This window comes from Leuresthes tenuis, unplaced genomic scaffold (assembly GCF_036924035.1).
Source record: "Leuresthes tenuis unplaced genomic scaffold, fLeuTen1.0.hap1 SCAF_3, whole genome shotgun sequence".
NCBI lineage: Eukaryota > Metazoa > Chordata > Actinopteri > Atheriniformes > Atherinopsidae > Leuresthes > Leuresthes tenuis.
In genome coordinates, this window is record NW_027325357.1 from 29,220,158 (window position 1) to 29,796,873 (window position 576,716).

A 576,716-nucleotide genomic window follows, 5' to 3' on the forward strand; every position below is an offset into this window, starting at 1 on the left:
ACAGTTTATTGCTATTTTTCAACTAAACTGTGCAGAGGTAATTTTCTATTATAAAGGTAATCTTCTATTATTTCCTAACGTTAATCATGTCTTTGGGATTGCACCACAAAAAGGTTTTCATTGATCTTAAGAAAGTTCTACATTTTAACCCAAAAGTTTATTAAACATAAACATAACCAAAATACCCTTGTACTTATGCAGAAATCCTAATGATAACACTTTCACATTAGCATGATTATTTTAGAATATATAAACATGTATTCAAAATGCTTCAACTGGACACTTCAGAGAATCCAAATTACAACCCTAATTTGACTAAAGTTAGGACATGACATAGAATGTAAAAAACAAAACAGCCCTGTTTTATTTACCTTGAATATCATTGTTCCATTCTGATGTAAGTACTGTCGCTGGTGTTTTTATCCCTTTTTTTAAAACTTTTCTTTTGTTTCACGTTTTTATTAAAATTGTTTTGCTTCATTAAATTAGGTTAGGTAATGAAATACCTGTTTTGCATTTTGATGAAAAATATCTAACTAGAATTTTGGAAAAAAACACTTTGCTTGGCATTACATACCAGCCATGCATGTATGTTTAGTATATTTAAGTATGGAAGGGTCCAAAATGTACATGCTGCAAACTGGTAGTTTCTAGAAACATAAAATGGCAGAGACCAGAGACTAGAGACTGGGCTGATTTAACTGAAGTTTGTTCAGCAAATGTTCATAAGCAAATGTTTTTGGTGGTAAGGCTTGGCAAAGTTTGTGTACCAATACAGTGAAAATTAAGAACATGAGTTTATCATAAACACGGAGGAAGTATTTATTGTCAAGGTCAGTTTGTGATCATCCATTTTCTATACCTGCTAAATCCAATTTAGGGTCACAAGGGGGACTGGAACCTATCCCAGCTGTCATTGGGGAAGTTGCAGGCTACATCCTGGACTGGTCGTCAGTCCATAGAGACAAACAATTATTCACACTCACTCCTAGGGACAATTTAGAGTTACCAATGACCCTAACATGCATGTTTTTGGGTGGTTGGAGGAGGCAGAGAGCACCCATGCATACACAGGGAGAACATGCAACACAAAGAAAGCTGGGAATTGAAACTGGAGCCCTCTTGCTGTGAGGCGACGATGCTAACCTCCACACCTCTGTGTAGCCCTGTTTGTCATCAAGTAGAACAAAAAACTTTTGTAGCAAAACAACATGAAATACTTGTGTCTTGTGTCTTAAATAGTTTCAATGACCAATATGTTCACTCTCCCTTGCATTACTTATCAGCTTGCTCAATTAGTGCTACATGATGTCTACAAAGGTGAGGGGAGAAGTGGATGAGGAGAGAACAAGCAGGCATGAGGCAGCAGGGCGCCTAGATGAGATGGGAAAGTGCATTTGAAAGATGGCTCACATGGACTGACATCTGTCGAGCAGAACCCCAACGCATTACGTAGCTAATCCAAGCAGTAGATGACACCTTACTGAGCCCTTCAAACCTCCAGCTGAGGGGCAAGTCTGACTCACCATCCAGTCAACTCTGCTCTAAAAGAGGGACACTTGAACGCATCCTCAGGAGTTTTCCACTTGGACATGGCACTAGGGGATGGTCGCTACCGCTGGCAGCAGGACCAGGTGCTGAAGGTCATTGTTGAGTCTTTTCAGCCATAACAGCTAGCAAACCTCACGGCCCCCAAGGAAGCAAATAACTTTCATCAAGGCAGGGGAGGAGTCAGAACAACAACCGCTGCAGGCCTGCTCTCCACTGCATAAGATTGGCAAGAAACTCAAATTTCCAGCACACAGCAACAACTTTTCGACCAGACATTGTTATCCTATCAGAGACCTTAAAAACTGCTTGTCATGATAAAACAGACAGTTTCCTTGGAAGAGAGGAGAGGAGGCATTCAAAAGGAAGCTGGCTAAGTAACAGGGTTTTCTGGATGAGTACCGGAGACAGGGTTGGCGACTACCCTGTAGAAATAGGCTGCAGAGGCTTTACTGGCCAATCTCTCTATTTTCCATTGGGAAAATGGCTGTGGATTAAGAGAGGTGAACTGTGGCCTAAGTATGCTGGGAAGCAAGTAGGGGCTTGACAAAACCAGACTGGATTGCTGAGGTGAGGATGTGATGTTGTGAGACCTGAAATGGTAAATGGAGTGTACTTGTATAGCGCTTCTAGTTGACCACTCAAAACGCTTTAACACTACATGCCACAATCACCCATTCACTCACACAGTACATCTTAGTCAGTGCTTTATTCTATGCATTCATACACATTCATTCACCAATGGATGCATAATGTGTCCCAGCGCATCCATATGTATGCATGATGTATCTTTCATCTATCCGAAGGGCTTCTTACTCTGTAACTTCAGGACTTCTCCAAAGTGATAAACAATGTTATCCATATAGTTCAATCATCATATCATATGCCAGGCTATATGTTTGAAGGTCCACCCATAATTATAAAGGTAAGAACTTTTATGTATTAGGCATTAGCGTATTATCTCATGTTAGCACAATGAGAACATGGTTTGTCTTCGCATCAATTGTGATTGACCATGTCAGTTTCACACAAGGATTTAGTGACTGGAAACATGAGAATTAGGCCTTACTGCCACAGATTAATGAAAATGAGACAAAATAATATTGTAAGTGTGAAAGGTAAAGTTATTCTGTGGGTTTGGTGCGGGTTAGTTAATGTAACATGTTCCTATTCAACAGTTTGAGTTGCTGTGAATCATAATGATACAATAAATCGTGTCAAGCTCAAGGCTTCTGAAAATATTTAGAGAAATGATCAAAATGATAATAGTGTGCCCAAAACCAAGCTACAGTAATGTGACAATGATGATTGCAACTGACAATTTTCACTTGGCTTTTGCTTCTGAGTGAAATGTATGAAAACTTTAGTGTACTTTTTGAAGGCTTGACACAAATGAACACAGCAGTGTTTTGCCATAGCGCTCTTGGTTTGTTAAAATTGAGGCTTGTTTTTCCTGAGATGTGCAAATTTGTCAAACACAACCACAACCGCTGTAAAGCAGAAGTGACTTAGCTGGCTAAGTTTACATTTTACTGGAAGCTTATTCTGTATATTATTTTAATCTTATTGCTTAAGTGCTCTGCAGGTGAAGTAAAAAAACAGAGAAAAGAACTGGTGTAAAGTAAGTTGAAAACAAAGGTGAAACGTGACTTTAAAAAATAAAACAAAAACACAGGAAACAACGAAACAACGAAACAAAGGATGAATATGTAATGATAAATGTTACTGGTTGAAGTAACAGCTCTCAGTGTCATTCTATGGTTTGTTAGTTTGAAGCTGAAATTAATTTAGCAGAAATGAATTCACTTGCCTTGAATGAACTCGATTATGCTGAGGTGAAATGAACAGAGCTGAAGTGATCAAAGAATCAAAGCGGGAGCAGCGACAGAGTCAGCGACTGTGCTCTGAGCAGCTCTGCCACTACTGCGCTATATTTAGCCAACACACACCAATGAGCCCCACAACAGTAAGCACACAGTGACCCCACCATCTGCTCGCTATCTCGCATGTTCATACACAAACATACTTTCACGTATACAGACACACACCTTAAGGTTTTAATGCCAACTTCTGTCCACAGACCCCCCTGGTAAACCCAGGTGGCCTTGTTAAGATCCTTGTCACCAGGGGGTCTCACACACAAATTTGAGGAGACTCCCACTTTGTTGCTGCTGTAATAGAATTGTTGGCGGATGCATATACCGTATACAGCAAAAAGGCTTACTGTGAGAGCAGAGAGCTATGGGGAGCCATTTTAATGAGCTTTTGCTATCTGTGTACGTGCTTGTGGAGGTTCAGTGAGTGTATGTAATAACACATCTATCAAGCATTTTTCTTCCTCATCTCGCTTCAATTGTAATAAAAGGACTAAGTGACCCCACAGTATTACCACTTCTCCTCTTTGTACTCACATTTATATTCATATTCTGAGGCAAATTGTTACTCGTGTAATACATATGCTTAGGGGTATTATTATTTACATATTCTTAGTCATTTTGAGCTGGAAATTTTCTACCGACTCCTGTAGCCTATGGATCCATGGTGACACCTGGAATGCGAAGAAATGAGAAGATTTTACAGTGCTATTTAAACTGAGATATCCTGCTGATATGTTTGCATATAGAGAATCAGTTGCCAAAGGTTCAAAAAGGTGACTGAGACGGCAGCTTTCCAGGGATACCCATTAATTTTCTGGTTCAGTGTAATAGGGGTGGGGACTCAGTCTCAGAACAAGCATGGTAAGTTGCTCCAGGCGATACATCCAAACCAAAAAAAATAAATCACACCCGCACTTCTGGTTGTTTTAAAATATTCTTTCTTCTCAAACTCTTTTGCTTCATTTTCTAGTCACAAAGCATCTTTTTCTTCTACAAATCCCTTTAGTCATGACACTCTGACAGAAATCCGTGATTTGTTGTGGTGCTTTTTTTGGCATGCTGATGCCGTTTAAAGGTTCAGAGAGCATCCTCTCCTCTGTTCCTGGAAGACCAAAGCACCAGGGCGAAGATGACAGAGTTGTTGTCCTCGCAGGCATGCAGCCTATTAGACAAACAGACTGACAGTGCAGCCTAGTGGTAAAAAAACAGAGCCTCGCACATCAGCACACACTGTAGATAAGAGAAAAAACAGCAACAGAGCATAACCATGTCTGACTGGGTATTACGCGTATCCCTCTGCTTTTGTGTGTTTTTCCTTGCTTGCCCCAGCCTTCAACATTGCACGTAGGCACAAGGCTCCCCTATACATGCTGTAGAGGAACCATTATAACCTCACACAGAAACCCCTGTGTCTCCAGGCCTGAGGGGGGTGGAAGAGGGAGTTTGGCAGGCACTGTGCCGCCTCAGTTTGGCCTTGACATTCATCTTAACAAACCTCCATCTCCTTTGCGTTGTAGTCCAGCTGCGTGAGTGTTCACCCTCAATATTCATGGACATTCCTTACTTAAATATTTTGTAGGATGAGTAGTAGTTGTCTTCTTTTTGCCAGAGTGTGCGAGGCAACTCAAGCATTCCTGACAGCAATGTTCCAGAAGCAGCAGCAGCACAAGCAGCCTTGTATCAATGACAGCTGAACTGACAGTGTTTTACTGCCGTGTCCTGGGGCTCATAGGGAGTACGGCTCAGTTTGGAAACCCAGAACGGCAGCACAACGGGCAGACCCTGAGCACGGTTTGGTGACACACTCATACTGTACATTTTAGACAACAGTCACAGCTTAAGAGAGCACCTGACCCTGATACGCAGTATTCTGGTGAGAAATGCAGCATCTGTAAAGCTGCAGACAAAGACCAGACCAGTAATGACTTAATTTTAACCATTTTATTGATTTAACAATGAAAACAGCGCCGTGAAGAACAAAACACGACAGCAGAAGGTTTTATAGGTGAAACATAACAAATGTATAGAACCAGAAAAAAATGGGTGTGTCAAGAGAAAAAGTGTTTCAGTTACATGATTTTATCTTAATCTGGTATAAATATGTTAAGAAAAAGTACAGTATCACAAATTTTAATTCTATGATTACAAGTTGTGAGAACAGCAGATGCATTTGAAATATCAGTAATTTTTTTTCTATATAGTGCTTATTTAATCAGTAGTTGTTAATTCATTAGCAATCTATACCTAATAATTATTTATGATGATAAAGTTGATAGTTGTATAGTAATGGTAGTGAAAACAAATGTGTTTTGATAATTATTAGTTGTTATTGTTGTTGGAGCGGTAGTACAAACTTACAAGTACAAATGTCACTTTTAAGATAATTAAGCGGTATCAGTAGTAATTATAGTGATAGCTGTAGTGACTGGGGTGACGATTGTAATTTTGGCAGTAGTGTCAGTGGTGGTTATTGCGTTTGATGATAATAATGGTCATAAATTAAATAAAAGGGTTCAACGCAGAGTGTTAAGTCAAAAACATTAAATGTTCACTGTTGACCTCAGGAAATAAAACTGTATTCTTTCCTCAACGTCCATTGTTTAGCTGGTATTTAGCTTTCAATCCCTTAACATGATCTTCACCAACAGAGCAGACTCATTAGTTTTAGATCCGTTAACATTCATTATATCTCATAAATAAAATTGTGAGCAGGGTTTTGGTTAAGCAACATAAAAATATACTTTTGCTTCAATCCATTGAAACACAGTATGTATGTACTTGTGTGTGTCTGTATACATCACTACAGCAGTGTTTGAAGTAGTGTGTTTGTGTGTGTGCAATGTGACAAGAGAAAAAATCAACTGATGAGGAATCTGGCACATTTTCAGTTGGAGTCAATAGATGAATAGATCAGTAGATGATGGTTGTCCTTTAACACCACACACACACTCACATGTATAAAAGAATGTAGTGTCATACTCTGTTGCACATGGACAGGGGTAGATTATATCTTTATGAATGCAATATGGAAGATCGATAACTGATCATTGTCCTTGGGACTTGCAGATATGACGCTGTTTTTACTTCATCTCATCAGTCAGATATTTGCCACTGGGTAGGTGAGAGTGTGTGTGTGTGTGTGAGAGAGAGAACTGAGCCACTGACAAATGAGGGTAAATAGCACAGACAGGGGTGTGGGGTGTGTAAGGGGTGCATTGTGCCAGCTCGTGACCCAGAGAGATAATCACAAAGTGAGAGTTGGCCGGACAGGTAGGACAGGAGGGTGTGGCGACCAAGAGAACGTTTAAACGTGCAGCACCACCCCACTCCCACGCTCTAATTGGCTGCTGTGACTTTGACAGGCACGCTCGTCCCTCCCCCCCTCCAGCAGCCTTCCCAAAGTCTCCATATGTATGTGTGTGTGCATGTGAGGGAGCCGGCAGACTAAAGCGAGCCACAGAGGCAGGCTCTAACTCCAACCCAATGAGCTCACAGCGCTCACACTCACACACACACTCTCCACTCCGTGCTCTGTCTTCAACCCTGGGACACAAGAAGAAGAAGAGGGAGCGGAGGAGAGAGAGAGGCAGAGTGAGGGACTCAGAGAGGAGAGAGGGGGAGAGAGGCAGAGGGAGACTGGCGGGGTGTGAGGGAGAACACCATGGCTTCAGATCCGGGGCTGGCTGCGATGCTGCTGTGGACTATATCACTCCAGGCTGTGGGCACCGCGGGAACTAACAGCAACGAAGGTAAGACTGAGTGTTTTTGCACTCATCTGAACAGACAGAGTTAAAAAAAAATTCTCATTCGCTGACAGGAGGGGGTGTGGGGGTTAACTTCATACATGTGGATCTCCAGTGTGGGAAAACCGGTGCCAGTGTCTAACACACACATGAACAAATGTCAACACACACTTTAGAGAGGGTGAGTTTGTGTGTCTGGAGCTGGACATCAAAGTTTTCCCTGAGCAACTCAGGTTGCTGTCTGTGTGTGTTTGTGTGTGTGTGAACTCGTCTTGACATTGCTCACATTTGCCCGGGTTGCGTGCCAGCGGCAGACACAGCGCATGTGTCTGCTTTGAGGTTTCGGCAGTGACGTGAGAGTGCGCGTATGTCTGCGTCTCTGCTGCTTTCCTATAAGTTATCTGAGACAGAACATTTTCTTAAATGGCGTGTGTGTGTATGTTTCCAGAAGCATGTACGTTCCTGTCACACACACTCCCTGAAGCCCTGACTGGGTTTGTTTACTTCCATCTTCCTGTCCTTCATCTTTCCACCAAGAGACGGAAAACTGTTGTTGTCACTTGTTCAACTAATGCCACACATACACGCCAAAAAGTCCCCTGCCACATTTTCTTTTTGTTTCCGTGTATGTGTGTGTGTGTGCACGTGTGTGACAGGGTCACACACATGGGTCTAGTCTGACATGAGTCTAGTCTCAAAAGGCTGAGTGACAGCAGAAAGTCGGCCGCCTCTGCTTCACCCGATGGCAACATTCAGTTTTCACTGCTGCGGGGAGAAAAAAAGCAGCAGCAGCAGAAGAAGACGTTAAAGAAATAATGTGTGTGTGGGGGGAAAGGGGCTAAGATAGAACATTTTTTTGGTTCAGAGATCTCCTCAGTTGTGGAGAGGTGAGGGCAGCCACTTGTCCTGTATTAAGTTGCATAAAGTCGGGGTGAGTCTGGGCTGCCTCAGGTCAAACAGATCATGAAGGTTACAGGTGATTTCTCCAGTCAATCTGCTTTAAAATCTGATTTGATTTGCAGGTTAAATTTTATTTTCTTCCCTTTCTTTTGCTGCTTCGTTGTGGACCAGGATCTCTGTCTATTGACTTCCATTTTTCTCTGCGTTGTGTCTTTAACCTTTCCTGCGATGGACTGCTGTTCTTAGGCCATTTTAAATGAGCGACTTTGCGTGTTTAGTCTACTTCACACACAGCTTGTGAATTTAGCTTTGTGTACAAACCCGATGATGTGATCTTTTGATCAATGACTAATGCGGGAGTCTATAATTTTTCTTTTGGTTGAAGCGAAATATAACTGCAGGAGCAGTTCCTTGTAATTAATTAGGTACCACAAACTGCTACTAAAAATAAATCACACAAAAAAAGCATAGTTCTTTGGGTGAAATTTCTACCTTTTTTGTAAATTAGAAATTCTAAAGATGGACAGACAATGTGTGGAATAAAGAGGGATAAGACCATAAATAGAGATTACGATCAAACTGGTGTGAACTCCTTAATTGTTAATCTAACAGAAGGTTCCTTTGTTTGTGTTTTTTTTTTTTTGCTTGATATCGTTTCCCTAAAAATAATGTCAGAAATCCACCTACATGGTATTACCATTAAAGAAAAAGTGCGGATCCAATTAAGATGGTCTTGGAAGCTTGAAATACATGGAACCATATATGTTGTGGGGCACAATAAACAGGATTGGTTTATGCTAATCAAATCAATATACATGTACGTCCGTTTTTATTCAATTAACATTTAATTAAAAATAAAAATAAATAAACCGGGTAAAGAGATACTGTTGTTTTTATCCTGTTCCAGATGTGATTAGGAGTGGAACTGTAACCAAGCACAAAAGCTGATATAAGAGAAAAATATTTTTTGTTATTCTTTTCATTGTCTTGTGGGTCAAGAATTTCTCTTCTTTGCTTTGGGTTAGCTGTGGTACAACTTAAGGGTAAGTGGTAATTACATACAAATATTACATGTAAATGGGAAGAATGGAGGGTTGGAATTATATTGTTGCAAGAACAGGTAATGAACTGCTCAGCCATCCAAGCACAGCTCCATTTGGTTGCATGAAGTGATCGAGAGCTCTCACACATTGCCGACTACTTATGCGTACATAGCATGTACGAACGGGAGCCAACAGCCATTTTGTTTGTGCTCATTGGTCATGTTTGCAGTGTTCCCCAAGTGTAGATGAACATACACAAACAACCAGAAGTGTTTCCATAAGGCTGTCTGTGCTCCTCACTCCTCACTGACACACACGGAGGCTGAAGAATACACATTTGTTCTTGTTCACTCATAACGCAAGTGTCCTTCAAACTCAGTCATTTATTCACTTGCAGGAGCATTCTGAACGTGTGCACAAGGGTGTATCTGTGCACATGTATAAACATAGTATATATTTGTGTGTGCACACGGTGAGGAGGAGTTAGAGCTTCAGGAACAAGAAGACAAAGGAAAACAATATTTTGACGTCTCATAATGCGTCATCCTGCGTCATGTGTAATTTTTCGGTATAAGATGTGAAATATCTAATCTTGAACTAAATACGCTGCCTCCCAGAGAGACCTAGTAATTACTGCAGAATCACATTGTTGCTTTTTTTATCCAGCAAAAAAAAATAAAGAGAGGAGAGGGTGGAATCGGTAAAAGACCAGCGGGGGTATCGAGGAGGACGCTAGAGCCTCCTCAGCAGAGCTTATTTGCTCTGGAGGGATGGAGTTCATCAGTTTGTTGCTTTGGGTAAAGCTTTGCTTTCTTCAAGTTGAGAACATGTTTTTTTTTCTTCAGGGTTTCTTGTTTTGGTGCACAATGTAAAAATAATTTTGTCCTATAGTTGTTATAAAGTGTCATTCAAATTTCAATCTTCTGGTTTGGTGACGTCTGTGTGCTTTCGTGGATTCAGCCGACTTCAAAATTATGTGCTGCAAAATTATTTGCTTGTTACCAAATGAAACAGTTATCTTTTCAGAGTATCTGCAAAACTTTTAACTCATCCATTACATTTTAAAGCCATACAAACCGTTCTTCTGTAGCTTATACAACAGAATGACAATAATCTCAGTAAACAGAGGAATGATTTATTCAGTATATATAAAAAAAGAGATGACCACATTCATAGAGTTTATGTGTTTTATTTCGTGAAAACAGGTGACCACTTATCCATGTTCCTTATTGTGTCTATTTTGTTTTTTAGGGGTAAAGTAAAATTTATAACATATCACAAAAAGCTTAAATTCTTGCCAAAATGAATAAATTATTATTGGAGTAATACAGTCATGACTTTTGAAAAGGTAAATGCAAGTTGTGTCAGTTCTGGCTCATATTAGACTTATGTATCCAGCATTGGGTAAAAGTTAGTAACAGATATAGAGATCTATAATTGTTCAAACTGTCATTAATTGAATAACAATCAAACTGAAGTAATGATTATAGATAGAAATAGAAATGATTGTAAAACATTCCAATAAGTTGTTAGAACCTGGCTCGGCTCATGATGAAATGACCTGAAATATTATCTCCATCCTCACGCATGTTATTATCCAATTTTTAGTGTCTTGTTTTTGGGTCAAAGTGGCTGTTTTTTAAAGAAAGGACCTTTTCCTCCCACTTCATCATGCCACTTATCACTGCAGACTCTTTGTCAGTCAAGACAAACCAGTCAAAGCCAACTAAGTGTGCTGCTATTCAGACAGAAGCAACAAACAACAGAAAATTAAGTTCTAAAATTGAATTGTTATTGGAATAATTACTAATTAATATATTCATACTTGTTTATTACTTTCTATATTAATTATCTTGGAACGCTTTTGTCTCTGGACATCGCTGCATTATCACATCAAACTAAGTTAGTTGCTTTTTCACAGCGACTATATAGAACCATCTTTCTCTGAGGAGATAAACTAAACATCACCTCCAGCAGTAAACACACTTCAACCAGGAACTGTTTGCTGCAAACGTGATGTTTTCAAGGAATTCTGAGAGAAAACAACCTGCTTTTTTTGAGGGTTGAATATGGACACATGAAAGAGGCACAAAACAAATGTCAGTGATGTTTGAATCTGTTTTCCTTCAAGAAAGCCAAACATTCTTCTGCAGAAGGAGCCGCAAACACACAGACCGGTCAGACCAATGCTCAGTGCACACTGAATCATCTGCCTGCACGGAGGCAGTGGTTTCCCTGAGCAGCTCCTCCTGTCAGCGAGCGCCGTCCCTGATTCAACTCCTGCACACCATTTCTCAACCGTCGCATTCCCAGAGAGGATAGAGAGCATTCCTTCAGGTTGTTGTCAGGACTGAGGAACATGAAAAGACCCATGCAGTGAGCTGAACATGCTGCTAATGAGCAAACTGTAGGTGGATGATTATTACCACATACCTCTGCTGTAGGACGACTAACTGGGGAAAGAGAGACCCAGAGGCAGGAACAATGTGCGGCAGCAAATACTTTTGCATTATTTTAAAACTTGAACGTGTAATTAAGAAGCAACAAAAGCAGAGAGGGAGAGGTTGAAAGCAGCAACGTTCAGTGATGATTGTTTTCTCCTTGTGAAATTAAAGGTAAAGACACCATTTATGCCTGAGGAAAAAAGAATGTTTTTGAAATAGACCACTGCTAGATTTGTTTAAATTGATCTCTCTTCACTCAGTAAAAAACCTGCAGCATGTTTAGAAATGTCTCATGTTGAAAAAAATACTCAAGGACTAGTCACAATTAATAGCTTGAGGAGGAAACCTCTCTGCAGCACACTTCAGAGGGAGAATGAAAGCACAAGCTATTTTACTAAGTGGTGAAGGTGCTTAAGAGGTGTTGCTCGAGGACACTTCAGCAGGCTCTCTGACTAGCAAAGATGTTTTTCCCTGCCTGTATCTCATATTTCAGCTCTTAACACCTTTTACCAACCTTTTTTGTCCAAGTTCTCACCACGCCTAACTATATCTCGACATGTAACACATCAAAAAACAAATCTCTACCCTCAATCAATCAGGCTTTCACTAAAAGTTGATGTTTTGTTACTTTGAACTGTCAGTTCTTGCTCAGTGATAATTCTGGAAGTATTAGGTACTGTAAGATGTGGGGCACTAGAGCACTGTGGGAAAGTCTTGAGCCCCTCATTCACTTGCCAGGAAAGCAGGAAATAAGAGCAAGAATTTATTGAAACGGGCAAACGTAGATGGAAATACAGTATAAAAGGTCAGAATTGTCAGAATTTATACAATTCCAGTAAGATTGTAAATCCATATTTTTATGTTTTTAGTGTATTTTTCCTTCTTTGCACCAAAAATCAGGAGGGTAGAAAATTTTACAAAAAAATGTAGTCATTAACATTTTCATTTCATTTGCTGAGATCATGTCACAATATTAACATATGGGTATTAGCAGCACAGTATTGCTATTTTGTTTAGTTTATTTTGTAATATCAAGGTGGTCATCAGTAATGGTGTGTTTCAACATCCTTAATTAAAACATATGTAAACATAAATCGAAATACTGCATGTAAGCCAAAAACTGAGTTTGTGCTGTGTTAAAGAGCTTGAAGGTCAATATTTGGTATGAGCATATATTTGATATGAGCTTAGACAAGTTTCTTTAAGTAGTCTTGAGGAATAGTTCTCCAGGCTTCTTGAAGGACATTCCAAAGCTCTTCTTTGGATGTTGGCTGCCTTTTCTTTTATTCTCTGTCAAGATGATCCCTCACTGCTTCAATAATATTGAGATCCGAGTTCTTTGTCGGATTTATACCTCCAGTAGATCAACTAAAAGTGCACCATATGGTTCTTGGCCAATTATCATCTTGGGAATCGCCTTGTTGATACAAAAAATACGATTTTATGTTTGTTTTTTTAACATAGATCCAATTAAATCAACGAAAGCTAAATATGTGTCTTTGGAACAGACTGCTAGTAACAAAGTGCCTAAACATCCAATTTAAAGCTGGCTTTTAGATAAGCACTCTGTTACGTGTAACACAACTCTAGTTCATCTCTCGAGTTCAGTACCTTTTTATGCTTGAATGATTCATAGGTCAGTGTTAAGTTGCTAAAAAACAAAATAAAACATAGGTTCCTCTGAAAATTATCTTGTACAAGGGCTGGCCTGAAAATGGGTGAAAAAGCAGCTCATGTCTGAAGAAAAACTTTGAGGGACCTTCAGAAAGCCTGGAGAACTATTTCTCAAAACATTTTTTAAAGGTTACCAAAATGTCTGGCTGCTTGGAATCAAAATATAGATATAAGGGGCTCATTTCTTTATTTAAATGGTTGTTTTCCTGGGCTAAGAGAAATGAGTTTAGTCAGTCATGCTTTCACCTTGAAACAATAACTTAATCTTTTAAACCAGTTTTAATGATTAAACTTTTATTATTGAATGGAGTGTCCTTTGATGATCACATTGGAAGCTATGGTTAACAGTGCCTAATGTTATAAAATTGGTATTCCGCCATGGCTTTAATCCCTCATCCTGAGCTCAGTAAAATGAGTGTCTCAGGAGGGAGAGTCTTCATTGCAGCAATATTGGTGTAAATTAGAAAAAGAAAGGAAAAAAACAGAAGGCATGAACTTTTTCCTTTCTTTGTCTGCCGGTTTGTATTAACACATGTCCTTGCTGCACCCCCTCCCACACTTTTGCTCCCCCCAGGCACCAGTCTTTATTAAGACATCAGCCTTGTTAGCTGGCTGTCGACAGAAATGTCGGAGCCACTAGATCAATATGCCCTCCTTAGTTGTAAAAGGCCCAGTCTCACAGAGCAGGAACCTCTCTTGAGCCTTTTCCACCCTTTATCAGAAGCGGATTCTGGGCTGGCCAGAGATCAGGAGCCCTGAGCCGGCTCTGCTGCACTTTGTGATTTCAGTCGTGTCGTTGGGTAATTCATGTTTCTCCGCTCTGCTAGCATGTGGGCTAGAGGATCCCTCAGTGGAAACGCTGAGGATAAAGTAAAAGAATGAGAGACGATTGTAGGCGATGCTTGACAGCTCTGTAATGGGCTGGTGTTGTGGTTGTGTTAGCAAATCCCTCCCGGAGAGAGATCTTTATGATGTTTCCTTCATGGGGACTGATGAATGACGGAGATGTGGCTCTGCAGCAACAGCCTCTCCTCAGTTATAGACTGACAGAGGAACACAGGATGTGCTAGACACAAAAGAGAGGAGTATGATAGAGGGATAGAAAGTGAGAATGATGGAGGGAGAGAAACAACAGTTTGCAGACAGTTACGGGGAGAGCAAAGTGAGATCAGGAGATGAAAAGAAGAGGAGACTGCTTCATGTAATACGTCTCTTCTTGGTCTATCGGCTGGCGTCTTTATCAGCACTTGCTGAGAGCGTCTCGCTGATAATTTGGTGGTCTCAATTCCTTTCAATCTATTAAAGGATTTAAATGTTCATTAGGTTTAATAGAAGCCCAGTGAAGGTCTAATATGCTCTGATAAATGCTGGCAAACCTGCCAACCTGCTCCAATTGCTGCGGTAACAAAGAGCCATCCAGCTAACAAGGTCAAATTCCAAGTTTGTGCGGTGCTCGCTTTGTGGAGTGCGTTTCTTCTGAGTCGCAGAGGCACAAAGAGCAACACGCTGAGAGCATAGGGTGAGAATTGTAGTCCTTGAAATATGGAAAAATGGATTGCTATCATGTTTCCACATTTTCAGAACTGATTTCTCTCTTAGAAGTCAGTGATAAATGATGTGTACTTCACGTCATCTATCACTGACTTCCGACTCCTCCAAGGTTCATCAAAATGAGCTCTGACAGAAACTCATTTGTGGTGGAGCTTATCTGCTTATCTGTACATATATAGATAATACACATTTTATCTATCTATCTATCTATCTATCTATCTATCTATCTATCTATCTATCTATCTATCTATCTATCTATCTATCTATCTATCTATCTATCTATCTATCTATCTATCTATCTATCTATCTATCTATCTATCATATACATATATATTAAAATTTGCCATGGCACACAGTTGCATATTTAGACAAAAATGTAGAAAATCAATGATTGTTAAAACATATTTCAAAAGCACTGTAGCTAAAATATTTAGATTTGGTGTAAATATCTGTTTACAAATACCTTCAAGTATTTATTTTTTTGTTTTTTGAAAATTAAGAGAGTAAAAACTTTATTTTATTATATTCAAAATTGAATGCTATAGTTTTGCTTTGACAAACCGATCACTCTCACATGGCGGAGAAGCGGTAGATGATGGATGGATGGACTCTCACATGGGTAGTCCAGTGAAATGACTGTAACCGTAGCTCAACTTAACTGCATAGGAATGTTCTGTGTGGTATCTGAAATAGGTTTACACCATTCTTAGGCTGAGTTTGTGCCTTCATTTGGAATGAGCTCATGCCATTCAAAATTCAAAGACTTTTTTTTGTGCCGTAGCTGTATTCAGGACGGAGAGCCGTGACTTTTTGCCTTACAAACTGAAAATCTAAATCAAGGTATAACAAAAAAACCTGCATGTAATTCAAAACATTCTACAGAGTTTTCTGCCACAGACTTGAATGGCATGGAGCATTTTTTCACTGCCTGACCTCCTATGGGAATACAGTTTGCTCTGCCAATGCTACTGCGTCAGAGACACCTCTTCAGTTGACCCACCAACAAGAATTTCTTTGGACAAATGTCAGATGAAGCCCTTGTCTGGTAAAACCAACCTTGACTCATCGAAGTCCTTGAGGAAAGTTGTATTCTTGAATTATATCTGTGTGCAGGAGGGCAGATTCCCTCTGTGACTCTGGCAGGTGAGCTAAATGCTCAAGCATGATGTAGTGAGCCCCAAACCTACCGTGATGCAGGCTGATGGATGTCTCCCGGGGCCTGTTTCCATAAGGAAATAATGCATTTTACACCCAGTAATCTGCCCATATATCACAACCATGATGCAATTAATATCTGATTACGGAGGGGTAGGGGTGGGGTTGAATAAGTCGTCCCTCACCTTATGAAAATCAAGACTCGCTTGCACGCAAATGCACAAATGCATATTTGTGAGTGTGTTCACATGCACATTCCTAGACCTAAATGAGTTACCTGTTGAGACGTTGATGATATTTAGTATGTAAAAGCTTTAAGGAACTTTCACAAAGATGAGAAGGAAGAGAATAACGACAAAATCAAATGAAGGGTATTTTAACAAAAGGTTTGTAAAAGTCTCTTTCAATGTCTTGCATCAGCCCCATGGCCTGAGAATTACCTCCTTAAGTATTCAATGTAAGAAAAAAATGAATATAAATAAATAAAAAAGGAATGCCTGGAACACCGTCTTCTTGTTTGGAAGACAGGACTGTTGAATATGAAGCCCTAAAGAACCTTTGCCCAGCCTGACTTCTACATTGCACTATCACTATTTAACAGCAAATTCATCAGTACTCTCAGACACTAAAATCAGCTTTTTTATTCTCGCTCAGTTACATCATATTTTGTGTTTTATCACTCTGTGAATCACTACTTAGGCCAATAAAAAAAAATATAGACAGTCAAGCCTAACAGGAGGAAGATGACTAAAATCTTACAGATTTAATGGAATGATTCAGATGAGTTTAGAAAATGATCGAAATACTATTTCAGTGAGTTTTCTGATTTCCAACTGCAATGGTCTAGTGTCCATCCATGACTATCAGCAAACTACTGTAGTTAATAAAAAGCCACGTCCTTTGTGAAGTGATGTAAGAGAAAAGGCATCTAACAGACTTTTCTTCCTTAAAAATGAGCTTTGCTTGTAGTTCTTCTGTTCTTGTTACACTGCTGTATGTTAGCATGAAGCTTTAGTGTAGTTTTAGTTTATTTACCCATTTTCCTTGAAAAAAAGTGACAGCATACAGTGTAAAAATTAAGTTTGAGTGCAAAGAGTAATACAATATGAAATTGAAAAAACAGGTTATGGCAAGTCTGTGAGTGTTGGATTTAGTTTTCAATATGTGGGGTGAGTATTGCTGTTTGAAGTGTTTGTTTGTACACAGGCGCACAATGAAATATAGAAGAAAGTTCATAATTATGAAGACAAACACTGATATTTGTAGTTTTAGTATTAGATAACAATTATTATATAAACAAAACCAAAAAGATTCACATCAATAATGCTAAAAGCTATAATTATAATGATAATCATGTCTTTATTACTAATACATGAATAAATGTTTCTTCTCATGTGTCCTTGCCATCCTTACCCCATGTAGCGGGGAACCTAGCCCAGCTACCACTGGTTAAGGCAGGGTATACACTGGACATGTTGCCAATCCATCATAGGGCAGAGGAATCGCTTATTTTTTTGGAAACTATATATATGGTTATAGAGTAATATTGGAGATCCATCCATTCAGTTTTTACACCAACTTAATTCAATTTAGGGTTGCAGGAGGACCGGAGCCTGTCCCAGGTGCCATCAGGCGAAACGTGGGGTGCACCCAGGACTTACCAATCCATCACAGAGCTACACAGAGACAAGCGACACAAACAAATACAAATGCTTACACTCACACTCACTCCTAGGGTCAATTTAGTATCAGAGATTAACCTAACATGCTTTTTTGGATGGTGGGAGGAAGCCCACCCAGATAGAACCCACACATGAACAGGGAGAACATGCAAACTCCACACAGAAATAAATCAGTTTTAACAGGAACAAAGCGTTGAGTAGGCAACTGAGATTTTGGATATACTACACCAATTACAGACAATCGAAAGGGCCCAACAGAGAAGGATCATGGGAAACCAAGGCACGTATTGTCCAGGTAGTCAAAAATGATCCACAGTATATTAAAGTCCATCACTGTTTCATTTACTTTTTTGTTGTTGTGGTCTGGCAGCAGATTATCTTTGTTGATACATACAGCACCCGTGCAGCCTGGAAGCCTGGAAGCACGGCTCTCTGTGTTTGGAGGTTTTACAAGAACTGAAGTCATGGCAACATCTGACTCAAATATGAACCGCATGCAAATTTATGCTCGACTTTTTCATTGTTATCAAGCTATGGATATCACAGTCTCTTTTCTCTCATTAAGCATGCACACTCCAGAGCAGAAATAGTGACGTGATGATGGCACGGTAGACACACTGACTGACAGTAATTATCGCCATTCATCATTAAGCATAAGCCAGGGATGATAAGAGCTCTTTTCTGTAAAATGTCAGCTCACTGAAATGATGAAAATGATTAAAGGGCATCGGTGTGAAATGGAGACATGCATGCAGCATGAGGGCTGAAAGCAGCTGACAGTGTGGGGGCCCGCGGTTGGAGCAGGCAGGGAGGCAGAAAATAAATAAAGAATAAAAGTAATTTTATTTATTAAAGCGGAGGGCGAGAGTTGGGCTGGTATAGAAACATCTGAGAGTTCTCTGAGTTGGGCTGAAAGTCTGTATTGATAAGATTTCACTGTCAGCTTGACTCAACTATTCTATCTGCTCTGTCTCTCTTCCTTTCAGTTAAACCCAGCTAACCTCAGGGTGAACTTTCTCCACCATAAATCAATAAGCTGAGGCATACTTTGTTAGATTTTGCAGCAGTAGGGCAAACTACAAGTCGTGAGTTCTCTTCTGTTCAGCAGGTGTTGCTGACAGCTTCAACCCAGATCTCTGTGGAAGCTATCTTGCGCAGATATCACGTTGTCATCTGCTCTCAGACTTTTCGCCGCTTGTTTTCAATTCTCATCCTCCTTTTCCATACCCCACCCCCACCCCCCACCTCTCCTCTTTACCTACACTATAAATAGCTCCACCTGCCTCTCTTCTGCGTCTATACCCCTCTGGTTGTTTTCCCCGGGGAAGCCAGGCAGGCCTGGGCAGCCGTACAGTCTGCTGTTCGCTCCTGTCTCCCTCGGGAACGGGTGAGCCTCGCTGGCCCTGAGCATCCTCCACCCTTCATCATGCTTGCTGCATGATGCCTTGCAGGCATATACAAAGCAGGGTCCCATGCTCCAACCTGGGAGCACCTGCTAAAATAAGATATGAGGGACTGTGCTGGGCTGCACTGGCCAGTGGGAACCGAATCATCTAGTCACTCTCCAAATGAGGAGCAAACTCTCCTTCCTGCTCTTTCTAACCTAATCGTGTGGTTTTGGAGAAGGATAAACGCGGGAGTGTTTACAGTATATTCTGCTGTTTCTTTGTTGAAAAAGCGCTGTCTTCAGGGAATTTTGTGCTGATATTATCGAAAAAGTTGTGCAGTCCACACCTTAGTGCTTAATTTCCATAACAATTCTTGATGCGCTAGCAATGATGATGATGAGAAGAGCTCCTGTGTCTCCAGTGTAAAAATACTTGTAGGTTACAGAAAAAACATATCCATGAATGCATGTTGTAATACAAGTTCCATTTGCAGGATTTCTGTGTATTTGACTCCACTTGGGTGATGCCTGTGTGGGGGATTTGAAACTCTGCTTTCTAACTGATGAAAAAAGAGGCCCAGCAAAAAATCGTGCACAGTAAAACCAGCGATAAATGTGTGCATTTCACATCTTCTGATTGGACTCATTTGTTTTTTTCTCCATGAAATATCAGAATTAGAATATTAGAATTCTCTGCTGTGCTTGTTGTCCCCTGTCCCATTGATCTGACAAAATCAGCAAATCAAAGATGCTTGAGCCAGGTAACGATTTAATCGTAAAAAGCATCAAGCATCTGGCAGTCATATTACTCTGAAGATTATAGTACACCTACAAATCAAGTCCTTGTTCCCTGTTCTCTGTCTGCTGGATACCCGAGGGTCTGTTTGCTTATATTTTCATGGATATTTGATGATAAAGACTTGTCCAACAGCAGCTTGACACTGTAGCAGGCGTCACTTTTTGATAAAATATGTCAACCTTATTTATGAGTTTTAGGCTGGCCATACACTGTAGATTTTCCAATATATATATATATAAAAGTGTTTTATATCTAACTGTGTATACAGACGTGTTGTCATAATGCTCAAATATGTGATGGAACATCTAAGTGGATCATGATACTGCCCAGTTGCCATGAGAATGAATTTCCATCCTACATTTTCAGGAAACCCACATTTAGTAGCTGCAATAGCAACATTCCTCTTGTCGGTATCTTACTCCTGTTTTATTTAAATATCTATTTATCTATTCATTTAGAGACATGCTAGATCAACTTTTTCTATCAAGTGTCACCGTCACCTTTATAAAGTAACAAGGGCCTTATGGGTAGGGGAGGGGGTGGGCAATCTAAAACATTCATTGTTCCCCTGAGAGACTCAACTTGTACTCTGTTTTTAGATTTGATTACTGTCCTATTTTCCATAGTTTGTCATGTCATTGATTAATTGATATTATAAAGCAATTACAAAGGTGGAATCTTCTTCCCAAACAGTCACTATGACACATGGCAGCATAGATAGGCTCCTTTTGCTGAGGAATGTACATGAGATTCACAGTTGTTCAAAGAAACAAAACATTACTGCATGATTCTTGAGAGGCTAGGCCGCATTTTCAGTACTAATTCAAACATGTCAAGCATATGAAATGGTTGTATTCTAAGTAAAAGCCCTCCATTTAAAGTCACTGTGTATACATGTTGATAGTTTAGTCTAGCACAACTTACTGTAAGTCAAAGCCAAAAGTTTAATCTACTGGGACATGAGATCATGAACCCTTTCCACAGAGAGTGCTCCTTCCACTCTGACCGGGCTGGTCATTATGAAAAAGTTTTTCCAAGTGTGTCATAGTCACTCAAAAATAGAGCTATGCTATATTAAAACAATATTAAAATAGATATATACTATCTGGAAAAATGACAGTTGTTTATTTGGATCAGGTTAAACACCATCAGGGTCTACTGAATCATTGCTGTGGTGCTGTTATTCACCAACCCATAATACAACACTTTCACAGAGAGAAGGGATGCTCAGTAAGTTGTGGAGCTGCTTTGTGGCTTTTTCACCAATTTTCAGCCAAGTTCTTGTACGTGATCATTTTCAGATGAATTTCAGAGGTTTTTCTTATTTGTTTGTTAGACCAGCCACTCATCAATCATCTTCACAAGCTCTAAAACTCAAAATCACTTTGTCTGTAGTACTGACGTGTTTTCAAAAAGTTCCAAAAAGCCTAAAAGTCCTCCTGATTGAAATGAACCTTATACATAACAAACACAAATGAGAACAGCATCAACCGTTTAACTGTTCATCAGACATTCAAGTTTATTTTCTAAAATGCTGACCACATCTTTAATGTAGCTTTATGCTCTAGAGTAAGCCTTTCTTATTTGCATCTGCATTGGAGTATAATAGAAAACAGAGAAGCGTCAGATAGAAAGACATTTTAAAAAGTATATGAAAAATATGGCAGTGAAGGTTTTCATTTTCTGTATAATTCGTGAAACACGTTGGTGTTGCCCCAAGATTATCTACATCTGCAATAAGTCTGGGATGTTAAAACAACAAATGGAAAATGGTCTGAAGTAAAAGCTGGGTGGCCTTGCTTCAGTTATGTTAAAATGTGTTTGGGCTTCAGCTGTGTTCCTTTCATTTGCTGTCATTGCCTTTGTTTACCACTTTAAACCTTTAAAATCTCATTCCTAGCACTCCCCATACAAACAGGGGGAGAGTTCAGAGGAAGAAGATGAAAAGTTCGACACAAAGTCTTTTCTGAAGGGAACGTCTGCATCAGAGTGTCATAATAAGTCAGCAGCCTTCTTCCTCCCACCGACTGGAGGAAGCTGGACCAAGGACAAAATGCTTACACTACCATGGAGATGTGCAGAAGAAAGATGGGTCTCTGGGGAGAAAAACTTCAGGGAGACTATGAGGAAAGATGAGATGGAGAGGAGGAGGAGGGGAGAAGGTTAGTGTAGGTGTAGAGGTAAGGAGATGAAGCTTTAATGATCCCTGTGGGGAAAATGGGCCACTGCTGCAACAAACGAATTTAAGTATACATAAAAGACTGTATGAGTGCATAAAAGGAAACTCAATAATGATTATTAATTCAGGTAAAACATGAAGATTTATAGAGAAGCAACAAGGACGGCAGAAATTTATCAAATATTTAGTTTCTTTTGCAGAAAAGAGAATGATTCCTTGAAGCAATCCTTCTGTTTCCGTTGCTTTGGTCGTCCATGCTGACTGCCACACTATTTTGCACTGATTTCTAGTGCCAGTGTGAGCAGTTCAGTAGAGTTGGATACTCATGCAACCCAACAATGTGTTTCTGGGCTTATAGATTCTGTAATCTATTCTTACATTCTGCAGATTAAAGAAGAATGTGCTAAATGTTTAGTTACGATTACGACATACACCTTACAGCATGAGATTGTTTACCAAAGATACATTCTCATAGCTGGAAATGCTGTGACAGGGATGCAGGGGAGGATCTGTTTAGATCACACAGAAGGCAGGGCCTAATGGTGTGTTTTTTTACAGCACGTTTAAAATGGGGATTGAGGGTCTTTGATTAATTTCAGTGTTGATTTAAATACCATGTGTGTACTGACAATGTCAACGGGTGAGTGGATAGCAACATACAGGCCATCAAAAGTGAATATGAAGCAGCAAGCCAGTATACACACTTGCAGTAAATGCTCTGAAAGATGAATTGTTACACTCACATGCTGATCTTCTGGACACTTCTTTGGGGCTGGCTGGAAAATCTCTGCAATATCTCCAGAGACAATGATGCACACATCTTGCGTTTTCTCAAGCTGCCCCTTTCGAACATCTCTGGAAAATTTCAGTCTGGAGGTCATGTGTGAAGACAGCTTTATACACCCACCAAGCAAATCATAAACTGCACCGGTGCGCTTGCTTATTCATGCAGTTATTCATTGAACTGACCAAACATAAAGTCTTGTTTTAAACAAGTCCTTCAATAAGTCCACCAGTCTAAATGATCCTATAGGTTGTTTGTCCATGCCTCAAAATATGAAACAACAGTGATGAGTAATGAGTAAAAAGGTGCCTGAAAGGCTGTCACTGTGTTGAACCTGTGGCACCACAATAAGTCTGGGGATCACTTCAGTTTGACACAGGCCCCAGAACACTTGTTCTCAACCTTCACTTTCATTCCCTCTTTGGTTAGTTTTAGGTACTAAAAGTATAAAAGTACTTTTCTAGGTTAAGGAATCTTAACAACTTACTTAGGAGAAGATCATTATCATAATGAATTATTTCAATACAGTTACTCCTAGGTGTCCACAGGAGATCTCACATGCACTTTTACATTTTCGATATATAACTGTAGGTCTTAACTGTTTAAAGGCTACTTTAAAAAAATAAGCCATGGTGCTTTTTTTCTTTTCTTTTTTTCAGTAGAACAGTCGCAATCCTGCAGATGCAGATCAGTTTTTCATTTTTGTAAAAAAATATAACCAGTTTAATTTACATTAAAGCTACACTAACACCTCACAAGTGGACAGTTAGAAACGCAAACTACTACATGTCTGATCTCAAGATCAAGAGCCCCCAAGAAAACTTTTATGTTTACTATCTAAGATGCCTTTTGGGGATTCCTTAATCATTTATCCTTCCTGCTTCTTGATGTGTGAATGATTTTTCCTCTACCTGTCATAAATTGTAAACACTGAGTATTATAGTTACCGACGCCATCATAATGATGGCAGTATGAGGAAGTGAGAAACAGAGTCAGCCAGTCACAGAGCACAGCAATAAATCAGAGAAAGTATTTTACTAATTCTTTCACATTAGGGATGTTGTAAAGCATAAATTAACGCCTCTAACCCTGTGGGAAGGGGCTTCATTAGCACTGATTTTATGTCAAATTCCAAATTCTAAAACCTCACCCCACCTACATGACATTAACACAAGCAGGCAAAAGAGCAAGTGCAAGCCATCCATGCTTTTTACATAGCTTTTTTATTTTGCGATGGCGACACTAAACTGTTTCATACATCGAAAGATGTGCACTAGGGGCTTCACTCTCAAAGAACAGTGCATAGTTGTGGTAGACTTATGGTACACTAGCTTTAGCTGGCAGAGGTTGCACTGGGTCTAATTTTGGTATGTATTTTTGAAGGATTTCCATCCAGAACTTTTTCATGGCTCTGATCTTTGGCTTATGCACATTTCTGTTATTTGTACACAATTAGCTTCTAAGATCAAAGCCCCACACATTTTACCGAAGTCTGGCAACAGTAAAACGTTATTATTGTTATTATCTATTATTGTTTTGTTGCTACTGGCAAAAAGCTCAGTACATTGCTGCCCCCCTGGAATGACAGTAGGAAATTACTACAAGGTGCCAATTAAAACAAGATATTCCCATATCAAGATAAGAGCAGCATAAACTACTTGATTTCTTTAAAATTGAAAGATTATTTGAAAATTCAGAAAAAAAGTCTATCTCGAGGACCCAGCCACAAAACATCTGTCACGGTTTATTTTCCGTTTCATGTCTTGTCTCGTCATTTCCTGTTTTATTTTGAAAAAGCATTAATCTTGTCCTCTCGTTTCAGGTGACTTGCCCTTCCTCCCGTGTCAAGAGTCTGATTGTCTTCCCTGATTCCCAAGTGTTTCCACCTGTTCCCCTTGGTCCCTCGTGTGCTCAAATAGTCTGCGTTTCCTTTGTCTTGTGCCAGTATGTTGTCTCTGATCGAGCGTCATTACCAGCCACCTTGTCTTGTCGCCACAGATTCCACGGGCCTGCAGCGAGCGACTCTCCTGCAGTGCAATCTTGTTTTGTAAGTTATTCCACAGCCATAGTCTTAGATATTTATTATAACGGTAAGTTTCATAGCCTTGTTTTTCCTCCATTTTCACGGAGTGATTTTTGTTGTTTCTTGTCATAGTCGCCTCCGTTAAAGGAGAGCCTTTAAGTTAAAGTTAAAGTTTTATAGAGCCTCTGTTTTGAAAGAGTGCGCCATTGTTTTATTCCGCCTCACTTTGAGAGCGTGACTTTGCTTAAGTTTTCATAGCTTTTGGTTTTCCTCCCGTTGTGGAGAGATTTTAAGTTTAACTTTCATAGCCGCGCTCCTCCTCCCTCGTAGATACGGAGGAGAGCGCTTAGGCGTTTTATAGCCCCTTCGTTTGCGCTGCGGGAGATCGCCCTGCAGTGCTGTCATCTGTTGTCCTGTTTGTTAATAAAAAAAACCATCTTGAACCCCAAGACCCTGCATCTGCGTCCTGAATCCCTCTCCGGTACTTGACAAGATCCTGATCACAGCAAAAAGACTAAATAAGAAAAAAAATCAGCAGTAGGCTGTTTCTACTGGGAATGACTGGAATTACTTTGTTATCACATGAAATGCAAGTTTCATTTGTTTATCTCATTATCGCGTTTTCTTCTGTGAGTCTTCAAATTTCACATCATTAATGATGAGCCCTCAGTCTGGTGCCCCCAGTCAGATCTATTCCTTATGTGTCACTTCTAGCTCAAAGTTGAGAGGGAAGACGGGAACAACACAAATGGTTTGTGGGGAAATTGTGTGTAAGATAAATAGAAAAACAAGTGTCCCATTTCCACACTCTCATGTGTAGCAAGCTGCATACATAAGATGTTCAAAACTCTGTAATGTCTTAGAGTGGAGCACATCTCACTCCTGAGGTCAGCATTACTGTCTTTGCCTTTTTGTTAAATCAGTTAACACAACCTGCATCTCTGCTCTTATCCACTCTGTGTATGATGGACAAAACAATTTCATATGAAAGATAGATCTTGGTGTTTTGTCACACCGAGCTGATTGAGTAGATGTGGGTTGTTCATGAATAATTTCTCACACATACACTCTCGGTTGTGAAACAGCTGATCACTGATTTTTACAGCTGTGAATGCAACTGTGAATTTGACCTCACACACATAAATAATGTCATGGTGTCAGGAAAAACCCCAACATGGTTGAAGTTAAAAATATAACCATAATAAGCTCTGAGGTTTGCTTGTTAGAGAATGTAAAAAAATCTCGATGTAAAAGACCTAAATACAAATAAATACATACACACATACCTACAAAGTAGAGTAGGTGCTTTATGCACACATGAAGGTTACTTTACTAAACAAAAGGCACAAAAGAGGATGGCAGAGTACAATGTAAAATGATAAAATTTAATCTACGCTAGAATGAATATTTGAAAGCAGAGCAGAATGCCTGAAAGCATTATTGTATTACTTCTATAGTCACTGTAGATATAGATTTAGATATATAAGTCCCAAATTGAGCATAATATATGGTGTTGGATATGTGATGACTTTACCAGAGACAGAGGTCACTCTTAGCGCAGTGATCCATGTTGTTCTGTTCTTTTTTGTGGCTGACATTCTGGCTGTACGTTACTGCATGCAAGTTCCTGCTGTGTGGTCCAGAGCAGACAGATTTTCAGACTGTCCTCCACCATTAGCCAAGGTCTTTGTATGAAAGACTTCTGAGTCCACATCTCTCAGATTTTACTAAGAGAGATGTATAAAAGCATCTTAAAGGCTTCTAAGTGAATTTTAATGTTCTTGGAGGTTAAGGTTGCTACCCTATAAGGTGTTTAAATTTATAAAAAGTGAATATGGTGCTGATCATTGCTAAACATGGAGAAATTGTATCCTTAATTATACAAAGCTCAATAAAAAGATAATAAAAGACGAGAGGAAAAAAAGAGTGACATATGCTGTGGGTGAGCAGTTGCAGCAACACAAACATGTTTTGTATTGGTTGGGATCCCAGCCTGGAGTGCTGTTTCATACATACAAACACCTGACGATTGTTAATTATTAAGAAAGGAGTAGGGGTAGGATTAAATAAGCATGTGCTTCTTCCTACTCCCTTTCGGACATGTTATGTTAACATTTATTTATTCATTTTTTGTCGTTTTGACTATTTTGATTAGTTGTTTTTGTTTTTTGGTTATTTTTCTCATGTTCAAAATAAAGCCAGTTATTTATTTATTTATTTATTTATTCATTCATTCATTCATTCATGCTTTTAAAGCCAATTTATTATACAGAAAGCCTTGCCATTTTATTTCTCTTTCTATAAAATGAGATTTCTGTCAGTTTACACTACAAAACTCACTTTACAGATGTTTTTTCTTTTGTTTTTGTTGGCATGTTTCATCACCTCTTCTATTCTGGAACCATGAGACCAACTGTGTAGTTCTGAAAGTAAAATGTTTTCCCATTCTCGATTGCAATAGAAACACAACAGCTCAAGAAGGTGCAATCTTTTGTCTCACATGGCCTCTTTGACTATGTTGAGATTTTGGTTTCCAGACATCCTGAGGCTGGCTGGTTTTTGTGGTAATGACGGAAATTGTTTCTAAAATACGATCGTGAAAAGAATTTTGAAAAATAAATCTTTTGTGTTGGTATAGCAGTCTGATCAAGTCTTTTTACCACACAGGCATGCTCCTAGAATATGTGGTTTGCCATTGTCTTTCTGAAATAACCAAAGCCTTTCCTTGTAAAGATTCTCCTGAGCTTGGGCACAGAGAAAGCAGTGCTTTTTAAAAATCTTGTTGATATGCTTTTTTTTTTCTTTTCATGGTAGAGTTTGAATTGGCCTCTGTGGATGTGTTCAATGACTATGGTTTTCAGAAGTGTGCTTGAGCTCAGACAATGATTTCCACAACAGAACCGATCTGTTTTTAATGTAACATCTCCCAAAGGCCCAGTGATCACAGCTTCTCTGGATGTTCTGAAACTGTATCTTACTTAATCATATAAACGTTCCCTAAGTTTTTCACAAAGTGGTGAATTCCCTCCTTTGATATTTCAAGGCTCAAGTTATCTGACAGATCTCTAAATCTACAACTTTACCAGCCCTCATCAGCATTACTGTTGAAAAAAGTGCAACAACAAAGAGGAGTGGAGCATTATTGGTGAAAACAATAATTTCAAGTCATACTGGTTTGTTTCTTCCTCGAATGAACAAAGACTGAGAAGTTTTTTTCTTTCAGTGGATGATATTTATGCAGACTTGCTCTAACAATTGTAAAGAAGGTAATTGGTGTTCACATTGTGGAGAAAAATGCAAAAACAAAACTTGGCATGTTACAAGATGGCCGTCTCTTTTTGTCAGCAAATGAGAAAAAGGGAGGGTTTGGTGTTTTGGAGCTCTTCTCATCTCTTTGACAGCTTTTATCGCCTCCTCTAGTCATGGCGCCGAAGAAGTTTGTTAGAGCATGGAGGTGTTGATGAGATAATTACACAGCTGTCATAGTGCCTGTCTGGCTCAAGAGCTGTGCCATCAGTGTGTGTATGTGTGTGTTCATATCACAGATGAGCCACAACATTAAAACCACCTGCCTCGTTGTAAAGTCCCCCCTCGTAGCATTAAAACAGCTATGACACACTGAAGCACAGGCTGTGTTTGAATTGTCCACTTGTTCACTATAAAGGATAATTGTGATGATTATCTTGCGATTTTATGATTTATTAGCTCATTCTAATTTCACTGTTAATCTTATGTAAACTTTCTATGATTTTTTGCATTTGCCAGTTGTCTGTATCTGTAATAACAGGCACTATTAAGACCCCTTCTTGGCTCTTGGCCTGGCTTGTAAAGATATAAAAATCAAATAAACTTACCAAAACTTGTCAAAGTATTAGTGTCTCATTGACACAATAAGTCAGGTGTAGCTTTCCTAGCTGTTTGATTTAAAGTTCTGCACACACTATCTCTGGCTGACGGGTCTTCCAGGTATGGGCTGGCTGACCTTTCCTCACAGCATTCAGTTTTTTGAGAAGTCTTTATTGAAAAAGGCTTTGCCAGTAAATTTGCAATAAAATCCACTCATTCTCCATTTTTGTCAGTGAAATGTGCTTGTTACTTTGCTTAGCTGGCTGGCTGCCCTGTCACACATTGCCTGAAAAATCAGCAAAGCATAGAAAGAATAGAAGTAAAGGGTAGATTTCTTTATATTTCTTTAGCCCGAGCTGTAGTGAAAGTCTCATCGAAAGAGGTTTCCTGGTTCAGATCCCGGCTTGGGGCTTTTCTGTAAGCCTCTGTGGAGTTTGAATGTTCTCCCTGTGTATGTGTGGGTTCTCTACAGATGCTATGGGTTCCTCTCACCCTCCAAAAACAATTTTCAGTGACTTAACTGTTCCTTGTATTAGGGTACTCTTTTGATAGGTTCTAACTAACCCACACCCCCCCCAAAAAAATCCCTTCTTAAGTTACCAAGCCGTTAATACTTGGCCCATGTCAAAGTATTGCAGATACTTAAGCTACCATATTTTCTTACTGTGTCATCTAATATAAAGGGTGTACTTTGTTGAATGCATCTGTCACTGTGTCATTCTTTTCCATAAACTAGCTAAACTTGTCCTCTGTCTGTGTGTATGCATCGAAATAAGCTATGCTGTATGTGTGTTAGAGTGTGTGTTTAGACACTTGGTGTAGAATAATAGCTTCACTTTACCCTTTGAAATATATGACCGTGTCTTTTGAGGTGGAAATGAGGTTTTGAGCATCTGCTGCTCTATTCTGACACTTCCTCTGTCTATACTTCTCCTTCCTCTGTGTGTGTGAATGGGTGTGTTTTATTATTTTTAAAGGCAATATGATTGTTGTTGGCTGTATGAAGTCACCACAAATGCTTCAGGCAACTCCACTTCCTCTAAGACAGCCCATAACTCTTCAATGTTGAGTTCAGACACAAACATTTGGTGTGTGTTTTTGTTTGTGTGTGTGTTTGTCACTGCTTCTCAAAAGCATTGGTGAGCCTGGCTGATTTGATACATGTCTACAACGCGAATGCCAGGCCGCAGGCATCCAGACACCAGCCGCCTGCTAACCAACTGGCCAGAGTGAGTTTCAAGGGTGAAGGGAAGAAAAAGTAATGGTGGAGGAAAGTTGACCACCGCCCTGGGAAATATGTGGCTTGTCTCTTTGCCAGCAGGAACAAGCTCTCAGGTTGGCGGACAGCTTTTTCATTTAGCGCTGCCCGACATGTGGAGGAGTTCAGGGTAGAGCGAGCGAGAGAGAAATCGGTGGAGGTGTGGGGAGGGATGGTATGGGTGGTTTGTATTTCTGTTATGAACAAAGAGCTGTGAAACGGGAACAAACTCAATTTCAAGCCTGGGGTCCTCAAGGAGATGTACTCTGTCCCTCCACTCGCCTCCAGCACCATCAGAGGCTTTAACCTCTTCTCAGCTGCAGAGTTTTCGGTTCAGAGTTTTGCTACCTGAACTTCATGATGGTGGAATGAAGGTCACTAAGAAGCCTTAAGAAGCACCTCTGTTCATGCTGACTGAAAATTAGCTTGATAAAGCAAAAGCGAAATCAAAATCATTGATGTATAATGCAGAGAGAGATGAGAAAAAATATTGAGTGTCACTTTGTTTTTCTGAATGAATAATGAAGACGTGTTGGGGGAGGGGAAACAAAGTGCAAATTGTTGCCCTCTGTGTGTTGGTTAACATATAGTTGAGCTATGACTTAGGTCAGAACACCAACGTCAAATAATGCTTGTTGGAGCAGCCTCCCCTATCTTTTTTCAATAATAACCCCGTACACCAGCGGCTGTGTCACTTTAATTAAAAAACGCACATTTTTTAATTAGAACTGCTCCATACTGGCTCCCATGGCAGCTTTACTTCTTTGTTATATTCGCAGTTCTTTATTGTTTTTCCCTCCCTGATTTTTCAGCAGTAATATCTCATATGAAACTTATTTGTAAAATGGATGAGGAGAGATCAAAGAAAAAGACAAAGAAACATTTTGCTCTTCAGATTAGAGATCAAGTTTAGGCAGTGAGTATCCACATAGCGATTTAAAGTAATGTTTAAATGTTTCTAAAAATATTCATATTGTAAACATTTTATTGTATAATATAACGAATCTTAGAAATGTGAACGTAATCATGTGTTTTACAGTTGAAATTCAGGTTAAAGCCCATGAAATGGTACCACTTTGCCACCTGCTGACGTAATTTGGTACCTCCATGGTCATTTTGTTGATAGGCAAAACAATAAAATGTACCAACGGGCTAGCCAACTGAGTAGATTGTTCTGCTGCTTTTAGGACATAACATCTGAAAATCCAGGTTGTCAATAAAATCAGACATTTGATTGTTGCAAGGTGTCAGTGCTAAAACCACCATGCAACAATCTATAACTTCATGAAAATATTACCCTATCTATTTGCCTATTGACAATTATTTGCTCTTAGTTGTCAGTGATGATTTTGCACATTTAAAATAAAACAAAGGTCTACAGTTTTTACCTGATTGCTATTTTTGTGTATTGAAATTAAATGCTCTCTTTGTCTGAAGAACAAATTAAAGACATCACTCCCACCATCTTTAAAGACAGGGATTTTCCATTTAACAGGAAATTACATCAAGACCTCTGAGAATTGCTCGTGATTCCTCATACATACTTCTGTTGCTCACATGTTTTCAAATTTAGTGAGTGGAAATAATTTGCCTTTTTTGTGAAATTCCTCCGGCACATTGGGAAATCATTAAATCCCCTGAGCCAATGCGTTGCTTTCATTATGTCACTTTGGTGGACCAGCGAAGAGCACTCAGAGTCTAATAGGCTGCATTCATTTATAACCTTGGGTAGAGGGCAGGGGGCTACCGCATCATCAATACGAGACGATGGGGGTGTTGGCGCCTTGGGGAGAGAGAGGCAGAGAAAAGGCTGGTTGATGGGGGAGGAATGAATGGAGGGTTGAGAGGATGGTGGCACTGCCATCTGTCTATGTGTTCTGACCCACTGCCCTCCTCAGCGGCCTGATGCCCAAATTAGTAGGAGTGACACAGCAGCTAATTGCAAGACATGAGGGATGCACAGAGAAATTAGAAGATTTTGAGGCTCCATTTGGCAAGAATTTTATGGAAAGATTCTCTTGTATTATTAGTGTAAATCATTAAGAGGAGCTGCAGCAGAAAAGAGTGTTCCATGCCCATTATGAAAAATTACACTCATTCTGTCTGCCTTGATGAATTCTAGGTATTCTTGACCCATTCTAACCATAAACTGACACTTGAGAGCAATTCCAAAGTCCCACTCCAAAGCAGGAGCAAACTGGCACTGCCTAACTCAGATTAGATCTTTGATGTGCTGCTGTACAGATCCAAAATCGCCATACTCACAGCACTGTTGTCTTTATTGAAGAGGTCTTAAGGTTTACTAGTTGATTCCTTCTGTTTGAGGAACCACAGATTCAGCTGCTTTGTAATTAGTATAACTGAATGAAGTTAGCTCAAAATCTGTGACTTTTTTTGGACTTGTCAGTTGTTGTCCATGATTCTGGCTAATTTGATTACGCTTGCATTTTCTCCCATGAAAATATGTCAAACGCTTCCATAATAATATATAGTCATACACAAACAAAGACATTAGGGGGCAACATGGGGTTCAGTGTCTTGCCCAAGGACACTTCAACACATGGACACACTGGGGATCAAACCTCTGACCTTCCAGTTGGAAGGTGACCAATCTATCAGCTCAGCCATATGTTCCAGGATGGAAAAGCAGCTAAATGGATTACCAGTAGATTTGTGAACATTCACGTTTCTCGATGGATGAATTTTACAGAATGCAAAGTTGACATCATCCATCAATTTGGATTCCATAAAAATGATCTCTTGCTCTGAGCATGTCTTTTGTAGGTGTAGACCCTGAATTCTAACTTCACAATAGCATTTCTAAAATCACATCAGTCCATTTCTAATCCACATGACCAAATGTATCTGTCACTGCAAGCAAACAAGCACATTTTTATGCAGTCACTCAAAGAATCTACAACACATGACTGCATAAATTGATCACGTCACTAAATGTCTTCGTTAGTATTTTGATTTGCTTATTTAAAAAAATAAGCTGAAAAACACTGGCCAAATTTAGTAAGGGATCAGATTTCTGCACAATACCAGTTTGTTAATTTGCAGATTTTCTATTAATCTGCACGATTCAGTCACTCTCAACTTCAGTTACTGGAAGGTCTATCTCCCTTCTACATTTTTTCTTCAACATCTCTTCTCCACGAGATTGAACAGTTTTTGCCAAACATGGAAACATTTTCTACATGGAAATCAGTCGACGAAACACACTTGCTTTAGGAAAATATAGCCACACAAAGCAACTGAAATTACTCAAGATATGTTTTCCCCTCTTTTGTGACTATTTGTTTTGACTCCTGTTCTAGTTTTATGGCATGTGAATCTTTTTTTTCCAAAAGAAAATGTTTTGGTGAATAACCTCAGACAACTTCACTGAGCACCTAAAAGCAGAAAACTGCAAACAGACAAAGCAAATAGCTAGCCTAAACAAAAGCAAAAAAAAAAACTGACCTAATGTTGCTGTGTAATGTCCATAGGAAGTGAGAACTTACTTATTAGTTACTTGATAATTGTTAGCTATTTTACATTCATCCAGCAGATGCTTTTATCCATAGTGACTTACATTAGGAGCAACAGAGTTCAGTGTATTGCCTAAGGACATGTGAGCTGTGGAATATGGGGATTAAACCAGCAACCCTCTGATTACCAGAAAGCCTATCAACTGGCCCAACAATTTTCTTGGACAAGTTTTCAGTGCAGCTAGGTGCAGCATACCTACATCATTCCCTTTCAATAATCATAGTTATTGCATCAATAATGTTATAGCTCTTTTGCTGGACTAGTGACCAGCCCCCTGCGACCCATTATTGTACAATGACAATAAAGCTTCTTATCTTAAATGCTATATGTAGTTGCTACAAAATCTCTCACAGTTTTTAAAAGATTTAAAGGTGATGAGTTCCTTTAGATTCAGGGTGTTCAGCAGTGAGTTCCAGGCAGCAGGTGCGGAATACTTAAAACAATGCTTCCCAAATTCAGAGTGAACCTTTGGCACATTTAATAAGTAAAAATCATTGGAGCAGTAATTACTGTGAGTTTAAGACATAAAATCATAGAGATAGTGGGGGAGTAGACCTAGGATTGCTTTATAAATAAAAGTGTACCACTTTGCCAAAGAGGGCCACTCAACTCGAGCATATAAAGTGCAGTGGTGAGTTAGGGTTCCACAACCCGTGACAAACCTCAAGGCACCGTGATACACAGAATCCAGACTTTGCAGACAATTCGTAGGAGCATTCATATTTGAAAAGTTGCTTTAGTCAAGCAAAGGGAGAAAGGTGGCAGCAACCAATTTTTTCCTGGCAGCAAAAAAAAAGAAAGCAAGACCTGTGACGAAAAATAGAATCCCAGTTTCAACCTGGTAATATTTTTAAAAGAAAGCAGACCATCAATTAAAGTGCCAAGATACTTGTAACAGGTCACAAGTTCAATTTCACACCCTTGTAAAGTTAAAATGCTGGGAAGGGGCTTAAGTACTTTCCTGCCATTGGAGAAAATTATCAATTTAGATTTGACAGCATTTAAAACAAGTTTTAGCTCAATGAGCAGATGTTCCACAAGTTTAAAAGTGAACTGTAACTTGCCAAGGGCCTCAGCAAAGGTGGAGCTGCAGCAGTTTATGACTGTATCACCAGCATAAAAAGAAAATTTGACATTAGGGACATTTTTGCTCAATGCATCTACATAGAGTCCTAAGGCACGCCGGTAGAAATATGTAGCAGTGTGGATGAGTTTCCTTCAAAATAAATGCATTGCTTTCTGTCAGACAGATAATTATCAAACCAGCCAACGGCCTGCTCAGACAAACCTATGTCAAGCAGTCGTTGCTTCAAAACGTAGTGGTCCACTGTGTCAAAGGCCTTAAAAAGGTCAACGAAGAGGGCTGTACAAACTTTTTCATGATCCAGCGAGTGTATTATGTCATTAGTGAATTTGAGGGAAGTTTTGATAGTGTTGTGTCGTTTCCTAAAGCTGGACTGAAATGGGGAAATTATATTGTTAGTGTGGAGAAAATCCTTCAACTGATCATTAACTAGACCTTCAAGGACCTTTGACAAAATGGACAACTCGGATATGGGTTGATAATTAGTCAAGCAGGTAGCCCCCCCCCCCCCCCTTTTTAAAAGAACATAAGCAACCTTCCAAGTTTCAGGAATACTATTTTAAGCGCAAACTATATCTCACCTTTACTATTATATATAGTAATGGTGAGATTAAAGACACATTGGAAGGGTTTAGCAATAAAACCAGTAGCTAACTTTTAAAAAAATAAGATTCTAAACGATCTGGGCCTGCAGATTTAGTTATGTTCAATGAGAGGAGAGCTCTATGGACACCTTCCACTGAGAACAACCTAATACTAAAGGAAGGTTGATCAGCAGACATATGACCATCATCTGGAGCAGGGAGTTCAGGATGAAGGGCAGGTATGGCAATAGGGGGAAAAGACCTGGAGAATAGGGAGCCAGAGGCAATAAAATGCTTATTAAAACAATCAAGCATGGAAGCCCTATCAGTTACAGTAGTGGTATCATTAACAGTACAGGGTGGGAGTTCATTATGATTATCTGTGGCTGAAATAGATTTGATCACTTTCCAATTTTTTTTAGGGTCATTTAAAACTTTGGTAATAGCAGAGAGATAAAAATCAGACTTGTTTTTTTTTATAATAAAAAAAAGAGCTCAGCAGAAGAGGTGCAATAAAGCTAAACAGAAAACCTTTTTTTCTTTTTGCTAGAAATATGCTAATTATTATATATCCATCCATCCATTTTTCTATACCCGCTGCTTAATCTGTCAGTTGGGTCGCAGGGGGGCTGGAGACAATCTCAGCGGTCATCGGGCGAGAGGCGGGGTACACCCTGGACAGGTCACCAGTCCATGTCAGGGCCACACAGAGACAAACGAGACAAACAACCACACACACGCTCACACTCACTTCTAAGGACAATTTTAGAGACACCATTTAACCTAACATGCATGTTTTTGGACTGTGGAAGGAAGCCGGAGTACCCGGATAGAACCTAATTATTATATAGTTAAGTGAAAATTCAAAACATCATATGAAAAAAAAAAAACATTGCAGCATTTCCCAAGTAACAATAGAGCAGTGCTCAATCAGCTCTGAGTGATTAACTGAAAACTTATCAGTTTGTACAAAATGTGCAGACATAGACTTGGCCAGCTGAGTAGGAGGAGGCAAGGCCCTATAGTTTACTTCATGCTTCAAGGCATAATGATTGCATATTGTTGCTTCAATATGCAGTGGAGACAGGAAGAGAGCAAGTGTCAGGCAGAGAGATGAATGATGAGAGATGGAAAGCTAAGAAGTGTGAAGTGTTTTGTTAAACTCATTCTAATGTGGGCAACATCACTTGGCTGTTTGACAAGCAGCTCCAGGCCAGAGATCATATTAGCTGGAAGAGCCAAAGGCGTGAAACTCACACACACCCACACACACCTGCTAGGGCGGTTGATATGGACTCTGCCAGTAGGTAGAATTTATGGTTCATCCAGTTCTTCATCCATTTCTCTTTTCATATCCTATCATCCAGATGTTAAGATTTGTTAGGACAGATTTGTTGGGCACAGTGTTAACATCATTAATTATTACATTTTGTACTTACTTATGAAATAACTCGTGTTTTTTGATAAGATGCTAATATTTAGCCAATAAAAATAAGAAAGTTGTAGTATTTGTCGCAAACTGTTACTTTGGTAAAAACATGTAAACAAAACATGTTATGATGACACTGTCATTTCCTGGTTAGCTTTGGGCTATAACATCACTTGGTTAGGGATAGAAATGGATCATGGTGAGGGCTAAAATACAGTTCAACATGACATGGAAGTATTGAAGGTTTTTTTTACCCTTCACACACAGTCGTTCTCACATCCATTAGAGATCGCATACTGATGTTTTTAATGCTACATGGGCTCGTTTTAGGGAGAAGGACTGCCTCGTTATGCATATTGTATCATTTTCCTTTGCACTGACAACATTGTTTAGCTGCAGTTTAAAAAAGGGATGTGTCTGAATCACAGGTTGGTTTTACTTATTCATAATCGAAGTATCCTGGATAGTTTACAACACATGACAACCGGGTTTGGAGATAAATTTGGTTGCTGTGTCAAATCTAAAAAATACGGTATGGTATGATTTACAAATAATTTAATGCCTACTTCAACCTGAGATAGCATAAAGACAACCAATTTAAATGCTCAAACAGCAAATCTTTATTGTTGATGAAAAAATCTTTTTTAAATCAGCAATACCTTCACTGATAGTGATAACATCTGCAATTCAGGTCATGTTGCTCAAAAACCATTATGTTTTCTTCAGCAATAATGGGTTTTTTTTTCATTTTTATGCATGGCAGTGTAACTTATCTATACCACCTACACAACTGCAATCTCATACAGTTCTGTGCAAAAGTCTTAAGCTGTCTCTGAGTTCTGTATACATTGCAGAAAGCAAGAAGAAAATACTGCAGGAGCAATATTAGATTGTCACTACACGATTATTGTAGCGGGCTGCGCAGTACTATGGTGACTGGCCAGTTTGGATCCTGGCTGGGGCCTTTTGTGCATGTGTGGATTCTCTTTGGATAGTCCAGCACGCCCTAAGCATGTATGATTGTTTGTCTCTGTGTGGCCCTGTAATGGACTGGTGACCTGTCCTGGGTGTACCCTGCCTCTTACACAACGATAGCTGAGATAGGCTCCGGCCCCCCAACGACCTTGAGTTGGATCAAGCAAGTATAGAAAATGAATGGATGGATGGATGGATTATGGTAGCCGAAACCATTTACTATAACAATATGGTATAAAATTCTAAAATTCAATTTTAAAGAAATGATATATTGCTGTCAGACTAATTAATTATTATTTGTCCCTAAGATAGGAAGTCAGGTGTGCAAACATGTGTACTATCAGTAGCTTTGTGATTGTTTTCAGCTGGGATTATCATCACAATATTCATATTTTATATTGTTCTGTGATACCACGCTGCTTCAATAATGTTGTGGTCTGGGCTCTGGGAAGGATTCAGCACTCCATAAGACCTTCTTGTGTCATTTGGCATGCCTCAGCCTTTTCTCTGTTTCTGTTCTTTGAGAATGGCTTCTGACAGCCACCCTTCCATGAAAACCATTTCTGATGAGGCTTCAGTGAACAGTAGATGGATAAACTGGAGGTCCAAATGCATCTCTCAAGTCCTGTGTCAGGTCTTTGCTTTCAGATACTATTAATCTGCTGTAGATAGTTTTTTAGGCTTGCCACCTCTTATTTGATCAGTTCCTCCATTTTTTAAGACCACACTGAACACTATGCTGAGATATGCCAGATTTTCAGCTAACAGCTCACTAGTTGGTACAAAACTGTATGAAATGCATTATCTTTGGTAGTCACTGTAGATTACACTAAAGAAATGGAAACAAATGTCTTTTTGACAAGCTGCTAGTAACAAAATGCTTACATTTACGTTTAAAATCAGTTCTCTAATAAGTTGTCTGTTACCTCTAGACACAACACTGGTTCATCTCTTTAGTTTAATGCCTTTGTAATATTTGAATGATACATACGTCAGTGTTAAGTGTCTTCCTCTAAATTTGGTGGTGTGCAGGACTGGTTTGAAAATGAGAAAAACTGAGTGACCTTCAGAAAGCCTTGAGAACTATTGCCCAAGACCACGTTATAAGATTACAAGAAAGTCTGGCTGCTTGGAAGCAGAAATATAAAAGAAATGAGGAGTGGATCAAAACTTTTTCACTGTACTTTGTCATCACAGATACTATCTTTTGAATTATGTGCTAATAACAGTCCCTTTAGTCACAAGAATGCAATATCATGATTTCAAATTCGATTCTGCAGGACACAGAACAATTTCTAATTCACTTGAGTCCGACTTAATTTAGAAGGTGGCAGCATTCATTATAGTGGCTGCAGTGATGAAGTCAGCTGAAAATATATTTTCCAGAAAGAAAAAGATTCCTCAGTTTGAACATTTCGCACAGTGTTTGCCTAATTTTTCAATTAAACGTGATGTTTATATAATTTGTAGGTAATTTCCTTGTATACTTTTTAAATTATTTACGTGTTACAGTGCAACTTCATTATTAGAAACAGGTTAATATTTCTCAGTGCGCAGTAACAGTAAGCATTTTGTGCCCTGCTCTGTTCTGAGTTTGATACACAGCGTCTCCAGGCTCTCAGGGCTCTGACGGTGAACCAGGTCAAGGTGACATCACACACTGCTCAGAGTTGCTGTGACGATCGTCCCGGCTCATCAGTCACACCTGTCAGACAGGGGTCCGTGTGTATATGCGTGACTCCGTCAGGTGCCGGTACACTCAGAGGATGGTGATGAAGGACAGGATGGATGGAGCAGGATGTGAAAAGCAATCATTTAAGGTTCATCACTTACTTCCCTTGTTGTTGTGTTTTTCTTTGCAGTGAATCTTCTCGACACGACGACGATCACAGGAGACTGGGGCTGGCTGACATATCCATCACATGGGGTAAGGACAAAAAGAAGGGGAAAAAAAACACCTGATGTCCAAATGGCAAGGATAACTGATGAAAAATCTATCTCAGATCAATGTAATCTCTGCCATAATATGTCAAGTTAGTCATTTTTCCGTAACTCTATGGAATGCAAATTCCCACCACTAACTGACAGCTGTTGTAAAGGTACTTCTGTTTTGACCACAGGCTAATTAGACAACCACACGCAACACTCACCTAGATCCAACATCAACTCCAACATCACTTGCAGACCCTTCCACATGTCAGCACTTGGGGGTGGTGGGACGGGTGAGACTCATCTGCCAACAGAAGGTGGTAGAGAAAGATGAAAGAATGTGAGAGAGGTGACAGCGAGGGCACGGCGTCGCTGCATTAGCATATTGTAATGCCACATGATGATGCCTGGGGTGATGAGTTAGGACTCCAGCCGGGATCTTTTGAGCAGCGAGATGGCACCGTGTCCCAGACTCCCAAGGCTGTCAGTGAAGTGGTAGAAACATTTACCTCACCTCCGGCCCACACAACAGAAGGCGGTGTGATTGAACGGTGGCCAGGAGGAACAGATGGATTGTCTTTCAAGTCCTGAGAGAAGAACTGGAAGAATTGGATTAGAGTTTTGAGAGAAATGACTCCTTCTGTGTGAAATCAGTATGAGAGGTGAATCTCTTCCAACCTGAAAGGGAGCGTGTTATAACATCAAGATTACATAAACTCAGAATGTAGAGTTTCATTTAATTGGTTTAATATACCAGAAATATTCACCCCTAATCTGACGAGAGACTTTTTCTCTTTTTTTCTTCAGCTTCTGCATGTGAAATGCTCGACTGAATAGATTAAGCTGAGCTTTGTGGCATTACCGTTTGGTTACATAAGGTGTGTGTTTTGTGTTGAATGACAAGGATCTAAGGAAGGTGAAACAAGCTTTATGATGTTTAATACCAGGGCCAGAGTAAATTTATAGAGAAGAAAATAACTGGACTGTATAAAGGGATTTTTTTTTCTTTTCTAGCTTTTTTAAAAGGGCTCGTGTCTTACCTGCAGCAGTCAGCGGTCAAAACATTCTCAGTTTAAAGAGCCAAGTTCACAGCTGCTCAGAAAAGGAAGCACAGAAGAACAAATTCCTCCACCTAAAACAACTCAAACTTTTCACACCACGTCACTTATGCATCAGAAATTTAGATACTTTATCAGCACATTTCTTTCAGCTGAAGAACGTCCGTGCTGCTACACCTGCAACACTGCGTTTACACCACCCAACACTGCTGAAGTGAATCCACAACATAGTGTTTGCTCAGTTTGCTGTGATTTTTGGTTTGACCTGTAAGTAGCACTCTAAGAGGCTGTTAATTTGGTCAGTGTCAAAAAAAGAAAATCAACTAAATGTGAATTAACTTAAAGATAAAGAAAAAGAAAGAGAAATGATGAAAGATGCTGAGGTGAATGATCTGATGGGATTCTTATTAACTTCATGATTGTAATGGGAATATTAACTTGATTAAGACATTTATCTGAATTAAACACTGCTATATAAACAGCACTTTCTGACCACTTTAACTCAAATTATGTCATACTCTGCGTAAGCACAGATATAATAAAGCATTATGCCATTCTTACTCATGTTATATAGTCATACGCCTTTATGACTATTTTACACACAACCAGAGTTTCCACAGCATCTGGTGACACGCAGTGCTGAGTTTGCGTTTGGCTGCGGAGTTGCCAGGATTTCTTACTATAACTACTTTAGGTTTCTTTTTTAAGAAATCAGTTTTTGACTCTCTGGACTTGTTTTGGTTTTCATAGATTGGGTTGCTTGTTTCTGTCACATGACTGAACTGGAAGCACCAGCTCCAGCAGCAGAGTTGTGTGTGTGTTGAAATATTTGGATATGATGAAGGCTTTGGATTTTAGCAAACATCACAGTGGTGTAGATGGATGTAATGTTCACATGACGCATTAATCGGCCTACACTCTGTAACAAGTAAACAAGATCATGAATGGAATATCTTATAAGCAACTTTTGGAAGTACAAAAGGTAAAAGCCTTAGGGTTCAAGTGATTATTCTTGCAGTTGACCCAAAGTCACTGATATGCATTAATTTACTTTTTTCAGTGGCTCTTTCAGAGGACTTTTCTTTAATTTCAACTCTGCCATAGATCGTGAGCAGCCAAACCCAACAAAAATAATTTAACACAGGGACACTCACGGAACAGTAATAGTTCAAATGGGAATTGACCATAGTTTTCTCAGTCCAGCCAACTCTGTCCCTACATGGATATTGTGGCTCTGACTATAGCCAGGTTTTCACAGCTGTTTTGGTATGCTTGTAGAAAATGTGAATCAGAAAAGGTGAATAGAAATAGTAAAATGGGGGTCATTTATTATCCTGATCATTAGGGGTCAAGTAAGGCTGAAACTTTGTGTTTGTTACCATTCTTATTATTGATTACCTTATAAAACAGCTTAGGCTGGAGTAGAAATTATTTCATGAATGCTGTCATTGAATTAATCTACATCTTTCATCCATTGGTCATGAACTTTGAGCTTAATATTACGTTATTTCCACTGTCAGTAAGACTGAATGAATGGTTACTGTATCTTGTAAATTCCAACAGTTTTTCTTAAAGTCACCTTGAAACAAGGTCAAGGGGACACAGTTTAGAAAGTAGTCAGAAAAAAAACTTCTTGCAGCGCCAACATAAAAATGACATCTCATTATTCATATTAGGCGTCCCCTCCACAGCACACTATCATGTGCTAACTTTTAAAGGAAATTAACTCATAAGTTATGTTGAATTATTAAATTATAGCATTGAAAGTCAAAGAGGTTTTTGCAAAGTTTCACAATATAGTTTGCGCTTCATTTTTTGAAAGTGAGAGAAACACTTTTTTTTATGGCAAACAATTTATGAAGGAAAGAAACACAGTCACAGTCATTGTTTGAGCTCAGCTGCGTTTTCTGCCTTCTGTTTCAGTTTTTCAGAACACAGATTACTGTAAGGCTCAAACAACAACATGTTGCTGCTCATTCACAGAAACTGTTTACATTGTCAGCTCTGAGCGCCACAGACTGTATTTTGGCAGTTATTTGTCTATCAGTGTTTGTATAAAGAGCAAAGCTTGTTACACAAGAGTGAGGGGCAGCTGTCCCTTATGTTGGAAGTTTGATTCACTCGGTGCGTCAAGTGCTACTGTAGAGTTTGTATGTTTTAAGCTCCATAATGATGCATTCAGAATGATTTCTCAGCAAGGCTATTGGAGCTGCTGCAGAATTTCATATATGCTGGTGTATTTTGGTTTGACTGCAAAGCATAAGAGGAACAAATATGCACTTCTAAAGACAACAGTTTGACTGTTCCATCTGCTTTGCCACAATTACTGATAGAACCTGATTTCTCAGAAACAAATGATCTCAGATCTCAAATGATCCAAACAACAAGACTAACCTGAAAGATTTTTCCATTGGTTCAAGTTCAGTCTTTCAGTACTGAATTGGGAATAAGCACATGAACCTTCAGCCAAACACAATTCAGTGCTATGTACTTGTCAACAAGTATATTGAGATGGACCCAAATGCAGGCACGAGGCAGGAGGATGAGGAATTGATAAACCTTTAGGAAACTAATTTAAAAGTGGGGCTGGTATGGTGGTTCGCACCGTCACCTCATAGCAGAGAGGGTTCCAGGTTCAAACCCCAGCTGGGGCCTTTCTGTGTTTAGTTTGCATGTTCTCCCCATGTATGTGTGGATTCTCTCCAGGTATTCCAGCTTCTTCCCACCATCCAAAAACATGCATGTTAGGTTAATTGGTGCCTCTAAAATTGTCCTTAGGAGTGTGTGTGGCCCTGTGATGGACTGGCAACCTGTCCAGGGTGTATCCGGCCTCTCGCCCATTGACCGCTGTGATAGGCTCCAGCCCCCCCACAACTCAACTGATGGATTAAGCGGGTATAGACACTGGATGGCTGGATGAATTTAAAAGTAAAGGTGCCGCAAAGAAGATGAAACAAAAATCAGAACACAGCATGGCAGAACTGAATGAAACTGAGAGAGGTGATCACAAAAAACAATGGTAATTTAATGGCACTCATAAGTGATCAAAGGAGTGTACTACAAAGCAACATTAATGGCTTTGTCTCCTAAGTTGAGCCTAAAGTCAAAGATTTAACTAACTTAACCTGCCTGGATCCCCACGGGAACATAACCAGCACCAGACCAGATCATGTTTAGAATTTAGGCTGATCCAAAGTAGCAAAATCAGGATGACTCTTTTAAAAATTGTCATGCAAATGCACTGAATCTTTGCTGAGGTCTGACATTATAAATTACTGACAGAAAATCAACAATAATCATCATCTTAAAAGCCAGGCAGAAAAAAATAGACATTGATCAGATACTAGCATTTTGCCCACCACACTTGACCATAATATTGCGTCATCTTTTCAGCATTAATTCACACTTCTAGGTTAATCTAAATGCAAAGGTAGGTTCTGTTAAGGCAGCTCACTGACAGAAAGCTTGGATGTGTTGTACTAGCTTCACAGAATATCCCTCTGGTGTAAAACTGGAAAGGAAAATCATCCCCCAAGGATGGAATGGTTTTAAAATAAAGCAGGGAATAAACATGAAAAACATGGAAATACAGAGATCAGAAACTAGAACGAAGGTTACGATATTGTAACCCTAGTTATATTAGCACAGGCTGAGCCCTCTACTGGACTCTATGGGTATAACCCTCCTCCAATCGCGTACACGCGATGGCCCACTGAAAATTAACATGTATGTAGCCGGCCATTTGGGCGTGCCTACCTTGAGCGGGTTATATAAGCAGGTGCATCGCCATCTGCCCTCATTCCACCAAACTTCAGCGTAAGGCGAAAGAGCGGCAGGGCCCCTTTGTAGAGGGCTCAGCCTGTGCTAATATAACTAGGGTTACAATATCGTAACCTTTGTTATATCTCATACAGGCTTCGCCCTCTACTGGACTCTATGGGAACAGTAGGCGAAGCCCGATTTATGTACTCCCTGCCGCGGGAAAGGCTCCGCCCACTGACCAAGCCAGCTACTGGTTAGATACCACGACCCAGTCACCACTTTATTGATCTTAGCTGCCCTGCAGAGTGATAACGGATCCAATCCCATCCCAGTTAGCCACATCTGGCTAGACTGGGTGAGATTGTGGTCTAACCTCACGGGGTCTCTATCATTAGACCTCCTGCGCACCTCATTGACCGAGTCTTAGCAGAGCACGGCCCAATGCAAGTGCATGACGCCCCATGGGGGTCAAGTGTAAACACCTGACACAACCCTCCTCTCACAGGTCCTGTGTCCCCATGGTGAGCACAGTCCTTGAGAAGGAACCCGACATATCCAAGAGATAGAACCTTATGAACGGGCAGGGTGTAGACCACGATGCCGCCGTACATATGTCCTCAACACACGCACCACTGATCAGGGCCGTAGACGCCGCCACCCCTCGTGTGGAGTGCGCTCGGACCACAGCGGGGGGCTCTCGGCCCGCTTGACTGTAGGCTGAGAAGATACACTCACACAGCCACCTCGCCAATCGCTTCTTGGACATGGCTCTGCCAGCCATCCCGTCACCATAACACACCAACAACTGGCTGGTGGTCCTGACGGTGGCCGTGCGGTCAACATAGTATGTCAACGCACGCACAGGGCATAGGAGATGCAGTTTCGCCTCCCTCGGATCCCTATGAGGGGGGGGGGGGGGGGGGGGGATGAAAAGCCTCCAATTGGATAACCCTAGACCGAAATTAACTCTGTATGTTCTTAGGAAAAAAGGAGGGGTTCGGTTTAAGGATGGCACCACTGTGGTCCCCGCGAATAAGTAAACAACTTGGGTGGACTGTGAGGGCGCACAATTCGCTCACTCTCTTGGCTGACGTCACAGCAAGCAGCATTGCTGTCTTGAATGACAATGCTTTTAAAGAGGAGCATTCCAAAGGCTCATAGGGGTCCCTTGTGAGGGCCTCGAGCACCAACGGTAATTCCCACTGTGGCACAGAAGTGCGAGTCACTGGCCGCTGTCTTCTGACACCCTGCAGGAACCGTTTTGCCGGAGGGTGGGCGAAAACTGGACTTCCGCCCAACCCTTCATGGCATGATGAGATAGCTGCAGCGTAAACCTTAATGGTTGCGTGGGACAGCCCTCTATCAACCAAAAGTTGCAAAAAGGAAAGAGTGTCCTCCACTGGACATGTCAGTGGGTCCATTCCCCTCTCCTCACACCAATGCTGGAAACCCAACCATTTGGCCCTGTAAGAGACAATGGTGGATCCAGCCCTAGCTGCCTGGATGGTTTGCACCACCTGCTCAGATAGCCCGGCCCACATCAGCCTGTCCCTTTCAGGAGCTAGGCCACAAGCGGCTGGCCCAGGATAGGCGGCGCCTGTATTGCGCCTGATTCCTGTGACAGCGCCCCCTGGAATTGGGGAATGGGCCATGGTGGAGCCACCACCATTTGTGCCAACTCTGCGTACCATGCAGCCGACCATTGGTCGGGAGCCACCAGGATGACCCTCAACCGCTCCATTCTCACTCTCTCCAGTAACTGGGGGATGAGGCGGAGGGGGGAAAGGCGTAAAGCAGCCCTCTTGGCCATGGCGCGTGTGCAAACGCGTCCACCCCCAAGGGTGGATGGTCCAGCGGCTTCAGGGAGAACCAGCACGGGCAGTGGGTGTTTGACCTGCTGGCAAACAGATCCACCGTTGCTTTCCCGAAATGACTCCAGATCTGCTGCACTACTTCTGGTTGCAGCCTCCACTCGTCCTCCAGGGGGCCGCCCCTTGACATGAGGTCGGCTCCCCTGTTCTCGAGTCCCGGAATGTGGAGGGCTCTCAGAGATTGTAGGTGCTCTGAAGCCCATAGCAACAGGTTCTCCGCCATCATCAGCAGGGCCGCGGAATGTACACTGCCCTGTCTGTTGATGTAAGCGACCGTAGTGCGGTTGTCGGTCCTCACCAAAACATGTCTGCCCTTTAGCAGGTGACAGAAATTTTGGAGAACTAGAAACACTGCCTGTAATTCGAGGAGGTTGATGTGACAGTCCTCCCCCTGAGGCCACACACCACCTACTGCTCTCCCCAGGCAGGTGCCTCCCCACACCATTAGGGAGGCATCCGTGAACACCAACGTGTAAGAGGTTACTCGTCCCAGTGGTGTTCCAGTCAACAAATTTTGTGGGGACTCCCAGTAATGCAGGTTGCCCAGCACCCTTGGGGGGACAGTCAACAGCCGAAACTTCTGCCTCCTGAGGTCTAAGCGTAGGCTGCTGAACCATCTCTGCAGGCGACGCATGTGCAGCAGTCCCAGTGGAACCACCGGGTGAGCCGCTGCCATGTGCCCCAGTGCCTGCATAACTGTCAAGGTTGTGACACGTTGACCCCGTTGCAGCTTGAGAATCTCTTGCTGTAGGGCCATCCGTCTGGACTCCGACAGAACGGCCCTCAGGCTGATAGAGTTGAGCACAATCCCCAAGTACTCGGCCTGCTGGCTCGGTTGGGTGTTGCTCTTCTTCCAGTTGATGGCAAATCCCAACTTGATCAGGTGAATTATCAACTGAGCTGTATGAAAAATGGCCCATTGTTTGGACCTGGCCATCACAATGAGGTCGTCCAAATAAAAGAAGACCCTCATCCCGTTGCTGCGCAGTGGTTGAAGTGCTGCGTCCACACACTTGCTGAACGTACGGGGGGCCAGGGAATAGCCTGGAAGGCGAAACGCAGGAACTTCCTGTGTTTCGGGGCCACCTCGACATGAAAATAAGCATCCTTCAGGTCGATGGTTGTAAACCAGTCGCCCGGTCGGAAAAGTTCCAGCAGCCTCCGAACTGTTAGCATGCGGAACGTTTTGCGACCAATAAGCGTGTTCAGGGCACGGAGGTCCAGGATGGGTCGGTAGTCGGTAAGGGGAGTAGAACCCTTGTTCCCTGATGTTTGGGGGGGGGGGGGGGGGGGGGGGGGGGGGCGATCGACACAGCCTGTTTCGACAGAAGGTCCTGAATTTCTCTCCTGAGAAAATCCACCTCCTGTTGGGAGGCTACACTCCTCTCCTGTATGCCTCTGAACGCTGGGGGGAGCCTGCAGAACTGGAGTGAGTATCCCAGTCTGAGGGTCCTGTCCAACCAGTCTGTCAGTGCACAGCTGCTCTGCCATGCTCTGTAAACCAACGTGAGAGGTTGGGCAGGCAACTGTGGAGCGGCTTCCAGACAACTGTGGTACGCTATTTCGGCCCTCTCCGCCGCCAAACCCGCCATAAAAGGTAGCCCGCCGTCCGAGCTTCCGGGGTCGTCCAGGAACGCCTCTCTGTTGTCCGAGCCGGCGTGATGTTACCTGAACGCACCGCCGTCTGCCGACATTTCACAGCTTCTGAAACAACTGAGTTCCCCTGCCATTGTTTCCACGAACGAAGTTAATAGCAGGGGAACAAGTGGGATTATTCCAGCCAGCATAATGGTACTCGTCAGAAGGAGTGACGCTTTCCCTTTGACACTGAGAAGCGTCATGGATAATTAAGGCAGCGTGATCCGCTCGGCGTTTGCGAGGGGCTGCTGGTACCGCTGGCGAACAGCCAGTTGTCCTCTCCTGGGTAGTGGAGCAGCTAAAAACCTTGACTGCACCGGTGTTTTTGCTGCTTAACTGCCCGTGAGCACGCTGGGCCGGCCCGACTGCGGGAGCACGTTGTCGGCCAGCAGCGCGTGAGGCTAACTGTGTGGTCGCTACAACCTGCGGGGAGCGATGATTTCTCATGCATTGCCGTCGGTTGTAACGCTCATGTGAGGGGACAACGGCAGACTTTTGTCGTTTGGAAGAGACAACAGTGCTCCGCTCTGCCAAGTCTCTCACAACGAGTGAGGCAGAGGGTGTGTTGTAAGAGTGTGCTTGTGCAACCGTGGGGCCCGCTGCGGGGGTGTGACAGTGGAGCACAGTTCACCGGCAGCCCAGCGGCTGCTGTAGCCCTGGCTACGCTAACCGGGGGCATGGAGGAGGCTGTAGGATAAAGCTCTTTTTGAGGAGTAACATGTTTTAATAAAAACATTTTTAACCTCCACAGAACAATAATCCTCAGTAACACAAGCAGAACATTTACACACAACACCATATGAACAATGATGGAGGGTGACGTTGCAGCTTGTCTGCGTCGACCCTCCTGTCAGTCATCTGGTCGGTGGTTTAGCGCCCCAGGAGCCGGACAGCCTCTGCCTGGGCGCCTGTCTGCTGGTGCTGGGTACGCCCGGCGGGGCCTGTTGCGGTTCTGCCGAGGAGGTCGCCGTGGGGAAGCTTTTCCGCTGGCGGCGCTCTCTCCTCCTCCTGGTTGCATTACGGTGGGGCAGTTTAGCCTCTGCCCTCTGCTTAGCAGCAAGCGGCAAATGACGGCTCAGCTGCGCTTTTTCCTCCTCCAGCCTCTTTAGTCACTGCGTCACCGTAGCGAGGGAGCCAAAGAGGCCATCTGTTGAGACTGGTGCAGCCAGAAGATCCTCTCGTTCCCTTCTGGGGAGGGCGGTGAGGCCCAGCGAGACATGGCGTGAGCCAACGGTGGATAAGGACATCACGCGCCCAGCGGTGGTGGCGACCCCCTGAATAAGGTTGTTAAACTCTGCTGGAGTGAAGTTGCAGCCGCAACACCCAGCACACCCAAATTGTTTGCTGCTGCAGCTAGCTGCGAACCCAGTCGGAATATTTTGTCAAAATATTCCAAGGTGTCTTTATCCTGTGACAGCGGTGGTAGTGGTTTTCTATTCCCTGACCAACCAGCAGAATGTGGAATAATGAGCGCAGCAAGAGCCTCTTCGAGCGGGGGCACACCAGAGAACACGGTCTCCGTTTCGCCCTGCACGCGCAAGAAGGAAGCCAGACCGACGACTGCCGCCTTGGTTTTATGCGGCTCCTGCCATGATGCCTTGACACATTGCCAGATGTCAGGAAGCGCAGGAGAGAAAAACACGGGCCGGGGTGGTTGAGCCGGCCCGTAGAGGCCTTGTCTGAGGAGGCTCACTGGCTTCGGGGGCAAAGTGAGCCCGACACACTTCGCTGCTCTCATCATGACTTTTGGGAAGTCCAGCTTGATTGAGGCGGCGCCGAACACAGTGGAAGTGTCGGACACGGACAAGTCCTCATCCTCGTCCCTGTCTTCTCGGGCCGGCAACAAAGGCTGAAGCGGGCCCGGCCGGCGACACTTCAGTCGGCATCGGTGCAATCTGTTGGTTTCCTTAGCTAGGATATTAATTTTTTGAATTGGCTCTATATGAATTAATTAGATTATGATTACAATTAATTGAATTCCAATTGGCTTGATTTGGACTATATTACTTAAGTGCCTTGAGATGACAATTGTTGTAATCTGGCGCTATATAAATAAAATTGAATTTAATTGAATTGAATGGTGGTGGTGTGCGTCGGAACGTTGTCCTCCTCCTCCATGGCATCACCCTCATACTCCTGCTTCTCTTCGTCACTAGCGTCAGAGGACAGAGTGAAGCGGGACTGGCCGGAGAAGAAGTCAGCTCGCTGTTGACGACGGACATGTGGGGTGTCTCTGCAGCCCGGCGATGGCGTGCTCCTTCCCGAGACACTCGAAGCAGAGTAGGTGCAGGTCTGTCGGAGCGATGATACCGCTGGGACAGGCCGGGCAGATGCGTTATTCTTGAAGCGGCGACTCCACCCTAGGAGATGTTGTGACAGTGGGCACTCGCCGACGCTGAAAGTAGAAGGAATTAGGGCAGATGGCGATGCACCTGTTTATATAACCCGCTCAAGCGCGGGAAAGGTAGGCACGCCCAAATGGCCGGCTACGTACATGTTAAGTTTCAGTGGGCCATCGCGTGTACGCGATTGGAGGAGGGTTATACCCATAGAGTCCAGTAGAGGGCTCAGCCTGTGTGAGAAATAACAAAGAGACAAAAAATGACACAAAACTCCTACAGTGGATCATTTAGCTCACATACACAGCCGAAGACTTTTGGGAATATCAACTGACTTTGTTTTGTGGAAAAAGTGCATTTCAGAGTTCAACTCAATGTAAAGTAAGATCCAGCGGTCTGAGCTAAACATTTGATTGGAAACTGTCATTTACGAGGCTTGTTCCTGCTTTGTATTTTGGTGTCTGGAGGTACTCGTGGTGGTCACATGCAGGTCTGATGTGACTACACAACAAAAGCAACAAACTTCCGTTTTACTTTAAGGAAAACATATTCGGAAACATTGGGTGCGCCGGCGAGAAATCCTCTGGCTGCTCAGACCTCATGGGTTCTTTGATAAATGGATGTTTTGACAGTCTCTAACTCTCTCTTTTCCACACTTTCACACACACATTCACACACACTTACAACACATAAGGTCATTTTCTGCCGTCCTGACAGTTTACGGTGTTCTGTTCTGCAGTGTTGGCAGCAGCAGGGTTTTCAGCTGCCCTCTGCTCTGAGCAGCAGCGGCTCTGTGAAAGAAAAATAAAACTGCAGAGGAAGGAAAAGATTTTGGTTGTCTGACAGCCGTTATACTTAGAGTGGCTCGTATCTGTATGGTCACACAGTGTTTTTGTGGATTAGAAATAGATTCTGGAATATTGTGTGACGGTGGCATAACACTTACACCAAGCTTGGTTGAACTGTTTCATTAATGTCATTTATAGATTGAATTATTGTTCAGCAGGTGACACGTTACTCTGAGAGCATGACTGAAGCAAAGGTGAGAAGGAGAAATAGAGTGGGGGCCCACAGGGAGTACGAGAGAAATGAGTGTCAACAGTATGTGAGAGAAAGATGGATTAAGATGGTAAGTGTGTACTAAAGTCACTTTCAGACAAAGAGATGGGGATTGGGGACAGATATCCCCCATGCTTGTCCAACAAATGTTTATTTTTACTATTTCATTTCAGCTTTGATTAGTTCTCTTTGCATTTGGACCTGGGGTGCTTTTGACAGTGCAGACATCAGGAATATTCTGCTCTGCTTCAATTGCTTTGTAATTCCAAAAGGTGGCACTTTTGAAGTAGTAGTTTGGTGTTTGGCAAATCTTTGCATCTTCAAAAGGTTGTGGAGTGAGTTTACCCATCAAGGAACTGTGGGGGGAATGATGGAGGGATAGAGAAAGTGGGAAGCAGAAAGAGGCACAACATTGAAGTGTGTTACAGCTGAATCAGAGCGTTTCATGGAAAAATTTAGAGGATTGTCAGCTTGCACTTACCATTTAGTTGATGTGTGCAAGCGTGGGGGAAGGTTAGGTCTTTATTAGCACCCTGACCTCCCCCTCTGTGTGACTTTCGGTTAGATGACATCATGACAGATCACGTCTTCAACTCAAGGAGCCTCTTTCCATCCAATTTATTCAGGCAATAGTTAGGATGCCGTGCATTGTCCCAGGAGCACCTTTCTCTGTTTTTCTCCTTTTTTTTCTCTCTCACATTCTGTCTCACACACACACACTTGCACACCTCCACTAACACACGTTCTAGGAACTTGTCAAATAGGGCAGGAAGACTTCATTATCCTCCCGTCCGATCTATGTTGGCCATGACAGGTTCATCCACCGGACACCCAAGAATCGATACAGCTGACAGTACAGTGAGTGTGAGTGTGTGTGTGTGTGTGTGTGTGTGTGTGCGTGTGTTTGTGATTAATGTGGGCTGGAAAACCATGATGTGGATGAGCAAATGATGAGCTGAAGTGTCAGAAGCCCACAGTCTGTTACCATAACTATGTCTCCAACTCCTTGTTATTTTACCTTCCTCTCTCACACACACAAAAACGGATACACACAGAAGTGTATATTGTTTTCAGCACTGCTTCTGCGATGTAAATGTGGCTGAACAGGCCAATCAAATACTTGAAGGCATCAGTAGGTGAGTACATTTCTAAAAACAACAAAAAAAGTTTTATTATCTGAAATCAAAGTTGCAGGTTTTTGTCTGAAATTATTCTATTGTCAGTTTCCAAGATGAGTAAATGGACTGGATCACTGGATATGGATGTGGCTGGATAATGGCTATTTATTCCTCAATTACGACCCTGCATACGTCAGTACCAAAATTGTCACAAAAACTAGTATGCCGACCACTGTGTCTTGTTTCAGCCAGTGTCCCACCTCCTGATTTTTGAAAATGTTACATGATGTGCAAGTGGGGTATTTGAAAAACGGGAAGAGCTGCACAAAAGCAGCAGTTGGTACAATACCTCCAACTCCACCCACATCTGTAACCCTGTCAAAACCCATGACCACCTGTTCTCACTCTGGATGCATCACATAGGTTCAACAAGAGCACATGTGCTATTCCTGCAGTGTAGAAGTGTTATTTCCTCAGTAGCGACACCTACTGTTCAGTACAAAAGTTGATGATTCAGTATGCTTGAGCATGACCAATGTGCCTCAATGCTGCTCAACTGTGCAATGATATAAATAAGTTCACTGTTAACTGCACGTCTTGTTTAGATTTTATTAAAACTTGTGGAAACAATACAAAAGTTGTATTATACTGTATTTGCAACCAAGTGCTCATGTTAACTCAACTGAAGACTTTTGGATCGCACCAGATATTTTATGTGGGAAAAGGACCCAGATGCAGAACATTTAAATAGGTAACAGATCAAAAATACAAAGGTTAATTCCAGATAAGGGTCAAATATGAGTCAGCAAAGAGAACCAAAAGGGAAAGGGTCAGAAAGCAAGACAAATCCAGAAAATGAAAGGGAAAATAAATGGAAAACATGGAATACTAAGAAAAAAAACTAATAACAAAAAACTTTACCTGGAAATTAGAAAGACTGGAAACTGGAAGATATTAAATCAAATATCTGTAAAGATGAGTAAAGAGCTGATTCAACATATTTAGCAGTAAAAAGGTGGATTTAAATTTGACTGGTGCAGAAGAACAAAATGTCTCATTGAATAAATAGGAAAGAAACTAAATCCAAACACCGGAAACTTTATTGCTGTAAAATAATACCAGCTCCTATTGGGAAATCTTAAAAAAGCATCAATCTTTAGTCACTGTCCACAATGCATGACGCAGGGGATTTTACTGCCTGTCCCTGTGAAAACCCACAGGTACCATGAGTAAACTGGTGATAGAGCGTCTCTTGCATACAGGTTGTCCATGAGGCCCAACAGAGCCCTTACGGACTGAATGCAGAATGTTTCTGAGGCCAATTAAGTGGTTAAAGTTATTTTTAGAGGCTATTCTAGGACCCAGTCTGGCATTTACTTTTTGCTCATTGCAGCAGATTTGCTCTTATCATAATCAGTCCAGCTGTTTAAACAAGATATCAATGCTAAAAACAAGTAAAAATCACCAAAAGATTTTTTATCCTGTTGAACTATTTTTAATGTTTCAACGTGTTATGCAAGTAAGTAACAAACTATGCTGCTTAATCTAATTTAATTTTGAATTAGATCACACATAACAGTGGATTTCATAACACAAAAAGTATGAAATGAAAATATTTTGCCTTTATCTTAGAAAATTAGACATTTGTTCTAAAGGGAAAGCTTTACATCAGAATATATGATTTTCACCAATGCTGGACCCCTTTAAGCAGCCAGTTATTATTCGATCAAACCAGAACTTGGTCATGCTAACTGTCTGCTTTCAGGTCATAAATCAGGAATACCCAGAAGCCAGGAGGCCAAAGTTTTCCTCTGTTCTGTTTTGGCAGCTCATTCAATTCTGTAAAGCAGAATGATTCAGTTCGGGATGAGAATCATGTCAGTCGAGACCACAAAAAAGCACTGACTCATAATGTGTTATAGAATAGCACAAACGCCCCAGAAAAAAATTTAAATAAAATCACAGAACATTACCAGCCTACAAAAACACACATATTCTATGTGTGTTTACTCTGCATTGTACAGTATTCGCTGCGTTAAATTTCCTATAGGTCAGCCGCCCTCTTATGTGTCCTGGCATAAAATACAGGATAACCACTCTAGGAGGATATTAAGCTGCTTTACTTTGTAGGTAAAAAATTTAAAGATTTGCACTATGATAAAAAATGTATTAATTTAACAGCTCAACATTCTGGCTTTACAAAATATACCTAAAAAACAAATTAAATAGAAATATAATAGAATTTTTGTAGTTGATGTTTTGCTATTTACTTACATTTTCAGATCAAAAATTTACGAGGAAAAATATGGAATCATATTGTAATTTGTACTTCTAAAACAAATATCTGCAAGTCCAAAACCGTAAATAAATCTGCAGTTATATTAGTTCTTGCAGATTTAATTAACTGTTGCATGTGACTGATTGGCAGTAAACATGGCCACAGCAAGAAAGTCTGGTTTAAAAGTGGAAAGGCCTTCAAAATTTGTTCAAGTGGGAGATTCAACACGATGTGTGGCAAATGACGTTGGATGTTCTCAGTCAGCTGTGTCTAAAATTTAGAACAAGTACAAATAAAATGTGAAGACTGTAAAAGGGAAACATACAGGTCAACCAAGGAGGAACAGAAAACGCAAAACAATATGTCTGAAAATAGAAGATGCACAACGAAATGAATGAGAAACAGGAGTTAATATTTCTGACCAAACTTTGTGTGAAATCAGCTAAAGGATTTACATTCAAATAAGCCAAATCTAAAACACCTTGACAGAAGAAAATAAGGCTACAGTGGGCTAAAGAGAAGCTGTCAGGAACTGTGGATGATTGGATGAAAGCGATATTCAGTGATGAATCACCAATCTGCATTGGACAAGGAGATGATGCTGGAACTTAAGCATCATGTTTGGTGCAGATTCAATGAAACAAATAAAGGTGGCTGCCTGAATAAAAAAAGCTAATTTCCACAATCACTAACGATATGGGGCTGATATCAGGTGAAGGACCGAGGAGAGATGGCAGTCATTACCTCTACAGTAAATGCACACGTGGACACTGAAATTTTGGAAACTTTTTCCATCAATTGAAAGGTTTGATGATGCTGAGCTCATTTTTCAGGATGATGATGCATGTTGTCACAGCAAGGAGAGCAAACTTTTCTTCAGAAAATACATATCAACATAAGGTAATGGGCAGAAAAGCAGATCTCATTCTGACTTACAATTAATGCTGCTTTTTTTTTTGTTCACGCAATTTTTTCCCCCTTTACTTGATCTGGAGAGAAAACATAATTGTTTGCAAGAATTCAACTGAAATAGCTCAATGAACTCCCTCCAAGAGTTGGAACTTTTGGAGTTTTTTATCCTCTGTTTATCAAAAATGTATTTACTTATTTGTTCTCTCAGAGTTTGAGAATTATTTCAACATTATCCAACATTATTGAAAAGAACACTGACCATCAACAATGATTGTTCTATCTTAAAAGCTTAAAGGGGAGGAAAATTGATCTATTTAACCTGTACATTTTTTTATGATAATACAGTAGTAATATAGCTGTTGTCAATTCTTGAACTTTACTGTTCTTAATACGTACCCTTTAAATGTTTTATTGAGATGTTAACAATAATTCTACTTAAAGAGGTATTTCAGTAGAATGTGCTCCGACTTAACTGACACAATGCTGAACTTTCTTAGTTGCTGTTCTGAATAAGAAAGCTTGCTTTTTTTTTTACTCCAGCATTCTGGGAACCTTTCTGCTGCTATCAGCAGCACTGTCCTCCAGATCTGATTACACACTTCCTCAATACGCCTTCAGCAAGTCTTTGAACTGTCTCTGTTGGCCTCATGTTGTCTGTCCACTGCGGTGTAATTGGCTGTACAAGCTCCCATAAGACGACGGCGTGGCAGAACACAGTACAGAGGCTGCTCTCTGATGGTGGTGCAAACACACCTCTGCAGCTGCTCTTTGGAAATATGTATCTCAATAAGCACACCAGGTGAAGGCAAAGATGCGTTGCATGAGCTGGATCATTGGCTGGTCTCAGGATCTTGATGTCTGAGAGAGCTGCAGGGGACTGTGTGCGAGAGTGGATACAAACTGTTTGGTAGAAGGTACCTGAAAGAGCGCCTCAGCCTCAGTGAGATTTTACAGACATTTTCTTTTTGCTCTTTGGAATGAAATGATCTGGCCTTTGTGTCTTGTACCTCCTATAGCTTGTGTATGCAGAGAGCTTTGCATTAGGGGTTATTTGTAGCCCTAATTTTTTAAGAAATAATACGTGTTTTCAAGTACTTGCAGTGTGTCTTTTACAGTCAGTCAACCGTATTTAGCCCAGTTCTCAAGGCTCACGTTGCCTATTTTGACACAGAAGAAATAAGTGAACAATTTCTGAAAACTTCTTGTTCGTGTCCCCACATATTTGCTGCAGAAATAAACCAGGGAGAATATTCGTGTCACATTTTTCACACATTGTGAGCTCAACAAAGCGGTCTGGAAAATGGTAACTGAGAAAATTGAGCCTGTGGCAAGCTTGACAATATGCTGCTTTTACATACTGTATTACTGTGTGGCATGTGCCACTTGTGCAGAAGAAAATACTTAAATAATTAGAACATATTGACCTTGGATTGAAGGTCTTTCAGGAGAAGAGGACAAATGTGAAACTGTGTCATAGACAAAAAAAATAAAAATTATGTGAGAAGAGGGCGGTGTTGACTTCTAGTTAGTCGGCTAAAACGGTCTAAATTTTTTCCCTAAAAAATGTGGTTGTATCATTCCACATGTGATCTTGGATGCTATATCTGAAAATGAGATTTTACTTTAACCACACTTATTCATGATACATGACTATCCATATCATACTCGTTGAAATTAAAAGAACATGATAATGCATGTGAGAATGCTCAGAAGTATTACATTTCACCCATTTAATAATGGTATGTATTACTGAGTTTTCAACTCATAGATCACAGTACCTGTTATGGCCTACACAAAACACCAAACTATTGATGTATTGCTATCACACAATTTCTTACCATGGATTGTAACACTACACGTTAGAGAACTGGACAAATATATCTATTGTTCCTGGTTGGGTGAAAGGAGACCATGAACAGACACTGACATGGATCTCTCCTGTAAACTATGGTATTTTCCAGTAAATTCTCAGTGAGTTCACTTTACATAAAAACAATTTTCTAAAACACATTTTGAAAGGTAAAGAAAATTATTTACTCTTCTTTATTGCACTGTTTTGATCATCTTTTTGGACACATTAATACACACAGTGCCATCTCTGAATGGATAGCAATTACATCATCTCTTCCACTGATCCCAGACCATTGCAATTAACAATCCTATTCCAGAAAGGTTATCCCTGTCAAAGAGCCCACAGACAGGCACGCATATGCACACACACCAACATGCACAGGGGCAAAGTTATTAAGTCCATTCTGGATGTGTTAGCTGATAGTATGAGAGCCAGAAAGGTGTTGGGCAGGGCCTGATATTTCAACTGAGTTAATATGCATACCTCTTACTTCACATAGAGCCTTGTATTAAGCCTGGAAATGCCACCTGCGAACTCTCTCTCTTTCTGTCGTCATACCCATCCCCCCCCCCCCCCCCCCCCCCCCCACACACACACACACACACCACCGTCTCACCCCACCAATTCTTTCTTACTCTCTCCTCATCATCCTCTTTGTATCCCTCCCTGTTCTCTCTCTGTCTGTAAGCTCTAAAGAACCCTCCATCACATAAACTAATCTGAAATTAGATCTTCTAAAGAAGACTCCATTCATCAGCTTTGTCTTTCCTTTGATCCCTTTCTTCCTAAAACTTGAGTCTGCAGCTTCTGAATGATTTAAAGCAACAGAAGAAAACTTTGGTGCCTGTGTGCAGAAGTCTGCCAGGTGGTGCATTAATTGTGAGACTGATAAGTTACTGGATGACACAAGACAATAAAATCTTGAACAACTTTCAACTTTAGTTCCACTTATCAGGATTTACTGGAGCTTTTAACTGTATGAATCGGTCTTTATTTAGAAACTGCTCAGTGGTCAAGTTGATGGATCTTTTTGACAAGCTAAATTACAGTTCTTCATCCATGACATGAATCATACAATTATGGCAAAATGAAAGTACCCTCTCTTTCAATTTTAAGATTTTATGTATCAGGACATTGGAAAAAAAGATCTGGTCTTGATAATTAGAATTAACTGATTGACTAATCGATGAGAAATGACGAACATCTGGACTGGTCTGGAGTTTGACTGGACCACCACAACACCTAGATTTGCTGCTGTGTTTGGGATCATTGTCCTGTTGGTGACCCTTCAGCCAAGCTTTATCTGTCAGACAGATGGCCTCACATCTGACTCCAGAAGACTTTGGTATATAGAAGAGTTCATGGTGGACTCAATGATTGCAAGGTGTCCAGATCCTGTAGCTGCAGAACAAGCCCAAAACATTAGCCCTCCACCACATGCTTGACAGTTGGTATGAGGTGTTTGTGCTGATATGCTGCGATTGTTTTGTTTTTTGCAAACATGGTACTGTGCATTACGACCAAACATCTCCACTTTGGTCTCGTCTGTCCAAAGGACATTATTCCAGAAGTATGCAGTTTGTTTAGTTGTAACTTTAAATCCTAAGCTGTGCGGCCATGTTCTCTTTAGAGAGAAGAGACTTTCAACAGCAACCCTTCCAAAACCATACTAGTTCAGTCTTTTTCTAACTGTGCTGTCATGAACTTAACATTTAACATGCTAACTGAGGCCTGTAAAGTCTGAGATATAACTCTTGGGGTTTTTTGCATTTTTCTGAGCATTTCACATTCTGACCTTGGAGTGAGCTTGCTGGGTTGTCTTCACTGGCATGATTGACCACCTTTTTGATTGTTTTCCACTTGTGAATAACCTTGGAATGATGGACAGATAGTTTGGAAAAGGCCTTATAACCCTTCCCAGAATGATGGACAGCAACAACTGCTTCTTTTAGCTCAGTGCTGATGTCTTTCCTCCTTGGCATTGTGTTAACACACAGCTGAATGCTCCAGACCAGCAAACTCTGCTTTTATAGAGGTGCTCACACTTACTGATGATCAGTTAATCAAGTGTATTTAATCAGCAGCACCTGACTGTTACTTAACCTCTTAATTTCTAATGAAGCAGTAAGGCTGGACGTCGCTTTTCCCACAATGCTTCTACTTTTTGTCTTAGTGTTATTAATAGTTAATAGAATAATGACACTATTCTATGTCATGTGTTGTTGTTCATTTAAGGTTGTATTTACCTCATTTTAAGACCTGGTAAGGATCAGATAACTTTTTATGTCCTAATACGAAAATAATTAATAAAAAAATAAATTTTCTTTTTCAAAACTGCACTGCTATAAAGTTCTAAGTCTACTTTTGTTATTTCTCAAACAAGTTTTTTTTTAATTTCTGAACCTACATGGCAGAATAAAGTTTATGAAAAGTTTTTCTTAAGCTAGCACAATATTGGTATTTCACAAATATAATTGCAGTACAATTAAAAAATTGCAAAGTTACTCCACCCAGGCCTCTATATTGAAAATTCACTCTAACAAGAAGATTTTCTGAACATAACTAATCTAATTTATCATAAAACCTTCACGCTTGCCCTACCAATCATAGCAGATGTTCGTCTACTCTTTTAATTTCAAACTGATGCAGCCAAACGAGAAATCAAGCAGGAGAAATTTGAAAGGCAATCTGTTAATCAGCTAGATGTGGCTTTTGTTTGACATACCCAAGAATAAAGATATGTACAGTTCATCATTAACAGTGACGGAAAATCATTTATTCAAAAAGTTTCCAGTTTGTTTATGTGGTCTTTAAGCCTCAGAGGAGGTTTGTTTGAAACTGTAAGTTATGTAAGACATAAAAACTGAGAATGAGATATTTTCCATCAGATCACCAGACTCCAAGTAAGAATGAGTGTGTTTATGCTGCAGTTGCAGCTCCATCCAGCTTCATCTGAAACAGCAATGATGAATAGAGCATAAAAGACATCGACTCCCCTCCTGTGGTTCCTCTCTACATATTTTGAATAAATATTTTTGTCTATTTTATCAATCTTTTTTATAACATGATACAGATTTCATACAACATGATGTCAGATGTATATCAGAGTTTAGCTGGCGCGCTGTAGCTGCCAGCTATCAAGTGACTCCTTCTTTTATTCTGCTCAACAGTTTTTCCAATTATCAGACTGCTCAGATTTGAAAACTTCTTTTTTTTTAGTGACAGCAGTAAATGGACTGAAGACAACAAAAGAGTTTGTGTTTAAAGTGAGAAAGGAGGCGAGGAGAATCAGAGAAACGTAGGTCAGACGAGTATTAAGTGCAACTAAGAGTCGGTAGAGGCTAAAGCAGTTGAGGACTGCATGAACTCACAAGGTTCAGATTGAAAATACAAGAAGTAATAAGTGTGAAAAGACCAGCTTTTTTTCAAAAACATTTTTGTCCTGGTTTGTGTTTTATGTAATAAGATTTTTCTTATATCAGTTATAGTACTTTTCAGGGCATTTTGGAGTATGAGCTTTAGAGTCTGAATATGAACAGTGAGCTATTTATCTCTATTCATCTCTCTCTTACTTTCTCTTTACTCTCTTTACTGACATTTAAATGACACACTAAGCCTGGGATCACAATGGAAAACTACAGGCGTACATAGCCCAGTCTTCACTCAGTCTCCCTGCCTTTTCTCTTTGTTTATGTCATTCATCTGCAATACTGTGAATTTCTTCTCTGAAGAAGAACATTTTCCAAAGGGGCAATGTGTAAAGATCTGAAAATGCAGAGATTGCATTATCGTGTGTACAGATGACACAGTGCTCTGTGGAAATACTGTCTAATGGGTGGCAAAATGGAATATGGCATAGGGCTTCTTTATATATGTTTTCTGAGCTAAAGGAGGAAGTTAAAGGACGACAACAATGTATTTCCCTGTTTTCATTCTCTTGAAGCTCTTAAAAGCTGTCATATCGTAGATGTATTCTAAATTAAGAAGTCCGTCAGACTGACTGTACACTCACAGATTATTATATGCTCATTTATGTCTTGGTTTTAAGTTGTGTCCTGGTTTTCTTCATTTTGAAATTATTTTACATGGACAGTGAAAATCTCTTATCGCTACAGAACTTTAACAGTACTCAGGTTTCTAATCATCTGCATAATGCTGTGTTTTGGATTGTCATTATCTTAACTACAGTCAGTTTTACACCCAGGATCAGGTGTTTACAGACCACAGTCTGCTGCAGTAATTCATGTGTCTTATATGTTCATTTTGAAAATAAGCCCAGGAGGCATGTTTTTGGGTTAAAACCAACATAGATACACAGATACTGTGCAAAGTCCACTCAGAAGGGCCCCAGCAAAGATTCCAACCTGGAACTTCCTTGTCGTGCATCGATTACTGCACAGCCGTACAGCTCGTTTGACAGATCATCTGACTTATTTCAAAACTGTTCATAAAGAAAATTGGAACAACCTGAGATTAACCCTGAAGTTTTGGAGTTTTGCCTTTTTACTGCAGAGGTGATGAATATTCAACAGTTGTACAGTATATGTGTTTGTACTAACAGTGTGTTGTTATGTTCATGTGTGGAGGAAATGGTTTTGCTCTTCTGCCGCATTTGATTTCTCCTGATGAGAGATCCGATGACTTGACAGGCAGGAAATAAACACAATTTACAGACAATTAATATTGCACCCGAGCATATCTTTCTCTCTCTCTCTCTCTCTCTGCTGAACTTCACTCTAATTTTCACTCTCTTTGACGCACACCACATCTGAGCACACACACTCTGCATTTTAAGTCAGCCAGTCTACACTGCATTTCTGCTTTCATGATAGAGAACTGCCTTATTGTGTTCTCAGAAGATAAACATCCTCTTCTTTTTTATTTTTGTTTGCAGAGGAAGAGTAGGATAGACTTCCACAAAGCTTACAGCTTATAAACAACTAGTCTGGTTCACACTCATTCAATCAATGCTTGCTGTACAGCGTTCTCCAGTCTGCCTTTGGCTGTTGTGGATTTTCATTTTCCCAAGAAAACTGTAAGGAGCTAAAGAATATTAAAAAAAAATGAGGGGAGAGGTTGAGAGCACATTTATGGCAAGACAGAATAATGAGGGAGAAAGGGAGGTTATAAACCCCACTAATTAGCCAGGGTCTTCACAAGTTCAAGGGCAGTTTCAATTCAGCCGATAAAGATGAGAGGATTGGAGGGATTCAGATGGGTAAGGCTTCCTACATCTTAATTATCCCAGTGGTTTTTGGCTGGTCATGTTTGGGGGGATGGTGTGAGTACCTCTAGGGGGGGCTCGGGGTGAGTCAGGGCTGAGGAGAGAAAGTTGTAGGAAACCCCAAATGTATTATCCAGGGCAAGTTCAGCAGAGATCATCCCGAAGCTTCCAGGGGTCGACACTTTCCCTTTCAATTACTCTGCTACCCGCACAAGGTTCGTCAGCTCAGCAGGATCATGGGTAACACTGGGGTTAAAGACTTTTCATAAGTCATACATGCATGTGAATTGGGTGTGACCAGGCGTGTAATACTTACAAAATGATCAGTGCTCGATTACATTTATTCTGCCCATGACTCAGCGGAGTGTCGGTTTTGGTCTGATGAGTAATAGTTTTCCCACTTAAACCTGTAATCCTTGCTGTGGTTCGTCTGAGAAAGGGATATGGAGAGGGACATGGGTACCTTGGTGCTGTTGCTTGGGCACATTTGCCTGGATCCAGACAGCTGAATCCATCCTTTCCATTGTGTGGATATGCGTACATCTCATCCAGGTCTCTCAAACATGACAACCACATTGCTAACAGGCTCTGTTCTAATCACTGACAAGTAAATCTGATCCTTCTCACAAAGCTATATATAATGATAAAAATTACAGCTCAATCTAAGCTGCTGTCTAAGAATGTTAGTTAAGAAGAGAAAAGCAGATTGATCAGGGGCAGACAGTCAGGATTGATTCAAATTTAGATTACTTTATCATTGAAATGCTTAAATTAATTCAATCTGTTGTTCAAGTCAACACTAAAGACCCAGATGAAAATATCTACATCTTTTAAAATAATTCTCTAAGTCTCTAAGTCTTGCTTTACTGAGTGAAAATTTCTTTCACTACATGATCAAATCCCTCTCAAAACTTTATCTGCCTCAAATTCACTCCAGCTGCAGTCTACAGAAAATTTTTCCAACATGATCTCAAATTAGTAGACATTTTTAAATCCTTATTTTTCCATATTCCTTATTTCTTTATTGACATCCAACTTGGGTACGACACACATCCATATGTAATGGTGCTGACACTTGCTACATCACGATGTCGACACTGTGTTGACCAAAAATATGAAAAAATTATGAGAAATAAGGAGGGGCTGGCAAAAGACATTAATCCATAAATAGCTAGTTTGAGACTTCCTGCAGACTCTTTTCCACAGTCATTTTTTTCCCCACTGATTTTCCACCTGATTTTTCAATCTTGTTTACATTCGCCAGGGGTTCGGAGTTAAAGGTGCATAGTTAGGATTGAAATTAACGTACAGTAAGGTGCAAAAGTTTTGAACCACCTCTTGTGTATATATATTCTTCCTCAGTGTAACGAGACTTTCTTGTAATTTTTTCTTTCTTTTGTTTATCAAGTCACCGTACCCAACCCCAGGTATAAACCCCTGGTGTGTTTACACACGCATCTAAGAAAAGAACTCCATTTCCCAAGCACTGGTTTGTAACCCCTTTCACAGGTTGACTTTATTCTGAAGAAAGAGACTTGACCAAGTAACCTAATCAAACTGAGTCCAAATTCTACCCAGTTGCACTGGATCATTTAGGATCATGTCATATTACTGGGCAGTATGTCAGTGTGTTCTGTATTAATGGGAACTGAAACGAGGGACTTGATAATACTGGAAACCAAAAACGAACAAAAGAAGATATAAATGCACCCAAACATCAGCAATATAATCATTTATAAAATAGTTTAGATTACTGGAGCAGAAAATATGATTTCTTAATATGACAATATAACAACAACCAAGACTCTTTTTTTAATCAAAGGATTAATGTTGTTGATATATTTATGAAGTCAGTGTATGTACTTTGGTGAAATGATGTTAAAAAAATGGACTTATGATGACTTCTTACTCCAGCCTCATCCCATCAGAAAACATGTCATTGCTAAATCAATTTATATCTCCAAAACAATAGCGATGTCACAATCCAGGCTTTGAAATTGTGATATTTCCTTTGCTTCTTGTTTAGTGTTCATACCATACTAATCAAACTAACCATGAATTTTGAAAATTCTAACCCTAACCATATATAATTTGATTTCTAAGCCTAACAATGTATGTTTAATGCCTATCTCGAACCATTCATGAATGACGGAGAAGTAGTGAAACGTGTAGTAGGACTGTAGGTCGTCAGGGTCTTGAACTCATTTTCCTTCGTTTCCTCCCTACTTAAGCATTTTTGCCAACAAAGTGAGGAACGTTCAGGTTCATGTCACAAAATGTACACAGGCCTGAACTTTTTAGGCAGCAAATAGTTGTCATTCTATACATTTTGAGCATTTATTGCGAAAGTGCTATCTTTCTGACTATGGACCAATTTCTCTATCCCTTGTTTGCCGTTAGATTGCATTGCTAATCTATATGGGGAGACCAACTAAACTGATATAAGCAATATAATAAAAAAAATTACAAACTGACTATCAACCCACAACTAGTGAAAGAGGCTGTTAAAATAATTGAAGGTCTGAAATAAAACTACTTTCTAACACTGTATATGTTTGAGTGCACCACTAAATGAGATGTAAATATATGCACCCAGTATGCAAATACCTTGTTAATGTAACTTGCATTTGAGACTATTGGCGGAAAAAATAGACAGCAGTATTTTGAGAGGCTGAGGTCTGTTCATGGCAAGATGATTATTTTTATTCATCTTTCATACAATGCAACAGTGTGCCTGTGTACCTACCCACTGATGCATTAAAATAAATCCCAAAATTTGAACTTTATCTCCCTGCATGTCATAGTACAAGACATCTGGGCATTTCCTGGGCATCTGTAGATAGGACTTTGGGAGAGCAGCTTATACAGTAACTCTCAACCCAACACAAAGAAAGAGCCCAACAGACTATTCCATGTGGTTCGCTGTGCTCCTGGTGTTGAATATAGTAATTCCAGAGTGGCTTAACATACATGAACACATTTAGATGTCAGTCAGTGTTCCTCTGTGTAATGATATTATACCCCGCAGGTGGGATTCAGTAAACAACGTAAATTTAATCACATACATGCGGGGAATCTCATTTGTGGAAAATGTGTCCCGCTGGAATAACTTTAAGGGAATTCCAGCATTGCTGAAATGCGGAACACATGATTGCACATGTTAAGTGTTGTGTGCCACGGTTTAGAAGCTTGATTTTAGCATCAACCTTTTAGACAGGAAATATGTGTGTGTGGGTGGAAGGGGGGGGGGGGGGGGGGGGGGGGGGGGGGGGGGGTATGTCACTTCACCACAGGCACATAGATAATTTGTTTGAAAAAATTCGCTTGAAATTACCACAAATCATCTGGAAAGCTAAACCATACTTTTCACCCTCTCAAAGATTCAAATTTAGCATGTGATACATTTACTACTTTACCATGACTGCCGCCTGTGTGTCAGGAATCATTACATGTTTAATGTGAGGCCAGAGCTAATAATCATCCTTTGATGTGGATGGGAAGTCACAAAGGAACGCACAATCATGGAGGATATACAAACTGCTGATGTATGATTTGCTGCATGTGTATCTGAGAACTTAGTGAACATGTGAATAACCAGGAAATATATTCCTCTCTCTCTCTCTCTCTCTCTCTCTCTGTGCAGTGGGATGCCATTAATGAGATGGACGAGTACTTCAGTCCAATCCACACATACCAGGTGTGTAATGTGCCCAGTGTGTTCTGCAGTTGAATATGGCATTAGGATTATTTCATATAGAAACTTCTGTGGAACAGAAGTTTTCAGCCTACATTAAAATCTTAATCAAGCCAATTCAGAGATTTGTGTGGAAACAAGTTATATGTGTTTGATAATAGGTGCTTCAAACGTATTAAAATTATCATTGTTGTGGAGCTGGACTATTAAAGAGCTCGTTGTAGATTTTCTCATTGGGATTTTTAGTGCCAGTCTAAATTACGCTTTCATGATGCAATGGGAATGAGTATTCAAGGTGAGCAAATGCCTTCCCCACTCCTTCCATTGGAACATTAAATAGACCTACTAAAATGCATTAGCCCTCTAAAAGCAACTATCTTGCTTTCAACATGGATTGGTGTCTTACATGGATGCCTCTCAACTTGGGCAATCTACTTAAATTGCAGAAGAATAACGAGAGCAAGTAAACTGGGACTAATTTTGGGAAGAGTGAAACTGAAATCTGCTGGTCTGGCCACAGAACGTAGGAGCAGAGCCAGCAGCACCCTGCGGAGGTTTGAAGACTACACACCTACTCAGAGAATCTAAGTTTCAGGAGTAACGAAGTCAGTGGACACTCAGAGGATGCATTTTCTCCAGAGGGAATTTGATAGTGTTGATGACTACCAGCAACATCCAGCTCTTTTTTTTTTTAAACTTTTTTTTATGATTTTAGCTGAGACAGCTTAATCAGAGCATGTTAAGACCAGTACTTTGCTACACCAATATGCTGTATCTCAAGTGGTTGAATCCTCCATAAAATGGAAGCTCCACCATTTAACTATTATAAAAACTTATTCCACAGCTGGAAGGTGATAGAAATAATTAATATGTATTGTATTTTTGTGATTTCACATCAAAACTCTGTTCGACCTATCAATGTGATTCATATGAGCTGATCTAAAATCTGTCAAACATGCCACCATTGTCTTAGGGGAGAGTTCACTCCTTATTTTCTTACCATTGTGAGATCTGTTTTTGTTTACTTCGTGATTCTTTTAATTATTCATGTTTGGGTGAGTGGTTAATAACACAGTTTAATGTGACAGACTGAGAATGTAAATTTCTCTCTGCTTAACTCAGACTGTAAAGCATGAATTAATCATGAATCACTTAATATCTATAATATCTATAAACCACATTTTTAGAAATGTTTATGAGTTTCTAAAATTCAGTGAAAACTTTTTGAAATTACTTTTTTTTTTTTTTTTTTTTTTTTAAAGCAGCCAATGGCAAAAGAAAAACTTTAAAAGAAAGCTTGAATGCTCAAACCTGATACACGTCTGACTGTGTTGATGTCACAAGGTGTGGAGTTGAGAGAAGAAAGATCCAAAATGCAGACTCGCAGGCAGGAGGTTGAGGAGAAACTAAACCTATTTATTAAAACTGTAACAAAAGGCGGGGCTGAGCCAGAAATCCAAACAACAAAAATCTGATGAAACAGAACCTAAGGATGAACAGGAGTACCAGACTTAAGACATGGATGAGAACGGGAAGAGGAACACGAATGACTGAGAAATTCATGAAGTGATACAGCGTGGATCTGGCAAGGACTGAAGGAAACCAAGGGGAATATATACTGTGGAGAGAGTGATTAAAGAATGAGTGTAGCTGAGAACATTGTACAAGGTGTGGCATAGGTGTGACTGAGAGGAAAAGTGGAGCAAGAAACAGAACTGAGGCTAGACAAACTGAAAAAACAGATGACTAAATAACAGATGAAAACTAGATAAAGACAAAACATGGAAAAACCAGAAGCCTGAAAAACCAAAGCCAAAGTCCACAAAAACCACCAAAGAATTCTCATGATACTCCAGAGTAGAGCCCTGCGCGGGACTGTTTTCTTCATCCCGCTCCCGCTGAATTTCTGACCATTCCCGTCCGCACCGCAACGTGTGTGTTACACTCCCGCAAAACTTTGAGAATTTATGCCCGCACAATAATAGAAATGCATTTATTTAGTGTCTTCTCCCGCCCCGCAGGAGGAAACACGTCATTTTATAGGCTGTTAATGAAGAGATTCATGGGCAAATGAGAAACTTCTCCAAATGTCAGACTTGCCTTGCTTTGTCTTTGTGCTGTAAAGACCTTTGAGCTTCCTTTCCACATAATATATTGACATCCTATCGCTAGGATACATCCCGATAGTGTTGCCAGGTGGGAAATGTAGTATTATTGTACCAGAGACACAAAATTATTGTATTTTGAGGGAAATGATCGTACACCCATCATAACCAAAATAACAAGTCTATTGATGCGCTATAGTCACTCTAGTGTTAAATAGCGTCTAACAGACACTCACGGCTTTGCATCAGCAGTTGCATTAGGCTAAATGTCCCCGTAAACAATGACGAGTGGGAACTAATGAGCCAAATAATGAGGCCTGGAGGTCTACTGTTAGGAAGTTCTGAGGCAAACGCATGCACGTCACTCGTAGCTCACATAGAAAAGCACGATTGGCTTGAAACTTGTCACATGGAAATGGAAATGCCTTCAGGGTTCACAAAAAATCCCGACAGTTGTAATAGGCTGATTACTATGGAAGCGAATTTTGACCAAGATGCTGGCTCACCCCTCACATTAATACGGGCACGAGACAATCAAAAACAGAATTCCTTGTTGCCGGGTGAGGTCGAGTTATTTTAATAATCATGGCTCACTATACTGTATCCCTTATGACATCACAGTTAGTTGTTTATAGTGATCTACGTCAGGGATCCGTGAGGTCTGACATAGCAGTGGAAATAAACCCCCTGTTCCATGAATGAACAGCGGATGTAACCGCCCGCCCGGTTTCTTAATGTCTTGAGTCAATTCGGCTGGGACATAGAAGGGAGTGCCGCTGATCTACGTTATGTGACCAAGTGATATTAACTGCCCAGACCCAGAATAAACTGGAACCAGAGATTGCTATACAAAAAATATAAATTTTATTAACAATATATTTTTTGATTAAATACTAACCTCTAGAGTGAGTAAATTATAAAAGACAAACCACACAATAAAGCACACATGCAAATGGCCGCACTGCTACGCAGTCTCCCACCTTAAAGATCGCAGAAAACTCCGCAAAAAATAACCTGCCCAAATGATAAATTAAAAACAAACTCAAATAAACCTGGGAAAAACAGTGGTTGGCTTTTTTAGACACATCTCCATTGAAAACCTCACACTGGAACATAATCCTTCATTCCAGTTGGGCATGCAGGTGACTGGGGGCAACATTTAGAGATAATCATGTTAGTTTTGTTGTAGAAAGAATAAAATCTATTTTAAAATATCTCAGCACTGCTTAAGCGTACCTCCTTCTTGGCTGATGTCTTTAAACAACCATTCAATAGATCAGTCCCCTCCCAACACAGAATGCCTACAAACAATTCATACCACAAATAAACAGCCAAATGGTAATTCTCTAGTGATCAAGTAATATTAAAATCATGCTTTCAAACATCTAAAATGTAGAGCCTACCAACTCAGCTTCAAACAAAGGCCTCAGCACAGCTGCTCCCAGGTGTGTCAGTGCAGGAAGAAAGGCCCAAATGAGCCTTCCAGCCCCTTTTATTAACTCCACCCCATTTGCCTGCTCTAAGTTCTGGACTTCCTGTTCCTCCCTTCCACATCCACCAACACTTTGAAAGGTCACCGTCCCGGTGACAAAAATAAATACTTCACGTATGCGACCTGTACATTGTATAAGTTGATTGGCTGAATGCTTGTGGAACGCCATCTTCAGTCTGTCTGCGAAGAGACTGGCAGATTAAACGGGTTAGTGTGGCGGCCTGCTGTTGCCCTATTGGAACGTCTTAAAGGGACGGGGGAGGGAACAGACTTCTGTAATTGATCTGCCAGGCAGTTTTGCTGGGTCTCCACCTGTGCTGTGGCCTCAGGTAGCAAATTGGGAGGTATGGCTGGCGGTTGAGGATGGTGAAAGTTTTGGGGCTGTATGTTTACCATTATTAAACTGCCCATTTCACTTCCATCTCCAAACATCTCAATGTCATTGTCATTTTCCTGGGGAAAACTATGCACTTCAGGTAAGGGGGAGTCAGGAGTGCCGACAGCAGCAGTCAAAGGGAGAACTTTAAGCTCCACCCTATTGATATTTTTCTCGGGCCCTGCGCCATTTCTTGGCCTGATCTTATAAACCCTTCCTTTGTCATCCAGACAGTGCACAATCTCATAAATAACATGGTCCCAGGCATCCTGGATTTTATTACGGCCAAGTGGATGATTCTTTCGGAAGACAAGGGTTCCTGGTGCCAGTATCTCTGTTACATTTGGGGTCAGTAGCCTATTCCTGCGTTCAGCTGCTAATGTTAGCTGATCTTTGGTATGACCAAATGCAGTCTTCAGCCTTTTCTGATGCTCGATTACCCACTCATGGGTGGGGCCCGGGGAAAGGTCATTGTCAGTGGAGCCCAACAAGAAATCAACAGGTAGCTTAGCTTTTTGGCCAAACATTAGCTCAAATGGGGAGTAACTTGTGGAAGCATGCTCTGTTGTATTATAGGCAAAAAGGACCTGGGGCAGGTACTGTGGCCATTTCCTTTTCTTTTCAGGTGGGAGGCTACGAAGTAGGTCATGCAATGTCCGATTGAATCTCACACACTGTCCGTTGCCCTCTGGGTGATATGGTGTGGTGCGGCTCTTCTCAATGCCTTCAAAATTCCTTCCCTGGTCACTGTGAATACGTCTGGGCACTCCATACATGTAAAACCATTTTTCAGTTAGAACTCGAGCTGTGGAGCTGGCTTTCTGGTCCAAAGTCAGATAGGCTTGAGTAAATTTAGAAAAAACGTCTGTGATGATAAGGACATTTTCTCGCCCATCACCAGCTTTCTCCAAGACAGTGAAGTCAATGGCAAGGATCTCCAGAGGCTGTGAGGCCACTATGTTACCAGGAAAGGTTCTGACTTTAAGTTGGTTGGCTTTAGCCACAAGGCAGCGATTACAATTGTGGCAATATTTTTCAATATCTTGCCAAAAACATCTCTCTCTCACCAGGTGTATGGTCCGTTCAACCCCTTGGTGACCATGATCATCATGCAGATGTTTGAGCACTTCACTCTTTAGACATTCAGGGAGGAGAAGTTGAAACATTTCTACACCCGTTTTTGGTAGTCTAATATGGCGATATAAAACACCACCATCCATGCAAATCCTGTCCCATTGTTGGACAAGTTTGCGAATATCTTTGGGCCCTTCTGTCAACTCCTGCTTTGATGGACGTCTTGCATGCTGCCAATAAGACTTAAATGCACCAATCACTTGATCAGCTTCTTGTAGGGCCTGCAGATCTGCTTTTTCCCGCACTGGGAGAGCCTGAATTGCCAGAGTAGTGACAAAATCCTGATGGGGGATCTGTGGCCCATGCATTTTTTCCCGAATCATATTTGGTACTTGGGTGCCAGGGGTTACAGAACAAATCGAGTCATGCATAGGCTGTCGAGACAGTACATCTGCATTTCTATTTGCAGTGCTAGGACGATATTTGATCTCGAAGTCAAATGCAGCTAGCTCTGAGGCCTAGCGCTGTTCCACAGCCCCAAGTTTGGCTGTTTTCAAGTAGCTCAGGGGATTATTATCAGTATAGACAGTGCACTTATTGCCCAGCAAGTACTCCCTGAATTTCTCAGTCACTGCCCATTTCAGGGCCAACAGTTCTAGCTTTCTTGAGCTGTAGTTGGACATGTTGCGTTCTGAGCGTCTAAGGCCTCTGCTGGCAAAGGCAATAGGTCTCCGGTGGCCTTCGTGGTCTTGTGACAATACTGCACCCAGTCCTACATGACTTGCATCAATTTCAAGCACAAAGGGGTTAGCAAAATTAGCATAGGCAAGGACTGGGGCGCTAACTAGTCGTTCCTTCAAGGACTGAAACCCCTGCTCGCACTCTTCATCCCAGTTCTCCCCAATGGAGCGTTTGCTGTGGCCCTTGGACTTACGTTTGCTTCCAATTACATCTGCCACAAGGCGATGTAGTGGTGCTGCAAGCCTTGAAAACCCCTCCACAAAGCGACGGTAATACGATGCAAAACCAAGGAAGGACTGGAGCTCGGTTACAGTGGTGGGTCTTTTCCACTCTGACACCACGCTGATCTTGTCTGGGTCAGTGGCCACCCCAGCAGCTGACACTATGTGCCCCAGGTACTTGACCTCATGTTGAAAAAACTGACATTTTTTTAATTTCAACTTCAGGTGGTGCTCTTGCAAGCGAACCAGGACCAATTCCAAGCGCTGTAGGTGATCTTCAAAGGTGGATGAAAAGACAACAATATCGTCAAGATATAACAGAAGTGACTGAAACGACTGATCACCAAAAATGCGCTCCATTAGTCGCTGGAAAGTACCCGGTGCGTTGCACAACCTGAAAGGCATCCGATTGAACTCAAAGAGTCCAAATGGGGTGCAAAATGCTGTCTTGGCTTTATCTTTTTCAGCAATGGGCACCTGGTTATATCCACTGGCCAAGTCAAGTGTGGAAAACCACTTTGCCCCACCCAGGGCATCCAGGGACTCCTCTATCCGTGGCAGTGGATATGCGTCTTTTCTTGTCTTAGCGTTAAGGAGCCTATAATCCACACACAACCTTATACTCCCATCTTTTTTTTGGACGATGACTATGGGGGAGGCATAAGGACTGCAGCTTGGTCGAATGATGCCACTAGATAAAAGCTCCTGAATGTGAGCCTTCACTTGCTCATACTGAGAGGGTGGCAGCCGTCTATAGCGCTGACGAAGAGGGATGTCATCCATCAAAGGAACTTCATGTTCTACTAGTGTCGTACAGCCCAGATCTCCTTCTCCTTGACTGAACACTCTTGAATATTTCTCTAATAGTGTCTTCCCTTGCTGCTCCTGCTCAGACAATAGGTTAGGCCATGAGACAGAGAGATCAAGAGGTGCGCTATTATCAGCAGTGACTGATTGAACCATAGCCACATGACTTCAATCCTCATCTTCCAACGTAACTGAACACAGAGGAGACTGTGTGAACCACATGCAATACACCCAGTGGGGTGTTAGATCTGAGCCATGCATCCTGTAAACCAACATTGACAACAGGTATTTCCACTATACCCCGATTAATAGTCAACAGGGCCTTAGAGATCCGTACACCTGGAGGCAGACAGTTTCCATCTTCAAGAGGTTCCAGTAAGACTGAGGGAAGAGTGATAGCAGCAGGACTTAGTAATTAATAGACAATAGGAATTAATTTCAAAGAGCCTGCTGGAATGCGTACAGATCGACCTTGGACTGTAGCCTTTCCTAAGTGCCCTTGTTCCTGCAGCAACTCAATGGAATGGCACTCTGACAAAGCCTCTTTCCAGCCAGAACCAGCAGCTTTTAAAAGGGGGAAACTTAAAAAGATCAGGACCAAGCTGAACAAACAACTCATGATAGCAACGTCGAACGATGTTCATACCAAGCAACCTGGGCACAGACAGTTTATGTTTTCTCATACGAGGATCTTGTGGGCTCTTTATGACCAACACCCCCATCCGGGGGAGGGTTTTACTCAGGACATCAATATCAAGCTCCAAGTAGCCTATGTAAGGGATTCCCAATCCATTTGCAGCCTTCAACTGCAGCCAGTTGCACTGTCTCAACTTATCTTCACCCTGTGCCTGAAAGTGCTCGATGAAGAAGTCTTCTGTAATAGTAGAGACGATGGACCCGGTGTCCAGTAAGCAAGGAACTAAGATGCCCCCCATGCTCACTTTCACTACTGGACATTCTCCGACCAATTCAGGTGAATCCCCATTACTTGAGCCTGAAAGTCCCCCTCCTGGTGTCTGGCTCCCCACACCAGAGGGTGCTAGTTTTCCTGTGGCCAAACTGAGGTGGCTAAAGCATCGTTTGCTTGTATTGTTGCTTGACATCCTGAGCTTTTAGTGGGACCTACAGCAGACTGTATCTGAACCCTACAGAAACGTGCTATGTGTCCTGGTTTATTACACCGCAGACAAATTGGTCTACCATCAGCTTGAAAACAATAAGGTTTTGTGTCTCTACCCTCTTTTTGTGAAATCTGCACATGTTTGATTGGATTTAAGATGCCTATATGTTTCATAATAGCATCTAACTGTACCTGCTGTTTCTTAAGACATTCTTTAAGCTCAGCCAAGTCGCTCTGAGATGGCGCAGTGATAGCATTAGTCTCGGCTACATCCCTGTCCTCTAAAGTGGTGTAGGTATTGCAAGAAAACGCACGAGCCCTTTGTCTACTCCCGTTTCTGCCCTCTTCTGCCCACCTGATGGCAATACCACGGAGCGTAGTAAAGGACATCGTAAGGTTTTGACTAACGCTCTGTTTCAGCTCCCTCCGCAGCGTGTCATCATGTACATGTTCTATAAACTGATCACGCAAATTTTGATCAGAGTTAGGGATGCCACCTGGTGTTTTGCGAATAACTACATCCATAAGTGACTTTAAAACATGGGAATAGTCTCTAAGAGATTCCCCTTCCCTCTGACTGCGCTGGAAAAAATTAAGCGTTGCAGCAACATATGACTGGGAACAACTAAAATTTTCAGTCAGTATTGAAAATATCTTATCGGCATTGTCTCGATTTGCCAAATCATGGAATTCAAGCTCTGCTTTTGCACCTCCATCTAACTGGTCATACAGAAAAAGAACCTGTTCAGCTTGAGACATTTGTCGAACTGCCAGGCACCTGCGAGCCTCTTCAATCCATTTTTCAACAGTTATCAAATCAACAGACAATTTACCGGAGAATCTGGAGCACTTTCGCTCTCTTGGAACATACACAAACTAGGTTTGTACTGGGGGAGCAGTAGGGATAAGTCCGCTGACACTTGCTGAAGTGGAGGCATAGTCATTAGATGGCCCTGCTTGAGGTGAAACAGTACTTTGGTTTGCCATCTGTGACTTTAATTGTTCATTTTCAGCCTGAAGCTGCCGTACCTGATCCATGATAGCTTGAATATCCTCCATATCACAGAACAAGATTTACTGTAGCGATGTTGGGATCCTGAAGTGGATGTCCTGAAGACGTTGAGCTGACTTGGACTTGCTGCCACCACGGTTTTTCCCACTACACTTATTTTTATACTATACAAACTAAGGACAAAAACAAAACTGCAAAAGAAAAAAAACTACGCAATCTCTATAAAGGTCTTGGCAACAACGCCAAATGTGACCAAGCGACATTAACTGCAAAGAGCCAGAATAAACTGGAACCAGAGACTGCTATATAAAAAATATAAATTTTACTAACAATATATTTTTTGATAAAATACTAACCTCTAGAGTGAGTAAATTATAAAAGACAAAAAAATACAATCAAACCAAACATGAGATAGTTAAAAGGAAAACAACCCTGGGACTAGACTGCACGGGAGGCTTCTGAAGTTATGCACAGCAAGATAAAACATCACAAACACATGACAATTTATGACTGAAATACCACTACACACACAATTTACCTATACACTGCAATCTTAAAGTGACAAACCATACAATAAAGCACACAAATGGCCGCACTACTACGCAGTCTCCCTCAATAAACCTGGGAAAAACAGTGGTTGGCGTTTTTAGACACATCTCCATTGAAAACCTCACACTGGAACATAATCCTTCATTCCAGTTGGGCATGCAGGTGACTGGGGGCAACATTTAGAGATAAATGGTAAATGGACTTGTACTTGTATAGCGCTTTTCTAGTCTAGCTGACCACTCAAAGCGCTTCACTACATGCCGCATTCACCCCACTCACACAGCACGTCTTAAGATTCATAACTACGTGCTTTTCTAATCATTCATACACACATTCATACCAATGATACACTGGGGGGGCAGTTCAGTGTCTTGCCCAAGGACGCTTTGACATGTATTCTGGGGAAGCCAGAGTCGAACCACCGACCTTCCGATTGGTGGGTGACTGCTCTTCCTCCTGAGCTACAGCCACCTAGATAATCATGTTAGTTTTGTTGTAGAAAGAATAAAATCTATTTTCAAATATCTCAGCACTGCTTAAGCGTACCTCCTTCTTGGCTGATGTCTTTAAACAACCATTCAATAGATCAGTCCCCTCCCAACACAGAATGCCTACAAACAATTCATACCACAAATAAACAGCCAAATGGTAATTCTCTAGTGATCAAGTAATATTAAAATCATGCTTTCAAACATCTAAAAAGTAGAGCCTACCAACTCAGCTTCAAACAAAGGCCTCAGCACAGCTGCTCCCAGGTGTGTCAGTGCAGGAAGAAAGGCCCAAATGAGCCTTCCAGCCCCTTTTATTAACTCCACCCCATTTGCCTGCTCTAAGTTCTGGACTTCCTGTTCCTCCCTTCCACAGTTATAAAAGTTATTTTTAGTGACAGTCACATCAACAATGATCAGGTTATAACTTTGGCACAAAGCATCAAATGGCAACAATTAAGTTTATTTGTGGACACGGTGCCTTTACAAATAAGAGCAATAAGGAGTCTGCTACATCAATCCTTTGCTTTGCATCCTCCGACGGATTGTCTGGTGGCCTACACCGAACAGCTCCGTTATTTCCTTTATTTTTAAACCATTCAATAAATAATTTTCAATGGACTCGAATGGGATGTTGATGGTTTGTCGTCCTCATCCCATTTGAGGCTTCACAGCATCCAGCCGTTCCAGGACTGAACAGAGGTTTACTATGGCAACGTCATTAATGTGTAAATCTGTGACGGCAGAATATGCAGCCAAGCTCACTGACTTGTTCTACTCAACGACAGGCATCAGACTCAGATATATTATTAGATTCTACCTGCTCAGTTAATTCTAACCGTGTTTGCACAATTTGAGGGAGCACCATGATCTGTGATGGGTCCTCTAAAGACCCGGCAATTCAGTCAATTTCCCGGCACGTTTGGAATGTAATGCAATGCAGATGTGCACACCGCCCCCTACCAAACAAGATGGGTAGCTCGGTCAGCAGGGAGCTGAAGAAGAGCTGACGTCACTCTGCTGCGCCGCTCAGAATGCTTTTTCGTTTTCGAATCATGGGCAGTACTTTGCGGGCAGACCATGAAAACGAAAAAGCAATAATGTGCAGTCTTGAAGAAGAAAATGCAAATGCAAATGGAAGGATTGATTACTAATTTAATTTATGAGTCCAATAATGTAGCCACATTCTTAAAATGAAAAAGCATTTCTGCAAATGCATTTTAATTTTCAAATTTGACATTTCAAATTGAATTTTGGTATCTATTTGTTGTGGCATATTTTGAAAATTAAATCTCAAATGTCTATTTCTTTTTCATTTTAATTAAGTGAAAGATTGAGCACTCTTGACGAAGCAGTTCTGCAAAACCATTTTAATTTGAATTATGGTCAAGATTCACTTCCACAGATTACAACCGATTACAATCACACATTCACAGAATGGTCAAATTATCATATATGTGGCCTTTTTTGGGAGAGGCCTGTCGCAACTGTACTGCATACATCATGCACAGGGCAAAATTATCATACAAATACGATAATTATGGTAGAAGTGACCTGGCAACACTGCATCCCGATCCCGCAGTGTTTGAGTCAAGATTTGCAGCCCTCTACTCCAGAGATCATGTGATATTGATCCCAGATCCATGATGGTTTCTGGTTTTGTGTGTACCTGAATGTTGTGCTGTTCACAACAAATAGAACCAAACTTGGGATGTGAATCTTAGAAAGGATCGAGATTTCCAAAAAATAACAATGTGGCACATGGCACCCTGTTTTTTTTTATGACTATCTTCCTGCTGATGCTGATTATACAGTAACATTTACTCTGAATCAGGTCTGTAACGTGATGAGCCCCAGCCAGAACAACTGGCTGAGGACGGGCTGGATACCTCGAGAGGGAGCCAGGAGGATCTACATTGAGGTCAAGTTCACCCTGAGAGACTGCAACAGCATGCCTGGAGTACTGGGCACCTGCAAGGTAACACACAGACTCTCAGAACAAGAAGAGAGGGCGGACAGAGGGGAATGAGCTTTACAGTTAGGGATTAAATTATATCAGTTTTCATGTAATAAACCTAAATAAACTTTATCAGCTCAAACTCAGCTATGATATGAAATATTCTCTTCCTTGTTGACGGCTTTGATATTTTAACATTTCAGCATGTGCAAGCTCACACTTCAACACTTTTCATTCAGCACTAATTATCACCATCTAATAACTCAGAAAAAGAACCTGCTGCAGATCCAGGCGCAGGGTGTGAGTTAATTTTAACAGGACAAATATAGACTTGACAGAGCTGACCAAAACGTAGGTCTGCAGTAGAGTTTTGTTCTACAAAGCCTTTCACAAACAGTCTTGTTTGTGAAAGGCTGACAAGTTTGGGCAACTGGTGCCTCTTGTGACAGTTTTGGGAACAAGTTAAAAGGAAACAAATTTTTTGTTGTTCCTTCAGGAATTGAATAAAATCTAAGAGATTTATATAAGTCAATGTTAATCAAAGCCATTAAATGCCATTTTGAGATAATTGGCATAAAATGATTTACATCATAATTAAATTCATAATCCACATCATCATGGCTTCTGGAGGTGCTGGAGCTCAATCCATCAACCGTCTGATTAGTGAATGACTTTCTTTAACATTCTAAGAACTTTTAGTGAAATCTGCTTGTTTACCATTCTAAACAAAGGTGCTTGCTCAGACTTTATTATTGTCATCAGCTGACTGTTGATATCTCAACATGAGAAATAACCGGATTAATAATAATTGGAACACCTTATTTCTTCTTCTGAAATATTAAAGCATCTATCAGACATGCACTGCTTTCCATTATTCTGGTGGCAACTGAACATGGTGATGTCATGTCTGAATGAGCTCCCTGGAACTTTCATATGACATTTTTGCTGCTGTAAAGGTCAGACCCTGGTAAATTTTACATATCACTTTCAACACAGTGCAAGCTTGAACTGCAGCAGTCACATAAATGGGTACACATTCAGTAGCAGTGGCTTAATGTAGCTTGTGATCAACTAAGGAATCTGAAAGATCATGTTAATAATGCTGTCCAAATTTACCTCATCCATGGTTTTAGCTGTGATAATCAGGATAAAATGCAGCCTATAGGCCAAATAAACAGAGAAAACTGTTTTAAAACGTTTGAGCTGCAATCTCTGCTTTCTTTCTGAGTACGTTGAAATGTTTTATGCAACTTAGACATCCGCCTTTTTTGTTAAACACAATTCGAGGCTATTTCCAAACAACATGTCTATTTGTATACAGTGAGAAAGATTATTCACTTATGGAAAACCGTCAAGACAGTTGCCAGTCTTCCCAAGAATATATGTCCCAGTAAGTTGACCCCAAAGTCAGACCGTGCAATTATCAGAGAAAATGCAGTCATGGAAGCAGAAATTGTAGTCTTTTTCCAACTGTTTCTCAGTTGGATTCAGACCGACAGTGTCTCAACCCCTTTCTGTTTGTCTTTATTTCTTGTATTTACACTTGAAATCTGAGCTTGTATCTAGAGAAAATTAATTGTATATTCATTACTCAGTTTATAATACTGACATGAACACAAACAGAATGCTTACTGCCCTTTTTTGCTCATGTGCAGGAAACCTTCAACCTATACTACTACGAGTCAGACCGAGCGGTGGGCTCAGCCATACGGGAGAACCAGTTCATTAAGATTGACACCATTGCTGCTGATGAGAGCTTCACAGGGGTGGACCTGGGAGTCCGCAGACTTAAGCTCAACACTGAGGTATGAGAAACAACCTTAAATAACATTGACTGGTACCACAGAGAAATGTTATCCCAGGATCTTTAAAGCAACATCTGACTTTGGGTTGCAAGTTTTTTTCAATTCTTAGCAAATTGGGAGAATCTACAGTCCTGTGCAGCCTCTTCTCTCATCATTGAAGTTGTTTTGTGTTATATGAGTAAATAAATGTCAGGGTTTGTTGTGGTTTCTTGGGAAATACTTTGATATCGATAACCATTTTAAATTTGATACTGGACTGTAGAAATACACAGCAATTGATAACTTACATTGTTATAGAAATGTAAGCTATAAGAGACACTATATGATTTATTGTTCTCTGTCCTTAGAGCCAACCTTGAATTAGGTTGCAGTTGAATTGCTACAATGATCTGCCTTAATATTACACAGATCTTTTTCACTTTTGTTCCTATTGTGTTGCCAAAATATGAAAAATTTGAAAATGCTAAAGAAAGTTGTGGAATTGACTGAGTTATTAGTTCATCCCAACCCGAGTTTTAACATGAAATCTTGACTTAAATCAATGTGCAAAAGTCTTGAGCCACCCCTCTTTTCTTTATATTTTACTTCCAAGGAGACATACCTTCCTCTAATCTTTTAAAGTGGTCTTGATTAATAGTTGCCCAGACTTTCTGAAAAAAAAGGTGGAATAAAATGGAATTAAATACTGCATAATGATGAGCCAGTGTTGTGTCTCCACACACAACTTATCAAAGAATGAATCAAAATGGTATGTTTAGGCCCATTTCGACTAACAGTCTGTCCAAAACATTAACTGTTTCCATTTCTTTAATGGCATCTATAAAAGAATACTAAAAACAATACAGTTTGACATAAAATAGTATATTTTAGCAATGAGGAGGTTTTCAAACAGCGAGTAAACTTGACATATCTCAGCATGGAGTGCAGTGTAACAGGAGAGTATCCAGCACTGACCTGATTCAGGACCTCAGAGATGCATCTGGACCTTCAGTTGATCCATCTACTCTTCACTGAAGCCTCATCAGAAATTATCTCCATGGAAGGGTGGCTGTCAAAAGGCCTTTCTGAATCGGAGAGAAAAGGCTGAGATATGCTAAATGACACAAGAAGTGGACTGAAAATCAGTGGAAACAGGTCTTATAAAGTGATGAAACCTTCCCAGAGCTCAGACCTCAACATTACTGAAGCAGTTTAGGATCATCTTAACAGAGAACGGAACAAAAGGCAGCCAACATCCAAAGAAGAGCTTTGGGATGTCCTTCAAGAAGCCTGGAGAACTATTCCTGAAGACTACTTAAAGAAATGACAGAGAGCTTGTCTAAAAGAGTTCAAGCTGTGTTAGCTCAGGAGCTCAGACCAAATATTGACTTTCAAGCTTTTTAGAATTGTACAAACTCAGATTTAGCCTTATACACAGTGTTTCCATTTATGTTTGAGAATGTTTTGATAAATTGCTACACCTTTATCCTTAGTTTTTCTGGAAATTTAACAAGAAATGAGGAGTGTCTCAAGACGTCTGTAGAGTACTGTAGCTCAACTAAATAACATTTAATTTGAGTGTGACACAGTTGTGTTTTACTTACAGATTTATTGCAATTTGGCAGAACTATTCTATTTTCTACCATAGCAGTAAATTAAGGGAGACAAAGCACACCACAAATACAGGTACAAGCTGAATGGTATAACTGTAGCATTATATATTTATATCGTTCCTGCTTCTTATATTAAAATAAGAATCTTGGCATCTACAAATCCCATAAAGACACCAAAGACAAAACTAAATTGATCCTACTAGGATCTACTGAAAGCTTCATATATTGTGCTGTATTCCTCTGTGCCTTAGAGCTCTGATATTTGGGCATAAGCTAATAAAAACATATCATTCAGACATAGTGTTGCAATTGGTGATTTATTCCTTCATCCCCCAGAGATACAGTGCATGTAGTTTATTTTTATTAAATCCCACATACACAGTTCTGCTGCCAGAATTACTCACTGAAGCATCAGTGGGGATTGATTTGCTTCCAAAAATAGATCCCAGCATATATATATATAAAATTTGTACCTGCTAAAGTCAGATTTTTAAGGTATAGTTTGTTTCAGACTAACTCGTCTTTGGCAGAGTTCTTCCCGTTTGATTTGTTATCAGTAATATCACCAACGTCATCCTATAAAGCTGAATTTTTGCACACGTAGACGTGGGCCAAGTAAATCAGTTTGGAGTGTGTTGTTATGTTGAATTGATTTAGCTGTACATAATGTAAAGATAGACCCACTTCTAAAATGCTGTCATGCATTTAAAGGATCAAAGTGTACACCCACATTGCCAGCAGATACATAAATTGACTTTTTATTTGCTTAGCGGAACCTGAGAAGAGTTTTGCTGCAGCTTCTATTCAGGAGCATTTTCTGTGGCTCAAACATACTAAACTAAAAGAGTGTACTCAAACGTAGTTGAAATTCATTACAAATCACATGTATTCTGAGGTTTTAGGGACATTATTTTTCAATGTTACTTTGTATTTTATTTGATGTCAAATTTAAGGCTGATATCAGCCTTATTGTCATATTTCCTCATTCTTTTTATTCTGCTTGCTTCAAACACTGCAGCTAAAACTGTCCACAGTTCAAACATGACAATTGTTGCTTAATTCTGGACATTTAATGAAGAATCTGCATATTTAATGAATGAAAATGTAAAAGGTAATTTTCTTTCATCATTATGTTTAACCACAGATGAATTGGTAATGCTATGATATGCATGGTAATGCAATGAAAAACAAATTATACAGCATATCTTCCCTTTTCTCCAAACAAACAGACACTGCTTAACATTGTGATAACTGGATAATGGAAGTACATAATAAAGGGAAATTAATATTCCTGGGGCAGCTTAAATGACAACTTCATACCCCCTAATTCTTACATGACATAGCAACAAAAACATCCCAATAATAACCTGACCTACAAACTTATTCTATTTTTCTAATCCACACATGGTGCTGATGCATTGGGAGCTTTGCGAGTCAGTTTGATGGTGAAATATCTTTTCACCTCATCAAATCAGTGTGTAAACAAAGCTACTAACTGAACACTAATGACATGTCAGAGCCATGACACTTATGACATAAAATATCCATGCTTTGTGTTCATCAAAGCACTTGACTCAGAGAAAATATGAGAATGAAATATGAACTGCGGCTGCTGAGTCTCTTTTGACAGAACTAAACGGTGGGTCTTATTGAGAGTACTGAGTCACGGCACCATTTCACATTTGATTCTGGTGGGGTCACTGCAGTGAAAAGAAAAGTGTATCCTAACAGGGCCAGATAATTCAAAATAACACTTTCTGTTGTAGTTTGCAGCAGAGAAACTCAAGTTTCTACTAACTCTACTAACAAGTCTACTAACTTTTTGGTTCAGCTCAGAGGGCAAATGGTTCCTATATACTTATTGTAAATCTTAAAGCAATTTAAATTAGACATTATTTTTTTAAACATGTTGTTGCCAGAAATGGTAAAAGGTTGCAGTATACAAGTCGAGTAAGGACAAAATCCTTTATGAATCGAATAACCTTAAAACACATCACAATATCGATTAATCAACCTATGAAACCTGATTTGACAGAGTTAAATCTGACAGTGTTCAATCTGACTTTTACTCACAGCATTATTTTTAAAGTCTATTAACCTTTTAAAACAATGTCGTGAGTACTGAGCAGTAAAGATAAAAGGATGACTTCACTGAAAAACTGTTTTTGGACATGCATGGTATTATAAGGTGGTAAGCTGCAGGATGGGATGCCATGGCAATATGGAAAACATTGATCAAGCTTTCCAATAAAGCGTATCTTATTAGGTACTCTGAAACTTAACCATGATGTTTTCCAAACCCAAACCGAGTGCTTTCATGTCCAAACTGAAATTAAGTAAATGTTTTAATGTGTAACAAAGGCAAAGCAAGGGTAGTTTATTTGTATAGCACAATTCAACAACTGTCATGTTTCGAGGTGCGAGAGGGAGGACCCAGATGCGGAACTTCAAAAAACAAGGTTTATTCCAACAAAAAAGCACAAGGCAAGAACAAAAGACGCGGCTGAGCCGAATATCAAAATAATTAATGGTGAGTTAACAAAACAAGACTATGAATAAATAACAAGACTTAACTATGAATTAAACAAACAAGACAAGACTATGGATGAACATGGGGCAAAACCTGACCTGACAAATGAAGCGTGAACATGGAAGTTAAAGTGAGGATTTTGCAATGAGTGAGGGAAACCTGGAAACAAAATACTGTGGGGAGGTGATTAATGATGAGGTGCAGTTGTTGAACAGAAACAGGTGACTTGAGTGAAACTAAGTGACAAGGGAAAAGACATGACAAGAAATTAACCTGTAAACATGACAAAAAAAAACTTAAAACGTGACAACAACAAGGTGATTCAAAGTGCTTTACAGAGACATTAAAGCAGTAGAAATAAAAAGGATTATTACATAACAAAAAAGAAAGAAATACGAACAATAGATAAAATCAGAACAATAAATATAAGATTGAATAAAAATGTAATAAATTATATATATGAAATATAAGATAAAATAAACTATAATAAAATGATAAAAATGTAAATGATGATAAAATCAGTAGTTAAAATATGGTTGCGTTTTGAAACTCAAGCTTATTTGGAGCTTTATTCAAATGTAGCTGAGAATAGATGTGTCAGCAACCTGGACTTAAATACTTAAGTTTATTTTGTTGTTTTTTATTATCTTTATTATCTTATTATTATGTTAAACAGAAGAGGTCCCAGGATGGAACCTTGGGAAACTCCACATGTGATTCTTGTCTGCTCAGATGAGTTACCCAAAGTTACCCAAAGTTAAACACTTAGGTCAGAGCAGTCTCAGTGCTGTGGTGCTGTCTAAAACTGGAAGGTATCATAGCAGTTATTTTGTGGTAAAAAAAAAAAAATTAAGCTGTTGAAGAACAGCTTTTTCAAGGATCTTACTTAAAAATGGGATATTTGAGAGGAAGGCAAAGCAGAGGAAGGCAAACTAATGACAGACTGAATCAAAAGAAGAGAGTAAAAAAAACAGCCGTAGGTTGGTCTCGAGGTGACCAACGTTCAGCCTCCCCTTCGACTTCTTCATGCATTTCACGGTACTTGTTGATAATGGAGCACTAATAATTTTTCCCGTGGGTATTTACTGTTATCACAGTCAGTACACAGGAGCATCTGGCAATAAGCAGCTGTAGAGTATCTCCCTATGCTCCAAAAGCTGATAGTAAAGGGCTAGAACATTCTTTGAAAATGGACACAAAGAGCTCTTTACTATGCATCTTAAGTATGCAACCAGTTGGAAATGTAAACATGTCAGAGGGAGATACTGCTAAGCAGCAGCTGATTAGATTACTCAGAGCTGCATGCATGGGTATAAATTACAAAAGCAATATTGTAAATTTGTAACTATGTTTCAGTTTAACTTTGCTGAGAAAGTCAGTCTACCTGAAGCAGAACATCTAATCACTGCTATAGCCCTACACTCAACACCAGTCCAGACACTCACACTGTTACACTTGTTAAGAAATCACAGGATCAACTTCTGTTTGAGCTGAAAAAAAGGTTCCAACATGTGTGTGTATCCTGTGTATAGCTATAAAAATAGGTTAGTTAACTGAGGTGTTAATGCTGACAGGTTGTAGAAATGCTGTTTCAGAATTCACAGGTGGGTCAAAGTTGTCCTTTCTAATCACAGGTGCGAGGTGTGGGCCCTCTGACCCGACGAGGCTTCTACCTGGCCTTCCAGGACATCGGCGCCTGCATCGCCCTCACCTCTGTGCGGGTGTACTACAAACGCTGCGTGGGTGTGAGCCGCAACCTGGCTGTTTTCACTGACGTGGTGACGGGGGCTGACTCGTCCTCCTTGGTGGAGTTCAGGGGGCAGTGTGTGGATCATGCCGAGGAGAGGGACACGCCTAAGATGTACTGCAGCGCAGAGGGCGAGTGGCTGGTGCCCATCGGGAGGTGCGTGTGCTCAGCCGGGTTTGAGGAGCACAGAGACTCCTGCGTAGGTAAGCTGATTGATGCAGTTTTTAAACGGAACCTTTGTGGTCTATTTTTTTAAGGTCTGTGTGAGAGCTGTTAATTGGGCGTTTGTGCAAAATAAACCACCGTAATATGGAGCTCCCTTTAGCATTATTCAATCATATTTTGATGGATTCTGTTTGTGGTGTAGAATGAACTGAGGACCAGTTGCAGGATTCTGTGGTGGCAGGTCTCTGATGTTAGCTTTATTTCCAAAGCTGCTATAAATTACAGGTACCGTAAAAGGCAGGAGCTTTAAAGATAGGTCACATGCTTTTCTGTCAGTGATGTGTGACTCATGACTGCTTGGGGAACAGAGCAGATGGTAAGTCGAATGCTGACTGATCCCATGCTGGAACATTTCCAAAGGCATTTGACCTCTTACTTGACTCTGATTGGCTGATTGTGGGTAATGTATGAGAAATCATTTCTGAAGTGAACCTATATGATTGTGTAAGAATCTACAATGGCCAATCAGTAAGGGAAGTGTTTTGTTTTTTTACTTTCTCTTTGATGATTTTCATTGAACTGTAACTGAATTGCGGTGACTCGTTAGGGCTGTCAGTTAATACCCTGTTGCAACTGTAGTGCTCCTTTACAAAAGTGACATTCATTAAATAGCTTGATGTGCTAAGGTATGCAGTACACAAGGAGAGACGCAAAGGAAAACGCTCATTAGGATAAGAGGGTGGATGGAGGAGAGCGACCCAAACTGTAAACTCTACAGACTTAATCAGAGTGATATATGAAATTAGTTATTGAACATTCCACTTTGACATTTTCTCACCATTTTCATCTTACTTGTACTTTTGTTTTTATTTTTCCAACTTGCATATGTGGTGTGAAATAGGTTAAAAGAATGGCAACAACAATGATCATTGCTCTGAAAAACTGAGCGAGTCTTAGAGAAAAATGACAAGTACAGTCCAGAAATCAAGACTTAGCTTCACCAGGAAATGCAACATGCAGTCATGGTTATGTAAAACATTGTGGCGGTGGATGAAAGCAGCTAAAAATATCACATGTTTAAGCTTGTGGAACTATCAGTGTTATACTGTGAGGGTTTAATTGTGCTACAGTAACAGTATATCAACTCAACATGCCATTTCCACCATCACGGCTGTTTATCTGATGAGAAGCCAGCACACACATTTCTGTATGTATGTATGCTTTGCCATGAATATTTACTTGAGAGCAGTTGAAAATGCTAGAAAAACATCAAAAGCAGAACCTTCCGCTGCAGCTCAAACAGTTTTCAAAGTTTTTGTTAACTGATTTGACTTAGAAGAATTAAAAAATTGACTCTGTTTAGCAGCTAATTATTGCACATAAAACCATGGAAGAGGAACGCTTGGATAGCGCTGTTATGTATGATTCAATAATGCGTTTTGTTGGATTTTTGTGAACCACTGATCATATGTTAAATTAACCCATCACTGTTCTGCTCTGACTCTGTTCTGTTAGAATGACTGTAGCAGCTTACATTTGGACCATGTAGAAAGTGAAACAGGTGTTCGTTACACATGATACTCACACCCCTGGTTGGCACCAGAAAAGGGGTTTTGGCCCATCTTCATGTGAAATGTGACACAGCAACATCTTTTATCAAGATGTGTTTCAACGAATGATAATTTGTGTGAGTGTGGGTGGTTGTTTACAAGATTAACTCAAATTGATTTGACAAAAACTATTTTGTAGGCATTACTGCTTTTAACACACACAATGTTATTTTCCACAGTTCCATTGTTAGATGAAAGTAATTTATCTCAACTGTAAGTATTATACTTTAACTGCTGTGCATTAACTATAATGATGTAGTTTGCCCTTGCTGAAATAGCTTCTCAAGTGGTGGCAGACTGTCATCAGCAGCAGATGTGCTGTTGTGCTGGGCTGTCTGTCCTCAGTGTTAGTCTGAGAACCCCACCGTTCAGTGTGCAGTGCTTCACCTGTTTGCACAACTGGGACCACTGAACAAAGCCACACAGTGAGGCAACGCCCATTTCAAGGTCAGAAAAGCAGTACAGTCTCTCAGCTTTGTTTAGGCTGCGCCTCGCAATGCTAGAAAAACTAGTTTGGACCAGTTGAACAAAACTCACAGTTTTTTATCATATCACCCATCCTGTTTTCTGAGAGGAAAAATATGCATGCAAGCTTCAGTTACCCATTAATTTGTTCGATGCAGCAGTTTCTTCAGAATCTGAAGGAATTATAAAAGCCTTTGAAGCAACACATGAATTTGTAAAGGTTACAACCTTTAGAATGAATAAAAAAGTCTGTTTGAAACTCTCTAAATCCCGTGGAAAAAAATTACAACTGACATGAAGAGGTTCAAGGTTTGGTTAAAAGGTTTTCTGAGGTTTACTAGAACATTTAACTCAAGTAGAAAAATGCAGAGGGCAGCTTTGTGTTTATTGCATCCATTCAGCTGCTGTTAATATATAAAAAGTGAGACGTTTGAGATGGAAAATCTTGATTTATTTTCTTTTTAAAAAAGCGTTCTGTTTATTTTTGTCCTTTTTGATTTTTTTGCCGGCTGGCCCCGTTCAAAGACCTGAACGTATTTCATGTTGCCATGGGTAACAGTAATTAAAACCTATTAATCTCAGACCGAGGGATAATTAAACGCTAAAAGCAGTTTGTCAGCTAAACGAGGCGAACGAGACACGCAACACAGCTTCGCCTGCACCCCCCTCAGCCTCTTCCACTGCTTTCTCCCATCACCGATGCACACCCATAAATCTCTGTTGTGTCTCACCAATCAGAGCCTCTCGCTTCAGTTAGGGTCCCTCATCAAAGTGTTTTTAAGGGCGTAGGAAGTGGTGTGTTTATATGGGTAAGTGTCCAGTTCAGAGGGCCACACACAGACTTTCTATAATTAGTTGCAGGTAATTAGCATCACCATAGAAATTTAAAGCAGAACCCAAGCAAGAAAGCAGAGGAAGAGGGAGGAGGGAAAAGCCACCTCACATCACGTTCTGTTCATGGAACAGATCTGATTCACGTTTGAAGGCTGCTTTATATGTGACACTTTACATATCCAAGGGTACGGTCAGGATTTTGATAGCATATTTTTTAAAGGAGATAGAGAGGAAGAGCAACAATGTAAAAAACATTTAAAGAGGAAATATCTAAAAATGCTTTTCATTTACTTTCTAATAATCCTTCTTAGTGGTGATGTTTTCACCTCATATTTTATTTACCTTTATGTCACCTCAGCTTGAGCAGAGAGTGGATTTACAGTGGAAAGGGAAAAAAAGTGTAGCTTCTCATACATCCTCCACTGACGTCTTGTCTCTTCTATATAAAACTGGGTCGCTGTGCTAATTCACCCTCGCCAAAGCCAACCACAGTCACGCACACACAAGACCAGACAAGACCCAGAGAGGAGGGGAGGGCACGAGATGATGAGAGGAAGTCGACCTAGTAGTGAAGGCATGCAAGTGGGTGTGTGTGTGCAGAGGGGGAAAGTATCAGACATGGATTGCGTGGACATACAGTATGTGTGTATATGAGCGTGCCTAAATGGTTCTCCCCTGACAAAGGTGCATGACTGTGGCTGAGAGAATGACATGATGTGTGTGTGTGTGTGTATGTGTGTGCATGTGTGTGCCAACACAGGATTGCGTGACATGCACAAAAGTGTCACAAGGAAAGAAGCGATGAAAGACTATGGGAAAAAGAGGAGATGGCAGTGGAGTGGTTGACTGAACCACTGGTCCACTTGAGTTTACATCAAAACACTGAATCTGTGTGAGTGCAGCTGTGCATGTATGTGTGCGGGGAGGTGCTGTACGCTTGTGTGCGGGGGTGTGTATGTGTGTGTGTGTGTGTAAGTGTGCTTTTGAGTGCCAGTGTAGAATGGACTTAAGTGCCCCATACAGTGAGAGCAATTGAGGACACACTGATATGAGGCACACACACTTACTCTGGTCACATTTACTCAGCTCAGCCGACCCATTCCACCCTGAGACGCTCACAACAGACACACATGTGCACACAGAAAATGGAAGAGAGACGGGGGAGGACAGAATTTGTATTCCCACATGTGGGTGAGCCGTGTGCAGTCAGTGGACCACAGCCCTTTGGCACTGAACTGCTCTGTTTCTCTGATAGTTTTGTTTGATTTATTGGTGAATTAGAGGAAATTCCAGTTGAGAGAGCTTGTAGTTACATTAATACAGATTAAAACAACTACATTAACTTCTTGCCACTACATTGAAATAATCTGAAAATGGCTGAACTTTTAGCTTGAAACGTAATTTTTGGATTCAGTTTTGGATTCATTGCAGAGTCACACATTACAACCTATATTGTAAAGGTTAGGAACCTATCTTGGACTGTGTTAAAACAGACACAATAGTAATAATATGTTGCATCAACATGTCTTTTTCCTGTATTAGAAGCTAAACAGTTCAACCCCTCGGATAAAGGCACAAATCATTTTCTCCAATTGTGATGCTGTGAATTATGAACAAACATCGAACAACATTATTCCAGAAATTTTATTGTTTCTTCAGTTTTAACTTACCATGTTCTTTTTAGAGAGAAGAGAGAAGCTTTCTCTTGCAATCCTTCCAAACAAGCCATACTTGTTCAGTCTTTTTCTAATTGTACTTTCATGAACTTAACATCTGACTGAGGCCTGTAGAGTCTGAGATGTAGCTTTTGGGTGTTTTGCAGTTTCTCTGAACATTGCACAGTCTGGCCTTGGGCTGAATTTGAAATTGAGATCTCTCTTGAATACTTTCTACTCGTAAATAATCTTTCTCTCTGTATAATGATGGACTCCATATAGTTTGGAAAATTATCATATCACCCTTCACAGATTGATGGGCAGCAGTAATTGCTTCTCTAAGATCATTGCTGATGTCTTTCCTACTTGGCATTGTGTTAACACACCACTGAATGATCAAGACCAGCAAACTGACAAAACGTCTACTGTTACAGAGGTGCTCACACTTGTTGATGATCAGTTGATCAAGTGCATTCAATCAGCAGCACCTGACTGCTATTTACCCTCTTAATTCCTATCAAACCTATAAGAGTGGACATTATTTCTGCCTTTTGGCTTAGTTTGTTTGTCAGAGATGTTTATGTCATCTTTCATGTGTGTTAATCATTTGAAGTACATAGAACCTTAGAACTGAAAAAGAAAGAAATTGAGCTTTCTTTTTTCAATTCAATTAAATTCACTTTTTATTTATGTAGTGCCAAATCACAGCGAATATAATCTTAATGCACCTCAAAGACACAGCTAAATTCAAGCCAATTACAATCTAATTTATTGTAATGCAATCATAAACCAACCAGTTCTAATTCATTCAATTCCAAATGAGTCCAATTCATACAGAACCAATTAAAAAAAAAAGTTGCCAAGCTAGGAAACCAACAGGTTGCATCGAAAGCTCTGTTTGATCTAATTCCCCATCCTGAGCGTGTATGAGACAACAGTGGAAAGAAAAATCTCCCTTTTAACAAGAAAAAACCTCTGGCAGAACCAGACTCAGAAAGGGTGGTCGTCTGTCTTGATTGGCTGGAGGTTGAGAGGACAGGAAAGAGGGGACAATGACCACCACAAGACCAGACCAGAGATACCTGCAGAGAAAGAGAAACACAAGTTAATGACAAAGTATGGGAAATTATCGTACTGTGAGATCTTTGAGAGCCCCCACTGGGGGATGAATAAAATATGTTTCTATTTCTATTTTTCTATTTTCTATATAATGGAGTTTTATCATTAAGAACTGTAAATGTGAGAAGAAGTATTCTAGATTATATTCTGAATTTAACAGGGAGCCAATGAAGAGAAGGTAAAACTGGAAAAAAATATTATCTATCCTGCTTGTTCTTGTCAGAACTCTGGCTGCAGCTTTTTGGATCAGTTGGAGGCTTGTCGAGAATTTTTGGGACTGCCCAATAATAAAGAATTAAAAACGTCCAATCTTAAGGTAACAAATGCGTGGACCTGCCTCACTCTGAGACAGGATGTTCCTGGTTTTGGAAATATTACAAAGGAGGCAGTCCTAGAAACCTGTGTTATATGTGAGTCAAAGGACAGATCCTGGTCAAATTTCACCATTCTGCTTTGGTTGTATTTACATGGTAATAAGATCAGCCGAGTAATGTTTACAGGAAGTATCTGTCACCAGTGAATGAAAAAAATCCCTTTTAATCTGAAAACAAACAAACAAAAAAACTCTACTTAGATTTCTAGCTGCTGGAAAAATGTGAAATGATTTCTGCACTGTTTTAAAAACATCAATCTGAAGACCTGATGTGACACATTTTGTTTCACAGGTTAAGCTTGAAATGTAATCTATTCATCAACTTTGTAAAATGTGGTTATTGAATACATTTAGTGTGAAAGCAATAAAAAAAGATTGTCTCATCTCTTATTCACTGACTGTGGGAGGAGTTTTGAACTTCTTTTAAATGAAAACACGTGCAATCAAGAAAAAAAAAGTAACATTTCAGGCAGAAATTATACATTTGTGAATTCGGCGATGATAATCGTGTGAATATGCTGACTGACTCTAAGAAAGGAAGAGTGGTCCTGACTCTGTTCTTCTGGTTTAGTCCTCAAATGATTTGTGTGTGTGATCATACTGTGAGAATGTGTGCCTGTGTGTGTGTTTGAAAGTGTGCCTTCCTGGCAGCTCTTGTAATTCTTCACCTTTCCCTCCTAGGCAGACAACAATTATTGGCTTCTCCACACACTGAGGGATTGAGGGATTTCTCAGAGCCTTTTTGAGTCTCGTGTCAGCAAACTCTCCTCTGTGTCAGTGGGTGAGAGGAAGGAGAGAAAGAAAAGCAGTATGAATAAAAGGAGAGGTGAGCAGAAAAAAGGGAGTGAAATTAAAGAATCTAAATAAAAAGGCATTATTAGGATTGCAGAGATATGAAACAAAGTTGAATAAAATGGCGTGAGGCATCAAAGCAGAGAAGGTGTGACAGTCGGCCTTACAATGTGATCATTATCTGTTTCTGCAGCAGCACAGAAATATCGGATAAAGGCAGCAGCAGACAAGAAGGAGCATTTAATATTCCGCTGTTACATTTCAGTTTTAACAGACTCACAGAGAGGAGTGCAGACTTTGTCCTTGCTCTGGCCTTTGAGCACCTGCCTATTGCCCTTCAAACATACTGTTCAATGCACATATGCAGAGGTGACAGAAACACACACACACACACGCACACTTGGATCACTGAAACCCCACAGACTGACCTATGCATGAGGGTTTCTGACAGGGTGAAGCACCCTCACTGGTCTGAGTTCCCTAAGGTCTTTTAGGCTGTCACTCAACATATGATTAATGATTCTAAGATTAGTGTTGTTATTCACAGTGAAGGGAGTGAATATACTGTTTAAAACACTGAGCTTTTTCACAGAAAACAGAGAAGAAAGTAAAACACAGCCATTATCCCATGTTCTAATTGTGAAAAGGGACAATGTCTAACTGCAAAAATGTCTTGTTCACAAAAAATCTGTTTCAATAGCTATGTTTACACAGACCGATTTTAATTAATCTTCCAATCAAAGTAAAAATTCATGTAAACCCATCTATCACATCAGACTAATCCAATCTGATCTAGTCAGATTACATTTTTAACCAGATTAAGCAAAGTTGTGTAAACATTTTGAGAGTTTATTCAACAGGTAACACGTTACCATGGATACACTTAAGTCTCTCTCTGATTGAAATAGTTTTTTTTCTTTTTGCACATTCTCAAACCATGTGGGAGTGGGGAGTGGCGATGAATTTCACAAGGTGAAGAAGTTGTCTAAAGCTGTCTAAAAATAGACCAAAACTAAACTGGTTTGTGAGAATTCTTTATTGGGATCTTAGAAGAGGTAAAGTTGACAATTTTCCACGGTCCGATTAAGATGGTGGTAGGTTAGTTTAGCACAGTGGGCCTTCTTTCACCCCTGCCGAAACAGCTCTCCTAAGACCTCCTGTTTGTAGGAGCAGAGAGAGAGAAACTGCTCCCCCAGCCCTCCCCTCCCTCCCTCCCCTTCCTGGGGTTGTTGTTGGGAAAGTACACAGCTTCGCTTTACCATCACAACAGACTGAGTCTTGGGAGAAGAAGAACATTTTCTGACAGAAAAAATGTCTCTGACAGAACCGAGCAACTATATCAGTTTCAGACCCTAAACAAGAAGAGGCTCCCAGAGAGGTTCAACCATCAAGGCTTGAACAGGACGTCAAAGAAGGGTTAGTTCATGTGTGTTTGTATTTACTAAGGACACGCTGTCATGCTGGCTGTTGCTGCCACCAGTTTATATCATATTGTGTCTTTTTATGAACGTTGCCTGTTATCAAAACCTGGGCAACCAGTACGTAATTTAGTACAGTAAACACGAAAATAATTAAGGTATAACTCAAATCATACCAAAAACATTCTAATTAATAAATTAATTTACTAATTAACTAAGCAGCTTCATAACAATAACGTTAATATTTCAAACAATAACACCAATAACTCCTTATAAGTTAGTGTATGTCATCTTCATTAGTTAAGACATTATATGAACTACTGCTAAACGGAAATATAAATCAATAAAAAAACAGACTAATTATTTCACTGACAGCTGGAGCTAATCCCACTTTGTGGCTCAGTTTCTCCATCCAGCATTGAACTAGATCCAGTTGTTAAAACAGTCTGATGAAAAGTGGTTGTTACACATACACAGTCCAGGGTTTTTCCTGGATTAAAATGAGGTGGTGGTGGTACCGATCGTGGGCTCAGAGGTGCACATGTACCGTGCCTACTGGCTCAATTCAATATTTTAGGAGTTTTAATTACATGAATTTTAAAAAAAACGACAAGAATTATTTTAAAGCATATTCATGTATTTTTTATGTACCTTGGTGAACATTTTAGTTAAGTTACATGGCAGCTTAACCACCATTTACTTGCACAAGGAAAAGCCAGTGGCAGAACATTTGGGCCTCCTTGGTTTCATCCTGTAGAACCTCCTGATGCAATCTTTCTACTCAAAGACCTCCTGGTTTGGCCACCTTACAGCATACATCCAGGTGCCTCTCCATACGTCTGTTGCGCAGGGGTGTTTTTATCTTAAAAAAAAGTTCATGTATTATAAACTTTGCATTATTCTGGTGTAAACATGAATTGTGATAGTGTTCTCAATCACATCTTACAACTTTGAGTACTGAAAATTTACCACATCTTTTAGCTGTGTTTTAGTGTTTTAGCTGCCTGTCTTCAGTGTCTACACTCCTTCACCTGTCCTGTCTCTCCTCTTCTCGTTTTGTAAAAAAATCGCTGATGTTGTGTTTCGCCATACCTGCTAAACTGATATCGTTAACAAATACTGGTAATATGAATTTATGTAGCATGTAACCAGTGGCGGATGTTTATAGAGTATATACTCTATAGCTCTGGTCAGAGCGCCCCAGCAGTGAAGCCAAACAGCCAATCGTGTACTGTTGCCAGCGCAAATTAATAAATATTTGGCCAATCAGTGTCGCAAAATTTTATGGTCTTGGGGTGCTGAAAAAATCGCCCCAGCAGCAGATTTCAGGTTACAAAATAAGTCTTGTGCCTTATTGTATTGTGTATCTTTTGGGTGCAAAAGAAACAATACTAACCCTTTTTTTTGTCGATCTGTTTTCATCATCCGTGTTTGTTGCAGTGAAAACTTCCTCTTCTTCGTCTCTCTGGACGTGGTGTTAAAAGATGCTTTGTTTGGCATGTCGGCTGGTATGAATTTCGACACAGCGCCACCGCCACTACTGGTGCTTACGTGCAACTGCAGTTACATATGAATGAAATGACACATCCCTACAGGGAAACGCTTGGTGAAATTACTGATTGAAAACCAGCCGTGAGCTGGTGGTTGTAAGGAATTTGGTGGTGGCGGCCGCCACAAAATTTCAGACACTCAAATATATACTCTCAAACACAGAAAAAAAGTTATATTATCAAAATATGTCCCCTTTTATAGATTGTGGAAGATCTTGATGAAATATTTATACGGTTCATCGTTCCACACCAGTCAATGCTGGTCTGCTCCTGGAGAGGTCCGCTCTCAGTCTCTTTGTGTAGGTCTTTGTGCTGTCCAGATCATTTTAAAATTAGACATTTTTATTCCTTTTTTATATATGTTCTGCAGATTACCTGACAGATCCACTTTTTGTATGTGGAGTTATATAGAGTTGGATTCTTACTAAATGCTTTGCAGCATGTAAATGCACAACTTATCTGATCTCTTTATTTTGTTTCCATGTAAACACTTCTGTTTGAATCTCTAATCAGACTGCAGAAATATATGTGCATGTAAATGTAGCTAATGATTATATCAATAAAAATTAAACTTGCATTTGCTGCTTTTATTTGTGTCAAATAAATCTGAAAATATGTCTGTAAGTAGGTGAAATGAAGCACTTTGTAGTCATTAGATAGACAGCTGTAAAGTTGATGTCTGCTAAACAAAAACACCTGCAGTTTCAGCTAATTAGTTCAAGGTGAAATTAAGCAATCAATCCAGTTGTTTGTCAGTGCTGCTGAGCTGCTGCGTCTTTCCGTTGAATCCCACTATGGTTTCCTCCAGGCTGCAAAGTTCCTAATGAAGATGCAGTTAGATGATTTGGGGAACAGATGATTCGGTGAGAACTTCATTATTCCCTGACTCATGACCACTTGAGTAGAACACGATATTCATAATTGCTGTCAGAATCAACTCGTAGCAGCTTGCTATGGCGAACGTATAAGGAGCTCAAATTGAAACGGTCTCCAGAGTGGCAGAGACGGGGGAATACGGAGTGATCAAATTAGTTCCATCCTCCTGGCAGTTTGTAAACAACTGCTGATCAACAACAATGTTACTGTTTGGAGGCAGATGACACCGAGGCTCCAGAAGCACACCCACTCTCCCAGCCTCAGGGCGGGAAAGCTGCCTAGTGTGAAAACACACACACAGACACACATGCACACAAGACCATTATGAGTGACACCGGCCTCTAATACCATTCCACCAGGGATTTGTATCAACTTCAGCTCAACTTTGAGGTTGAAAACATTTTTCCGAACTGAAGGAAAATGACTTTTTATTGCAGTGTGGATGTGTCAGCTGCGGTTTATTCCTGTCTTTACAGTTCAGAATTACACAGTAATAATCACAACTCTTAAAGAAAAATGTCATATGAGTAATGAACACAAACACATGATTAAACACATTCTAAACTAAATTGCCTTCATTTAGAAGGGAGACAATTAATTCTCCAAACAGTACATTTTAGGATTTAATCTCTAAAGAGAATTGGTTAGATTAGTAATTTCCAGAGACAATGCTACATTTCTTATTTGTTAAATTATTCAGGTAGGTTTGCTGCAAGGCCAATGTGTGATTTAAAGGAAATAAGCAAAACGACCCATCTTAATTTGCAATGAATATTCTCCACACCATCATACATATTCATTTAAAATGACCCTTTAACTAACATGGGAAATTCTTTTATCAAATTCAGAAGAAGGAGAAGAACTGGAGAAGCTGTTCCTGATGTCCTGATGTTGCTTGCTGTTCTCAGTTCAGATGAAGCACTCAGGTCACTTCTTTGTTAAAAATGTCTCCCCTTATCAGGTCTGGTCTGATGACTATCATGATAACAGTTTTGGATAGTGTAGCGAACTCAAGTGTGGAATTTAATACAAACTTAAGATTTTAAATGACTGCAACATTCTTTTGTGGGGATGGTCAATGTGGAAATACCAGATGGGGGATTTCTGCATCAAAGAAGAGAAATTTACAACAACCTTTGCCCACAAAAGCATTTTGGGGGAGTTTTCTCAGCCCCTCTTTCCACAGACCTGTGCCATAAATTTAGATAAATGCATTAATAGCTTAGTGCTAACGAAGCTGAACAAACAACGGACCCTCTCAGGAGAGTATTGGGGAAAACCAGAACAGGACCCCTCCGACCCTATAGGGTTCAAAGTAAACAATGGTGACAGTTTGCCCTGACTCTGATTCAAGCCAGAGACAGACGCAGCATGGACCTTTCAAAAGGATCTCACCCATAATCAATTTTTAGCTGAATCTTGAAACTGTATTAAATGTGCTTTGTATCTTTGTACAAGTTATTTCATGTTCTGTGATATCACAAGCTGCATTTTAATACCTTTTTCATGATCGTACGTGGAACGATACGGAAGATATTATTATTTTGGAAAATTACTAATCAGCTTATGGAGCCACATTGCCCCCGAGTGGTCCGTAGTTCTGAATAGTTAAACCCAAAACTAAGTCAACAACTTGCATATGACATGTGACATTTATATGAAATAATGCAACTATTAACCAATGCTTCAGCTGTTTCTTATTGTATTCTGTGTTTAACACAGATAACAACAACTATAACACAAATAACATTGGTTGGTTCGTTATTCATACTTCATAACTTTACAGATATCCATCTGAATTTTGAGACTCATAACCATCATGTTATGTTTTGTTATGTTATGTTGTTTTTATGTCTTTATATCCTAAGTTTATGCTATATCTTTCCCTTTATATCTTAACAAGTTATGGTGTTTTAGAATCCTCTGAACAAATGTTTATGAGACGGAGGAATGCAGGAGTCGAATTCTCCTTGCAGGTCGCCTTACAAAACACGCCCAGGCAGGCGTCACAACAGGTTTAGGCATACCATTGGCTGAAAGTGTAGCGTAGGCCTACGTCATGCCCCGCCTCCGCGAATCAAACTCCGGAACCCGCGAGGAAAAGTCAGAGTTATTGCCCAGTTCGCATAAGTTCTTAAATAGAACATGGACGGAATATTGAAAGAGAATATTGAAGGTCCAGATCAATAGAGAAGATGAAGAGCAGAGAGCTCTAACTAATGGAATGAGAGTCTGGCGTAGAGTCTTTGAAAATGGCAGGAGAGGAAGATGAGATGGAAGAAGAAGGTCCGAACAAAGACAGAAAGAGAAGAATGTAGTAGAAAGATACATTTTTGCGTTTTTGTTTGTCCGTCATCCTGTCTCCTCTCTATAGCACGTTTTAAACTCTGCTGCTGCAGCCTCCTCACCTATTTTTGATCAGAAAAAGGAGCCAGCGTTCAGCTTGTCAGCCTTTTTGTCAATCTTTGGTGAATTTAAGTTCACCTCATCAGAGTTGGGCAGCAACCAAAACCAACTCCACCCTTGGACAGTTTTATCATTATTTGCGGTGAATTCAGACACACTAACCCGCTCGTCTTCAAGCCACCAGAAGGAAGGCTTATTCTCCGGCGCAGGAAAGCGACCGGTCCAGTCCCTGAAAGTCAACCACAACGAAGGCCGCGAGACGCGGAACCGAGAGAGACCCAGTGGGACCAGGCTATCACCTGTGGTTCGGAGCTGACCTGACCGTAAGATCTGCCCTGTTCTTACATTTCAGACGGTATGCGGTGGGTGTCGAGAGAATTCGCTGTTAAAATAATAAACTAACCCAAGTCGATAGCCTTTAAATTCAAATAGTAACAAAGCTCGACTATTTGAATGATTCCAGTATCCATCCATCCCCTCCCCTTAGTTCTTTTCAATTCACTAAATGTTTCTTATATAATCATCCATATTCAAAGCATTTCTCCTGTTGTCTTAAGGTTCATGTCTTTGGTCATATCATTGTAATAAATGGTTCATATATATTTACATATATAAAATCAACCGGCTTTTGTGTATGTGTTCTTTACGTATGTGTGAGTCCAACAAAACAAGAATTCACGAGTAGCGACAATATGAGACTGGAATTTATTAGTTATTAATTAATCATTGATTATTAATTCAACATACCAGAATCGTAAGATTCTGTCTTTTTCCTTCGATTGAAGGTGGTGCCCTAAAACGAGGTTAAATAAGGTTTATTCAGATAGTGAGAACTTTCGGATAAATCCTTATATCTTATCACATCACGCTACGTGTGTCCGCTATAAATATATATTGTTGGTGCCTCGTGTGCCGGCGATATATAATTTTGCTACAATAGACAATAACAAGCAGAGCTGGACTGATGATCTTAATTCAGCCTATGATCAGTTTTTCAGAGATCACTCCTTTAATGCAGAATAAGTATTTTTCCACAGTGTCTGAGCCAGATAAATTGTATGACGTTAAACAAATTAAACTTGTTCTCTATTGTAATTTGGTCTTTATTTGTGATCATGTTGCATCCTCTCCATCTGTCTGACACACACAACAGCCAGCAAGGAGGCAGCAGAGGAGAAAGTAAACCCAGGTGACATTAACGATAATGTGTTTCTTGAGCTACTACGCCTGCTGATGATAAGCATCGATGGATATGAAGCAGCTTATTGTCTAGTTTTGTCATTTTTAAAAACTGATGCACCAAGCTAACTATTCTTTGCAACGACTGTTGCAGCTTCAGTGTCTACTGAAAATAAAGTCACCAGCATGAATTAAAACAAAACTTTCCCCCAAACAGAAATTATCCTGAGAAAGTCAGGTGAAGAGAAAAGTCAACTCAGACTTTTTGTTAAGCCAAAGATGAGTTAGTAATACAAGGTCATATATGAACCTCCACACCCAACTGTAGTGATGTTATCATTCTCCACAGGAATTATTTTGTTAAATATAATGCTAATATCACCAATAAAAGTTATGCCAATAACCATGAAAGTAGTCGTATTCAACTTTTTTTTAAATAATCATAAATCCTTTGCTGTAATCAGCAGAACTTGATGAGCTGCTTATTGAAACGTCTCTGTCAGCCGAATTAGGATATTCAACTGCACAATAGCAATGAAAGATTTTCTTACAAGCTAAATACACATTGTGTTCACACAAAATGCATGACACGATACTGCCAGAGAGCAGCATCAACTACACTGATGTGACGAAACCCAAAGCACTTCACAAACGCACATAACAACAGCTATCACAGCTGCAGCAGCTGCACTGGGAAACAAGGCACAGCAGCGTGTGTTCATGCACAAATGTGTGTGGGTTCCAACAGCGTGGGTCTCATTAAACGTTTGAGGAGCATACATCTGTTTATTAGTGTGTGAGCGTCAGTGGTGAGGGATTTGTTGTGTCAGCGCCAGAACTAATTAGTGTTTTTGTGTGTGGCTGGTTGGTTCTCTTGGTGGATGTGGAGGGATCCTGATTGGTCAGTGTGGAGAGGTGAGAGGGGAGTGAAGGAAAGCAAAAAGAAAAAAGGAAGGATGGAAGGAGGAGGCAAGAGTGGGAGAGATGTAGGGAAATGAGAGAGGAGAGGGGAGAATGAAAGAAGACAGTATAGGAAAGACAGGAGAGTAGAGAGATGGGAATGAGGAAATTTAAGAGGTGAGAACAGACAATGAATAATGAAACTGACACAAGGGGTTAAAACGAAGAGGCGGAAAGGATGAGAAAGTTGAGATGAGAAGCAAAAATGAAGAGAAAAAGAAAGGAGGAAAAAAGAGGAGTCAAATGATGAAGGATGAAAATACAAAAGGAGAAGAGGTAATGGCGAAAAAGAAGTGAGCAGTCAAAAGAGGAAAAGTAAAAGGAGAGAGGAGGGGGTGGAATGTATGAAAGAGGAGGGAGGAAAACATGAAAACAAGAGGTAGAAAAAGACAAAGGACAGGAAGAACATTTAAATGGAATTAGATTATCTGAGGAAAGAGAAGAAAACATAAGAGAAAACCGTGTGAAGAGAGAAGACAGGAGATAAGGGGATAAGAGGTTAAAAAAGAGTAGGAAGTAAAGAAATGAGAGATGAAAAGTAGAGGGAGAAGAAGGACAATGGTATGGAATGGAGATAAAAGAAGATGAGAAAGAAACAGGATGAATAGAGAAAGTAAGGGAAGACGAAAGATGAGAGAGAGTAAAAGGATGAGAATAAAGATAAGAAGAGAAAAAGAAAAGAATATCGTGGAGACAAGGCAAGTGAGAAGAAAAAGGATGAAAGGACAAAGAAGAAAAGGGGGGAAAGGAATAAAACAGTGGAAGGGTGGCATTATTAAACTTTTTAATTCTGTTAAGCCATCGTGAGTGTCTGTGTGTGTGTGTGTGGGGGGGGGGGGGGGGGGGGGGGGTGCTAGCGATAACAGGATGAATCATATCTCTTCCAGACACAGCACTGTTGTGTCACTCAAACTTCCCTCCAATCTTTGTTGTGATTGGCCGAAGCCCTATCTCCACGGCAGGTGCACAGGGCCACACATCAGTACACAAAGAAACTTTGCTGACGCACCCTCACGCTCACGCACACGCCTGAATACCCAGGCTACCAGCTACACAGAGACACTCTCACAAACAAATCCTCTTATGTGCCGTCCATATGAATGCTTAATTCAGAAATGAAAACACACACACACACAGAAAAGACAAGAACTGCTGGGTAAATTATTGATTGAGTGTGTGCCACCCTTGGCCTGCAGTTGCCACCCTTGTCCCCATCCACTGTCTAAGAGCTATTAGTGCTGACAGTAAAGAGACAGGCAACATGATAGCAGATCACTGAGAAGCTGGCAGCCTCTGTCTGAGGGGACTGCGGGACTTCTTCAAATGATTTTCTGCCCTGACTTCTTGTTGAGTTAAACTGATGGGCACATGGGGCGCTGTCACTTACTTTTCCCTCTTTCAGGCCTCCGCTGAAGGGCGAGAAGTTTGTGCGGGTGTGGACGCTTAAATATAACAGAGTGTGCCAGGAATTGTAATTATGTTGGCAGTTCACATAAAGGGACCATCGGCGACATAATTCCACCCATCCAGCCATGTCATTTAACTTCTTGGATAAATTCAACTGAGATAGAAGTAAAACAGTAGAAATACTGAACATTTGTGTTTATACTTTTATAGTCATTCCTCTCCGCCAGATTCTGTTCTACTGCTGTCACTTGAACACATAGGTCAAACTCTCATTACATGTTTTTATTTCTTCTTTTAATTTTGGAGACTAAAAACAGTTTTTGTTAGTATTCCAAACTAACAACGAGGGATGTTTATCAGCTTCTGAACTATTTTTCCACTTCCCTTGAACTTTTTGTACTTTTTTTTCCTCAAAAAGCTCTAATATTTGTTAATGACAATGAACATTCAAATTCTCTTACAATTGTTTTATTTACAAGCAAATTTGATCAAAATTATAGGTAAAGTTTCCAGTTTAGTAACAGGATTAAATGTTATTTGTAAAATGCAGAGTTACCAAAGTTTGCAAGAGAGTATTGCTGAATTTGTTAGAGCTTCCATCCAGAAGCCAAGTCCTCACTAGCAGACTGGGAGTGAGATATAGAGCTGAGCCGTTGCATTAGTTATCTTTTTCTACTGTTCTCAGCACATTCTGTTTGAGGTTTGATGTTGCATAATTTTGACTACGAAGAACAACAGATTATTTTCATTATTCAAATCTTCCTACACATTTAAATCTTCCTACACAGTTTGTAACACTTAAATTCCACTCCCTCTGAAGATGACAACTTTACAAACAGATCACAGCTAGATGGCTAATTAAAATAAAACTAGCATAAACACTTCATTAAATTTGTTTGTGAATCAAACGCATACGATTATCACCTGCTGCCATCCTTTCCTACCTCATACACATTTGAGATCAGGTTTACGCTTGCAAGATGTGGAAAGTGTAAGTAATTACGTTGGAACAGGACTGCAGACATGGGATGTTGCCATGCTGACAAAATTCAACCTAAGCTGTATATATGTAGGGAACAAAGTCATGAAAGTTTATTGATTGTCCAATTTTTCAGCCTTTATGGTTAAACTGCAACATTTTCATCAGATTGGTTTGATCCCAGAGGAGGAACACTGTCTGCATGATAGAACTGGAAATGTTTCGCTACAGAACAATGGTCAATACTCTGAAAACGTTCTAATAATTTGCAGTCACCGTTCCCTCCGAGGGCACAGTAGCGTGCACAAGCAGCTGTAAGACAGCTAGACTTTAAGTGTATTGCTTATTTTTCACATGAGATGTAAGCCTTATCAAGGAAGTGGTTCGTAGTGAAAATACACAGCTCAATTATTCATCATCATATTAAGGTCATATGAGCAGGAATACACCCTTCACTGTAGTTTCAGCACACCTCACCTATCAAGCATGAACTAAGGCTATAGTTCAGTGAGAACAGCACAAATCACATGGAATCCAATTTTTTCAATTCCAATTTAGGCCACTTTAATATGTGGTCATAAATTGAATACAGATCTGATTTTTTACAATGTGACATCAGTCTGTACGGTCTAATCAAACTCCATGCGACTTCTATGGAATTCATAAAAAAAGAATTCATAAAAAGAGTAATGTAAACAGACCAACAAAAAATCTGATCTGAGCAGTAAATCGGAATAGAGTATTAAGGCCTGCAGTCTGAACGTAGTCTAAGAACATCTGATGACATTCTGGAGTATCTGGACACTAGCTCCTTTGGATCTTTGGAAATCTACATAAAACGCACAAGACATGCAATGCAGCTGCCTTAAAGCCGCTGTAAGTTGAAAGCGTGAACCAAAACCATGACAGCAACATGTCCCATGGCACCAGAAGTGAGCCACCAGATCCTCTCACTGTAGAGGTCAAGAGGTGATTTAATTTCTTTATTTTGTTCCTGAGCTATATTTCTGCTTGTTAGATCAGCTCCTTAATTTCCTTAAAAAAGGGAGCCTTTTTTTACTAGTTTTAGCAGAAACAAACAGGAGAAAGTAAAATATATATTTGAGACTAATTTCAGCTGTAGATTATGCTAGAGTTCTATCTTTTACTGAACTAAATGTGTGAGCTCACATTAAGTTATATTTACCAAAGACTTAATGACAGGAATTCCTTTTTCCCCTGTGAGGATTTTATTTTTTGACTCCACCCCTCCTCAGACACACACACGCCTACATCTTTGTATTTTTTCTGTCCTTTTTGTGATGGATATGTTTTGACTGGAGCTGCCTGGTAGACTGGCTGTGACCACATTAGCGCAGTGTGACTCCTGCCTTTGTTCAGCTCTCCTCCCGTACACTTTGTCCTTTTCAAATATATAAATAATCAAGAACAGTTGATTAATTCCCCTTTGATGCATCGCAGCAATAGCTAATGTCAGGAAAAGTGGAAAGTTTAGCTTCCCTCCCCTCGTCTCCCCTGCTGCCTCTCCCCATGCCTGTCCCCTTTCTTGTGCATTTCCGACACACACGCTTCACATCCTCTGATCTTCTCAATCTGCTTCTAATGCGCCTTTCAGAATGCCGTCTATTTTGAAGCTTTTTTTTGGTGCCACCCTTCCCCTTGACCCCTCCTTCCTCTCCTCCTCCCACTCCCTCCATCAGACACAGTTTAATGGTGACAGCCATTCAATCGGATAATTAACATCCGTTTAACGCTCATTAACTGGGATGTATTTGTCTCGTTTGATTTGTAATTACCAGGCATTTTCCACAGGAAAAACACTGTGGTAATGTTCCCTTTGTGACGGCTTCATTGATGGAATTGATTTGAACCCAGCAGGGGGGGCAACAGGGAGGTGAGGAGAGGCAGGAATGTGAAAGGACTGAAAATATTAACGCCTATAGTTGGTATTTATCTTACTTTCTCTCATAACTGTTTTGTTCAGACTGACAGAAGTGTTGTCAGTTTGAGAGGAACCAGTTATGTCAAGTAAATGTTCAGTAAGTATACCACAAATGTTAGTGTCTTTGATAGCCTATAGACTTAACCCCCTGGGAGGGACCTACATGATGTAACTTGTTCTGCAAGCATGTCATCAGGCTCAGCAGACTGAGAATAGACACATTGCTACAGCCGACGGATACGGATGTAATGGCCTTGTTTTAGCTGCTGTATCTGGGTTTAAAAAAATCTTAATCTACACATTTATCTTGCTGGTAAGAGTGCATGTCAAATGAATACTGCTGAGAATAGAAATGTCTACAATTGCTTCTTCTCTATTATCATAGGCACCTGGAACTTGAAGCTTGTGACACATTCAACCTCCGTCCCGTCGATAAGGATGGGGGTGGGTGTGCCCCTCTTCTTCCTGAAGTCCATAATGAGCTCTTTGGTCTTCTTGGTATTGAGAGCCAGGTTGTTGGCAGCGCACCACTCTGCCAGATGCTGAACCTCTTCTCTGTATGTCTTATCGTTGTTGCTGATGAGGCCAAACTGTCCATGTGTGTGAGTTTGTACATTTCCGTTGAAAGTCACAGTAACTAGACCATTCTTCTTTTGAGATCAGGTTACTTTCATTCCACCATTTATTCTTAACATATTCTGCGGAGTGAGCCCTTTTGATCATAAAGCGCTTGTATAGTCTAGATATAACGCCTTTGTTTAATGAGGCGTTGGTTCCCACTAGAACCGCTTTGAACACTGGGTCTTCATTTTCTATATGGTTTTTGATGGCTTGGTCAAAATAGTGACGTAACTCCAGATAGCTATAGAAATCCTTCTTTTCTAGGTCAGGTTTTTCTTGGAAGTTTGGAAATATTTTAAATCCCCCTTACCTGTTATAGAGTAGAAAGTTGTAATACCTTTAGCTACCAAAGCTTTAAATCTACCATCCAGTTAAATTGGTTTACAATTTGAGTCATAGGCAAAGGCATATCTTGTAGATTATATTCCTCCCTCACAGAATTCCATATTTAATAGGAATTTTGTCCATGTGTTTTGGATTCTATTCATGAATTTTCTCAGGTCTGTATTACATAGTACTGTCTATATAGGAGGATTTCTAATCGATGTTAGTTTGATGTCTTTCCATATGGCATAGAAGTTTTGATTAAGCAGCGTTTTGAATTGATCTGAATAAAAATAATCTCTCAGGTGTGGTTCAGCCATACCTTCTTGACATACCTTCTTCCTTAGACAACTGTAAGTTTTTTTATCTTCACTTTGTACCTCACCAAATTAATCTAGGAATGATTTTTTCCCACTCTGACAATTATTTATTAGAGATTTCTACGGGAAGAGCATGGGACAGAAACAGCAATCTTAGGAGGATGTTAATTTTCACAGATGAATAAGACTAAGGGATGGATTAGTATTCCATCTCTGTATATCTATTTTTATTCTGGACAAGAGGGGGTCATATTTGATATTTGCTAGTGATGGGATTTCTTTAGGTATCAGCACCCCTAAATATTTTAATGTGGTCTGGTCCCATCTTAGAAGGAATTTCTCTCTGATGTGTCTAGGTAGGGTATAGTTCAGTGTAAGAATCTGTGTTTTATGGATATTATGTTAATATCCAGTATATTTTTCAAAGGTGTCAAGAAGCTTGAATGGATCAGGAAGTGAGTTGGCTGGTTCCCCTAGATATAATAACACATCATCCACATATAGTGCATTATTGTGTTGGTCTCGATTTATAGATATGCCTCTAATGCTATCACTCTGTCTTATCCATTCAGCAAGGGGTTCTATATAAAGCGTGAAAAGAAGTGGGGATTATCCACAACCTTGCCTTGTACCCCGTTTTGAATTAATATGATCTGTTAGGTAGCCATTTATTTTAACCTGTGCTCATGGATTCCTATATAGATTGCTGATTAACAAAGTTTTTATGTAATCCAAATCTCAAATTATACACTATTTTGCCAATAGTATTGGCTCATCTGCCTTTACACGGACATGAATTTAAGTGACATCCCATTCTTAATCCATAGGGTTTAATATGACACTGGTGCATCCTTTGCAACTACAATAGCTTCAACTCTTCTGGGAAAGCTTTTCACGAGGTTTAGGAGCAACCCAAACTCAGACACGTCCATCAGTTTGCCAGATGGAGAAGCGTGATTCGGCACTCCAGAGAACGTGTCTTTACTCCTATAGAGTCCAGCGGTGGTGTGCTTTACATCCCTGCATCCGACCCTTTGCATTGCACTTGGTGATGTATGGCTTGGATGCAGCTGCTCGGCCATGGAAACCCATTCCATGAAGCTCTCTACGCACTGTTCTTAAGCTAACCTGAAGGCCACATGAAGTTTGGAGGTCTGTAGAGATTGACTCTGCAGAAAGTTGGCAACCTCTGTGCACTATGCACCTCAACATCTGCTGACCCTGTGGCCTACCACTTTGTGGCTGAGTTGCTGTCGTTCCCCATCGCTTTCACTTTGGCAGTTGACTGTGGAATATTTAGTAGCGAGGAAATTTCACAACTGGACTTGTTGCACAGGTAGCATCTTATCTCGGTGGCATCCTGAGAACAACCCATCCTTTCACAAATGTTTGTAGAAGCAGTCTGCATGCCTAGGTGCTTGCATTTATACATATGTGGCCATGGAGTTGATTGGAACATCTGAATTTAATTATTTGGATGGCTGAGTGAATACTTTGGCAACATAGTGTATAGGTACTTCCAGCTCACTGAGTCAAAGGCTTTCTCGGTATCCAGGCTTGCCAATAAAGCTTTTATCTTATTTTCTCGGCTTTAGTACATCTAGTGAGCATCTAATATTGTTGTGTGTCTGTTTAAATCCTGGTTAATCAGTGTGTGTGCTATGTGGAAGAATTGCTTCAATTCTCTTTTTGAGAATTTATGTAAATAGTTTATAATCTGTGTTAAGCACTGAAATTGGTCTGAATGAACCACATTCCAATGTATCTTTTCCTCCTTTGGGGATAACTGAGATAGTGGCCTCCCTCCAGTATGGTGTGATTCTTTCCTCTTTTCAAGCTACATTAAATGTTTGAAAAAGGCTTTTTGTCAGCTCGGGCTGGAAAACCTTGTACCATTCAGAGGGAAATTCGTCTGGACCAGATGATTTGTTTGTTTTTAATCTGGAAATTGCATTACTCAACTTCTCTTCGTTTTATTTCAGCTATTACATTATCGTTTAGATTTTCTGACAACAAGGTAGGCAACTTAAAGGGGAACTCCGGTATTTTTCAACCTGGACCTTATTTCTGACATGAAATACGGGTATCTACTCACCGAGAACAGTTTGGCGAAAGTCGGCGTCCTTGGCATTATCTGTCTTTATTTCACCAATACTTTAAGACGAATGAATGAACGAAGACTTACTATTCTGTTAGCTCATAGGTGTTGTTATGTGGTTACTTGTGGCTATAGGAGAGCTAACGGAGGGATTTCTACACAGGCACTCTACTGGGACCACTTCATCCATACGCCCCCCTGGAGCACAGTTTATCTACTCCTTTCTCTGTGAGAGTTGGCTAACCTCACACGGAGTTTTCCACTGCAAGTGTTTTGCAACATGGCAGGACATATATCAAATTTTGACATGTGAACGACGACTTTGAGTAAGATGGACGTTCTTACCAGAGTGAATGAGCTGTGCTGCAGCCATGCGTGTCGATGAAGTCGTCCTAGTAGAGGTGTGTGTAGAATTCCTTCTGTTAGCTCTCCTATAGCTGCAAGTCGCCACATAACAGTAGTTATGTGCTAACAGAGCTATAGTACGCGTTCGTTCATTTATTCGTCTTAAAGTATTGGTGAAATAAAGACAGATAATGCTTTATTTAGAGGCTGCATCGTTCCTGCCCTGTTCACTCTGTTATACGGATATATGCCGATCGTGAGTTTAGGTCCCAAAGGACGCTGACTTTTGCCAAACTGTTCTCGGTGAGTAAATAAACGTATTTCATGCCAGAAACAAAGTCTAGGTTTAAAAATACGGAGTTCCCCTTTAAGAGATTCTAGAGATCCTGTTTACTTTTCGTCTTCTAAATGTGTTTATATAATTATCTAAAATATTTTTGAAAAGCAATTTGGATCTAATTTCATTTATATAACACAGCTTTTGAGTTTGGGTCTCTAATTTTGCACATTATATTATCGGCCTGTTGCTTTTGTAATTTCCTTGCTAAAAGTTTTGCAAACTTTCATAATACTGTATTTTTGTTTCATATAGACCATATTTTTTTGTATTTCCTATGTACCATGCATCTATTTCTTTTCTAACTCCCTTTAGCGTTAGAGTAAGGTTTGTATTTGGGTCCCTTTTATGCTGAGCCTCCAGTTCTTTTAGCTCAATGTTTAATTATTTCTTTCTTTTTATGTGCAAAGTGAAATAATTTCCCTTCTAATAAAGTTTTCATTGTGTCCCATAAAACATTTGGGCCTACCTCTCCATTGTCATTTTCCAACACGGTTCCCTCAATTTCTCGTTTCACATTTGTGGTAAACTGTTTGTTATTTAGGATACCTGTATTTAACCTCCATAATGTATTAACCCTAGACAGGTTGCCAGTCCATCACAGGGCCACACAGAGACAAAGGAGACACACAACCATGCACGCTTACACTTACTCCTAGGGACAACTTAGAGTCACATGTTTTTGGACAGTAGTCAGTGTCTTACCTGCAATAAACAACTGTCAGCTTGATCAATTATATGAATCAAGTTCTAAATTAATAAAAAAGAGTAGTTTATGTGCCTCTTTTTTTCGAAAATAAGTCCATGTGTTTTAAAACTTAAGGATTTGTTAAATAAACATACAGATATTATGTTCATATAAATACATGACATTAATACATGCTGAAGCCCACCAATCGGAAGGTCGGTGGTCCGACTCTGGCTTCCCCGGGCTACATGTCGAAGTGTCCTTGGGCAAGACACTGAACCCCACGTTGCCCCCCCAGTGTATCATTGGGGGTATGAATGTGTGTATGAATGATTAGAAAGCACGTAGTTATGAATCTTAAGACGTGCTGTGTGAGTGGGGTGAATGCGGCATGTAGTGAAGTGCTTTGAGTGGTCAGTTAGACTAGAAAAGTGCTATACAAGTCCATTTACCATTTACATCCTTTTGTGTCAGTACAAAACATTAACTAGATTAATGTTACTACTATCAGAGCACAGAATTAAATAGAAAATATATAAATAGCATGGTTATTAATTTTTTGGTGAAAAAAATGACAAAACAGACCTGTTAATTAGAAAATTGCATTAATTTTCTGTAGACTACAAACTATCTTGTGCAGGATGTAGACAAAACACAATCTTTATGCACATTCCTTGGTTAAAATAAAACTTAAACACTTACTTAAACAGTTTATTCAGATCATACAGTATATGCACTTCTACTGAAAGTGTGACATGATCACAGGGGAGAAAAAAACACAACAGGATGAATGTGTTTTGATTGAATATCTCTTATCCTTCTATGATCATATTCATTTTGAACGCCTAACGGCTTTTACCTCTTGATTTTGATGCTAATGATGTTATCTAAGAGGTTGAGTTCTGCTTTAGAACCTGTCTTAATAGATTTGCCTTGTGACAACGGCATCCCCCAGCAGATGTCCACCTCAGCCACAGCCTACATACATTGTCTTTCAGACTGCTTAAAAATATTTTCATGTTTTTATTTAGATTTTTTGTGCTGTCATTGACTCAAACACAAATAAGTTGAACAAATCCATTTATCCTCCTTAAAGGAGTCTTAAGCAGCTCCATCCATTTCGTTCCCAAGGTCATTCATCCCCTTGTACCTGAGACAGAGTAATTCCAGCTTAGCTTAAATTGGAAGGTGATGCTTCTTTTGAAGTGTACAGTGCAGAGAAGCTATCCAGCTGTTAGTATTTGGGCTATCAATGGAACAGGAACGACAGTGAGTATGGTGAGTGTCCCATTTCCATAGCTGATCCTACAGACATGTTCATCCATCACGCAGACAGCCTCAGCAGCTTGTTTGTGGCATCATGTGCTCCCTGGGGAGCCACTTAAGGAGCCTTTTCCTAACTTTGTCACTAGATTTTGTTGCACACTTGCTTCCTTTACAAGGATAATGCTGCATTCGGTTGAGGACATCAGCACTGGATATTTTCTTGAAGAACATTTAAATCCAGTCTTGTTGATGGTTTGAGCTCAAAGTTGAAAGTAAAAGTTGCTCTTACTCACTCTAATACTGACTGATGTCCCACTTTCAGAATTTTAAAACAGTTGTATTTTTTAACTATTTCTTGATGGTTTCAATCACAAAGGGAATTTAATTGAATACAACTTGATTTGATAGAAATATCTACAAAATTGAAAGATCACATCTCATTATTGTGCCTCTCACAAAGATTCAGGCCTTTAGTGTTGCTATGAGTTTCGAGAGATATTCATCCCAAAGGTCTCTGCTCTTCTGCTTTGAGTTTTGACTTGGATCTGTCTCGTGTTGTTGTCTTCATTTCCTGCCAAGTTGTGTTCCCTCGGTGCTCATAGCAGGATGGAGAGGCGGCTTCACTGCTAATTCAATGCAAAAATTCTCTCCAATACTATAATTTATGTCATGTGTTCATGGGATATCTGTCCCTATACTGCAGCTCTGTTCCTGGTGATTTATGATTCGGTACCAATGGAGTGTCTCATGTGACTAAAGTGTGTACAATATTTTGTCAAACTGTGTGCAGGTTTTTTTTATAGCTCACTTTTATAATTAATAACACTTTTATTAATTAATAACCAAAGGATTTTTTACAAATATCTATTGGGAAAAAATATTTAGTGACCAGTTAAATTGCTGTTTAATAACTGCTGTGACTCTTCCAGTCATGGAGTGAGTTGGTTGATGTGATCACAATTAACTTTTGCTAAAGCAGTAACCTCAGTCTATGAAATGCTGTTCAAGGAGGTGTACTGTCTTAACATATTGCAAATCTCACATTTGAGAGGAGCCCATAAAATCTCCTGAGGAGTAAATTCAGATGAGGTAGATGGCATGTCATTGTTTCATCATCTGTGAGGCCTTTGCTGTGTCCCCATGCAATGGAGTGTGTTGATGCAAGTGAAAAACACATTGTCTCATCAAATATCAAGCTCTTTTTTAATTCTTTTAACTTTTTCCCCATTGCTTCAAGAAAGTATCTTCTAGAAACTGGCAGGAGGTTTGGGAATTGATTTTCAATTAATCTCCAACCTGAAAAGGTCCCCTGAATTTCCATCGGATGTGTCAGCGTTGCGTTTTGGCTACAGTGCCATCGTAGCAGTTGTTGGTGTCCAGTTTAGATGATATTATGATAGTGATTGCATATGTTTTGCATGGCTCAACAGCATCCCCAAAGATATTAAGATATAGACCTGGTGTATTTCTGATAGAATATGCACTGAACAGATGAGCCAAGGGGGTAGTCAGGCACAGTATAAAGCACCTTTACAGACTTCTGACTGTATGTATAAGTTATAGAAACTAGGATCATTGACAAGGAGCCTATGCCAGCCACGACCCTGGACAGGTTGCCAGTCAATTGCAATGCCAGCAAAGAGACAACCATGCACACTTATCACTCACTGTTATCACTGTTTTCAATTTGTTGGTTTAATTTTGGCACTAGTGATGGTTATGCATCTCTTTATATTAGATTATATTCACTTGAATTAAAAAGGCTTTTTGCACGTTTTCTGTTTAAGCAGATACAACCACAATATTGGAATGTAGATTTTCTTTTTTTTTTATATAAATAAACATAGTATAGTTTATTCATATTTTTAATTTCAAAGGAAAATGGGAACTGTTAGATTTGTTTTCCTGATATACCACTTATAAAGGATCCCTGAAGCAGAGAAGGCAGTAGCGGGCAACTGTACACTGACTGTGAGCTTTCAGACACTTACCCATGTTGCATTAAAGACACCCGCTCACCTCAAACTTGTCCCTCAGTCTCCTCACGCGTTGGACGGGATGATGGGCTTTCTCAGGCTCCCCCTTTATTCCAATGTATTTATTTACCTACTTATACGGAGAATAAATCAAGGTCAGCACACAATGCTGCACACAGCTATTAAGATTCATTGTAATGCAAATTCTCTTGTAGCTAGTGCGCCACACTGACAGGTACTGACACATCAGGCAACACACAAACCGCCACACTTGAGCACATTCACACACGTGCTTGGACACACACTCTTACCAAAGTACATACTCTAAACAGTTTTCCTAAAGAATTGGAACCCAATAGAGAAATGTTTTTTTAAAACCAAATCTCCCTCCTTCCTCTGTCTTCAGCACTTTTCCAAGGCATAATCCAGATTTCATTCATTCATCTTGAAATGAAAGGTAGATTGGATCAGCAGAAGGTATGTGGCTTGGGATAGAGTTGGGTGGCTCTAACAGTAGATCCAAAAGCACCAACAATATTCATAAGTCGCTTTGGATAAAAGCGTTGGCTAAATGCATAAACATATTCAACAATACTATTTATATTATCCCATAGTATTTCTCATCCTGTAAAATGCTATGAATAATACAGCCTTGCTATACAGCTTGGTGATATATTTACGAACATTTTGAATAGCTTATAACTTGAAAATTGTTGAGACATTTACTATTTAAGTCAGGCATTTACAAAAAAAAAAATCTGAATACACTGTATACACATTTTCAGATCACAAGTAATAAGACCGTCTTGTAGGGTCTCATCCCTGTTCAAAACAAAGACAATAATCACCTTATCCTGAATATAAATAAGATAAAGTAAGTCAGTAAAGTCTGTGGTGGCTCTGTGCTTGGGACTAAATGTACAAAAAAGATTGTTGCACAGGTTGCTGAACATTATGTAACAATACTATACCAATCTTCTACATAACACAGTGATCAAACAACAAAGTTGTCACGACTTGTGCTCAAGCCGTCAAAAATATGAACTCAAATGCAGACCGTAAAGGATTCAAAGGTAAAAAGGTTTATTATTAGTGTGATGCTTTGTCCAAGATGAACCCAGACACTGGAGGATTCTGTAGAAGGAGGGAGACGTTTCCTCAGTCCTCCGTGATGCAAGGCGAGTAATCCAAAAGGGAGTAAATAGTCCTTACTTATGTGAGAGATGAAGTCCGTAATGGAGGGGAGAGCACTGGCTGTGTCGGTTTAGGATCCGAGTCGGAGGTGAGGCGAGCAGGCAGGTGTGGATAATGGCCGGCTGGGATATCCAGGATACGGTGAGGTGGGTACTGGCAGGCAGGAAAACCTGCTCAGCCCACTTAAGACTCAGACCCAAAACACAGCAACAGCCAAGCATGATTGTGACAAAAGTGTGTTCAGTCAGAGGTTTCTTCTGCCCCAGCAAAGTTTACAGCAAGACACTCCTGCCCACAGCAATTACTCTATGCAATGGTTTTTTTACAGTGACCAATGACCGTTTTGATTCTTTATGGTGCAAATTATCTCCCATTTTGCGATTAATAAAGTATTATTCAATTCAATTCAATTAAATTCAATTCCTAAAAGTGTTTACTTCCTGTTGAAATTATGTTTCTTTGTAACTGACCTTGCCATGATTGGGAAAAGGGTTTAGGGACGCTTATTCCGAACATCCATAAACAGGCACATTTGGTTAATTGGTGATTCTAAATTGATTCAGTATTGTGAGTGTTTTTGGTTATTTGTCTCGTTTGTCTCTGAGTTGAGCCTGCAATGGACTGGCGACCTATTCGGGTTTACCCCGCCACACAATGGCAGTCGGGACAGATTCCAGCCCCCCTATGACCCTGAATTGGATTAAGTGGGTTTAGAATATGAATGAATTAGTCTTAATTCCTTCCCTATCCAGAGTACCAAATGTATAACACATGGTAAGAGAAGTGAAAAGTTAACACAGCTTGTCTGGTTAACCTTCTCTCTGCCATAGTGTATTTACCTTTTAGCGTTTATGTTGCAAGTTACCATGGCAGCATCAAGCATCACCACCCTGTGTACTATTGCATTTTACATTGACATAACTTTTGCATGTATGATTGCGTACAGATCTCCTGATGAATGTGTCAGACACTTGCTTGACACAAAGTGCTTGCTGCCTCTTTCGTTGATGAATGAGCTGTTCTGATGTTTATCGTGACCTGCTTTTCAATTCAGGGGCTCCACAAAGTTATCATAGGATGAAGGGATTAACAAGGAATGAGGGAGATACAACAATCTGGGATGAATACTGCTAAAAGAAGAAGTTTCTGGCTCTTGTTGGCACTGTCACCTCATTTTGTCTATAGTGATACATGTTGTAACTGAAAGATCTTATTCTGGGTGTACAGTATGTATTTACCCAGAATCCAAAAATGGGAAAATTTTATAAAGCTTCAAAGAATAAAAGCTGTCATTTAACTAAACTCACTTAATTAATTTAAGCCTTTAACAGACTTCAGTGAGAATAAGAAACATTGGATTTAGAAAATATAAACAAATGCCAGCAACACACTCAAAAAACATCATATTCGCATGATACATTTACATAAGATTTTTCAATAAGAAACCATCCGATGATTATTTGTTTTGCTAGAGTATATCTTCCATACTTTTTGCCAAGAGTTCTATATTTACTTTTTAAAATTGTGACATCTCAATTGAATTCTGTGAGTTGTACATTGACATAAACATTGTAAATGTATGTGTTTATATCTTTCCCACACAAACAGGGGTATTTCTATGCGTTTGCACCTATTGTCTCCATAAAACTTTTTTTAAATGCCTTCACTGACTTGACTGCAGTTCTTGTACTTCAATAGTAATGTTTTCATCAAAGAGTGATTCGAATCAAAGGGGAAATGCGCATTAAAAAAAAATCGAATCATGTGTGTTTCCATCAAAAGTACGGACTTTGGTGAAAACTATTGAAAACAGGTTGGCAAGACAACCAGCCTGTAAACGTTTTACCGGCTTCCCGACCCGGAGTGTACCACCATGGAGAGAGGACTTGAGCCTTTATTAAGAATCGGACAAGTGGTATGGCATAGCGGTTATTTGTTTCTTCTTAATTAAAGTTAAAAACGCCACAACTTCTTCCTCTGTCCACAGAAACCTTCCGTTGTCCGCCATAGCAGTTGGGGCGAAAGTGCGTTACGTCACACTTGATGCGAACACAGCTGTTTCCATCCCTTTAGAATCAACCAAAACCCTTTCATATTTTCATTTGTGCGAATCAGGGGATTTTAATTCGAATTATGGCGTTTCCATCATAATTTCCCGATGTTATACTTCTCGATGCGCATCTAAACAGGCTGATGGAAACGCACCTATTGTGAAGCTAAATTTAAAATGCGCATTCCGTATCTGTGTGATCTAGACTGGAATTCATAAGAAACCTGACAATACACAACGACCTCACTAGCTTATGTTGGTTTAGTGTAGGTATGTTACAGGAGGTATGTTTGTGTGTGGTGGTGTGAGGGGAAAGGTTAATGCTCGTTTTGTTAATTAAGAATGTTTGCTTTATGATTTTATCCTTTGTTATAACACCATCGGATTTCCAAAGTTAGCAACCCAATCAGCTGTGTGTACAGTTACAAACGTTAACGCTAATGCAAACTGTCATTCAGAGCTTAGAGAAAGTGATCCAATGAGACAGATTATCAGTATTCTTGTTAACGCTTCTGTAAGTATGATGAAAATGACACTGCATAATTTGAAGTGTTGCTCACAGTGACACTCTCACATGGAAATATCAGTAGCCTCTGCATTTCCTCACAGCTCTACAGCGTGTTTGACATGACCTGAAAACTGCCAACAACTTTTTGCATATTTATGAGTAATAATGAGACCTGTTCACATTATTATGAGATCTGCTTCTTGTATGAGACTGTTTTAGAAACCTAATCTTAAAACGATAAATGAATCAGAATTATGGGAGATAAGGGGCTTTATTTATAGTTGTTGCTTACAAAGTGTGTGCCACTTCTAACACAAACGCTGATATTAGTAATGTAAAGTTTTTTGTTCAGATATGAAACCTATTCGTTAAAAGTGCCCAGTAAAGCAAACCAACAGATTGCATAGAATTTTCTCTTCTATTCAATCCCCTGTCCTGAGCATGACTGTGGAGAGGATAAACTCCCTTTTAACAGGAAGAAACCTCCAGCAGAATCAGACTCAGGAGGGGCTGCCATCTGCCATCAACCAGCTTGGGCCGAGAGGACAGGGCAGAGCTACAAATACAACAACACCAGGCCAGGAATGCTCGCTATGGGACAGAAAAAGAGAAGCACAAAGTTAATTAAATAATAACAGCATCACATGGAGAGTAATTAGTTGAGAGATCCCTCTGGGTCACTTGAGCCAACCTCAACTATAAACTTTATCAAAAAGTCAAAAAAGTTTTTTTTTTACTCTTGAGGTGGACTCAAGAGTCAGACACCATAAGTAAGCCTGCAGTGTGAGAGTGAAGTGCTATGCTGGAAAAATTTGAGAGCTTTATATGTAAGGAGAAGAAATTGGAATTTCATTCTAATTTTCGCAGGTCAGCTCAGGGGAGAGAAGCTCAAACTGGAGAAATATTATCTCCCGTACTAATTCTCATCACAACTCTCGTTGCAGCATTTTGGAAGCAAAATGTTTACTGTTTTATCAAGTCTGGTTTAAATAATATATTTATAATATGTTTTGTTGTTTCGATATATTTTGTGGTCTGCCAGGGCATTGTATAGAAATTAAAAGTCAATGATTACTGCTATTTTTCAGGCCTGGACCTCCCAGAAGTCTCTGTCCAGCTTCCTCCTTTTAGTGAAATTATTCAGTGATTGCAAAGCATAATAATGTTTTGACTTCCTCTTCTTCTTCTCTCTCTGGTCTCTCAGAATAGAGCTGGATCTCATTCAGAATTCTTTTCAGGCCATTTTTTTCTTGGATCAGTATTTTCTTTTGATTTTACTAGCTGATCCTGCACTGATCAGACACAGCAGTCTTGAGGTGCTATGCATTGTCTTTGAAATGTGGATGTATATGAGGCTGATCCATGAGCGCACTTTCTAGTAATCTTTACATGTTTAATCATACACTTGTAGCACACACTCATTCATTCACAATCAGTAGTATCAATTAAAACTGTGTTTATAAATGTTTCAAATAATTATGTGCAACACGTTCCCAATTAAAACTGTATCAGGTGATATTGTGCCAGTAATGTATCACTTGTTCTGCTGCCACCATGTTTCCAAAGATGAACAAATGCTGCTTTAAAGACTTTTACACAAACTCTTTCTCACTGAGGAAATCCCAGAATAGATAGTTAGCTCTGTCAGGCTTCAGAATAAACTTTGTGGCAGAATCTTTGGACTTCTGAGTGAAATCCCTCAAAGTGTTTTGGCTGAGATGTGCTCTGCAAACACTGCAGTTCCCTATAGGTTTTGTAGGCATGCCAACCCAATGTCTGTAAATAAGACCCAGGTATTTTTTTTTATGTCAGCAGAAGATTCCTCAGTAAACAGTGAGACAAAGCTGAGCTGGTAAATCCTTTTCTGCAAACCATAAGTTGCTGTCACCTCCTCCACACCTTTCTCATACTGAATCTGCCTGCCTGAGCTCCCAGCTCTGTTATGTGTTCCCAAAAAGTTTCAGCACACTGAAAAAGTCTGTTTTCTCTGCATTCAAGCTGGATATTTAAGGTTTTTTTTTACAGTTTCTGCAAAAAAAAGAAAAGCAAATGGTAAAAAAAAAGAAGAGGAAATGCTTTACCTAAGAAACTAAACAAAAACAAGTACGGAGGATTTTGATGATGATTCCCTTTATCTCTTCTGCAGTGACTCATTTAATTTATTATTTTAATAAAACTATTTTAAAAAGGTTGATTGACATAGTTTTTATGAAGAATTAAACAGGGAAATACCTGTGATGGACTGGCGACCTGTCCAGGGTGTGCCCCGCCTTCGCCCAATGACTGCTGGGATAGGCTCCAGCCCACCCGCTACCCGATTAACGGATTGACGGTATAGAAAATGGAAGGATAAACAGGGAAATACTAAATTAGTTGATACTGTTTTTGTTGCTTTTTTTTTTTTTTTTACTAATTCTCACTTGAAAGAGTCGAGGGAAAAAGGACATTTCTGTTCCCTTTTTTATCTCAGTTTTTAAATCAATTTAAGGTTTTAACTGTTGTGGGCTTCTCACAGTAATCTTTGGTTATTCTTTTGTGACAGTCATCGTGTATGTCCACTTATAACTAAAACATACAACGAGGGGTAGAGCTGCTCTTTGTCTCCTCTTCTCTCTCCACCTCTAAACATTTTTATGTCACTCCTAGTGGAAGCTCATATCTCCAGCTGAAAGGACAGGCACAAAAGAACCTGTTATGGCACACTGAATGGTGAATTTCAGATAGTGGAGATTTAATTATATACAAGGCTAACTAGCAAAAAATCTTTCATGCACTATTTTGTGGAAATCTTACTTATGATCCCAGGTGAAAAGTAAGACTTTACCATCTTTTATAGCTTTATTTGCAACCAATGCAGTTTTAGATTAGATCAACTTTATTGATCCCAAAGCAGGGAAATTCAGTTGTTGGGGCAGCTCAAAGGAAAGAACATATAAAGTGCAAAGACAGTAGTTGAAATAAGAAAAAAGAGATATAAATAACATTTGGAGAAATGACCACGATGCTATTAAACTGTTGTTTTTTTATGTAATTAACTTTTTATTGATTCCATTCAGCATTGTCCCATTAGCATTTAACATATCACACATATGTTTTCCATGTATACAGATCATGCAAATAGTAAATTCCAGACTATATAGTGCATCTGAAAATAAGCTGCATCTTCTAATTTTAAAAAGAAAGTCCATTTTGTACTTGTATAGGCTGCACCGGATTATAAACTGCGGGTGTCCACATTGTAATATGAGATATTTACACAGAAAGATGTTACACATGAGGATTTTTAAACTTTTAATTAAATGTGTATGATAATATAAACAGATGCATACTGCAAATGCTTTTTTGTCAGTGCTTGTAGTACAGCTGGTAAAAAAAAATAAAAGACAGTAGCCTACCAAGAAAAGTCATTGATCGCCTTCTTCATCTTCGTCTTGCGCACTAAAACCATCAAAGTCATCTTCTTCAGCGTCTGAATTGAACAACCTCAGAACTTCGTCACTCACTTCAGTCTCTTCGTTGTCGCTCTCACAATCTCATCTCAGATTGATCGCCTTTGATTTAAAAGCTGCATCATATGCATTTCTTCATTTGTTTTCCATGTTGAAGGTGAGTACAAATGACAGATTTACAATAATTTATTAGTGTAAGTGTGTTTGATTTATTGTACAATTTCATCGAACCACTGTGAACTATTTGTTAATTTTATTGGTCTAATGTTACCAGGCAAAATTAAACATATATTAGCCGCACCGTATTATAAGCCACGGTGCTCAAAGCCTGAGGAAAAAGTAGCGGTTTATAGTCTGGAATTTACGGTAATGTAATACCAAAATTTGCAATCTGGCACCCTCTCACTACAAAGTAAAGCCTTACAAATGACATGAAAGTTGAATCGATACTTCTCTACAAGAGTTAAAACCATTGTATTCAACTGCTTCAGTTTTATCTACTCATAGAGACACAACAAACACTGACCGTTCTCCAGAGAATCAAAAGATGATGGCTGTTAAATCTGTGTGCTTGCAGGACCTTGTTTGTCCTCACAGTGTAGATGCTCTACTTTGCCAAACATGTTTTTGCTTGCAAATACTGTTTTGTCTGCTTATGGGGCAGAAATGTTCCCTCATACAGATACTTTTCCACTTAAGGATACTTTTTTGTGGGAAACAAAGAAATGGTTTGCAAAGCTTATAGGCTCATCTGAGAAGGCTTCATTACAATAAGTACTTTCAACAAGTACTTAGGTAAGAAGAGATCAGTCGAAAGGATGGAACAGAATTTCCTGATGTACAAAAAATAATTATAAAAAAAATGTCTTTGCTGAAATGACTGATGATCATCTTAGTGGAGCAATGACATGAATAAGGGATGAGTACAGAATAAAAACCCCTGGAGTCCAGAGCCTGGTAATAGATGAGCAGAGTTAGGAGGAGGCAGACTTCTGATGAGACTCCTCAGATTTAAAAAACAGGCGGAGAATGGGAGGAGGCCAGTTGTTTGAGAACCAACCTGAAGGGCAAATAACAGACAAAGGTTTTAAAGAATGGGGATCAGAGTGATTGGCTCATTATGTTACTGGCAAAATGACCATTGGACCAGAGTAGTAAAGACAGAACTGAGTCTGAGGAGAGCATGCCAGCATGGGAAAACGTGATGAAGCGTAGCAGGTGGAAAGCCCAAACAGCAGGCAGTGAGTGCAGATGAGAGGGAACATCCCACCTGTCACTGAACAAGAGGGTGTGGATATTTCTTGTAGCCTATATAAATGGTAAATTCCAGAATTTTTAACTTGCTTTGCCACTTGGTGCAGTATGTGCAGAGTGATTAGAGAAAATCTGTGAGGAATATAGAACGTGAATAACTTATATTGTATATTGATGCCCACCTTTGTGGGCGATTGAATATGGAATCTAATTTGCCTTTAAGAAGTGCTTTGCTAAAGAATAATGTACTGCTACTGTAGTTTACTTTTTTTAAATTTTGCATTAGCTACTTTGTTTAATAGATAATTAGGGACAGTCGTTAGAAATATTAAAGTGAGAGTGACATACAGATTCTGGGTTTGAAACTGGTTGACTGGATTTTGATTTGTTTTCTCTGTGCATGATTTTGCATGTTTGCTCTGTGCAGGCTTGCTGCACAATGATTCTAAATCATAGGTGTGAATGAACATGCAGGACAAGCAGTCATTCAAGAATAAAACCTGTCGTGTCACTTGGAGATTTTCCTCCTCCTGAAAACAACCCCAAGGGTCATTGGTTCATGCAGGCAATAATCACTCGTGATTTTGTTTGAATAATATGTGGTCTCTAGGATTTTTAAGAGTAACTGCATGGGAAATGTTAAAATGGCATCCGTTAAGGTGACAGTGGTGGAGTTCAAAGCATGTATTTTAGTCCTATCCATGATGTTTTTGAGCCTAAACACAACCTGGAAGTAACAATAGTGTCACTGTATCATGTTGTACTGATGTGACACCAAAGCAACCAGCAAAAAGCATCCAAAATGATGGGCTTTATGTAAAAAGAATGCATTTTGCAACGAGTCCTGGTCAAATGAGCATATAGGTTGTTTGCTCATACTGCTCAATGCGGCTCATTACGATATAAACTGAAGTGCTGTCCTGTACAAAATTATCCTTACAAGCTTCAGAAGCGAAGTATGAGTCATGAGTGAATGATTTACAAAGTCTCCATAAGGGGGAAGAGGAGGGGTGGTTGGAGAAGTTAAGCTTTGCTCTTTCAAGGTGGACCTTTGTGTGAGATCTGATCAAGACAATATATCTTCTGTCATGACATCACTTTACCAAAACACTTTCACTTGTCACTTTCTGGTTGGTTTTAGAAAATAACATCACTTGGTTAGGATGAGAAATCTAAATTACTTGGATTAGAAAACAATCATACTTAGGGCTAAAAACATTCTTTTACCATGTGTTTTTGCAACTGCACTACGTTTGTGCTTTATATGCAGATGCTTTTGTTACCATGAGAGGTTGCATATTGTTTAAATATACTGTATATATCATCTACGTGCATGAACAAACTCCACATGGGCACGTTTTGGGGAGAAGGACTCTTTTTGTTTTTTTTTGTTTTTTTATCCCTAACCATGATCATTCTCTAACCCATATCAAGCAATTTTGATTGCTAATGCTAATGTTTCTGCTTAAACCCAACCAGGGAGTGACAAAAGAGTTTTTGTAAAGTGTTGTGATGTTGTGTTATTGACCGAACATAACCCAGAAGTGAAAAAACACTTTCTGGATATTGAACTCATAGCCCACTGTTCTTAATGCAGAGTATAATCATACCACCCATCCCCCTCGTCCTCCTTTAGAGGACTTTGTAGATTGTTAAAGGAAATGCTTGAGAAAGGCGTCTGCCCTGATACAGAAATAAGTTTGAATTACTCTCCTGCTGAATGAGGTCATTTAGAGGATGCAACTAAGGGTTGTTTTTCAGAATATAAACAATAGATTTATTTGGTCATTTTAATAAAAGCTCTTGTTGGTCGGGTTGGAGGTGAAAAAGTGGGAAAAGCTTGACCAGTGGTAATTTGAACTGTAATGCAGGTGTTATGGAATCACTTTAAAAGATAAAATGAAAGTACAATGTTTGATTTTGTTGTCTTATGTTTTTGGTTTTCGTTTGCTTGTTAGTTGTTTTTTTAGATTATTTTGGGACCAGCCTAATTATTTACTATATTTTACCATAACCTTATCGAAAAGCAAACTTAAACTTGCTATTAATGATTCTACCAAATCACATTTAACAGGTTGCTTGGGCTGATTTTGTCAATTGATTATTTAGTTTGGTTTATGGGACAATATTGATGTGAACTTGTTAACCTATTGTACTGTACTGTGGACACAATACAGCACAGACTCCTGACCACTAATAGCAGGCCAGCTAATTATTCGGTGTGGATTATGAAGTAGTTCCACTTAGAAATGTCTTTGTATAATCAATCGATAAGTGTGCACTGTCAGTGCTGGATAAATGTACATGTTATAGTGTGTGGTGCTGGATGGGGTAAACTTTGTTCTATGTATTCTAATACTTGAGGCAGACTCAATCAACATTGTTTGTTTTTCATATCAACACTCACTTCAGTTTAATTTTTAAATGCCAGTCAAAGCTTCCACAAAATGTTGGCTGATTCTTGTTGCCACGGACACTGGGGTCTGCCTGCTGGCAGAGCTACCTCTGGACATGCTTAGAGAAATGTGAAAATGTTTGTGGGTTGGGAAGCCTCACAACCCTTTACACAGTTTAATGAGTAAATGATACACAATGAAGGCGATATGTATCTCTAAATATAATCAAATATTTGAATTTCACATCCATCCTATATGAATCTGAATGAGTTTCTGTGGCATTGTGAACTTTTGCATTGTGTTCTTTACAGGTACAAGTGCAGAAAGTTTTAATTTCTTTTAAAATACATCTTTAAATGGCTCAATCTGTAATCCAGAGTAGATTTTAGCTATTTGCTTTTTATATATTTTACTCATGTTATTATCAGTTTCATGGTTCTTTTTGTACATTTTAGGTCTTAACAACAAAAATGGTTCTCAGTAAACTTGACAAGGTAACAAGGAAAGGTTAAGCAAGCATTTCATCTGTAAGCTAAAACACAGGCAAGCATAAATCAGGCTCCGAGGAAGCATCCGCACATGTTGTCTGCTGCTGCTTTGCTGTGTGTATTCGAGGTTTACCGCCTGCCCCATTTACCAAAACTGAAGCCTATTAACCGCCAGGAAAGAGAATATATTTATCAGAGCCCCCTCCATTATTAATCAGTGCAGAGTTAAAAGTGAATATATATCAGAAAAGCTGAAGAAGGTTGAAACAGGGTCTGGAATCTGATGGTCTCACTGGGAGTATCAACAGTGCAGTGCATGTTCAGCCCAAATCTGAGCAGAAACAAGTATAACTTTCATCTTCTCTGCTTTGCAGTTTCTGTGGTTACAAGGCTTGTAATTATACATAGATTTAGTGGCGGGGGGCTGTGTCCTAAAATTACAGTTTTGGAGTAGATGACACAGTTTTGAAAAAGAAGATGTGCGTTTATATACACAACTTGCTATAAAAATATAATTCTTGCCTTTTTGACTGCACTCTCTGAATTTTATCATGGTTTTAATGATTATAGGAGTGCAGCTTTCCTACAAGCTCTCTATTTACTCTATTCATTCTCCCTTTCCCTGCAGCCTGTGAGGTGGGTTTCTATAAGCCGGTGGCGGGCGATGGTCTGTGTGGTAAATGTCCCCAGCACAGCCACTCAGAGACCAGAGCCGCTCTCTCCTGCCCCTGCGACTCCAACTACTATCGGGCTGCAAATGACCCGCCGGCAGCCTCATGCTCCCGTAAGCACAAATACACTGTACACCAGAACACACATTTCCACTGACAAAAACACCTTAGAGTAGTGCAAGGACATGCAAACAAATACACTTGCACCTCACATGCTGATTATGAAATGTACCAAACTTATTTTTGCAGTAAAAATCCAATTTACTTTTCCAGATATGTTCAAACCTCTGAATGAACTTGAATCTCCATCTTTCTTTCTCCAGGCCCTCCATCTGCTCCTGTGAATGTCATCTCCTCAGTCAACGGGACCTCTGTGAATTTAGAGTGGGATCGCCCTCTGGATACCGGCGGGCGCAGCGATTTGCAGTACAGCGTGCTGTGTCAGAAATGCTCAGGGGAAGGGCCCTGTGAGGACTGTGCGGCCTCCCCAGGAGGTGGCAGTGGAGGGAAGACAGGTGGAGGGGGGAGCATTGGGGTTGGAGGGATCGTGGAGCGCTCAGGCACTGCAGTGATTCGGTTTGTTCCTAGCCAGACTGGCTTGACGGAGCCTTGGGTAACAGTGCTAAACCTTGTGGCTCACACCAACTACTCCTTCCGAATCCTGGCCACAAACGCGGTGACTCACCTAAGCAATGAGCCATCGCCATATGCCTTGGTCAATATTACAACAAACCAGGCAGGTAGGGTTCACACCAGTGATGTTTAGTTACTCATTATAAATGTTTTGTGAGGAGTCACATCATGCACCCTTTTTTCACCAAAGTATTTCATTGCTGGTTTTGAGCCAGTCCCTAAATTGTCACCAGTTCTTCCTGTTTCACTGGCTGCCAGCCAGGACAAATGGTGCTATGATAGCACCATGCTGGTCCAGATGTTGGATAAAAAAATCCCAGTCAGGGCCAGAAAATGAGTCTGGACTCCTACACCAAGATTTTTTTTTTATCAAAGATCCCCTTTAAAGAAATGTTTGCAATCAAAAAGGCACAATTTCCTCAAAGTATTTGCTGGCAACAGCAAAAGCAGCTAAAAAACACTGAAGACGATCAGGGTTCCAATTCAGCAGTTTATTTCACATGGGTAAGAAACTTGAGTTCTCTCTGCAGTTAGACTAAGAGGGGTCAGTTTCTTTTCAAAGGACACTCTTATTCTCTCTGGAAATAATGGTATCACAGGTTAGTTATTTTGTCATATAGGGCCCATATTCTGGCCTACCTTTAGCCCCTGATTGACTAATTCAACTGATGTACTTACTACAATTAAGTCAATTCTTAACTACACCAGTACTTGGTTCTAGTTGGTTAAAAATTGGTAATATACACCCATCAACCATAACATTATGACCACCCTCATTATAATGAGAAGGTCCTCCTTATGCTGCAAAAAAAGAGCTCTGACCAGTCAAGCTATGGACAAAGAATTTCTGAGAATGTTCTGTAGTTTCTGATAATCTGGCATTAGCAATGGATCATTTATATATATATATATATATATGTGATAAATAAATGTTTATATTCACGGTAATTACATTTTGATTTTGAATAAAGTCACTTTTGAGCTCTATTGTAGAGGGCTGCATTGGGATTGGATCCCGCTGGGTCCCGCGGGACCCAACTCAAATCTTCCTAACAGTAGACCTCCAGGCCTCATTATTTGGCTCATTAGTTCCCACTCGTCATTGTTTACGGGGACATTTAGCCTAACGCAACTGCTGATGCAAAGCCGTGAGTGCCTGTTAGACGCTATTCAACACTAGAGTGACTATAGCGCATCAATAGACTTGTTATTTTGGTTATGATGGGTGTACGATAATTTCCCTCAAAATACGATAATTTTATTTTTGTCTCTGGTACAATAATACTACATTTCCCACCTGGCAACACTGTCGGGATGTATCCTAGCGACAGGATGTCAATAAATGATGTGGAAAGGAAGCTCAATAAAGGTCTTTACAGCACAAAGACAAAGCAAGGCAAGTCAGTCATTTGGAGAAGTTTCTCATTTCAATTCAATTTCAATTCAATTTTATTTATATAGCGCCAGATTACAACAATTGTCATCTCAAGGCACTTAAGTAATATAGTCCAATTCAAGCCAATTGGAATTCAATTCATTGTAATCATAATCCAATTAATTCATATAGAGCTAATTCAAAAAATGTATATCCTAGCTAAGGATGAATCTCTGCCCATGAATCTCTTTATACTTTTTAACAGCCTATAAAATGACGTGTTTCCTCCTGCGGGACGGGAGAAGACACAAAATCAATGCATTTCTATTATTGCGCGGGCATAAATTCTCAAAGTTTTGCGGGAGTGTAACACACACGTTGCGGGTGCGGGCGGGGATGGTCAGAAATTTAGCGGGAGCGGGATGAAGAAAACAGTCCCGCGCAGGGCTCTACTCTATTGCATTACTTTTTGCTGTTCTAAAACTGCTAAGGAGTGACATCTACACAATGCACTGTCAAATTTGAAGTGATATATAACAAATATGTGAAATACACAGAGGAATCTAGCACTTAGGTTATGATATTTGAAGCCACAAGTCATCAGTGACTTCAGTTTTTCAAGCTCATTTGTGTAATTTTGATGTCATTGATCCAAATCTGACCTTAAGAGACTGGCTGTAACATCCATATATTGACTTTATTAAAAACAAAAAAAGAGCAACAGATATTTGCTTTAAAATAAAGGACATACTTTGCTTTTTGGCTTTTGGTGCCTCCTTTGAGATCAAACCCACATTGTTTTGAGTTTGGGTTCAGCTTTGGCTGTTCATCAAGCATCTGTCTCCTCACTCTTTGCTGTTTGCTCTTTTCTCAAATGTGCAGAGATGCAAAAAAAGCCCCAAAAAAACAACAATCTTTGAAAAAAATTTGCTTTCTCAATGACATTTTGTCCTTATAAAGAAAAACGTGCTGTGGTGAGAAGCTTTTGTTTCCAGAGGGACTAGTTGAGATGCCTGCCACAATCAGAAAGCAGGTCTCGTGTCTAACTCTGGCTTTTTTATGTCCAGACTCACTTTAAAAAAAAAGAATAAATAACAATTATGATTTAGTTAATGAGTTGTATTTGCCGCATCGTTGAATGGATGACACTAATTGGTAGCTGGAGTAGCAGCAGATATAGTAAAGGTTTCAGAGTTCAAATACACTATTAAAACCCAAAATTTTTAAAAAGTGGATAATTTGCCAACCTCAAAGACCAATATTTCAATCTTAACGCAATATAGAAAAATATCAACTGCTGAAAGTGAACGTTTGTTAAAAGTTCAAGAAGAGTTCATCTTGAATGTGGTGTTCAAGTTGTTGCAATGTTTGCTTGGTTTCTTGCACAGCATGTCCTGAATATACTTATCTATACAGTGCAGTGACCTTGTCACCTTTTTGTGAACTAACAAAGCGGTCTCTCTGATATCTTGCACAGCACCCTCTGAAGTGTTAGCAATCCGCCAGGAGAACACGAGTCAGAACAGTGTGACCCTGCTGTGGCATGAACCTGACCAGCCCAACGGAGTAATCTTGGAGTACGACATCAAATACTATGAGAAGGTACCCTTACATCTGTACCACATCTGCACCACATCTATACCTCATCTGTACCTTGTAAGAGCTCACCACACAGAGCCACAAAAACAGTGCTGCAGTTGTAGTTGTTTATTTTTTTCTCCTTATAATTAACATATAACTCTCCAGACAGCTTATAAGGGAGGAAAGTGAGAAGAGACTCTGTTATACCTGTGAGGCCATTACTTTCAGAAAGCTGCGACTGAACTGAGCCAAGATAATGTGAATGCAAAGTGGTGGCTCTTGGATAGACTGTGGATAACTTAATCCGAGAAAAAATCCTTGTGGCAGCTCTGCTAATTGAGAGGAAATGGGGGTCGAGAAGGAAAGGAAGATGGAGGATGAGACGGTGGAGATCCCAACTTACTGAAAGTGACAGTGACAGCAAGCGGCTGGCGGACGCATAAGCCACACGATAAACTAATTGCCGCTACCGTGTATGTGTGACTCTCTTTAGGAGAGTAGACGTGTGTGTGTGGTGATAGAAATCATCTAATTGCAGAGGGAACGATCTGGGAGCCAGCAGTCTCATAGCCAAACAAGCAGGATGGTGTGGGGAGTGCTGAAGGATTAGCTCGTCTCTTACACTGGTATCTTAATCTCGCCTCACTCAGGGGGCCAGACGCCTGTGGGGGATTTCAAGTGGACAAGTCAGCAATGTGCTTTCTCAAGGTTTCTATAGTACTAAACAAGAATAAGTCACACGAAGGGTGGCAAGCTGCTGCAGCACCTCACTCACTGGGGACAACAAAGACAAAATCCTTCCTGAAGACACATGAATGGCTTACTGCTTCTTGATATTGTTGAACAATCTCTCCCTTGGAACACTTACACAGAATCTCTGAATAAAGTTTGCAAAGACACTGCAGCAGGAAAATGAAAACAATGAGAGAACAGCTGCGATGATAATGATGAACTTGATTGTTAATCAAGACCTTAAATAAGTCATTGCCCTAAACGATGTGCCTTTTTAATGAACACATAAATTACATGAAGGTATAATAAGCTTGACATTTTCTTGACATTTTTCATCATAAATTAAGACGTTAAACAAAACAAAACAAACAAGAAAATGAGATCAAATACTTTAAATATCTTTTTTCTGTCTGACAGAAGTAGGTAAAGAGATTTCTGAGATGTGCCTGTACTACGAACTAAACATCTAAACTAGGACACAAGATAATACAAATTCTTGTGTTTTTCCAACCAAAAGTTGACTTTTAAATAGTGTGTAAACATATTAGTCTGACCAAAATTGTGCAAAATCAAATCTCAAAACCAGGCTAACACATCCAGATAATAGTGTTGGGGACCGAATCACTGTATACGCTTCGCTAGACACAAATGGGCCTAGCCACTCTGCACTTGCTCCAAAGTTCCAGCTTTAAGCATCTTTTTGTAAAACAGTAACATGTAAGTGTATATTAATACGGTCAAATTCCCAAAAATATCAACTTCCAGTCACTTATAGCATTTCCTGATTCTTATTCTGCTCCAAGAAAATCTTTGTTTTATAACCGCTGCATCATCTTACAAAATCACCATTCAAGTAACTTAAAGATGGGCCTCATACAAGAACCACTCGTACGAACAGATTTTTTTCTTAAGTTGTGCGTATGAGTGATTTAACAGAACTTGCGCATTCACCAATTTTTTGGTATTTTGAGTTTTCTTTCAGGTAGGAACCGAGTTTACGAGTGACCCAGACCTGTCATAAGAGTCACATAGAATAGTCTGCTGTTAAATCAAGTTTGCTTGACTAATGGATTGTATATGTAATTACTTTTAAGATATCATAAATAAATATATACATTATAACTCATAATTATGCTGACATTATTCTGTTTAACTTAAATTATGCACTAATTGAAGATTAATTTTACTCTGTATATAACAGGTTCAATGGGAAGTGTGACCAGCTGCGTGATGACTTACTACTTTTGGATGCCTTAGTGCATCAGGTTCTTGGAAGAGAGCATGTGTTCCGAGACCGTGTAGATATGCTTGCGGAGACAGACGAATGACTGACATTGCGATTTAGATTGCCAAGGACTGTTCTGCTTCAAATATGCAGCTTGCTAGAGCCACAACTCCAAAGAGAAACATGCTGATCAAACGTAATTCCACCACATGTCCAGGTCCTCACCACCCTTGGATTTTTGGCCAAATTGGAGACAGATCAGGTGTGTCCCAGTCCTCTGGGAGTCATGCGCTCCCCTTGGTCATCAAAACTCTCATCAGTTTATCACCCACGGTACATCAAATTCCCATACGCCGCTGTCGAACATGTGCAGATTAATTTAATTCAATTCAATTCAATTCAATTCAATTCAATTCAATTTTATTTATATTAAGCCAAATTACAACAAATGTCATCTCAAGGCACTTGAATAATATAGTCCAATTCAAGCCAATTGGAGTTCAAATCATTGTAATCATAATCCAATGAAATCCAATGAATTCATATAAAGCCAATTCAAAAACAAAATCCTAGCTAAGGAAACCAACAGATTGCACTGAAACTTCTCGTCTGTCCAATCTCACATCCTGAGCGTGCCTGAGGCGACTGTGGAAAGGAACAACTCCCTTTTAACAGGAAGAAATCTCTGGGAGAACCAGACTCAGGAAGGGTGGCCATCCGCCTCGAACAGCTGGGGTTTGAGAAGACAGAAAAGAGGGGGGAAAAAAACACCATAACACCATTCAAAGAATACCTGTTGGAACAGGGAAACACAAGTTAATAACCACAATAATGTCACATGTACATAATATCATTTGAGAAATTAAACAGGGGGAAAAAGAGAGCAAAGTGAGGAAAGATGTGACAGATGAGGTCCCCCAGCAGTCTAAGCCTATAGCAGCTTAACTACGGGATGTTTCAGGATCACCTGAGCCATCCCTAACTATAAGCTTTATCAAAAAGGAAAGTTTTAAGCCTAATCTTAAAAGTGGAAAGGGTGTCTGCTTCCTGGACATTTACTGGCAGCTTATTCCACAAGAGAGGGGGCTGATAACTGAAGGCTCTACCTCCCATTCTACTTTTAGAAACTCTGGAAACCAAAAGTAAACCTGCAGTTTGGGAGCAAAGTGCTCTGTTAGGAAAATATCTTACAATGAGATCTTTAAGATGTTGGAGCTCAGTCATTAAGAGCTTTATATGTGAGGAGAAGAATCTTAAATTCTATTCTGAAATTAACAGGGAGCCAATGAAGAGAAGCTAAAACTGGAGAAATGTGATCTCTCCTGTTAGTTCTCATCAGAACTCTGGCTGCAGCATTTTGGATCAGCTGGAGGCTTTTCAGAGAAGATGTGGGACAGCCCAATAATAAAGAATTACAGTAGTCCAATCTTGAAGTAACAAATACATGGACTAGTTTTTCTGCATCACCCTGAGACGGGATGTTCCCGATTTTGGCAATATTACGAAGGTGAAAGAAGGCAGTCCCAGAAACCAGTTTTATATGTGCGTCAAATTAGGAATTCTGGTCAAAAATAACTCCAAGGTTCCTCGCTGTAGAACTAGAAGCCAAGGAAATGTCGTCAAGAGTAACTATATAACTAGAAAATTTCTCTGTGGAACGCTCAGGTTGAAAGACAACCACTTCAGTTTTGTCTGAATTTAGAAGCAGACAGTTCTGAGTTATCCAGGTCTTTATGTCTTTAAGACAGGCTTGTAGTCTGACCAACCTATTGATTTCATCTGGTTTCATGGATAAGTACAGCTGAGTATCATCAGCATATCAATGGATATTTATGCCATGCTGTCTAATAATGTTACCTAATGGAAGCATGTATAAAGTAAAAAGAACCGGTTCAAGCACAGAACCCTGTGGAACTCCATGACTTACATGAGGAAGATTCTTCATTTACAAGAACAAACTGAAATATTTCAGATAAATATGACTTAAACCAGCCTAGTGATGTTCCTTTAATCCCAATAACATGTTCATGTTTCTGTAATACAATACTGTGATCGACTGTATCAAATGCATCACTGAGATCCAACAGGACAAGCACAGAAACAAGTCCGCTATCAGAGGCTAAGAGGAGATCATTGGTAACTTTCACCAGTGCTGTTTCTGTGCTATGATGATCTCTGAATCCTGGCTGAATCTCTTCGAACAGATTCTTTCTGTGCAATTGATCACAAAGTTTAGTTGAAACTATTTTTTCAAGAACTTTAGACAAAAAAAGGGAGATTGGATATAGGTTGATAATTAGCCACACTACTGAATCAAGAGTAGAGAGTTTTTTAACTAAAGGTTTAATTACAGCAATATACTGTCAACAAAGACAGATTGATCAAATCCAATATGGAAGTGTCAATTAAGGAGGAAACCTTGAACATTCTAATTGGGATTGGGTCTAAGATACAAGTTGATGGTTTAGAAGAGACTATTGCTGTTGTTTGCTCAGAGAGATCAACTGGTAAGAAGCCGTCAAAATACAAATCAGGTTCTAAAGATACTTCTAAAGCTGCTGTACTTACAGCTTTCTTGCAGTCTGCTTTAAAGCAGCTGTGAATTATATCAAGGAGCCAACCTCTTCTGACTGATTACCTTCCTTTTCAGAGGGGCAACATTGTCCAGTGTTGTACGCATTGAAGCTATAGTGCTGTCAACAAGAGAGTCAAGTTCTTTTGGAGTAAAATTTAGGTAGCCGTCCTCTGTCATATCTGCACATGGCAGTGAAGAAAAGGATGATGAAATCAACTCTTTTTAACTGGTTACAGCATTCTCTGATAGACACCTTCTAGATGTAAAATTCTTCTCAGAAGCTGTATAGTCAAGTAATGTAAATTCAAAAGTTATCAAAAAACAGTCAGACAAGACAGGGTTATGAGGGAACACTGTTAACTGTTCACTCTCAATGCCATAAGTCAGCACAAGGTCAAGGGTATGATTAAGGCAGTGAATAGGTCTGTGAAAACACTTAGAAAATCCATTAGAGTCTAATATAGAATTAAAGTTAATATTTAGGCTGTCATTTTCAACATCTACATGAATATTAAAGTCACCCACTACAATGACTTTATCTGTACTCAGCACTAACTGGGATAAAAACTCTGAGAATTCAGACAGAAACTCAGAATAAGGGCCAGGTGGACGATACACAACAACAAACACAAGAGGTTTTTGTGATTTCCACTTTGGGTGGGAAAAACTGAGAATCAGAGATTCAAAAGAGCTAAAACTAATCTTGGGTCTAGGACTGATTAGTAACCCTGATCTGAAGATAGCTGCCACTCCTCCTCCTCTGCCTGTGGTTCGAGGAACGTGAACATTTAAATAGTCAGAGGGAGTTGATTCATTAATGCTAACATGATTCTCCTGCTGCAGCCAGGTTTCTGTAAGACAAAATATATCAATATGATGATCACAGATCAAATCATTCACTAACAGAGACTTCGAAAGGAGAGATCTAATATTCAGCAAACCACATTTAATAGTTTGATATTTTTGTTCAGTTAAAGTTTTTGTTTTAATTTTTTTTGCACAAGAGGATTTGTTCCTTTTGTGTTTATTGATTGGGAGGGTTGTCATGTTTTTGGATGACTAATAAATTCGTCCATATTTGTAGAAATGAGAGTCGCTCCTTCCAAAGTGGGATGGATGCCAACTGGACACCAAACTAAGAGGGAGCAATAGACTGCACACATATATACTGCACACAAAGCACCCGTGCCATCGTGGAGCACGCTAGTGTGCTGAAGGCCAGGTGGATGTGTCTCGATACAGCGAGGGGCAAACTGCTTTAAATCCTACAGAAGGCATGTCAATGTCACATTATTCTATCATGCTGTGTTTTGCACAATATTGCCATGAATGAGGGTCTCACACTACCTGAACCAGTCCAGGCAGACAACATGCCGGAAGACCCCCCTCATGGACCGCCCCATCTAAGTGCCATCATGATGAGGCACTGTGGCATGCACGGGTGAGGTGGGGGGGTGGTTAGGGTGCAGGTCTCTACAGTGGTGAAGACACGCCAAAAGTTGCTTTTTTTTCTCTTTCCGCACCTGCCCTTCAAAACGTTTGCATGCCACTGATGAAGCAAAAACTGATTGCACAGCTTTAGTTGGAGTCATCAAACGCCTGGCCATGGCGAGACATTTTTTAAAAGACATTTTCATATTCTTCTTCTTTATTTCGGTGACATTACGAACCACAGGTGACACGGAATTAACAGCGCTTTACAGTAGCAACTTCTTCCCATTTCTTCACTGCTAAAAATGATTATATGGTATTATTTTGGGCATGGAGTCTGCAAATTTACTATCCTCGTGCACGTGCACTTAAATATGCACGGGTGGCATTCATCATGTTTACGCAGGTTGTTTACACACTTTTTCCAAAGTTAAGAGCATTTGTTGAATCTGACGTGGCGTGTTCATACGAGACTGTCATTAGAAAAAAGAGAGAAAGTTAGAATAAGAATACAAAAATGTTCTTGAATGAGGCCAAATGTCTTGATTTCGCTTCCATGCATGTGTGGGACAAAGATGGTGGACAAATGAACTGGCTAACTTGAGCTGTAATTGTAAATCGACTCAACTGTGCATGTAAGACTGGTTATCACCTCTGTAAATCAACCCTGGTTTTTCTTCTTTCTTCTTTTTTTTTGTTTTGGGGTAATCCAGGAAATCAAAAATTTGTGGATCCTCGCACTCCTTTGTGTTTTTGTAAAAGTCATGTAGTAATTGAACATAAATGCTCCACTCATCAACCCATAGATGATGCTGTAACTGTACATATATATGTATACCTTGTTATGTGTCCATGTTTTAATAGATCATCACAGTAAGTTCACAAGCTGAGAAGCATGCCACTAATCTCATATTCTAATGTGTTTGTTTCTCTAACAGGATAATGAAGAACATAGTTACTCCACTCTGAAGTCCAGAGATACCAGCGCCCGGGTGTCAGGGCTGAAGCCTGGCACCAAGTACATCTTCCAGATCCGAGCCAGAACATCGGCAGGGTGTGGACGCTTCAGCCAGAATGTAGAGATTCAGACTGGAAAAGCAGGTGTGCGTGTGTGTGTGTGTGTGTGTGTGTGTGTGTGTGTGTGTGTGTGTGTGTGTGTGTGTGTGTGTGTGTGTGTGTGTGTGTGTGTGTGAGTGTGAGTGTACTCTATATGATATATTGAACACCAAAAAGGGAGGATAGTGTATCACTGAATTGTGGTAAAGCCTCCTGCTGGACATGAGCCATGGGAGACTTTCAGCTGTGGTATGATGTTTGATGTGGTGGAAAAAGTCCAGTAACAACATTTTGTTCTGTTAAAAGATTTGGCACACGAGGCTTCTCAAAGCCAGGCCAGACAGCTCAGCGTGATTCAAGGCTAAAGAGGTTTGGGTGTCAGTTAGGCCGACAAACACCGCAGTACATCCCTCTGTCCAATTGATCTGTGCTTTATTGTTTGTCACCCCAGTCAGCAAAACCACTGCCTCTCCCAGCTTCTAACAGCTGCATACAGTGAGGGGGTTGAGGTAGGAGACTTTATGAGTCAGTCTACCTGAGGCAAGAATACAGAATGTTACTAAAAAAAAACTTTTATTAGAATATTCATCATCCTTAATATGGGATTTGGAAGATAAGGTGCAGAGCAGGCTGTAGGTTTGCAAATCACCTCCTGCATGGTTGTAGTCCCAGTGCTGTTTCACTGACAAATACTCTCCGTTCTTTCAGCTGATCACCGGACCCCGACTCTCCTCCTACAGATACTGACCCATTTTAAACTGCAAAAACAAGAAGACTTCACATATCCCATGAACCAACATGCAGAGCAATCAATAAGTCTTAGAGTTTATGAATAAACAGACTGAGGGGCTTTTATCCAGCTCAGAGTCATGTCTCAGCCACCTACTTACTATGGATATTCCAACTGTTAACTCTAACTTGCTGTAGGTGTAATCTGATAACATGACTGCTGACCATACAGTCCACCACTTTGATTCAGACTGAAAAATCTCAACTACTGTCTGGATTGTGATGAAATTTTGCACAAATCCATGGCTCCCAGAAAATGAAACCCACTCATTTTAGAGATCTCAGAGAACACCAACCTGGATTTAAACAGGAAAATTATTTAATTCGCAGTCTGAACATCTAGGATTTTTTTCATTTTCATTATTTAAGTGCCTTGATATGACAATTGTTGTAATTTGGCACTATATGCATAAAATTGAATTGAATTGAATTGAATTGCTTTTAAAGTGTCATAACAAATATTATATGGAACTACACAGTCTGTGAGCTGACAAAAATATCCCAGCCTACACTGTGAAGATTGGCAGTGGGGAAAAATAAATGTTAAAAGCTGTAATGATTTGGCATATTTTTGGAATAACAACTTCAACTGTTCCACTGATAAACCATCTACTTGTAAAAAGACTTTATATATACTTTATATAGCTCCAGGTCAACACTCATCATTGCTGTGTAGCCCAATGAGTTGTGAGAAGCTCTAATGAGCTAATGATCCCAAGTTTGAGTCCTGCAAATGAAGAACATATCAATATTGCTGTGTGAAAGCTCAGCTAAATTTGAAAATTGAATCAACGTCTTTGGCTTAGATTAGACACTTTCATTTCTAGACCAAATTTAACTCAAATTTAGACTAGTTGTCTATGGACCATTTAGATGTCTTTTCCACATCTTTTCAACCAAAATAACTTAATGCTAATTAGGTGGAATGCAAGCAATTTATACATCATATCTGACCTGGCAAAGATTACAAAGTCTCACGAGCTGTCCCTGGTCTGAGCCTGCAAACAGTAAACTCACATGATTGGCCGGCATTTTCACAGAATTGTAGAATATCCCAGATATATGTCCTGCGATTGAAATCATTTCTGAAGATGAGCTGGCTCTATTTTCTTCTTGTAAATGTCTAACACAATTGTTCATTTATTTTACTCCTCCAGGTTTGTTTCAAAAGATTGCTTTTGATTTACCTCACTAATGAATGGAAACCTGGCTATTAAGATGGGTTGCCATGAAATCCAACCCACAATATTGCATGCCAGCCATCACAAAACTTACATCCATCCATTTTCCATACCCAATTTATCCAATTCAGGGTGGTGAGCATGGACCAGACCAAGGTCGAAACCAATCATTAAAAACAACAATATGCCAACCTCCAGTATTTTATTTTAATCCTCCAGTTACGTGATTATGTTAAGTGCTGTAACCTTTGTATGGTATCTTTACTGTAGGCTGGCTCGTACCTAATAATTTCAAAATGACGAGTAATGTAACTTTATTTACACCTCTGAGACTGAGACTGAACGACGTGTACAACACTTTATCACTGATTATGAGTCACATAATCAGCTCCATTGGCACACATTTCTTAGCTGCAGCCAGGCTGTGGTTCTGTGTTCCTCTTCCCACAACCTCACAAATAGGTTACCCACAAGGTCACCTTAAGGGAGACAGTTTGCTTGCTAATAATCTATGAACTTAAAATATTCAATACATATTAATTAGTTGTTGATCAAAGGTTTTGCTTTACAGGCCAACAGATTGGTGACAATTTGTTTAAAATAAGCTTAGAATATGTGATAAGAGTTGAAAACCCAGAAAGCATCAGGCTAATCAACTGTCAGTGTCAGCTGTCACTTAGTAGCGCACAGCAAACATCAAAGCTCTGCATGAAATGTCAGTTCCTTCAAAGAAAGCGGTCCAAAATGGCCACCGTGACACTTATTAGAGGATCCAAATTTAAACTCATTATACTTAAGATAATAATGGCTGAATGAAAAAAATGATTGACTTAGCACCCTTGGAGAGAAGTTGACATTTTTTGAAGGGGAGAGCCCATCTGATCGCACTTTTCATTGCCTACAGCCTCGTCATGATTGTTCTCTCTTATCAAATATCCTCTAAAATAAAGACTTTCTCATCAAACTTATCGAAGTACAGTCTAACAAACCCACTGTTGTAGCTAATAGTGTTAATTCACTAATCAGTCAAGTTCATATTTGCCATTTTGTGGTGGAAAGGGAGGGGATTTGCATCACGGAATCAGTAGAGACTGATATATCTAAGCTATTATCATGTCACTATCTCAGCAAGTGCATGATTAAAAAACTGCAGAGTGCATTTTATATACAATCCCATTTCCAAAAAAAAGTTAGGATGCTGTGAAGAATTTAGATTTAAAACAGAATGAAATGATATGCAACTCTTCTGTACAAAATCTTTATAGAAAGCAGAAAACATATCAAGTGTCAAAAGTGGGACATTTTATTATTTTATTAAGAAAATGTTTTTTCATCATGAATTTAATGGCAGAAACGCACTGGAACAGGGTCAACAAAAGACTAGAAAAAAAAAACTAACCAACAAACAAAAAAAACCCAGAAAACTATGAAAAATCATTTGAAAAATTATAATTATTATAATTTAAAACATTTGACTGCTCATCAAATGCAAATCATGACAAAGAAGAATGCTATATCAGACAAGAATGGGACAGCATTCCTCTCTCAAAGATCCAGTGTCTGGTCTCTTCAGTGCCCAAACATTTATAGACTATTGATTAAAAAAGAGGGGATGCTAGTGCTATGCTATGCACAGTGGTAAACATGGCCTTGTCCCAACTTTTCTCAGATTTGTTGCTGCGATCAAATTCAAGATGAGCTGATATATCTTTTATGAAATAGTAAAATATCTCACTTTTACGTTTTCTATGTTGTATTATGAAGAAAATATTGATTTAGAAAATTTGCAAATAATTGCATTCCGTTTTTTCAAACAATAAATATCCATCTAATCCCCACTTTCAGATAGATGTACTGCGGTAATTAAACACAGGTGTGCGAGCAAAATCTCTGCCAAGTCGAACAGTGGGAACAAAAGAAAAGAAAAGAAAGGAAAAATGGTACCTTAAAACAAAAAAAGGGAAAAATGGTTGAGGATCAAATGTATTTTGTTTTTGTTGACGTTGTACATCGCGTCCCGACTTTTTTGGAATTGGGGTTATAATGTCCATTTGTAAGTTCAGGAAAGACGGTTCTTCAAGAGTTTTTATCTGTGTAAGTTGGACCGAACAGCTGCATCTTTTATTCTCATGTGCTGCCATTCTTGTTTGCATTCGTTTAAGACTTTGGCACAGGAAGATAGCATCCAAATTCTTATTCTTGGCAAGCACAAAGCTCGAGTACAATTCCTGCAGCCACCAGTGACCGCAAAACACAGACTTGTATGCATCACAGGAAAAAGATGAAGGCAATAATTCAGCTGCACTCTTTTTTTTTCAGTTTTGCTATAATTCAATAGCATTGAGGTTTTGACAAAAACATGTTTGTCTGCCTGCTGTGTTGATAGAAATAACATTTAATAGCTTATTTTTTGTTATTGTCTCATTTGATTAAGAGAAATGAAAACAGATCGGTAAACAGCTGCGCACACCAGTTCAGCTTGAGGTCAGGAGCGTTAATCTGTGAAACTGTTTTCTGTCACAAGGATCCTCCCACTGCAGATATTTGCATTCGACTGGTTGTTGACAGTTTAAAGGATGGAGTTGGAATGGAATTCTAACCTTACCTGCCATGAAAAATTATTTTCAGCCACCACATTTATTTGGTCAGTCAACACACTCCCATTCCCATATTAATGCTCGGTCAAGAACCCTTTGCACCAATTTTTAATACAAAACGGAGCTGCTATACACCTGCATGTGGCCACCTCCCTCTCTCTGTTTCACTGGCTGCATCAAATGGAAAATGCTGTCAGGAAATGTCTTTCTGCAGTGCTCAGTAAACATCAAATAACGGAGACCATCAAGGAGGTTGGAGGGGAGGGAGACATGCATCCAACTCCAAAGCATGGTACCAACATTGGGATGACCGTTTTTCATCTTCTTTCTTTATCAATTAGTTTTTTTTTTTTTTACTTCCTATACTTTTTTTATGCATCAAATGCATTTTTTACATTGTCATGGAAAACAGTTGTACGACTGTTACATTACCTGACTGGCCAACCCTATACATACAGAAATTGGGTACCCTGTGGTTTATGAACTGATACAGCAGGCATTTTATATTTTTGATTTTCCTTTAGAAGATGTGAAAAGGAAAAGGTAACCATTTACCTTTTCCTTTGTTTCAACAAAGACTACGTGTACATAAAAGGGAATGGAAACAACTTAACAAATCACATCTGACCTAAAAAAAAGATTGACGCAGCCAGCAAGCCAGCAGCACGCAAGCCCCAGTTCTTACTAGAAATGTTATTATTGAATTATTTCCTGAAGAAGATCTCTCTCTATCTTCTCCTTGTCGATGTCTACCACAGTTGTTTTCTTTCCTCCTCAATGTTTCCATTTAGGATAGATACTTCTTCTATTGAATTACAACGGACAACAATGTAACCAGTGCTGCCCCCTTCTGACACACTGCACAGCCTAGTTTAGTCACTTGCCACCAGTTCATGGAAATATGTTATACATTTCTTTTTTTTTTGTGGATTTTAAAATAATCAGAACAGATTTGTGTCGCTTCTGAATAGAAACCCAAGAAGTATGACAAACAGGGAATGAGGTTTGGGTAACTAAGAAATTTACTGGCATTTTGTGTCACAGTAGGTTATAAAGTGAGATTTTTATTGACTATAAGGGAAGCAGAGACCTAATTAACTGAGACAACAGTCAATCTTTTCAGACTAGATTACAACATTAGCTGAATGTCTTATAACCATAATACTACAGACAAGCTAGGAAAATACAAACAGAAGATAATCAGAAAGTACAGAGGAGCCCTTTAATGAAGCTCCAGTTGCCTGTTTACCTTGTGTTTGCCAGAGTGTGTGTCATTGTGTCGTGTTGTTGACTGTGGATGGCAACTTCCTCTCTGCTCACACTTTATGTTTGTGTGTCTCTGCAGCTCCTTTGCGTTATAACACAATGACCATCATCTGGATCTGCTTGGCCCTGGTGTCAGGCCTGGTCACCTTTCTGGCCATCATCATCTGCAGGAAACGGCAAGGCTACACTTTACCACACTACCCATCGCTGCTGTGTGTGGAACACTTTCTTACGCTACTATACCGTGCCTCTCTTTGTGTAATGTTGTTTGTGATTAAATCTCTTCTGTATTTCTCCTCTGTATTTGCCACACGTATTGATAGTAAAATGAGAGCTACGTTATAATCTCAGTAAAGAAATACTGAAAATGTGATCCAGAAACTAAGAAGGATCTCATTTAAGCCTGTGTTTGACAATCAAAAATACCTGTAGATCTCCTTTCATAATGAAATGTTATGATAGGTGCACAAATTATCTGCACGATGTTATGTCAGTATTACGGATGTGTATAGAGGTGTTTTGAAAGCTAATGCAACCAAACATTCCCTGTCTTCTCACTCTCTTATTTAGCTAATTTCCCAACTCGTAATTTCCACCTCATGGTGGAATTAATTATGTTGATTCATGTCCAGTAGCTTGCAAGCCAAATGTTCCCACTTATCCCATCAGCCCACCCCCACCTTCCCCTTCCCTTTTGATGTCTTTTACTTACAGCTCTATAGTACTGCAGCAATAATGAATTTCATTGCCTTTAATTAATTCATACTTCAGTGCATATTAAGCTTTTCATATCTACAGTATTCTGTTTTAGGAGAGAAAAAAATTTGTTATAAAGGCGAGATGGTGATGTCATGAGTGCAACTTCAATAGATCCAGCAAATGCTCCTAAGATAGAGATCAAGGAAAAATGTTTTCACATGCTGGAGATTAGGTAAAGGAGCTACTGGCCTAGTTACTGATCATTATATTGAAAAATGCTGTCTGACTGAAACCACCAGGGACAATTCTACTGTTTGACCAGTAAAAAAAAAAAAACACACACACAATGCAGAGGAATGAACAGGTGAACACATCAAACAGTTTTCCTGTTCTGCTTGTAGCATTTTTTACTCTTTAGTCATATTCATAGAGACCCCCTGAATCAGATGTGTCCTTGCCTTCAACATATAACACTATGTCATAATTTATTTCATAAAAAACTGAGTCAAAATGCAGGAGCAGTGTGTGAAAAAGTCCACCCTCATAGCTATCATAGGAATTGAGAGGGTGAGTAGCAGTCAGGTGCAGCTAATTAAATGCGCTTCCTTAACTGATCTGTGAGCACCTCTAATAAAGCAAAAGTTTTGTTAGTTTGCTGGTCTAGAGCATTCAGATATGTGTTAACACCATGCCATGGAGGAAAGACATCAGCAATGATCTTAGAGAAGCAGTTGTTGCTGCCTATCAATCTGGGAAGGGTTATAAGGCCAATTCCAAACTATTTAGATTCCATCATTCTATATTTGGAAAAAAATATTCATAAGTAAAAAACGTTCAAGACAATTACCAAATCTTTCCAGGAGTGGACAGAATCAGAGAAACTGCAACAAAATGTTAAAGTTCATGACAGCACAATTAGAAAGAGACTGTACAAGCTGGCTTGTTTGGAATGGTTGCAAGTGAAAGCTTCTTTTCACTAAAAAAACATGGTAGCACCTCTTAGGTTTGCAAACTTACATCAGAATGAAGCACAAGACCTCTGGAACAATGTCCTTTGGACAGACAAGCCCAAAGTGGGAGATCTTTGGTCGTAATGCACAGCAGCACGTTTGATGAAAACCAAACACAGCATATCAGCACAAATACCTCATACCAACTGTCAAGCACGGTGGTGGAGGGCTGATGATCTGGGCTTGTTCTGCAGCCACAGGACCTGAACACCTTGCAATCATTGAGTCGCCCATGAACTTCTCAGTATTCCAGAATACTTTATTATTGAATGTCCATCTGTCTGACAAGTAAAGACTGACTGAAACTGGGTCATACAGCAGGACAATGATCCCAAACACAGCAGCAAATCTACAGCAGAAGAAAAGAAACAGAGAGTTGTCTATTCAAAGTACAGACCTCAACCTGTTTTAAATGCTGCGGTGGGACTTTAAGAGAGCTGTGCATAAACAAATGCAACAAACCACAATGAACCTAAGAAACAATGTACAGTAGACTGGACCAAGCTTCCCTCACAGGAGAGACTGATAATGTCCTACATGAAAAAAATACTTCAGGTTATTGCTGCTAAAGAAGGTTCAACAAGCTGTTGAATCATGGGGTGGACTTGCCCACAGTTGTTCTGCACATTTACCTAGTATGTCTTTCTTAATTAAATCACACGGTGTAATATGCCACGTGTTGCTGTTAATCTGTTTTACCTCATTTAATTTTTTATCTGGTAGGTACCAGATTTTTTAAATGTCCTAATATGTAGAACTTTAGAATTCAAAAGCCCTAATTTATTTTTTACATGACTGTGCTTCCAAAGAGAAGTGTCTTGTACGTCACCAGCTACATTTTTAAAACAGCTTCTTCAGCACAGCCCCTGTTGAATGACAGCAGTCCACAGATCAATTCGAGTGCATGCAGGACTTCAGTACCACCCAGTTACACTGGCTTGTCAGTCACTTTTATATCAAATGCTTTTTAATATACTAGGGAATGGGGATCGTTTCTCCATGTAAGCAAAAAAACAGCAAGAAATGAGGTTCCTTGTAATGCATCAGTATAGAGGCAATGCCAACTGCAGACAGGCTAAATGAGCAAATAAACCTTTTTTTCTCGTTCTCCCCTAAATGTCTCAATATGAGAATATCCATAGAAAGAGTTTTTCTTTTACAAAAGAAAAACCTCATAAGAACAGACCATATAAAATATGGACTCACCCATGTTGACCTGTCCCACTGGTTTGTGTACTACCCTTTTCAGCTGCTGGTATTTTGTCTTTTTTGGAGTAAGAAAAGACCATATTTGGAAAGGGAAGTAGTGCTAAATGATCTAATTGCTATCCTACTCTGCTCAATGTTTGGGATACATTGTACATACTCCACAATGCTAAAACAACAAACTTTTACCTTCCAAACAATTCTAGAACTCATAATCTCTGAAAACTGTTTTAGTCCAGTTAAGCAGAAAACAAGCAATAAACAGTGAAATGGCAAAGGAGCTAACAAGCTAAAAAACTAGTAAAAACAGAAAATCTAAGTTTATAAAAACAGCCATGAATCAAAACGATGTGTATGTGACTTGAGTTCACTGTCAAATGAGCATTGTGTCCCTAAGAGTGTTACAACATCACTTCAGTTCATAGAAATTTGCAGATATTCATTATGCACAGCTGTCTTAAGGTCCAATCACAGCATTTAAGGGACTTCTGTTCAGACTTTATTTTTCAGATCCAGTGGATGTGTTGAGCTTCTACGAATAGTCTATACTCATGTTCAAATTAGTTTGTGAAATAATTTGTCCAAAACATTAATTCACCCAGAGTATTTTTTTAAATCACACAAAGCCACACAATAGGGCCAAGATTTACCAAACTGGGAAAATTAGCATGTGATTGCAAATCATATATACTGTAGCACCAATGGGAGTGTCCAGGTCTACTAGTGAATTCCTAAAACTGTGCAGATTCACAAGAAGAAGTACAAAGTAGAGTTCAGTAAACAAGCAGAGTTGTTGATAATTAGGAGCCTGTACTTGACCAGTGACGCAGCTCACAGGCCCATAGTTAATTTCTTATAGAAACACAGGCCATATAAGCATAAACCTGATTAATTATCCAAATAAAATATTTAGGACCACTCTTTGTCTCAGAAAAAGGTTGAAACTTAAACATGTGTTGACATGCAACAGATACGGGCCTCAAGTAATATTTTAGCTTTTTGAAAAAAAAATCCCTAGTCTCCAAGCTGTTTAAGCTCCTGGGTCTTGTTAGTCGAAACGCAAATTTTGAGATTTCAGGTAATGTTTTACATTTCCTCCAGTCAGTGTCAGTTAAGAATAGTTTGCGGTCGTTCTGAGATTTTTTGTCTTTTTGATATGTTCCTCTGACATTCTTAATAAATTTCCATGTGTAGTGGCTCTCTTCCCTCACACTCTGTCCTCTAGCGACACCCATTCATGCAATTCTGGGGTTTGACGAAGAGTGGTGCTTCTTGAAGAAAAACACAATAGTTTCTTGCAAATATCAGTAGCAAATTTGACAGAATAAGAATATTTAATTGTGGCAACATCTGTGCATCCTTGCCACAGTAACGTGGTCACGTCAAGTGCAACTGTTTAAAACATACTATACAGTCTCTCTTCATTACTCTCTTCTCAAACTTGTATGCACTGAAGGAGAACTTTCTATAAACGTGTGTGACAGAGCCAGGAGGAAAAATCATGGTGTCCATGCCTTTAGTCACTATCTGCGCCTCGATAGTTAATACAAGCAGTCATATTTTAACATCAAAACAGAGTTTGCATAAACTGCAAAGAAATAGTAAATCTGGGCCTAGACCACTTACTTTTACTATGTGAGCAAGGGTCTAAATTCTAAATGAGAGTCAAAAAAATAGAAAGAAATATGAACCTCTGTTTTTAGCTTTGGAGCAGAAATCTCAGATGGCTTTCTGGACTGATGGGCATACTGAAATCAATTTAATTTGCATGCTAGCTATCACTAGGAGTAAATGAGAACATGTCTATTTGCTGTTTACTTGGGCTAACCCGTTAAATTGATCTTTGTTTCGATCTTCACTGTTGCCAGTGGAAACCCCAATTAAGAAGGAGAGCAAGTTAGGTGGTTGCTCCCCATAATGAACTTGTCCTAAGTGATGAATGGCTATGTTGAAGTTAATAATTCATTATTAGTGATTATTGATATGTTAATTATGAGCTGTGATCAAAGTTTGATACTACAAATGTTCCACTGTTGTCCTGTATTCATCCGTCTGTATGTTCATGTGCGCCTGTGTGTGTGTGTCTGTGGGTGTGTGTTTGCATGTATAGACACTGTGGCTACAGCAAAGCCTTCCAGGACTCAGATGAGGAGAAGATGCATTATCAGAATGGTCACGGTATGTTTGGCCCATTCCTCAATTATTACCAATAATAGATTAGAGCATATTGCTTGGAGGGATTGCTTTTTCATCCTTGTGTAATAAAGTTCATCCTCGGAGCAAACAATTTTCATCAGCTTCTGATTACAGGAGGATGCACTCCTTCTTCCGTATGTGCTGTTTATTCTCTCTCTCTGACTGTCTGCTCCTCTCTCTGAGTTCTTTCCTCCCTTTTCATCAGGCTTTCCCTGCACACACCAGTGACAGGGGCTCAGATGTGATGTTGCTCTCATTCTCCGATATGTGACCAAATGCTAATGTTGTTTATCTTAGTGTCATTCCCCGATGCGAGGTTCTATATCGACCCACACACGTATGAGGACCCCTGCCAGGCGGTCCATGAGTTTGCCAGAGAAATTGAAGCTTCCAGAATCAAAATAGAGAAAATCATTGGCTCAGGTAAAACCATGAACTTGTGTGCACTCACACACACCGACAGAAAAAGCGACAGAGACACACACATACACACCCAGAGCAAGAATCATTGGCTAAGCTAACTTAAAATCATTGGCCAGTGTAAAGGCTGTGGTGTGCAGCAGAGAGGAGGATAGCTGAGCGGAATCAGAGCATTGCGTGGGACTGTCAATCAAAGCTCCTCAGTCATGCAGGGAATACTAACACTGTGTCAGCTACACAATACACAGTGTTACATATGACTGCTGCAGCCACACAGAGAAACATAATATATAGAACACAAACTGCAATCACATTTCGAGTTCTTCTGAGCTGAAGATAAGAACAAAGGGATAATTAGCTACTGTATGTACTTAGTGGACAGTCTGTAAGTTGATTTCATTCTCTTATCTAACCAAGCAAATTAACTGACACATTCTCATTTACACAAAAGGCTTAAGAGGGGGTGAGGGTGCAGCTGAGTGTAGTGGATACTCATTATTCTGGAATATACAGTATTTAAAGGTTGGAGGTGATTAAAGTGCTACATTAGAATGACCTCTGCCCTGTGTTCAGGAGAGTTTGGGGAGGTGTGCTATGGACGAATGAGGCTCCCAGGGAAACGAGACATCCCGGTGGCGCTAAAGACCCTGAAGGCAGGATACACAGAGAAGCAGAAGAGGGACTTCTTGGCCGAGGCTTCCATAATGGCCCAGTTTGACCATCCGAATGTCATCCGCCTGGAGGGAGTGGTAACTCACAGTACGCTGACACAAAAAACATACATCAGTTTGAAGAATTGGTCATATTCAGGATTGTTCATTATAAGATGTTGGTCTAACAGTAGCTGCATTCATCCTGAACTGCTGGATATGAGATGCATAGCTCAGTAATGGACTTCTGCTCAGTGTGCCAACCAGTTACTCTTAGAGTAGTCTATTTATGTCTTTATACTTGCACTTTTCACATAAAAAATTCTCCAGAATGAAGGCTAATGTTTCTGTTGATGGTATCAGCTGAGCTCTGTCTGGCTCACAGTGCATTTCATTATCTGCTTTGTCAGGACCCCATGGTATCAGACTGTAACGCACAAGAAACCCACAATTGTAATTTTTTTTAAAATGTAAAAATACAATGTGGTTACCATTGTAAAAGATTTTAAGGTAGACATTAATTTTGTTCAAACCCTAATCAAAAGCTCTGGTGCCTAAACCAAACAGCAAGGGAGAGTGAAAGAGAAAAATCTATCATCAGATTGGACTGAAAGCAGATGTGAACCAAGGTGAAACAAAGTGGAAAAGTATGTTGAAGCACCACTCCTGCTTCCTGCCAAAGACTGTTGCTTGTGTTAAGGCTGCATTTGCGTGTTAACACCAAAGTATGCCATATCTTTGAAACACTAACAGCTTTAATGAAACAGCTATATTTGACACTTTGGGTATGAATACAGGTTGATCAGATAAAGCATGCTAGGATAAGACTATAAAGCTTTGCAGATACTGTGGGATTTTGATTGATCTTTACAATGTGTTAACTCTGACTACGCATTTTGATTGGCCTTTCTCAATGGCAAAAACCTGAGTCTTCTGCTCACAGTGAGCTCCATGAAGTTATTTTTCAAACCTGAACCTGATGATAAACTGCAAATCTAGCAACACTCCCAGTAATACTTGTTTCAGCTGAAGATCTTCTGTTTGGATTAAAACACCTCTGAACACAGAAACAATGTTGAGTTTTTCATGTCATTTTTCAGTGCTTTGAGATTAATTACCAAACACTCTGGCACTACAAGATGCCAGAGAGTACTGCTTGTATTAATTCTAGCTCATAAATAATTTTTTCTTACAGTTTGTATAGAAATACAACATTACTTAATGTTATAATTCCGTAATTCTGAGTCTTGTTTGAAATGTTGCAGTTTTACAATAAAGTTTTAAAAACAGGCTCAATTCTATACATAGATACAGCTCAGGTTTCAATTCAGTGCCCTACCTCGCTATACTATATATCCCATGAAACGATGTCTATTTTCCACATGTCTCTAGTATTTGTTTGGCCACAAATTCTCAGAACATAATAAAGGTAAGGAAAGAAGGGGATGGTTGGAGGTGCAAAACCACAAGCCTTTGTACAATTGAATACTTCTGGGCAAGAGATCACTGGTGTGGAAATAGTCCTGCACAATATTATATTATAATACTATTATATATATTTTACTTTTCTACTTCCCTCTGACTTACGATTCCTTCCATTTGTAGTACACTCACCACTGCAAATGATTGAGGTTTTACTCTAAAATACCATAGTTAGGGTTAAGATTAATGTACCAGGTTAGAGGTATATGTTACAAAATACATGGTTAGACAGTTAGAAAAAAACTGACATGGTTATGGCTTACAGACTTTGATATTTATGCATTGTTTCATGTCATGTAAACATTACCTGAGAGATATGTTACCATTCGAATTTACAACCATGAATTGTGAAACAAATTGTCTTGGCTGTGGGTAAAGTATTCCTTTAAGTCAATGTTGAAAATGTAATCAAATGAAACAGTCGAGTCAAGGAACTGTGTTTGCCATACTCCACACATGCAACACACACAGCATCAGTGTTTGCATGTAAAAAAGTTGTTTACATCCTGCATGCTTCTGTTTTTTTTTTCAGGTAAGCCAGTGATGATCATCACAGAGTACATGGAGAACGGCTCTCTTGACTCCTTTCTCAGGGTTAGTATTTATGCTCTTGGGTATTTAATAACTACAGGAATATGTGCTGCTCCTGTTTTGCTGCACATCTTAGTGTGGGTTACTGTTTGTTTAATGTCTTTGTACCTTCCGCTGTTTCCTAATCAGTTGATGAAGCACCCTTCCTTTCTCAATGAGGATTGTTCATACAGTTCCAGTCATTTTTATTTGCTGTTCCCAGCATGTCCATCCAGTTCCCATCTGGTTCCAAGTCAGTTTCCAGCCAACAGGAGTCTCCCTCCCTCTCCTGGGGCAGGCTTACTTTTCACCTTTATCCCGCCTATGCACGTCTGGGGTTTGACCAAGAGATGGTGGTTCTTTAAGGAAAACTCAATTGTCTTGTGCAAATATCAGTAGCAAATTAGAATAAAAATAGTTAATTGCGGTAATTAAACAGTGTTTCTTACAGTTATCTAAGAAAAAAGTTTAAAAACTCATCTTAGCCTAAATTAGTCCAATCTAGAAAGCTGTTACATCACAATGTGATTCGGATAATATAATCTGGTAAACCACTGACTGAGTATATCACTGACTGTTCAATAAGCTTTAACATGAAGAAAAAATATAGGTTATTTTCAGTTGTTTCCATGCACTGGTGCTATGTTTTCCACAACTGTTGCACACTTAGTGTCACGGTTTATGTTCTGTTCCATGTCGTGTCTCGTCATTTCCTGTTTTATTTTGAAAAAGCACTCACCTTCTCCTCTCGTTTCAGGTAACTTTCCCTTCCTCCCGTGTCAGACGTCTAATTGTCTTCCCTGATTCCCAAGTGTATCCACCTGTTCCCCTTGGTCCGTCATGTGTTCAAATAGTCTGCGTTTCCCTTGTCTTGTGCCAGTATGTTGTCTCCGTTTGAGCATCATTTCCAGCCCTCGTCTTGTTCCATAGAAACCACCAGCCTGCAGCGAGCGTTTCTCCTGCAGTGCTGTCTTGTTTGTAGTTTGTTCATAGCCATAGTTTATTTATTGTAAGGTAAGTTTCATAGTCTTGTTTGTTCCTCCGTTGTGAAGGAGAGATTTTTGTTCATAGCCACCTCCGATTAGCGGAGCGTTCATAGTTGCCACCGTTAAAGGTGAGTTTTTTAAGTTTATCGTTAAAGTTCATAGTGCCTCTGTTTTTGTAAAGAGTGCGTCTTTTGTTTTACTCTGCCTCATTACGAGAGTGTCTTTGTTTTGTTAGCGTTCATAGCTTTCCTGTTTTTCTCCCAGTTTGGAGAGTTTTATGTTTTGTAAATTTCATAGCTGCGGCGAAGAGTGTTTAGGATTTTTACAGCCTTATCTTTTGCGCTGCTGGGAGATCGCCCTGCATTGCTCTGTGTGTTTATTATAATAAAGTGCCTACGGTTCCTGACACTTAGCACACAAATGTGAACTATAATATGTAATGTGACATGTGTTATGCCCCATCTAGGGGTAACCACGACACAACATAATTGTGACCCATTTTCCTCACCCTTCAAGCAGCCACGGAGACATTATTTAGAATTTAACATGACAATTTATATATAATTCATATAAGAAATCTAATATCCCCTTAGATATGTACTAATAGGCTTCAGGACGGGCCATGGCCAAAACAACAAACAAACAAACAAAACTATTTTCAAGAGGGAAGCTGACCTAAACAAAGCAAGTTCAGAACAAAAGACAATAATTTACCTCCCTCAAGAAAATGATTTGGCAGCCCACCCCTACAAACTCCAAAATACAATTTTTTTTTTTAAATTTATTTTTATTTTTTTACAAGTGTGGTAATGGTGTGGCTGGTTGGGAGGAGAGGGAGATAAGTCGGAAGTCCACCTGCTGTCATAATCCCATCTCTTTATAAAGAAGTCCACTCCGCGGTATCCAATCCTCTACGGGCTCTTGAAGTCTTAGCCAATTGGAGCTTGGAACCTGCACACTGTAATTTGCATAAAATTAACAAAAAAGACACAAGTCGTAACAACAAGTAAATGTGAGAAAAATGCGGGCTTTTATACTATATGCAACCTTACTTAACATACTGCTCAGACTTGAACGGATAACAAATACTGCATGTGCAACTTTGTTCTTTCTGTCACTTTCACAGACATGTCTGAATGAAGCGTAAGAAACAATGGAAAAATTATCAGTGTATGAATCAGATGAAGCTATTAATGTTATGCATATCATGAGTGAAAAGGTCTTTACTTACTCACAGGCACTCTTGTAAGAGGAAAAAAACATACTGAAAAATGTAGAATGAATTACAAACAGAAGGTGGGAAAAGGCAAAACCATTTCAGAGGGACACCACAGTAAATCACACACCCTTTTGCCTGTTGCTTAAGAGAGCTGGAGGCAGAAAATGTGTTGGTATAATATGGAAATGACAGTATAATGGATCTGTGCATATTTAACACTGTCCCACCTACTGGTCTGAAAAACGCTGGCTTGTTGTGCAGCACACTTAATGCACTAAGCTGCTCTGCCTTGTCCATAGGTGCACTGCCAGTCTCTTAATTTTGCACTACAGTGTCATCAGTTACTAATTTCTTTTTAACTGTATTAACTGTCTGAGAAACCAATGTGGCGTGAGAGTAGAATTGAAAACAATTCCCTGTGCTGAATGTATAGCACTCGGAGTCCTGTTCATGTTGTGCTGTGATCTGCAGCTATAGACTTGGTGGTGTAACTGTTGTAAGAATGGCACATTCCTGCATTAAGTGCTGAAAATGTACCCTACAGTGTAATGTTAATGCTGTGATTACTCTTACTTGACAAGCAAGTGATGTTTATGGTCACATTGTCTACTTAAACTAAAAAACAAACTCCCTTTCACTCTTTCAAAATTTGACTGTATCAACCTGGTTAACTCTCAAAATGAAGTGTTTGTAGGATACAAAATGAAGAAATTACTTTGCTCCACTTAGCCTTCAGTAGAACGGGATGTTAGAGCATATCAACAAATTGTCCCCAGCATGATTTTACGTGTGTCAATTCAGGAGTTTCATATAAAATTTTTAAGTTAAGAAAACAGAGTTAGTGACAATTTAGTGTTAAAATCTAGCACAGATGCCTTTTGTCTTGTGTTTTGAAGGTATTGTACATCAGATTATGCAATGAAGAATATCTTTCTCTGCCTTGACCAACTAGAGCCTTTTTGGCTGGTTTTATGATCTGTGAAACATCTGTGAAAGAAGCACTGGCAAACAGCATACTGTTAATATTTTTGAGACTTTAGAGCAGTGTGCATAACAAGATGGGGGAAGCTGTGAAGAGACCTTTTACTGTGGCTGTGCCGATGTCCTCTCACAGGCTCAGTAGTCTGCCTCTCTGTGTTTCTCCTGCCACAACTTTATAATTTGTTTGTCATGACTGATCAGATCAGTGAGATATGGTGATTATTTCCATTAGCCATCATCATATGAAGATGCAGTGTGGGCTATTTAGGCTAGCAGGAGAAGCATGTCAATATTGGTAAGTGTTGTGGACAGAGACAGGGCGGCTGACTTTTTAAATCACTGACATTAATTCATTCCAAAGCAAGACACAGATAGACAGGCAGCATCCCTGTTACCATAGTAGTGTAACTCAGTCACACTCCTGCCTGCCTAAACTGCGAAAGGGAAATGCATGGCCTACTCGAAAATGCTGAATAAATTACAATCTGATATATCTGTGGATTTTTCTTACAGTCCCACTCACTTATGAAACATGGTGTGCTAGGCTGCTCTGCCCTGTCTATATGTGCGGGGCCGGTCTCCTCCTGATCTTATCAGCTATGACTTTGTTTTTAGTTGTGTGAACTGTCTGGAGAAAATGAATGATAGTGTAAGGAAATCAGCGACTGAGACTGAGAACAGTGATTGTGTGACATTTGGCCACCATGCTCATTAAAATGTTGCACTCTAAGTGTGTTGTCAAACTCCTGTCTGTTCAATTCTGTAGAATATGAAAGACTGACCTCTGAGCTGCATGGTGAAATCATTCCTCAAACACTTAGTGCAATGTGCTGTGGTTTTCCAACATGCAAACAAACAAAGTGTGACTGTTTCACACTCCTTCACTGAGTGCTGACAAGGTGGCCTTCCTTGTCAAGCTTAACCACAACATTTGCTGTAACTCCTTTGCTGACATTTTGAACCTGGTTAATTCCTTGTTGATGATCTTCTGGGATACAAAAATTAAGCACAGCTCCACTTTGCCTTCACTGTAACAGGAGAACCATCAATGTCAATGCTGTAAATGCTACAAGTTCCTTAATTTTCTTGACTGCAACAAGCAGCCACAATGAGCGGCACATTCTAAAATAGGCATAAGTTTCCATGTTCACCTCTATGATCTAGAGACAGACTGAACACTGTTATAATTGGCTTTGTTCTTAGACATTATGTATTCATATTCTGTATTTTCCTAAATAACCTATGTTCCTAGCTGGTACTTTTCCACTCTGCTCATACTGCACAATAGATGACCTTAAATGGTCCAAGACCTTAGAATGACATAAACAACTGGGTCAGACAAAACATCTCTATTGGAGTAGGTCTGGTACATTAGATCCACGCCTAAAACAGCACTCACACATACACACATTGTTTATCACATCCAAAGAACACAACGAGGACAGTGGTTGGCCTGCTCATGCCACTAAAAACTGGCCAATTATACTCTGACAAGTGTGAGTACAACCTCTGTGAGATAAAGCTGAAGATAAATATGAAATGTTTCCGGATATCGGGGCTCGGCCTGACGGATTTCCCGCGGGAGCTCTGTCACTCCGAGTCCAGCGCTGCAATATACTTTACATGTGACCACTAATAAATACTTTGTTTAATAAACGATTTCTCCAGCTTGTTCTTGGGCTTCCAATGAAAGAATCGGGCTAACAACACTTAAGCCTATAGTAACACTGATTTTCAGATGATTCCCATAAATAACCCATAAACACAAATAACTAATTATATATTTTATAAAAGACTGACTGTGAGGCTACATCTCATTTGCTTTCAGAGAAGTTTTGAATATTTCCAATGTCTTCTGTTGTTTTGTCAAATGTTTCATGTTTCAAAATGAAGGTTATCCATAGCATTATTTTTTTGTTTGTTTTCAGGTGAATGAATATTTTAATTAATTAATAGGATAGAAATCCACCTTCTCACATTTTACTCTTCAAATTGGAAAACTGGGCTTCACACCAATTTACAACAATCACTGCACCTGTCCGAGGGAGAAAGAGGCATTGCTGCATTGCTGATTAGGAGCGTTACTAGCCAGGGTTGGTTTGTTGATGTCATGGCTGGGGGTGGTGTTATTTGTCTGGGAACCGGCTGGCAACTGGATGGAAGCCGGCTAGCAACCGACTGAACAGAGCTACTATTTTGAGTGGATACATCTGTAGTTTGCTAGTGTTTCGTCTGTATTTAATTTTAGCTCTTGAGTCCCCAGTAATTTCCATTGACAGCAATGTGTCTCCAAATTGTGGACTGCGAAGGAAATAGCTTTTGAGAGCATTTACTGTGACATATCAATGGATTTCCAAATCTGTGACTTTGTCGCATTGTCTTTACATGCTGAGCAGAATGTTCTTCAACTCCTAAAACGAAGATATCTATTGCTTTCTAAAAGAGAGTGGCATTACTTGCTGTGTGTTGAAGGATTGTTGGCAAGTTGATTTAACATTGTGTTAGATCTACAATGTCAAACAGCTCCAGTATTTGCCAATTTAAAAATACTGCAGATTATCATTTAAAAGCAAATCCCTGTCATGTTTTATTCTCTTATCTTTAGTGTCTTGATTAAAATCTCATCCATAATCACTCCGCTCATCTTCTCTGCTGCAAAGTCATCAAAGTCACTTTTTAAGAATCTGTGCTTATAACTCTTCCTGCCCCTCTTTCCCTTTTCCTGACCTTTCCTTCCTTTTTCGCCTCTACTTTCTTGTAGAGACATGACGGTCAGTTTACCATCATCCAGCTGGTGGGGTTGCTGCGTGGCATCGCAGCAGGTATGACCTACCTGTCTGACCTGGGCTTCATCCACCGAGACCTGGCCGCTCGCAACATCCTGGTCAACAGCAACCTGGTGTGTAAGGTGTCTGACTTCGGGCTGTCCAGAGTACTGGAGGATGACCCTGATGCTGCATACACCACCAGTGTGAGTTTTCACATTGAGGCAAGCATTAATGCAGCAACACACTCACACACACACTTTAAGAATAGAATAGTCTGGCATCATCATTTGACAGAACTGAGAAACAACTGTGAATGAAAACACAGACGTTCAAGCCTAAAAGAGCAGATGAGGTAGGAAAGAAATCCATCAAGCCACTGCTGCCTCTCTAGCCACTGCTGCCACACACACATGCTTGTATTGATAAAGAACTGCTTCCCCCAGTCATAAACCAAAACTTTATTGGTACTAAAATGGGTCTTTTAAATAAGAATTGCATCAGTCAGCTGCTTCTTGTAGAGTTGTCAAAAATGACTTTTTTGTCTTGCAAATCAGTAAAACACACAGCCAACACACCTCAGTGTGTAAAAGCTGACAGACTTTTGATAATCCAGTAAATGTGCTATGATTTTGTGCCTGAGCAAATCTAACAGCCTCTGTGGAAGGAAGGTCTGCTGCACCCTCTGTGTCCTGCTTAGGGAGGTGGGGACACCTGGTCGGGAGGCACTGCTTTGAACGGCCCAAACTTTAAGTATAGCACTATACTGTTGAAGAAGTTTTTGTTTCAAGTTTGATTTGTTCTGTCGCTCTGTTGTTTTCCCCTCGGTCTCTTTGAAGACCAAAACAAACAGAATGTACAGAAAACCGGAAGCTGTAACAGTAATTCAGCTTAGGATGCCTGAAGAGTCCGGGGATAAAGGTGAACAAAAATCCATCCAGATTAGTTAAATCTAAAAGACTAATTAATAACGCTTGAACATGAGGAAAACAGGCAAAAGGACTTACAAGGAGAACAGGCTGGTCAAATGCAGGATGATCTGGCAGGCTAAACAGATGAACTGACAAAGAGAGAGGGAAAGACACGAAGGTGAAAACAATTACAGGTGACGTAAAACCAGATAAAACACAGGGAAAAGAAGAAGAGAAAGAACTCCTTTAAAGTATAACAGAAGACAAAGCTTATTAAGGTGCAGAAGGTAAACTTATTTCTTAATGTAACTGACAGAAATGTAAAACAGAACAGAAGCTCTAAGAAAAGCAACGACTAAGAAATCCAAGACAGGTGCAAGAGAGCTTAACAAGAATTAAACAAAACTAAAGACCAAAATGCACAGATCACAAGTACAGCTATGTGCTACCACACAAACCTGTTTTGGACAAAAATTCTTTAAAAACATGCTTTGCTGTTCTACACAGTTATTACTGTATTAGACAGTACCTAGCCTGAGAATTCACATCAGTACACACCAAAGCTGGCCTTAGCCTGACTTATTCTCAGATATTGACATTACTTCCACATATCATTTATTTGTTATCAACTAAATTTGAATTAAATTAAACTGAACTGCTTGAAATCACATCTTAGTTCCTGTATCACATATCGGCTTCATAAATTCTAGACTTTACTCTTTGTCCATTTTTCTGGTTTATGCAAGTTTTAGGGTAAGTTTTAGGTTTACGCTCGTTTGTTTGCTTTTGGTCTGATTTAATGCTGCATTCAATATTAAATGGGTACATGGAATTTCAAACAAATAATTGAAAAGAAAAAAATCAAAGATAATGCCAGTAAGAACTCAAATGACCTAACAAGGATATTAAACATTAAGCAAAATACTGGTAGAACATTAATGCATTTTCTTCTTAAGTGAACTATATATCTGTCCACCAATGAGAAAATGTTGTGAATAGCAAAGCAAAAAGCAAGAGGGAAAGAGACATCCCACTTGAATACAGCATAATTTAATCTTGAATATAAACATTATGAGGCTGGATAATTCTACTTTGAGATAACAGTACCTTTCAAATCTGAACCGCTCTCTGTATTAGATATATCAGGGCTGTCCAAATTAACGCGTTAATAACCGCTCTCTAACTTCACAAATCAGGAAGGGATTTTGTCTAATCTTGTGGATGGCAAGCTAAATTGGATAAAGACGATGGTCTTTCGAATGGCAAGTTCATCTTCAAACTGCTGCTAGATGGTTTTCTTGGAGAACCTGGACAACTCCACCTACTGCAAAGTTGGACACAGTTACAACGTGTGAGATCATTTTCCTAAAGTGTGAATGTTACACATTGGAAAGAATGCTGTATCCAGGTCAATATTCCCTTCCTGTTGGATGAAGAATGTTCTGAACAGTGTTTATTTGGACAATTTGTTTTGGGATGTTAATGTAAATATAAAATGCTTTTGCTTAAAGAGCGCATGTTTGTCTGATACCATGTTGATAAGAGAAAAAAATCAATTTAAGGTGCATTTAGAACATTTTAAAAACATGTATTTTATGATTAATCATGAGTGAACGATCTATAGATTAATCGCGACTAAATATTTTTTTAATCGATTGACAACCTTAATATATATATACATATAATATAAATATGATAAAGTCTGAAAGCAACACAATTGTTGCAGTAAAGAGAACAGGCATTAGATACATAAATACAGTAAATCACAATTTATTGTTATTATCATTATTTTTGTTAAATTCTACAGTGAGAACATGGCATTTAAAAGGCCATTGTCCCATTACAAAAGTATATGTAGAGCCTACTAATTACATGTATTTTATTACATTAAAAGTGTTGCAGAAGCATTTTTGTAACCTTTAGGACAGTCTTCTTTCAGATGCAAGGCTGGGTGTCATAAATGCTCTTTATTGTCTGTAGATTCATTTTAGTATACAAGCTATAAGATTCAACATTAACTTCTTATACACATGCACAAACATATTCTTCAGCATGTTGGTGAAGACAGCCTCAAACAGGTGCAGGAGAAAACCTTTTTAAATTCCAGTGATTTTCATTAAGATAAAAGTTATTGTTACTTTCAAATCTTAAAAGTCAACAAGAACAAGCTTTAGAGTAAGCTTTCAGTCTGTTTTAGATAAGGATTTCCATCCACTGAAAATGTCCCTCATGAAGATGCTCATCGGTGAAAGCTGAAGAATTCAGATGTCTGTTCTTTTTATTTTATTTATTTATTGTCCAAGAAAACTGACTGGTGGGAAGATAGTAGTTAAACTGATTAATTTAGCTTTGTAATGTGTGGAAAGTCATGTGTAAATAGAACTTCATTGTTTTAAATCAATAATGTTCTGTTACATATGTACAAAAATTTAGAAAAGTTCATGACTGGGAATGACTACTTCAGATCCCCTGAATCAGTCTTACTAAAAATACCAACTTTACTGAACACTACCATCTCTTTATGCACATCAGTCTAAAGAGACATGAACTTTCTTTCACTTATTGTGCAAAATAGTGGATGTCAGTGTATAAACTATGGGACTATGTGACTAATCTTGTTAATCTTTATGCATAGAGGACATCCAATCATTCACTATTATTCACTTGTTAGATATACATTATATATTATATATTTCTAGAGTTTAATCATTGTGTATTTTGTTTAAAGACCAAAAATCCAACAATAATTACTTAATTCAAAAGCTTTAGGTCACTCTTCTTCTGTGAAAAACAACAGACGTGCCTCCTCAGAGCCTTTCATCATTTTCGTTTGGCTTTATGTTTCAACTCTTGTAGTGTGTCTGTTTTGAACATCTGTCGTTGCTGTCCTTTCTTTTCTTTCGCCTTTGCTTTTTGTCACCTCAGTTGTCTTGGTGTCTCCATTATTAGTGGTTTCAGTTTGTTTATCCATTAATCAGCCTTTCCAGTGTGGTGTTTTTTAGCTATGTTCAAAATTGAAGAACGTTTCTATGTCAGATTTATCATCAACACAGAGCTCAAAGAAGGAACAGAGACACACATACAAAACATACTGCTCTCTTGAGACACACTCCATATGACCCATAAGTCATTGGAGTTCAAGTTATACTTATTTCAGCACAACTTTACAGCAAGAAAAATGCCTTCACATTGTCATAACGAGGTGGTTGCATGTAGTGTGGTGGTGAAGGTGCAGATATTTCAAAGAAAAACTCTTGATTTATTATAGACAAAACAACAAAAAGGCTGAGCCAGAATATAAAAATCTGAACAGGGAAAAACTTTGCAAAACAAAACCTGACTGTGAAAACGTGAAGATACCTGACATGTACAAACCTGACTTGACAAGGAGTGCTGGGACATGGCATCAGTGACGGTGAGGATCTGGCGCCGAACATGAAAAAAACCTGGAGACGGAATACTGAAGGGATTGGTGAGTGAAGGCAGCTGAGGGGGAACACACAGGTGATGTGGGTGAAGCTGATGGCAGGGCAGAAGAAACTGAGGAAAACTAAAAACTAACCAGGAACATAAAACAGGAAAAAAAACTACAGACATGACACTCAAAGCAATATCACCTCTACAGGGCTTATCATGATTGAGGTTTAATAATTGTTTGATTTGATATTCTCTTTATAAAGTTTGTGCCGTTAAAACTTATTTCATTTTAATCAGGACATGTAACTTAAAAGTTAATCTTAAGTAAGTGGATGTCGTCCATCATTTAACGTTCCTTCATGTATTTCAATATTTCAGTGTTCATCACACACTTCTAAAGTAGTTCATCCTAACATACAAACTTGCTCTACTGACATTTTTGTATGTTTTCTGATGTCTGTAATGCTACATCTGTCTTTTGCTGTTGGTTAATGAATATGTTTGTTTAATTTCTCATGTTAAGCGTTTTCTAATTGTAGTAATTCATTAAACATTAATCAATGTTATTGATCATAAGAGATCAGCTTTTGCCACCTTTTCTTGTAGGCAAAGGCTTGAACAGAATCATCAGATCAGTTTATTTTGGGCAAATGTATATAATTCCAAACATTTTGTGTTCAAATGACGGGTAAAACTATATTTACAGTTCCACTGAGATCTGGCTTAGAAAGTGGCACCAAGACAACAATAAAAGTTAGAGACAATCACACTTTTGCTCAAGCAATACAAATTCAATCTAAGTCACATGAAAGTGAGAGCAAAGTAAAATTGTCTTGGTAGTGTAAGTGCTCCAGCAGAGAGCAGTTCAATATTAAACCTTGAGACTGTTGGGAACAAATGCATTGGGTCTGATGCTATCAAGTCGCTGCACACAGATGGAAATCAGTGTTCAACACATTTGTCTGTTGCTGCCTGTAAAAGCCAGCAATCAGATGACATAGTTTAAGGTGATCATGAGCATCATCACCCAGAGACACTCTAAAGGGGAAGCAGATCATAGACTGTGATATTGGAGATCTTACAGTACTATCATAGTACACCTCAAATTAATGCTTAATAATGGCTGACGATTAATACAGTCCCAATTACTGCTTGGAAAGTGTCGAAAGATCAGCAAAGCTGCTTATTGTATGGAAATGAAGGTGGCAGCAAAGTCACTTTGAAGAAAGTGAAAGTGAGATAAGGATAGTGTTTATCCGCTGCATTAGTTTTACATGTTTAACAGGACATAAAGTGTCTGTAACCTTCAAATGTGTTAAATAACCCTCAGGGAACGCTTTGTTTGTTTAGGAAGTGATATCTTCATACGTCAACCTAATTAAGTGTCAGTTTTATGCCAAGAATAATGTAAGTAGTCCACATGCTTGCTAACATTTGCAAATCTATTCTGGTCCTGGACACATATCTACACTAACTCTCTTTATTGTGTCATCTAACTTTAACTCATAAATAACTCTAGCTACTCTTTAAAAAAAAATGTCTTAGTGGTGCATACCGCAAGTATGTACATGCAGCAAAGTTCTGTACTTTGCATTTGTATGTCAGGTACCAATTCTATGTACTCACTGTGAAATTCTGTGCTGATACTGATGTTAACGATAAAATTTTGGCCATTGGCTGATAGACGGACTTTGTTACTGATTTTCCCTTTAATGCTAACAGTTAAGGATTTAATGCTAAAAACTGTTTTAGAATATTTTAGTTCTTCATGACACTAACTTTGAATAAATATTCAAAGTTAATTTGTGTAAAAAAGACTCTTTACTCTTTACTCTCAATGACTTATCAGTGTTTACATCGCCGACAATTTTGTGTCCAGTTAAATGTGAATAAATTTAGTTAGTTTCAGGGCAAAGTTAATGCAACGCAGCCAGGATACACCAGATACACGTCAAAGTCAAATAACTGTGATCTTTTGACTAAAAGCAAACTTGTGATATATGTAAACGTGTTAGACTGAAATGGTATGAAGTTGAAGTTCTAAAGTGTCTAATGTTGGATTAACATAACAAGATAATCCATTTAGGGGTAGAATTACTCCTCCTGTACGTTCAATTGGACACAGATCCTGCCCTGAGATTTGACAAGTACGTAACAGATGACATTAGTTAACAACAGGGAATAACCAAAAGGAATAGCACACGTCTCAATTGTAAAAAGAAAATAAAGCATAAATCAAGTGCAAAATGTAGCAGCACAGCTGTCTGATTTAACACTTGGCACCGATGGAAATTACTTTCTGCCAGCTAAATTGTTTGTCAGTTGTTTTGGTCTGTGATGTAATACACAAACTGGAAAAAGCTCAATACAATCAAGCTAAAAAGGAGGCATATTACATATTTGGTGGAAGTGCTGAATGCACTTCCAATGAAATTAAGTCAAGCTATGACCGTGACTTAACTTAACTGTGAAGAGAAACATTCTCATTGATTATAATGTATGTGGCTATGTTAGCTGTTGTTGTAAGCCTGGTTAAGGTAAGATTAGGATAACTTCTGCTTTGAGTTGGAGGACATTGCTTTTCAGGTAATTAGATCAGAGTCACATCTGTATCTAGAATGGATTCTACTTTCTGGTTCAGTTTATCCTTTATTGCAAGCTAATTCAATTATTTGTCCATTACTTTTGGACACCTTAGATATTTATCCATTATTGAACTACTTAAAGTATCTATCCTTTGTTTTATACCCTTTAAAAAAATCCTTTGCTTTGAGTTATTTCATAATTTTTGTTTATCAAAGCTGTTTGACAATTTATTAAATAGTTAACTACTTTAAAAGTAATCCCATTGCTTTTATAAGATATTTCTTCTGATAATTATTCTTAGCCAAATTTTGAACCATGTGCCCATGTGCTTATTTTTTCTTTTACATTTGCTCTAGTCCTCTTGCACCTGTCCCACGCTACAGGCTCAACATTTTGATATTTAATTTAGCTTTTTCGGTATAACCATCTATCCTTGTAGCCACTGTAACTGTGGAAATTCTTCCTGGTTGGGAATTACTGCTCATGCAAGTAAATCCAACAGGATAATGGTGTAGAAGAGACTGACCCAAATAAACCACAGATTTTGTGTATAAAGCAGGACCACTGAATCTGAATCACACAGTCTTTTCAGTAGTTTTGGACAGCCACACCAGAAAAAGATTAAACAAACTTTGCATCTGGATCAGACTCTCCTCTAAATATTTAGCAGTCTGATGCATTCTGCTCGAACTTTATTGTGTTACTGACAGGGTGGGAAAATCCCAATCCGATGGACAGCACCAGAGGCCATCGCATACAGAAAGTTCTCCTCCTCAAGTGATGTCTGGAGCTATGGTGTGGTCATGTGGGAGGTGATGTCCTATGGAGAGCGACCATACTGGAACCTCACCAACAGAGATGTGAGCTCTGTTTGTTAAATCAAATGTCTTTAACAGAACCATACTAAACTGGTATTTATTGTCATACCAAACACTTTAGACTCATGCATACTTTACTTAACAATATGCAGGTGATCAAATCTGTGGAAGAGGGCTACAGGCTGCCTGCTCCTATGGGCTGCCCTGCTGCTCTACACACACTCATGCTGGACTGCTGGCAGAAGGATCGCAACGAGAGGCCACGCTTTTGCCAGATAGTCACTGTTCTTGACAAGCTAATCCGCAACCCAGAGAACCTAAAGTCTATGGACATGCTCTGCAGGTGGGTGGGCAACTTAAAAGATCCACATTTGCAACAACACAACATGGGTGCTTTGTGTCCCATGCAGAGGTGTCTTTTGATTTAATTTGCCCCGACAGCTCGCCAGCATTTAATCAAATATTGGTTTATGTGATTAGAGGATTAAGCTGCAAATCAAAGCAAAGAAACCGCTTGCAAGGGTTTGAGAAGATGATCTTCTGGACAATGTATGGTGGCAGATTGCGAAGCCACTAAGTAACTGTCCTGTTGTGGGAGGTAGAGTAAATCCAATCTCATCCTGCTGCTGTCAGACATGGGTGCAATGGGATAAAGTTGCAGACTAAAGTTTCCCTCAAAGTTCTCTGGCAGATGAGACGAGTGGTCTTGTTCATTTTCCATTAATCTCATCTCTGATAGACGCGCTGTGTGTTAAGTAAAAGCCTTGCTGTGATATTGACATTGATCTGCAGTGAATCTGGGAGCAGGTTTGTGAGGACACCTGGGCTAAAGCTGGACCTGTGTAAATTGCTCAGTTCAAGTCCCAGGTCCTACAGAGTCAGTGATGCATGGCACTGCACAGGGATGGTGGGTAGAGAAGTAAGCAGAATAGGAGGAGGAGTGTTAAGGATTTCTTCTTGTATTAATCTATCCAAAGCAGCTATCATGCAACCAGAGCCACCACCTCCGCTCTATCATTTTAACTGCTATTGATTTTCTGTTTCGATTACTTGTGCATTTCAAAGCTCCCTTTCCCCCCAGTCACTCTACCTCTCACTCACTTTTGACTCTTCTCGTTTTAAGACACTCTCAAACTAATCTTTTTGTCGTCCTATTCATCTTCCTCAGTTCTCTGCCTGTCTCCTGCCATGTCTCTTTCTCTCTTTGCTACAGCTTAAACAGTCCTCCACTGATGGAGAGAGCTATCCCTGATTTCAGTAGCTGTAACTCAGTAGATGAGTGGCTGGACACCATAAAGATGGGTCGCTACAAGGAACACTTTGCAGCAGGGGGCTATCACACTCTGGGTCACGTCATAAGCATGAAGCAAGGGTAAGTGCTGACTGTAATAGAGAGTAATAACAGCTCAGAGGAGACGATGAGCTGTTAACAGGAGATGACTGTTGGAGGAGATGTAAGAATCTACGAGGAAGAGAAATCACAGCTCATAGAACATTAACTGCTAGACAAACGGGGAGTGCTACCGTGTGCTCACTTCAGAAACTAAGACTGGAGACACCACTGAGATTAATTTACATTGATTACAAGAACAGCAAAATAGAGGGTATGAAAAGATAAAAAAATTATATTAACGGTAAATTAGAGTAGGAACTGATAGCAAAATAAGGAAAACTAAGGCACTAACATTTAGAAATATGGATCAGCACACAGTTTTGATGCTGAGGAGTATGTTAATGTGCAACTATTCTGATTTACATCAAAGAGACCGGAAGATAAAAAAGAATATAGTCCACCAGAGAGAAATTAATTTGTGGTCTAAGGAGAAACAGTGTAGAACTGGGCCAGTTTGGTGCTGAGTTAGCTACATTAGCCAACAGAACCTGATGCCAAAGGATCAGCTGCATAACAACGGTATAACAAAAGTGAAGCTACACTTTACAATGGTTTCCACATGAATAAGAAACAAGACTTAAATGTTCAGTTGCTAGATCTGTTGGGCAGCATCTCAGTACTTTGTCACTGTGGGTCTCTTGGGATCCTGTACTGGTGTCCTGACGCTGATGGAGACGTAGCTTGTGCAGCTGCACAGGGTGAACAGCTAACTGCTATCAATCTCACATGATTCTAATAGCTTATCTGTCCCATCTGTCACTGCATAAAATATTTAGGCACACAATCTTTTCATCCAAAATAAGCATTACACACATTTTGTTGTAACAGCTGCACCAGTAAAGACACGTCACCTCACCTGCACAAAGTGGACCCAGGCGGGAATACTAACTGATTATCTCCTTTAGTTGAGAAAAGCTGTGGACTCTGTCATGAAAGGCTGCAGCTTGTGCATCATGGATCATTAAGACTGTTTGTGTTTGTGCCATATAGGGATATGCAGAGGCTCGGCGTGACGCTGATGGGCCATCAGAAGAAGATCATGACAAGTGTCCAGCTAATGAGGGCGCAAGTCCTTAACAAGAGTGTCCCATCGGTGCACGTATAACTCCAAAGCTGAGGTTTCTCTCTGCTGAGGTCTAGAAGCCCAGGCTTCTCTGTGGTCAAGAAGGACTCCATGGGAAACAAGATCATCAGATATACAAGAGAGATATGTGGGAACTTTGCAAGACTTTTACCTGGGAGATTAAAGAACTAAATGTGAAAAGGTTTTACTTACGGAGCAAGTAAACATGACTACTTTGGGACAGACTTCTGTTTTTTCTTCCTACCCAATTCTATTTTATGTCTTGTTTATGAATGGACAGACTGCCTTAATTACACAAATTGTTTTATTGTCTACAAAGAGAGGATAATTTATCATGAATTTATCAGAGTAATATGATTTATTGTAACAGGAAAGAGCAAGAGCACAGTAACAGGTGTGGGTGTTTTTACATGTTCTGATGACACTTGCAGCCTCTCTTGCAACAGCAGATTGAAGAGAATGAGGCTTCAGCAGGAGGAACTAAGGAAACGTAAGATAAGGTTTGTCCAGCTGCCAGATCATCTCCACCATGGAGAAGACCTACTTCACCCAAGGCTATTATTGCCAGCAAAAGGCACATTTCTCCACCATCCACCCTTGATAAATGACCCCTGGAGGGCCCTCAAGCCCTTTACCAAGTCTGAAGCTGCATGGCGCACAAGTATGGAACTTAAAAGATTTGTGTGATTCAGTTACAGTGCACTTTATTCTACAATCTCTCTGTGTTGTAGAGGCTTTGCAGTTGTGTTACAGAGCTCCTTGCACCCATGACCAGAGTCACAAAAAAGATTTATTTGTTTTAGAAATATTGATTAAATAATGATTATGTCTACAACATAAAACCCAAGAAGGAAAAAGAAATATCACCCCCACCCCTTTGTTTTGTAATTAGCTCACCTATAACATTCCTATGAAAATTTATATCTCTGTCGGTAACCTTAAAAGAAAATATATTCAAATTGCATACATTCTGATTAAATTTAGAGATTTTTTTAGTTTTTGTTGTGGGCATATGTTTTCCAAATATTAGTATTTCAAGTTGAAAAGCAAGGGTAGCTTAAATACACTTTTTAAAGTTTGGATCTTAAGAATAGTCATTTGAAAAACTAACCCCAGTTCATCAAATCGCTATTAATAAATGTCAGGAAATACCAGTAAGAGGACCTTGAGTGAAGATTCTTCTGTTGAAATGATTTATTATTATTCAAATAATTCAGCATTCAGTGCTTCTCAGTTTTTTCCCCAAACAACTTTGCTAAGCCTGTCTATGTAAAAAAAATACAGTGGGCTACGTAGTTTTCAAGGCATATTATGCTACACGCTTTTCTTTTATTCCTTTCTGATAAGGAAACATTTTTTCGAGCTTTAGAACATTGAAAAGCTTTCAGAACACCCCAGATATTAGTAGTGTACAGTTTCACGAACAAAATCACTGCCAGCTTTTTTTTTTTTCAAGAGTATATTTTTCAGTGTTAGCCATGTAGCATACAGCAGGCTAATTCAAACAAACGGGCTGATCTTTTCAAGCTGTTTTACACCACATTACTCAGTGTTTACCACTGGTGCACAATGTTAAGCGATTAGCTACTGAGATTAACTGCCAACATACTTAACTTGCTTACATTGCTTAGCTGCTTTAGCTAGCCACTGTTAATAAATCTGAATAAAAATAAGCCACATGCGTTTGTAGAAAAATATCAGGACAAGGAGCACATATTCATATGCTAATTTCTATTTTGAAGCGAAGCAATGATTGTTTTACAATGACTGTCAAGGCCCCCAACATGGCTCTCAGTCATCCCTTTTTTGACTAAATCAGGACTGTTCCCATTGACAATTTGTGACAGTAGACCAACAACTCTGATTGAAATGTATCACATGATTATAACAAATCTCAATGTAAGTATTATTGTGGAGAAATTCTTTACACTTTAAATTCTTTTACATGTTAAACTCATTATATAATAATGAAAAATTCAACTCTACGTCTTTTTAGCTTGCGACCAAATTAGATTAGGAACTATACCCGGACTGCAGCGTCAGTCGCTTCTGAGTGATTTCTAATTTTTCTTCTAAGAGCCGTCTCATTCTCTTGATTTTTATTTTTTTTTTTGACATAATGTTGCAAACAGCCTTTTAATTCATGGAGGTCAGTTTTAGAATCAGCATCAGCCCTAATGCTATTCAGTGCAATAAATCTGTGCCCCTGAGTACATATCTGTACACGCATTTTTTTCATGAATGAAGGGAATCTCATACATATGAGCTACATAGACTGTAAAATAAAGTGTTACTTCTAAATGTTATTACACTGTTTGCCTCAGTCTTGACGAAAAGGTGAGGAAGAACAAATAAGTAGAATGTTGAAAACTGAACACTTAAAAAATATATAACCATCCTAAATTGAACCCCTTTTCCCCTCTGTCCCATTGAATGTCTTTTCTTGTGCACCTCAGAAGGTTTTCCTCTAGTTGGTTGATGTCAGTTTTTATTAGGAAAGATCCTTATAATATTTCTTGTACAATAGTGACATTTCACTACTGATTCAGACTATTTTTTCTTTTCTTTTTTTTTCTTGGACACTGGACTTGAACTGAATTCGTGTTTTATAAAGTTAGGATATGTTTTTGCTAGATGAATTGATTTATAATGTATACTGGAAGTTCAGTCACTGGAAGGAAGAAAAAAAGTTACCAGATTTCTTCACATTTCATTATTTATTCATACTCATTTGTTTCCAAATAATGCAATTCTGAAAGAATTTATTACCGTTGATGAATCATTCTTGTTGCTAATGATAAATCATAAATGTGCAAACTGTCCATAAATACACAATAAAGGAACGTTTGTCTGTGTGTGACTGCAACAATGAATCTATGACTTCTTGTGATAGAATTGAAAGTTCTGTTGAGGAAAGTTAAGAACGTTTTCCAAGGAAATTATTTTATGAGGGTTTAAAGCTGCACTTGTCAGTCCTTCAAATCAAATGATTGCCTACAACATGAAAGTGTTGTAAGACGTGATCAACTAACTACTGCTGAAAGATGTTACACACATGCAGTGTTTTTCTATTACATGGTACAGGTTGATATGGCTTGGTACGGATAGCAGACAATTTGTTTTTTAGTGCCACCTCAGTGTAGTCTGGATGTTTTACTGATCATCATAGCAATCATCTTTTGTCTCCAAACTGTAACTCCTGGACTTTGATAGAAGGGTTTGCAAATGTCTTTTAAAAAGTCCTGCCATTTATAGGTCCTGGGATATAACATGTGATGACAAAGGAAAACGACCAAAAAACGAAGAAAACTATCATATGTAGTGGAAAAATGACAATAGTAGCTAGCAAGCCACATATTTTCATTGTGAAAGGAGCTAAAAGCTGCACAAATGTCAACTGCCATTTAGCTTACATTGTTCATGCGAACTGGTAAATGGTAAATGGTAAATGGACTTGTACTTGTATAGCGCTTTTCTAGTCTAGCTAGCTGCCAGTTCATTTCGTTCTGATGGGTCAAAAAGAGCTGATAATGTAGAAGAAAAGAATTGAGACCAACACGTCCTCCAATTAAAACAATCAAATAGGACATGCAGAGATTACATACAGTGGTTTAAACAATGGTACATGATTCTGATACCCAAATACAACTACTGTTTTTTTTTGTCACCACTGTGTTATGATCAGTCAATAACACAAAAACCCTTTTTTTCACTTCCTGGTTAGGTTTAAGCAATATGACTACTTAGTTAAGGTTAAAAAACTAGGTGTTTTCACAAATAATTTATTCACTATTTATTTTCTTTTGTAAATATGTACATCCTAGTGCTGGACATATTACCGTGTTATTTTTGCGTTAACTAATTAATTCATTATCGCTGACAATTACTTATATATATGACGTGCTGGTAAATATATTCATAAAAACAACTGATGAATGTTAATTATTGAGAAAGGAGAAGGGGTAGGATTAAATAAGCATATGCTTCTTCCTACTCCCTTTTGGACTAGTTATGTTAACATTTCTTTCTGTATTTGTGTTTTTTGCTATTTTGATTTGTTGTTTTTGTTTTTTGGTTGTTTTTCTCATGTTTGAAATAAAGCCTTCATTCATTCATTCATTCATTCATTCATTCATTTAAAACTGTCAAAGCAAGATTGGGAATATATCATTTTTACAATACCATTATCACTCTAATGGACGCCATTTTGATAGTTTCTCCTAGGTGAAACTTTTCAACATGTTACATTGAATCTTAGTCACTGCCTAGTTTGATTTAGGTCATAACATACCTGGTAAGGGTTAGAAAACATCATTGTTAGGAGTAAAGTACATTCTTTGTATTATTCCACTGTTGCCTCTATCAGCACCATTTTGACAGTTTACATGCAGTAGCTCTTACGACTGCAGTTCAGTCAGTTCAGTTTATTCATATTGCACTAATTCAAAACAAAAGTCATCTCGAGGCACTTTGAAGAGAAAATTGTATGCAAGTTCAATTAGATACATTATGTTTGTATTTATACAGCATAATGACAATTGATAAAATGTTGCCTAGCTACGGAAAGCAGCAGATCCTCGGTCTTGAGCCTCTGCTAGAGTTTTATGTTTTAATGTAATAATAGGGCACTCTTACCTAGCATGAACAAACGACTCATGTTTTTTGGAGGTAGACAGTCTCAAAGAAAGAAAAGAGCCAATATTCATTCTGTAATTTTTTCTTACTTACTTATTTTTATTGGGCTTGAAGTTTTATGCTTATTTTTCATCCAGAGTTTTTCAGTGGCTCTGTTCCTGTTCCCATAAAAATGGGAAACATCTGCATGAAGCCCTGACTGTGTCTGTGTATAATAGCCATCAGAGAGATTTGCCGGTAGAGTGCAGCACCATTTAAGCCTCACATGGTATAAAGATAATTTATAATGAATAGCTTTCCTGTTTTCAAAGAAGACAGAGTTCAAGAAAATTCTGGCCACATCTCTGACAAAGTAAACCATAATTTCTTGCTCTGCTTGGTCACATAAAAGAGGCATATTTATAGTCACCCTGAGGTGAGACTAAAAACAGCTACCTTAATGGTTAGTGGGGGAGTTCTGCAGTGAATTGCTTTTTTTTATTTATTATTATTTGTGGGAATGAGGCCTGACCCAGCTCTGAAACATAATTTCAAGCTTAGCCTGTGTTGGGAATGGGGCTGATGAATCTGTATATGAGTAATTGTCCTTTCCTTCACCTTAAGAGGGCAGTTAGAAGATAATCCTCTCCTTAGTGAAACAAGGCCCAACACAACATCATTAATCTCATTACTGAGGCCGTGTTGCTTTGTTGCCACAGAGTCCCATGCCCAATTATCAGCCACCACCCTGTCCCCATGACAACAATGAGTCTCTCCCATCACAGACGACCATCTTTACTGTCCCCGGATTGACTTCTCTGTGGAGCTCTGTATCTGCAATCAAGCTTCCTCTGAGCCTTGGCTGCATCTGTGTCCTCATGTACCCTGGATGTCCTGCAAGTGGAACACAAATCCGATCACGACAGCAAGATGTTTTGCCATTTCTTATCGCAATGCAGCAGGTCCTCATCATGAGGGAGTGGAGGACAATACAGTTGGATTTAAGCATTTATCGTCAAGTTTGTTTCTGCTGTTAAAGAAGTACAACAATACAAATTCATTAACAAGCCCTGAAATCTGCATAAATCTCTGCACTGAAAATAATGAACTCTTTGTGAACAACCTTGGAAAGATGCATGTGTGTAATCCCTTCATTTTATTTCATCAGGCAAACAGTCTCTGAGAGAAGCCTTCACTGTGAACTGCCCCATCAGTTCACTGGGGGTAGTTTTAAATTCTGTCTGTATTTTTCCTTTTCTGTAAGAGAATGTGAGAACTTTCCCCTGTATATAACAACTGTATTTCCCCTCCACTATTTTACAACACTTTATTTGACAGTTGAGGAAAGAAATTTGCAGTGAAATAGAAGTTCAGTTGAAAACTGTTGAGTTCAGAACAGCTCATGCTGTCTGACAGCCTATTGACTGGAGAAAACTGCTCCAGAAAATTAATGGTTCATGCACATTTGCTGCAAAGATAGAGGCTCCTTTCACACAAATTAGAACCTGATCAGAGGGCAAGCTTGGGTAAAAATTTGTGTTTAGGATTAATTCCCTTCTAATTTCTTATAATTATTAATAAACACAGTCCTGTGATCAAAAACTGATTTCCACAACATAATATTATTGAGGAGAAGCAGATTTAAAGGTCACATATAATCATATAATAATTTTGTCTTTGGGTTTTTACATGTAAGCGTGTGCATGACAGAAGACATCAGTAGGGCAAAGTATCACTTTGACAAAAACAAATTGGAATGAAAGGAGAGACTATTATGTTATAAAGATATTTTTTCCAAGTCCACTTTGATTACACTTTAAGTCATTTTCACACATAAACCAGACACATGAACCAGATGTTCTGGAGAATGGTCAGAGTAGTGCTTACTGGCTTGAAAAGAAAGGCATCAAAGCAGAAACTAGTATGTTGACATGTGTCATGTCTATAGTTTTTTCATGTTTTATGTTCCTGGTTAGTTTTTGCCATGTTTTCCTCAGTTCTCCTGCCCTGCCATCAGCTTCACTCACATCACCTGTGTTTCTACCCTAACCTGTGTTTCACTCCATGACTAATCACCCTCCTCAATATTTAGTTTCCAGGGGCCTCATGTACAAAGACTTGCTGGATTTCCCACTGAAACACAGTGTAGCGCAAACCAAAATGCCCTCCAACGTACAAAAATATCCGGATGTATCAATGTGTGCGCACGCATGAATCCAAGCACATTCATTTTGTAAATCCCAATCAATGTAGAATTGAGCGCACATGTCGGAGTACCCGAATCCTCCCTGTCCACGCCCCTACTTAAATATGCAAATCATATTTAAATGAGCCCTGCACTTGCGATTCCTCTCTCTGCACTGTCAGAAAAGACAAAGAAAAACTTCACCGAAACCGAAATGGAAGTGCTACTTTCTGAAGTATAAAGAGGACGTAAGAGGAATAGGAGGGAGAGCGTGGTGCAAGGCTGTGAATGCGGTGGGGTCGGAGAACCGAACAAGCAGAGGTCAAGAAGAAGTGGTCCGACATCAAAGTCGATGTGAAGCGGAGACTAGCTGCCCACCATCAAGTGTGGTCAAAACAGGCAGTGGGGCAGGAGAAGAGGGGCCCACCCTGTTAGAACAGCGAGTCAGCGCGATTATGGGTGACACTGCTCTCTCAGGGGTGGTGGGAGCACGTGTGGGTGACTCCGACAAACCCCAAGGTAAATACCTATGTATTTGTGTAACTCACAACAAATGTGTTCATATAGTAGCCTGCTCACAGCCCAATAAGATAGAGGTTCATGCGTAAATGCTGTATGATGTGGTTTCAAATTAAAGACTGAGAGGACTTGAAAGTTTCAAATTGTGTTCAATTAAAGACTTTAACTCATGTTTGATTACTCAATTTATTTATACATTGAGTTGCAGCCACGTGCCACGGGCTCCAGTGATTCCTCTGGTATGCCCAGTGTCTCCAGCGCCAGTACGCCGCGACCACCAGCTGCTGCCGTCGTCCCTACTGGTCGTGTCCTCACCCATGCTGTGCTGGAGTCGCAGGAGGAAATCGTGAGAGCAATAGGCGGCATAAATGATCACCGAGATCAACTTATAAGCGTCCTCACAAATATAGGGGAATCAATAAATACATTAGTGAATAAGTGAATTCTGCGTGCTTACTTCTTTGACATGGTTGAAATCAACTGTTACCGGCCCGAATGGCCTCCAGGGTAGGACACACACACTAATGGGCCCAGCTTCTGGTTCGTCTGGTGGGAGGAGATGCTGCTCTGGCAGTGGTATGGCGTGCCGGTTTGCCACGCTGTGAAGGACGCCGCACGCCATCACAATTCGGCACACTTTCTCAGGACTGTACAGCAGCATACCCCCAGTTCTGTCCAAGCAGCGCCACCGTCCCTTCAGCAGACCGATCGTCCTCAACGACTGTGGGAATGGAGGTCATTGTACCTCCGCTCTTGGTCAGTCTGAGGGTTGATGAGAGGGGTCATCAGCCACGGTCACCTGGGGTAAATTTAAAGGAGACAAAGTTAACTGGATATACAGTTGTGCCAAGTGTGCCAAGGAAAAGGTGAGGCTGACACATTTTACACTTTTCACTCGGAGTTATTAACATGAGTAATTTGCACACAGAGATAATCAGGGGTCAACATCTTACGCTGTAGTTTAACCAGGAAAAAAAAAAAAAACAGTAAGACACTAACCTTAAGCACCGACTAATGGTGCTGTGAAGACGGGATATAAATTGAGTACATGCTCAATACACATCACGGGGAATAATATTGGGACAAGTACACGAATATAGTTACTTACCAAGAAGCCACCCATCGCGCACAGTGCCAGCTTGTAGTCTGTTCCCTACAATGCTGTTACTCAGAACGTATGAGTCGTGCGTTGAACCAGGCCACCTCGCCACAATGTTAGTTAAGTGCATTTGCGCATCACAAATGATCTGTACATTGATGGAATGGAATTGTTTCCTGTTGACATACACATTCATCATGTGATGGCGCTTTTATAGCAATGTGTGTACAGTCGATAGCTGCGATTACATTAGGAAAACCGGCTGTTGCTTCAAATTGCGCTTTAATGTTGGCCTGTTCAACTGCATTGTGGGAATTTGATATACCTGGCTAAAATGCGGATAATCCCGTCCCACACGGCTGGCATGGCTTAGACTGGCACAGCCCCGATCGGTCGGCCAGCTCCCTTTGAAATGCCCCGGTTGCCAGGAACCCCAACGTGGTCATAACCTGTATGGGAACAGGCAGCTCATGGCTCCTCGCTGTGTTGCGCTCCAACGCCGGCCGCAGCTTTGCGCATAGCTCCAGGAGGATTCTGATCATGCCCTCGGGAACCTAAAGCGGCTGATGAGCCAGTTGTCCTCATGTGCCAACAAATCATGTCTGTCTCTACATACACGCTCTCTCCTTATTGCACCATTTGCTATGTCTTCCAACACCGTTAAAGCAGCCATTGTTTTAATATAAAAGCACCACTTTGCGCATGCTTTTATATCCACTCTAACTGTAATTCAAGACACGTGGGTTTGTTAATTGTTTATCAGTAATAATCGTTCATGTGTCTCAGATGTGCAAATCACTCAGTCTGAGGACAAATTGTGTTTAAATTTATTCATTATAACAGTTTCCCAACATCACCTCTAAGTGTCGCCAAAGAATCAACCGCTGTAGAAAAGTGCGTACGATAGCCTTGAAATTTTCGTGAGGCACCGCACATTTCCACGGTCATTTCGCTCTTGATACATCTGATCGTTGACGTGAAAAAGTGTGTGCGCCTCATTTTTGTGCGTACCACCCTTTGTACATGATGCCCCAGGTTTTCTCATGCTCATTGCCAGATCCTCACCGTCACTGAAGTCACAGCAATCCTCGTCCATGTCAGGTTTGTCCAAGTCAATTTTTTTCCCACAGTCATAGTCAGCTTTTTGTTTTTTTTTTGTAGTTCATGGTTTTTTTGTATGCCGGCTCAGCTCAAGTGTTTTTAGTTGGAATATCTGCATCCGGGTTCTCCTTCACCACCACGCCACACAACAATCATCATTATGACGCTTGAAAGTAACTATGTTAGTCCAACCAAAACTGGACTTAAAAATGCATAAACTTGCTCGTCCTTATGAAATCAAGCTTCTTAAAACCGGGCCAACACAGCCAGATAATGTGGTTGGAGTTCAAATCGCTCCTGCATGTTTAGGCTCAATTATTATATCAATACAGCTGAATTCCTAATAAAGCAGCTCTCATTCATTTCTTTTTTCTTTTTTTTTTTTGGTCAAATGGCTAAACATGTCAGAAATTGGAACTGAAAATCAGCCCCAGTTTACCCCCTAAGCAGACTGTCACTCTACACTGATTAATGTTTAAAAATTATTTTAAAAAAATGTTCAATTACCTTAAAGACAAAGTCTGTGCAGTGCATTCAGCTACATTTAAATGTACAAGTATCTTCTACAGAAAAAGTTAGAAACAGCAGAATTTCTTGAAAGTTTTCTCACACAGTCACTCTCCTTCCATGTATGCAAACTGGGACACGGACGGAGGTCCAGTTAAATGGCTAAATCATGATGTATTTTCAGTTTGACACAACTGTGCATAAATGTCCAGAATGACACAAAAGTTAGTAAATCTGTCACTCAAGCAAACATGGTGATGACAATATCATCTTCACTGTGAAGCTGGTGCTCATTTGAACTGGTTTTGGTAGTGCTAAAAATCTTACAAGTGAAATACAGGAAATTAACACACAGTTAAAACAATAAATTAATAAAAAGATAAATTAATAAAAAATTAGATTACTATAAATGTTACACGATACAAACAATTTTTAAATGAAGAATAAAGTAACAAACAAAAGCAGAATATGCTCTATAAGAATATGCAAATGAGATAAATGATAAAAAAAAATTATGGATGTCACAAGAGAGTGACACTGACAATATGTTTTCTCTGTACTGTTTTCCACCAACACTCATACAGTATTATACATATATTCATGACCTAATGGTGAACAAGCTATTTATCATTCCTTAGTTACACAGACTGACTAAATAAATATATATATCAGTTCAAATGAAATACACATATGCAAACTTATGACTCCATATTGTGCTGAGTCGTATGGATTGTGGTACTGCGGGGTAAGGATGTGGTCAGGTCACAGTGTTAATTCAACTCAGATGAAACACGCTGCTTAATTCTGAAAAGCAGCTCAGAACATCGATGCGTCAGGCAAAAAGCCCTAAGTGTCAGCACAAGTGTGTATCAAATAGAATTTATATGCCCACGGATGACTAATAATCCCTGTGTAAATGTTTACCACACCGTAACAGCTTCCAAGATGCAAAACACCAATTATTCATGTGTTTGTTGAGAGAAGAATCGCATTAAGTCGTTACTGTTGATGTAAAGGTTTTAATCAGACGGTGGTGTAATGCAGAGTTTCTTTTCTGAATAAACTCAATAAACTGTGTTTATTGTCATTAAGTCCTTTTACTAACGTCAGGATCGCCATTAAACATGTCATATGTGTTACCAAAGTAGGGATGCCTTTACATGTGGCAATTTTCTCTGAAAATTCCCGTCCACTTTGTCCATGACACTTGATTTCCTAGAGATTCTTTTCTATATAATTATGAATTATTAATCTGTCAACCTGCTAGTAAAATAATGTTAACCATTATGACATTCTTCCTCTCACTGAAAGATGATAAAACCATTTCCGTAAACTCAATCTCTTCTCATTTACTTCATGTGTAGTAATTATCTTGCTTCAAGGATATGAGAATTAAACTGAGCTTTGATGTATACAATAAATAAAACAGAACCAACAGAATCTCTAACACAGAGTATAAACTCTTGATAGTCCCACAGGCACCTGCAGAACTTCTAAATCACTTAAAAAAACATCACAAAAAAAAGCAATCACTCAAAAGGAGCATGCCGAGCTGTTGGTTTGCTCTCATGTCATGCAGCTTAATTGAGGAAAAGATGTGAAAAGCTGTGCTTCCCAGAACTGAACAAACATAAGGATAGTGACACCATATGCACTGATGGAGCTGTACTGTTGCAACAATTAAAGCTGTCTGAATTTAAATTTAAATTCTGCCACTAACAGTAAATCAAATGACCAGCAGTGGATCAAATTACCGTGTATGGGAGCTGCTCATAGTAATGAGCCACTATTGCCAAGTGCTTACTGAGAGGACTTGAAGGGTTCTCACTGTAATGTGCCCTGAAAGTCTCCCAGTTTGACATTTTTTCTCAGTTCTATGGAGTTATAAAGCATCTTTGCACATATGGTTTTGTTTTATGACCTGCTTCTGTGTTGATTCTTTGCAACAGCTCTCATTAAAGTTGTCTTGAGCCACAGCAGACAGATATGTCCTTTAAATGCAAATGAAGTTTGTTACTTTCTGGTCAACATAACAGAAAGTGATTAGTTGAAGTAACTGGTGGTTCTAGAAGCGACTGAGTCATTGACGGGGGCAGAGTTGGGGTACTGATGATTAAAACCACAGGACAACACAGCAACTGTATCAAAAACATGAGTGTGAGCGCATGCACATGCAAATATATAGATGGAATCGTTTAATTGGCTCTGTCTGAATTGGACCAATTTGGAATTTAATTAATAGGATTTGACTGGAAAATGATTATATTACAAAGAATTAAACTGTAATTACTTGAATTGGACAGTATCTTTGAAGTGCAATGAGATGACATTTGTTATGATTTGGTGCTATATAATTAAAACTAAATTTAATTTAATTGATTTGAATCAAAGAAAAGTTTGTTGAAAACAGGTTGGTGCTCTCTGATTTTATCATAATTTCAGTTGTGCAGCTTACCGATTTACAGTTGTTTAGATTATGTAACAATTCAGTTGTGATAAGGACTAAACTGCTTGGGCTAAATAAACTGTACTTGTATAGCACTTTTCGAGTCATTCTGACCGCTCAAAGCACTGTCACACTACATGTCACATTCACCCATTCAGCCTGGAATTAAACCTCCGACCGGCAGGCGACTGCTCTTCCTCCTGAGCTACAACCGCTCTCCAATAAATGTGGTCTAAATTTAGCCAGAGATATTTAGGACTAAATGAGAGCATATCCAACTTTGAAATCACACGTAATACTCACTGGAAAGAAAGTCTTGTCTTTTTCTTTTTAAAAAAAAACATTTTTTGATTATGAAACTCTGTGAAATGTCATTCAAAACAGGCGTTTTAAAGCTGTTTTTTTTTTACCAGGAAAACTTACAACTGTTCATTAAAACATTTCATTCCTCTGTCCCTGAATAAACTAAAAAAATAATTTGGAGGCTAAACCCCTTGCTTTTATTCTAAATAATTAACTTTGCTGCCATGTCATTAAATATTTTTTAAAACTAATAGTTTGTCTTTAAATGTTGATGAGACGTGTGCTTTGCTTTAGGCTTGAAAGGTAAAATAACTCTAATATCGTTTCAATTACCTTTTTCATTTAATGAAATAAAAAGCAAATATCTATTACATGTAAAGTGTTAATAATATACTTATCACACCTTTAGAGTCATAGAATTACATCAGGTTATTCAGATCCGGTACCAATGATGATTAGGTCCTCTTTATAGAACAACAGGTAGAACTTGTTGTATTTACACTACTGTTCAAAAGTTTGGGGTCACCCAGACAATCTTGTGTTTTCCATGAAAACTCAAACTTTTATTTATCAAATGAGTTGCACAATTAATAGAAAATATAGTCAAGACATTGACAAGATTAGAAATAATGATTTTTATTTGAAATATTAATTCTATAAGTTCTTCAAACTTTGCTTTCATCAAAGAATCCTCCATTTGCAGCAATTTGGCTTTGGCATTTTAGCTGTTAATTTGTTGAGGTAATCTGTAGAAATGTAGACAATTAGCAAACACAATGTACCATTAGAAGTCTGGAGTGATAGTTTCTGGAAATGGACCTCTATACATAGATATTTCTTTAAAAACCAGACGTTTCCACCTAGAATAGTCAATTGCCACATTAACAATGTATAGTGTATTTCTGATTAGTTTAATGTTATCTTCATTGAAAAAAACATCTTTAAAAAATTTCTAAGTGACCCCAAAATTTGATGTGTACATCTATGACATCTCGGCCTAAGAAGTTTGTGGTGTCACTGTGGCAAGATCTAATATCAAAGTGCTTTCATGTATCAAAAAATAAAAAAAATTTCACAATTTTGGCCTGCCAGGAAAAAGAAAAAACCCATTGCTGTCCAAACAGAAACGGGAAATTTCTAATGAGCTCACGGGCAAAGAACACATTGTGTCCTGAGCACAACAAGGAACAAAGACTTTCTGGACATCATCTGTCCAAATGTTGATTTTGAAGTGAACTTTTCCTGGAAATTGATCCTGAGTGTACTGTCACATTCAACAGGGAATGACTTACACAGAAGCTGTAAAGGTTTATGCAATGGCCAAGTCAAACCCAGATTGGAATCCCAATTAAAACTTTTTGGAAAGTAAAAATGGCTATACAAGAAAACCTTCAAACATCTCCAAACTGAAGCAATTTTCCATGGGAAAAATGTTAAAATGTTTAGTAAGCAGATGTCTGAGGAACACAAGAGAACAATTCTGCAAACTTCTTCTTTACTTCTGCTTAGGTGGGATATACTGGTCACTTATGTACTTCCGTCTGTTTTTAACATAATTTAATTGAATAAATAATTGCAAAAACTAATTTTCCTTGTATGTGTTTATTTCTGTGTGCACCGTTCCAGAGAAGATCAAATGTTTGCTTGTCCAGATCCATCAAAAGAGCCAACACTCTAATTCACTTTGTTCTAGTTAATGTTTGGTAAGCATATACTTGCTGGTGTGTGCTCATCCACTTTTTCATTCATACATGTATTTATTCAGGTTGCAGTGACAATGTACAAATCATTGCAGTCCAGATGTCTCTTCAATCACAGCCTGCAGCTCCTCTCAGGGGGATCCTGAGGTATTCTTTCCATTCTTGTGGAACCAGCTGCCAATATAAGTCTGGGATGCAGACACCCCCTCTAAGATTAGGCTTAAAACTTTCCTCTTTGATAAAGCTTATAGTTTGGGATGGCTCAGGTGACCTTGACACATCCCATTGTTAAGCTGCCTTAAAATGCGGTGCGCCTAATGTATGAATTAATTCTGGTTGTGCTTTCTGACCTAGAACCTATTTTATGTGGTACATGGCGCTCAAAAATCTGTTTTAGCACGGCCTCGGTAAGCTACGAAGCTGCACTGCTTGATGGATTGAGCATTAAGGCCATGAACCTCGCGGAGTAATACCCATTCATTCATTCATTTTCTATACCTACTGCCCCAAAAATGGCTCCTGTTAAGAGCCATGCTTATGAAGCGGATCAACGCTATCAGTTACGCAGTACAACAAGTGAGTTGAATAAAGTTTGACTTATCTGAGTTTTGTTTCATTTAATGCGCCTTATAACCCGGTGCGCTTTATGTATGAAAATAGACCCGTTAGCAGTCAGTCATTGATATTGCAGCTTACAATCCGGTGTGCTTTATAGCCCGAAAAATTACTGTTACTTTCCCGCAAGCAGTCTGCCTTACTGCGTTACACCGTGATTTTGTTTGTGAGAGTGTTTAAAGTGAGAGTGTGTAAAAAAGTATATTTTACTGCTCTCTTTTCCCATATGCTTTTATTTTTAAATGGTCGCTTTCATTTGCTAGACTTTACCTGTATGTAAATGTATAAGAGTTATATCAAACTAGGCTGTAATTGTAATAATTTTAGACCAACTTTAACAACTTTGGTTTACATTCTTTATGCTGATAATAATTAGACTAAGTCACTGCTAGAATCTGAATCAGAATAAATTTTCATGCTCAAGTATGTTTGGGAATGTGAGGAGAAACCATATGAAACTCAAAAAAGTCTAAAGGATATTGACTTCTCTGTGTTCAAAACATGAGTTTCCTAACATCAAAAAGATCTGATTAAAAAGCAGAAATTGCAAACATTATTCATTATGAATTATTCAGATGATAATGAGGAGTGCTCTGTGACCACTCACCGAGAAAATCAAATTATAGAACAAATGAAGGAAGAAAAGAGCTCCTCCAACAAATATGATTGTAGTACTTTGATAGCTCTAATGTGTTTTGTTCGTCATGGTCGTGTACTGATAGAGGATCAGCAGTCCCTCCAGTCACACATGATAGTAGATCAGTAAGTCACTCAAATAAACCATATTCATCTAACTTTGGAGTATGACTGTTTGAACGTCGAAAATTTTATGACCCAGTTCCCATGAAGGTTTTTCAGAGGGCTCATCAAATGAAGTCGTTCACAGCGTAATCATGTGTTGGTTGCAGAAACATCAATGATTCGCTACACATCGAACACATCAGTCATATCAGTGCTGCCATGGACAACGGTGGGAAAATAAATTCTGAGTATGTGTATTGTGTGTGTATACATACATGTATTGTATTTTGGAGCAAAAACAACAGCTAACAAAATTCACATCCTGCACTGTTTTTGTAACCCTGGCCATCCTCTTTTCTACAGCCAGGACAGCTCATCACTTCATCACACCACCGGCTGTTTCTGCACAATAACAAGAATGTTATTAACATAAATGGTAATGCTGTGTGAAAACAAGACACTACCCCTTCCCACATGCCCTCTGTATGCACCCGTCTGTTTGGGAGTGTGTGTGCGTATGCCTGATTGTGTGTTTTTCCACGGGTGCCCGCTGTGTGCACTCTGATTCTGTGTTCAGAGGGAATTGCTCGCTTTGATGTTCTCCGATGCAGGCAACTGCTGATACCCCTATTAGCTTGCAAGGAGCTGATGCAAGCTACGCTAGCGCTAGTCTCCAAAAAGTGATTCATTTCACTGCAAAGTGGAGAAAGAGAAAAATGAGCGACATTCAAGTGCAGCCTGGGGATGTCAGCACAAAGAGACAAAACCACACTTTATTTAGGAAGATAAGGCTCTGGAATTAACATGGTGATAATGATGACGATAAAGTTATTTTCCTGCGACATAGCTGGGGGCTGTGCTGAATCAGAGAGGGGTGGCAGGGGAACGTTAGAGGTGAAGAGATAGGAGCCGAGTCAAAGAAGAAGAGAGAACAGAAAAAGTTCAGGAAAGATAAGAGGAAGTGGAGGGAAAACAGAGGAAGATGAGCTGGGTACAAAGGCAGGTTGATGTCAAAGAGCGGAAGAGAAAGAAATGTTTAAAAATATTTTTCTATTTTTTTTTATGCACTGGACTAATCTGGTTCAACCAGTGGCGCTTGAAAGCACGTTAACATTTCTTGTTTATCTGAACAGCTGGATAAATAACACATTAAACAATCATACTTGGCCATTTATGCATTGACTAAAATGAGACAATATTACAAACGTGTCAGTATTTGCCATCTAAATCCAGTGTGACTCACTTTGTTTTTGACACACTAATCTAACGGCTTCATCACTGGTACGCCTACTGTGTCCTCACGTAGCTGCTCGAGTTAATATTTCAATTGAACTAACATCAGGACTCGGCTTTGCCTTTCAAAAACATTAACATCGTTCTTCTTTAATCATTCTTTGGTAGAACCACTTGTGTACTTATGGTTGTTGTCTCTCTGTATTAACTGTCTCTTGAGATTAAAATTAACAGACAGATGTTATGACATTTTCCTTTAAAATTCCCTAATTTTCTATTGGATTATTTTCCACAACAAACTAAATTATTTCTTTCTTGCACTTTTTTCCTCATTCTGTGGGCTCATTCATGGATAACAACAATATTCTGGGTAGGTGATTTACTACTTTTTAACACAGGATTACCCAATAGAAGTACCCAACTGCTCCTACAAAACAGGTAAATTGGCAGAAAACATGCTCCAAATCCTGCTCCAACTTCACCTTATTTCAGAACAGGCAAAAGTGAAAAAGTAATGAGATCATTTCAGGCATGACATCATTCCCTTATTTGAGTAATTTGTTCATTCATTCTTTTTTGTTAATTCATTCTTTGTGTTTTGTTTCCATGGAGAGGAAACAAAACACAAATATATATATATTTGTGTTTTGTTTCCTCTCCATGGTAAAATACCTCCCCCATCAACATAGAGTCAAAAGCTCCTACTTTTTTCTTTGTTTTTCTCTCCCCAATACTCGAAATGGATGGTGTTGCACGTGTATCGTTAAGCTAATGCTGAAAAGCTGGAAACAGAAGGGATAATCAAGGGTGAAACGGTCTCCAGAAAAGAAAAGGATAAACTTTGAACTTGCACCTCTGCAAGATTTATTTGTCAGATGTAAGCCCATTGAGTGCCGTTCCATTGGAAAAAAAAAAAAAACTTCATGGACTGATCCAACTTGAAAGCATGTTTAGTGTGATAAGAAGTTCAGATGCCCAAAGCCAAGTGAAGTAAAACAGGAAGAGAAAATAAAAGAAAAAAGGAGGACTCTCAAAGTTGTTTTGTTGAATAAAAAGCAAAACTGGACAACAAACTTTCATTACTGAGATGGGAGGTAGCATTAAAAATGAGATACTGATATAACTTTCTTTCTTTTGCATGTACCATTCATTGCTTTGGGGATCTTAAACACACATAGAGACATAAGCACCTTAAAAAACTAGAAGAGTTGGCACAAGCTGGAAAAAGATTAAACTGAATGAAAAATCAATGCAATAACCTGAGATGGACTATTGCAATAAAAAGGTGGAACAGAACAGATAGCTTAGTCTTGTCTATCATTTCACAATGTGCGATCTACAACTGCCAGAGCTTGCAGTTATTTAACCCGGGCAGAAATTTAAAAGGCTGGACGTGGAGCAACTGATAACAGCTGTTATCTGTTGGTACTGCTAGAGGATGAAATGTTAACACCTGCACCTTCTGTGTGAAGTTTAAGAGCTACTGTGCCTGAATTCAGCTTTAAAAGGACATCAATTCAGCATTATCACAGCTAGAGATAATACATGAGTATAAAATATGTGCAGTCTCCTATTCAAGAGATCAGTTTTAGGTTTACAATAATATGTCTTCACTTTCAATGCATCCTTTTTTGTCAGAACTGGTTTTGCACTGACACTAAAATGACAAAGACAGCTTACTGGATGTGGAGACATGAGCAGTTTGGGTTGATAAGCAGCTCCAAGGCTACAGGCGTTAAACCGGCTGTCTCTGTCATGTACTTCCAAAACACAAAGTCTATTACTACACATCCACAAACAGACATTCACATACATTCTGCCCCCAGATTCAACTTTCTAGGGCTTCATGGGAAACCCGATTTCCAAGCAGTGCTAAAGGCATGTCAGCCTGACTGTACCACCTCCTTCCAGTGGGAGGACACAGGAAGGAAAGGAAAGAGGACAGACAAGAAGTGAATGCAAATGCAAAACAGAAGATCACCGCAAGATTGCTTTGAGCTAATGAATTGGAAGATGAGTTAATGCAGATTTTTAGGTCAGAACTGAAGTAAGAGGCACATTTCATATTTAGAACATGAGCAGAGAAAAACAAGCTGATCAGTCATGTGTGCTTTGTGGAGTCATTTAAATCAGACATCCAGTTTCTTACTGTCCTTAACGTGGGTGGAACTGAGAAAAGCTGATTTTAATCATATCTTAGGGCGTAATTATTCTTACGCGATTCGCAGATTCGGTAAGAGGCTCTGAGCGAATCTGAGAAACACGGCCAATATCAGTTTCTCACATCACTGTGAAAGAAGTTACACCCACTTTTCTTGCAAATTTTGCTTAACGTTTAAAAGAAATGCGTTGCTACAGCTCTTTTAAGGTTCCACCACAGCATTTCAGTCAGGTTGAGGTCTGGACTTAGACTGGACCATTGCGATACCTTCATTCTTTATTTTCTTCTGTTGTAGATTTGCTGCTGTGTTCATTGTTCTGTGGAATGACTTGATTTCAGCCAAGCTTTAACTGTCAGACAGATGTCCTCACATTTGACTCTAGAATACTTTAGTATACAGAGGACTTCATGGTGGACTCAATGACTGCAAGGTCTTCAGGTTCTGTGGCTGCAGAACAATCCCAAATCATCAGCCCTTCACCATGTGCTAGGGCAGCAGACTAAACCCAATGTGTTCATTAGTGCGTGATAGAAAAAAAAAGCACTATATACGTTTCAAATTGTGTTGATGTGCTGTGTGAATAAGTGAATGTGGCTTGTAGTGTAAAAGTCCCTTGAGTAATTAACAGGACTAGCTGAGGCCTGTAGAGTCTTTAGCTCTTTTTTTTTCTTTACAGTTTCTCTGAGCATCACACAGTCTGACTTTGGGGTGAACTTGCTGGGACGTCCACTCCTGGGAAGATTGACAGCTGTCTTGAATGTTTTCCACTTGTGAATAATCATTCTCACTGTAGAATGATGGACTTCCCAGATTGACAGGGAGCAACACTTGCTTCGCCAAGATCATTGCCGATGTCTTTCCTCCTTGACATAGTGTTACCACAGACCTAAATACTCCAGACAAGCAAACTGACAATACCTCTGCTTTTATAGAGGTGCTCACACTTCATGATCATCAATTAATCAAGTGTATTTGAGAAGCAGAACCTGACTACTACTTACCCTCTTAACCCCTTAGGAAGCAGTAACGGTGCACTTTTTTTGCACACTATTTCTAACGTTTGGGCTTTGGTTTTTTTTTCAAATTTTAAGCAGAGATGTTTTTTTTTTTTTGTCATGATATGTAAAACCTTGTTGAAAAAGAGTGCCTTTCTCCTATTTCACATGACCACAATTCAACTTTTAGGGTTTGTGTTGCTGATGCAAGAAATTGCTTTTCCAGATTCTCCTGAGTGAGTGAATGCTGACCACTGCAAATAAGACAGTAACTAGTCAGAAGTACTTCACACAACTCAGGGACCACAAAGAACAAATATCCTGGAGTGACCCCTTTAATTTTCTTTGGGAATTAATTCCATATTTCTACTTTGGTAAGATTTTCAGATCAAGTCTAAGATTTCACATTTTTATATGGATGTACAAGGAGGCTCAGAGGATAGAAAACATTCTCCTGTTTCTGAAGTTCAGAGTTAGCTGAGTCCTCTTTACAAAATGTTTAAAAATGTTGCTCTCACCAACATAGGGCTGGAATATTATCTCTGTAGTTTAAATGGACAGGTCTGCCATAAACATTCTTTATCTCCATCCTTCTGTAACCTTCAGCAAAAGAAACCCACAAACCAAAGAATAATGATGTGTTCCGCTTCTTATACTGTACATGGAAATCGTGATATTTGATTTTAAACATTAAGTATTAACTGTGATGGACTGGTGACCTGTCCGGGGTGTACCCTGCCTTTTGCCCAATAGAGGCGGGGATGGGCTCCAGGCTAGAAAATGGAGAGCTGGACATTCAATATTAAGTAGTGAGAAAATTCATAATATGGTACAGTGTAGTAATTGCAAATTTTAATTCCACCACTATCAGCCTATTGTAATATTACCTTTGAAATATTATTCTTAGTAAATCTTTTTATCTATTCTAATTTCATACATACCCTGTGATGTCTGAATGTGTCAGACAATGGAAGCAGATGTTTGAGGGCAGTTTGAATCCAGGTGAGGATTGAAGAAGAGAGTAGATGGAACCCAGAAAAAGCACGTGTAAGTTGCCAATAGAGATTAAAGATTTTTTCATTTGGGTGAACACCAACACCAGAAAACATGAAGCTTTGTGCTTACTGAAATATGAAATTGTAAAGGTTAGGTCACAGACGCACACACAAGAAATTCTACTGTAATTTATAGAGACAGGTAAACTGTATAACGTTATACAGAAATAATGGGAAGAAAAAAACTACAGAAGTGGAGAAAGAGTGAAAAAAATGTGCTCATATCAGCAATTTATATGATGTGAAGTATTTTGCATGCTGGTATGAAGGTCTATGAATGTATGCATGTATATCAGCACATCTGTAGATGTGTATGTGTGACAGAGAGTGTTTGCGTGTTTGTCTTTAGCATGGCGATGTGTGGAATGCCCCAGTTTAAACACAGATCTTGCTGATGTTTTGTATTCACAGCATGTGACAGCACCCCTGCTGCTATCTAAGAAAAGGGTAAAGAAAGGGAAAATGCCAAGTGGAGTAGTGTCTCACCCATACACACACAAAGCATGGGGACCTGATACTGATGCAGCGTGTCTATAAACTTGAGAATGAGCAAAAGAAAGTTTGTTTGTGTAAAGAGTATGAACATCAATACTGAAGAAAGCTGGAACACTATTTTCCACAATGACTGACTCACTGGACTAACAGTAAAAGAGCTTAAACCACAGGGGAGGCGCCATGGGGTGGTCACATCTGCCTTAAGGCTAACCACCACACAGCCAAATCTAAAGATCTGCATGTAGAAACCCCCTGTTTTATGGAATGCCAATTAATTAGAAATTAATAATTTCTTATAACTGCATTAATGAAATTAAAGGAGCAGTGTGTAAGAGCCGCTATTTGTCAGATTCTGTAAATTCCGAGTGCGTTTGAATTTTACCCCGTCTTCTGTCTCTAATCCTTTTGGACTCGTCATGTTCTCGTTTCTTTAATGACGACTCGTGGTCTTTAGAGGTTTATTTTGCAGAACAGTAAGTGTGACCCTGTAACGTAGTTACACTAACTCTTAGTTTATTTTTTGGTTCCATGTCACTTCACTAACTCTCCTGTCATTTCAGATCCTGCCTTTCTTCCCTGCCATGCTATCAACTCATTTCCCTCACCTGGGATTCCCCGCCCATCTCCTCCTTCACCTGTAGTCCATTTTCTCATTAGTTCCTCAGTATATATACCAATCCATTTTCATCCCTGCCAGATTGTCTTGTGTTGTGTTTTGCCAAGCTCTCTAGCATTTCCAGTTCTGCCTTCCTGTTCTGATCCCGTTTTGCCTGTCTTGGACTACGGATACCTGCCTGCCTTTTGTCAGATTTGTTTGCTTTATTCTGATCTCCTGTTTTTCTTGGACTAAGTAAACTGATCTTCCCTTGCAACTCGCCTGCTTCGTTGTCATGCTTGTGGGTTCTCCTTTGCCAGCACCAGTGACCGTGACAGATCCGCCATGTCTATTCCGATTACTTCACAAAACTGAAAAACTTCCAAAACATATTCCAACCGCTTCCTCGTGTCCTTCTTCCTGTTCTTCTACAACGTCACACCGGCTTCTTCGTCTGCAAAGTAGCAGCAAATCGCGCTTCCGTCACCCTTTGTCCCTTCTAGGCCACTGTAATCAGTATGACGATGCAAGTGGTGTCCTTCCGTGTAAGCCTTTGTGTAGAGCAGACCGCAGTATATGTAAATAAAAAGGTAATGACTCGTTTCATAGGGTGACTATATAGCACTAACAACATTGTTATATGTATTATAGTCCATTTCTGTCAATAACTCACCATAAATATTACACACTGTCATTTAACATTTAATAGAAATAAAGAAAACTAATTTTATCAAAAGGTATTCTTTTTTTCTGTAAAAATAAACTTTCTTTTAAAAGAATAATGATAATTAAATGATAGAAAGTTTTTTTTCATCTGAAACTACTTTTTAATGCCTTCTTTGATGTGTGAGAATATGAGTGACAGCAATATAAGAAGACTGTGGAAAACTGCTTAATAATTTGGTGATTGTATCATATTAAAGAGTCAGTTGCGGCCTGGTCTGTCATGTGGGGGATGAAGTTGAGGTAGCTTTGCTCTGACTGGTTCTGCTGCGTCTGCTATCTTATGTACTTTCAATGTAAAAATGTCAAGACTTTGACTAGCAAGTCAGAAATAAACATTAAAAACATTTTAAACATTTCTAAGAAAATGTAACTGTTCCTGATCTACTTTGATTTATCTAAGGTTACAAAAACATGGTGTAGTATGTCTATGTCTATGTCTATGACTGTCTACGTCTGTATCAATGTGTGTAATACGAAAAAATACAGTATAATAATAACAATATATATATTTAAAGCCTGGAGCTATGTGCAGCACAGAAAAAGCAAAAATCCATTTTTTTGTGATCTCTGCCTGGCCACCCCTAAGTAAAATTTCTGGCTCCACCACTGATGGTTTAGAGTAACAATTTTTATCATCTTGCCATGTTGGGCAGGTGGATTACATGTTCCTGTATCATTGTTTTCTTAATAATTGTTTTGAATGCAGAGCTTTACCTTCAAATAGTTATTTTCATTGTGTTGGCACTTTTGTCAGACAAATGCATCAGAACACTTCTTAAACCATTCACTCTGATCTTAGATCTGCTAATGAAGCTTCTGTGCATATAAGCACAGGAAAGCAGAGAATTCAAACAAAACTAGAGCAAGGCTAGTTAAATCAGTCTCTTTGTGCACCTTTGTTATATTTATGTTGACTGTGTTCACAGGTGAATATTATGCCCATAGCTGTTTTAAAACAAAAAAGATATTCACCAGTTATTAATGAGAAAACTAGTCCCTATTTCATATTATTGATAGACAGCTCTGCTGTATTACAGTCAAAATCTACTAAACTGCAGGCAGTTATCCAAAGCAACAGACACTGAATAAAGTGTGGATCTCCATAGGCGGTGGACTTCTGGGTTATATTTACACACACTGTCATATTCAAATACTGGTACCAATTGAGATCTTACTTTGAATAACAGGTGTGTAAACAGCATTTTCTCCACACCTTAACCTGCATAGGTCATATTTGGAGTATGCATAATTGAATTAAGCTGTGTAGAGTATGCCTGTCTTAGTCTCAACATGTAATATGCCATTGTATTTAGTTTTAGCAGCATTTTGCGATGCATACTACTGCTTTACAGCACGTGCTCTCAGCTCCAGCAGAGTGCAGAACAGGACGAATGTGGGTGACAAGAAGATGAGAAGAAGGAAGAGAAAAAAAGAGAAATCCTCTGGTTTTTTGATGGATGTGATTGTAATTAGCACTTTGAAAGGGCACAAACATTGCAACTGTCAAGGGGAAAAAGTGTAGCTTTGAGTCATTAATTAGACTATGATCTGTCCCATATAAACATGAATGTAAATGGAATATTCAACTACATTGACACTGCAGGTCTTAATTTTTGTTCAGATCTGACTTTTTTGCGCAGTTGTTCACTTTATGATTCAAGACCACCATCAGACTCCAGTGTGAACAGTCTACGGCCCTGAAGTGACCCACATGCACAGAAAAAGATGTGACGTCACAAGCAGCACGCTGCGGTTGCGGGAGTAAAAATGGATGCTACACATGTCAGCGTATTTGTATCAATTCTGAAGTTGTGTAATTGGAGATGACAAAATTATGAGGATTTTAATTAAGTCCAAAATACGGACTAGCTCCATCAAGGGTGTCTGCCTGCATGCATGTTTTCGTCCATTGTTTACATTTGATTTTTCCGCGTTCCGCCTCCTCCCGTGCAGAATTGTGACGTCTGTCACACTTTGATTACATCAAAATTGGATGAAATGCGACATGACCGTTGAAACTGAGATAGCTTTGAAAAACATCAGATATGTATCTGACTTTGGACCACATATGAAAGTGACCTGGGACTGATTTGAAAAATTTAATTTGTGCTGTTCAGACTGTCATAAACAAAAATCAGATATGTGTCACAAAAAGTGTGCCACTTTTCTCTGCAGTCTGAATCTAGCCTTCTTTATGCGATTAATGTGAACACCGCAATCAGAATATCATTTAGATTAAGGTTAACAGTCAGAATACCGCTGTGCATGTAAATGTTGCCTTCATGAAAAGTTATTTTAAAAAAAAGAAGAAGAATGTCTAAGCTGATGCAGTTTTACTCACATTTTTTCTGAATATAGGCTCCTCTGTGCCTTTCGGATGAGACAGTGACTTTGACTAAAGTCATCTGTTGATCACATTATCTGTTTCATCATGTGTGTTTTTTTAAACTTTACTTCCCCTATGAACTCCAGGAGATGAACACTTTAAAGCTTTTCTTTTTTAAGGCAGAGACCTTGTCGACCCACACTTTTCATATCCTTGAGTTCATTTGGGATTCAAATCAACTGTAAAAAATAAAAAGGCTTCATGCATATCATTCATACATTAAACACAAGCACATACTATTCTTGAGGTGCTGTGCTTTTTTTTCTTACAGCCTGAAGCTAAAAGGAGAAAATTATTCCTCTCCAGATGTACTGCATATGGATGAATGAACAAGCCAAGGAGATCAGGCGCTACCAGTATGTAAAAAAGAAGACTAATCGCTCCCAAAATAAAAATGACCAACATCAGCAGGATTCTTGCATTGTTCGAACAACATGACTGAACACAAGAGTTCAACCAATTTCGACTTCTGAACTGAAACTGCTAATAGACCTCACTGGCTTTGGGTTTTTGTCAAATGATAATAAAAGACCCAAACACTGGACTCAAACACTTAAGGTGTGCAAATCTAACTGTGTATTGTGAAATAGGTAGGTCTTAGCTCTAGCCTATTCGACTAGCAAGCCAAGATATGGCCTACTTGAAAATTGTTGTGGCCCGCGGGACTGCCAGTAAAAAACAGTGTGAGGAAAATTATTACATCAACATGGTTTTGATCTGGATCTAACTCGTAAATATCAATGTCAGTATGAAAGTATTAAAGTGGAAAAAAAATGGATATGTGTCATTCGTTCTCTGTTAACAATAGAGTCTCTGTTATTTTTTAGCCATTAGTTGACATATATTCTCATGACTTCAGGACATCTAAAGCATGATATCAATATAATCTACACATTAGATGATGGTTGCTGGAACCCTAAACTGAGATTGAAACCTCCTCAACCGTGAGCGTGATGCTGCCGTTGACAGGCGGCTGTGATGGAGCTGCTGCTGGTGTCACCTCAAAGCGGGCAAAGAAGATGTTCAGCTCCTCTGCCAGGTTCTCTGACAGCAGTCCTGTAGCTGGTGGGAGGCAACCTCCGGCAATGCTTGGTAGCGTTTTATGTGGTTGCTTCCTAAGCCTCGCTAAGGAGTTAAAATTTGTTAGGATAACACAGAAGTTAAAATTGAGCATTTTAAACAGAATGTCACAAGAAGTCCTGCAACAATGTGCAACATGAACATTTTTTTGAATATCATAACATGAGCCGCAGTCGGACAGAGACGTTCTAAGAACTGTCCACCTCGAATTTAGTTATAAGAACTGCCCTTCCCCAGGGGAACCGTTTAATTTTGCATTCGCACATGAGTCAGGGACTGATGTGATGCAACCGTCTACTTTCGCGTCACACTCAATAACAAAACAATACCCGCGAAAAGGAGAGAAGAAAACAACACCACCAAGAAGCTAATATGGAGGCCACCGTGTTCATGGTCTGCATGACGGTAATATTAATCATGAACGATCACATCAGGCGTCTAAGATGGAGGCTGGAAGACCACACAGCGAGAGTCAGGAGACGAAGAATCGAGCAGCGGCTGACACTTCTTCGTTTCATGAAGGAAAGAAGGAGAGCAGAGTGCCGCAGACAAAGGAGAAGACTTATAAGTTTAACTTATTAAACATGCGCCGGTTGTGTCCGTGTCATATGAGTGAACATTTCAGACAAGGGGCGTAGCTACCAACCACCAAACACCTACATCATATGTGTTCCTATGGAACCCAGAAAAGACCCTGCCTCGGAGAAGGAGCTAAAATGGTTATAGGAACATAGGAATATATTCCCACCTACAGTGGGAATGCGCCTATGTAATACTGTCCTTGAGGACTGTGATGGCCGCACCTGCAGCCACACCGCTTGGTCGGTAACGCCATGCACCAACACTTTTGTATGAGGTATTTTCATAAGTTTTGCCACATTATTCTTAACATATATTTTTGAAATGCATAAGTTCTATTTTTGTTTTTTTTTACCGCTACTAGGGAGAATTCTGGAGCAGCATTGTGGCTGCTGCATCATGCTGCATCATGGGGAGATAATGCATCTACCGTACTTTCCGGACTATTAGCCGCACCTGAATATAAGCCGCAGAAGCTAAATTGCATTATTTGTACATATACAAGCCGCACCTGACTATAAGCCGCAGGTTTTTTATGTTTAATTACCATATGGTTCGTGCACAGAGGGGATTGTTGGGAAAGAGGCAACTGTTTGGGGAATCTTCTATTTATTAACATTTCAACACAAGTTGCATAACGTTTTCAACCATTTAGTGCAATAGTAGCTACAGAAGCTACAGAACATATAAAGCTACAACAACAAATAAAGTAACACTGTAACACGACAGTATGTCTAAATTGCAGTAACACGGCTGCTTAAAATATACGGTTATCAGCCTACCAGAAAAGTTATTACCGTAATCCTCCTCTTCATCAACATCATCAACAAATAAAGTGCCTGTAACACGACAGTAAACCTAAAATTGCAGTAACACGGCTGCTTAAAAAAAAAGGTTATCAGCCTACCAGAAGAGTTATTACGGTAACCCTCCTCTTCATCTTTGGTCAAGTACACGGCTGTAACCAGAAAAGTCAGGTCATTAATCCTCATCTTCGTCTTCTTCCTCCGTACTAAAACCACAAAATTCCTCATCTTCCGTGTCGGAAACAAATAGGTTCAGGGCTTCGTCAGCCACTCTCCCCTCTCTTTCGATGTCGCTCTCAAAACCAACGAACTCCTCTTCGTCACTGTCGGAATCGAACAGCCTCTGAAAGGCCTCAGGTGTGGCGGCGTCCTCCTCTCCATCACGCAGCAGTCCAGCCTTTCTGAACCCGTTGGTGATTGTGGATTTTTTTACACTCCTCCACGCCATCAGGATCCACTCGCAAACTTGTGCGAAGGTGGCTTTTCTCATGCGACCTGTTTTGGTGAACGATTTATCACCCCTCGTCATCCACGCCTCCCACTGAACGCGTAGTGCCACTTTGAACGCACGATTGACACTGATGTCGAGTGGCTGCAGATGCTTCGTTGTGCCCCCAGTAATCAAAGCTGGAACAGAGTTTGTGCTCTTGATGGCTGCTTTAACTGAATCTGTTATATGCGCCCTCATACTGTCCAAAACTAGCAAAGCTTTTTTTTGCCGAAAGTATCCTCCAGGGCGTTTGACGTAGCACTCATTCAGCCACTCCTTCATTACGCTTTCCATCATCCACCCTTTCTTGTTGACTTTAAAGGAGATGCAGTTTGGGATCTTTTCTTTTGGCATTGTAGTCCTCTTAAAAATCACCATTGGCGGAAGCTTCACTCCAGATGCCGTGCAGCCAAGAACACAAGTGAAATTTGTTCGCTGTCCAGTGGTTCTCAACGTGACGGACGATTCACCTTTCTTGTTAACAGTCCTAGTGAGAGGCAGGTCAAATGTTAATGGCACTTCATCCATATTTATGATCTGGTCCGGTCCGATGGAGTATTCCTCTATCTTTCTTTGTGTGAATTCGCCAAAGTTTGTTATTTTTTCCTGGTAGTCGGGAGGGAGTTGCTGGCACACAGTCGTCCGCGCCCTGATGGACAGTCCCTTTCGCTTCATAAATCGGAAACACCAGGATGGTCCACCTCTAAAATGTTCAATTTTCATTTCGGTGGCGACTGCTTTGGCCTTCAGTCGGATCTGCACGGTGGAAACACCTCGGCCGTCTGTTCTTTGTGTGTTCACCCAATCTTCGAGAACGTCTTCAAGTTCGGGCCATTTGCTTTTGTGACCTCTGAAAGCTTTTTTTGACTTTTTGCATTGAGACAATTCTTCCTGCTGGCGTCTCCAACGTCTCACCATTGACTCGTTGATTCCAAGGTTACGTGCAGCGGTTCTATTTCCTTCGTTTACTGCTAAATTGACTGCCTTTAACTTAAAAACTGCATCATATGCATTTCTACGTTTGTTTTCCATAATGAGGGTGTCTCACAAACTGTCTTGCGCTCAAAATGTCTTTCTCGCTGTCGTTCTGTCTCGTACCACTCCGGTAGAAGTCTGCTTCCGGAGGACCTCCGCGTTCCCGTGCGCGCGGCTACTTGTGTGTTGAAGCAAATGTGACGTCAACATGGTGGATGGTAAAATCCATAGATTTAGGTATCCCCCTAGTGGCCGTTAGCTGTAAAAATCCATAGATAAGCCGCACTGTTATATAAGCCGCAGGGTCGAAAAATGGGGAAAAAATGGGGAAAAAGTCGCGGCTTATAGTCCGAAAAATACGGTATTTCTCAAATATTTTGTATTTTCTTTAATTTCTGAGTTATTGACTTAATACTGTTTGATTAGAATTTGTTTAAAAGTTACTTTAAACTAACTGTTTTTGGGTTCTTTTGTTTGCTGAATGTCAGGTCAGTTTCATTGTGTACAACAGTTAGTTGGGTTATTTTGTTGGTTAATTTGTTGTGTAAAGTTCAGTTTGTTAATTTGACCTCTTTTAAGGGCCCTATGTAGTTAGTTGAGTTGGTTTGCTTTTTTTGGGGTAAATAAAATCCATTTTTTTGGAAATCCAATATGTCCTAATGTCTTACTGGCTCGGTCCCTCACAAGCACACCCTGAAAAAAAAATATATAAATGAGCATCATACTCACTCTTTAATGTTTACTGTATCATTTTAATAGCTTAAAAAGTGCTTGTTTTCCAAATTTGCAGTATTTATAATATAGAAATAAACAGCACAACTACAAAAACTACATTTCCAGGAAATGTGAAAATTAAACTAAATGATATGGAGAGTTTGAAACTTTGCAAACAAAAACAATAAAATAGACCAGGGATAAAAATGTAGACTGTAAAACCAATGTTTTTTAACCTCAATCACAATTGTTTCTAACCATGTCCCAGTAGTTTCAGTTTCTAACTCCAAACATCCAAGTGATGCTACTTTCTAAAAACCAACCAGAAAGTGACATGTGTAACATGTTGTATTTACATGTAACCAAGGCAACAAGCAAAATGCCATCCATGATGGTGATGGTCACAGTGTAAAAAGATTGTATTTTAGACCCAACCATCCACGCACTCTAGCCAAGTAATGTTCTTGTCAAAATGTAACCAGGAAGTGAGTTAACTTTTTATCATAAATCGGTCTCAATCTAACGTCACACAAGAGCCCAAAGTTGAAAGTTTGGCACTTAGCTGCTCCATCAAGCCACCCAGCCTTTCTCCATATGAAGGCTTTTTGGCTTTTTAAAGAAAGATTAAGGAAGATGTTTGCTTTGATGGGGAAATCCTCACATAAGTAATACTATCCTTCTGGCACTTGTAGGGACAGTACCGGACAGGACAGCATTTTACAGGACGCCACTATGAGCCATATTATACAATGGTTTTAGTTGGAGGACTTGTTGAACAATGCACAACATGCACTGACTATTTGAATAAACACCGATCAAAATCTTTTGTTTCTTATAAAACCTGGATTTTTATTTTTTTTCCCTCTTGTCCTGTCCAGCATTATGGTAGCAGTATTGTAATCTGAAAACCGTTTATGCCAAACACATTTGCTTTGACAAGGGAAGCTTTATGAATGTAAAGCCCCACTTGATGCCCATCAACTGCTTATTTATTTATTCTTGTGACAATACTTAACATGTAATAGTACCGAACGGAGACCCCTACCAGCATAGGGCAGAGGCCTCCTCGAGCCAGGGGCAACAGCCACCGACCCCACCAGGCCCCCGCCATCCAGACATGGGCAATCTCCACTAGCAGTTTGTTCCACTTGTTTGCAGCATAACAGCTAAATGCTGCTTCTCCATATTTGGTCTAGACTCTGGACTGGACTATCTGACCTGAGTCCTTGGATCTAAGAGCTCTGCTAGGTTTATATTCTCTGAACATATCACAGATGTATTTTGGGCCTAAACAGTTCTGGGATTTGTAAACCATCAGTAAGCTTTTAAAATCTATTCTGTGACTGACTGGAAGCCAGTGTAAAGACTTTAAAACTGGTGTGTTGTGTTCAGATCTCTTGGTCCTGGGTAAAACTCTAGCAGCAGCGTTCTGGATGAGCTGCAGATGTTTAATGCTTTTTTAAGATTCAGATCAGATTTTATTGTCATACATACACACACAGTCATAGAGACAGATGCCAGACACTGGAACAGTGGGCAACCATTCACAGCATCCAGGGAGCGTGGGGGTACGGTGCCTTGCTCAACAGCACCTCAGCTGTGACAAGGAGGTGAACTGCCACCCCTCCAGCTGTCAGTTCACCAATTGTTGAGCAGTGAACCATGAGCATTGAACTGTCAACCTTCAGGTTATTGGATGACCCACACTCACCACTGAGCCATGGCCACCCACTTTGGGAAGTCCAGTTAAAAGACCATTACAATAATCAAGTCTACTGAAGATGAATGCATGGATGAGTTTCTCCTGGTCTTTTTGGGTGAGAAAACCTTGGTGACAGTTTAGATGGGGCTGCGAAAAGTCAGATCTGAGTCTATCAACACTCCAAGGTTACGAACTTGGTCAGTGATTGTAAGGGCCAGAAAGATATTTACTAATGCTGACCCTCTTCTCTTTGCTACCAAACAGAATGATCTCAGTTTTGTCTTCATTTAATTGTAGAAAATTAAGAGAGAGTCCTCACAGTTATAGGAATGTGTGTAAACAGCTGCAGCTTAACGAGCTCACTCCCAGCAGAAAGAGCAGAAAATGGCTGAAAGGATACTATAACTTCCTGTGAGAAAACTATAAGAGCAAGGAAAATTATTTCAAGAAGCACCAGAAGGGTTAGAGGAGCGCGGTAATGTAGTTTTTATTTCAATGGAGTGAAAGATGTTGAAATGGCAGTGAGTTGAACACTTGATGCTGTGTCATACCACACTTTCCACTGGAGTTAGTTAGAGAATTTGAAAGCTTCTCTCGCTTCAAGGCTCATAGCTGAAATTCTGTAAATGTTAGTTTTAGGTAGTTACATTGGCTGAAAGAGAACAATTTTCCTACATTTTAAGGTATAATTTATTTCTGTAAGTTAAACTGTATGAAAGTTAGAGGAATTTGTTTGAAAATTTAGTTGAATTTCAGAAAAAGCTGAAAATGATCAGTGGTGGCTCTACTGGCTCCTCATTCATAAAATCCAAGAAGGAGCAAAAAATAAAAGTTGAATATTTTAAAAAGTGAATTGAGGGGAAAGCAACCTTGTAGAACTGGGAGCGTGGCCCTCTGGGCAGCCTACATACCCAAAGAGCCCCGCCCACCAGATACCCCTCAGTGCTACCACCCCCCAAGACCTAATGTGTGTGTGTGCGCGTGTGTGTGTGTCTGTCTGATAAGTAGTAATGTCTAAGGTGTAATTAAAACAGGGGCGGGGGGCTGCAGAGTGCAGCAAAGAGGACCACCTATGTGGTCCCGTCCACTACACCCCACAGAACACATACACACCCAAAACCATACATGTCTGGGTGTGTACTGTGTACAGGAGCCAGAAGGGAGAGGGGTATGGGAATATTAAAACCTAACCCCTAACCCTAACTCTAAAATCTGGATTTCTGAAGGGGTTTAAAAGTACACACTCATCCTTTTGACCAACGATCTTCAGATAAACTATTCCACAACTGCAGGGCTATAACTGCAGGGACACAGTCAGACCCGGTCATTAGTTTTCTTACAGGCATGAGTACAAGTGCACCCATACAAACCTGTCTTGACAAATTAAGGATTTCGTCCACCTACACACCTCTTTCTCTGTACTTCCTTGGCTTTTCTTATATTCATCAATTCAAAATGCATGTATTTCACAGCCTGTGTGAGTTATTCATTCCATCACTGTGGCATGCTTTAGAACAGGAGTAAGGAGGGGGGAATGTTCATGAATGAAAAAATATTCCAATATACTGAGACGGATAAATGGTAAAACTCTCAGACAATGACAAACTCCCATAATTCTAGACCCACACACAGACACACACACACCTACATACACACACACACTTGTGGGGACAATACATTTATTAACATTAACTTCCTGGAGGCTTACCTAAACCCATGCCCCATAACAAGCACTTACATAACTTTAATTCCTAATTGTTTTTTTGTTCAAACAATGGCGGCGTATCCCCACAGTGTCTCTCTGTAAAAGTAGATTTTTGGTCCTATGACACAAGTAAGTACATTCATTCAAAACTGAGGGTTATTGTTCTAAGATTATTGAAAAACAAAATAAAGAGTGTGAGTAGTAAAATCACCCTGTTTTTTATCTAGCAACAGCAGATAGAAAACACTGATTTTTTTAGCTTCATCAGAAGTTTTACTTGGTTAATTAAGTAATTGGTTTTACAAACTGATGTTTTGTTCTTCTTTGGGTTATTATTTCTTGTGGTTATAAAGTCATAGGCTTAATTGTGCACACCAGTCAAGATTGCTGAAATATGATTATGAGCAGATAACAATCAAACCTTCTCATCAAAAGGAGAAAATTATATTAAACCATGTAATTATTACCCGTATCTAGATCTCTCCTTCTCCTACTCTTTGCAATGTCCTGTTTCTGTGGAAAGAGTTATGGATGCATTTAAGTTGTGCTCTTTTGTACTTGTCAGCTAATTATCTACTCACTTGCTTTTTTTTGCAGGAACAAAACCTTAGGTTCAGTCAAAAAGGGACCAAGGAGACCATCACAATCAGAGGTAAATACACTAGCAGAAACAGGTTACCTCCACAATAGTTACCTCCTGGTCAGCTGTGGTCAAAACTTAAAAACAGAAACATAAGTAGCAACCTGAATAGTGCTTCACCATTTCAGTTGATATGGTGAACGTTTCAGATCTTAATTATTTCATTCATAATTATCATATAAACATTGTTCATAGTCACTTTAATAATGAAAAAAAATCCCAAAAGCCATTAACTTGTGTTTCCCTGTTCCAACAGGTATCCTTTGAATGGTGTTATGGTGTTTTTTCCCCCTCTTCTGTCTTCTCAAACCCCAGCTGGTCGAGGCGGATGGCCACCCTTCCTGAGTCTGGTTCTGCCAGAGGTTTCTTCCTGTTAAAAGGGAGTTGTTCCTTTCCACAGTCGCCTCATGCAAGCTCAGGACGGGAGATTGGACTGAAGACAAGTTTCGGTGCAATCTGTTGGTTTCCTTAACTAGGATATTGTTTTTGAATTGGCTCTATATGAATTAATTAGATTATTTTGAAATTAATTAATTGGATTTCATTGGATTATGATTACAATGAACTGAATTCCAATTGGCTTGAATTGGATAACATTTATTTAATTGAGATAACAATTGTTGTAATCTGGCGCTATATAAATAAAACTGAATAGAACTGAATTGAATATCAATAGCATGGAAATTCAGAAGTGATGTTTCATATCTACTCCAAATTGATAACTTCATACCTGATGGCCTGTTAGAGAGAACACATCTTATGCAGTGAAACCATAACACTTCATCACCTATACTACATAATGTCTGTTTACAGTAAATTACCCAAATGTCAAAACACACCTGACATGCCAAATCTGATGGAAATCATTCTCTAGGTCCGATCTGACTTTCAAGTGTTGATTCAGTGAAATATAGAAGGAGAGGTTTCAGCTGCGGCCAAATTGGATGATATTACAGTTTTACTAATGTGTCTAACAATATATTCACATGTCTGCTTCTAGTAATTAGTGAATACAACAAAAAGTTTTCACTTTCTATATCAGCACTTTCAACCAGCCTTTAACACTGTGGGCAAAAAGGGTCATTTTTAAAATTTCTGCCAAATCTAATTAGTGGACTATGAAATACGATGGGATGGATAGAAAAGCTACCAAGTGAATGTAAAGAGACATATCTCTCACCAACCATTACTGTGTATAAGATAAACAAAATAACTTGCGCCACTTTAATTGTAAGAGTGGCAGTCAGTCCATTATCTGTAGCAACACTATGATTAAATGCCTGATGACAGCCATTTACCAGCCATGACCTGGAGTCTTGAGGCATTAAGTGGCAGAGCAGAGGTGGGGCAGTGGCTCATAGCAGATACTGGCAGGTCAGAACAGGTACTGTTTTGATGCTAATTGGGGCGTCATTGCAATGGGCAAATACAGTAGTGCTAATTGGTGGTCAGGGACACATTTCAAGGACACCTCAAACAGAGGCATCTGCCACACTTCTGAGCAAATGCAAACAAGCACGCACACACATACACAGTCCTTGGACAAACAGTGGCATCTGTGCTTCTCAGTGGCAGACTAAAGATGAGCAGAATGCCTGGTATCTTTTTGTACAGAGCTGCAATATCTTTCTGAAGAAATTTCACATTCACTGTGACTTTATCAGTACAGATTTCATAAGGGTGTCAGGGTTTGTGCGCGTGTTTGCATCACTTCTATCCTGCATGCCACAGATGAGTCACTGCCACTGAAAAGGGAAAGTTCCAGACATATGAAGGGCAGACTCATCAAGCTCAGAAATTCAGCAGGATAGAAAAAACACAAAAGCTTCCATCTCTCATCCAGACTGCTAAGAGCAGGATTAGGCTGCCTTACCACAGAACAATGGCCAGACTGTTGAGCTGATAACATAATGTTAATCAGAACTGTTTCTCTGTTGGCACAGGATTCATGCTTGCAGTTAACTGTTTGAGAAACAGAAGACATAGTAATGTTGTAATATATTATGTTAGAGCCATCATTGAAAAGCAGAGATATTGAAGGGTCTGTGAAAAATTGGCAGCAATGGATTGGATGTTTCTTCACAAAGGAACTCACTTATACTTCACAGGTGCAACATTAGATGATTTAGTCAAGCAAATTTGTCTATATCTTTTATGGAGTGTACAGTGACAACAAGAAAGCTGGTCTTGTGTGGCAAAGTACTGATATGTTGTATAATATTTTATGTTGTCTTTTAATTCAGCAAATAAACACAATCCAAGTTAAAATCTCCCTGGCTGTATTTCCTTTCACTACCGAAGTGAAGTGATCTTCGAAAAAAAAAAGCCACAAAACAGACATGAAAACAAGACACTTTTCTGTTCCATGGTTAAAAATGAATAAACTAGGCTATATAGTGCTCCCAAAGTGTGGCGTATATGCCACTGTAGTGGTTGTAATTCAGTAGAAGAAGTAGTTATCCTAACCATAAAGAAAACCATGAGGAGAGAAAAACCAACAGCAGCTGCAGGTGGACATCCTCAATAAGAAAACTGAGAGAGCTCTTCTTTAGGAATTACTTTCATCCCTGGAAATGTATGTGACATTTGGGAATATCAGTCACATGAGTTTGTTTTGAAACTCAAACAGGGAATTGTTGGTGAGTCGTGCAACATCTTTTCCATGCCCGCTCATGTACATCAAGGCTTCGATTTTTTTTTTTTTTTACCATTTCCTTTCATCATAATTAACCCCATCTTTCAAATGCAAATCAAAAATGGCACTGGAAATATTGTCTCCAAGTAGTACTATTTCATCAAATAGTCACATCCTTACGTAGAGGTCAACTCTTGGCATAGCCTCTTCTCACATGATTAAGTTTAGCTGCCAAACTGTTACCCCGCATCAAAAAAGTGAAAATACTACTTATGATGGGAAAAAGCTTCTGCATGAGGTATGATACCCTTTCACTCCAGTAAACAAAAATTATTTGTTGGTGGGAAGATTTTCAGAGATCGCAATGGCCTGAACCTCAGTTTGTGAAACTCCTAACTGACAGGTGAAAAAGAAGCAGCTGGTGACTCCACAGGGTAGGAACATGTCTCTGCTGTCAAGTGTAATGCATACTGGGAGAAATCACACCATGTCGAGTCATTTTACATGCATCAACTGCCACACAAAACCTGAAGTAGACAGAACTGCTTAAAAGGCCTGCGTTTCCAAATAGATATTTTTCATTTATTCTGGTTTGGTGGACACCTGCTCAAATGCTGCGAAGAATTACACATGGTAATGCTTTCTCTCTTGCGCTTCCCTGCACATTGTATTGCCCCTTTAGACCCACTTATGATATGTGATATTGGACAATATGACTTAATCTTAACTTGAGGTCACTTGACTCTAAACATCACAACTGCTCCAAGACAACTATGGGCTCATGCCCCATGGTGTCTCCAGTGAGGTTTAAGCAGACTCCTTAAGGCCTGTCGGTTACAGCAGGAATTATGTTGGCTCCAACAATTATTTGGATGGTTCTTCTTTGGACACACAGTTGGTACAAACCATTACTTACTGTGAGTGCACCACAAGCCTCACACTTTTAACAATGTTCCACCCCAAGCATCTGGCAGTCATCATTTGGGCCAAAGTCCCTCCAATTCTTTAAAAACACACTGATTTAGAGCATATGGCCTTCTAAAAAGATCAAAGTTTCAGCAACACTTGTAATATATAGAATTATGTCCTTGAAAGCAATAAGCTGAAACAAGGTGCTGTTGCTGGAGTTTTGACTTCCCTTCTCCATACATGGGGGAAGTAAGTTTCTGTAAATTGTGTCAAAAGTGCTGATACTTCGACAGAATCATTACAAATGAGGGGATACCTGGGGATCCCTTGATGGCATTATAGGGTGATTGCCATGGTTATTGTTATACACGTAATTTTGGTACAGGTTAGAATTTTTTTTAATTTTTGTTGAGCTATCCATTCACCCCAACCTCCCCCTCTCTTACACAGCAAGACTATCTGACCTTGTTCTTGAACATCACTTTACTTTGTCTTTTACTCTTATAAACGGAAGCCATAATTCCTGCAGCTGCTTAAAGGTTTTGATGGTTAACCACTCATGAATGATCTGTGTGTGAATGAGCAAAAGTTAGGAATGCTGGTTTTCTTGGTGCCATTATTTTATGCCATAATCCTTTATGTTAAAAGGACTACTAACACATATAAAGACATAGTTGAAGGGATTTGAATTTGCCGCAATATTGCTGCTTCCTTGCAAAGACAATATCATTGATTGATTGCTGATTGGTTTTCATCTTGCATTACCAAAGTTACATTCTTTACATTACATTACAGTGATGACAAAGAATATAGTTCAATACCTTTTTAATAATGCTGATGTGCCTTGAGCACCAAAAAGAGATTTGAAATAAGCCATTATTGGCTAAGACCAGACAAGGGCATTTCTGAACCACACACTGCAAGCTGGTATCGCAGAACTAGCTCATTCCTATGTGACAACAGTGTCACTGGTAAAAACTTGTTTTATGCTGTGCCAGCTTTACAAATGCCAAATGGACTCTGTGACTACCTTCGTTGTAGGCTCTGAGGCATATCGGGGATGCAGAAACTTTGACCCCCCATTCTGCCTCTTTGCTTACAAGGAGGGTGCATCAGTTCCACCTTTAAACAGGCTGTTTGAAAAGGGCTATAGAGAAATGGTATTGAAAAATTCCATGTGTATTCTAGGAAATATCGGAATTGCGACTAGTCTTCAAAGCTTGAGTTGAACTCTTGCTCTGTTCCCCAAAATGCAACATAACATACACACTGCTTCTTGTTTTTTTTACTGCATGTATCTGTACAGAATGAATACCACACATTACTGATGCATAGTCTCATACTCTGACTGGAAGTTGCAGGTGAATAAGGTTTGCAGAACTGCATTTCTGAATTGGAAAACTGCATGACTTATTTTTCCAGTCAAAAAGTTTATGCATTTAAACCTACTGGTCAACTTACTCCAGTCTCCTCTTTCTTCTTTGACTGCACGCCTCACTGGGCTTACACTGTCTGGAGCTCCTCCAGAGTCTGTGTGTTAGTGTGTGTGAGAAAGAGAATGACAGAGTGTGTGTATTAAAGAGAGAGAAAGACAGCCAGCCCCTGGGAAGTAGGATGGTGTGATAACACTCAGAAATGATAGTTTAGCCCTGGAGAGCACTTGACATGCAATATCTCCCTCCTTAGATCAACACACACACATGCACACAAACACACACAGCTGTCACAGTGAAGGGTAAACAAGCAGCACCAAGGGCTTTGAGAGCAGACTGGGGAAGGAGACTCAGACTCATCTGTATGTGTATTTGCCAACGCCAACACGTGGGTGGGAGGGGCCTCTGTGTGCATGCTTCTGTGAAACATAAGTAAATTGGTCGAGATTGAGTACATTGCCACTCAAGCAATAGACAGAGTGAGACCAGAGAGGACAAAGAGTCAACATGGACATGCAGCTTCTAAATCTCATCTCACCTCCTGTCTGACTTTTTCGAAATTCCCCTCCCAACTTTCACCAGCAGACAGAGTGTGATGGATGACAAAAATGTCTGTCATAGAGGCACTTCGATTGGTAAGGTAGTGTTTAGGTCTCACTATATGCTGCACGCACACAGTATAGTTTTGTTGAGATTTTTGTTCTGAAATGTTTTGAGTTGGCATGTTAAATGCTGTAAAATTAGAATTTTCTTTGAATACATATAAAAGTTGTGTGTTCAGAAATAATTTTCCTACTGTGACATTATGTTAAGGAGGCAGCAGAATTCTTAAATGAATCCACTGGCAGGATTTATTTTTTGTTTGAAAAAACAGTAACTCTGGATTGCAAAAGCTTGCATAAAGGTCTCTTACAGCAGTTTGGTTTTGGACTAAATATGTACAGTCTTGAACCAAATTTAATAATTGTGTATGATTGTGCAGTTCCCACCAGCCGAGGCTGAAAAAGAAAAAGTCAGTAGCAAGTGATTTACACGTTTCTAAAAGCAGCATCCTTCACTGTCTCTCAGAAAACCAGAGGCAACTAGGGCAAGTGTCTTTAACAAGGAGAATGCCAAGACTTTCTTTGAAATATGGAGACGGTTCTAAGCCAACATTCACTGAGACCAGGGGACATCTGGAAATCGGATGAAACTGGAGTACCGACAGTGCCAAAACCAGGCGTAGTGGCCAGGCGTAGGTTCACATCTGCTGAAAGGAGTACCCCCGTTATGTTAGCATGTGCAGTCTCAGCAACAGGGGACAATATTCCCCACTACTTCGTATTCCCTACGGTTAACTTCTGTGATCACCTCCTCAACAATGGACCACCTGGAAGCAAAGGAGGAGCAAACCTCTCTGGCAGGATGAAGGAAAAACACTTATCACCAACAAGGTCTTTCCAGGTCCCAGCACCAACCCAGTCTTGCCAGACCCCAAGATTAATCCAGCTCAGCCCATTAGAACCACCTTGCCATTGTTTAATAATGCCAGCTCCACCCACCAAATAACTTCAGAGCACATTTGGCTACATCCAAAGACAGTGGACCCATGAAAAGTGCAAATATAATAATCTCTCAATTGTTAGGTCTAACATATCGGACGGAGCACAATGATAATAGACATATCACATGCCCATTAATAACAATACTGATCATGGTAAATCATCAGAATCTTATCACCATTCTTAAAAATAGGTAGATAAAGTCTCAGGTGTACAATGACGCATAACACACTACATCGTCTCATTTATTTAACACAAACTAAGCCAAAATCTAAATAAGCCCACTCTAACGGATTTTACAGGAATCAAAGGAGTAAGTAGCACCCAGGTGCATTTCATCAGTTGATCACCAGCAAGTATGAACACCTCTGTAAAAAGCTTCAGAGGATTCAGCTGTGTGTTAACACAATGCCAAAGAGGAAACAACATCATCAATAATCTTGGAGAAGCAACTGTTGCTCCATGTCAGTCTGGGAAGAGTTATAACGCCATTTCCAAACTATTTGCGGTCCATTATTCGATAGTGAGAAAAATCACTCACAAGTGGAAAACATTAACAGTTGTCAGTCTTCCCAGGAGTGGACCTCCCAGCAAGTTCACCCAAAACAGACTATGCAATGCTCAGAGAAGCTGCAAAAAACCCAAGAGCTACATCTCAGACTCTACAGGCCTCAGTTACCACGTTAAACATTAAAGTTCATATTTGTTAAGCAGACTAAACAAATATAGCATGTTTGGAAGGGTTGCAGAAGACAGACTCTTCTCTCTAAAAAGAACATGGCAGCACAGCTCAGGTTTGTAAAGTTACATCTGAACAAAATCACAGGACTTCTGGACGAATGTCCTTTGGACAGACAATACCAAAGATGGAGGATGGAGATGTTTGGTCACAATGCACAGCACCATGTTTGGTGAAAACCAAACAGAGCATATCAGCACAAACACCTCATACCAACAGTCAAACACGGAGGGGGAGGGCTGATGATTTGGGTTTGTTTTGAAGCCACAAGACCCGGGCCCCTTGCAGTCCCACAAATTTCAATGAAAGCAAGCAGAAATTCCTCCACAGTAATGTGATGTGAGAGACAGATAATGTCACAGAGAAAATGATTACATCAATGTATTGCTGCTAAATGTAGTTCTACAAACTACTGAATCATTTGTACTTGATTCAGGTGAACTTGGTCTGCATTTTTGGCTTATATTTTTCATTATCAAAGAAAATAACACAGTGTACTACATCATGTCTTGTTGTTCATCTGATGGTGAATAATTTTAATTTTAAATCTTAATCATTTTTACATAATTTTAATAACTGGCAAGTACCAGATGTTTTTTCTTCTGATATGTAAAACCTTAGAACTGAAAGAGGGTGTGGTGTCTTTTTAATTTGACTTTACGTAGCCTAAGCATATCTGAAATGGTCCACAACTACAGTGTTAGTAATGACCTGAACGCAATGTTACTGCATGGCTAAAAAGTACAAAGATGAGTTCATTTGAATGTCACAACGCTCACAAACAATGAACGTTTTGTTAAGGATAGTGAACCTCTGGTAGAGGTTAAATACATTTTATGGCCTGAGCAAAAATCTTCACGAGCCTCGCTTTACATTTTTCATCATAGAATTTCTAAAGAATTTTTAAAGTGCTAATCTGCAAGGAGAAAATCAATTTTACAAAAAGACCCTAAACCTCTGACTTCGACAAATCATGCATAAGAAACAAATATGGACAGAGGCAAAAACTGAAACTGAGCATTCACACTAGTAGCCTCAAGGCGTGTTGGAGTCCTATCTCAAGTGTACAGTTACAGCAGATGTTTTTACGGAAGCTCATGGATACTGGGAGACGCAGTATCCATGCATCATCAGCAGAGAGCTCATGGAGGGATGAGTCCTACATGGTTGAAGAATATGGACAACTAGTCTGAATTATGTTAACGCTTTAGATAGACATACATGAAATTAAAATCACACAGCAACCAGACGAGCAGTTGGAATTTAATATATTGGTCTGGAAAACACAAAAATCTGGACGCTCGCAATTCAATTCTGTGAAGTAAAAATCTAGTTAAAGTCTTTTTCCAAAACATACATATACGCTCCACAGCCATATAATTCAACACAGCATGGCAGCACCTGGAAATTGGTATCATGGTGGGGTGCACATCTCCCTCTGGCATGCATTCGCATTGGAGGTAATCATTAGGCCATCAAAATAGGTTGTGGGTGGAGAAAGGCTCCGGGAAGAAATTCCCCTCTCACCCATCAGGTCATTTTAAATAACAGGACAAACCATTTACTTCAACATTATCCTGCACAGGAAAAGCTTATTTGCCCAACTGGAGAGTAAATTTGGAACTGAGGCCATGAATGTGAAGAAAACATCAACTGTCACATCGGATATTGTCAGAAACAAATCAGAAGAAAACACAATAAGCTTTGGGAAATTAGTTTAAACTTGTAGTCTTTAATAGTTAAAACCGCAGTGTTTCTATGTTGGTGTTTTTATGTTTTACTCTAAAACACTTTTAGGGCTATTTGCAATCAAAGGCATTGTCGATTCCACATGATGCTGAATGTATATGATTGTGGGTAATGTTTTGTTTTCAGGTATGATCTCATCATGGTGATGTTGCATCATTGTTTCTATGAAAAAGTACAGTAAGGATGACAGAGAAGTCTGTCAAAAGTAACCTATTGTCTCAGAAACAAAGGTGCAGCATCTGAGTGTTCTTTGATAATGATGCACTTTGATAACAGCAATTTTGCAATTTAAGGTTTATCTGATTTTTTTTTATCATTGTTTAAAATGTTTGATTATTTCAAAGTAGAACTAGAGCATGGAAATTATACAGTCTATTCAGATGCCATCTGTTCTGAATTTGTCATTGAACATTAAACATATGTAGTTTGTGTTTTTAAAGAATAAGCCTCTCCTTACAGTTGACATGAGAAAAATGACCTATAGACCCCAACCCGACAGTGTTCCTTTTATTATTATTTCTGTATATTTTGGCATTATAACCTGGAGAATCTTTGAAGATGGCACATTAAAACTATTCTGGCTAAATATAATGGCTATTTTTTCTGTAGGTACACCTTTTTTTTCCTTTTTGACATTTTGTCACTTTTCTCTCTGTGCTTTATGCTTTTTACTGTAGCTGCTTGGGTAAGAGCATGACCAGGAAAATCTGCCCCGGCACTTCCCAATCCTGTCCATGGTCTTTACTCTTTGCATATTAAAATACTGTAATTTCACATTTTTTCATAAAGTATTGCAAAAAATTTTTAAAAAACATCCAAGCTAGCAACCAACATGTAGCTATAAAAGATATGTTTACAACATTTATGTGGACTTTGGTGCATGTTTGCAGATTGGTTCCATCAAAACAACTTCCCCCACCAGTAGAAGAAGAAATTAGTTCAATTAATTCTCCACTAATCGTGGAGCATAATTGTTGTTTCCAACTGATCAACAGAAACAACAACACACAGCCCAGTCATGCTGCAGAACTTTAAAACAGGGACATACAATTCTACCCTACATGTGGGGTCCAGTGTGAGTAGCTGCTGTACTGTGAGCAGAGAATATTATGAACTTTTCAGAGGCCACAAAATAACAGAGCAATCTGCTGAGTCTGCAGTGCGTGGATCACAGTGTTAAGAGAAAGACTCCCTTGCTGTTGATGTCCAGCAGCAGCACCGTGGTCCACAGCAAATGTCACACAGCAAATACGGGGCAAGGGGGGAATTTTCAACACAATTTTTTTTTCCTTTCCGCTTTTTGTCAGAGCTATGTCCCAAAGCTATAAATGAAATAGTCTTCATAACCTCATAAATCTGTGTCAACAAGAAAGCAGCCACACACAAATGAAAACACACTCACACGCATTTGTGTTGAATACCTTCAAATTCTGGCTGTTATCATCCTTGCAAACTCTTCTTGAGGGTTATTGACAGAATTTGCATATATTCTATAAAGTAAGCTCTGAACCTTGTAGTAATGTAAAGCCATGAGTGTGTGGGATAGACTGTACCCACAGTTGTTTGTGTATGGGAAGATGAGGCATGTTTTTGGCAGTAACGAAAGCGAAGGAGTCCTCACTGAACGTAGCCCCTCTAGCATCTGTCTAACACAGCTGTGGCAATTCATAAAAGATACATTCCCACATCGACATTATCATAAATAGACACACACCCTCACAGAGTTAAATCCAAGAGGGCCTCGTGGGACGATACTTCCTCTTCATGTTTCTGTGACACAGGCGATGATAATTAGACTAATTTAAAGTATCCTCAGAGTGAGGAACGATGATGAGGTAAAGGTAGGCAGACACTCCTGAAATCCCAGCAGTGAGATAGACATGCACACCCAGGGTTGACAGAGAGTTCATCCAACAAGCAACCATATTATAGCATAACATCACTGCACCACGAGATCCATACCTTATTGCCAGCAGGATAATAGAATAACCAGGGGCTGAACTGAATTTAGGTGGCGACTGCATGGGGGCCTGACCGTGACCATAGGAAAAGGCTGGAGGATGAGAGAATGATCACTGAATTTTGATAACAGTGAAACCCAAAAGTAATTCTCCTCTTTTGAGCACCACACCAGGTTCAGTAAAGTGTATTTTGGATTCCAAACATATCTTTTGTTAATACAAACTTATTTCCAAAAATCTGTGACGCTGTGTAAAAAGCGAATAAAAAAAGAATTCCATGATTTGCAAGTTTCATAGACTAAGATTTTATTAGAAACAGAACAAAAAAAAAATTGGATGACAGCAACACATCTCAAAAAAGTTGGGACAGGGGCAACAAATGCTGACAAAGTAAGTGGTATTAAAAAGAAGAGCTGGAGGAACATGTTGCAGCTAATTAAGTTCATTGATGACAGGTCACTGACATGAACACCTTTCAGAAGCAAAATGATGAGATTCAGCAATCTGCAAAGAAACTGTTTCTACAAATAGTGGAGCAATAATGATGTTCCTGAGCCGAAACAGAGATAGCTGTGTGCATGAGACAGACTGAACAACTGTGAGATTGCTGAAGAAAGTAAAAACTCTGTACGTGAACACACAAGAACTTCTGCAAATGAGCCTTTGCATTACGTCTCCTTGGAAAGCAAAGTACTGAGCTCGTACAATGGAACAACACTAAGCCACTGGTTCAAATATGTGGATGACAAATGGGTCAAGATCAAAACACAAGAAGTGGAGGCTTTCATGGAACACATCAACCCAGAGGACAGAAGCATCAAGTTCACGACAGAGGGTAAAGCCCACAAGCTGCCTTTTTTGTGACAATTCATAAGTGAGAATGATCTCAGAGGGGTTCAGTGACGTATGTGACTGCAACAAACCCTCTCTGACTATAAGCTGATACTCCCCACCATCGAGTTTAGAACTGAAGAGGCCTTTCAGATGAGAGGTGAAACATGTTCAAGATCCAAGACGAAGTCCAATAGCCCTTAATCAAGTGCTTAGGAATACCTGTCACATTCCTCATTACTCAATCCAGTGCTGGGAAAATAACCCCTGGTTTCCACATTTATGTTGTACCCCCTACTCCAACAAAATTTCCAAATAATTTCCATGGCCTTTTTCTTTGTGTTTTTCTTTTTAATAAAATTAAATGAAAAAATAGATTTAATTATCTGTAGTGTCATATACCATCTTGGGCAGTGCATCGTGAACTTCTTATTCTCACAGTCTAACTGCAAGTTCAATGACTATTGCATTTCCATGTCCCAGCTGGAAATAGAAGGTAGACTGTTGTTATCCCTGTCATAGAGTTTTTACTGTTTTTGGTATAATTCCATTCTGGCAGGCAAGTTCTTGCTGCAGCTCCATTTAGAGGGTGGGAGAATGGAGACTTCAAATGATCAACTTGGGAATTTCTGCATTTCATTAAGCTGAGGTGTCGGTACCATCCACTCAGCATATGCTTTGTTCGTTAGGGCTTTGGCATTCTGAATAGTCTTTTCATCCAGGGCGTTCCTTTATGGATACAGTAAGCTGCCCTTGATGTGCTCAAAGTCCTGTGTCTGTGTAAGCCCTGAACTCCTGTGAGTTGTAATTCCTGTGAGCTAGTCTGTGGTATTCCATAATGGCAAAGGAAAACATGGCCTTTAGTGTATTGATGAATGTTAATGATAGAAAGCTGGTGACCTTACAGCATACATCCAGGTGCCTCTGCTTAAGTCTGTAGCGCAGGGGTGTTTTTATCTTAAAAAAAAAAAAGAAAAAAGCTGGTAATATGAATTTATGTAGCATGTAACATCAACTTTTTCAAAGGAACTGTGTTTGGGTGCAAAAGAAACCATACGAACCCTTTTGTCGATCTGTCATCTGAGTTTGTTGCAGTGAAAACTTCTTCTTCGTCTCTCTGGATGTGGTGGTAAAAGATGCTTTGTTTGACATGTTGGCCGGTGTAGGTACCAGATGTGCTCGGGTTACCAGATCTGCTCGGGGCCCTGCGCCTATTGGCTGGACGTTGGCACGATGACGTAAGGGAATGTGATTGGTCCGGACAACTTACTGAAGAGGTAAAAAACCAACCTATTGAAGTCGTTTTCGCGGCTCTTCGTAGGAAACATGGACAGCTTTTACAAAGAAATCCAGCATTATCTTTCGAAAGGGACTTCACCCCGAGCACATCTGATTCTTATGAAATGGGACGCAATGTAGTTTGTAATAAAGTTGGAGTTTCTATTAAATAACCTCATATTGGCAAAAAATACTTCATTCATAAAATGTAAATAGTGGGGTAAACGTAAACCCAAACAGGCGCAGGGCCCCGAGCTGATCTGGTAACCCAAGCACATCTGGTACCTACACCGGTACCAATTTCGACACAGCGCCACCGCCGCTAATGGTGGTTGCGTGCAACTGCAGTTACATATGAATGAACTGACAGATCCCGACTGTAAAACGCCCCTGGTGAAATTACCATTGAAAACCAGCCGTGAGCAGGCGATGGGAAGGAATTTGACGGTGGCGGCCGCTACCAAATTCTCTATGGCAACACGAGCAATGGGGAGGAAGCAAAACAAAAAGTATATTTATAGAGGGAATACCAAGTAATATTGTCAGACAACGCCACCTCGGGACTTACACCCAAGGAAATAGATTGAACAGTTACCTATAAGGTAGCCAGGTCCGTCATTGTGGAATAACGACGTGGTTCCATTTTAAAATACACAATTTTATTTAGAAATTGCTACTTTCCTTAAAACACCAAACCATCCATACCAGGAGGGGGAGCAGCATCAGGGCTGAGGCCTACTGGTGGTGATGAGGAGAGGTCAATACTGAGTGAGAGGAATCCCAGGGAAGGACCACCCGGACCACCTGTGCCAATCACAACCATGACAAATTAGGGGTGCTTGATACACACACACACACACACACACAAAAAAAAAAAAAAAAAAAAAAAAAAAAGGGGGGAACCACCACCAGGGACCAGTGGTGGATTGGCCATAGAGTTTTCCCGTGGGAATTGTTGTTGGTACCCCTCAGTTAAAGAAGGAAAAACCCACAATTCTCACTGAAATCACTTGAAACTTACAAAAGTAACAAATGAAAATTAAATAATCAAAATCAGCCATTACTTTTGAATTGTTGATTAACATAATTATTAAAAAAAAACAACAATGAAATAGGGCTGGACAAAAATGATGGTACCCATAACTTAATATTTTGTTGCACAACCTTTTGAGGCAATCACTGCAATTAAACGATTTCTGTATTTGTTAATGAGCGTTCTGCAGCTGTCAGGTATTTTGGCCCACTCCTCATGAGCAAACTGCTCCAGTTGTCTCAGGTTTGATGGGTGTCTTCTCCAAATGGCATGTTTCAGCTCCTTCCACAGATGTTCAATGGGATTCAGATCTGGGCTCATGGAAGGCCACTTTAGAATAGTCCAACGCTTTTCTCTCAGCCATTCTTGGGTGTTTTTGGCTGTGTGTTTTGGATCGTTGTCTTGTTGGAAGACCCATGACCTGCGACTGAGACCAAGCTTTCTGACACTAGGCAGCACATTTCTCTCCAGAATGCCTTGATAGTCGTCAGATTTCATTTTACCTTGCACACATTCAAGACACCCTGTGCCAGATGCAGCAAAGCAGCCCCAAAATATTGCTGAGCCTCCTCCATGTTTCACCGTAGGGACAGTGTTCTTTTCTTCGTATGCTTGGTTTTTGAGTCTATGAACATAGAGTTGATGTGCCTTACCAAAAAGCTCCAGTTTGGTCTCATCTGTCCAAAGGACATTCTCCCAGAAGCTTTGTCGCTTGTCAACATGCATTTTTGCAAATTCCAGTCTCGCTTTTTTATGATTTTTTTTCAGCAGTGGTGTCCTCCTTGGTCGTCTCCCATGAAGTCCACTTTGGCTCAAACAACGACAAATGGTGCGATCTGACACTGATGTACCTTGGCCTTGGAGTTCACCTTTAATTTCTTTGGAGGTTGTCCTGGGCTCTTTGGATACAATTCGAACGATCTGTCTCTTCAATCTGTCATCAAGTTTCCTCTTGCGGCCACGTCCAGGGAGGTTGGCTACTGTCCCGTGGGTCTTGAACTTCTGAATAATATGAGCCACTGTTGTCACAGGAACTTCAAGCTGTTTAGAGATGGTCTTATAGCCTGCACCTTTAAGATGTTTGTCTATAATTTTTTTTTGGATGTCCTGGGACAATTCTCTCCTCCGCTTTCTGTTGTCCATGTTCAGTGTGGTACACACCTTTTCACCAAACAGCAGAGTGACTACTTGTCTCCCTTTAAATAGGCAGACTGACTGATTATGAGTTTGGAAACACCTGTGATGTCAATTAAAGGACACACCTGAGTTAATCATGTCACTCTGGTCAAATAGTTTTCAATCTTTTATAGAGGTAACATCATTTTTGTCCAGCCCTATTTCATTAGTTTGTTTTTTTAATAATTATGTTAATCAACATTTCAAAAGTAATGGCTGATTTTGATTATTTCATTTTCAATGAATTTTTATTTATTGTTACTTTTGTAGGTTTCAAGTGCTTTCAGTGAGAATTGTGGGTTTTTCCTTCTTTAACTGAGGGGTACCAACAATTTTGTCCACGTGTGTATATGCTCCCAAGAACAGAATTAAGTATTTTTTCGATGTCACCTTCTCAGGAAAAAATCTTAAAGATCTCGTAATTCAGTATTTTCCCAACAGAGGATTACACTTTCAGACTGCAGGTTTACTTGTTGTTCCCAGAGTTTATAAAAGTATAACTGAGGCAGAGCCTTCAGTTATCAGGCTTGTGTTCCAGTTGCTAGAATACATCCAGGATGTAGACAGCCACTCTACCTCTAAGATTAGGTGCAAAAAATTCCTCTTTGACAAAGCTTATAGTTATGGAGGCTCTGATGACCCCTAAACATCCCATAGTTATGCTGTTATAAGTCTTGACTGCTGAGGGACCTTCAATGATAAACCTTTCCTCACTGTCCTCTTTTTTCTCTATGTACATATATAATTATTGTTGTCAATGACTTGCATTCAAACCTCAGCTGGTCCAGGCGGATGGTCACCCTCCCTGTGTCTGGTTCTGCCAGAGATTTCTTGCTGTTAAAAGGTTTGGCTCTCTCTTTGATTTGCTAGTCCAGTCCAGATTAAACATGGAGAAGCAGTTTTAGCTGTTATGCTGCAAACAAGTGGAACTTATCCTCCACTTATCCTCCTCTGATGTGTTCATGTGAACTGGCTGGTCTTGATGGAAATGCTGAGAGAAATGATAATGTGTGTGTGAGTAAAACAGACATGAAAGAGCACAGAGGCAATGTACCTTAAGGGACCGTAAAACACAACAGTCTCAGCGTAGTTTTTTTATTGTTATTATAATATAACATGGCCAGTTTGGTTATAAAAGCCTTCTAGATGTACTCACAACACAGAAAATCTACCCATGACACTGCAAGGCTGACATAGGCCTCAGGGAATATTTACAGACCCATCAAAATTGAGGAACTCCTTTATTGAGATAGCCACTGGAAATTTAAGTACTAAAACTACAAGAGGTGCCCAGATACCTCTGGTGTAACTAGACTATATCTGAGCATCAATAACTGTCCAGTATTGTTCCAACAGACTCAACTGAAATCAGGCATTTAAACAAAAGTCCTGGATTGTATTTGTAACACATATCCAACCAAACCCCTTCAGACCAGGTGTCCATTAGAATGGACATAACACATTTCTCAGTCTAAACCAATAAAAAAAAACCTGTGTTTTCATTATTTGAATGACAGTCATGACTTTTAACTTGATCTGAGAGAGCTTCAGACATCAGACAAGACAGGCATGCCTCCGGAGCTCGAGAGATTTTGCTTAAAAAATATACATTTGTATTTATTCTAGCCAAATACATTTGCTCTCAGAATAATTTTACAAGTTCAAGTAGTAGTATTTCAAGTTATTTTTAAAATATTTCCCATCATTCAATTATAGGATTTTTTCAAAGTTTCCAATTTCCAATGGACATCAGGAGTAAGGAGATATTAGCCACCACTCAATTACCCAGTATCACCATACAAATAAAATACATTTCATGGCTAAGCTATGATGTCAGAATTCATTTATTTCATGTATACAACTTGACTTTTTTTTTTTTTTACACAATATTCTTTTATAGTAAAAAGTCGTAGACTTCCTTGAGCGCCTTCTAAGTGGAGAGCTATCCGAACTTGACAAGTTGGATTCCAGAAATGAGGCAAATGAGAACAGGAATGAGATAGATGGTAAGAGTATAGCAAAAGGTTTTATCTATTTTATGCCACATATACGCTCTAAGGGCCCTTGAAGAAATTACATGAGTTCACAAGTGAGAATATAGAAAATTAGTTAAAAATGGAATTGTTTTATTATTGGATAGGAAGACGGACAGGGGTGAGTTTCCATGCATGCCAGAAGAAGTTGAGGTGGAAGCTGAGGTTGTGATAGAGGATAGTGCAGTGAAAGAAGTTCAGGAAGAGATTTCAGGGACCAGGAGGGAAGATGGTCATGAGCAGTTGACAGTCACCAAGAAGCATGAGATTAAGTGGCTTCATAGGCCATACAATTGTTGATCCTTCCTTTGAGAATCCTCTGATTTATGACCACTTCCCATGAGCACCTATGAATGCTTCAAACAGTATATACCAGATGAGACGTTCAATCTGCTGACTATGCCATGCAAAGACCTAGTATGTCCACTGTAATGGACATGAAAAAATAGTAATGAAAACACAAGTTAGCAATTTTTACTCAGCAGAAAAAAAATCAGGTCTGAAGAGGTTTTAATAAAATTAGGTCAACTGACATTAAAGAAGATGGAAACAAGCTGTGTTACCACACTGTGTAATGAATGCTCAAACATATTTATTTTGTAATCAAATATCATTTCTCTCCAAAAAAAAGTAATTTTGATGTGAAGTTGGACAACGCTACGGGTTTACGTGTCTCGGAGAAGGGCGTAAAGGGTTTGATTTGAGCCAGCATTTGGACTGAATGTTCGAGCCATCTTGCTGTATTAAATAACCAGATTGTTATTAGTTGTCACATTTAGTTTATGGATTTACAAATGCCTTTAAACATGGTTTTGTTGCTTACAAAACCTGAATATTAAGGAAAACATGAAAATAAAAACATAAAAGGATTCCTTCGAAAAGATTTTACCTAGAACAATAAAACTGTGGCCATCTCACCTCAGTGTCAGTCCTCTGCATTCTCAGGGGACAATCGGAGGGCTTGTCATTCACCTTGGCTGGAGCCAGTGTTTATGGCTATTGATAGCCATAATCATACCTGTCCTCACATAACTGCTACCAAGGGCATGGATTGCCACAAAAGCTTGGTTCTGAAGACCCTGTAGTATTAAGAGCATAGAAGTTAGAGCAAATATGAGAGGCATGTTTTTGTTTCCCCTCAATATTTATCTGTCCAAAGCAGTGCCAGAGAGGAGATAACTGCAAAGATAGGTCTGCCAGGTCAGTGGACTGGTATTAAAGTGATCTATGCATGTGTCCCAGGAAGATAACAACAGGTATCACAGAGCAACTCACACTAACAGTCTGAGAAGAGGCACTAAGATGTGAAGGTACTGGGTGGGAGACCAACCAAACCTATCACTTTTTCATGGGGGAGGTATCCGAGGATAAACTCATCCTACCTCTGTTTAGTTTACATGTAGCTTTCATGCGGAGATGGAGTCTTTTTTATGAATATTTTATTTATTTTAAAAAAAAATTACATGAAGGAAATACATTTCAGGAAAAAAATAGATTTAAAAATATATTCACCAGTACTATCCATCTCTGCATTGCTGTTCTCAAAGCAAAGGAAGGCTAAACCAAATTGCAAGTGCTGTTTTTTGATTATTAAAGACTCTGAAAGTGTTTTCTTTTTGGCTTCCTTTGAGGATAAAATTTAAGCCTTTCAGTTTTCATCAGAAAGTTGTCCGCATTAATTGAACTTTGAAGAACTAAATCTTTAAAGACTTGTGAGACAGGGCTGTACACTGTCCCAGGCTGGGTGTGAAGTAGATTACCCTAACTGGCAGACTGAAAGTCTGAACAGACTGCTGTCCCAGCCTTGCTGGCACCAGCACAGAGAGGGCGCATGTAGGCAGCAAGGTGAAAAAGTTAGCACTTACATAAGGGAAACCAAGTTACGGTGAGTTTTTGCTCACTTCTCCCATTCTTTTCCTCCTCCTTTGGGTTAAACCAGTGAGATCAATCCACAGCTGTGAAGTGGGGAGGGCACCTTGAAATGGCTGCTATTTATTTGTTTGAAATGTTCCTTTCCTTTGTTGTCCTCTTAAGGCCGCTGGGGAAACTGCCACTAATTTCCACTTCAAAAACTTGACCCCTGACCTCTGAAAGGACGTAGCGTCCCTTAGCTGACTACTCACAGCCAGGTGTGGTGAGCGAAAACTCCAAGCTTCTGTTGAATCATGTCAATCACTTACATCATTTAAAGTGAAGAGGTTTTTTTTTCTCTTAGTTAATTGCAGTCTCTGTTTGGATCCATAACAAGATAGAGCAAAAGGGAGTCACAGACTCACAGCTGTTTTGTAATTTTTCAAAAGCTCAAAAGGCCAATGGCCTTCATTTCAGCTGTGAAACAAAATCAGAAAAAATTCAGAGAAAATTGGAACATTAACATGCATCATGTAGACAGATAATCTTTTCAAACTTGCATCTCTCTCAGTTTCCAATCTCTTCTTAGTATACATTGTTTGTAGAGGGACTCTGTCTATAATAAAAGTCTGGACCACCTGGAGGGACGTTGTTGAACAGCGCAGAGTCAGCCACAAGATTCGCCTGCTCTGCAATCTCTGAAAACTGCGATGGAGCACATGCAACACAAACTCTGCAAATTACAGAGGCTGGGTGCTGTAATGGATCAATCAATATTGTCCTAATTATGCAGAGAAGCCGAGTCTCTGCTGCTATGGGATAACACTTGGAACAAAGAACACCAATTTGCACAAGTTATTATGTTATCTTCAGGGATCCGTGATAGTGGATTTTAATGACAAAACATAGATGACCAGTTATCTAGTTAATTCTTTTTACACTAAGATCTCTTGCTACCTTACATTCAAGATATGGACAAAGGACTCAGTTTGAAAAAGAACATATGTATATTAATACAGGAACACTAGCTAATCAAATTACAGCCTAGTCTTACTAAAGACCACATGAATTACTCTAAAGACAAATACAAATAAAGACTCATAACAACTAAAAAACATAAAGAAACAATAGTAAAATAATTCATATCATCATGTAGGTAGTCCACACTTTATGGTCTGAAGACTGTAGTATGACAAGAGATGGTTTCTTGCTTGAAAACATTATTGGATATGTGAGCATCAAGTTGTTAAAAACCACAGATGACGGTCATAAGATTTTAATTAAAAATAAATTATAAGTCTAAATTTTAATCTTCTGTACATAGTTGTTGATTTAATCATAAAATGACTTAATTATAAACCAAAATTTCATATTTCAGAGTTTTAAGATTGACTGGTGGAAATTGTAAACTGGCAATATTTCTCAATGGTCTTACCTGGTATTTGATGTTAACTGTGTATTTCTACTCTCCTTTTTGACGTGACACTGATAATATTGTTAGCTTTGACATCATTCATTATCAAATATGCTGAGAAATGACCAGACCCTATACTTATTCTCTACAACGAATGTGGTGAGGTGAGTATGATGTGACATCTGTGTAACTGAGATGTGCAGTGTTTAAATATTAAGGAAAATCTGGCTGCATTATAATCCTTAAATTAGTATAATAATGTGTAGTTTCAATATATATTGTCTGATAACACAAGATCAGAGTTGTTCAGAGAAACAAATTGGGCACTGCAGAGACTTCCCTGTTCAGGGCGACCGACTGGAACCCAATTGCCCTTTCACTGGTCTGCATCCATCGTCTGCTTTTGCACTTGGCAAAGAGGTGTGATCCCCTCAGAGTATTTAACTATTTAAATACATTTTTTTTAGCATCTGGTACAGTTACTGGCCTTCTGATATCTGCTTATAAGATGTGGTCTGACAAACAAACTGGGATGAGCACTGAGTGAGTGTTTCCCAATCCAAATGGAAGTACTTGGAAGTCTTCACAGTTCCTCAGGTACCGCGGTAATTTGTGTGAACACTGACATAAAGCAATGCTTTCTTCGTGATGGCATGTGTTAAAGGTGTTCTCTGTGCAACCAGGTTGATTTTCTTTCTCTCATGTATTTGCATTGCAGTATACACTGAAATATGCTCGAGTAGCTTGGTGTATGGATGAAGAAAAGGAATGTGAACATTTACGAATATTCAATTAAATTTATTTTATTTATTTTAATAAATTAAATTTTATTTAATATATTTCGTATGACAGTTTCTTAACTTAAACATCAACAAGTTCACCATTAGAATGATAATAGGTTTTCCGCTAGCTGGGATTACACCCAAATTTAGGGCAGTTTCAAGTGAACGTTGAACATTTTACAAGAAGAAAATTTAATTTATGTTTCTACTTGGTTCTAATCTGTATTAGTTGTTGGTTTAGAATGATTATGGTTTATTTCCCGGGGTATGATTCTACTGTCAGCTAAAGTTTGCATGTAGTAAGAACAGAAGAATCTTTTTTTAATTTGTGAAGTTGCTTCTTATCATCACCTTTTCTACCCAGAACAAGTTCGGTTACAAACCACCTGGCACCTACCTACCTATAAAGCATAACATTATTAATGTAATGACACAACATAACTTATTCTCAGCTGTTGTTGTTGGTTTCTGATAATTACCAATATTTAGCATGCTATTTAGCTAAGAAACGGAACCCAATTATTCCTACAACACGGCTGTAAAGTCTTAACCCAGAAACAAGCTTGTTTTATAGCCCCATGCATATGTTGGCAACAAGCTCCACTGTCTGTCTAAGTCTTCAGATACTTGCCTGTAAATTATGCATGTTGTTAGAGGATTCCACTAAGCGGCACATCAGAAAAGTCAAACCACAAAGATTTTCAGAATGTAATCAGTGACCATGGAAACAACAAAGGAGGATAGCATTTAAATGGTATCAAGTAGAAAACAGGAAATGCAATAGCTGTGGTATCACAGGTTGTATTTAAGACCCTTAAAGCAGGGAGGTAGTCACATTACCGGTCACCTCTATGCTGCAGCTTTGCTACGCATAGTATAACATGCACAACCAAAGCTCCAAGCAAACAAAGTATATTCTCGGTCTTAGTTTTGTCGCACAATAAAGCAATATATATCTGATGAAGAGCAGATGTCAAAGTATAAGACCAATTCATGGGGAACATGGAAGACTCATGAACAGTCTGACACTGAAGAGGCTAAACAGAGTCTTCAGTAACTCAATAGCTCATCTAACCAGTTCATATTTGGTCACCAGAGACAAAATCAGACAATCAGCAATGGTTTTACAGTGTATTTGGAGAAGCTTGACGGAATTAACACACTCCCATCCCTTCATTTCTAATTATTAGCAAACATAGCAACTCCGTAAAAACAGGCTATAATTAGGAGCAAGTGTTAATTCAAAGACACACAGACACTTGCTTTTTCTCTACAGAATACACTGCCTCTGTTCCATTTGGCTTAGCCCTGTGAGTGGTTCCCTGTGCAGGAAAAAATAAGAAAGAAAAATAACAACGCATTTTGGGCCTTTCCCCCTGATACTACCAGCCACCCCAGTACAGCAAACACCTTGAACCTGAAAATTCTACTTCATCTAGATCTGCCTGACCTAAATCTGGTGTGGAAGCCATGGCTGTATTTAATTTTTCATCACCCTCGGTCAGTTAATAACATGCAACCTGGGAAGAAGCATTTCTCCAAGGTAAATAGACAGTGCCAAGCCACTGTCATGTAGGGTGGCCCAATACAGTGCAGGGTATTATTATTTCTGATTTAACCTTTCAAGTGTTTCTCCAGGCAGGAAAAATGTCCAGGGAGACCTAATTTCCCAGATGAGACTCGTGTCCTGACCATGAAACATTTACCTGGACACAAAATCATTTCTGCATCAGCATGAGTTCATGATGGGGAATAAATTAAACCTCTTCGTTTTAGGAATGATGCAATGTGTAGAGGGTGATGAGAGGGTGATAAAAAGATATTCAAGATGACGGTGAGAGATGATCCGCAGAGAAAAGTGACATCCGTAACCTCCATAATCGTGTCTGCAACGCAGCAGGGAGGCAGAATTCAACTTGTTCACTGAATACTGTTTAATTGCCCAAAGAAAAATCACTTAACATGGCCCTCCATGCCCATTCTAAAAGGACTGGAAAGGAGAAGTGAGGTAACCTGCCACTTCAGTGTACAGACCATGCCTTCAACCTCCGCTCAATCCATCTGCAGACCGACCACTTGAATGCCATCTGCTCTCTGGCTTGCTGGAGAGGGGTCAGCACTGGGGCACATGAGCAGCCAATTGTGGCTCTTTAACATCTCTCCAAGCACCAGCACTTTTTCTCTATCACATCACGCACAAACACACACTGCCAGGGTAAGTGAAAACTGCTAATCACCATAGCAGGGGGCTCATTTTGAAAAACCGACAGAAGTTGTCTGTCAGTTGGAGGAGCGAGTGGAGGGTGGTCTCAAAGTTGAGAGGAAATGAGCTGATGAGTCTGCCTTAGAGTTTTTTGTTCCCTTCAGCCGCTGTTAAGACTGACCATGTTTGATGGGTCAATCAGCCATCATCCAGTCTTTTCTGAACCTCTCCTCTTACATTCTTCAACTGCTGTTTGAAATATGAGCATAGAAAATGTTGAGTACATCAAAGACTTTGCTCTCTCTCCATCTCTCTCTCTCTATCTCACATCATCTTGCTCTGCCTCCGTGATGTGTGCATGACTGAGTGTGTGCATGGGAATGCAGTGTGTCTGTCTGTGTCTATGCACAGACAACTGGAGAGGAGGACCAGTGTGTTGCCCCTGGGGCTCAGACCTGATCAAAGCAGAGTCTGTCAGTGTGCAGGTACACAAACCGTCAGCCTGCTCACACACTCCAGAGAACAGAGAGGAAGAAAGAGTGGGAGAGAGACACTGACAGAGAGCTGTGGAGGGAGGTTTGGGTAGAGCTGCAAAGATCAGAAAGCATGATTCTATCTTAAATCAGGGTTATGTGGAGGTCAGTGAGCCTCAGTGAGCACTAGTTTCCCCCCACCTCAGTATGTATGAGTAAGTAAGAGGGAAAGAAGACTGACGGGCTCTTCCAACAGGAGGAAGGTGTAAACGGCAACCTGCTGCTTTTCTAAAAAGACTCGAAGACTTTCATATACTGGCTTCAATATTAGACTGAGGTGAGGCAGGCAAGATATCCAGCCTGGAAGGTTTTGTGCATCACTGCTGCAAAATATTTCTTTTGACGTTCAAACAGCTTTGATCCAGGCAATTCATTCACTCGTGCATTTACAGTTTGAAACTAAAAATCTTCTTTGCAGTTTGTTATAAAGAAATGACACCAGAGGAGTTTAAAATTACAGATGGTTGTATTTATAATGACAGTGAAGTTGGTACAAACCATATTGAATTATCTATTCCTTGCACTCCACTGAAGTGCTGCTAATAGTGTGCTTAGCACTGCACGTAAAGGTTCAAAGGGTAACACCTGACAAGACTCTTTTAAAAGGAGCAAAACAATCTTGATAAAGATATGACTCCCTGTGTAGGAGCCTTTCATGTGAGTTTTGACAAACTGTTTTTGAATGATTGAATAATGTAATAAAGAGATATGACAATTTCTTTTTAACTTTTAAATCTTTTTAAACTTAACCAAGTAGTTTCTGTTCCTACATCTAAACAGGTACATTTAGCACCTTAACCTTTTCCGATCCTATTACTTATCCTGAACCAAGTAGTTGTGGTGCCTAAACCTAACCAAACAGCAAGTGAAACTGAAAGAAGAAAAGAGAATTCATGAAAATGAAAAAATTGTGAAAACTTTTCTTTCCCATTGTCTGTGACCCTCCAAAACTTTGAGAATGTTGTCAGTTATTCATATGTATACACTATATAATAACATTTTGTGAATTTGTTGTGGCTGTTTGATATTGTTGCAGCAGGTGCGTTTTTGATGCTCTGTAAAAGAATGTCTTTTTATCTTTCTTTTGGTCTCCACCAACTTCTGAGGGGAGTTTTAAGCTTGCTTTGCTATGAACACCAATTAGCTGTCAAGCTCGCTTGGCAGATAAAGATGTTTTTGCGGCATGTTGCTAGAAACAACAGCCAGGAGTCTGAAGTTGTAATCCATTAATATGAAAGCTGACCTATTGTTTTATTTTTCTGTAGATTTGTTATTATAAGCGAACCCATTTCATTTAAATGTGGGTGATGCAAAAATATTGATCAAGTGCAGCTTTGAACATTTTTTCTTTTTTCTTTCAATTTACAAGATACATCTCACATGTAGGATTTTTTTCTATTACATTAATTAAATTAAATGACCTCAACATAAAAAATGAATTATAATTATGATTTAATCAAACTCATAGACAGCGCTGTATTCTGATGCTTTTTCCCTATTGTTTTTAAGGGTCCATTGTCCCAGCGGCAACTTAGAGGCACATAATGATCAGCTCCAATGTCATTGCAGACTCCTTTTCTGCCGCAACAGTGACACATCAATACTCCCAAAATGACTTTGCTCAGATTCTCAAACATAACATCACATTCACTGTGAAGGTAAAAGGTTGTTTAGATGAATTAAAGCCTCAAGCATTCCAGACATGCAGCGGACGGCTGTGTGTGCATCTTGGGGAAATAAATGTAAATTATGGAACCAGGGGGGTAAAAAACACAGTATGTCAATTGGCCGGGAAAATGAGAAAGTTTGTCCCTGACGCCCCTGTCAGAACGAATGATTAAGATATCTGATATGATTTTTAAAGCTGTGGGGCAGGTGTGTTGGTAACGGCTCGATAAGGCCTCTCTCCTTGCTAATTAGCTTCTTGTTTCTTTTCTTTTGGGGCACGGGGAAGAAGGGGGGTATCAGTTTTAAAAGCTTTGAAGAAAGAGAGAGGCATCTGCATCAATCATAATTATTCTACTCATACTAAAATTAGCCAAAGCGAAGAGGAACAGTCTCCTTTAGAAAGAAGCAGCGCAGGAAGAATGAGTAAAGGGAGGTCGGTGTGAAGGAGAAAGAGACAGAGTGCGTGTTTGTGAAGGAAAGCAAGGGATGAGGTGAATCGATAGATATCACTCTGACTGATTGGACCTAATTAGAGACATAGAAAGGCATTCTGGAAAAGACCGGCTGGAATTGAGTTGGCCAAGTTGTCAGAGCCAATTAGGCCGGTGTGTTATTTGAGCGAAGAGAAAACACACAGATTAGATTAAGTTTTGCGTCTTTGAGTGAAAGTACGTGTGTGTGTGTGTGTGTGTGTGTGTGTGTGTGTGTGCGTGTGTGTGTGTGTGTTTTTGTGTGTTGTTGTGGGCTGTATGTGTTAGAATGATGATGATTCCTGGGAAAATATAGCCAAGTGAGTGTAACTGCTGTCCTGTGGTGTGATAAACTATGATACAACAACAATGATAATCACTCGCAGCTTATCATTGGTACATGGGCACACATCACCTAACTCTCCAGCTGTCAGCTGCCGGGCGTGCAGCTGTGGAAATCTCCAACCCACACACTTTTAACTGGATATATGACTTGTAGTGAATTATCTTGCATGTTACAATCCTCTATTTGTGTGTGTATCTGGTAGTGAATATGGTGCTAATGTTTGATTCTATGATTGTGCCTGGAAGTAATTACTTGGGCAGTTTCTATAATGGTAGAGTCCTCGGAATTAGAAATAAGACTACAAGAAAATTTAAAGAGGAAATGCAAAGCTGTCCCAAGTGAAAGCTGCACTCTGCTCAGGTTTTGGCAATATTTAACAACTGTGTGAAAATATTGCTCTAGTCATGTGGTATTTTATATGGAACACAGAAAAAGGTCTGCGCAAGTCCAGTTTGATAAATAGAGGCACATTTAGATAACTGTTCCCATATCCTCAGGCTGTTTTGGATTGCATAGGTACATCGTAACATGATAACAAAACTCTGCCTTCAGCTAGCAAGTGAAAAAATAAATCATATCCCGTAAAATCTTACAGCAGAACCAGGGGTCTGATAAAGAAAAAAAAAAACTTGAAAAATCAGTGTGTCAACAAGACAACTGCAGACCTGGCATTAATTGAGATCTACAAGCATTCATTACTTTACTCAAAGAATTCTCTTACAGTAACTTCTGATGATAACTGTACTGACAGTCATTTTTGCGGTTAGTGTAAAGTCCATTGAGACTTAAGATGAAGCTGCCAACCTATTCTCAGACCCAAATTATCACACACTGAGTCTTGGTTAGTACTTTTTTTCAATGTGCAGGGAATGCCGAAAGCATAATTTTTTATCATTCATTCCTCTGAACTGTTAACGTAACAGCAGCGGGGTGCGCTGCCATAGCAACATGAAAATGTTGTTTAAGTTTTCCACAGTAAAATGTATTTTATTGTGCATCTTCTTACCTAAAAGCAGTGCCATCCTATGATTATCCAAGTACTATTAATGTGTAACAAAGTAGTGGAAGAGAAAAGGAAATCGAAATAAAGACCAAATCACTGAAAACAAGGAAGTTAACAGTGGCAGTCCCCAGGTTGGTCTCAAACATGAGTTCTATGTTTGGGAGACAGTTGACATTCTTCTGCCTCCTTTTTTGACCTTTTCAAACGATGATCACGCTACACATACATTGAATGCTTATTGGTTGAAAGACTATGCAGTAGGGGGCCAACAGCAACTGTTTAAGTTGAAGACCAGACAACAGCACCAATACATCACTGCAGATTGTGACTTGAGAATGACATTTCCTGTCTGTCGTTACTGCTTGTGCAGCTAATGCACAAGTTAATTCTGCAAAAGGATAACTGGCAATATGCAGCCTCAGAACAGTTCTGCTTCTCCTCATTTAGCTGCTTCTCCTTAGCTTGTATAATATTGTACTGCTGTTAATGTTGTTAATGTTATCATTATTATCTTATTGAACAGATTTGTGATGAAGTTAGGCCATTTGGCCTCTGCCAGAACTGTGGGTTAGTTAGTTAGACTTCCTGTGATGTAGTCAGAGAGTTCCGGTTTTAGTTCAGCCCTTTGTTTTTGATCGCTCACCTGCTCTGGTGTAGACTGAAGTCTGTCTGCGATGGAGCTAGAGCATTCGGCTGGAAATGTAACTCACCTGTTGCTGCCGTCCTCCAGTAAAGTTAGTCAAAGTGAGATATTTCTCTCCCGAGTGGTCCTTTCTCCTGCAGGCAGACACCGTAATCTCCTGTTAGCCGGAGCTAACAATTTTTTTTTTTTACATTAATACTTTAGTTGAACCATTTATTTCAATGGCTTTTGTTATTAATGTATACAGTTATGTGAAAAAATCTTTATCTGCCCTTCATTTCTTTATATTTCAGCTTCCAAGCAGCCAGACGGTCTTGTTATCTTTCAAACTGGTCTTGGACTTTCTGAAGGTCTTTAACATTTTTTTTTTTGGACATTAGCTGCTTATTCAGTCATTATCAGTCCAGTTCTTGTACCTGAACGTTTTCAGAGGAATGTTTTTTGTTTTTTAGCCACTTGGCAATGATCTTTGAATCATTCAAGCATTAAAAGGCACCAGATTAAAAGAATATGTTGCTTAACAAAGTGGCAAAGAAACCAAAACAGATTTCTCTGAAATGTTCAGGTTCAAAGAACGACAAGTGAAAAAGCAGCCAAAGGCCAAACAAATACTTTGAAAGACGGTAAGAAAGTCTGAAGAACTATAGCTCAGGACCACTTTAAAATATTACAAGTCTGGCTCCTTAGAACGAAAATATAAGCAAATATGTCGTGGCTCAAAACTTTCGCACCACCTTGTCAACTTTTATGATTACTAGTTCAGAAGATATCACTTTTTTAATTGATTTATTGTGATTGTTGAATTATAGTACTTGTGTTTAAAAAATTCTAGCATACAAGAGAAGTAATTTGTGTTTATATTGCATATATGTGTTGTGTTGCTGGTTAAGAAGGTCAGGGCTCTTTTTCATGCCTTCAGTGCTTGCTCTACAGCGCCACACCTGTTGCAGGCTGGCATATCTAAATCAGAAACAGTTACTTTTTACACTGACTTGGCTGTTTTGTTACTGATTCCCAATACTTATTAACTAAGCCATCAGCCTATTTGCCAACACCAGTAATCCATATTATAGGAAGAACTGCTCAAGCGTGTGAACTCCACTAATGTTTTAAAACAAGTAGGTCAATCAATCCCAAAAAATTCAAAAACTTTTAATGTTTCTTCAAGCACAGTCACAAAAATCATACAGTCCTCATCAGAATTACCATCCTTGGAAATTGACAATTTATGGCTCTTCAGTTCAGAGCCACTATTAAGGGAAGCCAACAAGAGGAGTTATATTTGTTTAAACATTTCAACAAAGGGAAAGAGTGATGCGCCAGATTACCTGGCTTCCACCATAGCCTGACATCAACCCCCACTGAGATGGTTTGGGATGAGTTATTCTACAAGGAAATTAAGTCCACAGGCACTCAGCGTAAGTGAGACTCCTTAAAGAAGACAGCAGATGCATCAGATTGAGACAAGGAAGACCATGCAAAGCTCTATCAAATTGATTACAACCAAAATTATCAAAATTCAAGAATGATTACTACATAATTTCCTATACTACTTCATAGCTTATTTTCAGTATTGTTTTATGAAACATTCAACTGATGCTGCACGGCATATTGAAAAAATAATTGTGTAAATTTGGGGGTTCGGGTTAAACAAGGCTGAAACAGGTGAGAAAATTACATCTCTACTAAACTATGACTGTTGATGTAAAGCTGCACAGAACTCAAGAATGCCCACTGAAGAGTCCCTACTTGTTTCTGTGTCACATGGCTTTCCTTGACTGACACATTCCTTTAGGAGACCACCAAAACATTCTGACAGTAAAGGGCTGTTTTCCAGACCAACAAATTTGGAGAAAATCTACTGTGTTTGAGACATGTCTGTCTCTCAGTAATGCACTCTTGCTACATTTGAGAAAGCAAACACATACTACAAACAAAGGTTAAATATAAGAGCTAAATATTGCTTGCCTAGATGCTTGCAATTTTTAATCCAACCATTAATACTGATACCATTAAAATGATAAACGGCACACTCAAATTTACTCAACATAATGTTCAAAACATTTAAAACATATTGAGAGTCGACACCATTTAGTACAATTTCAAGCAGGGTTTGGTACAGAACAGGGTTGAACAAAATCCATACCGTAATCCTCCTCGGTTGATACCATGCGTTAATGATGCAATACGTTCTGAACTGTAAAGTTTTCTGTTGTGAAATACATTTCTTATTGACTAATAAATGGCTTGGAATGTTGTACAGTGTAGCTGGAAGTTACTCAAAGCAATTTTGTATGTGTTTTTAATGGGAATTAATTCCTTATTCTTCACATTGTTGTCATGGTGGAATGTCGAGCATTGAAAGCATTACTAGTGCAGTTTTTTGTAATATTTATATTCACTCGAACAGTCATGAGAGAAAAATCTGGACTACCCGAGCTGGCAAAATATTTGCTAATTAACCACATGTGCCTGAGCAGATTGTTTTGTTGCATTTTTTTATAGACTAAACTGTGACATTTTATCTGCTAATAATAATAATAATAATAATAATAATAATAATAATTTAATCTGTCTACTTGAGATAAAAGAGTGACAGGGAGAGGGATGAAGGTGGACCAGTAATCTTAGTCTGTTGAATGTTCAGTTTGCTGCCATTTCAACTCAGACCAGCCCAACCTGCGTTTCAGTCCATGGGTCATAGTTTGACCCATTCATTGCTGCCATTTTATACCAGAAATTTACAAATCACAGAGACAGAGCAAGTCTAACTTTCTGTAGTACAGTCCTTCTGTTATTTGCATAAACATAGTGATAAGAATCTGTCCATTTATCACCTTCTGCAGAGACCAGTTATATCACCAGTTACAAGGTCTACATTTACTTTTTGTAATTTTCTTTTTCTTTTTCCACAAAATAAATGATTCGATAAATGCATTCAGAAATTACATAATTAGCAAATTTGTTAACTAATTAACTGATAAAAGTACCACCTCCAGCCACCACTGATTGCTTTGGGATTTTACATATTGATTAACAGGAAGAATCTGGGGTGTTGTACTGACTCTTATGTCAGATGAAATGTCTAATCATATGCATAGATAAAGCTTTATGACTCATTTAAGGTTAATTTCACACATGGCTGTCAACTTAGAATGATTATACCTTAATTCTTTCTCATCTAAGATTCATGATCTCGTCAGCATCAAATGTAGTTGTTTATTTAACTTGCTTCAAGGTCTTGATTTGTCTCAGTTTGATATGTATTCTATTGTATCATTCTAGCTGACATCAAACAAGTCTGTCTGAAACCTCTTTTTTGAGTTATGAAGAGTCCTTGTTTAAAAAAAAACACTCATTTAAAGACTGAAACAAGCTAAAAAAAAATAAATGTTTATTCTCTTGTAGGAATTATTTACAGTCTATGATTGAGGGATAAAGATTAAGAGCAGCCCCAACCCTCAATATCCTATTGAAAACTGCTATTATTCCAAACCTTCAAAAATATTGTGCAGTGTGATTATTTGGAGATGTAGTATATTTGACGTTGTCCAAATTCTTTTTACATCTGTGCATTTTTTCTCTCTTTATTTTTTTTTTGGGGGGGGGGGGGGGGGGGGGGGTGTTGTGTCAACTGATCGAACCAACCTCAGAAGTGCTGAAAAAAGTGAGTACTCTCCATTTATCGTACCCATGTTCTATCGCACAGCTTGGCAACACTGGAAAACAGCTTGACAGCATAATCAGTGCTGCCCTGTAGTTCTCCCTCAGCACTCATTGGACCTCTTGTTTTTCTACCGAGAAACTGCTGTTTCATGTTACAATGCCAGACGAATGGTCCAAACAGGTGCAAAGGTCTGGTCCCTCTGGGACTTCTCATTTTACCAGGGTTGTGCAACTCTCTCTTTGTGAAATATGAGATCTTGTTTTAAAAGTAGCAAAGAAGACGAGAAGTAAGTGGCTCTGTAAGACCCCGGGTCCTCCGGACCATCAAAAAAAAAAAAATGCATACAGAGAGCCTGATGAATTTCCATGAGTGGCCTTGCCACAAGTTTGGACAGAGAAGAAGCTCCAGACTGTTGGCAGCCCCTGAAGAAAATGTTGTTTCTTGAAGCAATTCTCCCATAAAAGGGGATTGATTCCTCTGACCTTGTTTAAATCAAAGCAATGGTCCCGTGCAGCTGCACCTCATACACAAAGCAAACAATGGTAATGATGATGAGGAATCAATAGGTGATTATGAAGCTTTAAGCCATGTTGTTAGAAGATGGAATTAGGTTGTGTAGAGAGAAGATTGGAAGGGAACAAAACCTGAAAAAAATGCCTAAAATAACAGCCAAAAAAGGAAGACAAACACACATGCAAACACAAATTACCATGCAAAACCATGTTTGCAAAAAAGCACAATACAACGTTTGCACAAGAGCAAAAACTTTTAAGTATTCACAAGCACACACGTAGCTGGATAATGATAAGTCTCTATATACAACTCCTTTACTAATGACTAGCCCAGTAGAAATTACAACCAAATCCTTTGTTTTTTATTAAAGCACAAATAATCTTATATATTTATAAGACCTGAACTAATCTTTGCAAATTCTAAATTATTTTTCTTTTTCACTTTTAATTATTCTAAAACATATTAATGCTCCAAATTGATATGCAGAGAGCTTTTTCTGAATTCAGTATACATCACTGAAAGTAATTATGGATGAGAGCTTTTTTTCCTTTGCCAGTGTGGTGCAGCACAGTAGTAGGACAAACACTGCCCTCTTCAGCCTGTCTGCAGCAGCTCAGAGTCAGCAGCCATCACAATAATTCATCTGAACATCTCAATATGGCTCAGTCTGTCCCTCCATCTGCCTCTATTGTCATTCACACTCAGCCCTTTCTCTCTGATGAATTTAAATGTTTCCATTTCTATTGTTTCACGTCAATACAAATATCTCCTCGCTACATCTGAGCTGCGTTCGTGCGTTCCTCTGAAAAATATTTCTTGTTCTAACGCAAAGCTGAAATGAGGAGCGGTGATATTTGTTTTATTATTATTTTCACTCCAAACCCAGCTGACACAAACCAACACCACTTAATTTGGGAAAGATCCAGGGCAACGTTATGCATTAACACCTCTTTTTCTCCTCTTTAATGTTTTGGGAAAATCAACTAAAACACTTTGAGAATAATTTTTTTGCTTTCATTTTCCAAGAAGTAAGAATTGTTTTTTTGTTTGTTTTTTTTCTTTTGGTTAGTTTCAGTGCAGTGTTCTTTACCCCCAGGACAGCCACATCACTACTCTCCACTTGAGAAAATATTTCATAACACACAAGGAGATCATACATTGATTCATTCAAATTTAACAGCTGAAAGTCTTTTTCTTCAGATAATGTAACTTATTTGAAAAAGGTGCATTGAAATCTTCAGCGGTCACAGAATTTTTGTTCTCACAAAAACATTTTATGTTGTCAAATGACTTTTTTTTTGCTTCTGTTCACTGTGTCTGCTGCAGTTCAACTAAACATGTAAAGTGTAAGGTCTTAGTTATTTTGGTTGTAGTGTGTATAAAAAGCCTTATTTTCAATCAATCCTGGGACCCCTATTGTTCAATCTGTACATCCTCCCATTGGGCCAGCTAATACACAGCTATAATGTGTCCTACCACAACTATGCAGATGACACTCTAAGTGTCATTGATGGCAAGAGAACACCGGCCTGTAGATACATTGTGTCACTGCATCGAACAGATCGGTGTGTGGATGCAAAACAATTTTCTCCAGTTAAACGCTGACAAAACTGAAATCATTGTCTGTGGCCCACAGAAACAAAGAATAAGTATTATCAGTCACCTTGAGAATCTCTCTCTAAAACCTAATAATCAAGTTAGAAATCTAGGGGTAATATTGGACTCAGACCTGAACTTTAACAGCCACATTAAATCAATCATCAATCATAAACATCAGCAGCTTTTTACCATCTAAAAAACATTTCCAGAATCAAAGGAATAGCGTCTGTCTAGCCACACAAGATGTGAGACAGGCCTCAACTCTGACAATGTTTAAATCCAGACTGAAAACAGTTCTATTTAGCTGTGCATATGACAACTGAATCTATTTTATCTGCACTCTTCGCTTTTAATTTAATTAATCAATTATTATTTTTTATGTTTTTGGAATGATTTTATTTGCCTTCTTGTGATTTTATGTAGCTGTAACACTTTGAATTGCCTTGTGTACAAACTGTGCTCTACAAATAAACATGCCTTGCCTTATTAAATTTGAATATCACACCTTTTTTTGTATCCTTTGTCAAGCATTTCTCAACTCTTACAGTCTTTTCCTCTTTTTTTCTTGATTCGACACAGTAAATCTTGTCAGGTCAACATGACATTTGATATGCTGGGGTGTCATCCGTTAGCTAAGGCTCAAAATAAAGTTGTTGCATTAATAACTGCAATTTGATTCACTTTTTAACTTTTAATAAAATGTTGCCTTTTGAATTAGAGCCTTCTTCCAGTCTTGTTTTGGTAGTCATACTTGTGGAGAGGAAGTAAACACTCGCAACAGACAAAGTGTCAGAATTAATTTGTTGGCCTCTGTTCATCATAGAAATGCTGGCAATCTGAGAAATCAGCCGCTCTTGTTCGACATAAGCAAAGGAATTTTTGATTGGGATATCTTGATGATTTGATGAAGCTGTTAATGTTTGCCCACCAGCTGACTTGAGAATAGGATTAGCAGCAAACAGAAAGAGGTCCTGGGGCTGCTGATTGCAGTGTTGAGCCTTCTCCTTGTACAAAAGATTATTTGAGGGGAGGATCATATCTGTTTTCAAAGATCTGCAATCACTGCTAATTCTGCTATGCAGAAAGAGTAAAAAGTAATCATTAGGCTCTGCTGCTGAAACATTGAGCTTTAGTGTGTGCTTTGCACCACACCGACAATAATTTAAATTAGGTGCATCAACCAAGGAAATATACATCAGTTGAGCTTCTGCTGATGAAACCTTTGTGGACAAAATGCATGTATGAAGGACCTGAGGACCTATCAACATCCTCCATAGAGTCAAGTACAAAGAATTATTCTTTTGCACTTCCACCAAATTACTGGAATATTTCTGATCCTTTAAAAGGAAAAAAAAATCTTGAAACACAGATTCAGGTCACGGATGCACTGGCAAAAATTCAGATCTATTTACAGACAACAACAGTAGGTTATCAGCAGGGATGTCCCAAGTCTATCATAGGGAATCAGCAACAGGACACATATTCTACTAGATCAGTTCAGGCTTGAATAAATAGCATAAATATATAACCCCTCCTTCACTGAACTCTACCTCGTGTTGTCCACTTCAGCCTCATAGAGTACTTGCATGTAGAAATGAATGCATGTTTGGGAAAGACTGTCTGGTGATACCAGGAGATAAGTCTTTTCTGATATCAGCATTTTTCAAAGTACACAGATGGTCATACAGTGGTACAAAGATTTCATCTTTCCCGTTTTATTAAGAAAGACTCAGGCATAGAATGATCAACTAACAGCATGCCATCACTTTCTCTGGTTAGAATGTCAAAAAAGCTGCTGGGGACGGATAATAACAGCTGTTGCTTGAGCTCATTCCGAGAGAAACTACACGGCAGGTCAGGAATAACGTTGCCTGTTACAGCGCTCTCTGTACCATGTCTACTCTGCCAAAAACTGCTGTGAGAGATCATTTGATGGACTTTCACATAATCGCACAAGCTATTTGAGGGATGCTTTACCATCAGTCGGAAACCCTCAGCTGGGGAAGTAAAAGGGACCAGCTGCATTCATCCCATAAAATGTAGAGACAGACATCACAGTGTTTTGTCACTTAGACAACCATCAAAACATTGTTTGCAACATTTATGTGCTAATTTTGGCAAAAACATAATCTACAAAATTATTTATTTGAAATAAAATTTGATCTGATTCTTTACATCGAATATATGGAGGTTATTGAGGTTCCTACAAAAGGAACTAATCTAAAATGTAATAAAAATCTGTAATTCTGTAGCACTATAGCATAATATGAGTACTTGGACCAGAGTCTAGATTTTAGGTTCAGGTGAATGATTGATACTAGTGCTCAGGAATAACAGACCACAGACCAGTGAATAAGTATTAACTGTCGGCTTGTTTTATATAGTGATTGATCAGAAAAAACAATAATCATATGATGGTACCAAACACTTTTACATGCACAACCACACAAACAAGAAAAGAACGGTTCAATTTCCCTTCAACCAAAATGAACCCAAGGTCTCAGGAAAATAAAATTATTGACCCCTATTTATCTCTTTGGGATTCAATACAACCTATTTGAGTTGAGGTATAATTTTGTACCTACGTTTCTTATATCGGTTGTTTAGTCCCTCAGTTTAGATTCTCATTTTATCTCAGTTAGGCCTATTTATGAATTTAGTTCTATTTTTCTGCTTTCTCTTTAGTTTGCTTAACCAGCTCTACTCAACTTTATTCACTTTACACAACCCATTCATGTCATACCAATTATTATCAAGTATGGAGTTACCTGATTGGCTGTTACCATAGCACTTGCTAAAGGAGCAGTACACACAAAATGATTAAATAGAGCAGTCTCACTATTAAGGCTTTTTGTTACTTTAAGCACAAATTTTATAAGAAAATTGGATATCTAAACGCATCTGTCCATCAATTTTCTATACCTGCTGAATCCAACTCAGGATAATGGGGTGACCGGAGACTATCCCAGTTGTCACTGGGCAAGAAGCAAGATACACCCTGGACAGGTCACCAGTCCATCACAGGGCCACACAGAGACAGTAAAAAGTAATCATTAGGCTCTGCTACTGAAACACTGAGCTTTAGTATGTGCTTTGCACCATGCAGACAATCATTTATATGTGGTGCACATTATAAAAAAGTCAAATTTCCAATTTTCCAATCGACCAAGGAAATACATACACTTAAAAGTGTGCTCAACTGCCAGATCAGAGTTCCTGCAAATCGGTGGCGCCATCTGCCAGTCGAAAGATGTACTGCAGCTGCTCAATCTCAAAAACAGTCTTAATCAGAACCAGCCAAAAGCCTTCTGTGTGATTTGTGGTTTCTGCACAGTAGATCTTTAAGTTCTCATCATTTTCTGCTTCAAACAGGTACACACAGAGATGAGTTTGATTTTATTCACACTTCATGCAACAGCAGCTGTAAAGTTTAAACTTCTGACTCACAAGTATGGGTTGGTTTGATGTGCCTGAGTGTGTCTCTCAGGTGGTGCAGTGCTGTGTCACCACACAACTTAATACTGCGGGATTGTATGAGTTATTTAGTTTTAGCCTCTACTATCGAACCAGTTTCTATTATAACAAGAGTCACATTCAGAGTTTTTCCGCTCATATCATATAAAAAATGACACAGCATATTATCCATTCTTATAAAATAAACTTGAAATAATCTTAGTTTAACTAATTTATTTTCCCTATTTCAGTTGCTATGTTGTTCTATATCAAAATAAGTAACTTCTATTCTTTACTACCAATTTTGATTAGAAAAGCATTGCGGGCCTCTTTTCTATGTGTGACACAGTAATAAAACCTCAAATGTCCACAGCATTGCATTGCCTTCTAATGAATCTCATGTGTGTGTGTTCCGTGTTCTTTGTAGGTCTCATGCGACTAAATTCTGTATTCAGTGATAGTGAGTCTTAATCTTCTCAAAGGTCAAGTATGACCTTTTGTGTTGTCATGTCTGTCATGTTCTGTGTGTATTCTTTGCCTCAGTTTCTTCTGCCCTGGAATCAGCACATGTAATACTCACGTCACCCATTTTGAATATCTGCATCCGGATCCTCCCTTCAGCACCACGCTACACAACCCACCCATGTTTATAAAGGTGTATGATATTCAATCTTGCATGAACCACTTGTTTAAAATTAAAATGTATAAAAATGTGTCAGTATTATTCCTAATCCATTCATCAGTGTCTTAACAAACTGTGCAAAAGTCTTGACTCACCAATTTTTGTTTCACTTCCAAGCAACCAGACTTCTTAAGATATAAGGAACCAACTTTAAAATTTGCATCTTTAGGCACTACGTCATGTGCGGCCTGCTGTCACAAGAACACATCGTTTGTTTCCATTTTCTTTTGTTGCATCTACAAAAATATATAAGTTTGACAGACATGAAATAGTATTTTGCATCTACAAGTTAATTCCCAAAAAGCTATTAGCTGAAAACTTGGCATTTCTCATAATGGTGTGCAGTGTGTCCTTAAAGTCATTGGGTCAAAAGTGTAGTGTGTTTGACAATATTTTGAACGCCACTGCAGAAGGACAACAAATTTCTTTCAGTGTAAGCTGAAAACAGATGCATGAAATTGTAAACACACACACAGACGTACACGTAATTTGCATTTTATCAAAATGTATAAAATTGTATGATCATACTGTAACATAATGAATCTTATTCACTTTTCCTATGATTCCATTTTGTATCATCGGTTTTTAGTTGCAGCTTCCAGGGAAAAACTATAGAGGGCAGTGCCTCAGTGGAAAGAGTGGTTGCCCTCCAGCCAGAAGGTCTGCAGTCCGAACCCCTGCTCCTCCACTCCGCCGTATACGGTGTACAGACCACATGAAAATATTTATAGAGAATAATAAGAGGCACTGTTTTTCTAAATGGATGACCGAGACACTCTACAGAGCCTAGATAACATGTTCTATATAGGTAAGGATAATTTTCTCGCTTACTTACGAGGCGTTAATCCAGCAATTCTTGTGTTTCTGTCTACTGGTCATACTGTTTTTCTTTGGGGTTTTTTTTCTGACAGACCTAAAGTAAAGCTCACAAACAGACCAGTTCACTTATTTGAAAGAGCTGCAGTCCAGTCAGACACTCAGCTAGGAGGCAGAGGAATTCACAGAAAAGGAGAATGTCTGTAGCACAGCTGTAATGGTGATGATTAAGAAGTTTTCAGAAACCCTGAATCAAGGTAAGCCATCATCAAGAGAAGGAAATGACACAGATACAACTTTATACCTTTTATGATTATGCAAAGTAAAGCTTTGCAGATGCTTGTAAAACATTTAAGTTTGGACTCTCCTGTAGGTTGATGATGGAAGGGAGATCAGTTCTCTGAACTCAGCTATAATGGCCATTAGAGGTGTGCCCCACTTCAGCTATACATTCACAATTAAAGTAAGGCAGCTGGCACAGTCCACCTTAACAAAATTTACATTTAAAAATGTAACATCAACAGCATCTTTATCAGCTTCCTAAAATTGGACACACTATGTTCAAGTATACGCAACCACTAGAACTGTTGCTGAAGGCACTGTTGCTGCTCACTATAGTGTTAATATCTTCCCTAATCTTCTTCCCGAACATGAATGACAGTGTTCACTATGAAAACAGTGCTGTTGTGATGATGTTTACAGTTGAGCAATAAAGGCACTTGCATCCATTTTCACATTCCTGAATCACCACAATGTGAAAGTCCCAATCAAACGCATGTGTGAGACAGCATCAATCATCGCAAAAGAGAGAAAACACATTCCTGTGTTTACTATAATTATTTGGTTTCTGCCACAAGCTTCAATTCATCCAGCCCATTATGAAAATAATAAATAAATAAATAACTTCTGCTCTCAGCTAGATTAACAGTAAATGAATGAATTGATGAGCAAAGATTTATCTCTGATTCAAAGCAGGTAATAAGTCAAATCTTGAGCTTAGCATGAAAATGCAAGACACACATACTGGCACGTGTTTATTTTCAGCTTTATGACCGTGCTATAACTCACAGTCGTTGCCTCTGTGCACACAGTTCCACCAAATGTCCCATGTTTCTTTGCACGACAGGCTTAAACAGCCTGAATGGCACATAGACAGTAAAGTCATAGGTAGTGTAGATGCATCTGTGAATGTCAAGCGAATGTGAGATTTCACATCCATCCTCTGCTCTCACCACTGCTTACCACGGTGTGCATTTTTCTCAAACGGTCTTATTTTAACTCTGTATAAAAGCGTCATGGTCAGTCTGCCTGCTACGGTATGAAGCTTCCTGAGAACTATGTGTACAAATGTGGCTGTTTCAGGAACTTGTGTAGATTAAATTAACTCACTAAAACCTTCCATATATATTTACCTTCCTTGAATTTGATTTATCCTTTATCCTTCACTTAAAGAGAAATACGATACTCACACCATCCTCTCCAAACTGTTGACATGACCCATGTGTAACAGCCTTTTCACACACGTTGACTGAGAGCAGACTCTTCCTTCCTTCGTGAATCTGAGACTTTCTTTTTCTTTTTAATTTTGGCTCATTGCCACATGAGGAAATCATTTATATTTTTCTCATTCTATTTCTGGTGGATGGCTGACAATTTTATATTTACATTCAATCATTTAGCAGACACAAGTAAACAGCATTCAAGCTTCAGTGCAGTTTGAGGCATGCCCTTTTTGTGTTCGTTTTAGATATTACTGATAACATGATGTGAGCATAAAGTTATTTTCTTTCCAAGTCCATATTGATAACAATTAGCAATTACTCTTTTACTTAGCCAGGACCAGCTCTCAGTAGCTAGCACCTCTTGATCACAGCCTGAGGAGAGGCAGCAAGTCCCCTGCTAACTTCTCGAACCTTGCACTAACCTGTCATTTAATCTGTTCCTCACAGTACATACAAAAAAAAACTGTACAAGCCCACCCTGCAAGTAGTCGAATTTGGTTTCTTCACTCTTCCGTCAAATATACAAGCTGCCTGACCTCCCTTACAGAGACTGTACGGAAGCTAATACTTTGCAGATTTAAGGCAGGAATTCCCAGCTATAGCATTAATGGGTGATTTTGCTCATGAAATAACATATTGAAAGAAATCTTATGGACATTTGAGCAAAACTGAAACTCAATATTTAAAGTTGGAAGACTTTAACTGTGACGGTCTCAGTTATCTGAACCACACTGATGATAAGCTGTTGCAGTGCCAAGACAAAGTAGGTTTTGTGTATATGAGGCCTGCATGTATTTATTCTTCAACACGGTTTATTGATAGTTAACCAGTGGCATATTTGTGGTGGAAACTTCCTATGATAATTTTGATTAGAGGTTTTTTTCTGAATAGGGGATTTGATGATCAGATCCAAATCACAAAATTGTTGTAAAGCTCTGCTTAAATGAATACCACAATGGGCTATTCATCAAACGGTATGTTTTTTTTTTTTTCAAGTGGAAAAAGTTTTGTCTTTTCTGGCCACGGTCATTGACTGTACATCTTTCCCGGAGCATGAAAAAAACTGCATAGACACCAGACATTACTCACACAACCCTGTCGTAAAAATCAGCTCAGTATCAACAAAAAGTGTATGATTTTGTACCTCATGAATAACATTTAAGGCCACCTTTTATCCCAAAATGTCCTGCTCTAACGTTTGGTAGAGCACAGTTTTCAGTTAAAGTTTGCCTTTTCGAATAAAAACTCGACAGATAACAGATACGTAATCTTAACTTTTAGTAACCAAATGAACACCGAACTGATAAGGGACCCATACTTAGATGATTTGCTCTCAAAGAGCAATGCACAAGCTACCACTGTCCATATCTTTTTGGCATGCAAACTTGTTGAATAGTGTATTTCAAGCCAAACAATGATCTTTGTCTCCTCACAGAAAAGGGTTCCTGGTTCAAAACTTAGCTGAGACCTTTCTGTGGGGAGTTTGCATGTTTTCCCTGTGCATGTGTTGGTTAATTAGTTGGTGATTCTAAATTGACCCTGGGAGTGAGTGTGAGCATACATGGTTGTTTGTCTCTGTGTGGCCTTTTGATGGACTGGTGACCTGTCCAGGGCGTACCCCACCTCTCACGTAATGGCAGCTGGACTAGGCCCCAGGCCTCCTGTAATCCTAAATTGGATGAAGTGGGTATAGAAAATGGATGGATGGATGGACAAGGATTTTTTTTTGATTCTCAGTAGTTTCTCTATGTAAACCTTAACATACAGCAAACTGGAAGACAAAACATTTGAAAACATTTATTAACCAAAATAACTCAGTTTAAAGTATTAACTTTTACTCTGATGACTTGGATGTTTAATAACCAATGACCAAAGTCTCTCCCTGCTTTGGTTCCAATATACATTGATAATTGTTCACACATTATCACACTTTTTGGCCACCTCATAATACTATGGCTGTTCTGTGCATGTTGTGAGACTCCACTTGAGTTGACCAAACCAAAATGCTAAAATATATTAGCTTTGACTAAACAAGAAATTAGAAATGTCATTAATGTTCATAAGCATGTGGATACAGTATTTAGATGGTGTCGGAAAACATCTGAGCCTTGTTATTTCTTAGATTAGTGTAAAAACATTTTGCGTCATCTGATGCATTGCTCAGTATTTTAAAACTCACAAAAGTAACCATACCACAATCAAGATTGAATCATTTGAACTTAACAAAACAAAGAGAAAATGCAAGCCTTGTTGTCAGTTGTACCAGTGTTGAGCAAGTTAACTTTGTGAGTCCACTGCTGAGAATGTGCCACAGTCCAGTGGAGCAGAAGTGGAATTCCACGTCTGCAATTACCGAACAACAGGGTGCAAAGGAAAGATTGAGCTGGAAATGAGGAAGGTGGGGAGAGTGGGCGAATAGTCGGGCAAGGGAGAAAAGTTAGAAAACAACGGACAAAGCACTGAGTCAGAGCCAAATCCATTTTTATGTCTCTGTTTACTTCATTCTAAAAGAAACAGGCATGGATATACTGTAAATGAGATGATACACAATATGGAGGAGGTAAATATTAGACAAAGGAATGGCATGGTAAATAAATGCAGGCATCAGACGGGCATTTGAGCACTCAGCAAATTGGTGTTCCTTAGTACAGAAGACAGCACACACTACAGTACATCCTTTAGAGTCAAAAATACAACGACCCTGTCATTCACACAAAATCAAATAGGCACTTAATGAAAAAAAAAAAGAATTTAAATGGTATATCCTCAATCCAGGCTACTTGGAAACAGGCGCACAGCTTTTTACAAACAGTGGCATAAGACATTATATTTGAGATCTATCATATGTGTATATATGTTTGTTGTTTCATAAGTGGTACTGCAGAGTCGCTTCACATTTGCTTTCAGAAAGCCAACAATAGAAATGGCAGACAGAACTGCTGACAGAAGACCTGTCAACACTCATCCCTCTTATGAGATGGGAGACTGAAAGAGTCCATGTACTCAAATACATACATGTGCACAAACATGTGTTATAAGGCACTGTAGTAAAACATTATAGATGTAGTAAATAAAAAAAGAATGGAGTAGGTGGTATATACACCCAAGTATTTTAACATGTTATAGAAAACATACCCTGAATGACTGTCTCTCCCAAAGTCAACAACACAGACAAGGATATCATCTCTCTCAACCCCCCTAAAATGTCTAATTTATAAAACCTTGACAAACATTTTCTTTTAATGTCCAAAAAAATGTTGATGCAAACTGAAATTCATTCTTGTCTGTTTTGAATTCCTCAGTGAGAGGCTTTTGCCTGTTGACAGAATCTAAACCATGGTAAGGCCAGAAGACTCTCCCAAACTACAAGTACTGCTCCCTTTTCTCTGGTGGGGTACTTTTAACATTTGGTCTGCAATTCAGAAGGGAAAAAAGACATGTTTCAGTCAAAGTACAGTCACAACGGTAAAAATAAACCCAAAAGACACATTTACAACACCCAGAGGTCATAGGATATGAGTGAAATGTAAATCAGCGCAACAAACCCACAACCTGTTTCAACTCATTGTTAAATTTCAGCCAATAATAGGACAGAGGTGGGATGTGGGAGATAAAGTAAAGAGTTGACATCTCATTTCTTAAAGAAAAAGATCTGATATCCTTTAAGAGTCCGTATTTACAGAATAGGCTCAGACAAAAATTGGGGAGGAAAATACATCTAGATTCCCAGTCAAACTCAGAAGGCACAGATGTAGTATTGGAAAAAAAGGGGGAATCATCTAATAGAAGAGGTTCAAATTTGGAGTCAAGGAGATAACGGGGAAAAAAGTAGGGATTCAGTAGTTGGACAGTCGGACAGTCCTCGATAAAAAGGCGGAAGTGGATCAGTCAGGAAAACTAGTTTCACTCAACAATTCTGCCCTGAATTAGAGGAGAGAAGAAGACAATGAGAGAAGAACAGGGTAAGACGACAGAAGGGGAAGTGAGCAACACATCAAGACCTCTGAGATTCCCAGTGTTATACAGACAAAGTACAAAGTGATGAAAAGCACGAGAGATGTGTGGGAGGTGGTGCTACATTCAGCTGGCTTGGAGTTTAGTTTGTAAAGGTTAGTTCTGATAAAGTGACTTCAAAAGTTGTTAAACTATGTTGTTAGGATTATCTAAGACTGATACAACCTTGAATATAATGCAACAGCTACATTAGCCAAGTATACCAGTAAACCACCTAAAATGTTGTTGTTAAACGTCGATTTACAGAGTTTTTCATACTCATTGTTGAGCATTCCCTATTTAAAAGCCTTCTTTTACTGATAGACCTCTTTTCTTGACATCCCTTTTTAATTAAAGGGTTCAAGGCATTTCCTATAAAACTACAATTTGCCCCAGTCTAAGAATAAAAGGACATTCCACAAACAAGTGTCTTCTGAGCAGAGAGGCTGTAGAGCAAAGAAATGGGGCAACTGGGACCTATTCCGGGAAAGGTTAATGGCTTTATTATCTGGAACAGTGATGGACTTGCTCTTTTAGAAACACAAATGAGGCCAAAATGATGTGGGGGCATCAAGGGGAAACTCAAGAGCCAATTTAGCTCCGCAGTTTAGCTTTACAAGCTTTAATGTGGGGATAGCTGCAAGTATATATTCTACTTCATATATACGGACAAGTCAGTAGTTTGCAAAATATATATTGGCATTTTATGTGATAAAACATAATCTAGATCAGTGAAGTTATACATCTTTTTTATTTACTAACAACTATATGTTTCAGCTTCATATGAGGTCTTGTGCAGGATAATACTGTGTGAATGCAGTTCAGCTTATATTTCCCCATAAGACTATTAATACATGTGTCAGAAGTCTGTAGAATAGCTTACATCTTAGACATTGGTTTAGTTATACAAGAGCTTATGAAATGAGCAGTGTGTAAATTTGGAACAATGATGTTAGTAAATGGAGCATGACGATATGCGTCACAGAGAAGCCTCCTACACTTGGGTGTATAATATAGTGCAGGGTATAATGGTGATGCGATACTCAACAACATGCAAACTCATTAGAAGCTTAGCAGACACCTTCATGTAACAGTTCACCTCCACTTCTGCAGTTCAGATTGTGTCTCCATGTGCAGCTCTCATCAAGCGACTGTGGTCATGTTAAGTGAAAATGACAAAACGGTTGTCTGAAGCTGACATCACTCAGTTAGAGCCTGAATCACAGTCCCAGGTGTGGGGTACAAAATTTGGAAACTGAGTGGAAATGCTTTAAAGCTGCATCCTTGAAACTACTATTCATAAATAATGTAACTGCTTACCTAAACAAATAGAGAAATAAATGTTTCTTGATTTTGCACAATGGTTTGGACCTCTAGCTTTACACAACCTGACTGCATCAGTGGAGCAATATGGAGTGAAAACACCAATGCAGCTCCAACCAGGAAGCATAGGACATGCTAGTAAAGGTTTGGTGAGTTTTGCGATGCAGGTATTTTTAGCCCTGTACCCACATTCTCTGTGAGTAACTTTATTTGCCTTTGAATTTACCATCAACATGAATGTTCCATAACAACAAAAAAAATGCCTTGACTTTTTTTCTTCATACATCTGTAGTTATTTCAGTTACACTTGAAATAATGACAATGAGGCACATGAGAGGTTTCCATTCACAACACAAGCTTCTCGTTGTATCAGTGAGCTGGAAGATTGACATGAATTATGCAGACTGTCTGCTCATAAATACGTAAAGTTTGTAACTGTTTGAGTCACAAAAATGCACACTACTGGTGAATAATGTAATAGTGTGGGATATGTAGTATGTTTCTGCTTATGAATACAAGTGTATGGATGCTATGTGAATGAATGTATGATAGTCTTTTTATTTTGTTTTAGTAGGCATTGTTTGACGGGGGAAAAGGGCAAGGGGTGTCAAGCTTGTCCTCTGCTCTCTGTTTGGGTGACTGCTGGAGGGGGGTGGGTTTTACACGTACTCCCTGGCTGTGGAAGGCTGTGATTGGCGGTAATACTGCTGCCCTCGCATGTCATCTTTGGAGCAGGAGCAGCACAGCAAGGAGCCACCCAGAACTGTCAGACTGGCTGCTGCCCAACCCACAAACAAGGCCGAGCCAAACTCATACCTGAATAAGAAACAGGGAGGAAAGGATTAGGAGCAAGTCTACAGTCTGCTCAATGGCTCTGTGTCTTTACTCTGTCAAACGTTTTGCTTCTTTCATGTAAACTTTTCATATAAACTCAATAATTAATTGTAAGGAGGAGTTATGAGTTCAAAAACTTGTGTTAACTTAAAAACTCATAGAATATCCATATGCCCAATAACAATTTTCCAAAACACTTTGTTTCACTTTTAAAATCAGATACTTGAAGTATGATTTGCAGGTTGTCTGCACTTATGTCTCATTGATTACATTAAATAAATGAGACAAAAGATCAAAAGAAAAAATAGAGATTCTGAGCAGTGCCCCTGGAAAAAACTTGTTTTCACCAACAAATCATTTTCTGTAACAGGAGGGAGTTGTCTCTGCTCTTTACAGTAATGTAATAGAGAGTATAAGCAGTTGGAAAAAAATTGTCAAAAATGGTCATTTTTGGTCATTTTGAGATTTTCACTGAGAAAATGTTTTTTAGACTGAGCACAAGTCTTTCAGGACACAGAATCTGTCTGACCTAATGGAGTTTGTTGACGCTAGCATTCCTGCTGGGATACATTTTATGAAGATGAAGAGAAAAATATTCACTGACCCTAACAGATGTAATCATGTGTGTCTCTCATTTTACATGAAAGAATTGAGATGTTATAGAGTTCCAGATGGGATGTAGAAGCAAGCAGATCTATGTGACATTGATAGTAAATAGTGGCTCCATGCAGCCACTTATAACTGCGGCAGGCTCCTTGGACAAGACTGAGGTAGTGGTGGTGCGGAAGCAATAAAAAATCCAGCACAACAGAAACCGGATCTGTGCACTGTAAGTTTTGTTTTTTGACTCAATAGTTCTCAGTTTACATCTTTCTGAGGCAATTCTTGGTCATTAGTTTTCATGTTGTGTCCTGTTTAAGATCATTTGTAAATGATCACCTTTAGTTTTGCAATAGTACTCTGACATGTGATGGTAAACTTAGCAGAACAATAACATTTTAAGCAGTCGTTGACTAACATTACTAACTCACCGACTCAGTTTTCCACTGGTTCTCATCACACCACAAATTGGAGATTTCTCCTCCTTTTTGTCCCTTTCAGTTCTCTTTAATGTTTATCAGTCACAGAAATAGAAGGCTGGGGTATGTCTTATATGTTAATACTTAAATCTTTTTCAGTGCAAAATCATGTGTAAACTCGTCATAGCTTGGCTGCTCTGACTGCCAATTTTTTTCTATTTATCTATTTAAATTTGTGTGTATACATGTGTACAAAATGAACTATGAACTACTCTGAAACTTATTGTCACACATGTACTGACATAGCCTGTTGAAAACCTCTTGCTGGTTGTTAATCTGGTCGTTAACCAGAAGCAAGTTACACTCTAAGATAAGGAAAAAACAAGAAAAACCAACTCTTTGCCACTAGTAGCCACCTTATCAGTAAAACAGGAAACATTGAAATCTACAGTCAGCCATGTTCATTTGTGAATGTAATGAACTATTAACATCAAAAGCTAGAAGTCTAATCTTTAACATCAATCATTTTTTGAAAATTAGAACGTGAGTCTTGCCATGACGAGTTTCATAAGTCATTTTTCAAAACAGTTTACATTTTAAGCTAGATGTATTCATCATCAATAATCATTCACACTTAGAAACAATGGCCATAATTTGAAACTTAAACCGGCCATATTTATTAGTCCTAATTTCTCTGCCAAGGTGAATGCTCAGGTGAATTATCTGGCTGCTTGTCAAAAGATCAAGCCAAATTTATGAGGTGGAAAATGGATAAAAGAATATAAAATTCCAGTGCAGATCTAAATGACTTTCTTTAAAATTGCAAAGCATAGAGTATTTGTCTTGGTTGACTATACACTCTCAAAGCCTAAACCCCTACGGTTATTAATAAACAGCTATTATAATAATGGCTAATTATTGCTATATTATTACTATAAATTGCAGATACAGCTGGTTGTTTTTACCAGTCATAACTAGCATATGTAAGCAATCAACTAAATACCCTTACACTTGAGTAATTAATAACAACTACTTTATTGCATGTCTGCTTTCTGACAGTAGATTGCCCTTGTTTGGCATGCAGCGCATTTAAATGCACGGCTGAGTCGAGCTGCTGTTACAGCAGACGTGGCCATTAGTTTGGACTCCTGCCTTTGACTCAGTATACGAATCCTGGAGGGAATTGAGTTATTGACTAAAGTATGTCTGACACTGTGGAATAATTAAGAAAACATTCAAGACACTCTGCCATTTCTAAATTTCTTAGTTGGAGACATTGTACATGTAAGTAAAGTTGAACTCACTGTACAGACATTATCTTTAAGTTACTTGAATGGTAATTTTGTCAGATGATTATAAAATCAAGAATTTATTAGAGCAGAGTAACAGTCTAGAAATGCTTTAAGAGACCAAGAGTTGACACATTGTCTTAATGGGCTGATTGTCACTCAGTCAGTTTCCGACTGACAAAACAAAATTATGTAAGTGAGAGCAGCTTTATTGGGAATTTTGTTGTATTAATAAATACTCACACTTTACTTACACTTTTACTTCCCTATTTACAAAAAGAGTGAACCTTGGAGCATGTGCCAGGCCCATAGATCCATTTGAGTCTAGTTGAGCATACAAGAAGGATGTGATCCCCAATCCCATTACCTTGGTGAGATTGGTGTTAGTTCACTTTTGAGAAGGTTGATTTAATCAGATTTATGTCCAACTAACATATCTAAATGCATTTTTTAAAAATCCAGTTTGGTCAGACTAATTTTATTAAATTTTTTCAACTGGCATGTAAATGTCAAGAAAAGTGGACACACTCATGATAAAATAATGTCATTGGCTGAGCTTTTTAATTTAAGAAGGTGGCCATACTGGTAATCTGAGTGTGATATAGCTGTTGTGCGAAGGATGCAGCAGAGTGAGACCCAACTGCAGCTGTGAAGTGCATGCTGACAGAGGTGATTAGATTACCCATTATCATTCATGATAACAGTTGCACAACTGTCTCTCTGTCTCTCGTAAACTACAAGCCAGGCCTAAGTAAAAACACAGCCAAAAATCAAAGGTCTCCTTCTTGTATAATTTTCTTCCACAAATTTATTTTAGAGATAAAAGAAATATCTCACTGCTTTATATCACTGCTCTATATTCATACTGTTCATCCTGTTCAGGTTTGGCTACCTCAAATCATTGGAGTGACTGAGGGTTAACACCTTGGTTGAAGGCAACCCCTAAACGGGAAAGAGTCAAGCCCAAGATCAATAACATACCTGGCGTTCGGTGGTGTATTTGGGTTGAAGAACTGATAGGACACTTGAGTGGCATACCAGGACACAGACACCAGTGTGCATAAGCCTGCGGGGGAGAAACAAGGTTACAAATATTCATTGTATATTCTAGAAAATCACATAGACAAGATTATGGATGTCCTTGTTTAGTTCATCTTGTCCTCTGGGATTATGGTTTATGTCTTGAGGTCAGCAGCTAAAATGACCTCTTCCTGTTTACAGCAGGGACTTTAATTTCCCGGCAGAATCCTAGATTCAAGCCAGAAAAATGCCAGACCACTGTTGGTGAATGCTCTGCTTTAGGGAGATACTGAATATACTTTTGCATTCAAATTATTCAAAGCAAAGAAGAATTAACAGACATCAAGATTGGCAGAAATCACACCTGCAAGCAGGAAGAGAGCCCCTCCAGTCACAGCAATGCGGGTCTTGGTAGACGGGTTGTTATCTCCCACTTTGGTGCACTTCATGCCCACCACGCTAACGATGATGGCGATAAAGCCCAGCAGCACTGACACCACCATAAGAGCCCGGCATGTTTGGATGTGGACTAGATAAAGAAGAGGAAAGGAGGGGGTAGGGAGTGCAGGGAGTGCAGGATGCCAAAAGATACAACAGGAGATATAAAAGATATAAAATGAAAGGAAACAGAAGGAGAACAGTGGTGAGGATATGAGAAAACAAATAATCTTTCATCCATCTGTTGAAATAACACAAAAATATTTCTGGACATTAAATTACAAAAGAATGATGATAAGTGTGCTGCGCAATACTGATGGGAGACCACATGAATTTAAGAGAGCTCATTGGAGAGAGTCCACCACTGTTCCACTTTCTGGATCAGGATAATTTCCAGTTTTGTTTTGTTTTGTTTTTTTAATTTTCCAAATGTGTCTTTCTAGGTCAAGCTCTGGAACTCTAAATGATCCCCAAATCTTCTTCACACCATTCCAGTGTGGTTTTGCCTTCTCAAAAATCTAATGCTTTGCCCACACAGGCCTCAACACACACATAACTCAGTAGGAGGAACATATTTTCACAATATCACTCACACGCATATGCATGTACAAGTGCACAATGTCTGTACGCACACAATGATTGTAGGTGGAACACACGCAGATGAAACTCTCTCCCTGGCACAGAGAAGCCGTAGGAGGTCCTGCTTTACATGTCTCACACAGTGAAATTAATGTGGCTTTGTTACAAAGCAAGATTGTTTTCATGGGGCTGTCTCCACAGCAATCAGGCATGACTGCCTCTACCTCTGCAGTACACAGATGTGAGGACATGAAAGCAATGCCAGGCTCTTAATATCCTGTCAGAAATACTGGCAGTCGCTGCTATTTACAACAGGCGAGGTTGAAATTATGTCACCAGTAAAAATGAGTACATTTTACAATCAATATTGTGAATCCAGACTGACAAATATGGCAATTAAGAGTGAGTCAGTGTGAGAAAAGGTGAGATACAAATAACATGAATCCAATATACAAAATATAAAGAAAAATCTTTACACGTTCAGAGGTTAACTTTTTTTTTGAGCTCTCAAATGTTTGACAACTTCATAGAAAAAGATGAAAATTAATTTTAGGAGGCAAGACCTTGTACTTTATTCTAAAAGGAAGTTTGAGTTTTGCTAAGAGACAGTTTTCCAGCTCCAGTTTACATTGAATTGAACCAAACTGAACTGAAATCAAGTTAATGGAACTGTATTAAAGGTATTGTATTAGAATTAGATACAAGTAAAGGAAAATAGAATACATTTTAAAAAGAGCTGTTGAGCAACAGCCTGAGCAGAGAGCCAAAGTCATCATTTGTCACTGTGACAGAATAACACACACCATCATTCATGGTGCAGCAATGAAGCAGCATTTCAAGAGCTGATCTAAAGGGATTTATTATGGCAGGCAGAGAATGAATGATCTTTGAAGTCTAGTTTATGGCTCCAGGGCTCCTTTTGATGAGTATCTGAATGGTCTTCAACAGAGAGAGGTTTGAGGGTTTTTTTTCTTTCTCTTCCTCCACTTTGGGGATCAATCTTTTCTTCTGAGGACGTGCGGGGGTTTAGACCAAATGACACCACTCTGACCAGCTTCAGTCTGTGATGAACCTTTAGGGTTGTTGGCTTGAAAGAGGGGTTATAAGGAGAGAGGCGGGAAGGGAGGGAGAGAGGTGGCAGGAGGCCGACTCACCCTCTAGGCCCTCTCTTTCTAGTGCTAAGAGTGGCAGTGCCAGCCACGAGCTTTCAATGAGTGTGTGTGCTTGCTGGTTAAGGCACTGTAAGGTCCCATTGTGAGGTCATTTGTGATTGTTCTGTATGTTATACTCCACTAGATTCGTATTTAACACATCTGGTGGTAAATTGAACTGTTTTCCAAGTCCAAATTAATCTCAAACTCAAAGCACATATTTCATTTAGCCACAAATAAATTGCTCTCAACCAATTTCCCTTTGGTTAGCTCTTTCCATGACTACAGGGTAGTATTTCAATAAAAGGGTCATGAAGAAGCTGTCAACACCAACAAAAGACTTGCAACAGCTGCTTTTTTTTCCCAGTGAGGGGCCATCAAACACCACATCACCTCACTTTTCTCCTTTGTACGGCTCTCTACAGTATTTACTTGTTACAGATTTTCTTTTTACTGGCTGTCATAATTTAGCCTGAGCAACGAAATTATCACAGATACCCATCAGTGATATTATTTTACATAGTTTGTTAATCAGTAAGTTTTGTTATAAGACCCAAACTTACAGTTAATTGATCTAAGAAATTGTTACATCTGTAGACTAGCCTTATTTTTTTATTCCTCTATAAAATCTATTACACACACACACACACACATACACACAAGTCCATGATCAAAGCTAAAGTCAGACATGAACAATCCATCTGCTGTCATTACTAAGTAGCAAGACCAAATGTGTAACAATCAGCAACTAAAGAAATTGTTAATCAATGCAAAATCATATAATACTTAACAACAGCATAACACTGTTGGTTTTGGTCTTTTGATTATTAAAAAGAAAAATGATAACAAAAGATTACATGTTTTTTGATGTGGTGACACTAAAGGTGCAGGATTAGCATGTTCTTACATGGATAAAACAAACACCACAATCTGTGCCTTTTACACAGACATAACTACAAAGTCAGTCAGTGTGATAACAGATTTGCAGAGGCAGGTTAATCTGTTTTCAACTCAGTGCTCAGAAGTTTGTATGGAAAGAGCTGTCCTTTCAGTACCACCATCCACACCCTCCTGTTGGGACAAATGACACTTTTCTCAGTTGTCTATCCTGACTGTCATCTTCTTCTTGAGCAAAAGGCTCAGTAAACCAGCAGTATTTTCCACTGTGTTTGCTTGGCTGCATTAGCAGAGTGAGCACAGTCTGGTGAACAATTACACCCACCATCACATGCTGCCCCCCACTGTGAACGCATCCAGGGGTGATGAGCTCCTTCACAACTTTTATCGCGGAATCAAAGTTTAATTCAGTGTTTTCTGTGAGTCTCTGTACTTCATAATCTGTCTGGGAGAACACCTGAATAAACCTGAGAATGATCAAGAATGCTTGGCAACAACTCAGAGCAACATCTCTTTGAGTGTATGGAAAGGTTTTCTTTGGTCTTTGTCTTTGAATCTGTGTTCACTGGGTGTGTTAATGAACAAATGGAACAATGTGCGCGTGTGGGGAAGACAGATCGCATTCTGGGAATATCTCTGGTGTTTAGCTCAACACTGCCCTTTTCTTCTCCTAACAGCCCCTATTCATGCACAAGGACAATACGCTGTCCTTGTTGCTGCAATGAACCAAAAGAGATGGGAGATCAGTTTGGGCACCCCGTCACCCACATTGTCACTGAAAATTTGTTGATATAATGACTCACTAAGACAGCAAAATGTTTTCAAAGTGCCCCATTTGTTGCTTTTTGGAAGGAGTGCCACAGCAGAAAACATGGCCACAAAGAAAAAGACAATTTCTTTTGTAAAAGTGACTTCTGACTCAGCCCCCCTACAACTCTCCCGCCCCCACGGACTTTCATTTGAATCTCTAATAGCATGATTTAAGCAGACAGTAGATGGATGGATTCATATAATCTATGTGCCATTAATTATGAGTCACTGGGTTCTGCTTACAGATTGGAGATGACAGGAGGCTCATATTCCGAGCTAATTTATGTCCAAACCCCACATTCCTCACTTCCTCACACATTCTGCCACTTCTCACACATTACGTGGACAGAACTTCATTAATACGTAGCATTTCAAATTAGATTTACAACTTGGGAACTTCTGCATCTCAGGCATAATCTATCACTTGGGAAGTGTGGGTGTATGGATGGACCAATTACAATAACTGTGTGATTTGTACTACAAAAACATAGAAATTTCTCAGGGAAATATGGGACAGACAAAGGAGGGCCTAAGAACACACAGAGAATGACCTTATTAAAGTATATAAATGAAATTAGGGCAGTCAAGAAAGAAAGCTGTTTGAAAGACAAAGTGCAACAGAGACAATTAGAGAAACATCTCATAGTAGTGAAAAGTTGATTTTTTTTTGTGGCTTGAATTTAAATTATTCTTTTTCAAATGTTCTTACAATTAATCCAGTGAAGATCACTTGAAACTTTCTCAAAGTATTTGACTTGATTTAATTGACCACCTACTACTAAAAACAATATCAATGATATAGAAAAGTTTAAAAATAAGTTTTACAGCATAAATTGAAATGAAAATGAATAAAAGCAGTGTAAGGTGGGGGCATCACTGTGAGCAGGGAAAGCACAAGCCACTACAAGTTAAAGCATCACTACAGAGGTCATCGAGCCAGTCAAGTATCATACTCACTGTCCAGCGAGAGCATGGAGTCAAAGATCTTGCACTGCACCTGTCCTGTACTCTGCGAAGCACAGCTCATCCACAGCCCCTCGTACAGACCCACAGCTGTGATGATGGCATCTCCAGCGTAGGATGACTGCTTCCACTGGGGCAGAGCGGTGGTGGAGATGATGCCAATCCAGCCGCCCAATGCCAGAAAATAACCCAACAACTGGAGACCTGAGTTGGCCATCCTACTGTAGATCTGTACCTCTGTCTTCTATCTGATCTTCCTCTTTCTGTCTCTGCTTGGCTTGCAACAGCTTTCAGAAAGCGACACCGGTGTGTCGCCGTTTCTTTGAGCGGTCCTTCTGGGCACACCTGTTACTTGTTTCACTGTTTGCTTCACTATCTAGTCCCTCTGAGCATTTCCTTCTGCCTTTCTGCTTTAACTCACATCTGTAGAGTTCTTTTTCTCTTTCTCTCCACGTCCTGCGCTGTTTTTTTGCCCGTCAGCTGGGACGATGACTTGATGTGTCCTCCTCAAGGCTGTCCTGTACGATTTCTTGGTCCCTTTGGGGATCAGTCAAAGTGAAAGAAGGAGTTTCTGGTGGTCAGTGATAGAGCTCATTAAGCATCGTTGCTGGGCTGCCTCACTCTCTGCATGGTTTCCTCCTATTCCTTCTCTTTCTCTTTGCTGCTTGCTTATTTTCCCCCCACTACAAGCTTTCCATCTGCTCACAGGCTCAAGTGGCTCACTGAGGGGATCAGAAAAAAAAGTAAAAAGGGGGGAAAAAGGAGCATGTGAACACAACAGGCTGACCATGAAGGGATGGGGAAAAGGGCTTACTTGCAATTGGACTGCTCGGCATCGTAGTAACGCCTACTGGGAGGATTGAGGGATGGGCTTACTGGGGAGGGTAAGGACTGTTTCAAACAGAGAGAGAAAGAAAAAGCAAAAGATGCTGCTCAGAAGGAAAAATACCATTAGTAAAGTTACAGTGAAGACAATTTTTTTTTTCCAAGATTGTTCCAACCTAACTGAAGACTTTCAATCAAACCTGACCAACAAAACTCCAGTATGCTTTTGAATTAGGTATTGGATGCATTGATCCTTTAATAGTTTACCACCCTCAGCTGGAGGCGTGGAGGAGGTGGCGGAAAAGTGCAACAGACGCACGTAAATCAGCATCCAAACAATGCTGCGACTGAAAAGGACATGTCACATCCAGACAGGCTCTCAGGAAATTATGGGCTGCCAAAGCAAGCCTCCCCTCATCACCACGGCAACTGTGACAAATGAAGAGAGAGGCACAGAGAGTGAGCGCAAGTTCACCCAACTGTACATCCTTACAGGCTGCAAACTCAGACACACTCCAGCCTTTTGTGTCTGTGGAGAGTACAGAAAGCTATTTTCCCACTGCTGCTCGCCCTATCAGCTTTCCCTCAACTCAGCTCATTAAATTAGCTTCAGTTCACTCCAGACTAACTCAATAATTCTATTCTGCCAATTAGACTGTCCACACACTTGCTCTCAGAGACCGGCCGTTTATTCACATCTGTAAGAGACATGTCTCACCCCCACCCTGCATGCATTCAGTCACACACACATGTAACTTGTCTACACAACAAGCATGTTCTTACCTAAATTCTCAAAGCTGTTTTCAGAAGACTTCAATCCACCTATGAGTAAAAGATTTGTAATTCCTCTACTTGAATAAAGTTCTCTGCATCTTTTTTTTTCTAGCTTTGATGCTCATAGGTTTTTCAAATCTTTTTCTCACAGCTCATACCACTTCAACCCTGAACTTGAACTTTATCCACCAAAACAACACACACGTCAGAACATGTGAATATGCATGTGACCTCACTTATCCAGAGCCAAGCATGTCTTTGAAAACCCTCTCACTGCACACAGATTTACACTCTTGTTTGCATAGAAAGAAGCACGTTGGGAGGTCTATTAATGCTTAAAATCATCTTTGCTTTTATATTACCCTTTCCCATCTACAATCTAAGTTTGGATAATTTTACTGTGTGTATGTGTAACTGTGACCATGTGTTCAGTCTTGCAGCGTTTAATGAGAGGCTTGACATATTGGGGTGAGTTGTGGTAGGAGCAAGGTGGTCAGCTGAGCCCAGGAAGCGAGAAGAGATGAAAGAGAAGCAAAACAAGTGCTCAGGTCCATGAGTACAGGGCAGAGGGGTGGGGGCTTCAGTGGGGCTCTGGATGATTTGAATCATAACAACACACTGCTACTGGTGGGGTTATGGCGGGACAAGTGAAAAAGTTCCCTCTACAAAGTCACACTGCACAGAGGCCTCTGGGAAGTACACAAATTGCACAAATAACAAAATAGACCACTGTATGGGTTATCTTCTGCTGCATTGCAAAATCAAAAAAGTAATTCAATCTAAATAACCACATTTCTGTGTTTGTCTGTGAGGTAGTCAGTCATCTAGACAGCTGTGGTTGCATTCACATACATCTTCTGGAGCTTTTCTTAAAGCAGTGCAGGCTGAATTGTATTAAAGGAACTGGAGAACTTTAAGATGCAAGATGAAACAGAGTAGGAGGCAATTGCTATGCCTCAGGCAATGCTGGCAATAGTCTTGAGGTGAACCTGTTGGAAAGTATATTCAGCTCAATCGCTGTGTGCAGGCTTGATCCTCTTTCTCCTTGAAGCCTGTGATCTCTTCATCCCTGACCAAACATCCTGTACGTTGTTCTGCTGGAGTTTGCTTTCCAGCTTTTCTTGTACGACTACTTGCTCTGTCTTAGCTTCACTCTTAGCTCTCTCTGCATCCTCCTCTGCACTCTAAGTTCCTTGAGATTACGTAATTTGGCACTATATTAATTAAACTGAATTGAATTAAATTTAATTCCTCAATCACTCCCTGTTTCCCTTTCTGAATGATTTCTTCTTCTTGTTCAACAGCTCCTTCAGGTCACTGGTGATCCAAGGTTTGTTATTGAGGAGGCGCATCAATGTTCTGGTAGGGATAGTGTTCTCCACACAAAATTTGATGTACTCTGTTACTAATTCACCAAAACCTTCAATAAAATGTTATTGTAAATAGACTCTATAATATCAGTTTTGGCATTTCAAACTTTGCACCAAATGCCTGTTAAATCACTACAGTAGAAATGTCATGTCATTTTTTTTACTTTCACCTTATTGTACATGTCCATAATCTGCTCCGTTTCTAATACCGACATAAACAATTGGAACCAAATGATGCACCATCTATCATATTCTAATTCACACAGTAGTCTGTTTGATTGGATAAGAATAAATTAATCTTTCAGGTAAGAAGGACCTTTTTTGTCATGGTAACAATATTTGTTGATTAATGTTGACTATCTGTTTCATATATATAGATATAGTTTTTGTAGTTATTCCCCGATTCAGCTTGTCAATACTGTGTTTTTTAAAATCACAGTTTAACGACAGGAACATGTCTTGCAGTGAATTGGGCATTTTTGCAGCTCTGTATATTTCTTATGTGCCATACAATTTGTTTCAAAATAAATGTGACGCACACCATCCCTTATGGTCACTCTCTGATGTTGCCTGCTTCTGCTTCTGTGTACAATTTTTTTTTGTTATTTCTTGGCCAAAGTCTGGGACAAGAAATGTGGAGTATGTGCCAGCACCTTGACCAGGCTAAGCCCCACAGAACAAAAACAGATCGCTGTTACTTGGTCTTGGCATGTTAATTTGATTTTAAGAAAACTGATTTACTACTATTTCATGTTTATGTGAAGTCTAAAAGTAAAGTTGTTGTTGGAATTACACAAAAAAATTGTGTGTGTTTTAGCATCATATAAACTTATTTACTGAGAGAGCTCTATCTCTATCAGCTAGATAGCTAGATGTAAATGATTCTTTACATTACACCCTAATGTAAAGAATCATTAGCCATTCATGTTATTATTTGATGCGTGTACCTTAATAGTTTAATATAAGTTTGAATGTACAACACAATCTGATCTGTTAGGTTGCAATGAAATGCAGATTTCAAATCAAGAAGTCAAAGCTAAATCAAAAACACTTTTCTGAGCTAGAACTATGTTAGTTAAACCAATAATGAACTGACATGTTCTAGACCACGCATAAACGGTGCAGTTGGAGTCTGTGCAAATCATCTTCCAGGAAGGCTGGAATTTTTATCAGCTGTTTAGCTGAAACAAGCTGACCTTTTTTTTTTGCAAAAAGTTTGGTTTCAGTGTCTAAATATGTGTTTGCATGTGGACAAACCCATCAAAAAAATCAGAGGTTATCAAAATACCCATGTCTTTATGTGTAGGGCCGAGAACTACGTAGACTTAAATTAAATGTAAGCATGATAGTCCAAGTGAAAGCCTGTGAAACTGATTTTTTTCACAGTCAGCAAAACACAGTATACAGTGTACAGTATACAGTATTACAGGCTACGTACAGGCTTTTTTCTATCACACACATTCACACCCTGATGGACATATGCAAGGCAACTTGGGATTCGTTGTCTTGCACAAGGACACTTCAACAAGTGATCTGGGGAAACCAGGGATCAACTTTCTTTCTTGCAGATGCGCGGTCATCCTGCTCATTGTACTTTTCTACTTTCCTCACATCCAGTATTCCTTCCTTTTTTACTTCACTCTCACCAATGAATGGTTCTTCGGTATACCCATGAGAAAAATTCATACGCATATGCACAGAAATACCCCAGATGAGATTTGAACCAGGAACGTTCTTGCTGTGAGGTGACTGTGCTGACCACCATACCACCAGCGCTAAATCATACCAAATCAATCCAACTCATTATAATCAAAATATTATACAGTGAAATCCAATTAATTATGACCCAAGTCTGCTCAATTCTTTTAACTATTCATATAATGCCATTTCAAAAGAAATTGTTTGGCTCTGGAAACCAGCAATCAAATCTTCATTTCAGTTCAGTTCTCCATCCTGAGCATGCACAGGATGGAAAGTGACAGTGAAGAAGAGAACTCGCTGTTCACAGGATAAAACCTCCTGCAGAACTGGATTCAGGAAGGGCAGGCATCTTTCTCTACCTGTTGGGAGGTGAGAGGACAGGATAAAGACTCAAACACAACACCAGGTCAGGGATCCCTGCCAGGGGAATAAAGATGAGAAAGAAGCACAAAGTTAATGGCAATAATAATGGCACATAAAAACACAGAGAACAAAGGATGCAGAGTGTAGAAAGGTGCTCAGTGAATCACAGGAGGTCCCCTAGCAGTCAAGGCCAACTAATGAGATGCCTCAGGGTCACTCAAGCCATCCTAACTATAAGCTTTATCAAAAAGTCAAATTAATCTATTTTTTTTACACCTAATCTTAAAAGTAAATAGATTATCCACCTTCTGAAGTCTATCCGGGAACAGGTTCCATAACAGAGGGGTCTGACAACTGAAGGCTCTGCCTCTCATTCTGCTATTAGAAACTCTGGGAACCACAAATAAACCTGCAGTCTGAGAGCAAAGTCCCCTGTTGGGAATTTAGTAAAAAGTTAAAGTTTTTAAGACAGTATATTGCTTGGTCATTAAGGCCTTTATATATGAGGAGTAAAATTTCAATCATTTTCTGTATTTTAGAAGTAGCCAATGAACAGCAGATAAAATTGAAAAAAGATGATCTGTCTCACTGCTGTCTTTTGGATCAGCTGAATGCTTTGCAGAGAATTTTTTGAGACAGCTCAATAACAAAGAAATGCAGTAGACCATTCTTCAATTAATTCTGCATCACTCTAATTGTGGAAAAGTTGAATGGGGCAAAGAGCATATCAATACTTGTCTCTGCAGAGTTCAGTGAATAAATAAATCAGTTTCCCTCCTGCAATTAAAAGTGTCTTTGTGCCTGGCCTTTAAGTGGCCTTGTCATTTAATTGAGTGCTTATTAAATGGCCATGTGTATGGCCATGGCTATGTGCATGTAAATGTCTTGGCTGGTAACAAGTTCAAAGGAAGATTTCTGGGATTCAATCTAAAATATTTCCGGAATATTTCATAGGCATCATGCTCCTCTAGTCAAGTTTAACTGTGGGCCTACTTTTCTGATAGAGTGACATAGAAACTTTATCAACCGAACTGAGATGATCTGAGTTACGGTACATCACAGGAGAAACAAAACTGAGCAATGGGTCATAAAAAGCTGTGTACGCGTACATTAATGAGATGTTTTTGACTTTGACACATACTGTAAAGCCCAAACTGATATTTTAGGGATATAATGTAATAAAAGAGGTGAATTCTGATCTATTAGTTTTCCAAGCTATAGATACTCAGGTTTGATCCATTGGGGTGCAAATAATAGATGAGGACCATTTTTATATCTAAAATATATATCATGTTATTAGAACATAATAAGTAATCTTTAAATATCCATGATAATTCCCTGAACTAAAACTTTTAGTTGAAAATGTTTCTGCATCATCGTGTGACTTTGACTTTACGGGACTGAAAAGGGTACAAGTAATTTAAGAGTTAACGTCTTTACACTAAAATAAAAAGTTAACTATTGGTGAACATGTTGCAGTTTAAGTCTATGATCTTTTCTGACTACATTCCGAGGTCCCTATACTGTTCGTGTGAGTTCTCACTACTCACTTCATTACTGGTGTGGATACAGCCCTTCACGACTCTCAGCTCTTATCTCTGTAAAATTACTTTTCCCAAACAGGAAACCACCAAATGTGGTTAGCACAGTCTAATCCCATGCACACACAATTAAGGTATCAGGGGCCTATCAGATTAGTTCATGTTGCCAAGGATACTGAGAGACACATGTGGACATGTAAACAAGGAAAATTATGTATGAAATTTATGTAACACAGCAGGTTAACAGGTTGCGGATTAGTGTATCTGAAGAAATATGTAGTGATTATTCAGTGAAGCAGATTTTCTTTGATGTCGCATGAAGGAAACTTGTATGCTGTCTGGAAGACACTTTATAATTGATATCTCTTGGGATGGACGCTATTGCATGAGTTACTGTGGCAGTATTCCCATAGACTGTGCAATGCTCAGCTATAAAGTGTAATTACCATGTGCCCAGCCTTTTCTGTTAATGGTTTTCACCCACACAGCCCACATGACAAAGTGGTGTCTGAATGAATGCAAATTGAGCAGAGAAATGAATAATGTATGTCTGTGCCCTGAGGAGAGCTCCTCTGGTCGAGCTCAAGTGCCCCTGAGGAGACTGTTGGCTCTACTTATTATGGAGTTGAACAGAGCGTCTTTTCCCTGTAGCAGACAGCAGGCACAAGTACTGTGACACACGAAGACTGAAAATGGGGTAGAGAATAAAAATAATTTGAGAGTAAAATGTTTTGCTCAGTTGATATTCTTGATTTGGTTTAATTGGTTTTGATAATGCCATTTAGATGCTTTAATCTACAAAAAAGTATTGTGAGAGGTTAATGGGAGCACTTTCAAAAAAAATTTTCTGTTAAAGTCTTGAATGTCTAATGACACCCAAAGGCACCATATTCTATGAATTCTTTTCATCCCTCTGTTTGCTAAACTCATTGTGGTCAACCTTACTTTCATGCCTGGTTTCAGTTCAACAGTTGGGTCGGCGCCTTCTGCAGATGGAAAGTATAAAGTGTTTCAGTGTTAGGGGAAGAATGACAGGAGATTCTTCCTCTCACCATCCCTGCTGCCTGTTTTTCTCCAACCTGCTTATTCCACATCATCTTCATGTCTTCCCATCTTTCTGGTTCCACTTCCCTCACTACTGTCCGTCCCCAGAGGATAAATGGTTCAATGGGTGCCATCAGTTACTCCCTCACTCCAGTGTCTCTCCCCCCTCTCCCCAGATTTTCCAGACCCCTGCCGCACTAAGCCGAGCTTAACAGTCAGCTGAGCTGATCAAAGACCATAGCCATGTAGTGGCTAACAAGAGGCGAGAGTTCCTAACGACGCTGGACCTCCCAGGGGTTTCCACCATCATAGACCTACTGTAACTAGAATAAGTGTATGGAGGGACCCAAGCTGACTATTAAATCTTCCTCATTCTACCAAATGAGTAGTAGTAGGTGAAAGTACACAAATATTTGCTTTTCTGAAAAAAATGTATTTACTTTTGCGGTGGATGATTTCAGGTCAATGGGACGTTCTGTCGATTCACTCTAGTGATTTTACATCTGCAGACAGAGACATCCTCTGTTACCCAGCATCCCACTCGTGTGGGGAAGGCCAGGGTCTTGTTCCCATCACTTCCCTGCCTCTCAACCCTCTCCCTCCCTCCTCCTCTTCCATCTGCCACTCTTCTTGTCACGTTGACCTCCTCCAGTTGCTGCTGCATGTTCCAGCCCCCTATTATCACTGTAATTAGTCCTAACATGCTTTCACTCCTCTTCCTATTTATCTTGTTCTTATTTCTTCTTTTGTCTTGCTTGACCTTTTTCCTCTCTATACAATAGCCCTGCAAAAGGCTGCTGATTGACCCTGGCAAGAGCACTGTAACTCTCTGGCTGTTGAGGAATCATTTGTAAGTAAGGGAAACAAGGAGAGAAAGCTGACATACGCCAAATGAAACATGAACTGGATTGAAAATCAGTGGGTAAAGGTGTTATGGAGTGATTATTCAAAATTTGAACATTTTAGTTCAAATTGTTGCTAGTTCTGTATGTTCAGAGGTCAGTAGAGAGGAACAACAGTGAGTTTCAACCACCACCTGCAAAACATAGTGGAGGTTCAATTATGGTTTGTGGCTCTGGTTAAAACTGATAGAATGCAGGAAAGTACTGTCAGTATTTTTCCAATATGTCAGCACTGTCAGACTGTTGCGTTTCCAATCAATGGCACTAAAAGCATACCTGGATAGAAAATCACATAATCAGTCATGGATAAGCCTCCCCAAAGCCCAGACTTCAACAACGCTGAAGCAGTGTGGGATCATCTATTCAAAGAACGAAGCAACTGTCCTTCAAGAGGCCAGAAGAACTATTCCTGAAGACTATTTAATTAAATGACAATAACGCTTGTCTAAGAGGGTTCAGGCTGTGTTGACGAATATAGGTGCTCATAACAAACTTTCAAGCTTGTTAGAATAATACAAACTAAGTTTTTGTCTGTATTTCCATTTATGTTTGTACATTTAAATAAATGGCCCCGTGGACTGGTGACCTGTCCAGGATGTACCCTGCCTCTCGCCCAATGACAGCTGGGATAGGCTCAGCCCCTGCGTCCCTAAATTGGATTAAGCGGGTATAGAAAATGGATAGATGGATGGATTTCAATAAACCACTGCACTTGTTTTCCTGGTAAAATAAAAAGAAAGTAGGGGTGGCTTAAGAGTTTTTCACAATACTATATTATGCAATATTTTTTAAGATATGTTTTAAGGTTGTAACTGGGTGCTTGTTTCACTGGCTATATGTATGTCATGGTGTTTATACTATATTCCACATCCTTGGCTCTTCTCTTGTACAGTTTTATATATATATATATATATCAGGAATTGGCCTTCAACACGACCATGCAAGATAAGATTAGAATCAGTTTGAATTAAATTAAACAAGTTCGGAGTCAATCTGCCATTACTAGAACATATGCAATTTTTTTTTCTCTGTTGGGATGTTAAATGGAGAGAATTGGGAAATAAAAATAAGTTGGATGCATGTTGACAGAGATAAAAACCAGAGGAAAAAAATTGATTACTTTAACTTTTGTCACAGAAAGCAGTATTTTGATAAAGCTTCACATGCATTTCATTTATAGAAATTTCAACGCTAAAAGAAGGAAAATGTCTTATGGTGTAAACTAAGAAAAATGGGAGAGAAATAGAATGATCTAAATTGTTTGTCACTTCACAAGATCCCTTTCTTTCCTTCGCTTTATCTAGTACAATACTGACATAAAACTTCCAGCCTACACTTCCACACGACTTTGTCTTCATCAGTCATTCCCTTCCTGCTTTTTGCTTCTTGGCACCTTTTTACCTCCTTCTTCTCTTGTCCCATACTGCTGCTGGAACAAAATCTCTTGCACCTGCATGTCCAGCCTCTATCCGGTTCCTTGAATTCCTGTAAGCAGTGTGCTGAACTGACCCTTAAAGAGAACCAAGGATGTGAAGGTGAGTGAAAAAGAAAAACATTTTAAAAAAAACACAGAAAGCTGAGCAGGAAGCCCTTTAGTGGTGCTGCAGCTATGTTGGTGGTGGTGGGGAGGGCCAATTCCTCTGAGCATGCATTTATATGGAGCCGGAAGGAGCTTTATTGTAATAGCCTAAAGCTCAACCAGAGCTCTGGAAAATGATTGCCTTTAACAAGGCCCCCTGAAAAGTCCTTTCTAGTCTTGAGTGGAGTCTTTACCTTCCCTGTTTTTGTCAAGAAGCAGACTCTCTCTCAACCTAGAGTAGACTCATCTGGAGATAAATAGATGGATATATTTAAGAGGGTTGACTGTTATTCCCGCACTGTCGCCTCACAGCAAGAGGGTTCCAGGTTCAACTCCCAACTGGGGCCTTTCTGTGTGGAGTTTGCATGTTCTACCTGTGTATGCATGGGTTGTCTCCGGGTACTCGGCTTCCTCCCACCGTCCAAAAACATTCATTTTAGGTTAATTGGTGTCTCTAAAATGTGTGTGGTTGTTTGTGTCATTTTGTCTCTATGTGGCCCTGTGATGGACTGGTGACCTGTCCAGGGTGTACCCCGCCACTCACCCGATGACCGCTGGGATAGGCTCCAGCCCCCCTGCGACCCGACCAATGGATTAAGTGGGTATAGAAAATGGATGGATGGATGGACTGTTATTCCAAAAGATTTTGTTCTGCTCCTCAAATTAGAAATAGTAAATGGAAACTTCAAATTGCTTTCCCACATTTTAAAGAGGAAGTTACATGATATACTGACACAGAAATGGGATTTTACCATAAATAAAGTTTGGCATCACAGAGCATTAACTAATACTGTTAAACAATAATACAAAGGTGATCTTAGGATGTGTTCAGTGTTAAAGTTTTTCTTTGGTCAATACATAAAAAAAATAACTCCGAAGATCTAACCTTGACAGAGTTTTAGAAATAAACCAGGAAAGGCCTCTTTGACTGGTAACTGGCACATCTTTCACCAGAGCTTCAAGTTTCAAAACACCTTCAGGTTTTTCAGGAAGTTTCCATCTTTGCAGCCAGCCCCTAGAAAACTACCCTAATTGAATATGTAACACACCTCAAGAATGGGTGGCTCATATAATACTATTGCCAATATAACATCCATGTCCCACTACAGCTGGCAGAAAAACTCTAGCAAGTGGATGAGATGTTGACGCTTGAAGTGCTTGAACCTGCCAACTCAGAGTGGTGCAGTCCAGGGGTCATTTTCTTCAAGAAGGATGATTTGCTCTGTATATGCATTGATTTAAGAAAGCTCAGTTCAATCTGTGCATTTTATGTCAACCTCATTCGAAGAACTGATGATTTGCTGGAGAAGACTGCAGCTGCAAAATACATCACCACCCTAGACCTGTGTACGGAGCACTGGCAGGTGACACTGGAGAAGACATTTTGGCCATGCATTTTAATAGCTGGGCTCTACCTGAAGTACCAAGTTGATAGTAAAGTCCTTCAGAGTTGTGACAAGTATAACGCAATTGATTTCGATGGCGTGGTGGTCTTCAACAAAACATTATCAGAAGACATTCAATACCTTTAAATGGTACTGGGAATGATTCAGAAGGCAGGGATGACACTAAACCCCTTCGAGCATAATTGTGCAGCAGGAGATGAATTATTTGGGTTACCGGCTGAAATGCGTCTTTAAGTTGATAAAACAAAAGCTATCCAAAACTGTTCTCTGACCTGCACCAAGAAGGAGTCACAATCTTTCATGGGATTGGTTGGCTGGTACCAACGATTCATGCCCCAGTTTGCAATCTACTGTAGCTTTACTGAACAGCAAGGATCAGAAGAACCCAATAAGCTGGTCAGAGAACTCTGAATCAGCTTTTAAGACACTGACAACCTGTTTGCCTTCATCCCCAGTTCTTAAAAGTCAGCAAGACTTCAATAAGAGATTTCTGGTCCTTGTGGATGGCTGTACAAAAAAGGGGCCTGGCTATCAAGTTGATTATGGAGAGCCTCCAATACTACTTACTTGGATGGAGTGATTGATTTGGAAACTGACCTCGGAGTTCCTAAATAGATCAATTCCATGAAAAACCACAATAGCCGCCTTACTCATTGGTAACTCAAACTTGAGCTTTTCAGGTTTTCGGAAATTGATCAGACAAAGCCAGTGTTTTAGCAGATTACCTCGTCAGGTTGCCATGCTTCATGAACCACTGGGAGGAAGGGGAATGATGTGACAGAGCTAACATGTGCATGCATCCACAAGCAGAAACATACGTCACTCACTAATCCCTTTCCCCTGTTATTGCTACATACCATCAAAGCACACGATCATTCCTTTTTCCCTCACCACTTTGAAGCCCCTAGTTGGTCTCAGCATGCATTTACACAACTGAATGTATGCTTACAGCATGACAGCAGCATCATTATCATGACAGCAGAACATTTTTTCTTTATTTCAAAAGGAGTTCTTGCTACATTTTCATGATCATGTGACCCTTTTTGAATAGGTTTGTGTTTTTTTGTTTTTTTTTTGGTGGCCAGTGATATATTCTATCTTGGAGAAAATGGTCTCTACAGCAGCAGGGGCAGAGCATCTCTTTGGTATTTCAAATTTCATTTCTTCAAATATCATATGCAGGTTTGGTTTCACACCTACAAAAGACCATTACTCATATCATACCAGAGCTCTGACTGAAGTTTTGCAATTGTATTTTGCAAAGTTTTGACACTTGCCAAAGTAATTAAAAAGACTCATATTAGAAGCTACGGCAAGGCGTCTCTGTGACCACAATGTAATGCAACGCTTGTCACTTTCTGGATGGGTATAGGCAATTACATTACTGGTAAGGGTTTGAAAATGAGTTTGCTTAGGGCTATAATACATTCTTTTTACAACCACCTGTCACCCTCATGGATGTCACTTTGCTGTTTGCCTTGTTTACATGTAAACACAACATGGTATGCCAAACTTTGTAACTTTCTTTGTGGCTTCATCCAATAAATTCCCTTGGTTAGGTTTAGAAATCAAAACTACTTGGTTAGAATTAGAAAATTACTTTTTTCAGCACAGCCATAATATTTATGGATGCTGTTTGTACAATTCACATGTTTGGTGGTGTCATTATCCCAAGAACATATATTCTACAAACTAAATGATAGGTAATTTCACCCTGCATGGGCAAACGCCTCATGAGGATTTATTCTGGCGGAGGAGAGTCTCTTCTGCAATGGTGGAAAACATAAACTACCAAGACCAAAACAAGATCATGTGATACCACTGTCAGCAGCACAATATGAGACTGAGGCATAAAGTGGTTGGGGCCCCTTGCCCAATAAACCACTTTAGCCTAAATCTATTGAGTGGATTACATCTATTTTCAAACTTAGCTATCACTTTGATGTTAGCTGTAAAGCTTAGTGACTGCATTTTGTGCATTTATTGACTAAATCTATCCTCAGACATGCAGTTACTGTATGAACAGCTGCCAAAATAATCAAGAGTGATAGCAGTTTCTACTATTGGAATGACCTGGCATGATAGTTAACCAACTAACACCCAGTAAAGATGGCTTAGTTGGACCACAGGCTGTGGGAAAAACAACCAACAGAAGGTTCGGAATCGGAACGCTCTTGAGACTTCTCAACCTCATGACCTCATAACCTCATGAAGCAGGTAGAGAGAAGGAACAGTGTACAAAGCAGTTATCACAGTGGCTACACTGTAATAATTTTTACACTTTCTTCAGCGCTGTTCTACTATATAGATATTCAGACATTTTTATAATCACTCAGCATCTCAGCATCTGATTTAGAGGCCAACATAAAACCCACGTTGTTGAGCGTGAAAGATAACATGTTCAATTTGTTTTTTATTTGAGCGTGAAGAAAGGCATTTCTGGACCATCAAATTATGGATAACATTTTCTTTGTTGAGCATCCTTACAGTGCACAGAAGGTGGGACAAGAGTACAGTGGGACCAATGTTTAGATCTGATGATGCTCAGTCTGTGAGAAATTCACCTGAGTGATGTGGATGCAATATGGTTATGTTCTGTGTCTGTGTCCTGTATGCCAGGCAAACATCAACAGACAGGCAGAAGGAGGTAGGGTCGCAGTGGCCTCAGGGGGAACAGCTGAGTGTGACTATAGAGAGATTAAAAAGGGAATGTCAGTCTTAATCCACTTCTGTACAACAGTTCTCTGTGCCTCCACTCACTGAGAAAGAGCAAAGAAAAGACAAGCATTCCTCCCTCTCTTGCTACGCAGTTCACAGACCAGGCTATTCTCCTACCACCTGGCTTTAACCAAACACTGAACAGCCTCTCAAACCCAACTTTTTCCTGCGTTTATTTTTCAAAATGATAATCGTCATATAAAACAAAAACTAACAAATGCACAAGGTGGAAAAGTGCAGTTTTCGAGTTGAGTGTGTAGTGGTATTAAAGTTAACCTTAGTAGCAGCAGAATATTCTTTTTATGACAGGGTGCATGTGATAGGTTAGACTGTTGTTCTAGAATAAGGTGCAAGCACAAGTAGAGTGAGAATGAGCAAGCAGGATGGTTTTAATGTAGCAGCATAAAGTCTGAACAGGATGTGAACAAGCAGCGGAGCACATTTTTTGTTGGTTTTTGTGGCCAGACCTTTGGAAATTTACAATAATTATTATAGTTTTTGCTTTAAATTAGCTCATATTAAGAAGTGTTATATGAACGTATGAGAAAAGGCGAATGAGAAATAAATTGTAAAGCACTTTGTAGAACCTATAAAAGATGCTATACAAGAGCACTGGTGAATGCTCGTAGACCTCTATGCTGACATCCACGTCCTTTCAAACAGCCGTACCTGGATGTAGTTAGTTAATCTTACTACATGCATCTGCAAAAACGCACACATGCTGTGGACACAATAATTAACTTCTGCCCTTTTTTTGTGCATCAGTCTTCCCAATTTGCTGCAGACCAGTCTGCAACTCCTCTCGTTTCACATGTATGTACCCAGCAGTTTGGATTTAGCCAACCAACAGTGAGTCGAACAGTGTGCAAAGTCTAACAATGTTTTTGACTTTTACATTCCTGTCATTGAAAACATACAATTTGGTATTTGGTCTACATTCTAAAATAAATGGCAAACTAAAGTTTTTCAAAAATAATTAACAAACACGCATTTCAAATCAAAGAATACATATCTATTCTTTTATTCACAGCTATGTAGTAACTGTATGGCTCTTTTCCTCAGATAATATTGGTTGTCACTTGATTTCAAATTCCATATGGGTGTGTATCTAATTCATTTCAGTATCATCATTTCTCTATATAATTACTGCAAATATAAAATAAGTAACTGAAATAAACAAAGTGCTCGAGATATATACAGCTGTCAAGTCAAGTGTGTGCACTTAAATTTGAATTTTGTTACATCAGCTTTCCTTTTAATCTTCTTCTTTTGACATCTCTTGCATCATTGATTTAGCAAGTTGTTGTTTTTTTTATGCCAGATGCCCTTCCTGACGCAACCCTCACCATTTATCCGGGCTTGGGACTGGCACTAGAAATATACTGTCTTGTGCTCCCAAGTGGTTGGGTGCTCACACTCATACCTACAGACAATTTAGCGTCACCAATTAACCTAAAAAACATGTTTTTGGGGGATGGCAGGAAGCTGGAGTACCTGGAGAGAACCCATACATGTTTATGTTTATGTTTATGTTTATGTTTATGTTTATGTTTATGTTTATGTTTATGTTTATGTTTATGTTTATGTATTTAGCAGACGCTTTTATCCAAAGCGACTTACAAATGAAGATATAACAAGCTATATAAAAAGGTAACAATAAACTACATAGAAGGAACCCACTAGTCTGGCTATGTCAGAGGTGACAGAGTAGAGATAAGGGTGCAGGCATAGAAAGAAGTTCAGAAAGATAAAGTACAGAGGGGTTAGGTAAGTGCAAGGTAAGTGCTAGGATAGGAGGTGCTCTCTGAAGAGCTGGGTTTTCAAGAGTTTCTTGAAGATAGACAGGGACGCCCCTGTTCTGGTTGCGCTCGGTAGGTCATTCCACCATCGTGGGACGACACATGAAAAGAGTTTGGATTGTCTTAGGTGTGGTGTAGGCACTGCTAGATGAAAATCCTGGGACGAACGGAGGGACCGAGTTGTGACATAAGCCTTTGCAAGAGCATTCAAGTAGATGGGAGCCGTTCCATTAAGCACTTTGTAGGCTAACATCAGTGACTTGAATTTGATGCGGGTAAGGGTAGCCAGTGGAGTTCAATGAACAGAGGGGTGACATGTGCTCTTTTAGGCTGATCGAAGACCAGATACGCCGCCGCCTTCTGGTTTCACAGCACAGGCTGGGAGACCAGTTAGGAGAGCATTGCAGTAGTCAAGGTGGGAGATGACCATGGCCTGCACCAGGAGAACCTAGATGAAAGGTCCCAGCCAGGAATTGAACCTGGAACCTTGCTAACCACACCACCACCATGGAGCCCCAAGCTTTTCTTTTAATAACTGTTTTAATTGTTGCAGTTTTGCAAGGTTTCAGCTTTAGTCCATAATTGTTTTTGTCTGATTCTCTTCTTCATGAAGCTCCATGCATTTTGAACAGGAGAGAGATTTGGACTGCTTGCAGGCCAGTCAAGTGTACGCTCTCTGTGTCTGTGAAGCCACGCTGTTGTAAGTTGTGCAGAATGATGTCTCATTGAAAAAGATATCGCCTTGATGGTAGCATTTGTCCTTCCAAAATCCCAATTCACATTTGAAATGTTAGTCCTGAGCTGTCACCTTATCGTGGTGGTGGAGTTTGCGTGCCCCAATGAGTCTGGGAGCTATGTTGCCCGGGGCTTCAAGCCCCTGGTAGGGTCACCCAAGGCAAACAGATCCTAGATGAGGGACCAGACAAAGAACAGCTCAAAAGACTCCTTATGATGAATAAGAAATTTGGACCTCGTGATCCCTTGCCCGGATATGGGACACCGGGGCCTCCCCTCGGAGCCAGGCCCGGGGTGGGGCCCGGCAGCGGGCGCCTGGTGGCCGGGCCTGTGCCCATGGGGCTCGGTCGGGCATAGCCCGAAATCATGACGTGGGTCCCCCTTCTGATGGGCTCACCACCCGTGGGAGGGGCCAAGGGGGTCGGGTGCTATGTGAGCTGGGTAGCAGCCGAAGGCGGAGGCCTTGGCGGTCTGATCCTCGGCTACTGAAGCTAGCTCTTGGGACGTGGAATGTCACCTCTCTGATGGGGAAGGAGCCGGAGCTGGTGCGCGAGGCTGAGCGGTTCCGGCTAGATATAGTCGCACTCACCTTGACGCACGGCTTGGGCTCTGGAACCAGTCCTCTTGAGAGGGGTTGGACTCTCTTCCACTCTGGAGTTGCCCGTGGTGAGAGGCGCAGAGCAGGTGTGGGCATACTTATTGCCCCCCGGCTGTGTGCCAGTACATTGGGGTTTACCCCAGTGAACGAGAGGGTAGCCTCCCTCCGCCTTCGGGTGGGGGGACGGGTCCTGACTGTTGTTTTTGCCTATGCGCCAAACGGCAGTTCAGAGTACCCACCCTTTTTGGAGTCTCTGGGGGAGGCACTGGAGAATGCTCCTACCGGAGACTCCCTCGTTCTGCTGGGGGACTTCAATGCTCACGTGGGCAATGACAGTGAGACCTGGAGGGGTGTGATTGGGAGGAACGCCCCCCCCCCCCCCGGATCTGAATCAGAGTGGTGTTGTGTTGTTGGACTTCTGTGCCAGTCATGGACTGTCCATAACGAACACCATGTTCAGGCATAAGGGTGTCCATATGTGCACTTGGCACCAGGACACCCTTGGCTGCAGTTCGATGATCGACTTTGTGGTTGTATCATCGGACTTGCGGCCGTATGTCCTGGACACTCGGGTGAAGAGAGGGGCGGAGCTGTCAACTGATCACCACCTGGTGGTGAGTTGGCTCCGCTGGTGGGGGAGGATGCCGATCAGACCTGGCAGGCCCAAACGTATTGTGAGGGTCTGCTGGGAGCGTTTGTCAGAATCCCCCATCAGAAGGAGCTTTAACTCCCACCTCCGGCAGAGCTTCAACCATATACCGGGGGAGGTGGGGGACATTGTCACTTGATTTCAAATTCCAGACAAAGAACAGTTCAAATGGGCCATGTTCCGTGACTCCATTGCCGAGGCAGCTGATCGGAGTTGTGGCCGTAAGGTGGTCGGTGCCTGTCGTGGCGGAAACCCTCAAACCTGCTGGTGGACACCAGTGGTGAGGGAAGCCGTCAAGCTGAAGAAGGAGTCCTATCGGGCCATTTTGGCCAGTGGGACCCTGGAAGCAGCTAATAGGTACCGGCAGGCCAGACGGGCTGCGGCTTCGGCGGTTGCTGAGGCAAAAACTCGGGCTTGGGAGGAGTTCGGTGAGACCATGGAGAACGATTTCCGGACGGCCTCGAAGAGATTCTGGTCTCAGGGGGGGGAAGCAGCTCACAGTCAACACTGTGTACAGTGGGGACGGGGTTTGCTGACCTCAACTAGGGATGTTGTGAGTCGGTGGGGGGAGTACTTCGAGGAACTCCTCAATCCTACCAACACGTGCTCGGAAGAGGCAGAGTCGGAGAGCTCGGAGACGGGGCCTCCCATTTCTGGGGCTGAGGTTGCCGAGGTGGTCAAAAAGCTCCTCGGTGGCAAGGCCCCCGGGGATGGATGAGGTCCGTCCTGAGTTTCTCAAGGCTCTGGATGTTGTAGGGCTGTCTTGGCTGACACGCCTCTGCAGCATCGCGTGGACATCGGGGACAGTGCCTCTGGACTGGCAGATTGGGGTGGTGGGGAGGGTGTGTTATAGGGGTATCACACTCCTCAGCCTCCCTGGCCAGGTCTATTCGGGGGTATTGGAGAGGAGGATCCGTCAGATGATCGAGCCTCGGATTCAGGAGGTGCAGTGTGGCTTTCGTCCTGGCCGTGGAACAGTGGACCAGCTCTATACCCTCGGCAGGATCCTGGAGGGTGCATGGGAGTTCGCCCAACCAGTCTACATGTGTTTTGTGGACTTGGAGAAAGCATTCGACCGTGTCCCTCGTGGAGTCCTGTGGGGGGTGCTCCGGAAATATGGAGTGCCGGACCCCTTGATAGGGGGCGTTCGGTCTCTGTATGACCAGTGCCAGAGTTTGGTCCGCATTGCCAGCAGTAAGTCGGATACGTTTCCGGTGAGAGTTGGACTCCGTCAGGGCTGCCCTTTGTCACCCATTCTGTTCCTAACTTTTATGGACAGAATTTCTAGGCAGAGCCAGGGCGTTGAGGGTGTCCGATTTGGCGACCTCAGAATCGGGTCTCTGCTTTTTGCGGATGATGTGGTTCTGTTAGCGTCGTCAGGCCGTGACCTTCAGCTCTCACTGGAGCGATTCGCAGCCGAGTGTGAAGCGGCTGGGATGAGAATCAGCACCAGCTCCAAATCCGAGACTATGGTTCTCAGCCGGAAAAGGGTGGAATGCTCTCTCCGGGTCGGTAATGAGATCCTTCCCCAAGTGGAGGAGTTCAAGTATCTCGGGGTCTTGTTCACGAGTGAGGGACGAATGGAGCGGGAGATTGACGGGCGGATCGGTGCGGCGTCTGCAGTGTTGCGGGCTCTGCACCGACCCGTCGTTGTGAAGAAGGAGCTGAGCCAGAAGGCGAAGCTCTCTATTTACTGGTCAATCTACGTTCCCATCCTCACCTATGGTCACGAGTTGTGGGTAGTGACCGAAAGAACGAGATCGCGAATACAAGCGGCCGAAATGGGTTTCCTCCGCAGGGTGTCTGGGCTCTCCCTTAGAGATAGGGTGAGAAGCTCAGTCATCCGAGAGGGGCTCGGAGTAGAACCGCTGCTCCTCCGCATTGAGAGGAGTCAGATGAGGTGGCTCGGGCATCTGGTTAGGATGCCTCCTGGACGCCTCCCTGGGGAGGTGTTCCGGGCACGTCCCACTGGGAGGAGACCACGGGGAAGACCCAGGACACGTTGGAGAGACTATGTCTCTCGGCTGGCCTGGGAACGCCTCGGGGTCCCCCCGTAAGAGCTGGAGGAAGTGGCCGGGGACAGGGACGTCTGGGTTTCTCTGCTCAAGCTGCTGCCCCCGCGACCCGACCCCCGGATAAGCGGCAGATGATGGATGGATGGATGTTAGTTCAATGAAGGCTCAAATTAACTACACATTACAGATTCAAAATGTCATTGCATTTTAGAAAATACCCAACTTTCCTAGGAATGAGGTTTGTAGATAAAGTCAACCCTGAACCACATCTAATCTTTTCCAATATTTTCATGAAAAGAAAGGTAACAAAAGGCTTTGTGGTCTTTCTCATGAACATCTCCTTTGATGGAGGTTTGCACAGAGCTGGCTCAGCTTTAATCACATAACCTAACTATTGTATTCTGGTCATGTGACAATAGCTGGTTTGAATTAATCGACTCTTAAAAAAAGTAGTCGACTATATATTAAGGTGACCAGACGTCCCTGATTTCCGGGGACAGTCCCCGTTTTGGGTGACCTGTCCCCGGTCAAAGCTGTCCCCGAAAATGTCCCCCGATTTTGACACTGAGGAAATGCGCGCAAACTCAAAAGTAACGCCATTTATCATGGTAGCCATTTAACACATTGCCAGAGACGACGTGATATGACGTACAGACGCAGCAGCGTCAATAACAATTTAGAGGGGGCAAAAAGGAAAGAAAAGGAGACCAACGGCAGCGATAAGTGGTATGTTTGTATTAACTTATTTATTTTGTGTGAACTTGCACAGACTTGGCTGTGAGTGTGTGTGAAGTACAACGCATCTAAAAATCAAGGATTATAGTTTTATCTTTTAAAAATCTCAACTATCTTGGTCCTGATGGCCATTTTTCTTTTTGCAAGCAAGCAATCCAATAAGTTTAGCTAATCTTATATTTTGACAGCAGAATCAAAGTGGTCTATACATGGTTGTATTCCTATGAAGCATTTAAACAGTTATAAATCAACAATTTACTTAGATTTAAACGTTTAAAGCAAACACCTCACCTGTGCAAAACAAAGAGTTCATAAATGGTAGATCCCTAAAAGTTTTACATATCCACTTAGAATCTGCTGCTACAGCCTCAGTAGTTCTGGAGTAATTAGCTTATGGTTGCCAGTGTCAGCTAATGAGACGCTATACTGATTATTTCCTTTTTTTTTTTTTTAAAAAACCCTTGGGAGGAAAAACAAATGTTAAGCTGTGTATAGATTACAAAATAAAATAGCAGTAAAATAAGAGTTAGACCAAGTACACACAAATGTGCTACAACAAACTCTCTGCCTAGTACTGACTAGATATCCCTCTTGAGACACAAACAATTCAGAATTATCAGTGTGGACATGAGATTTCTGGGATGTCCTGTAGTATCACCAGAACTTTAGCAGCATAACTTTGGGTCCTGTGGGTTGGGTTCAGTTCCAAGCACCAAAATATCCCCTGGTACTGATTAATTAACCTAATGCAGTTGTACGAAAAACGTTAGTTTCTTGATAGTTAAAAAATTTGCGCACATGGGAACACATTTGGTGTAAGTCGGTGTTCAATATTTTTCAACACCGACTTGATTCCCAGCTTAATATTGTTAAGCTTAATATTGTTAAGCTGGGAATCAAGCCACTGACCGTCCATTTGGAGGTCAACTTCTCTACCTCCTGAGCTCCATCCACCCTAACAGTCATACATTGCAGTTCTTTTTTCTTTTTTTTTCAATGCATTTACCTCTCATTAGGTTGGGATTTTGGGGTGAAACATCCACATTTTGAGTTTTGCAGTGTTGCAGGGTAACCTGTGTTTTTACTTTCCTTTCTCTGCAGGTATCCCTGGCTTGGTAATATGGTGCTTGTTGACCCCCTTTTCTACCCTCTCTACCCCCAACTAGTTAAGACGGGGTCTGGTTCTGCTGGAGGTTACTTCCTGTTAAAGGGGGGTTGTCCCCTCCACTGTCACCTATGTGCATGTTCAGGACAGGAGATTGAATTGAGAAGAGAAGATCCAATGCCATCTGTTTTTGAATAACTGCCATTATACATATTTGGAATAATTTTGATTTCAATTGATTAATTTAATTTGGATTATAATATTTATTTGATCTATATATTTTAAGATAACTTTTGTTGTGAATTGGCCCTAAATTAATAAAATCATCCTCTCAGGGGAGGTCAGTGTCGTCGGGAAGTGCCTTTATTATAGTGTGCCTGGTGCTGGTTGGTAGGAGTTAAAGAAACATCCAAATCAATGCCAAGACCAAAGACTTCCCAGCAAAACATTACATTTTAAAGAGTTGATTAATATAATTAACTTCAGGTTTCAGGATCAAGTGAGCAGTTTGGGTGATCAGTTGTTTCATGTCGATCTGTAAATGTAGATGTTGTTAGGTTCTTGTTTTATGGCTGTGGCTCTTGGATGTAAGAGCAAAACTTATTTTCCAAGGTTACAAAAATCTGTCAAGAGCAATCTGCCAGTGACAAAGAGTTAACACTAGCTGGGAGAAGTTTTGCTACTGCTGCCACAAAACCTTTCTCACACTCTTTAGTGCCTTTTTATTGGCTGCTATTCCAAAAATGTGTCATGTACCTGCTGTCTCGTGAGGGAGAATCTCCCCCTCCGTCCGTCTCTTTCACGTCCCCTTTTTTCTGCCTTTCCCACCAACTAAAAGAGCTTTAGTCACATTTACAGGAAAAAATACTTTCTCCTCTTATGTTATGTTCTGTTGCCTGACCCCGTACTAACATCTCTCCTTTCCTCTGACAAACCTCATTCTCCCATCCATCTCTCTGTGCATAGATGGCAGTGAGCCAAGTGTCAGCCGGCACTCCTTCACCATAACAACCAGCAGAGACATCTTCATTTGATGGGACAAAGGGGTTTCCAAGAATCACTGCTGTTCCCCACTGCTCCAGGCTTCTGGGTGCCAGCCATCTGCCTACAGGCTGAGATAGAATATTACAAAAGAGGAAGGTGTAGGAAGGAAAAAGCTGTTATAATCAATGTGGCAGTTAACCTCCTGAAATAGCCCTAACTTGTTTCTCAGAGAGCACAGCCTAAAATATCAATCACCCCTCGGTTTAGCAAATGAAACCTACACACATACCCGACCTACCGATAAGGTCCTTCTTGTCACAACAAGTGGTTACTTGTGTGTGATGTGGAATGTGTAGAATTCATAAAAAGTCAATATTCCAATATTCCTGCTTCGTGAGTGCATATAAAATTAGCGGGTTAGCGACATAGTTTATTCAAACCTGTTAACTGCTCAGCAGTACTATAATGTACCATTTACAAGATACATTGTATTAACAAGAATTCTCACGTGTACTCTGACTTTAACGAACAAGTGGTGGACTGGAACTTTCCGTGATCATTGCCAAACTTACTGACAGGCCTTTGGAAAACGGCAGAATTACATTTTTGACAGCAATATTATAATATAAAAGCAGGCAGAATGAAACAAACATGAAATTGAAGACATTAATTTATCAAACTCGTGTCAGTTTACTTTTTATTATTGAAAATCATTGTTGCAGGAGGCTCCAGTGCCATGCCATGGTCGACATATCGTCCCCCTGTACTGCTGAATAAAAGCCTAAGTGATACTAATTTATGCCTTTTTTTTCTTTTTTTTTTCCAACTACTCCCTTGGCCAAGGTTCCATGTGAGCCAAGCTGATACGAGAAAGTAACATTAAAAAACACTGCAGATGAACGTGTGAACGTAAAGAATTTCTGCAAAGGTGAACACCAGTGATGTCATTTGTGACCAAGTCAACTCTCATCTAAGATAATTTTTTTCCTTTTCTTTTTATACGTGCCACCAAATGATTGACACTGCTTGGCAATATCCAAACGCTTCTGAGCCAATGCAATGTAAAAAAAAAAAAAGACATCAAAGTTACATGTTGCTGCAGCTTTACACAAGCTGGGACAAAAAACTGCTGATCTTGCCCATGTCGAGAGGATGCTGTCTGCAATGGAAAAATTAAGCCCAGAAGAGCTGAGTCAAACTAACAGCACTTTACCCTGATATGTGCCAACACAGACATTTCACCTTTTCACTTTTCAGTCTGCTGTGAATGTCATCTCAGCAATATCTTTTGCACCCATGCATCCCCACATCATCACATGTTGGAATCTACATAGAATGTATACATTTATCTTGATATCATCTCACCAGAGAACTTCCACAACATTAATTTCCCACTTTGTGGTCCAGCCGTAATACAGTAGTTAGTCTAAATAGTTAAATACCATACTGTTCAACACAGAAGCAAAACTGTTGCAAATGGCCTGTGTAAATAAAATAGTGTTGATTCATTTGACAAATGACATGTGATGGCACAGTGATGTACTCACTTCATTTCCATACTGTTTGGACTGTTTGGAAACTCTTTAGTGGAATTAAAGAAGACCAACTTTGGAGTGACAGTCTGCTGTATACTGTCAAGATTAATTTAGTCAAATGAGTAGGCAAAATTTGTACTTGAATGATTAAAAAAAAAAACAACTACATATTGGAATTGTATAGTTTTAATTTGTACAACAGAAAATCACGAAAACTAGTTTTTGAAAAGAAGCCCTTTTTCCAGACACCATGCAACAGTCCTGATCTATAGATCTCTCTCAGCTGTGGTCCCATGCCCAGACCGGCACGGCTGTGATCCCAGTCCTATAGAAGAATAAGGAGACGCTTCATGGAGGAGCTGAAGTCATCGGCCAGGCATCCGTTCGAACAACCACAAAAACAATGGAACCCTCTGTCCCACTAACACAAGATTGGTTTTAGAGAAGAGGTCGGACAAGCCGCAGCCATCGAACTAACAGATACAGTTTGACTTCTCGCATCTACAGAGTAGGCCTGTTGATGATATTTGGGCATTTCTACAGACCAATCAGTTAACATTCCCACTAACTGTGCTTTATTCTGGTTGATCCATTCATCCATCTATTTTCTATACCCGCTTAATCCAATTTAGGGTTGCAGGGGGGCTGGATCCTATCCCAGCTGTCATTGGGCGAGAGGCAGGTTACACCCTGGACAGGTCGCCAGTTCATCACAGGGCCACACAGAGACAAACAACGCACGTTATTCTGGTTGATCTTGTCAAAGAAATTATTTCTACTAAAAAAAGGGTTCTGGGAGTGTGCTGTGCCTGTACATGATTTCTTTATAAATGTACAGTGCCACACACACACATCTCAGAGCACTGAGCAAGAATTTTCAGCGATAAGTGAGCAGCTGATCTTGAAATTTGCGTCCCAAGTGTTTAACTATAAAAAGCTTCCTTTGGATGTGGTGCCTGTAGCTCAGAGGAGCAGCGAGACATGCAGTGAAAGTGTTTTTCTCCTCTCTCCGGAGTAATGGTCACAGTTAATCTGAGCTCCATGCCCTGCTGTGACCAACCCTAACCTGCTACACCGTCTCCATGCCCACAATAACGCCATGGCAACAAGGAAAGCCTGCATGACGCACACATCTATTCACGCACAAAGACACTTTTTGGTGGCTTATAAGTGCAAACAAAGAAAATCGGACTTTTGATACCAATGAAAATGTATTAAAATGTGGTGCGGCTGTAGTGTGGACAGTCGGAGACGACTGTGCCAATCACGGAAGAGACCTCTGTTGTCTACTGTACTCACAGACTCTGGCCCCCCACTCTCTTTTGCAGAAACAATGGTCGAATCCATAGGCACCAAATACACAAGAAAAACAAAGTTGCCTGTGTGTGTCTCTCTCTTTTGGAAATGAACAAGAGAAAGACGACACAAAGAAAGCACTGACAGTACGACACACGCACACACACTGCAGCAAAGCAGAGGGATCCTGTTCATGTATTCAGTGCTGTAGGAGGTTGTGACTTGGTTTTTATGCGTGGCAGCTAAGTCCATTTGCCTTTGACTGTAATCACTCTATTTTCTAAAGGTGTTTAACATGGGACTTCTGCTAATCCTTTGACAGGATCTCTATGTGCTCATGTGCGAACACAATGACAGAATACGTACGGTACTGATGCTTTGAGTTGGTGGGCTGTGGGCGATGTGTGTGGGATTGCATTGCACAGCACGTGTTCATAGAAGGAATGTTACACTGAACGTTTGACTCAGATGTACACACTGACCCATAGTCATGGACTTCATATGTAGGGCATAAGTTGAACTGCCAAACACTACTCTCTGAATGATACTACAGTTACCTCTGCTTATCACTGAAGCCACCATATTTTCACCAGAAGATCATCAACTGCAAATGAAAGTTTGCATCTGATAAGCTACCTTTCTACCTGACTTAAAATAAGGGAAATGTATAAATATCACCAGATGTTCTGACAAGGACCTCAGACTTCTTATTGTTGTTGTTTTATTATTATTTTTCCTTTCAGAACTTTGACAATTCCCAGTTCACGTCTGTTATTGACTGCAGCATCAATACAGACGTATGAGCGCTACACTGCACTTAAACAAGAGTTTGAGATTGTAAAAGCTAATGTACTGGTACTGTCGTAAAGGTTAACGCGTACCTGGACAGTGAAGCCCGGATTTTTTTCAGCTTCCTGCCTGTAGAGTGGAGAACTTGGTGCAACTGAGATTATGCCTTAGAGAGAAATCTGAGCCAAATTGAACGGCAGATGATTGAAATTTATGCTAGTTTGAACTCATAGGTTATTTGATTTATGGTCTCCCACGCTGTAATAATGTGGTTAATGGGTTATTGAGAGAATTTGTTTCCAAATGTACCTTTCCAGGAGACTTTTATTATTTGACAGAACTATACTCCGTATAACCAGCTGCTGTCTGTAGTATTCTGCACAACGCATGAGGCAGACATATCACTAGGACCTTGGTGGGGACTAGGAAAATGTATATGTTCGGGCATTTGGCAGACTTACAGGTAGCCAGATAGGATCCCTATTAGAGGTAGTATACCTTACACAGAGGGGATTTGAACACAGGTCTCCCACACAGTAGGTGACAATCATACCACTGCACTATCCAGTCCTAATCCACTATCCAAATGGTGTAATTTATTGAACACAGAGCTTTATATGTCTCTGTCAAGCTTTACTGCATGTATTGATTCACTTTAGGTTGAGTTTGACATGTAAAGGTAGTCTTATACATTTTCAAATATATTCTTGGAAAAACTAATTATATGTCTACAGTACAGTGTCCATAGAGACGTCAGGTTCACTAGTGCAGGTTTGAGCACAGTTTTAAATGCGTGCAATAGTATTTATAAAGCCACTGCAGTGAAATTTGCGTCTCTGACCTCAACTGGAACAAAAATGACACAATGAACAGTGATCTCTTTGTTTGTGAATGTACTGAATTTATAAAAAGCACAGTACTAGAGCTGCAGAATTACCTGGAAAAGTTTTATGTTTGTTATCTGTTATTGTCAAATGTACAATGATAGTCTGTGTGACTCACTAATGCCTCCATGCTGCCCCCCACAGTGGGGTTGGGGTACTTCATGATGTCCCCCTCCCCAAAGAAAATTCACCAAATTAAGAAACATCACCTTTTATTTGGTAAATTCGCACAGCGGGCAAGAGGTTCTGAACTCATCTCACTTTAGTACACTTCATTTGGGTTCCAAAATATGGAATCACAAATATAAGACAAAAAAAGAAGAATGTGAGATGAGAAATACAGTAAATGCCCCTTTTTGCAAGTGCCAAATAAGAAATGATCATACCCATTTTGAGCATTTGGCCAGATTGTCAGCAACAATACAGTTATTTAGAAAAAAAATAGTAGCCAGTTTACTGAAAGTTACCTTCACCAATTATTCCAAAAGCATATCATATCTTTGTAACACTCCCTCGTGTTTTATTCAACCTTTCACAGAGAAAACCTTGTTAAGAAAAAAAAATAGACACCACCTGAGACAGTTCCATGTGCTATCTGATCACAGCTCTTCCTTGCCACTCTGAGAGTCTGAGGCTGGTGTGGAGTCCTTCTTAGAGCTAACTTTTATTGTCTGTTTTGAAGTCGGCTTTGCATCCTTTTTAGTAGCCTGCTTAGCTTGTGTTTTCACTGTCTGTTTTCCATCTTTTTTGACAGCAGGTTTAACTTTGTCAGCTGTCTTCCCCTTTGTTTGGTCTCCAGTTTTGGCCTTTGCTTTAGGTGCAGCTTTGGCCTTCGTAGCTGCTTTTGTAACCGTTTTTTTCCCTGATGCATCCTTCTGTGTGTTGACTGCTTTTTCCCCCTTCATGTTAGCTGGGGAATCCAGCTTCTGTTCTGATGGTGCCTTGTCTTGTTTGTTCTCTGCTGGCGCCTGGTCAGCCTGTGCAGGTGCTTCTGCTATTACAGGCTTACCCTCTGAAGTCTCACTTGCTTCCTTTTGGCTAAACTCTGCATTCACAGGGGTGGAAAACATCTTCAGCATATCCTGAGCTTGGATTCTCTCCTAAAGGGAAGAAAAATAACACATTTGGGGGAAAAGGGTATGTTAAATGATCCACCTGAGTACTAGATAAATGGATAGTACACTGACCCAAACCCTGTTTAGATGGACATTACCTTTTCCTCATGAGAAGGATCCAGGGTGAACCACAATGCAACAGCACACCTCTGGCCTTTGGTAACGGCTCTGACACCATGAGGGTTTTCCTTCCCAGCTCCAAATCCAACAACACGACCACACCGCGGACGCACCTCAGCCTGGAAAAGAAATGCATTACTGTCTCTTATCTCCAAGGTTTTCAGATGGGTTTTTTTGGCCATTTTGACAGAAATCACACAGTGATCAAAAGGGTTTGAAATCTTATGATGAACTTGTGTGTTATATGCTGACTATATATACTATTAAGCTGCTAAATGTTTGCCAAAACAACTCTCTGTTAGTCAGCAATCAAAGCATTAGCATCATCTGCAAAGTCAATGCGCTGTAAGTCTTTTGGAGGGGGGTTTAAAGTGACACAGAGGGTTAGTTCCAAGCAACTATAGCAGGCCTTAAAGTTTTGGGAGCAAATAGGGTCAGTAGGTTCTTAGTCAGTAACCAACACGCTATTGGCTAAAGAAGAAAACCAGTGAGCTTAGAAGAGTGGCCAGACAAACTAATGACAGCATTACAATTTGATAACAACGCAAGATGCTGTATTTTGCTTATACAAACACCGTAGCAATGAGTTCACTGATAGTCTGATCTGTAAAATGGGTCTGACTGAATTATTGACATAAAAACTGACAGTTTATGGATTTTGAGATTAGAGCTCTTGAGGTTCTCCCTGAAGCTGAACATGCAAAGACACAACAGCGACAGGATCAGCTGGGAAAATCAACAGAACAGTGATATAAACGGCCTGAAGAAGAAAAAAGCCTCTACTCTGAGCAGGACCTCAGCACATCAGAGAGGACTTTGCAGATTTGCATGAGACAGCAGAGACAGAGGTGGAAGCAACCACCTCTTATGAAGTCTCTGCGCTCGTGTTCAGAAGACTGAACTGAAATTAACTCAGTGGTCAAAGTGCCATAAAAGAGCCAAAGCAGCCTGGCAGGAGGAGAACCAAAAGATGAGAACTGCCTATGAAAACATTTTTCAAAGTGAGATGGAGGCTTGGAAGAAGGAAGGAAAACTTACAATCTTACATCCTCTTGAGAATTGAGTGTACACAGTAAATTAACTCGATTATAGAATAACAGACTGAAAATTAAACTTACACTGAGGAGCTGCCAGTTAAACATGACTTCAGTTATGTTCGGAAGACAAGCAGTTTTCACTCAGATCCCTCATAAACTATTCTTCCTCATCATTAAAACTTTAGCTGGGATTTTTGGTTAGAACATTTTTATGTGAGCGGTTGGAGATGAGTTCAGATCAAACCCAGGAGCAGTGATGTACAGAAATACCACAATGTTCCACCAAAAACTCTAAATGCTGTAAACCACACAATAGAGCTCTTTACTTATTTAACAATACTAAATAATCCATTTTACCCTGATTAAAAATGGCATTTTGTGCAATAACCTATACTTATTGGCTAATATATAAAAGTGAAAACATTCAAATTGATTAAAGATCAAAAGCTAAAATCTGTCAGCATGTCATTACTTTGTAGAAGCTTTTCTTTCGGCAGCAGGTGCAACTTCTTGTGTGAGCCTCTACAGGCTTTGCATTTGCAGAAAGGGTCTGTGAACTGCCAGTTTCAGGTCTCCACTGATATCTTACGAGGTTGAGGGAAGATATTTGGTTGAGCCACTCCCAAACAGTTAAGAGACTTCAGATTTGTCTTGGCTGTTTGTTTGGGGTCACTGTCATGCTGAAAGCTGATGTCTGTTTCAAGTCCATCTCACACAGCTTTCCTTTGCTGATAGTGTGATACTAACACCAACATGGCTTAATGCAAAGATGGGCTTAATCAGAGAAGATCTTCAACCAACATTTTGCTTGGACCCGTTTTATTTTATTTTTTTCAGAATAGAAAATTCCAGAACCAGAGACTGAGCTACAAAATCAAAAGCTCATGGACAGTCCAGACAGCCATTCCTTCCATTTTACATTTAAAGACACTGCTGACTCTCTTGATCAGTGCCTCGTTTCAATGTTATATTTTAATTCAAGAGATTTAACTGTATTTTATAGCTAAATTTTTGTCCAATAAAGTATAAATTACAGTAACCTCATACTCAAGACGCTCCGGTGTCTCTCAGTTTGCCACAGAGGGCTCTAATCGGGTTCTAAATACATCTAAATTATAATCAATTCACACAATGACTCTGTTAAAGATCCATGCTTTCACTTTGTAAAAAAATAAAAAATAAAAAAATTGCTTCTTTGACCATTTTGGTGAATGAAAACTTTCTCAGTTCACCACCATGTTGACTGTTAGAAATCATATTTACCGTGACTGTTTTTGCATCCAGCTCTGTGAAAATGAACTCTCCTCCCTCAAAGTCCTCATTTAGATAAAGGATGGCACTGAAGGAAAGACATCACACGTTAGGTATGTGCTTGTTGTAAAGGTTGCGTGGGTGAAGGAGGAGCTCTACAGTATTTTTGTGAGTGTATGATCTCACCTGTAGTCTCTGTGTGTGTATGCAGGAGGTTCTTTAATACACTCGTTGACCTCAGAAACCAGCACGCAGTTGTCCACATGTACAGGATGGCTCAGGTCCTCACGATCCCCCTGCTTCTCTGAATGAGCAGCAGGACAGAGAGAAGTTAGACAGTTTTAAACAGTTTAACAATCAGAAACCAAACCACAGTTACATATAAATACCAGTATGATGTGCCAACACAGCTGCACTGACTGCATAGGAACATGGGTAAATGAACAATTGTTCTTAAGAGCATGTGCCACAACTATGGAAGGAGGGCCACAAGAAAGGAAAAACCTGTAAATAAATATGATAATAAATAAGGATAGATCCAAACTGATAAAACAGGTGATAGCTAACCAACTGGATATTGAGGTGGTCAATAACAGAAGCAACAGAAGGCAGCAGTGATAGATGTTGCACTATGAGCAAGATAAGCTCGAAAAAATACCAGAGGAAGCAGGGTAAGTGTGTAAAGTAATGACAACAGTGGTGCCAAATGTCATCAGAGCACTCGTGGCTGAGCGAGTGGCTCCAACAGATCCAAAGAACACCATCAAAGCTCTCCAGGGATGTGAGAAGCCAGTCAGGGAAAAAAAAAATCTCTGCCATCATATTAAATGCAACACAACAATAATGAATTTTGTTTTACTTCAAATGGATCAAATTGGTCCACTGGTTTTAGTAATTTACACTACAGGAAACAACAAACTTGAATATCATTATGTTACATGTCAAAACAAACAGCAGAGCTATACCAAGAATTAATGTTCAGTCATACTGAGACAACATCTTATGTTGCGCAAGCCACCGCTAAATAAAGAGGTCGCTACAGACAAAGGCTTTCTAACTTCATATATACTCATAAACAATCTGAAAACATGAATGAGTAACTCTTAATAACTGGGAACAGGGCTTAAGCAGTGCTGTACAGAAGATTTATGCAATGACCACACTCCAAAGCTCTGCACAGTGAAATGACTTCTTGCTCTCGTTTGAAGCCTGTCACATGACCAAAGTTGTCACAGAAATAAGAAGTTAAAGGGCTGCATGGTGGTGTGGTGGTTAGTACCGTTGCAAGAGAGTCTCTGGTTCGAATCCCAGCAGTGGAGTTTGCATGTTCTCCCCATGTATGCGTGGGTTAACTGGTGTCTCTTTAAAATTAATTTGTAAAATAAAGTTTCAATAATTTCACCGGTTACATAAATCTAAAACAGTGGTAAAACTGCTTGTATTGTAGCACATCATATACAAACCAAAGGTGAGTATACATGTGTACTTTCATATTATATCTTTTTGTTGCACTCATACTGTGCACCATGCCGCTGAGGTTTTATGTCAGTGTTTTGTGTTCTGCTGCCACCAAGTGGTCATTATCATCATCAGCAATCTGACCACTTTGTTTGTTTGCATGCAGTGTACACGTGCACATTAACAGACACGTCCAGTAGATACAGATAGTCAAATTTAAGTGGACTTACAATAAAAAGAAAACAGCAAACAAACAGGTTTCGCTCTTATACCATCTAAACTATATGTTATTCTGCTAATCACTGTTAATCACTAAGAGATAGATTTAAAAAAGGCACTTCGCTGTATTAATTATCCAGGGGACTTGTGCACAAATGTGTTCAAGAATACTGAATGTATTACTTTACTATAGTGAGTTTTGAACAAGCTGTGTGGCTTAAAGAAACACAAACTGTTTTCCAGCTGCTGCTTAACACATTTCTAAGTTCTCGTTCTTTCTTTTGTCACAAACAAATTGTGTGGTTCTACCCATATTACAACAAAAGAACAGTTCTTATAATGGATCTAACAGATGTCATGGAGAACAGATAAGTCAGCCTCATCAACCAACATACTGTCATACCATCAGTGCCCAGCTTACCATCAATGGCAGAGCGACAGACCAGGTGGGAGTAGGAGAAGTAGAGCGGAGTCTCCAGAAGGAAGTAAGACTCCAACACCTTTCTCACTTTCTCGCTCATGTCAAAGAACAAACGAGCGCTCTTCAGCGGAACCTTCCCCTCCTGTGCCAGCTGCAGAGCACGGAAACACAAAGTATGTGTAAAGTCTTTAATCATAGATATTTACTAAAGTGATGGCATGTAGAAAATATGGGTGGTTTACTTTGTGCTCTAATGTGATCTAATCCTCAAACCTGCTGAATAAATAAAAGTAATGGCGTGTAATGTTTAGCCACTGAAAGGCTGCAGGTTATACACTATACAGTGGTATGCACAAGTCTGGACACCCCTGTTCAAAATGTCAGTTGCTTAACATTTAAGTAAGTAGAAGATGAACTGATCAAAAAAATTGGAGCGCTACATGATATTTGAGCTCCAAGATAACATACACAGACTTCAGAGCCTTCACAAACTTGTCAATGACTTGTTTTAAGTGTGCACACTCATTAAGTCATGTCCCAATAATCTCAAGCCAAAAACACCTCTAAGCAGCTGCCTAGCAATGCAAATCAAAACAGCTGATGCCAACAAGGCAGGAGAAGACTGTAAGAGACAGGAAAGTGTCTTCAGTTAGATGTCTCCTCACAAATGAGACCCTTGAGGAAGGACTCATCAAACAAAAACAATATTTTGCATGGGAACATCTAGGCAGGCATGATTTTTGAAACAAGTCCCTGGGGACTGTTGAATAGAACCTTTTGGCCGCATTGAGTGATGTGTGTTTAGATGGAAAAGGGGTACAGAATTTCTTGAAAGGAACACTTCTCCAGCTGTTAAACACCGGGGTGGATCAATCACTTGTCAAAAGACTTGTCATGAGTAAAGAACAGGAAGAATGTGAAAGTATCTTAGATGCAACAAAAAGGCTTGCAGAAGAGGATGTAACAAAGAACCAACTCTGCAGGGCACTCACACTTTTATTTAGGCTCAGTTTGCCCTTTTTTATTGTTATCTTAAAAATAAGGAAATTGTAAAATGAGGAAAAAAGTTATCTTGCTTAAATTATTAACGGTGAGATGTGTGTTGACTTCGATTCTTTATCTTTTGGGATTCAGAATATCTTTTGCTTATATATTCACAATGACAGGAATCTTTATCAAACTTTAGGATTCAGCAGTAAACTGAGACAATGATATGACGGCTGTCCAGCAGGTACACCACTAGGGTTGGGAATCGAGAACCGGTTCTCGAAGAGATTCCATGGAATCGTTAATCCGCCTGATTAACGATCCTGTTTATAGGTTCTGCTAACGTCTGACGCATTTGCCTGATGACGTCATGTGCACCCTTCGTATTTTGGCTCAGAATGTTTCCAATGGCTTCGAGGCAGAAGCGCTTCAAAGTTTGGTTATATTTCCCCAAAAAGGACAATACTAGGGCCCAGAGCTATAGAGTATATACATATATATGTATGTACTCTAAAGCTCTGCTAGGGCCAGTTGCAACACGTGCAGAGCTTTGATCATATCAACATTTGACCACACAGCATGCAATTACTTTGCACGAATATAAAGTCTTTTTGCGGTAACTCTCGCGAAGGAGCTTGAGGCACCGAGTCTTCCGTCTCAAAAGTCCCAGGCAACGCAGGGCTCTCAAGTCTCACCTTTGAGCGTGACAGTTACGTGGGGTGTGGGGGTGTGTGTGTGTGTGGGGGGGGGGGGTTCACTCTTGCCTTCATTCAAAACTTGAGACCCCGGTAAACTAAAACTTTCAGGTCCTGATGATTGTAATAACGTTAGCGACAAACTGTATGAATCTGATATTAACATTTAGTTGACGAGGACTGCAAGAGTGAGGCAGGCTCAGAGGCAGGCTCCCGCATACCTGTAGCTACCCATTTCATCGAGGCTGGGAAAAGTAAAATGACAGAGGTGAAAATAGATAAAATGTTGGTGCATACTTGAAATTAAAGTGTTACTGCAACCAAAGCCATTTGTACTATATATATATAACTGAATGAGAATCGATAATAGAACCAGATAAGGAACCGAATCAACAAGCGAGATCGAGAATAGAACCGGAATTGCTCAATTCTTAACAATTCCCATCCCTAGACACCGCATTTAAAACCAAAGCACACTTTCATTTTTTCAAGAAGCAGTAATGGACGATAAACCAAGTAATGCTACAAACCTTCACCGCCTTCAGGACGGTGACTCCCTGGAACATCTCACTGGGTGTGTGCGGGGATGGTTGTCCCCTGTAGCCATCACCTTTCAGAGCAGCTGCCTGGGAAATGAGCGCAACATCATCACGCTGACATGACAGGTTCACACACGCGCACACGGTAGAAAACACATAAATAATCAGGGAACATGAGACACATGGAGTGACTCACATTGGAGAGGCGGTGCAGCTCCCTGCACTCGTCGTCGCTGATCACTCCGTCCAGCAGCACCCGCTGAGAGCCGTTCAGCTGCATGGACGTCATAGACACCTTGATGTCATCATGCAACACAGCACCACCTGCAGGATGCAGGTCACAAACAAGTTAATAACAGAAGGGATTCTGATTTTGGTTGCTTGGAACAACTGCATCTGTAACTTTTTGTTGCCCAGAACTGAAACAGTCACCTTCGTGCGACACAACCATGCTGGCCATATCTGAAGAATCCTTCTTCTTCTCCTCAACCAGTGTTTCAATCTCCTTCATTAGGTTTCCTATCTCTTCTGTGATCCTTGCTGCAGTCTCTTTGTCGGCCCTGATCCGCATAGACAAATGACAGATAGATGGAGGTTGTAGTTCCTATTCAAACTGCACATGTGTGTGTGTAGTATGGACTTAAATCTTACTTCTGTTTGTCTCTCAGCTTCTTTGGCATGACGTCCTCAGGAGTCCATGTGTCCTAACAGTACAAATGTTAGCAAATGTAGATGTTAAGTAACATTGTTACTGATCCCTCAGCATTTCATTGCATAAAAAGCACTGCATTTGATAGTATGAGAAATGGCTTATTCACTCACGGGGTCTACAAAGGTGATCCCAAAGGCTTCGTATCCGTAGTAGAGCAGCTCCTTCTCCAGTATGGACTGCCGGATGAACTGTTGGACCACCTGGGAATTTACAGTCAAAGATGGAAAAAAACAAGTCTGTAATGTAGACCCATCTATGAATGAAATCTGAACATCAAATATTATCATAAACATTAACATTATGACCATAAGGTATGGTAAAAATTCACGCTCTTCCTATTGTTAATAAGTGTGTGTTTCCACTAAGAGAACATTAAAGGAAATTTGAGGAAATAAGTCACTGGAAATAAGTTTCATTTTGATAATTTCCTTAAACAACAACTTCATGCTTCTATGTGTTTTGGAAGTAGCACAGTTTTGGGAGGGGCTATTTCCTGCTGTGTAATTATACGCAACAGAGCAGACATATTTCTGCTGTGAAGACCGTCTCCACGGGCCACCTGACTGACTGGCGCATGTCTGTGGCACATGTCTGTGGATTTTTATGGCGCTAACCTGACAATAAATCAAAGCCTCAGTAGAAAAAGAATGTAAATGTTTCTCAGGTTAGTGTAAGCTCGGTGTGTGATGGCTCAGTTTCTTCTGTGGGAGGAAGGATTGTGTTTATTGTTAAATCACCACATATTTACCGTGCAAATACGTATAGTAGACCATGATAATAATTACTGTCTTCGGACAGAAAGAAAGAGAATTGTTAGAGTCTGTTTAAATAAATGAATAAATAAAAGCAATTAGGGGAAGATTAACGGTTTACTGATGGCCCTGTGAAGCACAGATTTTTTTTCAGATTCCTGGCTGTGCTCGAATGAGCTTAACATGTGGATTAATGTTCCTCGTTATATTGTGCATTTTTTTCAAAGGTTTCTGAATTGGATATAATTTTCTGCAGTGTGCATTCTTTTGGACTTGATGGACCTCACAATCAGATCACACTCAGCCTCAAAAGATCGTAAACTGAGGAATTTGAACCATAAATCTTCTTCCTTTAAGAAATCTGTCCAAAATCATGGCAATAACAAGCTCCATCTGTCCACAAGACTACAATGCGTTATCTATAGTGTCACTATCGAATGGTGGGATCAGGTTTAATCTTAATTACATGATTAATTATCAATAACGAATATGTTAGATCACAAGACATATACTGTAGGTATTGTGTCAAATTATGCTTTTTATTCCATTGAAAATATGCTAATTTAAATTCTTTGTTATCACATTTTATCACATAAAGGTTAATAACATATCACATCTCTGCATTCATAAAACAGAGCACAGGCTGGATAATTTACACACACAGATTTCATCCCTGTATTTTTACTGGTGAATAATCCTAACAACACACTACACTTTAAAAATAACATCTAATCTGTATCACAGCTTTATTAAATGTCTTTTATGCATTTGAGTGCAGATGGAGACCACTTTTTCCTGCTCACTGGTATGAATGTGGCACACAGCTAATCACAGACGTAAAGTTTAACCGTACCTGTCGGGCGGACAGGGTTCTTGCTTTGTCCTCACCCAGCACAGCAGAATAATAATTCAGGTTCTGGTTCATCACCTCGTCCTCGGGGTGGAACAGCAGGTAGGTCTTCGCACATTCTATGGCCTGTTCATACTTCTCACCTGGAGGAGCAGGTACAATATGGTTTGTTTTTCTTGGTGGTTTGCTTCATTTTTATGCTTCGGATACATGTTCACAGATTTTACACGCAAAGAAGTTTTTTAATTCTCGCATGAAAACTGTTGCTGCAGTTTTGATATCAAAGTAAAGTAAGAAATTAATAATTAGTAAGAAATCTACAGACAGTGGTTAGTGTCTACGTACAGATACAGCATCACTGCATTCACCACAAGACTTTTCTCTTATTTTCTGTGTTACTTCTCAACTGATGTAATAAGTAAATCTCCATTTATACTTTCTGTGTATAAACATTTCATATGTAAGATTTGATCATTTACTCAGACTGGAACAAGAACACAGCTGAACTGAATGCAGATGGATGATCCAACCACAAGTCTGACTTGAATTTTATAGATGCTGCTCACTTTTTTTATGGTGCTATACTATCAATCTTCCTCTTTGTTCCACTGCTGAATGCTGATTTGTTTGTAATTTAAATGTCTGATTGCCTCACCGCAGGATTTTACGATTATAAACCCCATAACCAGAATGGGATGTTGCAACAAAAGAACACTTAAATCTGGAATTAGTTTATCTGTATGAACTTTTCATTCACAAAGACAAGTAGAGAGAAAATGATTTTCAGTGTTTACACTGACCGGCTTCCTTGTCTTTAGAAATACAAACTAAATCAAATTTTGATTTCAACTACAACTCTCAAAAAAGTTGGAAGGGACACAAAGGAAGGCAAAATGATATTCAAGCACGCTGTACTCTGGAAGATTTGACAATCACCACATTATTTGGTGGCAGCCAAGGATGTCAGGATTGGCTGTAAAAGGAGCATCTACCAAAATCTTACGATGCAAAAAAGGGTTATAGCTCACTATTTTGTGCCAAATTCAGAGAATTATAAATAAGTTCCAAAATATTATCCCCAATGCAAAATTGCAAATAAAAGTGTTGTTTCAGCATCTACTGAGCAAAATATTGTGAAAGATTCATGGAGTCTGAGCAAATCCCAGTGTGTGAGTCCTCGGGTATGTGTGTGAGTCCATTTTGTATAACTGCTTAATCTGTCAGTGAGTCGCGGGGGGCTGGTACATCCTGGACAGGTCACCAGTCCATCACAGGGCCACACAGAGACAAACAACCACACACATGCTCACACTCACTCCTAAGGACAATGTTAGAGACACCAAGTAACCGAACATGCATATTTTTGGACTGTAGGAGGAAGCCGGAGTACCCGGAGAGAACCCACACATACACGGGGAGATATATATCTGCTCTGTCCAGAAATCATTTCTCTGAGCAGCAGCTTGTCATGGATGGACAGAGAGACATTGGACACGTGTTCTGTGGTCAGATGGGTCCACATTTCAGCTGCTTTGGGGGAAAAATGTACACCTAGTTCTATGAGCCAAAGATGAAAAAGACGATTCAGGCTATCATCAGAGAAAGCTGCAAAAGCCAGCATCTGTGATTATTAGGGTGCATCAGTGTCCACGGCATGAATCACTCCCATATGCATGAAGGTACCACTGATGCAGAGGTGTATATTGAAATTTTGGAAAAACATTTGCTACATCGAGGTGACCTCTTTTCCCGTGAGGTCCACGATTATTTCAACAGGACAATGCCAGACCTCATTCTGCACAACCTCCAACAGCGTGGCTTCATAGACACAGATAAGACCCCCTGCCTGCCTGCAGACCAGATCTGTCTCCTATTGATGTACAGGGCATCACGAAGAGGAGAATCTGACAACAAGTATGGACTGAGGCTAAGATCCTGTAATAAGCAAGAATGGACAGAGATTCCTCTGCAAAACTGCAACAATTAGGATCCTCAGTCCTCAAACTCTCAAAAGGTATAATCATTGATTTTTGTTTCATTTTAGAAAACTTGACAACTTTTCTGGAAATAAGGTTTATACCTTATAGGATGAACATGTGCTTGTCTTATTTAAGAGGCGACTGCACAGCAGACATGTAACTTTGATGATGACTGAATGACCACAACTCTTCTTATCTTTCTGCTAATAAAGTGAGATCATAAAAAGCCAGGAACAGCCCAACCTATTCAACACATACAGCACTAGTCAAACAGTTGGACATTCATTTTTAATGAATGCGTGTTTCCAAATCTTCTTCCCAGTACTGATTATTGGATCATAGCTCTTTAGTCCTAAGGCACATGTTCTACACATTATAGGCTATTGAAGAAAAGGAAGACACTCACTGTTGTAGTAGGAGAACTGCAGGTAGTTGAAGTGTGAGGGCAGGAAGTCCTCAAAGGGCTTGTCTCTGCCGGCAGCTGAGGCCAGTTCCACAGAACACTGCTGCTTACAGTTCAGTACCTGCATGTAGTGGTCTGACACAAAGTCACAATTACACAAACAGCTACTCTGCTTGTACAACACATTTTGAATCACAAGTGAATGATGTGCTGCCTCACCTGTCATGGTCTGGAACAGGTCTGCACTGTACTCCATGTAGTTGTATCCATCATAGTGGTAGGCTCCCTCACAAAGAGCTCTGCACTCCTTATCGGCTGTGAAGAACTCATCTACGGCCACCTCGAAATGTCCAGCTGCCAAGCCAAAGGAGTCGTCGCTGTAGTAACGCTTCCCCAGCAGAAACTCAGCCTGAGGACGGAGTGCCTATTACTGCGCGTGCCGTCATAAAAATGTTGTTATCTGGGCAACAGTTAAAATTTGTCATGATAATCAGACCCCCGCCAGAGACTGACCATGAGTGCGAGAGAACAAAAACAGTAAATGACTCATCAGAGAGGAGGTTTGCTCTCACCATATGTGGCCTGGCCTCCAAATCTTTGAAGTCCTCCTTCTGTACTCCTGCCATCATCCTGTAGTAGTCCAGGTTCTGCTTCATCTCGACGTGATCTGGGTTGGCCTGGAAGAACGTGTGGGCAGCAGCCACTGCCTTGTCCAGTTTATTGATCTGAAAAAATACAAAGCACAGAGCTGTTCTGCTTTGCCTATCAGATTTAACCCAAAATGACTGACTCTGGAACAGTTATAGCAGAGCAAGCCATTAACAGTCTTTCAGTCTATCATAGCTTTAATAAGCTGATGTACTAATAGAAAGCGGTTGTAGTGGGAACAGCTACGAAACCAAACACTACAGCCTGACTCTGTCAGGAGATGGTCTTTAGTTGTAGTTAGTAAGTCAGAAAGCTCAGTTTAGAAAGAGGAGAGAGACTAAACGACCTTCAGAAAACCTGGAGAACTATTGCTCAACACCACTTTGAAAGATTAGAAGAAAGTCTGACTGCTTGGAAGCAAAAGATGAAGAAATGAGAGCTCACAAAAGGCTTTTGCACTGTACTGTAGTTGAGTTGGGTAGGTGGATCATAAGAGACTGAGCATCTGTAAAGACATTATCAAAGCCACTAAACACTGACTTATAAATTATTCAAGCATGAAAAAGGCACCTAACTTAACGGATGAACAAGTGTTCTTAAATAACTGAGAAAACTGGACAAGTGGTGGACAAAAGACGCGTCAAACCTAAACAAACACTGTCTACAGCAGACAAACAGTATCTGAAAGAGATGTCCTTAAGAAATAGAAAAATAAAATCCAGCAAAGACCTGACACAGGACCTGAGAGGTTGATCTGGATCTTCAGTTGATCCAGCTACTGTTCACTGAAGCCTCATCAGAAATGGTCTCCATGGAAGGTGGCTGTCAATAAGACATTATTAAGGAAGGGAAACTGGGAGAAAAGGCTGGGCTATGCCAAATGATATGAGAAGTGGACTGAAAATCAGTGGCAACAGGTCTTATGGAGGGATGAATCCTCCCCAGAGCCTGAACCTCAATATTATTGAAACAGTGTGCGATCATCTTGACAGAGAACAGAACAAAAGGCAGCCAACATCCAAAGAAGAGCTTTGGGATGTCCTTCAAGAAGCCTGGAGAACTATTCCTGAAGACTGCTGAAATAAATTACAAGAAAGCTCATCTAAGAGGGTTCAGGCTGTGATGAATAGTAAAGAAAAACTATTTAATTTACATTTATCTCTAAATTCTATAAGTAAAATAACTACCTGTCTTGGTCTATTTAACTTGACAGACAAACTATGAAATCAGTTTTAGGCCTTTAAACCACAGAATCCCCAAATTCTACGTCCTAACGTCAGACTCCACGGAGACAGACTCCACCTTACGACGTGGCATGGCTGTGTCGGGTTTTTTGGGGGGTTGGGGCTTTTACAGAATCAGCTCCACATCAGCTCAGTGTGAAACCCTGAATAAATGCCCTAAGTTTTACTGTTTTTGCTCTAGGTATGCATGTATAATATCCAGCCACACCATAACCCACGAATCTCAGAAGTACGTCAAGTATTTACAACAAAGCGGCACTGACTGCAGCTTCAAACTTCTCAGATGAAGCCCCACATCTCGGTCACAGCAGCTACCTTGAAATAGGCGACTTGTAAATAATTATACGGGGTCCTCTTCTTGAACTCCAGCTCCACTTCCTCACCGATTAGATGCATAGTTGGTAAACCGAGTTTCTCGGTTTCGCAGGAGTTCACACAGTCTGCCCGCTTCAGGATTTTCTGGAAGAAGCCCAGATCATCCACAGAGCCGGCCCCGGGTACAGGAACTCCCAAGCCGGCTAAGGGCTCACCGAAAGCGGTCTGGTTTGCGCAGTTGAGTCGGCACTGAGCCTTCACTTTGCGGACCGTAGCTTTGTTCCTGAGCGCCTTCTCCATGTTCAGTATGACCGTCAGCCAGTCCCCCTTATAGTAGGCTTCCACCGCCGTGTCGAAGAGGAAATCGTAAGGCTCCAAAACAAGAGGACTGTTCAGATCAGTGTCCGACGTGCACGGCGGGGCAGCGAGGCAGAGAAATAACAGTGCATAACGGAGCTCCATGGTGTGAGAATGTCAGGGCTCTGCAGCGGGACAGGAGCCTGGAGCTGAGACCGAGGAGCCGGTAGATCAGAGAGGAGGTGTCACTGGGACTCAGGCTGGAGCTTGTGTCTGGAGGTGGAGTTGAACAGTTGAGCCCACAGTAACACCCCCACCCCAGTCATAACGTACTCTTATGAGGCAAATCATTGTAAAAAATACAGTTATAGGCTACAACTGAGATAAGTTCAGTATGGGTCTAAATAAAAGTTTTCTTGGGAAGAAAATTCTTACAAAATAAAAAATTACCTTTACATCACAGTTCCTTCCTCCACGGCCGGAGTGATATTCTGATGGGCCCAAGGGCAACTGTTGTCCCCCACTAATATATATCTTAGTTTCATGACATATGATACAAATAATTATAGGTATTAAAAAATAAAAACCTTTTTTTCCCTGTAATCCAAGACTAACTTTGTTGTTAACCAAACATTTATCCCACTCCCACTCCCATTTTTTTAAACCATAAACGGATGCAGACACTCTCTTATTTAGTCATTTGCATATCAAAATAATAGTGAAAGCTGAAGTAGAGAAGAAGCACAAATAAAACCAAATGTTATACTTAGACTGCTGTCAAGGAAGAAGAGAAAATTGAATTGGTTGTATTTGGTTGTCTCAGTTGTGGAATGACAAACAAACCAAAAAACTGCTCCGTTAGAAAAAAAAAAACAGAATCATATCAGGTATATTAGTGTGGACGACCTGCAAGCCTTGATTTATCTGCTGTGGATAAACACACAGAGAAGTTCAGGATGGAAGTAAAGGTTGGTTGTGGGATGTTGGCAGTTTTATCAAACAGCTTTTGGAAGCTTAAAAAAGGTAATGAACCAATGTTGTCCCAGAAAACTCTTTTCAAAGCCTCATTGGCATGATCTTTCCCAGCCATCATGACCAAGACACACAGCAGCAGTTTATCGATAGCCCCCACGTTTGAATACGAGTATAACATGAGTAATTTACAATGAGAAATAAAATCTGAAAAAAAAACATCAGACCTGACGCTTTGCTTTCCTTTGCGGTAAGACGTATTTCATCACTTCTTGTTACCTTGTTTGTATACTCTGGAATTTCTTGCTCCTCTTGGACTATTAATAGTCACTTTTTTTCTCCCTATAATTTACACATTTTTGCATAGTTTTTTCCATTGCATACTTATTCTATTCTAACACTCACTCCTACAGATCTTTAGTCTTTATTTTCACTTTTTATCGGTGTGTCTGGTTCTCTAGGTTAGCATGGCTGTTTAGTTACTGCTCTGCCTCCTTTAGCGGTAATGGTACGTGTAACAAATGTAGTCTTTTTGTAGTTTTGGAGGTGAGGTTATCTGAATTGGAAGCTTGGTTCTGCACCGTTGATAACCACCCGATAGCAATCCAAGTCCCTTTAGCCAGTGTGGAGCCACCTAACATAGGGAGCGCCATTAGCCGCCCCCTAGAAGAACCCGAACAGTTGGGACCCCAGGGTGGCTGGGTGACTGTCAGGAAGAGGAGTCATAGTCCTAAAGTCAAGCCCGTGGTTCACCATCAACCTGTCCACGTTTCAAACAGATTTTCCCCACTCAGCGACACACCCGCTGAGGACAAAACCCTGGTAGCTCTATAGTCAGAAACGTGGCATTAGCGACACCAGCGACCATAGCCAAATGTATTCTAGGGGCCAGAGCGGGCGACATTGAATCCTATTTAAAACTGCTGGCTAAGGATAAGTGTAAATACGGTAAAACAGTTATTCACGTCAGCGGTAATGACACACGGTTAGCCAGTCGGAGGTCACTAAAATTAAAGTTGCATCGGTGTGTAATTTTGCCAAAACAATGTCGGACTCCGTAGTTTTCTCTGGACCCCTGCCAAATCTGACCAGTGATGACATGTTTAGCCGCATGTCCTCATTCAATCGCTGGTTGTCTAGATGGTGTCCAGCAAATAACGTGGGCTACATAGATAATTGGACAATAATTGGAATAAACCTGGTCTGATGAGGAGAGACGGCATCCATCCCACGTTGGAAGGAGCGACTCTCATTACTAGAAATATGGACGAATTTATTAGTCATCCAAAAACATGACAACCCAGGGTTGAGACCAGGATGCAGAGTTGTAGTCTTACACACTTCTCTGCGGCTTCCCACCTGATGCTACATCATATTTCTCCAGTTTTAGCTTCTCTTCATTGGCTCCCTGTTAAATTCAGAATAGAATTTAAGATTCTTCTCCTCACATATAAAGCTCTTAATGACCGAGCTCCATCATATCTTAAAGATCTCATTGCAAGATATTTTCCTAACAGAGCACTTCGCTCCCAAACTGCAGGTTTACTTGTTGTTTCCAGAGTTTCTAAAAGTAGAATGGGAGGTAGAGCCTTCAGTTATCAGGCCCCTCTTTTGGGAAATAATCTGCCAGTAAATGTCCGGGAAGCAGACACCCTTTCCACTTTTAAGATTAGGCTTAAAACTTTCCTTTTTGATAAAGCTTATAGTTAGGGATGGCTCAGGTAATCCTGAAACATCCCATAGTTAAGCTGCTATAGGCTTAGACTGCTGCTCACTTTGCTTTCTTTTTCCCCGTTTAATTTCTCAAATGATATTATGTACATGTGGCATTATTGTGGTCATAAACTTGTGTTTCCCTGGTCCAACAGGTATCCTTTGAATGGTGTTATGGTGTTTTTCCCCCTCTTTTCTGTCCTCTCAAAACTCCAGCTGGTCGAGGCGGATGGCCACCCTTCCTGAGTCTGGTTCTGCCAGAGGTTTCTTCCTGTTAAAAGGGAGTCGTTTCACTCCACAGTCGCCTCAGGATGGGAGATTGGACTGAAGAGAAGTCTCAGTGCAATCTGTTGGTTTCCTTACCTAGTATATCGTTTTTGAATTGGCTCTATATGAATTAATTGAATTATTTTTAAATTAATAATTGGATTTCATTGGATTATGATTACAATGAACTGAATTCCAATTAGCTTGAATTCGACTATATTATGTAAGTGCCTTGAGGTGACATTTGTTGTAATTTGGCGTTATATAAATAAAACTAAACTGAACCGAACAATGATCAGGGTATTCTGTCACCTATTTTTCAGTTTCCACCTCATATCTGTGTGAAACGGCTTTAAAAACGTGTGAGCACGTGGTTTAAAGAATGTGTGAGGTGCACAGTCTCTCCACACATTCTTCCTTTATAAATATCAGTTTGTGTGGAGAAACAGGTGTACGCCTTTATGGACCTGACACTAGGCGACTTCCTTTATAAATGTTCACTGAAAGTTTCATTATTTGCTTAAGTGTTGCCTGCGTCTTTTTCCTTCTTCACCACCCTCTTTATGAAAGAGGAGCAGCAGATGTGCTGCTGCAGTTTTGAAACTTTGATTGATTCAAATGAAAGTGAAAAAAGGTGAAGCTCATTTTGCTTACTGATTGTCAAAATATGTGTACCTTATTGACATGTGAAAGATTTACACACATAACAACCGCAAACTAAAACCACACAATGAGTTATATGGGCGAAGTTCATTTCCTTGAACTCCAGCATTACTTGACTCTCTTGTTGACAGCACTATAGTTTCAGTGCGTACAACACTGGACAATGTTGCCCCTCAGAAAAGGAAGGTAATCAGAAGAGGTTAGCTCCTTGGTATAATCCACAGCTGCTTTAAAGCAGACTGCAAGAAAGCTGGAGAGACTGTGTAGTACAGTAAAAAAGACTGCTTCCACTTTCTTTATATATTGCTGGGAAAACATGAAATATCCATCCATCCATCTTCTATACCGTCAATCGGGTAGCGGGTGGGCTGGAGCCTATCCCAGCAGTCATCGGGCAAAAGGTGGGTACCTAACTTAACGGATGAATGGTGGGAGGAAGCCAGAGTACCCGGAGAGAACCCACACATACATGGGGAGTAGATGCAAACTCCACACAGAAAGGCCCCAGGCAGGGATTGAACCTGCAACCCTCTTTCTGTGAGATGACAGTGCTAACCACCACACCACCGTGCAGCCCAACGTGAAATATATGCAGCATTAATTGAAATGCAGAAACACAATCTTGTAATTTCTTTAAGGAATCTTCAGGAATAGTAGTCCAGGCTTCGTAAATTACATTCCAAAGCTCTTTTTTGGATGTTGGCCGCCTTTGTTTTGCATTCCTTTGAAAACGGTCAAGGACAAAGATTGGACTGAAAATAAGTGAAAATGCAGTCCAAAATGCAGTCCAAAGAAAAACTTTTGAAGACCTTACGAACGCCCGAGCAAACAGTGTTCATATAACCTTTGAAAAAAAGCCAAAAAAGAGATTATTCTCTTAGAAAAGTTAAAACCGCAAAATATTACAAAAAAAAAATCATATTCTTTATACTAACTCATGTTCCTCTGACGTCTCACCTGATGCAGCAGAACCAATGTAAAGATTTTACTCCTCAAATAAATTAGATGAATAAAAAGATTTTAGAAATCACTCACAGATTTCTATGAGGAACTTGAAAAAGCAATGAATGGTCTGACTGTTGACCCTGGCTCAGACACCTGACAGAACCCTTTCATAAGCATTTCTTGGAACACGTTGCAGCACTCTTATTTGAAACTTTAGAATATCTATCATGAACAAATCACTACCACAAAGTTTTTAGGGAAGTAATAGTATCTCTAAACCTCTAAGGTAAACTCCCAGAATGTTGGACATTTTGTGACCAACAGCATTCCTCAATAATGATTACAAGCAGCTGACATAAATATTTTCAAATCGCCTCAAGGACGCTTTTTCTTCTCAGATAATAAATGACAAACAAGCAGGATTTATGAGAGCGAGGCGATACTTAACAATAAGCACTCACTCCGAGACGTGCTCGAATGCAGTGATTATGTTAATGATTGCTTTTATTTTTTGTCTTGATATTTATAAAGCCTTCGACATAGCAGAGCATCCTTTCCAAAGCAGTGGAACTATTTGCTTTTGGAGAGATCTTTAGGAACATAGTTGAATGTTTTAATCATGGAAGCAGAGGTACAAAACAAAGCTGCCCGGTTTCTACATATCTCTTTTTAGTTGTGGCAGAAATGCTTTCTATTCTTATTCAAGAAAATATTGAATATGGAAATATCTTTGAGAGCCAAATAGTCATAAGACAAGAAGAGAATGACACAATGTTGTTTTTTAAATGTACTGAACAGGTTTCAAAGGCTATTCAGATAACTGATGTGTTTTCCAAAGTATCTGGTTTACACTTAATCTTTAAAAATTGTAAATTTTTAGCCATCTGCCACCTTGTGGCAGCATATGGTATCTCCAGTAACTTGTACGTGCATAATTACTAAGAAGTCTATTTCAATTGAAAACTTGAATGTTTGTAAGAAAATAGATGGGTGCAAGCTGTGACTAAGACAGCAAATGCTTAAACAGTAATTTTGGTGAAATTTATTTATCACATGAAAAGTCACTTAATATACTTAGCATATATTCAGATCGTTCTCTTTCCATATCTAAGAAAGCAACAGACCATCAACAAGTTAAACTTTGATTATTTGGAAAAGAAAATCTGTTAATCTAAAAAAAGCAACCGTGATCAAAGAGCTCTATTTTAAAGGATCTAATGGTGTCGACCCTTCTGAACAGCAACTTAGGCAAAGATTCAGTTTTACCACAGTGACATTTTGGGATGGGGACATAAAGACTAGAGATCATCTGATGAATTATTGGCGTTTTCTCACCCGATTCAATACAAATTAGATTTTCTTTTGGAACTACAATAGAGAATAAAAAACTTAAAATGTTTGTTAGATATTTTAATTGTTGTTCTTTTTAAAGTAATGTTTTATTCATGAATGGGATCTTATTGAGATACAGACCTCACTGATGATCTTTATGATAGATGTAGCCCTGTGTGGTTAATTAAAAACTGTATATTAAAAGAAATACTTAAAAAAGATCTAAACTAAATGTTATAGATGCCTGATAATAACCCTTTAGTTGAGTTCTGTTGTGTTTTGCCATTACTTTATTGGTGTATTGATCTGTTTACACTGTGTGCTCTTTTTAAGTATATAAATTAATAATTACAAAAAGGTTGGGCTCCTTGGAAGCAAAATGGAAAGAAATGATCGATGGCTTAATACTTGTGCAGAATGCCATAGATTTCAAACAATACAACAATGCATTATTACATTATATGTTATATCAGGTTGATAAGCATGTCCCGTTTGACATTAACTTTTCTCATTATAACATAACATATTTTACTCATAGTCATATATCAGTAAAGACACGTTTAAATTTTCAAATGTTACACAATTGTATTGTCTACTCTATGACAAACCAAGTGCACCTCTTATTGTGAAAAATAATTAGAACGTGGCACATTTTTTTTAAAAAAGGTAAAAAAGCAAAAACGTTATCAAATGACCTTAGTTATGTCACGCACAAACTAGAAATCTTACATAAATGTGTGGGGGGGGAAGAATCAACACTCAGCACTTGTTTGCACGCAGTGGTTCATGGGAGAAACTTACCTAAATCTGACAGCAAGAAAAAGACAACATGAGCTCATAGTCCCAAGTTACATTAAACATTAATAGTTTAAAAGATTTTGTGTGGTCATAAATGTGAAAACATTAATGTGGCTTACATTAATATATTTATTGATAACTCTCAACAGTGACTAATCTTTCTGTGTACAACGTTCTGTTGTGAAGCTGTAGATTGAGTGCCTGAATATAAATAATAAAAAATCATATTTCATTTTTCAAGACTATGACATAGAAGTTTGGAAGTATCTTAAACGAGGCTATATACGTAGATCAAAACTGCATTCAAAGTCACAGATAAACCTTTTCCAAATGTATTTTAATCAGGCGCAAATGTGAACTACCATTTTGAGCAAAACGGGGTGGAGACTTAGGACCGCGTGAAGAGTTACGTTATTTTTAGCAGGTTACAAAAGCAGCAGGTGAACAGGGTGTACTGGCGTACACATTCTTATTAATTTCATTAGGGAGTGAAGTTTCGGTAAAAACGTAAAGAACAGAAGATGGACAGGACGGTCAGTCTACCGAACCAACCTGACAAAACCACCACAGGTAAGAAATTTACCCAGCAATTCATAGTAAATTCAATTACACTTCTTCCCTCCCTGAGCAGTTCACAGAGTTGTTCACTAACAAAGCTGTGGGTGTCTGTACTGTTATATTAATCTAAATGTAAACCTTAATGTTAACTTAATTATGCCAGCAATTGTGTTGTATCAACTAACTAAAGCTTTATAGTTTAGTCCAACAACAAATCAGCATATTAACTTTTAGCAGAGTAATATATTTAACAGCACTACGATCGTTGAGATACTTTACATAGAATAGAAAGATTTTATTGTCATTGTCCATTGTACAATGAGATTTAAGAGCAGATCCCTGAAGATGCACGTTCAAAGAGGCACGGGTGCCATGTCAGGTTTGGTCTGGCGACAACGTTCGTGTCGGTTTTGTTCCAGGCATTACATTTCTAAGTCAGAAGTATTTGTTGAAAGGTGCCGACAGTTGTAGCTGTTGTTACACGAGTCTGGATAACCTGCTGGAGCCCAAAAGCTTAAACTCCTAAAGTGTACTGATTTTTTTCTACATAAGTTGACTCACTGCAGGTTTGTTGGAAATTGTTGTTATAATCCATTAACTACAAAGCGAGGTAGTAACAGTCACAGCAGTGGTGGTCATTTCATCTACATAACTGTGATGTAACTCGTCTTTTGTGTGTGTGTGTGATGCAGTGAAACTGGTTGAGAGCAGTGCAGCCCCCAGCGGGCTGGAACTGGTCAGCTCCTACCAGACCAACAGAGTGGGAGATCCCATGGACCTGGTGGCCCTGGCAGAACAAGTACAAAAGGTGTGAATTCAGATTTTTGTTTTTGTTGTTTATTTATGTGATTAATGTTACAATCAACAAAAAAAACCCTGTGTTACATCACTGCCGAAGACCCAGGGCTGGTATTGTGCTGATTAGTAAATGCTGGTGCTTAGCATGAGCAGTTTGTGGGCTGATGTCTTCCAACACACCCGCACTTGAGACTGTGTGATGTGCAAACCTGAAATATTTGTCTTGTGTGTTTGATTAGGGAGACGATTTTGTAAAAGCCAACGCTTGCAACAAACTGACAGTGATCGCGGACCAGATCAGATACCTACAGGAGCAGGCGAGAAAGGTACGATCGTCATCAGCGTGGACCTCCTCATCTGATAAAAAATGAGCGCTTTCACATCTGCACTCCTCCTTTTCTTATAGGCTTTGGAAGAGGCAAAACGAGATGCTGACCTCCACCATGCCGCTTGCAACATTGTGAAAAAGCCAGGCACCATGTACTACCTCTACCAGCGGCCATCTGGACAGAAATACTTCTCCATCATCTCCCCTGAGGTTGGTGTTGCTCTGACAGATAGTGACCCTCATTCGCTCAGCCTGCTTTCATGTTCCGTCAGTCTGTATGGAGATGAGGAGTTTCAAAATTCCTGTATAACTCGTGTTATCTAACATACCCTGAGGGAGAGTTCCACGTAAAAAGCGCACGTGAACGCCAAACGTGACACTGCCTGTGAGTGTGGCGGTAGTGTTTGATGACCAAAGTTCATGTAACACAGAAGGAGCTGATTGATTAGCAGGTGGCTTCACACAGGCAGCTTCAGTCGGATCTGACCGGTTATAGTGGAGACATGCATGTTGGGTTAGTACAGCCAGAGTAGCACCGTTTATGGAACCTCATGTAATTAATAAATTATTATGTTAAATCATATCATAATCCAAGGATAGTTGCTCATTGATGGTGGCTTATAAAATTTGAATGAAGCATCTTATTTATTGTTTAATACAGACTTCTCGAGTGCACATGAATTTTGTTGTATATTTTATGTACAGTAACAATAAAGCATCTATCATAGCTCATACAGAATATAGACATTAAATGTGCTGACCTACAGTGGTTTAAGTTTTATTGAGTTCTTGAGTTTCTCAAGGCTCCACTCCTGTTTTCTTTCTGTTGGCTTTGGGGTCCATGTTTAGGTTGCATATTTCTATGGTTTTTCTAAGAATTAGAGATTGATTACAGGCTTTGCAGGACTTTGTAGGTGCGACCCCTGACCTTTGGCTTCATACAGTCCAACTTCTTTTGTTTTTTTTAGCCCAGGTAAAGCCCTTCCTCTCTGCCAGAGATTTTGCAAGTCATTCGTGCTTTTTTCCCACTCAGTTAGATGACTGTAATTCCTTTAATGTGGGTGTAGTTCAGGCGTCACTTCAGCTGGTGTAAAATGCAGCTGCTCATCTTTTTACAGGAACAAAAATGTGGTTATGTGACACCAGTGTTGACATCATTCTATTGACTTCCTGACTGTTAAAAGATTTATTTGAATGCTTTTTAAGGTTTTAAATAGTCTGATTTAACCTATCTTTGGGAACTTGTATCATTGTACTCCGCTAAGAGGCTCTGGTTGACTGATTATGTTACTGGATGTTCAGACAGAAAAACAGTGGCCGCTCCCAACCTGTGGAAAACTGTTCACACATTAGAAACTTTCAAGACGTTATAGAAGAACTATCGTTGCCATCTCAAGTAGTGTGTCACACCTTGATTTGATCCATCGTCTCTCATTTTGTTTTAATTGAATATTTTACCATGATTTGGTGCATTTTATTATTTTGACTCCACCCCTTGTGTTTTATGGAATGTTACTTATTGCTCTTTGTTTGACTGCTACCGTAAAGCATGGGTTCACCTTGCTTTGCTTTTAAACGTGCTTTAGAAATAAAATCGACAGTTGGAAAACCATACCTGCAGAATGCTTCAGAAAGTCAGAGGCAGATGGAGAACTAGAAGTTTGAATGTTTCTCAGATTACTTGATTTGACTTTTTTGACTAATTTCAGTTGTAGAACCAAATACAAAGATGTTTAGATAAGCATCAGATAACTTACAAAAGGAAACTTAATTTCCCTTTTTGTGAGAATCCAAACTAATGGAAATGATTTAGAGAAGAAACGCTTCCTGTCTGTCCTTTATGCTACACGTGTCATCATGACACACCTCTGCTCTCCTTTCCTCTGAAGGAATGGGGATTAGGCTGCCCTCATCCATTTCTTGGCGCATTCAAACTTCAACACGACATGTCCTGGAGCCCAGTGGACGAGATGGAGAAGAGAGATGCAGAGATCGCCATCATGGACAAACTCATCAGCCAGCAGACATCCTTACCCATGTACACAGGACCAAACTTCAAAGGCCTCACTGAATAAAGGACGGCTCAAACTGGACTGTACTAGGCCAAAAAATAAATATATATATATACATATATATATAAAAGGACACCTGGTGGAGGTTACCTGTAGTCTTAATGGATTGTAAGTTGCTGATATCAATGACTCTGAGTTTTTTTTATTGCTGCCCGAAATACATGTGAGACTATAAACTTTTATAAACTGGGACTCTCTGAGAGTGTGCAAACTCTTATATGAATGGTTTCATCTGTAGCTGTATATTTGGCCAACATTTAGAATCCCTGTGGAGTGTTCTACAAAGCAAACTAAATGCTTACATCCAGTGCCTCTCATCTAAAGGATGAACATTTAGATGCTTGTATCTGAACAACAGCTGGCTGTCAGTTAATGATGGAAGGTTCACTTAAATAAATATCGTCTTATTTATAAAGTATACACAACAAGTCAATCATTTTGTCTGGCTCAAAAAAAAAAGTGACAAAATATTTTATTTCACATTTTATTTCAAAATCAAGATAATTAAAGTGCAATAACTTCATTTTAATCAACGGTCTCCAGCTGTATTATTTCACTCTGACAAAGTTTGGATGTTAAGTCTTTTTGCTGTCGTTTAAAAACAAGTCCGTAAACCTCACTGCGGTTAGCTGACAGTGTCTCCCTGGGAAGACGTGATTGCGAGCAGGTAAGAATTTATATGAGGCAGAAGATGCCAGTTGTTGGTGGCGATGTTGAAATGCACAGCATCCTCCTCGAGCCTGATCTTCAGCAGCATGTGAGACTTTGGTGGGAGGAAGATAAGCACTTTCAACTCTTCCTTATGGGAAAAGTCTGATACCAGGAAGGGAAGGAAGTGTTTTCCCACCAGCGAATTCAGAGCTGCCTCCTTCAGCTGGCAGCAGAAAAGACTGATGACGCAGTCCGCAGCCTCGGAGCTCATTTCGTCCCATAAGCCCTCGAACACATTCAGCCTGCTTGCTGGAGCCCAGCTGCTGGGTGCAGGCAGAGGCAGGAATGTCTGCTGGAAAGAAATGTGGATGTCTGGCAGGTTGGTGTGCCAGGTGAAGCCGTCCTGGGTGGTGAAAATAGCGCTTGCGTGGAAGGTCGTCGGGTACGGCTGCCTGGGCTTTAGCCTCAGCTGCACTACAGGCGATGGCCTCTCTCTGAAGAGACACGGCACGCTGATGTCGTGCAGGGCTTCGTAATGACCATCTGTGAGGCTGACATGGAGGCGGATGCTGAAGAGCTGATCAAAGTTGGGGTCATGATCCTGAGTGTGAGTCAGCTTGTACCTCAGTGTTATTTCAGAAGCAAAGTTAGGGTCATCGAACTGAGCTCTGTAGGTTTCCAGCGCTTTTTCTGCCTCGTCCGAGATGTTCTGTGCCTCACCCTGATTTAGCCGACCGTCTTTAGCTGCTTCTAGTTGCTCAGAAGGAGCCTCGGTCAGACTGAATATTGTTTTCTCTGTCTGGTGAATGGTTAGTGCGCTCGTTAGTCCTTCGCTCTCGGCCATGAGACAAGACAATGCTCGTTTCTTAACCTGGCGCCCGTCCTCGGCCGCGCCCGGTGCCAACACCACAGCCAGTTTCTCCCGGGACAGGGTGGTTAAGAGGGTGTAGTAGAAGCGGGCGTGGTCCTGGATGTCCGTGTCTCCGTAGTGACCGGCAAGATGCTGGAGGATGTCAGCCAAAGGGACGAGCAGCGAGTCCAGGCTGGGGTGGACGAGCAGGCGGCGACAAACGCCCAACACGGCGTTCCCCAGACGCCAGTTACCACTCCCACACAACGAGGATGACGATGGCATGATGACTCGGGACAGAAAGCGGAGGGTGCTGTCTTGGGAGATTTTTCCTTCCTCCCCCACTCGGGTCAGCATCTTAAGGTGCCAGCTGAGGTCTGGCAGGGTGAGCTGGGCCAGCGGGGCCTCAGTGATGACCCTCTGAAGAGCTTTTAAGAGCTCCAAAGTCCAGCCAGACTCAGAGAGTCTCTCCTGAATCTGGTCAGCCAGGTTGATGAGGTGTGGGGCCAGCCGGGTGTGGCGCATGTAGAGCTGACACAGCTGCTCGCTCAGGCTGTCGGAGTAACGCTTCATGTGGCAGAAGTAAAAAAGGAAGAGGAAGGCAGCTCTGAAAAAGGTGACGACAATCTCCCTGCCGCTGCCGCTCTCCATGATGCGCAGCAGGGACATGAGGTGTTCGTAGAGGTAGCCCAGCCCTCGACTCTCCTCCTCCCCCTCCTCCAGGTAGACCAGAGACAACAGGTTGAGTCGGGCCAGCAGGGTGGCGCTGTCATTGAACACAGTAGGCAGCAGAGCTGAAGCTAGCTTCGGAGTCAGCAGCACAGGGAGGGCCTCGTCGCTGTCGCCGCAGCTGATTGGACGGTTCTCTGGGAAGTGCAGGATGCAGTCCATGTAGAAAAGCTTCTCAGGGGTACTCAGGAGTGGGTGCTGCGAGAGCACAACCAGTCGTTTGAGGATAAATCCTTCGTCTTCAGCGCTGAACAGGCTGTCTGTGAAGGCACTCTTCATCAGCAGGGTGGTGTGAAGGAGGCAAACCTGAGGAGGAAACAGAATCACGGCGTCAACAACTCTGGTTTCAAAGCGGTCAGATGGAGACGACTCTAATGTGGTTGAAAATTTAGAAACAGCCAACCAGGTTCTGACCAACAGCCTTCACCTCTAACCTCCACCTTCAGCTTATAATTCCTGTGTTTTTATTGTGGAACTACATCTACACTCGTTTGAAAGCATTCAAATATTACAACGAGCATTAGTCCAGAATTGTGTCACTGATCTGAATAATTCTACCTTCAAATGAACAATTCTTCCGAGTCATTAGTGACTTTCAGGATAAATATCATGTGCATGCAGTGAATAGTTCTTTGTTACTCAACCTCAGTTCCAAAAAGGGGAGAACGCTGTGGGAAATGTGAATAAAAACAGAAAGCAAAACTAAAAGAAACTGATATTTTATTCACAATACAACACAGACAACATAAAATGTTGAAAGTGAGAAAGCAGCAACACGAATCGGGGCAGGGGGCAACAAAAGGCTGGAAAAGTGAGAGCTACTAAAAGGAAACAGCTGGAGCGACGGCTGCCACTAATTCGATTAAGCAGCAACAGGTCAGTCACATGACTGGGTACAAAAAGGGCACCTTAGAGAGGTAGAGTCTCTCAGAAGCAAAGATTGGCAGATGTTCAGCAATCTGATAGAAATATCATTAATAAATTGTGGAGCAATTTCAAAATTATGTTCCTCAATGAAAACACTGAGTTTGAGTTTTTCATCAACATAGTATCATCAAAATATCCTGAGAATATTCAGACATTTGTGTACACAAGGGGCATGAAAACCAGTGACCTTGAGGCCCTCAGGCAGCACCCTGATTCTGTCACGGAAACCACTGCTTGGGCTCAGGAAGACTTCCTGAAATCACCGTCTGTGAACACAGTTCACTGTGACTTCCCAAAATCCATGTTAAAGCTTTGTTATGCAAAGAAGAAGCCATACGTGAATATCATCCAGAGACACCACCACCTTCTCTGGGCCGAAGTTCATTTCAAATGGACCGAGGCAACGTGGAAAGCAGTTTGGTGGTCAGACAAATCAAAACTTGAAATTTTTTTTTGGAAATCATGGACGCTGCATCCTCCGGAAGGGGCTTCATAGTAGAAGAGTCATGGTACCTTCACTGACCTGCCTGGAAGTCCAGAACTTTCACCAAGTTTTCTGTGTTCTACTGTGAATAAAATGTTGGTTTAAGAGATTTGAAAAATCCCTGCATTCAGTTTTTATTTACATCTCAGAGAGTCTCTGGACCCAGGATTAGAACTGATTCAGCTCGGGATGCACATTATCTTGAAAGCAACACAGATTACAGCATGCAGCCATGCAGATTCAGAGGATGCTGGGAAATGCCTGGTTCTGGCCTGATCTGACTGGTTCAGATATCAACTGGACAGGTTGTTTTAATGCACTTGTCTTGTTTTTCACATGCGTATTCACAGGCGTACAGTCCCTCTATTTAATACAGAAACAAACAAAAACTAAAATATTAAACTATCACGGAACAACAACAGAGATGAAGCCCTAACCGTACTGAAAGCTGGTGTCTTGCAGCTCTTTCCTCTGGAGGCTTTTATATTTGTTCTAAATGTTCTCGACACACTGATCTGCTGATGATTTACACAGTGTGGCTGTATTAGACTGCTGCGGGTAGATAAAACGACCCAAGACTGTACACACAGATAGAATTTCATTTTGGGATAAATAAAGTATTTTTTCATGTTCATTTAATTCATTTTCATACATGTTCATATCAAATCTTACAGGATCTGACTGTTTCTGTGACTTTCTGAATAGACTGAAATCTGTTCCAAACTGTCTGGCTTTAACTGAAGCTTTTCCTCCCCCCCTGAATGATTAAAATCAGAGTCTACAAGATCTACTGTGGACTTTGAGTCAAAACTGAACCAACTTGAGGGGTCAGAGCTGATATACAGGCCTTTACAATTGTACCTAAACTGAAATTTTTTCAGCAAAATGTCAAAGTTGCAAAGGATTGGCAGTTAGATGTCTGCTGTATACAGCATGCACTGTAGTTGTGTGCGCAGCAATGCCTCAACTTCAATAATGCGTAACCTTATTTGACACAAACCTCGCTGGTTCCCAGCAGTCGCAGCAGCTGAGCTCTGAATATGGCCGGAGGGATAGCGGGCACCATGGCAACTACCTCTGTCAGTCTGAATAACAGTGCCGCCTGACACAGAGGAGTGAGAAGGTAGGAGTCCTCCAGCAGGGAGGAGAGGACTGTTCGCAGCTCCTTGCAGTCAGGTCCTGTGTGGAGAGTCGGCACGGTGCCCATTGGTCCCAGGATAAGAGAGGACAGTGTTGCTGAGTCCTTGCTTTTAACTGGGCCCGAGTCCTGGTCTGCTTCCCATGAAACTGATGCATTTCCTCCCAGGAGAGCTTTAAGATCCTCTGCACCTGCGCCCGTTTCTTGCGTGAGCCGATATACTGCATTTCTCAGCACCAGAATATGAAGCCCTGCAAAGGCCTGGTGGAGCCTGGACGTTTCTTTCTGCCGGAGCCCACCCAAGAGTTCGAGACGCTGAGAGAGGAGGCCGGGGCAGCAGGCCTCCATCTCCCGCAGGCAGTCGCAAGCTGTGGCCCGGAGCATACGCTGGGCGCCATCACCCTGGATGTCACTGGTGTCCTGAGCGCTTTGGAGGAGCAGGTCCAGAAAGTCCAGAGATGCACGGGAGAGGCTGCTTGCACAGGAAGAGCAGACAAGGACGCAAGTGACGGTGACAAGGAGCTGACAACGAAACTGGAGTGACTTGGGAGGACACTGAGCGAACACTGACACAAGCTCCAGGGCGGTCTCCTCACCCACCGAGTCTGAGGAGCACAGAAGAGTCGGATACTCACAGAGTGGAGACAACAGGAGGACCTGGGGACAGAAGAAGAAAGAGGATAGAATCACACTCCTGGAAAATATAAACATCACACATAACAGAAACTAAAGTAACTGCACACTAGGAAAAAAAATAAAAACAAAGGAAATCTACTGCCACACGTTTATTTTCTTAGTTAGTAAATATATTGTTTTAAAAGTTCCTAAAGCTTTGTTGGGAGTACCACGAGAGTAAATTCAAGGCGTACAACAAGAATTTCCATACTTCTACAAATAGCTAACTGTGTTTTCTTTCTGGTTGAAGCTCTTCTAAGAATGTGATAAACTTCGACCAAGTAAAAACGTTTCAAGAGACAACATTTCGTCTGATGTAGATTTGTACCAAACAGCAAAACATATGTAAAGCCAGCCGATATTTCGCCAACATTCTTCGTGGTACCTTGATACTGTAGCTGGCTCTGTCATCGCGGAGCTCGCGGAGCAGCTCAGCGAGGAAAGCCTCCGAGGTCGTTCCGGAGAGGAAGCGAGACGGGCTGCGGGTGAAAGCACAAATCCTCTCGGTCCAGTTTGACGCCATTGTCGCTTAAATTCCAAACTCTGGTAACACGCAGCTGATCATCTTGTGAACAACCTCCACAGTCGTTACACCCCGTAATCTCTTACTTTAAAATTAAATCGTGTAGATCTCACTTCACCCACAACATCCACTGAGTTCCGTATTGTGTCACGTGCTTTTTTAACACTCGCAGTGCCCCCTGCTGTCTCGGAAGGTTAACAGTGAAAACAAAAACAGTTTTAAACCCCAGCAAGATATTATTCTTTCACGTCATTTTTCTCCCCCGAATTTTTATTATTTTTTTGTTTAATCTGCCACAAAAACGTTATTCTAAGATCCCCTGTTCTCCATACGTTCCCCTGCAGTGTGGTGAGTTGTATTTTTCGACTGTATTTATTTCTCGAAAACAGATAAAAATAGCCTTCTCTTCTTTTATTGGTAAGCGGTTTTACGTAGCTTTAGCGACAGAGGGCACTACTAAGAATTGCAAAATCCTACTAATATTTTAAACTCGAGAAAGAAGAAGAAGAACTCGACCAATCAGATGTACTATTTGGAAATCAACGAGGAAGTTATATTAAGGCGCCAATTTCGTATCGTCGTTGGCATCAACTTAAGTTTGCTGTGTTTTGTGTAGTTCCACTACTGAAGTTACGAAAATGACTGACAACACCTTCCCCGTTTATAATGCGGATGCGATAGTGAACTTTTATCGAACTGAAGTTCTTACTGGTCAAGAGTCTAAACATTTTACCAAGGGCGACCTCACTCCGGTTCCAAAGGTAACGTCCGTTTAGTTTCACAGACACAAAAGCTCACAAAAATAATTCTCAATTATCGTAGATGTACATGAATTTGAACGGTTTGTCTGGGAAAAAAGGCAAACATAGCTTTATTATGGACTTCCGTGCTTCGAGTAATGTAAATAACGGTTAAACGAAATATACCCATTTTACTTTGTTGGGAGGCGTCACCTACTCCAACTGTACACCAAAACTCCATTTAAAAACTATTGGTAATTTTATTTGTAACTGAGATCTTAATACTAAACGACTTGTTGAAGAAGTATTTCTAACATTCTTAACAATTGCATCGTTGCATTATTTTAAACCTGTGTTGATACATAAAACCAAATGCTGTAAGTTTGAGCTCATCTAAGTCGGATTATTAATTACTTTTTAAGTTTAACAAAGCATTGCAACATAAATTTGCCGGGCGCCTAATGCAAAACAAGTACTTTATGATATCAGACAGTTGTGATCAGTTTAACTTGGAAATGAATATCCTTATGGAATGCACATTCTCGCAATCTTGAAGCTTTAGCCTGGGACTCTTTTTTGTGCTTTTTCCTGCTAAATGACTAATACAAGTTCATTTTAAAGTAAATTTTAAACTGGAATTTTGTCAATATGGTAAATGGACTTGTATAGCGCTTTTCTAGTCTAGCTGACCACTCAAAGCGCTTCAAACACATGACCCACTCAGTCTTAAGATGCATATAACTGCGTGCTTTCATCCATACCCTGATGTATCCATCAGGCAATGTGGGGTTCAGTGTCTTGGCCAAGGACGCTTCGACATGTAGCCGGGGAAGCCAGAGTCGAACCACCGACCTTGCGATTGGTGGGCGACTGCTCTTCCTCCTGAGCTACCACTATGAAGTCAATATGCGCAAAAGGAATAATTTCAGAGAGCAATAACTTTTCCCTTTCACACTTTTATATTTAAGTGGGCCTGTGTCAAAGAATCGGTACTTCTATAAATCAGATGAAACCTGACACTGGAGATCCTGTTAGAATTGGGGTCGCTGATGTTCAGCTTGCTGGCAAACAGGCCATTAACAGATCATCTTTCTGTTTTGCAGCCAGAAGCCGTTCAGACTTTGTACATGAGGGTGCTCCATCTCCTGTATCGTTTCAGGCCCGAGTGTCACTCACTGGTGAGCTCTTCATTTGTCTGGGGAACTTCAAAGCCTCCTTTCACTCTATTGTTTCGTCACTTCACTGTTTAACTTCCAGTACCCGTAAAGATGAGTGTTCAGAATGTAATGTTTGAGGTTCACCCCTCGCAGCCTGCTGCTGTACCTGCTTTTATCTTTTTCACTGTGTTTTTAAAATAGGTTCCACTTTTGGAGAACATTCAGTCTCCGGCCTATCATGAGGGTGCTACTGCCATCATGAGTGTGTACACACGCATGTGAGTTTTCTTGCTCTCAACTCGGTGTGTGTGTGTCATTACTGAATGAAAGAAGTCATGATCCCTGTGGCCAGAGTTGGCCAAGGTTGCATAACACCTGAATACCAGTGTAGACTGAAATTAATGGAGTACACTGCTAGTTTTCACAAATCTCAGTCCACAACCTTGGAACTGTGTGGCTGCATGTTTTGTATTATTAAATGTACGGAAATTGTTTGTTTTAAGAGAACTTTATGTGATCTTTCTTTTTCTTTTAAGGCGGCAGTTCCTGCCCATGTGCTTGCTGTATGATTTTTCCCTGAATGACCTGCTGGCTCCAAGTAAGTTTATGTATTTTTTAGGGTTTTGTTATCTTTAATTAAACCAGGGATGAAATCAGTTCTGTAGACTGTTTGTAAATCATCGAAAGCTCCTCATAGTTCCCTAAAACTTGAGGCAACATCTTCTAATTTGAGAATATTCTGGAGCTGTGGACAGTTGAGCAAATTGTGACAATTTTCTAAAACACAAAGATTTACTTTGCAGCAGGATTTTGAATGCTGCAGTTTTTGGCTCATAATTCACTATCTAATGCACATTTGGTGACCAGTTTTTACTAAAAACCTGTTCTTATTTCATCAGAAAAACAGAGGACTCTGACTATTCTGAGTGCCATCATGAACTTTCTTCACTTCAGGAAGCAGAGAATGGAGATTTTCTTGGAGAAACAGGCCAAATTTGTATGTTGTGTTTCATCAATCAGGAACAAATTAGCAGTTTGTAAGGCAGCTAAATTGTTGCAGAAGAGATTTATAAGATTTACAGAGTTTACTGAATTACCAAGACGGGTGCCATAACTCTTGGAGTCACCAAGAATTCAGTTTAGCTGCTGACATCAAGTTTTATTCCCATCATTGGAATGTCTTTTGGGTAAATGAGGTTTAAACAGTGTTGCTTCTAACAAATAAGATTCTAATATGAAATATTTTTCTTCTATACTGAAATAGAGGTTTAAAAACAGGGGAACTAGAGCAGTTGTAATATCTGTGACTTTATGTGTTGTCAGAGGGCAGACATGGACAAACTGCAGACTTACACCAAAGGCAATCGACAAGCAGAGAAGAAGATTGAGATATTGACGTAAGTCTTTGATTGCTTTAGATGATTTTTTTTTTTTAAATCTCCTTTTGTGTTGCTGGAAAACACTGTAAAAGTGTGTGTTATCTACAGAGTAGTTGCAAAATCACAGGGATAATAATATATATAGTTTTTGGATGTATAAGTAAATCAGCTATAATTTCAACTGTTTGTCGTTGGATAATAAGCCAGAGGCAGGCTGGCTCAAGTCTGGACAGTTGTTGGATAATCACACCACAATTGGACATGACAGAGTAATGTTGCTCCCTTCAGTGTGAGATGTGTACAGATTTTTAATTTTTTACCTTATTCAGGACCATCCCTCCAGAGCAGCAGGCTGAGGCAGATGAGCTGGCAGCTGCTCTGTCTGAACTGCAGTCCACCACCAAGCATGAATATCAGGAAGTGGTGGGTGGTGATGAAACACTGTCAATGCTCAAAGCTTTTATTGTGTACAAGCAGTTCAAGTCCAATTCTTGTTTCCTTTCAGAATGCTAAAAATGACAGCATTGCAGAGTGGAAAACTAAGATTGCAGAGAAGACACAGAAACTGGTGTGTGACACAAGTCTATTTCAGCTTCATACGTCTATGTGCTGCCGTGATATTAAACAGATTTGTCTGCATGTCAGGCCCAGGTAAAAGTGGATTTGAGCAGCCTGAAGGAGGACATCGGCAAGCTGAAGTCTCAGATCGTGGAGTCTCCAGAAGAGCTGAAGAGTCAGATGGAGAAGATGAGGGAGAATGTCAAGAACATCAAGAACTCTATAGTGAGTTGGAAAGAGAATGGCTATGGAGATATACGCCAATAAAGGATGGTGCAGTGAAAGGTGGTGTTTGTTTTCAGGAAGAAACGGATGAGCGTGTGGTGGAGCTGCAGAATATGGTGCAGGCTGTGACTCACACTGAGGCAGAGATCCAGCAAATGTACAGCCTCCTGCAGGACCTGGAGAGCAGCATGAACAACACCAAGCAGCGACAGGAAGAAGTGCGTTCGCTGAGCCCAACACACAGTAGTGAAAAATTTTATAGGATAGACAGAATAGGATTCTGATATGTTAGTATTGTTATAGAAATAAATCTTAGTTTTTTTTTTGTTGTTTTTTTTTCTGGAACTTGCTGCTGTGACCTGCCTATTATGACCAATACAATCTTAACCAAAAAAGAAGTGGAAAGATGTAAAGTCAAGTTTAGAAAATATATCTGTATATTAGGGATGGAGAACTGTAAAACATAATGTAATGATTTTCAGATCTCACAAACTAACATTTTATTGATAATAGAATATAGAAAATATGGTGAAAGTGAGACATTTTACTATTTCGTCAAAATAATTAGCTCATCTTGGTTTTAATGGCAGCAACACGTTTCCTACTGTGTAGCATCCCCTCTTCTTTTAACAAGTCTGTAAACATCTGTGCACTGAGGAGAGCAGCTGCTGGACCTTTGGGAGAGGAGTGTTGTCCCATTCTAACGGCTCAACAGTCCTGGGTCTTTCTTTTTGTAATTTACGTTTCATGAAGGGCCGATTATTTTCAATTGGTGAAAGCTCTGAACTGCTGGCAGCATTTTTGGATGGCAGTGTTCACAGACAGATATTTCAGGAAGGGTTCAATAGAATCTGTCTGTTTTTAATGTAGTGCTACCTGAGGGCCTGAAGGTCACAGGCATCCAATACCGATTTCCATCCCTGTCCCTTGAGCTCAGAGATGTCTCCAGATTCTCTGAATATTTTTATGATATTATGTACTTTAGATGATAAAATATTCAGTTTTCATAATTGAACATTGAGCAGCATTATTATGAAATTGCTCAATTTGTAGACTCAATTTTGTGCAGATTGCTGAACCTCTTTACTGTCTATCTTTCCTTCTGAGAGACTCTGCCTCTGAAAGGTGCTCTTTTTTTATTGACCTCTGGCTAATTTATCTACTTACTTGCAGCATGTCCCTCCAGCTGTTTCTCTTTGGTATCACTTACTTTTCCAGCCTTTTCTTGCCCCCTGTACCAACCTTTTGGAGACGTGCCAGTTTAAGATAAACTTGTAAATTATTGAATCCTGTTTGAATTTTTACGCAACTTTAATTTAACACAGTGCGCCTTTTTGGATTTGAGGATGTGGATCACAAATTCCTTTTTTCCTCAAGTTTAAAGTTTCTCTGTTGATGGATGATATACACAGGACCAGGAGCTGGTGGCTCAGTATGAGAAGAAGCAGAAAGAGCTGAAAAACCTCTGCATCGAGGAGGGCCAGTTGAAGCGTGCTCTGGGCATGAAGCTGGATAAGGAGTGCAAACAGAACATACGCAGACAGAAGAAGAGGGAGATGAAGGAGCAGCACGTTCAAGAAGTGTTGGGGTATCACCTTCACTGCTGTCACGTACAGCCTCCCTACTTGTCATTTGCACACGAACATCAAATAGTTTTATGAACTTCAAACTATAGTTTCAGCAGCCTAACTTGAACTGTTTTCCAGGCAGTGTAACCAAATCCATCAAAAGCGTGAAGAGATGGCCGACAAAATCCAGGAGATTTCCGGAGAGACGCAGCAGCTGAAGGCCAAGATCAAGAGTCTGAGAGACGTCTGTAGCAAAGAGACGGAGAAAGCTCAGGTATGAGAAAAACGGCTTCCAGCTCCCACACGTCTGACTTACTTCAGTGTCCTTCGTGGTTATCGGCTGACATGTTTCCCATCTGTGTGTCCAGGCGCTGTATGACACTCTGTCAACCTCAATGGATGAGCTGCACAAGAGAATTGAGATGCACATCGCAGACCTGAAGCTAAATGTTACCAAGGTGTCCGCTGACTTCTGACCTGATTTAAGAAAGAAAGTCTTTGTTTTAACTGTCTTCGTTTCTTATGCTTCTGTCTTTCTATTTAAAATATGTGAAATTAAACTTTTATATTAGTGAGTTTGAAGTTTGTTATTTGTTTGTTGATGTTTTAAATGAGCTCAGTCCAGTATCTGGAAACTAACAGTCACTCGTTCTTAGGAGCAGCCATGATTGTTACTAAAAACCACGACAGTAAAATCATTTAATTTCACCATGTGTGTTGAATTGATTTATCAACAAAACTGAAGGATACAGTTTAACTCCATAAAAAGACCAGCTAATATGCTTCTGTCCATCTTTCAGTGGTCTAATACAACCCACAAATAGATGGGTGTAGTTTTTGAAACAAGAAAACTTGTTTTTCCTGAAACAAGAGAACGATTAGTTTACTCTAAATTTAAGACAAATTTCACAAGATTAATACGTCTTCAAATTAAATCAGCTTGTGTTTTACTCTAAACTTAGTAGCACTCTAAAACGCCTCCAGTTTGCTTCTATCAAATCCAACTTTTTGCACATTAAAAAGATGGATCGCAATGCCTTTGAATCATCCTGCTATAACGGCCTGCGGTCAGCTGACTTGCTCAGGTTTAGGCTTCTCTCCGGCTTCTTCCTCCGAGTTGGGACGTGACTTGTTGGGCTTCTTTAAGATGACTAGCTGAGCTTTGTAATCTTTAGCCTGAGTCCTCACCAAACGCAGCTCCTTACGCAGTTCATTGATTTCAGTAATTAGAGTCACGTTTTCCTGCAGAGACCACAGCCGCTATTAGGTTACAGTTCATTTGGGGAAAAAACAGTATTAAATGTTAAGTTCAGAGCACGAAAAAAAAAAAGGAATGGCAGTGTAGTTTAGCGAGGTTTGCAGCAGGCACAGTTCTTAACAAGTGGTGAGCACAATCAACATGACCGATGTGCTTCTGGCCACTTTGTTGTTGGTGAATTTCTTTCACCCGATTATCAATAGTTGTTGGACTTTTGGTAGTTTACTGAAATGAGTGTGTTGACTTTGTAGATCAGTGCAGTGTTTACCTTCATGATCTTGACGTAGACTTTCTCGTGCTCCTCGGCAGATTTTGCCAGCTTCATCTTCAGACTATTAACAGTCTTCTCCAGGTGATCCCGTTGGTAGCGGAACACCCTCTGAATATCATCATCCACACTGCTCTTCTCCACCTTGGAAAGAACACATGGCTCGGAACACTTGGAATACACAGAAATCATTAATCAGAATTTTTGCTTGCGAGCGGCATCCTCTGTGTTCTAGTGTTCCTGTGCCTTTAGGTTGTGGCACAGGTAATGAACCGTACTCACGCCGTCAGTGTTTGAGACGTAGCGGGCATAAATCAGCTGTACACTGTCCTTCAGTTTTTTTGGCTCCTGGATAAATCCAGCACATTTATGAAGGTCTGACTTGAGTCGCTCACAAAGAGTCTCCAAATTTTTCACCTGGCCACAGAAAATTTGTTTCACATTAATTCACGCCTTGTTTTTAGCCTCAAGTCTAAGCTCAGTCAGAGCCATCTCTGTCTCTTTCCCAGCAGCTGTAAAGCTGATTATTTCAGATCAGTGTTTCTCATTTCCAGTCCTCATGACCCACTGCCCTGCATGTTTTCCATGTTTCCCTCCTCCACCACACCTGATTCAAATGAATGGCTCCTTATCAGGCCACTGCAGAGCTTGATGACGAGCTGATCATTTGAATCAGGTGTGGTGGAGGAGGGAAACATCGAAAACATGCAGGGCAGTGGGTCATGAGGACCGGAATTGAGAAACACTGCTTTAGATGAAGTATGAAAAAAAACAAAAAACATGCGTGTTCTGACTCTCTGCATCTCCCTGTGCATCTCTTTATCTCGGATCCTCAGTTTGAGCCTCAGGTCTGAGACGGTGAGCTTCAGCTGAGTGTTGCTCTTGTCGATCTGTACCAGCTCCTCCTCGAGCTGTTGAACGAGACAAACAGCACATCGCTGTGAACATCGCAAACACTGTGTTAAAGGTTTATCTTCGCTTTATTTGACTAACTGGAGGCAGGAGTTAACAAATCTGGAGTCCAGTCAATGAAACTGGATGAGAGGTGTAAACCAAAGATAATTTGAAATTTCCTGTTCACAAAAAACATTTGCTGGCATAAAGGCAGGGTGCCACTCATCCTAGAGGTGGCCGCCCAATAAAGACTACTCCAAAACAAACACGGAATGCTTAGTGAGGTCAAAAGAATTCTCAGACTAACTGCTCATTTAAACTGGATTAAATCTGTTTTCCAACATGCACACTTGACACTTCGTAAAAGCCACCAGAAAGATGTTTTGTGGACCGGTGAAACTAAGCTCCAACAGTTTGCACAGCACTGCCTGTGGTGTAAAAAGGTCGCTGCAAACCAGACACAATCACTAAGGTGTCTGTTTAACTCAGGAAAATGTCAAGGAAGCTGGGCGATTCGACAGGACAGAGACCCAGTTTGAGTTTCAATGCAAAAAAGATGTTCTGGCTTGACCTCAATGGTTCTGTAAACTTTGGAGGTCCTGGGAATTTGAATGAGACATGCTACACTCTTCAGAGGTTATCAAAGGTAAACTTAGGTTCCCTACTGTACCATGAATGTTCCCTGAGTTTTTTCAGTCAACTTGAAATATTGTGAATCAAGATTAGAACACATTTTCTGACCATTAAATGCATAAAATGAGGGTCACAGGGTCCATACACTTTTAGAGTCCTGACATCCTTCAGACAAACACACACCTGATGGATCTTCTCCTTCTTCTCATTTATGTCATCTTGCTGAGGCTCAATCTGCTTCTTCAACTCGTTCAACTGGCATTCAAGTACAAACTTCAACTTCTCCAGTTCCTGGTTCTTCTTTTTCAGGCCACATACGGTGTTATCCTGTGTGAACATGAATGGGTGAAGTGATTTTAACAGAAGGTGGTTTACAGCTTTCTGCTTTTCTTTTCAACAGGTAAAATCAGTTGAACATTTTCCATAAATCGGAAAAGAATGAGAAATTAATCCTCAGGATTATGCCACCCTGGTGTTTGGTGACTATATATGAAGACAGGCATTTTGGAAGCTAAAAGGACCTTTATCTGGGGGACAGAAAACTTCAGAAGAACTCCTTTGTGTGTGTTTCTGGGACAGTGAGTGTCTGAATACATGGAAACAGTTTGCCCTGCTCTGAGTTCAGGACTGAGTGTTAAACACTGCTGACTGGTAAAACATACTAGTGTTTTCTGTAACATTCACCCACCAATTCTGGTTTGGTTTTTAGTTTGTATGGTTTGGCTTTGTTGTCCATTTTTAGACCTTTGGGCTATTGATTCATCGGTGGATTAACTTGCTTAATCTTCCCAGGGTTTTGGCCCTGTGCTGGAAACAAAACTAACAGCCCCAGTTTTATTGCTCAAATTCTCCATTTCTTAAACCTATTTATTATGTAATCTCCCAATTAAATGAGGGAGCAATACTAAATAATTTATTATAAGGAGCACGTTTTAAACTCCAAAACCAAACAAAACAATTTCCTCAATAGCAGATCCACATCTTCCTGATAAAACCCTTTATTTTCTTTGCTATAGTAAACCTAAACAGTCTCATATCAGGTTTAACGGAAATATGTGAATGAGAAACTTCATGCAGCGAGAGGAAGATCGGTCGCTGCACAAGTTAAAAAGATAACATCAACTGGGCAATAATTGAAAATAATCCAAATACGTTTTCAAAAGTAACCCTGAACCAGACGTATACATTTAAATACTGGGAGAGCCTGATCTCAGACACCTTGTCCTGGCTGGTCTTTTCGTGTCCAGAGATCTGCCTCTTCAGGTCCTCGATGTCACTCTCCAGAGAGCGGATCAACCCCAGCAGACTCTGCCGCTCCTGCTTCAGCTTGTTTATGTCCGAACATCTGTCATCAACCTGTTTCTGTACACTGTCTAACTGTGACAACACAAAATACAATGAGCAGGAGGAAAGGCGAAAGAGTCGGGATAAGACAAGGACACAGTCAGGATGACTGAAAGGAGAGACAAGTCATAGATAGTAAAACGCTCATCTTAAAATTCTGAATGTTTCTATTCTGAACAAAGGATCTTTAGTAACTGCAGAAATTCAGTGAATAATAGCAGCTTTAGTCACCTTTTGTGTCATGATTGTATTATGTCCCTTCAGGCTCGTGTTGGTCTCCTTCTCAGAGTGCAGTTTCTTCTCATACTTTATTTGGAGAGCATGGATCCTTCTCTCCTCATCTTCCTCCATCTGCTTTATGATCTCTTCAAGCTCAAGGATCTTTTGCTGGGAGTCCTCCTGACACTGTTAGAAAAATAAAAGCATGACAAAATCAAAGACTGCCCTAGTAATGTGGTGGTTTCTATTGTACTGCATGCCCTCATAAGCGTTCACCAAAGCTCTGCCACATCCTCTTCCTCTGGCGCCTGCTGACCTACCTGAGCCAGAAGCTGAGTCTTCTCCTGCAGCTTGTCCTCATACAGCTGTGTCAGCTCCTCCAGAGCTTGGGTTCTACTTTCCTCTGCAGACTTCAGCCGCTTCTCATAGTCCTCCAGCATTGCTTGATGCTTTTGGTGTAGATCTTGGTACTTCTCATGCTCCACAATGAGTTTCTGGCTGTATGAGTGCTCTGTGAAATATTGAAAAACGATTCCACTGCTCTGACTCCTTAAAAGAAATGAAAGTGCATTGTTTTTGTATTGCGCAGAAACCGACAGTCCTCTCCTTACCTAAATCCTTCAGTTCTTTTAAATGTTCCACAGCAACCTCTGCAGATTGCTCCTGATTCTCACGTTCACGCCTCTCCATCTCTGTTTTCATGATCTATCGTTGCAGTGTATGGTGTGAAGAGGCAGTAAGGTTAAATGATGCATCAGAGGCAGAAGCAACTATCTCTTACCATTACAAAGTAATGGTCTTATAAGAGCATCTTCACAAAGTAAACAGTTGTTGGCGACTGTGTTGAAAATAACATCATTCATATTGAACCTCTGAATATATGCAGACCTGTTGTGTTGTTTTCAGAGACTCCACTTCCTGGGTAAACTTTTCAGAAAGCTCCTTGAGTTTCTCATTGTAGCTCATGTCCTTAAGGCGGAGCTGGTATTCATTCTCCATCTGCAGCTCCTCAAGACGCATTTTCAGCTCCAGCATGTTCTGGGCCTGAAGCACAAACAAGAGCACATGAATGCATGATTATGTTGAAATTCTATCCCTATTTTTTCTTCTCCAAACATTTGGTGTACCACATATTTCTTCTAAACTAGAACATGCACTAGTCTAAGTTGCCAATAAATGACTGTGGGCAGGAATGGCTGCCCATGGTGATACTATATGTAGGTGTGTTTGGTATAGGTAACATTCAAGCTTTCACACTTTTTCTAGAACAGGTAGCAATTTCTTCTAGAAATGGTGGGCCATGACAGAGACTATGGGGGGAAAAAATGAATCCATCCATCCCTTAGACCCTGTTAATCCAATTCAGGGACACGAGGGGCTGGCGCCTATCCCAGTTGCCTAGACAGGTTGCCAGTCCTCCCCAGTTCTGTTTGTATTTACAGTTTTCACAACGTCCTGCTTTTTTTTAGAGTTGGGGTTATATTTTTCAAGGGTTGTAGGTGGAGCTGTCAGTTTACTTTTGTAAATATAACCTGCCAATTATCATTAAGGCTGTGAATCAGATCTATTAATACATCTTATTTTCAATACAACTTTGTCTTCCAATAATCGTAAAGAATACATATTATGTACTCCCTTTCACAGTTACAGTAGTAGTTTTGTTTAGGTTATAAATTCAGAGCATCCCTTTCCTTTATAGCCAAAACTTTCCCCATGCTGTGCTCATACTCAGGGCCATAACAGCCCTGAGTATGATCGAAATGTATACGCAATTTAGCTGGAAACCACTTTTTTTACTAGTTTAATTAGGAGCAACTACTGTAAATACAAACATTAGGTATAAGTTATCATTATTATAGTTTAAGTTCAGTAAATGCACACACTCATCCCAGTAAATATGTCATGAAGTTGAATATTTTTTAGATCAATTTAAAAAAAAGGAGAGATCATAATTACAATGTCTGTCGAACATTAATGCCAACTTGTGAGGAACACAGTATGATCTACACTGTTCTACATCATATGCTTAATGCCGTCTCGAGGTTTAGTGAAGAATGTTGACTCATAAAGTAAACAGACCTTCTCTTCCAGGTCTGCCTTTGTTACAAGAATCTCCTCAGTGTGGACAATCTGCCTGTTACTCTTCAGTCCTCGACCTTCCTTATCGATGATCTTCGATATCAACAGACATCTTTCTTCTGACATTGTCAGCAGGAACTGATCGTCATATGTGATCACCATCTGAGGACACGCTCGGTTTGATCAGTGACTTTTGGTAGTCAGTTGCAATTATCAATAGTTTCAGCATTCAAATGACATTCAAATGTGAAGTGAGACTGCCTCCCTGTCAGTTGAGTGCATGCATCAGTGTATCGGCTCACCTTTGTGATAGGGCCACAGTGAGCCTGTTGAGTGATCCATTCCTTCTGGATGGGTAATGGGTATTTAATGGCTCTGATGGTTCCACTGGAGGTTCCGGTGAAGACGACCCTTCCAGAGTGAGACACCGCAAGAGCGGTGTAAGCCACCTGATCAGCAGGAACCTCCCTCAGGACCTATTTAGTCGTGAGGATAAAATAATCTGCAACTTGTCATGTGATGTTGCAGTATTGTTGGTAAGAGATACAAATGAATCTCAGCATGTTTTTCAAGCTCAGACACTCATTTGAAATGTTTGGTCTTGTTAAATGTTACTGTACACGTTGTATTTTCTAAGCTGTCTGAGAGCTCCAAACAAGCTTTATACCCTTGGATTATTGAAAAAAATGACTTTTTTTCCCCTTCTCCTGAGTTCGGGTATCATAAGACATGCACTGAAATTGTGAGTCAGAGCTACACTCTGACACAGGTGCTCTGGGTTGAAGTCTTGCTTTCTCTTGTACAAGAACTATTCAATAAACCTGCCTGAGTACTTTTCACCTTAACAGTGCTCGGATAATATTCATTCATTATTATTTTTTCCACCACAGATCCCATTCAAATATTATCAGCTGCAGCTCGACCGGATATGATGTAACAGAAATTAAGCGGATCAAATGCTACATCCATTTTAGTCAGACAAGCACTGTGCAACTGCTTTAGTTAATGTGTGATACTTAACAAACTTCAAACGATAGACCCAGTCATCTTCTTATGAAAGACACTGCATGGTCCTCAAACAGGGATCCTTGTTAGAAGCGTTGTTTTTCAGACCATTAGTTTGGTTAATGAACCCATAATATGACTGCTTTGAATCAAACTCACCACACTCTTAGCAGCACTGTTTCAAATATAACAGGAGATATTTTAAGTTGTAGGGTGTTGGACTTTATGTTTATGTATTTAGCAGACGCTTTTATCCAAAGCGACTTACAGGTAGGCAGACAGGGTAAGGGGGCATTGCCTAAGGACCCCTACTGGAGGTAGTACCTTTCATGCAGGGGATTTGAACCCAGGTCACCCACATGAAAGGTGGCACTCTTACCACTACACTATCCAGACTGTATGATTGTATAATCACTTCTGTATAATGTTCTCTTCCATGAATGACATAATCTATTTCTTTTCATAATATTGTAGAGCAGATTACGTGGTGTATTATGGTTACTGACCTCACAATGTTGGAGCTCCTTCAGGGTGAGGTCTGTTCCCACAGCCAGGACAGTTTTGTAGTCTGCGGAAAAAGCAACATCTGTGTAGCCGCAGGACTTGAGAACGCTCTCGGACTCCCGCTTCCCAGACTGCGTGTTCCACTCATACACTGCACCGTCCATCCCACAAGACACCAGCCGCCTGTCATCCAGGCTCCACTCAATGGCACGCACCTAGATGACAGATAGATGACAGAAACACTGATTTAAAAATAAAGAAACATATATAAACAAATGTGGATGTGTAGATCTGATGGACATAAACACACTCTTATCACCTTCCCATTGTGGCCCTTCAGATTGAGCACATTCTCAAACGAGGTGACAGAGTAGATGTGAATGATGTTTCCATTGACCGCTGCAAACATGTGGCCACCATGACTAAAAGCACACTTAAGATGTGGAGTGAGAAGGTGAAATAAATCATTACAATGATTGTAGAGCATCACAAATTCAGATTAGCTGTACACTCAGTCCAGCAGCCTCTACCTCTCTGCAGCCACGCACTGTGAACTCCTTGAAGGTACGGATGTCGTCAATAATAAGGTTCATCAGCCTGAGTTTGTCTGAAAAGCCCACCAGGATGAAAAGACCAGTAGGGTGCAGAGCAATGCTGTACGCCTCCTCCTGGAACTCCTTGTACAGTTCTAACTCCCTGGGTTAGGGAGAAAGGAATAAATAGTGTAGCGTGTCCTTAGAGTGCTTAACTTATTCAGGCGTTAAATTACCTGCGTGTCTCACTAAAGTGTCAAAACAAATGAAGTCACATGACAAAAATAGCAAAAACATCATGTGTGAATTTTTACTTTGTCTCATAGTTCCAGATGCGGACAGAGCGGTCGAGAGAGCAGGTGGCTACAAGGGGTTTGCGAATGCAGATGGACAAACCAGTGATGGAGTTGGAGTGGAAGGGCTGGGACAGGAACTCAAAATGTAGCTGTTCCTCCTGATGGACAGAGTTATAGAGTAACCTTAAATATTTTTATACCTTAAACATGTATGGAAACATAAAAGAATTGGTAATGGTAAATGGTGCATGACTATGTAAAATACTTTCTTTCTGCATTCTATGAAGCATTTTGAAATGTCTTTCTCATTCATCCATTCACACAAACACTTTATGAGCAGGTTAGTACACACATTTGATTGTTTTCTGACAGCTTAAAATGCAATATGAATGTGAAAAGGTTTTTTGGGAATTAATTATGATAGGAATTGTTATAAGAATGGGGGTACATCTCAGTGAGCTTCAGCTCCTTCACTCCTCTGTTTCTGCAATGAAAATGGCGTTAAGAAAGTGATAGAGATTTGAGGAAGTGCTTTTAGACTTGAGATAAACGGAAGACAGAGGACATGGGCATGTTGTAATGCACACAAATGGCCGAGTCATGTGCAAAACAAGAGAAAATAAGTTTAAATATAAAGGAATATTAAACGACTAAACTGAATAATCCTGATTACTGACCAGCGACTACACTGGTCGTTTTAATAGAGAAGGTGAGAGTGTAAGGACCCAGGCAGGAAAATAACTGCAACTCGGTAAAGCCATCACAGTGACTTCAATGGTGTGCTCTTGACGGTTTGAGCTCTGTCACTGCTGGTACTAGCAGATGTGACAGTACATCACCCTGCTCATGTCAGCAGATGAAAGGTTGACGCTGTACAGCTGTCCTCGGTCTGTGCTGATGGCCAAAGTCTCCTCTGCTGGACTGAGGCACATGGTGTCGATCTCCTGGCTTTCAGCTGGGGTCAAATCATTGCCGTATGGCTCTGGAGGGATCTGACACAAAAAGATTCATGTGAATACAAAGCCCACAACACCACTGATGTTTTCATTTAAAGCTCGGATATTTACCCGAATCTCCCGGCTTTTCTGGTAAAGGTCCTCCTCTGTCTTTTCAAACAGAGAGACAGTACCAGGACCCGTAGTGCACACAAAGCCCTTGGAGTAGGACAGGATGGCTGTGATGCGAGAAACAGCCGGACCTTCATTCCCATCACTCTCTTTGATCCTCTTCACCTCCACTTGCCTGCGCATGGAGGTAAGAGTTTTAATGATTTGACAGATTCCTTGAAATAATCATAAGTCAATGATAATAGAATGTCGAGAATTTGCATGGAACAGCATGGGCTGAAGAACTAAAGGTTAGTGGTTAACCATCTTCTTCAAGGATGAAATGTGTTCGAAAGAATATCCTGAATAAACTGTGATCAAACAAATCAAAGAAAATCATCAGTAGAACAAACAGCGATGTTTAATTGTGAAAGAAGAATTCAACACGCACGCAATGTGAAGAAAATTAAAGGTATTGAGACTAAACAGCTGTGTGGCCGTAAGAAAACCACTTGAATTGAATTGGCTAATTCCTAAGAAGAACAAAGATTGGACTCTGGAGGAATGGAAATGACTAAAGTGGTCTAATGAGTCCAGATTTACGCTGTTCCAGAGTGATGGGTGCATCAGGGTAGGAAAAGCAATTCATTAAATGCTGTTCCCATCACGCTTTGTGCCTATTGTACAAGCCTGTTGGGATAGCATAACCTGGGATTGTTTCATTGAGTCAGGTCAAAGTTCATCAATGTAATGTGCCCAAATGATTAGGTCACCTGACTACCAGAATAACAAGGTTTTTATACCAATATATATATTTTTTCCACAATGGCATGGGCATATTATAAAGGGACAAAGTCAGGATAAATCAGGCATAAATTGTGAAAGAGTGGTTCAGGAAGCACAGGAGACATCATTTTCAGATGTGGAATGGCCTTTGGAATTTGCTGGAGAAGACTTATGCAGTTGTCCGACTGCATAAAGTCGATCCATTATAAATACAAGATTGTGGCAAAAAACAAATGCAGCACTGAGTGGAATCTCAATTCAACCCAGGTAAAACACAAAAGTATAATTTTATAATTCAAACCCACGATCTGACCTTTCAGTCTGCCCCTGCACAGCTTTAGACGTCATTTTGATCTCTCTGCGCAGGTCCCCGGACTCAGACACAAGCAGCCTGCCTGTGTCCGTTCCTGCAATGACTCTCTCATCTGAGATCCAGGCATGACACAGGAAGTTGATGGACTCCACCTTTGCAAAGCTGCTCTGTTTTAAAGCTCCTTCAGAGTAACGAAAGAGCTTGAACACACCAGCTCCGCTCGCACACAGCTGCAGGTTGTTGTAAGGGTTGAAGCTGACCTGATGGGAGAGCACAGGATGTTAAGAGCGAATGCCTGCACATTGCTGTGGCTGACCAAGTAATGACTCACCTGGGTAATAGGATTGGTAGAGGTGGTTGTCTTCACTGTTGCCAGGACTTTGTTTTTCTCCCACAACCAGAAGATCAAAATCCACTCTGGGGCTCCTGTTTGGCTTATCAGATACTTGGAATCAGGGGAGAAAGCCATGCACAGAAACTCTTGAACGGGCGTATCCCCTACAGTTAGAACTTTTCTCCTTCTGCCCTGCTCATGCTGCAGGTCGAACACTGTGATGGTGGCCTTCTCACCACACTCAGACGCTGCCAGGTAACGACGGTTGGCACTGATGGCCAGAGCACCCATGCCCTGACTTCTCTCTGAACCTTTAGAAAAAGCACACATACCTAAAGATAACCAACAGCTGAAAAAGTTTTGGAGAGAACTAATGGGGGAAAAAAATACAAATTAAATCACTGACAAAATACAGAAGTGGCATGGTACATTTTAATAAAAAAGAATGTCGTTTCCACACAATTACATACTCCAAAAAAGATTTCTAAATGTCAGTCTGCATACCAGAAATGAACCGTTGACATCTTTGGACGATGTTGTGGCACACGCAGCTGCTTCCGCTGGGGAAGACGACCGTTTGCTCGTCAACGAAATGCAAATTGTTAGTAACACCAGGCCGTAGACCGAAAATGAAATGGGACTGAGACACCACAGAGGCCATTCTAAGTTGACCTTTGTTTAAATCTACAAAAGCACAGTAAATTTACTAAATGCTACAAAGAATTTCAACATATAGAGATTAAAGATAACAAGCTAATTCTACTTCTGAAAACCAGTAAGGAGTGCACGAGAGTTTTGACAGGATCGGATGTTGCTAAGCAACGACGGAGAGTCCGTGACAACAAGAGAACAATTTTAACATTTTACCAAGTAATCTTATTGCTAGTTTCCTTCTACCACCGTAATATTGCTCCCCCACCCCCCCTTTTTTATTTTCCTACCCACCCCATAATATTTTTTAATTTACTAACTGTTTCTTTGCTTACTAAATGATGATCTCGCGGGATTTCAGCAGTTGCCAAGCAACGTTACTCTGGATAGCCATATGAAGTTGTATCATGTAAGTCCTCATTTACTCAAGCAGGCTGTTGTAGCCTGCCTGTAGATTTATTTAAGACATAAAAGTCTTATACCGGTAGTTAGACCTAACTAAGTTAAGTCAAACGTAGTTGCTCAGTACAACTTCAAGTAATACATCGTATTTCTTCTTTCTTTCCGGACCACCCAGCTTTTCATCATCGGTCACTTCAAAATTCTGCTTCTCTGATGGTATGGAGTAGGTTAGAACAAATGGAAATTATTGAACTGTAAAGTGTTGAGGGTTTGATATTACCTTTTATTATGCATATGCATTATGCATTATTATGCATTATGTTTGCACAGACTACACTCCTTTATGAAGGAAACGAGCACTGATCCCACGGTGTGCAAGGTCAAAACAGGAAAGACACTGAGTTGACTGATACATGCTTACAGAGGGAGTCAAAACGGGTGGGATGAAGCCTATTGTGGAAAAGTATCAGATACAGAGAGATAAACAATATAAACTCACTGACACTGATCCCCCACCCCAACCACCCTCTTCACATTACATTAATGTGTACTATATCCTCCATGGACTGTCTACACGATACCTGTACATACTTATTCCATTGTTTCACTTCCACTTTTACTTACTGTTCTTATGTATTGTTTTTATTTAATTTTTCGGAAAACAAAGCACCGGCACACCACAACAAACAAGAGGTCCATAGTGCTGTGTAACTTGAACTGTGTATCAGGCAAAAATGGGACATTCCTCTCCAAAAGACACTTCTCAGATGTTTACAGAATCTCATTTAAAGAAGAGGTGATGCTACACAGTGGTAAACATGGTCTGTCTCGACCTTTTTGAGATGTGTTGCTGGAAACAAATTCAAAATGAGCAAATATATTTTATGATATTGTAAAATGTCTCACTTTAAACATTTAATTTTTAAAAATATTCTATTGTGAATAAAATATTCATGAGTTGAAGTTTATGAGATTTGCAAACATTGCATTCTGTTCTCAGGGATTTTTCACACAGTGTCCAAACTTTTTTAGAATTTGGGTAGTACATTTACATATCCTCATCCTGGCCATCTTTAAAATGCTAAAAGTTTGACTTATTTGTTTAATCTGCTTTTATAGAAATATACCTCTGGTTTTCATATGAATAGCAACTGGAAATGTATTTATTGCCCCTGTGGGACTCAATGACTAACTTTTCTTACTGAGTAGCCGATTGGAATCTTGAGTGACATACTATAAACCAGTCTGGTATGTGTCCTATAAAGCCAGTGGTATGTCTCAATATATTTCATGAACTGGTGCCATTAGGGATTTCCAACACAACACGAGAAAAGGGGCTGGGAAGGTATAGATACTTAACGAATGCATGTCTCGGGTTAATTATACTATCAGTGCTGTTTCAGTGCTATCAAGAACAAATAGTCATTTATTGATTTCTTTGTCAATTGAAAGCAGATGGATCACAACAGATCTGGCTTGAAAAAAACTGATTCTTTATTCTTACTGATGAGTGCATTGGCTTTTTATTGGTCCAGCTCGGAAGATGCATTTAGCCAAGGATAAATGGACACAACATAATTGGATACAAAGTGGTTGATGGTCCCATGGACCCAGTGACACATCACTGAAATATCCTGAGGATTGCAACAGAACACACCAACAATGGTCTCCACAGTTGTATTTGTCAATTTCTCTGTATATGATTCATTTAGCTTTTTGATCTTGAACCATTTGATCTTGAAATTGATGCTTTTTGACTGACATGTGGGCTCCTTTAAATTCTGTTATCACTGTCAGGGATGATGTTTATCTGTACATCAGGCTAATAGATTTTAAGGAGCAATTCAAACATCTTTAAATTTGAGCTTATTTTGACATTTTCACATAAAGAAAAAACAAACTTTGAGATCATGGAAAGTTCTTAAAAACATGTGTAAGCAAGGATATGGTGACTAACATCACCATAAAGACACAGTATGAGACGTATATAAGCAAAAAGTATGATACATTATACACATCAGTCAGCTCGATATTTGACCACTGTTTTCAGCGTCCTTGTGAAGGTGCTGGGGCATTGTGGGCCCAGCAGGAGGCAGTCTTGTTTAGCAGGAGATGATGAGGGTGTTGAGGGACTGCTGACTCTGGGTCTTCTCCAGAGGTCCGCCACTAGACAAAATCTCACAAGCAGCCAGTTCATGATAAAGAGCGTTGAGCACCTCCAGAATGTGGGCTTTGCCTGTGTAAAAACAGAGCAGTGACCTCAGTGGGAATCAAGTTACAGGCGACCCAAAGAGAACTTCATTTATTTCCATGCTCTGGCTAACGGTGAATATTCATTGTCGCATTTCACAGCTCTTGCATTGATTTTATTGGCCGTGTGAGCGCTACTAACCGTGTTGCGGGTCGCTGCCAGACTCCAAAGTGCTGAGTAAGATTTTCCCCAGAGACCTCCGTGAGACATTCTCAAAAACAAGAGAGTTATTCTCAGAAAGCTATCATGTAATTAAAAGACACTTTGATGGTAAAACTGACTCTTGTAGCCACATAAGCTTTCACACACGGTCGACAAGTGATATCAATTGCTCGTTGTTGCACTGTCGGAAGGGTTGGAATACAAAAGCAGAGACGCAGACCACCGTTGTATTTGAAAGTTGAATTTTGTATTCCAATTTCACCAGAAAAATATATATTGATACAGTACTGTGCAAATAAGCCACCCCTCGTTTCTTTATATATTTTTTTTATAAAGCAGCCAGATTCTCCTTTTCTTTGGACATTAGCTGCTTTTTCACTCATTTTCAGTCCAGTCCTTGTATCTGATGATTTTCAGAGGAATATGTTTTTTTTACATTTTTTTAAACCACTCCACACAATGATTCAAGCTTACAAAACTAATTTTACTCTTCTTTACTTCATATCTTTAGGTATATGGTTACTAGAAGCCTGTCACAAAGACACATGATAACACAGTTTGTGTCACGTCTTGGGTTTTGTGCTTTTGATTTTTCTGTTATTGCTTTCGTTTTTTTCATGTTTTAGGTTTATATTAAGTCATTAGTTTTACCATTGTTTTCCCCAGTCACTCTTGCCCCATCATTAGGTTCATCCACGTCACCTGTTTCGTTCTCAGCTGCACTCCATCACCAATCACTTCCCCACAGTATTTAGTTTCCAGGGTCCTTTATGTTCACTGCAAAATCCTCACCATCATTATTGCTTATGGTTTGTCACATCAGGTTTTGCCTCATGTTTGTTCACAGCCATAGCCAAGTTTTGTTTGTTTTCTCTACAGTTTAGATTTATTGTTTTCCGGCTCAGCTGCGCTTTCTGTTGTTTTTGTTTAAATAAATCAAGTTTTCCTTTAAATATCTGCATCCGGGTCCAAACTTCCACCACACCACATATAACCAACCCAGTTCTGACAGTTTGACAGGTATGAAATAGTATTTTTTTGGAAAAAAAAACAAAACAAAGTGATTCCCAAAAAGCTATTAGCTGGAAACTTGGTATATTTCAGCACGGTGTGCAATGTGTTCTTAAAATTTTGAGGCAACTGGACAAGTGGAGGACAAAAGAAGTATCAGGGCTAATAAACTATCTATAGAAGATGAACAGCAGACAATCCCACACTGCTTCAATAATGTTGAGGTCAGGGCCTGGAGAGGATTCATCACTCCATAAAACCTATTGCCACTGGTTTTTATCCCAGTTCTTGTGTGATTTGGCATAACTCAGCCTTTTCTCTCTGCTTCCCTTTCTTAAGAATGGCCTCTTGACATCCACCCTTCCATGGAAACCATTTTTGATGAGGCTTCAGTGAACAGTAGATGGATCAAGTGAAGACCCACATGATTCTCATTGGTCCTGTGTGCTGGTCTTTTCTGACATTTTTTCCTATTTCTTAACACTAGAACACTAATGTTTGGGTGATTTTTGGGTTATAGGACAAGTTCCCAGCTGCATAATTCATTCATTTATCTTATGAATCTTGTAAACAAATTTCCATAATTTTTCACCAATATTAGAGCCTTTTTATTGGTCTGCGTTCGTAGGAATATATGTAGCTCGAAATAAAAGCCACCAACAAAGAAGAGCTTTAGAAAGTTTTTTAAGAAGCATGGAGAACTATTCCTGAAGACATTCCTAAAAGCTTGTCTAAGAGGGTTCAGGCTGTATTGAAGAATAAAGGTGGACACACCAAATATTGACTTTCAAGCTCATTAGAATTATACAAACTCTGTTATGCCTGATTTAATGTATTTTGAGTTGTGTGTTTTCTTGACAATGTACTGTATAAAGAAATGAGGGATGGCTCAAGACTATTTGCACAGTATGTTGTATGTTGAACACAAGCACAAGGCCTTTGCTGTCAGTGGTCTCAATTGGAATATCCCTTCAGATATGACTCCTATGAACAGAGTTACCCTGAAGCTGTCACTAACCAGGTTTCTGAGCTGCTGCAGGAGATGCAGGATGTCCACAAGCTTCTCCTCCACCAGGGACAGACGAACCCTCTCTGTCTCCAGCATCTGCAGCTCCATCTCAAGCAACTCGGTCTCCTCGGCCTTCTGTTGCAGTTCCTGCATCAGGGAGTCTTTCATCTGAAAAAACACCAAAATCGTTCAAACAAATAAAACACAATGAACTCCTTCGGCCTGGCATAGGGTCAGGACTCTTTCTCATTTAATATGTCACTCTGGTTTTATACGGCATCATAAAAACTTAAAACGGGTTGTTTTTGGAACACCATCAACAGGTGTGACTTCTTCAGACCAATGGGCACTGTAGCAAAAACACTATCTCTTGCTCAAACAAGACAACACATTTGGTACTTGGTATTTCCAGCAGTGGGACAGTGAGTCAGGAAGTGAGTGAAGACAAACTACAGTGTGTTTCAGTGGTAAACGGTGTGACTTGTTGGTCTAAGGCAACATTAAAGCTCCATTGCACTTTGTGGCTTTGCCTACACACACATTTGGGTCAAATATTTATTGGTTCTGCTCTTTTTTATCAGCATGATTAAGAATAAGTAAAAAATATCAACCTGACCAGGGGCAAAACACATGATGAAACTTGTTAATATATATTCTGGAGCCATACACAAGCTTAGATATCTCTAAGCTTAAATATTAAACTTTTGGAGAGTTCTACTGCTAAGCATCTTAAATAATGAATATACGCTTTGTAAATGCATGTCAGTTGTTATGGCTTTCATTTAGTTTCAGTCCACATTTTGTTGGTGTTCTTGCCAAAACTGCTGGAAATCCCTGCAGCGCACCTTTACGTCATGGCGTATTGAAGGACAAAGGTCTGACCCCACACATCCTGCACATAAACAAAGCCTCACAGTCGGGACTTTGTTTAGTTTTAACTTTTCCTCTCTGAGTGCTGAGATGTTCTGGGAACTCATTACATCACTGCTCCCCTTCTGCCTGTCTTCCTGTGTTGTGAAAATAAAGTCGGACTATGTCAAGAGAGCTTTAATTCAAGAAGTGTTGTGCAGCAAAAAGAGGGAGTGTTTTTGTGGTCAACTCCAGTGAGAAACAGCTGCAAACACACACACACACACACACACAGAGGGAGGCTCTGCAGCCACTGCTGGTGGTTTGGTTAGGTGGAAGCTGCAGGATCACACCATTAGCTGTGGTTTAGCCCTCCACTTTCATAACAACCTTCACCAGTCCTCTCTAATCTTATTTAGCACTGTGCACACAGCCGCAAAATGTCTTAGGATGTAAAGCAAGGCAGAATATTGTCCAGAGAAAAGCTTTTCATCTAAATGATCAAATGCTGACTGATGACGGCATTGCAGAAGCCCACCCTGGTGTGACTGAGCTCAGTGGTGGTTTGTACCTGATCCATGTCAAGCTCAGCTTTGCTTTCCTTTAGCTCCAGCTGCTTGTGCAACCTGGTCACCCTCTCCAGGAGCTCCACCACAGCGCTGCAACTCTCTTCGCTTCTTGAGCTTCCGAAATTAGACATCAGCTTCTTGAATGCCTTGTCATCACACCTGGTTAAGAACATATACCAGAAGACAGATCAGGCTGAGTGCTGTAGTGGCTGTCAAATACAATGATGGTACTGTACCCCATAAGAAGTCTTATCTGAGCGAAACACAAAAACTGCCAGTTAGTTTAGGTGTGTGTTTTTATTCAGATTCTGTAGATACAATATTTTAGCACATTAATGCAAACGAACATGGTTGCGCACAGACCAGAGTGTCCAAGCTTTGACACATGGAGTTCCGCAGGGTTCTGTGCTTGGACCGATTATTTTTTCACTTTATACATGATTCCATTAGGTAATATTCTTAAACAGTAAGGCATACATTTTCATTGCTATGACAGTTTTTGATTCAGCTATAATAAAGTATGAAACAAAATCAAACCAGTCCATTGGTCAGACTACAAGAATGTCTTTAAGACAAAAATAACTGGATGACTGAAATTTCTGCTTCTAAATTCAAACAAAACTAAATTTGTTGTCTTTGGACCTGAGTGCTTTAGGAAGACCCTGCCTAGCTTTGTAGTTACTCTAGACAGGCATTACGTTGGCATCCAGTACTACAGTGAGGAACTCTGTTTTCCTAATCAATTTTACTGTCTTGCAGTTGTTATTTTGGGATTAGACCACTATGTAATTCACAACCGATCAATGAATCTCTCCCTGCTACTCCAAACTGAGAGCTCTCTAACTGTTGTTTATCTTCACTAACTAGTCAAGACTATTTCACATAACACCTCTTTCTGTGGATATATAGCCATTTAAGTACATTTTGCAGTGGAGGCCACAGGTTTAAAGTCACTTAGTATCATTATATAAATGAAGTAGTAACACAGATGTACTGTACCTTTCACCACAACATGACAGCTTAGTCAAGATCCTCTTCACCTCATCCACCTGCCTCTGCTGATCTCCGGTCCACTTTTCTTCCTCTTCATCCGAAGCCGCCTGGCCCTCTACTGACCGGAACAGCTGCTCCTCCACTGGACACAACACACTATTATCAATTCTATAATCATCATATTATCTTTGTCGGTCTAAAGACAAGAGGTTGATTAAATTAAGAAGTTGTATTTAAGTTCAAGCTTTTGAGTAATTTTGATATCTTTAGGGTATGTACTGCTAGTCCAACTAATCGGGCAGTAACTGTGACAATATTCTCTGATCTATTATAAAACAAATTATTAATCAATTAATCATGAAAATAATAAAATCATCTTGATATTCAGTTGAGACTATACACGCACAAAAGGCTATTGACAGAGGAATAAACTGAATAAACTAAAAAAAGATGCAAATATGGCCAACATTAGCTCTACAATGTGCTTTTTTGGAAAAACTTGTCTCACTCTTGTCTGGGGTCGTCACAGCACGACCTGTCGGGGAACAGCGGTCATGTTGGGTGTCCAAGCAGCATCTCTGAGGCGGCCTGATGCTGATACTCGGCTGCTGCTCTACCCCAGAGCGGCTTGGGAGTTGTAGCTTTGACACTTCTGACCTGAAAGAGAGTGCTGTAGGTTCAGTATAGCCATTTAAGTGCATGTTCTTTGCGAAAAAGCCCATCTGTGCTGTTGTGAGCAGCTCTGTCTATAAACTGAGACCAAAGAGGCTAAAACTACATTTTAGACTTGCACAGATGAGAGAAGTTGAGCCCAAACCAATTTCAAACATCAAAGAGAAAATATCATGTAACACAACTGTGTATTACTGCACATCTACGACCGCTATGATAATTTTATGGGGCCCATAATACCATATGCCGAATCTGGGTGGGGTAATTAAAACCAGACACTGTATCTTTAAGGCATTTTTACAGTAAAGTGGGTCAGCAGTATTAGTATGCAGGATTTTGTTTGTAGGATGTAAACTTAAATCATTCTAGCAGAACAGTATTTTTAACTGCAAAAAAGATTTTTTTTTTTTACCTGAACTCCACTTTTATCTTCAGATGAAAACATCTGCAAATCTTTTTTTGCCTATTTTTCATGTATTCCCGTATGTCATGGTCACATTCAAGCATTTACTCCCGATAAAAAGCCTGGGGCTGGAGTTTGGGTGGATCAATGGTTCTGTAATGGTTTGAGTTTTAAGGTTTTTTTCTGCTGTCTGCTCCTTTGTGCAGGGGGAAATCCGATAGGGGGCCTTCATAAATCACTGCATAAGTGTTTCCAGATGATGATGCCTTGCCGGGAAAAAAAAGAGAGAAAAAAGAGAAAATCTCCTAAAGATTTTCAGCAGCCTGACTTTGAAAAAAAAAATGTCACAGAGCACTCATGCTTATATCCTGCTGGCACGAGGCAGACTATGCTGTAAGACAACATTATATTGTGCATCTGAGAATGACTTCAGTTTTCTTTGTGTTTCTCTGGAGAGAAACGATGGACTTTACAGAAAGTCAGTAATTGTAGTGTGATTTCAGGCAATCAATCAGAGAGTTGTGTTTAAGCCATAGCTGGAGCTATAAGGGAGAGAAGGAGTTATTTCACGAGGGTCAGCAGCTGTAGTAAGACCAACATGGACGTGAACACACAAAACCTTCTGGTTGCTCTGGAAACACCACATTCTGGAATGAGCTGGTGGAGGGATTTTTCACATGCAAGCTGCCGTGTGGCTGACTAAACTTTAATTCATGCTAGTCAGAGTGAGACTGCAGCCTTTGTCCACTGAATACCGGTGAATACTGTAGCAAGGCCATGGCTTCTGTCATCGTGTCCTCAGACATGGCTAGTAAAAAGAAGAACCTTCTGAATGGAAAATGAAAACTAGTTCTGATTTGTTTTCCAGTAAAAGCAATATTTAGACGCTTGAAAGAAATATTTTCCATAGCCTGTTTTGACAGTGATGAAGCACCCTGACGTGTGTGGTGGAGGTGTTAAGGATGGAAATTCAAACTGCATAAGCAAGGACACCTCAACACAGTCCAACTAGACATACTGGATGGTGGATAGGCTGTTGGATGCAGCAACACAGACAGACAGAATATTATCGTTAATCACTTATACAGGCATCATAGATCTGTGTGCTCCATGTGCCAGCATGCATGCTGACAAAATTAATCATAAAAGCATGATTCCATTTATTTTTCCTATTTTGGACAAATGACTAAAAAAGTGTTACACTTTCATTCTTGCCTTTACATTATATACTGATAAACCTAGATGGGACTTTACAGTTTACCTTTATATTTTAGTATCATTTAGCTGTTGTTTTGGGGACAGTAGTGTGCAATTTTACAGTCTTGGTTAATTGATTTTCTTATTAGTTATTTTGAGCAAAAACACAAAACTGTATTCTTAACACAAAACAATAGAAAAGCAGCACTGGCGACAAGCTAGTGGACTTCATGGTGGACATTGTGTTTGGAAGCGAAATTAGATATTCTTCCCAAATCAAAGAAATTCTTCAAATTTAACTAAAATACACACCAATCAAAATGTTAAATATTTTCTGTGGAAGGGAAATTATGCATATCTTAAGCTATACTGAATAATACATTGTGTTCACAAGAAGCTAAGCTGCGTTTCATATAAAAGGACTAGTTCACAGAGCTAAAACCCCAAAGACTTATTATGTTAGTTTGCTGTTTGTCTCAAGTCAACAGTTTTGTCAACTTTCAGCTCTTTGTTTTCCACAGTACAATTTTACTGATTAGTTTCAGTTTCACATAACACAATAATTATGTTGATAGCTGTTAGCAGTGAAAAATATATTTTAAATCTCCAGTACACTAGCATCACAGCACCAAACAGTGTGTTAACAATGTGGGAAATACACTCTAATTGAAATGCTAAACATTTTCTAAATCTGCCGGGGAAACGATGTACATTTTGTGCACAAATCTTTAAGCCGCACAAATGTATCTTCTATGTTACCAAGAAGGTAAGCTAAGTGTAACCTGAAGGTACTAACTGAAGAAGATAAGGCCACAGACAGTTAGAGTGCAGTTTTTCCTAGCTCAGCAGTGTGTTTTGTCATCAGTACGCTTCTTGTTTTGGTTTTAAATGTTCAGTTTTAATGATTCGTAATGGTTTTAATGGTTCGGCCTCATTGCTTAAATCACGTGAGTTGGGAGCACTTTTCGGTAAAAAATCTGACAAATTATATGACAGTAATTAGCATTCCAGCAGCAAACTGCAGAGAGAAAGTGTTAGTGATTAGTTGGTTAACACAATGGGTACTAAATACAGCATTACAATGCAAATATGCCAGAACAGAGGTAAAAGATTAAACCATTCATGACTCAAAATAAATGTGAATGTTATTGTTGGATTAGTTATTAAGCAATTGTTAGCTTAAATTTCAGCTCTTGACTGGGAAAATTCTTTAGTGTTTGTATTATGTAGCCTAATTATCACTACATCCCCAAAGGCACAAACATGCATAAGTAAAATGTACATGAGGTGTTTTGTTGTGCATAGTCAGGGTGTTTCTAATTGATAGAATCCTGTAGTCTATTAGCAAAAGTTTAAAGCTGTTCTTTAGTCTCGTGGGAGCTAGTTCAGCTGTTTGCTGTTAGAGCTGGGACACCCAGAATACTCCCTGTGTTTACCACAGTGCAATGTTGAAGTGAACTTTCCATTAACAAACCCATCATCAGTGTTCACCCTCCTCTTCCCACAAGAGCCGTTTCTTCTTTCAGGTGTCATCGGTCAATGACAGTTTCCTTTCTCTGCAAAGCTTTAAAAAGTGGGCACGTCGCAAACCTGAACTTTAACTTGAAGTTTGATGCTCGTTGATGCCCTTTTACATGACAGAGACAGGTGAGAGGTGAGAGGTCTTGTTTGCAGAGCTGACGGTTATTAATCAAGTCCTCTTGGGTCGCGCTCGTACAATGAAGTGGTTTCTGGGATACAAATAAAGCAGCTTCAGTAATGTGATAAGTTTAGGACTAACTGAGGACTTAATCAAAAAAACAGTGCTTGTAACATTTATAGAAGGTGGTTAAGCTCTCCTTAGCAAGAAAAGTGAAAACTCTCCAAAGTCAAACAACAGAGGTTATTAAAAGTACAAGGAGAGAAATCCAAAGACGGTGGGTGGCATAAGTTTATAAGATATTTTGTATGTGATGTATTTCTGCTGATGTAAGCATACCTCCAAACCAGCGAGTGAGAGAGAGCGGAGCAGCAGTTCACTGTGAAAATGAGTCCACTTGGCAGTGTGCATTTTTGACGGCTTTTTTGAAACAAAGCAAGGCAGCAACACAGAATGCCACAGGTCCACAGTGTGTCCTGTCCTCTCTATTTAAAAAGTATGAATACCCTGGCAGCACCTGCACCACACAATGCTGCAGCTCTTGTGCTGTGGCAGATAAATGGTCTTCTAGACCCTCCTCTTCCCCTATTCTCTGGCACCATGCAGGGAGCATGAAAAGGCTGGGAGATTATACCTCCCTTGGGGCCTGCCTTTAGAGAGCTAGGGGTTAGAGACATGCAGCGGAGAAGTCTGCAGGCGTGCCGCTGAGTTTTAAACTTGCACACTTCTATAAGTATATGTAATCCATTTACTCTCTCAATATTGCTGGACAACATTAAGTGAGCTGTCTGGAATACAGGAGACAGTCAAACTGAAGAAGCTCAGGATGAAACATGGCCAAAGTTAACTTTCAATGAGGGAGTTTGCACTCCATGTCTTTTCTTAATGGCACAAATAGGAGGTGAAAGATGAATGTAACCATTCCTGGCATGAGGACCTTGCAAAACATGTCTGTTGTTTTGTGAACAAACAGCTGAGTGTTTGCCTCTTCGTCCAAATGGTAGGCTCCATCTCCCCCTCATCTTTTTTTTTGTTCCTCTCGCTGTGCTTCCTATTGTCTAATCCCTCTGGCCCCAGGAGTTCAGTAGATTTAAGTGACAGACATGGGCTGCCTTTACTTTTAAAAAGCTAAAAGTAACACTTTTCAGTAAATCATAGCAAAGACCTTTCTGTGCTGATTAACTGCTTTTTAATGCGTTGCTTCTATATGGCTCTAAAACTGGCCTCTCTTCACACATTCAATCCAAAGCAATCACAGACATGTTATGCAACAACACCCACACACCTAAAGTTTCAAACTGAGGACCACATTCTAAAAACTGACTTCTGTTAAGATGTTGACTGAAAGCATGGAGAGGATTCTTTTTTTATAAAAAAAAACTGAAAAAAAAAACTGTGAGATTGAGAATTAGATTTAAAATAAAAAGGATGGGGACTTCTCTCCTGACAGCACACACGATCTATGTGAATCTACTACATTTAAATCTTAGACTCTACAGACCCCAGTTAGTAAGTTAAATGCTATGGTTTGCTTTTGAAGGGCTGCAGGAAAAAGCCTCTTCACTCTAAAGAAAACATGGAAGCTCAGCTTGGGTTTGTGAAGTTGCATCTGAACAAATCACAAGACTTCTTGAATAATGTCCTTTGAACAAACAAAACTACAGTGTAGATGTTTGGTCATAATGCACAACACCATGTTTGGTAAAGAAAAAAGCCAAACACCCATAACCAACTGTCAAGTGTGGTATAAACCATAAACTCCTCTGTACACCAAAGTATTTTAGAGTCAAATGTGAGGCCATCATTCAGCTTGGCTGAAAACTGGGTCATGCAACAGGACAATGATCCCAAACACAGCAGCAAATCTACAACAGAATGTATGAAAAAGAAAAGAATCAAGATGTTGTAGTCAAAGTCAAACTCCAGTAAAGAAGAGACTGATAACATCATACAGAAAATGATTACTTCATATTTGTGCTTCTCAAAGGGGTTACACAAGCTGTTGAAACATGGGGTGTGGTTAGCTTTTCACACACTGCCTCAATTTGGTTCAGTTTTTATAAAGTAAATACTAACACGGTGTAATATGTCATTTGTTGTTGTTCGTCTGAGGTTGTGTTTACCTAATATTAAGATCTGGTGGAGACCAGATGATTTTTCATAATGTTTAAAAAACGTTTTAAAATTAAATTTGATATAAATTATTAATTATGTTAAAAAAGAGAGTATACTTTGTTTTCCAGATAACATTAGCTTAAGGGGAATAACAGGAGACAAGCTGTGTCATCTGTCACCCTCCCTGCAACCCCATCTTAATAAGTCTGGAGATACTGGATCACTGAGATTCAGTAGCTCTTGAGCTGATCTCATTATCCGTCATAGCATTTTAGAAATAAGCCACGGGTATAAGGTTACGGCCAATCATGTCAACAGACTCCTAACCGTACTACTCAGGCCATATGTTCCATGACATTTAACACTGAAGATCACATGTTGAAAGAATAATGACTTAATTTCAAGATAACACAGAGTTGTGCAGTTTTGGAGCAAGAAGTAAAAGGGGGAATGAGAAAATATCTCATCTTGCTAAAATTATAGAGTATAACAGCTCACCTTACCCTGTGCTCTCTCACAGAGTTCTTGGAATAAAATGGAACTGAGGAAGCATTGAGCCTTTCATTGAGAATGTTCACGAGGGCTTGGTTGCTAAGATCCATAGGACAAGGGTGCCTATGGGTTATTGTTCATTTGAGGGCAGAGTGAAAGAAGTGAGCAGAGATTGATGAGAACAGTCAGCGTGTTGAAGTTCTCACTCAACAGAGCTCTCACTCGCCTTTGTGGTTTTGAATTATTTACCATTACGGCATCAATAGAAGGGCAGTGAAAAGACTTCGGAACACAGTCTGCATAGATTAGTAGAGTTTAGGGTTAAAGGAAAGGTACTGCGGTTGTTGAATTTGTTATTTAGAATACCTAAAAGCAGGTAGAGAACGTTAATTATATGCTTCTGGTTGTGCATGACTGTGTCTTAGACTCCATAATGTAGACGTTACAAGCATGTAGCGACATCTGCTATCAAAGTAACCCAGACCTGCAGACACTGATTATATGGTTAGTGCAGGGACAACTGACACATAGATAAACATTAAACCAATGGCTTTGTACTTTAAAAGTCCAATTACACCCGTACTTCCACTAAAATGAATAGTTCCCAACAGTAGCGGCACTCAGACAGGACCGGCCTGCCACACACGAAGCCGCTCAATAAACTTAAACACAACAGGGCTGAAAATTGGAAAAGTAACCACATCAAGCCTTCAAAATAGTATGGCACGGCTTTCCAGGCATCAAGCCAGAGATAAACAGAGACATTTCATTCTGATGTAGGAGGAATTATAATTCATTATGGTTAATTCGAGCCACAAAGGCTTCTCTGATGCAATAGCCTTCCAAAACAAGCCCTCATTCCACATGACATGTGGAACAGCAAAGACTTGTTTTTATTAAGTCTGACAGCTGATTGGACCTTATAGAGAGGTGCCTGCCTAATCTATGCATTCACTCTACATTCTTGGGTCAGAATGTAACAAGATACATCAAAGTGGCATTACAGGAAATATTTTAATTAGTTAATATGCTCCTTGCAGAACTTGCACCACTAACTTTAACTTTACCTTCAAAATACCTCCATTCTCATAACGGCACTGCATATATTTAAAGTTTTTTTTCCTCTTTTAATTTTGAAGTCAAGTTGTGTTAAGTACTTATAAGTAGTCATTGTGTGTCTTTGCAACAAGTCCTCCAATATCAAACATCATATAAGTCATCAGGTCATACCCTTAAATAAAACACAGAACGGTTCTGTAAAGTACCAACTCTACGAGTGTTAGGAGGGAAAAACAACTCATGTAAGTACTTTCACAATGGAACAGATGTCAGTGATGTATTTTCAGCTGTGAGATGCGAGTTTAAGACCAACATATAAGAACTGTCCTTTTTCACGGAGTTACATTCACGTGATAACATGGCAACATTTTACAAAAAGAACGCTGTCACTTTCTGGTTTGGTTAAGGCAACAAATCACTGAGTTAAGTTAACAGCAACTCAGAGCCGGACAACAGAATAGCGAATCTAAAACAACTTGAACTTGAAAATTTTTCAAGTGACATCTATTAATGGTTGTTTTTTTGACATCACACCCCTTGTGTCGGACAGTTGTTCACTTGGTCAAAGTGGCAATCTGATGTTTCCTGCTACTGTTTAGCAGAGTCTTGTTGGATAGCTTATGGTTAGCCATTCCTTTAGCAAATATACAAAAGATGATACATGTTGTACTTATTTTCAAGGCTAAAATTTACAGTCTCATAGTTGATATTTTGGGATAAGACTGGCAGGGTTGTGAGTCACTGCTGATCATGACAGGCAGGTGACACAATGTGCATTCTTGATGCTGATTAAAGACTGATGCACTGATGCAAACTCGGTAGGATTTAAAAAAGTGATACATATTGAAAATAATGCATGAGGAAGAACATCTTCCATGTGTTTTGGTGAAAAATACTTTTTTATTGAGGTAGAGACATCTAAAGGCAGTTCACTGCCTCAGGCAGGTGCTACTGCCTTACCTCTCAACAAGAAATCACTTCAGATATGACACAATCATAAGAAGTAGCAATGACTCTTATATGGCGCCCTAAACATTCAAATAGAAGTGATTTATTATTCTTTATTATTATTATTTTTTTATTATTTTTTTTTACCTGTAGTACAGAAGCTCTGATTCCAGCTGGAGAATGTGGCTCTGCAGGGCTGGAACATGACTGGCCTTTTCTTCCAGTTCCTTCACTTTGCCCAGTCCACTGAGCAGCGCCTGCCTGGCCTCCTCCACCTTCCTCCTCATGCCCACCTGCTCCCTCTTCAGGACCCTGTTACAGTCCTCCAGAACGGCCACGGTCTCTTTAGAGCTCCACAGTTCCTGTTCCAGTCTCTGATTACACAGCATGGCCTCTTCCACCTGCCGGTCTCTGGAGCTGCGAAGCAGGTCTATCTCATGGATAATGTTCTGTAAACTCTTTAGGTTGCTGTAAGAGTTGCTTTTGAGGTTGGCCAAGCTTTTCTGGGCAGTTTGTCTTGGCTGAGAAAGAAAACATCCTTTTTCTGGTTTATGTTTGGAGTGACTTTTCCATAGTCCTACCTGAGGGGAAGAGGAACAGGTGACCTGAAGAGGCAAGATCAAGATATATGCTAAATTGGCTTGCATACATCTGAGAAAATGTGCATTTTGTTGAACTATTATACTTTGGCTAGTTGCTTTATAAATAGATCACTTACATAATAAGTCACTAACAACTACCAAGCAGAGGTTCTCTTGCTAGTGAGCCAGAAAGTAATTTCCAAGCTAAACCCTTAGCTGTATGATAAGCCATTATAATTATATTCAAATTATGCAAATTGTAACTGATCCAATTAGTTACTCATTACCATTGATTTGAATGAATTAATGAATTACAGTTTTTTAACAGTTTCTAATAGATTACCCAATATTTAGTAGCTAATACTGTATTGATGGTTAATGAAGCATAAATTAAAATAGACACGTTCATTTGAACCAAATACAGTTCAGTTCTATTCAGTTTATTCCAACACAGTCAAGTTATTGTAATCTAAATACTGGGAGGCTGGTGAGGCAATCCATGTTGCCTGGCTTTTTTTTTTAATTCCACTTGAGGCAACACTAACTAAAAACTTATAATTAGTCAACAGTTATTTCATTAAGGGTTATAATCCGTCAATGATTTATAGAGAAACTCGAAGCTATTTAATAACAACATCTTGTGGATGATGGCAGCTGTCTGGGGACCCTATCCTTACAAGTATGTTTTGGGGTGGCGGTACTGTATGATCCGACTTCCTAAAATAGACGGAATCACTCATTCATCTCCATTACGCTCACCTGCAGAGCCAAACAGCGGGCATCACTGCTCTGAAGCGCGGCTCTCATGTCCTCAACAAGCTCCCTCAAACTTGCATTCTCATCTTCCAGCTTGCCTATCCGATCCTCTGCTTCCTCCAGGGCCACAATCTCCTCGTAGCATTCCCTGGCGCAGGAGCCGAGCCTGCAGCCGGAGGCATGTCGCTCCTCCGGGGAGGGAGAGGAGCAACCGCTCGCTCCCACCGACAGCAGTTTTTCTCGCCGCTTCAAAGGGCTCCTCAGGCGGATCTGAGTCTCTATATGCTCGCTGTCCTTTCCGACCAGCAGCCGGCCGTTCTCATACTGGCACCCCGCCTTGGTGCTGAAGTATCCGCAAAGTTTAGCGTGGAAGTGTCTGAAAGTGAGCTCGCTGGGTAAATTGTCTAAAACACCGGCACATTCTGTGTCCTCCGAGTCCTTGCTCAGTCCCAAAACTTCACACAATATATTGAAGTCCTCTACGGAGATTTTTCCCACTCCTTGATAGTCCAGATGGTGGAAAATCTCCTGCAGATATTGATCTAATCCGGTGGCCAAAACTATTATTTCATTCTCCACTCCTCGATCTAGTCCGTAATGGTAAGCCAGAGTGCTGACAATCCATTGTGTCCTGCGCGCTGGACGGCTGTACGGATCAATGGAGTCCTTTGCATCCATCATGACCGAGCAACATTTCCACAAACGGAACAGTTACTTTGTTTCCTTTTTCAGCATCCTGTGCGGGTTCCTCTTCTTGCTCTGTGCAGCAACCTGGAGCAGACTGGCGGAGTCAAAGCGAGGCGTGTGTTAAAATGGAGCAGATTTGAATTAAGCACTGCCCCCAAAATCCACAACAAGGGGTCCCAACCAGGTCTCAGTAACGCACGCATACTATAACGGTCTCGGACCGCCGTTTGTCGGAGTGTAGCCTAATTATCACCAGGTGTATAAACTTTTGTCATTCACTTGGGGCAGACCTTGTTAAGATGTAGGATGCCCAAGAGGCTAATAAGCCGGGCAGCAGAGGTATGCGGGCCCTTTGCAGCTACAGAATTTTAGCAGTGTGGTCTGTTTTCAGGGTAAAACACATGCTTAAATGAAGCTCTTTTGCACAAGTTGCACAATCTCTTAAAATGCAGTTTATTCAATGCAAAGCTAATTTTACTACAGCTTATGTGATGTGATGGTTACAATCACCAATGTATTGACCCTTTCTGTTTTACTTTGCACATTATTCTAGTTTTAATGGCCTATTTAAACTGCGGATGCCCTACTCTGTATCTACCTCAGCTTGTTGATCGTCAATATAAAAGAGCGAAATCTCACTGCCTCTCATGCTAATAAATCAGTCGAAAGATACAATAGATCATTCTACACCTCATGTTGGTTGCAATGAATGTTTAGACTATAGACACAATAAGTCTACATGTCAAATATCTCTACACGACTACTCATGAGGGGCTTTAAATATTTTGTTGTACAAAAATAAGGTATCAACCAAAGCATGTTTAATCATTCACATTAATCAAAGTGGCCCCTTTTTGCCTTAGGAACAACTTTTATACAAGCCATTCAACAGCCATTTTGCATGCAACACAAAACAATTTCAGCAAAATCTAACTAGCGTATCTAACATAATTTCTTAATGATGTTCCTAATTCCTGTAATACTGATGGCAATAGTAAATAATGAGATAAGGGGAAAACACTTGAGTAGAATGGCCCTGAGCACGAAGTATGTTTGCGGTAGGCTAAAGATAAGACGTCTGGTTGCAGGGGATTCCGTTAATGTTTTGCCCAGGGCCCCTTAAAAAGACTTATCTGTACATGCAGAATAGAAGAGAAAAACTGGAACTGACGTTCCTAACAAGTTATATAACCCACTCCGAAATTTGCAGTTTATGCAAAATGATTAACCAGACCCACCAAACTTCCAATGACCTTTTTCAGAGATTCTTCATCAACTAAACTGACTGCGTTTTTTTTTTCTCTAGCAAATACTTGTGCGTTACAAGGTCCACTGAAGTTCGTGCAGACAAATCCTTTTGACCAAACCGTGAAGAAAATTCAACTTTCTGCGTGTCGCTGCGTCTCTGGCCACAGACCCACACTTCACTTCCGTCTCTGCAGTGGTTGCCATGGTGACACTTTGCTCCCATGGTAATCAAACAGGCTAAAGTAGGTGTGGCAGACTCGCCCGCTGCATCCCTTTACTATAGCACTATAACTTTCACCGAAGCTACAGACTGAAATGAGGTGGCAGTTACGGAACCTACATTCCAAATGAAGTGACAAGAAGAGAGGTATGTATAAGATAGAAATGACTCAAACTTTTAGAGAAGACCTAAAACGCTACTACCGTCAGGCTAAGCTAGTTCAACCCCCCGCGCCCCCCAGACTCTCCTCATATCCCTGACAACACAGGCTCAGGTGGACACGCGCGCGAGAGAAAAAATGGTAGTATGTTGATGATTCAAAATGTTTAAGAAAGGTTAAGCACACAGTTATCAAGAAAAGTTTAGGCTTGCTTTTAAATATTACAATTCTACCTAACTGGTCCACCAAGCAACAGCTAAAAAGCAGTCATCAGTGCTCTTTGTCAGATTACTATGTGAACCTGAATCTTTTATTATCGCCACTTTTTAATAATGGGTCACTGAATGTATTTGTAAAGCATATTAACTATAGAAATATCTTAAAGTCTCATTAATTTCAAATACGAAACTGTGGGAGGCTATCAGTCTTAATTAGCTCTTCTAATAATTACACATGCAGCTAATAAGCAATGGATACCTCAAATAAATGTGTATAGTTAAAATTAATGAGTTGAATCAACTTAGTTTACAAAACAAAGGTTTTAGTCACGAAATTTATTGACAGGATTTCGTTGTCAGTTTTTCAGATTGATAGAGAATGTAATCTGCGGCTCCCACCAAACATCCTGCTCAAACTGACAGTATCAGTGTCGGGTGTATTATCAGGAATTACCTGAGGATTATTTGTCCATTTTGTGGCTTCACTGTATCATATTAATAGAGATTGCACATATGCATGGATGACTGTCAGAGGGAGGCGTTGTACAGTCAGGAATGACTTCCTGTGCCGTTCAGTTGAGCATCTTGGTGGGACGAGTCTTTTGTTGAACTTGCTCTGATGACTGACCAACATGTCACGTAATGGGTAGTTGTCCAATATTGTTCTTAACTTGGACATCTTTCTCTCTGAAGCCACCATGGAGGAGCCCTCTTCCATCTGTCATACATTACCCACCTTGTGGATCAGTTTGTTGAGTCTGCTGGTGTCCACTACTCTCAGGCTGCTGCCCCAGTATGCAACAGCATAGAGGATCACGCTGACCATCACAGACTCATAAAACATTCTCAGCATTGTCAAATAGATGTTGAAAGCTGCCTCAGAAAGCAGAGACAGCTCTGACCTTTCTTCTTTCACCCTGTCCAGTTTAATGTCACTGTGCACACTGAGATAGTTACAGAAACAGGGGTCACTAATTTCCCAGTCCTCCTCAAATCCATGACCATTTCTTTTGTCTTTGATCCTCTTTTAGCAGCAGATGGTTCTGCTCACACCATGTGACAAAGTTGTCCACTTCTCCCTGTACTCAGCCTGTTCACCCTCTCAGATATAATCCATCATATGTCATCAGAAAACGTCTGAACGTGGCAGGTGTCTGTGCAATAGTTGAAGTCCACTGTGAACCTAAAAATAGACTTTTGCTCTAAGCCAAAGTGGAGACAGCCCACTGTGTAGAGAAAGAAGAGGAACTTTTACTTATAGTGACTGAAACAGTTATTCACTTATCACTTTCTTTCAGTGTTTTCCATGGAACCCACAGCTGTGACATCGGACCCCATGGCCAACATGTCAGAGAGTCTTGATATTTCACAGCCAAACTATGAAGCTGGAGGAGCCACAGTTGAAGGACAGGAAGATGTCCTTGCCTCTGAGAGCATGCCTGGAGAGCATGACTTGAAAAATAGCTCCAGTTCAACTGATGATATCCCAGTACGGACAGATGACAGCTCCCATTACGTCACATGGACAGTTTACATTGCTCTAGCAGTTCCAAAAGGTAAGGTTGACATCCGTTAAATGAGTTCTATTAGGATATTTAAACTGAAAGTTAGAGGGATGACTTGTGTTGGAATAATCATGTGCTCACGTGTACTGCAAAAAACAATAAAAATCAAAGATGCCCTTTACTCTTCATCTCATCCATCAACATTTTATTTTTCAGGGGAAGAAGTTGATGCTTCTAAGAAGGCACATACAACAGACAGAAGTTCATCTACAGTTATGGTGAAAACTCTTCGAGCTCAGAGCTGCTATCATGTTGAATGCAAGTTGTTGCCAGATGCTACAGAGACAGCCAACGTGGACCTGATAGTTTTTGGACCAGTAGTAAAAATGTACAAAGAAAATGAATTCAAGGTAATCGTGACTTGTTGCATGTGTATTCGTGTCTGTATGTGCGCATTCCCTTCATGAAGAGTTCATGAACATTCTTAATGAACAACAAGTAAGCAAATATAGTGTAGAGTTACAATAAACACCCCATCAATGCACACATATGATCAAAAAGATTATGAATTCTGCTGAAATGCACACAGAAATACATAATGCTGCTGCATAAGATTTTGAATTGTTAGAGCACCTAAATGTAGAAAATAATTGTGTAAAATTTGTAACAGATTCTGAGGACGTGGCAGGAAGGAAATAAGAGATGGGTTGGCTGGGCCCAGAATTTCAATGTCAGAGTCAACAGGGCCATGCTGATCAGTTTACTTCCTCAGAAGATCAAGCTTCAGATATGGAACAGCAACGAGGAACTTTCCAGCCAAGCCCGCTTTGAGAGACTGAAAGCAATCAGACTGCCTCAGGATGAGTCGGAATATGCAGCAGACATTTATGGTGAGCATCAGTTTCAAATGCCCCAAAATGAACCAAACACTGCATCTATTTGCAGTACAATTACTTACAAAAAAATCATTATTGACTTTGGCCCTAAGGTGCTGTCGAGACTGTGGTAAAAAGAATGAGAAGCGTATGTGAGAGAAAGTCATCCACAACTGGAAAACACAAAGATGATTTGTTGTTCAGTTCCAAGTCAGAGATGAGCCCAGAATCAGGTATATTTATGATTTGTGCCTTAGAGGTGTTGAATTTTACATGATTGCACCACTATTGAGAATGAATGCATGCTGGTGGTTGATTATTTTGCCTGTTATGATTCCATATCAGTCTATTTTTCATTTTCTAATGGTGTAGTTAAGAACTGGGCTCAAGAGTTGAAAACAGATACCTTTGACCCGGAGGACATCAAAAAGATTGGCACTGTATCTGTTGAGATCGATCCTGTTAATTTGGTGGCAGGTGAGTCAACACTAGCCTCAAAACCAATGCAAAGGTTTTGGTTTAAAACAAAGCCATGTCTACTTGTAATCCCTCATGATCAGTTTTGTACTGTACCTTGTGTTTCCTGGCGACCACCATTTTAAAAACATCGTCACTTTTGTCTTTATTTAATTTCAAAGAGGTAAAATGATCCAATAATTCACTTCTGATAGGAGAAATATTAAAGGACGGTAGAAGAAAATAAACCTTTTCTATATTTTTCATGATTAAAGCAGTGTGTAATAATTATGGTGATTTATTAACATAAATGGAATATAATACATATAACTTTGTTGCTATATAGTCACCCTATGAAACGAGTCGTTACGTTTTTATTACTTTAAATTTCGCCTTTTTATTTACACAAAGGCTTTCTTGGAAGGACTCCACTTGCGTCGCCATATTTATTACAGTAGCCTAGATGGGACAAAGGGTGACGGAAGTGTGATTCACTGCTGCTTTGCAGATCAGCTGATCTGATTAAACAAACGTAACGTTTTCTCTGTGTCCCTGTTGAAAACTGCTGATTCACGTGAGTTTATGCGCCAAAACTACTAAGTAGCTTTGCTAGCAGGACAGGAATTACTCACTGTCATGTTACAGAGATCAGCTGATTTCAATCAAAGTGTAATATGATACTAAGAGGCTTTGAAGATAATGTCAGCCAGATGCAAGTGTTGCTTGCTAATGCTATCCCTCTATCAGACTAAATACAAACAGCCTTACGTAGCTAATATTAGCTTTTATTACAAAGCAGGTAGCTACCTTGGGTCCACAAAACACTAATATAATGCAGAACAACTAACAGTAACAGCCACTGTAAGTTTTCACAGAATATCTAACCAAATGTAACATTTATTTATAATTTATATCGCTTAAAGTTACCTCAGAACTTGAGAAGGTGGTTTCACTCAATGGAGAAGACATCGTGACACATTTGAGTGATGGATGTGTTCGGTATTGTGTGCTACAGGCAGAGTCAGGCCACTGTGGTATCTCTGAAGCTGGAGTGTTGCGTTCAGTGCGCAATCGGAAATGATAGAATCTAGTGAATGCCATTCAAACGCACTCGGAAATTACAGAATCTGACGAACAGCGGAACTTCCACACTGCTCCTTTAATTATTTTGATAAACTTTTTTTTTTATGTGCAACTTCTTGAATAAAACTTATCTCTAACTATAAAAGTTCAGAGACACTATAATGCATTTCTCAGTTTTTCAGTGAGCAGTGAAAATAAATTCCAGTCAAAACATTAAATTTTTTAATTCTTTCAGTCTTTGGGACCCAGATGTATAAGACCGGTATAGAAATAGGATGGATGCATTTTTTCCAGCACATTTTTCACATCACACCTGAGCAACATTTTCAGTGCATTACTTTTAATGGTCCAATGGTATTTTTCAGTGTGATGATATGTGATATACAGTAATTGAAACTGTACTAAATTCGGTCACTATTTGCAACTACAACAGTTTAATATTTTGGCGCCCTCACACAGGCTCATCATGTGAGGCGTGGCAACAGCAGTGTTTATGCAAGACGAAGAAAGTAAAAGAGGGTGAACCAGTCGCAGAACAAAGTAGAAAATCAGATCCTTAAAACCTTGTTGTTTCACTGCAGTTACGTTTCAAAGACAAAAAGAACACCTTCCCACAACCATGCAGAAAAGTACTAAATTTGTGTGTGTCCCACAGCAGGGACATGCACACAGCGAAAAGAGGGGAGGGAGGAAACAGAACATTGCAATGACCACTGTTTTAGAGTCATTACAGCACATGCTGTCATTGACTAGCGTTTACACATTCATTTTCTAAGCTTTGAGGCCCCAAAATGGCCCAAACAAGAAGAAACAAAAGAAAAACTCCATAAAGAGAACACTACCACATACACAGTAGTGTGTCACAAGACATGACTGAGAAGGTTTAATTTTGTACAATATGTATAGATTTTTTTATTTTTTAGGGGAAAATACTGCTTTGTATGAATTCAAGAAATGCTGATCACAGTTCCATTCAACACATTGCCACCCCTTATATTTGTCTTGCAATGCCCTCAAAGGGCTCAGTTAAATTCATGGATATATTCGTATCAGTCTGCTTGGAAGATGCGTTCTATATATTGTCTTTCTGCAGTTACAAAAAAAAATCATGTTTAGGGTTAGAGGCTAAAACCTCAGAAGTGTGAACTCTAGGAAATGGTGTGCTGTTTCTTTTGCTGGCAGGTGAGACTTCATTGACTGAGTGCTTCCCACTCTGTTCTGCTGGTGTAATTGAGGTCATGTGCAACATCTCTCTGGACAGACCATTACTATCAGACCAACTGAAGGCTGAACTAAATCCACTGGTCATTACCATTTTGTCGGCAACATCAATGCCATCAACACCAGTTCCTTTCCATGTCCTGCAGGTATGATTCCCATGTCATTGCATTTTTTAAAATTGTTTTTGAAACTGAAACATACATTAAGCAGTGTGCTTTAATGCAAATCTGTCTTTTATTTATTGCTTTCTCAGGAGAGGTGCATGCCTGTGTATTGCCAGTATAAATTCCCTAATTTGAGAGTACACAGGACAAACTATCACAAGCATGGTTCCAACATCTACTTTAGAGATGTTAGTGTGATCCTGACTGGCTTGATGAGCCCTGAAGAGCTCCAAGAGTTCTTCTGTGGTCCACCTCTGGAGATAGAAGTTCATGACCGTGACTTAAAGGTGGAAGAATCTCTAGCAACATTTGGCACAGGACCAGATAATCACACCCAATGTGGTGCAGCATTATTAAAACAGAAGACGTCCTGGAATAACATGTATGGTGTTGCAAGCTTAAATCTCTCAGAACTGCTTTTTGGGAGGAGAAGTATTAAACTGCGCTTACCAATCAAGTGCTCCCCTCCACCTCCACTGGAGCATAGCCGACAAAAGAGAAAGATGATAGACACGGCAGCGAACAGAGAGCAAATGCTACAAGGCTGTTATTATGATGCCAATTCTCAACTTAAAGTCAAGGTTGAGATAACTTGCCCACTCAGTGTTAGAAATAACAGCTGTGGGCTGGAATTTTGTAATGGTCCATTTGGGCGCATCATCTACTTATTTGGATATCGCAACTCCACTGTGATGACTAAACTGAGGTCTGAGATTCTCAAGATCAACGCAGCAGCTTTCCATCTGGGCTCACACTCACTGGAAAATATAGAAACAGCCCTATCCAATTACATAATGAATTTCAAGCACGATGAGAGCAAGGATCTGGATTTTGTTACAGGATTCCACATGCTGGATAAGAAGACTCAAATCATTGTTCTTGAGGGGCTGAAACATAAAGCAGTAAAGAAACTTTGGGAAACCATTCCTATGAAGTAAGTCCTGGACCATTATCTTTCTCCAGCAGCCGTTGTTAACAGATTTCAGCTGTGCTGGGTTTTGGGGGGGCTGGAGTGTTTAGATTCCAGTGAGAGTTTGTGTGATCTTTCGCAGGCTAAGTGAGAATCGGGATGAACAGGTGATAGTCCTCTACAATTCAAACCTGGGCTTCTTCAAACGCATCTATGACTCACTCCATGTGGGCCTGAGTCCAATCCATCTCCATCAGTCACTGGAGACCATCATGAGAAAGCCTCTGATCTACGTTAGAGGAATGGTCCCCCACCTGTGCTTCCAAGCTTTGTCAAGGTAATCATAAAAGAATTTTGCAAACAATGAACCTCAGATTTTTCATGTTATAACCTACTTACCGACAACCAGTTAGAAAGCTATTTTGTTGTATGTGCAGCATGACATTTGGATATTTGGAAGCAGCAGGGCAAGTTCTAAAAACATAAATTGAATACATAATGTCCCTGTTGGGAGACAATATCCATATGCAGCAGAAATGCAGCAACATTTTAGTTCTCAGTAGAAGTTGTATCTCTCTTGGCCTTAATATTTACAGAACGCTGTTCTTATCAAACCAAAACAGCGAGTTGACCAACAGGAAAATCAACATTTAGATTGGTGAAAAGTCTCTGTGGGTGAGTCACTGTGAATGGCTGCTTCTGTTATTCACAGTCTTTTGGTGCATTGGCTATGTGAAAATATGGATTTCTTAAATCTTGTCTATGGTCTTTTTCCTGTGTGGTTAAGTTAGAGTTTTATCTCATTATACTAAAGTAAACAACATTACCCTTATTGTGACCTTATGATTAGTCTATTCTACAGTATGATACACTACTTTGTATTCAAGCAGACTTGATGTTCAGTGTTATTGTTTCTTGATTTTTATACCACACATACTTTCCGTGTGACAAAGACAATACACCCTCTTTAATTTCTGAAGGTTTATGTTTTAAAAAAAATATTTTAAAAAAATCACCTGGTCCTTACCATGTCCTTACCAATTAGGCAACTAGAGCCCCTGATGAGCAACAACATGAAATTAAATTAGATTAAATCAAATTGAAATAGACTAAATAAAAAAAAATCAATCAAATGAAAAAAAAATACTTTATCCCAGAGGTAAATTTGTATGTTGCAATATATATTCTTTCTTTTAATCATCAAAAGTTGTTAAAGGAGAACTCCGGTATTTTTAAACCTAGACCCTATTTCTGGCATGAAATACGTTTATCTACTCACCGAACAGAACAGTTTGGAGAACAGTTTGGCAAAAGTCGGTGTCCTTCAAAAGCTATTTAGATAACTCGCAATCTGTGTATATCCATATAACGGAATGAACAGGGCAGGGACGATGCAGCCTCTAAATAAGGCATTATCTGTCTTAATTTCACCAATACTTTAAGAAGAATGAATGAACGAACGCGAACTATTGCTCTGTTAGTGCATAGCTACTGTTATGTGACTACTTGCGGCTATAATAGAGCTAACGGAGGGAATTCTACACACACCTCTACTGGGACCACTTCATCGACACCCATGGCTGCAGCACAGCTCATTCACTCTGGTAAGAACGTCCATCTTACTCAAAGTCGTCGTTCACATTGTCAAAATCTGATAAATATCCTGCCATGTTGCACAAAACTAGCAGTAGCAAACTCTGTGTGAAGTTAGCCGACTGTCACGGAGAAAGGAGTAAATAAACTGTGCTCCAGGGGAACGTGTGGATGAAGTGGTCCCAGTAGAGTGCCTGTGTAGAAATCCCTCCATTAGCTCCCCTATAGCCGCAAGTAGCCACATAACAGCACCTATAGCTAACAGAGCTATAGTACACGTTCATTCATTCTTCTTAAAGTATTGGTGAAATAAAAACAGATGATACCTTATTTAGAGGCCGCATCATCCCTGCCCTGTTCACTCTGTTATATAGATATACACAGATCGCGAGTTTTCTAAATAGCTTCTGATTCACGCCGACTTTTGCCAAACTGTTCTCGGTGAGTAGATAAATGTATTTCAGGCCAGAAATAAGGTCTAGGTTTAAAAATACCGGAGTTCCCCTTTAATGTATAGTTATTGCTGTGAGCAGGAGTAACCTCCTGTGATGTTATTTGTTGCTGCGGAGCTGAATAAGCCTCTGACTGAACACACTGTTTGATCACTATGTTATGTAGAACCCACAATGTTGAGCAGCTTTTGCAACATTCTTCTTTGCATAATAAGTTTCAGGGGCTCCAGAGCAGTCCCCAGCCCTCTCTATTAGTTTGTTTAGTTTATTTGAGTCACTGACGCTGCTGCCCCAACAGATGGATTCAAAGCAGATTGCACTCTCCACCACAGACTTATAGAAGATATACAACATCTTAGTACATACATTGAAGGACCTAAAGACAGAACTGTGGGGAGGGGGTTGACATGTGGTGGGCTTGGACTTATGGATGAGGTCAGAGATCTCTGAGAGGGTGGGGAGCTCGAAGGAGGAAAAGGGGTGAGCGGGTGGATGAGGGTCAGAAGTGACACTGGAGGAGTTTGAACCAAAATCCTGATGGATTGTCTGGATTTTGTTGTTAAAGAAAGACATAAGAGAATTACAGAAGGCGGTTGAGTATAAATGGGGTGGTATAGAAACTGGGGATTGAGTGATATTGTTGAACAGTGAAAACAATGACATGGTGTTACCTACATTTGAACAGATTATGATGGAGTAATAGTTTGATTTGGATTTAGCAATACAGTTCTGGTAATGCAGAAAATGTTTTTTGTATCTTTTTGTGAATAGTGAGTCCAGTTTTACGGTGAAGCCGCTCAAGCTGCCGGCCTTTGGCTTTCATAAGCCAAAGTTCGGGCATAAACCAGGGAGCAGAGAGGGAGAAAGAGACAGATCTGGTTTTTAGTGGAGCGAGGGAGTTGAGGATATCATGAAGTCCTGTGTCATAGTGCGAGACCAGCTCTTCAGGGGTGGATAAGTCTTCACTGTCCATGAGGTAATCAACACAGGAGGAGAGGGAATCCATGTTTATGTCTTTAATATTACGTAAGGAGATGAGACGGGGGGACTTAGTGATGGAGAGAGTGAGCTCGACGTTGAATGAGAGGAGGAAATGGTCAGTGATGGGGAGTTCAGCTGCTGCACAGTCAATGGGAGTGACACCAGAGCAGCATATCAAGTGGGTGGTTTATATTATCCATGTGTACGCTAAAAATCTGCCAGCAATATTGTGTTTGGTGAGAGAATGGATAGGCAGCAAAGTTATTTAGAAACTCGCTATTTGGTTTCGGGGGGGTGGTAAACAGTTGCAATAGTTTTAGGAGTAGGTCAATAACAGTCTTTCATGATGTGGGATGTTAGGGCAACTGGTTGTAGTCGCTGACGGTGGATTAATAAGTTATTTTGGGTATCAAAACAAGGCGGGATGTCATCCCCAGCATTGGAATGTTTTTCTGACTCAGGCTAAGGTTGAAGAGGTGCTGTAGAATCCTGCATGGCTTTTTTCGCACAGGCCTTCATAACCCTGGGGCTGACACCCTGTGGACCTGCAGCCTAGTTCCAGTTCAGTCTTTCCAGCTGCTCCTCTGTGTGTCTTGATGTGGGGAGAGATGTTGGTGAGGCTGTGTCAAGATCCAAGACTGAGGTGCAGGAAGACACTGTAGAGACATGACGGGGACACTGTGGGCCACAGAGGGTGAGAGGTCCATGTAGCTGGAGGCAGGAAGGACAGTGCTGGGTGTTGAAGTTTACATAAAGTATTAAAGATTATTCATTTTAGATTGAAGTAACAAAATAACTTTAGTTAAGATTCTAGTTTGTGCAGCTGCAACTAATGGTGTTCTTCACTGACAACTCAGTTATAAGTCAGTAGAGTAACAGTTAAAACTCTAAAACATTGGAATTTTCCTTTAAAAGTTTCTTTAATATATATGTAAAATACTGTTTACTTTACTTTGCACAGTGAAATAATTTCTTTTCTCACAGGCTAAGCCAGATGTGTGATGTGAGACAGCTTGAAGAGGTTGTGCAGAACAACCTCTTCCCCTCAGCTGATATGATTCTCAGCCTGAGCAGGGAATATGGCACATTTGCTGAGCTGTGCGAGCGAACAGCAGGAGTAAACACCAAAGTGGACGTGCCCACTCTGCCTGTCAGGATGAAAAGACAGGCGCTACTCAACACTCGTAATACAGAGTACCTCAGATGGAAACACAGCAGCCGAAAGATGCCACTTCAGCAGGATTTTATTCTGGTCTGTGTTCCTAAAATGCTCATTTCTGATGTGAATCTGACACAGTTAACTGACGCAGTCATGTATTCCGTTGTATTCCAGGAAAATATTAAAAGTGTGCAAGAGGAAAGTGAGCGGCTGCAGAAAAGTGAGGCTGCTGTATTAAGGACAGAGCAGTCTGCAGCCACACCAGCACACAACTACAGTATTCAGACCTTCAACTCAAATGTACAAGCCAAAGAAGTGCTTCGCAAAGAGGTGGCCAAGGTTTGAACAGTTCTGACTAATAGATAGACACAGTGTAGGGTGCATCGTCATTAATAAGTCAGGATATTTGGTGAAAAGATTTGAATTCTAGTGTATGTGCAATTTCCTTATTCTCTTTCCCTTTTAGTTTTTAAAAATGCAACAGAAACATAAACTTGAACCTTTTTTTAACAAACACAAGTTCATAAAAATTATTATTAACAAATCAAGACTTTTATGCAAGCAACACACAAAGTAGGAAAGGATGCAAAGACAGACAGAAAGCCATTTATAATTTGTAAAAAAGAAACAGTCTCTGGAAGATTGTAATGATTAGTGAGAGGTGAGGGTGTCAGGATTGGATTCAAAAGGAACATCCAACAAAGGCTTTTTCATCTCCAAGCAAAAATGACTTGTGGCTTCCCACTTTATGCCATACTTTGTCAGAGAGTCATTTAGCTTTTAGAAAAAAAGTTCCCAATATGAAGCTGCAAAGAACTTTGGTCTTTCACTATTACACTGTAATAACTCTTTGAAAAGATGCAGGGAGTCTGGTGAAACCATGTAAACACTGGGGCCGGAAACCACTCCTGGATGGCCACGACCTTCAAAACCCCAGACAGCACTACATGAGAAGCTGGCATTTCACCATGATCAATATAGCCACATGAGCTCAGGAGTACCTTGGAAAGCTATTTTGAGTCAACACAGTCCACCCCCACATCCTGAAATGTAACCCAAAACTGTAATACACAAGGAGGAAGCAGAAACAAGCTCTCTGAGGACAAGCTCGTCTTAGATGGACGCATGTTCTGTGGTCAGATGAGTCCATTTCAGCTGCTTTTGGGGAAAAAAAACTGTTGCCTGGTTTTATATGTCAAACATTAGAAAGAGCATCCAGGCTGTTGCAAAAAGCCATGGTCTGTGATGCTATGGGGGTGCATCAGTGTCCATGACTTGCATATGTGTTAGGATACCATTGATGCAGAAGCTACTGGAATTTTGGAGAGACATATGCTACCATCATAATCTTTTTTGTATACTTGATTGGCCAAACTGCAGTCCTGATCTGTGCCTTATTGAAACTGTATGAAGCATGGAGAGGAGACTCACATGATGACCACCACAGACTGTTGAGCAGCTGAATTCTTGTACGCAGCGAGAATGGACACAAATTCCTCTGTTAAACGGTTAAAAACCACGTTTTAAAGTTTTAAATGCATTCAAGAATAAATGTTTGTATTAATTACAGATGTAGAGAGTTACAGTAAATGATTTAACAGCCACGCCGCTAAGGTGTTTGGATATTATGATTGTATTTCCCACCTTTACTGGCATCTGTTTGTTTCCACTCGAACACAAAATGAAAATCAAGTTCACAGGCTCTGAAATCTACCACTATGTACATAAAGTGTTCATACTTTTTTCTGAGTCTGAGTTCCTGCATATCAGACACTTCACTTATTTAAAATGCATTGCCACACACTGATTACCACACACTGTGTTCATGGTAATGAAGGATCATGTTTCCCAGTGAAGCAGTGTTTTATGATGTTTTAACAGAATTTTGACCAAAAGAAGGACAAAGTCAGTTTTACCTTTAGCTTTGTCGTATGACCTATGCAGACAAAGAAAACTGCAGAATATCATCCAACTGATATGTAAAGCTTGTGAAGAAACTCAAGATGATAAAAAAATAAAAAGTGTCCTGTTTGTCTGAATGTCTCAGGTGCCCGGGCGGAGGTTTACCTACAGTCAGCAGTATCACAGTGCCACAGTGGCGCTGGGAGAGTTGACTTCTAAAACTCACTCCAACTCTACTGCAGCCACCACAGTTTGGGTCACTAGTTTGAACAAGTCTAGAGGGCATCCCCGACATCCAGATGAAGCTCGTGTGGAGGAGCTGAGGAAGGTGATGTCATTCCTTGTCTTCCTGCAGTGTGGAGTTTCACAGGAGGAGAAGAGCTCATTTTATTGGCGTTCCCATGAATCTTAGAAAAGGGATCAACTTTTTATAACAGTTTTCTTTCTATGTCCTTATTCCCTGTGACCCTGTGTGTTTTGGTTAGGTATTGTATAGCATGTAATATGACATTACTAATGATATTAGCCTTCCTGTTGCTTCAGTTGTGCTGACCAAACAATGATTTATTGTCCCAGTGGGATTTTCTGCCTACTCTCTATAGGTATCCGATCATATTGTTCATTGTTGATAATACTACCGTTCACTTGTCTTCCAGCCATGGAGAGAGAACATCCTACATGCCAACACACTGAATTCCACACTTTCACGGGACATTTGGGCCTGGAATCAACGGTCTGAGGACTTTCAGCTCTATAGGAAGCCCCCTCCACTCTTCAGCACAACTCCTATCACCATTCACTTGGCAGGTATGGACTTAATTAAGGAACTCACTTTCCCAATTCAAGAACTTTCCCGGGGATAAAAATCCCAGGGAGACAAAGCAAACTAGCACAACTGAAATATCAAAGAGGTCAGACATCCTCTGAAAAAAATCCACTTTAAAAATGGTTCTCTCATAAGTTGTCTGTTAGGTGTAGACTCCCTTCAGGCATGGGAATCTTCAACTAAGATTATCTAAGTTGAATCTTTGTCCAATAAAAGAGTGCTAGAATTCGGTTGCTATGCGACCGCCTTATTGGCAGTAAGTCTGTGTAGCTCTCAATTTTGTTCGTCGTTGATATAATTATATGTACCGTAAATTCCGGACTATAAACCGCTACTTTTTTCCCAGGCATTGAGCACCGAGGCTTATAATCCGGTGCGGCCTATACAAGTACAAAATGGATTTTCTTTTTAAAATGATAGGGTGCGGCTTATATTCAGGTGCACTTTATAGTCCTTTAACATTAACTTTAATAGTCCTCTAAACATTTTTCATGATATGCTATATATTTACATTTCATTTTATTTTTGTTTTTTGATAATGTGCACTGCTACCAGTATTAGAGCAGTGTACACAAGAAAAGAACTGTGACATTGTCATGGATTGGACATGGAATTAAACATCCAATTCCAACCGAGCTAAGAAAGCTGTACCGTGGATACACAGCTGGAGCAAAACTAAAGGCAAAGAGACACAACAGAAGCCTTTCCTGCCCTCGGTGGGAAACGCTAACTCGCTACTAAACAAGTGTGATGAGCCAGAGGCACTTGTGCAGAACCAACAGCTGTGTAAGGAGAGCAGTTTAATCTGTCTGTCTGAGTCCTGGCTGAACAACAACACACCGGATTTGTGTGTGGACATGCTTCACAGCCTTACGAGCAGATTGAGACCTGATTACTAGCGGTAAGCGGAAAGGCGGGGGTATTATTAACCCCCGTAATGTGACCGTTGACATTGAACTGCTGTCAGTTGGTTTTCATGCGTTCTATGCGCCCACAGCGTTCCCATATACAGTCGTCGTCGTTGTTTACATTCCACCGAGGGCGGCACTTACAACGGCGTGTGATATCATCCATGCTGACGTTGCTAGGATACAGACCCAGCATCCTGAGGCATTCATTGCAATCACAGGGGATTTCAACCACGTCTCTCTATCCTCCTGCCTGACTGGCTTTGTACAGTATGTGGACTGTCCAACACGTGGAGAAAAGACATTAGATCTGTTTTATGCTAATGTGAAGGAGGCTTACAGGGCAGTGTCTCTTCCACCACTGGGTAGATCTGATCACAGCATGGTCTATCTACAACCCACATACATACCTTATGTACAAAGACTTCCTGTTACTACCAGATCTTTCAGGAAGTGGTCACCAGAGATGCACGATGCATTGAGAGACTGTTTTGATGTCACAGACTGGGCTGTCCTGCTGGAGGAAGAAGAAATGGACATTAACATGGACAGGAGGGTCAGCACCATCACTGACTACATTAACTTATGTAGGGACACTGTGATTCTAGTGAGGACTTTAAGCTGCTATCCTAATAGTAAACCATGGATCACCAGTGACATCAAAGACCTCCTGAACCAGAAAAAGAGGACGTTCCAGAATGATCCAGAAGGATGGAGAAAGGCGGAGGAATGTACAACAGGAGCTTAAAAAGACACTACGTCAAGCTAAGGTGGAGTACAAGAAAACGGTAGAGAGACAGCTGGAGAACAATAAAACCAAGGAGGTGTGGAGGGGCATGAGGTCCATCACTGGACACAGACTGAAAAACTCTGTCTGTGGAAGGTGATGTGGACAGAGCCAATACTTTCAGCCAATATTACAACAGGTTTGATAGTGTGTCTTTTTCCACCTCTGCTGCTGCTCCCTCCACCCCCACCACTACAGCTGCTTCCTCTATACTGCTTCCACTGCCCAGCTGTACTTCCACCTCAATGGCAACTCACATCGCCAAGCCTCCTCCTCTGCCTGACTGCACCTCCACCTCTGCAGCAACTCTCATCAACAGGCTTCTTCTGTCCGCTACACCTCCACCTCTTCAGCAGCTTCCAATACCAGGCCTCCTGAGCCCAGCTGGGCAGAGTGGAAGATGCGATTCTGTACATGCTGCATCGGGCATATACTTATCTGGATGCGCCTGGTTCATATGTGAGAATCATGTTCTTTGACTTCTCCAGTGCCTTCAACACCATACGGCCTCCCATACTGAAAGACAAACTTCTAGGTATGGGTGTGGCCCCCTCCCTGACATCGTGGATTATAGACTATCTGACTGCCAGACCACAGTATGTCAGGATGGGGAGATTTCTGTAACACTAGAATGTAGTACAGGGTACTATTTTGGCTCCTTTTCTTTTCACCCTGTACACATCAGACTTCAGGTACAACACAGAGTCCTGCCACATACAGAAGTTTTCTGATGATACAGTTGTTGTGGTATGTGTGGACAGGAGAAGGAGTACAGGGACCTTGTGGAGTCCTTCAATGGCTGGTCCAAAAAGAACCGTTTGCTCCTGAACACCACCAAGACCAAAGAGCTGGTGGTGGACTTCAGGAGATCTAAAACTCCATACCAGTCAGTCTGCATTGTTGGAGGGGAGATAGAGACTGTTCAGATCTGCAAATACCTGGGGGTGGTGCTGGATAATAAACTGGAGTTGTCTGCCAACATAGAAGCAGTGTACAGGAGGGGCCAGAGTCGTCTCTTCTTCTTGAGACGGCTCAGGTCCTTTAATATCTGTAGAGATATGATATGCATGTTTTATCACACTATCATTGAGAGTGCTCTGTTCTATGCTATTGTCTGCTGGGGGAGTTGCACTACAGACAAAAACTTTAGGTGACAAACTTGTTAAAAAGGCCATTCTGTTGTAGGCAGAAGACTAGACCCTCTGTGCTGTGGTGGAGCAACAGATGAGGAGGAAATTATATTCTGTTTTGGATAATAATAGACATCCTCTCCACAGCATCCTGGCAGGTCAGAGGAGCAGCTGCAGTGAGAGGCTCATCTCACTGCGCTGCAGGACTGAGAGTTTCAGGAGGTCCTTTGTCCTCACAGCCATAAGGCTTTTTAACAGTGACTGCTGACATGTTCTTCTCAAATTTATTGATTGATTGATTGATTATTATAATTTTTAGTAGTAGTAGTAGTAGTATTGTTATTATTGTCTAATATACAATCATTGTAAATATTTTTTAAAAATTGAGCTACTCGACTAATTTGAATCCCCCCCATGAATGAATAATGGATGAATAAAGTATTTTTCTATTTCTATTCTATTCTAGAATGTATATGTGTGGGTAAGGCATTACCATGTAAAACATCTTCTGTAAATGTCAGGACATACAGCTGTCCCAGAGAGCTAAATTTGAGGACTTCTTAATAGACTCATCTTATAATACATGAAGTTCAGCTGAAAAATCAGAAAAACTATTATTGTAGAGCCAACTTTTGCTATAGTAAAATGGCATGTACATTAATTCAGCTAAGAGGTGTCACTTCATGTAGGCCAGAATAACAGAATGTGTGGCAAGGCTGCCTCACGGCTTTTCCATTGTCGTATGCTAAAAAGCTGACATTAAAATCAATTAAAATGGTCCCAATAATTACAAGTAAGACGTCGGCTAATGGATCCAGTGGATGAAGTATTTCAGCAATCCAGCAGACTGTCAGACAGAAATAAACATCTGCAAATGAAGCTCCTTTACAAGCTAAGACAGAAAGGAAAAAAAGCCCTCCAAAGAGGTTTTAAACATCAAAACAGATGACATTTCCAAGAACCATCTTCCTGTCAGACATACCTACATAGTCGAGCTGGTTTTCAGTGGATGTGTGACGAAGCACTTTGATCAGAGGGTTTGATTTACCATAGTGGAGCAGATTAAAGCACAGAAAGTGCTTTAGGTGGTAAAGTGTAGTATGAACATTATTTACACTGTGACGTGATTCAAGTGCTGCTTGTGCTGTCAATCTCATTGGGTACTTATCAACACCGTCTGTCTCCATTCAGAAATGTTACTGCAGGTAGAATAACACATGACACAGTATTTGGTCTTCCTCCCTGCTTCTGATGAGGCTCTGAAAAGGATGAAATGTTGCCTTTTCACAGTCTCATAAAGATTTTGTGGGGAGCTGTAACCAACTTCCACTTTTCTTGTCACACAAAACGTGTGCATCATTTAATGAAACCAGGCTCATCTGGCAAAAATTTTTTTAAATTAGTTTTTTCAAAGTAAAACTTGACTTTGTTTAATTCTAAAGCTGGCCAAAAGGGAGTGTATAATTTGTGATGGTTATGAGAGAGAAGGCTGTAACTAACACCTCGCAAAGCACTAAGTTTAGCAGTTGAAGAATGTCCAAAACGTGAATATTTTCCTATAACTGAGTGGGCTCTAAGCTTTTTCTCAGTACTGAAGAGCTGTATTGACATGTTCTGATTTAAGCTCCAGATGGTGGAACTTCAGCCAGTAGAGGCAGAGTATCACTCTCCCACACAACACTGGAGAATCACTTTGGTCATGGAGAATTTTAATTGATATTAGGACTCTCTAAACTTACCTATTAGTGCTGCTCATGTTGTGTTTGTCCAACCCTTGAGCAAGCCAAAACCACCTCTTGGTTCTTGTATGAACAAGATCTACTGAAAGGTCTTAAAGGGTTAAGTGGGTGTTTTGTTGATCCTCAGGTGACACGCTGCAGCAGGAGCAGCTCCAAGCAGCCAGAGCTCAGTACAGTCGCTGGCTGAAGAAGCTGCTTCCTGGTAACAGACCACTCGAAAATGGCCCAGTCCCTGAGTTCAAGTGCCACACGAGAGGAAAGTCAGACAGAAGTCAGGATTTACTGAAAGATGAGCCAAAGAAGTACTCACTAAGGAAACCAGGCATGATTCTGAAGGTACCGAATTTTACAGACAATCTTTAAATAGGCTTTGCTCAACCCCAATTCCAAAAAGGTTTGGACACTATGTTGAAAGTGAGACATTTTACCATGCCATGAAAAGATATTTGCTCATCTTGAATTTATTTCTAAAAAGTTGGGACGGGTCAACAAAAGGTTGGAAAAGTAAGTGCTACTAAAAAGAATCATCAGGGGAAAATGTTCGAGCTTGTGTTTCATTGTGAATTACTTTTTTCATCGCTGTGACTCTGAGAGCAGGTGACTGCGACGACCTCTTTTTTTTGTGGTTGCAGCCTTTCCCTCAACTATCTGTGATGAACCCGGGGAATGAAAAAGCAGAGAAAGAGGCGGGAGCAGCTATGGCTCCAGGCCCCTGCACAGACTGCAGACTCAGCAGCACAAACAATGCCGTTCCCAGACACATCTCCAGCAAACACCACCGCTTGTAAGTCGAAGTTAGAAATTTTATTCTGAAAAGATCAACACCTGGATAGATACAACAGAAAATAATGAAAGCGCTAATACACAATTGTCCTGCTAACTTTCAGTGAATTCGGTAAGCAGCATTTGTTCCTGTACAAGCGTTCTGCCTTGCCTCTGACTGATGAGGAGACAGCCATCTTCACTTTTCAAAAGTAGGCATCCGACAAAGTCACACACATCAGCTGTCTGGCCTCTCAAGACCACTGCAGTAGCCAGATCGAAACTGTACCTTATATTACCTTATATATCAAACTGGCTCATTAAAACCTTTATCTTGTAACAGTTCCTTACTACTACAAAAGTTAAAGAGCACTTCGGGTAGTTTCATCAGAGCAGAAGCCTGTTATCCACTGATCTAAAGCCATGCTTCAGAAAACACAGCTAATCTACTTATATTGATCTTGTAATTAATTAATTCATTTCATAAATAAAGCCAAAAAAAAAAATTATAATCACACAAGTGAGTAAAGTACACGAGTAAAGACAAATCATTTAGACTGTAAATTTACTCGCACACGCTGTCTAGTCCAAGTTAAAGAGACAGTTCTGTGGTCACAGGGAGGCACTCAGTACGTTCTTTCAAGAGGGTGGGAGCAGATGTAGGCTCTGTTCTCTAAGACCGCCTGGGCGATTTTCTTGATGTTGGCATCATTGTTCTCTGGAGCATCTGGAACAGATTGAGATGAGAATTACAAACAATCACTTTCATTTGTTAAACACAAATTTCTCATGTGTCCAGATCATGTTATCATTGAACTCTGGATTAAATATGGGTCATTAAAAAAAAAACAATAACCCTGCAGTGTGAAAATGAAAAGCAGTGGCGGTGTGAGTGTTGGTATGTGGGGCTTGTTGGGGGAAATTCCACAACACATGAAAGTCTTTTGTAATAAGATGTTGTAAAAGAAAGCCAGAAAAAAGCATGGGGCTGTTCTCAATTACAGTTTGGTGTTTCACTTACGTTTTTGCAGCTGAACCATCAAGTAATTGTTCTTGAAGAAGACGTCATTGCAGAATGTGTTTGCGAGCAGCACCTGAAAAATAATCAACAACCCGGGAGTGTTCATGAGAAATGTGCAAGAGTGCGAGTCCATCTGAGGAACACGACTGACAGTAAATAAAACCAACTGCAAATGTTTGTCATTTCTAAATTTACTCTACAAAACACAGCATGATTGCACACGCCACCATCAACTAATCGCACGCTCTTTGCAAGACTCCAACTGTGCTGGTCACCATCTAAAAAAAAGCTTCAACTGAAAAGTCAAAGTCAAAGATTCAAACAGGAGGTTTATACAGGAAGAGTGGAGCCACGTGGGATGAGAGCTCAGTAATTGACGTTTGGAATGGAACACCAAAGCATGTGTCCTAACATTCAGCAACAGAGGAGAAGAAATGTGCAGAAACAGTACAAGGCTGCTCATCTGAGCCCCAGAATGTTGAAAAAGAGAGATAATACAAAGCATACACTGCCTCGCACAACATCTCTCTGTTGAGCTTTTCTTTATCCCTTCTTTGTGCTACATTCTTGTTTCTGATTACTCACAGGACTGTGCTACATCTGTTTACATCATCCTGTGCCTTCCAAGTCTATTCTGGGGAATGAATGAATGTACAATTTCATATTTAAAAAAAAAAAAAAAATCCCATAAAGACAGGACAACAAAACTGAAGATGATTTTAGTTCAGATAATTACACTTCAATCTTATGTTAAGCCACTGAACAACAGTGTGACTGCAATTCATCCTCACACTACACATCCACATGGTGCACATACAGAAAAAGACTAATGATGGTCCTTTGTCAACAGCAAAAAGGCAAAGCCATGTTTTTTATGCTTTTATGTATACGAAATACAGTTTTTCTTCAACAAAAACATATTTGATCAGTGCATAAATACCAGGAGCATAGTGTTAAGATGTCCAAACTGTTATACAGTTGTTGTTAATGTTAATGTTCTGAAGCATGAGATGAGAGTCTAAAAAGGCTCCCTGCATGTCAGAGTCTGCTCGATGGATCTATTACGAAGATAAACTGGACACTCAGTCACCTGAATGAACTGTCTGGCCCTAAATGTTTTAAGGATCCAGTTTTGGTTCTGAGCTGGGAGGCTCACTGAATGCATACATTAGTGTTTCTCACACCCATGAAGTTTAAATGACAACAACATGAAAGTAAAACTCACTTTTCTTTGCACCAGTGAGCTGTTAGAAGTATGAAATCTCCACTGATTCAGAAAAGAAACGAGTGAAAATTGACCTTGTCCGCAGCAGTTTGTTGCACGCTGCTGTACAACAGCACCACATGAGCTCCACTGACACATCCATCCCAACACCTAACCAGATTTGATCCCTCTCAAATGAACTAAAGGTTGGCTGTTGACACATGCCTGTTCTATAGTTGATGTTGGTGGTGTTTTCTTTCATAACTTGGGACACATCGGTCTCACACACAAACACATATTTAAAAAGCTAAAACTGAGTGCAAAAACAAGAGGAAGTGACATTTGACAAAAACTGTTTCCCTAACCCTCTGAATCAGTACTCAGCTGAGTGTCCTCTCTAAACTGAGCAGTCAGAACAGAGAAACAAGCCCAGTGGGCTTATTTTAGACATACTGAACAGTGTAAAGGGCAATGTTTGACATGTAAACACTCAATGACACTCGGTGGAGCCCCAGCATGAAAATATAGACTGAAAAGTGTGTGATGCCCTTTTAACGTGACAAACGTCAAGATTTGCTTTTGTTGTTTCACCGACTCAAAGAATTAGTTGAGCATGAACACTTGTTCGAATTCTAATACATCTTGTTACAAATACAAGCATGATAATTTGATACTCTCATTTCAGAGAGCACAGCAGCACAGTGAATACGCCTGCTGTGATACGCAGGCTTTAGGTTTGAGCTGAACTGTAGAGTAGAAACACAGACTTATATGTCTGGGATTAAACTGCATGCGTACGGAGGAAGTGATGTGTGAATCAGTGTGGTCAGGTCACTGAAAGACTGCCGCCACTGTAAAAAAGTGGATTTAAAGATGAAATCTGGTCCCAAGTGCATCTGAGGCTCGTAGCCTTTAAAGCTGATGCAGTGCTCTGTACATGCTGCTGTGGGCCTAACACAGGATTCAGACAGACTGTGCCTTCCTTTCATAGCGTTAAATTTAGCCTCTCACTTATCTGATCTTTGTTAAACAATGTGTGTGTGTGTGTGATATACACACCTCATGGTCGTGATTCTTGAGCCCGATGCTGATGGAGCGGCTGGCTCTGGACAGGACAGCCGTCATGGCGTACAGGTTGATCAGAACGTCTGCTACTCTCTTCAGGATGAGCTGCTCGTCCACTATGGTCTGACGCCATCAGGAAATGAACAAGAAAACACTTAGATGCTTAATCATGTCCAGACACCTCTCCTTCAGTTTCTTCACTACTGTGTGAAAAACACTAAACGGGATCCATTCTGCTAGTTCTCAGATTCGGCTGCTTTCGTGGAGGCTAAACAAAAGTATGAAAATACAAATGTTTAACAATTATTTAACACATAAAATGTGCCAGAAACAGGATCCTGGTCAAACACAGAGCTAAGATTTAGTTTATTCGTTTGGCATATGCTGTAGTCCAAAAAGCCCAACAGTTTTTTTCCCTTTTACATATCAGGAGCTCCAATTTACCACCAGTGGAACAGCTGCCTCCAGTGAGTCCATCCTCACCACTTACAGGTGTTGTCCGCCATAAATATCAAAATGTGGATTTACTTTGTTCATTGCAAATGTTCAAGCCAAAATGATGAGAGTCCTTTGAGGACACTTATCATGAATCAGCCTAAGAGTCAGAAAACAATAGAATAATTAAGTTTGGATGCAAAAATCTGACTCATTTCTAAAAGTTTGAATAGCTTCTTTGGGAAAACAGTCAAAAAGAAGGAAAACAACACTGGAGCAGGTGTCTAAACAGATACCACCGCTGAAGAACCTCAACCGTTTAAGACTAAATCTGTTCAGCAGAACTGGAAACAGTTAGGCCAAAAAATTCTTCAGCAGCTTCTCCTCAGTCAATCAAATGTTACCTTTCCATATCTGTACAGCAGGCTCTCCACAGTCGACCCGAAAAGGCTGGCATTCTGCTCAAACTTCTTTGCACTTTCCTTTAAACAGAAACAGAGAACAGCTGACAACAGATTCTACGAAAACTGAGCAGAATCTGTATCGTTTAAATTTCATCTCCTACTTCCAAGCTGGGATGCACCACCCCATCCTTTCCTGTCAGGCCGAGGTCCACTGAACCTCCCAGTGACGTCTTCAGTTTCTTGCCGACCATGCTCATGGCAAGACCTACATTTCCTCTCTTCATCTCCCTGGGGGCAGAGGAAAGAAAAGGCTGAGAGAGGCCGGACACTTTGCTAGCTATCCAACTAAAAGTGTCATGTGGATGTAAGGCACATACGTCAGATAAACTGGAAGGTTGAGATAGTGATTAGCACTTTATAATTACAAAGATAATGCGACATATTCCATTTTTTTTAGGCCTGCCCTTAAATGTTTAATAAGTAGCGAACAGCTTGAAATACATAGCTTGAAAAAAAATACTAAAATCTATATCTCGTCTCATGTTATGTTACAGCATTACACCGAAATACATTTTGATTCGGTTCGTTGAACCCACATTCTTCATATTATCAGATACATACTTGATTTTCCCTGTGAGCACTTTGCCAGCGTACTGCATTCCAGTGAGGGCAACATACATCCTCAGGATTTCATTGGTCCCCTATACAGAACAAACAAACAGAAAAAGATTTACACTTATTATACCAAATCTACGAGGTAAGTCATTTGATGAACAACACTGAAAACGTATGTGTGTGTCTAAGCTAAGTGTCTTAAGGAGAACAGGGAACAGCATCATTTGCACTGATTTTTTTCACACTTGAGGAACCACTGAGAACAACTGTAAAGTTTTCAGCAAGAACACAATATTTTGAATCTACAAAAACAAACATGGACGTTTGCCACATCCATGCAGCAGCCCGTATTTGATTCCAAAATCAACAGTGCCCTCTGGTGGACGCTTAAAGAACAGCATTTTCAAACCCGTTAATGGTTTTTCAAATTATTCATTCATTTAAAAATACTTTTCCCACAAAGGAAGTGTGCCTCACCGCATTATCTACCATATACTGGTTTAATTTCTTCCTATTTTCGATATTGTCATCCTGTGGTACTGTGAACACTACATGTGTGTTAAAAAATAGATCAAGCATGGTGGAGGAAGACCCTGAACATTGAGAGAGTCCGAGGATAAATTACTATAATGCTGAAAAAGAGAAACCATTCCCTGAGGTCTGGAGGTGAAACAGTTGTGCATGACAAAGGATATTGGAGTGAGCTCGCTGACAGAAATCTCCCCAACAGATGAAGGTAGTGACCTCACTTGGTCCATCCCAGAGCTTTATAATCCTTGATAGAAATCGCTTGCACATCTCTGAAGACGTTAAACTGATGGCCACCAACTCATGGCCAAAGAGATTTCAAATTATACCATTTTTATTTCTGCTTCACATGGAGAGGGTTTGAGTCCCGGCTCGGGTCTCTTTGCTGCACAACACTTTACAGCACGACACAGCTTTTGACCCTTTAAAGGAATTTGTTCCTCAAAGAAGTCGAGAGACTGAAGAGTCAGTCACTTTCTGTGCTAACAATGGTAATGGACTGTACTTGTATAGCGCTTTTCTAGCACTTTAACACTACATGCCACATTCACTCACACACTCATAAAATGACGTCTTAGTCTATATAGAGGCTACACGGTGCTGTCTTCTGTGCATTCGCACACATTCACACACCAGTGGATTCTTCGGTAGGAAACGTGAACTTCAGTGTCTTGCCCAATTTGACGTGAAGCCGGGAGTCAAAAACAGAGCAGAGCGACAGTCTGACTTAGCTACCACAAGTTGACACATTGTTTTTATGGGCTGATTTTCAGTTAAATTGCTGATGTAGTGACACGGCGTGTTTACATGAGAAAGGACTGACTGTCACATAGAGAGCCATGGTGCAGGCGCTAGATTTACCTTGTTTGAGGCTGGAAGAGTCTGAAAAGTCCTAATAACCTCAATTTTGGTATAACCTGTTATATGGAGCACTTTGTGGTTGCCTAAAAAATAATGGCTGCAGATAAAAGGGGAGGAGTTTATTTGCAACTATCATTGATCCCTTTCAGCTTTACACAAATGCTGTGCTGTGTTAAAACGGGAGAAGTTGAAACTACTGAAATAAAAACGGACTTCAGCTGCAGCTCAAGCACGTCTTTTTTTAAAAAAGCAGCTCAGTTCAGCAGCAAATCATCATAGAAACAAAACAGAAGTTTGACCATGTTATTTATTCATTCAGTCGTGTAGTCAAGCTGCAACAAAGCTGTATATATGCCAGATCAGCAGACTGCTGCTGTACAGCTGTCCACTGATGATGTGACAGTTGAGAGTGACAAGAATTCAACACATGCATAAGAAGTGAACAATTATCAGTGTACCTCAAAGATAGGCAAGATGCGACAGTCCCTCACGTAGCGCTCGAAGGGATAGTTCTTCGTGTAGCCCAGACCTCCAAGGACCTGCAGAGCCTCGCTGACACAAATCCAGCCTCCCTCTGAGCTGAACACCTGCACAGAAGACGGATAGTACACCTCATCAGGTGTTCCTCATACTGGTTTAATATGAACAGAATAAGATGACAATATTTTCCAACCTTGACCATGGCAGCCTCCAGAGAACAATCTGGAACTCCTGGTCTGTCCATCATCCCTGCTGTCAGGTAGGCCATGCTCTCCATCACAAAGGCGTTAAGAGCCATCAATGCAAACTTCTCCTACAGTAACAGGATACACAGACTATTCAATCATGTCTGACCACAGAGAAAGGTCGCTCTGGATCCCACTGAGGGAGAACTCGACCGTACCTGGATCATACCAAATTCGCTCAGGTTCTTGTTAAACTGCTTCCTGGTTGCAGCATACTCAGAGGTCAGTTCTACAGAGAGCCAAAGAGAGAATAATGAAGTGAAGAAAACATGCAAAGAAGAGCTGTACTCACTTGAAAAATAAAGAATTTTTCTTACCCATCAGTTTTTTTATCATTCCCGCAGATGAACTGCCCATACTGAACCTCCCCGAGTTCAGGATGTTCATGGCAATCTGTCCAAAACGAAGCACAAGTTCACCAAAACCTTACAGATGCAGTCACGCACAATAGTTTGTTTCATGATGGGATAAAGTTTACCTTGAATCCACTTCCTATTTCTCCTATTACATTTTCCACAGGCACAGGAACATTGTCAAATGACACCTCACAAGCTTAAGAAAAAGACAAAAAAATTTAAATAGAACTGGCAAGAAAGAATTTTAAAAAAATAACCTCAGCTGCCCCGAGTGCAAATGGCTGGCTTACTATTGGAACCCCTGATTCCCAACTTGTCCTCAGGCTTGCCGCTGGTGATGCCACCAAAAGCCCTCTCAACAATGAAAGCAGAAATCTTGTCTTTCTTCACGCCATCCACTTCCACCTCAGTCCTGGCAAACACTGTCATAACATCTGCAAACCCTCCATTTGAGATCCAGATCTGGCAAAAACACACAGAGAGACAGCGGCTCTACAGTTAGTCCGAGGTAAAGCGAATACGTGGGAGAATTTTGCTTCAACAGTTTCTGAGCTTGGTTCCTCTCACCTTTGACCCATTGATTAGGTAATGTTTTCCATCTTCAGACAGGGTGGCACGGGTCTTAATGGAAGCTGCATCACTTCCACTGAAATCATAAAGCACAAGACCTGTTGCCACTCATTTTCAGTGCAGTTTTTGAGTCATTTGGCTTACCTCTGCTTTGAGATGATGCACTTTTTTCCAGATTGTTAAATAGATGACAGTGATGTCACACTCCAAGGTGTCTTGATTTTTTATTTGTGTATCTCTGAACACCGTGTTGTGTATCAGACTGTGTATAACACTCTCTCAGGTATAAACATAAATAAGGATGCACAGAAAAACCTTAAAAGTGAGATATGAGTGAGGTGTTAGTGTCTTTACCTTCCAGGCTCTGTCAGACAGAAAGCCGCGACATGTTCTCCTGAAGACAGCTTGGGCAGATACTTCTGCTTCTGAGCTTCATTACCTGCCAGCAGAATCCCCTGAAACCCCAAAAAAGCCATTAACAGAATGCCTCAAAAAACCCACTCAATCTGCTATACTTATAACGTCTTCAATGAGTAAAAATTCAACAAATTCCCCTCACTTTTCCCACCTTACAGACATGCAGTGGTTTCATGTATTTTCAACCATTACCTTAAGTCCAATGGCTTGATGTGCAGCCAGAGTTACAGCAATAGAGCCGTCTAATGCAATGATCTCATTCAGACGTGCATACATGGTGTTGGACAATCCAAGACCACCTAGGATTTAAAAACAAATAGAAATAGAAATAGAGAAACTGCCTTATGGTATATGCATACTTTATTGTAGCCTTTATATTTCCCCTTGATATTTGTGGCTCTTTGGGTCACGCTATCTGCAGTCACTCTTTAGTTGCATGTATGTCTTATATGAACCCTCATTATCCCGAAACGAGCAAGTAGCCTGAGGCAGGACATTACCAACAAACAAACATTCATCTCACCATACTCCTCAGGAACCATGATTCCAAACAGCCCGAGCTCTTTCAGCCCATTCAGAGTCTCTTGAGGGATTTTGGCTTCTTGATCAATCTTTGCTGAGTCGACTGTAAAAAAATAAATAAAATAAAATAAAATAAATAAATAAAAATGAAAGTCGATTTAATTAAGTAACAGAGAGGCAACAGATATGCAGCTATACGGTGTCTTCACTCACCTTCCTCACTGAAGAATTTCTCCACTGGTTCAACAAACTGCTTGATCTCCTCCAGCTCTTCATTTCCAATCTCTGGATAAGGGAAGACCTCAGACTGGAGGACAAAACAGGATATTTTAGGACAAAATAGTTAACCCCGTTAATCATTGTTAATGATTAGGATATTTTCGCATTATCATGACTTCTAAGGGCGCTTCTTGGCTTTCACAGTACTAAACAAACGTAGCCTGCTCTGAGGAATCTGTTACAGCTGCTGATGGTGGGCTCAGAACTTGGTGTTAACATGAGCCCATGGACCCATCCTTTCTGCCGGTCCAGGCTTGTGCTGGTGGTATTAATTAGTCTAAAGCTACATAACACTGCCCTAATCTATACATTTTGTTATCACATTGTGCCAATGACAGAGTTATGAAGAAATGGAAGGTCACAAAGATAGTTTCTGTACCATGGCTAATGCATAATCTGAACCCATAAAAATCTGATGTGGTGGTCAGTAGCATAGGTACACCACAGGGAACTGTCCTGACTCCATTCCTGTTCACTTTGTACACCTCGGATTTTCACTCTGAGTCATGCCACTTGCAGAATTTTCCTGATGACTCTGCAGTAGTGGCGTGTCAAGAGAATCAGATAATCTTCGAGGAAGAAATGTGATCGGAAAAAAACCTTGAATGGTCGTGACTGGCGGAGGGAATTCAAGGGATTGAGACAAAACAGCTCTGTGGACTTAAGAAAACCATATATCAGTGAAGCTAATCGGAAAATAAAATGCTTCAATTTGCAAATGGGCATAAAGATTGGAGTTATGGAAGATGGTCATGTGGTCTGATGGGTCCAGATTTACCCTGTTCCAGAGTGATGAGAAGATCAGTGTAAGAAGAGAAGAGGATGAAGTGATGCACCCATCATGCCTACTGCCTACCGTACAAGCCTGTGGGGGCAGTGCTATGATCTGGGGTTTCTGCACGTGGTCAGGTCGAGGTTTGGCAACGTTATGTCCCAAAAGAATGAGGTCAGCTGAGTCCCAGAATATACTGAATGACCAATGTATTCCATCAGTAGATTTTTGCTTCCCTGGTGGCACAGGTATAAAAAATGCCCGGATTCAGTGGGTTCAAATTGTGAAAGAGTGGTTCAGGGAGCATGAGACATGATTTTCGCACTTGAATTAGTCCACCACAGAGTCCCGACCTTAACCCCATTGAGCATCTTTGGGATGTGCTGGAGGAGACTTTGCCCATAATCATTACAAGACCTTGGCTATAAATCAGTGCAACTCAGGACTGAAATAAATTATGTAACATTACAGAAAGTTATCAAAATGATTCCACAGCGAATGCACTCCGTAATCATAGCTATAGGTGGTCCAACAAAATATTACAGACTGACCTTTTTTTGGATGGGCAGTGTATAACTGATTATCTTGGGACCATCTGTAGATACAGTTCTTTTATTAATTCTTATTGTTAATTATTATTTTGCATATAATTTTTTCATCTTTTGCATTGGGACTACCCTATTACTGCTAGGACAAAACCATTTCCCTTGTGGGATCAATAAAGTATCCATTTATCTATCTATCAAAATACATATCTTAAGGCACTATAAAACAAAACTTTTTCTTCAGTGTCAAGCCTTTTCTGTCCTCGCTTCCGTGCTTAAAAGTGCCATGAGAAGCCAGTGAGGGAAGCAAAGAGACAGGCTACCATCATGGAAATGAGAAAGCAAATGCCCCCTGTTGCTGTTAATGAGTCCACTGGACTTCAGTGGCTCCCACAGTCAATTAATCTTATTCTATAAGCAGACCATTGCGATGTGGCAGAACACGAGATGATGAGGTGAAACGATTGCAGAAATGATGTGATGAATCAACAGGCAGCAGAATCACAGACGATTTTTCCAACATCTAGCTGAATACATGACAGCTGGCCTGAGCCTTTGAGGGTAAATGGAGGCTGCACCCAGCATAATATACATTACTCTGACTTGGAAACGGTATTTCTAGTCTGTGACGTGTCATATTTTACTGCGGAAGAATACCTTATTATTACAACCGTTTAGGGGACACAGTCGGCCCCCGTAGCGTAGAGCTATTTAAAGGTTTTTAAGTGCAGTAAGTCACTGTTATTTCTGCATTAAAGCCACAAAGTTTCTGCCATATTTTTCCAGGTGTAGCACCATAGTTCCTGCCCCCTACAAAATGTGTTTTCTCTGCACTAGTTAGCAAAGCGGAAGCAGAAATAAGCTGTGATGGAGTAAGTTCAGTTTAATTTAAGCTTTTATTTGATAGGAAGCAGTCACTGATATGACAAAACAGAATTTAGCATTAGTTGACTGTAAACCGGGGATAATTTAGCGGGATTCAGTTACGTTACCTTGTTCACCTGACCGAGGAACAAATCCTTGGCATACGCGAGATTTCTTGAATGAGTTTTAAAACACCTATGCTGTTGAAGATGAAGCGCTTCTTTTCTGGCATGCCTCAAATGACAGGGAAGCAGCTGCTTACCGATGGGGAAAGTCCTGGACAAGACAAAAAACCTGTTCACATTCATCTTTCTTTCCTCCCTCAAAAGCCTCTACCTCATAAAGTCCATAGACCTATTACCAAACACTGCCAAAATACCTTTCACCCGTTTCTGGCTCATGTTGATGACGTACACAGATTTCATAAAAATGCATTCGTAATGCCTCGTAAACAATAACGTTTGCATATGTAAATGCATTTACACAATTATTTAGATTATTTTGGTGGCATAGTTAAAGATGTAAAGTACGAACTAAAAAAATGAATACTTTACCGAATTATTGAGATCAATTTCATATCCTCTCACAAATGTATGCCCTTGACCACAAAACTTGACCACAAAACAAAAGTTTAGTCAGTCTACAATGGTATTCTAAGTTGGCCTCCAGACAGTCAATAATATACTTAACGCCAGTAGTTAATCCAAACAGAACAAAGAATTTAAAGATAAAAAAGGTGCCCGTGTATGTTAGTCTCTCGACTGTGTAAGGCGTATTTGCGGCAGTACTGGAACGCAGCACAGCTATACTGTAACCACTAGATACTAGCATCATCTTGCCACTAGATGGTACAATATGCAAAGAGAACAGCTTCCAAGCTGGGAAGGCTAAACAAACAAAATGTATGGGAATTTTTTTCTGTCTTCTTCTTTTCTATCTCTCTCTTTTAAAGGTGTCAACAAGTGGGCCGATTTCAGCTGTCATGAAATATATGCAACAGAAAAAGAAAGGAGAAACATGCCATGATTTCAACATGTTAAAGACACAAAAAAGTAAAACTTTTGGTCTATATTCCTAAACTAAATGTATACTTACATAAAGTAAACCAGTCTTTGCTGGCAGAGCAAATGAACCCCTCTGCGGTCCCTCCCAGCCACATGCTGACGTCATCTAGCTGACACTGTGGATGTGACCCTGAGAGCTTGAATCTATATTTAGTTCCAACCTCAAGGGCCAGACAGACAAACAGGGCTAACTGTCACTCAGACCACCTGCCACAGTCAGGCAGGCGGCCAAGGCATGCTGGTTGTGCACTGCTGTGCTGACCTTCTCTAGCAGTGACAAGTTCCAGAGAATTTTGTTTTGATGTTGATAGCTAAGTACCCCGGTATCCCTGCTGGCCTCTGTTGGGGGAAGAGTAAAACACAAACATGTAAGTATCACAGATAGACTGGGCTGTATACTGTAGCTACTACAGAGAACACAGGTGTCCTGTCCTCAGAATTGTTTATAGAATTTGAGGGATTTTAAAGGGAAACTCCACATATATTACACGGGAAGGTCAGTTTAGTTGTCATAAAGGAGAATGTTAAGAAAATCCTATTCTCCTATATTTTTATATATATTTTTACTGAACACCACCAAGACCAAGGAGCTAGTGGGGGATTTCAGAAGATCTAAAACACAATGCCAGTCAGTCTGCATTGAGGAAGAGGAAATAGAGACTGTGCTGTCCTAGAAATACCTGGTGGTGGTACTGGAGAATAAACTGGAGTGGTCTGCCAACATAGATAGATACAACTTTTGATACTTTTGATCACTCTATTTTACTATACAGGCTTGAGAAATGGGTCGGCATTAGGGACACAGACCTGGAACAGTTCAAATCCTATCTTTCAGACAGAACCTTCATACTACTAATTGAAAACAAATCTGAAATAATACTTTTCAGTCCCACTACAACCATTCCAATCTTACAGAACCATCTTGAATCCCTATCATACACTCTCAAACCTACAGCCATAAATCTGTGACCCCTCTAACCTGTGGTGTCTCCCAGGGCTCCATTCTTGGCCATTTGCTCTTTCCCATATATATATTTCCATTGGATCAAATCATCAGTAAACACAATGTGCTAATATCACTGTCATGTAGATGATACACACACATCTATCTTCCACTGAAAACCGGTGAAAAGGGCAATTTTAATAAACTCTTATCCTGCTTAGCCAGTATAAAATCCTGGATGACTCAAAATCTTTTACTACTAATTGAAAACAAATCTGAAATAATACTTTTCAGTCCCACTACAACCATTCCAATCTTACAGAACCATCTTGAATCCCTATCATACACTCTCAAACCTACAGCCACAAACCTAGGTGTTACATTTGACAGCAATTTCACATTTGAGAAACAAATTTCAACTGTTGTACGGGTGTATTTTTACCATTTAAGACACATCTCTAGGATCAGGTCATTTCTTTCGCGGCCTGATCTTGAGAAGGTCATCCATGCTTTTATTTAATCATGGCTGGATTATTGTAACTCCCTATATTCTAGACTGAGTCAAAGAAACAGCTCTCGTCTGCAGCTTGTGCAAAAAGCAGCTGCTAGACATTTAACAAATACCAGGAGATCTGAACATATTAGCCCTGTTTTAGCCTCTCTTCACTGGTTACCATTTTTTTTAGAATTGATTTTAAGATCTTACTGATTACTTTTAGAGCACTTCATGGCTCAGCACCCCCCTGGCACATTTGCAAACTATTGCTGCCTTATGAGCCAGAGCGCAGTCGCAGATCCTCAGGTAGAGGCCTACTGATAGTACCCAAGTCCAAACTTGCCACTAAAGGTGACCAGGCTTTTGCGGTCAGGGCCCTAAAACTCTGGTACTCCCTGCCTGATGATCTCAGACTTACAAAATCAGTGACGTCTTTTAAATCTCTTCTTAAAACATATCTATTTTAAAAAAAACTTTAATAATTACTACACTGCTTAACTTTAACATGTCTTTATCACCTTATTAATTTGCACTGCGGGGGTGATGGGGGTTGGGGGGGTTGTATGCTTGCTTTAAACTGCTGCTGTTCAGCACTTTGTAACCGTTGTTTTGAAAAGTGCTCTACAAATAAAATGTATTATTATTATTATAGAGACTATGTACAGGAAGGGACAAAGCCATCCCTTCTTCCTGAGATGGCTCAGGTCTTTCAATGTCTGTAGTGACATTATGTGCTTGTTTTATCACACTGTCATTGAGAGTGCTCTGTTCTATGCCGTTGTCATCTCACTGAGCTGCAGGACTGAGAGGTTCAGGAGGTCCTTTGTCCCCACAGCCATAAGGCTTTTTAACAGTGACTGCTGACATGTTTTTCTCACATATATTTATTTTATCTTATTTATTTATTTTTTCTTCTAATATACAATCATTGTAAATATTTGAATTGAGCTACATGACAACTTGAATATCCCCCACCGGGGATGAATAAAGTATTTTTGCATTCTATCTTATTTCTATTCTATCTCCTAAGGTATTTTAGCTTTTTGGCAATATGGGTTTTCCATCAGGTCATTCATACAAGTCTGACTTTGCATTGTAAGTGGCACCTTTATTCTGTCATATATGTCTTTCTGTTTGTGGATCTGCTTTTTGCATATCACATAACACTTGATGGTCTATTTCTATGTGAGTTTCTTCCTTGGAAAGTAGGTTTTCTGCTGGTAACCGAGCAGCTTTTTTTTTTTCTTCTTTATCTGCTTTTCTATTACCTTTTGAGACAGGATCAGTGTTTTTAGTGTGTGCAGCACATTTAAAGTTGCTACTTTAGCTGACAGTTGAATAGCATCTAGTAATGCCAAAATCAAGTTTTTATGGTTTATTGATTTGCCTGTGGACGTCAACATATCAATTTACAATGTACAATTTTCCATTGCTGTGCAAACACATGTACAATTGAGAAAACATACTGACTGTCAGTGTAAATGTTAACAACCTTGTTGTTCTTTAATTTACAACTTTCAGTTAAAGCTACCAATTCAGCTGCTTGAGCAGAGTAATTTTTTGGTAGCGGTCATTTCAACCACCAGCAAACTTCAGCAAGTCCTGTAGCATTTGTGCCATCAGGGTTTTTCCTGCTTGACCCGTCTACAAACACAGTTTTTTCCACATTTTCATAAGGTGTGTCAGTCAAGTCTGGCCTGGGTAAAACACTGATAGTTATTTCTGACATGCAGTCATGAGGCTCTCTATCTCATGGAGTAGGCAGCAGTGTGGATGGATTAAATGTAGTCCATCTTTCTACAGTGAGGTGTGGCTGTGAAAGGAGAACAGTCATGCAGGAGAGATGTCTGGAGGGAGACATCTCTACATCTTTTGTTACTATTTTGTTAAACAACAATATCACAGACACTGCATGAGGTACCTTAAGTGTTAATGGGTGAAATAACACTATAGTTGATGATGCCTGCACTGCCATAAATTCTGCTACTACTGCTTAAACACAAGGTAGCAGGGCTTTGGCCCCTGCATCTAATCTGGAGGAATAGTAGGCTATTGGTCTGGACTTTCCCCCATGTGCTTGAGTTAACACTGATGTCATATATCCCTCTTTATAACATACTGTTTGGACAAAGGGTTTTGATAATCTGGTAACTCTAGAACAGATGAACTGACCAAAAGTTGTTTTATCCTTACAAATGCCTCGTTAGTTTCTAGTGCCCACACTAAGAGAACTGTAGCAGCCAAAGGGGTGTCATAGATCATTGCAGACAAGGGGGCTGTGAGAAGGGCGTGGTTACAGAGCCAACTCCCACAAAAGCTGATAATTCCCGGAAAAGACATCATATGTCGTTTAGTTCTTGGTTTTGGTGCTTGTAAGGTTTTACAAAAATAACTTCACTAGATCTCTCAACTCCTGGAATGTCATGAGGATGTATTACAGTATGTGACGCACCTGTGTCACACAGAAAGGTATCTTCCATTCCATATACGTTCAATGTAATCTCTGGTCTGACCTCATACTGCAACATAAGCTCAATTCCATCTAAGTTCAACACTTCCTCTGGCTCTTCTTTTTCTATTCGTGTTACATGTTTAGTTTCTGTTTTTCTCTCAATTAGTCATAACTGACCTGCCTTGTTCTCTTGAGACTGTTTGACTTTCCTCTGTCTGCATTCCTTTGCCCAATGTCCTGTCTTTCCACCCACAAAACATGCACCATCTCATCTTGACCTTCCTCTTTTTCATAGTGTCATCTTTTTCCTCCTCTACCACCTCTGCTTCTGTCTTCTGTCTGCTTATGTCTCTGCTCTCTTTCATTACATTCACAGTTGTTTTTTCATCACCTTCCTTCATAAAGTTTTGTCCCTTCTTGTTTTTGTTTTTAAAATGCTGCTCTGCATGTCTACACCAATCCACTGAATTCGTTAACCTGGCAGTCCGGTGATCCACCATGTACTTGGTCACAAAGCTGCTTATTTGTGGCAAACAGCCCTTCAGAAAGGCGTTCTTCAATTGCTTTCACTATTTTTTTGCATTCTTCTACACTGAGATTTCCTTCAAAACCATACTTTTATTAGTATTTAATATTATCTGGGTCCTGCTGAAACATGTATTTAACATTCCCACCTTAATCCTCATTGTCTATCCCTTCAGTAGCCAACCAGTGTTTATGGCGTATACCTGAGCAACTGGTCCGATCAGTGAAACACTGCTTTCTTCTCACACAAACTCCTTAACTAAGATCATTGGTCTTGCAGATCTTAGTTGAATATTACACATTAATATTGAACTTCACTGGATGAGCAGGTCTTAGCTGAATATAATACTGTTTATACTCACTTCGCTAGTTTTACAGGTCTTAGTTAAATTCACTGGTTTCACAGGTCCCCACCAGGGGTCTGCACGGTGGTGTGGTGGTTAGCACCATCGCACCATCACAGCGAGAGGGTTCTATGTTCAACTCCTGGCTGGGGTCTTTCTGTGTGGAGTTTGCATGTTCTCCCTGTGTATGCGTCGGTTCTCACCAGGTACTCTGGCTTCCTCCCACTGTTCAAAAACATGCATGTTAAATTAATTTGTGTCTCTAAAATTGTCCTTAGGAGTGAGTGTGTGGTTGTTTGTCTCTGTGTGGCCCAGTGATGGACTGGCAACCTATCCAGGGTGTACCCCACCTCTCGCCCAATAACCGCTGGGATAGGCTCCAGCCCCCCCGTGACCTGACCGACAGATTAAGCGGGTATAGAAAATGGATGGATGGTTTCACAGGTCTTTGTTAAATACAGTTTTATTTAACTTCACTGGTTTTACAGGTCTTAGTTAAATACACACTATTTTACAAAAATAGTAACTCAAAGTTTTTTTCTTACTACAAATCCAGCGAGTCTGGCCACTGATTCAAATACACAATCTTCTCACCTTTCCCCCTTCCAGTGGAAGCTGGCCTCTGAATAACAGCAATTCAACTAGAGGTCTTTCATTAGGAGTCCCGGACTCCGCCGTGCAGTTTTAGCTCCGACCCTGGACAGTGGAAAGGATATTGAGATCCAGCTCGAAGGACCAATTTGTTAAGAAAATTCTCCCAATGAGGCTCAGAGTCGCTGGAGTCTGTTAACAAAAAGTTTAATTTTGCAGCAAGGAGACAAGTGTGCGCAACCTATCACAAAGCTGACACAGGGTTGTCTGAGTTCTAAAATGATACTTCTGCTATTTATGCTTTCTACTCCCAAAACATTAGCCACACATGGTTATACATTCTACTACTTTCTACTACATTAGCCACATAAGTTCAGGAGACATTCCTGTCGTTCCCTCCTATCACTATTGTTGTTAGATGAGTATAGTGTAGTTCATATCATAATGTCATATAAGACTTCTTTGTTCAGTAAATCAAAGTTCATACAGAAGATAGAACTTGCATAGATAGGAGGCCTTTTTCAGCATCCAAGTTTAAACTAATAAGATAGGAGGAGGACTCCCCCAACACACAGTACTTCTTATTCATCCAACACCGTAAAACATTCTTGAACACAATACTTCTTTTCTTATAGTAGATCCTCATGATATTTTTCTAACAAAGAACAACACAATCTCCATAGAGACCTACTGGTATGATGTCAGCAAAAAATTAAATTGAGACTGAAACAGATGATGTCACCAAGATTAACCACTTAAAACAGAAAGCTTATGTTTAACTGAAAACTGAAAACTGAAGATTTTGTAGACACAGTTCTTCCACTGTGTACAGTAAAAAATTTGGGTGGGTGGGCAAATCTACGAAAGTGTGGACCTAGGTCCTATTAAAGTGTTGTCCAACTAGAAATAAGTTTTAGGTATTAAGTCTGTATAAAGATATGCCACAGCTCAGGGTCCACTTTTAAGAGCAAAAGCATAGATATGTGACACCCACTAGGTGTCATCACAGGGTATTTTGTTAATTGTTTGTTTGTTTCATTGTTTTAAAGTTGTTTATTTGATATATGTGTTTACATGTTGACAACATTAGATAATATGCATTTCTGTGAAAACGGGACATTAAATATGATTATACAAGTTAAAACAAGATATTACAGAGGCACTGGTTGAGAAATATGGTGAATAATGTTCAATAAATAACAGCAGATGACTTGGAAGAGAGCAGCCACATCTCTGATGTCTTATTTAGTTTCCCTGACTTTCAGAACTGCTACATTGGTACTGTCCAGCAGTACCTGTAACAGACACAAAGTTTCAAGACTTTGGGAAAACTTAATTTTGCAGGCTGATACAACCCAATCTGATGGCTTTGAATATATGACAGCTAACAGTTTGATCGTAAAAGTTTAAAATTGCACTGTGACGACATTTTCCATTTTCATTTCCGTGTTGACATGGAAATGGGGCTTATGTGATGATGCATAGGTTCAATGTCCACCCATGTTCTCACTATGTGATGATGTTCAACTGTTACATGTGTTTTTGGAGATGAGGAAAAACCTATTACTCATTTTCTTTTAAAACTGGAAAGGCTGAAAAGATAACATATATGAAGAAATTCTAACCTGATTTTAACCTGTTGTTCAAATATCTAAATAACAATGATTTTTTGCAGGTAAGCGAGTTAGGGTCTTGATGTGTCGTATTGTTTTCTTCCACTGTGACTTCCTCTACCGCTAGGTGGTGTTATAAGAAAGGTAATCTATGCAGTGGAACTTGGAGAGATTAAAGATGGTGCTGCTGACAGATAAATCTGTGCCTGATAATTGTAATGTTACACGGATGTTGTGCTAATGTTAAGAGAAGGCACTTGTTCTATGTTCAAACCCAGTCTCATTACGATCCACATAACAAGTTTAAAAATATATAATAATGTATGAGCATTGCCTAATAGCTAAGGACCACTTTTAGGGACAGAAGATTGCTGTATTTTTAAAACTTGATGACCTCTTTAAGTGGAAAATCCAAATGTGGTCCTAAGATTTTGGGATATTTTAGAATACTATTATAATCGCTCAAAGGTTTATTAAAGTTTGGTCCTAAAATGTGACATACTAACGAGACTCTTAAGATTTTTGGGACAAGTAACTATTTGTAGGTGGAAAAGGCAGTTAAAGGACTAGTATAAGATTTTCTGGCAAATTTTAGATAGAGAAACCTTGCAAAGTATGTATAGTACGACCAAATGTATGACCTGGTGCCGGAGCCAGTTCAGAACTGGGTTTATCTTTAGGGGCTGTAATAATCTAGAGAACCATTAAAGAGTCAATATTGATAATATAATAATAATATTGTAAATTTTAAAGCAACATAACAGAATTTGGCAATTTCTTTCCTATTTGGCTTCCCCTACAGTTGTGGGATATAACGGCACTGTCATATAAACAAATATTTGTCTGAACCCTGCACATATACAGCCATACATATTAACTATTTTAATATTAGCCATACTAATAACATCATATTGAAGAAGCAGCAAGGATGCCATCAATAGTCCACAAAATGTCAAGTGACAATAAAGCAGAACAGTGTGGTGCAGGGCTGGAAACAGTACAGCAGTATTTCAACTCTTCGGGGCAAAAAACAAAGGTCAGTGTACATCAAAATGAGTCAGAACCAGATAGTTTTAAGGTTTAGGAACTTCTCTTGCTTTAAATTTCAATATATATTAACTTACATATTACATTTCTGTAGTTGACATGGTACAGAGAGACAGTTTATCTACAAAGATCACAGAGTGGGTCAAGCTTTCACCACAAACTGTCATCGTAACATCACCAGTCTAAGTGATAAACACTGTAGTTGGTGTTGGTGAGCGCTCTATGCAATGCAGACAAGTGCTTCTAAATGCTGAAATGTATTTATGAATGCTACTACATTTAAACATATTGTTTCAGGTGAGATTGATAAACACCAACTGGTAACATTATGATATATGACTGTTCTTATACATGTTGCTGAAAAAGCTGTTAATTTATTCAGTTGAAAACTTCTGAGCAGCAGTCTCAGCTATGCATTGGACAATGCTCACAGACACCAATCTGTGATATCAAAATATTAATCTTAAGGAAAGTGAGAAGAGCCCTGAATTCATATCTATTTACTCTTACATTTAATTATTTATGTCTACTGTAAGTTGGAGCCACCATTCGAGAACAGAAGAAAGCGCAGGTCCTCGACCCGTCCAGTCACTAAGCTGACACCAGGAAATACCACACTGGACATCATGAAGTAGGGAAACTGATGCAGTTCAGGTTTTACAGTATATCATTTTATTTTGCGTTCTCAACATTGTCACAGTACTAGTTTTACATCAATAGGGTTTTGTCTACTCAAAAACAGAATGCATAATAAAATCAGAAAACACCCCTCTCTTCCCTTTGACTTCAAAAGTGGACTGTGAGTGTGAGAAAAGTCAGAAGCCTATTAACCATGTAACAGCTGCTCATTTCTACATCCTATGATAATTCAGTCCCGTCAGAGGCAGAGAGAAGCCGTCAGATGATTATGTAAATATCAGAGGAGAGCAGGAATGCACCTTCATTGTAACTGCAGACACTGAGTATTAAGAATAATTATTACTACGAATAATAATAATTTACAGACTATTTACATATGTTTATTATTCTCTACTACTGACCCGCCCTGAAAATATGCCCTCCATTTCCAACCTCCTTTACCTTATCAAGTTCCATCAGATTCCAGGATTTGCTATTTACACTCAGTATACAGCCGCATCGTTGTACTGTGCAACGGAAACAGAGGTGCATGACAGAGTAGAATGACACACATTTCAAAAGAAAATACACACCTGCAGGCTTGAATCATCTAAATGTAAACAAACAACAGTCAGAGAAATAACGTCATGTTGAAATCTTGGAATCTTGTCAAGCACACTGCTTGATTTAAAAAAAAAAACAAACAAAAGAAAACAGTAAGAAAAAGAAAAAAACAGAAAAGGAGAGATAAAAGAAAAGGTAGGCATCAATGGCATGCAACAAAGCACCTCACATGGAATCTGGACAGGTTTTACACTACATCTGTTCTGTGGGGGCTGGGAAGCTGTGACTTAAAGTACGGATTAGATGTAACGTAATGTGTAGTGAAGCTGAGAGAGCTTGCTCTAAGCTGCTGTCTGCACCATTATTCCATAACAACTGTGCGGTTGTGGTGGGTTGATTAAATTTGGTCCCTAATTTATTTGTCACTAATTCAAACTGTAATAACACCATATTGGCACTTTGACGACTCCAGAGAAGATAAAATGTACGAAAAGAAAATGCAGAGAAAGTGCAATACTTGACAGATCTAAAATATCATATTGTAAAGACATTAGCCCACAGCACGGTGCATTAAGTACAGCTAAACAAATTCAAAGTTGCCACATATATTTAACAAACAGCACTACTCTAAAGGGTTTGTAGAGGTTGTGATGAGTTAGGACTCTAAGAAAAGATTTTAAAAGTCTTCAATTTTTAATTATTTTTAAAACCAGTAATAAGCAGTTAATGAACAACATTTGGTTGGTTCGGCATTTATCTTGCTTCTCAGGCATTCACCCAGAGTTACCATTATCATTGGAGGGTTTTTCTTCAAGGTGAAGTCGTCGTTGTCAGCTGTAAAACACATGCAGGGAAGCCTGACGAGGGTGAAACCTGCTTTGATGTGTAGCGTATTAACACAATGCAGTGCTTGTTGTTGTGGGACTTTCTGATGCTGCATCCTTTGGTGTTACCAACAACTCTTAATCACTGGTGTGGTAAAGGGGAATGTGAACCACACCCTCTATGTGTCTGTGCTTGTATACAGGTTGTCTTTTAGCCGGCACAGCCATCCATTTCCAATACCAGCCTAATCCAATTCAGGGCGGTGAGGGGGAGCTGGAGCCTATCCCAGCAGAATATCTGAATATCAGAATATCTGAGATATTAGATCATATCTGGGAAGATGCCAGACATTCATGTGAGTGTGATGTTTTCTGGATCAGATGAAAAACAGTTATTAAGTCGCATCATTTTAATCACATAGTCGATTCTATTCGCTCTAATGTGCATCAAGTCTTAAGTTACAGATAAAAAAATGGCAATGCCAGTTACAACTCTTGCCATGAAGTGAAAGCGCAGTATCTGAGGTAACACAACTGGAGAATAGTTATTCCTGAAGTTGTCAGACTTTGGTCTTGCAGTTAAAACCTGGGATTTTGGAGCCTCAACCACCCTCCTAGTAAGCGCTTGTTTGATGCTTGACAACGCTTATGTTGTTCATATGTAATTGTGGTTTTCTGAAAACGTAACATAGCAACACACTTTCCCGGCAACTAGCCATCAACTTGCGGTCAAAATCTCCATTTCAAACTTGAGCAAAATAGTAGAAATACCTGAAGTAGATTCTAGCACAGATTCTACTGAATAATAAGCTCTCAGTTGAGAATCAACTTCACCAATAGCACAGAATGACTGCTAACGGAGAATTAACACCAGTCCAGCAGATAATTCATACAATTTGGCAAATCTAAACTTGTTTCATAAATGGCTTATTACTGATGTAAAAAGCACTCCTGAATCTAGAGAGAATTAGTAACAGTCTATTACCCTTATCAATTATTCAAATTAGTCATACCTTGTGAACACTGTAGGATGTGTGGCTTATGACAAAAAGCTGAACACAGAGGACAGAAGAATTTAAAAGCACTGATCCACTGAATATTTCCTGATAACAGCATTGTGTGTCACCGGCAGAAACAATGCAAAGAAAAGAGTTCCTCTTTAAAGGCTGACTCGTCATTTTGATTTTCAGATGATGGACTCCATCTCTCATCATGCCATTCTAAAAATAACCAATTTTTTTTCCGCCAAAGAACCTTCCTTTTGAAGCTCTGATAAGATCCAGGTTTAACTATGGTTGTACACTAAGATTCAGTATATTATTGTACTGTACTGTATGTGAATTAGGACATGATTTAGTTATTGTCTGGAATGACACAAACACATTAATTACTTCAGTCAGCTGTAATTTAAGAAGTTAGAACTATTCTACCATTTTCTTCAATAACTACCAACTGCTACACTGATATAGATTGGGAATATGCTAGTTTGAAAACAGCCTAGAGATACACTGTTACATGCAGTTATTTCTTGTTATATTCTGTATCAGTGTGGAGGGTCCAGTACCTCCAAACCCATGTGGATACTTGCATTTCACTGAAACACTGAGGAGGAAATGACAAACGACAATACGGGACAAAGAGACAAAACTAACAGAATCAAACCAAAGAAACATCCATCGGATTGCGATTGTTCTTAGACAGAAAAGTAAATACATATTGCACATATATATACATATAAAAAAATCTCATAGTATTAAAGCAGATACAGGTAACTTCTGCCATTGATATCAACTTAGTTAAAGAAGTGCTATGTCCATCACCTCAACAGAAAATATGCTCACATTCACCAGCCTCCGGCCTCTGTTCTGCACACACCACAGATATGGTGTGCAGGATGGCCGGGCGGTGCAACCAGCCACCCCATAATATGTCAGAAAGATGACTGATATAAAACTGCTCTTTGTGGTGAGAAAAACATAAAGATGCTGTCACCATCACAGAATGATAAACAAAATTTGTTTAGTTTTTCCACCGCAGTGGCTCCAAAGTAAGAATATTCCTGCATGACTCGCCTGCTGGCCCACAGTGAAGCTGAAGACGGAGAGGGAGCACTCAGCCAGCTGAGAGCTTCCACACTGGACAGTCATGGTGCTGTTTCCCTGCTGCACATGTTACACGGACTCCTTTGCTTTTTTTTACGTGAAAACAGCAAAAACCTCCTTTTTCCTGCAGAACGGACAACCAGGTTGTAGTGCAACACATACCTTATATTCATATAGTTTCTTGGACTTTAAAAAAATAGTTAAAAAAATAAAATGAGGGTAGACTAGCGGCCAGTACTGAAGGAAAGACATTCAGGAAAATGTGTGTGCTCAGCAGCTTGCTGCAGCTTCCATTTTCCAGAGCAGGAGGAACGACTCCAAATCAAAGACAAGTGCAGCGGAAAAGACTGTAGGCAGGCGGGTGTGCAACAGCCCTCAACAATCTTCAACTGAGTTCGAACTCAAAGGCAACCATTTACAGAAGTATTCCAGCCTACGACTGTCTCACTCATAAAAGCTTTGATTGTTTTTCTAACTACTGTATGCCCTCAACGTGTGAGTATAATACTGAAAGTTTTAACTGATGTTATTTGTTCGGTAATAATCATAACAGTAACAGCTGATATCATTATTTTACAAAATATTATGCACAACATACATTAAGCAGTTTTTGAGACTAAATCAATAATTGCTTCTATAATTGGCACATTTACCACTGCTACCAGAGAAATCACAGTGCACTGTGAGCTACTGCTACATTAGATAATCAGCGACTACTGAGGCTGACTCTGTGTGTGTTCAGCCAAACGACCCTCACGCCAGACTAAATCACTTTGTATTACTATTTACTTCTGTGAAATACTTGTAAGATATTTGATCGTGCTCCTTTTATTAACTAAAGAGGAACAGTAGTGGTCTTTGTGCATGCTCTTGCGCTGAAGTCTGTTGCTCTTGAAAAAGGCAGACATGACTTGTGACTTGAAATTAAATGAAAGGACTGATCCGAGATAATATTGAATGATCTGCCTCAGTGATGAGACCAATCACACACACACACACAAAAAAGAAGAAATGCTGAAGGAAGCACAGGATCTCATCTGGCTTCATGTCTCCAGATCATAGATACACAGTGCGACTGTCGTGTCAGCAGAGATCCTCGGAGGAAATATTAAAGGTTTAGTCAGAAGACCCAGGGAGGCCGCTGTGCTCCCCTCACACCACTGTACTGATTCCACTGTGCTTGGGCTTGGTGCTGCTGGGGCCCTGAGGCGGTGGTGGTGGGCCATGGAGGTGGGGGGCATGAGTGGGGTGGGGGGAGTGTGGTGGGTGGCTCCCGTGGCCATGCTGAGAGTGCTGAGGGTGAGAAGGGTAGGGTGGCTGCGGGCTGTGAGAGGGAGGTGGGTGATACTGGTGTGGAGGGTGCTGCAGGTGGGCCGGTGGGTGGTAGTGGTGGTGGTGGTGATAAGGTGGGGGGTTCTGTGTCACGTGGCAGAACTGGGCAAGGTGTGGGTGCATGGGCACTGGCGTTTCTGTTTCCACACGGGCTGTGTGGTGCAGGTTGGCAGGGTGCGGGGTATGGGAGATGAGGGTGGGGTGCGAGCCCTGAGGGGTAGGGCTGGGGGATTTCACCCGCCTGGTGCCAAACAAAGATCCGAGCAGTGAGGAGGAGTTGGGCAGGGACTGGCCGCTGTGTCGGGATGGGCAGTCTCGACTCGAGGGGGTTCTCCGCCGCATGTGGGGGCTACTAATGATGGAGCCCTGCAAGAGAGAAGATGTTCAGATCACAGAAACAACAAGGTGACACAGCACATCATTTTCCATATAAAAGACACTTCTGTGGATATCGAAAGACATTTCACAGCAGCACCAACTGTATGACCAGCTCAATCACAGTCATGATCGCTTGTGTTGCCTTGTGGAAAAGTACCTATTTCCTTTTTCGATTCACTGCCTTTGTTTGTCTGTCCGGTCGACTCTCTCTAGATGGTCCTGGAGGCTCAGCTTGCCGAGACTGTATGTGCTGTATGTGCTGTCATGAGGAGAATGCTGCTCTGAGTTTTTTTCACTGTTATATCTGGTTTGGACCACGTTATGCTTTTACACTGTCCTTAAATCTTCAAGTGCTCAAAAAGGAGTCTGTATAGCACGAGATGTGGACTGACTGTAATGATATACCTCATTTTGGTGTTTCTAAATTTCCACTCAGCAAACAAACAAACAAAAAAATTAAACTTTACATTAATATTCTGAGATCTCAAAGCAGACCAACACAGACTGGCAAGATAAATACAGAGTGAAGCAAGTCCTTCAAGAGCCATGCAAAACATGCAACAGCAACAGCTCAAGTGGGGTTTGTGATGGTCAGAAACACTTATTATCAGTCCCTTTTTTTTCATGATTGTGTGCTGAGTTTTGCCCTTCTGGCATGGCAACAGTGTCGGGTTAGTTAGTGGGTTTCATCCTCCTAACACCTGTCCACACCTGTCATAATGGGAAACTTGCTGAGGGTTCCCCACTTTGAGTCATGCCTGCTTATATATCCACAAAATACAACCTGTACTATTTTAAAAACTGGGGCTGACCTCCACTTTATGTTAAAATGCACAAACTGGGTAGCATCAGGGGAAAATCCGTTTTGGGCCAGAGTGCATCACAGTGATGAACATGGAAGTTGAAGGAATGGAATTTAGCTCTTACAAGCAAAAACATCCACATAGTCTTGCCCAGCTCTTGGGGGAATTGCTTTAGCTGTTGTTACACTATTGGGAAAGTAAGAGCATGCCTGGGCCAAAAGCTTCACAAGCATCTCGTGTTTTCTGGGGCTTAAGTGGGACCTTCTTGTGGATCTTGTGGAGAGGTACCTGAAATTTTGGCTCGAATTCTGGCTTGGCTCAAATGGTGCTAACAGTGTTATGAGTTCACGTCACATGGAACGGAAGAGCTGATCACCTGCTGAACACGTGAGCTTAAAAAAGGAGGATCAGCAGCTCACCAACGTGCTATCGCTTTCACCTAAAACGAGCTGTACTGTACTTTGGTATTAGTTTGTATATACATATGTATGAATGAATTGTGCTCACTGTTTTTAGCATAGCATTTTTTCTTGTTTCTTGTAAAATGATTTAACTGAAAGTTTGAGACTGAAAGCTATAAATCTAAGATGCAATTAACAGGAAATCTTATTTAAACTAAAGCTCCATCTAAGAATATCACAGATGAATATTTCTGTGTATAAACTGTGCAGTTTTGTGTATGGCTTTACTTTATTTTCACTTTACAATCTATGCCATTGTGCTTGTGCACAAATAGTGCACTATATCAAGAGCGGGTTGGGTAAAGTTCCCAATAACACGTTATACAGGTTTAAGGGCAAAACTCCAGGGTCAGCAATAACTGAAATGTTTAGAACAGGGTTGTCATAGTTAACGCGTTAATTGCGATGCGATTAATTAAAAAAATTAACACGTTCGTTGATCATGGTTAATCGCGAGCTTAGCAACTGGCTTAATAAATAGGAGAAAAGTCACTAAGAGAAGAGTCACAAAGTTCTGAATCTGATGTGTCCAATGACTGCAGTTTTTCATTCATTTAACTGTCATTAGGCACTGTTCTGTTTGTCCTTTGTTGTCTAGTACCTCTTCAGTTTTTTAAGACCACATTGTTGTGGAATTTTATGTGCTGTGTTTTTGAAATAGACATGTCAAGTGGGCCTACAATGTACTTCTTTATTTGAAAGAAGAAATAAAAGATAAAAGACATTTTTTCTTTTTGTTTGGTTGTGTGTTTGTTTTTTCTCTGCTTGTCTGCTTTCAGGTGCTCCTGGTGGCTCTAAGGCCAGGTGTAGCAGCTGGTTGTCTGGTTTTTGTTTCTATTTTTGTTCTGTTTCCTCTTCTTTCCTCTTCTTCTTTCCTTGTCCCCCGGTCCGGTTCAGTTCCATTACATGTCATATATTGTAAACAGAAATAAATAAATGGGCATCAAGGGGAGTTTTACATTTATAAACCTTCCCTTGGCAAAGCAAATCTGTTTGGCATCAAAGGTATTCAGACTACAATTCTGCTGCTATAATGCTGAAAAGGACAAGGGAAAAAAAAAAAAAAAAAAGACATTTTTTCTTTGTGTTTATTTGTGTGGGGGAAAAATGTGATTAATCGCGATTAAAAAAAAATCGTTTGACAGCCCCAGTTTAGAAGTTTTCAGCTTGGAGCTTCATGCCCCACGCTGCAAGCACACACTGGCTCAAAGACAGCTTCAGCCCCTGGTGTTCATATAGCTCATATACATGTAGCTCCAGCTGAGTCCGTAAGACGATGTCAAGGGTTGAGAGATGTTTCCTTTTTTGGGGTATTTGTTAACAATAAGAAAAATAAAGAATCAATTAATTTCAGCCTATTTCAAAGAAATAAAGTCAAGCACTGAAGTGAATTCAATTTGCCACATACATAATGATCCTGCTGACATTATTTCCAATACCACAACTGGAAAAAGCAATACAAATTCCCATCACTTTATACAAAACTGGTTTCATTTCAAATTTCCACCAAATTATCCATATATAGTTTCTGCATGTATTGTTTTCCTAATTGTATTTTGTTTAATTCATTTCATTACAATCAATTTATTGAAATAAAAAATTTCATATTTACATCTGAAATGTTATGGAGAAGAAGAGTAGAAGATTCAAGTAGTATAGATCAGTGATACTCAAGTAGAGCACCTAAAAAATGTAATTACAGTACAGGTACAAACAAATGAGCTTATTACATTCATATTGGATCTGTGTGACAATATAAAGAAGATGGGGTCTTCTTGTCAAGCTTGGGGGTCAGTAAGATGAAGCTGTTTAAGTCTGTGCCAAACTGTGTTAACATACAGGAGCTGCGACTGACAGGACAGTCAAGTTCACTCTGCTAGAACAAAATAGGGACAAAATTCAGGAAATGGCTTAAAATCTAACCACAACACAAGAGAGGATGATTTAAAGCTATGAGCCTTAACATGAACACAGAAGCCCTAATGGAAGTCAGAGGTAGTGTTAGTCATGTGTCATGCTTTGTACATGAATGGTTAGGGCTACAGCCACAGCATCATTACTGTTCAGCCCTGTGCATGCACAGCATTCAAGGTGCTCACAACATAAAGACCACTGAAAAAAAACAGAACACCACAAATCAAAAATAAAACAAAAGACTGCGTGCTGAGAGGGAACAACATAAAGGCGAAGGGCAGCTCAGCATCAGTGACTTCCTACTTACTTCCAGATTGCTGTCTAGTGATCCTGCACTGCTGCGTCTCCCACGCTTGCCTGCCCAGAACATGTAACATGACAGATTAGGCACGCCTGGTTAAAATGTGGAAGTGCAGATGTCCTTTATGTCTATGATGGGAGGATGCTAACGCGCTAAGGTGACACATGACTAACCAGCAGCCGACTGTCACTGTGGCAGGGGTATGTGAATAAGCACTACAGGAAAGGGAAGAAACAAGTCACTGCACCAAAATTATGTCAGCTTCTCAAGCATCTCTTAAGTAACTCCAGATTTCTTTACATTTCTAACAGCTACCCAAAGCACTGCTGGCAGGAGACCATCCTAACAGCAACTGGACTGTAATCTGGTGGGATTTCCCATAAATTTAGCATTTTACTTTTATGAGGGATAAAAATCGGCACATCACAGGTCAAAATATCATGAATTTTAGCTCTGAGTGTGACCCAATAACATCCTAAATCCAACAATTCCCAAAGTACAGCTGATTAAATTTGATTCTCGAGTCTTATCTGCCCAGAAAACATCTTTAAAACTCTAAGTGCTTCCAGTTAACTACAGAAACATCAGGTTGAAGAACTTTTCAGCTCAAAGCTCAAACTTAATCGATCCTGATGTTATCACCAGCACCAACACTATCTGAAAAAGCCCCAGCTGTCACGCTGGCTTGTTGTCTGTCGGTAAATCCTCTCATCTGGAAAACTTTGTTCGGCAGCAGAAGCCCAATTCCATGAGGAACAACTGTAACGGTTACAGAAAATAAAATCGATGTTGTTTTACAAATTCAAACTAAGTAAGTAAGCAAGTGTGTTTGTGCAAAACATCTCTGCAGCGCAGCATCAACTCTGTACACCCTGGATGAATCAACAGCATCACATTAATTCCTCTTACTGCTAAGACGCTCAGATTGGTCACAGTGACCTACATAACGCTGCTCCACCCGCCGCTGGTGATGCAGGATTATATGTTGATAGTCAGTAGTAAATTACACCTCGGGCCATTAGCAAACACGCCCATCTCAATCTCTTTGCTTCACTGGCTCTGAGACTCTATATACACAAGCCACCTGCAATAGCTATCACCCAAATCAGAACTCCATGGGAACAGGAACCTGCCTTCCTCTAAGTTTCTAAAACAATTGGAGTGAACGGTATCATGCCAGCATTCAGCTCGGGTATACTCTGCTCCAACTAGGACAAGAAGGATACGTGAGATGCTGTGCTACCATGGCAATCTTAGACTCTACCTGCATCTGAAAGGTCACGTAGAGAACTGCTGAGGGCGCTCCTCTTCAGGCCTTCACCGATGGCATAGCTGTCGTCAAGGCTGGCTCGGCTCAGGTTGCCGTTTCCAGTTTCCTTCTTTAACCCTGAACTCTGGGACATGCTGGGCCTCACCACACCTTTCTGTTTTTCTAGCTCAGCTGTGCCAGTCACACAAAAGCAACATTTATAACAATTTAGACTTTTCTCTTTTGTAAGTTACGATGGTATCTACTTGTTAGACAAGATAAAGAATATATAGATATATCTACATTAAATATAGAAAGAAAATAGAAAACTTGCGCTCACATTCTATCCTGTACTTCTCCATCTCTTGGACTTCTGCAATAGATTCTCGCAGATCGTCAGTAAACTTTTTGCGATCCTGAGGATTGGGAGCGTTGAAATTGATGAGGACTTTGATGTCTGCTCCAGGTATGGCTGAGGTCAGGCGGACTCCATTGGGATAGTCTAAAAAAATATAAAACCAAAGTCTTTAGCCTATGTCAGTACGAAACACTGGGATAACTGAGTCTATAGCCATTTTCACACGTGCATCGTTAGCATGTACACATGAGTGAATCTGCTTTTCAAAAGTATTTTTTGAAGGTGTAGGATGTTTAAATTGCTTACATGTGTTAAAAACTGCAAACACACTGATTTCATTTGAATTTTACTGTGCTTTCACACAATCTCATGGAGCCACTGAGGAAATCTAGAACTGGCCTTGTTAAGCTTTCATGCAAAAAAGGGCTTCAAGAGGGAATTTGATTCCAAATGAAAAGACAAACCTCAAATATCAGTGACGTCGTCATTCATGAACATTAAGTGAAACTGCTTCTCAAAATGTTTGCTGACTAATTTGGACACAGAAATAACAGAGGACCAAAGGAACCTTTAATTTATTGAAAAATATTTTGGCAATTTGATCCTGCAGCTGAAAGTTGGAAATAATGAAAAACAAGTGGCACTTACACTGATTCTCAAAGAGCAGCACTTGCATGCCGTAGAGTGAGAAGGACTGCCGAAAGCTGTACGTCACAGAGTTCTTCTTCTTTTGGAAAATCTTTGTAACCTACAAAGAAGTACAGCATATACATTGGTTTAGACTTCTTCAAACGGCATGTTGGGTTTGCTGTCAGTGTTCTGAAGGAGTAAAGTCTGCCATACCACTAATAGGTCATTAAAGAGGAAGATCTCCCGTTGGTGCAGGCCCAGCTTTTGTGGTTTGTTGGGATCAGGTACTTCAAAAAGTCTACAGTAACAAACCAGTCTCCGGTGGGGTAATGACAGTACCTGCACACACAATCCAGCATCATCTTTAAGTTAATCTGCCTCACACATGCATGTTCATACATCCCTTTTACATCTGGTCCATAACGCTTTGCAATATATATCCCTACAAAGTAAATAGCTATAAGAGTAATACTCACACAGCCAAGACCTTGATGTAAGGAGCCAATCTGCACAGTAAGAAACACATTCAAAAGATATTTTACAGATAAGTGAACACTTACGGGAGCATCTATAATACATCAGAGAAAAGATAACACGAGTACTGTTCAAAAAGAAACATGGTGAGGATTCAATATCATCAAACAGTTTTTATGGTTTACAGAGCATACATCTGAGTGTCCTTCACAGTCCTTTCAATGTTTCCAGCATGTGTCAACCTGAATAACGATGATGCTGTTGTCATGTCTGTCAGTTTTGTCATGTTTTCTTCCAGTACCTGTTCCAGAGGGGGCCCAGCCAAGCTCGCCTCTTCCTGCTCCTGCATAGGTAGCTGCCATGTACATTTCCTCCCTCACCTCTCCATATGCTTCCCCAGCCGCACAGTCCCCAGCCGAGCTTGGCTCTTCCAGGACCTGCTCCAGAGGGGGCCCAGCCAGGCTTGCCTCTTCCTGCTCCTGCACAGGTAGCTGCCATGTACATTTCCTCCCTCATCTCTCCATATGCTTCCCCAGCCGCACAGTCCCCAGCTGAACTTGGCTCTTCCAGGCCCTGCTCCAGAGGGGACCCAGCCGAGCTTGCCTCTTCCAGGCCCTGTTCCAGAGGGGTCCCAGGGGGGCTCATCTCCTCCTGTTTCTGAGGTGGCCCAGCCTGGCTCGTCACTGGACGTCAGACCGGCTCCAGCTCCCACATCGCCGGACGTCTGGTGGTCCGCCAGACTGTCTTCGGCTCCAGTGCCACACCTCCACTCGTTTTGACAGCATTCAGGATTGTTTGGGAGATTTGTGTCTCAGAAAAGCAGTTGGTTCAAGGAAACGGCCATCAAATGACAGAAGGTAAGAGTTAGATTTTAAATGAACACCCTCACTGAGGTTGACGTTCTTTTTCTCATCTGTTATTATGGAGTTTGTCAACTGGTACACTTTCAGAGAAAGAGATATTGGAGTTTTTCTGCATAACTGTCCTCAGCCCCGAACAACTGATGTGTCACACAGTGTAGAAAGTATATTCTGATAAAGACTGCGCTTTCTTTTCTGCACATTCTTTGAGACTGTTGGTCAGGAATGAGCCAGGACTCTCTGGCAGTACAAAAGTATGCTGGGTAATTTGGTTTTGTACGCTGTGGTTCGATTCGGCTCTTTTACGGAGGGTGAGATAAAAGCGGTTACACTCTACATACAGTGGCCCAAGGGTGAGCTTAAACTTACCGGCTTTTTTCCAACAATCAGTTTCTCCACTTTCTGAACCTGGGACACGTGGTCTTCGTTAGTCTTGAGCTCTCGTTTGCGAATCCGCTCATATATCCCCACCAGCATCTCTCGGGGAATGTCCTCCCCATCATCAACTCCTGTCAGAGGATGGGTGAAAAAGAGAAGGAGAGAGGAAAAAGGAAGACTTATGATTAATTTAAAGCTTTATGAATGCAGATGAACCCTTCAATTTACTTCTATGCTGCATGCACATATCAGAGTAGGCAAAAATGTCCTTCAGGGTTGTGAGTTTGAGCATTTCTCCAACACTTAATACTGTACTTTAATTACAGACTCTTCAATTCGCTCAGAAATTAGTTAGTTATGCCATACAGCCCTTTGCTAATCCCTGCAAAATCTGTTCAGGGTGACTTAAGTGCTTTGATTGAACTGCAAAGCTTTCTTGGATATTATTCATGAAAAAATTAAATACCCTATTGACATGGCCATTGATCGACGCAAAATACCGGCTCAAAACTCTATTTGGGGTGAATATCAATCACTGAAGAAATGCTGAAAAATGTGAAAAATACTTTTATATAATTCTTTTTTTATTTTTTTGCCACCTTAACTACAAGTGGTGAAGGGGAAAGTAAGTACCTCGAAGGTTTTTAACAAAGTCCTCTAGTTTCATCTTCCTCTCAGGCTTGACATTTGGGCTGTACATATCAGTGTTGAGGAGGATGATGGCAAAGGCAAGGATGAAGATGGTGTCGGGGTTCCTGAACTGCCGTACCACACCAGGGTTGCAGATGCAGTAGCGTTGGCTGCAAAGAGATATTATACATGAAAAACTGTAAGGTCACACTAGACAGGAGCCATTACTTTCTTTTTAAAATTCTGATAAAACAATCAATACATTTACACGCACTCGTGAGTCTATGGTCGGGGCTTGGCGTGGCCATTGAATTGGACCACTGTCCCTTTCGTAATTTATATGCATGACAGAAGAATCAAGTTGGTGACAAAAGTATATCTGATGCCACAAAGCTGTGGACTGTGTGAGAAAATGTTCAAGCATTCTGCTGATTCACCTGAATTCACTGAAATAACTGCTACACAATTAGCTAGTGGGAGCCATGGCTAACATTAATGGGCTTGGCTAACCAGCTCAGTCTTGAAATTTAAGCAGTTTTTGTTCAAGATTAATAGAAAAATGCGAAAACGTACGGTTTTTATCATTGTCAGTAATTCTCTTTTTTGCGCAGAAGGCGGTAGTTTACTCTGGGTTTTTAACAAGTGAAACTGCGAGACTACAACAAAGTAGAGTTTGCATACTGTCAAACCACTGTTACTTGATCACCATGAGAAAGTTGTGTGTAATTTATGGATAGCGAGAACTTTGTTGCGAAAGTGGCATTTGTAGGTTGTGAAGAAGATGGAAAGAGCCAGATAAAGAAAATAAGGAGAAACCACACTAAATAATACATTTTCCCACAATGCCACATATCTAAACAAGCTACAATGCTCTATCTGAACATGAGAGCAAAAATAGTGAACATATACTTAATCTCAAGGTAAAAAAAATTGCCAGGTGTTCCTGTTAGCAATTAGTTCCACTTCTGTATGGGTATAATTTAATTCAATTATCATTTTTAATAGCATTAAGTCAATTCATACTGTCCTTTCTCTGTTCTGGCATGGTGGGACAAGTTACATTACACAATGATATTGTATGTGACCATGTAGGTCATTTGACTGTACCATCAGATACAACCTATATCTGAAACAACAATTTATTTTAGAGGTGCCACTGTTTCATAGCAGCTAGGACCACGAGACCGTAGCAATAAAGTCCATCAATACAGTCTGCAGCCATCAGATTTCTGAGTCACCATAAAGTGAGCTTGTGATGACCAGTTATCATTATCTCCCCAGTGTAACAGTGACTGCAGTGTTTATCAAGGCTGAAATGTCCTTGCTCAGAGCTGATACAAGCAAATTCTCTGTGGACATGAGAGCACCTTTCTAGTCTATGTTTTTGGGAAAGTAAATGAGGCACAAACGACATCCATCAGCAGCTCTGGAGGACATATTCCTCAGTCTTTGAAGTACTTTCTGCAATGTTCTAGATTTGATTCTGAATGAAGTCTAGATTTGAAATGGCTTTGCACTGCTCTAATGACCTTCGATCACGAATGTCAACTCAAGACGGTGACTTTTTGATGTCACCTTTGTTAGGAGCATAATGTTATTTAGGTACAAAGCTTAAAGCTTGCTTATGCTATCCATTAATCATACACAATTCTGGTGGTAGACTTGTGTTAATGAACACATAAATTATCATTTTGTCACATAGTTCAATATGTAAAAAATCTGTCCAAGCCATCTAAACTGGTTTGTGAGGAAAGCCATGTCATGCACTGTGTCCCCTGCTTTCACAGTTACCTGTAGGCCTCTATCAGCCGCTCAACCTTCTGTGCTTCTCCCTGCACTCTGATGTGTGCCTGGAATTTCCTGAGCGCTTCATCCAGCTCCATAGCGGAGAAGTCCATTTCATCCACCACACAACTGAAAAACAACATTATTGATATTTAGGGCTGGGCACATTAATGCATTATTTTTGTGTTAACTAATGAATTCATTATCGCCGACAATTATTTGTCTCCCATTAACGCAGTGTTTATTATTTTTATTGTAAATGTCTATTGCTCACTGGCTTTTATTTTGAAAAAGTCGTGAGCAGCAGCGCTCACAGGAAACAGTCAGAAAAGAAATCGTGATTAATCAGAGGAAATCATGCGATTAAAGAATTGAATATTTTCCCAGCCCTACTAATAATAACTATTTGCAATGCATTCAACACAAGCACAATATGTATTCTGGTGCAAGAAAGTACTCTTCAAAACCTGAACCTTTAACAAACACTACCTTACGTCAGCTTATAAGGACTTCTACATAATATCTAAAAGAGATGCAAGAATTCAATCCGTAGCTGTATGTCGATAGCTTTTGATGATTTATTTATTTTTTTGATATCCTACTACATTAAGTAAAACTGCCTGTAACATAGTTGGGTTACGGGCCATAAAACCAAAACGATAACCCCAAAGATGTAAATCTTTTAGCTCCAAAGAGCTGTAGATTACTGCTAAATTGGACAGATAATACTGTTCATATACAATCATTGATGGTCTGTTATGAAGTCATTTTTGTTATTCTCTTGACTCTTATAGGCTTCTATCCCTGCTTACAGGAAGATTGCAGCTCACTGATTCAGCACACTGAACCCCTGCATGTGAGGTTTTCCAAATGAGCCCTTTAGATGTCTGTCAAACTGACACCAATAGATATTTCCTGGCCTTATTCTCCTCCAAATTTCAATGGACTATGATGGAGTTTTATGTGCAACCAAGACTGAATCGCATATGTCTCTCTAGTCTAAATCCCAAGGCATATGTAATGCAAAGGATTCCTTATGGAATATCTTTACCACTTCCCATCCATACTCTAAGAAGTGGGGAATATAAATAGAAAATATATGTTTATCTGAGCATCACAGCAATTTCCTGAGTGGAATCTATTTTTGTTTATTTCCTGGATGTAACTTGAGTCATTATGTAGTCCTCAGTTACTCCAAATACTCTGAATCAGGGTAGATTGAAAACTGCCCACCCTATTTACAATTAAGTGATGATTTATAATCCTATTGCTTGGAGGCAAAAACACGATTCTCTGTATGGGCATATGTGGCAAATCAAAGCAAAAGCAAAAGTATCCATCTGGACACACTAATATACCAAAGAGCAGACCGAAATGAATCACTCACTCAAGAACATCCCTGTTGAACTGTTTCTGTCTGTTACCCAGGAACTCTCCAATCATCTGCCTACTCAAGCCTTTCCTCTGGAGCAGGAAGTGGGCCACACCCACAGGAGTGTCTGGAACAAAGTTTCGCTCTATCAGATACTGGATGCCTTTTTCTGGTTTCCTGGAGACACAGGAGAGAGTGAGATCAAGAGAAGCAAAAAAGAAAGGAGTGAGGATACAATCCAAATCTGTGATTATCCCACTGCACTTCCCACTGCCAAATGTGTGTCACATGAAGGATGAGATTTGGGAAAGCCAGGAGGGAGGGAGGTGGGGGATGGGATGAGAGCTGAGATGAGAAGTGGGAGCAACTTCTCTCTGTGGTGTTGATCACACATGATTAAAATGAAGTTAATGGCTGGCTCTAAAAGAAACCAAATCCACAATCATCTCTGATTAAATGGAATCACCCACGCTCAATTGCACCCATAAGTAGAACGAGCAGACAGCCATGTTTCAGTCAGCATCACTGGGACTTAAATAACATTTCCACGTTTGTCTTTTCAACAACAAAAATCTGTATTCATTGAATGAGGGGTCATATTATTTGGAAACCAAAAGGTATAAATCTGCTGGGGTGTACATACTTGTTGAAGAGGTTTAGGCCAATGCGGTAGTGTCTCTTGCGAATGATGTCATTGCTGAAAGCGGGTGAGTCCCAGCTGTTGCGGGTTTCTTTGTGGTAAGTCTGTTTGCTGAGTGTCTGCTCCCTCAGGCTGTCCCTGGATGAGGACTCAGAGCTGCAGTTGATGGTGTCATTGGAGTTGGATGTGCTGTTGATGCTGTCGTTGTCGCCGTCAGAGAAATCAGACTCTGATTTGCTGTGTTGGTTTGCTGTGCCATTGATAGCCAGGTGGGCCTCCAATGGCCGAGGACGGCGGCGGGATGTGTCATCTTCTCTGGAAGGTCCCCGAGGTGGCAGACCGTGGCTGATGTGTTTAGGGCTGCTCTGCTGTTTGCTAAGGCTCCTTTCGTATGCATTCTGTCTCTTCAAAGAGCTGCGGTCAGAACGATCGCTCAGCTCCACTGAGCTGTCGCTGGGAGGCTCTATGGTCAGTAAGGGCAGGTGGTCTACACGCAGACGCTGCTCTTGGCATTCTAAGGAGGGTGTGCTACGGCAGCTGGTGTCTGTGTCCCCTTTTTCATCCTTATGAGCCAGGGACCAGTAGTCCTGGGAGGAGTTAAGAGACCGCTGACGCAGGTCAGATTCTGTGCTGGAAGGCCGGTCCACAGACTGAGACAGAGGCAGGGGGGGTGATAACTCTTCCTCGTCAATGTAAAGGGTTACGTCGCTGTAAGATGCTGTCATCTCGTCCAGTTTGCGGTGTTCTGAGGAGCCGTGGGAGGGTTTAACCTGGCGGCTGACCTCCCTGTCCATATCCTGGTGGCCTCTCCCAGGCTCTGACTGGCTGTCTTCACTGTGTAGACTGCGACAGTTTAATGCATCATCTATGGACTCAGCTAGAGATTTGACCTGTCTAGAGAAGGCATCTTCTAGTTCCGTGATGGCATCTGTGAAGTCGCTCTGAGTCGTTGGGGTCTTGGCCTGTACACCCCTCTCCCCACCATGTTCTGACTGAACCAGGGCACTGATTTTGGTGCCATCATCTGTTAGCGAAACCTGCTTTCCCTCAAAGTAAGAGCTGTTGACTTTTTCAGGTCCTTCAAAGGAAAACTGCATTCTCATATTGGATAAAACAATCCGTCTGGACATACGGTTCTCAGACATAGAACTTCTAAGACGTTCAAAGTTCTTGTTCATCTGGTACTGGCGGAAGGCTGTCTGGATGGTGCGGGCAGCATGTCGGGTTATGAAACGCCCACCATATTTACGCTCTAGCATCTCAACCTGCAAGAAGAGACGGGAAAGTTGTTGTAAATATTAACAGTTGGTAATGGCAAATGATCAGTGTCATGCTCATTAGTTAAGATAGATATCTTAGTTTCTGGATCAAGAATCTATGTGAATGCTCATTGAAATTTTTAGCTGTCATCTCACCACTTAAGGAAAGGTTTCACAAATGCAATGTAACATTTAGGACATCTAGTGACTCAACAACTCAGCAAACTTTATCCACTGAATAAGACTGTAAGATGTGACTGAAAGTGATACAGGGCTGAAACTGTGGACAGGAATGACCTCTTCCACCATTCTTTGTTGCAGTGGAGCTGAGGAAGACCCTGAGTGAACACAATCTGTTGTGAAGAGGGTGAGGACTGTTGCCCATTATGTTGAGCAACGTGCTGCATTTTTGTTTGCACAATTAACACCAGGGGCTCCAGCACAGCGCCAAACACAGTCATCTTTATCTATTATCAGTTTGTTCAGCTTCTTTGAGCCGCTGGCTCTGACGCTGCTGCCCCTTCAAATGGCTGCAATGCAGCCTCAACTCATCCTGCTGCATACACTGAAGGACTTAAGCTTCCTCAACAAATAGTATGTTCTGTTCCCTCTTGTAGAGAGTCTCTGCTGCCCTGGTAAACACCCAGGTATTTGTAGTCCTCCACCTCTTCTCCAGGATGGAAATAGTGTTCAGTTTATTCCCTCTCCTCATAAAATCGATAATGATCTCTTTTGTCTTGTTCACTTTCAAGATGAAACCTAACTGCAGGTTAAGGTGTCATCAACTATATTACCAGTATTATCCAGTCAAAAACAAGTGTTATTACTTTGAAAAAAAAACTACTCAAAGAGTGTAAAGATTGATGCTGCTGCCTATTTCAGATCAGACAGACCACCACATACCGAAGCTACTACTGTAGTGGCCCAATAATGTCAAAGAATAACTCTTAGAAATAATCAACCTAAGGAATGAGTCCAGTATAAACTGCATGTTGCAAACGGCTGTAAACTGACTGATGTGATAAATCCATTATTATGATGGTACTGACTAACACTGCCCCCCTATCTCAGCTTTTTACTTTTTACACACTGACCTAGTTTTCCACCTATGGACTAACAGTGTAAAATGACACATCATGTTTCCCTGTTTCATGTGAGGAGGGAAGTGAACACAAAATTGTCACCAGTAACATGACAGCCAGTTTCATTATAACAGGCAACAACTGTCACCGCCTTACAGGAGGTTTCAGTGTCCTTCCCACATAGATGGGAGTTGTATGACCACAAGGCCAGAATAGATTTGACTGCCATGAGGAGGCTTAGCCTGACAGCAGCTTGTAGTGAGATGCTATATAACAACCTTCAGATAACTAAAAGTGTGTAATGGAGATGTAATGAATATAATCTGAACAGAATTGACTGGTAACTTATTGAATATGCAGTTTGATGTCATATCCAATAAATAATTCAGAGTATTTTGCTGCATTATCAGTAATCCTGTGATTGAAGGTATTGGTTTCTTGCAGGGTTCCATTCGTTTCTTTCTCTGCTATGCGTTTTTATACATGCAAACCCTAAACAAATGCAAGCAGACTTAAAATAAGCTGGGACCACGCAGTGGAACTAATATGGTTGACTACATTTTGAATCAAGTCTAGTTTTTCTCGGTTCCCTTCAAATTGGATTTATAAGTCCATTTGGGTGCGGACCTGTGAGAATGTCTCCTTTGCAACAGAGCTGTTGTCCTGTTGTTGTCCAAACTCATGTCCATGTTTTTCTTACATTGTGTCCATTTGATCCAGTTAGGTTTGGTTTCACACTGGACTTTATACAGGCAAAACAAACAATATCATGTGATGCCTATATCTGTTTCAACATGCTAGCAGGTGACTTTACACTGTCTGAATAATAGTTTGATATTGAACAGATTCAGTGTGCACTGTCCTAAACTCCAAACCCCAATATGTGTGGTATGGATTAAAAAAAACCCAGACATATGTGCATCATAACAAGACAACTTAAAGTCTGTGTGGCTCTCACCTGCTTGTCCTGTAGGTCAGATGAGAGCTCATAGCTCTCTGACAGCGAGCGGGAGCGCTTGATGGCTTCTTCCTCTGCCTGCTTGCGGAGGATGGACTGAGAGTGCTGGAGCTTGGGTCTGCGAGGCCGTGGGTGGCCCGGCAGAAAAATATGTCCGTAGAGCTGGCTGTCCAGGTGGTCGGGGCTGAGCCCGCTGCTGTGGGTCACTGGGATGCAACTGTAGCCGCCACTGGGGTCCACAGAGGTGCCCACCTCGCTGACTGGGGCATCACCTTCCACACTGTGGCACACAGACACACACAAAGCACGCTCAGTTAGTGCACTGAGTCATCGGCTGAGAGTACACACTGCTTTGTGTGTCAGCAAGGACCATGTGACAGATGGAAAAAGTGAACTTTGCTACTGCTGGCAGGGTAAAAATGCGCGTGAGAGAATTTATAGCAGCAGTCTGTGTGCTGCCGGTCACCTTAACACTCTTTTTACAATGCAGAAACAACCTAAGGCCTTCCTGAACAGCCACACAACTGAAGCACTATATCTTAATTAGAAGAGATGAAGTGCTTATGAATAAATCATAACACGTCAAAAGCCACAAAAAAGCTCAACAATCCCGAAAATCACTACATTATCACCAGTTCAATCTTTGAGCTGAAACAGAGCGACTCAATGTCAGGACTGATAAAAGCGCATGAAGCGACGTCTTGAATATTAAGATCCATACAGATCCTTGTGTGCTCAGGGTAGACACGAACATGAACCGCTCATTAGATAATCAGCAGTGTTAAGTGGTGAGTACTGCCTGACAGCAAGCAGCGAAATGTCAACCTGCTCACTTCCTCCTTCACCTCTTACACAGATGTGATTTGCCAAAAGGCTTAAGAGACCCTGTCCTTTGATACATACATGTAAGTGGACAGAATTAAAGCTGTTTTATTAGAATAAAATGAGAGGCCCTAATCTGACTGCTGTTCCTTATCAAGTTGTCCATCTCTGGGACAGTGGCAGAAACAGAACTGGATACCACTATAAGCAGATATGTAGCAGATTATGTTGCACGTAGACATTTCAATTGAATGTCTTTTATTCTATAAATTGGAAGGCAGCTCCACAAACAGAACTTATGATAAAATAAAAAGTGAAATTACGTCAGGAAACAAGTCTAAAATTAAAGTAAAACTGTATCATCTGCTCAAGCTGCACAAGACCCTACTGTGGCAGGTGTTCTGTCGTCACAGATCGTTTTCACACAGCAGTATGGCAGTTTACAATACTACACTGTTGCAAGGTGTGGCATGTTGTTTCCTCTGAACCATCTGACCTTGAATCAACAACATAAGCAATCAGTCAGAGAGAGAAGAATGTCTCCAATTCATCATCACTAAAGCCAGCAGAGAGGTGAGGTGACACTATCGCATCGTAATGGGGCTTTAAAAACAGCGGCAACAACTCCTCAACCTCACAATCTCTGGTGATAACATGAGCTTTTCTGCCTTAAGGCAATGCTTTTTTTTCTTTTTTAACAAAACACAATCAATACAATTTAATTTAGTTCATCATTTATATGACAGACGAAGCAAAAAGGATCAGGAAGGACATCTATGTCAAGATCATCCATCATCGTGCATAACCTTGTCAAATACTCAGACCTCTTTGGGAGAATGTGTCAAGGTTAGATAATAAAGCTGAAATAAAAGCCTCAATGGGAAAGAGATTTGAAACCCAGAACAAGCTCATAGCAGGAAACCAATGAAGCCTGTCATTGTCCTGTACAGAGAGAGTCAGAGAGCAGCATTTGAACAAGTTTATTTTCAGTCTATAGGCTACCTCTGATGTACGTGTTCAAGAGAATCCAGACAAACAAGTAACAAAGAATATCAAAGTCAAAGGAAGCTACATACCATATTTTAAAGGGTGGTATGTAAAAGATTTAGAGCAAAAATGTTCTATCTGAAGATTTCCTTAGGGTCCACTGTCACTAACTGCTTGCTCTATGGGAATTGTACTGTTTCTCTATGTAAAGTGCTCTAAGAGGAGACGACAACTTGAGGAGATTTTCAAGTAACGCATTGAAAAACCTTTCTTGTTGAGGTATTATCAGCCAAAAAAGTTGGTAACTAAACAATAACTTGGTTACTACTCATAGTCAGAACATATGGACACCTGCCTCACTAGAAAAAGTCTGGCACTGACAATCATTTCAAATGCTGGAACTGAAAAGTTCTGCCGGTAATATGACATGGACTTCATTATCATGCACTTTCGATCAATGTTTTGGACAAGTGGAAAAAACATTTATCACTATTTATCACAGCAGGTCAGAACATATAAGAGAAGCTCTTTCTGTAGCAAACTTAGCGTCAAGATGCTGAAATCAGTGAAAGTAAGAAAAGTTATATCTAGACTGACTATAGAAGGAATCACAGGGACAATGAATAGTTGACATGAATAGTTGAACATGAACTGGTGACAATCATGAATCACTTCAGTCTCAAGCCAAGCTGCTTGCACAAACTACAGCACTCTGGCTGCAGTCTTACGGTGTCTTCTTCTCCATTTGTTTGGGAATGAATCGTCCATAAACCTCCTCTTTTCAGCCTTTACTTAGAAGTGTGAATGAATATTACAGAATGTTAATTATTTTCTTTGTATTATTTCATTCCTAATTCTAACCATTGAGGAGTAAGGACAGTGAAAAACCAAAGCTCTACGTCATAACATGGGCAGATCTGTTATTATGTTAGGAAAATGTAGTCATTGTACTTTCTTAAAACTGTCCTCTGAAAATGCAATATTTTGTGCAACAAACCAAATTACAGTATATCTTACACATTGAGTTGAATCTTTAGGCTAAGCTAAAGACAGAGATGGAGTCAACAGCATAAAGTGTGAGTGATTTGGATTTGTCATCAGAAAATGTAATTTCCCTGAGCTTAACTAGTTTTCTGAACTTGCCACATCAGTAGCAGAGCCAAGACCAAGAAAAAAAATAAGCTGGCACTGACAGGCCTTGTGTTTCTATTGATTATTTTGCAATACAGTGACTCTTGAAAGATTTGCTGCCTTTCAACGAAGTCACAGTGAGGTAAGCTAAAGGCTTTCTTGGGATAATATCTCTCATTAGAGAAAATGTCCTCTCTTACCAAGCTGGATGCTCAATGCTCAATATTGCCTTTGCTGCGTCTTCATTCTCCTCCCTGTGCACCCTCATCACATTTTTAATTTCAAAAGGAACTAATCTCATCAGACAGAGTGAAAGCTCTTTAATTAGACAAAAGGTTGGGCCACTGAGAGTGCATCCTGGTGGAGTATGTTTAACTGGAAATTTCTATTTGTTTAGATGGAGAAGAAGCTTAGCATGCTGGAAATGTGGCACTCTTTTTGAAGCAAGCAGGCAGCAGCCTCCAGGAAATCATAATGAAAACATGAAAGTCTTTCAAGTTATGTTGCATTAGAGTTATATTCCACAATAAAACAAAATGAAAAGTATAATTAAACAAATTAACAGGCAATCAAAAAAGAAAACGGACAACAAAGTCAGCCTGGTTCTACTACAGAAAAGTGGTTAAGGACAAGCTAATTTGTGGCAAAATATGAAAGACATTTTAAATGTCAACAAAAATGAACCCACTACTACTAACCCACTCTTGCTGTGGCAAGTCAAAGACTTACTGAGCCATTTCTCTCAGACTGCACAGGAAAAGGCAGAGGGGGGAGGGATTACTTTGGCGGCTGTAGCTCAGGAGGAAGAGCAGTCGCCCACCAATCAGAAGGTCGGTGGTTCGACTCTGGCTTCCCCAGGATACATGTCGAAGCGTCCTTGGGCAAGACACTGAACCCCACGTTGCCCCCCCAATGTATCATTGTGTGTGAATGATTAGAAAGCACGTAGTTATGTGTATCTTAAGACGAATGAATGTGGGGTGAATGCGGCATGTAGTGAAGTGCTTTTTCAGTTAGACTAGAAAAGCGCTGTACAAGTCCATTTACCATTTGGTCAGAGCAAGAGACTAAGACACTGAGACTTCTACAGGCGTTCATCCAGCCTCATTAAAATTAATACCCAAACCCTCTCCAGGAAATCCCATTTTAAAGCAGAGGCAGACATACAAAAAGGGTAGAGCAGGAGAAGTGAAAGTCCAAAGTTCTTTATATGTCACAGATATGTCAACACAGAGAACCTCCCTCTGAAGCACCTGTGAGTAATTATTTAATAGCTAGAGTATGGGGTTATATACACTGCTATAAAGGAGTGCTGTTATTATATCAGAGGAAGAAGTATTAGTCAGCATTTGATTAAGACTTTTTCTTTTGGTATATAATCTCACAGGTTATTTCTTAGTTACATTGTTTCTTTTTTATATACACTCTAAAATGATACACTATAGAATTTGTGTTTAGTTGAGCCAGAACAAACTGAATTTTCATTTTAATGTCAATTATGTACTTCTATTGGAACATAAACCCCTGGATTGAATAAAATACACTATATAAAATACACTATATTAAAGATGCTTGATTAAGGTTAAACTGCATATCCTGCACAAAGTCAATGTGAGATTTCTGCATTAAAGCAGGAGTGAAATATCAAAGTGGGTCCACACCATCATCCAACTACATAGAGCGTTGCCTTCTCGCCCCAATCTTGCCCAGACTGAGAGGCGAAAGCAGTGGATGCGTCGACAATTGTTGTTTAAGATGTAAAAACAAACTGAAACAGCTTCAATGCACCATCAAAACATTCAGATTTTATGAAATGGAAGACACATTGGAGAAAAGTCTGCGGGGCAAAGATAAAGTACAGCAGTAGCCATCTGCACACTCACTTAATGAGAAGTCATCGTGAATCTGTGGATGCTAATACAGCTAGCACAAGACAGAAACAACAACAACAAGATTAAGACCTTATCCAATTACAACTTAGCCACAACTCAGCAAGATCAATGGTAATACCAGCATCCATACACTGAATCCTTCTGTATTAAAATGTATCACACCCGAATTGGCTTGTATCCCACATATCTAGATGCATACCATAATGTCTTCTAAGGCAGAGATACGCATCCTTACTTGAATGAGATGGTGTGTCCAAACTTTTGACTCCATGGCTGCACGTTAAGAGATGTACTCACCAAATTTCTTGTAGTGAAGCTGTACATTCTCCTTAATGTAACTGTTTATTCACGAGCTGTTTTACAAAAGTTAAACTGATATGTGTAGGGGTGGTGAGAGCTGCTCTTCCATCAAACTGATCACAAGGGTTTAACAGATATTTTTCTGGAATGTCTAATTAAAACAGGATGCATCATCAACATAAACGATAACTGACACCATGATTATACTGTCATTGTTTTAACTGCATGACAAAGCAATGCACATGAATATGGCATTGTAAAAGGGTCAAATTTAAGACTGTAGAGCACTCGGTTGAGGCTGGTGGTTGACAGGCACTCGCTTTTCATGCTTTTGTCTTTTACAATAGACACTCAACACGAAGTAAAAGAATCCTATAATTTGGATTTGTTTATTTCAACTGGAAGTTCTATTATCAAGTATGTCTACTGAAAGAGTGCCCTGGTTGCAATTTCACTTTCCAGTATATGGTAGCAGTCACAGACTGCAGTGACAGCCAAGTCAACAGTAGGTGGTGGAAATGTACCCTATGATTTTCTGTTAAGTAGAAAAGAGGAAGATGAACCACTTTAAAAGCTGATCCAGACAACTTTGGAATGTCTGTTGAAGGTTATTTATTAGGCGGTCAGCATTGGAATGATTGTTACCAGTTTAGAAATGTTGATGCCCAGCCTCTTTAAATGAATGCCCAGCCTAAGGAGTATCTAATTCAGAGGGTCACATGTTTAGAGATGCAAGTAATTGGTCTCTTACCATATTAATGCACAGCTGAGACAACAGATGATCTGTTGAAGAGCTGTGTTGGATGCATGAATTACCACCCAGATCGAATCAATACTAACCTTTTAATTTGCCATTGTTCACTTTCCACTGCTGGCTTATCATTCGTCAGATCAGTAGCTAGCCTCATAGTAGCTGTTCTCCTACTACAAGTTTATGATCTCTGACGAGAATTCAACAGTATTCATTTTAGCCCTTTTACTGCACCATCCATGAAGGGTTTTCGAGTAGTTCCAGTTTTGTTTTGTAATGAAGCATTAAAGGCTGAGTTATCAGACTGAATAAGACAAACCCTGGGCAGCAAAACCATAGCAATTTTTTCATTAGACCTTCTCGGTATTGCTAAAACTGTCATCCCCTGAACCAAGTTGACATTACCCGAATGATGGTGCACAAGTCATTTTCCTTAAACTTAACACTTTCACAGTTATAATCATCTTAAAACCACTTTCACAGTTTCAGTTCAGTTTGGTATTTGAAGGTTGCCATGGAGGAAAAATGCATGACAGGACTGAACACTTTACACTGGTTTTACCAAATGTTTATAACAATTACACCCACACATATTGTAAGGTCTGCACCTCACCCTTCCTGTCTGTGTCATTATAGCAACCTTTTCAATTGAAAAAACACCCCATGACACTGCATGAATTGCTCGCTAGTAGTGCAGGTAATGTGAGGACAGCTTTGGTGCCAACCCCTCCCATGAAAACGTCCTGCCTGTGCTGATGAATGGCCTCTTCAAGTTGTCTCTTTTCACTGTGTTCTGGTGCTGAATGAATTTCTTGAACTGCCACTCACAAACAGTCGGTTTCCTCTGGTTCTTAAATTTTGCTCCCTATCCAAACTGACTGTTAATTACTGTATGAATTGAAGGGAAAAAGCAAAATGTGACTCAGCTGCATTCAGCAGGAAAATCAACCACTTACATAAAGTGTGTCCCTTCATCAGCTTCTGTATCTTGGCACAAAATCCACTACATTAAGGGCAATTAATCCAATAAGCAGTAACAGCAGTTCTGTTGGACATAAATAAATGCTTTCTCAACCAAGCTTGGCAGCTGTCCTCCAATAAAGGACCAAACATTAGTGAAATGTAAAACTTGCAGCACAAGACTAATTCAGTGCCAAATCAGAGGCTAAGAATATGTCTACAGTACCAGCACATGTACACTTACTAGCCGTCAAAATCCAGCTCCAGCAAAGACTGTGTCCTGTCTGAGGTACACGGTAGACACCACATGTTGCTCTCTGAGAACCTACACCATACCCATAACCCCTCTGATCTCTGTTACTCCAGTCCTGGGATGAATGTAGCGTTCCCTGGCTGGTTGCGCTGTATCCTGACATGGAAACGCTCTCCTCTCCTTGGACACCTCTCTAGTGCTGACCTTCCTGCAGAGAGTTTTGAGGAGGGGCATTCGGAGGAAGAGGGAGGGAATTCCTCCAGAGGAAACTGGGTCGTGTGGCTGTGGGAGCACTGTTGTCCCTCAGAGCTGAAGTGTCTCAAACAGGATGGGGCATTAAATACGAAGAAAAAATTTGAAGAGAGAGTGCAAGCCTTATTAATAGCAAGAGAATGGCGTAAAGGATGGGGCCTGGGGAAACCCCTGGATGTACTGATTTAGCTGTTGTGGATGTGGAGCTACAGCTGAAGTAATGTGAGCTTTACCTCCACACGAATGCCTTCAGATGTCATTCTTCAGCTTCATATGGAAGACATATGCTGCATCTAATTATCACCACTTCACTACTGCTGATCAAAGGCCTAAGAGGTACGCATAAAATGATGCTATCATGACTGTAGTCTTCCAAATGGCACTGCATAACAAGCAACAGCTGTATGGCCATTTCTGTATACTGACATCATTGCCCAAACAATTGGGCGTGTATCAAGTAGACTAAAGATTTTATCGACCCAGTGAAGCACTATGATAACAGAGCTAATAGGAGTAGTTTGGGTAGAAATCCTCAGGGCCTTCTGCACATACATGTTTTGCTCAAATGTGCCTCAAAAAAATTCTTAATGGCTCAGTGTAATGTGGAAAATAATCCTGATTACAGTATATAATAGCTAGAAATAAAGAGGGAGACAAAACTGAATGAGCAACCACAGAGTTTAACAAAAAGGAGCAAAATGTTTCCCATATGGTGAAGGTTCATATGGAGTGCAACAGATAAACACACTGAAGATGTGGAGTTCATTATAGCAAAGGTAAAGAGAGTTATGATGATCTCTCATAGGATTCCTGCAGACAAAAAAATATCTGACCTCCTGTTTGGGGGGAGTAAATCTGAACAATACTAACCGTGGTGCTGAAAAAAATCTTGATGAGCATCAGAAGAATCTAAAGTTTGAAGCCTTAAAAAAAGCTTTAAAAAGAAAATAAACCTGTAAACGACCTGACAATCCTGCAAGTCTTGATCATTAGCTTGTTCAATAGACACTAATGTTGTGTCTATTGAAGTGTTCAGCTAAGCCCAACAGTAGAAGAGTCAGTCGATTCCCTTAAGCATTTGTCATGACCATGAAGCTTAAGGTAAAGCAGCAGCAGTTAACACTATACATCTGTTAGGGTGCAGAGGAACAGCTTGAGACAGCTGCCCTTTATCGGACTCTGTTGTCTTGAGAGTGATCAGTCAAACAGTGCCATAGTTAGAAGAGACATCCTTCACATTTACCTCAGAGCTAAAAACTGTGCCATACGCTCCGTAACAATTAGAAAATTATTAATTATGGTTTTGTTACTGCCAGTGTGTGACAAGAAAACGTTAACCTCCCTATTGCACACATCTGCCTAACATAGTTAACTGTTGATGAATAAAGTATTTGATATGACAATACAGTAATTTCTCCAGTCAGTTCAGCCCTGCCTTGCTCCAAGTATCTCAAATGTAGACTACCACTCCACTGACTACTATTAACTATCCTATAAGCTTATCATCAATTCAAGCTAATGCAAATGTTTTTATTTTAAAATTCAAGCTAAGAAACTGTTTTAATTTTTCCAGTATTTTAAGCAGTGTTTTAACATCTTTGTTTGCTCAAATAGCTACCCAATTTGAGCAAACCGTTCCCATTCCAGGATGTCTGATAATGTTTTATCAGACATGTGCTCTTTGGCATGGGTGCCATGACTAACTGGGTGTAGGAATGCTGGACACTAACAGCAAACGTTCCGAAGTCATGCTGGACTGTTTCATTGTGATCAAGCTACAAAGTCAAAGCAACAAAGTTAAAATGACAAAGTCCCTGTACTCCCAGGAGGGATGACAAAAGAGAAATGACAATGACAAATCAAAAAACACAATGGCAAAAGAGAAAACAGGACAGCTGTAGCTCAGGCTACAGTCGTTGTCTTTGTCGTTGCTCTTTTGCCGTTGTGTTTTTTAATTTGCTGTTGTGTTTTCTCTTTTGCCATCGTGATTTGCACTTCAGGGCCACCGTACTGCTGGCTTTGCCACCCCACATCACTTTGCATCAAGTTCCCAGTTTGACCTTTGAGATATGTGTGCAGAATCACAACACCTGAAAAAGACAGGCTGTTCTCTGTCTGACTGGAGTAACTAAAAATATTTTTGAGCTATGTTTCAACCGACATTAATGCGAGTAAGACAGTTGATGTGAGGACGTGAAGTTATCAGCTAAACGCAGCCTTTCTTTGATTAATCAAATTACATGTATGCATGCATGTCACTGCACTGATTGCCCGGTGCTTCCCTGTTTGTTATTAGCTTTCTCTCAGACTCAAACAGCCTCAACAGAATTCATAAAACAGCTGCTGCTTCAAGAATAGTCGTACAATTCTGAGCAACTGTCTTCAAAGTGAGTTTGCTGCAAGACAACTTTACAATGGGTCTCTCTTTTAGGTGTCACAGACACACCTGTCACACTGTCTGGACTCTAAAAATAGAGTAATTGACAAACACTGCTTTTTCTGCTTCGCTTGGTAAGTAAATTGAGCAATCTGTGTGAGTAGGGTAGCTGGAGACAAATGTGTCTGCACATCCACCCCTCCAGATGCTAGAGTTTGTGACTGAAAACAACAGCGCTGATTAGAAGAATCAGAAATTCAAAACGGAAATATTCTGAGGAGAGACATTTTGAACAAGGAGCTCTGATAAGTATGCAGATATGAAAAGCCTTACAATGAGATAAGAGCAAAACAACCACCCCCTTCCTGCGTCACAAATCTGTGGACATGATTCTCTTTTATTTCCATATCATTGTAAATCAAAATCTGAACCTTTAGTGTACTTGAGTTATTCTTAGTGTTTTCAACAAATATCAAGAAAATATTGTTGCTGTTGAGTCTACCTTCGTTTTGGGCATGGTTACCAATCAGTGCTGTGCTGAGTTTAGTGTTTGCTTGAACTTGCGCTTACACTGTAATCGGCCTATTGCATTTTCCATTTACATTCTACCAATTTGTGAGAGATAACGACAAGAGGGGGACACTTTTATTGAAGTTCTTTAAAGCGCTCAATTAGAACAGATTTTTTTTTCTTTTCATTGTGAGAATGCTGATTAGGTATTCTCACTATTGTTTTCCTGTTTCCCTTTATTATTATTATTCCAACATCTTAGTTTTTCCGTACATTTTTGGGGCTTTAACTACTTCTGCATACTTTCACTGATTTCAACAATTTTGGTCTCAAAATGTTCAGCTCATTCAGGGGATTTACACAATATATTTTGGTGTTTCTAACTTTTATTCAAATTTTCCCGTGCATCAAATGAATGGAAAGTGCTTTCAACTCTTCAAAAATTTCAACTTCAACTCTTTTCAACCTAACTACTTTAGCATACTTCCAACTAGAGACACCATTCAAACTTTAAACTGGTCACAAGACATTCAGCTATTACCAATTTGTTCAGCTTTTTCAAATATTAAGCCACCTCTTGGTTTTTATGAATGAGCAGCCAGCAGAGTGAGTTCTGATAACTTTCAGCTTTTTCAAATAAATTCCTCTAACTTTCATACAGTTTCACTTACAGAAACAAATTATACCTTAAAATGTAGGGAAATTTGTCCTCTTTCAGCCAGTGTAACTGCCAAAGAGTTCACATGTACAGAATTTCAGCTATGAGCCTTGAAGCGAGCAAAACCTTTCAAATTCTCTAACTAACTCCAATGGAAAGTTTGGTATGACACAACAGACAGCTTCAAGTGTGTTCAACTCGCTGCCGATTAAGCAACTTTCACTTCATTGAAATAAAAACTACATTCCTTTGTTCCTCTAACCCTTCTGGTGGTCACGGTCTTCAAATTATTTTCCTGGCTCTTACAGTTTTCTCACAGGAGGTCATAGTATCCCTTCAGCCATCTTCTGCTCCTTGTCCAATTCTGCAGTATGTGAGCTCCATAAGCCGCAGCTGTTTACAAACATTCCTATAACTGTGAGGACACTCCTCTGCTACATATTACACTGCAGCCAATTTAACTATTACTCACTTGACCTTTAACCTTCTTCATAGAATATTGTGCATCTGTATGTTCAGTCTCCATTTTACTTGTACATAAATGTGATTCTATCTTTTTACACTGATAAACACTGCTTTGAACTGTTTCCTACCACTTGAGCCATGTCACACTGAGGGACAGTGTCACATTAGCGCTTTGAATTAAACCATTTATTTCTTTCTTCTCTATGTGTTGCTCTGTTTCCCATCTAAGATCAGAGTTCTGGTGATCCATTTAACCTTTGACTTTTTTCACGAGAACTGGTCATCTCTGTGTTGAAATGCTCTTCAGCTGTCATTTCTGCACTTTAAAATTCAATTTAAGGTTCCAATTAAGCTGGCATATACATTCCATTTCACCCTTTTAGAATGTTTTAGCAACATTTCAAGACTTTTCACTTATTTTCATTCTGCTTGAAATCCTTTCGTCTTTCTTTAACCCTTCAGCTTTTCTTTGCTGATACTTCTGCCATTTTTTCAGTCATTTAAACAATTCTGCCTTTTTTCCATCAGTTTCACTAATTTCTTTTTCAACTTCAAATTCCTTTGGTTTTGCATTTTTCTTCTCTTTTCTGTAGTTTTCTGCCTTCATTTCTGGTATCAGCTATTCCCATTCAGCTCATAAGCATTCTCATTGCTGTTTCGCAGGATCAGCTTATTATCTAGTTAATTTACATTTAGTCATTTAACACATACTACTACCCAAAGTCACTTCCAAGTGAGGGACAACATATAAGCTTCATTACAGTAAGAAACTCTGCTATATTAGCATTAAGCACTAAATCTTTTTTTAAAAGATAGAGTACAAGTAGAACACGTGCAAAGTAAGTGCGAGTTAGGCCTGTTAAGGTGTTAAGGTGTTCTCAGAAGAGAAAAGGCTTGAGGTTCTTGAAAGTATATAGAGATGCTCCTCCTCTGATAGCAAATACATTGGGATGACAGTGCCAGATTACTTTCCTGTGAGGGACACAGTAGTGGAGAAGAAGCATGCGTTTGAAGGATTGTGTTCGAAGAGCTGGGTATTGACCCTGATGTCCCTGTGTAGATAAGAATTAGTTACTTGATTTGATTGGGCAGCCAGTGAAGTTCAATGAGTAGTAAAGTGACTTATGCCCTTTTTAGATGATTGAACACCAGTCATGCTGCCATGTTCTGGACCATAGGGATTTCTATGCAAGCTGAGAGTCCTGCAGTGCTGCATTGTCACTTACATTAAATGCTGTACAGACATATTTGAAGTGTAACTCTAATCCTAAATCCGAGTAGCCCATATTTAGTTTTGCACTCTTTCTGAATCATTTATGTATAAGGTAAATACAGGGTTAAAAAAACAGTGCCTGATCACTGAATACAAAGTGCTTCCCTATGAGCGAAAAATATTTTTCCAAGTTCTGGAATATGCATCCATGTGCCTGGCTGCAAATGCACTTAAGAGGTTTCCCTCTTTTGGTCTTTTTGGGAAGCAGATCATTTTTCTTTTTTTCTTTTGTGGTGTGAGACTATGATAAAATACAGCTCCTCGGACCTACGGACCTTGGAGAAGACTCTGTCCATCCTGGACAACACACTACACCCACCCCACCAAACTCTGATAAGACAGAGGAGCATGTTCAGCAACAGGCTGCTGTCCCTGACCTGCTCCACAAACAGACTCAAAAACTCTTTTGTCCCCCTGCCCATAAGACTGTATAACCCTTCACTGGGTGGCCAGGGAGGATCAAGATTAAACCCATATTCAAATGCATATCTGTTTGCGCATGAGCACATTGCATATATACACTCATATCCTAATGCATGAGTTTTTGTTTGCTGTTGATACTAACCTGCCTTCTATGTAGCTGCTGAATACTTTGAATTTCCCTCAGGATTAATAAAGTATCAATCTATCTATCTATCTATAGTGGAGGGGGCTCTGTCTGACCATTTCTGTACTTCTTCCAGAACCAGTGATTCCCTATTCAGAACCGCTTATTTCTCTCTTTTATTTGAAAACTATTTGCATAATTTATCATGTCAACAAAGAAACATTAAACATTAAACATTACTTTGACTTTAATTGTGACTATAGTTTGAATTAGCATATACATCTCTAACCGTAATATAATCAGGCAACAATCTTAAAGTTCAGAAGAAATGGGAAGCAGAGTACTCTTAGTTTCAATGTATTTACATGTTTCTGGATGAGTGTTCAGAGTGTTCTGTTGTGATACAACCGTATATATGATAGAATAGAATAGAATAGAAAAATACCTTATTCATCCCCCCCACTGGGGGGATAAAGTATTAACTGATGTTATGGTTAATGGTTCTAATTCCTTCTGCAATCCACTTAACTTTAATTATGAGCCAGTACTACTAAGGGTACACAAACAGACATGCTATTTACAATTTTTTTTACAGTTTTTACAAGTGCTAGCACATTTATAATTATCTCTTGAGCAATTGTCATGTCCTGTTTATGGACATCACTGAAATAAGTTTATATTGACCGGGAAACTGCTCTTATGTGTTGACTAAGTCCCCGTTGCATCACACACACTCCAAACCGAGCGTGGCCTAGGCAGGGTCCAGCAGGCAGGCTGGGTCTCTAAAGCTGTTTGGCTGCCATTCGGCCCTTTAATCCCTAGGCTCAGAACCCGCCCACGTGTGGCCTTCAGAGGAACGCGGTGGCCCTGCACTCTCAGCCTCAAGCCTCCACACCAGAGAGAAACAGAAAGAGGGAGGATTAACTTAGAGAGGCAGTTGCTCTCATAATGCACATGCTCATTGCTCTGGACATATAACACACAGCACAAATCACTTACTAAAAGACATCAACCATCCATATGCAAGCATCTGCACATTTTATGAGTTCACTAAATGAAATCATACATCCACGCAACATAAAGCCTGCAAGCTGTGGAGTCAGGAGCTGACCGATGAAAACACAGTTGATGCTATGTTGATGAACATATGGCACAGAATCTGTTCAATGTTTATGCAGAGCTGTTGCTGCTCTTTTGACCACGGTGCAATTATTTATTACATCTCTGGTAATCCTCCTACTGTGGAGCTTCTTCCATCCTGTTTCTGACCTGCCTATAAGCTCTAGTTCCAAACCCACACAATTAACCCACAGTATTATAGTGAGAGGCAAATACTGGGCAGGATGGTGAAGTGCAGACAGTCAATGTTTAACAAAACGGCAAGGTATGTTGGATAGATATTTCCAAAAGGTTCATCTGGAATTAATTTTTTTTAAGGAACTCTGATTACCCAGGGTTAATAACTTCACTATTTGTCTTTGTTTTCTTTGCAGCTCAGGGTTAAGCAACCTGGAAGTTTGGCATGAGCCTGTCTGACTGGGTCATGCTACGGTATACCCACATCTCACTAAATACGGTGTTATTATTACTGATAGGAATGTTGTCCAAAATGACTAAAAATAAAACTCAAGTCCTAATGAACCAGATTTGTTCTTTAAATAATCCTGGCAGATTTAATCTCAGTTAGAGTAAACAAGGTAGAGCTCTAGCCCAGACTCAAAAATTAATCAGAGTCACTCCCTGACAGAAATGCTTTTCTGTTGTTTGGTTTTACTCTCTGTATTTGGGTTCCACAGTAGGGCTGAGCATTTATCATCGATGCCCATCTCCAGTGCATGTTATTTTTTGGTCTGAGCACCATGCAGACGATCCTCACACTCTGATGCTATCTGATGACTCGTGACAGGAAGCATTTTTCAGATTTCCTCCATAGATGCAGTGTGATGCTATGTCATCTGATGCAGTATCTGGGACATTTTTCCATAAAGTTTTTAAACAACACGTCCAGATGTGCCAGTGCTTCACACCAGTGGCAGATCCAGACATGTTCAGTTTGCAGTGAATACAAATTAAATTCACAGTAATTTAGACCTGAGGCGCTGATGGTTGAGCTACTGCTTCATCAGTGTTAATAAGCATTTTGCTGTTCCAGGAGGAGGAGCTCTGGCTGAGTGTACCCGGTTCAAGGATGGCTGGACATAGTCTATGTGTGAAGAGAAGGCAAAAAAAAAAGAAGAAAATGGAACAAACAAGCAAGCAGACTTTTGTTCAATAGACAATAGACTTCACCTGTGAGGAACAGTTTATGGTATGGCCATAAAAATACACCAACTTCCTCTGTGTTGGTTCGCCCAAATCAAATTAGCTTTGTAATTCTAACTAAAGAAAATATTTAATGCGTATAATCCTCAACATTTTTGAATACTTACAATAAACTTCTTGTTGAAAATCTACAAATTCTTTTATTTTAAAACAAGCCATTATCTCAGAGGGAAACAGCTGACTGTGACAGTCCATACTGTCACTCTATCCCTGCCTTTTTATTGTGCTCCACTTTCTAGGCATAAGCAGCTGTTCTATATTATATTTCATCAGCTGCCTTCTCATATAAAACTATGCATTTTGTGGGGTTGCAGTGATGATTTTACTGTTAAACTGTTAAAGGAGCTACATTTAAACTATCAACTAGTTTGACTTTTAGTCTGACTTTCTAGTTTGACCGGTGTGGCATGTTTCCAGAAAGCATTGTTACAAATTGAGAATCTTTATAGGCACTTGGATATATTGCTTTGATAGAATTTTCCTTTTTCTATTCTTTTATTTATTGGATAGAAGAGCTCATATCTGCAAAAATAGCTGGTACAATACCAGGTCTGTTGGCACCTCTAACAAACCTCCCTTGAACCTTCTTGGCACTAGGTGCTTCAAACTACCTGTGTGAATTTAAATTAAATTCCTGGTGGAGTGAGGTTGCTCGATCCTTCCAAATTTTAATTTCCCATAATGATCCACACATGTCTATGAACAACTGTCTCCTCTATTTTTTCCATATTTTTTGCTGTTTAACTCGGCAAACATACACCCTCTAGAGGCATATTAAGTCTCAGTTAGCAAACACATCAAATGAATACACCTAAATCACTGAATTAAAGTTTCAAAAGAGCTTGTTAGGAGGTTGTTTACCTTAATCTAATAAAGAAACTTAGTTTTGTCATATATGATGGCCTGAGTGTGATGTCCCAGGTTATCTCACCAACAACAACACAGTTCACTGACTTACAGGCAAAAGGCAAACAGGGAAGGGAGAAACTAAACTAAGCTGAATTTTCATTAGAACACCCCACAGTGCCTCCATTTCCCTCCTCTCTTCTTTATGTCCCCTCTCTGCTATCCATTGCTCATCACTGGCACCAAGTGGGCAGTGATATTGCCAAAGTGACTGATGGGCAAAGTCCTGTGTTGTCTGCTCTAAGCACGTCTGGTTATGACAGGCTATGACTTCGCCTGTTGCTTTCAAGGGCATTTTATCCACATGTGAGAGTAGGTTCAGGAGCTCAGGAGGAGCAGCTGTACATCATTTGCTACAAAGCATAGGACTGAAAAATAAAGGTGTGTGTAATCTAAGAAAAGGAAAGAATTAAACCTGTCTGGTTCAGTCTGGAACAGGAGGGCCCTTGAAATTTCACAGACTGGTCATGAAAAAAAACCTTACAGGTCTTTAGATGAATAAAGAACAATAAATAATCTTCCCTTCCCTTCCCCCCAGCCAGGAGTTGACCTTTTATAACTAAAATATTTTTTCTATTTAGTTTTTCTGGTTAGTTTTATTGTCAATTCTGCCATATGTACAGGACATACAGAGGATTGAAATTCTCTTTGAAACACATGTACTGGCAAGCTGTTTAAATGAAGGACAAAGAAGATGCCAAGGTTTCAAAACAAACAAACTTTAGCAACAGGAAGATAAGGAACTTACCTGCATTGAAATGAAATGCAAGTGAAGTAGCAGACTCCAGACCTGTCTCAACCTTGCACAACCTGACTAGAGCTGTTGATGGATATTTCCAGGTATTGACGGCATGACCCTTTGCTTTCACACTGATGGACCTCCAGAGAAGCACGGAGTTAGTTCTGGTTAGAATGACTAGTAGGCACCACCCTGCCTGATTCTCCCCCCTGCCAGCTCTTGTCCCGCCCCTCTCTCTGTGTTAGAGAACACATACACACACTAAAGCTCTGTCTGTACACTCTGGGCACTGTTGATGTTGGCATCTGCAATAAAGGCTGCCTTTCTCTTTCCTGCACGATCTCTTCCCTTCCTGCTGGATTTTTCACCTCTGTCAAGGAGAGCTGAAAGACTGCAATGGAAGAAAGGTTGTGTGATGGCTGTGTGTGCCTGCCTGTCAGGGGAAAGGAGTGGCCGCCTGGTGTGACACACTTGATTACTCTGGCTGATTTTAGATCATTTTTTGCTTCCATTGGCACGCTAATAAAACCAAAGCATTACACTGCATTTTCTTCTATAATTATCCCTTCCAGTTGTCACATTGGTTTTGCTTTCAGTCATCTGACACCAGATAGCCCTCTCTTTTATTTAGTAGAAAACATGCTATTACATAACCAATCTTAAAAGCAGCACATGACACCCAGAGCTTCCAAGGTCTCTTCATGTCATTTGACACCATGGATGAACCAAAAGAAATGAGGTAGTAGTTAGTACAAGGCACTCCCACTGAGTTATAGTTAAATACTGAAGGAAACAAATATAGCTCAGAATAAATTGAACTGCAAATGAGCAAGAGAGACGAACACTCTTTCTCATTTTCGACAGAGCTGGTTACAAGTCAGATAGAAGGCACATTTGGGCCTAATCAGGGCTACTTTTGGCACTTATTGCTCTGTTGTGGTTCTGGCGAGTTTTGTGTGGATCAAAAATTGCCCAAAGGTCAAGAGATGGCTTGAACTTGGGTTATAATAATGACATTAATTATAATAATATGCAGTCTTATGCCATATCTGGTGGACATCTGAGTTCAGGCAGCAACACTCACTCTGAGTCATTGCTGTCAGTCAAGGCCAAATGTGGGCCAGACAGGTGTGTGGGCTATGTTTGGGTCAAACATTCTTTGCCATCTTTGCTATGAGAGGTAATTGAACCTTACATTACCGAGACTTTGTTACAATTTTTTAATCTGTACTGTAGTAATTTTCAAATAGGGTGGTTTCCTTAAAGTGGTGATTATTGTTTTCTTCGCAATGACTTCTACCCAGTATTACATTTATTTTTTTATTTTAGGGTTTATTTGTGGCCTTAACTTTACTGGACAAGTCTGTTTATACGGTTGTGAGCTAGTAAAAGTGACCCAAAACAAATTCTCATTTATTAAAAAATTTAATATAATACTTTATTACTTAAAAGTCTTGTTGATAGCTACTTTACTTCCACTCCCTTTAGGTGTCTTAAACAACTCTAAATCCTCCACACCTTCACCGCACATCTTTAACACGTGTTGTAAAACCACTGAGGCTTAAGATTAACAGATGGGCAGCTCAACAGTTTGAAGGGATTTATTGACCATTCAGCAGCAGCTAGCTTAGCCTCTGTGACTGTGCAGGACCCTCTGGAAGCCATGGCCAGCTGTGTTGGTGACAGCTGTAGTAGCTCCTAACTTCTACCACATAGTGGACCGCTCTAATAACAGAACTGAATCCCAAGAACTGATCTGTTATCAACTGTCTGTCCAGCAAAAAATGCTTCATCCAGTTAAATAATTTTGGTAGTTGTTTTTGTTTTTCTAAGGTTAAAATAAATTCACGATGACAAAAAAACAAGTTCATAGTGATAAACATCATCGTCCCTGTAACAAACTATGACCTCAAATGGCTATCTGTCAGAAAAAAAAACTCCAACTGCAACCAAGAGCCTGAAAGGAATAAGTGTGAGTCAGTAGCCTAGCTGATACTACATATCATCTCTTAAGTGTTCAGAAGAAAAAGCAGCAATGATGAGGACTCAGCATGAATTCAACAAAAGACGAGCAGCTATGTTCAGTTGAAGTGGCTAAAAAAAGAATAGACACTTGCCAGCACAAAATGGCAAACGAGAAATGTTGGGGAATAACTAAAAAACTAAAGAATAGCTAAAGTGACAGGTATTTCTCCCAAAAGCTGATTCTTTGGACAGAAAATGACAGCAGGTAAAGGCTAATATTGTCCATGTCCGCAAGATTAGTAAATGCCAAGCTTACACTTTTGACGCAGATGTTATCAGGTTATTTAGTATTGTACATGTACTACATTTAGTATATGTAGCCTGTTCTGAACAGTAAAGTGGAAGAAAATATTAAACTCTAATAGTACATCACTACAAAACCCAGAGCTTCTGCCCAGTAACATTCTAATAGATGAATTTATAAACTATCACATTATCTACATAGTTGCACATAAAACTAACTACACCCCAGTCACATGACTGCCATTTATTGCCTCTACTGAGAGTCAGGCCTAATACAAAAATGGTTCTCTATCATATGTTAAAATCAATCTGCACTATTTACTGCAGATACATTTGCAGGCTTAGAAATGGCCACTTTAAATCATGCATGGCCATATCAAATAGTTGTTAAGCCAGTAAAGGCAACATTTCCATTTCATATTCATTTTGCCAAGCATACTCTGTCCTGTAGGTTCATGTAACACTTGTAATTACACTAATTGTGAGCTCCATCTGGCAAATCTGTCAATATTAGTCTTTATTAGCAGCCAAAGCAGGTCCAAAGTACAACTCATGCATATCAACATGATACACTGTGAGCTATGGTAACTGGGGCCGTGACTGTTAAAGCTTTTCAAGATAACAAATGCTGAAAAGGTAGATTTGAGCTCTGTCTGATCTATTCCAAGGCTCGGCCAAGCAGTGGCCAAACAGGGGACACTAAAAATACAAACTGTCTACCTCATTGTATCCTCTGCAGTTTGAGCTTGTGATGAAAAGACCTTTGGTTGAATCTTCTGTCCCCTGGAAATCAATTTTCTTCATCTTGAACACTTACTCTTCACATATGACCTCTGTAGACCTTTTGAACCAGCACTTCCTTGACAGATTCTGAGACTGAGGGGCCCTCCTGCCTCACCGTCCGTAAAGCAGACAACTTGTCTCCGCCTGGTACGCTATGATGTTTAAAAATAAATCTCTTCTAAATATCTAAAATACGGCTAATCTGAGCAGACATCCAGGGTGGTGTTCAAACATGCAAGGCACGCTGGTATGGTTCAGCATAAGCATTACCAAGAAAGAACAGTAAATGCACTCGTGTAATAGGGTGTGAGAGGTCTAAAGTGGGAAAACTGCTGCGAAGTGTTTTAGTTTAATTCATCTGACTATGATTTTTATGATGACTGAACTGGTGACAGAATATGTGCAGTATGTTCCTGATCTGTGTTAATGTAAAGGAGTTAACTTAAATCATTCTTGTGTCAGTGTGGCAAAAAAAACTAAAAGACCTCTAATATAAAGTCTCAGCATGGTTAAAAAGATTAGTTTTATGTCTTGGATGAATACTCAGATCTCAGCAATTTTCCATTCCAGTGAAATATGATTTGGACAGTCAGCAGAAGCTATTTCCCTAAGCTAAAAAAAGATATGGTTGTCATGAAGAGGAAGTATTTGTAATTGTTTCTAAGGATGAAAGGGTGTACACTAGGCTACGATATATAAAAAAGAACAGGAGAGAACATTTTTGAGCATTCTTTCAGTCATTATTTTTCTTTAGAAACTACATTTTAAGGTCATATTTTTAAGCCTTTACATGTCAACATCTCTCTAGCAAGGTGAGCACTGCATGTTCTTACCAACTATTTGTGAATCCCAGTTTAAAAAAGTGGCGACAGCAGTGCCAAAGCTATTTTCTGAGGATGTCAACTAGTGTGTCAGCCTGACTCCAACAACAATAACTCCTCCAACACAGTAATGTCTGCTGAAGTGATAAAAACGGCTTCTGAATATCTGCCATGCAGGCAACCAAATGGCCTGACAGACCCTGCTGATTTGAACTTAAACTGCTAAGTTGGAACATTCCTTCCCAATGTGTCTCCCTTCCTTTCCTGAGGTTACCTGTACACCTAAAACAATGACGTCTTCCTTTCAGGCATATTAGATTTTCACAAACTGTACAGAATTGGGACAACTGACATTTGCTATGTGTCTAATAAGGAATTCAAGAAATAATTTCCTCTTTATTCTCTTTTAAACTCCTCTGCATAGTTTTGACAGCACATGTGCCAAGATCAAAACAAACAAAAGTACATCTTATATCACAGCTGCTCTCCACTCGCTTTCTGGTATACAAATTAATCTAATAAATCCTTAGTTCAACCCATGTCTGTAACTACAAATACCTGTATCGTCTTAATGCAGCTGCATTTGCTGAATGAATGGTAGTTACACCTGTGTCTTGTGCAGGATTGCGCCCCATGGCGCGCCAGTAGGGACAATGTATCAAAAACGTTTAATGCCAAGAGGGAGAGCTGCGCCCACTTCATATTTGTCAGTTAAAAATTGTTGGTTTTAAATTCCATCGGTTCTAAATTCACAGAAAATATGAACGCAGCTCATGAACGTACTCCTTTTAAACACATTCATATCGAACGCTGGCCATCTCATGGCAGTATACAAAGTCAGCCAGCTTCACACAAACCAATTAAACTGAAATCAGTACAAACCAACTGACAACTACAGCTCCAAAAATGTGAATGTTGTCTGGGCAACTTTTCAATAAGATTTGTGATATAAAGGTTTTTTAGTAACTTAAAAGTTAATTTTGTCTAAAAACCTGGTTCTTATTACAATTTATTATTAACATCCATTAGTCATTTAGATCCTTTGCAAATTTGGGGAAATAAATCAAAGTTCTTAGACTCAAAAGTAACTATTTGTTGTGGTTGGTCAAGCTGCACAGTCAGTTGGGTGGGCAACTTGTTAAAAGCTTTAATCAGTGTTTATTTTAACTAGGAGTTTACATTCAGCAGTGTATCATCGCTTGTCACGTTCTAGCTCTTCTGAGCTGAATAGCTCCACCTCTTGAACTGTGGAGCTATTCAAACTAGGGGTTTACATTCAGCAGTGCACCATCTCTTGTCATGTTCCAGCTCTTCTGAGCTGAATAGGTCCACCTCTTGAACTGTTTTCCTTTAGTAAACACATGTGGAGATTTCAGCCAAGTCTCAGCCAAGTGTACAGCCAAGTCACAATCATTAACAACCATCTGGATACAACAGTGGGGCTTTGCCACAAATGAAAAATTGCAATCCTGCCTTTATTCTAATACCATCAGCTCCACATCTCTGATAAGTTGAATATTTTAGTTTTTCCACTTGCAATTAGAAAATTTGAACCAACTCTGAGAGTTAAGAAGAAATAATTGGTAAGTGACCCAACTTGAACAGAAGATGTTGCCATTCATGGTCAGGGCCTTAAGTTAAGGGCCCAGTGAGGCCTCAACTCATGCACACACATATTGACGGGCTGGCTTTCACAGTCTTGTTCTTTTATGTGTACAAATGAACTCAGATAAAACCACAAGGTTCACCTTGAAAAACAGAGACAACATTTTATGCACCACCAATACTTCATGAGAGGGAAGTGAGACTTTCCATCAATGTGGAGAAAAAAAGCATACCCCTGAGTCTCCATTTTCCTTGGCAACGCTTGGGGAAAAGTGTGCCACTATGAAAGCGCCATTCAGTTTGTGTGAATATAAAACATAGAGGCACGTTGTATATTTATCCAAATCCATCCCACTGCAAGATGCCAATCAGAGTCACAAAAACATGGTTTCTTGTGTCTTTGTGCATTGTGTTATGTGTGTTTTGATGTATTTTCTGAGGTTAACAAAGAACACAAATTACTGATTTCCATTGCTCTTTTAAATTGACTTATTGTTACTATTGAAGCCTGATTCATTCTCAGCAGCCTGTTTAAACCAAGCATTCTGAAGCACTACAACAGATAAAACCTGTAGCAACATGCAGAATATTCTCTCATGTAGCGCCTCTGTTGACTTGCAGCAGCCATAGTTCATGACTAATCGTAACATTGGTGTAATAGTGAAACTAAGACTACTATGAAACATCACTATGGAATGCCTGTTATGTCTGCTGACAGTAACTGAGATCATAATTGGAAGAGATAGAGCAAGCGCCAGCAGCGCAATCCCCCGCAGCTTTTTCCTGCCACATGTTACTGGGCCTTATGGCAATCTGTTGACACCAGTTCCAAAAACCCAGTGGGTCAGTACTGGGCATGCATAAATGTTGTGGAATCTCCACCACACACAGGCCGAAATAATCTGATCTCACAACCTGTAACCTGTAACACATGCTGGTGGCACGAATAGCAGGAAAACAGTGACCATGTGGTCAGTTAGTGGCTTTGACATGGTGGACACAAGAATTCCTAGGATGAAACAAATATCCTATCACTGGGAAAAAATTCTAAACTGACTGAACAATTATGTGAACACCCAGAAGGTTAGAAAGATCCAGTTCCAAAATGCAATTTGTCCGTCAAACCATCTAAAAGAAATATCTGCTACATTTCCTAGTTTTAAATTTTGAATCACTTTTGGACATTATCACTTGAACATATTCCACTGAATAATTACCAGACACACAGTTCTGACAGTCCTCACTTCTGATTGGTCGAGTTTGGGAGAAGAAAACCAGAATGGTTAAGAAACACAACACTGACTGTTGAGATCAGTAACTTCTAGCAGTCTGTAGGTTCAAAATTAGATGCTAAGTACAACCAAAAGTTCTTTCTGACGTTTTTTGTTTTTTTGTGTTGGGACCTTGTCACAGTAATTATAGCAGCAACATTTCTGGACCATAATCAATGTATGTCAATAGAATCACTTCCCTCTGTGGAGCTCCTGGCTTGGAGCAGCACCACATTTTTGCACAAATTAAAAATTACAAGAGCTTTGACACAGAATTCAAGTGCAAGGAAGAAGTTGTCCTATCTTGGTAGAACACAGTAGCCTGAAATATTTATGACTATACGATTTGTTAAGAGTCATGTACATAACCCAATTTTTTAAAGAGACATCCTCTTTATTTCCATCATTCACACCTATCAGAAACTATATTAATCACTTACAGGCAATGTTCTGCTTGGAAAGGTTACTTTGACGGTTGCCACATAGCCTATCTAAACACTTTTGGAGACTGGTCACACTCTCCCACATGCCAATGGCACACCAATACAGATACAGTAGCAGTCTCCCCATAAGGACTCAAAGAACACTATAAAGAGTTAATCATCCTGAAAACTCCAAATACAAATCTGATGGGATCTATTGGAAGCAAGTCAAATCCACAAAGACCACACCCCATGTGTCTGACAACACACTCAAAGGGACCCTCAGATGTTCTTTTGGACCTACTGACTGTACTGTTTTAATTAGCTTCTTGTCAATATTACATGTGTATCCATTTATATAAGGGAAGTAATGACATGTAAAATGTTAACTCAGGTCACACCAAATTAAGACTGTTTTGTACGTTTTATCACAGGCACTCCTCACACTTACTAAGTTTATGACAAGGTGGGCTCATTTCTCAAACTCATTCCATATCGGAATGTTCCAGCAACAACAAACATACTGTGTGTAAAGTAAGACATCATTCTAGCAGTTGAAGTATTAGGAAGGACAAAAATGGGAAGATGAAGACGAATGCCATGCAGCAGCATCAATGGCTCAGTGTCTTGGCTTTTGAACAAACTCTAGTCAGAGTCATTGTCATGGAGTAGAATCTCCTTGCCGTCATAATGAATGACAAGTCAGTGGAGCGAGTCTGTCTCCAGACAACTGGGCCCTTACCTAATGTCTTTGAATTGAAACTTGAGATGAGTCATCGGAAGCTTGTCACAGCTCCCTGGCTCCCTCTTACCCACTTTGAATCCATCTCCTGAAAACTCCTTAGATGAGCCCATGATTTATTTAACACAAGCTGATGTATTTTACATTAAAACAGACTAAATGCTCCAGCGCACTTCACAGATGGAAAATCCACCTCCTGAAGTGATTTGGTTGCGTTATCTACTTGGAAAACTTCTTGCATCATCAGTTTTGTTTTGCATTATAGCTGCATATTAAGAGCAGGCAGGAAACACTCACAAAAAAGCTGGTAAAGGATACAAACATCAAGGGGTGTGACGAGATCCACATACCACGAGATCTCGCGAGATTAAACTCGACAAAATTTCTTGTTGCGTTAAAACTCTGTGAGCTATCCAAACTTCTATTTGTGACCCGTGGGGGCAGTAATGCGCCTTTGCTACATCTAGCCTGCCAGAACCTAAAGAAGGATAAGGAAAAGAAGAAGAGGAAGAGAAGGACGGGAAGCCAGAATGACGTTGGAAAATACTGGTATTACCATTGAAGATGCCCCCCCACTTTCAAATAATTTGTTTGGCAGCATTTTGGGTACCTGCCGGAAATGATAAATGGCAGTAGAGTGACTGATAAGTTATCAGTTGTCAGTGACATACTTGGTCAGGCTCTGTTTGCACTATTTGCACTCTGTATTGACAGAGTGTAACTTTGATTTAGTTTTGCACAAAATATTGTTTGCACTTGAAAAAAAGAAAGAAATCTTTTAGTTTATATTTTCATTTTAACTTTTATAAATTTAGTTTTAGTTTCAATTCGGGGGAAAAGAAGTTTATTAAAAGCTCATGCTTACATCATGCATGTAAAGAGTTATAATAAAACATTTAAAAATGCATGTGCAACTCGGTTAAATTAAAGTCTGTCGATCCAGTCATATATTTTGTCACTGTAGTTTTCTTAAAATCTCGTCTCGTTCTTGTGAACCCAATATCGTGTCGAGTCTCGTCTTCTGAGCTGAGTGAATCGTCACACCCCTACAGATATCCTTTAATGCTGGAATAAACAGAATCTAAACTCCTTAAAAAGTTAAATTAACATGGTCTGGTAAGTGTGAAACAACATCAGACCTCCCCCATTTTAATTCATAACCACAGAGGATTTCAGAATCATAGAATTATCAGATAGCAGGCAGCTTAATGCTGCATAATCTACCCAACCTGAAAATCCTGCCCCTGAGGACATAAACCAAGTGCCGAAAAAAACAAAACATATCCAGGCTCTGAGATGGAATTATATCCAGCAAGATCACAGAAGTCACACATAATCCTGCGCCTTGGGCCAGAACCCCAAACTCGTCATTGATGAATTAATGTGAGCTTTCCAAAAACCTATTAAACTGTATTAAGATATGTACTTAAAGAGGAATGCTGTAAGGCAGAGCTGTGACTGATAGTGACCCACCATTTCATTTGCAGTAATGGGGAGTATGGCAGAGGAGCCAGTCCACTTTATAAGCTGAATGCTGTCTAGGTCAGCAGAGAGAAGCCTGCTGTAATGAACTATTCTTGGGTCTGTTTAAAGGATCAATAGTGATACATCACCCAGCTGCTCTGTGCTCAGCAAAAAAGGAACATTTAGACATGCAGCAGCAAATAGAAGGAAAAAAAAGAGACGACAACAATAATAAAACAACAACACTAAGTGTCCATGTCCTGCTTTGCAAAGCTGCTTGGAGGACACAACAGCCACTGCATGAGGAGAGGGGACAGAGAGAAAGGACAACAACAACAGTCCAGGCACTGTCTCAGAAGTTGAAACATCATTTCAGCCCTAGTTTGCAGTGAGCTGAGGGCACAAACATCAGCTGTCATGACATCAGACTACAGGATAGAGACAGGAAGAGGGGGTGAGAGGGGATGTCAAGGGGGGTGGGGGATAGTTAAGAAGGTGGGGGGCACTGCCAGTGCAGCTGCTGCAGTTATCTCTGCCAGACACCTGCCGGTCAGCAGGAATAAACAAGACCGTATGCAGCCCAAAAGCACTCTCCTTCCTCTGCTCTCCCTTCATATACATGCCAGAAGAAAAGTTCTCCCAACAGAAACAGAATGCAGAGATTACATGACAAAAAAGGATGGAAATAACAGAAGCATGAAGGCTGGGAGCGGCAACCCTACCGGCAGAGAGAGGGAGCGAACAGACCCGATTACAGTTGACAGTGGCGGGATGACAGCGAGCGACCATCCTCACACATTCACCTCCAGCTCCAGAGAGAGACGGGTCGGGCACCTCGCCTCCCGTGCTCTGGACCCCCTCCCCCAACCTCATCCCCCTAACTCTATGTCACTCTCTCCACATGACTCTCTGAGCCCCTCCCCTCCCCTCCCCTCCCCTCCCTCCTCCCTCTCTCTCAGTGGAGTCGTGTGTCCAGCCTGATGCAGACTGGCGAGTCCTTCCCGCCTGCTGGAAACACTGCAAGGTCAAGGTTTGTCTCTGCACCCAGAGTGACACAGCACCGAGACCTAGTGTTGGATTTTGTAATTCAGTCATTTCAGTTCAGACAGTTTTTTACTACTCCCTGTGTGAAGATGTGGTAATAAATGAGATGAGCTTCTCTGATTTGGATTGCAGAGAGTGTTTGACTGTGAAGTGAAAAATAATCAGGAGAGCAGATTATGGCAGTGACAAGCAAAAATCAATCATCCCATAGAGAAAAAGCTTTATTCTCCGCTTCTCTCCCACAATTGATTGATTGAATTCTACTGAATAAGCTGAGTTACAATATCTTAAAGATTTGGGCATAAATGATGACAGTTCTGCTTTTCAGCTAAAATAGTCAATGTAATAGCAGAGTTTGGTACAGATACTAATTTTCATACATTGCTTGTACTTCGCTTGTAGAATGTATTTCAGCCCTAGCTTTGATGCTTTTTTCCCCTTTTAACTCAACCTAATTATCTTTGAGTTTTAAACTTAAGCATGTGATATAACTGCCATAACCAAACCAGTAATAGTGACAGTGTCATCATAAGATGTCGTGTTGATGTGTCGTCATGGCAACCAGCAAAATGGCATCCATTAAGGTGACGGTCACATGGTAAAAAGATTGTATTTAACCCTGATCTTTTTGCAACCCTAACAAAGTAACGCTGATGTCTAAAACCAACCAGGAAGTGATTTAATTGTTTTGATAAACAGCTGTGATGTTAGCATAGTGATCCAGAGGTGAAAAAAAACTTTTTGAATCTGGTTGTCTGATTGTTAAAAGCACTGCATGTTATTGTGCCATCCATCAACTCCTCAATCCCCCTCCTCCTTAAGAGGACTTTGTGGCTTGTGAAGGGGGACACATTAGAATAATATTGTGTTATTATCATTATTATACGTTATCATTGATATTGCTGGGTTTTGGGCCAGATGCTAGATTTTAGAGGGTGGATGTAATTTACTTTACTTGTGTGTGTAGCTTTATTGTCAAAACACTAGCACTGTACTTGTCTGGCTCCCAGAAAACAGGTCTGCTACTGAAACAACATAGCATTACACTATATCCTACAGGCTGTGCTTCTGATATTCGTGACTCTTAGATAACCAGGCCAGTTTACTACATATTTCTATAAAAGAATACGTTTTTGCCACGACCGCAGTATTCTCAGTGAAAATGAACATGTACACTCAGATGTGTGTTCCTATTGATGTCGACCTGGAGCCAATTAAAACCTCCGCCTGCTACAGAGTCATTTGCTGCAGGAATGAATGATAAACATTCTCACACTGCACTCAGGAGCCAGATGTTGGTAAATGTTTGCTGTCTTTTCAACCTGAGAAAGAAGGGGGCTTTGTCGGATCGAAAAGATCTGCTGCTGATATCATGGCACAGGACACCCCTTAATTCCTTTGAGAGTCCATGCATTAGGGTGTTGGAGCTATTTTAGCAGCATGCTAATGTCTATGCCGGCATTTTTCCAAAAAGAAGATTAGAAAAATTACAGCTAATATAGGGAGTTATCTACCTTTCACAAGACATTCATTCAGTGCTCTCATGTAAAGAAGAAACAGATGTTGCCGTTTCATAGGCAACTCATATAATCTATCAGGCTGTGATTATAATTTAAACTGTTTTAGATGAAGCCAGCACTGTTGATGGGAGATCAGTGATGTTGAAATCAGACACTTTGGAGTTCTGACTTTTTACATTGACCGAATATGGTATTCTGTAAGAGAATAAACTCTGGAACAATGTCGTAATAGCTATGGGGAATCAGAGTCTGCAGTGGAAGAAATTATTAAAATTGGGGCAAAAGAATGGGACAAAGTCAACTGTGCTTTCAACAAAAGATTTAGTTTGCATCTCTCTCATGCTGCAAGTTTCATATGTAGTTTTTCCCTGTCACTATATCTTTTCTGTTTAGAAGGATTGGGTTTTATTTGACATTTTTGAAAGAGCTGCTGAAATAGAACAGTTTTGATACAGATATCTGATTTATCTTACTTAGAGAAAGAGAAAGACACCATGCTGCAAAATCCTTTTAGCAGCTAACAACTGAGCAATTGTTTGGTTGGTTAGTCAGTCCCTGTGGTCTGGTTAGTCAGACCACAAGGATTGTGGTGCTGTTGAATTTTGTTCTGACATTCAAGGCCCAAACAATTTTATTTTGGTGTCACCATGAGACTGATACTTTTTATTGAGCCGGTTACGATATTCATGACCAAACTATTTTGAGATGCTTCTAGTGACATCATTGCTTCAAAATTCAATTTCAACCAAGTCACAATCAGATTCCCACACAGCTGATAACATCCCCATCGCCCTGAGCAATAGTTTTGAGTGGTGATCATTCACAAATGTTTGCATGCTAACAGACAAAACTACAATGGGGAGCATGCAAGAACCAATAAGTCAAATCACTGCTGTACAGAAAGTTTAAAAGAGCTGCCGATGCGATTAATTGGATTTCACAAAAGTTCAAACGAACACGTTCAATTTTGTTTAAATTTGAACATTTATACAAGAAAACAAAAACATTATGAAATCCTGCTTTAAACACTACAAAGCAGATATTCTGCTAATATTAGCAGATATTCAAGGCAGATTTGAGTTGTTTGACTTTTCATTACTCTGGATAAGGACACATTCTGGATGCTGGACCGTCACATAACTACTGAGGTTATATTAATATTGGAATCTGTCCAGTTCCTCTAATCAACGTCTAATCAAATCAACCGACTGCCACAACAACATAACAGCACAGCTTTAATATGCAGATCTATTCTCCGTTACAGAAAAAGCTGTTACCACATACCAATTGCTGAAACTGTCAAAACTATCTGAAATCACACAGTTCTGAATCCAACAGCAGAGGAAAGTCAAGCCAACAGGACAGCATTCTCTACAAAGCAAATCAGGACTTCGGTGAATAAGACTTACTGTTGCGACTGTAAACCCCGAATGGCATGGAGCAGCATTAATATATTTAGTGAGCCTCTCTATCCACCTGGGAGGAAATTTGCCAGGGGTCGTGCCCCTTTCTAACACTTGCACTAAGAGGTCTGTCGCCACGACGACTGTTGCAGCAGCAGAACTGCCGGCGGTGCCAGGAGCGACAAACAGAGACGGAGGGTGAGAGTGGAGAATAACTGCTGTACTCTTCCCACTGAGCCTGTAGGATTATTGGTAATGGGATTTCCCACTAATGGCTCCCTCGGACAGGTGGCATCTCTGTTTAGCTCAACTTCTGAGTTGGCTATAAAAATATCTCTGAGGTTTAGAGCTTTCTCATCAGCATGCTGCAAAATATATCCGGGGTCTTACAGGAGATGGGATGTTGTCGAGCCACGATGACACATGTGAAGATGCTGACAGTTTGTGGGTTTCCTGCTGCAGAAATGTATGGACTATGAGCCTGAAGGCCAAAAATACCTAAGTTAAGTGATGTCTGTAATATGCTCAACACAGCTCCAGTCCATAAAACATTACAGCACTCATCACACATGCCAGAAAAAGTTGAAGGTGTGCCATTTAGCCTGTTGCCTCACCAAATCAAAATGAGCAATAATTACAGAGGGGGGGCTCTGAAGGCTTTAAAGGCTCTTAGCTGATCTGTGTAATAGCTATACAAGCTGTAAATTATCATTTTACGTCTTTTTTTAATGATGGTGGTAGAAACCTTACATGGAACTTAGAAACACTCATTTACGGGCCTTTAATATTCACACCATTTGAACAATCGAAAAGGGAAGTCAAATCAGCAGTTAACTACAAATAAAATGTTCCTGTTTTTTTCTTGAACCAACTCGAACCATAAACTTTATCAAATTATCCTATAGAAAATATGTTTTTTAAAATGGGCTTCCATATAATGTAAACCACATTACATAGTGTAAATTATTCCAGTCAAAGGCAACAACAATCTTCAATAAGACTGTATGAGTGCAGGAAATCGTAGAATCAAAATGCTGAAAGTGGTGCAGATACTGAAATGATATCAGAGGGGTGATTATAACACATATTTGCTGTCATATATTTGTCAGAAGACGCCATTATTTGGGGTGTTCGCTTCTCACAGATGCAACTTCAACCAAAATACACCCTTCCATATTTCTATTGATGCTGAATCAATGTAAGGAAAGGCAAGAAAATGAGGTAGGCAGAGGGAGTGAGGGCTGGAAAGAGAGAAAGACAACAATAGCTGGAGGCCACGTAATAATGTAATGATGCTAATGAGGATAAAGAAGCTTCTAACCTTTTCTCCATAAGCCTCTGAAAGCAGGACAGCTTGTGACATCACAGGGATCAGCAGCACCATTTGTTGTAACAAGAAACAGTGAGTGAAGATGTTAATGCTGCGCTCAAATTTTTTTTCCCATAGATCTTATTTCATGTTTGCAAAAGGCAGCTGAGCAGATATACTGTATGTGCAGACGGTAGCTATAACTTTTCACCAGAAAAGCTTTAATTCTCTCTTTGTGAAAGAACGAAGCTCCCACTCAGCTGTATTGTAAACACTGAAGAGCAGCTTTGATTTTAGACAGGAGTGATTACAAGTGTGTACATGCAGTGGAGAAGCAATGATGTGGAATTAGTATAAAATGGGGGATGAGGTACAATTACAATACAAACTCTTTTTTTTTTTTAAAGTTTTATCTTTGTATCTTTTTTTAGCAATCATTGCATTGTCATGTATTTTTTATCCGACTAAAGTATAGTTGTTTATTTGTTTATTTGACTGACCAAAGGGCTGCACGGTGGTGTGGTGGTTAGCACCATCACCTCACAGTTCAACTCCCAGCCAGGGCCTTTCTGTGTGGAGTTTGCATTTTCTCCCTGTGTATGCATGGGTTCTCTCTGGGTACTCCAGCTTCCTCCCACCATCCAAAAAAATGCATGTTAGGTTAATTGGTTACTCTAGGTTGTCCTTAGGAGTGAGTGTGAGCGTGTGTGGTTGTTTGTCTCTATGTGGCCCTGTGATGGACTGGACCCTTTGCCCAATGACTGCTGGGATAGGCTCCAGCCCCCCCACGACCCAACCGACAGATTGATGGTATAGAAAATGGATGGATGGATGACTTACTGAAAACTGTTCTGAACTCATTTGTTGACAAACTTTCAAAACTTATTAGATGTCATGATTTCTTTAATTATTTTGTCATACCTCATAGTTTAATCAGAATGTTGGGAGTATTGAACTGTTAGTAGATGGAAACAACAAATATAAAGTATCATGTTAGGCTCTGGGATATAATAGTCATCAATTACAGAAAGATAAGAGTTCATTGACAGTAAAAGTCAATTTTTGTATCAAGTCCTATTGATAGTTACTAGCTTACTTTGAATGTATCATATGAATCTGTGTGTGGAGGATGAAGGAAATATTTAGGTATGATATTGAAACAGCACAGGGGTGTTTATAAAGAGGCCTTTAAGATGTCAGTTACATACCACTCTGTGGTGTCAGTTTGATTCATCGTAACAGTGTTTGGGAAGCTAGTGATGCAGTATGGTTCCACTTAGTTTCAAATGAACATGTTACCTTTAAAAAAAAGTTGGACACTGAATACCAATATATACTGCTTTAGGAAGCAAAGCATAAGTACAAGTTGCAAAATATTACTGGACATGATTTATGTTTAATTTGGCCCTCTAACTGATGGACCCAATGACTAATAAATGCAAATTATCAAAAGAATCCACAGACTGGACAGGTTTAATAATATGGTGTTTATATATGAAATCTGTTTGTTTCACTTCTCGCCTCTGGCATACTCCTTGAGACTGAAATGCTGTCCTTATTTTTCCAGCTGTGTTGCTAAATGACCAGTAGAGGGCGTCATTATTCCAGCTAATAAACCCTACAACTCAGGTGAAGGATGAACTTGTGATATTCAGAGCCAAAATGAAGACCAAAACGAAGTGAGAAAGAAGCAGACAGTCAGCACATAAGACCACCTGACTCCACTCACTTTACGCATGTCCTTCTCCACAGCCTTACCACATGGAGATGGCTGATGCAATCACCATGCCTAAGCCAGTGATGATAATCAGGGTGGATAGAGGGGGTTACATTCTGAGGAAGTAGATATTTATTTTCCTCTCAGACACTTTTGACCAAAGTATTGTCTTCTGTAATTCTGAAGACTTTTTTTCTCCCACCAATTAAAGTTGGGCACACTCAGTGAGGGGGAGGAGAGGAGATGGGCTATCTCCATCAGCCTGCTAACCACTCAGGGGAGCTCATTAGAGTCGCCTGCAGCCCAGAGGCTTGGTGTTGTCTTGGCACTACTTCTGACACCACATCAGCACCATCAGCTTCAACACTGTAGAAAGAGTTGCGGTGAAAAAAGTGAGAGAAGCTTTCAACTGCATCTCCTAGCAGCCCATCACAACAGTAAGGTGTCCAGTGTAAAAAGCTACTACTGCTCTATAAAAAGATTTCTTGCCAGCTTTCTTAGAGTAGCCTTTTGGATTCACTGATTGAATCAAGGCTTTTGGTACAAAGAATAAAGCAGCTCTAGCTGATAGCGGCTGCACAAATATAAGCAGACACTCCACACACATCAGGATGATGTTATCAGTCCTGTGCTGACAGAAATGATACAGCCTTTTCTCAGAAGAACACCTCTGTGTGCACTGTGTGGTTTCAGGCAGCAGCTCATTAGTAGTTAGAACCTGAAGAGAATCCTTGAGAATTAAATCCCGATTTCCTCAAAAGCATGAGATGTCAGACCAGGAAACTTCCACAGGGAAAGGACAAGATCCTGCCAAATGACATGTGAGGGCTTTTATTAAAGCATTCAAGCATATGTGCTCTCATATGTGACCAGTCCTCTATCACACTACCACTGATTTGCAAATCTCATAAACAAAGGTTTTATTCACGATAAAACATGGAAAATATATCAAATGCTGAAAGTGAGACCTTTTACTATTCATAAAAAAATAACAGATCATAAAGAATTTGATGGCAGCAACACTCAGGTCCATGTTTCCCACTGTGTAGCATCCACCTCTTCTTTTAACAACAGACTGTTAACATCTGGGAACTGAGGAGATCAGTCGGAGAGGAGAGGAATGTTGTCCATTTCTTGTCTGATATAGGATTCTAGCTGATAAATAACACTGGATTTTCGTTGTTGTTTTTTGCATCTCAAAGTGCACCAAATGTTTTCAATTGGTTAAAGGTCTGTACTGCAGACAGAGTCCTCTGCTATGATGCCATGCTGTTGTAACAGATGCAGTATGCATTGTCTTGCTGAAACATACCAGGACTTTCCTGAAAAAGACATCCGTCTGGATGGGAGCATATGTTGCTCTAAAACCTGTATACACCTTTCAGCATTGATGGTGCCTCTCCAGATCTTCGTGTTGTCAGTTCCATTGGCACTAATGCATCTTCATATCGTCAGAGATGCAGACTTTTGAACTGAGTGCTGATAGCGAGGTGGATGGTCCCTCTTCACGTTAGTCCAGAGGACGCTGCAACGTGATTTCCAAAAATAATTCAAATTTTGGATTGAAGAAGGTGGTGCTTCTGGGTCATTTTCCCATACGGCTCCTTCTTCTCATGACAAGAGCTTTAACCTGCTTTTGTGGATAGCACAGTGATCAGTGTGTTCAGACACAGGATTTCTGGAAGTCTCCCTGAGCTAATGCAATTTCCATGACAGAATCATTCATGTTTTTAATGTGATGCTGCTTGAGGGCCTGAAAATCACAGGCATCCAATACTGGTTGGTCACGTCCCTTCTGAACAAGGACATGTCCAGATCCTCTAGTCTACAGAAATTTTTGCTGAGGAATGTTATTCTGATATTGCTCCACAATATGTATAGACATTTTTCCAGTTTGCTGAACCTCTGCCCATCTTTACTTCTGAAAGTTTCAGCCTTTCTAAGGTGCTCCTTTTAAATTCAATCACTGACCTGATACAAATTAACATAATTATTTGCAAAATGTTTCTCACAGCTGTTTCTTCTTAGTACCACTTACTCTTCTGGCGTTTGTTGCCCCCGTCCCAACGTTTTTGAGACGTGTCGCTGTCAAATTCAAAATAAAATTTTTCACAAAATAATAACATATCTCACTTTCAACATTTGATGTTTTCTATGTTCTATTGTGATAAAAAAAATCTTGGTTTATGAGATTAGCAGACCCATTTACGCAGTATCCCATCTTTATTGGAGTTAGGGTTGTACAACTGGGACCAAAGTGGTAAAAGACAAGAATTCTCACTGTCAGTTCAGCTGTCACTTAAACTTAAATACCAGAGAAAGCGCCTCTGAAGCGTCACTGTTCAGGTACAGCTGCTCCCTTTCTTTACACGCTGACAACATGACAAGCATGTACAATCACATACTGAAGAGACTTTTATAGCACATCATGATGCAGAAAACAACAACATTAGCTTCTGACCACTTTAAAAAGAATGCTTCAAGACTTCAACGGCGTTCGTTAGTGCAAAGCATCTTTCGAAAGTCTCGAGTAAAAATTGCATGGAATATCAGACATTTTGTGATACAGTCAGAATATGTGAGAAACTTCAAAGCCTAAAAATGAAAAGTCAACATAATGTTTGGATGGAGAAAGACTTTCTTCAAAGGAATCACATAGTGATACAGTAAGAGAGCTCTTTTCTACAAAGGAGCCCTTGTCGCTGTGACTTGATAGAGAGTATCAGATGAAAGCTGCCGGCACAAAGCACAAACAGAACAATGTGACTGTGAGCAGCTCTTTGAGGGATTGTTGTTTTCAAGCCAGATAAGGAGGAAATGAGCAGGGTAAAGTCATGTTAAAATAAAGGAAAAGATATCACAGGAGGTGGTAGAAAATGCCAGTGACAGTCATTATGTCCCTGATGTCCATTATGATTTGAGTTGTGTGGATAATCTGCTATGAATTTATAATAGGCCTGATCTCTCCTGTGTCATTATACTTTATCTGTGCCATCAATCAAACAGACACCTCTGTGGGTTGAAATGTAGATTAGATAGAAATGAAATCATATCCATGTGCATAAAAATATGAAAACACACATTTCAAAACATTATTGACCTCCAGCACAGTTATCTCCACCTCGATAATTTGAGGCTTCAATCAGAAGTGTTGATACATGTGCACACAGCCTGCTTTTCCCAGTCCCTAAACCACACCCAAGGCCACAGAGGGACATCAAAAGCTAATCAGACGTTAAAAGGCTTTTTATTAGGACTAGAAAAAGACAGAGTGGTGTGTGGAGACCATTGACTATAATTACAAGCAGTTCACCACCTGCCCCCAATAACACTGCCATCTTATCCATCTTCTCATAAAACCTGCTTCCACAGCTTCTTTGCTGCCTGCATCTACTGGCTCCCTGGGCACAGATGTGTTGAGCCCCCCAACACAGGACAAGGGATCCAGACTTTGTGGTTATCTTGCATTGATTTGTGGTAATTTAAAAAAAGTGAAGGTATGTCATCTCAGGACAGGGTGGGAATGCTATCTTGTAAGGACTGCTCTTCCGTTACTTGTGTCTAAAAAACAAACAAAAAAAAAACATGCAACGTCAACTTTACAATCACTATGGGGAAGGAATGCAAGTGATGTAATCGTAGATGTCCCGCTACTTATTAGTAGGTTATGCCTACTAAGTGACAAGAAGCAACTTGACTCTCTGACTTCGGACTGTTTGACCAACACAATAATGCAGAAAACATGAAAAGAAAAACCATCCAAGACATCAAGACATCCAGAAAGCTGGAGAGACAGTGGCGTTCCTCTAATTTAGAAGAGTCTCAGTTAGTCTGGAAAGATAGTTTAATAACGTATAAGAAAGCACTTCGTAAAGCTAGAACTGCGTATTATTCATTATTGATAGAAGAGAATAAGAATAATCCCAGGTTTCTTTTCAGCACTGTTGCCAGGCTGACAAAGAGTCCGAGCTCTGTTGAGCCATGTATTCCTTTAACTCTCAGCAGTGATGATTTCATGAGATTCTTCATCAATAAAATTGTTTCTATCAGAGAGAAGATTAATGGAATCCTTCCCATTATTATCACTGATGTATCATCAAGTAGAGCAGCTTTAGAAGTATCTTTCGAACCTGAATTGTATTTAGACAGCTTCTGTCCAGTTGATCTTTCTGAGCTAACAACAGCAATAGTCTCTTCTAAACCATCAACTTGTATGTTAGACCCAATCCCAAGACTGTTCAAGGAGGTTTTCCCCTTAATTGACACTTCCATATTGGATTTGATCAATCGGTCTTTGTTGACAGGATATGTACCTCAGACTTTTAAGGTTGCTGTAATTAAACCTTTACTTAAAAAACCTACTCTTGATTCAGAAGTGTTGGCTAATTATCGACCTATATCCAATCTCCCTTTTTTGTCCAAAGTTCTTGAAAAAATAGTTGCAGTTCAACTTTGTGATCATTTACATAGAAATAATCTGTTTGAAGAGTTTCAGTCAGGATTCAGAGTGCATCATAGCACAGAAACAGCACTGGTGAAAGTTACCAATGATCTCCTGTTAGCCTCTGATAGCGGACTTGTTTCTGTGCTTGTCCTGTTGGATCTCAGTGCTGCATTTGATACGATCGACCACAGCATTCTGTTACAGAGACTTGAACATGTTATTGGGATTAAAGGAACTGCATTAGGCTGGTTTAAGTCATATTTATCTGATAGATTCCAGTTTGTTCTTGTAAATGAGGAATCTTCCTCACACGTTGGAGTAAGTCATGGAGTTCCTCAGGGTTCTGTGCTTGGACCGATTCTTTTTACTTTATACATGCTTCCATTAGGTAACATTATCAGACAGCATGGCATAAATTTCCATTGTTATGCTGATGATACTCAGCTGTACTTATCTATGAAACCAGATGAAACCTACAGGTTGGTCAGGCTACAAGCCTGTCTTAAAGACATAAAGACCTGGATGACTCAGAACTGTCTGCTTTTAAATTCAGACAAAACTGAAGTTGTTCTCTTTGGACCTGAGCGCTTCAGGGAGAAATTGTCTAGTTATATAGTTACTCTAGATGGTATTTCCTTGGCTTCTAGTTCTACAGTGAGGAACCTTGGAGTTATTTTTGACCAGAATTTATCATTTGACGCACATATAAAACTGGTTTCTAGGACTGCCTTCTTTCACCTTCGTAATATTGCTAAAATCAGGAACATCCTGTCTCAGGGTGATGCAGAGAAACTAGTTCATGCATTTGTTACTTCAAGATTGGACTACTGTAATTCCTTATTATTGGGCTGTCCCACATATTCTCTGAAAAGCCTCCAACTGATCCAAAATGCTGCAGCCAGAGTTCTGATGAGAACTAACAGGAGAGATCATGTTTCTCCAGTTTTAGCTTCTCTTCATTGGCTCCCTGTTAAATTCAGAATAGAATTTAAGATTCTTCTTCTGACATATAAAGTTCTTAATGACCGAGCTCCATCATATCTTAAAGATTTAATTGTAAGATATTTTCCTAACAGAGCACTTCGCTCCCAAACTGCAGGTTTACTTGTTGTTCCCAGAGTTTCTAAAAGTAGAATGGGAGGTAGAGCCTTCAGTTATCAGGCCCCTCTCTTGTGGAATAAGCTGCCAGTAAATGTCCGGGAAGCAGACACCCTTTCCACTTTTAAGATTAGGCTTAAAACTTTTCTTTTCGATAAAGCTTACAGTTAGGGATGGCTCAGGTAATCCTGAAACATCCCATAGTTAAGCTGCTATAGGCTTAGACTGCTGGGGGACCTCATCTGTCACACCTTTCCTCACTTTGCTCTCTTTTTCCCCCTGTTTAATTTCAAAATTGATTTTATGTACATGTGACATTATTGTGGTTATTAACCTATGTTTCCCTGTTCCAACAGATATCCTTTGAATGGCGTTATGGTGTTTTTCCCCCCTCTTTTCCCTCTTTTCTGTCTTCTCAAACCCCAGCTGGTCGAGGCGGATGGCCACCCTTCCTGAGTCTGGTTCTGCCAGAGGTTTCTTCCTGTTAAAAGGGAGTCGTTCCTTTCCACAGTTGCCACAGGCATGCTCAGGACGGGAGATTGGACTGAAGACACATTTCGGTGCAATCTGTTGGTTTCCTTAGCTAGGATATTAATTTTTTGAATTAGCTCTATATGAATTAATTGGATTATGATTACAATGAATTGAATTCCAATTGGCTTGAATTGGACTATATTACTTAAGTGCCTTGAGATGACAATTGTTGTAATCTGGCGCTATATAAATAAAATTGAATTGAATTGAATTGAATCAAGGAATCTATCACTATGCAAAATAATGTGTGATCTCCTCAAGCAACATATAATGTCATAATGAATTATGTGTGGTTGCTTCTTGGAGGGCAAAAAAAACAACATAATATTTGTTTCTGTCTAAACAATGTTTTATTGACTTAGTGACTGTCATATTTGATATAACTTCTAAGCCTCTTTGAAAGTTTCCAAGATTATCACTTCAGAAACATACAGTGCATGAGAAGCAGGTGTTGAGACAGGGAGCAAATATATAACTCATACACACGCTGTTCTTCTCTGCCAACTTTATGCTCCCTCTTCGGAGTACTTCCATTCCCCTCAGTCTCCTTCACATTAAATATGACATTGGTAATGAAGGAAAGCAGGGAGGAATTGTAAATGAGCAGGAATTGATTGGGCCTCTTCTCATACTAATTGGTAGTAGACTTTAAGCCAGGAATCATATAACTTCAGGAAAAAAGGGAGGGAGAGAAGGAAGTGAATTAAAGTTGGGGCGAGGGTGTGAAAAGGCTGCTCAGCTAAATGGAAGTGATACACAAGGATGAAACCTGGAGTAAAGAGGTCAAAGGGGCTAATAACTTGGTAGTTATTTCCTGCAAGAGCTGATTAAGAAAGGCCGAAATAATGATCAGGCTGTAACTGTTGCACTGATAACTTATTAGAAGGCTTCTACAAGTGGAGCGGAGTTGAGGGAGGGAGGATGTGTGGATGTATGGGACGTGAAAGTGTGTGTGGTGATGATTGGGCCTGGATCTGGGACTTGCTGTCGCCTGGCCTGCTTGTGCTTCTCCCGATGGGGGGGCGGCGTTGCCTCTCCCCGCTGCTCGCGACTTCACCCACCTGTGGGCACGTCTTGACTCCCAGGGCACTTGGCCAGGGGCGCTGGGGCAGGCGCTGACCCACTGTGTGGCTGTCTGGGGCGCTTGGCCCTCCTGGGTATTGGGTGGGGCCTCTGCCGGGGGGTTTGGGGGCGCTCGGACTCCCGGGGCCCGGGTCCAGTGCACGGCCCATGTCTGGGCAGCTGGGGCCTGGCGGGGTCGGTGGGCTGTTGCCCCTGGCTCCCGGAGGGCCTCTGCCCTATGCTTATGGGGGCTCTGTCCGGGGGCTTCCTCTGCAGTCTTCTGGGTGGATGCGTGGTTGTCCCTGTGGTGGGCTTCCTGGGTTCTGTGCTCCGTGGGGGCTGCTGGTGGCCTGGGTCTTGTGGCCCTCTCTGCCTGCTTCTGATTGCTGGGGGGGGGGCTGTGGATTGTGGCTCTGTACACTTATACACTCATAACTAAGCACGGTTATCATGTAGGTCCTGTGCCATGGGTGTTGCATGTTCTCACACACACACACACACACGCACACACACATTCATTAGCCCAGTAGCATGGTCGCTAAGCAGTTGATGTATTATCATGTCGTCTCAGGTCATCTATATTCACAGCTGTGTTGTATGCGATCACCGCTTCTTGTGCTTGTTTTTGTTTGGTTGTGTGTTTGTTTTTTCTCTGCTTGTCTGCTTTCAGGTGCTCCTGGTGGCTCTAAGGCTGGATTCCCCTCAGAGGCCATGGATTGTTGTCTGTTTTGTTTTTTACAGGTGTAGCAGCTGGTTGTCTGGTTTTTGTTTCTATTTTTGTTCTGTTTCCTCTTCTTTCCTCTTCTTCTTTCCTTGTCCCCCGGTCCGGTTCAGTTCTATTACATGTCATATATTGTAAACAGAAATAAATAAATGGGCATCAAGGGGAGCTTTACATTTATAAAACTTCCCTTGGCAAAGCAAATCTGTTTGGCATCAAAGGTATTCAGACTACAATTCTGCTGCCATAATGCTGAAAAGGACAAGGGAAAAAAAAAAAAAAAGAAGGCTTCTACGAGACCTGCTTGTGTAATATGTAAAATAATTTTGCATGATACAAATCACATGCAATGCCAACATGCATTCCAAATAAATCTGAATTCACTCTTTCCAACAGCCTGAATATGAAATGTTTAAAGTCCAAATAAACTTCAAGAATATGCATTTTTCCTCCAGCTGGAAGAATATTATGTGTATGTATATAGCAGACACTTTTAACCAAAGCAACTTACAGTAGGCACTAAGGTGAGGGGGTCTTGCCTAAGGATCCCAACTGGAGGTAGTACCTTTCATGCATGGGATTTGAACCCTGGTCTCCCACAGGAAAGGTGGAAATCATATCACTACACTATCCAGTCCACATATTAATCTAACTCTATGTACTGCCTGTATTCTGTTACTCCTGGATTATACTATAATAGAAGAGTGGGGGAAAATCAAAAATAAAAGTTGTTGGTGATGGATCCAGATTACATCCAGATTACATGACCGAAGTGCATGGACGCATAGCAGGAGGCGCACCAAGAACAATGAACCCCTATTGATTAGCTGCAAGGCTGCATAATATGGCCATCGATGTTGTAATATTAAAAGAGCTGTTTCTCAGGTAACGTCTGGCAAAAACAGTGTTTATTAATTGAGGATCCTTGTTCTACATTAGAGATGTTTTAAGGAAGTCCAAAATATGTGACCAGTCAGTGCAAGCTCTGCTCTGTGCTGAGATAATGATGAAATCTAGACATGCTGTGTTTTTGGTTAGTTATGCATACACGCTAAAACAATGTGAGTGTGACCTATGGCCATTATGTGAAGGAAACTCTTTCTGAATGTACAAAGTGACTGAAATCCTCCTTGGGAGAAAATAATTCACTGTCTTATCTAGGGCTGGGTACCGAACTTCGGTTCTTTTAAGACGCCGACCGAAATGCGTCAGTATACAGAGTATCAAAACATGCCTGTCTTTCGGTGCCAAGTTTCGGTATCCAGAGATTAATCACGTGATCAAGAACTGATCATGCTACCCTCGATTGGCTGTATTAACGTTACACTTTGCCGCATGCAGGAAAATGTGGTTACACCCACAGACGGGGTCACGTGTGTCTGCGTTGGGAACTGTAGTTGTGTGCATGTGTGTGTCGCCGAATCGGTTAAACAATGCCACCGAGGTCTAAAGCGTGGCTCCATTTCATCAACATTGATGCCAGTAGTAGGCGATGCAATATATGCCAAAAAGTCATCGCTGCTAAGGCCAGCAACACGACTAATTTAATGAATTATTAAACCGTGCACAAAATCAATTTAAGAGCAGAAAGTTGCTCCGTGTTTGACTGCAAGAAGGGCGGACCACAACCATCCTCCTCTCAGCATTCAAGTCAGCCTGTGGATGCCACAGGGCCCGAGAGGCATAATTCAAACTCTCCACCACTGTACTCAGCTTCATCTAAGAGTACCGAGGACGGTGCAGTGTGTGGGATTTTAAGAGGTAAATTAACGTTCATCGAAATCCGGCAGTAATCTAAATGTTACTGCAATTTAATATGCAGAAAGCAGACATGTTGACTTTTCTGAAGAAAAACTGCTAAGTGAAAAGTATCCTCAGTATGTAGGATAGTATTAGACACCAACCTGTCACCTGTTTGCAACTGTTTTGCACTGGTACCGGTATCAAAAAATTTTGATTGATACCCAGCCCTAGTCTTATCCCATATTGGAAAAAAGCACTTTAGAGAGAATTGTCATAGTGAATATGGCCAATAGCTTAGCACCTAAGTGGTTACAGGATCCTGTGAGAGCACTATTTTTTATTTGATCTGCCAGAGTGCCATTAGGTGGAATATTGTTGTTAACAGAGTCACAATCTTACCATTCTTCCCAAGGCAACCAGGGCTGGGTTGGATATACCTCTCCTGGCCCACTGACAGCATTGAGTAAGAGCTTCACTTACTCTAATAAAGTGATCCAGGCTCAAGTCCACTGCAGCCATAAATGTTGGATGAGCTTTGCCTCATATAAATGCATAAAAGAAGAAGAGGACCCCAGCTGGCAGCAGTGTCTCTGACCACTCTTAGGTCATTATTGACAGAGTCACGGGTCACCAGTAATTGGACCGCATAGTGATTACAAAGCGACTTAGAGTGAAGCTGTAGCCTAAGCTTCAAAAGAAAGCAATCCAAGCATTGGGCATACATTTCCATTAACATGACAGCTTCCTTTCGTGACACAGAAAAAGAAAACATTGACTTATCATGGTGTTACCTAATGCATATTGACACTATGTAAGATATGCATTTTGGTGATCAGGCTTGAATGAAAGGTGTAACTTATGCAAAACTATTTTTCCAAATACTAGGGCTCATCATGGATCTCAGTTACATCTGAAAAATGAACAAGAATTAAGAAAAACAGATCCTGTTTTCTATTTGTAGCATTTGCAGGGAAATGCAGTTGACAAAAGAAAATAAGGATTGGGTAAAACCAAAGCATACAGGTAACAGTGGGTAAAACCAAAGCATACACAAATTACCATAGAAAGTAATCACACCTTTCCACAGTGATGTGTAAGTGCCTATGCTCATGTACTTCACACAACCCTACATAAAAAAGAAAGGAAAAAACAAAACAGCTATAACCTTTTAGTGGGTATTTTTGCTAGTTGGCCATGGCAAAAATGCTCTTGCATCTTGTCGGGTGGATATGGATATAAAAAACCTTGATCCACCCATTTATATCATCCAGTTAAGGGTAGACCTGTAAATAACTTTTAACCAAACTACTTAAATAATATAGAGATATTTCAAAGGCTGGCGTGTAAAATGTAAGCCTAAACTGTTCACAAGGGCAACATTTTAGGATGATTGTGAATCAAGAAAAGGAAAAAGTTACTGATAAGATTTTGCAGTGCTTTTTGTATGAACATCAAGTTTAGAAAGAAAAGGTGCTATGTGTAGTGAACCCAGCCAGACAATGGTGAAGATTACTTATGTTTCCAGAAGAATTTATTAATATACAGCTGTTCGTTTCACATTTTGCACGAGTCCTTTCCTAACTGGAACACCGTAAGAGCAAATGACTGAGAAATGAAACAAAATGAGCTCTTAGAAACAAATTAACCTTTTTAGCCATGAAATGACTCCAAGGCTCCGCACACTCTACAGAAGCTAAAGTTATCATGAACAGCAACATAAATATTAGCGTGGAGACTAAACACTCTCTCACATTAAGTCTGCTAAACACACATAACTCCACATAAAACATATTTTTACAACATACATTGTTCCCACTTCTAGCCAGGTGATTAACACACACATACGGGAAAAACCTTAAACCCCCTTTTAGGAGTTACCTACACTATGGATGGCTAAAAGATATAAGCAGAACTATTTAGGTTTTAGCAAGACATATTAGAGTTATATTTCTCAAATAAGAGAAATTCCAGTTTATTTAAATAAAATCCATTTCTATGTCTGGATATGTTTTACAAGGAAAACAAACTTTTGCATTTCAGAAAACAAGTTAGGTTAGAAAGTTAATAAATTAGTAGCCATGACTAGCTTCGAATTAGCACCAAGAGGACAACTGTTGCTCACATTGTCTCAAAAATGACATATTTCTGATAAATGAATCCTTTTCAAAGCCAACTAAATATTAAACACAAGATTGTTGTGACCAAATGTGACTTTTGAGCAAATATGTAAATTAATTTGTGTTAGTTGAGAAATAGATGCCACTGTTTAAGGTTTCTCCAGCCTCTAAAGATAACGAAAGATATTCCTATAAACTCTTGTGGACTTGGTACCTTTAGATAAATATAGATATTTCTGTGAATACATTCATTATGAGACTCAAATGCATGACAAAACATACCAGGGTTACAAATAAGACTTAAACTAAGTTACTGATGGTGAAAAAAAACCCACAGTAATGCTGAAATATTGAAAACAGCAATTTACAAGAACTAATATGATATCCCTGAAGAGTTGAAATTCTTTGAAAGTAAGGAAAAATCACCCCAGTCAGGTAATTGAAGCAAGTGAACACAGTTTGTCTTCAGTGTCGATGTTTGCATCATTACAGAAACTTGTAGTCAAGATAAATAAGCTTTTACATACAAGACCAGATCTGACCAGCCTAATCGGAATGAAAAGAATTCCTTCCACACTCAATACAACCAGTGTGAAATTGACTGAACACAGATGCTAGGTTCATCAGCAGACACCCCAAACAGCCCAGGCCAAGAGATAATGCAGCATGCAGTTTTCTCAGCAGGACTTTGACATGATTATTAAGCGTACAAATAGCAATGGTCTGATAAGAACTTTCCCAACACAACTTCTCCAGATGACCACCAGTGAATCAGACCCACACTCACCATCCATCGGTCTTCCTTACTGCCCTTGCTGTGCTGTCTGAAGAATCCTCTTGCCTCCTGTCGGCCTTCCTCAGGTGTGTGTCACAGCAAACTCCTGAGATACTACTGCTGCTCTCTAGCAGCCACACTTCAGAGGGAGGTGCTGTCAGAGAGCGTACAGTCAGCAGCTGAGTGCTCTGAGCTCCTTACACAAGGCCCTCTTTAACTTCCCTCCTTGTTGAAAGTCGTACGTAGAAATGATTTCAGTCATCTGAGTGCAGCCTTTGAAGAAGCGAAGGTGGGTCCTTCTTCACAACACAGTTGATGGACGAACTGACATCTCTTAACTGTTGTGGAGGGACTCACTTAGGAAGCTTGTGTTGAGTTTAGCAGGAAAACCTTTTTTTACTTTTTTTTTTACCAGAAGCAAGTCATGAACACAGCCAGACAAGTCCCTCACGGTAGGTCACCTCAAACTGGCAGCTGCAGCTCCAGTCTGAGTCCACAGATAAATAAATAATATGCTGTGCTGCATCGGTTTGCAGCTGAATTACCCGGATCAGGTTTGCTAGCTTCTACTGTTTCACAGGCTTCATCAAGGGGCTACATGCACACAGCCTTTAAGCAAAAATACAGTCTGCTATTAATCCAAACAGAGCCTAAAGCTGACCTCTGCTGTGTAGCCAGGTTAATTTAAATTTTTTTTTTTTTTACTTACAAAACAAAAATGGTTAAAAATTCCCAGCAAAAAAATGAATAGTTGGGGGAATCCACACACACTAACACACACACACAGATGGAGTTGGTATGTAGTCAGGCATAAGCTAAGAGAAAAAGCAGGGTCAGGGGAGAGCAAGATGTGCATGTGAGGAGAGTAGACTTATTGAGGTATGACTCCTGTCTTCAGGAATGTTCTGCAGACAGACAACACTGCCGTCCAGTCTCACTGCTCAAAGGAGTGTTACCAGAGGTAACACCAGTCTGTCACTCTCAACTACAACACTGTCAGAGGTTGTAAGTGTCCTAACATGACTGATGTTATGTATAAACACAATTTAGTGTTAAAATGTCTTTTTGACTCACAGTCAAAGTTTGCTTTGTTTAGTTTGCTAAACACATTTGCTCTGAACATGATGAGGCTGAATGGGAAAAAGTGATGTCACAGTGCTCACCAGTGAAAACACTGCTCTCAACTTTTTGACGAATGGAGACTTGAGTAAAAAAAAAAATGAAAAAAGAGAAAGAAACTGATTATTCACTTATGAGGCAATTCCCCCTCACTCCCAGGGCAACAAATATCTCTTTTGCTGTTGTCTTGACGTCCTTTGCTGTCTGTGCCTTAGAGGCTGAGAACAAATGCTGCAGATGCCATTCTGGATTATTTTCTTTCAAGTGACAAGGTCCACATAAGATGGCTAGAGGGCGGTGGAGGAAAGTTACAGGACTCCTAAACATCTGACTCCAGTTTAAAACTTCTTTGTTATCATTAAATTTTTGTTCATAATTGGCTTCCGTCTTTGGTTAAGTTTCGGTTTGATTTTCTCAAACGGGGCTCTGAAGCCTTTAACTTCGGTTTGGTGACAGATTTGAGGGGGTGGGTGGCATTTGTTTGCATTTATTCTCTTTGTGCTCACATGTGCTGTATACAGGGTGTTGTGCTGTTTATTAAAATACTGGAACTTATTTACTCATGTGCACATGTGCATCTAATATGTATGCTAGGTGCATCCAAGGACTCACAGAAACCGTTTTGCTTTACGAAACGATTTTTTTAATGAACACCTAAAATAAGACATGCAACTGGCATACCTATGTTTTCAGAATTTTAATATGCAGTTTCATGCATCAGTCTTTAACAAGCTCATTTATACCTGGCCTAAAGCACACATGGCAGAAGATAGGAATGTTGCACTTGTTTGCAACACAGATTCTTTTTAGCTATGTTGCCTTTTGATGCAACATGGAAGCTCCAAGTTTCAAATGAGATGTCAATCCACACTAAGAAAGCTGACTGTCATTTAAAATGACCATATCAAGAATTCTAACCGCAATTCAAACCGGACTTATAAGAAAGAATATGTGAAAGATTATTCATAGCGGCTTTGCTATTAAAAAACTGCAAAGCAATTTTTTGGGCAAAAAGTTTTTACAGAAGTGAACTAAGGAGACTTTTCAATGAACGGACATCTAAGTTATCGATCACAAGATTAACAGAAGGCTTTACAAGTGAGTGTTGTAATTTTTGTTGTTTGTATCATAAGATACTTTGCAGCAATCAGATTTCTCATTCAGTGAACAAAGCCAATGGAGAAAATACTTCATGACTTTGTGGTGTTGAATTATGTCCATTTTCTTCTCCTTGCAAAACAGTGGTAAATAAGATATTGACACAAACCGGAAAATGTGGACAAGGCTACTTTAAATTAACTGTCTAAAAATACCACACATCTGACTTCAGACACGAGATCCCATGTGCATGTGTGAGTAACTGTGGTCATTTATAGCAGACAGAGGAGGCTCAAAGCCAAGAGGAAAAATTGTGTAACTGTGATATTCATGAGAAATCAGCAGAGATGGAAAATGTCTGATGGCCAAGTTACACGAGACAGTGTGCGTGCACTGTACCAGACAGGGATAAAAAATTCAATAAAACGCCGAGACTGACTGAGAGTCCAAGGAAGAATATTTCTGCATTAAAGCATGAACTTCAAGCTGTGGCTGGCCGACCCATGGAGACTGGAATTACAGGTCATAGCAGTTTATGAATGGTGAATGGCTACTGCTTACTCAAGCTGCTCCAACCACAATGGCCACAAATTCTAGCTTAGCTCTGGTGAAATCATGGCATGGAGCCATTAATGCTTTAACCCATCCTCTACAAAATCTCTTGGCTTACTATAAACAACTAGGGGACACCACATGAAAAAGAAGTGTAGTAAATCACCCTCCTGTCATCTACTGAAGATTGAATCACCCAGAACTCCCTGTTTATTCTGAACATTTCTCATTAACTGACAAGATGATCAACAGAACTTTCATCAGATTATGTAGATATGAAACTAATGGGTAGTATAAACTGACGGTTCTAATAAAGGTCTCCACATTTCTGAGTTCAGAGTAATCTGGACCCAACCCAAGCCAGACACGGTCCAAATCAGTCTTAACAAGTTAAGGATATTTTCTTTTATCTTTTTTCATATTATTTTTTAATATTTATTTTGCCTCAGGTTCTGGGTCGGTGAAAATGTTCCACATCCAAGAGGTTCCAATTAACCAGAGCATACAGAGTATAATAATCTGTTATTTGTAATAGTCTTTCAGCTTGAGTACATTTTGGATCAAGTCTTATCATCCTTGGGTTTGTTGAAGGTTGGACCCAGCTGTTCTTGAAGCATCCTTTGGATTAGGATTTTTTTTTTCGAAAATGAATATATGTCCAAAGGTCAGGATATCTGGACCCAATTCCACCACCACAGGAGAGGTCTCTCTTTATAAGGCCTTTAAAAAGTATTCGACACTTAAAATTTTTCTTATTTTCTGTTTTTTCTTTACAATTAAACATATTTTAAACATTTGTATAATTCTTTTATACTTGACTCTTTTTTACCCTTTTTAATTCAGTGTACAAGCTTATGTGGAGCACCAGTGTTGGTGCCCTGGTGTGCAATGGCAATAAAGTATATTCTATTCTATTCTATTCTATTCTATTTTATTCTATTCTATTCTAAGCATGAGGCATGAGGTATATTTGACCACCCCTCCCTAAAAGTGTCTGGATACTTTTTCACAGCACTGTAAATATTTAGTGGTCAAAACTTCCACTCAAAACACACAAAAAAATAATAAATGTTTATAAATGGTAGAAATGTGCAATCACTGGCAAGAGGACACGAGTATGGGTACATACTATAATGTTGGAAGGCACTCCTTGTTTAAAGTGATTAATTTAAAATTCCAGACATTAGCAGCATCCACAAAAAGCTTTCATATGATTGCAAATTGAGCACATTTCTAGGAGGCCATTGGGCATTTTTGCTCATTTGGAAGATAATTAAGGAAGTAACAACTGCCATCAATACAAACTAAAACAAAACTTTTAAGCTGACTGCTGAGATTATCTACAATATGTCTCAGCTGGGAAACGTTTTCCAACTTTATTAGGTGAAACTACAACAAAAGCATGACATTTTCTCCTGGATATTATCATTCTAAGCAACAAATGCAACATCAGATCCACAAGAGTCCAAACAAACATCAAAAACAGAGAATGCATCCTCTCAATGAAGCATCAGTGTTATAGTGATGGCTTGGAGTAACAAGATCCTCCTACCTTATCGTCCGCACTGAAATGCAGTACTTCCACATTAGATTCCGCATGCCCCTGACATGGTCAGGTGAGAAACTTGAGATGTGGCTTGGTTAAGTTCTCTGACGAGACACCCAAGTGTTTTTAGGCAACTGGAAGCTGAAAGACAGTCTGCATGAGTGAAGAACAGCACTCCTCTTTGCAGCATCCACCCATGCCTCTCCTTCTTTCTCTCCACATTCAACCACAAAACATGCACTAGTCTTTGCTTGCTCCTGAGAAAAAAATGACAAATTTTTCCTCCTTGAGGTCAGGTTTCTGAAGTCATGCTCCAGAGATCTCCTTTTTTTCTTCTTTTACCCTGCCTTTGTAAAAGTAGTCACAGCAAGTTGTTTGTGTCAGAGGAGAGCAGAGCAGAGCAGAGACTTATCCAGTATTACCAAGTAAGGCCAGCTGCTAAGTGAACCAGACAGAGTAAAATCCCTCCTTGCCTCAGTGTGCAACACAAGTGTGTGTTCACATTCCACCAGCTGGCTGCAGCCCCTTCCTCAGAAGCCTATCACTTACGGTTGCCATGTAATTCCCCCTTAAATAATCTCTCCAGATCTGCACCAAATACGAAGAAGTGCGAGTGTTGCTTTCCCGCATTGTTCCAATCCTGTAGTGTCAAGTCTCACTCTTTCTATCAGACTCTCAATAGATGGTATCTGACCAAAGGGGTGTAAAACCCACTGCTTCTTAACTGGGCCAGTATGTTCAAGACACGTAAGACTGTGTTTGATGCGTCATTTATCAGCCATCTGCAAAACAAAGTGGAGTGGAATAAAACATCACAGGCCAAGGACTACAGTCAAAGTGCTCAGTCAGCAGAGTGGAATGTGATATAAAACTCAGGTTAGGAGACATAAAGTACGTGGTATATTTGGAAAAAGGCTGTGGTATTTTATTAAACCCCTTTCTGACATTAAACTGGCATCTCTGCAGCTTCATAAAAGCGTTAACGTTTTATGTCAATCAGACACCAGTGAAGTTGGTTTTGTTCAGTTCTGCAAATACTTTTTATGCAGGACTCCACTTTAGTGATGAGACCCATAAACAGTGTTAGTGTTTTCATTTGCTATACTGTCATTACAGGTACACATGCAGTATATACAAACATCCACCTGTAAATCTGGAGTAAGCCTATTTTCTAATTTTGAGCACTCATTAAGATTAACATGTTGAAGGGTTAGGTTAAGCTCTGTCTTTTATAAAACAAGGAGCAGTTTATCTAGATCAAATCAGATGATTGAAAAAAAGTAAGAAACAGTAGTTTGTCAAAGGAAATTTGTACTTAGTGGATGGTGAATGATTAAGGATGAAGAGAAGTCAAAGGATAAGCTTTTGAGCTTAACAAACTATAGTGACTGCTTGGTCACTATAGTTCTTTCTGTTTGTGCTGGCTGCAGATAAATCCCCCTATTAAGACAGAGCGCTAAAGCCTGAACCAGTCTCAGCCACAAACTGCTCAAAAAGAGTGAAATAATGACTCTGGATGTTAAAGATGGCAATCCCAAAATGCACAACACAAGGTTTCAAAATGGCAATTTATGAAACAACCAGTGACGTCACAGTGGCAACGACCATCTTTTATTTACAGCTCATGGTTCCAGTTGAGCTTTTTTGCACTGAAAGTTGACTTTGCACTTTGCTGCCCATCATTTAGATTGCAATAACCTAACTACAGTGACCAATGCACTTAAGAGCATGCGACAATTGCTTTACAATAGACTTGAGAAAAATGTGAAGCTGTCCCCATAATTAAGTTATTTAAGCATAACCTATGAAGATAAAATCGACTTATTTCATCTGTGCGTGAGTCGTACTTGATTTGTGCGTGCATACTACTTGATTGGTGCATAGTACTTGATTTGTGTGTACTACTTGTTTTGTGCGTACGTAACTCGTAAGTTATGTACAAAATGATAATTACGAATTCAAAAAGCCTCCTACACACACAAATTGTTCAATTTGCATGCACGAATCGCCTGATACACACACACAAAGCTGCATTTACCTATAGATATTAATTTTAATCTTTAAAGTTTAGTCTTAACATATAACATTTAGATTGCAGAATACTGTTGTCCAGCTGTTTAAATTTGTGGTTCTTCCATTAATATTTTACTGTATGTTGCCAAAAATTAACATTAAACAGACTTCCTCAATCGTAAGTAAGTGGTAATAGGAGGGTGAACCAACAGTCCCAGACAAACTTCAGTGCCATGTAAAATGATATGCTGACATACAGAAATGCAAATCCTCACAGCGACCGAGTGAGAAGTTTGCCTTTGTTATTTTAGAAGCTTTAAGAATAGCTAAGTATTTTCATTCCCTATTGGATTCTGTGGCCTTCCTCTACAGCTGCCTCACATTTCTCCATCTATCCGTCTGTTCCTGACCCTCACTCTCATAACAGGGTTAGCTATTAGCAAGAACAATGTGAAAACCTCAAAGGGTATGTTTGAAAAGGATTATGGTGTGGCCCTTCCCACAGCATCTAAATTCAATGAAAAAACAAGACAAATACAATCAGCGTAATACATAATACAAAAATAATCAATAAAGGAAGCATGAGTCGCCACAGGCCACAAACCTATGAATGACAGTGACCACAGCTCTCAGGCTGCATCACCACACTCGTTCACTTTCAAACATCACATTGATTTGACAGCAGGATCGAACTTTGATGTTTCCATTACACACCACGAAGAAAATCCCAGACAGAGCGATTGAAATGAAACTGTTCGCTTCAAACCATGTCTGCTATTGGGTAGTTTAGCATGGGTGAACAAGCTGCTGCTGGTAGTTTTGCTGCTGGGCTAGAAAACACACGCCCGGTAATATTCAGAATTATTGTGATGCCTGATTTTAGACCTGAAAAAAACCCTGCTCCTTCTGCTTTATAGTGAGCATGAAAAATTGAATGCTGTAATCAGATTGTCAGGAACCGACAGGACACAGGACACAAGTGCAGGATCTTTCACAATAATGGTGTTTATTAATAATAACCAGTCGTTAATCTCTTTGACAGAGCAAAACAATAGGCTGTGAAAACCCTAACACACTCGCCTCAATACCAATATAGAGGGGAGTGTGAATATGAAACTTATTAAACAAAAACTCTCTCCACTCCAGTAGGAAAACAAAAAAAGGCTATATCAAATTACAACTTAACTCAACGCTCGCCTATTAATCGGAGGCACTATGAAAACTTTAGCACGAAACAAAAAACTCTCCTTCTAATGGAGGCGCTATAAAACTTTAATCTATTGAACGAAAAACACTCCACTGACGGGGGAACTATGAAAGCTATAGAAGAACAAGGATCACTCCAAAGAGAGGAAAACAAAGCAGGCTATAAAAAAGGATCGCACAAGCTAAACTATGACTAGGAATAAATTACCAACAAAAACCACTCTGAAAGAGGGATCACATTAAAACAAGATCTTTGGATTTCAAGGCTATGATTGCTGTGGAAGGGCTAGAGTGAGGAACGCTCATGGAGTTTAATTCAACACACTGGCACGGGACAGACTATTTGTACACATGAGGAACCAAGGGGAACAGGTGGAAACACTTTGGGAAACAGGGAAGACAATCAGACACTTGACACATGAGGAAGGGCAAGATACCTGAAATGAGAGGGAAGTTAATATTTCAAAATAAAACAGGAAATGACGAGATAAAACATGATTCAAAACTAAAAGTGTCTACGAGACCTGACACAGATGATCCATCCATCCATTTTCTATACCGTCAATCCGTTAATCGGGTAGCAGGTGGGCTGGAGCCTATAACACAGATGAATCTTTGAAAAAAAAAAAAGTGCAAATCCTCTGTTTTGTGCTGGGGTAAGTGATACGGATGAAGGAGACACTTTTATGTACAATCAATCTGTAAGAAGTTTAGCAGCCTTATTCAGAGAGGCTGAGCTTATGTCTGCCTGCTGGAAAGTGCATGAGGAGCGGACATTGGGCTGAATGGAGTCAGTGGGTGTGAAACTCTTGAGCACCGATGAACTACTGTGTTTGGACAGTTTGATGTGGGCCAGTAACCCACAACTACGGGGTTGGAGCGCTATCGAATAATTTTTTTTACTTGACTGGCTTAACTCCAGCTATGTGTGTGGCGCAGTCTATCACACCAAATAAACATAGTAGCACTCACTGTCAGCTACAGCCATTAACACACAGGTAAATCCATTAGCAGACAAACAGCTGGGGTAGACAGATTACCATTGGGGTCAACAATCACGTGGGGACAACAAGAAAAAAGATGTTACAACAAAAGTCCTGAAACCCTAAAACATAAATCAGCGAGTAAAGTTTGATAGTGTCACCTACTGTCAGCTATCATGACAGAGTATCCCAGGTTAGGTTCGCTCTTCATAAGCTTATGAATGTTCTGCCCTCAGCATGTCTCGCATCTTTACATTCCATTGAAGTTTTTGTATTCTGCAAGCTGCTGACTTGCTGACATATCATTGAATTTAAACTCATGAGGACTTTAAGTAATCTGTTCATCATTTTCTTTGTGCTGGAAGTCTGCATGCTGTTTTCATGGCTATTTTAGGATAACAACAGTGCCCTAAATGTTTAATGCACACGTTAATACAAACAACATATGTTGTTATATGTCTCTGGCTAAATACGAGACTGCCCTCCTCTTCCAAACATGCCCATATATCATATGTCCATGCAGGGTGATATGACCTACAATTAAATTTGCCAAATGAGCTACCTCTAGTGATTGTGAGATCAACTGTATATTAAGTGTAAAAATGGCACTTATGCGGGTGATAGCCTTGTAAAGAGTGTTTTAAGCCCTAACCAATATAACTTTCTAATTCTGCAAAAGTAGTTACCATCCCAAACCCTAGCCAACCAGGGGGTGACAAACTCATTTTGAAATGTGATGTGTTGACATGTAATAAAGGCAAACCACAAAATGACATCCATGAAGGTGATAGTTGCTTTGTAAAAAAATTTGACTTTTGCCCAAACTACGATTATTTTCGAACCCAGACCAAATAATATCAGTCAGTGAAAAAGGTTTTTGTTGCATTAATGGCTAAGCTAAGTCAAAAAAGTCATAAAAAAGATGTTATATTTTGGTCTCTGTCGTGTCATACAATGGTTCATTGCCCTGCAAGTAGCAGCTCTATCCACCCACCTCCTCCCTGCTGATGAGGACTTTGTGGCTTACTGAAGGAAAGACTTGAGAATGATGATTGCTGAGTGTTTTCTCATCAGAGCAGAGGTCCTCATATTGCTAGTAGGGGGGTTAGTTCAATGGATATTATTCGGAGTCATATTTAAGAGTTTGAACCAAATGACTTATGTGGCCATATCAATTGGAGGACTTCTTGTTAACTTGTTAATTTTTGTTTTGTTTGCTTGGATATTAAGACTGCCCCAAACTCAAAACTTTAGAGTTGAACCAAATGTTTGGGATGATCCATAATGCCTCACTCGGGTATTGTTCTTCAAAATGTACGTTCTTGGAATGAGATTTTCTGTTCACCTATGTTCAGAAACCAGGACAATGACATAAGCATCTGCACTATATGACACTAGTAATACAGAAATATAGTCTTGCTTCTGTTTATATAACAAATATATTTGGCTTTGGAGTCAATGAAAAGTGGACACAGTAAGAACGTACTTGCTGAAAGAAGTCATAAATCTGTGTTCTCTACTGCCATTTATACTAATCATGTATATATACAGGCTTGGACAGGTAAACGCCAAATGGGCCAGTTGAAAGGCCACCAAAAATGTGGGGAAAATTAATTTTGATATACTTTGACATACATATACTTGAGTTATTTCTTAAGGTTAAAAAACTGTAAAACTGTAAAATGTTTAAAGTTAACAGAGGTCAGGCAGGCAGCATAACCAATGCCACAACTCTGCAAATCCTTAAATTCAAACTAATTCAGTGATATCTTTAACATAATATAGCACTAACTTGCTAAAATGTTTTAAATGACTTAACATAGTGATGCAAAAGTTAGAAAAAATTGGCAGTTTATTTGTGTCCTTTCTGCCCTTATGTATAGATATATATATATAGTACAAGTTAAACTGTCGACAAAACACACGGTTAAATTAGAGAAAAATCTCTGTCAGAAAAGAAAAAAATAAGTTTTAATAAAACTTGGGAATTTACTTGTGTTTGAAATTCCAAATACTGGATGTAAAGCAAAAGGTTTAAAGAGTGAGCAATTAAACTTGCTACACTGGGATATATTGGATGAATAATAGAGTTATTTCTGTCACTAATTGGACTACAGTGAAAGGTGCAACTCCCTGAAACTCAACACTACCATCACTAAAACAACTGAGGAAGAGTTAAAATGATAAATGTGATATAAATCTAAAATCAGAGCCTTTTTGTCTTTCTTTCTCATTGCAATACACCTCTGAAGCTCTCTGCAGAGTTAACAGACCAACAACTGAGAAGTGTAAGAGAAAGTTACTTTCTCTCATTTTTCAGCTGACGAGATAAAACACTATCCAGATCCAGTTTGTCCTTTGTGTAGAGCCTCACCCGAGCACAGAAGTGCAGCTGATTAAGGTCTGGCTCCCAGAGTACAGAACCCCAAAGCAAATGGACAAGTTTGGGTTTTACCAAAAACAAAACAGTTGTTGAGTTTGGCTCATCCTCAAGCATAACGAAATGGGTCTCCACAATCCAATCTCTGAACGGTGTTTAAATGGAAAATAGCCGAGCATTAAGCTGGGTCGTGGGGTAATACCCCCACCCTGAGACACAGCTACATGGAAGACAGGGTGGGGGGGTGGGTGGAGTCAGTTAAAAACAGGGCCTGGAGTTGGGCGACAATTCATCCTCTGTGAGGATGCTTCACTCCTTGTCACATAATCACATATTTCTTCTTTTTGACTGCCACTCTCTGGACCAGACCAAGAGTTTGCTCACTTCATCTGATCCCACAGAAGCCTTTCTGAGACCAAACAGACGACAAGACAAACAGCTAAAGTTAACTTGCATGCAGCATTGACAAGATTGACAACACTTGATGTTTTTGAAAGAAAATTACTTTAAATTAAAACAGCATGAGTTTTAATTGCTTTTAATGCTTATTTTTGTTGTAAAACAAGCTAAGTCGTATGAACTAGCTCCTCGCCATTTGTGCACTATTGTACAGTCAAACATTCATGAACCAATTAAATTGTGATGATTTCTAAAGAACAAAGCAAAGCATATTATTTAGCCTAGTTGTTGCATGAACAGATGGACCAAAGAGAAATGGAGAGTTCTTTAAACTTTTGTGTCCTTGTACCATATAAGGTTAGTAGCCACCTTAGCGCAATGTGAAAAATGACCTAATTAATCTGGTGATTTTATTCTCTCTACCCGATTCAAGCCTGTGTTTCCAATCTGTTTCCAAACTGAGAAGTATTTATCTCTCATCACATCATCAAGGTTTAGAAGTATTTCTTAGTAGTACAACTTCCTATTTTGTCTCAGCTCTCTTTATTGTACAAGATTACTGTATGGTGACACATGTATTTTTATGAACTGGAATTGCAGATCAAAGTTTTCAACAAACCCCTGGCTCAGTCTCAGATCACTTTAAACTACAGATTAAAGATTAAAGAATCAAACTTTTCAAAAGACTATTTCTTCACCAAATGCTGATTCTTCAAAAGAAGGAGTAACCATAGGTAACGTAGGTAAATGAGGGAATGTTTTCTACCTGCAAATGAAGTACAATATTACCTTATACAGCGTATATATTCATATAAGAGTCTATGTTCACAAACAACACGTCTCACATGTGCAAGGGGCAAACATCACTGTTACAGGCTTATAACTCAGCCATGTGATCACATCTCAAGAACTTGGAAACTGCGGCTGCACTGGTGCTGGATGGAACATGAGTGGCTGGAACAGTGGACAGCAGAGCACGTGTCGCCTCGTGCTGCCGAGCCAATAACCATGAGTGGCATCACACGCACAATGGAATGAATGGTGCGGCGGAGCTTGTCATGGGTAAATCACAACAATAGCTCTTCCATTGAAATAGGCTGACCTTGCTGACACGTGGGCTCTTTGTCCCCATTTCAGCACCTCTGAATTAAAAAGATAAACACTGGGGGCTGGACAGTGGTAGCTGTTTTCAACATGACACTTTACATCCGTGTTTATGGGGGCAAAAACCCGGTGTCGGTTAAATTAGCACAACAAACGAACTCTGACGTGATGTTAAAAAGTGTTTTAGTACCATAAAAGGAAGGCAAAAAAATTGTTTTATCATCATGCTGCATACTGTATAAAGCATCTTACCTTCTATAGAAAACATGCAGAGGCTGAAGACAGAGGAACTGCCAGTAATCCAAACAAAAAGCTTTGAACTTCAACATTGTGACAGCCAGTTGCAAAGGCTTGCCTTAAAAATGTCAGTCTGAACAGGGTCCATACAAAAAAAAAAACCACTTTGCTTAACAAGAATTTTGAAGAACAAAGAAAATCACAGATTAGACTGTCTGGTAACAACACTGATGTCCCACATGGTGCAGTCCCATCTCAGCATCTGTCTGTGTGTATCTGGGCCACATGGAGGGGGGCTGAACCAGCATCCCTCTGCTGGCTGTGCTGATGCCGAGTAGTCCTGTGTTCTTGTATGGCTTTCCACTTCTAGGCTTCTGGTGCCTTGATAATGATATCAGCCATTAGAGCTCATCATATTTTCTGCTGGTACTGCTGGAGGAAAGCTTTGCTCCAACTAAGACTTCTGTTGTGAAAAAAATTTAAATAGATAAATAATAATAAAAAAGAATCAAGTAATGGTCCTAGTCCTTTTGTCCACGCTCACTTTTTCCCCAGTAAGGCAGTATCATTAGAGGTTCCTGTCTCCATCATCTCTGCTCCTTAGAATTGAGTTACAGCTGCTCCCATTGTCTCATGAGCCACACTGACAAGGTCTGACTCTGCTGCGCCTCGCCAGGCCAACAAAGCACACAAAGGCCTCCCTCGGTGGCTGAATCAATTAGGCTTTATCAGATGCCGCACAGCCTCTGCCAGCCCAGCCTGCTCCTAGACGAGCTAATCAGCGGCAGCACATGGTGCACAGAGGGGTGAAGCTGGCACCCACGAGGGCCAAACCTCACACACATTCATGTGCACATAAAGCCTCGGCTGGTTGCCAGGACAACCTAAAACACAACAGTTAGAGATGCTGATTAACCCTGAATGTGACTTTTGCCAAAAGGCTTCAGAAAGGTGAGAGTTTGGGTGAGGAGAACCAGCAGCGTCAGTGATCTGAATATTTTATTCAAGATCAATTGTTGATATTCAGCCAAAGTCTCATCTTAATCAGAAGTCCAAACTCAGAGAAAAGCAAGTTCCATCAACAGAAACTCCCTGCAAAAAAAGTAAAAAATAATGCTGCCTACCGGCAGGTGCAGATATATTCATGAATTAATGATGAATATAGTAACCCGGGTCATCAATAGTTTATGATAGCATGTTTTTCAATGTAGAAATCTACAAGAAATCATAATGTTATAAGTGAAAAAAACAGGGCCACTCATCACTACATGGCGATCGCACTCTGTATGTATAACCACACCAGACGGCGGCATCGTTTTTTGTGCAAAAGCAACACAATTCGACACACAGCAGTGTCACAGGTGCAAGCTTCATAGAGAAGTCCCAAGCTGTACCGAGGCAATCAAAGTCACATCAGCTGAGTGAGTCTGAGAGGAGAGAAGAGAAAGGAAGTTTGTCAGGTCTGTCTTCTACCATACTGGTGCACACATTGGTACAATAACTGACAATCAACATGTGAGCAATCACTGCCCAGAGGACCACTGTAGGTGGGGAGATATTGACGAAAATAGATTTTGAATCTGACACAAGCAATAAGAAAATGAAAATAAAACAAGAAGCTGCTTCAGTCCCATTCAAAGGTGAGTATGTTGTCAAAGTAAAACTGTCCTAGTAATAAAAGTTATTTTGTCTAGTTCCAATTCGTCAGGCAGTGATTTTCTTTTGTTATCTTGTCTGTGTGTATATACTTGGGGTTCCTGATACAATTTTGGTGAGGACATCAATTTGATAAGGGGGCAATCCTGTTTTCAAAACAAAACTATTCCTGGATTCTTTTCAGCACAGTGTAAGAGCAGAATGCTTCAATATGCAGAGTGTGTCATATCAAAGACACTTTTTTATTCCATAGATACGTGTGATTCTATCCAATGTTTTCTTTTTTCTTTAAAGTTTATTTTCTTACAAATGCTAAATAAGCACTGTCATTGTACCATGGTCACTCTTTGTTTAATATGGTGTCACTGCTGCATGGGTGAAGTTGCCCTCTGCCATGATGATTCAGCTGTCAGCAAAATCCTGGCAGAGATACTAAAACCAGCTTTTTAGCTCCAGCTCCATCAGCTCAGAGAGCAGCAGAGCAGGTCGGGTGGGAAGCTGCATGAAGCGATACCGCAACTATTCAGCCTGCCACGCAACTCTGAAGTGAGAACAGACAGCATTTTGTAAAAAAAAACTGAGCAGTACACTGAGGCATGAGGCTGCAGACCAATGCGCAACATCCCCTCCCCCATTAAATTTACTATATGGCTGAAATTCAGTATTCAGTATTCTGGCAACTGACGTGAACATATCAGAATCTTTTAGTTACTGAATACAGAATGTGTAGCTTGAAGTAAATGTTAAGGGAGTTCTCTGATGATTTAGTATCTCACGTCTGTAAAATTGAGGGATATACATATGAACTTCAAACATATCCAGGTATAGAGCAAATTGAGTTGTAGGTAACAGATGGCCATTACTGCAGCAGCATCTTGTAAACCTGTATAATCGTCATCTAAGAAACCACTTCCCTCAATGAATTCTGCTTTTACGTTACCATCATTTTGATGCTTTCTATGTAGAGAAATGGTATTTTAGAGGCATGTATATATTTTTCTGTCACACCTGGGGTGGGCAACAGTCAGAGCGTAATTTTTATCCAGATGATGATAAATTCCTTCTCTTTTCATAGCCCCCTTCTGAGCAGCTTTTGGTATGGCTTGACTGACAGGATTAATTTCTGATTCTCCAAACTGAGAGTGCTCCGACTGCTATCTGCAGGAAAGACACTGACTACTCTATGCTTCACAAAACACCACTTCCAAAGAATATAAGGGAAAAAAGTCCCCCCCAACCCTAAAGTATATTTCCTAATTATTTGGTATCATTGGCAACTGTAATTAACTATCTGTAAAACTCCCTTGTGTATGACCATTGCCTGAAAACACTGGATCCTACATTTCCCAGAATGCTGCTTGGTACTTCTGTTTGAACCACTCTACCTGGGTAATACCATGGCTTTTACTCCATGTCCCTAATTTGTAACTTTTCAAATAAAGAATTTTTTAAGTCAAAGCTATGAAAAAGCTTAAGTAAATCATTAGATTTTGGAAACCCTCCAAATAACATTCAAAGGAACATTTCTTGGATGTAGAATATTAGCTGACTCACAAACTGGAGCTCCTCTCCATCTTGGATGGACATAAAACCCTATTGGTTGTATCGTCAAGTATATTCAATGTACAAAACAATTCAAAGTGCTTTGCATAAAATAAAAACATTGCAGCGGGGAGTGGAAGAAGCATTAAAAATACATAAACGAATATAAAGAGAAAACAAACACAACAATAAATATAGCTGCAAGCAGCGATGGCGGGGTCTAGCAGAACAGCAGGTAAGCCTGCGGCTGCTCAGGAAGGCATCATGAGTCCATAGACCAAGTTTGGTGTTTGAAATGAACTCGTCTTCATCCAGGGATTCCAACGGTACCTCATTTGTCCAATTTGAACCAAAGGCTCCAAAGCTATGAGCAAAATGCAGTTTTTGTACTTATAGCGCCCCCTCTGGGTGGACGTTCACCAGACTTCTTGGGCCTCTTACAGACTTGGTCATGAGTCTGTGTTATAAGTTTGATGTCAAAAGATTAAATGGTTGCTGAGATATGGCCTCACGTCCTGTTTGGCGCGTCATCGCTGAGTTTGATTGGCTGTGACCTGTGAAACTTTTTGAAGGTTTTCAACAAAATCCAAGATGGCGGAAAATCTAGTCAGACGGAAAATGACGTCATAGGGTGCGTTGGACTCGTCATGATCCAAGGATTCCAACGATACCTTGTTTTTGAAATTCGGACACATGAGTCAAAAGTTATTTAGCTGAATGTGCTTCAAACTTTGACGTGTTGGTGGCGCTAGAGAGTTTAGATTTTGGGCACCAAAATTGTTGAGTTTGCTAATGGGATGGTCCTAAACATATGGGCCAAATTTCACAACTTTTTACCATTGCGTTAATGGGGCTGCCATAGACTTCAATTGCAGCGGAAAGTAGATCAATAATAATAGGAATACCAGCTAAAACAATAAGCTTCTGCAGCTTCGCTGCTAGACCCCTAATAATAAGAAAAGCTACTAAAACAATAGGGTTCTGCAGCTTTGCTGCTAGACCCCTAATAATTAAATTAAAATTATTAAAAACAAGCAACAGTCTAGAAAGTTAAAAGATACAGTGCAGATTTCATGCATAGACACATGAGAAAAGAAATGTTTTTAACCTGGATTTAAAAATGTCTACACTTGGTGACAGTTTAATCTCCACTGGCAGTTGGTTCCACTTGTTTGCAGCATAACAGCTAAATGCTGCTTCTCCATGTTTAGTCTGGACTCTGGATTGGACTATCTGACCTGAGTCCTTGGATCTAAGAGCTCTGCTAGGTTTATATTCTCTGAACATATCACAAATGTTTTTTGGGCCTAAACCGTTCTGGGATTTGTAAACTATCAGCAGGCTTTAAAAATGTATTCAGTGACTGACTGGAAGCCAGTGTAAAGATTTCAAAGCTGGTTGTGTTCAGATCTCTTAGTCCTGGTTAAAACTCTACCAGCAGCATTCTGAATGAGCTGCAGATGTTTACTGCTCTTTTTGGGAAGTCCAGTAAAAAGACAATTACAGTAATCGAGTCTACTGGAGATGAATGCATGGATGAGTTTAAATTCTGTTGATGTTTCTGAGTTGGTAAAAAGCTGCCTTGGTGACAGCTTTGATGTGGAAGTCTATGCTGATCTATCAACACTCCAAGGTTGTGAACTTGGACAGTGAGGGCCCGAGTTTCAAGATATTTACCAATGCTGACCCTCTTCTCTTTGCTACCAAACAGAATGATCTCAGTTTTGTCTTCATTTAATTGTAGAAAATTCTCTCTCAATCAGGTGTTTATTTCCTCCAGACACTGACACAGTATGTCTGCTGGGCTGCAGTCATCTGGTGACAGAGATAAAGTTGTGTAGAGTCTGCATAACTGTGATAATTGATGTTAAAGTTCTGCAATATCTGACCCAAACGAAGCATATACAAGCTAACCAGTAGAGGTCCAAGTCCCTGGGGGACTCCACAAGTCATGGCCACTCACTCAGATTCATAGCTGGCAATTAACAAAAAAGTAACAAAATAACTCCAGCCTTCTAAATAGCACCTGAACCAGTTAAGGTCGCTCCAGAAAATCCAACCCAGTTTTCCAGCCTGTGCAACAGGATTCTGTGATCTGTAGTATCAAATGCAGTGCTGAGATCCAACACAACCCGGACTGAAACACAACCAGAATCAGTATTCAACCTGATGTCGTTTGACACTTTGACCAGAGCTTTTTCAGTGCTGTGATGACGTTGGAAGCCCGATTGAAAGTTATCAAGACTTTCATTCAGAAAGTCGTCGAGCTTAAAGACAACTTGTCCAATAATCTTGGATATAAAAGAGAGGTTAGAGACAGGTCTGTAGTTGTTCATCATGGAGGCGTCTGGAGTTCTCTTCTTGAGGAGTGGCTTAATGGCAGCTGTCTTTAGTGACTTGGGAAAAATGCCTGATGCCAGTGAGCTGTTAACTATTTGTAGGATATCACTTTCTACTGTGGTAAGAACAGTTTTTAAAAAGTCAGATGGTATTATGTCCAGAGTGCAAGTTGTTGATTTGGGATGCCAAACGGTTTCGTCGAGGATTTTTAAATCAACAATATTAAATTATTTCTAGGTTTTAGACACAGCTTAGTTATCAGTAGCCTATAAATGATAAACTCCAGTCATTGTTTACAAGTTGAAAGTGCAAGCTTTTTCATGTACAAACTCTTTGGTTAATTATGACTCCCCAAGGTGCCTTTTGGCAATAAAATCAATAACATAGCTTGGAACTCTTTTAGGTGCTCTGCTAAAGATTGGGGAAGCTTTATACTAGATTAAGAGAAAATAGGAAACACAGTCTGCACAATCAGCCAAGGTCCGTGTCTAATGTACTCTTGAGATCATGTCCCCAAACATCTATATGATAGATAAAACTTATAACATATTTAAACGTATACCATTCGTACCTTATCCAGAGGAGTCCTGTGGTGTAATGTTAAGCAATATTAAAAGGAAAACCTGGAATAGGATGTATACACTGTACTCTTTAAGAATTACTGTGTTACTGAACTTGCTTGTACAAACAATGTGCCTTTAAAGGGGACATATTATGCAAAACTCACTTTTCTAGCTATTCTACACTAATATATTTGAATTTGGGGTGCGTACCGCTCCCCCTTCCTACAGCAGTGGCCAACACCCAGTCTCCACCCACCACGCCCGACAGGTTATAAAACAGCAAAGCTCAGGTGAGGCGCCCATATTTCATTCATCGCAGCGAGAAAAAAAATATAAAAAAACAGATGGCAGTATGACGAATTTGAGAGCTAAGCATGTAAGTTGCTCTGTTGTTGGCTGCAGTGACCAGCACAAGACCCTGCATAAGACCCGAGTCTCAGTGGACCAACGACGGGAGTGGATAAAGTTTATTGTTGAAGGCGAAGTTCAGGCCACGGTCGGCATAAATATCTGTGTGTACCAAACACACACAATTCCACAATTTGGGTCACTACAATGCAGGACTGGCAGTAAAAATTTTCCTAAAAGAGGGATCGATACCGACCATTCATGGGGGAAGGACAGATGATGTAAGTGTGCTTTGTGATTCTTTCATCCGATTACCACGAGCAAATGCTAACCATTAGTTCATGCAGGTACAAACATGCTGAAATAAATTATTTATACAGCAGTTTGTGTTATATTACATTCTTAGGATCTGACTTTGGCTCAAACATATATGGTTGCAACGGTGTGTAGGTAGCCATGACCAGTGCTTGTGCTCAATTGTTGTCATAGCAACCTGACGCCGAACCAAGGGCGGAGTGAGCATTAGCAGCTGCGGCATGAAAATCCGACCGCCTCAGAGCAGAGTGCTACAGAGAGGGCTGTTGTTTTTGATCCGTGAGGAATTTGACCAAATAATTTCACAGATCTGTGATTAAGGTGCCTGGGACCTGTGTGAACTGGTGGAAAAGGGGTATAAATGTTCTCCTTTAAAACAAGTCCAGTTTCAGGCTGTTGTAATTTTGTAAATGTATTGTCCAAAAAGTCATATTGAAGTTATGTAGAAATTAACGAGATTGCAGTAAATGTAATTTCCTTTTTATTCATTTAGTGCCACATAAGGACATGTTATGGACTGGGCCACACATGTTCCTCCTTTCATATTAACGACCAGTGTAAACACTTTCTATTGTGCGTCCCACTCAGGGGGGCAATCAGCACATTCATGAGCAGATGATGCACCCAAAGCCTAAAGTCTGCGTGTAGGCAGGGGGAGATGTCACCCATGGCTGATCAGCTATTTACAGGGATAAGACAAAGGAAATCATGTTAGAATTATTAATTATCCTTAATTGTATGATATTGCTTGAATACATGTTCAATCATGAACACATAGGTTTGATTGAAAAAGATGAAATAATTTTTTTTTTTTTTAAATGAATATATTTCAATATGCCACACTAACATCACAGACTGACATCTTCCTGCAGCTGTTACTGTAAGCTACATTATTACAGGATCTAAAGGAAGTTTGTCGGTTCTGCTCGGTGCAGCTCTTTCTGCACCCAGCTGTGGGCTGAGAGAATTGAGCTGAGGGAAAGCATTATGGTAATAACTGCAGAATCCATTTGGCACCTGGGGAAGGAAGAGCCCTTCACTCCTGCTGAGCTTTGCTGTAATTCACAGGCTTTTTAACTGGCTTTGGCTTGAGAATCAACACACACAGTGGAACAACATGTAGTATCTCCAGCAGGTCAGGGAATGATGAGCAGCACCATGAATTTCCCTTTAATTATGTTTTTAACATAAAGACTCTCGTGGTACACTGCAGGGTCGTGGGTACTGCAGGGTGTGAAGCTGTCTATCTGTTTTTGAAAAATTCTGGTATTTGTCAACTCAGATCATATTTTCAGTAAGTTTATCGTGACTTATGTTAGTAATTACAGAGTCCAACATGAACTAGGTCTTTTGTACCAAAACCACGAGTAGCAAAAACCTTAATTTGAAAAGCATTCATGTCTTTTTACCAAGACTTTGGGATTCTGGTGACATGTTGAAGAGTTAACACCTGGAAGGTTAGAGGGGAATCATTTGTAACAAAGTAAAATTTATTCATATAGCACTTTTAATAAACAAATGTCACAAATAGCTGCACAAAAATAAAAAGAGAGATAGAGATAAAAACAAAGTGCCTCATAGTGATTGAAAAATGATAAAAACAAAGAATAGAAATAAAAGGAAATAAAACCAGATAAATGAGACACAATTAAACAAATGGCAGCTTAAACAAATGGGTCTGAAGCTGCATTTTAAAGGTGTCCACAGATCTCAGCTAAGCGACTTCCAGTGTTTCGGAAAAACAATCTCAAAAGTACAGTCTCCTTTTGTTCTGAGTTGAAACTAAGAGAAAACCAACAACCCCTTGAATAACCTCAGGGCCCTGTTGTTGTAGGGATTCAGTAATTCCAACAAATGAATCGAGGCTTGACCATGCACAGCTCTGAAAGTTTAAACTGGATTCTGAGCCTGATTGGGAGCCAATGTAAAGATATCAAGAATGATGTTACACCCTCTGGATGTCTTTGTCAGCAGTCTGACAACTGTGTTCTGTACCATTTGTAGGCAGGCAGAGATGAATTCCTCAGGCAAGCGAAAAGGGAATTCCAGTAATCCAGGCAAAATTAAACAAGAGCATGGACAATCATCCATCTCCATACAACAGGCCTGATTTTAGTAGTATTCCTTAGATGGTAAAAACAGTTGTTAACAGATGTCCACTCTGTTGCCTAAGTGTGCTTTTACATTGGACTATTCTGTTGACTGTCAGTACCAGTCAATACCCATGTCAGCACTGGAAAAAAAAATCTTCCTCAAGTATATTCCTAACTTTCTTTATATTCAAATGCAAACTGTCTCCAAGGAAGTTGTGTCACCATGTCTGAGGCATTATAATCACCATGGCATCCCTCTCTCTGACAGCAGGATTTTCATTCAAACCTCAAGCATGGATTTGAGTAACAGACAACCCAGTCTCACCAGAAATGGTAAAGTATGAACATTTGTCCACACATCCAAACCCAGCTCCAAAACTGTGAGATGATAATGGTGTTTTTCAGTCAATTGTTTTGTGCAGGATACCATCGGGTCATGTAATGGAACGAAAGAGCATAAAACATCATAGTGATGGACAATGTAGAATTTTCTAATCCTGACCATGTCCTCTTTTGAAAATCGAAACCTAACCTTGTTCATTAATTCTAACTCTAACCATGTATTTTAGCTTCTAGCCATAATCTTTAGTGGGTGGGAGCAAAGTAAAAAAGTAGGTCATCGCTGAAGAAGAAAAGCAAACAGATTAGATTTAGATTTGAATGTGAGATTTGGATTTGAAGTGTCAATCTTTTACTTAACAGGACTTTATGTCAAAGTCAAGAGTGACAACTGCTTACATCATCTAATTGAGAATGTTTGGAAAAGTCATGACAAGCAAGTCAACACCAAGTCAATATATCACAGTAGAGAACTATGATAGCAAAACCTATGGATTTTACAGTTTTTGAGCTTTTATTGTCAATTTCCTTTCTATATGTTCATGAACCAACATAAGTGTTGTCCTATCTGTCCTGAAATGGTGTTGAAACAGAATGCATGATGAAAGGTGTAATAAACATTTAACTAACATTTTGAAAAAAGAAAACCACTTATCACAAACAAACCATGCACATAGAAGTTGAAAACCTTTGACTTTTTGCTTTGCAAAAGTGTTGCATATTGTTCCAAACCAACAAGTCCTCACATCAATACAACATTATAGGTCAAGTGAGTCATTGCACATCTCTGAACCTTAAATACAACTCAACGCAGTGTTTCCGTATTTGAGCAAATGTCATCCTGAAGTTGACTTTAACAGGTCACAAAGTCCTCCAAAGAAGGCAGCAAGGAGCTGTTGAGTCACTTGGTTTGGGTTAAAAATAGGATAAGAAAATATTCATGCTAACACTTAAGTAATTTCCTAGTCATGTTTAGACAATTAAACTAGTCACTTGGGGTAAGAATAAGATTATAGTTGAACTACATTATTTCTACTGTTGTACCTCCATACAGATAGAAGCCATTTTCACACTTGCAGTAACAAACAACCCTTGTTGTCACTTCTTGGAAGGTGAACACTCTCATGGATCACTTGTATCTGTTCGCAGGACCTGAAGCTACAATTTTTCCAAAATACGTCAGTGCCACCAGGGTTGGCTATTCATCCTTCTGCTGCCATACTGCTATTATTAGAAAAACACATATTTTTGGAAGTTTTCTGATCACTCACTGAATGTTATAAATGGAATTTTGGAGCTTTGAGACTTTAACGAAACAAAGCCGTTGAGAAAGTTTATGCCATTGAGAAAGTCTCAAGCCTTAGGAAGAGCTGAAGCTGTAAACCTCACAAAATCACAGGAGGCTAATGGAGAAACCATACAAAAAGAGTGAGACACTAATGCTTCATTTGAACCCAATGAAACATTCATTAGGATGTAGCTACTGACAGTTTTCATATCCTCCCCCAACAGAACACTATTGAAGGCACGTCAATATGAGACAGAGGATCAGTTTATGAGGAAAAACAATGTCTACAGCTGGACTCGTTTGATCAGAAATATTGAACAATACTAGCAAAACATACATATTATATTTCCTAGACATCATAAACTCATTTCAGGACTGTTAGTAGAAAAGGTTTCCTTCCAACCCGAGCAAGAACAATTTATTAAGAAAAATAGAGCAGTTTGTATTTCTTCTAGAAAACCACCAAGGCAATAAACATCCAACAGCCACCACACAAGTTCTGCAGATTCATGTGCTCAAACAGATCCTATTATCTTGTTTATCCTGGTGGAATTTCTAACAGTTTACCGCATGACCCACATTTCTCTTGAGATTTAGGCAAGCAGGGAGAAGTGTTGTCGTTCAGCTTAGAGGAGTCAGAAATTTGCATGATGTGATCAAGATAAGATGACGATGCCGTGTCCCCCTTGGATGTGAAGCATAGATTTGAAGGCATGACTTAGACATTGTGAGACTGAGGGAGATGGTGTGTATCCAGTATTCAATGGGGTACACCTAAACCCTGATCTGCCCTCTATGGAGTTCATTAAAGGCCTTGCTCTCCTGTAATATATAGTGTTCTCTGTCAGATACGGGGTTTGTTCCCTGCTCACCTGCTGAAGCTGGGTGTATTCCTCACTGAAAATATTCTACACTTTCTGCAGAGTGATAAACAGCCACAGTCGGTGTTATCGTCACCTTTACATTATGAGCTCAGGAAACAAATAAAACTAGCCAGCAGCCTCAGTGTTTTGCCCTAATAGCCCCCCTGAGCGTGTCCCCAACCCAAGGGACCGCCGCCCGTGTAATTGCAGCTATTGTGAGGCCAAGAGGAGCCAGCTGAGGTCTGAGCAGAAGTGATGAGTGGGAAGACCTCCGCTTTGGCCCCAGCTCAGGGTTGTGCCCAGACGATTGGGCTCTTATTGAAGACCTTTCTGAGAGAGGCTTTCTGATAGCACTGCTTAGTCTGACATACTCATTCAAGAAAAAGTCAGAACTCTGTTACAATGACAACTCATGGGGGTTATGCACTGCTTTTTTCTTTATTTTGAAGGCACAATTGCAAATATATTTGCTCCTCTGCATCTAATAACTGAGTGTGGTTGTTTTTATTTTACAGATAGGGGGTTGGCAAGACTGTTACTGGACGCATTGAAACTGTCTTACAGAGTGTGTACATTAGAGTTGTTATGTAATATAAAAAGCAACAATCAAAACTAACTCCCCACATCATCTTATAATATTTCAGATGTTTTGATACAAGATCTCAACCCTGTCCTACACAACCAAAAGAGAGAAACTACACATTCTGTCAAAACTTAGTTATGGAAGTTGTTACATGTCACTTTTTGATGTCTCTCTTACTCATTTGTTAAATTTGAACAACAAAATGGATTACATCGGTGTAGATTCTATAATCCAAGGCGTTGTCTGCATTTACAAAGGTATTTTTCACAAGCATAGTATTTTATATGCATCATTGCTAGCAGTGTTAAGATAAACTGCTACAAATAGGAACCCTGCATTAATATTCAAAGATGTAAATACATCAGTACATGGACCCCTGGGTCAATTATATGTGTAATAAACTGGTCGACAGGCCGGCTCGATCATTACAATCTGGTTGAATAAGGTTTAGCCGCAGACATTTCTCATTACTACGCCTGCACGCACCAGATTAGGGAAGTCTTCAAACTATCTAAACTGTGCATCAGCCTGTCTACTGGATGCCCTGTTCAGATCCAATGCTGACAGAAGTATACATGCAGATATTGTTACTTGCATGGTAAACACAAAATATTTCTGACAACCAATACGAAGGTTTCAAGGCACCATAAAATCAGTCATCTGGAAATCATTTGGAAGAAGGAGAGAAAATTGGACAAAAGTTTATAGAGCATTGATTATGTTCAGTAGCAGCAGACAGACCTGAACACTCATCAGGTGAGACTTCATGGTGAATCCCTGGGTGCTAATTGAAAATCTATTTAAGAACTGTATCAGACTGCATCGAATCAAATCTAGTTGCTGTGTTTGAATCACCCTTGAATCATATCTTACCCCATGTATCTAGATATTTATCAACCCTTGTTGTAGCTTTTCATCTGCATGCAAAAGCAGTTTTCAGCCACTGAAAACAAATTCTTTGGCAATGCAGACAGGATTTTTGTTTTTGTTTTTTATACACATAAACTAGGGCAAAGTTTAATTCACTTCAATTCAATCCAATTAACTGTAATACAATAATAATTGAGTCAAATCCAATTTATTTATTTCCAAATTAGTCCAATTTATACAGAGCCAATAAAAAAAAAAAAAAAAAAAGTCTAGATTGTCAGATTGCACTGAAACGTCTTCTTTTCGACCAGTCCCCTGTCCTAAGCGTGAACAAGGTGAGGGTGGAGGTTTAACAGTAAGAAACCTCTGACAGAAAACCACCAGGAAGGATGGCCATCTGCTTCGAACGGCTGGGGGTTGAGAGGACAGGAAAGAAGATTAGTTTGTACTTTTTAGAAAATTGTATTAATAAGTTCATAGGTATATTAGTTTATAATGGAGAACAGTTAAACTCCTGCTAACGTTAGCAAGCTTAGCAAATGTTGCTGTCATCTCATTTGAAGCTGATCTTATCTCTTTATTTTCAAGGTACTTTTATTAATATTTGTGTAAAGCACTTTGGTATACTTCGGTTTTTTATATTTGCTATAGAAATAAATGTTACCTTGACCTTATGAGCAGCTACTTTAAGACAATGTATTTGTTTGGGAAAAATATAAAGGGGAAGAATTTCCATTATGAAGCAGAGAACTCTCAGATAAGCACACCTGGTTCGAAACTCACCTGTGTTCCATCTTCCCTTGAGTGCCCCGTTAGTTTAAATATCTCGTCTTCTCCGCCTTTCTTTGCTCGTGTGTTAATGTATTTGTTATGCCTGTTTGGTTCACGACCTGGATCCTGCCCTTTGGTGTTTTGTGGATTATTTTCAGTTCTTGGATTACCTTGGTTTTTTGTTCTGGTCCTGCAGGCCGACTTCCCTGCTCACCAGGCCAGGTTTTTCCTCTGTGTGAGATTTTCTGTTAACCAATAAACTTTTGTTTGAACTAAGAGTTCTTGTTCTCCTGACTCTGTGACCGCACAGGGGCCCGTACTTCATTACAGTGTGACAACAGGAATATCAAAATCTGGAAACCTGATGAAAAGGCTCAGGGTGTAAATGTGACGCCAGCTGACTGTCCCGTGGGGCAGGATCCCCTGAGAAGTTCAGTTATGACTCCAGTGTGTGGTGGTACATTAGAATGTCGAAAACAGTTTATGGTGAAAGCATACATCACCCCAAACCATTTGTTCATGGGGATCTGCCACCACTTTGTAATCCAAATGAATTAATAAATACCTCTGAACCTTCCAGTGTGGTTTCTTAGTTTTCATTTGCAGTTTGTGGTTTTTGTGACAGCAGCTGAATACTGAAAACACTGTTTTATCTCACTGACTTGCACTGAGAGGTAGAGCATAGACATCAGGGTATATCAACCTTTAAAACAAAACTGACATCATGTTACGAGATGGATTACTCTACTGATTATTTTTTCTGTTCATGGAAAGACAAACATGTAAAGGCACAGTCCGTTGTGATGCCTTAAAGTACAAATCAAAGATACGCAGTTATTCATAGAAGAAACAACACACATTGAGGATGAACCAGAGAACAATTAACTGTTTACCTCGAGCGCTCACGTGCAAGGAGTATGCATATCTATGCTGCATTTAACGCTCCATTTCCAATTCACTCATGGAATTTATTTATTAATTAAAATTAAAAATTGGTCTTGGAGGATAATTTAATGTGGTCCCATTAAAAATGTATTAATATTTATTTATTAGATAACTAATGAACTAAATGTAATAAAACCATAAAAGTGATGCACTATCTAAGGTGTCACTATAAATAGAATTGCAACCCTTTACTCCAACCATAGCTCTGCCCCAATGTTGTCGATAGTCCAACACCCAAACCGATTCAGATCATTCTGATTATACATTGCAAAGGAAAACAGTAAAACTTTACAATTTCAAGTTTCTTTTGATAGTTTCATTGCATCTCAAATGGCTTAGAAGTTCTGGAGTATAAAAAAGAAAATGTGGCATTAAAGATTCCATGTTTATGAACATGAAAGAAGACCACAGCCAGATCTCTCTGCCCCTCTAGTTTCCCCCACCAACATTACAAATATATAAAAACATAAAGCCTTTAGATATAGGTAAAGCATGAAAATGTGACTGACTGTATTCCCCCAAGACTCACTTTAATCAGCAACTGGAGTAGAGTCATCTAACTGTTTATCTAAACCACAGTGACACTGCTGATGCCAGAGGCTGAGTGCAGCTTCTTCTCAGACATTATCTCCATCTGCCGCTGCTGCCCCTGAGTCCTCTGGATTACAGGGAACACACAAACACGGGATTTACAATGAAGCAACTGCAAAGCCTTAGAAATGCGCTCCCTCTAGTGGATATCTGTCCTAAAGCCCCGACACTGGTGGGCAAACATCACAGCAAAGGTGTGGTCATACGTATCTTGTGTTTCACCATATGTGAGCTCACTGAGATGTTGCTGCTAAACATCAGTGACAGACTGTTTAGTAATTCTTTGTAAGTAATCTCTTCTCATTTAGGTGGTATGAAAGAATAATAATACCGTGAATGCAATTAATACATCAGCAAGTACAAGCTGTTCAAGCTCTGAGGGTGTTCTGGATGGGTGTTGATCAGTGGACATTAATGCGGACAGTTAACATAAAGTCATTTAAATGTTTGACTGATTTGACTACAAAAAATTAATTAAACTCTTCTAAAAAAGAAGCATGTCGGGACAAGGCTGAAAACAAGAGCTGAATGGCTGTGATCTTTAGGCCCTCAGGCAGCGCGGCCTTAAAATCAGACAAGTTTAGTCATTGTGCGGACTCAGGAAACACCTCCAAAAACCCTCTGGCAATAAAAAGTTTGTCTTGGCATCATATTTGAACATAAACTCAGAAAATGCCTTCTCTGGGCCTGAACTATCTTGCCATCTTGGGTTGTCTTTTGGTCTGACCACCGAAGAGTTTGGATTCCTTTTGAAAAACAGACTACAATCTAAATAAGAGTGGCTTGTAATCAGCACATAATTCCAAAACCAGCTTCAGTGACTGTATGTGGTTACATAAGTGCACATAGCATCGGTAACATATTTACAGTACAGGTTTTGAAGTAGCAAATGTTTCCACCAAATGTCTTTTTCAGCAAAGGTCTTGCTTATCTAACTGAAACATGTTGTATCGCATCATATTACAGCAACATAGCTCCATAAAAATGAGGTCCAGATGCAAAGGGGCCTGCCTAAAACTTAGACATGTAATCATTTTAGTGGATTACGAAGGAAAAAGTGAGTCTCGTTTCCTTAGTGCCACATGTTGCTGTTTTGTCAGTTCTGTCTGACAGCCTGTTACATGTCAACTGAGTCGAGCTCCAACCTGGCCAGTTAACTTAACTGCTGGTCTTGTCCCAGTACAAACAAAGTACAAAGGGGAATTGTATCAATATATAGTTCGCTGTTTTTAAAAGAAGATGCCAGGAGAAGAGCCATTTTGTATGATTAAGGTCAGAGGAACATATTTAGATGCATTTTAGGAGTAATTGTGGATGGATTAACATAATATTAATTTTTTTCTGGTGTCATGTAGTGTCATGCTTGCTGTCACACCTGGTCCCCTTTAGCATTTCATAATCAGATTTAGTTTTGGTGCATAGACTCAACTGATCCACACACGCAAACTGTTGTGAAGCTGAAATCTAGTAACAATTGGTATCAATTGTATCACATTTTCTTGTAAAGAAAAATAGCAGCAACTGGCCTCATCAGCTCCCTTACAGAACACTGTTGTTAAAAGAGATTATGTAACGGAGAGAAAAGTCCCCTGTTATAAGCTCTACAATGTTGCTGGCCTCAAAATAAAATAGAAAGTACATTAACAAAAAAAACAAAATAAAAAAACAATTTCCCAGTTGCAATTTTATGTTTAAAGATTAGAAGTGGTTGCAAATTCTGTTCTCAGCAGAGAGGCAGAAACCTTCGAGCCTGCCTCTGTTCATTGCCTCCGGCAGGTATGACTAGTGCCTCAATGGTCTGATCCTGTCTTTGAAACACTTTTGAGTGGCAGTTATAGACGATGCCATAAGCAAGATGAAAAGTAAAGCAAAATGTCAACGAAGTCTCTTTCCAGCCTCTCCGTTAACAGCTGTTCCGTCCTTGGTCCAGCCTTTAAGGATTAGCTTGAATATCGAAAAGGAAAATTAATCAGGCCAGGGTTATTACAGTAACTGCTGAATGAAGGCATATTTTCGCAATATGGATTCATTTGACATAGTGCAAACTATTAAGCATATGCAGGTTGAAAGGGCATTGGATGAATTGGATGAATTTATCTCTAATACACTGCAGTTGAATAACTTGTGTCACAGCTGAGACTGTATCATGTTCCCTTCATTTTGTAAATTGACAGTTTGATAAGGGTCATAATGATATTTCTTGATATGCTTGTAGTAAATGAATGACATTGCATGGTAACTTTAGTAATACTTAATCATTACTATGGAGACAAAGAAATAAGCCCTAAAAAGCAAAGCAATGTGCACATCAATGTACTTTATCAGTGCCTGAACTACAAACATCAGTGAGTCTCAAGTTTAGAAGTCCCAGAGGTTATCTTTTTTTTCCCATGCCAGAAGCAGCATCACAATTACTTCTATTCATCAGATGGTGGAAAAGTAGGATCCAGATTAGTGGCAAAATCTTATCAAGCAGAGGGCCATCTTCCTGCCAAATTTCAGCTAAATCTGTCCATAAGGTTTAGAGATTCAAAAGAGGGGGAAAAAAAAAAGAAAAAAAAGGCACAGGCTAAGAACTGTTTCAAGTAATTACAGAGGAAAATCTGAACACTTTGCCTATGGCCATACCTTCAACAGAAGATAATCTTTACTATTTGATTGTAAAGCCTATAAAATGTCAGATAACCTTGAAAAACCTCAGCAAGACGGGTGTTGAGCTCTAGCAACAGTTTCACTCCGTTCATGTTTTAATCCAATATTTGCCCACAACGTTAATAGGGTTTTGTTCTTTTCAGAATACAGCCGTCTTTCTTGTGTTTCATCACCCATTATATGAGTCGTCAGAAAAGGTGGAAGTGATGGACCTCACCTTATTCATCTGAGTGACTTTATGCAAAGGGAAAGCCTCAACGTCCTTATTCATTAACAGCTGTTTTCTGACTCACATGCAACCCAAATAGAGTTGTTATTTGTCCTGGTTACATGTCACATGATCATTGCATTGATTATTCATATGCCCCGTCTTGTATTTTAGGACATTTTATGCATTTACAGTATGTGTACAAGTATATGTGCACAAAACACAGAAGTAGACTTTCTTCTACCACTTCATGGACATTGCTTTTGTGGATGCATCTTGCACAATGAACATTGCAGAAACATAGGTGAGGTTCCTCTGCACCAGAAGGCAATCAGGCAGACCTTAGCCTTGGAGTTGGCAGAGACGGGTCTACCACCTCAGTTGAGCCTGGGCCATTTCTTGCCAGTCATCACAAACCTGTGCACATATCAGGACACAGCACAGCTGGGTGCTTGAGGTGCAGACACTGCCAGACCAAGACTCCTATGAAGTGTGCCACATGTGATGTGCCGCTATGCTTTGTGCTAGGCAGAGACTGCTACAATGATTGGCATGTTGCCAACAGCAAATAATGTCAGTACAAATTGTGAATAGTGTTCAGTGTTGTTTGCTATGTCATTATTTATGTATATAAGCTAATTGTATTTAGACCATACTATTTGTTTGGACTTTTATTGTATGTAGACAGCTCTGGTTATAGACAAAATGTGTTTGTGCTTCTGTTGCTCTGAGGATCTGGATGTGGGATAAGACAGTCCCAAGTGTAACCTTTCATTAGAGCCCAAGATCATGACTGTATGTTGAAGCGTTCAGGAATGGCAGCCTTTTTTCCCAAGCCTCTCCAAATGGCACAGCTTTGGCACGCCTGGTCCTATCCTTAGAAAAACCTGTACAAAATACTCATTTGTTGTTGCATTACAGTCAAATTTGAAGTGGGACAAGGTAATACTTCAGGCCCACTGTGTTTTTCAGTCCGCAGCCCTGTGCTAAAGTCACTTTTAAGACATATTTGGGAAGAAAAATTAGGCAGACATGAAATTCCATCTCTTTCACTGTATTCCAGCTCATATTACTCTGTGACAGTAGCACTTACCGATATTCTGACTGTTGTGGGTGAAGATTCAGAGTGTTCTCTTTCAAAATAGACCTCAACCAGCCCTCTACTCCAAGTGATTCAAGAACAGCTTTCAATTTACTTTGGTATGCTTTTTTTAGGAGTTGCAGGCAAAAATTGCCCAACTGTTAGGAGGTTAATACACGTGCAAATCACTTTGATCCACACTTTTTCTCATATTAACATCTATCATGTAAAAAATGTACATGCTTTCAAGTTTATATGGTTTGAAGATGGAAAATATGAATAGAGACAATGAATAATTCAGAATAGTTACCTGACTATATAGAGTCAACGCTTGTTTATTTGAGGATGAGACAGAAAACAGGAGGAGAAAGAAACATTGTTTTTGTCACAGCACCCTCTAAAGGTTGGAGCAAATATGACAGTAGCAAAGAGGGAAGTGAGGTGATAGGTGAGTGACTAACTCCTCAGTTTCACTAGATACACTGGCATTGTGCTATGGCTGCAACTGTCAATCTACACAATTCTTATGAGTCCTCTAGACATGCCGCAGCATGCTGCATCAACTGGCACGTAGCAGAGATGTCGAATAGAATGCCAGAAACGGGAATAGCAATCCAAGCAATTTTCAAAATAGAACACTATGTGCATACTCCTATCACATCATGTTTCACTAGATCAATGAACATGTGGCCTGAGAACAGAAATCGAGCAGTCAGAGGATTTTAACTATGGAAAATGAGAAGTTCAGTGGTTAAAAAACTTTTTTTAAATTTTGGCACCAATTGCTTAATTTCCTTTAACCTTAAATATTCTGCAACTTTACCAACCTGTTTATCTTCCATCCTTTTTGTATTCCTATAAGTCACATCAGAGGTTTGAGACAAACCCTGTATTTGTTTATTTAGGACCGAACCGTATATGTAAAGGTGGCAGGCACAGACAGAGATGGTGAGCGGTCTATATGAAGCAGATGCTGCATGCCAGAAACACACTGAAACTGAAACACAAACCTCTTGTGTTTTTTTAAACAAAATTACATGATTTTGTGGGACTTATTATTCTTTTTCTCTTAATATTCAGTCTTGAGATTGGTGCTGGTCAGAAAACATTTGGCACTGCAGCCCCGGATGCTCAGGCCTGAAGATGCCTATGGTGCAATGCCTTCTGTTTAATGAAAATATAGCTCTTTGCTGGTGAAAAGGCTAAATGCACTAAAGTTATGGCTGCCTTTAAAATTGAACAGAGAGGCTTCAAAGCATTGTTAACCCTCTGATTAGTAAATCACATAAAATGCTGATGAGAGGATCTGACCCTCTTTCCATGGTTGTGTAACTCACATTATATCAAAACAAATCCTCATTAGCATATCATACCATGTTTTTGCGCCTTTTCTTACCAATTAATCATCTCCTTAAATCCTGTCTAATAACCCTCTGTTTCTGCCATCTTCGTACTGCGTCCTTTGCCTTATCAATTATAACCAAAGGAAAAGAAAATTAATAATTAATATTACCATTTAAGACACAGGAACCTATGAAAGTTTTTCTTTTTGTGATTTATGACCTATATAATTCAGATTTATTTATATCTAGTCTAGTTTTAGAATCAGTGTTTCTCTATTAAAGAGGAGAGCAACAATAATACATGATATGAACCAAGCAGTCACATCTGTATTTGACACAGAACTGCAGTAAACAACAACACCCATCGCATTATCCCCTTGCATGCAAACCTAACCAATAAATGACAGCTACAGCCTGACAGCCGCACCAACAACAACCCCGATCACTGTGTTTATGAAATGTGTTTTGTGCAGGTACAGCTTGTGCATTTAATGTGGCAGGGCAAAATTTGCTTCCATGCAGATTTATAGGAAAGTGAGGCTGCTTTGATCTCTTGTACTATGAGCTGTGCTACACAGTGCTGCAATGAAAGAGACTTTACAATTAGATCATAACAAACATGGGAGTGCAGGAGAGCAAATAAAAAGCCAGATCCATTTATTGCTCCTTCACACATGATGACAAAGCTTATACGAGCTTACTCTTAATTAGCTGGAGTGTCTTTTCGTACAGACCATCTGACAGTTTCCAGGTGTATATATTACTGACTACCCTAAGCAACTGTGCCCCATATGTTACAGAGCACTTGTATCCCTGTTGCCATCAGAAAACTAGTCGTTGATGCATATTAAATTAACAGATCTACTGCACACTTAGCCTTAAACACAGAGGCTGATTTTATAACTATTTAGTTCGCTTTATGGCTCTTTACCCTGAATTTACCAGGATTTAAGATAACATCAACACCAAACTCATATATTTTCTCATTTTCTAGACAGTTTAACGCATTGCACAAAGGCCGCCTCACACTAATCAAGTCATTCTTCAAGATGTAAAGGTGCACACTGAATCGAGCATTAAATTTTAACCAGGCCCCCCTAAATATTTAATGGGCCCATTCATTATAGACGTGTGGAGACACATGTGGGGTAGATTTACCTTTGTGATAACAGCTGATGGGAAACGAGGTTGAAGTCAAGTTTTCTCTGTGGAAAAATGCTTTTAAAAAAATGTTTCCAATAAAGTCGAGTCAATCAATCTGGAACTCAACAGCTCCCGCTGCTGTATTTGATATAGCTGTCAGAAGGAGGGAAATAGACCGAATGTGGCCACACTAAATTACTGTGCATGGACACACAGTTTTTACATACACAAAGATAAATGAGAGACTATCAACCATATATCAAACGCTCACTCTATGACATAGAGATTCAGTAATTAACAGCTACTTAAATTCAATGTTTAAGCTCTTCGCTGAAGAGGCTCTTCACTCTAATTACTTCATGACTTTGTTTGGAAAATTGTTGCTATATTACGGTATTACTGGCTGGCTCAGATGGAATCTAAAGATTCAAACTGTACATGTATCAGCACCACAACAATCAGGATTTCAGCTGCCTCCAAAATCAGAAATTAACAGCATTTAGATTTCCAAAATTTCCTTAACTCCTTAATGTTCAGGTGTACCACTTGAGATAATGTGTTTTACAGTGACTAAACTGTATCACTTAGTTTAGGTATATAATCCTAAAACAAAGTATATGTTTGAAATGTAGATACTTTTACCATTAAACATCGCTCCTAACATTTGGAAAAAAAAAAGATTTATTAGAGATCTATTTATTTTTTACCATAACTATTAATCATAAAAAAATTTTCCATTGCTTTTTATAAAGTTGCACCAACAATATGTTAATATGAAATTTCCACAATTAAAAACCACCAAACATGGATTGAAGAAAAAAATTAGTGAATCTTAGCCACCTCTTGAAAATTTAGACAAGTATCCATCTCGAGCATCACACACTTAATGTATTCAAACTTAGTTCATATTTGTTATTTAAGACTTTACAATGTCATTCTTTAATCCTGTCCAGCTGTCATCCCATTAGAGGCCTTGTGAAGAATTTAAGAATTGCTGAAATGTTGGAGGGTTTTTATTTTTAAAATGATTGCAAGAAGCACCGAGCTTGTATTAACATTACACACTTATACTTTAACTTTGACAAAGATGTCAAAAGACAGAGAGAAAGAGAAATGATGGCCTATCGCTAATACAAGTACACTTCAAATTAAATCGTGTTTGCTACTGCATTTGAGGACCTAGTTACTGTCTGACTTTGCCTAAGAAACTGAAAGAACACAACTGGCAGTCCCTCTGCCGTCGTCTCTGCTGTGCTTCAGCTGCACCTCCAAAGCCCCTCACTACAGAGAAAATGAGCAGGACTCTGCTGGGGGCATGTCTGCTGACCCTGACTGAGGATGTCTAAAATGAACTGTAACGGGACTAACAGGAAAAACAGAGCACTTTTGTTTTAACTACATCAAAGATAGATATAAAATTACAAAATCACAGTGTAGATATCAGATATTTCCGTCATCATCAAGCTATGCAAATCACATTCTCATAGCGGGTATGCCCTAAGATGTTGATGCAGTGTGAGGGAGAGAGAGACTCAATCTGATGGTTGCAGCATTGTATTGGTGTGTCTGTTAATCCCTGCTGTCTCAATTAAAAGTTTGTAAAACCACTATGGGAAATATAAAGAGGGTGGAGGCAGTAATTCTTAAAATCAATCCACAGAGCATCCACTGACAGCAGTTACTCCTGAGACTTTGATTATCTGTGTAGGTGCGCAGCACTCTGACCTCTGTGGTCCCATACTGGATCTTCTCATAACTGATCCATGGTGTGTAACTCAAGTATGTGCACATGCAGCAATGTAACAACTGTGGCACATGATTTTTAACTCGGCCCTTCAATCCACCCAGCATAAATCCAATGTTTTCAACTAGTGTGCCTAAACAAAACTGCCGTGGTGCCACCTTTCAGCTTCAATCTTCACATTAATCGGTTTCTTCTTCACCTCAAAATTCCTCTGGAGTTTCTGGGAGCAGCTGAAGTTCTATAAATTCTTAAACTCAGAGGATAAAGTTGAATTTATGGGATGAAGGTCGCAGCTAGATACACAGGCAGATGGCATGGTTGGCTAGTTCGAGGCTAATGCATTGGAGCTGACTTATTCACAACAATACAATGCAAATCTCTGAAACTTCTTTACTCTGATATCAAAGTCTTGCAAACTGTGTGAAGATTTAATCCATCAAATCTATGCCACTCTCATCTTCACTTTAACTACTTGACCTTTAAATGCTAGAGTGCATTTTTCAGCACTTGTTTACATTTCATAGAGACCATAAAAACAACCAGATTGTGGAGACAGAGCAAGTTTGTCAAGATAGTGTCCCAATCTCATTTCCACACTTCCCTGTGTCACTACAGATTGGATTAGTTCTGGACTGCTGTGCCAAGCAAGTGCTAAATTGATGAGAAGCTGATTTCAGTCATTCAAAGCTTTACTTGTTCTGTCAAACTTTCAAATGAAGAACTGGGGCTAAAAGTCTCTGAAAACAAGGCTTGAAGCAATACTGGAAACCATAGATCTATTTTCATCCGTATGGCTGATTAACACATGAATGCTAGATATGTGTAGATATGTTAACCACATATTTTTTTCATGACAGACAGCAAAACACACATCATTACCAATAACAGTTATCCTATCTACACTGTTGCACAAACATCAGCAGTGTACAGATAGATTTAAAAGGTTAGTTAAAAGCAAGGGGTTAGAGTTTGGACTGATTGAACAGAAAAATACCTTTATTCAAGATGACAGATAGAATAAGGTGAGGGGAAAAAAAGGAAAAGTTCATAAAAAATGTATTCAGGCAAATCCGTCCAAACCCACCAACACAAATCCCCAAGACATCCTGACTGGATAGTGTTGTAGTAAGATTAATTTAAATAGAGTTTTTGGGAAAAAGGTACAATGAAAAATCCACTACTTTAATGCAGTTCTTAAAGGTTGGTTAATTAAAATAAAGGGGAAACCAGTTATTCAGCCAAAACAGTAGAAGAGGATGCACTAAGACAATAAATAAAGCAACTGGTGCACCAATAACACCTCAAACAAAATAATGCAACAATCTAAATCGACATGAAGAAGAGACTATTGACAACACAACTAATATTAAGTTTTGTTAGTATGTATGTCCTTTTGAAAAGTTCTAACAGCCCTGTGTGAATTCGGGATTTCTGTGTCTCATCAATGATTTGCTGTGCATGTGTCTATTGGTGGCTGCACGGTGGTGTCGTGGTTAGCACCGCCGCCTCACCTTTCGATTCCTGGTTGGCATTTATTGATGTCTTCACTCTAGGTTAGTGTGTATTTCACGTTCTCCCTGTGTATACATGGGTTCTCTCCGGGGACGCCGGCTTCCTCCCACCATCCAAAAACATGCATGTTAGGTTAACTGGTAACTCTAAATTGTTCCTAGGCACAATCTTCTGCCACCTATGAAGAACCATGTCAGTTCAGCACGAGCAGTGGTCCCCAAGTATCCCTCTCACAAGCCACATCTAGTTATTCAGTGAGGTCAATTTCAGCTGCTTGTATTTGTGACTTTGTTCTTTTGTCACTATGTACATGACAAGAGGTGAGGGTGAGGTGAAAGTAGCCTGAGGCCCTTGATCCTCAATCAGAATAATAACTTCTTAGCAAAATCTATTAAAACTTTTATTTGTTTTTATGTTAAGTTGTTTATTACAGCTGTTTTTGTCTGAATCAAAAATATGTATCAGAAGCAACTGGATGAAATAAACATTGAGCCAAGTCTTGGTGTGTGGGATCAATGACTTTTTTCAAGGCGGCTGCAGAGCAGGCAGAGAAAAAAAAGTAATATACCATCAGCGTGTGCTGCCTGTGTTTTTCAGCCGACCACGTGAAGGAAGCCATTAGCTGGGAAAGTTTAGGAAATACACTCTTGCGACACAGCCCCACCAGTAAGCTTGATTAGGTCACATGATCAGCCATCACAGTCTACCCCCCCCCAGTTGTGAACAAGCCAGGGCTTTGTGGCTGTGCCCTGACTAAGAAAGGAGGAGGTGAGGGGAGATGGGCGTCTTGTGTTAATATGATGGAAAATGCTCAGCACAGCCTAGATCTGAGTGAAAACCATGGAGGATCCTCCTATGTGATCCAACCCAGCACAACTGAAGCTGAATGTTTTACTTTTATTCACCTCCCTGTATGTCAGATAAAATAAAGGCCAAATGAACATCCTGGGATTAACAGGTGAAATGTAGTGGGACTGGCAAGGGGTCAACATTGACTTCAAATCCTGCCTGGTACAGCTGAGACTGACACTGACTAAAACACCACATTTTAAGCTACTCCAATATTAACTATAATCATTTTAACTCATAGTAACATGTATCCAGCATAGTAAATGTAAAGTCTATCTTGCACGCATGAATAGTTTTAGCTCAATTTCTTTCTTTCTATATTCTCCATTATTATTCTTAACCCCTATGGATGTCAGCATGCAGCAGAGTAGCTATTAAAAAAGTATTTTCTGTTAAACAGATGTTAAATATTATATAAATGCAAAGATTTGGTCTTATTTCCTCATGTATCACACCCTTTGCAATGTCTCATGCAGTTACAGTTTTTTAGAAGTTTGACTATGTGTGTTTATGTATAACGTTGGCTTTGTGTATGCACCACAAGAGGCTCCAAATCGACCAAAACTATGATCTGAAACTGGGCGAGAAAAGAGTATGCATGGGTGAAAGGCTCTGAATAGTAATAACATTCTAGGGGGGGTGAAGAGAGAAAAAAAACAGCCCTCATCAGAACCCTTCCTAAAAATAGCTCCGCTTGTGTGACATCACAGTACTACGCAAATACAATCCACCTTCTGTTGGTGCAGCAGAAAAGTCTGTGTGGAGTCTGTTTCAGCCTACTTTAGCATCTCATTTTGACATCCACGTGCCCAGATTCACACACTGACACACACATGAACTCACGGTGTGTTGTGTCTGGTTTTGAAATCACTTTACTCTCAGAATGTGAAGGATATAAGAAATTAAACAAACTCAATGGGTTATTTCCTGCATTCTAAACATAAGAAAATCTTTACTTACTATATCAAAAGAGACTTTTCAACTCTAAAGTGAAGTTTGTGCTTGCAAAGTCTCAGCTTTTCTCCCCTACCACTTCACAACATCAATCCAACATCCCTCGGTGTGCAACTTTTACACAGGTACTCACGAGTGATGGTGGCGTCTGTGACTCATGGCAGACCCGGGGTCTTCTGTGTCTGGCCTGGGGAGAGAGGAGAGCAGTATGCTTAGGCACACTCTAACCGCATGCAGTAATCCCAAACAATTCTCATACACATATACACACACACATACACTAGCTTGGCATGCTGCTCATTCAAGCATAGTCACAGTTGGAATGATGGCTGTCTCATGATGTTACTGCTACCAAACATCTCATTAACGCAACAAACTATTTCAACTACTTAATTTACAAATCTACATATCTTGCACTTTGTTTACACAATGTCCTCGTGACCCTTCCTGTATAGACATATCTATTACTGCCCGGAGACGCAACTATGTTGCGTAGTGACCAGTTATGAAGATGCACGCTGCACTTGATCATTAGTGTTTTTATCTGAATTTCTAAGAATTCGGATGTTTTATTATGTTTTTACCCGAAGAGGTTACCACCAATACACATACAGTGTAATCATATTTATATGTTTTTATTATATCCAGTTATTGTGAATATATACAACAATATCTAAAACATCTCCACGTGTCATGTCTTTAATCATTGAGCATGTTTGTTTGTCACATAAAGTACATTGACAAAGAAAGGATTAGTTCACTGTAATATGACCTATAAAACATACTATGCAACAGATCACAATAATACTGAACTGAGGGAGGAAAGGGGATTAGTTCGCTGGTCTCTATGGAAACCGCTGACAGCACTGAGGGCAGTTCTACAGAAAGGAAGGATTCAGGGAATCAATACTTTCTGTATTTCTCATTCAGAACTGACATGTACGCTAGTACATGTATGTTAGTATGTTTATATATATTACATTTAAGACATGTTACATTATATTGTTCCACACCACAGACCCCATTTTGCAGCTGCGAGCATTTCAACTACAGCATGGCCTCAAGTCTTGATTTGCACATGATACATTAAGTGGCATGAAGACATGAAACAAAAAAATATGCAGTTATTCATCCAAACAAATATTAAGTAGCAAAATAGCTGACTGTGGCAATATTTGTGCCATAGTTGGTACATTATTTTGATCCAGATTGATATTCTCAACAAGTTTGACGAATTCCCATCAAACTATGTTTAAATGTCAATGGTTCCCAGGGGAAGAAACAAACTGAGCTTTGTTATAGCTTCAAGGCTGATATCCAGTCATGTGAAGGAGAAAATATATTCTCTTTCAGTTCTAAGGTTTTACATTTCAGGACATAATGAAAAATGGCCAGGTCCTAAATTTAGGTCAATTCATCCTAAAATGAAGGACGACACATGAAATGTTACTCTGTGTAATTATTTATCTAACAAAAATTTGGTAAAAATCTCCACCCTTACTGCTGACATTGAATTCTAATTAAATACACTTTTCATTAATTAATTGATCATCAACAAGTGTGAGACTCTCTAGAAAGAAAAACGTGAGTTTTCCCAGCTGTTGTGGAACATTCAGCTGTGTCATAACATGTTGCCCAGGACAAAAGCAATTATTTTAATGGGCCAATTGTTGCTGCCTTAGTTAGCATGTTATATGTAAAAGTTCATGACAGTAGAATGAGAAACAGCTTGTTTAGAAGATTTGCAGGAGAAAAGCTCTTTCCTTGGGACAGACAAGGACTAAAGTAGAGATGTTTGGTCTTAATACACAGTATGACATTTGCAGAAAAACAAACGCAACATATCAGCACAAACACCTCATACCAACTATTACGCATGGTGGTGGAGGCCTGACCATATGGGCTTGCTTTGCAGCTACAGGACCTGAACACCTTGCAGTAAGAGTCCACCATGAACTCCTCTGTATACCAAAGTATTCTAGAGTCAAATGTGAGGCCATCTGTCTGACATCAAAATCTTGGCTAAATTTGAGTCGTGGAACAGGACAATGATCGCAAACACAGCAGAAAATCTACAACAGAATGCCTGAAAAAGAAAAGAATCAAGGTGTTGCAATGGTCCAGTCAAAGTCCAGACCTCAACCTGACTGAAATGCTGTGGTGGGATTTTAAGAGAGCTATGCACATGAATGCCTGAACTGAAATAACATGACAAGAGACAGTGAAAGTGAGAAAGTGCCTGTATGGAGAGTAAGCCAACAAATATTCTTTATTTCTAATCTTGTCCTCACAAAGACAAAACCATCTATGGTTGGCTTAATTGTTGACATACAACATCTGTCATCAGAGGATTTCAATAGAGGGCACACCAACAAACTCTTGAACTTTTGGATTTGCAGGAGGTAAACAATGAACATGGAAACAAGAACGAGAATTAACATTTGATTGATGTTAAGATCATAGTTTAAAAAGCAACAGCTGAAACATGTAGAAGGCATTAAAGGCACCAAAATCAATTATGTCCAACATCTGGTCACATTTACTCTTATATTGCTTCTAGTGGTACTTTCCACATTTCATACATGTACATGTAACAATAATGTTTGAGGAAGTGCACAGCTGATGCTCAAAACGAATGTAGGACACTCAAGGCAACCATCAGAAACACAGAAATGTGTAATTAAAAGCAGGTTTATTAATTATACAGTATATATGACCAATCTTTCACATGCATGCAATCTTCTTTTTACCCTTTGGGAGTTTATCTTGATCTTAGATTAATTTGATCCCCCAGTGAATTCTAAACATAAACACTGCTGGTTAGAAATGCAGAGGCTGTAGTGGTACGCAAGAACTTTCCATGTGTTGTACATAAATTCTTAATTTCATAATTGGTTACTGACTGTCAACAAGAGACAGCTGTTTTGAAAAACACAAGTGCTAAATATCATCAGCTGACAATGCATAGCATGGTATTGAATATAGCATGCCACATTAATTAGTAGCTACAAACCAACAGTTTTATACTAAGTGGTGAAAATGTCTATGTAGATCTTAATGATCCCATCTAAGGAGAAATTAGTTAGTGGCACCTCATCACCTGTTAAAAACAAGGCTTCTAAAGCAAAGCTATTCAACTGACACTATAAAGCAGGTTTGTAATGCCAGCGGTTTAGCCAAAACTGATTATGCTGACAGATTTCAGTGACTAGTGCATTAGCTGTAGAATCAGAAATTGTTTTGTCTTCTGGAAGATTTGTGCTCTCAACAGTCAGAGGAAAGGGAAGTTGGTCCGATTATGCTATTGTGCTCTACAAAGAAACCAAGAAGAAGGCTGGGAGGCTGATGGGGAAACAAATTGCTAAACAACATTGCAATAATAAAAAATCTTTAAGCAGATACATGACTGTTAAAATTCCTTTACTTGTATCACAAACTACATTTAACTGGCAAAATATTCCTCACAAGACAACATAATGTGCAGAAACGTATCTGACATGACAAGAGACAAGGAAAAGAGAGCACTGAAACATCAATCACGTATGAGGCTATTGCTGCAGTTGTCATGACAATAGCAATGAGTGAAAGCAAAGATCTTCTCTTTCCCCTCTCCAGAGACTTGCTGACATTCAGCCCTTCTCCACTTATACACGAACTGGAAAGATCACTGCCATGGCTACAGGTCTTACAGCCCCTCTTTGATTAGTGAACTTAGAATTTCCAAACGTGAGATATTTTTAGCCTGTGCACATGAGGAAGAAAATGTATAGGTGGGGTTAAATTTGTCAGTTTGATGAATAATGATGGATTGGTTGTAGCATATACTTTATGTAATTATTTGGTGTCCATTTGATTTGATAAACCCCTCTTTCAACAGCAAGGGCTGATTAAACCTTTCTGTTGTACAAACACTATGTAACTTTAGAGCAGCACACATTGGAAATCTGAATTGAACTGGATTCAGGAACTTGCTTTGATGGGACATGATATGTGCACTAAGTGTGTATGGTTGTCTAATATTGTCTTCTAGAAGATTGTCTTCTGTGTTAGGTTTGTGTGAGAATTTTTCTCAATGATCTCCCTCCATCGCTTGATAGCTGCCGCAGAGTTTGGTTTAGATAACAAGTGAGGGGCACGCTCGCTCGAGATCAGGTTGACCTTGGATAATTAGCACTTGTTGTATGGATTGTCATCTGCTTGGGGAGACTCGGGAGGCTGTGGGAATACTCCATGTGATTTCAAGTGGCGCTTGGTCTCTCCAGCATTACCAGTAGAGCTTGTGGGTGCATATTCCATTCTTTGTCTATGTCATGTGCTGTTAAAGGGGAGATTGGCATGTTTTTGGAAGTGTAATGTGCTGCGGAGGTGCATGAGTTGCCAAAGCTCCCCTTGTGCAGAGAGAGAGAGAGATAGAGAGAGTTAGTAGGGAGGGGGTTAGGTCTATTTAGAACTTTAGGTTGAGGCTGTATAGGTCAAAGTCCTTAGGGTTAGAAAAAAATAGGTGGGAGAGGTTTTCAGAAAGGAAGGTAGTTTTGTGTAGAAGAAGGACTTAAGGTTTAGGGCGATATAACACTATTGTTGAGGTCAGGAAAATCGGTTGGGGAAGCTCTATACACAGTAACTGTATCATAACTATTCTAAATGGTATAAGGATTGTTTTCATCCTGACAAAGATACTCAACATAAAAAATGTGTATATGTGGTGGGGTTGTGTAATGTGTGCATTGTAGAGTCATGACCTCTTTGTTCTTCCTTGTGTGGTGGTGTGCTGTTCTCATATCTGGTGTGAATCTTTTCTATAGTGAAATATTGGTCACAGGAATCCTTAGTGGGTTTTGGTTTTGTTCTGTTTGGATCTTTGGTTGCCTCAAAGGTAGCCTGTGTCTTGGCAGGGGCAAGGTTTAAGAGCCAGTTAAAATTATTTTTTGGGATTTGGTCGATTGAATTTAAGAAATCTGACAAATTTGTAACTACAAATTTATGTCAGACCGCAGGAGGTCCACACTCCAGCGGCCCCTCACAGACCGGCCCTCTTAAATGTGGACAGTTCAGCTAGCTAGCCCAGGACGCAAGGTAAAAATTCTGAGAAAATATCTTATTTTTAAAATACCCTTCATTTTGAATGCTCTAAAAAGTGAAAAAGAATAAAGAGTGGAGCCACACATGGCCAGATGATGGCCTGAGAAGTCTCTTAGTTCTTCTGTCTATTAATGAAAAATTTCCCCAATGACTCTAATCCTTGGGCAGAGTGAGCCTAATGGTCCATTATGTAAGGGGCTTACAGAGAGACAAGTTTTTGATGAGTACCACTGAATATGTTCTTGATAATGTCAGTGAGGTTAACTTCCAGTCAGTAAGTAAACAATAATGGATGCCTTTATGATCTGCAAAGACGAGTTATGACTTGAAAGCTTAAAGAAAAAAAAGTTTTCTTTGTTTTTCCTGAAGTCTCCTCAAAGAAACGATCCTAAATGTGCAGCATTTAGTGTTTTAGAGCTATGTCTGCAATCTTTTCAGTTAGAGAGGAAGCTGATGAAGGGCGTGAGGATGGGATGTGGTGTATAATGGGTCTATGTTGTCATGTTGCCATGGCATCAGCTAAAAGGCAGGCATTAGGGCACTGAAGTGGAGGCTCTCTTCATCAGAGAAAAAGCCTTGGGCTCATAACATCACAAATACACATCACTTTAGTTACTGTGCTACCCAGATGGTAGTCAGAAAAACAAAAGGAACATAAAGTGAGAGAGAGGGTGAGGAGACAATTCACACACAAGATTGTTCAAAGCAGGCCATGATATGGCAGCTTATTGAGCATGAGATTTGTATGATGAAAGCCATTTTGCTGATTGTCTCATTGGATTACTAATCCCTTCTACCCAGCAGCAGTAAGAACAGGTGTGAGTGATCAGCAGAAATGTGTGTGTCTGAGTATGTTTGGCTGAGAGTGTTGTTTAAGAGCCACTCCCACTCTCTGTGGTCAGTGTCTCCCTCCTCCGGCTGTCCTGTCTCACATCTGTTATAGGGCTTAAAAAAGAGAGAGAGAGAGAGAGAGAAAAAGTGTCCTTCAACCAGGTTTAAATGAATCTTTTATTTAAGTGCATTACATCAGAGTTTGCGCTTTAGTTTTCTGTTTTAGAATTCAAGTAACAAAAGTTATACAATCATAATTTCTACAAGAACTTTCACTTGGACTGTAAACTATTCCTCTCACTGTATTCTCTTGGAGTGCCAAACTTACAGATTCAGCTTCCCTCAGGTCTTAAGCTAGATTAATACTCTTCCAGAACGTTAACGATGTCGACGTGACGTCTTCATTGAGCATTCGAAGTTCTGCATGTTGCTCTGCAGTTCACATGGGGGTAGGGAGGTGTGGCTGTATGTTTGTGTGGTTTCAGGGGTTATAGCCGAATCCTTGCTTTTTCTTCCAGTCACAGTTATCAACAGTAAACAATGGCAACCGAGGTGGAGCAGCTGCATTTGCAGTTGGAGCTCATCAATATTGAAGAACAAATGCTTAAATTGCAAATGTTGAAGCGCAGGCGACAGAGAAGACGTTCGCGGGGATGGTCTGTACGACCGGCCGGGGCTTGGAACGGATGAATTTACAACCTGGATGAACAAATGCACTTTAGATCATTTTGAATGTCAATGAGCTTCTTCGCCATATACAGCCATTAAGACTGGAAAAGACAAGTGCCGGAAATTGCGTTCTGAGCGGACCAATCACAGCCCTTACAGCCCGCGCCAACGTCGACGTTGAAGAATAAACTACGACTTAGACTGCCAGAGATAGTGCCGTACAGCTACATGGAGCTTACAGATGCAAGGATAGGACGGGGTATTGTTTAAAAATCAGTCTCTTACCTGTACTCTCACAATTTCTCTTCACGCTGTACACCTCACACTTTCAGTGCCACTCAAAGTCCTAGGACTACAGTGGTTGGGTGTATCAGTGACGGACAAGAGGCACTAGTTTGACCACTTTATGGCATGGTGTGGAAGCGATTTCCACATTTTAAACACAAACAAAACATCATAGATGATTGTGGATTTTAGAAGGACTAGTATTATATCAAACACTACACATATCCTGCGATAAGAGGCTAATGTTTATGCATTTGGCAGAACGCTTTTATCCAAAGCGACTTACAAATGAGGATATAACATTACAGCTAACATCAAAGCTAACAATAAGATATAAGAGATACAGGTGGTGGAGGAATACACATATCTAGGAGTTTACCTGTACAGCAGACTGAACTGTAAATCTAACACTGAGGCTGAAAGAGGAAAATGTACTTCTTGAGGAAGCTTTGGTCCTTCACAAATTATAGCAAGATGTTAGATATTGCAACCAGTCCCCAGCTCAGAGACTTTTGTACAAGTTGCTGAACATAATAAACAATACTGCACACCACCACACAAAGTGATTAACCAATGGAGTGTCATCAGTCAGAGGCTTCTTTAGCTCAGCTGCAAGAAAGAGCAATATAGGAGGTCATTCCTAAAAACAGCGATAATCATACACAACAACTGCTTGTGACATGTAATTCTTAGTTATCTACAACTGATTTTCAAAACATACTAAAATTTTAGAATTGACCTTTTAACACGTTCTAATTTTCTTTCACATAGTTAAAGCTATTGCCAGTGCGTCTGTAGGTAAAGACAGTACAGCTAAAAGAAAAGTTATGTGTCCACATAGTCCACATTTGTGCCATAAAGCTTTATGCCAGATTCATGAATAAAGATGTCAATTATTGTTTGTTCTCAACTGAAAACAGCAAACTTGTGCCGTTCATTTCTTCAGATTTGGTGTATACCTTTCCTGCTGGGCTTTGTTTATGCAGCAGATTACTATAGCTGTCCGGTACATAATTATGAAGCATAGCTGCAAGAAGTAATGTCTGAAATGCATCAGCATTTGGCTACCTCTAGCCCCTGATGAATCTGCTATATACGCAGACAAACACTTTATCGTGGTGAATATGTGAATGAATGGATCCAATTCAAAGAGAGTCCTAAAATCTTGGGTCACCAATGTATTTGACATGCATGGAAGTGTTTGATCTACAGTTGGCTTCTACTATTAGCAAGTATCATGCTGAATAATCAGTTACTGCCATTAAACAATGACTTAAATTAAGCCCTTGGAAAACTTCTTCAGAAAAAAAGTTTAACAAATAAGCAAACATCTTTTTCTGAACCTTACTGAAAACATTTGTATATATCCACAAGTGACAATGGAAACAGATTCCATATCTCTATTTATGAAATATCACATCTTACCAAGATGATCCTCCCTGATCATCTGAGTAAACAACTGAATCACATAAATGGTGATATGGACAAGAATCAAGGCCCAACAGAGGGCACTGTGTTTTCACTCACTGAAGTTCACACATGTCCTGTTGGGCGTCAGCTTCAGAGCAGAAGTACAGTGTTGATGGATTTTTAATCTAAAATCTACTTTCATCACGCCTCACATTTTGCCAAAGGCACACCTGAATGATTAAATTTCAGCCACTACCCATGGACACAACTCTGTCTACAGACTGCTGCAATCTTACTCAATTCATCAAATATTTGTTTGATACTGTATTGAATTTTTTGTGTTTCATGCATAGCAGTGTGAGACCATTTGGCAACAGAGTGATAGCATGAGCAGTGTAGGCCATTTGTTAGATTGGAGGCAACTAAAAGTTTGTTGCAGTCATCCTCAAGCTCAGAAATAACTCTTTAACCAAGGGGGAATGGAACTCTGACATGTGGAAAATCAGCAAAGGCACCATTTAATTTGTTTCCCAAGCATTAAAAGTAACAGTCTTCACAGACCTCAAGTCATCATCTTAACTCACAGATATGTAGAAGCAGCAGTTTAATATTGTTTCAGACAGGACCAGGTGTATAACAGTTGAATTTAGGAGCGGATGAGAGTAAAGATGGTGTTGTCATTTAAGTTGGCTGGTAATTACCAAAGCTGTTAATTCTTGCTAACCCCTGTCCTTATTATAACATTAAATATATTTAATGTTATCCTGTCCTTATTATATAACATTAAAAACTAGAACTGCACAATACTAGTGGTAACTTGTTGCAGTGGCTCTGGACTTTTAGTGTTTTCTACAGATTTTCTGTTAACCTTTTTTATGTGAAGAAATTGTTTTTTGGGGATTTTTTCTTTTTCTTTTTTCTTTTGGAAACTGCTGCTGGAATTATTTCTGGCCCTTTTTAACATCTGTTATGGTGTGTTATCATCCCAGTGGGAAAATTGTTTACATGTGGCAGAAGCTGATATAGCTTTCACAAAGCTCAAGTAATACCTGGGGTAAAAGCACATACCCAGACAAATTGAAGAGAAGATATGTAGTGTGTAGGGCAGGAGCAAAAGGGAGTGCAAGGAGGAGGAAGTTTTCCTCTCTTGATCATCAACGGTAATTTGAGATTGCTAATAATTCATAATGAATTGAACAAGCTTGGGGCTCTGACATGGTCACAGAAAGAATATCGGGAATATTGCGTCTTTCACGGAGATATGGCTGCGCAAGCATATTCCGAACACCAATGCCTTTTACCCTGGCTGTCTGATGATAACGCAAACAGAGATTGCAGAGAATGTGAATGTTGAACAGTTGGCTGGGAATTTTCATACACATTGTTTACTGAGAGAGTTCACTCATGTTACCTCTCAATGCTGCATGTGATGCCTCAAGATAGGCGTTGCCTAGCTACAAACACCCCCAATTAATTATCTGATACATTTTTACTTTACATTAGTTTGTCAATAGATTTCTTTTTTGAAATTTCATTTTTGTTATTTCTTTAGTTATTTTTTCACAATAATTTACATGACAGCTAATTTATTTTGGGGTTTAATAAAGTATCATTCAATTCAATGACTGCTTCAGATGCACTATAAAATGCATGCAAATAAAAACAACCTTGTGTTGTTTTTTTAGTCATCGCTTACAGAGAAGTTACAAACCTTCAGTGAATCATTAAAGATCAAATCAGCAGAGTAATTTTTGATTGTAATGTATGCTGGATTAACATAACACATGTGGAGCATTTACCAACTAAGAAACATACACAAAAAGTCTAGGACACCTGAAATCAGGGGCAGTTTTATTTGCCCTGCAAAAATAATGACCCACAACCTCCTTATGAATAATTTGATAGTGATGAGTAGACCTGGTACCCTTTCCCTATCTCCAACAGGCAGAACAGGAAGCTGTTCCTTTTGGGTTTAGCAAGCCATTGTCACACTACTATCACCACATCCTATTAATGCCATGTCACAGCTGAAAAACAATGTAATGGTGATTAAAATGATGCTAATCGAAATAGCAAATAGTGGCCATTATCATTACTGTTAATTATCTCCCACTCCACTGCATGCCAAATGTGACAGAGAGCTGTCTCAGAAAAGTGAACAAAGAACAGAGCAATCACATTGGTCGCCACAGCTCCACAGGAGGGAAACCTGCACATTTCCTTTTGATTCTCATCGCAGGGGTTTTACAGTGATTCTACTCAGGTTCCCTGGGATCTATTTCAAGTTGAATTGCTCACAGCCACAATGAGATTTGGAAGATTACAATTTTGCAATAGGAAAATGATTATAATCTGATAATCAGATTAGGAATGGGATAATGTCCACAGTGTAAAATGGTGTAGCAGGCAGGGGTGCAGATCCGATGACAGGATTGGGGGGGACACAAAAGGGATTTTGTTTTTTTTGCCCATATGCAACTCATACCATGTCAACATAAATCACAACTTCGTAGAGGCTCATATCATTCAAAAAGTACTTGTATTTTACTGACTATTTTTGACTCTCACAATAATACGGGACAAAGTGCATCCCTTTTCAGCTCAATACGGGACAGGTGCTTTTGTTTGCGGGGGGGTTTAAAGCTGATGTCATCAGCGTCTGTGTAAGAAACTACCTATTGATTTGCATTGCAGTGGAGGAGACCAGAGATGGAATGTGGAGTTAGACATATATTTGTCAAACACTATTTGTTCCACCATTTCAATTATATCTTTTTAGACGTGAATCTAAAATGTGAAGAATGTGAAGTCTGAAAATACATGTGTTCAATTTTGAATAATTTTGGGTATTTTTATTGGGCAGGACATGTCCCCCCGTCTTACCATGGTTGCAGGGGAGTTATATCAATTATTGCTGTGACAAAAGGAGAAAAGACATGTTATTGTAGCGGTATTTACAGTGATCCATCAACAGACTCTGTGGGCTTCAAACTGAATCAGAACTGAGCAATTTCCAAGGTCAAGGGGCAAAAGCGACTCCATCCTCAGAGGACGTTATCTGATTTGGTTTTATCTCCCATCATATTGCACTTATTGAGTCTTACTGAAAGATGAATAAAAACATTGCTTCCCCCAGTAACCTGGTCGAACCATCGATCTAGATATTTAAACTGGATGACCACAGCCCTTTTGTGTTCCACAGTCAAAGACAAATTGGCAGGGCACAAACACGAAACAAAGAGAAGTATTTTCTGTCACTGGGTACATTTACATGCACAGCAATATTCCAACATTAACCTGAAAAGTGGTCCTGAATAGGTATGTGTCATATTCTGATACCCCTTAGTCCGAATAAAGTCATATTTTGAGTAAACAAAGACCAAATTAAGCTATGTGGTGTGTTATTATCTTAGTCACATCATGGATTTACAAGTATATCTTAAACTGCACAACAGTTTGTACAGTATTTTGTTACACACATTGCTGCTTTACGACACATGCTCCAAGCTCCTCTAGTCAGTGCGGAACATGATGTGGAGAAACCCTAATAATGCTCTGTGTTTTAAAAGATGTTGATGTAATGAAGAGGTTTGACTAGCGTAAACATTGCAATGACACAATGGTTTTGCTAATGACATATTTGCTAAGGTCATTAGTCCTGCTCATTTCTCCTATACTCAGCATACTGATTGACTGATCCCCCGGCATCTAAAACCCAGCTAACACTGACAAAATTTTAATTATAGACTGGAACATCTTGAAGCAAAAGTACTTGTCTATAGATGTGTTTCTTTTCTGCAAGTATTACTGAATGCATTTTAATCCTGAGGGCAAATCTGCAGTTGGCAGTCATAATAAAATAATAAATGTCTTTGATAAGCATACATTTTATTAATCTGTAAATTCTTGTAGGCTCAATAATGAAAAAACTTATTCATCAAACATAATTTCATAGATTGAATATAGACTTGTGGAAAATGGAAGCTGAAAGTATTTCTAAATGTAAAATGTAAATCTAATCTGGCTTTAGATGTTAGCTGTGCATTTCTGTTGTATTTATTATCATTACTATCATTATCAGCAGCTTTTGGTATATCATTTTCACTGGACTCCATTAGTACAAATATTTATGACAAGGCTACCCTGTCACATTCAACAAAACAACACCTACTGTAAATAGTGTCAGCTGTCTTACTCTGAGACAGTTACTGAAACTGATCATTTTGTTAGCTTCGACTATACAGATTCTATGAATTAATTCATAATCAACAATTATTATAGTAACAATTATTTATTATATATTTATTTATTATTATAGAAACAATTATTTTAGTGAATAGTTAGATATTTCCGGCTGAGTAAATGCATGGCCTGATATAAATGTAATGAAAGCAAACTCTGTGCGAAGACAAATCCTAAAATTTATTTAATTATCGTCTTTCTATGGTTACAAGAGATAAAGTCTAGTGTTTATCATTTTGAAACACAAAGTGAACACTGCAGAGACTTCACTGTCTTCTTTTGAGTCTCGCTGGACCCCACTCTGCCTTTTTCTGGCCTGGATCCACAATGTTTTGCTTTTGGCAAAGGGTGGTAATCCTCCATCTTTTCTGGTAGTTGGTTGCTTACAGTTAACTGCCTTGTCTTTTATTGTTAGGGAACTTTCCTCTGCCAAACAAACTGGGAAGTCCCCTAGTTGCAAATGTACCTCTGTGATGAGGTTGCACAGAAAGCCATATACAGAATCTGATATAGCATATGACGTTAAATGTAGTTTATGTTAATACTTTTGTTGAAGATGAGTAAATCATAGTGTTATATTTACCAGTCATTGGTTATGACTTCGCCCCGAAGCATTTACTCTTGATAAAGTGAATATGTTGTTTCTGTTGCTTTTTGATTTAGTAGGACTTCATACCATCCAATGTTTATGTTAGTGTAACTGGACATGTTATTAAAATTTCTGGTTTTAACTTTACTTTTAGCTTGCACAAGTTAGCTGTTAGTGATAGTTTCTGCCACAAGTAAAAACTCTGTAGTTGTTGGCTAGACTTCAGCTTAGTTTTGTTACCTCCATTTGAAATGAAGTACTGGTGTCATGAACATCAAGGAATTTCAAACACAAAAGTCTGATAAAATTGTGTTTTGTCAGCCTATCTGAACAGAGATCAGACAGAAAGCTTTATATACAGTAGCTACTGTTTAGCAACAGTAACTTTATGTATCATAACTTTAGTGAGCTGAGCTTAGCTAACAGTCTTTTGTGAACATTTGTAGTATTAAGCAGGCACAAACTAGAACACACAAACACCCACACATACATTTGTATCATGAGTATTTTCATTGTCCTTGGAACATGATGAAGATTCTACAGAAGCCGATTCTACAGAAGCCAATTCTACAGAAACATTAGCTTTTACCAATTTGGCTGAATCTTTACTCAAACAAAAAGGCCACTGTGCATAAATGACATTTCAGTTTGGTTGATCCAAACAAGTGATTTGAAAGTGGGCTCATGAGAAAAAAGAAGCTAAAAAAAATAACAAACTAAAATACATTTTTTTCTGTTCTTCTGCACATCACTAAGTCCCAGCTCTGCTCAGAGTGAATTAAAACCCAAAATGATTTTAGTTTTGTTCTCACTACTCAGACAGAAACAATCTCAATGATTAATCTGCTCTGACTCTTTATTAATTTTATGCACTGCTTAACACAACACTACACAGCATTACATAGCTTTGGATAATTTCACACCTTCCTAGCCTTTCTACAACATTCCGCTAGATCTCAAAGTAATCATGCAAACTCGCTCCTGTAAAAGTCACAGGAAGGAGAAAGTGAGGCCATAAAGAACTTTAAGGACAGACTTCTAACTATACATTTTATTGCAAGGGTAGAAATTTCATACAATAAAACAAGACTACACAATTTGACCAACCATTCACTACAAGTGGAACCTTGTAGTTAAGATAATACACCTACATAGCAGAGTTTCCAAATTTGTGAAGAGTGGAAAGTCCTTATTTCTGTACTGTAACAGCAAGTCTGTTACTAGTAGGTTTAAATCATTCCACTATTGTTATTTCAAATTCATTGAACCAAGACTTCAGAAACTGTTTTTTCAGCAATTGAAAGTTGTTCAGTCCGTTCAGAAGATTTATGCTTTATCTTATGGTATTTCTGACTTTTGTACTTTCTAAAATATTTAACTTTTATTCAAATTTTCCTGTCCATCAAATGAATGGAAAGTGCTTTCAACTCTTGAAACATTTCTTTTCTTTCCAACCTAACTACTTCTGCATACTTTCAGCTAGAAACACCATTCAAACTTTAAACAGGTCACAAGACATTCAGCTATTACCAAATGGTTCAGCTTTTTAAAATATTGAGGCAATTTTGAAATGACAGTTTCAAAAACATGAACATTTTTGTTCCTTCTTAATTTTTATGAATGAGCAGCCAGCAGAGTGAGCACTGATAACCTTCAGCTTTTTCTGATATTCAAACAAATTATTCTAACTTTCATACAGTTTAACTTACAGAAACAAATTATATCTTAAAACGTCGGAAAAATTGTCCTCTTTCAGGCAATGTAACTACTAATTACATTTACAGAATTTCAGCTATGAGAAACCTTTCAAATTCTCTCCCTAACTCCAATGGAAAGTTTGGTATGACACCAGAGACAGGTTCAACTGTGTTTAACTCGCTACCATTTCAACATCTTTCACTCCATTGAAATAAAAACTACAACAAACATTACCGCGTTCCTCTAACCCCTTCTGGTTCTCATGGTCTTCAAATTATTTTCCTCGCTCTTACAGTTTTCTCTAAGGAGGTTATAGTATCCCTTCAGCCATTTCTGCTGGTTCTACTGGGAGGGAGCTCGTTAAGCCGCAGCTGTGTACAAACATTCCTATCACTGTGATGACATCTCTCTTCCACTCTGCTACATATTACACTGCAGCCATTTCAACAATTACTCACTTGACTTCTGCTCAATTTTCAATATTTTCAGCTTTTTTACCATGGTCAGCTATCCTCATTCAGCTTTTTCAGCATTCTCACTGCTGTTTGGCAAGAACAGCTTTTTCTAGTTTGTGTTAGTTAGTTTTTTTTTTTCCATTGTAGTTCTAAATTGGAAGATTATTGTGATATTGAAATATCAAAATATGTGTCACACTTGCCGAAAGTCTGTATATGCCCGCTAAAACGCTGTGCATTTATCAAGACTTTCAGCCCCAGGTAGGCCAAGTATGGCGAAATGTAAGAAAAGAAAAATGTCTGAATAATATAGAACATTTAATGATGCTTGGGCAGATTCAATTGCATTTACCTCTGACGAGAGTGGCTTACCAGTATGCCTAATTTGTGTTGAGAAAGAGGTCTTCAGCTCGGCATGTTTTTTTAATTAATATTATTATTATTATTTAAGAGTTCAAAGTGTGTTCATTACATAAATCAAATTTTATTTTCTATGTAGCACTTCATGGATTTCGTAAGCAACTTACTATCGCTGTTTATACAAAACGTTAAGGTAAAAAAACAATATCTTCATTTCAGATGTCAAAAAGTACTTGTGACTCCCAGTGTTTTCTTTTCCGTGGAAACCGGGTCCAAATGGCTCTTTCAGTGTTAAATGTTGCCAACCCCTGGTCTAGAAGGACCCTTCGGTCTTTCATGGTGCGTCACAGTTTTAAAGAAAACATCTTGCAGTAGGTAAAGATGCAGCTATTTTTTTAAATCAAATTCCATCGATGAATATCTAACCTTCTCATCCTTACTCTCAGAGGGTCAGCCCAGGCACCCCACAATGCTCACTTAGTTCAGCTGCTTGTGTTCATAATGTTGTTCACTCATTCATCACCCAAAGTTTGTGACCATATGTGGGAGTCAGAATATAGACCGACTTTTAAATCGAAAGTTTTGCCCACAGGCTCAGCTCTCCCTACTACAATCTACTTGTCATTGTCTTGCCGTTTTATTTTCCGTTTTACCCTCACTTGTGATGAACCCAAAGTAGAACCGAGCTTCTGACAAGGAAGATTATGGATTGAATTGAAAGACTGACTCTGTCACATTAATTAGAAAAACAATCTGTCAGCCTGGAGATTGACAATGCCATAGGAGTGTTATGCTGAATCTGTACAGTACTCTTAAAGCCCAGAGTTCTTTTTCCAATTCTGGTCAGTAATCACACACCACACCTACTTGAATAACTGAAAAATTCTGAGTTTGGAGTAGCTCTGATATGTGGCTAAAATATTTATAACTGTTCAATTCTGTGAAAGAGATGATCTGAATAACAATGATAGAGTTTGCATATTTAAGTCTTACAGTGGAACAGCTGCAGCTGAGGTTGAGAGACCTCCTGACTGTGTCCTGATACAGTTTTGAGTAGACAATGCACCCTTTTTCAATTGAAAAGTCTTATGTATCAAGACCAGAATAGAGCTTTGACCTGGCATGCTGTGCTTGTTTTTCAGTACATGTGGTATTGTGTTTTATGGCCAAAACCTTGCTGCCATGTTCACTTCAAAAGAGGCTTCGTCTTGGCAACCCTTCCCAACAAGCCATACTTGTTCAGTCTTTTTCTAATTGTACTGTTATTAACCTTAACATTTGACATGCTAACTGAGGTCTTTAGATTCTGAGATGCAGCTCTTAATTTTTTTTGGCAATGTGTCTAAGCATTGCACAGTCTGACCTTGGGGTGAACTTGTTGGTATGGCCACTACTGGAAAGATTGGAAGCTGTCTTGAATGTTTTCCTCTCGTCTCAGTCTTTCTCACTGTAGGATGATGGACTCCAGATAGTTTGGAAATGGCTTTATAACCCTCCCACCAACAATTGCTTCTCTCAAATCACAGCTGAAGTCTTTCTTCCTTGGCATTGTGTTAATTCACATCTGAATGCTCCAGACCAGCAAAGTGACAACACTTTTGCTTTTATAGAGGTGCTCACACTGGATGATCATCAATTACTGAAGTATATTTGATTAGCAGTACCTGGCTGCTACTTATCCTCCTTACTCCTGTGGAAGCAGTATGGGTGGACTTTTTGTCTTTGTGTTCATTAGATAAATAATGATAAAATGTAATATGTCATTTGTCCATCATCTGAGACTGCCTTTACCTAAATTTAAGACCTCGAGAGAGCCAGATATTTTTTTTATTATGTCCTGATACATAAAATGTTGAAAAAACAGAGAGGATTTACTTTGTTTTTTCAAAGGACAGTGTAGTTTGTCTGGAAGCCTGATATGTGCATGCATCTTCTGATAGATATAAACATATTAATAACATCAGCCATAATACTCAATCCACTTGCCTAATAGTGTGTGGATTACAAGCATCCAAGTCTGCCCAGTATAACACTGTGTTGTAATCAGATGATACATCATCTAATGTTGTGGATTTAGCTCTCACATATGGACACATCCCACATCCCTGTTTCTCTCCCCGCTGGTCGTCTCCTGCTTAAAGCTACTGAACCAAATCCACAATCAAGCTGTCAGAAACTGGTTAAATTAACTTCCAGTGATTTTTTTCTTTTCAGGAGGAAGATGATCTACGCCTCACATGTATAATCCTGCTTTTCCATTTACTATGAGACCTGACAACATCTGAATGCAGATATTCTCTCATTTGGAATTCCAAGGCCGGATTACAAATGTTAATGAATTAAACTGACGTGGCAATACAGTTTCTGGTCCTAGCAATGAATGGATTTACTTTATGCTCTCACTGTGCAGATGACTCAGTGCAGTATATAAGAAAATCAATCACAACATTCTGCATTCAATGTGTATAAGTACAGCAAATGAGAGCTGAGCTGGAAAAAAGAAAAAGGAGCCTGATAAGGAGAGTGTGCAGCCGCAGCACAGCATCAAAGCAAACTGATCACTTTCCTTCTCCATTTAATTTGTAGTGAACATGGAAACCAGCTGTCAAACTGCCAGCGGGTTCTTTTTAAAAAAAAAATTAATTTGATGTCTGAGCTCCACACCAAGCTGTGACACTTCCAATTTATATAAGATGCCATATTAAAAATGAGACATAAAGAATGAAAATATGATATCATAGTGACAGGAAACAGAAAAAACAGTAGATTACGTATGTCAGGATCCAAGAACCCAGGTCTGGTTTTACACCAACACATTTTAGAGACCACTTAATCAACTTGGTGTCAGAAGAACATGAAATGAGCAATACATTGTCACATCACTACATAATTTCAACACATTATTTGCCTACACTATGTGTTGGGTTGGGATTACATGCTCCATTGACATGATTTTCAGGGTTAGGGTTAGACATGGAAGGGTTGGAGATTTTATAGGATAAAATAATTTGGAATCAGGCTACACAAACATAATCATTTACTGAAACTAATCAAGTTGCTTTGGTGTCTAAATGCAACTAAACAGGAATTAAACTCAAGCAATAATTGCTTGAGTTAGAGCTGCTCTTTCACCATCCCATCCTACGTTTTTTCAGTCCATGTAATGCAGAGGTAAAATGTCATGCTCACATAGTGAGAATCTAATTTTATGTTCTGTGATATGATGTGTTGATAATTTAAACTATTATATCTCTTTTGTATTCAGATAGTTTCAAGTTACCCTCATAACCTAATGAATTATTCATCCTCACCCATTTAGTATAACAAACGGAAGGGTACCTAAGATGAGTTTGGTGTAAACAAAAAGAAATAAGAATATAAAACCTGATTAGGTATTATGAAGTTCATTACTTGGCTTACAATAAGGGACGTTACTCATCATCACACCAACCAACATTGTCCAAGTCACTCAAATATAGGTCCTGTAACAACCCAATAAACACTGCTTTGGTTTTTTAACACAACGACAATTACGTAAACAATGACTGAAACTTCACCATGCTCATTTTTGTCCATGAAAAATGGATTAATGCCTTTTATGAGCCTATGTGTGCATTAGATCTGTTGTGTGTGCCTTTTCACAATAAAACACTGTAATGAATTAGTGGTTTTAATGATGGTCAGTTAGCTAATAGTATTGATCCAGCATTGGCAAGGTAGAGAATGAGAATAGATCCTCGTTTGGGGCAAAAACTGCTTGTTGTTTTCTCAACAAAAATAAAGACAAACAGTCACATACTGTTTTTCCTTATTAATGATCATGCAAAGAAATCGTAAAGGTGCAGTCATGTCAACAACATATTTTGACATTGCAAGAAAGTGTAGCAATATGACCTTCATCTGAATCCTATGTTTTGACTGTGACAGTATTTTGGATGGACGTCGAAAGAAAAGCTGAAAAAATGTTTCCACAAAAAATAAAAAGATAGCTGTGAAAATATTTATCTGATCTAAACTGATACAGTGAGTAGCTTCTCATCTCTTAAACAACCATGTCAGAAGATGTTCTCTCTGTTTCAGAGAGAGGAAATTATTATTATTGCATCAAGATCACAAAACTAGTTAATGAGTTTACTGAAACTACTAAAACTGAGTTCAGAACTGTCCAATGCATTATCAAAAACTGGAAGGATAATGGTGAACCATCGCCTTCAAGGAGGAAACGAGGACAGAAGAAACTTTTGAATGATCATGATTAGGATTACTTAAATGTTTAGTGAATCTAATATAAGAAAATCAACAGTAGAACTCACTGCAATGTTCTCTTCTAAGACCCCAGGTCCGCCATGCACTTGACCCACTGAAATTCATCTAAAAGGAGAATGTGGGTGTGGAGGATGGTGTTCTCCATCTGCTACACAGCGCGTACTCTCACCTGGACAGCAGGAGTGGTGCTGTGAGAATCGTTTTCTTTGATTTCTCCAGCACCTTCTACATCATCCAATCCATCTTGCTGTGAAATAAGCTGCTGCAGATTTCATTTGCAAGAGAGCATAAAGATTGGATTTTGAACCAAGGGAAATATATCATGTGATGAGTCCAGATTTATCCTTTTCCTGAGTGACAAGAGTAAGTGTGTGAGTAAGAGGAGCAGCGGATGAAGAGGTGCTCTTATAATTTCTTAGTGTGTACTGAACAAACCTCTGGGTGAAGTGGTTTGATACGGGGTTGCTTTATTTGGAGAGTTTGAGGTTAAACAATATTATGTGCCCAAAAAATTAGGTTAGCTGATAACCTGGATCACTGAAGAGTCAGATTTATATATCAAAAGTTTTTTCTGTCCTGGCATGGGCAAATTCTAAAGTTACAGTGTTAGTATTAATGACGGAGTGGTTCAGGGAACATGAAATATAACTAGAAAATGCTGTTCCTACGAAACAGCAGTGAGAATGCTGAAAAGCTGAATGGGGATAGCTGACCATGCTAAAAAAGCTGAAATATTGAATTTAGCAGAAGTCAAGTTAGTAATAGTTAAAATGGCTGCAGTGTATTATGTAGCAGAGCCATGGAAGAGATATGTCATCAAAGTTATAGGAATGTTTGTAAGCACCTGTGGCTTAACGAGCTCCCTCCCAGTAGAAAGATCAGAAATGGCTAAAGGAATACTATAACCTCCTGTGAGAAAACTATAAGAGTGTGGAAAATAATTTGAAGACCATCAGTACCAGAAGGGTTAGACTACCACGTTCCTCTAACCGTTAGAGGAATGTGGTAATGTAGTTTTTATTTCAATGGAGTGAAAGATTCTTAAAAGTTGAACACACTTGAAGCTGTTTGCTGTGTCATACCAAACTTTCCACTGGAGTTAGTGAGAGAATTTGAAAGGTTTCTCTCGCTTCAAGGCTCATAGCTCAAATTCTGTAAATGTGAGCTCTTTAGTAGTTATATTGGCTGAAGGAGGACAATTTTTCCGACATTTTAAGATATAATTTGTTTCTGTAAGTTAAACTGTATGAAAGTTAGAATAATTTGTTTGAATATCAGAAAAAGCTGAAAGTTATCAGTGCTCACTCTGCTGGCTGCTCATTCATAAAAATCAAGAAGGAACAAAAATGTTTATGTTTTCGAAACTGTCATATTTCAAAAAGCTGAACCATTTGATAATAGCTGAATGTCTTGTGACCCGTTTAAAGTTTGAATGGTGACTCTAGCTGAAAATATGCAGAAATAGTTAGGTTGGAAAGAGAAGAAAGTTTTTGAGGAGTTGAAAGCACTTCCCATTCATTTGATGGATAGGACAATTTGAAAAAAAGGTAAATATTTAAAAAAGTGTACAAGTCAGAAAAACCAAAAGATATAGCATAAATCAATAAGTTGAACATTTTGAGACTAAAATTGTTTAAATCGGTGAAAGTATGCAGGAGTAGTTAAACGGCTTTAAATTTATGGAAGAACTAAGAATAAAGAAGAAAAACTCGAAAAAGCTGTTCCTGCAAAACAGCAGTGAGAATGCTGATGAGCTGAATGGGGGTAAATGACAATGCTTAAAAAAAAGCAGAAAAACATTTTAAAAAACCTGAAAAACCAGTTTCTGAAGTCTTGGTTGAAGGAATTTGAAGTGAAATTTGAAATAACAATAGTGGAATGATTTAAACCTATTGGAAAAATTGAAGATTTAATGAAAGGGCCAAAAAAATGCAGAAGTCTTTTTCATGTTTTTGAAGCTGTCATATTTTAAAATTGGCTTAATATTTGGTTTAATATATTTAGCTCAACTATACCATTTGGTAATGTCACGGTTTTACGTTCTGTATCATGTCTTGTCTCGTCATTTACTGTTTTATTTTGAAAAATCATTGACTTTCCCCTCTCATTTCAGGTATCTTGCCCTTCCTTCCGTGTCAGGCGTCTGAAGAATGTCAGGGAAGACAATCTTCCCTGATTCCCAAGTGTTTCCACCTGTTCCCCTTGGTCCCTCATGTGTTCAAATAGTCTGTGTTTCCCTTGTCTTGTGCCAGTATGTTGTCTCCATTTGAGCATCATTAAATGGTAAATGGACTTGTACTTGTATACTCACTCAAAGCTTGTATACTTCACTCTTAAGACAAGCGCATTCAGTCTTAAGACGTGCTGTATGAGTGTGTGTGATATGTGCTTTTTCTAATCATTCACACACATTCATACCCCCAATGATACACTGGGGGGGGCAACATGGGGTTCAGTGTCTTGCCCAAGGACACTTCGACATGTATCCTGGGGAAGCCAGAGTCGAACCACCGACCTTCCGATTGGTGACTGCTCTTCCTCCTGAGCTACAGCCGCTCCTCCTGAGCTACCAGCCTTTTGTCTTGAGCCTTGATCCACAGCTTCCACGAGCCTGCAGGGAGGGATCCTCCTGCAGTGTTGTCTTGTTTTGTAAATTATTCTTGTTCCTAGCCTTAGTTTATTTATTAATATGGTAAGTTTTCATAGCCTTGTTTTTTTCCTCCGTTTTCAAGGAGAGATTTTTCGTTGTAACTTTTCATAGTCGCCTCCGTTAAAGGACAGTTTTAAGTTTATCGTTAAAGTTTCATAGTGCCTGTGTTTTGTTAAGAGTGTGTCTTTTGTTAAATCCGCCTCGTTAGGAGAGCATGTCTTTGTTTGTTAAATTGTTCATAGCTTTTCTGTTTTCCTCCTGGCGTAAAGAGTTTTTATGTTTTGTAACTTTCATAGCCGCGCTCATCCTCCACGCCATAGTTGCTGAGGAGAGCGCTTAGGACTTCCATAACCGTTCTTTTACTCTACCTGGAGATCGCCCTGCCTTGCTGTGCTCTGTGTGCTTTGTTTAATTAATATACACCTCCGTGAATCCAAAAAGACCCTGCATCTGTGTCCTGAGTCCCCTGGTAACTGACAGGTAAAAGCTGAATGTCTTGTGACCCATTTAAAATTTGAATAGTGTCTCTAGCTGAAAGTATGTAGAAGTAATTAGGTTAAAAAAGTTTAAATTTTAAATTTACATGGAGTTTGAATAAAATTTGAAAAAATGTTAAAAGTTAGAAACCCCAAAAGTCAAAGCCGGAATCTCCTGAATGAATTAAACGTTTTGAGAAAATAGTTGAAATCGGTGAAAGTATGCAGGAGTAACAAAAAACGTACGGACAAAAAAAAAACGTGCCTGAAAGGTATTTTTGAAAGGAACTGGAGCTGGAGGAAAAATGCAAAAAGGGTTGGCAGTTGGAAGGTACTGCTGTGATTTAGAGTCTTCTAATTAAAAAAGTAAAGTCCTGAAGGCTATGAAATTCACATTGGCTGAAAGAGGACACATTTTCCTCTGTCAATTGGAGCCTCCAACTGACAGAGTGGAAAGGATTTCCCTAAATTCTTAAACTGTGATAGTTCAAAATAGGCTGAATATTTGAAAAAGCTGCATTATTCAGTAATAGCTGAATGTCTTAACATTTTAAAGTTTGGTGTCTCTAGCTGAAAGTATGCTGAAGTAGTTTGAAAGGGGAGGAAGCTTTTTTAATGATTTGAAAGGATTTACCATTACTTTTAAAGTGAGGAAAATTTGCACAAAAATCTTTATTTCAAAAACTATAAAAGTTAGAAACACTAAAAGATATAACGATCATGTCCAGAAAGAGCAGAATGTTTTGTGCAAAAATGGTTTAATTTAAGACGAAACTAAGGTTTTTGCTTTGAATATTTTTTTTTTCACTGTAAAAGTAGGACTATATTGTATTTTCTCTATGCAACTTGGATGTGCAAACACCCATGCAGCTTCTGTGACACACGTCTACTGCTTACAGACTAACCAAGGGTGACATTTCAACATACACGCAAAAATACAGCAAAACACAGTTCAAGTTAAATTTACTATGCTTTAAAGGTTAGGCTGTAATAAGGCAAATGAATCAGTGAAAAATGGTCTATTTTTTTGTAATATACTGCTATGAGAGGTGGTCCATCCCACCTCTCATAGCAGCTGACTCCAGTCCCCCCCACCACCCTGAATTGGATTAGGCAGGTATAGAAAACAGATGAATGGTTCATTATCAAAAGAACATGTTCTTCCTGCTTTGGCTTCATCAGCTCTTGCTGTTGTCCCAGAACGTACAGTATGACATCTTACTTAAGGTAGAGGAAAGTAGGAAGTCAAGCCTCTGTGGATTTTGTTTACAACAGACAGTAAAGAAACAAAGCAGCCTATTCAACAATTTGGGACATTCCCAGATGGAGGCAATTTTCAAATAATAATACTCTTGAAATCCATGCAAAAAATATCAGTTAAATATTCTGCCTTCAGAGATGGGAAACAGGAGAAAAGACAAAGCATTTTTATTCCCTCCAGCCTCATTACTGTGATGGTCTTTCCACATTAGGAAATTTCCACTTATTGACAAAGAGGAGCAAAAGAACTGTCTGTAGCATATATCATACTCTACTATGGCATACCATTATCAGCTCTTGTACATTTGCTTCTCTAATGAGATTCGAAAGAAAGGCCGATGTGCACATCTTTCCTTTTTGATTGCCTGTCAACTCATTCCATTTAAAAAGTGGCTTCAAGTCTCAATTCAAGTGAAAGTTTTCGTTCAACCCAAATAATACTTCATTGTTTTCTAAGTCTTTATAACTGACAAAACAACTATTATATCATATTGTCTACTGTAATAGCATGAAACAGTGACGTTATCTGAGAGCATTATTGTAGCATGACTGCAGCCCTAATTACTGCTGTCTGATGGTCAAATTACTATCAGGCTCTCACACGTATGAGGAACTTAAAGTCCATCCTCAGTGATACACATACATTTGTATAAGTTGTTTCAATAGTTTAATGACACAGTCAATAATGGAGCATGCTAGAGAGCGGTGACCTGAGAGGACCAATCACAATCATTTATTTTCAGCAGGCTGAAAAGCAACACAGCTGATGAAGCGGGGTGCAGCAAACATGTGACATTACATAGTGGTGGTCAGTGATTAGCTGATTACAGCTGCAGCAGATAATCTGACTGATGCCATGCTAGGCCACCACCCCCTTTGGCATGGACTAACCAGAGTGATGGCAGGGTATAAAATCAATATGCACTTGCACACACAATCACACAGATTACAAAGAAACACTAAAAGAAAGCCATAATGTGCAACACTGTAAATCCTACTTCAAACCGCATCACTGGTGTCCGTCAAGGTCCAGCAGGACCAACATCTTGTTGGTCTGTATGTGTGTGGCTGTGTAAACTTAGTGTGTACACAGTAAGGGGGGAGGGTGTTGCTTAGGCGCTAGAGGGGTGCACCATCAATCTATCAATTACAGTATGGTGCAGGCCCTCCTGTTCTCCCAGAGGGCATGGCGAGGCACACTTTAATGATATCAACACCCTTCTCCCTGGAATCTTAGGGGGACAGCGCCTGCTGCCTTGAAATGTCTACTACAAACGAGGAGGTGAGCAGAGCGCCTACCCCTACATCAATATACACATCAATATGTAAACCCCACAGCTGTTTTGACACCCATGTAAAGCTTAGAAAGATAATAGCCATGAAAGCAATATGTAAAGCTTACCTCATTCTCCCAACCCTTTAAAATACTAAAATGTCTTCGTTTTGAGAACAAAATGGTAAAGAAAAAAGAAAGGCACAATTCAGTAGCTCCTTAATTGTTGGCCGGCATTGATCATGCTCTTTCATAATGTTGGAATGTAACTCTTGGGTGCCATGGCTGGGACAACCTGAGGGCCAGTTAGGCATGGATATCCATGTGAGTGATATAGAGGGATGTGTTTGCTGCCTCTCAGTCACTTGCCAGCTGTCCCTCATCTCTCATCATCCATTAAATGTACACGGCTGAGGGAAGACGCTCTGTTCCTTCACCTGCTGGCTCTACTGAGGGAGAAGGAGCAACAGACTGAGCTCTGGGAGCGTCTTCACCTTGTGAGGAAGCACAGGTAAAAATGCAGCGATCAAATTAATTCGCTGCAGAGAGATGGACTGCTTCATTAATCCCAAGGGAAACTGCAGTTTTATGGAGAGTGAGCAAGAGACTGAGGGAGAGATAGGGGACAAGTGCCATTCTTCCAGGCCTAGGAAGTTGCATAACATCCAAGGAAATAGATTTGTTATTATACAACGTAACAGGCAAATCCCTGCTCACAGTAATCACTTTCATTTGAAAGAAGTAGAACAGGAGTTTCAGTTCATATTTGCAAGGAAATCCAATCTTCCCACACGTTATAAGAAGGGTTGTATGCAATATAACACGAGTGCCACAGTAAGGTTATTTAATAATAACAACTGTTGAGCATGAGCCAAATGGTACATTTTCACCTATGTGGTGTAACAAAAGGGACTATGAGGGATCCTAGTGGCGGCAATGGAAGAGACTGCCACAGTGACAGAAAGAAGGCAAGCATGATACGAGCCTCTGCTTTGAAAAATCCCACTTTTAAAATACCCAGAAGTCTGAAAGTACAGCCAAAGACAGAGGCTGGAAAAATGTTTGACCATGTGGAAAAGGTCATTTTGGCAGCAGTAGGGTCTAATGTCACATTTCATATTCAGAATCTTTTTCAGAGGAAGAAAAATAATTTCACTTTAATTCACATTGTGCTGCGATGTGTTAAATTGCTCCTGTGTCAGAAACAGCCCTTCACAGTGCAACATACGCCCTTGTCATCAGGGGGAGGCAGCACAGGAGGGACATATGTGTGTTCATGTTGGGGCTGGGAGCTGAGTAGTTTCAGCAACACCCTTCCCTCCCTCTGATAACCGGTCACTAATCACTTTTGACACAAAGCAGACAACGGCAGCAGCACTGACATGATCACAGACAGGCGCTTTAAAGTCATATGTGCAGATGGCTCCAATACAGTACAGCCTGCAACACTGCTGCAACCAATCAAGTGTAACCTGGATGTGTTTTAACAGGTTGGCCTGACCTTTATACCATAAAGGGCAGACAGCAGAGGAGCATTAACTAATGAACACATCCCTGCTGATTTTTTATTCATGCCCTTTGTTTCCTTCATGCTGCTCCAGGGCACCAATCAAGCTTTTATTTCAGCAAAAAAAAAAAAGGCTTCAATAGAAGCTGCTGCAACCTCAGGTATCAGAAGAGCATACAGAAGCATGGTGTGTACTTCTGATTGATTTAAGTAGCTCTTACCCCTCTCATTAAGGGTCAGTATCATTGGCAAATCCATGATTTGTAGTATGAGACTGATTCAGAACTGCTTCTTAAGAGATGAAAGAAACTTGACTAATAGCTTAGCAATTTTTTTTCATTAACAGGAAAAGCAAAGAAAGGTGAGTGAGTGTATTTTTCTATTTCTTTCAAGATACTCTCAAAAGATTCCTTTATGTTCTCTGTAGTTTTACTCAAACTGAATTATAATGCTCATGAGTAGAAAATGAACAGCAGCTGTTGGATTATACTGGGTGTTCTGATAATTATATATCCAATGTTTACTAGAGTAAATTCTTTATTGTTATGTTATGGTCTTTATTCCAGGACATTCTGATTCCCAACTCACTCCTCTAGCTTTAATTTCTGGCAAATGGGGTACTGCTTCACAGTTACATATTGCCAGTTACACTATATTGCCAAAAGCATTCACTCATCCATCTAAATAATTAAATTAAAAGTGTTCCAATGTTGTAAAGTGTTCCAATCACTTCCATGACCACAGATGTATAAATTCAAGCACTTGGGCATGCAGACTGCACCTACAAACATTTGTTAAAGAATTCCAGTGTGATGCCGTGATAGGATGCCACCTGTGCAACAAGTCCAATTGTAAAATTTCCTCGTGACTAAATATTCCACAGTCAACTGTCAGTGGTATTATAACAAAGTGGAAGCGTTTGGGAACGACAGCAACTCAACCACGAAGTGGTAGGCCACAGGGTCAGCAGATGTTGAGGTGCATAGTGCACAGAGGTCGCCAACTTTCTGCAGAGTCAATCGCTACAGACCTCCAAACCTCATGTGGCCTTCAGATTAGTTCAAGAACAGTGAGTAGAGAGCTTCATGGAATGGGTTTCCATGGTGGAGCAGCTACATCCAAACCATACATCACCAAGTGCAATGCAAAGCATTGGATGCAGTGGTGTAAAGCACGCAGCCACTGGACTCTAAAGCAGTAGAGACACATTCTCTGGAGTGCCATCTGGCACTCTGATGGACAAGTCTGGGTTTGGCGGACTCGTCCAGGAGAACGGTACTTGTTTGACTGCATTGTTGCAAGTGTGAAGTTTGTTGGAGGGGGGATTATGGTGTGGGGTTGTTTTTCAGGAGCTGGGCTTGGCCTTTTAGTTCCTGTGAAAGGAACTCTGAATGCTTCAGCATACCAAGAGAATTTGGACAATTTCATGCTGCTAACTTTGTGGAAACAGGGGCTGACCACTAAGTTAAGTGTTACCTAATGTTACTCCTGTAAAAATACATGTTATTGGGCGCTATCGGCGACAGCAAGTAGTGTGTGCAAACGACATGTTTCTGCACACACCAGAGCATGTGAACGGAGCAGAGGGAGGAGTGGAGAGTACAAAATATAGTGATATAGTATATACATTTTGTCACAAACGTGATATGAAATTTTCATATCGTTACAGCTCTAGTGTCATAGTTTTACACATTTATAACTGCAAGTCTGCATTTGCATTAGTTGTAAATAGGGGATTCATGCCTATGAGTGCTGCAGAAATTATTGCAGTACCTGTGGCTTCAGTTTTGCACACCGCAGGCACAATTCAGCATCACCTATGACAAGAACGTTGTTCAATGCCTTGACAGAGGGCTGCATTCACTTAATGTTTGTCAGCTAAAGACAGCCTTATTCAGTTAAAAATTCACTGGATATATTAATAGTATTAACAACAGAGAATATTAATAATTAAATATATTTATAGTTCAGTTTATAAAACCATTGGCATGAAAGAATTTAGCAACACAATTAAAACTGAAATCTGGTCTGACAACCTGTTGGTGTGCAGTGTTAATTATCTTCTAACAGCATCTCCAAAACTACTGTATAAACACTAAGAAAAAAAGAAAAAAATTACTGTGATAATAGATTTAGAGAAAACTATTTTCTCGTCAACAGTTATCATGAAACCAGATGAGTTATTTCTGTTAGCCATCAGAAATCAAGCACGTTTGACCTAAAAGTTGGCCGTAACTAAGATTCAACTCAAATGTCTGCTATGTGAGAAGACACTTCAGTAGTTAACATCTTTAAATGACACTAAAAAGAACAAAATAAATTATTGTTTTAGTCCAACCAAACACGTACTTTTAAAATGCATGTAAACATGTTAGCCTGATCAAAAGCATTCAAAATCAAAGTTATGAAAGCACCATGATAATGCGGTTTGGTTATGAATTTATTCTTGCATGTAAATGGTAAAAAAAACTCAAATTGGCCTATGTGTTCTGTAGGTGCCTCTAAATTTAATCTTTTTGCATGTTCCTGCAAAAACAATAATGTTTAAGTATAGATTCATACAGCCTAATTCCAGATAAAGCTACTGTCATTCTTGTGCATTTGTTTAGTCCGAATGCTGCACACTTCAGAAAATGTTATTAAAAATTAACCTATTAAGACTACTTGTCAACTTGCGGTTGCTTAAAGCAGTTTCAGACAGTTTAGTTTAATCCTGATTTTATAATTGCAAAGTGACTAAATCTCACAAAGTCCCCATTAAAGTAACTTAAAGATAACATCTGGCTAGTGAATTTGGATATGCTTAAATGCATCTCCCACAGGAAAAGTTAGAAGCAGCAGAATGTCTTAAACGTTTTCTCATACAGTGTAGCGCATTGCGCATATCTCGATTCTCCTCACTTGTATATATAAAGCAGCAAGGATGAAGGTCCATATAAATGGCCCAGGTAAGCTATAACCATTGCTCAATTAAACTGCAACCTTATCAATTAGCTTCACATCTACATCATGAATCAAGACATCTTTCAATTCAGTTTTCTAAGCAATTCACTAGATTGGCAAGGAAAATATCAGAATATAAACAGTAACAATAATGTTTGCACTATTTCTATAACTCCTCTTGCCAATTTCTGCCATTCTTCAGATGCTTGAGGCAGGTCCTGCTTGAACTGATGAGGTTCTGGCCCAGAGCTGTGGGAGTGCAGAGATGCAGAAAATGAACTTTTCCCCAATTGTTCTTGGTTGCAATTTTTTTCCCGCTTTAACTTGAGCAATCTGTCAGTATTTCTCTCTTACTGCAAATGCACTGTTGAGGTCAGTCATTTGAGTTCTATTTAGCTCGATCTCTTCCAAAGAACCTGGCAGTATTTCAGGGCAGTATGTGCTTCCTTTGCTTGCACAGCTGCCCAGAAGAGCACAGCTGCTCTCTCCACTGGGAATGACAACCTCCCTCTGAGGGATGTTCAACAATTGTCTGCGTTCAGACTTAAGGTAAAACAAAGTATGCCGCAAGCAGAAAGTAAATATGAAGGCTGTGCAGGTTAAGATGAAATTGCTACAGTGTAGCGTAACCTCACATTTTTTAGCACAATTTATGAAACAGGTGGTCTCCAGAAAGAAAGGGAGGAAACGGAAAAACTTTCTTGCTTTTTTAGCTCACATACCATGAAAAGCCAGTAAGATAGTTGGTGCAGTGTTGCTGGTGACCTTACAGCCAACATTTGAATAGTTGGTACTTGAATTGTATATTGAATCTGAAATCTGTATAATATATACACATCACAAATTATTTTACAACCAACCAGCTATGCCAACTTGGAGGTATTGTTGCTAGATTTAGCTACTTTTCACATATCATCAGCAACTTTTTTCTTCAAAAAAAGAAACTAAGGACAATTCCAGAGACTTTTAGAATAAACCTTAAATTCTGCATTGGGAGGAGAGTCACCAAAATTGCCAAACCTTGATAGTTTGCTATGTGTAAACCGCACACTCAAGTGGGAAGTAGCAGGCAGCCTTGCTCATGCTAGTACAACTGCACTGCAACTGTCAAGACAAGATGGAGTATGTGATGCTGCAGCCACTGCACATCAGCTGACAGACGTCTGTGGCTCTGAGCAAATGTTCAAGACATTCTGCCACTTTAACAGTTCTCTCAGAGTAGCATCAACCAGTTGAATATACCCAAGAACTGACAGCTAGAGGTGCCATGGCCAAGGTGCCCTTGAGCAAGGCACTGTACCCCCATGCTCCTAGGGCGTGAATGGCTGCCCACCGCTCCAGTGTACGGTGGCTCTATGTGCATGTGCGTGTTCAACAGGTGCCAACCAGGATGGGTTAAATGTGGCGGAGTAATTTAATGTATTTCCTGTATTTGCTATATCTAAATGACAGTAAAAGTCTAAAATGAATGGTGGTTTTGTCAGATTAAGCGATGTGAATTAAGTCAATATTCTTAATGCCTCCGAGAAACAATTTCAGAGGCTCATTACAGAGACAGAAAAATATGTCAATGAGAGTAGTATACTGGGAATTCGGCTGTATCAAGATACAGCTTGTGTATGCAGAAAGAGCAGGAGAGAAGCAAACTGATATAAAAGGAATGGCATAAAGCAGAATGCAAATGTGACTGAGGTCTCACCAGAAATGTTTAAATAGCAAGGTTTGCCCACATGTCCAATATCGCAGTTTCATTTTGCGAAATTATGCTTTTGGTAGGCAGTTGTTTGTTGTGGCAGATAGCGTTGCCTCGTGTCATGTACATTCATTCTAATTCATTCTAAGGTATCAAACCATGGAAGTAGAAAAGTGATTTTTGACCTCATCAAGAATGGCAAGTATAGACATCATAAAGCTATGAGTGCCAACGTTGTCATATTATGACAGGGGAGGAAACATCATCAGTATGGGAGCAGTATCGTAGAGAACCGAGGAAGGAAAATGTAGCTTGTACAATTCATAAACCTTTACTGTAAAGTTGTAATGCATTGCTGTGCTATTTAGCATATGACATGTCGAAACTTTTTTTAGTGGACCGGTACATTTCATTGGAAACATCTTTTCAGTAGCATACTGTTGTTGTCCCAAGTGTCACACCTGGTTCGTAACTCACCTGTGTTCCATCTTCCCTTGATTGCCCCGTTAGTTTAAATACCTGGTCTTCTCCGCCTTTCTTTGCTCGTGTGTTAATGTATTTGTTATGCCTGTTTGGTTCACGACCTGGATCCTGACCCTTGATGTATTTGTGGATTATTTTCAGTTCTTGGATTACCTTGGTTTTTTGTTCCGGTTCTGCAGGCCGACTTCCCTGCTCACCAGGCCAGGTTTTTCCTCAGTGTGAGATTTTCTGTTAACTAATAAACTGTTGTTTGAACTAAGAGTTCTTGTCCTCCTGACTCTGTGACCGCACCGGGGCCCGCACTTCATTACGGTGTGACAGAACACACGAGCCAAATGGACCCCGCGGATCCAGAGTCGATTTACCAGGCGCTGACAGCCCAGGGCTCTTTATTGGGACAGCATGCCCAGGACCTCAAGGACATTATGGAGGCGTTGGGGTCCTTGACTTCTAGCGTCGCCTCCCTCTCTCAGAGACTGGAACTGTGTGCTGCTTATCCGCCACCTGTCGCGGTTCTGCCATCAACGCCCCCTCTTCCTGAGCCCCATCTCCCGACGCCGGAGCGTTATGGCGGGGACGTGGGAGCCTGTGGACGTTTCCTCCTCCAGTGCGCTCTGGTGTTTGAGTTGCAGCCTCGGATGTACCAGGAGGACCGCGCCAAGGTGGCGTATATCACCAGCCTCCTCTCCGGACGGGCTGCACAGTGGGCGCTGGCTACGTGGGAGGGCAACCCCCAGCTCTGCTCCTCCTACCGGCGGTTCGTGGCGGAGATGAGAGGGGTCTTCGACCATCCTGTTCGTGGTAAAGAGGCGGGCAACCGACTGCTCTCACTGCGCCAAGGCTCCAGGTCAGTAGCCGACCACGCGATTGAGTTCTCCACACTGGCGACGGAGAGCGGCTGGGATAAGGCTGCGTTGATGGGAATATTTCTTCGCTCCCTGAATGACAATTTGAGGGATGAGCTGGCGGCTCGGGATGAGTCAGAATCCTTGGCCGATTTAATAGACCTTGCGAGGCGGTTGGACAACCGCGTGCGAGAGAGACGCCGGGATCGTGACCGGAGCTGCATCGCTTCCGCCTGTACCCCGTTGTTTGGCTCTGTCTCTGGCCAACAGGTGGAGGTGTCCACTCCAGCAGGTGCTCACACTCCTGTTGTCCTGCCCCCTCCTGAACCCATGCAGCTTGGACGGGCCAGATTGACTCCGACGGAGCGTCAACGGAGACTTCAGGCGAGGCTTTGTTTTTATTGCGGCCAACCCGGCCACGTTCGAGAGAACTGTCCCAATCTGCCAAAAGCCTAGGCTCACCTGAGGAGGGGGGGACCCAGGTGAGCCAAGATTCAAGTTGTTTGCCTTCCACACGTACTCAGTTGTCTGCCGTTTTGTTTTGTGACTCTAAGGAGGTGGCTATGAATCCGTTTGTGGATTCTGGGGCAGATGAGAATTTTATTTCCGCAGATTTTGTTAAACTACATAATATTCCTGTTGTGTCACTTACAGCACCTCGTAAGGTAAATGCTCTAGACGGTAGGTTGTTGTCTGTAATTTCTCACCAGACTGTTCCTTTATCTCTACTTATCTCTGGTAACCACCATGAGCTTATCAGTTTTTTTTGTTATGCCTGCTCCTCATACTCCTGTGGTTTTAGGTCTCCCCTGGCTTAGACTGCACAACCCCAACATTGACTGGACACAGAGCACAATCATTAGCTGGAGTGTAGCATGCCACAATAATTGTCTTAGATCTGCTGTTCCAGCCTTGAGTCCTCCTGCCTTAGTTCCTTCCGTCTCTCCTGATCTTTCTGGGGTTCCTCCTTCTTATCATAACTTGGCTGAGGTATTTAGCAAACATCAAGCTCTCTCTCTCCCTCCACACCGTCCCTATGACTGCCACATAGACTTATTGCCTGGGTCTCCTCTCCCCTCCAGCCGCCTTTACAACCTCTCCCGTCCCGAGAGAGAGACCATGGAGAGGTACATACAGGAGTCATTGGCAGCAGGTATCATTCGCCCCTCTTCCTCCCCTGTAGGTGCTGGGTTTTTTTTTGTGTCTAAGAAAGACAAGACCTTGCGCCCCTGCATTGACTATCGTGGTCTGAACGCTATCACTGTCAAAAATAAATATCCCCTGCCACTATTGGATTCAGCTTTTCACTCCCTTCATCAAGCCACTGTCTTCTCCAAACTAGATCTTCGGAATGCATACCATCTTGTCCGTATTCGTGAGGGGGATGAGTGGAAAACGGCGTTCAACACACCTCTTGGCCATTTTGAGTACTTGGTCATGCCTTTTGGGTTAACTAATGCTCCGGCAGTTTTTCAATCCTTAGTTAATGATGTACTCCGTGACATGCTCAACCGTTTTGTTTTTGTTTATCTGGACGACATTTTAGTTTTTTCTAGCACACTGGAGGAACATAGCAAGCACGTCAGATTAGTTCTCCAAAGATTGCTTGAGAACAGATTATTTGTCAAGGCTGAGAAATGCGAGTTTCATGTCCAGTCAGTCTCCTTTTTGGGCTTTTTCATTGAAAGAGGTCAGATTCGCTCTGATCCAGCCAAGGTAAGGGCGGTGGTTGAGTGGCCAGCACCTGAGAACCGCAAGCAACTTCAGCGTTTCCTTGGTTTTGCTAATTTTTACCGGCGCTTTATTAGGAATTTTAGTAAGGTGGCTGCACCACTCACCCAACTTACCTCCACCTCCAGCCCTTTTACCTGGACCTCTGAAGCTGCCCAGGCATTCTTAAAACTTAAAGCGCTGTTTTCTTCTGCGCCTGTTCTCATCCACCCTGATGCCTCTAAGCAGTTCATAGTGGAGGTGGATGCCTCTGACAGTGGTGTGGGAGCCGTGCTTTCGCAGGTCTCACAACAGAAGTTGCATCCGTGTGCTTATTTTTCTCGCCGGCTGTCTCCGGCTGAGCGCAACTATGACGTGGGTAACCGGGAGCTTTTAGCAGTCGTTCTGGCATTAGAGGAGTGGAGACACTGGCTGGAGGGAGCAGAAATTCCATTTGTGGTTTGGACGGACCATAAGAACTTGGCCTACCTTCAGCAAGCCAAACGTCTCAATTCTCGACAGGCCAGATGGGCACTTTTTTTAGGCAGATTTAATTTTACACTCTCTTATAGACCTGGTTCCCGTAATTTAAAGCCTGATGCCCTTTCCCGTCAGACAGAGAGACAACCATTGACTGATCCTTCTGAGCCTGTGCTCCCTCCAAGCTGTTTTGTGGGAGCGGTCCATTGGGAGGTTGAGCAGCAGGTTAAGAGGGCCCTTTCCCGTTGTCCCCGTCCAGAGATCGGACCACCTAACTCTTTGTTCGTTCCCGAGAACGTTAGGTCTCAGGTGCTGCAGTGGGGGCACTCCTCCAGATTGGCCTGCCATCCTGGGGCTGCACGCACACTTGAGCTCATTCGACAGCGGTTCTGGTGGCCCACGCTGGTCCGTGACACCAATCAGTTTGTGGCAGCGTGCTCTGTCTGTGCCCGAGGGAAGGCCTCGCACCAACGGCCCGCTGGCTTGCTGAACCCTCTCCCCATTCCCTCAAGGCCGTGGTCTCACATCGCGGTGGATTTTGTCTCTGGTCTGCCTCCTTCTGCAGGTAACTCTGTCATCCTTACTATTGTCGATCGTTTTTCTAAGGCTGTGCATTTTGTACCACTGTCGAAGCTCCCTTCTGCTCTGGAGACTGCTGAGCTCTTGGTTCATCATGTTTTTCGTCTCCATGGTATCCCCATGGACATCGTTTCTGACCGGGGACCCCAGTTTGCTTCCCAGGTTTGGCGAGCGTTCTGTGGCGCATTGGGGGCGAGGGTTAGTCTATCGTCTGGGTACCATCCTCAGTCGAACGGCCAGACAGAACGGGCCAACCAGGACCTGGAGGCCGCTTTAAGATGTGTGTGTGCACGTAACCCATCCTCCTGGAGTGTTCAGCTACCGTGGGTGGAGTACGCTCATAACAGTCTCTCCACATCTGCTACTGGTATGTCGCCATTCATGGTTATGTATGGTTTTCAACCCCCTTTGTTCCCTTCCCAGGAGGTTGATGTGTCCGTCCCTTCTGTTCAGGAACACTTGCGACGTGTTCGCAGAGTGTGGCTGGAGGCTCGGGCTGCGTTAGTTAGGTCCGCTGCCCGGAACCGACTGTTGGCGGACCGTCGGCGTTCGCCCGCTCCTAATTATCAGCCTGGGCAGATGGTGTGGTTATCCACCAGGGACCTGCCTTTGCAGGTAGATTCCCGTAAGCTGGCCCCTCGTTTCATTGGTCCTTTTCCAGTGGTAAGAATCATTAACCCCTCAGCTGTGCGCCTTAAGCTCCCAGACTCCCTTAAGGTACACCCCACGTTTCATGTGTCCCTCTTAAAGCCAGTCACCTCTTGTGCACTTGGTCCTCCAGCTGAACCTCCTCCTCCCCCCCTGGTCGTGGATGGCCATCCTGCTTTCTCAGTTGATCGGATTCTGAATGTCAGACGTCGTGGCAGGGGTTTCCAGTATTTGGTTGACTGGGAGGGTTATGGGCCGGAGGAGCGTTCTTGGGTTCCACGTCGGTTTATTCTGGACCATGCCCTCATCACCGACTTCTACAGAACCCACCCTGACAAGCCTGGTGGGCCGCCTAAAGGCGGTCGTCGGAGGGGGGGTACTGTCACACCTGGTTCGTAACTCACCTGTGTTCCATCTTCCCTTGATTGCCCCGTTAGTTTAAATACCTGGTCTTCTCCGCCTTTCTTTGCTCGTGTGTTAATGTATTTGTTATGCCTGTTTGGTTCACGACCTGGATCCTGACCCTTGATGTATTTGTGGATTATTTTCAGTTCTTGGATTACCTTGGTTTTTTGTTCCGGTTCTGCAGGCCGACTTCCCTGCTCACCAGGCCAGGTTTTTCCTCAGTGTGAGATTTTCTGTTAACTAATAAACTGTTGTTTGAACTAAGAGTTCTTGTCCTCCTGACTCTGTGACCGCACCGGGGCCCGCACTTCATTACGGTGTGACAGAACACACGAGCCAAATGGACCCCGCGGATCCAGAGTCGATTTACCAGGCGCTGACAGCCCAGGGCTCTTTATTGGGACAGCATGCCCAGGACCTCAAGGACATTATGGAGGCGTTGGGGTCCTTGACTTCTAGCGTCGCCTCCCTCTCTCAGAGACTGGAACTGTGTGCTGCTTATCCGCCACCTGTCGCGGTTCTGCCATCAACGCCCCCTCTTCCTGAGCCCCATCTCCCGACGCCGGAGCGTTATGGCGGGGACGTGGGAGCCTGTGGACGTTTCCTCCTCCAGTGCGCTCTGGTGTTTGAGTTGCAGCCTCGGATGTACCAGGAGGACCGCGCCAAGGTGGCGTATATCACCAGCCTCCTCTCCGGACGGGCTGCACAGTGGGCGCTGGCTACGTGGGAGGGCAACCCCCAGCTCTGCTCCTCCTACCGGCGGTTCGTGGCGGAGATGAGAGGGGTCTTCGACCATCCTGTTCGTGGTAAAGAGGCGGGCAACCGACTGCTCTCACTGCGCCAAGGCTCCAGGTCAGTAGCCGACCACGCGATTGAGTTCTCCACACTGGCGACGGAGAGCGGCTGGGATAAGGCTGCGTTGATGGGAATATTTCTTCGCTCCCTGAATGACAATTTGAGGGATGAGCTGGCGGCTCGGGATGAGTCAGAATCCTTGGCCGATTTAATAGACCTTGCGAGGCGGTTGGACAACCGCGTGCGAGAGAGACGCCGGGATCGTGACCGGAGCTGCATCGCTTCCGCCTGTACCCCGTTGTTTGGCTCTGTCTCTGGCCAACAGGTGGAGGTGTCCACTCCAGCAGGTGCTCACACTCCTGTTGTCCTGCCCCCTCCTGAACCCATGCAGCTTGGACGGGCCAGATTGACTCCGACGGAGCGTCAACGGAGACTTCAGGCGAGGCTTTGTTTTTATTGCGGCCAACCCGGCCACGTTCGAGAGAACTGTCCCAATCTGCCAAAAGCCTAGGCTCACCTGAGGAGGGGGGGACCCAGGTGAGCCAAGATTCAAGTTGTTTGCCTTCCACACGTACTCAGTTGTCTGCCGTTTTGTTTTGTGACTCTAAGGAGGTGGCTATGAATCCGTTTGTGGATTCTGGGGCAGATGAGAATTTTATTTCCGCAGATTTTGTTAAACTACATAATATTCCTGTTGTGTCACTTACAGCACCTCGTAAGGTAAATGCTCTAGACGGTAGGTTGTTGTCTGTAATTTCTCACCAGACTGTTCCTTTATCTCTACTTATCTCTGGTAACCACCATGAGCTTATCAGTTTTTTTTGTTATGCCTGCTCCTCATACTCCTGTGGTTTTAGGTCTCCCCTGGCTTAGACTGCACAACCCCAACATTGACTGGACACAGAGCACAATCATTAGCTGGAGTGTAGCATGCCACAATAATTGTCTTAGATCTGCTGTTCCAGCCTTGAGTCCTCCTGCCTTAGTTCCTTCCGTCTCTCCTGATCTTTCTGGGGTTCCTCCTTCTTATCATAACTTGGCTGAGGTATTTAGCAAACATCAAGCTCTCTCTCTCCCTCCACACCGTCCCTATGACTGCCACATAGACTTATTGCCTGGGTCTCCTCTCCCCTCCAGCCGCCTTTACAACCTCTCCCGTCCCGAGAGAGAGACCATGGAGAGGTACATACAGGAGTCATTGGCAGCAGGTATCATTCGCCCCTCTTCCTCCCCTGTAGGTGCTGGGTTTTTTTTTGTGTCTAAGAAAGACAAGACCTTGCGCCCCTGCATTGACTATCGTGGTCTGAACGCTATCACTGTCAAAAATAAATATCCCCTGCCACTATTGGATTCAGCTTTTCACTCCCTTCATCAAGCCACTGTCTTCTCCAAACTAGATCTTCGGAATGCATACCATCTTGTCCGTATTCGTGAGGGGGATGAGTGGAAAACGGCGTTCAACACACCTCTTGGCCATTTTGAGTACTTGGTCATGCCTTTTGGGTTAACTAATGCTCCGGCAGTTTTTCAATCCTTAGTTAATGATGTACTCCGTGACATGCTCAACCGTTTTGTTTTTGTTTATCTGGACGACATTTTAGTTTTTTCTAGCACACTGGAGGAACATAGCAAGCACGTCAGATTAGTTCTCCAAAGATTGCTTGAGAACAGATTATTTGTCAAGGCTGAGAAATGCGAGTTTCATGTCCAGTCAGTCTCCTTTTTGGGCTTTTTCATTGAAAGAGGTCAGATTCGCTCTGATCCAGCCAAGGTAAGGGCGGTGGTTGAGTGGCCAGCACCTGAGAACCGCAAGCAACTTCAGCGTTTCCTTGGTTTTGCTAATTTTTACCGGCGCTTTATTAGGAATTTTAGTAAGGTGGCTGCACCACTCACCCAACTTACCTCCACCTCCAGCCCTTTTACCTGGACCTCTGAAGCTGCCCAGGCATTCTTAAAACTTAAAGCGCTGTTTTCTTCTGCGCCTGTTCTCATCCACCCTGATGCCTCTAAGCAGTTCATAGTGGAGGTGGATGCCTCTGACAGTGGTGTGGGAGCCGTGCTTTCGCAGGTCTCACAACAGAAGTTGCATCCGTGTGCTTATTTTTCTCGCCGGCTGTCTCCGGCTGAGCGCAACTATGACGTGGGTAACCGGGAGCTTTTAGCAGTCGTTCTGGCATTAGAGGAGTGGAGACACTGGCTGGAGGGAGCAGAAATTCCATTTGTGGTTTGGACGGACCATAAGAACTTGGCCTACCTTCAGCAAGCCAAACGTCTCAATTCTCGACAGGCCAGATGGGCACTTTTTTTAGGCAGATTTAATTTTACACTCTCTTATAGACCTGGTTCCCGTAATTTAAAGCCTGATGCCCTTTCCCGTCAGACAGAGAGACAACCATTGACTGATCCTTCTGAGCCTGTGCTCCCTCCAAGCTGTTTTGTGGGAGCGGTCCATTGGGAGGTTGAGCAGCAGGTTAAGAGGGCCCTTTCCCGTTGTCCCCGTCCAGAGATCGGACCACCTAACTCTTTGTTCGTTCCCGAGAACGTTAGGTCTCAGGTGCTGCAGTGGGGGCACTCCTCCAGATTGGCCTGCCATCCTGGGGCTGCACGCACACTTGAGCTCATTCGACAGCGGTTCTGGTGGCCCACGCTGGTCCGTGACACCAATCAGTTTGTGGCAGCGTGCTCTGTCTGTGCCCGAGGGAAGGCCTCGCACCAACGGCCCGCTGGCTTGCTGAACCCTCTCCCCATTCCCTCAAGGCCGTGGTCTCACATCGCGGTGGATTTTGTCTCTGGTCTGCCTCCTTCTGCAGGTAACTCTGTCATCCTTACTATTGTCGATCGTTTTTCTAAGGCTGTGCATTTTGTACCACTGTCGAAGCTCCCTTCTGCTCTGGAGACTGCTGAGCTCTTGGTTCATCATGTTTTTCGTCTCCATGGTATCCCCATGGACATCGTTTCTGACCGGGGACCCCAGTTTGCTTCCCAGGTTTGGCGAGCGTTCTGTGGCGCATTGGGGGCGAGGGTTAGTCTATCGTCTGGGTACCATCCTCAGTCGAACGGCCAGACAGAACGGGCCAACCAGGACCTGGAGGCCGCTTTAAGATGTGTGTGTGCACGTAACCCATCCTCCTGGAGTGTTCAGCTACCGTGGGTGGAGTACGCTCATAACAGTCTCTCCACATCTGCTACTGGTATGTCGCCATTCATGGTTATGTATGGTTTTCAACCCCCTTTGTTCCCTTCCCAGGAGGTTGATGTGTCCGTCCCTTCTGTTCAGGAACACTTGCGACGTGTTCGCAGAGTGTGGCTGGAGGCTCGGGCTGCGTTAGTTAGGTCCGCTGCCCGGAACCGACTGTTGGCGGACCGTCGGCGTTCGCCCGCTCCTAATTATCAGCCTGGGCAGATGGTGTGGTTATCCACCAGGGACCTGCCTTTGCAGGTAGATTCCCGTAAGCTGGCCCCTCGTTTCATTGGTCCTTTTCCAGTGGTAAGAATCATTAACCCCTCAGCTGTGCGCCTTAAGCTCCCAGACTCCCTTAAGGTACACCCCACGTTTCATGTGTCCCTCTTAAAGCCAGTCACCTCTTGTGCACTTGGTCCTCCAGCTGAACCTCCTCCTCCCCCCCTGGTCGTGGATGGCCATCCTGCTTTCTCAGTTGATCGGATTCTGAATGTCAGACGTCGTGGCAGGGGTTTCCAGTATTTGGTTGACTGGGAGGGTTATGGGCCGGAGGAGCGTTCTTGGGTTCCACGTCGGTTTATTCTGGACCATGCCCTCATCACCGACTTCTACAGAACCCACCCTGACAAGCCTGGTGGGCCGCCTAAAGGCGGTCGTCGGAGGGGGGGTACTGTCACACCTGGTTCGTAACTCACCTGTGTTCCATCTTCCCTTGATTGCCCCGTTAGTTTAAATACCTGGTCTTCTCCGCCTTTCTTTGCTCGTGTGTTAATGTATTTGTTATGCCTGTTTGGTTCACGACCTGGATCCTGACCCTTGATGTATTTGTGGATTATTTTCAGTTCTTGGATTACCTTGGTTTTTTGTTCCGGTTCTGCAGGCCGACTTCCCTGCTCACCAGGCCAGGTTTTTCCTCAGTGTGAGATTTTCTGTTAACTAATAAACTGTTGTTTGAACTAAGAGTTCTTGTCCTCCTGACTCTGTGACCGCACCGGGGCCCGCACTTCATTACGGTGTGACACCAAGCCCATATAAATGGTGAGCGTTGCATCAGGAAGAGAATCCGGTGTAAAACGTGCCAAATCAATGATGCGAGATTGGCTTGCTGTGGTGACCCCTGATAAAGGGAGAGGCCGGAAGAAGAAGAAGATTGTTGCTTGTTAGCTAAGAGCTAATATCTTAGATGTAAATAATTTCCTTTTACATGTACAAAAACCTGAAGTATAATATGACTTCTTTACTGACCATACACAACTGGTACATTATTTATAAAAGCAGATAATTAATGGACTGATAGTTCTGGACATCCGTGTACCCAACACATTATTTGGGATAGATAAACATGTCAAAAAATAAACCATAGCTTTCAATTTCGCATTGATAAATTTGGAACATTTGCTTTTGGGCAGAGAAAAAAACACCTGTATGTCTTCACATTTTCATCAAGTATAAACAGCACTAAACTTATGAGGTTTTAACTGAAAATGCACTAATAAAGGCAGATCTACTCTAGTGTAGAGTTGTCACAACATCAAAATAAGTAACCACGATACTATACCAGACACAGTATCATGGTTCCGGGTATTATCGCCATACTGCAGCCTTTTTTTTAATTATTATTATTTTCATGAACAGCAATGTATTTGTACAAGCTATAAATACTTATTAATTATGTTGTTATATGCATGATAAACATAATACTAATATAAATAATCGACTTAGGATAACAAATCCACTGTCTTTTTAAAAAATCTATTTGACAATAATGCTTCTTCTCCAACATAAAACATAGAGGACAAAGTACAATAAACAGGAACTGATTCCCTGTTAAAACTATATTTTTATGTATTTTCTAGGTGCTTTAACATCTTTTAACTCTTCATTCTTCAGTCTGTACACGGAGCATATAGCCTATTATTAGCCAATGAAAAAATAAACAGGGCATACTAACCTGGTATTCGACATCTAAATCTGGGTGACGACACTGCAGGGGTTTTTGAGGTTGGATGTGTTGCCTCCTTTAGCTTGGTGGCAGCGTCTGCACAGTGGACGGCCATAGTATGTTGATTTACCGTCTGTGCCTTGTTTAAACCCAAAATAGTTCCAAATGTGGCTTTTGGAGTTTGTTTTTTTTGATTACTGGTGCCACTGACGAGCACACCGCGGCAGACTCGCCGCTCGGGCCCGGTGCTTCTGCCATGGTGCGTGTGTGTGTTTTGTCTCCTGTTTGTGACCGCTATACCCGTCTGGGCTAGACTTAGTTTTGAAGCCAATTTCTATCGAAGTGGAGCTGTCTTTATGGAGTTCGTTCTGGCCGTCAGAAACACACGAACAGCCAATCAGCTAACAGATGGGCGGACCCAGTGTGGCTTTGTTTACAAGGCAGTAACAAGCGGTGAGAAGATGGTCGAGGGAACCGTAACGATTTGGCACCGCGGGGTACCGTGGGTATCGTGCAACTCTACTATATTGCAGACTGAACTCAATTATTAATGAATGTACAACAGAATTGTAAGCCTTTAAGATAGTATTTCAACCTTGCGCAGTATCATACTCTACAATATCATCAAGCTTTTCCATCTAAGATTAGATAATGATAAAGTACAGGACATGTTAATAATATAAAAGAATAAGCTACATTACCAATTAATAATTTTTTTCTGTAACAGGCGAAATAAAAAAAAGAGAAAGGTGTACCGTATTTTTCGGACTATAAGCCGCGACTTTTTCCCCATTTTTCCCCCATTTTTCGACCCTGCGGCTTATATAACAGTGCGGCTTATCTATGGATTTTTACAGCTAACGGCCACTAGGGGGATACCTAAATCTATGGATTTTACCATCGACCATGTTGACGTCACATTTGCTTCAACACACAAGTAGCCGCGCGCGCGGGAACGCGGAGGTCCTCTGGAAGCAGACTTCTACCGGAGTGGTACGAGACAGAACGACAGCGAGAAAGACGGCCATTTTGAGCGCAAGACAGTTTGTGAGACACCCTCATTATGGAAAACAAACGTAGAAATGCATGTGATGCAGCTTTTAAGTTAAAGGCAGTCAATTTAGCAGTAAACGAAGGAAATAGAACCGCTGCACGCAACCTTGGAATCAACGAGTCAATGGTGAGACGTTGGAGACGCCAGCAGGAAGAATTGTCTCAATGCAAAAAGTCAAAAAAAGCTTTCAGAGGTCACAAAAGCAAATGGCCCGAACTTGAAGACGTTCTCGAAGATTGGGTGAACACACAAAGAACAGACGGCCGAGGTGTTTCGACCGTGCAGATCCGACTGAAGGCCAAAGCAGTCGCCACCGAAATGAAAATTGAACATTTTAGAGGTGGACCATCCTGGTGTTTCCGATTTATGAAGCGAAAGGGACTGTCCATCAGGGCGCGGACGACTGTGTGCCAGCAACTCCCTCCCGACTACCAGGAAAAAATAACAAACTTTGGCGAATTCACACAAAGAAAGATAGAGGAATACTCCATCGGACCGGACCAGATCATAAATATGGATGAAGTGCCATTAACATTTGACCTGCCTCTCACTAGGACTGTTAACAAGAAAGGTGAATCGTCCGTCACGTTGAGAACCACTGGACATGAGCGAACACATTTCACTTGTGTTCTTGGCTGCACAGCATCTGGAGTGAAGCTTCCGCCAATGGTGATTTTTAAGAGGACTACAATGCCAAAAGAAAAGATCCCAAACGGCATCTCCTTTAAAGTCAACAAGAAAGGGTGGATGATGGAAAGCGTAATGAAGGAGTGGCTGAATGAGTGTTACGTCAAACGCCCTGGAGGATACTTTCGGCAAAAAAAAGCTTTGCTAGTTTTGGACAGTATGAGGGCGCATATAACAGATTCAGTTAAAGCAGCCATCAAGAGCACAAACTCTGTTCCAGCTTTGATTCCTGGGGGCAAAACGAAGCATCTGCAGCCACTCGACATCAGTGTCAATCGTGCGTTCAAAGTGGCACTACGCGTTCAGTGGGAGGCGTGGATGACGAGGGGTGATAAATCATTCACCAAAACGGGTCGCATGAGAAAAGCCACCTTCGCACAAGTTTGCGAGTGGATCCTGATGGCGTGGAGGAGTGTAAAAAAATCCACAATCACCAACGGGTTCAGAAAGGCTGGACTGCTGCGTGATGGAGAGGAGGACGCCGCCACACCTGAGGCCTTTCAGAGGCTGTTCGATTCCGACAGTGACGAAGAGGAGTTCGTTGGTTTTGAGAGCGACATCGAAAGAGAGGGGAGAGTGGCTGACGAAGCCCTGAACCTATTTGTTTCCGACACGGAAGATGAGGAATTTTGTGGTTTTAGTGAGGAGGAAGAAGACGAAGATGAGGATTAATGACTTGACTTTTCTGGTTACAGCCGTGTACTTCACCAAAGATGAAGAGGAGGGTTACGGTAATAACTTTTCTGGTAGGCTGATAACCGTTTTTTTAAGCAGCCGTGTTACTGCAATTTTAGGTTTACTGTCGTGTTACAGGCACTTTATTTGTTGATGATGTTGATGAAGAGGAGGATTACGGTAATAACTTTTCTGGTAGGCTGATAACCGTATATTTTAAGCAGCCGTGTTACTGCAATTTAGACTTACTGTCGTGTTACAGGCATTTTATTTGTTGTTGTAGCTTTATATGTTCTGTATCTTCTGTAGCTACTATTGCACTAAATGGTTGAAAACGTTATGCAACTTGTGTTGAAATGTTAATAAATAGAAGCTTCCCCAAACAGTTGCCTCTTTCCCAACAATCCCCTCTGTGCACGAACCATATGGTAATTAAACATAAAAAACCTGCGGCTTATAGTCAGGTGCGGCTTGTATATGTACAAATAATGCAATTTAGCTTCTGCGGCTTATATTCAGGTGCGGCTAATAGTCCGGAAAGTACGGTAGTTTCTTTACAGCTCAGTGTCTGAAAGGGTCCCAAGCTCATCATTAGTGTGCACGCAAGCTAAATACACAGAAGCTTTCTCAATCAAATATAGTGTCTTTTTTGTAAAGTAAATTGCCCTGAGGTCTTTGTGATAACAACTGAGTGTCTTGGAACAAATATAATCTCTGTCTCTGTTGCCACAAACACACACACTCAGAAATAACATGAAAACACAAATAAGGTAGTCCCCACAAAGCTGTGTGTCAGTGCTCGAGTGGTTTCACTGGACGGCATTGACACTGTAAGTTTAGTGGGGGAAAAAAGCTCTAATAAGTTTGTATTTTCAGCAGTCATAGCTGTCTTGAGCAGCTCTAAACCTAGGAAGAATTTTTAACAGGACACATTCAAAACATTCAGGACATATTCTCATCAAAGAACACCACAAACATTGAGCATCGACTCTGGAAAAGACCTGAATACATTATCTATGTATTTATTCTTTAATATTCCATTATAAATTATACCTCACTCAAACCTTCTTGCATGGATAGTCAGATGAAACCAACTTGAATTAAGCAATGAATCTGCAGTTTCATTTAACAATACAAGCTGGAAAATTGAAAAAAGGGCTGTTTTTTTCCTTAAATTCAGTCACTAACAAACAGGAGTCCCCTGCCAGCCAGCCCCCCCCCCCCCCCATTTTTTTTCTTTTTGGGATGTTCTTGTCTTATCTCTCCTTTTTAGGAGATTGTCTTGAAGGACACTTCATTCTCCCTGTGAAGAGCAATGTATTTTAACCTTCACAACTACTTATGCAGCTGCTCCCAAGGGAATGGTTGCATCACCCCTTTTATTCTGCTTTTACAATGTTAAATTTAGGTATTTTCTTTGGTTTTCTGATTAATCTCTTCATGTAGCACTGGTATATTAGTTATAGTATAGAAGTTACCTGAATCATAGTATACTATATAGGAGCTAGTTATTGTCCTTCAAACAACTAGTTTCAAATAGCTTCCTCAATTAAGCTGATAAATGTTAATGAATAATAAAAGTTATCCTTTTAGAGAAAATGTTAACACTGTTTGGGAAAAGGTACAATCAAAAAATATTTTACTCAGACGACTGGGTTCTAGTTTGTCAGCAAAATGATCTTGTGGACTGAACCAGAGTTCAGACAAATAGTTGTAGATCAAGCAACCAGAGTAAAAGAAAGTGGAAAGTGTGACCAATTAAGGATGCTCTCCACAGAAAAAAAAATAATTGATGCATACAGCCTCTTACTCTTGAATAATACACGAGAGTTGCTTGTTTTCTGATATAAAAGTAGATTCCTACATACTATCAAATGTTTTTTTTTTTGTTACCCTGATGTTTTTGACACTGGTTAGTGCACTGCTTTGGTAAACAAGTCAACAGCTATTTGAGGGATTGTTAATTAACTTTGTGTGTGTATATTTAGCAAATGATGCAAATGAGCATGGGATTTACAGAAACCAAAATGAGTGATAAATAATGATGTCTTGGCCAGTCAGCTTGTGACGTTTTGGGAGATATTTCAATACGTGAACTTTGTTCACACATTCCTCTCAACAAGAACAGGAACTTTGGTTCTCAGACCCCCTTAACTTGTCAAATGCCTGTACCTGGTCAGAAGTTTACTGGAATATGTACTTGTACATATTTATGCAGATGCCCCGACTACTGTAATTCTTTATTATTGGGCTGTCCCAGAAATTCTCTGAAAGGCCTCCAACTGATCCAAAATGCTGCAGCCAGAGTTCTGATGAGAACTAACAGGAGAGATCATATTTCTCCTGTTTTAGCTTCTCTTTTTTTTTTAGCTCCCTGTTAAATTCAGAATATAATTCAAAATTCTGCTTCTCACATATAGAAGCTCTTAATGATCAAGCTCCACCGTCATTTAAAGATCTCGTTATGTGATATTTTCCTAACAAAGTACTTAACTCTCAAACTGCTGGTTTACTTGTTGTTCCCAGAGTTTCTAAAAGAATGGGAGGCAGAGCCTTCAGTTATCAGGCCCCTCTCTTTTGGAACCAGCTGCCAGTTTGGGTTCAGGAAGCAGACACCCTCTCTACCTTTAAGATTAGGCTTAAAATTGTCCTATTTGATAAAGCTTATAGTTAGGGATGGCTCAGGTGACCCTGAAACATCCCAAAGTTATGCTGCTATAAGCCTCGACTGCTGGGGGACCTCCTATAATGCACCACTCCTCACTCTGCTCTTTTTTACTCTCCATATACATACAACATTATTGTTGTCATTGTTAACTTGTGTTTCTCTTTCTCAGCAGGTAGCCCTGCCCTGGTGTTGAGGAGCTTGCTGTCCCCTCTTTCCTGCCCTCTCAACACCCAGCCAGTCAAAACAGATGACCGCCCTTCCTGAGTCTGGTTTTGCCAGAGATTTTTTCCTGTTATAAGGGAGTTTTTTTCTTTATACCGTTGCCTCATGCACGCTCAGGACGGGGGATTGAATCAAAGAGAAGTTTTGATGCAATCTGTTGGTTTCCTTTGCTAGCTAACTTTTCTTTTTTTCAAAATTTGCTTTGTATGAATTGGAACAATTTGGAATTTGATGAATTGGAACAATTTGGATTATGATGGTATTACAATTAATTGGATTGTAATTGGCTTGAATTTGGCTGTATTTTGAGATGACATTTGTTGTGATGTGGCGCCATATAAATAAAATCACAATAAATTTATTTGAATTAAAAAATAAACCATTAAATAACTGGAAAAGAAGTGACATTTTCAGTCTAATGTGTGCATTGTTGGTGCTAATTAGTCAATGTTAGTATGCTAACAAGTTTAATTACATTAAGCCAGCTCAATCCATGTACTCCTTTCAAGGTAAACACAAGAAACTTGTGCTTAAGAAAAAATGGACCAGACTCAGTGAATAATTCCCTATTATTCCTATATAGACCAGTGAGCAGTGCTGACCAACATGTCATTTGGGTAATCAGGTGGGAACCTCCTTTCATCAGTGTTTCGTCCAGTTCACTCCCCTAATGCCAGCCATCATTTAGTACAAACTTCTTTCTTTTCTCAGCATCTTCTTTCTCCACTGTAATCAACATTCTTTAAAAACAGGATTGTGGGTGTAAATCCATCATGTAATGAGAAGCTGTCACATCAGTGATAAAACTGATACTGGTAGTAGTGAAGAAACACTTTTTAAAATGCCTGGAATTCTTTTGAAAATCATAAATAGTCATGGACGTATTAAAGGTGCTACATGGAAATTGAACACACTGGATCAGCAGAATCTTATTCCAAATCTAATTTGGATTGAGCCATTCAGTCAGTTCACTGATATATCTATTCCTGGACAACCAGAGGTTGTGGACTCTGGCCTTCTGCCCCTCTTAATGGGAGGCCTTTTAGCCTTTACTTTCTTCAGTGGAGGAAAATCTGGAAGTTTGCACACTCTGAACTGAACTAGAGAGACTCTCAGTACTTATATGCATGCACAGCCACAAAGATAACTCTTGCACAGTTAAATCAAATGAAAAAAATATTTTTTCTGATGTAAGCTCCTTGGGAGTAGCTAAGGACTGTGTGGTTCTTTTAGTATGCTGCCATTTTACTACAACTTCCACATTTAATATTACATTGTACACTGGCACAACAACACATAAATCACATACCTTCTTATCTGAAGCTAAAAAACGATCAAAATAATTCTTAATATGATCAGAATTTGTTTGATAATCTGGAAAGTCAAGAAATGCAGTATTTCTTTATACAGACCATTTCATGTGTAAATGTTGCCAGAAGTTGTGCATACTCTCTTTGACCTTGCCTCAAGGAAGATGTTTGAAAAGTGAACCACTGAGTCACTGGCCTGGATAAGGTGGCATTCTATATGTATGTATATATAGAGTCTTTTGTTATTGTTATGTTAATATTACATTACATCCATATTTTCAGGTACATAACTAAAGCCACTTTCATACATTACCTGCCTTAATCTGGTAGTAACTTGTCGATGCCATTTCTGAAAAAGCATCCAGGTGCTTTCCTTTAACACTTGGCTATCTGACTAGGTCACACCTTGTCATGAATATGAATCACTTGTAGGACGGCATAAGTCTGAAGTGCTGTGGTAACATTACCCAACAGGAATACAGTCAGAAGATTCCAATTGATCATCTTATCATATACTAGCCCTGTCCAAAATTTTCTTGTCTGTGGTTTTGCCAATGTGGATTAGCTGTAGCAAAGGGTAGAAGGATATGTAACGCAGCTACAGTGCATGCAATGATGTTGAGCAACATGGATATTTTTTGTTTGACAAAATACTAATTAAGTAAACTGTCTGATGCAAAAGTGTTGCAGTGTAAAACTGAACAAATATGGCTATGAATTTTTCTTTTTTTGTGATCTTTGGATGGCAAAACGTTAGCTCCTCTGTGGCCCTCAGTGATTAGCCGTTTCCTTAGCTTGATGACAGAACTGATTGTCAAAATTGGGAGTGCTCTGACCGCTGTCTTCTGCAAGCACGCAAAACTGTAAATACTTTCTTTCAAAAATTCTCTAAGTCCATACAGACTTTTTTCATCATTTCATGACATAGGGCGGAACAGGCTCCTACCACAGAAGTTCACCCTCTGGCTGTCCATAAAGTTATTAAATTAAATCTTATCATACCATAACAGAACTAATGTGAAGCTGAAAAGTGAGTTATGGGAGTTGTTAATTACCTTTAGAGAAAAAAAAGAAAAAAACAGTCTCAGTGGCACATAAGCAGTCTTGCTTGTTTACACTAATTAAACTAATGAGTTTAAATAACAAGGCAATGATTTGTTGAAGGTGAAATGCCACATGTCGCACCTTAATGAAGGTTTTATACTTATGCAGCTACTTCTGATGTTGGCACCTGTTGTCAGATACATGTAGGTTCCTCCAAGGAAACAATTATCCTTGTATCATCTGCTTGTATTTTTAGGATAGGGACACTAATAGCTTACAGGTTTATAATAAAATACAATCCCATCCCATCCATCCATCCATCCATCATCTGCCGCTTATCCGGGGGTCGGGTCGCGGGGGCAGCAGCTTGAGCAGAGAAACCCAGACGTCTCTGTCCCCGGCCACTTCCTCCAGCTCTTCCGGGGGGACCCCGAGGCGTTCCCAGGCCAGCCGAGAGACATAGTCTCTCCGACGTGTCCTGGGTCTCCCCCGGGGTCTCCTCCCAGTGGGACGGGCCCTGAACACCTCCCCAGGGAGGCGCCCAGGGGGCATCCTAACCAGATGCCCGAGCCACCTCATCTGACTCCTCTCAATGCGGAGGAGCAGCGGTTCTACTCCGAGCCCCTCCCGGATGACTGAGCTTCTCACCCTATCTCTAAGGGAGAGCCCAGACACCCTGCGGAGGAAACCCATTTCGGCCGCTTGTATTTCGGTCACTACCCACAACTCGTGACCATAGGTGGGGATGGGAACGTAGATTGACCAGTAAGTAGAGAGCTTCGCCTTCTGGCTCAGCTCCCTCTTCACAACGACGGGTCGGTGCAGAGCCCGCAACACTGCAGACCATCCCTATTTGAATTAGTTCATTTAAAAACGTACAGGATACTGGATCACTTGAATAGCAGCCAATTCCTCTTATGATGTTAGCAGGGATGCAGCCAATGTCATAAAGGGAAGCTAAATCAGGGAAGCTACTTTGTTCTGAGGTTTATCGTGGTCAATGTGAAGACAAGGGGTTAAAAAGCACTTAAACCTTTCGATGAAGGTGACCATTGGCTCAAGATAAGATAAGATAACATGAGATAAGATATCTTATCTGAATGCTAAGATGCTATCTAAATGCTGTTAGATGCTAGAAATTTGCTCACTGTAGCTGTTGTTGACGTTAACCACATCCAAAACAATATGCCACCATCCATCGTCTAAATCTCATGGCCATCTCTGGACCTCCCCAAGCATCACAGAAAATAACAACCCGCCTGCAGTAAAATCCAATATGTTGTTCTGTTACAAAAGCTGTGCCGAAGCAGAGTATGAGAATTCACTGGGATTACATTTCACCCACTACCCTTCCAGATGTCCCTTAATCTCAAATTACAAACCCCCTCCAGACATTTGGGGAAATTAAATTCCCCACCCCTGGCATGATCCTCTGTATCCTTGCACAATAAAGAAAAATCATCGTCAAGAAAACCTAGTGACTGCTTAAATAAAAGAACATCAGTTCTAACATCATCCAAGACAGGTTTGGAGACTGTCCTTCCAATTTCTATTACTGTGAAAAACAACATAACATTTTAAAAACAACTTCAGCCATAGAATTATAAATAAGGATGGGTGTATCATCAACAGAGGTACAGCATGGCCAGTTACAAAATGGATGGAGAATAAAATCACATTTATGTTAGGACAGAGATACAACTGTCTTTACTGAGAAACTGAGTGCAGGGAGTACAACACTAAAGTTCACTGTGAAGTCATCAGTCATCCAAATTATTTGATCAGCTTGTTCTTTCTTTTGGTAAAAAACTCTTGATAATGATAGATTGTATTTTTTGTCTCATCAACTTAAATGAATAGAAATATACATCTCATAAAAATCTCAAATAAAAAAAAAATTATTGCTATTTACCCTTCCAATGAGCAACACATGACAGTTTATCTTAAATAACCCAGCATGACCCCAGGCGAGCATCAGGCTCAGGTAGAATACAAGAACTGAAATACAATACCCCTACTGGTTGGATGGGAAACTTAAAAAAAATAAAAATTAAACATGGATTCCCTCTGGCAGATTCAGAGACATGCGAGCCCATGCCAACAGACTTAAACACAGCTTCTTCCCCATGGCTATGAAGAGACTGTGAAAAGTAGATGCTGCTACTTCTGGGTATTTCTGGATTACTGGAGGTTAATGCATCAATCTCAACAGGGAATCTTTCCTGCAGACAAAAGGCAACTATGTCTGCCTCAGCTTCTGTGGAAACCAAACCTACTTAGTCTAGAAGCATCTCAATAAGTAGAGGGAAATTAAGTGATACAAAGTCTGTAATAGATGAAGAAAAAATTCCAATAATTAGAGAAAAGGCAGTAAAGACTTTAGGTAGGTGGTACCAGGCAGACATGAATGATGGAGAGCAGGTAGTGCAGTTTCGGAGAGATGTTGCTGAGGGACTGGATAGAATAGATTAATCAGAGCTTCCTGGAAAGTTGAAGCTGTGGTGTCTGCAGTTTGGATTGCTTCCTCAGTTGTTGTGGCCACTGTCTGTGTATGAGATTTCATTATCTGCTGCAGAAAAAATGAAAAGACTAGTTAGCTTTTACATTAGGAAGTGGCTTTGAGTTCCAAGATGCTTAAGTACTGTGGCACGTTATGGGAATGGCATACTTCAGCTCCCAGTATCTAGTCTAGTAGAGGAGTTTAAATGTACTAAAGTTAGGACAGAGTTCCCGTTAACTGGGGGTAATGATGTGGTAGTTAGTAAAGTGGCTCCAAACCCAACCAAGGGGAGGAAATGGAATCCAAGAATGGCAGCTCAGGAGGCAGAAGCAATTCTTGGACATGCAGAGATTGTGGGTAATGTTCAAATAGGCCTGGGTGGCTTGGGGCTTGGCCCAGGCAAACCGGTTTGGAGTAGAGCAGGTTCCAAGGAGAAGAGAAAGCTAGTTGTTCAGCAGGTTTGTAGACAGGAGGAAATATTAAGGGGTACAAAGGCAGTGGCTCAGGCTAAGCAGGGACAGTGGTTGAATTGGGAAGGTGTAGAGAAGAAAAAGCTTAGCTGGAAAAAGCTGTAGAGCATGAAGGAAAGGAGTATAAGATTTTTGATAGGGGCAACATATGATGTATTGCCAACTCCCCAGAGCCTAAAATTTCGGGTAAATGGAGACCCGCTATGTTCCTTATGTTCAGGTACTGCAACTCTAAGGCATATTTTGCCAGGTTGTAAGGTTAGTCTGTCACAAGGCCGGTATAAATGGCAACATAACATAAACAAGTATTAAGAAGCTTAGCTGCAGGTATTGAAGATAAACGAGTAAATTTAGGGTCTAAGGTGAAGAGAGTGGCAATTCAGTTTGTTCAAGAGGGGGAGAAAGTTAATAAGACAATAAGGAGGCAAGCAGCTTAGAGGATGCTTGTGATTGGGAGATTCAGGTAGATTTAGGAGGAAAGCTTGTTGTTCCCCAGAATGTAGCCACTACAAATCTAAGGCCTGATATAGTCTTGTGGTCTAGGAGTAGAATGAGCGTCTATTTCATAGAGCTGATTGTTCCTTGGGAGGACTTAGTAGTAGAAGCATATGAAAAAAAAAGCTTAGGTATGTGAAGTTGGGGGCAGAAGCAGACCGGTGAGGATTGAAAGTTAGGATATGTCCAGTGGAAGTAGGATGTAGAGGATTTGTTGCAAAGTCTGTTGTCTCATTGTTGAGGGAGCTGGGTATAATGGACAGAGTGTTAGGAAAATAGTGAAGGAAATGTCAGATGAGGCAGTAAAGTCCAGTCAGCGGATTTGGATTAGAAGAAGCAATAGTAGCTGGGGGCCCAGCAGGGGGAGCCCTTATGGTAAATAGACACTTGGAAGAAGCAAGGAAGAAATCAAGGATATATTTAAGTGAAGGGTGTGGCCCATGTGAGACTTTTGAAACCAGGTGGCCATTTTAGGGGAGTTGGCCTGTATGGCCTTGTTTTTGTTGGCATTTTTAGTGATTGTAGAACTGTTTAGGTGAATTTGTCCTGCCTTCACCTCTGGCACACTCTATACTTTCATTACCCCCTACCCGAACAAGGGTTTGAATCCCATTGCTTGTCTTTACCTCTTCCATTTCTACCCCCTACCTGAACCAGGGATTTTTTATTCCCACCCTGCTATGACTGGTGTGCAGTTGGTGAGAGGCTGGGGTAGCTTGTGGTTAAGGAAGAAAAGATGGTTGTTGTGGTGTGAGGAGTAGTGATGGCTGGCATTAGGGTAGTGACTCTGGGATGCCAGTGATCACTGTCTAGCCTCCTGGAGGTACTGTGGTCCATTTTTTTTAGCACAAGTTTCTTGTGTTTATTTCGGACTGTGAGCTCTGCCAGAGGCATTCTTTCATTCCCAAGTGAACCATTGCATCTCCTTTGTCACATTCAAAACTGTTGATCCATTAGCGCCTGCATTTTCAAACTGCAACTCCTTTCTCTTGCAGAGTTTCAGCATAACTCACTTAAGCTTGATGATCCGAGCAACTGCAACCTTTAATCTTTGCCAGTCTGGGTAGCTGAAAAATGTAGCTGAGAAGTAGCATTTGTGTTGATGACTGTTGCATTGATCATGAGATTATGTTTTATCTCTGGGTCATCAGCAGTCACACTGAAATCCATAGATTTTGACCAATTTTCTTCAGGTTCCCATAGACATTTAGTGTTTTCCATCCATTTTTCCTTCAAAAGGCTATTAGCATCATCAGCAGGGGTTAGAAACAAAGTAATGCATCTCCATTGTGCAACTTCTGAGCTATCCCTGGGGAGAGGGGAGAGGCAGTTTTGCTCTCAAATAAGATACACTTCCAACTAAATGCTCAAATTAAAGACAAGGTGAGTCGCTATTAGAGTTGCACGATACCCATGGTACCCTGTGGTGCCAAATTTTTACGGTTCCTACTATACTAGAAATTCTACACGACTGTACTACCGTGGATTACTATACTAACGGTGCCAGTTTCTGCTACACAGCAGCCACTGCCTCGACCATCCTCCCGGCTTCTCACCGCTTCCTACTCCCTTGTAAACAAACCCACACTGCAACCACTGCTGAATGATTGGCTGTTTGCCTGTTACTGGTGGCCTCCGGGATATGATAGGCTGTTTCTGCACGCTGGGTCCGCCCATCTCTTAGCTGATTGGCTGTTTGTGTGTTTCTGACGGCTAGAACGAACTACATGAAAACAGCTCCAATTCGATAGAAATTCGCTTCAAAATTAAGTCTCGCCCCAACGCGCATAGCGGTCACAAACAGGAGACAACACACACACACTCACCATGGCAGAAGCAACGGGCCCGAGCGGCGAGTCTGCCGCAGTGTGAACTATTTTAGGGTTTAAACAAGGCACAGACGGTAAAGCAATAGATGATGGCCATCCACTGTGCAGGCGCTACCACCAAGCTATAGGAGGCAACACATCCAACCTCATCTCTTCTATGCTCATCCAGCTATTTTCTCTTCCCGCTCTCAACGAAGGCGGTCGCATTTCTCCTCTTTCCTGATTCTGCCCTCTCCCATATCTATCCTGCTTCTTTCGTCTTGTACTGTCTTGTCTCAACTTCAGTGCCTCTCTCTGCCTCCCCCCTCCCTTCTTCGGACATCTGTTGATTGTTGACTCTGACTGGGACCCAATCAAAGACTTCTCCATGGCAACCTGCTGTGGTATCACGTTGACATCTTGTGAACTGAAACATTGGTTGAGACCCAGACATAGCAACTCTCTGGGCTTACCCCCATCCCACACCTTTGTGGTGTCTTGCATTTTTATGTGTGAAACGAGCAAATGTTTGTTTATATTTTGAGTTCTATGTTGGATGGTGAGCACATGTTTGCTGTTCTTGGTGTTGCTGAGGTTGTTTTCCCTCCCCTCTCCTTTGTTTTCAAGACAGTAAACATCTAATATCTCAGATTTATAAAAAAACTATAAGACTCCAAGATCCATTCTTCTCTCTACATTAAGCAGAAATGGGAAAGGGAGCCTGGCCTGGAAACAACTGAGGATGATTGGAGAACCATTTGGGTGGGTCAAGCCAAAACTACCAACTCCAGAACCTGGTGTGAATTCTGCTGGAAGAACTTAATAAGATTTTTTGTCACTCCTAAATTGAAATCTAAACAGCGGGGTTGTCAGGGACAGGATAAATGCTGGAGACAATGTGGACAGACCATGGCTGACCTCTTCCATATAGTCTGGGCCTGCTCCCTTATTCAGCTATATTGGCAGGATCTTGCAGGAGAAATTCAGTCAATCTTTGGTTTAAGAGTAATTTTTTCCTTTATTACACTGTATTTAGGTAAAATCCCAGTTGGACTTATGGCCCAGGACAACTATCTTTACAAAGTGCTCTTGGTTGCAAGCAAGAAGGCCATTACAGGGAAAGGGCTGCAGATAAACCTACCTAAAAGGAATGACTGGATCAGCATTGTTAATGAAATACAATGTATGGGCAAATTGACCTTCACCTTAAGTCTACGGGCTGAACGTATCACAAAGTACTGGGAAAGGTGGACTTCATATTCTTTAAAATGTAACTCATTGTCTGTTTGATTAATCACTCCATTCTACACCAATGTATCGCCTATGTCAGCCTGCCTGCTCATTAATATTTTGTCTATTTTTGTTTTTTCTTGGTTCTTTGATTCGGTGTTTGGTTTTTAATATTGGAAAAAAGAACTGAAAACTTAATAACAAGAAAGTTTCCAAAAAAAAAAACGATGAGCTGTCAGTCCAAAAGTAGGCTTTCTCCAATGGCAGCTGGAACCCTGTTTGAAGAATTTTATCCACTCTGACAGCAACAGCAGCAGCTGTGAGCTCCAAGAGGGGAATTGTAATGGGCTTAAGTGGAGCCACACTAGCTTTGCAAAACAGGAAGGAAACATTAACCATGTCTTTCATGTTTCGCATTCTGAGATATATAGCCATACCAAAACTCACTAGCATCAGAGAAATTATGCAACTGGGCGCAATGTATTTTTATAAATCCTTCTGGCTCGATGCCAATTTTTACATCTGTCATCTTCTTTGAAAGCTGGGGGTATTGGATCATCCCAGTAGCTAGGCAAAGGGTAAGAGAGGTGCTAGGAATCCCAATGGATCATAGATGGAGCTAATAATGGGACAGCATAACACTTTTGGTGGAATGCTTCTCCTTGACTTTCAGTTTGACTCAATACATCACTGCATACCTAGAGCCCTGGGATGCTTTGAAGCACTTCTCTCCATTGCTGATCCATTGGGTTAGAGTGAACCCTACTCTGTTACAAATGGCTTTATGGTCCTTAGCCATGGTGACTGCATCCTCATCAGAAGGCAGGCTCTTTAGGAGGTCATCCATATAGAAATTTCTGTTGACTGTCTCAATCACATCTGGTGAAAAGCTGGTTTGGTTATCCTCGGCAGTTTACGAGCAAGGCAAGCGCAGCTTGGAGAGAAAACTGCTCCAAATAAATGGATAGTCATATGGTATTCTTCAAGGTCTTGTTCCAGATTACCTTGAGACCATCACACAACACAGGAAGTCCACATATTCCTTAACCACCTTTACTTGATATAACATGGCCTTTATGTCTATTATTAATGCCATATGATCCTGCAAAAACCTCATCAGGACCCCTAGCTAGTTAGATTTGGGCCTTGCAAAAGTTGACTGTGGAGTGAGATCCCTTTGTATTCCATTATTTCCACAAACTTCTTTTCCTCTCTTGATATTTTCTCTTGTTCTCTAGAGGACCTTTCAATGAAGTCATAGTTGTACTGGCTAGTTAACAGCTCCTCAATTCTGTCAACTGCAGTCCTGTTGAGGTAGCCACTCTCACTGTCACCTTGTACTGAGCCATTAATAATCCATCCTAGTAAGGTTCTGACTGCGTAGGACCCATCATGCTGACAGTTAACCACCTCCCAAGGTCCCATCAGCTTAGATGCATTAGTGCCAATTAGTAGGTCAACATCAGCATCAATGAATTTTAACATATTTCAGATAAGGTCATTTAGACAACTCTGAAATCTCCAGGCCTTTAATGATTGCAATTGTCACTGTCTTACAACCCATGGCGCAAAGATGAATCTTGGCCTTTCGTCCTTGAGTGTTCAACTTATGAAGGAGCTTTTCAGAGCAAAAAGTACCTGTGCTCCCTGGGTCCAGGAATGCATACGTTTCAATAACCTCAATTCCCTTTGAACTCTTCACTTAAAACAGGCACGATGGGAAGAATACCATTACAGTGGCCAGACCCTGTATGACCATTAAGTTCTGCAGCTTTCAGAGTGCTCCTTTAGCTGCTGTGTAACCTTTTGTGTAGAAGCTGGAGAAGGAGAAGCTGTGTAACCTCCCTTTGTCCAATGTGAAAAATACTGGGATGCATTTGGTTGCACTGTTTGCAAGTGATACGATTATCACAACTCTTTCTTAAGTGTCCTGTGTTAATTTTAAAAAGTCAAATTTTTCCCGGTGTGACCTTTTTTTATAGTCGTTGACATTGTTCCAATACATGACCACCCTATTTACAATACAAGCAAGAAGAGGAGCTTGTTTTGATGGGAGCCTCTCCATTTTTGTAAGCAACTAATTTGTATCCTTCCTTAATAGAAAGACAAGTGGCAAAGCCATTTCTTTTCAACTGGGATTTCATTTTGAGACTTACTATTTCTTTAATGTATGACACAAAAAATTGGATCTGAGATAATCCTTATCTGCTGCTCAATTAAAGGGGAACACCGGTATTTTTAAACCTAGACGTTATTTCTGGCATGAAATACGTTCATCGATGCGTGCTGCTGCAGCACAGCTTATTTACTCCATGCTCTGTGACAGCTGGCTAACTTCACACGTAGTTTGCTACTGATAGTTTTGTGCAACATGGCAGGATATTTATCAGCTTTGAGTACGATTGACGTCCTTACCGGAGTGAATGAGCTGTGCTGCAGCGGTGGGCGTGGATGACGTCATCCCAGTAGACGAGTGTGTAGAAAGCCCTCTATAAGCCCCCCAATTGCCAATAACAATAACATTGCAGCTATGAACTAACAGTGAAATAGTAAGCGTTCATTCATTCATTCGTCTTAAAGTATTGGTGAAATAAAGACAGATAATGCCTTATTTAGTGGCTGTATTGTCAATGCCCCTGTTCAGTTTTCAATCGCTTCCTTCCTAATACCTCTGATGAGCAATGAAATAGAGAACTTTACTTTTTCTGCCGGCCGGCTAAGTTTTTATTCTTTGTTGCAAGGAAAAAGATCAGTCCACACCATTCAGCGGCAATGGTATGAAAAGATACAAACAAAAGGAACCCAGAGCATTTATACCTGAGGAGGGGGGCTTTGTTCTTTAGGTGTGTAACCGCACCTCCGGGGAGGGGGGCAGGATGCAGCCTTGATGATGATTAAGAAACAGGAGGTTAAAACAATTATCTTGTCTGAGTGTTAATTAAGAGGTAAATGGTTTAAAACAATTAGCGTGTCTGGGTGATACAAATGGTTAATGTGGATTGGAGAGTCTGTCAGTCCTGAGACATAAAATTTACCATCACAATCTCGAGGAATATAAATATCTTCCGAAGGACGCCGACTTTCACCAAACTGCTCTCGTGGGTAGATGAATGTATTTCATGCCAGAAATAAGGTCTAGGTTTAAAAATACTGGAGCTCCCCTTTAAGCCAATACTATCCGGGAAACGTGCTCTTTGACCAGTACTCTCAAAACTCTCACTTGCCCCAATTTTCTGAGTTTATATGTAAACTGCTGATTCTGAATTTTCATGTTACCTGGCATGCTCAGCTCGTCCAAATAACGCAATTCCTTCATAGCATTGCAGCACTCACGAGGGCAAAGTCCATATACTTTCAGCGCTTTAGCATCCTCAGTTTTGATACTCGGCCAGCCAGAGACTATTTCCATGTAGGCTGCTGTTATATAAAAAATTATATCCAAAGGGTTCCATGAGCATATCCCTTTTCAACAGTCATGTGAGGACAGCTGGATACCATGTCCCTTGGTTGTCCCCTTGTGTACTGCTCAAGGTAGTACAGAAATCTCCTTTACAGTTTGTCTTTGCCTTTACACTGTGCTCAAAGACTTTCATAAATGAAGTGAACTGTAGTGGATCTCCATCATAAGTGGAGATTTCCCAGTGTGGCAGTAACTGGGATGTTTGTATGTGAATAAGAGAAGTTATATTATTCTGATGTTTCAACACACTGTAGAGGTCTCCTGCTGGTTGATTTTGACCTGGTAGAGTTGAGGTGTTTTAAGTGACAGCAGGGTTTTTAGGCAACATAGGCTGCATTTGGATTGGATGCAACCTCTTTGTCCAACAGTTCAACATATCCTTGCAGTGAAAGAAGAGACTTGCATTGTTGTGAAGGCTGAGGAACAAGTGGTGTAACGTCTGGAATGAGCAAAGCAGGCTTGGTCTAAGGCTTAGCTTCTTTTTTGACAATATTCCATTCTATCAGAGTGCTTAGTTGCAATGCTGCCTGTTAACTTACTGTTAGCTTAGCATTAACGACGGCTATCTTGGTGTCCAACTGAAGCTGCTCCTTTTCTCTCTCGAACAGATATTCCTGATGCTCCAGAGGATGTCTATCCTTTAAAGCAGCAGCACAAAGCCAAGAATGCAGCCCTTTCTGCCTCTGCTCTAATTCGTTCAAAAATTCTTGGAACTCTTAGTGGAAGATCTTGAAGCAACAATTGAAACGCTATCATGAGGTTCAATCTGGGGCTCCTCCCTCTCTCCATGCCACCAGTAGCTGCTTTAATTTGAACTTCCTCTCCACTTTTATTCTCATTATCCCTTTGATCCTTTGGTATCTGGACTGCAGCTTTCCTGGACTGCACCCTTTCCTCAACAGAAGCAGCAGGAGTTGCACTCTTCTCTATTATTGTCAAAAACAGATTCCCATTTAACTTGTGCATCAGTCTGTTTAGTATCATTAAGCACAGCAGCTGAGCAACTTTGAGCTTCAGCCAACCACTTCTGAGTATCATCAACAAAATCATCGACATTCAACATTTTAGCTTGATACCATATGCTTCTGTGCTTCTTCAAGGGGCAATAAACCCAACAAAACCTACTATAGCCCTACTGACTGCTAATTATTTGCTTGAAGGCATTTTTAAAAAAATTAACATAGATATAAATCACGAAATTCATTAGTTCATATCAGTGATTTATTTTCTCTCCGATGTCCATTGATCTTTTGTCACGGTTTATGCTCCGGTCCATGTCTTGTCTCGTCATTTCCTGTTTTATTTTGAAAAATCACTGACCTTCTCCTCTCGTTTCAGGTATCTCCTCCCGTGTCAAGCGCCTCAATGTCTTTCCTGATTCCCAAGTGTTTCCACCTGTTCCCCTTGGTCCCTCATGTGTTCAAATAGTCTGCGTTTCCCTTGTCTTGTGCCAGTATGTTGTCTCCGTATGAACATCATTACCAACCATTTGTCTTGAACCTTGATCCATAGATTCCACGAGCCTGCAGTGAGCGAGCCTCCTGCAGTGCTATCTTGTTTTGTAAATTATTATTGTCCATAGCCTTAGTTTATTTATTCTAAACGGTAAGATTCATAGCCTCGTTTTTTCCTCTGTTTTCAAGGAGTGATTTTTCGTTTTAACTTTTCTTAGTCGCTTCCGTTAAAGGAGAGCTTTAAGTTATCGTTAAAGTTCATAGAGCCTCTGTTTTGTTAAGAGTGCGTCTTTTGTTTTATCCTCGTTAGGAGAGCATGTCTTTGTTTTGTTTAGTGTTCATAGCTTTTCTGTTTTCCTCCCAGTTTGGAGAGTTTTATTTGTTAACTTTCCAGTGAGTGTAGGATTCCAGTGAGTGTAGTGTAGTAGTGTGAGTGTGATGCTGTAGTGTCGCGAGATTGTGTGAGACTATCGGCAGATTCAAACAAGGCGCGCCTCAAATAGAGCAAGCAATATAGTAAGATTATAATTACGCCAATAACTACTGTTTAAATAAATATATTATCGGGTAAAACAAAAACAAAACACTGGAGTACAGTGAAGAAAGCCTGGAGAGCCTCACGGATTTCATCGACGAGTGTTTTGACAGGATCGTCATGGGGAAAACTAACCAAACCCCATCTGCTAGCAGCAAGGCTTCAACTTCAAAGACACTGTAGATGACATAAGTAAGATGAAATAATCTATCCAATTCACAGTTATCTATCAAGGCAAAATATATAACTCACTGCCAGTCTCACCAGCACAGGATGTATGCAGTTCATATTTGTTTATTTGGGTATGTTTTTTTGTTTTTCCTTTTTCTATCTCACACTTCCACTCTTTTGCACTGTTTTTCTATTCTGTCTTTCTTCCCCAACCCGCTGCGTTTCCACCTTAATAAGTAATGTTAACAAGCACGGCGCACATAGAGTTTTGAGCAGAGCACATAATCAAGTTCCACACAGCATCGACAGCGCAAGTACATATTGTAGCAAGCCCATAGTGATGAACAGAAACACAAACAATGGCATGTTCATGGAAGCATATATGCACACACACGCACGGGATGCTTTTAGCAAGCATCCAGCACTCACTGCGTTAGTCTGAGCATGTCCACGCTGAGGTTTATCTCATGGAATGTGCATGGAGCTGGGTCCAGAGAGAAGAGATTAAAAATCTCCAATAAATTGAAGGATTTACAGGCGGACATTGTTTTATTACAGGAGATTCATTTATCAAAGACTGTAGCTGATGTTCTCACCACAGCACAGTTTCCTCATGTGTACTCAGCCTGTTACAACTCCAGACAAAGAGGTGTAGCCATTCTGATAAATAGAAGAGTAAATTTCACCGTAAACAACACAGTTATAGATCCAGAAGGTAGATTTCTAATAGTTAATTTATCTATTCAAAATATGAATTTATGCATTGCAAATATATATGGTCCAAATGTGGATGACCCCTCATTTTTTCACTCCTTTTTCACTTCACTCTCTGATCGCTCAGATAACACACTCATCATAGGAGGGGACTTTAACATGGTATTAGACTCAGGAGTAGACAGACTCAGTACTTCAGGAAGTCAGCGGAACTGGCAGTCCACGAATATTGTTAAACAGTATATGAAAGATTTTGGTCTTTGTGATGCTTGGCGCTCCCACCACCCCACTCTTAGAGAATACACCTTCTTCTCACCGGTACACCACTCATACTCAAGAATAGATTATTTCTTAGTTAGCAGTTCCTTGATGAGGGATATTTCAGACACCAAAATCCACCCCATCACTATCAGTGATCACGCTCCAGTTTCTATCACACTGAAGAATAACAGAGTTACACCACCAGCTAGGAATTGGAGATTTAATACATCATTACTAAAAGACCCTGATTTTATTAATTATTTCAAAAGGGAATGGTCTGTATATTTAGAAAATAATGACCTGCCAGGAATGTCAGCTTGTACTCTCTGGGAAGCCGGAAAAGCAGTTATGAGAGTTAAAATAATCTCTTTTTCATCAAATAAGAAAAAGAGGGAAGGTTCAAGGATATCAGATTTAGAACTCAGAATTAAATCATTAGAAATTGTCGACAGTACCTCCAAAGAGGAACACACACTGAATGAACTAAGAAAAGCTAAACTTGAATTAAACAAAATTATTGATAAACAAACACAGTTTCTGATACAAAGACTTCGCTTGGAGAACTTTGAGCACGGCAATAAATCTGGAAGGTTCCTAGCTAACCAACTAAAGAGAAACAAAGAGAAAACAACAATTACTTCTGTTAAAGACTCAAAAGGAAATGTCACCCATGACCCCGATGTAATCAACAATGCTTTTAGGGACTTCTATAAAACCTTATATTCATCACAAAATGATCCATCAGACAGTAACATAGATCAGTTTCTTAGTAATATCAACCTTCCAAAATTACAAACCCAACTGGCAATGGCTCTGGATTCACCTCTCTCAATAGGAGAACTCCATGAAGCCCTTCAACATATGCCTAGTAACAAAGCCCCGGGACCAGATGGTTTTCCAGCAGAGTTCTACAAAGAATTTTGGACTGTTTTGGCACCTGCATTTCACAAAATGGTATTACAAGTTAAGCAGAATGGCAGATTATCCCCACACATGAACTCTGCTAAGATTATCTTGCTACAGAAACCAGGAAAAGACCCCATACTTCCATCCAGCTACCGCCCAATATCTCTAATAAATGCAGACCTCAAAATAATTTGTAAAGCCCTCGCCAAAAGAATAGAAAAAATAACTCCACTTATAATACATCCTGACCAGACAGGTTTCATAAAGGGTAGACACTCATCCACTAACACTCGCAGGCTAATTAATCTAATAGACTATTCTACCATCAACAACCTGGAAACCACAATAGTCTCTCTAGATGCAGAAAAAGCATTTGATTGAGTGAACTGGAAATTTTTATTCGCAGCATTAAACAAATTTGGGTTTGGGTCACACTTCATCAACTGGATAAGGATATTATATAGCTCCCCAAATGCGTGTGTCAGGACAAATGATCAAACCTCTCCAAGCTTCAGTCTGCAGAGAGGTACAAGACAGGGTTGCCCACTTTCTCCATCAGTTTTTGCTATTTTCATCGAAACTTTAGCAGCTGCTATCAGACAAGAAAGAAATATTAAAGGCATCCAACCCCAAAATATTGAGCATAAAATAAGTCTTTATGCTGATGATGTTTTACTTTTCCTTCAGAACTCTCAAACGTCTCTCACTCACACGATCACACTCATAAATAAATTCTCAGCACTTTCTGACTACTCTATCAATTGGTCTAAGACCACAGTTCTGCCCATTAACTGCAGAGTCCAGAATATACCTGCGATCACTTTACAGTCAGGAAATATCAGATATTTAGGCATAAACATTTCCTCCAGGCTCTTAGAGCTAACAAAGCTAAATTATGTGCAATTATTAAAGACAGTAGAGGACGATCTCTCTCGTTGGAAGTCCTTACCTATATCACTTATGGGGAGAGTTACAACCATTAAAATGATGATACTACCAAAAGTTAATTATTTGTTCTCAATGATCCCCATAAAACCATCTGCTACTTGGTTTAAGTCACTAGATTCTTGCATCTCCAAATTTCTGTGGAAAAACAAACCACCACGTATTAGTTTAAAAACCCTACAGAAGACCAAGGACTGTGGTGGATTAGATTTACCTAATTTTCAGCACTATTCCTTAGCCAATAGGTTACAGTATATATCAAAATGGTTTAAACCTAGCCCAATAGATGAACCATGGATAAATATAGAACAAGCATTGTGTGATAATCTGGAAATCTCTGACCTGCCACTTATTAGTCAAAACGTAAAAATTCACAAATGTTTCAAAAGCATTAACATCAGCACCTCTCTGACAGCCTGGTGGGAATTTCTTAAAATAACAAAGTCTTCAATTGTCCCATGTAAGCTTACACCCATCTGGAACAATCCTGACATCCTGCAAAACAAAAAAATGCTAAACTTTACTCTGTGGAAGATCAAAGGAATCAAACATCTGGAACATATAATCCAAAATGGACATTTTATTTCATTTGATGAGCTCATATCACAACACGAGATAGGCAGCAATAAATTCCTAGAATATCAACAACTTATGTCTATAATAACAAAGAAATATATCCTCCACCAACCAGACTTACAACTCCCGACTAGGGTAGCAGAATTTCTAAGCATCTGCACCCCAAAACTACTATCAAAAATATATAAATTATTGTCTAAAATAGATGACACAATGTCTCTTCCATCCTCAAAATGGGAGGCAGATTTATCCATCAGTTCTAGTCATAGCTTCTGGCCACAAATATGTTTGAACACCTTCAGAATGACTCAGAATTCTAATTTACAGCTCATACAATACAAAATTCTTCATAGAACACACTATACAGGACAAAGGATGTCCAGGATGGGTCTAACACACTCAAACATCTGCTCACATTGCACAGATAACACACTTGATGATTATGCACACGCTTTGTGGTTTTGTGCGCTTGTCCAGAAGTTCTGGCTTGAAGTCTGTGAGGACCTATCAACATGGCTAAAGTGTAGCATCCCTGCATGCCCCACACTGTGCATACTGGGTGACTTAGACAACATTAACATGGAAATTAACTCAGCACACATGGATCTCACAGTGTTATGTATCGCAAAGAAAACTATTCTCATGAACTGGAAAGCGAAGAACAATCTGTGTATTAGCCAGTTTAGAAATTTTCTTTCAGACTATATTAGCATGGAAACAATGTCTGCCTCCTCAAAACATCAATTGGCTGAATTTAATTCTCTCTGATCCCCTCTGATTAGCTTTATCACATAGTGGTGGTGGTGGGTTGCTGTCCCGTCGCTCTGGGCGGTTGGGTGTGTGCTGGGGGGGGCTGTGTGGCTTCGGGCGTCTGGTGGTCTCTCGGGTCGTGGGGACCGGGTTGGTCATTGCTGGGGGGGACTGTGTGTCGGGCTTGGAGGGCAGTTTTGGAGGCTTGCGGGTGGGACTGTCTTGCGGTGTGGGGCGGGGTCCCTTAGGGGCCTTGGGGTGGTGGCTGCTGGCTCTATGCCGGGTGGCCGGGCCGCTCTGGCGTGGGTGGTGGTGCTGGGCCTGGACCCTGGTGGCTGGCAGCGGCCTTGCGCCCGGGGGGGGGGGGGGGGGGGGGGGGTTCTTTTCCCCTGTTGGGGGGGGGCCTGGGGGGCCTGGGTGATGGTGGATCTCAGGCCCGGGCTGCTGCGACTGGTGTGACCTGGTGGTTTGTTTTTTGTTGTTGTTTGTTTGTTTTTTGTAGAGGTCCTCCGGGGTGGGGTGGGGCGGGATGGGTACCTTCTGGGGGTACAGTAGCTCCCGGAATATGGTCGTTGCAGGCCCCGAGCCTGGTGGACATCAGCCACTCCTGCCCTGGGTTGGCTCCCAGGTAGTGGGGATGCCTATTGCAGCCAGTCCCTGAATGCCCTGTCCGGGGGAGCTACTCTCCCCCGGTGTATATCCCCATACCCCTCTCCCTTCTGGCTCCTGTACACAGCACACACTCACACATGAAGGGTTTTGGGGGCGTGTGTGTTCGGTGGGGTGTAGTGGATGGGGCCACGTAGGTGGTCCCCTTTGGTTGCACTCTGCAGTTCCCCGCCCCTGTTTTAATTACACCTTAGACATTACTACTTATCAAACACACTCACACACACACATTAGGTCTTGGGGGGTGGTTACACTGAGTGGCATCTGGTGGGCGGGGCTCTTTGGGTATGTAGGCTGCCCAGAGGGCCGCGCTCCCAGTTCTACAAGTTTGGCTGCCCCTCAATTTTAATCGCTCACTATTAGAAAATATTGAAGAGCCAGAAGGGTGAGGGGAGGGGTCTTCTTCCCACACCCCTGCTTCCTGGTTGCTGCTCGGGGCGGGAGGGGCCAAGAGGATTAATTAATTGTTCTGCTGGTTCGGGGTCTGTGGTGGCTGGGGGGCTGCTGGCCCCCTGGTGTGCCCGCTGCGCTACACCCCAGCGAAGTTGTGGGAGGGAGGACGTGTGGATGTATGGGACGTGAAAGTGTGTGTGGTGATGATTGGGCCTAGATCTGGGACTTGCTGTCGCCTGGCCTGCTTGTGCTTCTCCCGATGGGGGGGCGGCGTTGCCTCTCCCCGCTGCTCGCGACTTCACCCACCTGTGGGCACGTCTTGACTCCCATGGCACTTGGCCAGGGGCGCTGGGGCAGGCGTTGACCCACTGTGTGGCTGTCTGGGGCGCTTGGCCCTCCTGGGTATTGGGTGGGGCCTCTGCCGGGGGGTTTGGGGGCGCTCGGACTCCCGGGGCCTGGGTCCAATGCACGGCCCATGTCTGGGCGGCTGGGGCCTGGCGGGGTCGGTGGGCTGTTGCCCCTGGCTCCCGGAGGGCCTCTGCCCTATGCTTATGGGGGCTCTGTCCGGGAGCTTCCTCTGCAGTCTTCTGGGTGGATGTGTCGTTGTCCCTGTGGTGGGCTTCCTGGGTTCTGTGCTCCGTGGGGGCTGCTGGTGGCCTGGGTCTTGTGGCCCTCTCTGTCTGCTTCTGATTGCTGGGGGGGGGGCTGTGGATTGTGGCTCTGTACACTTATACACTCATAACTAAGCACGGTTACCATGTAGGTCCTGTGCCATGGGTGTTGCATGTTCTCTCACACACACACACACACACACACACACACACACATTTATTAGCCCAGTAGCATGGTTGCTAAGCAGTTGATGTATTATCCTGTCGTCTCAGTTCATCTATATTCACAGCTGTGTTGTATGCGATTACCGCTTCTTGTGCTTGTTTTTGTTTGGTTGTGTGTTTGTTTTTTCTCTGCTTGTCTGCTTTCAGGTGCTCCTGGTGGCGCTAAGGCTGTATTCCCCTCAGAGGCCATGGATTGTTGTTTGTTTTGTTTTTTACAGGTGTAGCAGCTGGTTGTCTGGTTTTTGTTTCTATTTTTGTTCTGTTTCCCCTTCTTTCCTCTTCTTCTTTCCTTGTCCCCCGGTCCGGTTCAGTTCTATTACATGTCATATATTGTCAACAGAAATAAATAAATGGGCATCAAGGGGAGCTTTACATTTAAAAAACTTCCCTTGGCAAAGCAAATCTGTTTGGCATCAAAGGTATTCAGACTACAATTCTGCTGCCATAATGCTGAACAGGACAAGGAAAGGAAAAAAAAAACAAAAAAAAAAAAACTTTCATAGCTGCGCTCATGCTCCGCGCCATAGTCACTGAGGAGCGCTTAGGTTTTCCATAGCCCGTTCTTTTGCTCTGCCGGGAGATCGGCCCTGCCTTGCTGTGCTCTGTGTGCTGTGTTTTTTAATAAAAAAAAATAAAAAAACCTCTTGGAATCCAAACGACCCTGCGTCTGTGTCCTGAGTCCCCTGGTAAACTGACATCTTCCCATTTCCATAAAACAAAGCAAAAGAAACTTAAACCGAGCACAATTGAATAATGTTTGCCCCTTCCAATTAGCTATCTGAGTAACATGACAGTTGACCTTAAACAACCCAGCACGACTCCCGTAGTGGTTAGGGGGAAAACTTCACAAAATAAAAATGAAACATGGTTCCTACATGGTGTGTATTCAGACCTGCAATGGCTTCCCATGTTAAAATGTAATTTCACAACTTCTGAAATACATTTTTGAATTGGGGATACTAAACAGTGAAAGGTTTGAAGTTTATTTTGTCCCATTCTTCCTGCAAACACATCCTGAGGTGTAAAACAGTACAAGGTTTAGGGGAGGGGGACGATTCTGAACTGTCAAAACTTGATTATTGATAACTTAATTATGAGGAACGCAAAAGGCAGAACACGGGAGTGTATAAGTACAGCACCCAGACAGTTTGTCGCAAATACATAAGATGGCTGAGCGATAAATACAACCAGCACCCTCTCCACTAAAAGACAGCATTTGGAAGCACTTCAACTTCTATGAATCTGAATGTAAAAATGACGAGTCACACTATATGCAAGCTCTGTAAAACTAAACTGAAATATTTTGGAAACATGAGAAACCATACTACACATTAGCATAATGGCTTGAATAAGAGCAGCTATGCGGTGTTGTATATGCAGTGCAGTACAGCGTGGAGTGTGCAGACCTCTATATAAGAGAGATCAAACAAAAGCTCCATGACACGTTTCCACAGAACAAAAACAGCCAGTGGTACCTGTCATTACCAACCAGAAGACCATCAAGCAAGTTTTAACTCAGAAAAGGAGAAGTGACTTACGAAGTACATTGCAACTTTTATTTAGAAGGGTTTGCGGCCATATTCAGCTGTTGAGAACCAGGGCTTTTGCGCTATGGCGCACACTTTGAAGCCAAGATATACATCCCATCTATGAGATGTTCCACTGACATTGTTTGAAATGTAAGTTTTTGATTCAAATGTAATCAAAGTCAGCCCTAACAAGGTTACAGTTGATGCATTCAGAGCACTGATACAAACCCATACCATTACAGAGTCTGGATTTTGGAGTTCTTGCTGATAACAGTCTGGATGGTTCTTTTGTTCCCAGAAGACACAATGCCCATTTCTTCTTCTTCTTCAAAAATATCTGGAGTACTGAATGGGACCCATGTTGAGATTGGTACTCAATCTCAACATGGGTGGTGAACATATTCAGACCAGCTGGGGATTTGTAAAAAGTAAATTAAGTCACTTTGTGGTATTTGATTTCATAGTATTCCTTTGATGTGGAAAATGTGGAGAAGTTTTTGTGCCATCTTGATGGGCATTATGAAAAGAAAGTTGGGGGATCAATGTTGCTGCTTTTGGTGGCCACCAGAGCAGCTCTCTCTGCAAACTGTCTTACATTCTCTCCTTGGTGCCAAACCAGAGTGCAAAGAGTCTGTTTTGGTGCTGAAAACTCCCAAGAGGAGAACAGATAACCTATCTGTCAGAGCAAAATTCATAATCGATTGCCTCCACAAAAAGCGAGGGAGAAAAAGAGACGGGAGAGGAGTAGGTGGAGTCTGGAGCCACTAGGTGGGCTTACTGAAAAAAATATGATCAAAATGGTAAATTGAAAAGGACATCCCATTCAGCATATATCTGTACAGACAGGAGGGTCGTTTTTGTGGAAAAAACCTGACACACTCAATTCGCTACTCCACTGAGTGCTTCTAAAGTAGAGTGATGCCTATCAACAAATGAGCTCAATTCTGGAGAGTGTCATTTTTCAACTATAAAATAACACATCAGTTGGGATTTGCAGTTTTATTATACTACACAATAGAACTAACAAAAATAATGGGATGTATAAAGAAGAAAGACAAAAGAGCAGAACTGAGTGAAAACTTAAAATCCTGCTCAAGTTAGTATCTATCAAACAGAAAAACATATATACTTATATATATATATATACGTGTGTGTGTATACACACATCATTGCATCTTCTTAAAATGCCCTTGTACACACCTAAGTTAATGAAGAATAAACTAGGCCGCTGAGCACGCAACTGTAAAAAAAAAAAAAAAACAATTACTAAAGCTTTGAATTGTCCCAAGGTGCTGCATTCCATTCAATTTCACAATAGCTGTGTTGAACGGCTACTGAAACCCTGAGGAGAGTGACAGAGGGTGAGCAGTCAGAGCCAGGTAACTGACCATCCACCTATACCACCATGCACCACCAGCTGCAGACCATCCATGACATATTCAGGGTCCATCAAGCAAGATTGCCGCTTGATGTCAGATGCAAAGGCTTAATATTATTGTTTTTCTTTAGAATTTATTTAGCTTTTAGTACATGCACATGGAATCATGAAAAATGAAAATGCATGAGGACACACTGCATTCCCTGTGGCTGCCCTATCAATACCATCCTAAACTCCACTCTTAATGACTCAGTGACCTGGGTAACTTTGTCTATAATTCACAGCCTTTGTTTACTGAGGGTTGCTCAGCATCCGATGCAGACAGAAACAGATGAGTTTTAGTTGGTCAGCAATGGTTAGCTCAAATGCTGCTTTTCTATCAGTCATTTCATATGCGAAACGTTGTTCCTCATTGAATCATGGCAAGACCAAGCAGCTGCATGGAAGGTTTGCCCCTCTCTAGACTAGCCTCAGTGATAGTTTGATTTACCCACTGGCGAATTTCTGTTTAAGGTTGGTCTCATTGATGATCCCATTATTGATCATTGAGTCATAATGAGGGTGGCTCACCATCATGATACAGCCCCTCCTCCAATCCCCACTGGTGAGAGACAGATGGTTCATGCGATAACCTGCAATGTATTTTTGAATGTGCCTTCCCTTTCACAAACAGTTTTTACAGATGATTTCCTTGATGACTGTGCAACAAACCATCTGACACGTGAGGTTACACTGACAGCTACAATACTGTAATGGTATTTTATTTTATTGATTTAGGTGCAGGTCTATACTGGTACAAAGAATAACTCATGTATATCGTTACATCTTTACGGGTTTTTCTGTGTTTGTTTTATTGATCTCACAGACTTCTGAAGGTTTAAACAGATGATTGTGTGAATCTTATTTTTTTTGTTTTTTATCGACAGGTGATCTTTTCTTTAATTTACTCCTTAGATAACTGTCTGGAGATGAAACCTCAGCAATTCTCAAATGCAGACCTCAACTAAAGTTTTTCCAAGAGGAAAGTATGTACGGAGACTTACTTTCATGAGCTATTATTTGCCAATTAGCCTCTGTTTCATTTGTTTTTGGTGCGATGGAATCTCTTATTCTACACTTCAGTCAGAGACTCATTCAGCTCCACAGTAAGAATAAACAGTAAAGTGTTATTGCCATCCATCCATCTAACCATGAAATCCACCAAAACACTAATGTCAAACCAAGATGTTTAACACAGATTGATCTAGAATTTCTTGAAAACTTGTGTTAAAGGCTGTCAAAAACAGAGAAACACAAACACATGGTAGATGGCATTCAATTAGGTTTTCTTTCTTTCTGTTCAAAATGAAGACAAACTGAAGGATTGTGGACATACTTAAAAACCCTAAAAGTAAGCAAAGGGGAAAGTTGGAAGAACCCTAATGTAAATAATCTGGTCATTTATTTGTGATGCTTTAGCTCTAAACTGACATACTGAGTCTTCCTGCAACTCCAAGTGTCAATTCTGTCAGAAGAGCCTAACCTCCCAGCAGGACTGAGGTCCAGACCTCACACATCCACACTCCACAGGCTGCATCCAGACCTGTCAGCAGAGCTTATACGCAGCTGATGGAAAGTTAATTAACTCAATTTCTGAGGCGTCAGGTCTGTGATAGTCCGGCCACTGACACGGCCCCATTACCCAGCCTTTAACATTGATGAATTAGTGCTCCTTCCCTGCTGCCAGCTTCCAATCCTTGTTGACTTTCGCCCAGGGGAATGAACACTGTTGCTCAGTACATAGTGTCTCAGATAACTCAGAGCCAGCCAAATAACAACAATTTTTAGAGATGTGGAGGGAATAAACTGATGAAAAGCCTGTAATTGAGGTGAAACAAACAAACCCATCAGTGTAACTCAAGGATGCTTGTTAGTATCTCTTACATTAAGAGCACAAATAAACTTTTTTCGTTTTTTTTTTGTTGTTGTTGTGGTGAGATAATGATGATGCAGCAACAAGAGAACATTTATCTTATTTTTTCCTGGTAATGTTCAATGAAGTGAATAATCAGATGCATAAATATAACAAAACAAATGTATAAAAAAAGTTCAATTCAGGTACAAAACCTGCATCTCTGATGTAGGATGTGATGATGAATGTCTGTGGGTGCATTAGTGCCTGTGGAACTGGCAACTTGTAGATCTGAAAAGGCACCATCATTGCTGAAATGTAAGTATAGGTTTTAGAGCAAAGTGTGCTTCCATTCAGGCAATGAATTTAAAGTCTGGCGTTGAAGTGAAAGATTTCTGGTTTAAATCTTGACTGGCACTTGTTTTTTCCCTGTCCTTTCACTTCTCTATTTCAGCAATTATTTACATTCAGCTTTGCTCCCATCTGCTAATAGTTACTATTTTGATTTAAAAGTACATGGTTAGGATTTGAATTAACGTAAGTTATTGTCAAACTTAATAGTTTTTTAATTGATTGGTCATGGCTCCCATTACATGATGCGACGTTACCTGACACAAAACAACCAAAACTCTTAGAATTTCTCCCAGAAACATATCAGAAGTTTCAAGTCTGGATTGTGAAACTACTATGAATTGGATGTGCTTTCTATTTCATTCATTGCTAGAAAGATTGAGCTGTGTAGGTATTTAAGGTGAGCATAGAGCATGTTCATTGCACTGATATCTCAACTAATTCATTGGAAAGACATATCAGTCATGGGACTGCAAGTGGACAATTTAACATTGCTGGTAATAGTCCACAATTGGTACGTGACCACATAAATCTGCAGTGTGTAGTGATTTCAAATCTAAGGACTTTGGTTTTAAAATAGCTCCATGTTGTTTGTCCTATTAGTGTAGTTAATTTAAGATTATCTGAGATCTGTAAATCAGGGGCCGTATTCCTAAAGATTCTTAGCGCAAAGAGTTGCTCCCAGTGGCCAAATTCTAAGAAAATTCTTAGAATCATGATGTTTTCTTAGAATTTCCCCTAAAAGTGAAGAGTACATCCTAGTAAAGATAAAAGGTATTCCTAAAGAATCCTAGCTCTTAAGAGAGCTCCTAAGGTAAGATCTGTTAAGAGCAGGGAAGAGGACTTTTAAGCGGCTTAGGAGTTCCCTAAGCAGAGGACAGAATGGCAGACGGAAGAGGCAGGAGAGATATTCTGCAAACACTGGATGACAATAAATTATGAAACGCTACAGATTGGATCATGCAGGAATCATGTTTGTGGTTGATCTTATTAGAGATGCACTTACTTTTCTAACCCAATGCCACAATGCAGTACCACCCGAAATGAAAGTCATCACAACACTGAGGTATTTGGCAACAGGGAAAATGCAACAATCCAGCAGTGATGACTTGGGTCTCTCACAACCCTCCATCAGCAGGGTCATCAACCAAACGCTGACAGCATTGTCACAACCTCATGTGACACAATTTGTTTAATTTTCGCTGGATGCCCGCACTTTACAAGCTGACAAAAGGGCATTTATGGACATCGCAGGGTTCCCCGGTGTTGTGGGTGTAATCAATGGGACACATGTCCGAATAATTGCACCGTCAGAAAATGAAACCGTCTTTGTGAACAGGAAAAGATTTCACAGCATCAAAAATTAATTAAATTAACTAAATTATTCAAATCAATCCAACACACAGAATATTAAAAGAAGAAACAGTGAGTACATAAGAAAATGAGTCATACAAGACACTGAAAAAACTTGCATGCATATATTGAGGGGTACCTCCAGAAGAGCTTTGTACACATCATAACTCAAAAGAAGGTTGCAATTATATCAGAATGAGAGAGAACTTTCTCTCCGGAGGGAAGTGTCCAATAGAGAATGAGGATTAGGCAAAGTGTCTTCTGATTGGTTGCATTCCTGGAGGCTTGCCAAATGGGTGGGGGATAGATGTAGGCAAATCTTGAATATACCCTACTCATTGGAATGCTTGTCAAGAAGCTACATCTTGTAAACAAAGGAGACACTTTGACAGGCATGCTATGTCTTTTAGAGCCAAAAAAAATAATAATTTGAGCAAAACGCTCTACTCCAGCTCTTCATGTTTGAGTCAGAATCGGATCCAGATTATGAAATTGAGCAGCTTGACAAACTGATAAAACTAAATGTCTCTGTTTGGTAAATATGCTAATTACCTGCAACTGTGCATCATGTGCATTATGGAGTCATTAAGTTCCTCACCGTGTATATGTATTTTTGTACAATCCCATGTTAATAAGTTCAGGGGTAAATGCAAACTATGGTTGATTTTGATGTCTTCTCAATTAGTGCACCCATTATATTTGTGTAGAAATCTGTTCATACACCTAATGCCAACACAAAACATACATTTGAAAGCCTTTCCCCATAAAGCTGGAGGTCCAGACTTGTGCCTTTTTGCTGTTGGAAAAGTCTCGAATTTCAACTTCAACAGTCTCCCCATGAAGGAAACATTGTGCTGGACGTTGTTAGTTTAATTTTTTTTAAAAGAAGAAAAAAGTCATCTGTAAAGGGTAGTAAACAAATTGTTATAATTGGCTTTGTTATTAGACATGTATTCATATTCTGTATTTTTCTAAATAAGCCATGTTCCTATCTTGTACTTTTCCACTCTGCCAACATGAGTTGGCCTGCTCATGTCACTAATAACTGACCAATTATACTCGGTCGCATGCAAGTACAACCTCTGTAAGATAAACGTAAAGAAGATAAATATGAATTATTTCCAGATATCTGGGCTCGGGCTGACGGATTTCCTGCGGGAGCTCTGTCACTCCGAGTCCAGCACTGCCATACTTTACAAGTGACCACCAATAAAAACTTAAGATTTCTCCAGCTTATTCTTGGGCTTCCAATGAAAGAATTGGGCTAACAAAATCCGATCATTTTTTAAAAATATAATACACAATATTATTAGTGTTGCTGGAAGCTGAAATCATTTAACTTGCTCTCGACAACCGAAAACATATTTTCTTGAAGACAAAAATCTCCAAAACAAAAATAAAGTGTACAAAAGTACAAAAGATAACAGGTTTCTTTTGGCACCAAAAATGGTAGATTGTAGATGCATGCATGCTCCATCTGGGGAGCACAGCCTGGAGAATTCGACCAAACAAGGAAATCATTAAAATACTAAAACATGTGTATACCTCTTTTTCTAACTTTGGGTGACGTTTGAGGTGATAAAACACTACTGAAGATGAGTCGTAAAACATGGAAAAACATGCCATTAGCCCTTTAAAAAGCTTTAAAAATCTTGATTCCCTGCTGAGTTTCCCAAAAATTTTAATCTGCCTAAAAGACTCTCTATTTGATGTGATTTGGAAGTTATACACAAATGCTTCACAAATCTTAACTGAGTAAGAGACTGAAATGGTATGGCTTTAATTGCGTCTTTAGTTGCAGTCAGTCAGATACAGCAGCAGCTCTTAGTTCGAGCATCTCTTCATGTTTTTTAAAGAAAGAATTGACCCCTCATGTCAAAACATTTTCGTATTCTTATTCTAAATTTCTCTCACTTTTTGCGCATTGAGGTCTCGAACGAACACGCCACTTTAGTTTCAACAATCGCTCTTAATTTCGGAAAAGTATATAAACGACCTGCATAAACGCGATGAATCCCACCTGTGCGTATTTAAGTGCACGTGCACGAGGATAGTAAATTTGCATACTCCACACCCTAAATAATAACATATAAGACTACGCTTCCTATTTGCAGTGCCAGGAAGTATTCGTTCATGAGAATGGCATCAAGGTGCAAAAAGAACAACTTCATGGGCTCTGAGATTGAAGTTCTGCTTTCAGATCCAAAAAGGAAAATCTGTCTTTTTTAACAGTGTCAGCAGTGGAATTACGGGACCTGCTAAAGCAAAGAAATGGTAAGAAATGATGAGTGCTGTTAATTCCGTGTCACCTGTGGTTCGTCATGTCACCAAATTAAAGAAGTTAAGTTAAGTTATTTTATATGAAAATAACTTTAAAAAAAAAAAGTCTCCTCATGGCCAGATGTTCGATGGCTGCAACTAAGCCTCATGATGGCGCTTTGATGGGGCGGTCCATGAGGGGGGTCTTCTGGCATGTTGTCTGCCTGAGCTGGTTCCGGTAGTAGGAGACCCTCGTTCATGGCAATATTATGCAAAACGTGTAACGTTAAGTCCCTCTTAATTTGTACTTGTTCGACAGCGGCGCATGGGAATTTTATGTACCTGGGTGATAAACTGATGAGAGCTTTGATGACCAAGGGGAGCGCACGACTCACAGAGGACTGGGACACACCCGATCTGTCTCCAGTCTCCCTCTGAAAGGTTCCTGTGGCCAAACATCCAAGGATGGCGAGGACCTGGACATGTGGTAGAGTTGGGTTTGATCGGCGTGTTTCTCTCTGGAGTTGTGGCTCTACTAAGCTGCATATTTGCAGAAGCGCAGTCCTTGGCAATCTAAATCGCGATGTCAGCCATTCGTCTGTCTCCGCGGTCTCGGAGCACACACTCTCTGTCAAGAGCCAGACGTGCAAAGGCATCCAAAAGTAGCAAGTCAATTGGGAAGTGGTTACACTTGTTATGTACAGAGTCAAATTAACCTTCAATTAGTGGATCATTTGAGTCAAACAGAAAAATGCAGCATAATTATGGGTTATTATGTATATATTTATTTCTAATTAAATATACAAATTAGTCAAGCAAACTTTACATGAGTCCTACGACTAGTCTGGATCACTCGTAAATTCTGTTCGTACCTTAAAGAAAACTCAAAATATGAAAACATTTATGAATGCGGCAAGTTCTCTTAAATCACTCATAAGCACGACTAAAGAGCAAATCTGTTCATGCGAGTGGTTCTGGCACAAGGCCCATTGATTGCACCCCTTGCATCATATAACTTCACATCACTTTATAAAGTGAAACACATTCAATGCAATTTAAGGCAGCATTTGGTGTGCTTCGTCACCTCGAGGAGAATACAGACTGTCTGTGTCTCCCAAACATGTATATTTGCTGGCTTTTATCTACAATTAAAATCATCACGACATACTGACTTTTAAAATAGATATTAAGCGGTTTGATTTGGTTTCTTACAAATGCTAAAACAATAAAAAATAAAAATAAAACTTTAGTTTTATGATAAATCAACTTTTTTAATTTAGGCCCCTGGAAGCCATTAAATGAATAAAATAAATAAATAAATAGATTTTTTTTAAAAAGCAGTGGGAACCCAAACACTCACTAGTAATTACTAGTGCAAAAGATTTGTTCAGTAAAGGTCACAGAATGTATTTCTGCCAATGACTGCTTGTGTTCAAATGAATACAAGTGGGGCAAAGAACTCACAGAAATCTATAAATATTCCCCAAGCACTGGTGACAGGCATTGTGGTTATTGCTAAATCTCTTCCAAGTGAATGAGTTGAATGCTGCATCACAAACAATCACACAGATGCAAAGAGCAATCTGCAACTTCATTTTCCCCATAGCTGTGACAGCATGCAGAAAATTTAACATGATTTTAATTACAAACAAAACAATGGCTGCCTCCTAGACTGAGCGAAAACAGTAGCTTTACTATCAGGCACTGCAGAGCTGTTTAAATCCCCTAATGTTACTGTGAAAGAATTTAGTTCAGTCAGCCAGCATATTTTTAAATATATATTTAAGTTTTTGGATGATGACTGGTGGTGCAGCAGAGATAGAGAAAGTACAGGATGGCAACATAAAGCACCAAGAAATTTAATGATCAGGCTGTGATTAGGGAGGCAACGGATACATCACTGAGTCAGTGAACATCAAAGTGTACTTAGGTGAAATGGAGACTCCAGTGACAGTGGTGTGAGGACAATTTTGAATGCAGGCTGATCACACGCAAACACACAACCTCACCCTCCCCATTTCTGAGACAAACCAACGCAGTCGCTCATCAAGGGTTATTGTGGTTCTCGGTAAACCAGTCATTCACGATCCATCTCAGAACATCACGAGCCAAAAGAAATGGAATATTTTCTTGTACCAATCCGTTCATGCAATAAATTAAGCAACTAGCTGACGAATGGAAGAATTCATCTCTGAAAAACACTCTTTAAAAACACACTCCATCAAGGCATATTCATCAAGCTACTGATTACTCAGAAATTATTAAAATGTCTCACTTACAGGTGACATTAAAGGTTTAGCTGATTAGATTAAAAAATATACCAGAAGTTCACTTCAGGTCAATGAGGCTCTGTCAACATGCTGAAGGTCACCATAAGATTGTGCAACATATACAGACTTTTTTTTGTAGCACGAGTGTAGAAATTCTGGATATGAGTTTTTGAATTTCACTGTAAATGTACTAATCAATAAAATCATAAAACTGCATTTAAGGTTGGTGGCAACACCACAGAGGTGGTTAGAATCATGTTAACAACACAAATCTCATTCCCCATGTGAGTTCTCTCAATTGGCAGTTCATATGATTAAAACCACACAGGTTGCAAAATGCCTTTTCATCTGCAAAACTTGTGGAAGGAGGTGACTTTGGCAAAAGACTGTCAAACAGTGTGCATCCTAACAGCATACACCTATAATCCCATTACTAAAGTTCATTGCCAGGCTTTCTGTCCTGACCTTGGCTTCTGACATTCATAGCAGGTATAACAACCTTCCCTTCAAATGCAGTCAGACTTGACAAATACTTTATTTCAACAAATTGTTTTGGTTATTTTTTTATTATTTAGGTTGGTTTGGCTAA

The 576,716-nt window shown here is 40.2% G+C and overlaps 10 protein-coding genes across 15 annotated transcripts in view; 3 read left to right on the forward strand and 7 right to left on the reverse strand.

Moving 5' to 3' along the window:
- The first annotated feature begins 6,966 nt into the window (after nt 1–6,966).
- Nucleotides 6,967–169,253, forward strand: epha8 (eph receptor A8). Its single transcript, XM_072382925.1, has 20 exons — nt 6,967–7,174; nt 39,362–39,426; nt 66,183–66,236; nt 78,053–78,196; nt 79,831–79,980; nt 85,737–86,052; nt 125,522–125,677; nt 125,888–126,304; nt 129,050–129,174; nt 136,055–136,217; nt 142,085–142,217; nt 147,031–147,098; nt 147,414–147,539; nt 148,110–148,295; nt 150,201–150,262; nt 156,186–156,395; nt 163,814–163,963; nt 164,074–164,264; nt 165,135–165,293; nt 166,305–169,253. Exons 1-20 carry the CDS (start codon nt 7,087–7,089, stop codon nt 166,417–166,419), a joined length of 3,078 nt encoding a protein of 1,025 aa, XP_072239026.1. The 5' UTR covers nt 6,967–7,086; the 3' UTR covers nt 166,420–169,253.
- Nucleotides 34,003–308,709, forward strand: cunh1orf50 (chromosome unknown C1orf50 homolog). The gene is made up of 6 exons (XM_072382927.1): nt 34,003–34,012; nt 304,882–304,994; nt 305,675–305,790; nt 306,020–306,106; nt 306,187–306,318; nt 307,998–308,709. The coding sequence occupies exons 2-6, from the start codon at nt 304,946–304,948 to the stop codon at nt 308,181–308,183; spliced, it is 570 nt and encodes a 189-aa protein (XP_072239028.1). The 5' UTR covers nt 34,003–34,012; nt 304,882–304,945; the 3' UTR covers nt 308,184–308,709.
- On the reverse strand, nt 243,505–256,120 carry cldn19 (claudin 19). 2 transcript variants are annotated; one of them, XM_072382922.1, is made up of 5 exons: nt 255,340–256,120; nt 250,872–251,036; nt 250,469–250,553; nt 247,015–247,161; nt 243,505–244,950 (listed from the first exon to the last, which is right to left on the reverse strand). In XM_072382922.1, exons 1-5 carry the CDS (start codon nt 255,560–255,562, stop codon nt 244,914–244,916), a joined length of 657 nt encoding a protein of 218 aa, XP_072239023.1. In that variant the 5' UTR covers nt 255,563–256,120; the 3' UTR covers nt 243,505–244,913. The 2 variants fall into 2 exon arrangements, with proteins under 2 accessions (XP_072239023.1, XP_072239022.1); XM_072382921.1 differs by having other exon boundaries at nt 243,505–244,441; nt 255,340–256,118.
- p3h1 (prolyl 3-hydroxylase 1) lies at nt 282,762–298,049 on the reverse strand. Of its 2 annotated transcripts, none has more exons than XM_072382924.1 (15): nt 297,438–298,049; nt 295,803–295,955; nt 295,450–295,639; nt 295,234–295,365; nt 292,852–292,991; nt 291,357–291,446; nt 291,186–291,238; nt 290,967–291,094; nt 290,731–290,858; nt 290,526–290,621; nt 288,314–288,464; nt 286,402–286,519; nt 286,228–286,303; nt 283,906–284,046; nt 282,762–283,792 (listed from the first exon to the last, which is right to left on the reverse strand). In XM_072382924.1, exons 1-15 carry the CDS (start codon nt 297,897–297,899, stop codon nt 283,292–283,294), a joined length of 2,559 nt encoding a protein of 852 aa, XP_072239025.1. In that variant the 5' UTR covers nt 297,900–298,049; the 3' UTR covers nt 282,762–283,291. The 2 variants fall into 2 exon arrangements, with proteins under 2 accessions (XP_072239025.1, XP_072239024.1); XM_072382923.1 differs by having other exon boundaries at nt 288,296–288,464.
- ap5b1 (adaptor related protein complex 5 subunit beta 1) lies at nt 308,638–314,308 on the reverse strand. The gene is made up of 3 exons (XM_072382926.1): nt 314,020–314,308; nt 312,822–313,616; nt 308,638–310,716 (listed from the first exon to the last, which is right to left on the reverse strand). Exons 1-3 carry the CDS (start codon nt 314,155–314,157, stop codon nt 308,806–308,808), a joined length of 2,844 nt encoding a protein of 947 aa, XP_072239027.1. The 5' UTR covers nt 314,158–314,308; the 3' UTR covers nt 308,638–308,805.
- Nucleotides 314,309–314,685: 377 nt separating this feature from the next.
- nuf2 (UF2 component of NDC80 kinetochore complex) lies at nt 314,686–320,310 on the forward strand. The gene is made up of 13 exons (XM_072382928.1): nt 314,686–314,918; nt 316,001–316,075; nt 316,256–316,332; nt 316,591–316,652; nt 316,954–317,051; nt 317,378–317,451; nt 317,763–317,856; nt 317,939–318,001; nt 318,079–318,216; nt 318,294–318,434; nt 319,629–319,804; nt 319,923–320,058; nt 320,153–320,310. Exons 1-13 carry the CDS (start codon nt 314,796–314,798, stop codon nt 320,258–320,260), a joined length of 1,365 nt encoding a protein of 454 aa, XP_072239029.1. The 5' UTR covers nt 314,686–314,795; the 3' UTR covers nt 320,261–320,310.
- Nucleotides 320,311–320,499: 189 nt separating this feature from the next.
- cfap57 (cilia and flagella associated protein 57) lies at nt 320,500–332,071 on the reverse strand. The gene is made up of 21 exons (XM_072382929.1): nt 331,801–332,071; nt 331,294–331,607; nt 330,963–331,222; nt 329,885–330,059; nt 329,657–329,809; nt 328,836–328,975; nt 328,519–328,684; nt 328,308–328,421; nt 327,991–328,203; nt 326,782–326,955; nt 326,480–326,641; nt 325,289–325,444; nt 325,012–325,105; nt 324,721–324,911; nt 324,413–324,586; nt 324,056–324,214; nt 323,021–323,164; nt 322,105–322,221; nt 321,593–321,727; nt 321,311–321,454; nt 320,500–321,026 (listed from the first exon to the last, which is right to left on the reverse strand). The coding sequence occupies exons 1-21, from the start codon at nt 331,955–331,957 to the stop codon at nt 320,853–320,855; spliced, it is 3,516 nt and encodes a 1,171-aa protein (XP_072239030.1). The 5' UTR covers nt 331,958–332,071; the 3' UTR covers nt 320,500–320,852.
- A 1,619-nt stretch (nt 332,072–333,690) lies between these two features.
- Nucleotides 333,691–349,839, reverse strand: efcc1 (EF-hand and coiled-coil domain containing 1). 2 transcript variants are annotated; one of them, XM_072382931.1, is made up of 8 exons: nt 349,059–349,839; nt 347,866–348,299; nt 339,702–339,850; nt 339,200–339,335; nt 338,203–338,359; nt 336,792–336,950; nt 334,742–334,811; nt 333,691–334,585 (listed from the first exon to the last, which is right to left on the reverse strand). In XM_072382931.1, exons 1-8 carry the CDS (start codon nt 349,734–349,736, stop codon nt 334,452–334,454), a joined length of 1,917 nt encoding a protein of 638 aa, XP_072239032.1. In that variant the 5' UTR covers nt 349,737–349,839; the 3' UTR covers nt 333,691–334,451. The 2 variants fall into 2 exon arrangements, with proteins under 2 accessions (XP_072239032.1, XP_072239031.1); XM_072382930.1 differs by having other exon boundaries at nt 347,866–348,323.
- A 20,066-nt stretch (nt 349,840–369,905) lies between these two features.
- On the reverse strand, nt 369,906–381,624 carry acad9 (acyl-CoA dehydrogenase family, member 9). Its single transcript, XM_072382932.1, has 18 exons — nt 381,353–381,624; nt 378,978–379,071; nt 378,766–378,867; nt 378,435–378,541; nt 378,180–378,280; nt 377,823–377,901; nt 377,546–377,717; nt 377,378–377,451; nt 377,217–377,292; nt 377,058–377,128; nt 376,848–376,967; nt 376,633–376,761; nt 374,792–374,871; nt 374,332–374,458; nt 374,171–374,248; nt 373,326–373,454; nt 371,063–371,135; nt 369,906–370,768 (listed from the first exon to the last, which is right to left on the reverse strand). The coding sequence occupies exons 1-18, from the start codon at nt 381,530–381,532 to the stop codon at nt 370,668–370,670; spliced, it is 1,893 nt and encodes a 630-aa protein (XP_072239033.1). The 5' UTR covers nt 381,533–381,624; the 3' UTR covers nt 369,906–370,667.
- A 9,324-nt stretch (nt 381,625–390,948) lies between these two features.
- The window catches only part of iqsec1b (IQ motif and Sec7 domain ArfGEF 1b), a 188,866-nt gene continuing 3,098 nt past the window's right edge, over nt 390,949–576,716 (reverse strand). The window contains exons 2-15 of one of the 3 annotated variants that reach the window (XM_072382935.1): nt 496,643–496,696; nt 411,272–411,551; nt 407,976–409,237; nt 407,348–407,509; nt 405,967–406,089; nt 404,179–404,345; nt 403,537–403,676; nt 402,310–402,339; nt 402,047–402,172; nt 401,852–401,951; nt 401,186–401,347; nt 400,861–401,037; nt 399,603–399,652; nt 390,949–396,105 (exon numbers count right to left, since the gene is read on the reverse strand). In XM_072382935.1, the coding sequence (XP_072239036.1) occupies nt 395,560–396,105; nt 399,603–399,652; nt 400,861–401,037; nt 401,186–401,347; nt 401,852–401,951; nt 402,047–402,172; nt 402,310–402,339; nt 403,537–403,676; nt 404,179–404,345; nt 405,967–406,089; nt 407,348–407,509; nt 407,976–409,237; nt 411,272–411,551; nt 496,643–496,668 (3,351 nt within the window). In that variant the 5' untranslated portion in view covers nt 496,669–496,696 and the 3' untranslated portion in view covers nt 390,949–395,559. Of the gene's footprint in view, nt 396,106–399,602; nt 399,653–400,860; nt 401,038–401,185; nt 401,348–401,851; nt 401,952–402,046; nt 402,173–402,309; nt 402,340–403,536; nt 403,677–404,178; nt 404,346–405,966; nt 406,090–407,347; nt 407,510–407,975; nt 409,238–411,271; nt 411,552–418,358; nt 418,557–496,642; nt 496,697–576,716 lie in introns of those variants that run through there. The other 2 variants (XM_072382934.1, XM_072382936.1) reach the window with 2 other exon arrangements.

What these genes read in the sequence shown, in the direction of transcription:
- ap5b1 (XM_072382926.1), bottom strand. Translation starts at nt 314,157, where the DNA reads ATGGCGTCAAACTGGACCGAGAGGATTTGTGCTTTCACCCGCAGCCCG. An exon ending in GAGCCAGCTACAGTATCAAG is followed by an intron (nt 313,617 to 314,019) that starts GTACCACGAAGA and finishes TTCTGTCCCCAG; the next exon opens with GTCCTCCTGTTGTCTCCACT. An exon ending in GACTGCTGGGAACCAGCGAG is followed by an intron (nt 310,717 to 312,821) that starts GTTTGTGTCAAA and finishes TTTCCTCCTCAG; the next exon opens with GTTTGCCTCCTTCACACCAC.
- p3h1 (XM_072382923.1), bottom strand. Translation starts at nt 297,899, where the DNA reads ATGGAGCTCCGTTATGCACTGTTATTTCTCTGCCTCGCTGCCCCGCCG. An exon ending in GGATCACCTTTGTAGACCCC is followed by an intron (nt 291,239 to 291,356) that starts GTGAGTGAATAA and finishes TTGTACTGTTAG; the next exon opens with GACACATGGACTCCTGAGGA. An exon ending in CATGGTTGTGTCGCACGAAG is followed by an intron (nt 290,859 to 290,966) that starts GTGACTGTTTCA and finishes TGCATCCTGCAG; the next exon opens with GTGGTGCTGTGTTGCATGAT.
- efcc1 (XM_072382930.1), bottom strand. Translation starts at nt 349,736, where the DNA reads ATGATGGATGCAAAGGACTCCATTGATCCGTACAGCCGTCCAGCGCGC. An exon ending in TGTGACGACCCCAGACAAGA is followed by an intron (nt 339,336 to 339,701) that starts GTGAGACAAGTT and finishes TGTTGTGTCCAG; the next exon opens with TGGAGGAGCAGCTGTTCCGG. An exon ending in CTGAGCTTGACATGGATCAG is followed by an intron (nt 336,951 to 338,202) that starts GTACAAACCACC and finishes GTGTTTTTTCAG; the next exon opens with ATGAAAGACTCCCTGATGCA.
- cunh1orf50 (XM_072382927.1), top strand. Translation starts at nt 304,946, where the DNA reads ATGGACAGGACGGTCAGTCTACCGAACCAACCTGACAAAACCACCACA. An exon ending in ACCTGACAAAACCACCACAG is followed by an intron (nt 304,995 to 305,674) that starts GTAAGAAATTTA and finishes TGTGTGATGCAG; the next exon opens with TGAAACTGGTTGAGAGCAGT. An exon ending in TCTCCATCATCTCCCCTGAG is followed by an intron (nt 306,319 to 307,997) that starts GTTGGTGTTGCT and finishes TTTCCTCTGAAG; the next exon opens with GAATGGGGATTAGGCTGCCC.
- acad9 (XM_072382932.1), bottom strand. Translation starts at nt 381,532, where the DNA reads ATGAATGTGAACAGGTTTTTTGTCTTGTCCAGGACTTTCCCCATCGGT. An exon ending in GAAATTCTTCAGTGAGGAAG is followed by an intron (nt 378,868 to 378,977) that starts GTGAGTGAAGAC and finishes ATTTTTTTACAG; the next exon opens with TCGACTCAGCAAAGATTGAT. An exon ending in GCATCTTGCCTATCTTTGAG is followed by an intron (nt 374,872 to 376,632) that starts GTACACTGATAA and finishes TGTTCTGTATAG; the next exon opens with GGGACCAATGAAATCCTGAG.
- cldn19 (XM_072382921.1), bottom strand. Translation starts at nt 255,562, where the DNA reads ATGGCCAACTCAGGTCTCCAGTTGTTGGGTTATTTTCTGGCATTGGGC. An exon ending in CTCCATGCTCTCGCTGGACA is followed by an intron (nt 251,037 to 255,339) that starts GTGAGTATGATA and finishes TTCTTTATCTAG; the next exon opens with TCCACATCCAAACATGCCGG. An exon ending in AATACACCACCGAACGCCAG is followed by an intron (nt 247,162 to 250,468) that starts GTATGTTATTGA and finishes TTTCTTATTCAG; the next exon opens with GTATGAGTTTGGCTCGGCCT.
- epha8 (XM_072382925.1), top strand. Translation starts at nt 7,087, where the DNA reads ATGGCTTCAGATCCGGGGCTGGCTGCGATGCTGCTGTGGACTATATCA. An exon ending in GTCCAATCCACACATACCAG is followed by an intron (nt 66,237 to 78,052) that starts GTGTGTAATGTG and finishes ACTCTGAATCAG; the next exon opens with GTCTGTAACGTGATGAGCCC. An exon ending in GATTCAGACTGGAAAAGCAG is followed by an intron (nt 136,218 to 142,084) that starts GTGTGCGTGTGT and finishes GTGTCTCTGCAG; the next exon opens with CTCCTTTGCGTTATAACACA.
- cfap57 (XM_072382929.1), bottom strand. Translation starts at nt 331,957, where the DNA reads ATGGCCTCTGTGGTGTCTCAGTCCCATTTCATTTTCGGTCTACGGCCT. An exon ending in CAGTGCGTGGCTGCAGAGAG is followed by an intron (nt 328,422 to 328,518) that starts GTAGAGGCTGCT and finishes CCACATCTTAAG; the next exon opens with TGTGCTTTTAGTCATGGTGG. An exon ending in AGACTCAGCTTCTGGCTCAG is followed by an intron (nt 324,587 to 324,720) that starts GTAGGTCAGCAG and finishes TTTTTCTAACAG; the next exon opens with TGTCAGGAGGACTCCCAGCA.
- nuf2 (XM_072382928.1), top strand. Translation starts at nt 314,796, where the DNA reads ATGACTGACAACACCTTCCCCGTTTATAATGCGGATGCGATAGTGAAC. An exon ending in GGCCCGAGTGTCACTCACTG is followed by an intron (nt 316,076 to 316,255) that starts GTGAGCTCTTCA and finishes TTTTTAAAATAG; the next exon opens with GTTCCACTTTTGGAGAACAT. An exon ending in CACGTTCAAGAAGTGTTGGG is followed by an intron (nt 319,805 to 319,922) that starts GTATCACCTTCA and finishes ACTGTTTTCCAG; the next exon opens with GCAGTGTAACCAAATCCATC.